General features: G+C 41.6%; 3 protein-coding genes and 4 long non-coding RNA genes across 29 annotated transcripts; 2 read left to right on the top strand and 5 right to left on the bottom strand.

Moving 5' to 3' along the window:
• Positions 1–18,907: 18,907 nt before the first annotated feature.
• Positions 18,908–48,164, bottom strand: LOC307199840 (uncharacterized protein). 13 transcript variants are annotated; one of them, XR_013832209.1, is made up of 5 exons: positions 47,362–48,164; positions 43,478–43,573; positions 41,311–41,381; positions 38,894–39,026; positions 37,255–37,639 (listed from the first exon to the last, which is right to left on the bottom strand). XR_013832209.1 is itself a non-coding variant. In XM_079947971.1 (4 exons), the coding sequence occupies exons 1-4, from the start codon at positions 44,809–44,811 to the stop codon at positions 19,207–19,209; spliced, it is 366 nt and encodes a 121-aa protein (XP_079804097.1). In that variant the 5' UTR covers positions 44,812–44,884; the 3' UTR covers positions 18,908–19,206. The 13 variants fall into 13 exon arrangements, 1 of the variants encoding a protein (XP_079804097.1); XR_013832215.1 differs by lacking the exon at positions 47,362–48,164 and adding an exon at positions 44,852–44,904 and having other exon boundaries at positions 41,311–41,414; XR_013832218.1 differs by lacking the exon at positions 47,362–48,164 and adding an exon at positions 44,801–44,895.
• DGKB (diacylglycerol kinase beta) lies at positions 46,062–344,448 on the top strand. Of its 6 annotated transcripts, XM_079947902.1 has the most exons (30): positions 46,062–46,101; positions 46,726–46,775; positions 82,653–83,002; positions 85,015–85,058; positions 86,214–88,380; positions 131,108–131,371; positions 135,571–135,647; positions 136,686–136,706; positions 140,271–140,424; positions 143,208–143,345; positions 145,842–145,891; positions 146,831–146,905; positions 149,200–149,319; positions 156,933–157,050; positions 161,285–161,373; positions 162,180–162,296; positions 163,457–163,555; positions 171,008–171,040; positions 176,808–176,924; positions 180,344–180,417; positions 182,650–182,724; positions 196,686–196,771; positions 198,314–198,403; positions 206,529–206,689; positions 237,955–238,019; positions 287,294–287,384; positions 294,180–294,375; positions 330,387–330,507; positions 335,780–335,840; positions 344,049–344,448. In XM_079947902.1, the coding sequence occupies exons 6-30, from the start codon at positions 131,302–131,304 to the stop codon at positions 344,154–344,156; spliced, it is 2,406 nt and encodes an 801-aa protein (XP_079804028.1). In that variant the 5' UTR covers positions 46,062–46,101; positions 46,726–46,775; positions 82,653–83,002; positions 85,015–85,058; positions 86,214–88,380; positions 131,108–131,301; the 3' UTR covers positions 344,157–344,448. The 6 variants fall into 6 exon arrangements, with proteins under 6 accessions (XP_079804028.1, XP_079804032.1, XP_079804030.1 ...); XM_079947904.1 differs by lacking the exons at positions 46,062–46,101; positions 46,726–46,775; positions 82,653–83,002; positions 85,015–85,058; positions 86,214–88,380 and adding exons at positions 105,391–105,585; positions 116,471–116,556; XM_079947906.1 differs by lacking the exons at positions 46,062–46,101; positions 46,726–46,775; positions 82,653–83,002; positions 85,015–85,058; positions 86,214–88,380 and adding an exon at positions 105,162–105,239.
• On the bottom strand, positions 64,340–84,842 carry LOC307199862. Its single transcript, XR_013832247.1, has 3 exons — positions 84,458–84,842; positions 84,195–84,250; positions 64,340–64,454 (listed from the first exon to the last, which is right to left on the bottom strand). It is a non-coding gene; the product is annotated as an uncharacterized lncRNA (long non-coding RNA).
• LOC307199864 lies at positions 297,110–388,832 on the bottom strand. Its single transcript, XR_013832249.1, has 3 exons — positions 388,735–388,832; positions 357,022–357,121; positions 297,110–297,214 (listed from the first exon to the last, which is right to left on the bottom strand). It is a non-coding gene; the product is annotated as an uncharacterized lncRNA (long non-coding RNA).
• LOC307199858 lies at positions 345,303–351,191 on the bottom strand. Its single transcript, XR_013832243.1, has 3 exons — positions 351,156–351,191; positions 345,742–350,840; positions 345,303–345,699 (listed from the first exon to the last, which is right to left on the bottom strand). It is a non-coding gene; the product is annotated as an uncharacterized lncRNA (long non-coding RNA).
• Positions 388,833–390,414: 1,582 nt separating the features above from the next.
• Positions 390,415–390,972, bottom strand: LOC307199860. Its single transcript, XR_013832245.1, has 2 exons — positions 390,839–390,972; positions 390,415–390,665 (listed from the first exon to the last, which is right to left on the bottom strand). It is a non-coding gene; the product is annotated as an uncharacterized lncRNA (long non-coding RNA).
• On the top strand, positions 390,687–488,997 carry ETV1 (ETS variant transcription factor 1). Of its 6 annotated transcripts, XM_079947923.1 has the most exons (13): positions 390,687–390,844; positions 391,365–391,513; positions 392,311–392,398; positions 394,310–394,357; positions 405,031–405,084; positions 435,092–435,221; positions 440,974–441,162; positions 447,128–447,375; positions 475,714–475,782; positions 476,978–477,046; positions 481,615–481,784; positions 483,360–483,461; positions 485,688–488,997. In XM_079947923.1, exons 2-13 carry the CDS (start codon positions 391,469–391,471, stop codon positions 485,907–485,909), a joined length of 1,434 nt encoding a protein of 477 aa, XP_079804049.1. In that variant the 5' UTR covers positions 390,687–390,844; positions 391,365–391,468; the 3' UTR covers positions 485,910–488,997. The 6 variants fall into 6 exon arrangements, with proteins under 6 accessions (XP_079804049.1, XP_079804050.1, XP_079804051.1 ...); XM_079947924.1 differs by lacking the exon at positions 405,031–405,084; XM_079947925.1 differs by lacking the exons at positions 390,687–390,844; positions 391,365–391,513; positions 392,311–392,398 and adding an exon at positions 393,957–394,060.
• Positions 488,998–499,367: the final 10,370 nt, after the last annotated feature.

Here is a 499,367-nt window from a genome sequence, read left to right as displayed (position 1 = left end):
CACCTTGTAAACCAGATGCAGCCAATGTGATGCCTTCCAGATATTGTTGGAACGCAGTTGGCATAATCCCTGACCATTTTCCATGATGGCTGGGGCTGATAGAAGTTGGAGTTTATCAACATCTGGAGGGTACAATGTTAGCTACCTCTGCTTTAGCAGTCTTGCTACACCATTCAGACACCAATTCCTGCTCCACACTTCTACATAGCCCCATCCTTGATGACCTCCTTTGAGTGCCCTAGCCAACTGAAGCCTTGCCTAGGGCCTACACTGATTTCTTTTTAGCACCAGGCAAGTGTGTGTATGTGTGTGTATATATATGTGTGTGTATATATATATATATATATATATATATATATATATATATATATATCAGTCCTTTTAATATCTGATGTGATTTTAATGCTGCCACTTTATCAGCTGCTTTGATGGATGCTCTGTTTTTGTGTTGATATGATTCTATTGTTTTAATTAATTTTAAAAATCACATTAATTTATACAAAAAGTTGTATGAATGTATAAATACAATTACTGAATTATGCTGGAACATCATAGACTTTTCCAGTTGTTTAGCTGCCTTCTCATGGCTCTATGAAAACAAATAGTTGTAACTGGAAAACATCATGTAACTCAGACTGTTAAGATTCCCTCTCTCTCTAGAAATATGCATGCTTTTCAATGTAAATTAGCAGCTAAGAATAAGCTGGCAAAGAAGCAATTTTCCAGGAGTGCTTATTGAGTCTTTTCAGGACTGTTCGTACCAATCTTCATCCACTGAATGGACATGTCAGAGGGATTTGGGTGGTTTGATCTGCCTTGTTTCAAAACAACCATCTTCCATTGGAAATATGCCCTTAATAGCATTTATTCTCCTCAAGAATAGCGTAATTTCTATTGCCAGGCTTAAGAGCAAGTGGTAGTTCATCATGGTTCTAGATATGACCTGTAATATACTTTCATATCCTCTCTTATCATCCTTGCTTGGATGTCCCTTTTCTTACAGGTCTGAAATATGGCCAGTTAAATCCTGATCCACAAACTGTGATTCCTGCACTTTATATTACACACCATAATGAATGGAGGGAAATGTGGTTAATGCAAGCCTCCCTAATTCATACTTCCCCAAACAACACACAAACTGAAACATAGCTAAATGTTACAGAGATGTGTATGTATGGGGAAAGTGTGCGTAGAAGTGCATATATTCATGAAAATAACATGCAAAAATTTGTCACATTTGGGGAAATTTATTACAAAAAATGTGCATATTGAGAGAAATCCATAGCAAGCATGCACCGAGAGAGAGCAGGAAGGCTGGCCTGCTTCTTTGCCCATAGAAAAATGCATATGTTTTTTGTGTGCTGATGTATAAAAATTAAAATCAGCCGATTTTGGTGAACTGAGATTGGAAAAATGAGAAACTGAAAAGGAACTGAAATGGACAGATTTTGTCTATCCTTATACAGTAATGGCCCCCACAGTAGGGAGCAACCGTTGAGCTAAATTCCTCACACCATCATCGCTGCAGCTAACCTGGTTGGACCAGGGTGACATTGAGTTCAGGGCTTCATGGGTGCACTGGCAGACCCAATCCAGCCCTCCTGATGTGGCAGCGCAGCCCTGACTTCACAGCCACCCAGCCTCTGTCTTGTCCAGGTAAGTTGGAGTGACCCTGGTGTCAGGGTTGCCCCATGACTCAACTCCATCACACCAGATGCTATGGATACCATAGTTAGGAGGACCAAACTCTAGACATTTTGCTTTTACAGTTCTGGCATATCTGGGTTGAGAAAGGTGGCAGATAGAAAACAATTGTATGAAATAAAGCCACACTTGAGTCAGGTTTAAGTCAGGTATGAGAGCAGCTACATAGCTTTCCTCAAGCCACAGACTGCGTTTTTGCACATTTTGTGCCATCTTCATGGACAACTGTAGGAAACATGGCATGTTTTGACATGTCTTGGACTGACACTTAAGCTGTTTTGTAAGGAAGTGAATAAGAAAGTGCCTGCATTCACTATTTCTGCAGGAAGAATAAAACTCATGACAAAAGTGCAAAGGCAAACCCTAAAAATAAGACATCTTAATTTACTGGTATTTTTTTATAATCAGTGGAAAGCTTGGCTCAGCCTTCTGTCATCTGTACTCAGCAGGGAAACATGGAAGCAGACTGCAAACTGATGACAGGCCTTGTGCAGTTAACTTACGATTTTGAGCCACACTGAAAAGTGCTAGACAATTAGCCTGCTGTCTCACCCATCCACAGCCCACATGAACCACCATGCTGACTTTAAAATTGCTTATTTTATTTTCCATTTTTTTTGCCCTTGGGCCTTTCTCTTTCCTTCACCGAGGGAAAGTGTTATATTTTGCATTGAGAGCCTGACTTTGAAGTAGGGAAGACTCAACTCTTTCTCTGCATTGCCTCCAAGCAAAAGTAGAACATATGATACTTCCAGCTGAAAGGGTGTGCTTGTTTCTCTCACCAGGAAAGGTGCTGGGAGAAAAAATCTGCAGCAATCAAGAGAGAAAGTAGCTTCCTGAAGTAACACATCTTTCTTACTTCATTAGTTGCAAAATCGTCAGAGCTAAGATCAGCATGGCAAGGGAAAAGAAAGACTCGAGTCTAGGTAATGATTTTCACAATGCATTTTCTGTCCATGTAAACGAGTCAAAGGAATCCCAGGATATATACTCATCTGTACATCTGTAACATATGACAGCCACAGATACAGAAAGCAATTATTGTGATTGCATGACATGCAGCTGTTCTTAAGGTGTTTTTTTTAAGTGTCAAAACAGTGGAATGTGTTCAGAGAAGCCTATTCCTGGCCTTAGAACCTGTTGAGACCTCCTTGCAAGAGCAGGACCTCAGACCAACATTATTGTTTGCCCTAGCACCTGGCAATTAGCAGTATAATGGTTCTGAGCATGTAGGTTCTATTTTTTAAAGTATATTGTTTGTTTAATATAAATAACATCAGTATACATTTAACAGATTGAATACTAGTAGCCATCTCCACAGCTTTTGTCTAAGAATGTTACAAGTTAATTACATGATTGAAAAAGTACTTGCTTTTTCTCTGCCCTGAACCTACTGTGTATCAATCAACTCTCAAGTTCTAGAATTCAGACAGAAAGTAAAATTTCATCTGCATTATTCATGATTCTGTAAGCCTCTATCCATCTTACTTTTTTCCTAAGTTAAAAGCCCTTATTTGTAGCATTTTGCATTTATTTATTTTTTGGTTACCAAAACGACTCTCGTTCCTGATGCATTTGAAAAACATAAGGGCCGCTACCCAAACAAACAATACTTTGGTTGCCATGATAAACAAGTACAACTCTCTTTTGTAGGTTAAACTCCAGTATCGATACCAACAGAGTACATTTCTAAAAACAGTCCATAAGAAGTACTGAAGTTATTTAAAAGGGACAGTTGAAGGTAGGGATGGAATAATTGGTCTGTGCCTGGTTTTATGCCAGTTTCAAATGTTTTCAGTCAAATGTTTGTTCTACTTCATTTGAACATAAATCTATCAAAAATGTAATATTAAATCTGCATGAAAAATATAAATATAGAAATACATTTTTACTGTACTTTTTTGTCAAAATAGACATTACTTAATTACCTTTTCTCCCAAAATATCTATTTTTGTATGTGTTTTGATTTTTTTTAAAAAAACACCACACTTTTGAGCTTAAAACTGTGATAACCTTTGGAAAGTGTGGATTCCAATTTTCTGATGCATATATCATCCAGGAAGTGGGTATCAGGTCAGTTCATATCAGAATTTGCAATGATTCAGTTTCTCAAGCATCCCTAGTAGGAAGTTAAAGTTAACAGTGACCAACTAACAAGATGTTATTTTTCTGAATGCATCATATTATCATAACTAGGATCAGCATGTGAAAAGGAAAACTTAGGGTACACATTAAACACATTATTCCTTTCATGTGTATCCATCCTCTGTATTTCATTATTTCAGCACTGTCCTTTGGTCCCTTTCATGTTTCTCCCAACTTAATCTTGCTTGCCTTTTTGCTATTTTCTTCCATCAATCATTCTCCCTCCGCTTACATCTCAAGAAGAGCCTTTGCTCATTTCACAAGCTGCTTTCTGACCATGCTCACTGAGGACAGAGGCGACAGACAGCTCCAAACAGCAGTAGCATCAGATTAGTTTAGACTAAAAGGAGGGGGAGGAGGGGGAAATGAAACCTGCCATGGATCATTTCAAAATCAGGACTTTGACATGTGTGGTTTTATTACCGCAGGGTTTCTCACAGACTTGTACCCTTTCAATAGGAGTATTGTGTCAGTATATAAATTGCCAAAAGTGTTCACCAGGAATGAAGACATGTGAAGAAAGTTGAGGTATAATTTGACACAGACCCTCGGGCTAACTTGTATCTCCCTGTATGTCATCATATCTGCCTCTGGTCTCTGGCCTGTGCAGAGGAAAAAAGCTTGCTAGAATCACAGACACTATCAATCACATTGTGCTGTTGCCCCACTGTAGACTTCTGCTTCTCAGTCTTACTGAACAATATTCCCTCTTTGACCATGCTTTAATAGGATTCCTATAAAAAACTCAGCTCTTCTCTTATATTGTGCCTGGAACAACAAGGGAGGGCTGAAAAAAGAGCTGTACACCAGCCCAAGATTGGGGAAGGCCATAACTTTATTTCAAATGACAAACTGTTTAGTAACCCCATTGCAGAGGCAGGATATGCTGAAGAAGAAGAAGAAGAAGAAGAAGAAGAAGAAGAAGAAGAAGAAGAAGAAGAAGACACTGCTACAGAGACCATTCTAGTCAGAGTAGACCCACGAAAATTACTGAACCTTAGTCATTCCTGTAAACTTTAATAGGCCTACTCTGAGTAGGATTAGCATTGGATGTGACCTTGATTCAGTCTACCAGTTGGTTAACTACCTAGAGAAGCAGAATGGCATTGGGATGGGGCCAGTGCACATTGGGCATGGTTCCCCTTTGCCAGCTCCCATAGGGAAGCATCTGGTCTGAGCCAATGTCAGGAGTTGACATATCTTGACACTTGCCAAGGGCCACTGCCATCATGGCTGGGGGGCCACAGCCAGTCTGCGGAGCTGGCTCCTCCTCCTTGCCATTGCTTCCGATTCACCTGTCTGCTCCCCAATGAAATGAGCAAGGAGTAGCAGGAATAACCTCTGAACACGTTGCCTTCACTTTGAGAGGTGGCACCAACGGGCCTAAAGAGAAGCAGTTCTCACCTCTTAGGGGAAGAGGGGTCACATAAGAAAAGGAATCCAGTGAGAACATCTTCCCCAGTGACCCCCCAAATCTTGAACCAGTGCTGCTTCTGACTCCATCTCCAGACACTCAACACATCTGGTTACTTGTAGCACTGGGTATCTTTGACATCGGTTGTGCTCCTCTAACTTATTCTTAAATGCCCTGTGCCCTGCAATGACACAATGTGTCACCAAACTGAGCAGCTCCTGGCATGCACAGCCAAATTAGAAGAATATCCAATGTTCCTATCAAGCCTGCCCAATGTTGCCCAGCCAGATATGTCCCAAGACCAGCAAGCAAATGCATACCATTGCTCTGATGCAGCTCCAGCTGGCCACACCAATGCCAGGTGCCATATAAACACAGATAAACTCTCCCACCATAGTCACAAACAAAAAATTTATTGTAGGGTGCATTGATCTTTAATGGATATTTGGCACATCTCAAAACCCCTAGATTAACAGCTTAGGCTGCAGGACTCCAACCCAACCTCAGTTTCTGGGTATACCAGTTGGCTGTCCTTGGCAACCCTGATGAGGTTTGTGCCACTGTTACCATCCCAGCTGCGAGATGGTTACATCTGGATGGTTGCTATGCGAAAGGGATATTCCATGGAGCACCACAATCCCTTCATCCATGGTTATCAATCCCCCCCCACGCACAAACAAAGCCCACTGCAGCCAACCAAAGACAATCAGCCACAACCTAGGCTACCCCAATCTCTCTCGCCACCAAGGAGACAGCAAGCGAATAGAAAGAGAACCTACCCAAGTGATGCTGACACAAAAACCCCACACATACACTAAGTAAAAGAACATAAGCTTTCTCACCCCATCCCCTCTCTCCCTCTCTCTTCCCAACCCTATACTGCATATAACACCAATGTCTAACAGCAAATGTAACTGATCGGTAGAAAATACAGCCTGAAGAAAGAGACAATGCATGTGCTTTTGTGAGCAAGGAAAATCTTCAATTTTATATATATATATATTAAAGTCATTGGTTATCAATGGCTCCCAGCCATGATTCCTGTGCTCTGCCTCCACTATCAGAGGTAGTAATGCTTCTGAATACCAGTTCCTGGAAACCAGGAGCTCTTGTGTCCATGTCCTACAGGCTTCCCACGGGCATCTGGGTGGCCGCCGTGAGATGCTGGACTAGGTGAACCATTGGCTCGATCCAGCAGACTCTTCTGATGTGTTTATGATAACACCCAATGACCACACCAGCAATTTAACCACACAGCTCTACCAGTTTAATTGTAACTTACTAAACGGGCAGAGCTGTGTAAGTACTTAAGGAAAAACTTAGATGATTGAGCTGAATTTAAGTTAAGCACCTGGCAGAAGGAGATGTCAGAAGTTGTGAGCATACATTAGCTAGACAGTAGTAACACAGTAGTGCTGTTCTCTGATCTCCTGTCTGGCCAGAAAAACCAGTTAGGAGATCAGTGTCAAATGCTACCCGGAGAAAATTGGGAAGGGGGGGTATTATCAGTGTATTACTGAGAAGTTTTCATACTGTGAAGAAAGTAGAGCCACCTATTACTATCCAGAAAATGATCCAATATGAAATTTTCAATTATGCCTCCCTGCTGGGATTCCTTGATTCTTATAACAACATGATGGGCTGAGTGAGGAGGTCTGGGCAGCTTCCATGTTTTTAACTCTTCCTCACCTGTCCACACAGCAGTTCCCATGATCAAAGTTGTACAAGTAGCTTTAAAAAAGAAGAAGGGAAAGTAATTTGAGAAGAAACACTTTTTTGCTACTGCAGTATTGGCTCTAGGAGATTTTCAGAATTAGACATTTCCTGCAGCTTATTCAGGTTAAAAGAACATGCAGCTGGTATGCGTTGAGTTTTGCTCTTATCAGCTATTGTTGCAAACCATAATTTTAAATACAATTCCAAATAAATGGAAAGTATGATCCCAACTTAGGAGGAGGAGGAGAGTGGCTTTGGAAAAGAGGAGAGGATTTCTGTGCAGTGTGGGAGAAACAGCTGCATCATGTACAGCAGAGACCACCAGTAGTGCCCTTGGAGAGTGCCTTGTATGAAAAAGGCATGTGGGAGGAGGACAGCTGCAAGAGTAGGCCTGGGTGTAGATTGCGGGTTTGGGAAGCCAAATGCATAAAATGAACTGTTCAGGATGGGAACACACCTCTAGCTTCTCCGCTGGAATCTATCTGGGTGTCATCACGAGACAGCTTTGAGCTGTAAATTATCAGGCAAAAGGAACACTGTGCTCCCAGTTTACCTTGCCAGATCCATCTTTCTGTAGACATGGAAAATATCCCCCAAATATTTGCTGTAATACTTTGCACATCGTCAGCAGTGGGAAATAATTGTGTAAGCTGACAATTCAGGTTTCAGCAGAAAGGTGGCCCTTTAGGATTTCCCTCACATGTGGCAGAAGGATCTTGGAAGGAGAAATCACCCATATTCCACACGTGGTTGTGTCACTCCTCCATTGCCAGACATGACCTTCATGCTCCAAGCTCATTGAGCAAAGGGCCTGAATGCAGAAATGCCCTCTACCCCTCCTCCTGACCAACAGGAAAGTAATAGCTATTTAATTGTGGTGGGAGAGGAGGGAAGATATATAAGGCAGCAAACACATAACAAATTACTGAACTTAAAAGATATCTGGATCTTGTGTTTGCATCTCATCCACTGTCTGTTTATTTTATTGAACTATCAATCTATCTATCTTGCTCTGCCATGAATATAGATCCTGACCCATTTTTGACACATACACAAAGCAGCATTGTCCCCTCCCCTCAAAGTTAAAAGTAACTAGGGTCTTCTGAAAAGCAGCAATCAAATATATAGTACAAACAAAACAAGAGTACAGAAAACTGGTATGGTGTATAATGCCCATTTGCATTTTTGAAAATTGTTTTGGTTTTCCCCCTTTTTTACTTACATCTGTAATGGACTGTCACCAAATCATTATCAAGCCTTTATTTGAGTCTGAATTACCTAATGCAGACAAGGCTCTCTGATAGCCTTCCTTCTTGACATTATTCTTCTGGATTCTTTTTTATTTCCATACTGACATCTATTGGAGCTTTTAAGAACATTCTTTTGCAATATAACCAATTATTCAGTGCAGGAGATGTAGTCTCCAGTTTAATAAAAGTCTCAAGCAGAACAATTATGTTTGAAAACAAATGAAAAGATTACTTTTCAGGCAACTGTCGCTCCCCAAATATGAATATAAAGTAACACAAAGGCCATACTGCTTATTGAGCTTCTAAATATACAACTAATATTGACACCTGGAAGCATTTTTACTACATGCATTTTTTATACTAAAAAAGTCCTATGGTGTTGATGGCATGGTTTGTCTGAATTAAATCATATCACTATGGTTCCCAAATTTTTGAGTGCTGAGGCACCATCCTTCTACAAATTTAAGCGGGACAGATAACACGCTTCACTACCTAGTGACCTAGTGCTTCTGCATGAATCATTGATATGAGCATGACTCATCTGACGCAACAGGTAACATGAGGACAGGGGATCTTGTGCTTTCAAACAGGGATTCCCATCATGATGTTTGTGGGCAAAGGTGCTCCCACAGAGGTCTTCCCAGGAGACCATGGGATCTTCTCTCACCCCTCATCCCACTGATAATAGTTTTGAAAGTAGCCAATAGAATAGGCTGCAATGTGTGCTTGCTTGTGGTGTGTAGTGCCCACAACAGTTCACAAACATTCGCAGTGCCTACTCTTATGTCATTTCAACACCAGACACAACTATTATTATTATTATCCCACAGTGATCCGAGCAATTCTTGCCCCAGTGAGGCAGTTGCAAAAACAAGCTCCCTGCTTTCCCACTACTCTCTAAGGCTCCTCCTCCGGTTCCTTCCCCAGCAGCCTAAGGCTCCTTCACCTTGTCTCTCTTTACTCTGCCCTTTTCATTCCTCTTTGTGGTCACAGGAGGAGAGGGAGATTCCTTGGCTTCTTCAGCAGCCTGTTTCTTGACCCCTACTCTGCTTCTGCCTCTGATTCTGGACTGCTCTCTGCCACTGCCTCTTCCTGCTCACTAAACCCTGTTACCTCTTCAGCTTCCGATACCTCTACCTCCCAGTCTGCTCCATCTTCCTCTGACCACTCATCGTCATCCCACTACCAATCCCCAGGTTCTGAGCCTTGTTCCCCTTGGGGTTCCCCAGCTGGTGCCTCCCACCACCACTTGGCAATCCATCCAGTCTACGACAGCCTCCTTGGTGGGCTCACGTGAGCCTTTAATTTTATGTTTTTTTAAAGCATACAAGCATACCCCAGCATGCGGCTGGCAAAATCTTGTCTCAGTAATATCAAGTAATGGTCAAGTTCCTGCTTTGCTCCTGCCAGCCGCCCTCCTGGCTCTAAACAGATATTAAACGATAATAAGATCTTTTATCATTGCCTAATTCAATATCGTTCCCAACTACTTGATTTTGATATTGTTCAGAACTACATTCATCTTGGGGCATTATTTCTATTCAAATCCTTTGCTTTTCATTATACTGAATTAATACTCATTACATAGCCTATTCCTCTGTCGATCCCACTTGCCAAATCTGTCAAGATTAGTGCATAAAATAGCGACAGTCCTCAGAGCCTTAAGAACTCCCCCTATTTTTGTACCATTTGCAAATTTAATGATCCTGCATGTAGGAGCTTTGTCTAAATCCTTGTATAAAATATTCAAGAGTGTCAGAGCTAATCACGAGCCCAGTGGGACATCACTCCTCACTGACTCACTGTGCCTCACCGCAAACTCCCGTTCTTTTTCCTACAGTGTATGCTAAGTGGCACCTCATTTCTCCTACTGACATTTCACAAGCAAACAACTGAAGTCACAGGATTACAGAAAGCGAAAATATCCTAGTGTGAGAAATATTAGTAACAGGAACCAAAGCGGCTCCTAATAAAAAAACATTTTTAAAGCACCAAATTCTCAGCCTCAGGCATATTTCACAGGTACAATTTAACTGTCTTCAGAATTTATATCCTGTCACATGTTACTCCTTTGGGCGCATTCCATTGTCTCTCAAGACAGACAGATGCCAACAACAACAACAACAACAACAACAACAACAACAACATGTTACTCACTTAGGGCAGGGGTAGCCAAGCTGGTGCCTTACTGATGTTCCTTGAGTACAGCTCCCATCAGCCCCAGTCAGGGATAATGGGAGTTGTAGTCCACGAACTTCTGCAGTAGGGGGTTGTTGCAACTAGTGCTAGGCCAAAGCCACAAGAGGGCTGAGGCTTTTCTTGTCCTTTCTTCTCATTTTACTTTTTTAGAAAGCATTGCCATCACTTAACTAGGTGCCTCATCCATAGTTGTTTAAAAAGAATAAAAGGAGGGGAGAAACCTAGTCTTGTCTCATTTTTTAAAAAATTAGAATCCCCTCCCCAAAGGTCTTAGAACTTCACACTCTGAAACACAACAGATACCTCACTCCGAAATTTCCTTTGTGGAAGATTCCCTTTTGCCTCCAAGGCATTATAGCTTTCATTGTGGAAGATCCTGTTGCAGTCCCACCACTACCACCAAATTGTGCAGATGTGGGTTTCCTTCCACTGCCTTATCTTTTGCTGCCACCAGCCATTCCTGCTTGGTCTCCTTCTGAGCCAGGAAGTCTCTCCTCCTTCCTCTGTAGGGAAAGGACTAGAGGGGTCATAGAAGGAAATGAGAACGATTTGTAAAGATAATATTTTTTTAAAGCAACAATAATAAACTGGGAATATGGAGAAGGAGAGGCTAAGGCAGGAAAGATGTTAAAGGAGGAAGTGAATATAAAAAATAGGACAGTGAGATGAACAAAACTCAGTTTGGGAGTTGCAAAAGGTACAAGTTAAGTGTAAAAGGAGAGAGGGAGAAGAAAGGGCAGGAGATGAGTGAAATATTTTTAGAAGCATGTGGGGAGAGGAAAAACATAAAGTTTTTGTCTCTTAAAGTGTTTGGTGCCTTCCAGAACCAGTGTCTGTACTTAGTTTGAGGAAAGCTGAAATATGGAATCCTCTGCTACAAGCAAATCACTGTTGCAATGAATTTAGCCATTTCCAAAGAAGGATTGGGCATCAATAGGAAATGATGTCAGCAATTGCCTGCTAATTATGTCAGTCCCCATTTCCACCTCCCTCGGCTGTGCAGCTGGCTCCACCCATGCACTATTTTGTGAATGATGGACCTCAGACATTTTTCAGCCTCTCAAGTGGGTCCCAAGGGTGGAAAGTTTCAGATTCCCATGTCTGTTCAACCACTTTCTGACATACTGTATACCATCTTTAAATAATAGACAATGAGTAAAGACAGAATGTTCCCACTTGGAAATAAGTGCTTGACCACTGTCCCCTTTTTTATTTCACTGTCCAGTATAAAAACAGTTAATGTTACAATGGCACAACTGCAAACCTGCTAGGCAACACTTCTTTTTCTACAATGGTATCAGCTCCCCTCTTTCCTAGAAGATCACAAACTGTAGGCTGGTGTTCCTGTGATGCCAGAAGGACACAACACAGGAGCCAACTCCTAGGGGCTGAGGGGTCTTTGCCCCCCCCCCATTAAAATATTTGAGGGGGCCACCCCCAAAGTTGATGGGCATTGCCATTCAAAGTGCCATTCAAATGGTGTGTGTGCACTATGTCTTGTGGTCGATTATGCAGGGGGGCTTACCTGCCCCCATATTTTATTCATTGACACCCCTGGATAGTAACATTTGTGTCAGTTGCTTTAGAAAGTTTAAGGTTATTCCTTCAAAAGGAAATTCAGTTCTGAAACACATTGAGCTACACTACATGGCAATAGTTGACACTACGAAGGGCATGCATTGGCTTTCTGTGTGTACCCCAAATAATCAGGGTGATTTGGGTCAAGATCTCACATTTCTGACTCAGATTGTGCCATTAACAAGGTGTGCCAAGACAGGTCAGGGAGTCCCTATACTTCTAAGTAGCTCTGTTTCTTTGGCTTTTCCAAAACTTTTAAAACACAACATTTTCTTTTCTTAGTAATAAAACCAAGCAAACTGGGGAAACACCCAAAGCTTGAGAAAGGAAGAGGTGGAAAGGTAGTGGAATCTTTAACTTTGACAGAAATGGTCTAGCTATTAATCGCAGTGAATTATTTCCCCAGCACACTCCAGTCACAGTGATTTCAGGAAGGGAATGTTGAAGTAAAGGATCATCATTACTCTCAGAGTTTGGGCTGTATATAAAGGTAAAGGTAAAGGTACCCCTGCCCGTACGGGCCAGTCTTGACAGACTCTGGGGTTGTGCGCCCATCTCACTTAAGAGGCCAGGGGCCAGCGCTGTCCGGAGACACTTCCGGGTCACGTGGCCAGCGTGACATCGCTGCTCTGGCAAGCCAGAGCCGCACACGGAAACGCCGTTTACCTTCCCGCTGGTAAGCGGTCCCTATTTATCTACTTGCACCCGGAGGTGCTTTCGAACTGCTAGGTTGGCAGGCGCTGGGACCGAGCAGCGGGAGCGCACCCCGCCGCAGGGATTCGAACCGCCGACCTTTCGATCGGCAAGTCCTAGGCGCTGAGGCTTTAACCCACAGCGCCACCTGCATCCCTTTGGGCTGTATATATTTCATTTTAAATATGAATCACATTTGAATGCCCATATGTATGAGTGGTCACAACTATTAAACTATGCACACATGCCTGTCCTTTCAAAACCTTCTCCTTGGTTTCAGTGACTTTTCTGTGAGATTCTCAAGAACACTTATACCAGGGAACAATAGTTAAATCTGCTCAGGGGTAATCAGATCATATCAGAAACCATTCACCATTGCTTTACTCTTTATTTGTATTAATGGAACTAATTTATTAATTAATTGAATTTATATACCACCCTTCATCAAGAGATCCCAGGGCAATTCACAGAATAAAATACAAGATAAAACACAAGTAAATTATTAACCCCAAACAACAAACAACAAACAATAACCTACCCTCCCTTCCAACAGACACATTTAAAAGGCTGTAGGAAATTAAGCAGCAAAGGTCTGGTTTAAAGGCCTGCATTAGACTTCTAGCCATTCCTCCACAAATAATTTCTTCATTTCCTTATTCAAATATTATATGCTCTGAAACAAAACGGATGAGCTGTAGTTTCAAGGCTTTTGCCCTTGCCCACATGATACACGGTTTTGTATTAAAGGGTAGTTAAAAACCCATTCAGTCATCATGACCAAAATGACCTCTAAAATATACAGAGGCCAGCACAAGAAAAAATGTGTGTTACCCAAACTTTTGTCTTGTGAATGGAAGCAGCCGGGAGCTTGTATGATTCTTGTATTGCAGTTGTACTAAGGTAATTGGGGTCATCCAGCAGTGATGTATCTCCTCCACAAATCTGGGTGATTGTAATTGAAGATTAAATAATGCACTGTGGAGGGATTATTCATGTCTGTGGCAGATAATTATACTTGCTGAAGTAAATAGCCTGATACATCAAACTGAGGCATTGATTAGTAATAAGGAATTAGCCTGGGTCTATCACGCTTTGAAGCAGTAGCATCCATACCTAGCGTGAATAAGTATTTTCAATCTTTCTTCCGTAACCTTTAGGTGTGAAGTTCCTAGAAATAGATCTGTACTTTATTAATGATTCTGAGCAACAAACACACACTTAATTATGCAACGTACTTGGACATGTCAGGATAGTTTATTGGTCTAGTCTAACAATTAATATGTCTTGGCATGGCTTGTATTTTTCCCCATTCAGCTGCAAATGCCATTTTTGGCATAAAAATAATTAATACAGTGTATTTCAAAGGTCAGATTGATAAAATCAATAAATTATAATGCTAGGATAATAAACAGAACATATTCCTAGCAGCAAATGAATTTATTGAGTTTTTTCAACAGCAAAATTTATTAGTCACAAGTTACTATTATGTCCAGATAATAGGACTCATTCTCACATGCAGGTATATTATATGCAATTTCATTCCTCAGTATAACATATAGTAGAGCTGAATGTGTCATCTCCTTCCCTTGACTAATATTGTATGGAAGAAAATTTGAAGGCTGTGCAAACAGACTTTAATTATATTAGCTCATGTGCCTTGTATTTTTTCCCTGTAAGGACATATTGTTGCATGCCCCCCCCCCAATCTCCGGGCACTGTAAGATTTCAGGGGTTCCAGGCACTTCCCCAGGGTTTGTGTTTCCTTTTGGAAATGAGGCATAGGGGAGACTGTGGTGTCTTTAGTATGTATGGTTTATGTACACATATATACAACCTGAGTCTGTTATGTCTGTTCACAGCATCAACACCCCCTAAAAGGTCTTGCTTTTCCCATAGCTGCAGCCTTGGATTCCAGCAGAGACTCAGCATGGTTCTTTGTCTCTCAGTTTGCAGATTTGCTTCTAGGTCACTTCACCCTTAACTCTCCACCCTTGTTGTTCTTGTTTAGTCGTTTAGTCGTGTCCGACTCTTCATGACCCCATGGACCAGAGCACGCCAGGCACTCCTGTCTTCCACTGCCTCCCGCAGTTTGATCAAACTCATGCTGGTAGCTTCGAGAACACTGTCCAACCATCTCGTCCTCTGTCATCCCCTTCTCCTTGTGCCCTCTATCTTTCCCAACATCAGGGTCTTTTCCAGGGAGTCTTCTCTTCTCATGAGGTGGCCAAAGTATTGGAGCCTTAGCTTCAGGATTTGTCCTTCCAGTGAGCACTCAGGGCTGATTTCCTTAAGAATGGATTGGTTTGATCTTCTTGCAGTCCATGGGACTCTCAAGAGTCTCCTCCAGACCATAATTCAAAAGCATCAATTCTTCGGCGATCAGCCTTCTTTATGGTCCAGCTCTCACTTCCATACATCACTACTGGGAAAACCATAGCTTTAACTATATGGACCTTTGTCGGCAAGGTGATGTCTCTGCTTTTTACTCCGGCTTTTGTCCTTCTCATTACCGGTGAGTTGAGGGAGGGACCCTAGCCATTCGTATCTCCCACAGAGCCCCTTCCTTTGTTCTCCTTACACTTCACCAGGAGGCTAGCCTGGTTTGATTAGCCTTTAACACTTGCTGGATCCAAGGATTAAAAGTCTGGCACCTATCTTAACACCCTACACCTTGATTAAATTGTAACACTTGTTGGATACAGGGCACTATAATAAGAAAATAAAATGAATAAAACAATTCCAAAAATGCATGAATGAACCAAGTTGGGCAGGGGTTATAGGAAGGTTTCTCCTTCAAGTTTCACATTTACACATAATCTGTTAATGCCAATTTCTTATCATGGTCTAGCACACACAAGGAGCTTAGTAAAAATTGGCATTCATGTCTTCTTCCTATAAATCTCTTGAGGATTGTCTAACATTGTTCCCTTCAAAGGTGAGGACTATGTCTCAGGAGCTTCTAGTATGATGTGCAAAGAAGCGGGGAGCCACCATTTTGGGCAGAACTAATTGTTATCCATTTACTCTGGAGCATGGGTAGGCAAACTAAGGCCGGGGACTGGATCCGGCCCGACCGCTTTCTAAATCTGGCCCGCGGACGTTCCGGGAATCAGTGTGTTTTCACATGAGTAGAATGTGTGCTTTTATTTAAAATGCATCTCTGGGTTATTTGTGGGGCATAGGAATAGGTTTATCCCCCGCCAAAAAAAATATAGTCCAGCCCCCCACAAGGTCTGAAGGACAGTGGACCAGCTGAAAAAGTTTGCTGACCCCTGCTCTGGAGAGTTATTTTGAAAGCAATGTCAAGCTCTCATTGGTTTTTTTAACCATCCCATATTTATTGATGTCATCCACAAATGTCTAGCTACTGATTTTATAGTTGTTTGCAAGATCAGTACCTTTATCTACCATAACTGTACCTTGGATTTGATGGAATATTTCCTACCAATAATGACATGGTTAAATTTCTGTTTTCTGTCTCAACAAAATCAAGAAGACATCTTTTTTAAAACCAAAATGTCACAAACTATCCTCCTGAAAAAGATATTAACAGGCCAAATTGAAAAGGAAGTGCAATTTTAGATGTTCAGTTTCTTTCTAGCCAACCAATTAAAACATGGCCTGAGGCTGAAAGTCTGTATGAATATAAGGCACTTGGAAAATAGCTTCTACCTTTGATGTCAGTCAGATTAAACAACATGCTGGACTTCTGCCAAAAGAGTAAAGAACAACAAAATGTACAGCAAAACACCATGTCTAGCAAAATAGCACCAACAAAGGAATGGCATATACAGCTGGCCTTTTCGTTGAATATGGAGGACCTTCTCTGCACCTTCTAAAGCTATTTGCACCTTTGTGCAGTGTGTAATCAGAATGGTGGCACTTTTCATGTGCTTGGCTCAAGTGTAAATAGCCTACTTTGAAAAGTAATCAAGAACCAAATCCCAGAAGCAAAGGTCTGCTAAGTCTATTGTAAACAAAAACAAAAAATTCAGACATTTTGTTCCAAGATTGCTGGTATTGTTAAAGCCCTATTCAGACATTCATTATCTACCTGAGCAGGGTTTAAGAGTGGAAAGAAAGCACCTGTCATATCTCAAATATGTTTGTACCATGTCTGACATTTGCACAAATAGTTAAGACACTTTAAGCACTAACAGAAGTGTCATACTTCAGTCGATCAATTGTACTTACAAGAAATTGTTTCTGCTTTCAAAAAAAGAAAAAAGATAGGGAAAAGATATCAATCACAGAGAAGATTTTAATTACTGAGCCGAAATAAAAGCCTATGTTGCCGTTCCATCATTTGAATGGGGATTGTGTTGTAGATCCTGATGGATTGCGCCATTTAGTATTACTTGCAGAAACTTCAGAACTATTCTAGCAAGACAAATGATCAACATATGAATTGGCCTATTTGTTTTACACTATAACCATCTGCAGAATAATCTGGGATTATTCAGTCTGTATCAGAGGACTGCATGAAAGGATATCATGTTTAGATTTGCAGCAAAGTTGGTGTACTTTTATGCAAATCAGAGCGCAGCAACAAACATCTGGAGAGAGATGGATTTTAGCTAGAGCTGAGTCAACACTATCCCTCATTTTGTGTTTGTTTTTCAGGAATTTTCGGTAATTTTTAAAATGTGAATACATTTTGTTTTGCTTCTTGGGGCTATTTTCCTCCTTTGTTATCCCTGTCCCCATTTGTCCACGGTTCACTGGGGTACTCCAGTTCCACCATCCTGCTAAGCCACTTACACAATCCCTTCTCTCAGCCCTACAGAGCCAGAGTTCTGCTACCTGCTCCTCCACCCATCAAAGCATCTCCTCTCAACCCTAATAGCTAAATGCAAACTCCATGTTCTGAAGTAGTCTATCTCACATTAGCAGTTGCTGGGAACAAACAGCAAAGGGGTTGGGGATGTTGTGAATTCACCAGAGAAGTTTGTTTGCCAACACTTCTTGTACTATTTGCTCATGTAGTTGAAGCTGAAGTTGACCTGACTCAGAAAACAGTTTTTCCTCTCTCATAATGCTTGGAGGCATCCTGGATTAAGTGTCATTTGCCTTCTGAATAGTGACATGATAATCTAGCAGCTCCTTGTTTATAATGTTTATTTACCCCATGTATTGGTTTACCAATAATACAGTAGTATGAAGCAGCACTAAAATAGCTGTAATAAAATGGAAAGGGGAAAAAAATTAGTAAGCAAAAGGCAATGCAACCCTCTGCAAAAACCAAAAACCAAAGAGTAAACAAGCCAAATTAAACAACAAAATGCAGAATTAAAAGTAGTCCAGCTGGTCAGCAATAATAGGGATTTTAATCCAGCAATATCTAGAGGGTACCACATTGTCTACCATTATTTGACAATGGTCTTAAGGTTTGGCATCTCACACGGGGTAATATGGTTGTCCATTATTTAGATTTAGAGGAAGATGGCGGCGCAAGCACTTGCAGCGGCTCGGCACTCTGAAGACCGGTTTTCAGTGAGTTGTGTTTTATTTTTATCTGTGAACTTACTGCTGCTCTGGATTATGTATGTTTTAATAGATTATGTCTGAATAGGATGAGAGTGTTGGAGATACGTGCAAATGTGTATGTGAATCCGGTCTTGGGTGTTTGATTTTCGTTGTTGTGTATACTGTGTATATACGGACAATGACAATAAAAGGTAAAGGTAAAGGTACCCCTGCCCGTACGGGCCAGTCTTGACAGACTCTGGGGTTGTGAGCCCATCTCACTTAAGAGGCCAGGGGCCAGCGCTGTCCGGAGACACTTCCGGGTCACGTGGCCAACGTGACATCGCTGCTCTGGCGAGCCAGAGCCGCACACGGAAACGCCGTTTACCTTCCCGCTGGTAAGCGGTCCCTATTTATCTACTTGCACCTGGAGGTGCTTTCGAACTGCTAGGTTGGCAGGCGCTGGGACCGAGCAGCGGGAGCGCACCCCGCCGCAGGGATTCGAACCGCCGACCTTTCGATCGGCAAGTCCTAGGCGCTGAGGCTTTAACCCACAGCGCCACCTGCGTCCCTAGCGCCACCTGCGTCCCTATAATGACAATAAATTTATCTAAATCTAAATCTAAATCTAAATCTAAATCTAATCCTAGAAGCAGAATAGATCATTACTCTAGCAGGAGAGCATTGCATTCAAGAGGTCTCAGGGCTTATCTCCAGGTTTTTTTGCTGAGGCTCTGAGATCTATTCTCAATCAGTGTTGAATATCTAGCAAAGCATCAACAAGCATTCCAGTCATTTGGTAGAACTGTTAAATATAGTGACTGTTCAAAAATATTGCTGGTGTTTACAATACTTCCATGTAACTAAATTATCAAGGTTGAACTCTCCAATAAATTATGTGTGCTGCTGTGTATTAAGGGAAGCGTTGAGACCACAGGTGCTTGGTGGTGCAGCCAACAGTGTAGCATATTTGTAAGGACATGGTTGGTTGGCATCTGTCTGCCTCGGGAACAATGCAAGAGTGCGTCCTCGGGGGTAAAGTCAAATCATTAGACAGTTACAGCATGGCAGTGGCTGTAGAGACTGATATGGGAGAGATGTGTTTTGCTGCAGATGGGGCAGATGAAGGTGTCCGGTTGTGCTGGTGCAGGTGTTTCCACTTTCTGCTCTCCTCCCAGCGGTCATTCCTCCTCTATGCAAAGAAATGGTAGGCAATTATTTATTGACACTATATATAATTCGGTTTTGCAACTGACTGCCACAAACTGTGGTGGTCTCTGGTTTAAATGGTTTTAAAATTGAACAATGCAAATTCAATCTGTATAGTTCTAGAGGGCTGGAACTGTGCAATAAACAGGCTGTGAATGGGCTTAGTTGGAAACCAGAGAGAGGCTGATTTTGTCCTCCTGCTTCATGTACTGAGATTCTGCATTCCCTAACACAGAGGTAGTCAGATGTCATGAAAATAAAACTCCTATCAGGCCCAGCAAGTTGGTGTGATGGACGTTGTAGTCAAAACACTTGAAGGTCACCACATTGGCTGTTCCTGGCCTAAGGCATTTGTGGTGGAGCTATGCAAGGAAGAGAATGGGTCTATCAATGTCTATTAGTGATGTGAACAACAACAATAAAAACCTCCAGAAGCATCATCTCTTTGAATATCACTGTTTCAGGGGCAAAACATAGATGGTGTATGAGTTGCAAGTTATATTAATCAGCCTTCCCCAAATTGGTGACTTCTCGATGTTCTGGATTACAAATCCCATGACCCCTGGCCATTGGCCACACTGATGGTGGCTGGTGGGAATTGAAATCTTAACACCATAGTGGAGATGGGGAAGGTTGCCTATGTTGCAAATAGGATGGGCAACTTTTAAAGGACAAATGGAAAGGGAGAGGTTTGGGCTGAATGGTTGAAAGCACCGCTTAAAGTGAAAAGTACAAAGCAGGCTTTTATTTTTTAGCTGCATGAAATATGCGTGGAACAAATAAACAAAAGTGCTTTTCAGCCTTGGCTGTTACATTTTACCAAGAGGGGATTAACCACCCACTACCTACAGTTTCTTCTGAGAATAATGCAATGTGAAGATTGGCTTAAATATAATCACATCAAGGGCTTCTGAAGGCCTGGTTATATTCCGATAATGAACAGATCACCTAGAAGTGTTTCATCTGCAGATAAGTGTTCTGGGTAATGTTTTCAAGTGTCTTGTACCCACTTCCCTTTGATTTTTAGTAGCTGCCTAGAGTGACCTGTGCTTCTGCAGCTAGGTCGGTATCCTTTCTGCACTGGATGTGTAAAAGGAACTGCAATAGTGTACTAGTATCCCCTTCTTCTTATCAGGAAATGGCACAGTAGTTTCTGCAGCTCCAGTGAATCTAAAACACATATAGGATGCCATTTAAGATGCCTTGAGAGTGCCTTCCCTCTCTTTTATACATATTCTTTCCCACAATGCTGCTATACTGTACTGGAAGCATGTAGCAGAACAGTACCATCTGGGTTATATTTCCTAGTGCTAGCATAAGGTCAAGAGACATGCGTTTTGGCTGTCTTACTGCTTGAGCCTGTGAATCATTTGCAACAGTTTGCAAAAACATTTGCAAAATAGGAATTGCATCACATTAGAATAGAATAGTCCCTCACCAATCCACTTGCACACCTTAATCCAGTGGTTCTCAAAGGGTGTGGCAGGAGAAATTCAAGGACAATCAAATAAACATCTGAACATTTCAGTAGAGTATAGAATAATATTGAGCCTGATTTGTTTGCAACAAAGGTTGCCTGGAGGTTATACAATGTCTGATCTGAGCATTCATAGCAATTTATTTGCGCAGAGGTTATATGAGTCCCACTTTTTATTGAGCATTTGTCCTGATTTGTTCGTGCAGAGGTTTATGTCTGATCAACCAATTTAATGCTTTCTGGTACATTTCTCATCACTTTCCTTACTGCGAAAAGCCTGGTTGCTTTGAAGTGGGTTTTCTGTGTGTGTAAGAGTACTTTAATCTACTTTAATTGCACATATCTAAATTTGTTGGAATGCAATCAATTCCCTCCTGCAAAATAGAGACAGGCTGGAAGTGACCTTAGTCATCAGTTTCAGCAGGTTTTACACCTTTGTGCTTTTTCTGCGGTTAAATATAATAGTTGTGGCCATGCAGTTAAATAGAAACACCCTTCAGCTATTCTAAACTCGAAATAGCAGAGATCACAAATGTTTTAAATGAGGTCTAGTTTTCCTACCCAAAATATTCACACTGTGAGAAGTGTCCTATTTTCACAGTGCCTGTTAAGAACAAAATATGAGGTAAGGAAAAGAAGTGACTAGAAACCTCCAGAATACATACCACCACTGGTATGCAGTCCCCAGTGAATTAACCCCAAAGGAACATGCCCTTGACAGGGGAGGTTACTCCCTTCTGGTGTCTACCATTATGCTGCTAATGTCAGATTTTAAAGCCCTGTTCAGGCATTACTTTTGTGTGGACAATTTATAGTTTCAAGCTAGAGGGGGTACTGTGCTTCTCGCCTTCCACATCACTACTTTAGCTTGACCCTCTGATCAGTCCTGAGCTTTGTTGTCTGCAACCCTTTGCTCAGGCTGCTACTCCACATTCTCTGGGGCACACAGTTATTTGAGGTTCCGGGATGCATGGAGTCCTTAAGTGTGAGCAATTGCATAGGCAAAGGGTTTCATTTGCAGACAGCCATGCTCAAGGCATTGTTGTTGAAGGGCAGAGCTAGTGTGGCAGCAATGGTAACTGGACAAGGAACTTTTGAGTGCTCCGCATGGAAATAATGCATGGATGGGACTCTATAGTTTGCCATTAACGCTACAATACTATACATGTCCACTTGGAAGTGAGTTTCATCCTAGGTTTGCAGCTATAGGATTACAACCTTGACCTTGAAGACCAATACTATATTGTTTTAGGACCCCACCACCACTACCACTGAATTATTTATTTATTTATTTCAGCAATCCAACCCAGACATACAATTTAGTTACTTCTATTAATTTTAGTTGTTTTACTGAATGTTTTAATGATGATTATTTTGTGCATAGTTGTTTTTAATAGTTGAGTGGCATTCAGCTGTGTTTAAGCTACAGTTTTATGATGTACACCACATTGAGTGCTCTCTGATTAAGCAGTTTGGAAATCTTTCTAAATAAATGCAATAAAAAAATAACACCGGCAGCTCTACATCCACAAATATTTGCAAATTCTCAAGTTGATCTTCTGCTGAAGATAAAGGAGAGGTGGGAAGGAAGTTGAAATATGTGGTTTTTCAAATAAATGTTTGCTCCTTATATTTTCTTTTGTTTGATATTGAAGACATTGGTTGTAGTTAAATAGTGAAGAGGGTTCAGGCTCTTGAAGCAAAGCTCATCTGTGCACATAAATGCTGTGAAATCCAAAGAAGCCATTTCTAATTCTTCTTGGTTCAAGGCTGAATTTCCAATTCTCTTATTCCCAAGTCATGCATAAGAGTCATTGCATGCATGACAACTATTCAAAGTCACTGTGCTTTCCATTTTGTTGTTGTTATTATTATTATCCCCCCTCCTCACATCTTGCACTTCTGGGGATGTCTGGCCCACTTTAGGCTAAAAATAACTCTGCTGCTGCTGAACGTGACTGAGTCATCGCCCGCGAGTTCTCGGCTTTGCAACACAACCTCTCATCTTTCAGCATTTCTCTGCAATTGCAAGCAGGAAGAGGCTGGTTGCAGGGAGTGCACTGCTTCAGTGAGATTTCAAGTAAAGAGATGTCTGGGGATGTCTGGCCCTGGAAATAGCAGATACAGTGGTGCCTCGGGTTACAGACGCTTCAGGTTACAGACTCTGCTAACCCAGAAATAGTACCTTGGGTTAAGAACTTTGCTTCAGGATGAGAACAGAAATCACACAGCAGCGGTGCATTAGCTAAAGTGGTACCTCAGGTTAAGAACAGTTTCAGGTTAAGAACAGACCTCCAGAACGAATTAAGTTCTTAACCCGAGGTACCACTGTACACACTTAAGTGAGCTGTGCAGACAGTTACTTCTAAAAGGTATTGATTAAGGGCTGTCAAAATGCCTGTCACTAGGATGAATGGAATGCATGTGTATGCTGCAGGGATCCAGAGTGTGCGAGGTATGTGTGTTTGTGCACTCTGCACACCCGAGATGTAATGCACTCCTCTGTGAGGCCCCAGTACAGAGAACTGATGATGGGCAGCAATGCAGCGATTGTGCCAGAATTTTCTACCACTTCAGTGGGGAAGCCCCCATATGCAGTCCTTCCAGCCCATTGCCAGAGAGGGAGTCAGCAGCATCCCATGGTTCTTCAGATGCCCTCCCATGTTGTTCAGGGTTTCTCCGGACAAGAATTACAGTTTAAAATGGCTCATCCTGAAGTCTTGGGGAAGAAATAAACTTCCTGATATAGCTCTGCTAACCACTTTGGCTTTTTGTTTTAGCCCCTGCTAAATGTAACCACAGGCTGGTGGAAGCGTTATTATTCCTGCTTGTTGTTTTTAAAAACACATGTGCAATTTTATTGCTTTTGATTTGAACTCTTCCAGATTTATGTTGCCACAGTAGAAATTCCAGGGCTCCAAGTCCATAAACAGTTAAGGGAGAACAGTAAAAACTATATCCATATTGGCCTGGTCCACATGTACTCAAACAATGGTTTTGCTGAGACTGCACTGCACTCCTGATCTTTCGTACTCCGGTGACATGCTGAGCTAATCCAACGTTTGGCTTAGCATGTCATCCTAACCTGAGTTTGTGCTTAAGAACAAACCTTGGCTGCAGCTCATGGTTAGCAAGGACAGATATTAACCATGAGCTTGAGTTTGGGCAACATGCTAAGCCAAACCTTGACTTAGCTCAGCCTGGCTTAGGAGTCAAATAAAGACCAAGGCAAAGCAGCTGCAAGCTCCTCTCTGGGTCTGTATATTTATTTGGCTAAGCAAGTTATGTGAATAAAACCATTGTTTTATTTCAAATAAAAAATAACTTTAAAAAAGAGTCAGTTGGGTGGCCTTTGTGCCAAATGTATTGTTTGCTCTTAAAGTAGCTCCTTGGGATCAGATGATTGATTCTTTTTATTCTTCAGCTCCAGTTCTTCTTTGCACATATCTGCAATGTGAGTCTAGGGAATACAGCTTGGTAGAATAAATGAAAAAGCCTGATGCTTCAGTATTGGTGCTGAAAAATTAATTTTTATTGCTGGTACAGTTGTATCACTGCAGAAAGTTATGCTCTAGCAAAGCCAGTCCTCCTGCAATATATGCTTCTACATGAACAAATCTTATTATAGGGATGGGTAAATTGTCCAGAAGGAGATTTCTCTGCATTCAGGATTCCTGCTATTGGAATTTTGCAACTGCTACCCAAAGTTGCCCATAGAAACAAGCGTACACTATCATCTTGGCAAGTTCTGCAAGCAACTTGAGGCCAAGCAACTGAATGTGGTCTTCTAGTCCTCTCTGTCTGACCTTTCGTAACTCTCCCCAGACCACATCCTTCACAAGCCCTGCTTTGCTCTCTCTTTACTGGAACATGTCTTTGAACTCCAATAATAAGCATCATCTTCAACTCCTTGAAAGATTGCATCAACAGTGTCTCCGAAAATTTTTACACATCACTTGGGAAGACAGGCGAACTAATGCCAGTGTACTGGAAGCAAAGATCACCGGTGTCAAAGCAATGGTTCTTCAACATCAACTTCGTTGGACTGGTCATATTGTGCGGGTGCCTGATTATCATCTTCCAAACCAACTACTCTATTCCAAACTTAAAAATGGAAAGCGTAATGCTGGTGGTCAACAAAAGAGGTTTAAAGACTCTCTCAAGGTAAATCTAAGAAAGTGTAGTTTAAACACCGACAACTGGGAAACACTGGCCTGCGAGCGCTCCAATTGGAGAAGAGCCTTTACCAAAGGTGCTGTGGGCTTGGAAGACGCTCAAACACAGGACAAAAGGGAGAAATGTGGTAAGAGGAAGGAATTCTTGGCAAACCTTCACCACGATCAACTCCTGCCCGGAAACCTATGTCCCCACTGCGGAAGGACATGTAGATCCAGAACTGGCCTACACAGTCACTGTTAAAACCATGTTTATGGAAGACAATCTTACTCAGCTATCAGTGATCACCAAAGGAGAAGAAGAAGAATGTCCCTTGCTTGTCTGGATAGAGGACAGAGATGGGTGTGTGGACATGTGTAGAAGCTAACCTAGTGTGCAAAGGTAAAATTTGCATTTGTTGCTCTACTGCCATGCACATGGCACTCTGAAGGTTGCCCAGAAAGGAATGTGGGTGAAAAGGTTCCCCATCCTTGTCTTTAAGCTTTTTTTCACTTCAGCAAGTCTTTGGTGAGCAGTTCAAAGTGTCCCTTAAGTGTTTTGATGGTTTGCAATTTCAAAAAACATGACCGGCTGTCCAGATGTTTGTCAAAGCCCCATATAGAGTCAGGCACTGAGAGAGAGATCCATTAGTTGCCATGTGGAAACTGTGTTGTAGATCAGGAGCATACACTCCTGCTGCATATGTGTACTTTGGAGAGGGGACAGTAGGCTGCATCAATATTCACAGGCACATCAAGGTATATGCAACTCTCTGCAGTTCTCTGAACTGGGACAACACATGTTTTTCACTGCAACACATGTTTTTCACTGCAGCCAATCAAAATATCCCTGTGTTGTTTGTCTTCTAATCTGCAGAGTATATTTGCCATTGACCGAGGCATTTTAAACCTGACAAAATTACACTGCTGAACTCACAGAAGATTTACTCTCATTAACAATGTACCGTAAGCTCTACAGAGGAATTTCACTGGGAAATTCTGTCGGTGGGAAGAACAGAGGATAATTTAAGAAGAGGAGTTTTTAATGAGTTGCAGCTTAGCTGTGCACCAAAGCCAAATTTTAACACGTTTTGTAATTGTTTCCATTGTGTTCTTTAAACCATAGGGAAAAGAAACTAGTTATGAGGTGAAACCTCCAGAAAAAGTTGTTGTTGGCTGAGCAGGGAAACATGAGCTTATTGGACTCCAAAGCACAACCTTTAATACATCAAACTTATCTCATTTGTTACTGTCCATGGTGCTGCTTCTATTTTTCCCTTCTGCACCTAAGGCCACATCCACACCACTGCCATTTGTTAAGCATGCTGGGAAGTGTAGCTCACTGAGGGGTAAACTACAGTCCCAGAATGCCATTTTCATTCAATGTGCATTCAGTGAACTTTAAATGTATGGTATGGATGCTGACCTCAGAGCAATCTTTCTTGGGGGGGGGGGCTGTGGAGGAGCCAGTACCACTTCCTACCTACAGCCTGCCAATTTTTTGCAGCTGCAGTAGCAAGCGTGTACAGTGAGGTGGCTGTTTCCTTTTCCCCCTTCATTTTTTAAAATAAAATAAAATCCCTCCCATTGATGTCAATGGAAATGAACTCTGCCACAGATTCCTTTTTACCATTCCAAATTTAATATTCAAATTCAGCCTGAGGTTTCCTGTTTTGCGACTGGAGCTGTCTGCTTTTCAGAATCTTGGAAATGTGCAATTGAAGATGTACAATGTCTTTAAAGACAGCAGAATGAGACATTAGTGAGATTTCTCATTTCTCCGTAATAAGCTCAATTTTTATTAGATTGCACAAAGCACTCTGAGAGGCACTTATATGGCAGTGTAATGGAAATTGAATTAAATCAGTAGGATGAATTGATTTAGTTTCAAATGTTACAAATGAAATCCTGGCTTCATATCATTTTATTCCGCTTGTTTGCTGTAGGGCACTGGATAAAACTAGTGTCATGTGCAAATGAATGCTAACAGGAATTGTAGCATGATACCAGAGTGATCCCTTTCTAAAAATCTTGGCTTTCGGTTCTTCCTAGTTAACACCAAGCATCAATTTTAGAATATGTTCTAGCCACAACTGAAGTAAACTATAGAGCTCAAGTAGCGAAAGTGTTGCCTTCAGGTGTTGCTGGACTACAACTACCATTAAGTTTTGGGGCCCAGTCTCTGAAGAAATGGCTCCTAGTGTACTAATCTTCCTGTGCAAGTCTTTGTGTTTTATTTTTAGAAGTACATTATTTGTGTACAAAAGAGAGAGCCTTCACTGTGGTGGCACCCTGAGTGTGGAATGCCTTCCTGATGAAGGTATGTCTGGCACCAGCTCTGTATTCTTTTCAACTTTAAAGCTTTTATTCTTTGCTCAGGCATTTTAGATATTTTTTGTTAGCTGAATGGTTTCATTCTCCTTCATTTTAATGTGTTGTTGGTTTGTATGTTTCCTTTCCCCAGCTCAAATTCTCTCTTAATCTATTCAAACATTGCCCTTGCTTTCTGCTTACAAGGGTTAGCCCACATGAGATTGATAAATGGATGATCTTGCATTGAGAAAAAGCAATTGCACATTATATTCATCACCTGACCTCAGGTGGTATCATTCTTCACTAATAAGGAACATCTTATGAAATACTTTGTACAATATATAATATTTGCTTTGCCTAACGTTCATATGAGCCATTTGGGGGAAAGGGTTCAGTTGCAATCTCTGTGTGTTTGTTGAAATTGTGAGAAACAGACTTAACATTAATATATATGCCTGCCAGACTTAAGGCTGTACTATGAATCAGCAGCTTTTTGCTGGTTGAAAGATTGACTGCTTCTCGAAGACACTGATGTACTAGATCTGGAAGGTTTTGACAATGCGTTTGGTTGGCATGCATATTTATGGTATGACAAGGTTAAGATCAATAAGAATTTCAAGAACCATATTGTCAGAAAAGCAGTGTTTAATGTCTGGACAAAATACAAAGACTTATTGGAAAACAAAACTCCAAGGTGGCTTTCACCATTGGAAGCTAAGGCCCGGAAAAGACTCAATATGGAAGCCAAATGGCCAAAGTATTGGGAAATATTAGAAAAAGATGGAGATAATTGGAAATTGCAGAGTCAGGAGAAAATGAAAGACAAAGTGCGAGATTGGTTACATTATGCTCAGATTAAAGAAGTTTTTAAACTTGATAAAAAGTTAGGATTCCAGGTGGAAAAATCGAAGTTAGAAACGGAACTGTTAGAGCCTAAGACTAAGGTACTCTCAAGAATGTATAACTTGCTGTTAAAATGGAACACACAAGATGAAATGGTTAAATCAGCTATGATAAAGTGGGCACAGGACATTGGGTATAATATTATGTTTGAGGACTGGGAAAAGTTATGGACCATTGGGCTGAATTTCACTGCATGTAATGCTTTGAAAGAAAATAATGAAAATGATATATAGATGGTACATGACCCCAGTCAAACTTGCAAAAATATACCACTTGTCTGATAATAAGTGTTGGAAATGCAGGGAAAGTGAAGGAACGTTCTTTCACCTCTGGTGGACTTGCCCTAGGGTTAAGGCCTTCTGGGAAATGATATACAATGAGCTGAAAAAGGTATTTAAGTATACCTTCCCTAAGAAACCAGAGGCCTTCCTTTTGGGCATCGTTGACCAGAGGGTGCTAAGGAATGACCGAACATTTTTTATGTATGCAACAATAGCAGCAAGGATACTCGTTGCGAAGCATTGGAAAACCCAAGATCTACCCACACTGGAAGAATGGCAGATGCAACTGATAGAATATATGGAACTGGCTGAGATGACTGGCAGAATTCGAGACCTGGGAGAGGAGACGGTGGAAGAAGATTGGAAGAAATTTAAGGACTATTTGCAAAAATATTGTAAACTGTATGAATGTTAAGGAGGATGCTTGATCACAAACAACTAGGCACCATTGAATTAGATAAACTGAACTATGAAGATAAGCTAAATTTAGGAAAAAAATCAACTTTTAGATAATGATTAGGCTAAATTAAAAAGTTTTAAAAAGTTAAATGAATATATCTAAAATTTAAGATATAACATTGGAAAATTAGATAAGGTGGGGACAAGGTGACAAATTGCTGAATTAATTTTTATATTTTGGAACGTAGGAGAGGGAGATGTGAGGAAGTCTAAAAAGGATAAGAAAATATGTTATGAAATGTGATGTTTTTTGTATGTTTTGTTTATTATGTTATAATTTAAAAAAACTATTAATAAATATTATATTAAAAAAAACATTAATATATATGAGATCAAGACAAGGACTAGAGAGCTGCTGCAGAGACTGCAGTAGAAATTCAATTCTCTGTACAGTGGAATTGAGAGCGAGGCCTGGTCCTCTAGCAAAACGGATTGCTATTCTGCATTCACAGGGCAAAGCTTGTAAGGGTCCAGTGCATTTCAAATTGCATTGCAATTTATTTATGCTTCAGGGCAGTGCGTTGTCTCAGAAAACATACCGTTTACTTGTATTGCTGAAAGTTATCCCGAGAAGCAACTGCAAGTTATACAACTTGACTGATTCTAGTCTAAGCTGTTTAATGGTACATTTAATGTCCTGGTTTGTAGAAACTGCATATCTAATTTTTTTTCCAGATCAATTAATTCTCTGAGCAAAAAAAGAATTAAATTATCTAGTCAGGCAGCACATCTTCTTAAAACGTTTAGTTCTTGTGCTCATGTATCCTTCCTGACAGCCAACACATGCAGACAGAGCCTCTTACAAGTAAGTAAGAAAGACATCATTATTCAAGCAAGTAATGGTGCAAACTTGCAGCAGACACAAAGTTCAGGATTTGCAGAGTTCATGCTTTTCAAAATTGCTTGCAAAATGTCACACAACTGATCGTTTTCTCTGAATATTCATTGGACCATGATGCACTAGGCTGTCCTTTGGAAATGTTTTTTTCAAAAAACTTTTTTCGTAATAGCAAATCCTGCTATGTTAGTTTCACTTTAGGCAAGTAATCTTAATAAAACAAGTTCGTTTATTTAGAGTCAATATATTCTGCCTTTTGATTTCTTTGAATTAAAATGGCATCAGTTTCCAGTAAAGCTTTGTGTTTATTCATGAAAGATCGTTGTGTCAGCAGTTGCATGTCTGAAAGCATGCACTGTACCTTTTCCCTGGGATTCTTGAGAACATCTGTTCAATGAGAGGGGGGCAGTAATTCTAATAGAAATATAATTAAGGATTCCCTTCCACTGGTTAACACAGCATTGCAGGCCTGCTTTAAGGCCTGCCATTCAGTGACCCAGTCAGCCACTCTACATTGCATGTAAACTGCATTTCCATGCGCTCTGGTTTCTGTCATGGTGTTCCATTGTGCCAGAAGCGCTTTTGCATGTGAAAGGGGCTTCTTGCATTTGCAGAGAGGTAGAGAGAAAGAAGCTGCACTACCCTATGTCAGTGTTGTGCGGCATCCAAGATGGATTAGCTGCACAAACTACCTCCATTGCTCTTCTTGCCACCTGTGATCCCCCAATAAGGTAATGACTTTTTCCTTTTCTCTCCGATCAGTTGTACCCTGGAAGTCGAACAGAATCTGTTCCAGAAGTCCATTTGACTTCCAAAACATTCAAAAACCAAAGAGCGGCTTCTGATTGGCTACAGGAAGCTCCTACAGCCTTTCGGAAGCCGCAGAAGCCCTGTTGGACAGTCGGCTTCCAAAAATAGTTCATAAACTGGAACACTCACTTCTGGGTTTGTGGCGTTCAGGAGCCAAAATTTTCGAGAACTAAGCTGTTCGAAAACCAAGGTACCAAGCCCCCTCCTTCCTTTTCTGCCTTTTAGTTCCTTCTATGCACCCTCCCCTGCAGTGGTAACCATTATATGGCCAGAATTCAAGTTATGAAACCCACACTGAGGTTCTTGAAAACAATTATGAAACTTTACACAGGGAAAGTGAGAAGGGCATCAAAATTATGAAAGAGAGAGAGCTGCAAAGTAGGATGGGCTCAATAATTCATGAAAAACCAACAAAGCAAGATGATATCTCGAATTACGTTCCTATTCAGGAGCCATGAATCAGGAGTTCAGGAATCAGGCAAGACATTCAGAACTGGACAGAAGCAATGAAGATGTCCCAATAGTTTCCATGCCCTGCCCACCAAGCTTTGAAAGATGAGCTGTGGCAAGCTCACTTGCAAAAATACATTCACTTTGTGGGAATGTTGAGATTGCAAATATGTGCTATTTCAGGGTGGGCAAGTCTGCTCCCATCTGTGAAGGTTTTGCCTGGTTCTAGGCAACAATTCTGTATCATTTGTTGCTACCTCCTCAGTTGCCTCCCTGCTTAGTTGCCCACGGCCCTTCCCAGCCTCCACTGAGACTTTCCTCTCTGCTAGGAGATCAGGGGAGGAGCTGGAATCACTGCTCCTTCAGATATTGCTGAGGTCAAAGTGCAGGTGAGAGAGTCCCCTTCAACAACCTCAGTTCCTATCAGTCAGCACTCCATTTGCTGCTTTCTCCTCCTGTATGAGGGCCTCCCAATGCAAGCCTGATCCTGGCAGCACTACAGGGCTTCTGACACTCAGCTGTATTGATCATGCCTCAAGCATATTAAGTTTTGCGTGATAAGATTAGTGCAGTGTCCATATTATTCCATTTCACCTGAAGGCTGTGGAGGGCTTCATAAAGAATTTAGATGAAATGGAGCAATTCAGAACATGTGGTCTACCTTTTCAATCCTGCAAAAATTGTCCATTTTGTTCTTTAGAAATTTTGGTTGGTTGGTTTGTCGCCCACTGTATCCAAACAACTTTATAGCTTTTGACATGAGACAAACTAGACATCTTACCTTTTATTTAATTTAATCTTGTGCCCTGCGGAAGATTTTATTTATAGACAAAGCAGAAGGTGAAACGAGATTGCATTTCCCTTAATGTGTCAGTGACACCTTAGGTTAAATAAAGCCCAGTGAAACCAAGTTCACAAATCTGATTAAAACTCAATGAGCATTTAATGCCACATAAAATGCTTCCATTTATTCTCAAGTAGGAATTAGTTTCAATCCTTGGCTAGATATGATAGGTTTAAATTTGAAAAAGAAAGCTTGCTGTGACACGTGTGATGAAGTGTTAATCCTGAAATCGGATCCATATATTTGTTTAATTCATTTTGCTTCCCTGAGGAAACAAGGTTTCTAGACCCTTACCACAGTTTTTAAAATGCCTTATTAGTGAAAACACAAACAACCAGGAAAAGCCATGAACTTCACAGTTGCTTCATCTCATCATAATGACTTTGCTTGGTTACACGATGGCTGTATACCAAGAAAGACTGAAATGAAATTACATGACTTAACACTTAGAGTGCAAGTAGAGGGTTTTTAAGAGGGTTATTTTGTTATCTTTTTTTCTGACTTGCTTTGTTCTTCTTTCAAGCAGAGGAAGGGAGGTATGTGACAAAGATGCCCTTCCAAATACTACAGCAATTTATCAATTCCTTCCCTGTGTGCAGGCAGGCCTTTCCGGTTCAGAATGTAAGGACAGACATAGCAGTCCGTTCCATGTCAGTTTCACATGTACTCAATCATATGTCTGTTTTGTCCCAGTTTTTGTGATTATATATATATTTTTTTAATACCAGCATATTGTGGCATTTTGTATGCATTCTTCCCCAAAATATGCATTTTTGAATTGGTTTCCAGTTGCATTTCCCTCTAAAATATGCATATTTGTATTTGGGCTGTGCATAGCTGCCCCATTCTGCCCCATGGCCCTGAGCCAGGGGTCCCTAATGAGGCTGACCCATCCTAGGCTGGCCCATGGACAACCATCTCTGCCCTGGATCCAGTCCCTAATTGAACATACAGCTGGCAGGGGGAAGGAGACTGAGGTGTCAATAGAGGTTAGGAGAAACCCCAAAGTTTGCAGAAGTACAAAAAAAATCTTTGGGGGCGGGGAAACACTAAGGGACAGTTTTCCCCCAAACAGTCCAATCAGGACTGAGCATACTCAGTGAACATGGAATGCTGTCTTACCATTGGGGAGGGAAAACAGAAACATAGGAAGCTGCCATGTGCTGTGTCAGACCATTGCCCATCTGGCTCACTACTGTTTCCATTTATCGGCATCAACTCTCCAGGGTTTCAGGCAGGGTTCTCTCCCAGCCCTAACTAGGGTTGTCAGAGATTGATCCTAGGATCTTTTGATGCAAAGAAGATGCTCTGCCACCGTCTCCAAAGGAAAACTGGGGTTGTTGTTGTTGTTTAGTCTTTTAGTCGTGTCCGACTCTTCATGACCCCATGGACCAGAGCACGCCAGGCACTCCTGTCTTCCACTGCCTCCTGCAGTTTGGTCAGACTCATGTTTGTAGCTTCGAGAACACTGTCCATCCATCTCGTCCTCTGTCGTCCCCTTCTCCTTGTGCCCTCCATCTTTCCCAACATCAGGGTCTTTTCCAGGGAGCCTTTTCTTCTCATGAGTTGGCCAAAGTATTGGAGCCTCAGCTTCAGTATCTGTCCTTCCAGTGAGCACTCAGGGCTGATTTCCTTCAGAATGGATAGGTTTGATCTTCTTGCAGTCCATGGGACTCTCAAGAGTATCCTCCAGCACCATAATTCAAAAGCATCAATTCTTCAGCGATCAGCCTTCTTTATGGTCCAGCTCTCACTTCCATACATCACTACTGGGAAAACCATAGCTTTAACCATACAGACCTTGGTCGGCAAGGTGATGTCTCTGCTTTTAAGATGCTGTCTAGGTTTGTCATTGCATTTCTCCCAAGAAGTAGGCTTAGGGGGATAGAATGCAGTATCCTGGGAAAGGACATAGATACTGTAGCTGGCTGGAAACCTGAATGAGAGCCCTCTATGCTGCAACATTTTGCTTCAGGCCTCACTTTGGGGGGGGGTGTCTTTTTTTTTTACCCCCTGCTTCACAAAGCTGAGTGCCTGGATCTGTGATCCTCCCTGCAGCCCATTCCACCCACTCTCTGTATGCTAGAAATGACAATTCCGTTGTTGCTAGTTATCCCAGGGTAAAATGTGAATCGAGAGTCCCTAATTTTGCTCTCTCTCACTTCTGGTTCACTACTTGAGCATGTAAACAAGTCAGAAACTGAAGTGCATCAGAGGTAGCCACCCCAGGATAAACGATTATGTAAACAGGCCCTTAAAAGAAACCATGTATGACATCAACCTCTGGGTAAGCCTTGGGTGTTTATGTTCTCTGAATCAATCTTTCTTGCTCTCTGAATAAGTGATTTGAAATAGACTTTAACAATAATATGTAATTTGTAAGCTCAGTAAAATTGCTGCCTCCTGTAATGAGTTCTTCTCAGTAGAAATTCTATTTCCCAGGAAGCAATTTTATTCTTTTTATATAACACTTCACCAGTGATAAAAAGGGGTATAATTACAGAATTGAGAGTACTTGAAGTTCTGGCTGTATAAAAGTGACAAAGCTTGTAAGATGGTGAGAGTGCATGCTCTGCTTTGATGGGGTTTGAAAATAATGACGACAATAATTATACAAAAGGCCATTGGCTAGATTTGTCCTTGTTTAGCTTATTTTTAATGCACCAAATCTAGTATTCATTTAGGATACACATGTGGTAGATAATCTTCTTTCTAAGATATTCTGTGTTTGAATTTCCTATGTCTTTGGGTTGTTTACGTATCAGTTAGTGAACAAATGCATCACTTCACACCTTCAGGACTATGGTCCTAAGGAAAGGGTCCAATAGTACAAGATGTAATTACCTTGCTTAAAGGAACCAGGTTTGAGTCTGGTCAATTCTAGGTAGGAAATCACCTTTGAACCTAAATTACACCATATTGAGTTCCATGATGGAACAAAGGCAGGTGTGTGTGTGTGTGTCTGTGTGTATTACCTTTTAATTAGGTCCTCAGAGAAAAACAAATTCTAAATTCAGAGTATAGTAATATGCTCCAGTGAGAATATGAATAGTGACCAAAGAGCCTGAACCAAACCAAAAAGAAAGTGAATTAAAAGATATATTAATCAAAACTGACAAATGGTGTACAGTTGTACATACGCACTTTCAAAATAAATAGTAAATAATGTAGAACTGATAAAACAGCAAAAGCATAATGCAAAATAAACAGTACATGAAAAAGTTTACATAAATAAATGAAATAATTGCAATGGGGCACTAAATAAAATGTAGAACTGATTGCACTTGCTGCTTAAGGTATATAATAAATTATAAATGGAAAATGAAATATAAGAGAGCAATTGTTTTCCTAGCACCCTCCTTCCAGTCCAGCTAACTTAAAGAGCAAAAGCAAGCAATGGGTTTTACTATATTTTGTGAAGTGGGAAAACATACTTGAGATGTTAAAGTAAAATATTGACTTAGGGGCTTTGTGCAATAATGAGTCAAAAGTTGTTGGAGAGAGGTTTCCACTGGAAGATTATAAATGGGGGAGTATCTAGTTCATATCCTATATCCTCCTTTAACCTCATCATTAAATAGGGGTTTCCCCCTTGAACAGCTGCTTCCCAGTTAACTCAGAGACATAAACTCTTAAACTCTGAACAGGAAGCATGTAATATAAAAAGGTATCCCAACATATAAACCAGGCATAGGCAAACCTGGCCCTCCAGATGTTTGGGGACTACAATTCCCATCATTCCTGACCACTGGTCCTGTTAGGGATCATGGGAGTTGTAGTCCAAAAACATCTGGAGGGCCGAGTTTGCTTATGCCTGATATAAACTCATCAAATTAATGGAATATTTCATAACTAATGAAGCAAAATATTCTGCATTGTTCCAGCACAAGTTGCAGAGATAAATTCTTTCATTTTCATTGCTTTTAATAAGACTAGGGAGTAAGCAGAAGTCACAGATCTGGGGAACCCTTTGGTGCTGCTATGAGAGAATTGTCAACCACCTAGTTGCCCAACTTCAAAGGTTGATATACAGAAGTAGCTACTTTTGTCAGAAGAAGGAAACCCCAGGATCCATCCAACCTAACAGAAATAAATTTGATATAAGAAGACCAATTAGACCAATGACCCATCTAAGCCAGCATCTTGTTTTCACAGTGCCCAACTAAATGCCTGCAAATGGGATAGTGTTTTGCATTATTAGTGTTTTGTGTTATTGTTTGTTGTGATATTTATAGTATATGTCAGGCTTCAGGGAATCCCAACCTTCCCCCTCACGGCAGGCTGCCAGCAATAGATAGATGAGAAGCTCTTACCAATGTCTTTTATTCAATGTTCACAGAGAGACGCTTAGAAATGCTGCCTCTTTGGGTAATGGAGTTGCTCCGAGTAATCTCCCCCCCCTCCCTTCTCAGTCGTCAACAGCACAACCACCCTTACAGTAGCTGCTTAAGGCCATTTGCCTCTTCGCTTTCTGCTCTCCCACTTTCACTGTCCATCAGGTTCTGGGAGAAGGGGGGTCTGGAATGCTTTCTAATGATAATGATAGCTCTGGCTCTGCTTCCCGCCTCCTTTTCTTTCATTATTTCCCTTTATTATATCTCTGAGCCATGACCTTCTCCAAACCACTGTTGTAAATCTATACTGTCTTCCTCTTCTCTGGAAGGTTCAGGAGGAGGGGGAGGCAGTCTCTACCATTCCTCCTCAGTCCAGTCCCTGACATCATACTGCATTAGGGGTCTACTTTTAGTAACTAACCGTGAACAGAGCTCACTGTAACTTGCATACATCACTTTCTCTATATGATGTGACTGCAGTCTTTATCGACCTGTGTTTGTTCCAGGGTATTGTCTGAAGGCATAGGAGGCCACCACTTTGCCGAAGCTAAGGAGGTTTGCGTCTCCTTGGGTGGGTGACCGCCTGGGAACCACATTCGACTCTGTGGTAGAACAAAGGCAGGGTGGAAATGTAAGCAAATAAATCAACATGATTTCACAGTTTCCCTTGAAGAAAAATTTGTTGTGAAAGCCACGTTAATGTAATAACAGCCTGCTGGATGACACCAATGGCCCATCTATTCCAGCTTCCTGTTCTCACAGTGGCCAGCCGGATGCCTGTGGGAAACCAGGGAGCAGAGCATAAGCACAAGAGCACCCTCCCCTCCCATGGTTCCCAGGAAATGGTATTCAGAAGCATTTCTGCCTCCAACTGTTCTCTCACTTATTTTTTAGAAACCACATTGACACATATACCCCTGTGATGCCAGGCAAGGCAACCACATTTGCTATGGGATGGGGCCGCCACCACACTTAATAATATGGTGGTATGTATTGTGATGCATGTTGCTAGGAGAAGAAAGGGGGGGGGGAAACACACGCTTAATTTAGCTGAAAGCATTTGATGCCTTTCCATAGCATGCACCATATTATTGTATTACATTCAGTTTGCACTTTAAAAGGAAATGTCAGCCAAGCGGGGACTGCTTGTGATGACCCAGTTTTATGGCAGGTTCATGCATAGCTACACTGAAGACCACGGCTTACTTTTCCTTAATGTCCCAGTCTTTACAGTATCATGCAATTGAACAAGAAAGTCTTTTATTCCACTTCCCACTGTGCACTATAATATATGCAACATGTATGAATCTCTGAATTACATAGGTTACATCACAGAGATTACTGATAGTTTGCTTTTGAAAAAAATAATGTCACCAAAGACTGCAGAGACAAATATGCAGCCCTTGAAAAAAAAGCACAAAATGACCGCTCCCCGCTTAAAACGGGGGGCGCCCTTTGCGTGGACACATGCAGCCCCTAGATCTGGAGCGGCCCCAACAGCATAGGCTTGGCTTTGCCTTCCCCCAGGTGGGATACCTGGATAATTCCCTCCTCACTGTATTGATCTTTGGCACTATCCACGCTCCTCATCTCTTTACACAAACAATCCCCGATGGGCTTTCAGCTGAAAAACCTGTGAAGCATTAACTTGCTTAGCTGCAAGAAAGTGTTCTTGCCCAAATCCATTAGTCTCTTATGGAACTGAGATTAACCTGTGATTTACATTGACTATGGCTGCAAAGGTGTGGTCAGCTTGACATTATTGGCTTCCATTTTCAAAGGGCATAGGGCAAACCTCCATTTTAGGTGCCAGGAAAGCTTGTCTTTCTAACATCATACTCATTATCACCATCATTGTTATTTTATTTTATTTTATTATTATTTATGTATCACTTCCTATGCAGCATCTTGAAGCAATTTCACAACACAACAAAGACAACACGTTCCACACTCTCTCCCTGCTTTTCTTTTGCTTAGTCTATGGGTATTTATTCATTTGTGCTTTGGCTGTGCCAGTGAGCTGCCACATGGGAGCATATTTATTTATTTCATAAATTTATACACTGCTTGATTGTAAAAACAAAGCAGAAGATAAAACAAGAAAACCAGGGGTTCCCACACAGATTCTTAGTTGTTTTTTTCAATAGGCACCAATTCTGTTTCCAGACAGTTGCTATTTCCAGATGGTATTCAATCAAATACTGGGAAATTCATGTTTCACGATTATAGTTGATTGGGAGGTCATGTGCAACAAACCCTCTTCCCCCAAAACTGGATTTTTTGAAGTAAGGAAAGTGATAGGAAAATACACTTGATGTATGGGATAACACTTGCTTGGGAACAATGCTTGGGAACAATGTCATCTAACTCCCCCACAAATGAAGCAGAATAAATACTCATTAAATAGCTAACACTGTCTACTCAATAAACTGGTCACCTGCAAGTAGCTATAGTGTCTTACCCAGGTAATATTGGCTTCTTAGAATGGGAGGGAACCTGTCACCCAGTCTTTCCTCTTCCCCTTGCTGCTCAGCCTATGCCAACCCATCATTATCCATTTATCCATTTATCCTTGGTGGTAAAAGGGCACTGAATTGGCTACGTGCCCAAACATTTGTGGCAGCAATGACCTTATTGATTTTTCTGGGTGACTCACTTTCTTGGAGGCATCCCGTACAGGAAGTTCTTGATGCCACAGATACTTCCCCTTGGCCTTGGAGAATTCTGGACAGAAAAGGCTAATGGCAGAGGCCAATAGGTTCTTCTGTTAGTCATCTCCAGGGAGGCAGCTAAATGCCAAAACACACATTTGGAGAGGCCATGAGGTATGCATTTTTTGGAACAATAATATTATAAACAACAAGTGATATTTGCCGATATTAATGCCCCTTAAAATATATATATCTCCCTGTACATATAAAATGGAGAATAACAATTTAGACATTTTATTCTGAGATGCTGATGAGGAATATCTAATTTACTTCTTGAAAACTTGGCCAGTATGATAGTGAATTTGTCTTTCCTTTTAATGTATCCAGTGTCCCTGATATTTGTGCAGTGGTCTTTAGAGAAGGAAAATCTAAAGAATTACCAACCAGTTGTCAATTTCCCTTTTCTTGGGCATGGTTCTTGCACGACTGGTCATAGACCAGTTCCAGGACTTCTTGGAGGAAACTTGTTTTCTAGATCCATTTCAGTCAGGGTTTGAGCCCAGTTTCAGCACAGAAACTGCTTTGGTTGCCCTGTATGCTGACCTCTGCTGGGAGAGGGACAGGGGAAATGTCCCCCTGTTAATTCTCCTTGACCTCTTGGTGACTTTTGATACCATCAACCACAGTATCCTTCTGGAATGGTTGCCTTGAATTATGGGTGGGGGCACAGCTTTGTGATGGTTCTGGTCTTACTTGGATTGTCCTTTACAGAGTGTGATGCTTGGGGAGTGATCTTCGGTCCCATGGAGCCTTCAATGTGGGGTTCCTCAGTTTTATCCTGTGCTGTTTAACATCTAAATGAAACTGTTGGATGGAATTATCTGGAGTTTTGGAGTACTTTGCCAGAAGTATGCTGATGACATACAGCTCTTCATATCTTTTACATCTGCTGGTGTGGCAGTGGATGTGCTGAACTTATCTTGCCTTAGTAATAGACTGGATGAGAGTCAAGAAACTGATAAGACAGAAGTACTGTTAGTGAGTGGTTCCCTCAACTGGATAGACATGAGGTTGCCTGCTTTTGATAAGGTTACACTCCCTCTGAAGTAGTGAGTATGTAGTTTGAGGCTACTTCTGAATCCTTTGCTATCGTTTGAGGCTTGGTTGGCCTCAGTAGCACAGAATGCCTTCCATCAGCTTTGGCTGGTGGCTCAATTGCACCCCTGTCTGGACAGGGATAGCTGAACTTCTGTTGTCTGTGCTCTGGTAACCCAGAGGTTAGATTACTCTGAAGTCAGTTTTGGAACTTCGGCTGGTGCAGAATTCAGAGGCTAGGTTGCTCACCAAGGTAAGACAGTTTGAGCATATTACACCAATCCTAGTCTTACTGCCCAATTCAAAGTGCTGGTTTTTACCTAGAAAGCCTTAAATTGCTCAGGACCACAATACCTCAAGGATTGCCTCTTCCCATATGAACCAACTCAGACGCTGCGATCATCATCAGAGGCCCATTTTTGTTTGCCTCTTCCATGAGAGGTCCAGAGGCTCACTGTTTGTGAAGTTTTCTCCCAAGGGAGGCTTTCCCAGTGCTTTCATTACATATCTTTTGGCACCAGGTGAAAATGCTTCTTTATAACTAGGCCCTTGGTTGGTTCTATGGTCTTTTAAATGTGCTTGGGGGGGTTATTGTTTTATTTTTGTTTTATTATGTATTTTGTGTTCTCATATTGTACTTTTATGATGTGAACTGCCTTGTGATCTTCAGATGAATGGCGGTATACAAAGTTAATAAATCATCATCATCTTGGGTCTGGTTTGCCAAACAGTATTTCAACATATTTCTAATACCCCCACTTTTAAAAAAGTATTTGTACGTTGCAGTGTTGGGGTTCTGATCTTGGGCTGAGATCCATACAGGAAACTGACACTTCCTAAACATGGTGTGATTGTTTTCAGCACATGTACACAATCCCAGCCATCAAGCTACATGCAGAAGCACAGGAATTGTTCATGTAAGTCAGCCTTAACACTCTGAGGCTTTCCTTCCTGTCTTGACTTCTGTGACTTTCTCTGTGGCTTTATAGCAAGCAGTGACCTTCCTGTCTCAATGTCATGTATAAGTACATGCCAGCTTATATTGCAAAGACAATAAAATACTCTCATGTTGACAGAAGCAGAGGCAACCCGTTGTGTTCTACAGAGATGGCTTGTATTCACTAGAAAAATGTAGCTATTTTTAGATGCTGATGTATTCTTTTATGAGCATTGTTGTTTATTCTTTGCTAAAAGAATCTCTTCATTATGAAGAGAAATAAACAATCAGAAACATTAATTAAGTCAGAATTAAGAGTCAGGGCTTAAGTATTCACTATTTTCATATTGCTTCCTAAATGCAGCACACCATAATTCAGAATTAACTTACCAAGGTTGTTTACGTTTTCTCTGTGCCACTTTGCAAACCCTGAACCATCTTGCTTTGGTACAACCTTCCTCCTTGAATTGGGAGAACCAACACTGTATACATTACTGAAGATAAAACGTGTCATTAGCCTATGCAGAGCTATTAAGATGATTTATGAATTACTCCCTGCAACTTTCCTAATTGTCACAACATTATTTTTCTTTTTGATGGCTACAGCAGGCAGAGCACTTATTTGTAAGCCTGATTCATAACAATCCCTAGATCTTTACCGAGTGCATTTGAAACTCAGTGAGAGCAACTTAGAGTGAAGAAATCATGGGGAAATGGGAACCACCCATCCCAGTGCTACCAGACTGGTGTTGGGTGGTGGTGAGCACCTGCTCCTTCAGGCTCAGGGAAAGGTGTCCATGAGGGTGCAGGCTCTGTCCTTACAGGCCATGGTGATCTGGGAGGTTTTTCTGAGAGTTCTTGTCCAACCACTTCAGGTGCAATGGTCTCTCCATCTTCTGCACTCAGCTCTGAGCCCTGACCCAAACCTAGCTCCCCAACTGGTGCCCCTATAGTCTGTCTGCTTTGGTGTCCAGATCACTACTAGATACAGGAGTCATGACTTTATCTTAATTTCTTCCCTGTTACATTATGGCAGAACCATGGAAGTGTAGGCCAAATGCAGCCCTCTAGGCCTCTATGTCTGAGCCTTGGGACTCTCCTGAGGCCACACATCTCAGAAGCCCTGCTCTGCACCCTCCTGGAGTAGGCAATTACCCCTGCTAGAATGTGCCCTTGAGCTGTAACAATGCCATGTCTTGCTTGTATGGAGGATTGAAAGATACAATTGTGTGTGCAAAAAGTTCTGGCTTTTGTGTGGCTGGGGTGGAGGCTACTGTACAAAGATAAGAATCATAAACATTTTTTTTTCTGTCCACTTGTATCTGTGTTCTTTGCTGCATTGCACAGCACATAGTTAAACTATGGAACCCACTCCCACAGGAGGCAGTGATAACCACCAACTTGAGTGGCTTTAAAAGAGGATTAGACAAATTCATGCAGGACAGCTCCTAGCTACAATGGCTGTGCTCTACTGCCACTGTCAGAGGCAGTATGCCTCTGAATACCAGGTGCTGGGAACTGCAGGTGGGCAGAGCGCTGTTGTGCTCATGTCCAACTTGCAGGCTTCCTCAGGCATCTGGTTGGCCACTGTGGGAACAGGATGCTGGACTAGATGGGCCATTGACCTAATCCAACAGGGCACTTCTTATGTTCTTATTCTTTTGCCCTGTCCACCACCGGCAGGTGACCCCTGAAAACTTCCTGACAAAGACATTTGACCCTTAGGAAGAAAAAGGCCCCTGACCCCTTGCAACTTCATCCCACCTCTCCATCCCTAAGTAATGTTTCAGTCCACATCATTTTCGTCCTGCACTTCTGATAGCTTGCACTTTCTCCCCATCAACTAATGTAACTTGGTCTCATTAAATAAGGTTGCAATATTGTATACCACTTCATTGATTGATCATGTTCTGGACCTCAGTGTTTGAAAAGCCCTCAAGGTTCAATGTGAATCAGTAAAGGTTGTTCAAATCATACATAAATGTATGAATGATTCAGCAGGGATTCCAGGTAAGAACTGTTGATAAATAATCATGAACTTTCCTTGGAATTAATTAACTGAACTTATGCATATGACTGAGCAGCCAGTGCTTCTGTAATTCCTCTATATGTTGCCTGAATCTGTGAAAACATTTACCTGTGCTCCTCCCTGCATCCCGAATCCCTAGAGGAAAGGGAAGGGGAACACCACAATAAATTACTGGAGGGCAGAGTATAAAAATAACACACATTGATAAAGCTCAGTGGCGAAAGAAAGGATTTCAAAAGCTTCCCAAATATCCTTTTGAATAATACTGCATATCCGTTTTAATGATGTGATTAAGGGCAGATAATTAATGTCCATACATTAGGGTCTAGTTCCTCTTGGCTCATAGGAACATAAGCAGACCATTCCTGGATCAGTCCATAGGCCCATCTAGTCTAGCATCCTGTTCTCTCAGTGGCCAAATAGGCATCTATAGGAAGTCCACAAGTAGGACCTGAATGCCACACTGCTTTCCTCACTTGTGATTGCCACTGAGAAGCATAATGGCATCCAAGAATCAAGCTAAGTTACCTTCCTCTGGAAGGAGGATTTACAGGATAGGGGGCACCTCTCCTTGGGTTCAAAGTTTGTGGGGTGTTTAGAAGAGCTTCATCTTGCCGCCCTTAACTAGAAAGGAGGGAAGGACAGTCAATCAGCCAGTCATGCTGGTAACAGAATACCCTTGAAATGGAGTAAGTTTGGGATTTTCTCTCCCACCAACTCCCAGCCTTTACTCTTGTAATAATGACCCGTGTACAGGTTTTGGATCTAATTTCACCCCCCCCCCATGCTTGTGATGAGTAAGGATGGGGGAGGAATTTGGTTCAATCTGCATTTAATGAGTACCTACCTAATCTGCACCTCTTAAAAAGAAAGAGTGAACTGAAACACAGCCAGTTTGAAATTTGCAGTTACGTGTTGATGTACGTATGAACGCCCCCCACCCTCAAACCCCAAAGTTTATAGAAATGCATATGTCAGGGAACAGTGTGTATAAAAAGGCATATATTCATGAAAATGTATTATATTAAGGGAACTTCCTTACAGAAATGTTCATATTAGGAAAAATGCACAATACTGATAAATGTTTACGAGGGGTTTGAAAAGAAAATAGCATGTTGGTATGGAAATATGACAAATTGAACTGGAAAAATGTGAAACTAAAGTGGGCGGATTCCTCCATTCTGCAATCCTAAACATACACATACATTATCTGCTCATGTAATTGTTGCTTACTGTTTTTTTTTTTTACATGTTATAAACTGCTCTGAGAAGTTGGGGGAATGGATTCATGACTGACACAAAAGCCAGCCTGTTGTAGATGGAACTGTTGCTTTAAAGCAAATTCCCAGAGGAACTCTGGCCAGGGAATATTAGTCATATCCCTAGAGCCTGGGAGGTTAGTTCGCTGTAGCCTAGGCTTGGGAGAGACCTACTAACACTGACTAGGCAGTTGTTGTTTTATTCAATAAATAATTATCATTCTCCATATCACTGCTGCAACTGTTTCCTGACCGAAAAATACTACACGGCCTATCTTTCAATAACGGAGAAGTGCCTTTGGGATTGGGGTGAGGTCTGACCAACTAGCATTGTATAAATCCAGCTTCAGTTGAGAATCACAACTACTTTCCCCCCCTTATTTTGTTGTTGCTGGAGCCTGATCTACATAAGAAAGCTGGTGTATACCCAAAATGTACTGAGTGCGCCTCATTCATTGGCTCAGAAGACTGAAAGAGCATCATGAGCATCTTTTGGATTGCAGTTAAGCATCTCGTGTGATGGCTATTTTGTACTGATGTACTAGCATCTCTCTCAAGGTTAAAGTGCTTTTCGTACCCAAGGTTCACTCACAGAAACCCCATTTTCTCATCCTCACTGCCACATCTTTCTGCCTGTTCTTACCCAGAAGTTAAACCTGGGCACGTTCTCTGTTGTGGTTCTGCCTATAGGTCTTTGCGTGGCGAGTTCCCGCCTCCCCCGAGGAAATAAAGACACAGGACACAAGAATTCAGGTTAATGGGTCAAATTAGGCCACAACTTTATTGATTACAGGAATTGAGAGGTATTGGCTTAGGCATTGGTCCTAACTACTAACCGGCTTGAAGGCCGGAAGGGTTAATCACCAGTGGGAGGAGTCCTGCTGAGGCACATCAACTAGGACCTCCCACCGGTGTCACCGGGTCAGCTGCAGCGAGGGAAAGAGGAGGTGCCTCAGCTGTGGCAGGTTTAAATAGCCGAGGCCCCACCCCCGGAGCCAGCCAATTGGCTGGCCCGGGGTATGATGCGGCTGGGGATTCCCTTTGTTATCGCAGGGGCTGGAGCCCACAACCCCACCTCCTTGTTATCGTGGAAGTGGCTTTTTCAAAAACAACATGTGATGGCCTGGGAATCTGATTCAGAAGCTGAATCTGAGGAGTCCCAGCCTACACAGGAGTCCCCGCCTCCAGGGCCGGCTGAGCCGGGGCAGGGGCTTGAATCTGAAGGGCCTGCACCTGTGCCGGGTCCTCAGGAGCAGACACCAGATGCATCCACTCTGGCTCCGGAGATGATTGAGGACCCATTGCCTGCAGGTGTGCCTCTCCCAGCCCTGTCAGGGGAAGGTGAAGCTGCCCCTGGGTCCAGTAATGCTTCAGCCTCTCCTGAGCTGCAGAGGCTCAGGGCAGAGAGGCAGAGGGAACTGGTTTCTCCCAGGAGGAGTGCTCACCTTAAGGCCAGGAGAGGCGGGTCACCTGTGGGCCGGGACCGCCCCTGGCCTCAGAGGAGATAAAGGCCAGTCAGCCCAGTCCCAGGTTGCGGGAGCAACGTCACTGGAAACCTGCTTCTGCCAGCACCCAGACCTGTTCTTCCGGAGTTCCCGACCACGCCCCGGCTTCTTGCTTCAGACCCCGCTTCGCCCTTTGTGGACTGTCTCCAGACCCTTGACCCAGGACCGGACTCTGACCATGCCTCACGGTAACCTCCCCCCAGGACCAGCACACAACAACACATATAATCGTGTTTCCATATTTTTGTTTCATATGAGATTCCCATTCTTACTAAAGACAGTTAAAGACGCATATGTGTTTCAAACTGTCAGTTTTTGAATTTAAACTGTCAAGAATTTTGCTATGCCAGCATTCCGTCATCGCTGCGCCACTCAGGCTGCACATTGTGTGAGTGTGTGGGAGACATTTTGTCAAACTGGGGAAGTGCACAAACAGTGGAGCTGGAATTCTGGAAGCAACAAAGAAATTGAGTAGTGAGAGATTTAGTGAAACCATCTGTTGATGCTTGTCTCTTAAATTGTTTTTTTTCCTGGCCTCAAACTCTTGAGTAGCTCCAGGATGTCAGGCTCTCTAGATCACATTTAAATTCTCATAAATGCCCCCCCAGTGTCAAGCATCACCCTGAGGAATTGTGGGGAATTTAGAGAATGGCTAGATGTAGCCATTTCACCCTGCTTGGGCTGCTGTAAACACAGCTTGGTAGGGGACACCCATTGTAGGACTCTTTGGCTATCTTCTCAAAACTGAGTAGATACCACTTAAATAATTTAGGTAACTGACTTGCAAGAAATGTGTTTACTAAAAAAGTCCATGACCACAGATGGAGAGGGCAAATGAGCAAGGCAGTGTAAGCAGCAAAGAGTTGAAACTCACGGAGAACATCCTGTCCAAAAGTCCAGCAAAATTGAGAGATGGTCATGTTCTAATGATACCCATAAGGCAAAATGCAAGCTGTTTTACTTGAGTCATTTAGATAGATTTTGATGATAACCTCTTTTTTACCCATTATAGCTTGCATGGGAGGATCCCCTGCTAAGCATCTGAACTATCTCAGAAGCACGGTACAAAATTCTAGTTACATTATTATGTTGTTTTGTCTCAACTCTGCCCCTCATTCGCTAACTTGCTCCTCTAGCCACTAACTTGCTCTCACTCTATTGTTCGCCAGAAATCACATTCCTCACTAACATACTGTTTAGCTCAGCCTCACTGCCTTGGTCTCACTGATTATGACTATCTCCCCTAACACTTCAGTTCCCTCCAGGTCTATCTCCTTACAAAGCCCTAGTCTCCACAAAGGCCTCTGACATGTCAGCCAGGAGAGAACATGTAACAATAGACTGCATGTCCCTGTTACTTGAGTAACCTTACTTGACAATGGACATTGATCCTCTTTATATCAAGCTTAGAAGTTTATGGCTTTTAATGTACTCACCCAGTTATGTGTCGCAGACATATTTTATCAAGCTGTACGATATTTGTCTGGCCCTGCTAGCTAAGCCCACAATTACGGTTGCCCATATTCTATCCCACCCCTCCATAGAAGCCCTCCTGCACCAATTTGTGGGAAAGGCAGTAGTGTGGTTGCTCAGAAGGGAGCCTTGCAAGGCTCAAATCCCCAAGCAGCCATGAATGCATGATGGGTACCTTCCTTACAGCAAGGGTGGTTGGGAAACTTGCTGGTTTGATCAGTCACTGTTGAGGGTTATGCAGCTCCTCCAAGTAACTATGGAAACACCACAAGTGCATTTATTGCAGTTGAAGCTGACTGGGATCTTGGCATTTGGAGATGAGGTATGGACACTCCCCTTCCTACTAGAAAAACAGACACACAGATACCCCTTCCTCTCAGTCTTCGGGTTATTGGCTTCCAAGCAGAATTCAGATTGTTGGTGTTGACTTTTAAAGCCATAAAATGTCCAAGATACCTAAGAGACCACTTTCTTGAACAAGGTAGAGGTCCTTTTCTGTGTCTCCTCTGTGGGGAAGGCTCCTTTGACTGGGACCAGAGTGAGCACCTTCTCACTTGCCACACCCAAATTATGGAGTACTGTGCGCCATGGAGCCCAGGGTTTCCCCTGCTCTGTTGTTCAGTCTCTCGTTTTAAAAAGAGGGCAAGATCACCAAGAAACTCTACTTCCATTTTCTTTACATCTAATTATTTCAGTGGTTTTTGGCTTTGATGTTTCATCTGAAGAGATTATTTTATCTGTGCCTGCCTGTCTCTGTTCTCTTATGTTTTATTGCTAAATTTCTGCCCGGCGTGTCTCTTTCATGACCAGCGTTCAGGTTTTCAGAGCTGTGAGCAGTGCCAATGGAGGCCTCAGATTCTAGAGTTGCTCTTGGGTCTTATACTAGCATCTCAACTGTTAAGTTTTCATTTTCTTTTTGGTTTTCAATTTGCTCTGCCAAAACCCTCTCTTCTCCCTTCTTCCTCCATGGCTACTTTTTGCTGCTCAGAGACCTCTACCTCCATGGCCTCTTCACCACTCAGGGCCTCTTCAGCAGCATTGGAGACAGATGGCAACTGGAGAACAGCTGAAGATGAAGGACTTGAGCAGGTCCCTTGATGTAACCGACCTTTACCCATAGGTCTTCTGATCACTGAGAGCCAACTCTTGACCTTATTGTCTGCATGTTCTGCATTTTGGCTTGATATTGGGGTTTTCTTGAGAAATGGTGATCTAAGCCACTTCGTGTACATGTCAGAAAGGCAGGGTGAAAATTCTTATATAAATAAAACAAGAGATTGCTTTCCAGTTCCTTCCAGGAATGCAATGGAATATCTAAAAGAAGGCATGGCTAAACAGGGATGGCCGAAGACATTTTGCTGCTTGGGGCATAATAGCAAATGACACCACCATTCAGAGTCAAGGTGCAGAATACCCAAGGTCAGCCACATTATTTTGGTTCATGATCAGGGACTGGTTGGATGAGGAAGAGTGCTGGGAGCTGCCCACCAAATAATTCCTCAGGGAGGACCACAGAAGATTACGACTTAGATCCTTGTTCGTGGTGGTAGGACACTGAAGAGCAGTCTGCAGAAGGGATGAGCTGGGAGGTGCTAGAAGCAAGGGGTTTGAGGGATCAAGGGGGGGGGGTCAGGAGAAGGAGGGAAGGGACTTGTCTCTGTGCCAGAGCATCTGCTTTTTAGGCAAAAGGTCCTTGGTTCAACTGCTGGCATCCCCAAGTAGAGCTAACAGAGAATCCTGTCAGAAATCTGGAGGTGCTGCTGCCAGTCTGTGTAGACAGTATTGAGACAAATGGTCTGGCTCAGTATAAAGCATCCTCCTACATCCTGTGTTCTTGTGCTCCATTATGCTTTCTCTCCAGTGAGAAGAAAACTGCTCTTTGAAACAATAATTTGTGGGAGCACATTCTAATGAAAATAAATACACTGGGCTCGATTGTCCAGACTTCATACTTAGAGTGCAGCAGTTGAAGTCAACATGGCTAAATCTTGAGACAACCACTGAATTCCTTGTAACAACTTATGGCTATCTCTACTTCCAGGTCTTGCACCAGTTCGCTATTAGCCTACAGGGAACGGGTGGGTCTGAGATCCAAAGTTAAGGCTTAAGTGGAGTGTAACTGCCTCTTTCTGTGAACCATTAAGATGCCTCTTGAATTCTGATTTGCACCCGAATTGGCAGTTTCTGACAAAGCTCTTTTCTGTAAGACTTTAGGCCAGGTCGGGGTGGGGGGTGGAGGTGGAATCGGCCTTGTTAGCTTATGAAATAATTGGTCATGCTGTCAGTAGAGCCTTATTTAATATCAAAGCAGAGGCTGTCTTTGGTGGATTCATAAGATAGCAATTTGTGGTCATAGTCAAGGGGAAACTGCCAGATGCAATCTTCTTGGTCATATGTCTTGTGAAACATAATGGATTTCAGGGGGAGGAGGAAGCGTGGAAATAAAAGGGGAAACATTGGCCAAGGAAGTGCTTTGCCATTTTTGTTTGCCAAAAAAGTAAAATTGTGACGTATCTTTCTTTATGTCCAATAATGCATGCTTCCCTTCTCTAATAGCAGCTGCTCAGATGTGGTTATTTCCAAGGCTCTGCTCAGGACTCATTTTAGACACCATCTCCGGCATGTTCCTTTTTCTGAACAGCATGGCTGTAGGTTTATCTTGGCAGTTTTAAAGTCTGGCAGAGAAGTTTTCATACAGAGCAATTGAGTTTGCCTGCAGACTTGAACATGGCTTGAATGAGAATGACTTATTCTCAGTGCCTGTACTTTATAATCCTTAGAGGTCAAAAAGTATCATTTCTCCACTTCACATCAAAACTGCTTATTGTTTAGAGGATGGGGCAGGTCTGATTTATTCCTTGTTGAGTGTGAAAAACGTCAAGATGACTAGCAAGAAATGAAAAGTCTAGAGGGAAAATACTTAGCAAGCCTTTATTCTCAAGTCTGAGTGTCAACGGATTCCCTGTCATGGACAAAATTATTATTATTATTATTATTATTATTATTATTATTATTATTATTATTGCTTGTGCTTCACACAAATTCACACAAAGGTATAATAACAGTGTTGGCTGAAAGTTGAAGCCCTATCCCACTGAGCCCACTAAGGTTTTGACAACCATTTTGAAGATTGTTTTTTATGGAAAAGGTTGCATTTCTCCTCATACGTAAGCCATGTACCTACCCTGATTCTGATTAACCTTTCTCTCTCGGTTGGTGTGAATGTCAGTGCTGCTGACTTCACCTTGAAATGGATGATTTGCACAACAAATTCAAACAGGGATCCATCTTCCATTTTCCTCCTTCCATTTGTATTTCTGTCCCCTCACCTCCTCCACTCTCGTTCTATAGCTGGGGAGCTTTCTGACAACTTCTACTACTTTTCTTATTGTCCTTCCCCTGTCCTGTAACCTTCACTCAATCGGTGAAGGTTTTGCTACTGTGAAGATAAATGTTGGAGGGGAGCTTCTTCACCTGTTGAATTTCTACATGTCAGGCTGTTGTTTAAAGGCACAGCAAGCAGACCCAGTTGGAAACCCTAAGCCTGGCAAACTGATGAAGATCTAATTTATGCAGCTGGGCCACATAGCTGAACTCTGCAGTTCCAAATCTGTGGTCCTGGTATTATTTTTAATGCTCCCAAAGGGTAGATAGATATTAGGTGTTTTGGAGGGGGGATATCCCTTGCACTATTGTTGCAATCTTGCTTTTTCTATATGCCTACTATCTCTCTACCCCCTCCCACCATAATATATATGTTTTATGGAGAATCATACATTTATATGTTTTATTTATTTATTTAATTGTATGGGAGACTGGTAAATTGGGGCTCAAAATGAAATATTTGATTGAAATGGCTTTTTGTAATAATACTGAGTCTAGATCTTTCTGGCAGAGGAGTGTCCAAATCGGAGCTAAACAAACAATGTTCACTTCTCCATCCTTTTAAAGCACACACATTGATAATACCCTTTAATTAATGTATGCCCACAAGCTCTGCATGCAGGTTTTTCTTCTTCTGCCCTGTGATCTCTCCTCTGCTTTGTGTAGCCAGAGTTAATGCTGCTAATCTGTATTCAGTGGGATCCATTTTCTTACATAATCACTTCTGGCCTTTTTTTAACATGGCATACCACAGAGATTATTCTTTTCTTGGAACAATTCTAAGTATCTGTAATGTGGAGATGTAATTTTTCCACCCCCACAAACTCCCACTTCCTGACTCCCACCTCTTGGGCCTTAGTACCAATAATTACAAATAATTTGCCCTGAATTCTAGGGAAGACCGCCAAAACGACCCCAGAATGGGCAATACAATACCTAGAGGATTATTTCAAGAACAAGCCTTCAGAATTTTCTTGCCTATTCAGCTTGCCCATTTCCCCCTCAAACCTTTTCTTGTTTGGCACTTCAGTGTCATTGCGAACTTTATTACAGTGTCATCCTTCCTGAGAAGTAAGATATGTGCACACAAAAATACAATATAAATTGAATGAAATCTGTTAAGTTAATGAAATAAATATTTCCAACTAGAAAAAACCCTTTTCATCAATAATTAACAAATCAATCAGCAATCAAGAAATCACATAAACCCTTTAAGAACTGCTGGAGAATTATGTTCTCAAGTGGATTTCTACAATTAAAACTGAGGACAGAGATGGATTTAAGGCAGTGTGACCGGTTCTGCTGCACTGGGCGCTGAGCCTAGGGGGCGACACAGGGCGTCACAACTATGACGTGGTGAATTGAGCAGAATGGAAGGTGAGAGGCAGGGGGTGTGAAGGAAAAGTTTGTTTTGCTGGGCAGCTTGGGTCTCCAAGTTTTTTCTTTTTCCCTGCCAACAAACGCTTAACAAATGGCAGTCTCCGATTGGCCAGGGTTCCAGGAGAGGGAGTTGAAAAGGAGAGGATTTTGAGAAATGGTTGGTTGGGATAGAGGTTGGGAGCTAGGGAGTGAGAGGAGAGAGAGTTGGTTCTGGGTAGAAACATCCACTCTGAGGGAAAATATCACAAGCTGGAGAAAAGAGTCTCTGAGCTTTGTGTGAAGGACAGTGTGTGGTGTCCTGTAAGAGTAATAGGCCAGGAATTAACTGGGAGGCTGAGGGTGAGCCAGGAGAAGTAGGAGCTGTGAAAATAAAGTCTACTTAGGACTCATTCCAGTCAGGAACGGAGAGATTCTTCTACAAAAAGAGAAGACTCCCAAACCAGTTAAGAGGGGTGTGGAGATCCCTTGGGTCTGTTACTTGGAGTACCTCAAGAGTAGGATTTTCTGAAGGGTGTGTAGCTGACAGGAAGTACCACCTTGTTTAAGAACCAAAGTATTAAGCGGCAACAGCTATGCAACAACTGAGAAAAGAACTGAAGTGAAATAACATTATAATCTGAAGTATCCTGTGTTTTACCCACTTTGTGACATAAACTTCCTTTCTTAAATAAAATCTCTCTTGTTTATTTGATCAAATCCTGCCGGAGACTCCAGTTTTTTAGGTTTTCCCTCACACAAGTCCCCCACAAGATAATTTGGGGTAGTTTGTAGGAATTTGTGGAACTGGTGTTCTGTGAGGTGGGTGCACTATATTTAAGTGACGGCGGGCCCAATGGCACCAGGGGGGAAAGTGCCATTGCGCCTTCAGAGCGGGCACTGAATGTTTGCCTCGCACAGGGCACCACTGAAATTTGAAAGACAAAAGTCCACCCCTGCTGGGGATTGTTTCATTTGCAAAACATTTGCTTAAACAGTTCTTCTAGGATTACCAGAGTGAGCCTAGCCCCTACTCTGCTGTGCTGGAGGCAGTTTGGATGGAATGGAAGAAGCCCAGCTGGCAAGGAACATCCCAACACTCTTATTCAAATGGTAGGTGGAAATGACCACCAGTGACATCCCTGCTGGTTGTAGCATTTTAAAGGTGGGGAGGGGCTGGGCTGAGCTGGTTCAGCAGGATCCTCAGCAGACTCTGCTGCTAGGAATGGGCCCAGTCCAGGCATCTCCACTGCACCAGCCTGCAATACATTTTCCCTCCCCCCTTACTCCACCACCTTCCATTCTGACTGGCACTAGGGCTGGGCTCTGAATGCAGCACTGACTGCCATTTCATAATTCACTACCATGGCTGGCCAAGATGACTTCAGCAATATTTGGGGCAGTGTGCCTTCCAAATTATTTCTTTACTGTTTATATGTGTGTGTGTGTGTGTGTTTAAAATGTGTTTCATTAACATGGTAGGCTTTATTCAGTTTCCAGGGTGTGGGTGTGTGTAACATAGATAGCGTATTAAAGAAAGTGAATATTATCTCATTCTCAAGGATGGGTAATGTATGATCCTCTACAACTCCCAACCTCCCTGTTCATTAACCATGCTAATAACTGGCCACAGGTTCTCCATCTCCCGAGTATAGTACTGAGGTATGGCTCCTATCTTTACTGTGTGGGTATTTTGCATGTGACATATCACATTATTTGCAGTTGTGTTGTTGTTTTCTGATTAAGAGCTAGCGACCATGCATGGCATTGTGGGAGGTGGGGATTAATCCTTTACCTCTGTGAGAACCTGATTGCAACTGTGTACACACACACACACACACACACACACGTGGGATGGAGGAGAAATATGATCCAACATGCATTTAAAGGCAAATGTATGAAATCTGCACTTATGTGAACTGAAAAACAGCTATCTTTCAAATTTTGCACTTACTTGAATTTTGTAACACACTTTTACAACCAATGTCTGAAAAAGGTATATAATGGGGGAAACTGCATTGAAATAACTGTGTTAGTGAAAATAACATACAAAAATCCATTATATTATGGGAAATTGCTTGCTATCGCTCTCTTGCTCTCTCTTTTCTTTCTTGCTTCTTTTTCTTTTCTCTCTCTTTTTCCTTTCTCTTGTTTCTTTGAGTCATACGTTAGGGGTCTTTGTTAAGGTCTAGGGATTGTGCTCATGGGGTGGTAGATAGTTGATGGAGGGTGAGAGAATGGGAGGAGAAAGGAAGGATTCCAGCTGAGAGCTGGGAAGGGCTGCTACCGTCTGTGGGTGGTAGGGGCTGAGAATTGCCTTTAGAAGAGGAATCCATATTTTACTTGTTCTCTTTGTATATTTTGTAGCTCTTCTCTTATTGCATTGTGAAAAACTTTAATAAGAACCTTATTTCTTTTAAGGAATTTGCTTGCAAAAATGTGCACATCATAAAAACACGTAAAATGTGTTTATTAGGAGAAATTTGTACGAAAATGCTGATGAATATTCATGAGGGTTTTTCAATTTACAAAATTTGCAACTTGCTGCAAAATGTGGAAAACTGAATTTAAGATTGGAAAAATGAGAAACTGTGAGATCTGCAACTGACAGATCCTTTCATTCTTAATGTGTGCAGACCTGCTATTTGCTAAGGAATGAAAGCTCATACTGGTGCCCATTGGGGGGGGGGAGCCAACAGCAGTCAAGGGAGCAGGGTGCTGCTGCTGCTGCTGCTGTCAATTTCAGTTTTGACCATGGATGGAGCAAAGGGTTAAAGATCTTTCCACAAGCTCTGTGCCAGTTTAACCCCCCTCTTCCATCCTTCAATGACTATTTCATAACCAGGAAGCTGTGCAGTCCATTTCTTCTATTTAATGAAAGATTGTATGCCACCTGCTCAAATCTAAGATCTGTACGTGTTCTACAAAAACAAATATTAAAAACAATTTGCATGTTTTTTAAAAATATATAAAATCTGTAATTTAAAAACAATTATACTTACTAAAATGTTATTGATTAATCGTTTAGTCGTGTCCGACTCTTCGTGACCCCATGGACCAGAGCACACCAGGCACTTCTGTCTTCCACTGCCTCCCGCAGTCTGCTCAAACTCATGCTGGTAGCCTCGAGAACACTATCCAACCATCTCGCCCTCTGTCGTCCCCTTTTCCTTGTGCCCTCCATCTTTCCCAACATCAGGGTCTTTTCCAGGGAGTCTTCTCTTCTCATGAGGTGGCCAAAGTATTGGAGCCTCAGCTTCACGATCAATCCTTCCAATGAGCACTCAGGGCTGATTTCCTTAAGAATGGATAGGTTTGATCTTCTTGCAGTCCACGGGACTCTCAAGAGTCTCCTCCAGCACCATAATTCAAAAGCATCAATTCTACAGCGATCAGCCTTCTTTATGGTCCAGCTTTCACTTCCATACATCACTACTGGGAAAACCATAGCTTTTACTATACGGACCTTTGTTGACAAGGTGATGTCTCTACTTTTTAAGATGCTGTCTAAGTTTGTCTAAAATAACATATATTAAATTGTATGCTAAAATTACATGGCTGCTAAAATTCCTTGCCTGGGTAAGCTGGATGGCACATGCACACACTCTCGCACAATTTTTTTTAGCATGAACTAAAGACAATACAGTGAAGGTGTAATGAAAGCTATTTGATAAAAGTCATATCTAGTTTGACTCTAAGTTGAATGTCACTTTCTCCCCTGCAAGTATAAATAAGACATGCATCTTTACTTTAAAGCAAGTCTCAGTGTTCCGTGGAGTTGTTTTACCAGGTAATCTTTAATGCAATCCTGTAAAGTCTACAAAGATAAGTCCCACTGAGTTTAATGGGGCTTATTTCCTAGTAAATGGGTTTGGGATTGCAGTCTAGATATAAATAGGAGTGCCACCTTAATGTAGGATTGTTCCCTGTTGGCTCGCCAAAATAAAGCACTCATGAGATTCGGCTGATCTTAAAAGTGCTTAATCTGGGCAATATTTGCATTTTAGTGGGGTTATGTGGGATTAGTTTCATTTTGCACTATTCTAGTTATACTACCAGCTGTCAACTATTAGCAGAACTATATGGTTTCATTAGGTGTGATAATAAACCTCTGGGTAGAAGTAGCAGTGCTGTTACCTTCTAGCCGCCATAATCAAAGCAATGCTTAATATTTCCCAGTGCAAACACTGTGCAAAAAGTATAACTTTGGCCCTGGGCTAGGCTTTCTGTGTATGTGGATATTAATAGAATCTACAGTAACAGAATATAAATTTTGGGGCTATACCAGCAGCATGTTCTTGATAATATTATTGAATATGAGTTAGACTTTTGACTGCTGTGGGATTTGCAACCCTGTAATAACCCTGGAACTACTGCCTTTGGGATTCTAAGGGTCCAAAGCTTGATCATATTTATAACTATGTCACTTCTGCATTGCCACTGCTCTGGGCATTCATTGACTGTGGAACAAACTGGATGTGACAAAAATGTCTTTGCATCTAACTTGCAGGGTTTTGCCCCCCCCCCCCAAATTGCACCATGGTGTGGGGGTGGCTAACAAATAACAGAACCAGGGTCATCATGAAGAAGGAGTTTAACTCTTTTCCCCCCTGCTGCGATCTGGAGGAAAATCTCTTCTCTGAAGGTGCTGTTTGTCTGGGTGTGTGATTCCTCAATAAAGCCAAGAGCAGATTCTTCTCCCCACAATACAAGCTTCAGAAAAATGATTTTCCTCAGAGAAGGACAGGCTTAAATTCCCTCTACAGGCTTGCTATAATCCCATTCCCATTTGCCTTTTAAAAATGCTGTCGCCCACGTGCATTTTATCACATTTATATCCTTCTGTTTTCAAAGTGATTTACAGTGCAGGCCTATAATGTCTACTCAGAAGTAAGCCCTATTGAGTTCTACAGGGCTTATTCCCAGATAAATGCATCTATGAATGCAGCTTTGGTGTTGGTAAATGTTTCAAATGGCTATTGGTTTAGTTGGAAGCATGTTCTAGAATAGATGGCTAAGAAAATGAGTAACTTGCAGTATGCTGGACTTGGAACACATGAGTATGAAATCATGTGGTAATATAAATTAACAGATATCTACACACAAAGAGAAGCAGCTGTGCTCTCGCGAGCCATGAGGAATGTACAGCGGTTCCACAAGTATGACCTGTGTCAAGGGAAGGGAAGGTAGGTGGTCACGCATGGAACAGAGGGAGGTAGAGGAGAATCCTACACTGTCTGGACTATGCCCCAATAATTTAAAAAGTTATGAAACAAAAAAACAGCAACTACCCACCCCCATAACCATCACTTTGGTTGCTTTATAAATTCAAATTAAGGTTCCATCCTTTGGGGCATACTTTATCAGGAAGCTACTATATCTTTTTTCTATTGAATACACGTCAGTCATTGATGACTGTAAAGGGTTATGGACTCGTTTACCACATTTCACAAACTCCTGTCTGGTGACTGGATGCAACAGACAAAGCAGAGAGGAAGAGCCTTTTAGTATTAGCTTACCTACATGGTTGTTTGTCATAATGAAAAAAGGTTGCCATGCCAACATGAAGCACAATGCTGCCACTCCTTTAAGTTCTCCCCTCTCCTGAACTCTTGCCCACACATTTGTTCACGTTGAATAGTGAGTACTAGTCATAATAGCTGTAATTACCTCCAGTACTAGACCCAGTGTGCCTCTGAATGTCAGTTGGAGCAGAGCACAGGACATAAAGCAACGTGCTCATGTCCTGCTTCCCATAGACAACTAATTGGCTGCTGTCAGAGCAGAATGCTGGACAGAATAGACCTTTGGTCTTTTCCAGCAGGGCTTTTCTGATGATTAGATGCATATTTGCCTACTTTCCCCTGTCATTGCTATGTCTTTTAAAAACACAACTTATTAAAGAGCAGAGGCCGTCTTCTGGGATAGTCTCTTTAGACCCAAGACTGCCCTTTTAAGGCCAACCTGACTTGGGGTCTAATTTTCTACTGTCTACCCACTGTTCTCTTAACTTTTTTTGTAATATAACATATATAACACAACACATATCACATCACATAAAACATAACATAAGATAACATGGTGGTGGTGCTATCTGAACAACAACTCTTAAGTAACAGTATGATGATAATCCACCAGCTGAAGACCAATGTTCTAGGAGAAATCTGGGCCAATGGACATGAAGTGTTCAGAAGAATCTGCTTGATCAGGTCTTCCAGCACAGAACACACAACCAGATTGCTTCCATGGATATGAAAACCAATTGAAAAAGGAACCACCTATAACCTTATTGTTGTTGTAAAATTGGGTAAAATTTGCAGGCATGGTAGCCCCTTCAGAATGCATGAATACTGCCAAATTTCAGAAGTATAGCAGAAATGGTTTTCCTGTTAAGGACACCTTTACAGTTTGAGCTGCTTAAAAAGGGATTCACTTATTCTGCCCTATTGTTTCATGGGCAATTTGTAGGAAAATATAATGCATGAGAGAAGTCCCCTTGACTCAGAAATCTGCCAAATTATAGACATGTTTTTTTTAATGTGCTAGGCATCTTTAAGGTTGATTTGTGGGCAGGGAGAGAACATTTTTTTTAATGTGCTAGGCATCTTTAAGGTTGATTTGTGGGGAGGGCGAGAACTTACAGTTTTGAGGGCAACAATTTTATTATGAAAAGGACATGCAACATAGAGTTCCTTCGGAAAGTTACTTGCAAAATTTTAGAAGGATGTGTGCAGGGACTAGGGAGTTACAATGAATGGGAGGGAAAGAGCTTCAAGCTCCCATTCTGCGCAGCTGGCACCAGAAGTCACAGAAATTAAGTGCAGAGTTGATTTCGCAGACATGAATGTATGGGCATATGTCACAGAGGCAAAAGAAAAGTGTGCATAACTAGCAGAACTGACAAAGAGAACAGAACAGTCAAGAATAAGGTGATAAATTACTTCAGCATCCCTTTCCCCTTTAACAGAACCCAGGACTGTCAGTCACAAAAGAGTTCTTCCTGCCTTCTCTCCCCACCCTAGTGTATATGGCAAGCTTGGGGGGAAATTCAATTTTTGCAAACCTGCCATCTGCAGGGGTTTTTAAACATCTGAATCACCATGGAGCAGTTCAGAAATTCTGGAATCAGTGCAGCAGGCTTCATAGAGATTCTGCTTCTGCTCAGAAAAACCACATATTTGTTCAAAATGGCCCTGCTCCAGTTCTTGGTTTGGGATTTGTCCAAATCTTTTGTAAACCCATAATATATCATGGATCAATGTGGCTGCCTGCATTTTGCAACTCTCTTTGACAGCATAGATCTGGACTTCAATAATGTTACCACCACACCACTGATGTCCATGCCCAACCTCTGGAATCACCTTCATGTGGAAGACCATCTGGCTCCTTCACATTTTCAGTGTGCCATGAAGATGATGATGTTTAAATAGGTTTCTAAGGGTATGCTGAATATACCTGGATGCTGCTGATTCCAATGTTCTCTTTGCAAAATCTGCTCATTAGGATTGCTGCTGTTTTTATTATTACATTTTTTCACTGTTGTGATATTTTACTGCATCTCATTTTTTAAATATTCTGTTTGCAACCTTGGATGCCTAAATGACAGAAAGGCAAGATGGAAATATTATAATCAACTGAATGAGTGAATAAACAAACAAACAATCCTGTAATCCTCATTGCTTTTCTAGTGTACGAGACTGATCTGTGATGAAGTAATGAACAGCCTTCACTAGACTACCTAATTAAAGTCTCTAATGAAGATGGAAAGGAGAAGCTAAGATATATGACCTTCAGTTTTTATCCCCTTAAATCAAAACAAAGTCCTACAATCGAGTGCAATTACTGTGCAGTTATAAATTCCAGCCAGATGAGATATTGTTGACGGGTACATTTTCAGTTAGTTTCTCAGGAGCTGGGTACCTGGTGTGTACTTTTCCCGTCCCAAAAATTCATATTAGCACAATGTAACAATAGCTAGAGCTCCTCAATGAAATTGTATAAAAATAGAAATTACGAAATGGGTGAGCTGTGAAAAGCTTGCATTGGATTAGTTTGCAACTTACCTGAGATCCCCCCCCCAAACACACACACACACACCCCTCAATAAATTTATACCAGTCAATCCAAGGATTTAGCAAAATCGCCACCTATCCCATTTCCTTTGGTCTTTCTCATCAACAGGGGTCAGCAAACTTTTTCAGCAGGGGGCCAGTCCACTGTCCCTCAGACCTTGGGGGAGGGGGATGGACTATATTTTTGGGGGGGGGAATGAATGAATTCCTATGCCCCACAAATAACCCAGAGATGCATTTTAAATAAAAGCACACATTCTACTCATGTAAAAACACCAGGCCCCACAAATAACCCAGAGATGCATTTTAAATAAAAGGACACATTCTATGAACGTAAAAACATGCTGATTCCTGGACCGTCCGCGGACTGGATTTAGAAGACAATTGGGCCAGATCGGGCCCCCGGGCCTTAGTTTGCCTACTCATGATATAAACTAACACAGTGTCCCTACTCCAGTAGTTGCATTGGGGGGGGGGAATCCTGTTGGAACAAAATATGGGGGGGGGGCAATCATCCTCTTGCTGAGGACCAGTGAAAAGTAGGACTCCTCAGATTTCACCCCTGCTTTGTTTTCTCTCTAAGCAAGTAGAATATATTTGATCTAAGGGAGGACATAACTTTGCAAGGCTAAAGCTAGCACTTGGATAATTTGGGTTTCAGCTTGAGCTGGAGAAGACTGTGAGGGCTTGTGAATATTGCCTCTTCTATGAGATAGTTTTAATGACCAAGTTGAGTACTTTTCTGAGCCGGACTCAGGAGAGCATCTCCAGTAGTTAGCATCCTCTGGAGTAGATTTTTAAATGTTTTGGTTCATGAAAGGTTTATTCGGGTACAAAGTCAGACATTGGGGTGGGGTGGAAATTGTGGGATGTAAAAATCAGGTGCAGTCAAACACAACATTGCTAGAGTAGACATGAAGGTTGTCTCAGTCCTCCAGCCGGAACTTCCTGCTTTCCTGGACTGAGATGAAACTTCCTATGTGTAACTTGAGATGGGTGTGGCCTCTCCTGGAGTAGTAAGATCCAGAACCACAGGCTGGTGACCATCTTGTCTCCTCTTGTCCCTATCAATGCCATCTTAACATCAGCACTACTAAAATGCACACTTGGCTTCAGGCCAAGAGAAGAAAAGGGGGCTTTTTCCCATAAGGAGATAGTCACCACATTTAAATTATGTTCTAACCTTTTAAGTCTGCCTTCTGGGAACCTTTGTGTGAACAGATGATTACTTGTGAGTAAACATTTTATACTTTACAGAAGACTGCATAGCATCTTATTTTAGGAGGGATTAAACGGGGGAAATACCAGGAAATATTTACAGAGACTCTTAACGAGTCTGAACAAGCTATCTGCTGTGCATGTGTTTAAAAAAGGGGAATGTTAACTCTGCTGATTTTGTTGAACTTGTAAAGACAAGTTGGGATAGGATATCTTAGACAATATATCCTCCCCCGCATCCCTAAACATTCCCACAGAAATGATATGTGATGATTCAGTTTCCTTATTTAATTTTATTTAATGAAAGAAATAATAGTAGTGTACTACTCTTTAAAATTGCCTGTAAATTATTTGTTTTATGTGCAACAGGTAGGATTTCCATGAATGGAAATAAGTCTGTTTATTCATGGAATAGCCGCTTCTATGAATGGAAGTGACACAGATCTTGCAGAGTCTTCCATGAACAAAAGCTGAGGCAGGGATAGTTTTTACTGCTGCTGCTTGCAGCTGCCTGTGCCATCTTCCACATTGTCCCAAAGGATCCCCCAACATATTTTTCAGGAGATGGTTGAGATCTGTGTGCGGAGACAAAGCAGAGTCCTTGTTCCTTGAGCAGAACTGCATTTACAGTACTCTGAATCCAACCCAATGGGCAAAAGGTTGGTAGGTGAAGCAGGGAGGGAGACAGTGTGGGGAGGTGCTTGCTTGCAGAGCCCCACCCTTCCATCCATACATTCTGAGAATGAATGAAGGGAAATGCCTGAACAGGCATGTAATGGCAATGAGCCGAAAACACAGTCACTTGGCTTTTTTTTTTTTACTCAAGAACAAGCAGAAAATTAATGTTTTACCCATTATCTCACTTTTGGTCTTGACCTTGTCTGAAACCACTTTTGTTGCTTTCATCATTAAAATAGGCTTTGTTCATTCTCTTAATGCCAACAGGCCATCTACAGAGTGCCCTCTTTGTACCCTAGCGAGGAGAGCAAAGGGATGACAGCTAATGTAATGCCCAGTTTGGTGACTTTTGACTGCTGAGCACATAAATTTAGCATCTTGCAGGCAGATCAAGCAAACACAAGGGGAAGCAGTTTCAGGGTAATTTACAGCCAATAGGACAGGCGAAGGAATGCATTTTACCATTTAGAGAGAGAGAGAGTGAGAGTAAAAGGTAGAAATTTATGGTTTTGGTCTTCAGTGTCAAGGGAAGTGAGTCATGAATTCTCCATCATACTGAATTGCTTTGTCTGAGATCAAACTTGCTTAGAAGACTGTGCCCATCTGTGGGGCCAGGTGGAATTTATACACCTAATGACTCTGAACAGGTATGCACCTTGTTTGCATTTTTGTTAATCATTGTTATATCAGGAGTAACAACTACACCAGGAAGAAAAGGTTGCCTATATTATGATTCTCCCTTTTGTAAAATTTCTCCCCTACTGAATTTCTCCCCTACTGAAACCAGTGGCACTGGTTGGAGCTCTGGTCTATGGGGTCACGAAGAGTCGGACATGACTAAATGGCTAAACAACAACAAGCTCCAAGCTGTCACTGTCATAGTCAAGGAGCCCAATCCTGGGACCTCTTAGAGCAGTGATGGCCAAACTCGGCCCTCCAGCTGTTTTGGGACTACAATTCCCATTATCCCTGACCACTAGTCCTGTTAACAAGGGATGATGGGAGTTGTAGTCCAAAAACAGCTGGAGGGCCAAGTTTGGCCATCACTGTCTTAGAGGAATGAAGAGACTCCAGAGTCAAAGGACCCAGGGCTACCTCTGTCCAGTATCTGCTCCTCGCCCCCTCCCCAAAACTCTCAATTTGGGAGCTTATCTCTAGATACCACCAGCAAAAGAAGTATCCAAAGTAGCCATTGGAGACTAGCCCATTAAAGTGAATGGGGCATTGCCTCACCATCCTCACTTTGCCCTGATCTCAGCTGCTTGCCTTTTTTATATATAATCAGTTGGGGTGGCTCAGCCTTTTCATTTGGCTCTGGTTTCCACCTACTGTTGAAGGAGCCTTCTAAGAACATTTGCCTGAACATGCTTAGAAGTCTCCTTGCAATTGAAATCCCTGATAACACTAGATCTAGCAGGGCTTCCCCTGCCCTAGCCAAAACTTGGTTCTGGCACCAATCAGGTGGGTGCCATTGCTATTATAAGAGAACAAGGTGAGGTCCAGCACCTCTCTTTCTAGAAAAACAGCACTGGCTTCTAAGCACATTTAGACAAATGTGTACAATACTGGAAAGTTGAGGGGGGAGGAGGAGGGAGATCAGGACACTCAACATGGGGCTGGTATGCCCACATCTCCTCCTTGGACTTACCTGCTTTACATCCACATTCTTGTATATGCATAAAAAAGACTTCCATCTGATGATGGAGCCCCCAAAATTATTCTCCTCAGGTTCAGGAAGACAAAAAAAGTATCAGTCAACATGCTGTTTACAAAGGTCTCTCTCTTATTAGTACTTTGAAGATGGCTGCTGACAATGAATTGCATTAATCAGATACTGTTTTGCCTTTGTCCCTCAAAGCATATACTGTCTTTCAATAAAGTTTCACTGTAATTCCAAGTGGCACCTGTATTTTCCTTCTGTGACACTTTTATTGATTGCCGTCCTTAGATACAACACTCGCTTTTCATCACCAGTCGTTCTTTTAAGGTTCTATCCCCCCCCACTTTAGTTTTTTAATTGATTAAAGATCTTCTGTTATGTCTCAGAATACAAAGCATATTTTAATCTCTGCACAATAATACTGAAAAAAGCAACTGACCTGAATAGAATTATTGAAACAAAAACAAATAATTTTTTGAAATAATTTTTATTTGATTTTGCAAGTGTAAGATTATACCATTACCAAATACATATCCATATTTAAAGATTTATCTGAATCTATAGACTTCCCACCTTCCCCTCTATGGGTCCTATTATAAACCTTTTCAACTGTGTATTATTTCATCATCCAAGTTTTATGTCTCATCATTTTGTCCATAGTAATTGGACAATTTCTACGTTACAAGTGGTTTTTTTTATTAAAGATTTTCTTGTTTTACAGAAGTATGTGTAATGTTGCAATCCTGCTAATGTGTTCATCTGCTTACAGTGCTCTATCAAGTTTTCCCCATTCTTCATTAAAGTTATGGTCCTCTTTGTTCCTAAGCTTTCCGGATAGTTTTGCCTATTTGGCATTGTCCAGCAGCTTGGTTTGCCATTCTTCTCTGGTAGGGATTCTTTCTATCAAGGAAACAAAAACAAATAATTTAATCAGTTTTTTGAAACATAAAAGCTAACCCTTCTGCTGTGATTGTCAAAGCAATGCTATGAATATTTATTCATAAGTAAGAACATAAGATGTGCCTGCTTGATCATCGAGTTCCACAGCCTGTTTTCATAGTGGCCACTCAAATGCCTTTAGGAAATTGACAAGCAGGGTTTGAGCACAACAGCACTCTCCCCTCCTGTGATGGCCTGGGACTTTGAGTCAGACTCGGAGCCAGAGGAGTCTCAGTCTGCACCAGATCCTTTGCCTCAGGCGGCATCTGAACCTAGTCTGGGGCCTGATTCTGAAGAGTCCCAGTCTGCACAGGTTCCCCTGCAACAAGCACCAGCTGGGCCAAGTCAGGGGCCTGAGCCTGCCCTGGCTCCAGATGCGGGGATTACCTCAATGTTCTCTGCTGGGCAATCACTTACAGCTGCTCCACTACCAGTTGGGTCAGGAGAGGCTGAGGCGGCCTCTGGGTCTAGTAACCCATCGGCATCTCCTGAGCTGCAGAGACTGAAGTCTGAGAGAAGGAGAGACCTGAGACAGGTTTTTCTCCCAGCCCTATCTGGGGATTGAACCTCAGAGCTTATGCATGGAAAGTGGAGGCTCTACCACTAAGCTGCAGTCCTTCCCCTTTTCAAACCAGCATTTCCAGGGCCTGCACAGAACATTTTTCTGTCTGATGCAGAACAGAAAATGACAGTCCCAAGACAAAATGCATGATATCCAAGGTTGGCCAGGTTGTTGTGTTCTTGAGACAGAAAATCCCACAGACGCTTTTATCCAGGGAGTAAAAATCACAACAAGTGTAAATTAAATAATTCACTATGTGCTGCCCTTTCACAACACCCAGATTTGTCTGCCTGAGGCAGCTGTCTCACTCTGCCTAATGGTGAAGCTGGTCCTGAGTGTTTCCTATCTAGTGATGTCACGATCAATACCTTCATTCTCCAAGAAATTTTGTGCCCACCACCTTCTAGTAGTATGAAAGAGGCCAAATCCCAGGAGGAGAATTGTAATGAGATCATATTTGGGGGTTGGAAATTAGAAATGGCAAACAATAAGGTCCGTACTCAGGATCACGAATGTTCAAAGGAACAGGAAAACACACTCACTAAATCAGTTTCTGTTAAGAATTTATGCAGTTGTTTCTTTCAAATTCCTTCTGGCTTTCGTGTTCCACTGTATGACTGCAAAGGTTTCACTACTGTGATAGGCTAAATTTATGTTTAAATGCCCTGAATCATTAAGGAAGTTAAGATGACATTAGGAAAGGTATCCCCACAACACCCCACTCCCAGCAAGCACATTTAAACATCAGATTTAAGCAACACTACAGAGGCGATTAGACCTGGCCTGCTGCGCATTAATTAGTTGCCATAAAATGAAAACAAGCAAATAAGAACTATGAGCCAGAGACTAGTTGGCATTTTGTATCTCTCTCTCTCCACCCAACTCCACCATGGAACTCCCCAGATGCCCCTAAAACTCCAAGCTGCTTAAAGAGAAAGTGAATCTGATGAATGCACACAATATCTCACAAGTTTCTCCTTCCGCAGCATTCACAGCAAATGTCTGCACTTTCTAAAGGCTTAAATGAGCCTTCAAAAGAGAGGTATACAGTGATGGTAATATTGTATAGTTTGAAAAGTTTGGAAAAGGGTAACCCAAATGATCAAGGGGATGGAGCAATTCCCCTTGAATGAAAGGTTGCAGTATTTGGGGCTTTTTAGTTTGGAGGCAAGCAGGGGACAAGATGGAATAAGTCTATGTAAAATTACCGGTATGTATGGCATGGGGAAAGGAGATACAGAAAAGTTGTCCTCCTCCTTTGAACATAGACCAAATATTGGAGGTTTCAGAACAGACAAAGCAAAGCACTTCTTCACACAGCATTGTCAAAATATGGAATTTGCTCTCACAGGAAACAGTGAAGACTACCAGCTTGGATGGTTTTAGAAGAGAATTAGACAAATTATTGAAGGATAAGGCTATCAGTGGGCACAAGCCATGATAGCTATACAGTGGTACCTTGGGTTAAGAACTCAATTCATTCTGGAAGTCCCTTTGTAACCTGAAACTGTTCTTAACCTGAGGTACCACTTTAGCTAATGGGGCCTCCTGCTGTTGCCATGCCACCGCCATGCGATTTCTGTTCTCATTCTGAAGCAAAGTTCTTAACCTGAGGTACTATTTCTGGGTTAGCGGAGTCTGTAACCTGAAGCATCTGTAACCTGAAGCGTCTGTAACCCGAGGTACCACTGTATTCTACCTTCAAGGTTGGAGGCAGTCTGTTTCTGAATACAAGTTGTTGGAGACTGCAGGGCAGAGTAGTGCTCTTGTGCTGCTTGTGGGCTTCCAGTGGCCATCTGGCTGGACACTGTGAGAACAAAATGCTATACTGGATAGGCCATTTTTTATGTTCTTGAATGAAATAGGAACATGCACACACAAGTAGGCCCTTCCAAGTTGGTGTGATCTTCCAGTGGTCTTGCCATTGCAGTAGACCATGGCATGGAAGCAGGTAGCAGAAGCAGCATTGCAGCAGGAGAGGAGAAATGGGCAGTGACAAGGATGGGCAACAAATGGTTGTTTGAAAGTTGTTTAACTTTAGATTTCTGAATATAATCCTGATTGGCATAATTAACAAGTTTCTCCTTCACCGTAACCATATGTTGTTACTTCAGTGTCTATTTCTGTAGCTAATTGGCCTCTTGATTTGCAAGCAATTATTGATTGCTTACTTCCTTTCTTGTCCCTGTCTATAAGTGAACATAAAATAAATAGTTAACAACATCCTAGGTGGCATAACGTTTTTGCTTCCTAAGGAATTGATAAATAGATAGATGGGCCATTGCACACAGCTGCTAATGCCCAAATCCATTTTGTGCTGCATATGCCAGACATCATAAATGTATTCTATGGGCCAGTACCCTCATGAGACAATCCCTTGTGGGCTTTAGGATTTGAGTGCATAGATGGAGCATCTATGCTTGCATAGGCTTGCTCAATGACTTTAATATGAGAAGCATATTATGCTTTGCCAAAAGGTTGCTGCCATCTGTGGTGATCACACAGGGTCCCCGGACGTTTAACAGTCTGTTGATCCCTGTGCTACCAGTGTGCTTGCTTCTCCGCTGCCACCAACCCATTACTCTCGGGTAAGACACTGAGTCCAGACAGTTGTTAAAATTGAACCAAATAAACAAGTTCATTTTATAAGCATTAACAAGTTTATGATTTCTCAGATAATATTCCTGTCAGTTTCTTAAGTTTAGTTTCTTTACCGGCCTATACCTTCCTAATACCTTTTGACTGATTATATCAACTGTTTGACTGACTCCTCTCAACAGATTCTCTCAATCTCTCACATCAGACTAGCCCAACCCACAGACGTATCCTCTCTGTCTCTTCTCTAACTTCAGACTGACTTCTTAACCACATTAACTCTAACTCTAACTCCTCCCCTTGGGTTCCCATTGGTTAGTCATTTTACAATTAGTTAACCCTTTCCTTAAGACCCCAGTATGATGTCACACACCTAGGAGGGCAAACGCCACACCATCTTACAGAGATGCCTTTTGTTATGTATGTATGTGGATGCTACGCACTTCCTCGTCAAAGACGCGATATAACAGTGTTTGTGAGGCGTGCCTATAAAAGCTATTTTGAAATTCCCCTGGGCGACCAAGATAAGAAATGGGTTCCGCATATTGTTTGTCACAATTGTGAGACTGGAAAAAAGGAAAACGCAAGAGTATGCCTTTTGGGGTTCCCATGGTTTGGCGAGAACCCAAGGATCACACAAGTAACTGCTATTTTTGTTTCCTAGTGGTATCTACAATTGTTATTCAGGTACTTGGTAAAGCCTTTCTGTTGTCCAAGCAATAAGTTGACCATTTTGAGATCCAGATGATCCAGTTGTGCTCCTCACCATGTTTACTTCCTTCATCTTCAGAAGAGACAAACCTCTTAAAAACTGGAATTGGGAGTTCCTCAGAGTACGGGATAGGTCTAATTGCTGAAGGAATAGTGGGATAGGTGACAGAATGTAGGTTTTTCTTGCCGATACCCTTCGTATTGACCAGACAAAAATAGCATTAAAAAAGGCATCAGGCTTGTTTACACATTTTTGTCTACTTGAAGAAGCCATGGTCCAGTTTGAAAAATACAAATATTTAGGTTACAAAACTGTAAAAATAAAGAAAAATTAAGTTTGCATAACAATAATTACCACGTGGTTAGGGTAGATCAACGTGTCAGTGTCCACTTACCTCGGCAAAAGTTGGAAATTGAAAGATAACTATAGCATGTACACGAAAATCGATTTCAGATTTGAAATCAGCATTGAAAGAACATATAAGAACAGTTGAAAAATCTCATGCAAAAGAAAATGAAAAAAAAATTGTTCCCCAGTATACTGTGTGTCAGAGCTGCCTCTAGGTCCCAGCTCACAGAGGACCAACGCTAGGCTGTCGTAATGTACAAAAGTCTTTATTGAAGTTCAATTTCCATTTCAAAGCCGCAGCGCGCAGCCCTACATCTTAAACCCTAGATCGGCGAAGTCCCGTCTGAATCTCCTCCCCTCTGACACCAGTTTAAGATCCTAGCCCTGCTCCACCTTTTCCGCTGCTCTCTTCTCCTCTGGGTCCTCCTGCCCGCTGGGGCATTCCCCTTTCTGGACTCCTCTGACGCTGAGTCGCTTAGCTCCTCCCCCTGCCTCCGGCGGGCTTTAGGACCCGGTTCCCAATCCTCATTCTCTGCTGTCCCATGCTCCTGTACATTTGAACTTGCCTCTCGCGCCAACCCAGTGACCTTCCTCCTGACCGTTACACTACTTCTGTCACTGCTTCCCTCTTCCGGGATACTGGCCGGATCTGACCTCCCCTCCGTTGTCTGACTCTCCGATGGAGGCGTGGTCAGCCCTGACTCCTCTCCTCTCCCTGCTGGGGGAGACGCTACTCCCGATACCTGTGACTCTTCCCCCCCACTATGCTCTGGTGGGGAAGCTGGTCCTGATTTCCAACTGCTGCTCTGGGAGTCCCCGCTGGCCCCTTGCTTCTGGGGTGTCCCCCTTGGGACCCCCCTTGCCCTGGCCACCGGCGCCCCCTTCTGTGAATCTTCCGATTCGCTGGAGAGGCTCATGGAATCTCTCGGGCCACTGTCATCTTCTCCTACGCTGCCCTCGGATTCTTCCCCTTCGCTCTCCATCTCCCCTCTTCCCTATGCTTCTGCTCCTGAACCCCTGACACTGTGCATCCCAAGGGAATACATTTTTTTGCATACCTCCAACTGTACATAGATATACATGTCATTTTCAATGCTATACATGTCATTTTCAATGCTATACATGTCATGTTCAATGCTATAGAAGCCACTTACATTTATACTCATATTGTACTACTTTGGCTATGTGTTTAATAAAATATTGAATTATTGCATTGTGAAAAACAGGAATTTCAAAAAAAAAAACAAAAACCTAGAGCTTACAGAACAAAACCAACTTCAGATATGAAATCAGCACGTTGAAATTAGATTAGAACAGCTGCAGGTGTCAATGCAACAAAAAAATTGTTCCCCAGTGTTCTCATACCTACAATGCTGCCTGCATGGCCTGATGAGGACCACAGTTTCCACCTCTATCACTGCTGACAGCACTGCTAGATAAGTGTCAGAAGGAAAGGATGTGAACTTTCTCTGGTCTGAGCCCAAACTTCTAAGAGGTTTGAATTCAGCTCATAATTATCCTAGATATTCTGAGCTGGAAAAGTTTTACTTTCCAGTTTTTTTCAAAGCAAGTATCTGTGCAAAATCTGTTAACATCTCCACAGGGTAAACAGTAGCATCTCCTTGTTTGACAGGGAGTTATTCTTAGGTCAAATCTCTTCACCGCAGATTAATAGGAAAACATTATTCCCTAATAGGTTTCCTCTTCGCACATGCCATGCAATTTCTGCTCTTTTGAAAATTCATTGATGTATTGTCCAGGCATAGTCTAGTAAATGGATTCATACCCACAAAAGCTGCAATAAGTGATTTAGTAAATGGATTCATATCCACAAAATAGCATTTGTGCAACGTAAGAGTTATGGCAGCTGTGATGTAAAATATCTCAACTGTATTTTATGAAGTTGTAAGTTGCTTTGAACATTTTTATTTATTTTTTGGTAGAAAGTCATGATTAAATTCTAATAATATAATAATTAGTAAGAATAATGGCACAAGATATTTGATTCTCAGAATGACATCTAATAAAACTAAGCCAGGAATGATAACCTTTTGTATTGCCTAATTATCTAAACAAGGAAGGAATTTAAACCAGTCTGGATCACTGGTGCAATATTCACATCAGAAGTTGTCAGAGGAGGTAGGTAAAAAAGGTAAATGAGTGAGTGGAGTGAGAGGAGACCAGGGAACTTGAGAAAGTTTAAAGGATATGAACACATACTTTTAATCAGCCAGTTGTTTGGCTCCCTATTCATCCCAGCCAAGGTCACTGTGACCATTAGAAGACATGGAGGATGGTACTTATTCCTACCGTATTGGCCTGAATATAAGCCACACCTTTTTTTTCCAAATGCTGACTATGAAAAGTTAGTGAGGCTTATATTCGCAACCTTACGATATCACTGCTGAAACAGCCCAGGATGCCACCACGTGGCCGTCTCACCCGCCACTCCCCAAACCTCCCCTGAACCATCAGAACGAAGGGGGAGGCCGCCGGCAAAGCAGTGTGGTGAGCCCCCCCAGAGTGCAGCCCAGGAGCACAGGGCAACTGTACGCAGCCCACCTGCTGCTTCCAAGCCTTTAACTCTTGCTGGAGCCCTAGCAAGTGGGGGTGGCGGGTACCTGGTGGTGGCGGCCGGTGCTGACACTTCACGCTGTGGGCCTCTGCTGTCATTGGTGGGGTGCCCAGTGCTGGGAGCGGTGGGCAGTGGAATGGTAAGTGCTAGTGGGGGCTGCTGCCGCGACCCCCCACTGCCTGCCCAACCAGCCCCCCCCCACTGTTAGGGAGTGGGGGGTGCCAACTTGGCATGGGGAGGGCATCCGGCAGCAGGTTGTGGGTGCCTAGGCAATCCACCACCGCCCTCCGCAAACCTCACCCCTGCTGCACTGTGTAGGTCCTCTAGGGCCGCAATTTTTTTCTCGGATCACGTGGTTGCTGCCAATTTGAAGGGAGCATCTTATATTTGGGTATTGTCTCCCCCCATGAATTTTAAAGGTGCAGCTCATATTTGGGCCAATACAGTATAATGAATTTCCTTGCCATATCCTGATTGGTACCCATAGGATGTAGAGCCAACACAAGGGGACCAGGGGGCTTTTCTAGCCCTCACTCCTCCTATTTAGGCTATATCCTTCATGCATTATAGGGATGGGGCAGAAATTCAATTCAGTCCACATTTAACTACCTACCTAATTCTCACTTTCCAGAAACAATATGCATACTGAAACACAGCCATCCCTCGACAGTCACACTTCTCTGAATTTTGCAATGCAGTTCTTTAACCAAATAATTTGCACAGAAAGCCACGCGCTAGGTGTGTGTAAGAATGTGTATATTCCTGAAAAATAACAGACAAAAGTACATTTAGGGAAATTGCTTTACAAAAATGTGTATGTTCGGCAAAATCACATGCAAAGATGTTTATATTAGGAGAAATTCACATTAAAATTATTACAAATATTTATGAGCATTTTTAAAAAATGAAGATGGAAATGTGGAAAACTGTATTTAATGCTGGGGAAATGAGAAACTGAGAGAAACTGAAATTGACAGATTTGTCCCACCAGCCTCAATATTATCAAGTTTGGTCTTGAATGCAATTCTGGCTACTCTCTTTCCCCCTTTCTCCTGCAGCTCTTCCAGTTACTGCTGTCATATCCATTTTAAAATCATATGCACTGTAACTACCATAGGTCGATTGTACTGAAGCTGAACTTTTAGCTAGTGATGGGGAGGCTCCTGAAATCACTAATTATCTTGTCCAAATGCAAATCTGCCCACATTCTAAGACCAAAGACATTTTGCTGACTGAAGCAGATCCCAAATGCCTCACACCAGAGCCAACACTTTAAAGAATCTTGATGCCTCATTCAGACACACTGGCGCCTGCTTTCATCTGTCTCTCCCTCGTGCTGCCTTCTGAATCAGATTGCTTCACTCTGCCAAATGCCAACTTGTCAAGCTCAAAAGCAAAACGAATGGCACATTATTTCCCACAAAGGCCTTTTTTCACTTGGAATGACGAATGAGATGTGTTTGCTTGTTTATTCATATATATATTTAAAAACTGAATACCATCAATTCATATGAAATATCAAGGAAGTGTACCACAAGTACAATAGCACATAAAACGCCACAAAGGCAATACAAAAATCATCATTAAGATGACTGACTAATCAAGGAAATTTAAACAGTTGCATAGGCCTCTTGGTATAAAAGGGTTTTCAAGAGAAACCTGGTTCTGCACATGCACTGAACTCTTTACCTCAAGTCTCATTTCAGTCAAAATCCTGAACTCCAAATGCTGCTCACACAGCTATAATTACCAGAGTGGTTTAAGGAACAATCCCTTTTCCCAGAAAACTCTGGGAATTGTAGCTCTGTGAGGGGAATAGGCACCTTGTAACAACTTTCAGCACCCTTAACAAAGTACAGTTCCCAGAATTCATGCCTGTTTAAAGTGGTATCATAGTACTTTAAATCAGTGGTTTTCAATCAGTATGCCGTGGCACCCTGGGGTGCCTTGAATGATGGTCAGGGGTGCCACAGGCAATACTGACCTCTGTCCCTCTTTCTTTCCTTCCCTCCCTCCTCTGATGCCCTCTCGCGTATCTGCCTCCCAAAGGCTTATGCAGCTGTTTGTTGAAGCAGCCCTGGCTACAAGCTCCCCAGGCAAATGGTGTCTCTAGGGCTGCTCGGGAGTGCTGGTTGCCAGGAGCTGAGGCAACTTCAGAGTAAGCAAGTAATTGCGTGAGGGAGCCCTGCCAGCCAATCCACCAGCCCCTGCTGTTGGGAATAATAATAATAATAATAATAATAATAATAATAATAATAATAATAATAAATATTTATTTATACCCCGCCCTTCCTGGCCAGAGCCGGGCTCAGGGCGGCTAACACCAGTAAAAACATAATGGGGGGGGACCAATTTAAAATACAGGTTAAAATGCAATTTAAAATGCAGCCTCATTTTAAAGTAGCCGATAAATCAAGACCATAAGGGGAGGGAAAAATAAGGGTCAGACTGAGTCCAAACCAAAGGCCAGGCGGAACAGCTCTGTCTTGCAGGCCCTGCGGAAAGATGTCAAGTCCCGCAGGGCCCTAGTCTCTTGTGACAGAGCGTTCCACCAAGTTGGGACCAGTACTGAAAAGGCCCTGGCCCTAGTTGAGACCAATCTCACCACCTTGCAACCTGGGACCTCCAAAGTGTTGTCATTTGTGGACCTTAAGGTCCTCCGCGGGGCATACCAGGAGAGGCGGTCCCATAGGTATGTGGGTCCTAGGCCGTACAGATAAGTGGGAGTCTGGGCCAGCCGGCACTGTGCTGGCCTTTATTGTGCTTGTTTTGTAGAAGACCTGTCTGGGAGCTGAGAGCCCGGTGCCAATGGGGAGCCTTTCTGCTATATAGGCCCGGCAGTGCCTGCTGCCACCACTGCTGCTTCACAAGGTGAGTAAGGTGCTGTCTTCTCGTTCACCTTTGGCCAGCCTCTTCCCAGACCCCTGTGGGGCAGTGCGAGGAGGCATCTCTCTTTGGGCCAGAAGGAGCAACCCAGAGACCAGGGGCAGCAGCAGGCGGTGTCTTCTGGGTAGACCAGAATTAGGAAGAATTGGGGAAACTGTTCTTAGCAAGTTGAGAGCATAAATCACATTACAGCTTGGACTATGCTCACAGGTGGGAACTGTTGCAAATAAGGTGAAAAGAATGTGATTTCCTGGAACCTGACCTGCTCCAAAGTCACCAGCTTTAAACAGGGTGGGAAGCATTTTAGCGGGTCTTAAGGCAACTCTAACTTTATCTTGATTTGGTCCCTTGACTTTGCTCTTTCGTATTATATATTGCTCCTTAAAACACCCTTGCAGTAATTCTTAACCCAGAGGCTCTGTCACCTCTCATTTGTGAATATGGTTGTGCTGCCAGACATTAAACTAATGATATCTTTAGCCATTTATTTAAGCTGGCAGGTAACAAACTGCACTTGCACACACAGTTAGCAGCTTTCAAAGAGCCATGCAAGGAATTTATCCACTTTGTCTTCCTCCTATGCTACCCTCTACTCATTACAGACCCCTCCTCTCTGTCAAAAGAGACTCCTAGAAGATGGAGAATTTTTATAATAATAATAATAATTGGCAGGGAATGGGGGCTGTGAAGCAATGTGACAACCTGCACATCCATCCATTTGTTGTCTTGGATAAACAAATTTGGAGATAGCAGGAAAAGGTATACTAGTTTCATCCACATCCACAGTTCCCTGATTCTAGACTTCTACATCATGCAGTAGTCTTGGCATCTTGAGGAGACTTCCCCAGTGCAGACAGCCTTGAATTTGTGTGGGGTGCTGAGGGTATGAGCTGGTGTTACTCTGCATGGCTTCTTTGTTTAGCCAAGATTATTGTTGGCATCCTTCTATTGCAAGAGACAATGGAGTGTGCCTCTGAGGGTGAAGTCAAACTACTGGAGAATCACAACGACTGTTATGGCTGCAGAGACCAGTAACTCATAATTGCTGCCTCCCATGTTGCTTTTCCTGCATTAGCAGCAGCAAAGTGACTTCTCTGGGGCGTTAACCCGGGCAGTGTGTATGGGGGTCTTGGACAGCAAGACCCACCCCCTCAACCACGCTGATGTGGTCCAAATGAAAGCAGAGCAATGCATTTGGCACCAGCTTGGCTGCAGGAGTTGCTGGAAGGAGGCATGCAACCATCTTAGGATTTGTGTAGGGTTTACTCCTTAGCTTTTCTTCTTCTGAAGTTGTCCCACAAGGCAGCAGGTATGAATTTAATCCCAAAGCCTTTCTGGTGAATGAGAAAGCAGCAGAGGTTTAGGATGAGAGTTTTCCTCCTCCTAGTTGAGCTAACCTCCCAGGTTGATGAACCCCATTTGTCCCTCATTTCCCTCTACAGCGTCTGCGATAACTGTCTTCTTGACTGCTGGACCTACTATTTTTCTCATCTGCTCAATTCACCAGAGCCTGTCTTTGCATACTGGGGACGTCCCTAACTCACTGAGGGTTTCAGCCCCACCTGGTTTAGCTGACCAGCTGAAGCTGTTTCCTGGGGTGTGGCTGCTGTCGGATGCTGACAGCTTCTAGGAACTGAGTGCAGAGTAGGGACCAAAGGTGGACAAACTACCCCAGAAGGAACACAACATGTCCCCTTCCAGTGGTGTTACTCCTCCCTTAACACCGTATACACTGTTTAGCCAAAATGGTGAATGCCTAAGTGGGCATTCAAAAAGGAAATCTGGTAAGATTTAAGAGAGAGAGAGAGAGAGAGAGAGAGAGAGTGTGTGTGTGTGTGTGTGTGTGTGTGTGTGTGTTTATAAGAGAAAGATAGGTACATATATGAGACTTTTTTGAACCCACCAATCCCAAACTGCATACTCTAAAATTCAAATCATATATTGTAGATTGATAAGCACATTTCAAATTATTTGTGGTCCCTTTTGTTCCCAAGGCTCTTTTCTCTTTTCCTCTGAAGAACACATTTAGTTTCCAATTTATATTAGGAAGCATCCGGCATATTTTCTCAGCCGATGATCCTTTCAGTGGAGATTTCAATGTTATCAAAACCTCTAACATGTTTAATCATCTATCATGTTAAAAGTGCCTGATTTGGTGGTACTGATAAAACATACTTTTGCAAACCCTGCTTTTTATTCATGCACTGAAAAGCTCTGTCTTGTATTATTGGCAGTAGGAATCAGATCCTATAATTTAGTTAGCTACGGATTTGTTAATACTTTTTTAAAAAAACTTTCTCTTAATCTCAGGTTGTAATAAAAACCTTAGTTAAATACAAATTCAAATCTATATCACAATACTCTTCTGCTTAAAACCAATAAATCACCAAATCATGACACACTGCTTTATAAACATTGCAAAAATCTATTACATTTTCACATCTTTCTTTTGCATTCTAAATATATTAAGGCTCAAAGTAAGTACTGTAAAATGCCTCTTTGTACTTAACATGCAAAATTAAGAAAATTAATTTATCCTGGGAAGCAAGTGGGGTGATGGGTAAGAATACATGCATGGCAAGGAATTGTGCAGAAAGGATGACTCAGGGGAATAAGTGGAGTTGGCAGGGCTGGATTAACCAGTAAGCAAAATAAGCATGTGCTTAGGGCATCGAGGGAAGGAAGGAGGGCTCCACAGACAGCTGGAAGACCAGGTAGGGCCAGGTAGGACCAGGTAGCTGAAGATGAGAACAACCTCTGCCTAAGGGTTCCTGGAGAGTCGCTGGTCTGGATGGGCACTAAAGGACTAGATGGACAAACAGGAACATAGAGAGCTGCCTTATACCAAGTCAGACCATTGGTCCATCTATCTTAGTGCTGCCCATGCTGATTTGCAGCAGCTTTCTAGTGCTTCAGAGAAAGGATATTCCCTGACCTAACTGGATGTACTGGGGGATCAAACCTGGGGGTCTTCTGCACGCCTAACAGCTGCTCTACCACTGAGCTATGTGTCTTCTCCGTAGCCTGATTGGTATAAAGAATCTTCCTATTACTTTATACTATTTTGGGATGTTGCACCGTGTGTTGTGGTGAAGTCTATGCAGCTATTGAACCAGCTTGATGTCTGGGATGTTTTTAAACTTGCTGCCTTTGAGAGAAACCCTCTCTGCAACATCCATTCACAATTCTAGTTTCGGTGAAGGGTGCAAGGGGTGGCTTTATTGGAGAAAGAGCCTGTGTGCAGGTGGTCAAGAACAGAGATGGGAAGGGAACCTGTAGCCCTCAGTATGTTGCCCACATGGGGTGAAGCTATCAAGCAATTGCTTTGCTAAAAACTCAGCTCAGCACAGAGCCATTCAACTGCCATACTGACTGAATCAGGTTGGTTGTGTGAAGCGGCTTTTACTTGCAGGCCTTTGTCTACCATACGTCTTTTAATTTTTTTTTAAAAAAATCTAATTTTGTTTGTAAATAGGCTGTTATGCTAATGGTCTAATGAGGAGTCTGGTTAATTGCAAACTAAACCTCATATTATGTAGTCACTGATGTGTGTGATGTTGCAGCAATATCTATAAATTAATTTATTTTAATTATTTTGTGTTCCAGCACAGAGACAAATTCATCTCAAGTAGTAATCAAGCAGAAGGGTGTTACCACATACACATACACATTCATTTTTATTTTTATTTTTGAATCTGAGACACCTTTTGGGTGTGTTTTCATAGCACTGCATTTAATACAGAGACCATTGCATAGAATAAATGTTAGTTTCAAGGTTTGGATTAAAATGCACATTGAATTGAATTACTTTTGTATACTTCATGCAAACACTTTCAGTTTACAAGTACTAGCAAGCAGAACAACCATTGCAGAATATATACAGAAATAATTCTATTACATATCTGAGTCACATCAGAATCAAGGAAGCTAGGGCTTCTTAATAACTGTTTTGAGTTATCTTGAATATTTTTGACAAATATAGGTTGGATCAAAGAGTGGTTGATGAAACAGTAGCATTGTTTGGATCCCTATAAAAAGATATTCTTTTATGCCTTAGATCAATTTAAGCAGCTCTTTTCAGACTATTTGGATGTCTTAAGATCTTTTATTCAGTAGTTGTGTGTTACAGATGGTATGACTGCATAATCTGGCAAAAGTACTTTGGCTCCAGTTAAGCACCTGGGCACATAAACCTAAGTTTAGTTTTGATGGCATATATGAATGAGTAATTGCATACAAGCCTAGATATATGGATGCAATCCTGCTCTTTCCCAATGGAGGATCAGGTGTAGCAGTTCCAAAGGTCATCTGCTCCATCTGTTGGTGCATCCAGAAATCCTTAATTTAATCCTGGTGAGAGGCAGGGATGTGCTGTGCATTCATTTAACAGGGCCATGACGATTTGCTGCCTCATAAGAAGCAACAAAGGTCTGAAAATGGAAGTTCTAATGAGCAGGATGAGGAAAGGGGAAAGGGGCTAGACTAGGCTGCTCTCTGCCTCCCTCACCACAAATGTAGAGGTACATTTCTCACAACTACAATTACATCTACCACTGACTGGGCAACAAAGGGACATACAGTGGTACCTCGGGTTACATACGCTGCAGGTTACATACACTTCAGGTTACAGACTCTGCTAACCCAGATATAATGCTTCAGGATGAGAACAGAAATCATGCTCCAGCGGCGCGGCAGCAGCAGGAGGTCCCATTAGCTAAAGTGGTGCTTCAGGTTAAGGACAGTTTCAGGTTAAGTACGGACCTCTGGAATGAATTAAGTACTTAACCCGAGGTACCACTGTATTGGGGAAGAGAGAGGAGACTACTTCCTCCTCCCATGCCTGTTGCATCTTCATTTCTTTCATGCACTGACATTCACTCCCTGCCCTCAGCAGAGAAGGAGCAGGACTTCACCCTGTGAGAAGTGAGTTGATTTACAAACGTTGAATCTTATAGTCAGAGACAGGCACTTAGCTTTGATCACATGACCTGGCTGAGTGCAAATGAAGCCACTCCTGAGCGAGGGCAGGCCTTTCTGCATTAGTCCCATGGATCATTCCAGCCAGTCGGCAAACATATTGTGAACGGGATGATGTCATAATGCTACATCACTGAGTAAAAACAAAGCCAATGCAGGAAGCATTGCCCTCATTCTGAATAGGCAAATATGTTAAGTTCCTTTGAAGGAATTTCTAAAAATTTGCTATAAAGGGGGTGTTTTCTGGCATTGCCACAAAAAAAGTGCCCTCCATTTTGACTTAGATTTAGTTATACTTCTGGAATGCCAACCATGTTTTTGTTTTAAAAAACTGGCTGGGCATGTGTGCATGAATGAGGGCCAGTAGAGTCATTTGCGGGAAATCACATACAGGACACTGGTGATAAGACCATGTGTTGAAGACTAATTAGTTGTTGTTTTTTTGTCATCCCATTGGTAATCTGGATTTCTGTAAGGAAATGTATCTGCAATAGGCACTGCTGATAGCTTACTATCACACATCAAATGAAATTATCAGCATCACCTCTTTTCTACAGAAAATGTGAAAAAAAAAACTGCTAAAGGGGGGTGGGGGTGGAAATGCCACCTGTACAATTCCCTTACCACTGGTGATTTTCAATGCAAGCATCGATATGGACTCTGGTCACCGTGCCTCTTTGATCACCAATGCTCTAGAAGTTCCCCTTTTTTTATGTAGAACTACAGCCTTATGTTCAGTAAAGGGAGAAACAGCAGAAATACAAGGAAGATCCATACAGTGCTTTTTAACGCGGATATTTATAGAGGTATGAATTTCCCCACATTTGAATGAAATAAAGAAAAGCTTGTAAATATTTCATTGGCTTAGCAATAAATACTCTTCTACTATTCCATAGAGCTTTTGTTCTTAAAATGAGGATTCCTCCCCACACACAATTTGTTCTGCATCCATATGCAATAAGGGGAAGGCAGTTTGCATGTGAAACTGTTACTACACCCGTCTGTTGGTAGAGTACAAAACCACCTCCCCACGTCCCTAACATGAATCACATATTTAGTCACCAACAACTTCTGAACAGATGCCAAACCAACATGTTTGTAGACTACAGTGATACACATGTAAAGCGAGATTTGGGAGCAGACAGTTAACAGGAGCTTTTTTCTTTCCTTTTTATTTAGCTGAAATTTTAGGCCACACTTCATTAACTTATAGGCCTGGTTCGCATGTCACTTTAAACCATAGTTAAGGTAAAGGGTAAAGGGACCCCTGACCATCAGGTCCAGTCGTGACCAACTCTGGGGTTGCAGTGCTCATCTCGCTTTATTGGCCGAGGGAGCCGGCGTACAGCCAGCATGACTAAGTTGCTTCTGGCGAACCAGAGCAGCGCACGGAAACGCCGTTTACCTTCCTGCCGGAGCGGTACCTATTTATCTACTTGCACTTTGACGTGCTTTCAAACTGCTAAAACGTAGGGCTTATTCATACCTACATTATGCCCAGCTCTTTCCAGGCACAGATCCACACTTAAAAGCTGTGTCTGAGCTTTTAGTTTCTTTGCTTTTCGCCCCTTAAAAGAGCACTCAGAGCAAACACTGGAGCAAAAGGAAGTGCAGATAAGCCCTAAACTATGGTTTAAACTAAGCAGTGGTTTCAATGTGAATGTGCCATGTGCTGGTGCAAGCCATTGAAATCACAAAGCGCTTCTCTCTCCACCATCCCACTGCTGCCAGGAAACAAGCCAAGATCTGGCTTAGGGTTACGTCAAAATCCAAGATTGTGCTTTGTTCCTCTCCAAACCATGACCACTCTTGGCTTGCCACTCATGGCTTGTTTGAGAGAAACAAACCATGGGCACAGGATCAGATATAATGCTAAGCCAGGCCACGGTTTATTTTCAAGCAACACAACAGTAGCAGGAATAGAGATGAGTGAAGCTCCCACCATTTCAGGTAAGTACACCAGCATGCACTTAAGCTTCGCTTAACAGTCGTTTAAGCAGATGTACTATTGAGGCCATACTAATTCTAGTGTGTTTTCTAGAATATCAGAAAATAGAATGGTAGTGGTTCCAAGGAGAGCATCTCAAATACTCTTTGGTAAAACAACAACAACCCCTAAACTCTTAGTACTCTCAGTATTATGATAGAAATGTTCAAGTGAAGAAGCTGGGGGAAAGTAGGCTAGTATACCCTTTATGCAGCCATTAGGAATGAAAAACTAGTTCTCATTCAGTCCTCGTAATGCATAAAGGCAGACGAGCACTGACTAAATAAGTATTTGAGATGTCTTTGATAGAAAGCAGGAGCTGGGGGGAAAATCTAGTTAGTCACGGTAAAGGCATAAAGACTCTGAGGAAAACAAAAAAGACAGTGGGAATAAAGAGCACTGGGGCAAGCTGGAAAAAGCCTGAGAGGAAACGTCAATGTACAGAGCAGGATTGAGAAGACAGGGTCAAGGGGTTGAGTAACCAATCCAGTTCATGTTTAGCTACCCTTGATTTGCAATAAAATATACATAGCATACAACTATGGTTTTCTTTCCCAGTTCAGACATTTTGACACCCCCAACCGGCTGTGACATGCACTGTGATGTGGTAGAGCAGAGTTGGGGAACCTGTGGCCTTCCACATGTCATTGAATTTCATTCAGCTCACATAAGCCCCAGCCAACATGGTCAGTGATAAAGGATGATGAGACTTGCAGTCCAACTGACTGATGGAAGGTCACAGGTTTCCTACCCTGTGGTAGGGGATGTGGTGGCACAAAGTTGACTTATGGTGGCACCAATGTTTGGACAAAGGGGAAGCCATGATTGCAAACGTAGCAGCTTACCCCTTGAGACCTTTCTTGGCAAGCTCAAACTGCAGTGAAACCAGTCCCTTTTGATTTAGAGACTCTTGTTCGAAGGATCACAACTTCAACGCTTGGTGCTTTCAAGAGCATTTTGTAATGCAGAAAAAGATGACTAAAGAAAGGCTCCAACTCTTACATAAAGCTAAGATAATACTAAAATAAATGAATGAATAATCCATCTATGCTGAGGAACACATAACTATCAATGGATAAAAAGTCATCTTTCTTTTACCATACTGCATAGATCAGTGTAGACACAAGCACATCTGATCAACCCTGCAGAAAGCAGTTGCTGCAATGTAAATGAAACGTCAAAACAATCTGAAAAACATCATTAATTAGATAGTGTTTGTAGATATCTTTTGGATGAAACATTGTGAGCAAATACTGATTTTTTTCATTTGACCAATTTTTGTTCCTGACCATAGATGAACACGTAAACCACGGCATTTTCTGCTTCTGTTTACAGCTGAATTTCCTGACACCCCTGTGTGTCATTAACTTTTTTCTCAGCCTGCTCCTTCAATGAGTTTTTTCTATCTATCCCAATATTTTGAATGAATAGCATATGCTTGGTCTAACACATCTGAAATTGTTCCTGTGGCAGATAACCAAGATGAGTTAAGACAGAAATATTTTCTTTCTGAACAGATAAATGGTGAAACCAGTTCATGGAATGTGACATATGACTAGTGATGGTGCCAACACTTGAAAAAGACTCATCATTGCAAAATTACAAGCTCATCTCTTGGTGTCACTCATGCCTAGCCTTGAACCCACTACCAGACACTGAGTCTTCACAGGAAAACCTGATAGCCTACAGACCAAGGACCTTGGAGAGCAAGCAGGATCCCCTGGAACCAGTGCTGAGGATTCTTTTGTGGGATCTTCCTGGGTGATACCCATTGAAGAAGCATTGTGGCTGTTGGAGGAGGAGACAGAGCCACCTCTCAGCTCTCAAGAATGCAAACACCAAAAGATCCATGATGAAGAGTGATGAGGTAGCATGCAACTCAACAGTAGGGATGTAAGAAGGCATTGTTTTCCATTTTGCTCTTCATTTGTCGCATGCAGGACCGTTTCCATTTTGCTGCAGTTCATCCCAGAAACTCCAGCGGGTGCAGAATGCTGCAGCGAGGCTCCTCACGGGGTCTCTGTCATGGGAGCATATTCATCCAGTGCTTTTCAAGCTGCACTGGCTCCCGGTGGAGTACAGGGTCAGATTTAAGGTGCTGCTTTTGACCTTTAATGCCCCTCAGGGCCTAGGACCCTCGTACCTACGGGACCGCCTCTCCCGGTATTCCCCACGGAGAGCCTCAAGGTCCATAAATAGCAATGCCCTAGTGGTCCTGGGCCCTAAGGAAGTTAGATTAGCTTCAACCAGAATCAGGGCCTTTTCAACTCTGGCTCCGGCCTGGTGGAACGCTCTGCCTCATGAGACCAGGGCCCTGCAGGATCTGATTTCTTTCCGTAGGGCCTGTAAGACAGAGGTGTTCCACCTGGTCTTTGGCTTGGAGCCAATTTGATTCCCTCCCTCCCTCTCTTTCTTTTTTCTTTTACTTCTCCTCCTGTGAGGAGACTACATTTTAATATTTTAATGTTTCAATATTTTAATGTTGTATTTTAATTTTGTTTTTAAGTTGTAATCATTCAACTTGTTTTTATTATTGCTTGTAAGCTGCTCTGAGCCCGACCTTGGCTGGGGAGGGCGGGGTATAAATAAAAATTATTATTATTATTATCATCATCATCATCATCTTCCACCAAATTCTACATTATTTGTCTCACTGTCGTGGAATTATATAATTTACATAATTCATTGCATAAGTTACATTGTCAAGATGTTGTTCCACTGCATTCATTTCAGTGCAAAGGAAACACAACACAAAGGGTGTGTGGGTGTGGGTGCAATCAATCATATATCATTTGTGAATTGAAAGCAACAAAAGCAGTGAATACTTATCATATTCAATGCATTGATTTCCATTCCAGGCACTGGGGACCTGGGCATCCACAAAAAAATTGTTGTAGGTGCTTGGCACCCTCACCGTGGGGCCTCCAATGCAACTTACGGGGCTCCCAGGCGCTTCTGTGTCACATGCGATGTAAGGAGACATCATGACGGGACGTATAAGCAAACACCAGCAGTTTCCCCTCTTGTTTCAGTCAGAAGTCTCTGACAATGCTACTCACCACCTGTGGAGGTCTCAGTGAGACTTGGGGTTCGCCATGAGAACAAACAATAATACCTGAAATAAATTTAGCACCAGCAGCTGTGACTAGGATGTGGTATAGGAGGCCATAATATAGGTCCCCGACTTCTTGAATCTGAACCTAGCTGCTCTATTTAGATTCCTTTTGGCATTGACCTTGGATGGTTGCTTGTCCTTGCCTTGGGATTATGTTCTGGACTTGGACTGATGCCCTGTGCTTGACTTGGGTTGTTTTAAACACACCTGTGCCTTCATCCCAGCTCTCATTGGTGAGTGTTTTGGGTAGGAGGCTCAAACCACCATGGACTGGAATTCTAGTCCCTGATGGTAGCTAATGGAATATGACACCTGAGCCACTTCTGAGCTGATCCAAACTCCAATGAAATTAAGGCCCCCTCTGGAAAAGTTTACGTATGTCATAATCTCACCACAACAATTATATTCTCTTGTAGCTGTGGCAACAGGAAGATCTCAGCTGCATATATAGGCCTTGTAGGCAGAAATGCTGCATTTTAAAATGTTTAAGCCTGGGGGATTCATAGAATTCTAGCGTTAGAAGGGACCCTAAGGATCACCTAGTCCAATCCCCTGCAAGGCAGGAATAGGCAGCTGTCCCACACAAACCTGCGACCTTGGCATTATCAGCACTACGCTCTAACCAACTGAGCTATCCAGGTGCAAATATGCAATGTTTTCCATGTGAAACAAGAGTAAAACCTGCATAAATTAGCAACTTATTTCTGGACTGGAATATGGCTGGCACCCCTAACTGTACATGCATTTCCCCCTTTTAAATTCAGGTACCTTTTCTTGACTTGAAATTGTCAGAATTTAGCTTTTGTAGGTAAGTGAATAATAGGCATCCATTACTAACTACCATATTATGTACAGTGAAAATAATGGTGACAGAAAGAAGAAAAAGGTATTGCCAGTAATATATTATTCCTTCAGCAAGAAATACCAAATGCAATAATTAGTCTATTCCCTTGAAAAATTACCTACTTGCACTTCTGGTCTCTCCCCAATCCTTTTTATTAGCTTGATGCAAGAATTATTTAGTGGTATTCTATAAATCATGCTCTGCAGTTTTATCCAGAAGACAGAATCACAGCACAGATGTTGATCATATTGCAGAGGCTCCTCTTAAGATTGATAGCTGTTCAAAACAGAATATTTTAGCTGTATTCAGCTGTACTACTATTGATGCCTCTGAATATAGCTGTATTTGCCACTTGCTCGGAAGGCTCTTAAATTGGGCTTGGTTCTTGAGCTGGATGACAAATTGCAAATATGGAAATGAAGGTACTGAATAGGACTTTGAGAAAAGGTGAAACTTGATTTAAATTGGGAAACAACTTCAACTGGTACTTTAATACAAAAGACTTTCTATGGAATTATCTAGCAACCGACAAGAAGCTCTGTGTTGTTTATCCCTGAACAGCTCTCTTCAGAAAGAGAATACGCTCATAAAGATTCTCTCCTCCCAACTTTAGCTTTTTTATAGACCCAGGATTCTTTTAGATGACTTTGTAGAAGGCTGATAGAAGTACTTCTGCTAGTTTCAACAAGACATGGTTAGTTCTCGTTCTCCTTTCATACTCCAGATCAAGCAACGCAGAAGTGTAGTAAGTCTCCCAGTGGCATGGACCATTCTGGCTGGAGCTGATGGGAGCATACGAATGGCCACAGGTTTCCCTATCCCTGTGTTACAATTCTGATCATCTGCCAGTGAGATACAAGAAACACACAGCCAATTATGCCTTTGAAAACCTCTTAAAATCACATCCACTGAATAATATTTTTCTTGTGACATTGCAAATATACTTCTGCATTGCCAACATGCCTATTAACTTTTGCTGCTTAGGAAAGGCAATGTGATTAGGACTACAGGGAAGAGCAGTCACTCACGGTGGGATATTTTTATTTGCTGTATATATACGGTTTGTATTTTGCAAGTGCCATGTGACCATTATTGACACCACACACCCACACACAAAAGACAAGTCCAAGACATTTCATTGCCTTGGATAAAAGATAAGCTGGCAACCCCATTTGACATACATAAGCTGATCAATCTGTAGGCAGCATTTTCCACCACACCTAAATGGCTGTAAGGTACACAAAGCAGATCTCCCTTTCCCTTTCTCTGTTGCTTCAAAATTCCCAGAGATGGCACATCTCTACAAGGGATGTATAAGAAGCAGCATTCCTGTATGTGAGCAGGGCTCAGATCCTGCAGCACTCTATGATTCCCACAGGCTCAAGCGAGATACGTCCTTGCACTACTTCCTCAAACTTTCCTGACACATAAGAGAAGAATCTCTGCAAGGCAATGCGCCTCCTTTCCAGTTCTTCACAGCAGTTCAGGAGGATTTCATGGCTGATGGTACTTGGAGGCTGTTGAGAAACGGAGGAAATTCAAAAGGGACACACTTCCGATATCTCCCATTTAGTGTTATTCACCAGCATAGCCAAGAAGCTTTGTACAAAAATCGGGTCTGAAGCCAGATTGAAATGGGACCATATAATCAATGAAAACTTGAGCTGGCCAGCCATAAGAATCAAGGATCAAAAAAACACGTGGCTCTTTTACAGACCATGCCAAATGTCTGATCCGCATCATCAGACGGCAATAACTGAAACTAATCCTAGCAATAAGCCAAGGCCTTGGTACAGACCCTGTCGCCAAACAGGAATTTTAAGTGTGAATGAATGTGAGAGATTTCATCGGCAATGTGTTTTAGCAAACATGTCCGCACAAGTTGCTGAGCCATTGGGATTCTCTGCAGAAGGCCTAAGCATAACTAGGTCGTGAAATACTTGGGGAAATTCTGCTGGATGACACTATGCAGACGCAATTGTATGAAGTCTTCGTACAATAGATTAAGGCTGTGCACATACCATACCCTTCAAAGCGCATTCAAAGCACATTATTTCCTTCAAAGAATTCCAGGCACTGCAGTTTACCCCTCACAGAGTTATAATTCCCCGCAATTCTTAACAAACATTAGTGCGGAGAATTCTTTGACCAGCGAAATGTGCTTTGAACATTCTTTAAAGGGATACTACGTCGGACACTTCTTAGAGCAAGTTTTTAGATTTCAGGTATCTAACAATTAACATTTGGCAACTTTTTATTTTTTTAAAAAACCCTGAATATCAATAATTGGGGAGCAAAAGCATGCTTTGGTTGTGGGGTTCCTAGCTGGCTACTGTGAGAAGCAGAGGGTTGGATGAGATGGGCACTTGGGGTTCATTCAGGTGTTAGTTTTCTTATCTATAATGCTAGTGCTCCTGAACAAGTAACACTACTTTTCCATTGCATGACCTGCTGGCATTATGGAACTGCAGCTTGATAGTAATGCACTGCACTGCCATGCCGTGCTAAACTTTATTCAAACCAGTGGATGTGGTGTGAGACGACAGCTGGTGTCATTGGACCCATGTCACCACCCTCTATGAACATCCACGCTTCTGTCCCCCCATGATTCACCCATGAAAACGGCAGGAAAGAACTGTATGATGCAATAACACCCCACATTTCATCATATGGCGTGAGTCACGAAAATGGCGGGAAAATTTTGCGGCAAAACTCCCATGATTTCCCAGCATATCAATTGATATGGAAATGAGTGTTAAACTTCCACTAGATTCCATTCAATTTTACATTGTGTTAAAGATCACATAAATTGTGGAAGTGAGCTGGTCAGGAAACACAGAGGAAATGGAATAAAGTGAATGCAGCCTTGGTGTTACCCAGCAGCCTTCTTATGCTCTTATTTTTCATTTTAACAAAAAACTTTAAAAGGTTCGCTAATAATTGTAGTATCTAATCTGAACAAAGATGTGAGGAGCAATGCAGAAATGTTTAAACACTGAAGGAACATTGTGTAGCATTCCTTTTGGAATCAACAATTTTATTTACTTATTTTTAGCCAAATTGCTATGCTCCTTGATGTCACTGTCACTATGACAACATTATGATAAGAAAGGACTAGTCACTCTAGGCTACCTAGAAAAAAGATTTGTCATCTACATTTTTGCATAAAAGAATAAGAGGTACTTTGTGAGAGTTTATTGACTACAATGCTAGGTGGCTTGTGGTGAACTGCAGCAGTGACTGCTTGGAATAATAATTAAAAAAACCACCCTGCTCTTTGTGAGAGGTAAGAATTTATTCAACCTAACTGTTATTATTATTTTTACTCCAAAGCAATCACAAGGGAAGTAAGGATGAATATTGCCATTCTGTTGGATGCTTAGTTTTAATTCCCCAAAATGTAATTGCTATGTTACTGTTCAAACTAATATTCTGAAGAGCAGGGTTGGGGGACTGAATGCGGCCCTCCAGAACTCTTTACCTGGCCCTTGGTACTATCCCCAGCTACACAACCTCTCTTAAGCCCATTCTCTTCACTGCCCCTGCTCAGTGTCCTCCTTGAATGTTTTTGCTTGGCTGGAAGATGTCCTTGAATGCTTACTTGCCTGGATGGAAAGTGTGTGAGAGTGAATGTGGAAACTAACTAACTGTAAAAAAGCAAACTTTGCATGCATTGCTCCACCTATTTTTTCTCTTTCCCTGCCCACAACTCACATGTGGCCCTTGGAATGTTTCTAGTACAGTGGTACCTCAGGTTAAGTACTTAATTCATTCCGGAGGTCCGTTCTTAACCTGAAACTGTTCTTAACCTGAAGCACCACTTTAGCTAATGGGGCCTCCCGCTGCCGCCGCGCCACCAGAGCATTATTTCTGTTCTTATCCTGAAGCAAAGTTCTTAACCTGAAGCACTATATCTGGGTTAGCGGAGTCTGTAACCTGAAGCGTATGTAACCTGAAGCGTATGTAACCCGAGGTACCACTGTAAGGGGATGTGGCTGTTCAAGTGAAAAATGTTCCTCAGCCCTGGTGTAGAAGATGTTTGAGGAGATCTAAAGCCTGCTTTTGTAACTACTGTGGAACTGAACATTGATGATCTTAGCTCAGGTATTCTTATTCCTTTTATTTTAAGGGGAAAAAACTGCACTTCAACCTCTAATTTCCTTTTTATTTTATTTATAGGAGGTTACAATATTAACTTTTAATGTGCAGGATCAGAGTCATTAAAGTTCTAATTTAAATTCAATTTTGCAACCTTAGGTTCTTCCCCCATGTTAAAAATATTATAATTGCACTGGCAAAAGTATATTCCACTTCAACTGCAGAATCATCCTGCTCCTATTCTGCTTTCCTATGGTGGCCTGCCAACATTATGACACTTGCTTTTTAGGAATATGCAATGTGATTGTGGCATGGGAGTATGATTATATAAATGCTGTTTTCCCTGGCACTGTTTGAATTCTTACTGAATATAAGCTGAGTCCCAGCCAACATTGTTGGAGGGACTGTTTATGTCTCTGCGTTGGCTGTCTCTTACTGCACAAGCCTAATTAGTTAAATATATCCACAGTGTGCTGACTTGCTTTATCTTCTTGGCTTACTTGTTACAAAAAGGAGAGAAATTATCAATGAAGGAGGGAGGAAACCTGCCCCTCTTGTTGCCATTAAAAAATACTTAGCCGGTGGGAAGCACATTCTGGTCCCATCTGTTGGCAAGAAGAGTAAGGGCCACTGAGAGATTGCACCTGCTTCCTCCCAATGAGACATCATGGCAAGGAGAGAACCATTTGACTCTAGCTCTTGGTCAAAGAAGCAGCAGCTGCAGGGAGCTTACTTCCCTCCTCCCTGCCATAAAGAATGCTTCCCATTGCCATATGGTTGACCCATGTGTGAACAACAATGCTGGACTGGATAGGCTTTTGGAACGATCCCCACAGGGCTGCTCTTAAGCACTCTGGGACCTTGGACTATTGGTCCATCTGTCGCAGTAATGTCAACATTGACTGGTAGCAGCTTTCCAAGATTTCAGACATCTTCCAGCCCCAACTGGAGATGCTAGGGATTGAACATAGAATCATAGAATGATTGAATCGTAGAGTTGGAAGGGACCTTGGAACCTTCTGCATGCAAAGCAGATGATCTACCGCTGAGTTACGTCCCTTCCCACTCTCTGCAAAGTGCCCTTTGACCTGGGACAGCTGACTCAAAACGAAGTGTACTTTGTCCTCTTGATTAGCCTGTCGACTAAGGCCCTCTAAAACAACACACAGTCTGTTGTGAGGATCACTTTGAGGATCATTCAACTGAAAGGCAGACTAGAATTCAAAATAATAAATTAACTGTGCAGTCCTATATGAATATATGTTGTTTAATCATTTAGTCGTGTCCGACTCTTCATGACCCCATGGACCAGAGCACATCAGGCACTCCTATCTTCCACTGCCTCCCACAGTTTGGTCAGGCTCATGTTTGTAGTTTTGAGAACACTGTCCAACCATCTCATCCTCTGTCGTCCCCTTCTCCTTGTGCCCTCCATCTTTCCCAACATCAGGGTCTATATGAATATATAGGAGACCATATAACACTGGTCTGAAAGACCTACATTGGCTCCCAGTACCTTTCCGAGCACAATTCAAAGTGTTGGTGCTGACCTTTAAAGCCCTAAACGGCCTCGGCCCAGTATACCTGAAGGAGTATCTCCACCCCCATCGTTCAGCTCAGACACTGAGGTCCAGCTCTGAGGTACTTCTGGCGGTTCCTTCACTGAGAGAAGTGAGGTTACAGGGAACCAGGCAGAGGGCCTTCTTGGTAGTGGCACCCACCCTGTGGAAGGCTCTCCCATGAGATATCAAGGAAATAAACAACTATCTGACTTTTAGAAGACATCTGAAGGCAGCCCTGTTTAGGGAAGTTTTTAATGTTTGATGTTTTACTGTGTTTTTAATATTCTGTTGGGAGCCACCCAGAGTGACTGGGGAAACCCAACTGGATGGGTGGGGTATAAATAATAATAATAATAATAATAATAATAATAATAATAATTATTATTATTATTATTATTATTATTATTATTATTATTATTATTATTATTATTTTCTGCTGGATCAGGCCAGTGGCCCATCTAGTCCAACACTCTGTTATCACAGTGGCAAACCAGACACCTGTGGAGAAACCTACAAGCAGGATTTGGGCCCTTCAATACTCTCCCCTCCTGTAGTTTCCAATAACTGGTTTCCAACATGTTTGCTTAGACCTAAGTACCATTGTTTTCAGTGATGCCTACTCCCAGTTGAATGCTGACAACGTTGCAGGGGAAATAATTCAAATGTCAATGAAAGATGAAATACTTTATCTCATATGGAATCAAGTGGTGTTTTTGCCCAATCTGAGCTTGCTTTATTTATTTCACCTTTGCGGAGAGATTATTTTGAGTGAGAAATAAACATGCTTGCTCTCTAGGGCTTGTCATTTTTTCTATGTTTCTCCTTATTACACTGAGAGCAAGCAATGGAGCCATTTCAAAATTACAACTAAAAATAACAGTATACTATAAACTTCAGGTGGTTTGTAAAGATTAGATTACGAGGATGATTCAGACAGTACCAACTGCTATTTCAGCAGAGCTGGGGAAACTAGAAAAAAAAACCTAGGTTGCAATCCTAAACTGCTTTCCTGGAAGTAAGTCTTATTGAACTCAATGAGGTTTGTTTCTGAATAGGCGTACATAGGATTGCACTGTTAATATATTTTCTCTCTAGAGTGAAATGCTGCCTCGGCATTAGGAGTATCAATGCAAGCTAGTTGTCATGTGCTGATCAGTATTTCAAATGATGGCTGTTGCTTCAAATTGAACCTATAAGTAAGCAGCAGCTCACCATGAGAACTGGGTTACTTTCTCTATGCTGCAACAAAGAACATGCAGAACTCCTCCTTGCTGTTCGTCTCACACATTCTCCAGAGTGACCTTTGGAGCCAATCCTCAGTGGCTGAATCACCTCCTTTCAGTCTGATTGGCTCCAATCAGCACAAAAGGTGAGAAGGTTTCCCTGTGGTTGAAACTCTTCCCTTTCATGTTGATTGGGCAGCTTTAAGATGCTGGAGACAATGACCTTGCTGGGACCCTGCTACAGAAACACTCAAGGGTCTTTCACCTCCCCATGACCCTGGATCATTGCACCTCTTATGTTTTGTCATTGCATCCATCCTCCAAAAGCAATAGGGAGGAGGAGGACCATCCGTGCTTACAATGTACTTTGGAGAGTCCCCACGTTTTGCTCCTGGCGAGGAGGGTGGAAAGTCCCTGGGAGCATGCAGAATGCTGTGCGCAGTGCCTTGGATTCTGGTTCACTCCTTTCCAGCATGTGGGGTACAATTGTATAAATGTCTTGAGGTTGGTGGTATCACACATGCTCATATTTCTCAACTCATCATCATCTCAGGACTTGAAGAACAAGTGAGACATTGCCAAATGCAAGAGGTCTATCATCCTATGGATAGAGGTCTATCATCTTCCTTAGGTGGAAGATAAAGACATTCAATTGGAACCTTGTGTAGTAAATTCCTAGAAGCAGAGAAATACAGAAGGCAAATTCTCAACTGAAGGGATCTTGAGGCGGCTTAGTCTCAGAGATACGGTAAATTCCTCAGTTTGTCTTGGAATAGTACCTTGCCAATCACAAAGTAGTTGCCAGAAATTGTTGATAGAAATAACTATTTACTGTACTTTCCCATCTATAAGACGGGGGTTTTTAATTAAAAAATTAGCTTCAGAATTAGCCCTCGTCTTATACATGGTTAGTACAGAGGGAGGTTGGGCGATTAGTCTCAGCGGCAACAGTGTGGGTGATTGGTGGCTGTGAGAAGGGCTGCAGGCTATTGGCTGCCGCTGCGTCAATAGGGTGGCTGTTTTGCGGGTGCATGTCTTCGGCCATGCGTGCAATTGTCTTAGCAGTGGGTGAGTGATTTTCGGCATCCCTCCCCCCAAAAAAGCTCAGCAACTCTGGGAAATCCAAATCCTCACCCAAAAAAGCTCAACACCTTTGGGCAATCCTCCCCATTTTCTTAATTTTGTGTCCCCAAAAATAGGGGGTGTCCTACGGAAGGAAAACTACGGTAACACCCCACAGAGTGATCATATATTTGCATTCCCATTTAGCAACTGATATGGGCATGGGGTTCCTGATGCATGCATAGGACACCTCATCTCCTAGGACGGGTTGTTAAGACTTCAACTTCCATTAGCTCCAGGCAGCATGGTCAATAGTAAATGATGATAGGAGCTAGATTATAGCTTGTCTAACAGCATCTGGAAGACCTCAGGTTCCCCATCTGTGCACTTGTAAAAACACATCTCTAAGTGCATTCCTTCAATGTATACAGAGGCTCTATATGTCTGTCAAATAAGTTGGCTCAACAAGCGTCTTCAGGTTGTTTGTGCCTGCCATTTTTGTTGGATGTCTATTGTAGGAGACCTGCTGAGTGCTGGAAGTTCCTTACCAACTGCATGATAGAGATAAGCATTGAGTTGAATTAATTAGCTGTTTCATGTACAGTGCTTGAAAACATTGAAATAACAATGTTTAATTAATGGGGAAAACAGAACATTGTGGGGGAGTCTCAAATGTACTGATTGTTAAATCTAAAGAAAGAACACCATTTACTTTTAGACTTAAAGCAATTATGTGGACCATGAACCAACGCTGGAGTTTCTAGGTTGCTGCTTGCTAAAATGTTTTGGATAAACACAAATATCAGGTGTTGAAGTGATTTGGCAAGTTCTTAGCTTTAACACTGTTAGTGTCAGCTGTTGGGGACAATTAAATAAGGAATCACAAATTATAAATGGAAGTAGAATAGGGTAAAAAAAAAGCCTGTTTATTTTGAAGATCAAGAATGAGTGAATAAAAGACCCAACTTAAGCTTCTTCTAAGTCAATTCATGAAATTATTATTATTATTTTTAAGGGCTACAGGCTTGGGGCTTTTATTATGGCAGGTGGGAAGGTTTGAACTGAAATCAATAAATGAATTTTGTAAGCAGAACAGCATTCCTGTGATATATCACATTATCTCTGAATACGTTCACCTAGATGGTCTCCTTCTGTTTGATAGGTGTTGATTTTTGTGTTTAAATGTAGAACTCCTTTTTAGAACATAGTAGGTGTGGCTGGCTGAGCTAACCATTCTAACCAAATTGTGTTGGTATTTCTAAATCATTAATAAAACTGGCTATCCTGGGAGGGTTCCTTTATTCATTGCTGTCAGGGACTCAGCGGGAGCGCAGGGAGGGGAGGAGATGGAGAGCGAGGGGGAGCAATCCGAGGGCAGCGTAGGAGAAGATGACAGCAGCCCGAGAGATTCCATGAGCCTCTCCAGCGAATCAGAAGATTCACAGAAGGGGGCGCCAATGGCCAGGGCAGGGGGGACCCAAGGGGGACACCCCAGAAGCAAGGGGCCAGCGGGGACTCCCAGAGCAGCAGTTGGAAATCAGGACCAGCTTCCCCACCAGAGCGTAGTGGGGGGGAGGAGTCCCAGGTATCAGAGCCCACATATTCACCACCAGCGAGAGAAGATGAGTCAGGGTTGGCCACGCCTCCATCGGAGAGCGAGGGAACGGTCAAGAGGAAAGTTGCCGGCTGGGCGCGCGCGCCAAGTTCAAATGTACAGGCGAGCGGCACAGAAGGTAGCCCGGATAGGGAACCAGGTCCTAAAGCCCGCCGGAAGGAGGGGGAAGAATCAGGGGGGTCAGCGTCAGAGGAGTCCAGAAAGGATGAAACCCTAGCGGGCAGGAGGGCCCAGAGGAGAAAGGAACCTAGGAAGAGGTGGAGCAAAGCGAGAGTCTTAAACTGGTGTGGAAGGGGCGGAGACTCAGATGGGACTTCGCCGGTCTAGGCTTTAAGACGTAGAGCTGCGCGCTGCGGCTTTGAAATGGAAACTAAACCTCAAAAAAGACTTTTGTACATAACGACAGCCAGGCGTTGGTCCTCTGTGAGCTGGGACCTAGAGGCAGCTCTGACAATTGCAAACAGATTTTTGATGAAATTTACAATTTTAATTACACTGGCTTTTATTTCCACCTTCCCAGTGGGAAGCTTACTGCAAAGATTCTCCAAACCAGAGCTATGCATGCACTTCGATGCCTACTTATTCTTCTTTAGCATTTTATTTTAATACTTCATCCGCTGAAACAGAGGATCCCTTGTAAGTGGCAAGACCTCTGTGCTATTGTGTCTCTTGTGTTTATTATGTTAGATAGAACCCCAATGAAGTAAGGGAAACATGACAAACTCCCATTGGAATTAACAAGGTCTAGGTTTACAATTAAGCACATTTAAAAGCAAGGGGCAGTTTGTGCCTCATGTGGGTATTGCAAAGTGGAACGGTTAAAATTTGTAAAAGTATTTTTCATATTAAAAGTGCTGTTGGAATATTCTCATGGTTCATTTGTTTCTGTGTATGGCTGATCTGCAGTCATCTGTGATGGCTGGTGTCTATTGGTAGGGCAGGAGACGGGGAGGCCAATGATAGGTGGAGCTAGAGTGAATGACATGCAGAACCAACACATTCTCATTTTGACCCTGTCTTTCTCTCTGTGAACTTCTACAGAATCAACACTAAGATTAAGGAGAATGGAGCCAGCAGTCAAGGCCAACCCCTGGGCAACTTGTGAGAAGGAAGGGTGATTGAAAGCACATTGAGGTTGGTGGGGCAATGTCTTATTCCTTCTAACAGAACAAGCTCCACCATCCATAAAGAAGGAATATTTCAGAAAATTAGAGAAGTAAATCTCATCTCAATAAACATGGGTCCACCATTCTAGGGGGAAGGGGATGGTTTGAACAATATTTTTTAAAAAATGGGTTGGTGCACAAATTAGATTCCCATTGGGAGAATGAACCAAGACTTTTTCTGAGCAAAATATCTGCAGTGGAAGAATTACCACACCCCCTTTTTAAGAGGAACTACAGAGAAAAAGAGGGTAAAAAAATGACACCCACTCACAGACTAGCTCAGTTAAGTGCTAAGCATTGTTATTTTCAGAGACGCTAAAAAGAAATCCATTTTCCCCTAGAATTGATTATTTGATCTGTCACTTCCTTGACAAAAGTGACAGGAGATTTAAAAACTATTGATTTCTCTCCTTTTTTATCATCTAAGCATAATTAGAAAAGAAAAATGTATGATGAGGAATTTTCCCATATTTGTGTCTAACTAAAAAAAGGCCGAGGGCTTCTTTTACTGCTGCATAAATATCTCATTGGAGATGGAAGGGACGCAGGTGGCGCTGTGGGTTAAAGCCTCAGCGCCTAGGGCTTGCCGATCGAAAGGTCGCGGTTCGAATCCCTGTGGCGGGGTGCGCTCCCGCTGCTCGGTCCCAGCGCCTGCCAACCTAGCAGTTCGAAAGCACCTCCGGGTGCAAGTAGATAAATAGGGACCGCTTACCAGCGGGAAGGTAAACGGCGTTTCCGTGTGCGGCTCTGGCTCTGGCTCTGGCCAGAGCAGCGATGTCACGCTGGCCACGTGACCCGGAAGTGTCTCCGGACAGCGCTGGCCCCTGGCCTCTTGAGTGAGATGGGCGCACAACCCCAGAGTCTGTCAAGACTGGCCCGTACGGGCAGGGGTACCTTTACCTTTACCTTAAAAAAAGGCCGAGGGCTTCTTTTACTGCTGCATAAATATCTCATTGGAGATGGACAAGGTGCTTGAAACACGTCCAACAGTTCTGTATTGTCTACACACTGGCAGCAGCTGTCTAGGATTTCAGTTGTGTTAAGTATAATTGGTTTAATTCACACAGAAATTGTGAATGCTTGTGTATTTCTGAAAGGGCTTTAACATGGGGATTTCCCATGGGCTATATTAAAGCCAAGAGGTGGTCTCTGAACTCCTTGATAATTAACTATTGTTTTCTGCTAGCTAACACATGAGTGTTTAACCTTAGATCACATGAGAGGTCACTTCAAAATGTGCAATATTAATATCTGGTTGTACCTGGAGATGGGGGGCTTCCTGCATGCAAAGCTATAGCTCTGCCAGTGAGCTACGGTCCTTAGCCAGCCAGCATTTGTCAAAATGCTGTTGAAATGCACTGTAGTGTCTTAACAGCTGAGGAGCCAATTGCCTGTGTTAAAGTACACCAACACCACCTTGTTTGTGGTGCTAGTGACTCACTGAAAGGCTTTTGCTGATTCTCGCTGATCATTAAAATGCAAGAAGAGCATGAAATTAGTATAATTTGAGGCTTAAATGTATGACACTGCACTGACTTTTTTTGCTTGCCTGTATTTGGGGCTAAAAAGGTTAGATTTCTATAAATAGCACACAATCCAATAATCGGTAGAGTTGTCTGTCTTTGGCTCCTGGGAATCTTCGGCATTTTCTTTTCTTGATACCAAGCTCAGGAACTTTAGTTAACAACAATTTGGAAGGAAGAAAATAAATCCTGGATTGATTGCCTGCCACTTTGCATTTCTTTCTTAAATTTGCCAAACTTTTGCAGCATTGTCTCGTGCCAAAGAATACCCAGTTCTCTTGGAGAGGGTTTTTGGATCTTGCATTAAATCATGTGTGTGTTTCATTGAGTACAAATTATCCTTACAGGCAAATGGCCTTTCCACATGCCCAAGAAAGGGCTCCACAGAGTTTTCCTAGCTTATAGGTTATAGCTTTGATCCTAAATGTGCTTATGTAGAAATGAATTCCATTGAAATCATTTGACCTCTGATAGTAAGTGGCCCAAGGATGCGGGTGGCACCGTGGGTTAAACCACAGAGCCTAGGACTTGCAGATCAGAAGGTTGGCAGTTCGAATCCCCATGACGGGGTGAGCTCCCGTTTCTCGGTCCCTGCTCCTGCCAACCTAGCAGTTCGAAAGCACGTCAAAGTGCAAGTAGATAAATAGGTACCGCTCTGGTGGGAAGGTAAACTGTGTTTCCGTGCACTGCTCTGGTTTGCCAGAAGCAGCTTAGTCATGCTGGCCACATGACCCGGAAGCTGTACACCAGCTCCCTCGGCCAATATAGCGAGATGAGCGCCGCAACACCAGAGTCGGTCATGACTGGACCTAATGGTCAGGGGTCCCTTTACCTTTACCTTAGTAAGTGGCCCAAATGCATATCTGGCAGGTGCTGGCATATGTGACACCAGAATATGTGCCAGCTGACGAACCTTTGCTGTCTCTTTCATTAAGGTCTTTGTGGCTGAAACCAGTCACCTCTTTGAATCTGAAAAGAGAATTTGGTAGCTCCCTCCCTTCACACATTCGGTGACTATGGAAGCTTTTCTACTGGAGCTTATAGCAATTTGTGATTTAGTGGTAGCTCTGAATGCAAAATACCCCAGTTTCAATCTACTGGTATTGCCGGTAGACCCTTCTCTGAAATTCAGGAGAGCTGCTGCCAGCCCGTGTAGGTAATGCTGAGCAGGATGGCCAATGGTCTGACTTGAAATAAGGCAGCTCCCCGTGTTCAGGGAGGTGGATTCTTGTGAGGTCCACAGCAGAAGAGGACCAGGCAAACCTCCCTTCCTGTAGTAGTCCAGCTGCCCCCCCCCAGTGCATTAATTATCATTTTTGTTTAAAAAGAAAAAGAAAAGGAACACTGTCATGATTCCAAGTGACATATCTTGCCTTGTTTGGTCCTGATAGTGCTATACTTGCTGTTTGAAAATAGTGTGAATTGGTTCTTAGCCTCTGGGTGTTGGTCAAAGGCTCTTCGATGTCCTGTGACAGATGGGACATTCTTCTCTTTCTGCCAGGACATCTCTATCTCTACTACTGGTTTGCCTTTTGGACAGCTATAAATAAGACTTCTAAGACTCGTGTGGCTAGTGAATAAGTCTCAACGATCTTGAAAGCAGCCATACAATGAAAAGCAATTAGAGATGACTAATGTGTGCGCATCAGAGATGCTATGCTATAAAGGCTTTACTAAATTGTGGTTTTTCTTCTTAGGTGAGAACCATTGTGCGGTCTGCAATGAAGAACATTTTCCCCCCTAAGGTTAATTGCTGCACTGGGCAGGCGGCATTATTTTTTTGAGTACTGGTGAGGCGTTGAACCTCCTTTTCTTGGTGTGTTGTGGTGCTGATGAACACACACACACACACACACACACACACACACTTTGTGTTAAAGAACACAAAAGCAAGCACAGACAAAGCTCCATGCTGACCAAACCCTCAAAACTAACATTAAGCCGAGCAAACAGGATAAATGGGTGCATGTTAATATGCTAATAAACATACAAGTGAGGTCACTGACAAATGCACTTTTCTTCAGTGATAATTAAAGTCTAAGGGCTGCTGTGCCCCTTTCAGACTTTCAAATTCCATCTATAAATGCATATAACAGGAGTCATGTCTGCTGTCCCCACTCTGGACCCCAATGTGTTGATCAGCTTTGTGTACATTTTGTACCTGTGAAGACTCAATTCAAGCAAGGCCCTGCTTCCAGCTGAGGAATCACACACCTCCCAGAGCTAGCCACCCCCACCCCACCCCTTACCTGGCCAACTACAGAGCTGGGCTGTGGGCTCTTGCCTGTCTCAGCCTCCTATGGCATCCCTTCCAGTGCTCCCTATACCTCAGAGCCTACCATGTTCATGGAGACAAGGGCCCTCTGGCACTGGTGAAGGGTCCTGCTTCTCTGGTTCCTGTGCACTGACTCCCATCCTGCATCACACTGTAAATACTTCCTACACCAGCCCCTCCGCTCCCACCCCCAGCTTGCCCCAGTGTGTCCCAGTCCTGGCTACACCCCTTTCTGGGATCTTCCTCCCCCTATTGTCCTGCCAGTTCATGACAAATAGACAAATGTTTGATCAGTTTGAGTCAATGGAGCAACAGCAGCAGCAACAACAACAGCAAATGGCCTTCCCCAACCAGGTGCCTTCCCACCATCAACTCCCACCATCCCTGATCAATGGCCATGCTAGTTGGGTGCACATTTCAAAGGACAGCTACATTTCACTTTATGTGTTTTTTCAGGAAATGCAAATTAGTTAGGTTCACATTAAAATGCAAACCAAACCGAATTTCTGCCCCATTGCTACTTCCAGCTAAGCCTATGCTTGTACAAACTGTGTGCCCCATTTGTACCCTACAACATGTAGGGCACACAGTGCATGGAAAGAAACTACATGGATCCAGCTTGTACCCATGTATGATCTACTCATAAATCCTAATGAAGGTTAGAGCCAGGGGCAGCAGCTGCAATCTTGCTCTGTCCCCCTAAGCCTGATTTGTATGTACCATTTCACGTAGGCCTTATGTTATGGCTAACTGTCCATATTAATGAACAATGCACAATAATCTATATCTTTTATACGTATTTGGCTAGTCCTGTACTTTAAAAAAATGTTTTGAAGAGTATTTGTGGGACATTGTTGTTCTTAAATGTACTTTTATTTTACAGGAACTCTCTGAACTGTACTAGCCTTTCTGATTTGATTTGTGATATCAATAAGTTTTTAAGCACAGAGAATGACCTTAGTACATTTGAAGAAAGGTTAGTACATGTTGGAGGGCTAGAAAAGCTATTGCACTCTGTTTACATTTTTTAGGATATCGGCTTACAAATGGTTGTCCAACAAACCTGCCTTTACTGCACATAAGTAGGCTATAAATAGCCCTCCAACTTAGAACAGTTTCAAAAATGCTATTGATTTGTATAGAATGGTGATCTCAGTGGGTGCTCCAGTTTGATCTATGTCATAGGGTGATCCTTAACCTTGATGAACTCTGTCAAAGAATCAACCAGCGGATGGGTTGATGCAAGATTATTTGGCAGAGTTCATCAAGGTTAAGGATCACCCTATGACATATATCAAATTGGGGTAGCCCTCCCTTAGATCACCATTTTGGGGGGATCTATAGCTCATCAGCTGTAGTCTGACAGAAGCACTTTCCCCTGGATCCCTTTAATGGGGTACCCTGATTCCTTGGAGAGGAGATCATATGTAATTGGCTTCCTGATGTCTGGGTCTGGAGGGTGGTGGTGCCTATGCCAGCCCTCCAGCAGCTTGCATACATGGAAGTAATAACATGGGTTGGGGAACCGGAGTAATTTCCAAAAGAATGTGGTTGCGGCTACATGCAAGGACATGGTCTTGGCAGCTAACCCCCGTTCTTTATGGGACATGGAGTGCTGCAGGACATCTTCCTCCCATTCATGAGAGAAGTGCGAGCCCACCCCAAACTGTGACCTAAAGGCTTCACAAAAATTCCATGTCCTAGAGTATGCTCGGAATGTGGAAGGAATAACAGGATTGTAATACTCTCTGCATCATGGTGCGCCTCCAAACACCCACAGGATCTCGGGAAAGGGCTCTGGCTGAGCCCCGGGTGCCAGAGCTTGAAAGCGATCATCCTGAAATCAAGGCAGAGCTTATGCTCTGCTGTCATTGGAACAAAACTGGCTGAAAAGAATAGGCTAGCCTGCAAATACTGGAGCGTCAACTGAAACCAAGGCCTGAGTGTGGCTGGCTTTTATAGCTAGGGAGTGGACCAGAGGGAAGAAGTTCTCCCTCTGGTCCTAGCATGGCTGGTGGAGAAGGCTGCGCCAAAGTTGGAAGGTCATCTACCTGCCATAGGCTGCATCAGCCCGCAACTGGCAGTAAACATCCACTATTTCTTTAAAGTCACTATGTTGTAATATTTATATTAATCCTGGAGAAGGGAGGGATAATTATGAGCTACGTATTTGCAAATATGCTTCCTCTAGGAAAAAAAACACCTCCTGAAATTAATTATGGCGGGAGAAACATTATTTTTAGAAGTGACAAATCATTAGTGTACTTAATTATATACTTGATGATTGTGAATTTTAGCCCAGAAATTGGATTTAAGTTCATACATCTGTTAATGGGCATTTAATCAACATGCAGTTCATGTTGGGTTTTGACAGGGTCCTAAAGTCCTCCTGTCTCCTTCCCAAAGCCTAATTGGTGCTTTCCCAGCTTTGGAGGAGCTTTAGGACCCTGCCAGAGCCTCCTGCCCAGTGCCTCCCTTAACTGACTTTGGGAAGGCAGCGCAAAGACTGAGGGGGCATCACATTTTGGCCTTGCTTACCCTACGTGAGGCAGTGTGCAGCCCATGGGTTCCATGTTGAAATACTCTTGCGGCCCACTCGATATGAAAAAGTTGGACCTCCCTGGGTTAGATGGTTGAGTAATATCCCAGCAAGACCCAGTATCCCACTCCTGACTGACTCATACACCATGGCAGCCATACTTCATCCAACTTGGGCATCTTGAGGGGCTTCCCCCTCCTTTTACCTTCCACTCAGAGTTTGAGAAAAGTGTCAAGGGGCAACAGTCCTGAGTTCTGGTAGCACCAAACTCTTTACCTTGTAAGAGTTCCATCCTAAGCCTAGATGAAGCCAGATTGTGTTAAGGCAAGGAAAAAGATCCCTATGTACCATCCTAACAACCAAGAAACAGGATTTTTATGTATTTTATTGAATGGTCTCATATCGATAAGGAAAGAGACATATGGGGTTGCTGATCAGTGTCTTAGCACCATGGACAGCGATTAGACAACAGCAGGGGTTGTCTATGGTGTTATTAATTAAATTAATTAAATTTATATACTGGCCTTCATCCAAGGATCACAGGGCAGTTTACAATATTAAACCACACAAATACATAACATAGTAACAAACAAAAATGAATACCCCCACCAGTTTAAAAGGCCAGATATTGTTCAATTAGCCAAAGGCCTGGGAGAAGAGGAATGTTTTGCCTGGTGCCTAAAGATACATAACAAACATAATGATGAATGCTCCAGGTGAGCCTCCCTGGGGAGAGCATTCCACAAGCTGGGAGCCACCACAAAAAGGCCCACTCTCATGTTGCCACCTTCCATACCTCTTGTGGAGGAGGCACACAAAGAAGGGCTTCAGATGACGATTGCAGGGTCTGGGTTGGTTCATATGGGGTAGGGATATCATCACCTGTTGGATGGCTTACCACCTGTTGTGGAGCTCACTACAATACAGGAGCTTCCCTGGGAAAAGGAGGTAGCCATAAGGTGCAACTCCATGCATCTTGGTGTATATCTCATAGTGTGTCTCATGTTGTGTTGGCAGGTGGGAGCTTCTACCATAAATATATAGCCCCTCATCGGTTGTATTTTCAGTACTGGTTTGGACCCTCAAGTACTTTTTATAACTTGGTACAAGTAAGCCATAATGCGGCAGGTGGCCTAGTTTTGTCAATGTTGTGCAATTGCTTTCCATATTACCATGCTATCTGAGAACAAAATAGAAGCTTTTATCAATGTTCTGTAGTACATTTTAATCAGCTTCTAGAACAGTGTTTAGCTTTCTTAATTTTGTTTAACAAGGCTCTTCATGTCAGAGTGCTTACATTTTTATTTCTAAAAGCATGCTACAGACTTTTAAAATTGGGATGGCAGGTATGTGAAACGCTAATCACAGTTAACGAGAATTGCAGAGCATGTAAATAAAAGTGTTTTCCATTTAGACATCTTGATTGCAGATTCCATAAGCCTATTTTGCAGCCTTAAGAATATCTGCGGCAAATGTTTATTTATTTATTTAAGCATCCCATTCATCAGTCCCCAATAACAATCAATTTCCCCTCAAAATAAAAACAGATTAAACATCACAATTCCAGTGAAGCAGGAATCAATAAAGCTGCAAATAAAAGAACTCTTAAAAACAAAACAATCATCCCGAAACAGAGAACTAGAGAGTAAAGCATTACAATAATCAATTAATAAAGAAAGCCAAAGGGATAAATTCTATAGAACTAAACCACTGTGTGAAAACCACAGTATAATGAACATCATCTTAAGAGAGAGAGAGAGAGAGAGAGAGAGAGAGATTACATATTTTAAAGATGTCGGGGGAAACAAAATGGAGTTTGCCCGATGCTGAAAATACATTTAGGTAGGTGCCAGACTGGACTGTCAGGGGGGAAAGCTAATCACTCTGTGACCAAGAGGGCAGTGTTTGTGTCTGTTTAAGTAACCAGAGGCTTGGTAGGTGCACGCAAAAGATTTCAAGGACAGTTTGGTGCCCATAGGCACCACGTTGGCAACCCCAAGATTCCCTGCAGCTTCCTAGAGATTGAACTTAGGTGGCCTGCAAGATTCCTTACTCTCCAGTGCTGCTTCCCAGAGTTAGCTCCACTGAACCTAATAAGGCTTTCTTCTGAACAGACATTAGGATTGCACTGGTTATGGAGAACAAGGCTCTCAACTGCTACTAGTCACAATGGTTATATGTTCTTCCTCCACTGCCAGGGACATTAGGCTTCTGAATGCCAGTCTGCTGGGAACTGCGAGTGGGCAGAGCACTCTTGGGCTCACATCCTGCCTGCTAGGGTTGATCTACTATGAAACGAAGATTAAGCTTCAGGGCCCCTAATCCTGGAGGGGCCCCAGAAGCAAATTTAGTCCACGATGGGTCTCGTTGACCCAATTTGAGTTGCATGACTAACATGGATTTTTGTTGCTGCCTAAGGTCAGCAGTTCGAATCCCCATGACGGGGTGAGCTCCCGTTGCTCAGTCCCTGCTCCTGCCAACCTAGCAGTTCAAAAGCACACCAGTGCAAGTAGATAAATAGGTACCGCTCCGGCGGGAAGGTAAACGGCGTTTCCGTGCACTGCTCTGGTCCGCCAGAAGCGGCTTAGTCATGTTGGCCTCATGACTTGGAAGCTGTATGCCGGCTCCCTTGGCCAGTAAAGCGAGATGAGCGCCGCAACCCCAGAGTTGGTCATGATTGGACCTAATGGTCAGGGCTCAGCAGCAGAGAAGTTGCAAAGTGTGGTGATCTATCATGGAACAACCCCATTGAAGAAAGGCTAACCCAGACCTCCTTGCTGGTTGCAAAAGGGGGGGGGGCATAACAGTTCAGCCCCCGCCCCCCCCCCCCAGTATAGGTCTGCTACTGTGCCCTGCTTCCCACACAAGGGTGCCAACTTGAATAAAATATTGGAGGGGGGAGGTACACCCTGTCCCAGATAATCACGTGACACCCCCCCCATTTGAATGCCCATCAACTCAAATATTTGGGGGGGGGCGGGCAAAGGGACCTCAGCCCCTAGGAGTTGGCTCATATGTTCCCACAGGAGCAGGCGAGCAGGACGCCGGCCTAGACGGCTCCAGACGATTCCATCATCTCCAGGTGAGGAGGCTGCGGCGAGCGCGCGGCGTTTCCTCGCAGCACCTGGCGGAGCAGCAGCAGCAGCAGCAGCAGCAGCGACCATTCGGCGCCTGCCGCCTCCGCCGCCCCGCAGCCGGCAGCCCCTTCTGCGCCGCCCCCGGGAGACCCGGCGGCCACACGGCGCGGGAGACTCCGGGGCCCGCGTCGTCAGCCCTGCTCCGCCGCCTCCGTGTCCTCGCGAGGGAGACGGCGGGCGCGCGGGCGCGGGCACACACACGCTCTCTCGCTGCCCGGAGGAAAAGCGCCTCGTAAGGAGCCGAGGCAGCGCGGAGAGGGGAGGAGAGCTGCCGCGGCTGGCGGCCAACAGGTAAGGAAGGCAGTGGCGGCTGAGCGAGGAGAGCGTGGGGCTGGAGGCGCCCGCTTGGCTCTTCCCCAGCCCGGCTGCCCCCCAGCCGGGGGGAGGCTGCGGCGGGGCGTCCTGCTCCCTGGGCGAGGGCAGCCTGTGGCGCTGCCCCCATTGGAGGCTTCCTGCGTCGAGGCGAGCAAGTGCCTGCTAAGTAGGACTTGGGGTGCAGATACGTGTATGTATGTATGTATGTATGTATGTATGTGTTTGTTTGTGAGAGAGGGTCGGCGTGCGCGCGCTATGGGCGCGCGAGACTCTGCTGCTGCTGCTGCAAAGCCACAGCTTGGATGCTTGCTGTGTTTCTGCCTAGTTGGTATTATCTCCTGTCTTCGCCACCCGCGCCCCAAAATAATACCCCGTGCTATCTTGTAATTGAGATGCATGCAATATCCTCGGTCTGCATTGCACCTGCAGCAAGTTAGCAAAATCCCTGCCTGGGTGGCTGGATCGATTGCAGCGTCGGGAGGCTTGGGGACAGCCTTTATTTATGTCTCTGTGTGTATGCCTGGCTGTTTGTTCGCCTTTTGTTTTTTCCCCTTCTTCGGTGTATGCATGTAAACATGCCAAGGGAACCTTAGGAAGAAAGTTGTGGCGAGCAGCCTTGATGCTCTTCCATTCATATCTTCCTAACTTCTGCCTTTTTTTTCCAGCTCAGTGAGTCTACTCTAAATTTATCTGTGACGTTGGGGTGATGTCATATGTGTCATGTTGGTTTATACTGCGTTTATATATGCTGCCTTGGTGATACAAGCAATTTTTTTTAATATAAAAAACGTGTTTTGTCTGCAGATAGAAAGTTCTGCAGTGGCTGGTCACTAGAAACTTTACTTCATTTAAGGTGGCAGATTCTCCTCCTCCAAATGACTTGGGGAAATGTGATGCTTGCTCAAAGTTATATGGCTGCTGTGTATGTCAAAGTGAGCCTCACTGGGTTCAGTGGAACTTAGCATAGCATAGCACTGGAGCCTAGCATTACAGTCTGCACAATTCAACTTTGATTGTACATTTTCCAGAGGACCTAGGCTATTGGGTGACTAACAAATATATTTAAAAATGGGTCCCACTGAGAATTGGACTGCAGCCCTATACAGACTAATCTAGCAGTATGTATAAATGAACTCAGTGGGACTTTCAGTCTGAATCAGAAGTATATACATTTATGGACAATTTGTGTTTTGTGCTAGTAAAAAATAAAAAAAGAAGGATCCTTATTTAAGATATTTAAATTGTTGGTTTCTAAAAGGTGATGCACCTGCTAGGCTTTCTTTGCACTGTTAAAATTCTGTGAGGTTGAATTCTGTTTTGGTTTTTAAGTGTGCAACACTAAGAAAACAAACAATGGGTTTGAATTCAGACTAATGCTTTAATCCTGACCCCATTTATCTGAGGGTAAGCCCCATTGAATTCATTTGGTGAGCATGCTTTAGGCTCCGCTGTAAGTAGTCCGATTTGGGGCCCTGTTGACAGTGAAACCTAAGCACAACAGAGGTAGGGTTTATAGGGTTTACTATAGCTTTCAGTGCGATTCTATCAGTATTTACTTCAAAGTAAGTCCTGTGGATTTCCCTCAAGCTTATTTCCAAAGAAGTGTACCTACAACTGCTGAACAGGTCTGGTTTTAACTTAATATTTCAGTCATCTTTTAAGTAGAATTTACCTATGAAAACGTTCAATTGGAATGTATTCTGAAACCATGAAACAGAGGACAGTGCTGTTTCTGAAGGGCAGCACAGAAACAGATTTTCTGCTCATGGGTTCTGGACTGCACTGGTTTTAAGCAACTGGTGTTTCTTCTCCTGCCTCCTGTGCACCCCTCCCACACAACTCCACAGTGATGAAATGTGGATGCCTTGATTCCTTCCTTTCTGACATCTCTGATTATCGCTTTTTTTGGAAGGGATAGTTTAAAGGCCCTCTTCTCCATCCAACTGAAAGGGTGATAAATGTTGTATAGCAACTGATTAAAAATATCTTCCACACCAACTAGATTAAGAACATAGGAACTAGCTTATCCAAACCACTGGTCCATGACCATCTAACAGAAAATGACTTGCAGTGACTCTCTGAGATTTTGGATAAGGTCTCTAAGCTGTACCTGGAGAAGCCAGGGGCTGGACCTGGGAACTTTTGCACGCAAAGCAGATATTCCACCACCAGGCTATGGTCCTTACCCTAAAAGAATTAGGTCGGCATTTATCAGTATCTGAAATTATTGTTTAATTACATTTTGTAAAAATGTGATTTTAGATATAGTAAACCCACCTCACAGTGGCCTCAGTTGTGTGTTCTAAAATCAATATCTGCCCAGTGTGAGCTTAGAATCATAGAATTGTAGAAGTGGAAGGGATCCCAAGGGTCATCTAGTCCAACCCCCTGCAAAATGGTTACGTGCTTTGCATTTTGTGAAATGCCAACTCGGAAATTCTGGTGTGCCTAGCCTTCCAAAAATAGCATATGTAAACTGACAGCACCCCTGAGCGATGTTTCTGTTCTTTAAAAAATGTTTCTGAGCTTCATAGTGTTGGTGACTCCAAGCACGGGTGATTAAAATGAGGTGCTTATAACTTTCCATAGCCAGTATGGAACATATTGTGATAACTCTGTGTGATGCTTAGTTCCTCTTTAAATTGTCTGAAGATTTTATAATTGTGTGCTGTGTTAAACACATGTGCTCCAAGTTAGTAACATACAAGTTTTTAATACAGCTGTGTTTAGCAGCTATTTATTTCTGTGTCATGTTGCTTTAATTAATGCAAATCGGCACACTGTGGTGAAAGGCATCAATATTTCCAAAGTCAGTTCACATGAACCAATGCATGTGAAGATTTTTACGCTCTTAGTTCATGCATATAGTGCGTTCATTCCCTGATAGAAATGTGTACTGAAATAGTTGCCTAGTCAGAAGCAACGAAAACTGTACATTTCTTCATTTACTAGTAATGGCTAACATTGTACAACACTTATATCACAAGCCTACGAATGTCTACTCTGAAGTAAGCTCTGCTGAGTTCAATGGGGTTTACCCCCAGGAAAGTTTGCATCAGATTGTACTGTAGCCTTTAAAATGTAGCCTTCAGCAATACTTTCTGCATATGTTGTCTGAAACAATGGCAGCATCCCAGTATGGCCCCTGAACTCTCCTAAGGACATAAGAACAGCCATGCTGGCTCAGACCAAACAGTCATATAGTTCAGCATCCTGTTTCTCAAACACCCTGTTCCAACTCTGCCCCAAAAGCAGGATACCAGGACAATAGCACTCTCCTGCTGTTCCCCAATAAGTGGTATTCTAAGGCTTACTCCCTCTGATCCTGGAGGTAGTATATAGTCATCTTGACTGGTATCCAATGATACCATTATCATTCACAATGTTTTCTAATTTCTTTTTAAAGCCATCTAGGTTAAGTATGAATCATAAGGCTTGACGGGACCACAATTATCATCTAGTCCAACCTCCCTGCAATGCAGGAATCTTTCACCCAATGTGGGGCTCGAACCCACAGCCTTGAGATTAAAGAGTCTCATGCTCTGTCGTTGATGGCCACCATCGTATCTTGTGGTACTAAACTCCATAGTTGAACCATGCATTGTGTACATGGTATTTCATTTTGTCTGTCCAGCAATTACAGATTCACTGGTTGACCATGGGTTTTTGTGTTATGAGAGAGGGATAATTTTTGTCTCTCTATCTGCTGGCTCCACACCCTGCATAATTCTATTGTTGTTGTTTCCTTCACCCCATTTGCTTGCCTTTTTTCTCAGCTCCAAATGTAACCATGCCCTTTGGAGAGTTCTTTGGTCCTCTAATCACTTTTGGTTGCCCTTTTCTGCCCCTTTCCCAGCTCTATATTCTTTTGAAATGCAATGTCCAGAACATAATACACTGAGTGTGGTCCCAGCATAGATTTGTTGGCCCTTTCCTAATTATCCCCAGTACGAAATTCACCTTTCCCCCCCAGCAGTTGCACACAGGGTTGGCATTTTTATTGTGCCCATGAGATGTCTTTCCCGGTTGCTTACACAAGCTCAGATCCTATCTATATATATGTAGAGTTTGGATTTTTATTTTTTTATTTTTTGGCTCCAGTTTCTCCGTTGGCTACTCGGAACAGCATTTGCTGCTTTAATGCTGTTCAATTTGGAAATAACCTTCTGAAGCTGCTCAAAATCTCTTTCTATTTTCACCACCCTGAATAATTTGGGCTGTGTATGCATTAGCATTTACTCTGCCTCCAGTGTGCTCCCACCATTAGTCTTTGAAGCTGTGAATACAGAGCCGGCCTGCCTATGAGGCAGAGTGAAGCAGCTGCCTCAGGCAGCAGAAGCACAAGATCCAGCGCCCCGTCTGTCCCACCACTTTTGCCAGTGGCGGAACACTCTTTGGGAGCGCTGCTTTGCTGCTCATATTCTCCCCCCCCCCCAATTCTGCGTCAAAGCACTGCAGAATACTCCCCCAGGGGGTGTGCTCTGGCATGCAGCCTAAATGGGGTCAGGGCTTGGGGGGCAGGGAGCAGCACATTCAGATAGTGAAGGAGGATGGGTTGCTTCTGTAGGTACACAAACATGAAATATCCTGTTGTTTCCTGAGAAACACTCCTGTTTGATGCATTTCAAAACAGTTTCCATCCAATTTTAAAATGTATGCCACCTTCACTTAATAGTTAACCTGAAGTGTGTACATTTGAGAGATCCATTGCACATGTGCAGATGACAGTGAATGGACAGGCAGCCTCATAAATCTCTATCTCTGTGTGTGTTGCTGGTACAGGGAAACCAAAAGGGTAATAATATTCATTGGGTGAAGACATCCCTGCTTCCTCTCTGGTTTGTACAGCAATGTGCAACCGCGGTTTGAGGTGCAGCAGGGAAAAGCAACCTTGCTGTGTTTTAAGCTGCTAATGTGTACCTAGCCTTAGTGTCATTAGTAAGCTTGACCCATCTCCGTGCTCACCCAATATCATCTCATTTATGAAAAAGTTTGGGAAAGCCAGGGGGTATTCAGAGACAGTTTGTGAAATGAGGGTGTGCCTCTTTAAAATCCCACTGGGCACACCCAAGTTTTTGGACATGCTTGAGGTATATTTTTACAAAGGTTGTATGCTACCCCCAATCTCTGCCGAGTGGTGCATGTGATTGCAGGGGGCTTCCAGGCGCTCACATGGGGGCTGTGTTCTCTTTGAGAAGCAAGACGCAGTGGAGGCTGTAGTGTCTTTAAGAAATATGGTTTAATTACACATATTTGCGTCTGAGTTTAGATGAAGGGGGTGCAGATATTACAGCATTGTCATCTCAAGAGCAGCTTGTTCTTCATAGCAGCCCAGCACTGGCGACAGAACCATCCTAAGCATCATTCCTTTGATCCTGCTTCCCAGCCAGCTCTAATGTTCTGCCCTTCAGCCCTTGTATTATGTTCTCCCTTTTTGTTCCTTCTCCTTCCCAGAACACCTAGCCAAGCCCAACACCTCCTCTTCTGCCTGCTCACCCCTTTTACTAAGCCTTGAGTCCAAGAGGCAAACCTTCCTGAGTGGCCTGAGGCCCTGCCCACCACATTGCCATCCCTTGTTTTGCACAGACCCAAACACCTTTCTTGATGAGTAGATGCCTGGTCATTGTTTCACAGTGACTTATGTTCAATCAGCCCAGCCAGGCTAGTTTGCATAAGCTAAACCCGGGAATTTCCATGGCACAGTTCAGGAGAACTGCAACAGCCTGTATCTTCTCTTCAGTGTTACAAATATGATCTAGATGCTACCACTGATTAATTCCTAACATTCACTAGCAGACTCTTGTACCCTGGCTATTGCACTATCCTCTTCTCAAAAAAAATATTCTGACCAAAGATGCGATACAAAAAATAAAGGACAGAAGAAATCAGATTTATGCAAAGATACATACAGAACAGTTAGTAAGGCATTTGAAAAGAAACCTAGTTTCAGCACAACATTAGATCATTTCTAGGTAATTCCCAGTTCCCCTGGAATTTTTCAGGCTTTCCCCTTGGGGTACACTCTGGTCAATTCAGCATCCTAATACAGCTTACCTATTCACCCACATTGCCCTAATGGTGGTTTTCATAAGCCAGGATGCAAGCCTTATTGCCAGTTATCTCACCCAAAAGCACTTCTCCGTCATCATCATCATCATCATCATCATCACAATCATTACTTATCAGAACAATTCCTAAACTCCTGTATCCCAAAGCACTTTTTAAAAACACACTGGAAAAGCCCCACAATCTCCATCGCTGTTCAGTTCTCTGTTCCCCATGTCAAAATGTTTACCTCCAGGGAGGAAGAAAGGGCAGTGGTGGGGTACTCCCATAGATGTATTAAATCCCAGGAAATATGGTGGTAAAAGAAGGTCCACGTTGTCAGGAGTTCAGCCTACCCTTGAGTAGGACCCTGGCAGAGGCACATGCCTGACTGGCATGTTCCCTCCCTCCTGGTTGTTTGTTCGGGAGCTTCAAAAGCTTTCTTCTGCCCAAACATCACAGCGACTGATGCCAACAGACATTGGCACACTTAGGGATCTGCAGAGTCTTCGCAGCTTTTCGTGACAGACCTCAGCAACTCAGCATTTTGGCTAATCTACTTTATTTACATATAAACACACACGGAGCACTGCAACATGGCTCCCTCTCTCTCTAGACAAAGAACAAAGGACAATAGTCCCACTTCACGGAACACAGTAACACAAACATCCTGTCTCTGTCACTTCCCACTCTGTGGAGTCAAAACATATACCGTCATGTGAAAGTCAACAATCCCATGACTGCAATCATGGAGCAGGAATTCTAACACATGTAACATTTGCAATCAAGGAAGGGGCTGCAAAGGAAAACATATGTGGGAATGTCTGCCACCACCTTTCATTTCTCCTTCCCCAAGGTAAGGTTTCTATGAGTTGTTGTTTTTTTGTTGTTTTTTTACATTGGGAAAGGGAGAAGAAATGAATGGAAAAGATCAGAGAGGCCTGATCATTGTGGGCTGTGCTTGCCACAATTCAGCTCTCAAGAACTGATTCAAGAGTGCTTGACTGTTATGAGAACTCTTCAATATGTAGAGGTCTTTACACGCCAAGTTTATACCTGATGCCCAAACTTTACATCTGATGTCAGAATTGTTGAGAGGGTCAAAAATGAAGGAGCTGCTGCAAACATCTTTTTAAAAATTATAGCTGTATTTCTGTATACCATATGCTGTTAGAAAAAGGTGTTGCTAGGTTTTCATTTCATAATGTCTGAAGATGAAATGGCATCTGTAAAATAAATAAATTGCTAAGGTGGCAATTGCTCAGATTATTGACTTTTTTGAGTAGTTTCTAATAGATCAATACAAACAAAAGAATTAATGAAGGCATTCGACAAGCAGACAATTTTGTTAGGAGAGAAACAGAGTTGCTTTTTTAATCCATAAAATTGTCTCTGTCCTGCAAATCTATCTAAAATGGTTTTGCAGGACTTATTTATTTATTTCTAAGTAGTATTTTGCAGTTCAGTTTGGGGAGTGCGTACTTAGGTTTAAGATAAAGTTTGTGAGCATTTTTAGTAATGGGTCCATATATATGTAATTACTTTATTCTCTCTCTCTCTCTCTCTCACACACACACACACACACACACACACACACGATGCTTAATATTTAATTGAGAATAAAAGGGAACTTATTAATAGTTTGTTCTCATTAGTGCTGCTATTCAGTGTCAGTTGTTGGCACATTGTAACTCTCTTTATTATGCTGGACATGAATGTCCCCATTCCATTTTTAATTAGAGAAAATCCTGTTCTGTTTGGACAAGTTTAGAGGCCCTGCTTTCATATAGTGTTGTTGTTGTTTTTAAGATCGTTTTCAAAATGTAAGGATAGTATACAGTGCTTTATAGAAAGTTCTGTAGCTGTGCATTGGCAAGTTTTTTTTTTAGTTAGTTTTTTTTCCTCTTTTAAAATCTGTGCATATTTACCCAGAAGTAAGTCCTACAGGTACTTGGAAAAAGTAAGAATAACCACAGTGACCTGCATTTTATCTTTTTCTGCAGGGTTTTTGTGTGTGTGTTTTTAAAAGCTGAAATTAGAAACTGCAAATTACATTGCGGGAGGGAGAATCTGTGACTTGCTGTAAATGTACAAGAGTGTGTGTGACAAATTTTATTCAGGGTTTCCAGCAGCCCAGACTGTTGTTTTAATATTTCACTTCTACAGCTGTACTGACAGAATGTTGACTACATAAGCAAACTTTGAAATAATTAAAGCTGTTATGTTGACAGCTAAGCAGCCAACGTGATATGTATCCTGTGTCCCTAAAGCTGGTCCTAATATATTTGCGAATATATTATTAAAAATTGGCTTCCAGCATTTTGATACTATGCATTTGTCATAGCTCTCTTGTTCTGTTGCAGAGTCAATGGAACATGGTTTCAAAGAGAGCTGAATCAACACTGTGGCCTGGGTCATGCATCTGGCATCCTTGTGGAATGTATGAGGCTGTTGACAGGCTCATGAGCTGGGGCCCATGTGGAGAGCCATGTGGTTCATGTAAAAAATGAATAATAATGATGCAAACATGCAGATCCAGGGCACCATGTTTCATAAAAACATACTGTTCTAACTAGCCCTGTATTTTGTGATGTTGTACCAATATAACCACAACCCAGGCAGGCACAGAAAACCTTCTGAACACTTTTTTTTGGCCTTTCTGGACTATTTTTTTAAGCACATTGGTTGTGCAATTCTTGTATGAGGCCACAACATCTTTCCTCAAGACAGTTCTCTTGTACTATAAATATCTTACCTTCTGAGCACACAAACAGCAGTATTCTGTTACTGGTAAAAGGTGATCAGTTATTTTCCCCATGGCTGTTCAAACTCTTGTGATCATGAGTATTGTGTGGAAGGAGGTAAGTAAAGGATGTTTGTCAATGAGTGCCCATAACATAACTAGTGTTGAATGACACAACTCCCTCCACCCCCATATCCTTGTCATTTTAGTTGTACATCAGCAAGTGATGAGAGTGCTGATTCCATATGAAATACCTACATGATTATTTAACTGCAACCAGGCCACATAGAAGTCACACACAGAAAATAATAACAATAACAATAACAGTAATAGTAATAATTTATTACTTATACCCCACCCATCTGGCTGGGTCTCCCCAGCCACTCTGGGCGGCTTCCAACAGGAGATTTAAAATACATTAAAACAACAGTCATTAAAAAACTTCCCTAAACAGGGCTACCTTCAGATGTCTTCTAAATGTCAGATAGTTGTTTATTCCTTTGACATCTGATGGGAGGGCATTCCACAGGGCGGGAGCCACTACCGAGAAGGCCCTCTGCCTGGTTCTCTGTAACTTTGCTTCTCGCAATGAGGGAACCATCAGAAGGCCCTTAACGCTGGACCTCAGTTTCCGGACTGAACGATGGGAGTAGAGATGCTCCTTCAGGTATACTGGACCAAGGCCATTTAGAGCTTTAAAGGTCAGCACCAACACTCTGAATTGTGCTTGGAAATGTATTGGGAGCCAATGTAGGTCTTTCAGGACTGGTGTTATATGGTCTCGGTGGCCACTTCCAGTCACCAGTCTAGCTGCTGCATTCTGGATTATTTGTAGTTTCCGGGTCACCTTCAAAGGTAGCCCCACATAGAGTGCATTGCAGTAGTCCAAGTGGGAGATAACTACTCCACCACTCTGGTGAGACAGTCCGTGGGCAGGTAGACTCTCAGCCTGAGTACCAGATGGAGCTGGTAGACATCTGCCCTGGATGCAGAATTGACCTGCACCTTCATGGACAGCTGTGAGTCCAAAATGACTCCCAGGCTGCACACCTGCTCCTTCAGGGGCACAATTGTCCCATTCAGGACCAGTGAGTCCCCCACCCCCGCCCACCCCCTGTCCCCCCAAAACAGTACTTTTGTCTTGTCAGGATTCAACCTCAATCTGTTAGCCGCCACCCATCCTCCAACCACCTCCAGGCACTCACGTAGGACCTTCACCACCTTCACTGGTTCCGATTTGAAAGAGAGGTAGAGCTCTCTTTCTGATTTAGAAAGAGAGGTAAAGTGTTTCTTGCCTATGGAAAGTTTATTTTAAAGAGTTATTTCAACAGAGGAAGAAAACCGGTTGGAGTCTGTTACTTTGCGAGTTTTTTGTGATACATTTGTGATACCACTGTATATAAATATATGTATAAATAAATCATAAATCACTGTTGCATAGTAAGTGTTTGAGGAAATACATCTTTCCTAAGTCCTGTACACAGTGGCTTGAGCCACATTTCTTGGTCGAATGCATGGGTTGCAAATTAGTTGTCCACTGGATTTGGCATTTCTTTGAATGCCGTGACAGTTCTTGGCAGTTTAAATAAGCATTTAAATATGTAATTGAGAGAAAAAAACCTATATTTAAGTAAGTACATATTTATTTTGTATTACATATGTATATGTATTTTTAAGATCAGAAAGCAAATACTTATGGGTAAAACCATTAGAAATGAAAACACATATATTGTCCATTCCTAAACCATCTACCCCGGAAAGCTAATTCCTTACTGAGTTTTCTGGCAGAAGGAGAGGATGTAAGGCCACTTTTCTCTCAAATTCTCTGGGTTAGCTTTCTTCCTAAGGTTCCTTGAGCAGTCAACTCCACCCCCGTGTAAAATTACCATTCCCCAATCATCTCTCCTGTTTTATCTGAGAGTAAAATACTCTATTACAGTTCTTATTTTTGCAAAGAAATGGTTGCTATGGGGAAATAGTCAAGGTGCTCTCCTGATCCTTTATTGTATATCACATGAATAGCTTAATGCAGTAGAAAGTGACTAATCCTAGTCAATTTTCTTCTACGCCTAGTGCATAAGAGCTGGAATACAGTCTATGATCTTAACAGTTGCATGTTGGAACTTCTCCTGGATAGCGTACTGCAGTTTGCATTGAAGGTGAGGGATTATCCATTTGAGTGCATGTGCAAAATATAAGCACAGCATGTTAGAAAAGGATTCTAGTTTGGGATATGAATGAATAATTTTAATTGGGAGGAAAAGAAAATTTCTAAGCTGACACGGGGTCAATGTCGTAAGCGAGCTTGTTTCTATTATATACAAGACTTTTCAAGTGGCATTTGTCTTGAATTGTGATGAAGCAGACTCTGCAGCACAGTTTAGAGACAATAGGGCTAGCACTTAAAACGCTTTAATTGCAAAGAATTAAAAAAACCCCGTGAAAGTTTACAAATCTTTGGCAAACAGATCTTTGGCAAACACATGCCCATGCCCCCAATACAGACAAAGTTAGTTGTGCTTAGGTCTGAAATGAGTGATGTTTGCCTTTAGGTAAAGGTAAAGGGACCCCTGACCGACTCTGGGGTTGTGGCGTTCATCTCGCTTAATTGGCTGAGGGAGCTTTCAGGTACAGCTTCCGGGTCATGTGGCCAGCATGACTAAGCCGCTTCTGGTGAACCAGAGCAGCACACAGAAATGCCGTTTACCTTCCCGCCGGAGTGGTACCTATTTATCTACTTGCACTCTGACGTGCTTTCAGACTGCTAGGTTGGCAGGAGCAGGGACCAAGGAAAGGGAGCTCACCCCGTTGTGGGGATTCGAACCACCGACCTTCTGATTGGCAAGTCCTAGGCCCTAACCCACAGCGCCACCCACGTCCCGTGGATGTTTGCCTTTACCCTCTCTTAATTGAGCCATGCCTTTTTAGATATGTTCTAGAGCAAGTGAGTATCGCGCCACCTTAAATCATAGTCCCATAGTGTCTGGACTGAAGTAAATCCCATTGAATTCAGTGGATATAGGACTGAAGCTCTCATCAGTTTGTTTTAGCTTTGTGATATTTTAACTGTCCATCATTAAATGTTCCATATTGCACCAAAGGCTGGAAGCACAAAATCTCATATTGGTCTTGCAGAAGCTACTAAGGCATCACTTGAAATTATCATGATGGATCAGTATGAATTTCTTTCTTGGTTAATATTGCTCAAGATACCATTACTGTTTGGTGAGCTTTTCTTGTCTCTGTGATGAGAAAAATAAACTTGACGGATGATCCAGTATTTGAAATGCACAAGATTGAATTCTTACTTCAGCATGGATGAACATAAGGTCACAGGCATGCTTTTTGTCATTGACAACACAGGAAGAAAATCTGAACGCTCTCCAAACAGAATTTTGTGGCTCTTAAAATTGCAGTGATAATTCTTTTAGACTAAAATATTCCTTATGGTCACATACAAAATGGACATATAAATGAAAAATGGTGAATATAACCAGGATATAATAGCAGTATGCATCTATGGGAATTGTTATCTTTTCTATATTCAAAGTTTAGACATTTAACAAGCGATTAAAGTTTTAAATTAGAACCAGCTATTAACAGTGACTGCATTTTTACATGTTCTTCATTTGTTTTGACAAGGGGTTGTTGCATAACTGTGATAGGATAGTCCCTGTAAAAGGAATGAAACTCGGGGATTAAGAGAGAGTTCTTATTTTTGCATTCCCCACCCCACCCTGCAAGAGTTTCCCAAATATATGCTGCATGTACTGTTGCTGCCAATATCTTCTGGTTGATGAATTTTAGTTGGGTACCTAGCTTGCCTTATTAGTCAAACCGTACACCTAACACCAATCCTGCAGTCCTGCAAATTTTCTGTTAAAACTGTTCTATGCAGCTGAACAGAAAGCATTCACCTCCTTGACTTGTTTGATGGAAGAGAGGCAGGGCCCATCCAAGACATTCTGCTAAAAAGTTGCAAGACATTCTGAAGGAAAGGACAAATGATGTCTCCTGCCCCATTTGCCACATACAGAAGCTGACTGGAATGGCTGTGAACTTTACTTCATAGCTGGTGATGGGAGAGCAACCGTTATCGCACCTGAGTCATGCAGGCCACAACACACATCCACAACACACATTTAAAGCACATATTTCCCTCTAGTCAAAGAATCTCAGGAATTGTACTTTTCCCCTTGTAGAGTTACAATTCCCAGCAACCCTTAACAAAATGCAGTCTCCAAGGTTCATTGTGAGAAGCAGTGTGGTTCAAATATGCTTAAAATGCGGGGCTTTTTTTCCAGCCAGAACTTGCTGGAACTTTGTTTTGGCGCCTCTCATTGCCTTTATAAGAGAACAAGGGAGGCGTTCATGGTGAGTTCCGGCACCTCTTTTTCTAGAAAAATAACACTGTTTAAATGTATGGAGTGAGTATTAGAGGCAGGTTATGTGGCATACACATCTCCAAGAGAGGAAAACAACTGGAGGATTCAGAAAGAACAGCTGGGTAGACCACCACTGCTGTCCTCTTCCCTCCCAGAGCCCACTAGCTGAGGCAGATGCCCCACTCTGCCAAACTGGCCCTGAGAAAACAGTGACCATGTAGAATTAAGAAAGGATATATCTGCGTAACTTTGAGGTATTAGTCATTGCATCTAGTAGGTCCTCACCTAGTGACTGTGGCTGTAATCTTCAGATATACGTGCCAATGGAACAGTATACAGTCTCTCTTGCATATGCTGTTCTGTAACTGCTGTCATGGTGGGCTAAAGTGAAAGCAAATTAACTGTAATTCAAATGACCATACAAGAAGTAAAAACAGTTGTATGTGTTGTTGTTTTTTAAAACAAGCCCATAGCCCAGGTGAAACAAATATAATGCAGGAACAGGTTAAAAGACTCAAGGTGGTGGCGGGGAGGTATTTGCCTGGAGTTGAAATGACATCAAGCTAGGCTCCAGATAAGTCTCTCAGAAGAGGGCATTTTGTAGCCACCATTCAAAGGGCTGCCTCCCTAGTTGCCATTTCTCACACTTCACCTGGCAGGGGCACTCTTGGAATTCCCTCTTGCTTGCTTTGAAAAGAAGGTCTCTGGTTTTGTCCCAGATTTTGTATCTGCACCAGTCCTATATATGGTTAATGCTAACCATCTTAACTAGGCATAGGCAGACGAGGCCCTCCAGCTGTTTGGGGACTACAAGTCCCATCATCCCTAGCTAACAGGATCAGTGGTCAGGGATGATGGGAATTGTAGTCCCAAAACAGCTGGAGGGCCGAGTTTGCCTCTGCCTGATCTTAACCATGGTTTGCACACCTTAATGACAGTTACAAATTGTTAGTTTTGATGGAGATGTAATGTGAGAATCCAGGGGTAGTCAACACACGGTATCCTCCAAATGCTCACAGAATCACAGACTGTAGAGTTGGAAGGGATGACAAGAGTCATCTAGTCCAACCCTCTGCAAAGCAGGAATCTTTCACCCTATGTGGGGCTTAAACCCACATCCCTGAGATTAGGAGTCTCATGATCTACAGTTCCTGTCAGCCCCAGGATGTAAAACCAGGGATTGTGGATGCTGCAATTCACACCATCTGCAGGGCATCACATTTGTTATCTTTGTGCAAGACTAGGAGATTGTGCACTATTTATCACGGTGGCAGCGTATTGTACGGTACAGAATGAGTCACATCCATGTTATTCAGAATGCCATTTCATGGACACATTATGGATATACTCTTCGAATTTCTGGAAACTGATTGTCATATAAGTGACTCATGGCACTTATAAGAGATGGATTTGATTACAAAGAACACTGATTCCTTCTATATGCCCAAGTGAACTTTGGACTTGTGTTTTCAAAGAGCAATCCCCCATGTTGCATGGAAAACTTTGATTGACACTAATGAAGTTTTCAAAAGCAATTTTAGTTATGGCCTAGGAGCCTGCTGTTCCAAAAGAAGAGAAAATCAGAAATTATGCTTGGCACATTCAAACACATCTCTTGGATCCTGGCCATTGCGTATTATCAGAACTGTAGCAGAATTTTATTTAGCTAGTTTAATACTTACAGCATAATAACCTGCAAGATTCCTTTAGAAATGGAAAGCCTTGTAAAACTATAGTATTGCATAAACCCCAGTTTCCTACTGAAATCATTGTAAAAATATTTTTATGCCATTATTTAACTTCTGAATAACTTTTTTCCTGTAGTTATAGTTCAGCTGCATATGTAATGAAGTTTGAAGTAATATAAGCTGTTAAATATTTTCATGATGAGTGCAGTGTTTATTGCTTATTAGATTAATGTCAGCTAGGGTTGGGCTGTAATCCATGAATAAAATCTACAACTTCCAGAAAAATATATATCTACTTTGTTTCTTAGGGACCGAAGCTGAACTGTTTCACAAGATCTATATAAATTTTGAAGGAGCTAATGCAGTCATTTATTTTTTGACAATTAAAAAAGGGCATGTCTTTAATCAAGCAAAGCTGTAAATTGAAGCCTGGCAGTTTTTGTTTGGAACTTGTCTGGAGTTTTGTTTCTTAGCCACAAGTAATTATAATTTTCAGGGTTGAAGTTTGGACATATACTTTTTTTCTTATAGAATACTTTAAACACATCAACATAATTTTGCCTTGAATTAAATTAAGTAGTCTAAAATACCATGTCTGCAATGAAAGAGCATGTGCTACAATTCCCTTCCTGAATTCAAATGGTGTCAAATATTCTCACATATGGTTGGAGTGTTTCCAATGACCAGGATCTAAAGAGCTCCTTTAGGAGCACCCAAGACCTGGTATGCCCAGTGGGCTTTTTCTTCTTCTTTCTAACCTTGGCATTCATAGACTCCTGTGCTGTATCACAACCTGCTTTTGAAGTGCCAGGTGAGGTTTGCTGCTGGTCAGACTTCCATTCAAGAAAAAGAAATCCAAATCTCCCTTGGGCACATGCAACTAGTCATACAGTTCTCTGGATCTAGTCCAATGTTTTTAGGATTAGGTTGCCAGTAAACTGTTTTGATTCATTCCTAGAAAGCACAATAGGGGGGAAATGTTTTCCTATGGTGTGCAATGAACCTCATAATTTCTTGGGCAAAATGAAAATGATTCATGGCACTGCTGCATCTGCACTGTGCATCTTATCTGGCTGTTTACCATTTTCGCATTGACTTGCCTTTGTTCTAATGGAGTAGATGCCTGAAAAAAACCTGATAAGTGGAGGTCAGGCTTCATGCCTTTTTAACATGCCCAGGCTGTGCCGAAAATTAAATGAGTCATCACTGAAATATCAATAGCTGTAGCAATGCGAGTTGGAAAATGATATATGCTGTTGTTGCGGTAAGTTAGCAGGTGTTGCAGGCAAATGGGTGGTACAGATATTAGGACGGGGATCTTTCTATTTATTTAGTTCATTTAAAGGATTTTCATTGTGCTCTTTGGCTGCAAAAGGCTCACAGGGGGACTTACAACAACGAATACTAAAGACAGTCTAATGCTTACAGTCTAAAAGGCACGACACAAAGGGAAAGGGGATTGTGAGGGGCTTCACCAGGGTGAAGGCTCCAGCTGTAACCAGGTGGGTGGGAAGATACCATGGGCCATAATCAGTTCAGGTAACTAATCAAAGCTGCAAGGTGCTTTGGGGATGAGGAAAGGGCACTGGTCGCTTTGGATCTGCTTTATCCAAACCCCAACAGACCTGATCCTTGGACTCCTTGGCTTGCTAGCCTGGCACTAGCATACCCAAAGCTAGCAGAACAACAGCTATCCCCCCATCATTTGCTCTAGCTGGTGTGAGCGAAGCTTAATATTTGGCAGTGGATCTGCCTCTCCGCTCCTCCCTAGCCCCGCTTAGGGCTGTCCAGTTACTCAGTTTAAAAATGCCACTGGGAACGGATAATTGACGCTGGAAGGAAGGGGGATTGGTTTTGTACTGATGGGTGGTTAAGTGTAGCAACCAGTGAAGGCAACCAGTGCTGTTCTCTTTGCTGTAAAGTTACAAAACCGCTCCCAGTAGCTATAACAGTATACTGCATTGAATCTTTTTCTTTCTTTCTAAAGGCATAAGCATAAAATTTCCCACCTACTGCATGACTAATGAAGCTGTAGGTTTATACAAAGAAGTGTGTTCACAGCTAATAAAGCTGAAGACCTTTATTTGGAGCACCCCAGTATTTGGACGTTTCATTTTCAATGTTTTCCAACTGAAAAAGAGGAATAAAAACAAACATTTTTTTATGTCAACTGATATTTCATACAATGCATATTTTTATGTGTGTAATATGAAGATGCACACACACTTGGGAGATCTAAGCCCTTGATGCCCTGTCTTTCCCTAACCCTTTTTATGCTACTGTGAACCAGTTAGCTACCAACATTCAAACTGAAAAGAGCATTGACATAATTTGTAATAAAAGCAAAGCTGAAGCATAGGGAAGGTGAAAGAGAATTGCCAGAATCTGTAGCTATTCTGATCTGGTGGGTAGTCTCTTCCAAATGTGATCTTGAACAGTTAAAGCAAACCAACTGAATGTTCCCTTATTGGCTTGTGTTTTTCCTTTGCTTTTAAGTGTTCTTTCAGTTCAAGTTAAGGTTGTGCACCCCTATCCTAAGCATTGGTGCCAGTAAGGCTGCAATCCTGTACCCACTTCCCTGAGAGTAAGCTCTATTGGATTCAGCAGGACTTTCTTTTGACATGCATAGGATTGTGTTCTAAATCTACTTGCAACGCTGTAACATTCTTTGTAGCATTGTTGTGTGATCACAGCCCTGTAAAGTTGGCCATTACTGTTATCCCCACATTCTAGGTTCCTGGCTAAGAGATGGTGACTTCTTTAAGACCTCCTGGTGTTTTTTATGACTGAGTTGACATTTGAACCAGCCATCTTTGGATTGCTGCTCATTCTCTTAGCCACTGTGCAACACCATCTCTGCATCTAAATCAACTCTGGCAGCTTTGAGACCAGTGGCTTAAGACTGTTTTTCACAATTTTAGATTTTTAAAAAAGAATAATTGTGTGTTTGGAATCCATTGGGAGGAAGGGCAGGGCCCGGACACTGAGGTACAGCGTCAAGGGCCTTCTGGTGGTTCCCTCAGTGCGAGAAGTGAGGTTACAGGGAACCAGGCCTTCTCGGTAGTGGCTCCCGCCCTGTGGAACGCCCTCCTATCAGATGTCAAGGGAATAAACAACTATCCGACTTTTAGAAGACATCTGAAGGCAGCCCTGTTTAGGGAAGTTTTTTAATGTCTGTTGTTTTAATGTATTTTAAATCTCCTGTTGGAAGCCACCCAGAGTGGCTGGAGAAACCCAGCCAGACAGGCGGGGTAGAAATATATTATTATTATTATTATTATTATTATTATTATTATTATTATTATTGAAACAATAATCCATGATGCTTTAAGGCAGACTGGATTTCTCCTGGTATTGCCCCTTTTCTCCCCCTTAAAAACAACAGCCACACACTTATTATTTTGTGAAGAAGTAAAAGTAGTACTTACTTACATAAAATGTAAACCAGAAGTTACAGTAGCAAAATGAAGGCAGGTTTATAACTAACATCTAAGTTAGAAAAGTACAGAATCTAAGTTCAAAATGGTGCCCTGAGCTGCAGAGCTCAGACATGCATGTGTGGTCAGCTTCAATGCATGGTGAAGAAAAAGAGAGATGCCCAGGCCCAGTTGTAGTGTTACAGCTTCCTGTCAACACAAACAAAGGAAGTGATCTCAGAGTTCTCTCGAGCAAATTTTATAGGAAAGCTGTGAGTTCCTCAGCCCTTCCATGTGCCTATCTAGCAAAACATGAATGGTTGGTTTGACTGCAGTAATGTCCCACATAAATAATAAATAGTGAATGTTAGGGTTTTCCCCTGTTGTAATTGTTGGGGGCCTTATGCCTCTGATGGCCACCCACTACTCTTTATCTTTTTCTCCCTCTTACTCTCCATCCAGACAATTGACTGAGGTCTGAACTGATAATTTGCAGATACTTTTTGTCCTCCTTTCATCACTTTATTTGTTTTCAGCCGAGGGCCTTATGCTGTTGCCCTCAGCACTTGAAGTTTGTTTATTATAATTCTACAAGATTAATTAGTGTCTAAGTAATCTTGTGGAAGAATAATAAACAGGCCTATGATGCTAGGAGCAACAGTTGATTAATTCCCATTCCTCCTTCCAGAACACACACACACACACGACAACACGTGTTCTTCGACAAATTGTTCTTTATGTTAGGCTAAGACCCCCCCCCCATCCCATGTGCATTGCATAGTGAAAGCAAGTCCTTTCATAGAGATCCCTTTATTCTTCCAGAAGTGCACATGCTTTGAGGCAGTGATGGGGAATTTGTTTCTATTTGAGGGCCACATTCCCTTCTGGCCAACTTTATGGGGGCCACATGGCATTAGTGGGTGAGTCCAGTGGACAGAAAGAACAATGAATGTAAATTGAGCAAGAGATTTTGTCGGAGTTCAATGACACATTCCAACTAGGCAAAAACAACAACAACAACAACAACAAACAGGTATGTGAAGCAGAGCCAGTGTGGGGGGGTGACCTGGGGAAGAATTGCATTGGAAGAATTCCAAATAAAGGGCTATGGAGGGGGCAAATTTGGGCCTCAGGCCTGAGGTTCTTCAACTCTGATGCAATACGATCCCATGAGTGAGTGCCCACCAACATCTTGGTTACTGATTTCTACCAACTGGAGTTTCCAAAAGATCTTCAGAAGCTGGTCCCATGCACAGTGCATTATAGGAAGAGTTTGAGGAAACGGTATCTAATGTGCAGGGTTAGAGCTTGTATGGCCCATATGAAAGAAGGAAAGGGGATCCCAAACAAACAAGCTGTCACCAATCCAAGCAGAAGTGCCAGTGTCAAGACTGCTTGTCTTATCGCTGGTTAAGGAAGGAAAAGGTCCCTGGATGCACACATTGCACTGTGCTTCCCATTCCAAACATTGGGAACCCCAAATCCACTAGGGTCTCTAGTCTGTGGTTGCTGGAAGCGACGAGCAGTGGTACATATCCCTATTTCACCTTTTCTGCCTTCAGTCTGTTCTGTCTATTCTTTTCAGTGGCATTTTCTCTTACAATAGATGCACTAAAAGTTACAGCCAGTATCTGAAGTATATTATTGTTCCAGTTATAAATGTTATGTATAATGAGTGGATCCGAGAAGAGAGATCGTATCTGAGAGAAAACATTTTTCTTACAATAGCAGAATTAAAAAAGATACAGAATATGTTTTCATTATTATGCAGGGGCACGAATACAGAATACAATGGAAGACTTTTTGCTGCTTTATATTTTAAATCAGACATTCTTTCGAATTACAATAAAGCATTTAGAATTCTGAAAACATGGTCCTTGAGATTTTTTGTAGAAAGCTCTTGAATTAAGTATTCACTTGTATGACTCAAAGTAATATCAAGCCTGAAAGATAATTCGATTTAGCTTTGTCACCCAAAAGGTACTCCCAACTGGAAAAGGAAGGAGCTTTTGTGTGCCCAGAATTTTAACTAGCACATTTTAAGCATTTTTAAAATAATTACCATGGGTGCATTTTTTTAGAGAGAAAGACCAAAAATGTGAAACATGAATTGAAATATTCACTGCAGTGTTTAAAACATGATATTAAATACAGTATGGTCTTTTTAAACTAAGGAAAATATACTAGTGGTTGGATCCCAACTTAATCATACTCAAGCGTATATTCATTGAAATAGGTGAGTAAAATCCCATTGCTTCAGCGGGGTTGACTTAACCCAAAGCTCTTACTGAGTCTTCCTGTACTCTAGTGGATCAGCTTTCTTAAACACGGGGATCTCTTTTCAGATGATAAAATAAATGTGTGGCTGTCAGGCGGTATTAGGATTGTGCATTTTCTCCATGCAAAACATCTGAAAGGAGCTTTATGTTTGTTGAGTTGACTCCTGATAAACTTTTGCGGGTGTGCAAGAGTTTTAAACTGCGGGAGGCAGTGAAAGACAGGAGGGCCTAGCGTGCTCTGGTCCATGGGGTCACGAAGAGTTGGACACAACTAAACAACAACAACAAGAGTTTTAAATATTTTTTCACCTCTCTCCATTCCTACTAGAAATCTGTCAAAAGTATTTGATTTGTTGTCTTTCTTTCTTCCTTCCTTCCTTCCTTCCTTCCTTCCTTCCTTCCTTCCTGCTTCATGTTGGAATCTCTTAGTCATATAATGTTCTTCCAATGTTCTAAGACCTTTTCTCCTTTGCAGTTAATTTGCCAGATTTACCATTTAAGCTTCTAATGGTTCTATTGTTCTCTACATCATTGACCCAAGCATTGGCCCTGTTTGGACACATTGCTGGCTATAAGCCATAGTTAGACAAAGTAGTACATGTAGCTTGAATACTCCCTGCTGTGCTGCTTCCTTCCTTGAGCAGGAAAACAAATTATATAGTGGCTGGTTCACGGTTATGTCCTAACACACACCTGTGGTCCTTCTTCCCACCGAACAAACTTTGATTGAGAAGCCAAATTTAAGGTAATACAAAGTCAGCTGCTCAGTGGTTTGTTTTCTTGTTCAAGGAGGGGAGAAACAAAGTGAGGAGGGATTGAGAGGGGTGCACAACCACGCAGCATGTTCACAGGCTAATTTGGCTAAGAACATTCTTTATGGTCAGTGATATGTGTAAATCATTTATGTCTAAATATGTCTATGGTCAGTGATGACTAAAAGTGATGACTGGTTTATACACAGCATCATCATTTTACCAGACAAGAGCGTCTGTCCTATTCCTTTTTCTTTCTCTGGGCTTACAATAGCTTCTTGATCAGCTATTGATGTGAATGTTGATGCTGATTTGTTCAAATGAAATCTCTTTTATTAAATTGCTGAAGCAGGCTGTCACTGAACTCTGCACGCTGACATTAAAGCTCTGGAATGTAATATAATTAGCAATCCCAGTAGTAGCTTTAATAGCATTAAGTGTTAAGACAACAATAAATTACATGGGACATCTATTTAAAAATAAGCTGGTTTTCAGAAAAATAATTCGCCGTAACCTGAAATGAAGCCTCCATGATTTTATTGAAAGTTCCATTGTGAACTTTTCCTCCTTTGACATATTAATTAACCAGAGAACATCCTCAAATTTTAACAGTAGACGAATGGCAGAATGAGCTGCACTGACTGTAGATCTTTCTTTCCCCTTTTTTATAGCTTGCTGTAATCAGAGGAGAAGAGGTTTTGGGCACCAGTGAGAGTTGGGTCTTCAGCTTCTCAAGGGTGCTATCTTTGTGCTACTAGCTTTGTACTGTCAGTACAATATGTCTCCTTGTTGTCTACATGCCTGGCATAGGAGAACATTCTGTCAGCATAGTTATGTTCAGTGTGCAACTGCCTTCCCATTGTGGAGGTTGCTGGTGGTAGCAGAGGGGGATAAGGCGGCAGAGAGGTAGCCACAGTGTGATGATAATAGAATCCTAGAGTTTGAAAGGATCCTGAGGATCATCTAGTCCAACCCTATGTAATGTAGGAATATGCAGTTGTCCCATACGGGGATTGAACCTGCACCCTTGACATTATCAGCACCATGCTCTAAGCAACCGAGCTATCCAGGTGTGTTGGATTGACTCCCCCATTGTATCTGTCCCACACTGACCTCCCTACCCCTCTCCCCCTTGGCTGCTGGCAGTGACCTCTACATTAGAAAGGCAGGTGAGCAGTGCCTCCCCATCATGCTCTGCCCAGGTGACTGCTTTGAGTTAGTATTAGTGCCAACTTTAAGTAAATACAGACAGAGACCAGCAATAAAGCATTGCGGTGAATCACCAGGTCCATTTCTATTAAGCCCAGGAATTTTGTAGCGGGGAAAGGGTTAAGTTTATTCTTGCTGCACCTCCTGAAACCTCCCCAGTGTTGCATCTAAAGAGCTTAGGGTTGAGCCTAGCTGCTACTCCTGAAATTGGTAAGGGAGTTTTCAAGAGAGGGAGAAAGGAGAGAGAGAAAGAGAGTATTCTTTTTAATTTCCTTCCTCTTGAAAGAAGTGCAGGGCAGGAAGCAGTGTTGTTCATAAACTCATGTTGCATATCGCTCTCCAGATCGTGGCTACAGCTGCAAGCGGGCTGGCTTGTTCTCTTTCCACCAATCCACAATATGCACTCATCATTCCACAGGTCCTTGAAGCAAGTGAGCTTGTCGGGTCATTTGAAAAAATTATAGCTATTTGCAGGCAAATGTCTTTTTGTGTACCTGAGTGCGCGGAAACATGACCTTATGATTAGGTGGCCCTGTTTCACCAGCAAAATGATAGGCAAGAGACCACACAAGTTCATTGTTAGAAGGATGATAATTTTTACCTTGCTGACATTTTTGTGGCTTATTTACGGTGCTAGTTACATAGTTTGTATGTGCGGTTTTCTATTGTAACCTTTCAAGTTCTATGTTTTGTATGCTACCTTGGGCAATGTTCTATTTGAAAAGTGAAGGATAAATACAGAAAGTAATAAGATGCCTGCATCCACTTTTGGGAGACAACTAGACCACTGGTGAGTTTCAGCAAAAGGACTACTATCTTGCAAATATATGGTGAGAGATTAATATATAGATCCCTAAATGCATGTTTGGGTTAAAAGTGGGTCTTGGGTTAGAAAAGTTGAGGATACCTGACCTAGACTATTGAATACTAGTAGTATTATGTGCTACTATGCATGGGACTGTAGCCATAGCCGTGGATTCCCTATGACGGTTACCAGATGCTCTTCAGTAAACTAACTTTCTTTGTTTTGATGACAGAGCTCTTGTGCCTTTGTAACACCAGCATGGTTGACAGAAATCCAGCTGGTGAAACTTCCTTAAAAATGCACCTCTATGGGACAGAAAGCACCACAAATTGAATTTCTGCCTAGTATGTGACTTTTGCAAAGGCTCAAGAGTCCTCCCAAAGACTTCACTCATACTCTGTCCCTTGTCTCCAGCCCTGCAATGGATGACATGCAACATCATGCTTTAGAAGGCAGAAATCTTTTGACCATTACAGTGGTACCTTGGGTTACATACACTTCAGGTTACAGACTCCGCTAACCCAGAAATAGTACCTCGGGTTAAGAACTTTGCTTCAGGGTGAGAAGAGAAATTGTGCTCTGGAGGCGCAGCAGCAGGAGGAGGCTCCATTAGCTAAAGTGGTGCTTCAGGTTAAGAACAGTTTCAGGTTAAGAACAGACCTCCAGAACGAATTAAGTACTTAACCCGAGGTACCACTGTATTGTTCACCTGAATCCCCTTCCTCTGGAACTATTACAGTTCATTTGTTCGTTTACTGCATTTTTTTTTACATCTCAAATAATTAACAACTTGGCATATGAGGGGAAAATATGATTTAGGAAGCAAAGGTGCCAGCTGAGCTGAGAGAGTGCTTTATTCTGCTTGCCAACTAATTAATGTGAGGTTTAGATGCTGAATCCAGAAAATAAAAGTCTCCAAGGGAACTCCTTCGGTAATTATTGACTTTGGTGCAGTAGGATCCTTGTTTTAATAAAACAATTGGGGGAAAGACTAGGATAAAAGAGGATGAAAGCTTCTATTGAGACACATCCGTATTACACCTTGAGGGTGAAATGCTCTAAAATAGTTTATTATAACGGGAAGTATTAGGTGGGATGCTTGGCATAAGAATTCCACTGGAACAGCCCTGGAAAAGTAGCACAGAGGTTTGAAGAAGATTCCTATCACAACATGTACCATTCTGATTCTTAACCATCCTTGTCTGGTTTGTATGTTATGTAAGCTTTTACTTCTGCTCTGCAAGTTATTGAGCAGTACGTCATGGATATTTTCCGGCTCACATTTTTCTATATAAAAAAAAACTTCCTATCCTTGTTGAAAGTGTGTTCCCTCCTAACACATTGCAGATTTAACTTGCATTATTAAACTTTTTTTGAATCTTAACGGTTGTATCCGAAGTAGCGCTACCTGAATGTTCTGTTAGTGCAAGGATTACTGTGTGTGCAATCAATTTTTAATATATGTTTAAAATGTGTATTTGAAGTTATGGATATAAGAAGCCATTGGCTTCCATTCTAACCTGTTTGCTGCATGTACCATTGCTTCTGTTCTGCTGCACTTCAGTTTCTGAAAAGCTATGTCATTCATCTCACTGGCCACTGTGGTGGAATTTTACATAATTATAGGGAACCCAATGCAAATGGGGAGAGATGTCATGTATTGCTTGCAGACTGATAACAATGAATGCCAATCATAGTTGCTGGATTGATTTCTCTTCTAGACATGGGATGAGTCAGAGAACATAGGCAGTTTCTGTCTGAATTCTTCAACATCCATAATTTGAACCCCCAAATAAGTTGTTACGTCATTTGATGAGTATATAGTAGGGTCCAGTCTTACTGTTGTCCAGAGATCCTAGTTCCTTGTCATACAGTGTGTGAAACCTGCTTGACAGTCATGATATTAGGGTCAAAATTCCAGCCCTGATCTTCAGCAGAGTTGACTTCTGAAAAGTGTAACTAAAAAGTGTACCTAATAAAGCATAAAACTTTGGAGGGCAACTAACTGCATAAAGTCTGGGAATTTCCCATGTCTAAAGCTGTTGGTGGTTGTGGCAGACAAAAATGATTTTCCATACTCATGGAATGTTTAGGAATATTTTAGCATATATCATCAAAAGCAGCACATGCACATTTCTGCATCTCCTAATCGTGACTTTTACTTTTCTTTTAACAGTGTTTTCATATACCATCAGTGCCAGAAGCTTCAGAAAATTGGCACCATCTAGAAGTTAGCGCAGATTGATTTTCTTCTTCCTGGATATCTGATAATTTGAGAAACTAAACTGTAAAAACTCCTGGGGGGTATTTTGATTACCTCCACTTGAAGCAGACAACAAGACTGGTATGTAACTGCACTTTGCCATCATTATGATGAACACGGAGAAATGGGCTAACCTCAGTCCTTCGGAATTCTCTCAGCTTCAGAAGTATGCAGAATGTAAGTACTCAATTTTTTAAAACTTTTATATTTCTGTGTATTTGTATCAAATTTTCAGCTATATGAAAATGTAAGACATAAAAGTGTCCAAATGCAATTTGCTGTCATAACAATTTTTTTGTAAGTAAACATATGTATATAGAGAGAGAAATTATTCAGTTGTGTGTGTGTGTGTGTCTGTGTGTGTCTGTGTGTGTCTATTTGTACTTGGTTTTCAAACAGCTTAGTTCTTGAATGTTTTGGCTCCCGAATGCCGCAAATCCGGAAGTGACTGTTCCAGTTTGCGAACTATTTTTGGAAGCCGAATGTCCAATGGGGCTTCCACGGCTTCTGATTGGCTACAGGAACTTCCTGCAGCCAATCAGAAGCCACACTTTGGTTTCTGAACATTTTGGAAGTTGAACGGACTTCCGGAACTGATTCCGTTTGACTTCCAAGGTACAATATATATATATATATATATATATATATATATATATATATATATATAAAATATATTTTCTGCCTTGACAATTAACTCTTGAATGCATAAAGGTTCCCATTTCTGGGAACTCTTCCAAAACTCCGTATCAATTAATGAAAGGCCTCTGAAAACTGATGATAGAGGCCCAGATCTGTTTTCCGTTAGGTTGTTGTTTCACTGCAAGTGGCCCTGATCCAGTGATGATTGACCTTCCTTGAGCTCAAGAGGCTATGTGCTCAGTCTGAAAATGATATATAGAGTAACTCATGCATTCATACCTTTGTGCTTTTCCAAGGCGAGATAAAAAGAAATCTTAAATTTTCTACGATCTCTCTGCTGCCTGTTTAAAGTTTTCAATAAAACCACCAGCTACCATACTAGAGGCCAGGATATTTTGTACTCTGGCAAGTAAGTATGGCCAGAGGCTAGATGACTGTGTATCCAGAGGCTTTGCAGCTTAATCTGAAGCAGAAGGAAAGAAAATCTGGAGTAGATTTTCTTTGTTGTGAGAGAGACTGCTGAAAATAGAGTCCTGCAAGTCCGCTGGTTAGAAACCTAACGGGAGAAGAGGATCTACTGGGGTTTTAATGTTGCAAATTTCTATATTACGTTCAGCCTCCATGCATATGTACATAAAACCTTACATCATAGAAATGCCATAAACCTGTCCTCTTCATTTCAAGGAAACCAATTTTGGGGCACAACTTGGAATCCCAGAATCGTCTTGATAGCTTTCGTTTTCTTTTTCTTTTTTAAAGTGTTCTGTTTCTAAAATTTGGTTTGACTAGGATAAAGTTGGCTCTTTGACATTTTGTTCAGAACACTGGGCAAAATTTGATCCAGCCTTGAAATTCAATTCAAGCCCAGCTAATGTAAATTGAAAAGAAATTGCTATTAAAGTGACTGAATGACGTATTTTAGGTACAGTATATGCAAAACCTTTTAGCTCTTTCTCACTGGAAACTTTTGAAGCTATTTTTCTCCCTCTCTCCTAACAAATTTGACATCACACTTCATTCTGATCTAACCATTGTGGTTGCAGCATATTAATTACCCTCGGAAACAAGGAAAGATATATGAAGCCAGCGCTATTTGTTTATTTCAAGCAGCCTGTTAACTCTTTTTGTATAATATAAGACATTTCTGAGATGCAACTGATATAAATCAGCCCACATCCTCTCACTTTGGGTTAGCACTTTTTATACCTTGCATCTATCCAGTTTGCTGTGTAGACATTTTCGCAAGGCATACACATAAATGAAAGTACATAATAAAAACTCTGCTTTCAGAAAATGCAATAGACAGACTAGTTTACAGCAGAGGGGAAAACTTCCATTTTTTTATGTCTTGTATTAGGAAGGTTTAAGGTTCATTTTGCAGTTTTTTTGCTAACCTCTCCATCCCCACTCTTGTTAATTAAGTGAGGGGGGTGCTTGTAAATGCAGACATTAACTGGAAGAATTCTTATTTCTCCATTTCCTTCGGTATTTTAGAGTTCCACTTGGTGTGGGTGGGATTAGAATTCAGATTCTTAATTCAATAAATTGCAGCCATAGCAGTGGCAACTCTTTGCTCTTAAAGAGAACTTGTTGCCTTTTGTGCACTGGGGTAGGGGCATATTTTGATGGACACTTGCTTTTTCTGTACATCCAGAAAGTACCAGCACATACATCACAGCACAATCCTAACTGTGTCTACTCAGAAGTAAGTCCTCTTGAATTCAATGAGGCTTACTCCCAAATAAATGGCATGGTGGGGGTGGGGGAGGTTAGGATTGCAGCATAAATCACTTTGAAAATAAAATTAGATTGCAAACCTGTCAAAAAAAATAAAAACAAACGTTATGCCCTCACAAAACCCCAGAGATTTGGAAACAGGATATAGATTATATAAGAAGGGAGTAAATTAAGAGCTACTTACTTGATTTTTGTTCTTGTTTTATGGATACAGTGGTACCACAAGTTACAGACACTTCAGGTTACAGACTCCGCTAACCCAGAAATAGTATCTCGGGTTAAGAACTTTGCTTCAGGATGAGAACAGAAATCGCATGGCAGCAGCGGGAGGCCCCATTAGCTAAAGTGGTACCTCAGGTTAAGAACAGTGTCGGGTTAAGAACGGACCTCCTAACCTGAGGTACCACTGTAATTGATACTTAAATTGTCACAATCCCTGATTTTCTGAAACTTGTACTGCCACTCAGTAAATTTGTGATGTTTACATCAACAGAATGCAAAGCAATTTGTAATATTAGGTGCCTTCTGGTACTGGCCGCTATGTCCCCCAAAAGTCCTCTGAAGCAGCATCCTATGAAGTGCAAGGAAGGTAAAATCAGGCATTGTGTGTGTACACAATTGTACATTTGCATCCTTCTGGACATACACTGCATTTGAAAACTAGATAGCATAATTTATTTAAATTCCAATGCATCATGCAGACTTATAGTGTCCATGTTTTACAAACTAGTTCTAGATTTGTAAGGTACCATTGATAGGGAGTGTTTATTTAGGTTAGGAGACTTCATGGTTCTGTATACTGAATCAAGAATGGAGTTCATTTTTAGTTTAAACAAGCCTTCCCCAACCTGGTGGCCTTCGTGTATTTTGGACTATAACAACAGACGTGCTGGTTGAGGCTAATGGGAGTCGTAATCTATAACATCTGGAGGATAGCGGGCTGGAGAAGGCTGACCCTGATCAATTTCTTTCACACATGTAAGACACACAAAAACCCCTACCTGGCACTTTGACCTGCATTCTGTGCGCAAGTTTCCCCTAATGCGGCAAGTAGCAGCACTTTGCGTGTGCAACTTTCATTGAGAACATGGAACAGAGAGAAAATGTTCACACCCTTTTTTCCCCGAGTGCCACAGTCTCTGACTGATTTGCTTTTGCTATGGCTTCTATTTGCAACAGCCACTGGTCTTTGAGTATAAAATGCAAACACGTCTAAACAACTAAGCATTGAAACTAATAATTAAAACACCAGCTGTTGCAATTTGTGTACAAGTATAAACACAAGAACACTATGAAGCAGATAACTGAGAAGTTATCTCAGTTTACATTTTCATGTAGCTCATGAATTTTATGTTCCTGTTTACATTTTCCACCACCTATTAGTAATTATATATTGCTCTTCTTTTAAGATTATAAACTCATTGACCTCTTGTTCTTCTAAGCTTGCTATTCCTCATTAGTGGTTCTGAAATCTTAAAAGTTTCCTATAAGGTCATAATGTTAGGCTCCTTGTGATCCCCATGCCTCCTGTCCTTGCTTTTCTACCAGACATCTCTGATGAAGGATGGGACTGAGAACTGCTATTTTTTTTCTGGTTGTTCTTGGAAAAACCTATTTTTTTTCTCTAGGACTTAAAAGGATTTTGCTTCAATATTGTCTGGGAATCCTTGGATATCATTCTCTTGGTACTCACTCTATATGGTGCATAGTATTGTAGTAGTATGATTTAGGCAGCAATAAGTAACTTTTAAATAACTGCTGGGAGAAGCATTAATGTTTATAATTCAGCCTATGCATGTGTTGTTATTCATTAATGTTTATCTAATCTTCTGCCATTCTGCTGGTTTTCCTTCTGTTCATTTGGAGGATTGAAATTTGGACTATTTGTTGAAAACAGGCTTTGGTTTTAGGATGGATGACTGATTTAAATGTACTGTACTTTGTATTCCTTGTTTTGTACAAGATGAATAAATTGATGTTATCCGTTATTGTTTTTGCAGATTCTACAAAGAAAATTAAGGATGTTTTGGAAGAATTCCATGGTAATGGTGTGCTAGCAAAGTACAATCCTGAAGGGGTAACTTTGTCTGTCTTTTCTAACTTTTAGATATTTGCACTAGTTGATTGAAATTAATGTTTTGCATTCTGCAGGATTACTTTTTCTGCTCTCTTTTCAATTTCTAAAGTTGCCTGACACTTTGTGCTCCAGTTGATATAAAGTTGGACTCTGGCAAATCAACAGCCCTGTGCAAAGAGCTGCAGCCAGGGTTTTGGCTGCTGGTCTCCACCCTCCATGCATGGTTTTTGCTTTGTGAACTGAATAAACCTATGTGTATTCTGTGCCCATGATTTTGGCAAGACCATCCAGTGAGCCCACATGCATATAATTTATAGGCAGGTGGTGTCTTGCATCCAGAACCTAAATGTGGCAGTGTGGCAGTTTTGAACCATATCCTGATTGTGGTCATGTGTGCAATATTTCATTCAATTCCTTACTTGTAAAATGGGAATGAAATTAATGGATGCTTGTAATGATGAGTGTGAGATGCTGCTGAATCCCCTTTAGAACCATAGAGAGAGATTCAACTTTGTCAAGTGAGAGAAATTGGGCAGAGTTGGGTGTAATTAGATCATTAAAGGTAGCCTGGTCACTGGGAACATTCAGTACAAATATAGCAGTTCCTTGCACACCTACATTAAAAATGGTGGAAACAAGCAACCAGAACTTACCCATTTGGGGTCTTGTTTCAGCTGGACCCTTCAATCGTACTCCTGCAACGTTAGCGATTTTCCAGACCCACACCAGACATGGTAACTTGTGCCTTCCTGGTGTGCTAATTCATATGCAAATGAAGTGACATTGCTACATGGCCAAAAAGGGGGCTGTCCAAAGTTTATACCATTTGTTAGTTTGTGCTAGAGCAATTTCTTTGTGCTTATTACTAGCTACATATAAAGAGACTTATTATCACTTACCACATTATTACTTTCTTATCTTCGTAGTTGTAAAAAGACTTTCAGCTGAAAATGCTGTTTTTTAAAGAAAAGAAATTCAGAACTGCTGGACTGTATTACTATTATTTATATATATATATTTTCCTTTCATGCACTCCAGAAGCAAGATATTCTTAAACAAGTAAGCACCGTTGGTGGTTTTGTTTGTTTATAATGTATCTGGGATGTTACTGATTTTATGGAGCTTTGCAGAACTCTTGATACTTTTTTTCTAGTTGCATGCACCTCTGCAAAAACAATACAGTTACAGAAAATGTAGACTATAGACTTCATGGTTACTTCACTTTCATACTGTTCCACCCCACCTGCACCATGGTTTGTTGGGAAACTCATGAATAGACTTTATTGCCGCTGTTTTGTGTGAAAGGTGAAGACACACATGTTTTGTTGGACCCTGCAAAGGGAGGGTCTCCATTGTGCTGTCATATACATGAACTTTCCTGTTAAGATTGCATCCTTGTGGTATGTACAGAACAGCTCCAGTATTATATGGAGTAAGTGAGCCTACTTATAATAGCATTGTGTGCACATTGGAATACTCATGGAGATCAGGATTGGACTGTATGTTATTTATTTTCCGAAAGAGATGGATAGAGCATTATGTATATGAACAATCAGATTTTCAGAATTCGCATGAAATGCATTATCTAGTTGCCTAATTATCCTTATAAACTCCAGTCACAGAATAGCAGGAGGAGCTTAATTCATGACACTGGGTCTTATAGATATTGTTGGAACTAGAGACTAGTGATTCATTGTCTTGGTCCATATTTTGTAAAACTGTGGCTTTAAGCTGGTGTGTCTGACTTGCTTTTGTCAAAGTCCTTATCTGTAGAATGAGATGCTCTTCTACCGTGTCACCTGTGAACGCCCTTGTTCATAATGACCCCTTAACTTAGAAAGGTCTCTTGATAGTGAGATAGATTGGCTCCTATTTTGTGGTCCCATTTTGAGGCGTAAGGACTCAGTTAAAAAAGGTAAAGGGACCTCTGATCATTAGGGCCAGTCATGACCGACTCTGGGTTGCGGCGCTCATCTTGCTTTATTGGCCGAGGGAGCCGGCATACAGCTTCCAGGTCATGTGGCCAGCATGACTAAGCCACTTCTGGCGAACCAGAGCAGTGCACGGAAACACCATTTACCTTCCCACCGGAGCGGTACCTATTTATCTACTTGCACTGCACTTATCTTGCTTTATTGGCCGAGGGAGCTGGCGTACAGCTTCCAGGTCTTGTGGCCAGCATGACTAAGCCACTTCTGGCAAACCAGAGCAGCGCACGGAAACGCCATTTACCTTCCCGCCAGAGCGGTACCTATTTATCTACTTGCACTTTGACATGCTTTCAAAGTTACACAGCTGCAAATAAAACTTTTCAAATGTGTTGTAAAGTGAAATATACAAATGTGACACTAGATGGCAACAGTGAGCTATGCAAAAATTCAATGTATTTTTCGAAACTTTTTTCCCCAAAAAGCATTTTCGCAGCGTTTTTTATGTGTGTGTAGATTCCACCTAAGAGCATGGGAAAGAATAGACTAAGTTAGAGCGATAGAAATATATTTCTTTATATATAGTCTTGCATGGTTTTGAACCTCCTTTGGCTATTTTCACATTGTACACCTCGAGAATGAGGAACTATGTCCTTTGTATTTGTATACCTACTAGTCACCAGCCTCTTGGATGGAGCAGGTGCATGCTTAAAGGAACTTTATAAGGATGCTTCAACAAAATATATTGTGCAGCCTGTGCATGTATCACTCTTATTGACATGCTTCATAATATTCTCTAAATTATGCCACACATGATTTTTGGTTATGGGTGTCGTAAATGATTTCAGTATGATTCACCACCCCTCTCTTCTCATATTGTTTTCATTTATGATTATGGTGGCTGTGCATTTGTCGGACTACGTAGGGCAAAGGCATCTTGCTTGCTTTCCCTTGCAATTAGGGAAAAGAGGTATCCCATTATTTGTAGCTGTTTGCATATAGATATTGCAATTTATTTTTAGTGTGTTTGCCATGACACACAGAGCAGGAGTGTGCAGCTGTATTTAGAGGACAGTATGGACTAATAATTCTTACCTCACATGGTTCCCACAAGCTTGGTAACGCAGGGACATAATAAAGTGGATGAATATTCTTGACCACCAGCTGTAAAAATGAATAAGCTTCCCTCTCCCATTAAAACTGCTCTCAGGATATTTCTTCCAAGACATCACAGATGCAGAGTCTGCTATTTCATTAGTTTTGTATTCTGGTGTTGTGTACTGCATTCTTTGCCTTCATACAAATAAGAAGTTGCTCCTTACCGGACTGGAAGAATTTGCAGTCTTAATCTAAAAGTATGTAAAACAGATTGCTATTTTCTAATATTGTCGTTTAGAAGACCAAGGATGAAATTCATGTGATGGAGAAGTGCTGCACCTTTAGCATCAGTACTTAATAAGTTTCCCTCCCTCCTCCTGCTACACCCACAAAAATCAGCATCAACAGTGTTGAGCCATAGACAGTTAAGAGTTTGACTATTGCTGGAGGGGTGGGGTGTATGTGTGGCAGGAAGGTAAATGGCATTTCCGTGCACTCTGGTTTCTGTCATGGTGTTCCTTTGCACCAGAAGTGGTTTAGTCATGCTGGCAACATAACCTAGAAAGCTGTCTGTGGACAAACACCAGCTCCCTTGGCCTGAAAGCGAGATGAGCGCTGCAACCCCATAGTCGCCTTTGACTGGACTTAAGCATCCAGGGGTCCTTTACCTTTTGTCCTTTGCAACAGCAAAAAAAGCTAATGCTATCCTAGGCTGCATCAGCCAAAGTATAGTTTCCAGGGCAAGGGAAGTAACGATACCACTCTATTCTGCCTTGCTCAGACCACACGTGGAATACTGTTTCCAGTTCTGGGCACCACAATTTAAGAAGGATATTGATGAGCTGGAACATGTGCAGAGGAAGGCAACCAAGATGATCAAGGGTCTGGAAACCAAGCCTTAGGAGGAACAGTTGAGGGAGCTGGACATGTTTAGCCTGGAAAAGAGGGGACTGAGAGGAGATGTGATGATAATCTTCAAATATCTAAAGGGCTGTCACATGGAAAATGGAGCAAGCTTGTTTTCTCCTGCTCCAGATAGTAGGACTCAAACCAATGGCTTCAAGTTACAAGAAAGGAGATTCCAACTAAACATCAGAAAGATCTTTCTTTCAGTAAGAGCTGTTTGACAGTGGAACACACTCCCTTGGGAGGTTGTGGACTCTCCTTCATTGGAAGTTTTTAAACATATGACCATCTGTCATGGATGATTTAGTTGTGATTCCTGCATTGCATGGTGCTGGAGTGAAACAACTATTATCTCTGGTTTAGACATAACACTAAGGCCAGGGATCATGGTTTGTCTTGTCCTCACTAGTATGTGGAGGAAACAGACAGCTCAGATAGGTGTGTTCACTGTGAATCATTAAGTCTGGTTTGCTGTGACATACAAACTGGGCCAATAAGTATAAACGAAATATAGAATTCAGTGTCAGTTGAAAAATGGTCATATGTGTGCACATCCCATGTGTGATAGAGGCCTTGTGCCTGCAATGATCTTTATATATTTTTAGAAATTCATGTGCCACTTTTCAAAACAAAAGATTACGTTTCATCCTAAAATACTCAGGTATAGATAATTCCCTGTCTTCTTCTACAGACAATTGACTTAGAAGGATTCAAGTTATTTATGAAGACTTTCCTGGAGGCTGACCTCCCAGAAGAATTTTGTGAGCACCTATTTACCTCATTTGGCAGCAAAATCCCTTATAGTAGTCCTATGGTAAAGAATAAGCCCCCGCTCCTTCCAGGTGGTAAGTAAATAAATAGATAAAATGTGGTGTTCGGCTGTCTTTGTTATTGTTATCACTGGACCTAGCATTATAGTTTTGGTTAACGTGCCACCTGATTGAGGATTTAATGAAAAGGCTTTAATACTCCTTAGTGACTCACATCTTTTAGGGATGACTCAGCCTTCAGCTAGTGGGAGAGGGAGAAAAACAGCAGTCACAACTTTAATTTGGGCAGAGAGGAATAAAGGTTCACGCCAGGAGCTTTGCTGGAGTTAGCCGTGCTGAATGTAGTCTTTAACAAATACATGTTTGAAAATGTTGTAGGAGGAAAAGCCATTGTTCAGGCAACAGTTTGACAGGGGAATGGTTAATACCCCCAGCTGATTCTCCAATCCAAACCACTCTTCTCAAAGCATTGTTTTCAGTGGAACCAGGACATGTAGTTCGACCCCCGAAATGCTCAGTGGACAACCTTAGTTCCAAGTTTCATAGGTGCTTCCCAGTGTTTTATTCACCTACTCCCTTAATATTTTTACACGCTGCCCCAATCTCCATGAGCGTTGCGAGATTCCAGAGGTTGCAGGCATGCTTACCAGGGTCTGTGTTCCCTTTGGGGACAATGAGGAACAGCAGAGACTGTGATGTCTTTATGACATATGGGTTTTATTTAGACATATATACAATCTGACCCTAGATGGTGGGATTGCAGAGCATTCACATTCTGTGAGGGTCTGGCCAGTGGCGTAGCGTGGGGGGTGCAGGGGGGGCCGGCCACACCGGGCGCAACATCTGGGGGTTAGGGAAATCCACGGGTTAGGGGGTGCAAATCCACGGGTTAGGGGACGCAAATTACTTGCGTTGCCCCGGGTGCTGATAACCCACACTACGCCACTGGGTCTGGCTCCCCTCTTGAGGGCAGCATTGGATTCAAAGGGCAGTAAAAAGCCATTCTCTGTGTCTCTTCGTTCCAGTCTGTCTTCCCCAGTTCACATGGAGTTCTGCCCCCTCCACCTCCTCTTTCTCCCTGCTAACCAACACTAGGGGCCTCCCCACAGCCTACATAGTTCAAAGCTGAAATGCTAAACCTGTGCTTTGCATCTGCCCACTAGCACACAGGAAAGAATGGGCCCCACTCCCCCTTGCCTGGCACTCTTGCCTTCTAATGATTACCTTGATGGGCCACCACTGGCCTTTCCAGCTAATGGGCCATCCAGCATCTGGCCATCCAGCTGGCACTGACAAGTTGGCTTGGCTTGTTAGCATAACTAAATCCAGCAGGGGTTCTGTGTTTAGCAACGTTTAATCAGAACTTCATTAGATCTGACATTTACTACATCCAGGTATTATGGGGTGAATCTGGCACCCAGGAATTTAGGCAAATCTGGCCCCACACAAACTCACACGATATTCATTAAGTACCAAAAGTTACATGGATAGTAGGCCTCTGCATTTTCTATTGAAGCACAAGGACTGGGGGTGCTTCAGTATACCACTTAGTTCTTATTTAGGCTCCCCCCCCCCCCTTCCAACACTCAATGCCCATTGAAATTACTGGGACCAGATTGTATTTGTGTTACTGCCATGGTTTGTACAAGGACTTTAATTGTCTTGTTTTTGTTTGGATAATGTGCTGTTCGGGGGATTGCTGTTAATTAATATTTAGTAGGTTTTGTTCCTTGCACTAAGCAAATAAATGGTGCGTTCTAAGAGGGCTTTTTGTGCCCAAATTGCCTTCAAAGACAAAAGTTGCACATTCAAATTATACTATGCTGTTTTAAAAAATAACGGCAGGTAAGTTTACATGAAGGTGCAAATATTCACAGTTAACCTGGGGAGCAAAGAACCAGTAGCATAGTACCGTTAATTAAAAACATTTGGACACCTAACAAAAGAAGTGAGAAACCTTTTGATTCATTGAAATTAAGCTGGGTGTTAAACAAAAGTTTCTCTCTCTCTCTCTCTCTCTCTGTGTGTGTGTGTGTGTGAGAGAGAGAGAGAGAGAGAGAGAGATGCTTATGAGCATGGTGAAAAGCTTTAGTTTGCAGTTTTTATAATGGAGAAACCCAGCCTTCTAACAGTTCTCAGAGCCTTTAACAAACCAGTTCCCAGGATTCTTTGGGAGAAGTAATGACTGTTTATCATTGTATCGATGGACTGGGGTCTTTCTGACTCTCCTCTCCCTCCTTCTACACTTGCACTTAACCCTGCCTTCCAGAACTGTTCCTGTCCCTTCTAAGGAGTTTAATGGCAGGTTGCTTTCAACTGATGCTTTCCACCAGGCTAAGGATTTAAGGCATCTTTGGTGTTTGGGACAGCTGCTATTCTCTTCCTCACATTTGTATCTGAAAAACTGGTGGGAATAGCAGAACATAGAATACCGCGTTCATTGTACTCCCTTTTTATTATCCTAGCTGAACTTTATCCTCTTGTTCTCCAACTTCCCTTCACTCTTCTGCCACTTTCTCAGTGTCCAACAAGAAAGAAAAGCAGCTACTGAAAAGATTGCTCTGTTGCTGTTTTCCTTCCTTCTAATGGAAACGCTAATCTACCGCTCAGTTGGGTAGTGGGGGTGAAGGAGGCTAGACAGGGCCCCTCCAGAGACAGGATCTGTCCCAAGGAGGCAGTGGTTCTCCATTCTAGGTTTTGCCCATCATTGGTACAAAAAATGGTAACAGATTTCACAGATGCTACAGGGAGAAATAAGTTTTTCTGGGCAGGAAATCAAATGTGGGAAGTCATTTTTAAAAAGCTCTGTTTTATTGGTAAGCATTTTCTTAAAATAAAAAATGTGAATATTATTTCAGGTTTGCGAATTACTAAAAGCATGACACCATCTCGCCCACCGCCCTCCACTTTGCACATACCAGAAGTTATCCAGTTGAAAGATATTGTTTGTTATCTTTCCCTTCTTGAAAGAGGAAGACCTGAAGACAAACTAGAATGTATGTAGTATACGTAAAGTATATCCGTGCTGGGTTTTTTTGTGTTTTTTTTTAAACTCAGTTAACCAATGGCAGTTGTATCTAATTGTTGCAAATTTGAGGTGTAAAAGATGTTTATGACTATTTGCTACAATCTCCATTCAAGGTTTATTGACCCACGTATGAGGATATATATAATGTGATTATATAAATCGATTTTCTGAAGCTTTGCTTTCAACTTTCTCTCTTAGGTTTTATAAACTCAAGTGTGTACCTATTTATTTGGATCATCATTTGTAAATAGAGAGGTTTTACTCAGAGTACACCCATTGGACCCATTTCAGTGGGTCTACTCTGAGTAAAAGTTAATTGAATTCAATCAATTATGAAAATTCAAATGCCAGAATGTCACAAATTTCCCACTTTATAAAAAAATGTAATGATCATTATTTGATCCTGGCCCATACGATCAACTTTAACATGAAAATGACATGATACATTTTCATAAAACCTGCATCAGCTGATTTTTCAGATTTTGACAATTAACATGCTTAAAAGATGTGGGATTAATAAAACTGATTTCAGCTCATTTTGTAGAAAAGCTCTGAGAGGCAAGGGCCTGACCATTAGCACCTGGGCGATATCCAATGCAGGTCATATTCATAGTAGACCCATTTAAATCAGTTGACTTAAATCCATTGGTTTCCAATGAATCTCCTCTGATTACAACTTTAATCACCCATTATCAATAGTTGTTGAAGCAGTTTGTTTTCCAGAAGATGTTTTACGGATTTGCTACCTGTAGAATGGAAATGATCCAAACTCAGTTGGAACCCAAAGATGGATCTTTGTTCCATTAGACTGCAAGTACGGCTGAGCTCATGATGTCATTTAAATGTAAAAAGCAACTCAAAGAGAGAGGTTGCCGTACCCACAAAATAAACCCATTATGCAAATCTGTGGACCAAAACATTCAGTCTGTCTAGTTAAGCCCTTTGGGGCCCCACCTTCTCCTCCTTTAAAAACCAGTAAGAGTTAAAAGTGTGTAATATTGACTGAATTGCACTCCTTTCATTAAAAACCCAAGATCTTGAATGTTTTCAGGTCTTTGATGCACTTGGTAGCAGTATGGGTTGTTAATAACATTTGCTGTGAAATTGTAGACAGTAGGCTCTATCTGCTGGAGATTCAGGTTCACTGCAAGCTGAGAGATAAGAGTCACACTCTTGTCCTGTTTGTAAAGTACATAACTTGCCTAAGGATGTCACGTGAAGCAGTTTATTTTCTGAAGATTTCATTCATATGGATCTAACTGTATTGTGTTCTTAGTGTGATCCTTTCTGTTATATTTCATTAAAATGTGTGGTGTGCATGTACATGAATGAGAGATGGATGGATGGATTTCTAAGGCCTGGTTTGCATGCCCTGTTAGACTACAGTTTAAAATAAACTGTGGTTTAATGTGCATGAGTTCTTGCCTCCTCCCACCTGACACATTGCCTGTGCCACGCAGGGGAAGAACAAACCAAAGTTTGGCTTGTGGTGTTGTCCGAACCTAGGCTGCTGGTTTGCTTCTCTCCAAATATAACATGAGTGGCAAGCCAAGGTTTGTTTTTGCCTTATGCTGCTTCTGACTTGTTTGTTTGTGGCTGCCTGTGTGACCCACTAGGAATGGGAGAGAAGCAAAGCACCTGTGCATGTTAAGCCAATGTTTACTTTATTTTACTTTACTTTACTAGGGTTTTAACATAGAATGCAAACCGGGCCTAAGACTGGTTCACAGAAACTGCTTTCCTTCTGCACACATGGACCCCAGGCTGTTGCCTGGTTATAGATTTATGGAACTCAAAGAATGTGTGTGCTAAGCACTCTCAGATACAACTGGCCCATGAAGCCATGTGATGACGCTACAAGGAACGTGGATATTGGCTATACCTGTAAATTACCCAGTTCACATGTGATGCATATAAATTCATTTTCTGTACAAAAATATGATTATTTTTTTAAAAAAGAAATAAGCTATGAGGGGAAGTAAGATGCGTACAAGTCTCCAACTTACATATGATAGGTGATTGCAATGATTGATCACATCTGGTTTTTCAAGGGGAGGGCATAGGGTGGGGAAGGGAATTGACACTTCTAGTGAATATTTCCCCGGTTGGGCATTTGCTGTTTCATTATAGATTCTTGCTTTAAAAATATTTAATATTTAAATATTGCTGAAAACTGAGTTAAAATATATGTGGTTGCCCTCATTCAGAAAAAGATGATAGGTTGATTCAGGTGAAACCTTAAGTCAGGCTGTGGAAACTATGATCATTCAGATGTATTGAACTACAGCTCCCTTCACATTTGCATACTGCAAATGATGGCAGTATGTGGGAGGATGGTAAATTCTACCATTGGTTTTAGTATAGCTTAATTCTGTGTAGGGTTCTGGTCTATTGATGACGTAAATTAAAAATATGAGCTCATTGCTTTCTTACATAATGGTTTTAATATTTTCTTTCTCCTCAGTTATGTTTCGCTTGTATGACACAGATGGCAATGGTTTCCTGGATAGCTCGGTAATTTTATTAATTCATAGCAGCATTTGTTAATGTTGTAATGTGACAGAAACAGAAAATTTGTAAGAATTTGCAGGTGTTTGTGTTAAATACACAACAGATAGTTTCATCAAAATTGCAGCTGTAGAGTTTGATCCCAAATAAGCTGTTCCCGACTAAGCTGTTTGCACTTGTTGAGTCATAACTGATGTCAGTGGGAACTAAGTTTCGCTGAACAAATCACCAAAGTGATCTCACAAAACCACTGCTTTGTGAGGAAGTTCTTTCCACTTGCTAAACAATACCTTTTAGATTTAAGCCAATGTAAGAAATCCATGTAAATGAAACAGGGATTTGTATAAGCAAGGCAAGAAAATAAACATTTTTTATAAAAAAAAGTTTTCAAGTGGCAGATTGGAATGAAGCACTTAAGTTGTATGTAGTTGTGCAGAAAAAAAAATAATTATTTGCCTCCATGACTCCACAGAGACAGCCATGTTTATTTGCACAGTTTTTCCTGAGAGCAACAGTACATGATGTTACCGTTGGTATATAAAGCTCTCAACAGCTTGAAACTAGTTTACTTGAAGGATTACCTCACCCCATATATGCTTAGATCTGTGGAACTGGCTTTTAAACAAGACATGGATCTTTCTGTGTGGTACCATCAATACTTGCCAACCCTGCTTGATTCTGTAGTCCCTTTCTGCTTTCAGTCATGTTCCAGTACGAAAATTCTAAAATGTTATTATGTTATTTCAGCAAGATGAATTAATGTTTAATACTTGTTTTACCAAAAAACAAAACAAAACATTGTCAATTAAATTTTAAAATACCTGTTTAGTTTGTGTTAAAACAATTCAGTTAACTTCATTAAATTCAAGGAGAAATATGCATAAATTAACAAGCATTTTTGTAAGTATGTTTAACAAGGATCATGTATCTTGCTTTCATGCCTAGGAACTGGAAAACATTATCGCTCAGATGATGCACGTTGCAGAATATCTTGAATGGGATGTCACTGAACTCAGTCCAGTAAGCATTTCTTCAGGTCAATGGTTTAATTAATAATGAAAGTATCTAAGGACTGTTTTGAATAATTTGATTTAAGGTTAACGTTTTGTTTGCTTGCTTATTTAGATCATTGCCATAGCACTTGTTATATAAAAAATATGTACATAAAACTAAAACAGCAACACACATATTACATAATATTTATAATAAATTGTTATTTAAAAAAGTGATTAATACGAATTGCTAACGTATGCTGATATTAGTGTCTTATCACAATACACTTCTCCACTCAATGCCACTCATTCTTTTGACTCTTACCATGACTCCACCCACTCAACCACCCATCTCACAAGGTTCCCTGGAACCTGCTGACATCAACCTGGCCTCTAACTCAAGGCTTGCTATTATGGGTAGGCACCCAAGGGAGAAGGAGCTGCCTCAGGTTGACCACAGATGTTTCTCATTTTGCCACTCTGGATGCATCACATTTAGTTTTGAGTTTCCCATGAGGACTAAAGAATGGCAAATAGGACACTCTCTGCTTGCAGTCCTTTCTCCAACCTCTGCTTACCTCTCTTTCTCCAGCTGCTTTACTGTTATAGCAGAGTGGCTTGAAGTTAAACCTTTTGGCTTAATGTTGCCGCAGACAGCAAAGTAACAGGAACTTAATTCAGCATCATTTGTGACTGGAGAATGGTCCTGAGTGGTTGAAGCAGCAGCTTCTGCCAACTGCTGTCATATTAAATCGTGATAACAGTGTGATGGTGTAGTGGTTAAGAGCAGTAGTCACGTAATCTGGTGAACCGTGTTCGCATCCCCGCTCCTCCACATGCAGCTGCTGGGTGACCTTGGCCTAGTCACACTTCTTTGAAGTCTCTCAGCCTCACTCACCTCACAGAGTGTTTGTTGTGAGGGAGGAAGGGAAAGGAGAATGTTGGCCACTTTGAGACTCCTTCGGGTAGTGATAAAGCAGGACATCAAATCCAAACTCCTCCTCTTCTTGTGTCACGGACAAAGGTTTACCCGATTTGAGCTCTTAAAATAAGATGCAAGGTATTTTTTAAACGCACAAACCCTTTATCTCTGAACTTGATGAGTGTCTTCCGTTGCACTTAAGTTTTAGAATCTCTTGACGGAACAACTGCCTAGGGAGAAAACAAAATCCTTGCAAGGTCTGCTCAGTGAATAGGTACAGCAAGTGATTCATTAAGTGTGGCAGATAGGATTAAGTACAGGTATATTTTTGTATGCTTTCCAGTCTGTTTCCTTAACTACACCCTTTTTATACAATTGATAGTTAAACTGTAAAGAGCTGTGAATCAAAAGGGAAGAGGATTTGAGTTCCTTTGTTCTATTACATAGTGATGGAGTGCAATGGTCATGGCTGTAAGGAAGAGTCCACTTGCAACTGGCTGAGCTAATGGAGTTGAGACCACACTATTCCACCTCTCCTTTAGATGCAGCCTGATGGAAAGGGATCATCCCTTTGGATCCACCAGTCAGACTGATCATTTTGTAGAGATCTGGTGCTCTCAGATGACAGCAGGCAAGAATTTTCACAAAAGCACACCTTAAATGTATTGAGGTTTTATCTCCCCTTTTCCTTTCTTTTACTATTATAAGTAAATTAGAAGTAAATTTACTAATATAAACAAATAAGACTGCAGTCTGTTTTTTTAAGTGCTTTTTTGAAACTTCCCTCTTTGCTAGTCAGAATTTCAGCGATAGAATTGAAGCAAGCACTACTAGGAGATGAAAATGGAGAAACAAAACAAAGCAAATATAGGTTAAGAAGCTATACTGTTCCATAGGTAAGGTAAAGGGACCCCTGACCATTAGGTCCAGTCATGACCGACTCTGGGGTTGCGGCGCTCATCTCGCTTTATTGGCTGAGGGAGCTGGCGTACAGCTTCCGGGTCATGTGGCCAGCATGACTAAGCCGCTTCTGGCGAACCAGAGCAGCGAACGGAAACGCCGTTTACCTTCCCGCCGGAGCGGTACCTATTTATCTACTTGCACTTTGACATGCTTTTGAACTGCTAGGTGGGCAGGAGCAGGGACTGAGCAATGGGAGCTCACACTGTTGGGGGATTTGAACCACTCACCTAGGCTCTGTGGTTTAACCCACAGCGCCACCTGCGTCCCATACTGTTCCATATTCCAATGTAAAATTGTCTCAAGTGAGAAAAAATGTTTTAGCTTTATGAGCTATGTCACTTTCTATTTCCATGTGTAGTAAGTGGTTCTCAGCTTTCATGCATTCTTCCTTGATGTCATTTACTTTAATATTCGGTTTCCTTCTTTTATTCTAACAGATTCTTCATGAGATGATGGAAGAAATTGACTATGACCATGATGGCACCGTTTCCTTGGAAGAATGGATCCAGGGAGGGATGACTACAATCCCACTCTTAGTGTTGCTTGGACTGGAGAGTGTAAGAGCCACCAAAAAGATAAATCAAAGGATGAATGAACCACAACCCATCATATCATTTCTCTTGTGTCAGTTGGTGTAAACCCAGCATATGATTGCTTTTTTTGTTTGGTTGTTTAGGCCGAAACCCTTAGTGGCACCTCTGAGAACTTGTTAAGGGACCTGGTATTCCTTTTATCCTGGAAATCTGGAAATAACACATGATAGGGTGGCTATAAAAATGAGAGTTCTACTCCCTCCCTCTTCTGTAGAGCATTAAAACAAATAGGATGCTTTGTATGGCAGCAGTCCATGCCTAACTGACAAGTGTTGTTGTGGGTTGGGTTTCATCACTCTTTCTGAAACAGAATTTTATTGTTGTGAACTGCTTTGGAAGCTGAAATTGGGTCTGGATTTGGGAGTTTTCTTCTAGATGCAAACACTCATGAAGAATTGCCCAATCTGGATAGGGATTAGGACTATAGCAAAGGGTTAAAACCTGCCTCCCCCATGCCATGGCTCTGGTGTCAATCATTCCCCGTGGGGGTTCTCTTTAATAGAAAAAAGGAAGAATGCAAAAGCCAGTCATGTGACTAATGTCTTTCTGGATTGCTTCCTGGGTCTCTTTCCTTGGCCCCTGAAGCTTCTTTTAGCCCCTCTCAATTTTTCTTTTAGAAATACTACCTTAAAGTGATGGCGATGCTTAACTTTGGAACCACTGGATGTATAAATTTTAAAAGTTGGCATTCTATAATTTCTATATAAGCCATTAAGAAGTGCAGCTCTCTTACTGAATTAACAGCTTTTTTAGTCTGGAAAAACCATATAAGTACATGGAAGGAAATATTTTTAAGTGTCTTGTAGAAAAATGATGCTATTGTGAAATAATTATCCCTATCTTATTTTTCATTCACTTTCTTATTATTTCCCTTATTTATTTCATGCTCTTGAAGCTTCTCTGCAGGCATAGCTCTTATTGGGATAAATGGGAGATTTGTCTGCAGAGCAGCTGCAAAATTGACTAATAATAGTAATAATAATTATTATAATTGCATTTCTATGCCACCCTTAGTACTACAATTAGGTTGCTGAACAAAACAATTAAGATACAATGCAATTATATGGATTAATTAACTAGATCATATTTACATAATGCAACTATCAAAAGTTGTTTTCTTTAATGTGTTATTTGTAAAAGTCATTAGAAACAAAATTCACAAAAACTTAATAATTAATTTCTTTTATACTAACTCAAGAAGCCTTTAATGCCTTCCAGTTTCAATGAACAAAGTGTGCAGTTCCCTTTTGATATCTTCAGCATTATGTAATATACTTATTCTTTAGTTAGATTGGCTTATACCAAGAGCTACAGCCCAGAGGTGGAGCATATGTTTTGCATGGGAAAGGTGTCAGATTCAGTTTCTAGCATACCCAGTTAGGTAGAGTTGCCATATTTCAAAAAGTGAAAACCAGGACACCCTGAAAGTTGTTGAGTGTTTTTTTTTAAAAGAAGAGCCTAGTTTTTTTGCACTTTTTAAGGAAAACCCAAAGGTTGGTGAGCTTTTCTTTTTACAGAAACACATTTTTTTGTTGTTGACTTCCCTAAGACCCAGGACAAAGCGCCGCCTTTCAGAAATTTCCCCTTTCAGAAATTCCACCTTTGAAATCCCTCTAATGTCCAGGAAAATCTGGACGTAATGCAGCCCTACAGTTAGGAATGGTAAGACTTCTGTTGAGAAGTCTGTGTAGATCAGGGATGGGGAACCTGTTGCCCTCAATTAATTTTGGGCTATAATTTTCATGAATTCCAGTGGTGGGAACTTGCAGCCCTGCAGATGTTCTTCAACTCCAATTTACCCCAACCAGCATGGTCAGAGTTGATCAGAAGGGCCACATGGGTCTCCTCTCATTTGTGTAGTGCTATGATTCTCAGTTCTTCCCCCCTGTGATGGCTTGTGAATGCTCTTCACAAGAAATACCTCTGCTCATCAGATATATATATATATATATATATATATATATATATGTAGTCTTTATTTTACATATGTACAGGCAGCGCATTACAATCATGCATCCGAATCCTCCGGCTCAGATTCTGGGGGTGGCTTATGCCAGCTCCTTTTCCAACAGAAAAGGCGGGGAAGTTTCACGTGATGCCTCTCCCCCCTCCTCTTTAACACTTTCCTTTCCCTGGCAGACGGAATAGGCATTGTTTTGAGGCTTTGGTTCAACATATGTGAGCCGTCCCGCCTCCTGGCTTTCCCCTCTTTCCTCAATTGCCACTTCCTGCCCCCCTCCCTCTGCCTTTCTCTGCTCCCCCCTGCATTCTCTGGCAATACCATGACATCACCCCCCTTTCTAAACCCCCCCCCATCTGCATCACTCTCGCTCTCTTCTGAGGATTGAAACCCAAAATAGTCTTCCTCTTCCTCAGAACCAGAACCAAACAGTAAAACAAAAAAGAAATGAAAAAAAGTCTTATACAATATTTTTATTCCAAATTCTTCTTTTTCGACTTCCTTCTTCCTGTACACGGTTTTCTATTTTCTCCTTCTAAATTGTCTCTTTTTTGAGTTATTTTTACAATTTTTCCAAATTGTAACCTAAGAACCATCAATCTTCCTGCAGAAGTTAATCGAAACAAAACCAGGTATTTATTTGGGGGCACTCCTTTTAAAATATTCTCTACATTTCCCCATTCTTTCTGGAACTTTTGTTTGGGCCGTTCTCTAATTGCTTCTGTCAATCTGGCCAGTTCCATAATTTAATAATAATATAATAATTTAATAATTTATCTGCCATTCCTTTTTTGTTGGCGTAATTTCCTTTTTCCAATTTCTGGCAATTGGTATTCTAGCAGCCCCTGTAGCATAGAGAATTTTTTTTCTTTTTCTTTTGTGATATCTGTGTCTGTTATCGCTAAAAGGAAAGCGTCTGTTCTCTTTACAAACCTTTGTTTAAACATTTTCTTTAATTCTTCATAAACTATATCCCAGAAGCATTTGATTTTGTCACAGCTCTACCCAATATGCATGAGTGTCCTTTTCCAGTTTATTGCATCTCTAGCACAGGGCTGTTTTTATTTTATGCATTTTTGCTATTTTGCCTGGTGTTAAATACCATCTATAAAACATCTTGATTAGGTTTTCCTTTAATGCCTCACAAGCCGTGAATTTCCAATTCTTTTTCCATAATTCCTCCTATGATGTTAAATTAATAGATTTTCCTATATCTATAGCCCACCCGATCATTACATCTTTGACCTGTTCTTCTTTGACTTCCCACTCCAATAATGTATCATAGGTTTTATAGATTATTTTAACCTTATTTTGTAACATCGCTTTATCTAATCATGAGAGTTCTTTAGAGAAGTCTTTCTGCTTGTCTGCCCTAAACACTTCATGTAATTGATGGTATTGGATCCAAGCTGTTAGATGTTGTTTTATTTCCTCGTAGTTTTTTAATACCAATTTGTCCTCTTTCTCCTTTACTAAATCCTTATATGTGGCCCAATTTACTTCCATATTTTTCTTTTTTATTGTTATTGTTATAACAATATGATTCTCAGTTCTCAACCTGAAGTACAGCTGGAGGGTATGGACCCCTAATGTTTTGCTGATGGGCACCACTCTGTCTTCAAAACAACCCCGTGGCATCTGCCTAAAGCTCCCCCTCCTGATTTCTTATTTTTTAACTTTGTGTTTGTGTTTGGCAGGGGGACATTGCCTACTTTCTGGTCATGTTTTACTTCATGGGTGGGCAAACTAAGGCACTCCTTTGCCACTGAAGTCGCCTGAGCCTTGAGTGAAAAATTATCCTCCCTGCATCTCTGCTGGTCCTCTTCCTCCTCAAACAGCCATTCAGCCAGCCCTCGCATCACTGTTGCTTTCTCTGTGTTGGTAAACTGACACAGGAGCAGCAGTGGTGAGAAAGGGGACAAGCTCTCACTTTTGGCAACCCATCACTGCTGCCATCATGAAGTTGTTACAATAAGTGCCACACTTTAACAACAACAAAAAGAGGTGCCGGTATTGCATACTTTTGAGTACCCCCTGAAAAAAAAAACCAAACTGGTTCAAGCCATGCTTAAGGCAGCTTACAACATGAAAAAATACTTTATTCCACCATAACAAAAATAGTCATAAACAATAAATAAAATATAAAAAAATCCACAACCAAACTGAACAATATTCACATTAATCATAAGATCTAAAATAAAGGTGCAAAAATAATATCAATAACAGCAACAATCCTCTGCCCAGCAAAACTCTCTAAACAAATACTCGAGCCCAAAAATCTGTTCAGCTTTTGTAGCTGGAGTCAGTCAGGGCCCTGCCCTCCCAGGCCAGGTGGAAAAATGTCTGCAAGGCAGGGAGCACGTCTTCCAGGACTCACAGCCAAAATGAATTGGTTTGGTAAAAAACCCGACACCACGCCTTTTCCCCTAACTATAAAAGAACTACGGTACTTTTTGGAGTGTGCTCAGCCTTTGTAATTTGTGTTCTCTTTCCCTGGCACTAGATGTCAGAGTTGCACTGCAATTTCTTTTCCTGTGTCATCCAAAATGTGATTTTTTAAAAGCTTCGTAACAGGTGTCCTTGTAACATGCAATACTATAAGTCCTATGAGCCTACTGAGTTTTAAAATTAACCTTTTAAAAAATAAATATATGAATGAATAAGTAAATATGTGGCTGATGAAAATTTACATTCAAAGTATAGAGAGTTGTTGCTGAATTGGTCCACAAGCAGATAAGTATGATTGATGCCAGAGTGATTATCTCAGTGCAAACCTCCATTGTACCTCCACTGGTACACTTTGCAAGAAGGATGCATAGTTTGGACTTGTTTTGCAGGGTATATATGCAAATTTATACAAGAATGCACAATATATCTGATGTATAGAAACACTATTGAAAATTTTGGAATCCCTCATTCAACTTAAGCAGAATGTGTTCTTTTATTCCAGTTTTAAAATGAGTGTAAAATGGAAGACTATCTATGACGATCTTAAAAGTCTGGAGAGTACTTCAGCAAATTGTAGGATATTTCTACACATACTCTGACACAGTGAGATTTACTGAGGTTTAAGTATGAAATCCTGTTTTCTGGAGAAAGATTTGCTTGAAGGAAGTTTTATTGCTGTTCTTTGGATTTCCACAGGAGGGAGTAGCTTTAATTCTTTTTGGAAACTATTTCAGAAACCGCTTTGGGGAGCTGTTGCAAAGTTCATATTCTTGAGCAAAGACGAAACTTTGCGAGTGCTAAGAGTTTCTGTTATAACCTAGAATGGTTTTTCCCATCCTGCTGGATTTTGATTTTTCTCTAATATGGGACCTTGCTAAAAGGATTTTCTCATTCCCTTTTCTCTGATGCATACACACTAAATAAGAATAAAATAAGGGCAGAGAGAGGGGAAACTGCCTTACCAATTCCACAGTACATATGCCAAGTTTATTTTCCTTTATTTTCTTATATGCTGCCTTTCATTGCTGCCTTTCATTGGTACTTATGCCAGGGTAGGGTACAACATAAAATAACCATCTGTAAAACAAAAACCAGTTCTCAAAAACAACAGCAAAAAGAAGCAACTAAAAACAGCGCGGCAAGAAGGCTAAATATTCTGAAGCAGCTAGAATCCAGTGAAAATTGTTTTAGCTGTCCAACCTCTTTGCAGAATTCAGTCAGCTTTACAGACAGTGAGGCACACAACTAGTGAAATAGTGTAACCCATTTTTCTTCCATCTGTACCCATTTTTACTGTTAGTACTGATAGTACTGAAGTCCATGGGAAGTGAGTTTTTCCCTTGGCCCCTTTCTTGTTCGCCACCTGCAGTCCATGCACAGATACCTAAGCACTTTGATCCAAGCTGGTGTTTATGACATGGAAACCATAGTTAAGACCATGATTAAGTAAAGATACACAAATCAGCATTACTACATGTGGAAAATTGGAAAGAGGGAGAAAGAGCTGACAACTACAAATAGAAATACAGAACAGAAAAATGGGTGAAATTTTCTTTAAAAAAAATTATTATTTTACAAAGAAAAAAAACTTTTCAAATTTTAACATAAACCATAAGTTACTTTATCAATTGACTTACCGTCCTCCCCTTCCATGGTTTCCATATTGACCCTTAAATGCTTATTTTGCCTATACTATTCACCACATTCAATTTAATCTACTTATCTTAATAATTCACTCTGTTGCTCATATTTCAAATCCTGCTCACATTTTCATCTTGCTATAGTAGTTACGGTATTTAAATACTCAATAAAAAGTTTCCAGTCCTCAAGGAATTTTTTGTCATTTTGGTTTCTAATCTTTGCTGTTAATCTTGCTAGTGCCACATACTACATCATTTTCAAAAGCCAATCTTCTTTTGTTGGAACCTCTCCTTCTGAGTGAAATCTTAAATGTTGCTAAGTCTTCTTTCTCCCTTTTTTTTGCCTGTCACCATGAGGTTCAAGGGTGGACTACAACAATTGAAATCACAATATTAAAAATAAGTTAAAACAAATGACAGTCAAGAGGATAGGGTGGGTCCTAAGAATTTGGTATGGATAAAAGGAAGTTGGTGGGTGACTTGTGAGAATTGCTCAACGTAGTCCTACGTATTTTATTTTAAATCTCATTTATGGTGGTGATATAACAACATGACTTTTCCATTCTAGAAATTATTTAAGTTACAATTACACATAATTATATGTAACAGCTAAGGTGGCTGATATTTGGCAGTAAACCAGAGCAAAAATCTAATATGTTATTTTCCCAAAGTGCACTGTATTTATGTAATGGGATCTGTGGATCAGTTGCAGCCTGTAACTCAAGTATTTTAATTGGCAGAACACCCACATTCAAGACTTGTTTGTTTCTCTGATAAGGAAAATGCCAGCTAAGTCGCTCCATATGTTCTGTTCCAATGGAGGCGAAATCACATGTAATGACCATTCTTTTGAATAAATGGCAAAAATTAAAACTGCTGTGCAACTATAAATATCCCTTAATTATGCATTTTATGTTATTTTTTAAAATAAATATATTTGAGATATCTGTTCCCCTTTCCTTGGGGGTGGGGTGGGCTTCTTGCTGATGACCAGTTCAGTGTCTCTGTGTGAAACTTTCGGATTAATCTGAATTCAGATGTGTTCATCTAGTGATAATCTTTCATGAACTGAAAGCCAAACATAGGAAAAGATTATTAAAGGAAAATGCCTTGGCATAGCAAGGGCTATATGTGTTCACAGCCCTAGATGGAGAAGAAATCTATGCATGCAAAAAAAAAAAAATGCATATCATTCCTGTAACAATAACAATGCAGGAAAGGTTGCATACATGTTGCTTGGGCAGATATTCATTTTATGAACTTGAAAGGATTGTATTACACTCTTAGCCGTAGGTAAAAAGGTTCTGGAAATACAACTCTGAGCTTAAAAACCCAACCCCCAAACCTCTTGTTACCATATCAGCACATGTCTGTTTGAAAGAATTGTGTTTTGATCTCTTGCAAATTAATAAATGAAGAAGCAGATTGTCTTTTATGTTCTTGAGTCAATTTCAATTTTTTATTGGCACTTATGGGTTTCACTGTTTATGCCATTAAATGAAATCCATTTCTTTTTATGTCTTCTGCAGAATGTGAAGGATGATGGGCAGCATGTATGGAGGCTGAAACACTTCAACAAACCTGCCTATTGCAATCTTTGCTTGAACATGCTTATAGGAGTAGGCAAACAGGGCCTCTCCTGCTCATGTGAGTATACATCCCGTTTAGCTCTGATTGTGCTCCAAACGAGATCCAGCCCTGTTCACCATCCTAATCAGGACACAGATTTTCATTAGATCAAGAATTTTCAGGTGTAGAATGCCAAAGTGTAGAAAAAGAGACAAACGTATGAGGCTCTCTTTATACGGTGGAATCTATTGATACTTTCCAAAAATCCAAGGTAACTTTTGAGACAACAAACCAAATAAAACTAATACTAAATCATGGTGTGGGTGTCCTAGGACCCTTGAGAATGAGTGACGGCAATGCTTGGGCACCTCCTTTGTCGCAGCTGCAAAGAGAAGTGTCAGATGGCTGTTGCAGTTGCTCAAGAGTAACCAGGCAGGACTCCAAACCTGTGTTTTACAGGTTTTTATTTTGGTACAAACTATTTATAGTGAAGAGCCCCAAAGCTCATGTTTCGCTCAATCGCTAGCAGAATCCGGGAGTGGTCTTTTTTTTGGACCTCCCCCAACATAAGAGTTTCGTTATCCCCAACCTTCTCTTTCCCTCTTTGCGCCTTAGGCTACTGCGCAGGATGGGAGATGGCAAGGGCGTGTTTCCCTCCTGTCCTCCGTGCCCAGAAGCGGTGTTAAGGCTCCCACAAGCATCCTCTGGTCCTTGCACCTCTTCCCCACTAGAGGTGGGGCTTTCATCCTCACCAGAAGAGGAACTGCTTCGCAAGATTTTTGGAGGCTCCCTGTAACACAACTCCCCTTCTATTCCTCGCCTCTGAGCCGATGGCAGTTCCCTGACAAGAAGTTTAGGGAAATTTTTAATATTTAATGCTGTATTGTTTTTAACACTTGATTGGAAGCCACCCAGAGTTGTTGGGGAAACTCAGCCAGATGGGTGGGGTATAAATAATAAATTATTATTATTATTATTATTATTATTATTATTATTATTATTATTAAAGTTTGGAAACTTTTGCTTCTACTTTATATGGATTTTATAATATAAAATTATAGTATAAAAACCGCCCTGAGAACTCCAGGTATAGGGCGGTATATAAATTCAAATAATAAAAAAATAACATGCATATAATATAAAATACTGTCATGTTGTCTGAACCTGGACAAACTATAGTTTAAATTAACTATGGTTTGTTGAAACAAAAGACATCTTCAAACCATCATGTATAAAGTTGGCTTGATTAAACTACCCCTAGTTAAGATAACCTACATTTTTTTTCCATGTTTGGGTGACATACTAAACAACGGTTAATAAAAAATAGAAGCAGAAACTTATGTTACGTGGAATATAGAGAAGGATGCATGCTCTATAATTGCAGTGGCTAGTTCTTGTAATCTTAAACCATGGCGTAGTATTATGTTAGAAAATGGCTTCTCTGCTCCAAGGACAAGATAATTTTGCATCTGGAGAAGGTGATTTGCCAGTCACTCCCAAAGGGTAAAACTCACAACTGCCTCCTGCTTTATTTTACAGTTTATACCAGTGCTTCTGCTAAGAGGATTGCTCTAGTCCAGGGCAAGTCAAAGGAGAGCATGTGCCTCTGATAGCAACGGCCCATGCCTTTCTTTGGGAGACTCAAGCCCGACTTAGAAAATAATGTCAGTATAGTTAAAATCATTCAGCCTGGATTTTGAGTCCCTCATCTTGATAGTATTTTGTAGATACATACCCTTGTCTACAATCCATACTGTTTGCCTTGATTTATCTTGATTATGCCTCATTTATTCTAGCTACAAGGTGCCTAGCTATAAGGTTTTTTGTCTTCCCCTTTTCTGTTCTTGTCACTCATCTCCTAATATGTTTGTAAATAGTTATTCACATTCTTCTTTAGTCATCCTCTGTGTATAACGGTATCTGTCAAAAGAGGCACTCACGCTTTCTAACTACATTTCTGACTGTTTCCCACCAGTCTTTTCTGGTGTCCAATAAAATGACGGCACTACATGTACCCATCATTGATTGGGTATGCTATCCATGTTGAGCTTCAGTTTTCTTTTTTTAATGAATTATCTTGTTAAGCACATATTAATAAACCTGTTCATATGCTTCTGCACCCATCACTAGTTAAGGATATACAGCCTGCCCTTCTTCTTAAAAAATTGGCATATGCATCTCTTGATATTTTAAAAGCATTGTTGCTGCTTTTCATTAAAGTGTGGTTTGCAGAAGGGGGGCAGGGTTCTGGATGATACATTTGGGGTCGCACAACCCTCTGTGGCCAATCAAGTATATTTGATTTATAGCTGGATTGTCCATAATAAGTGCAGAAGAAGTGGTCAGAAAGCCTTGTACACGGCTACGCTTGAAGATAAAACCTGGGATAAATGGTGCTTTTGTTTTGAATATGGGTGAGCTTTTGACTACAGTGGTACCTCAGGTTACATACGCTTCGGGTTACAGACTCCACTAACCCAGAAATAGTACCTCGGGTTAAGAACTTTGCTTCAAGATGAGAACAGAAATTGTGCGGCGGCGGCGGCAGTGCAGCAGCAGGAGGCCCCATTAGCCAAAGTGGTGCTTCAGGTTAAGAACAGTTTCAGGTTAAGAATGGACCTCTGGAACGAATTAAGTACGTAACCAGAGGTACCACTGTAGTGAAGTTAGCATTAGTCCTCCTCATAGCGGTAATGTTAACTGCTCAGTCACCACAAAAATATCAAGTGTGGAGTCCATTTGATGCCCTTGTGTTGGCCACTGCTAACAAAAGGAGAAGGAAGGTTCTCTCTCCCCCTGCAGCCCCCAGAGCCCCTGAGATTGGCTCCAGAGGGTTGGAAGGCCTTCTAGAACTAAGTGTTGTGTGGAATGGGAGCTCCAGCGGGTAGCAGGGAATAGGCAGAAAGTTCATCCCTCTCCTGTTTTAGCAGAGACATCCAATGGATCAAAATGCTTCCATGAGCACAAGAGCATCAATTGGATTCCACTCTTGAGTCAGTATTCCATGAAACCATTTAAGCTTTATTGTACCAATAAAGGCTACAAAGTGCAGAAAAGCGATGAAGGGCAAGAGGGGAGATCTTGCAACAGAAGCTTTTCTGGGGAATGGAAATTGGCAAGGTGAATGATAATGGAACGTTGTGCGTGATAAAATGAACAGATTTATAACGATTTCTGTCCGGAAAGAAGACTACCCAAGGTTGATAAATCAATTTAGGGAATAATATAAACTTGCTGCTTTTTGCATTTGGGTTTGCCAGCTGCTCTCATGCCTATATAGTTGGTAAAATATAGATATTTCCTTCTTGGCAATGACACAAATACATTTGGCAGGCATCAATTTGTCTTCAGTATTTGTCCCTCCTTCAATTTAGGAACGATTGTTGACATTTTAGCAAGGGCTGATTCAGTTAAGCATTTCTTGCTCAACCATTGAGTAGTCTTAGATTCTTACATTGACCATACTTGTTTTTCATTCGTTCGTTTTATTTGTATGCTGCTTTTGTTGTTGTTGTTTAGTCGTTTAGTCGTTTAGTCATGTCCGACTCTTCGTGACCCCATGGACCAGAGCACACCAGGCACTCCTGTCTTCTACTGCCTCCCGCAGTTTGGTCAAACTCATGCTGGTAGCTTCGAGAACACTGTCTAACCATCTCATTCTCTGTCATCCCCTTCTCCTTGTGCCCTCCATCTTTCCCAACATCAGGGTCTTTTCCAGGGAGTCTCCCTGGCCCAGAGTATTGGAGCCTCAGCTTCAGGATCTGTCCTTTCAGTGAGCACTCAGGGCTGATTTCCTTCAGAATGGATAGGTTTGATCTTCTTGCAGTCCATGGGACTCTCAAGAGTCTCCTCCAGCACCATAATTCAAAAGCATCATTCAAAAGCTGCTTTTACACACACAAAAAACACCCACAAAAAATGTTCATTGCTGCTTACAACAGGCAGGAAAGAATTTCTTACAAACGCTACAAAAACAATTTTGTAATAACATAGCAAACTTAAAACATAGTAACACACAAAATACCACATTTCAATACTATAAATATTGAATTACGAGATTACATAAACAACATGCAGCATCCAACAGCAAAAAATAACCATTTCACCTTAGTCCTAGAAACACTCCTCTCATGATGTTACTGATATTAAGCAGTATTTCCTTTATTATATGGGCTTTTTTGCTTCAATGCAAATTGCTAGATTTGGATTTCCATGCTCCTGATACAAATAATGAAATGTCTTTTGATAACCTTAGTTATTCAAAATAGGTTTCTACAAAATTGTGTCAATAACAACATTGTTGCATTTTCAGTTTGTAAGTACACAGTCCATGAACGTTGCGTTTCGAGAGCACCAGCTTCTTGCATCAAAACATATGTGAAATCCAAAAAGAATACTGAGGTGAGCCACCATTATTGTCTTCACTGTGTTTTGGTGGGTTTCCAGCGTCAATTCAAAGTGCTGGTTTACATGTTAACACCCTAAACAGCATGGGAACCAAGGTACTTAGAGGACAGGCTCCTTTCATACAAACCTGCCTGATCTTATAAGGTACCGTATTTTTCGCTCTATAAGACGCACCAGACCACAAGACGCAACTAGTTTTTGGAGGAGGAAAACAAGAAAAAAAAATTCTGAATCTCAGAAGCCAGAACAGCAAGAGGGATCTCTGCGCAGTGAAAGCAGCAATCCCTCTTGCTGTTCTGGCTACTGGGATAGCTGCGCAGCCTGCATACGCTCCATAAGATGCACACACATTTCCCCTTACTTTTTAGGAGGAAGAAAGTGAGTCTTATAGAGCAAAAAATGCGGTAATTTTCTAAGCCTGTTTTTTGGGTATTCCCTCACCCTTTGAGGACAGTAGTGAGGTAGTCAGTGATAGCATCTCCTATGTGGAATACCATCCCCAAGCAGTTTTTTGAAGGTGATTTCATCAAAGTTATTTAGGTATCAGGTCAAAACCTTACAATTTTACAAGACTTTTGATTGATAGTTTTGTTGTTTTTTGTTTTTGTGGCCTGCTTGCTTTTTCTTCAATATTTGTTGACTTAAGGGTATTAACTGTTCAGTTTTATCAGTATGTAGTTCCTCTTAATAGTTCAATATTGCTTTGCATGCTTTGGTAGAGAAGTGACTCTTTTGAAAGTGTCTTTTTAAAAAGTAAAGAAATGAAATATTTTACTTACGGCTGCACTTTTCTTTCCTAGGTCATGCATCACTTCTGGGTAGAAGGGAATTGTCCAACCAAATGTGATAAGTGCCACAAAACTGTAAAATGTTACCAAGGATTGACTGGGCTGCATTGCGTCTGGTGCCAAGTCACAGTGAGTTCCTTCGAGTGATAATAGTGGTTGTGATTTTGCCGGCTGAGGTACCACAGCATTTTCTACTGGGACACATGTGCTCCCTGAGGCTGTGGCTGAAGGGACTGGAAAAAAGCACCAAAGTGTGGGGTCCTTACTCTAACCTGGGTCTGCCTTTGTGTGCATTTGAGAATTTAGAACACTTAAAATGCACAACTGGTCTGCATGCAAGTCAAGAGAGTCTGGATGCTGAATTGTGCCCCAGAAGAGGTTGGGGGGAGAGCCAATTTAAGTAGATTGGTTGGGAATCCAAATCAACATCATTGGTTGTAGAATGGCTTAAGTGTGCATTATTGTGGTAAAAATAGCTTCCCCACTAAGGCAGGGAATTAGTGTGACAAGTTTTAGATTATGGGGTGAGCAAAAGACACCCACAATAAAGCTTCAGTACTTGGAGGAAATATGTAACCTGTAATTTTACCACACTTAACCAGGGAGTCAGTCCCATTGAACCCAGTGGAATTTTATTTTAACCAGTTTTTTTAAGGATTGCAATGGTAGTACTTGTTTGCTTAGGCTGCAATCCTAATCTCTGGGAGTAAGCGCTGTTGAATTCAATAGGATTTATTTCTGAGTAGACATGGTTAGGATTGTTCTGTAAAAGTCTAATTTCCAGAGACCCAGCTGTGTTAGTTCGTTGCAGCAAAAATATGTCATACCTGTAACTTGGGATAACACTTCATGTATCTGATGAAGGAGGACTTTAGTCCATGAAAATTTATGCCTTAAAAAATCTTGTTAGACTTTCAAGTGTCATAAGATTCTCTGTTACCAAGTTTCAAAGGTTATTTGATTTTAACAGATCATTGTTGTTTTGCTGTTACTTTGTAAGTATCATCTTTTTCAGTTGGTCAACTTTTTCAAAGTTAGTAACATGACTTTTACATACATATTTACTAAGATGCTTTCTCTGTGAAATCAATTTCAGTGCTACTTATTCATGTTATATTTGAGTTTTGTACTTTTATCTAAAATTGGTCACCTTCAAAAGTCTATTGTGTTTAATTATTGTTTTATACATCGTAACAGCTCGGTGTATTTCAGCACACTCACATCGACCGACTCCTATGACATTTATATTCTTAATGATATATTTTCTCTCTCCCTCTCTCACATTATAGCTGCATAACAAATGTGCATCACACCTAAAACCTGAATGTGATTGTGGTGTTTTGAAGGATCATATTCTACCACCCACATCTATCTGCCCTGTAGTATTGGTAAGTTCTTGTTCATCCATTTCAAAAGAGCTCTTCTGCATTAAAGGCATCTTAAGGCTACAGGAGAGCTTCAAGGCTGCTGTTACTACAACCTTGTGCTGACAGCACAATCTAAACAAAATGCTAACTCACTAATGATAGTACGTTGTATTTCCCCCTTCCTTCATGCGACTGAATGTCTTCTAGAACGTATGCTGTAATTGAAACTGATTCTGGTTTTATCATTTAGTCATGCTGAATTTACCAGAAATTGTATAGGCCAAATACTTGCACATCCTACTTCTTTTATAGATCTAGCTTCCCAGAATAATGAAGTTATTCTTATGGGCACATTTTGCTTGGGATGCATGTTATATATCTGCAATGCTAAGGGCTCTGATCTCCACCGGAGGTTACCTAGAATGATGGCCTTGGCCTTGCAGCAAGCAATGCATCAACATTATATGTTTTATGCTGCTAGACTGAGCAGTAAATTTACCTGTCTACAAATATAATTACTCAATGAAAATGGCAATACAGATGCTCTGTGAAGAGCGCTACAAAGAGCTTTTGAGACGGACCTTCAAAGCTTATATGTCAATAGAGTTGTGCAAACTCTGTACCCCTGTTGCACTCCCCTCCACCCGGAGGGGAAAAAAACCTTGTTTGATTTGAGCGATGATGTCTATTGAACACTCCTGGGAAAATGTATGTGTGATTATACAGGTATTTGTAGGATAGGGGGCCTTGGGAGTAGTACTAACAGTGGAAGCAAAATAATCTTGTAGGACTCTGGTGCTCATAACTCCATATAACTGGGGATCTGTCAATGCGTAGCCTGACTCTGACTTCGGAAATTTGTGCAGGCATCAGCCTTTGATTTTGCACTCCAGAGCCATGTTAGGTGTGATCATGTTTTTAAAATACAATAAACTGAAAAATTGTGTACTCTACTAAATAGGGTACATTCTTCGGAATTTAAAGAATTGCAGTGGCACACATCTTAAGCTGATATGCCCAGCTCAGCATTTCTTTAACCATAAATTATGTTAACAGTGGTCTTTCTGAATACAATTGTTTTTCTTTAAATAGGCTTCAGAGTTTTTAAAAAGTGCTGTTGCAAAACTACAGTAATGAGAAATGTAAAATTTGCAAAATTCAAACTTTATGCCACTATTTTCTCTAAACAATGGCTTTTCCTTTACTGATTATTTTTTAATGAAAATTGGATCGTAAATTAGAATGGATAGGATTCTTGTGCTGTTTTTCTGCTGATAACCTGCAGCAGTGACTTCTATAAGTTAACTGTGCACTGGGTAAAGAAGTAATGTAATGTGTTCCCCCCATTGCTTTGTTGATGATACTTACAATTGCTTTTCTTCCTTTAGGGCTGGTTTAGATGTAACACTCAATGTTACATCTGTAGAATTATGGGAATAAGCCACAGAGAGCCTTAATCTCATGTGCTCCACCCCCCCCTGACTCCATCCTTCTCTGGCACAGCCATGATGAGTTTAGAAGCTTCCACTTTAGATTAACCACAATTTGCCACTTCATCCACACCTGGACAAACTGTGGTTAATCTTTACTATGATTTGTTAATCCAGCTTCAAACCATGGCTCATGATGCTGTATTCTTTCAGCTATAGTTCACCTTAAAGTTTAGGGCTTAGATGGCCACTAAATTTCCAGTTAATCTAAAATGGAAGGCGGGTGGGGGGACATGCAAGACTAAGTTTTGCTGTAGCTCATTCTCATAATATTTAACCAGGGTAGTCAATGTGGTTTCCTCCAGTTGTTGCTGGACTCCAACTACCATCAGCACAAGTCAGCTTGGCCAGTGGTCAGGAATGAAAGGAGTTATAGTCCAAGAACCTCTACATTGGTGGAGGAAAGGATTTGAGAGAGTTGGCATTTGGGGCTTCTGACTCCATCTCTGCCTGGTTTTTGGATGTGGTCAGTCGCTTCTGCCTCATTCAGCATTCTGTTTCCAATAAAGACCAACAAATTTACTCTGGGAACCTTACAAGCAGAACATGAGAGAATGCAGTTACCCTGTTTGTCCCCAGCAAACTGATATCCAGAGCTATACTGCCTCTTGTAGGTCTCAAGGATTTTGAGGTCGGCCTATGTGGTTGGAACTTAATGGATGGAACTTTTTTGGAGGCACTAGGCAATTCTGAATGCCTGTTAAGTTTTTTTCTGTATTTGGGGCAGCATTTAATATGCCTTTACAGTGAAATCATAATTCTGTTCATCATTGTGGAAAAGGATCCATTCACCAGCTTGGATCTATGAATTTTAAGAAATGGCCAAATCTGCACAATATGTTTTTTCACAATAGGAAATTCAGCTTTTATTCTTGGTTTTATCTCACACACATTTTGTTGAATTAGCAATATGTGTTTGTTTGGTTCAAGTATGAAGGTTTTGTTTTGTTTTCCTATAACATAGGAGATAATACTTTTACATTGTTGCTGGGGAACTCTTTCTTGATCTTAGGATCTTTCATTCACAGTCTAGTAACATTGTGAGAGTCTGCAGATAAGATAACTTGAAGTAATGATCTTACTGGTCAGTTTTCTATGCGAATAAAATTATGCTAATGAAGAGGCTAAACAACAGAGTTCCAATATACCTTTAATATTGTGGCTTATCCCATAGCATCTTAACTTACTACATTGTCTGTCCCATGTATGTAGACATGTGTAGATACTCATCATTGTATTTCCTTTTTATTGTACAACATGCTTGGTGATTGAACCAACTCTTCAAGAAAAAATGCAATAACAGTACTAGGTAAACTTGTATCCCATGATAAATATCACTCACAGAAAATAGGATTTCGTGCTGGATTGTCTGATGCTTTGCATTCTTGTCGTTTTCCTCACCACCACACCCCATTTTTTAAGGACACCACATTATCATGAATAGTCTCACCTCAAAACATGGTGGGCCCAGGTCCTTCCAAATTTGGATGTGCCCCAGTATTGGCTTAGATTGCTGGCTGTCATGACCCATCCCAGATAAGGAAGGCATATGTGTAATAGTTAACTTTCTATTGGCAAGAGAAACACTTACAGCAGCTTCCATGGTGCTCCACGCACACACACATGCTTCTAACCTCTAGACACCTGTCCACAGGTCTGGGCCCAATAGAGCAGTTGCAACAACATTGGGGGCCCTTCCCTCTTCCAGCTTATATACCCTCCTCTGACAGGTTGCATGCCTGCAACCTGAGACTTCTCCTGCATGGAAGTCTTCGCTGCTCTTCCTTTTCAAGTCTCTCCTGGTTCTAGGAGGCAGTGGTGCAAGGGAAGGTGGGGAATCTACTGACCCATCCCTCACCTGACCCATCCCTTCTTCCTCCACCACATCCTGCGCACCTTCCTCTGCCTCAGACTGCCCCGACTCTCCCTCCTTCCCCAGCTCTTGCCTTGCAGGTGGTGTGACACCCCATAAATCACTGGTCCCCTCTCCCGGGTTACTCCCCTTGTCCCTTGCCTTTGCCACAGACTCTTCGGATCCCTGCCTGTCCTTGACACTGGGCACCCCTCCTTTTTTCCTGCCAGTCTCTTCCTTCTCTAAAATGTACTCATGTTGGGAGGTGAATGGCATCAGTAAGGTGTTTGTCTGTCTGTCTGCCTAAGTTTGCCTCTCTCCCTGTCTCCTTCCTCTCTTTGTCAAAGAAAATGCTGCAACAGCAGTATTCCGGGCCTAAGAAGTCTTGGAAATCATTGTTCTCTAAAGCTCCTGGGCCCATGGAAATTTTTTAATACTTCCTGGCAGTTATTGTGTGGCCAGTTACTAATGCATCTTATTTTTGTGCATTTGGATTTTCATTTTACATACAGCATTTTAGGTTTGTTATTGCTGCATTTTATTTTATTATATGTCCATTGGTCCTATTTATGAACAGTGTTTAACTTTTAGTCTGTGTGATCTCCAGTTTCTATTGCTTTTTGGAGCATGGAGTGAAGATATAGTCCAAGAATTTTGATACTTCTCTTTTCTTGACATTCCTGTCTTATCCAGAATGTTGTGGTCTTCCATATATAATAAAGTTTAATAAACTCTGGAGTACATCTTAGCCTTGTTCATTGTTCTCATCTTCACTCCAACTATCCAAAACAGAGTAATACTTCTGAGTCTCCCAGAAGAACTATTCAAGGAATACTAAAACAGGAAAACTTTTTACCTTTGCAGACATTATTCAAGAGGAACTCTGTACCTGTGTGCATTGATATATTTTATGGTGATCTTTGTGACTGAAATTAAATGATTTCAGTTACAATCTGTGCATGTAGATCTCATGGTAGTCATAATAGATGCCAGAATCAGTTTATAGCTGCCCTCTTATTTCTGTAACATGTTAATTAATTCACACTGATCAAATAAATGTACACTGAGATTTGTTTCCTAATGAGGGTGCATTTAGAAGAAAGGTTTTGCATCCTTCTGATATCCTGTGGGTAATTATATTCTAATTATATGGTATGGGGGAGACTATAACTCAGTTCTGAAATTGTTCATTGGATCCAATTAATTGCATGCACATAATGAAAGTTCATGATGAGGTTGACGGGCAGTGAGTTTAAGGAAACCTTTAACTCAATTTAATCCTAGCTTTTGCATTACAATAGAATTAGATTATAACAAGGTTAGAAGCAGAGTATTGGCATGAGGTGGTTGTATGCAAGAAGAAAAAATATCTCTGCCCTTACTATGGCTTATTTTATATAATTCTGCATATGCGACATAAAGGCATGCAGTTGCAGTATTTAGATAACTCTTTACCAGTTTGTAACAGTACTATTTTGTGAATAGAATTAGTAACAGATTACTAATACTTTCCTGCTCTGTATTATAAATGGCAGATGTCCATTTAACAAATGACAGAGATGTGAACCTCTCTCTCTCTCTCTCCACCTGCAAATAATACTGTAATAATAGGACAACTGTTACTCCTGATTACTGGAGAATTGAGCAGTACACCCTCCATGGTTTTTTGTTTATTTACTATCAATTAAATATTTTTAAAGTTAGGGTTTTTTGTTTTTTGTTTTGTTTTTGTAAGCCCACAATTTAGGATTGCACCTAAAGCCAAAATCTCATATAGTCAGAAGACATGGGGTGCAATAGCAGGTGGGATTGCAAAACTCATTTTGCCAGAGGCCTACCTCCTTTCCAAATTTGCCAAGCATATGAAGCTAAAGTTAAATGTAAGTTGTGAGCTTACTAGATAGATAGACAGATAGATGGATAGATAGAGCATTTTAAACACACACCATTTGCTGTGAAACATTGTCTCTGCGCTGAAAAGAGTTCACTTTGAGGACTCAACCTCTATCTAAGCAGACTAAATATACAGTTGTAGTGTTGCACAACACACAATGAATGCAAGATTGAAACCAGACACAAAATCCCTTTCTCCTTCATCCCATGGTGTCCATAGTTCCTTTCCAAGCAAAAACTGCAAAAACTGAAGTATAAGAGTGTTCTTATCTACAGCAAGAACTATTTTTTGTTTCTTCTTCATGTCAGATTGAAATTAATAACTGCCCCCCAGAGGAAGATGCATTTTTCAATTAACTACCATTGTTCAAGCTCCTCTCAGCTCCGTGTTGGGAATGAAGAGGATGATAAATTGTAGCTGGCACTATTCACTCATCCTGAATTTTACCTAGGGTTGTCAACGCTGTAAGCATCAAGTGTCCTGGGCAAAAGGGAACCAACACTTTGGCAGAGACTGTGATGTAATAATCTGTGCTGCACATGTAGCTAGTATGCTGTCAGGGCACTGACTCGATGGTAGAAGCGTAAACTGCTGTGAGGCACTGAGGTGAGGGCTGATTCATAAGTCACTGAAGAGATGTGGGAACTTGTATTCCCTGTGGTTTGGTCATACAAACTTCTGTGAGTACCATGGGTGAAGTAAAGGGCATGGCTCCTTGCTGGTCCTGAGTCTTCTAGTAGCTCTTTCCATCTTAAGCAGATATGATAGCACCTCATAAATAACTTCCATGATGATTCGTGTTTGAGGATGGTGAGCCTTTACCTTAACAAATGCAGTTTGATAGAAGTGGATATGCAGGTTCATGAATCATCATGTTTGCTAACTCTTACTCTTAGGTTCTCCAGAACTTTCACATTACACAACAGTGTAGTGAATTGAAAAGTTCCTAATAATTATGTACAGCAGTCAGTGATGTAGCTAGGGCTATGCTTTGGGGCCAAAGTCTAGGGCCCCCAATGACTACCCTGAAGCCAGATATGATGAGGCAAGAAGGTTCAGTGTCAGCAGCTAAAGCCATGTGGGCATACTGGGTTCTACTGGGGCCTAGAGTCTAAAATTTCCTAGATGTACCTCTGATGACAGAACACTATTTGGAAAGAATAAAAAGGAAGCAAAGGGTTGTGGGCTGTGTTGCTAAAGGTTGAAAGAAGAATGGGAAGTTCTAAGAGTCCATAAGGAACTGTAAAAATAGAGTTTGGTCACTTGTTAGGAATATGCTTTAGCTTATACTACCTGAGGATTTGGACAGATTGTTTGAAAGCCTGAAATAATATAGGAGCACCCTTGACCCTTGACCTTCTGTTCAATGAAAGGTGCAGGAGGGAATCTTTGTGCTTGAATCTTGGAAGTGGCTAATCACTCTTGAGGCTTGGTATAATTGCTTTAATGGAAGCAGTGTTACTATCCCTTATGAAGAAATGCATTTTATACACAGGGTATTCAAACACAACTTGTTCAATGTTAAATTTAAAGTATTAGTGTAAACCAGGACCAATTCTGTCCATGTAAACCTTACTGAGCCCTATGATCAGTTTGAGATCCCCTCTGGCTAGTCACTAGCAAGGATTCAGTTACTGGTAGCGATGCTTGAGGAATTCATTTGTTTGCGAGTTTCAGTATGGATTGACTTGATTTACACATACATTTTTGTATGGATTATTATTATTTATTGAATTTATATACCGCCATATGCCTGGAGGTTTCAGGTTTAATAAAAATAGATTAATGTAGTAAGAGGATGTGAAGGACTTATACATGAACCTATGCAAAGCCAAAACAGACTGGAAATAGACTGACCAAACCATCCTCAGTTGTCTGATACCAACCTTTCTATCTGGGGATATCTGCCAACCACCGTCTCTTCCCATTTTCAAGTGAGCAGTGAAAATATTTTTGTTCTGAAAGCCATTTTATGGTGAGTTTTTGCTTTATGCTGATCTGTATGGTGATTTTCTTTTTATGGCTTTTAAGATTTTCTTTTTGTTAATTATCTTTATCTTATTTGTGAAAAATTTTATATAAACCCAATACATCCACATTACTTTCCTGTAATGACTTGACTTGTAATGGAAACTGCTTTACTAGCTCAACAAAATGGCCACACATTCAAATTTTCTTTGCAGGAATTGTCTTTAATTAATATTAATATTGTAGCTGAAACTGTTTTTCTCCAACAGACTCTACCTCCTTTAGGAGTTTCGCTTCCTGAGGTGCGTAATATAAAAGTGTTCACAGATGCAAATAAAAGTTGTTTGGTGTTTTGACTTCCTGCCATAAAGTACATTTTGGGGCTGGCATAGTAGTTATGACAGTCTGTATTTCTTGCAGCACTCCAAAAAGCAGAAGACCTGCACATTACATATTAAAAGAAGACTCTTTTATCAAAGGATAGACTCCCTAGAGTGCTCCTAAATTACTCACAGTTGAGATTAGACTGGAACTGTTGAAGTTTTAAAGGTCGTCCAGGGTTGTTAACAGGGATAAGCAAGCCAGTAAGGTCTGCTTTGTACAGTTTTGGCAAGGAATCCATTCTGTTCCACTGAAGCTCAAGTAGAGTGTGATATCCGTAATGAATTCTGCTATATCTACTATTGGCGTGTGCAGAGACAGGTCTCTGCCCATGCTTGGAGACAACAGAGTAGCAATACTGACATTCTCTGAGTGTGATGGAGCCTTCACAGCAGACAAGGTGTGAACAAGTGTGATCCTTTGAACCACTTTGGACTGTTCCTTTGAACCACTTTGGACTGTTCCACTGTTTGGCATGCCTAGTGGGTGGTCTTTTTGGTACTCCAGAGGCTCTTCACAGACTAGGGTAGAGCTTGAGCTGCCACAATAGTGTCCTCCAACCATATTAGGCCTTGCCTTCTGAATACTGAACATGAGATATGGGTACAGCATGACATAGCAACTCACTTGGTTGTGCTATGCCTCATACGTTTCTGAAACTGGTTTAGGTCCTGATGCATGAAGCATGCCCTGGATCCACTCAATGAATTCAATTCCAACCAATAATCGTAGTTCCAGTGTGGATTCTGGTTTGGATGGAGCTCTGCTCTATCTCTAGGCAATTTCCTAGAATCATAGAGTTGGAAGGGACTGTGAGGATCATCTCGTCCAACCCCCTATGATGTAGGAATATGCAACTGTCCCATACAGGGATTGAACCTGCAACCTTGGTGTTATCAGCACCATACTCTAACCAACTGAGCTGTCCAGGCTGAGCTATTGATAGCTAATAGGTGCATGAAGATCCTGTTCTTCAGAACTTTGCCTTCAGCATATTATAGAGGACCTTTGTTCTCATTTCTGGGACTTTATGAGTTGCATCACAAATGTTCCTGTGGCTTTTAGAGAATTTGAAATGGTGATGTTTAGATAATATGGTGGAGGAGAGTGGCAGAAACAGATTTTCCCTCATGTCTGTGTGAAATGGATTTTTTTAGGCAGCAGAGATGACGTATACAGTCTTCCTGAACAAAATTCACTAGAAGTTTACACAATCAGCTAAACATCACTTTGGAAGAGCATCATCTGATTCTTCTGCCTTAACTATATGAACAAAACATTGTTATTGCAGTAAGAGGGCTGAACAACCTTGAACATAAACAACATAAAATAGACATCCGGTATAATGGCACAATAGAATCTTTGTGTTGTAATGTCAGTGTGCAAACCGGGGAAGACCTGGAGCAACTCAGTGTATGTTTTTATAGTTCCCACAAGGCCTTTCCTTGTCTGCATCAAAGTCCATTGTATGCCTATGGGTAGAAGATCAACAGTGATTGGACTTGTGAATGGAAGGATCCAAAGCAAAGAGAAGTTGCACTGGTGCATTCACTTAATCTGTAACACTATATAGAATAACAGGAATAGGATATTGCTACCTAATCAGCCTCTAAGGGTTACAATCAGGAAACCAATGTCCTGTTGCAATACTTTTTGGATTTTTTTTCTAGTCTAGAAGTTCATGGAGAAAACAGAATACTTTCACGTTGCAAGCCGTCAAAATGTGCATTAGTGTTTTATTGAGTAACTTTCACTCAGCATTGCCTGTGTCCATGAGACAAAATGATTACAGCCGCATCAATCATTTTGTATACCCTAATAAAATAGTCATAACTAGAACATATATGCTACCCAGAAAATAAATATCTGCATTTTGCAGTGTCATTTATTTTCAATAAGTGTCAGCTTCACCTCCATTTTTATATAAGAATATCGCACAATCGCCCTGAGATTTTACATAGCTGTTGTTTTTTGAAGGACATGCCGAATGTGGTTTGATCTCCTTATTTTAAGGTTTTAATATTTCAGTCCTGTAGTACTACTGAAGAATTCTAACTGCAAAAGAGAAACAAAAACCCTTTATTTAGGCAATGTTTACATCATCCCTTCTATAGAGATGAAAAGAATCTACAGGTAGAAATAACCTAGGAGAAACAGATAAGGATTTAGCCAGCCAGCAATTATGCAAGTTATATGGAAAATTGAAACAATTATCTAGGAGTTCAATGAGGAGGAATAAACATTGTATTTTGTATTTGAAAACTGATTTTAAAATTTCACCTTTTATAAAATAGTTGACACCCATTGCAAAGTATAATAACCCTAGGAAAATTAGGAAGATATGCAGTGCTGGAGATGTGATAATGTTAAGGGTGATGCCCATTCTAACCCCATTCTAAGCATTTTTCTAAGAAAGTTTTGAATAGGAATGTGCTAGGTATTGCTTTACCTTTTGGATTCTGCAGTGATCTTGATTTGATTCTTGGGAGAGATAAGAAACAGATTTTATTTAAAAAATATACCCTCCCAAGACAACTTTAAAAAGTTAAGAAACAATAAAATTATATACAATAAAGAACCTGAATAAATATTTTCCTTAAAGATATATTTCTAGGCCAAAAACCTAGTAACTGAAAATTGGCTTCAGAACAAATCTACCTTAGGCTGCAATCATAAATGCATTTATTGGGGAGGAAGCCCCATTGAACACAGAGGAGTTTACTTCCAAGTAAACATGCAAAGGATTGTATTGCATGTTAAATTAAGTTAGCTTGTTAAATCATAAACACTTAAGGTACCCACTGCATGAAAAAATAAAGTGAATATTTTGAATTATCAGTCAGAATGCTATACACATGTATGTAAAAAAGATCTGTCCTCTGTGTTACATTTAGAAGGAATATAATATTCTCCCGAGGTTTTAGATGCCTTTGATTTCTCTATTGGTAATTTGTTCTGTGCTTCATTTGTAGTTTCTGAACATTGGAATAAAGGGGCGGCAAAGCGCATAATTGCAGATAGCTCTTCTTGTTAGCAGGCACACCTGATTTCCCTTTAACATAATAGGGGCCCAACTTAAAGTGAATTTAAGAAGCGACCGCCATAGGTGAATAAAAAATGTCACAGCCTACTATTTTAAAAGACAACAAAGCAAGAGATGACATACCTTTTTTGGATGTTTATCTAGGTCTGCATGGATTCTGGGGGGCCTCAATATGATCTATATATTACTATTTATTTATTTTTTCAATTTTACCACCAGCCTTGGTTCTTTTCTTTCTCACTGCAGCAGCAGCAGCAGGAAAAATCTGTCAGTGTTCCTTACTTTGCAACATTAGTTCTTTTTCTGTCTCTCCCCTCCCACCCCCGTCCCCCTTTTAAAAGCTGTAAATTGATCACGACAATTACGAATATTATTTCTGGCAGTCTGCATTTTTTCTGTGTTTATATGTGTTTTGTTACTATGAAGCATAACACCTGCACAATTAATTTAGTTTCACTTAACAACGACAACAAGAAGACAGTAGCATTACTGCCTACACCTGCATACTTTCCTCATGAATGTGCCTGTAGAAATGTTTCTGGCAGCACAAAGTAGAGGTGTTTAATTAGTAGAGCAGGGGTCGCCAACATGGTGCCCTCTAAGATGTTGTTGGACTCTCAACTTCCATCATACCTGACCATACGTCAGGCTGGCTTTGACTTACGTGAGTTTGCATCCAGCAGTTTCTGAAGGACAGCATATTGGATTCCCCTGCTCTCCTCATTGGAGCAGTTAGCTGTCCTCTTGAACTGTCACTTCTTCTTGTAGGATATATATATATATAGTGATAGGAGGGACGCTGGTGGCGCTGTGGTCTAAACTACTGAGCTTCTTGGGCTTGCAGATCAGAAGGTCGCTGGTTCAAATCTCCGCAATGGAGTGAGCTCCTGTTGCACTGTCCCAGTAGTTTGAAAGCACACCAGTGCAAGTAGATAAATAGTACCACTGTGGCGGGAAGGTAAATGGCATTTCCGTGTGCTCTGGCTTCCGTCACAGTGTCCCGTTGCACCAGAAGCAGTTTAGTCATGCTGGCCACATTACCCAGAAAGCTGTCTGTGGACAAATGCCAGCTCCCTCGGCTTGAAAGTGAGGTGAACGCTGCAACCCCATAGTCACCTTTGACTGGACTTAACCATCCAGGGGTCCTTTGCCTTTACCTTTTATATAGTGAAAGAGGATCTGCAAAATCTTTCAAGTCTAACTGAGATTGAGCGACTGGGATTGAGTGGCACAGAATATTGACTAGGGTATTTATTTTTTTCTGTTTGTCGAATTAATCCTCAAAGAACAGTAAAGGAGGTGACAGAAAAGATGCTCCTGGTCTTGAGTTGCTTCGGCACAGTCGATGCCCAGCATTCTTGTCTCCTATTGTATCTGCCAAATTCCTTCAGCCATTATGGGAATAGGACCTAGGCTTCAAATGTAAGCCTTTGAAAACTCGGGGAAGTGAAATCTGGTTTTCCGATCTGCTGCCAATCTGCCTGGACCACCACCTGTTCAAATGTTGCTGAAGACCAGGATGTACTGGTCACAAGGGGGTAGGAAAAACCAAGGGATATATTGGGTAGCTCTGTGGACTCTGCAGTATAGGAGACATTTAAAAAAAAAAAAAAAAGTTTGCTAGGCTTATGCAACTGAGGAATGAAATTCCAGAGGTGCACACTTCCTTGCTGTGGTTCCATGCTGGGTTCAGTAGTGCTCCCTGCCTTCCTGCCGGTTGTGTGGCTGTAAACACTGGAAGACTGTGAATATATTTCAGGAACAAGTCCTCAGTCTGGGCATTGTGTGCAGCGTATCTCCCTCTGTCCTATGGATATTAAGTGAATGTTATGTATTCCTAAAATAATTATTTCATTCACTTTTTCTGCTTGTTCAGTGTAGCTATGATTCCATGTCTTTTCCTGTGTAGTGCCTTTCTCCTAAGCCTCTTTATCTACAGTTGCTGAGGAGGTGACATATTTTCACGTGGAAAAATGCTTCTTAAAAGCATGTATGTAAGAAATAAAAAATAAATAAATCACCACTTGGAGAATGTTTTTCTGCTTTTTGCATGCATTCAGTCTTAACTTTGTATTATCCAGATAGTCCAAATTTGGTTTTAGGGCTGAAATCCTATACACACATAGCAAGGACTAAGTCCCATTGAGGTCAATGGAACTTCTGAGTAGATATATATAGGACTGTGTTGTAGCTAACTCAGATTAGTGAGGTTGTAATGTAACAAACCCTTTTGAAAACTTCAGATTTAGGGTAAAGCAGATTGCAAAAACAATTGCACTTTTTAGTAGGTTTTTATTTATTTATTTATTTATTTTAGAGACGGGGGCCAAAACGCGATTGATTAATCTCCTTTTTCAATACGCTTAACCATACAGCTTAGATGACCTCATGATTATTACCAACTTCATACCATTGCATTAGCACTTATTGTGACAAAATACAATATCACCTATCTATTTATTATGTTTAGATACATAAATAGATGTATATGAAGTTGGGCTTCATTTAATTATTTGATTGCAATCACTGAACCCATTATCACTGAAGCGGTATTTGAATGTATAAAGCTAGAATGAGAGTCTTCAATTTCCACCATAGTAAGATACTATAATGCACTAATCTGCTGCTTCCAACCTCCCTTTTAGGAACGCCAGGCAACTATGAAAAAAGAAAAGGATGGTTCCCAACAAACAAACAAACTAGGTGATCGGAACAAGATGCAGAGAGCAAATTCTGTCACTGTAGATGGGCAAGGCCTTCAGGTGCGATTACTTCTGTTGTGTTTAAAATTGTGTACAGCTACTCTTCCAATGTTTTCCCATGTCACAGAATGAGTTTGGCCCAATATGGGGCCCCAGCATAAAACTGTAGTATCCGGTTGCACATTTCAGATTTTCCAATTACAGGACAAAACTTAGAACAGGGGTGGAGAGTCTGAATGAATGCTCTTGTATAATGTTAAGATGGTAACAGGATGGTTGCCTCCTTACATATATTTGTGCCAAGATCTCTACCTGCAACATGGTTTATGAAATCATACCATTGCCTCGTTCTGCCTTCACACAGAACAAAATCGCCTCCAGGTGTCTCCATGTTATCTTCCGTTAGGCGTGAAGAAGGCACTAGACTGGTAACGTTGAAGAGAACATTTTCTGCAATAGAATATAAACGCACAGTGAAACTCTTGGCAGATTCTCCAGTTCCTTTCTAGGAATGCCATCTGCACAGGACTTTCAAGCCTGCTTTTCAAAATTGGTAGAACATTTTGCTTTTAAAAGCCCAGTAGGTGAGAAGGCAAATCATTTGCTGGCTGTCATTCACATCTGCATTAGCATATATCCTGATCAGTGATATTTCATTCCAGTTGTGTGATTGGGTTTCGAACATTTAACAAAAACTCGGCTGTTATATTTAACACGAATAAGTTCAACTGTATGGGTTATTCCCTATACACACAATAATTTGTAAAGACTTGCACTCTGATTGGCTGAATCATATACAATACTGGGGTGACCTCTTTAAAAAAATATCCATACAAGAACTCCCTCTCCTACCTCAGACACCTCTCTTAAGATATACTAGAAGCCAGCAGGTTGCAATATGTTTGTATGGGATTAAAACGTATATCCGCATAGCTATTTATTATTATCTGAGATATCAGCGATGATTCCCTGTGTAACTAGTAGATGGCTTAGAGCCAACATGTGGAAGCAAACAGAGAGGATCTCTGAGCAAAAAAGGGAAGCAGATTTAGCATTATACATAATCCTATAATGGCTTGTGTTTTAACACATGAAATATAACAGTATAACTAGATGTTCAGTTTAAAGTGGATTCTATGCTCCTGTGACAATGTATGGACTGGAGAATTCAAGTAGTTTCTTAAATGTGTTTCTAAGCTTATCCTGGCATCAGAGTAAGGAAAAGATAACATTTCCCAGATCTGCTGCAATTTTTTAAATAAAAAAATATGTATTACAGAAAGAAAAATTTTAGAATATTCATTAATATTTTTATGCTGTTAAAAACATAGTCATATAAGACTATGCAGGCAACTCAGTGGCAGAGGAGATTGCTACTTAGGTACAACTATTATTAATCATAGTTAAGCACATTCATCTTATTTCTTTCTAGCTTAACCAGCATAATGATCAGGATTATTATTTCTAATTAGAGGAAGTAATATATCATGTATAACCTTAGGATGAGCCTCATTAATTAACCTGAATCCATAGAGACTTCTAAGAGGCAGTCCATCTTTGTCACAATGAGAACCATTGGTTTATCCTTCATTCACAGGAACAAACACCCCTGGAATTGGACTAAATAAGTAGAATTGATTAAAGCTCTAGATGAGCATTAAAGATATGACAGTTTTTGATAACAGGCTGTAATGTTATGCTATCCATGCAGAAGCGTATGGGACTCAATTCATAGGCCTTCGCCCCTCCACCCCCGTTCAAACAGATAATTGCCTGGGGAGCTGAAAAGGGTCCTGAACAGTGCTGTCTTTCCTTAATAGCAGAGAAGTGGGAGTTACAGATGTTGTAGGGCTTAAACCCTGTTAAAAATTTAAACTTTATTAAAAATTTACACCCGTCAGCCAAGAGCGCTAGGGTTAATAACCTAACAGGATTGCAGCCATGAACAATGGCTTGGATCCTGAGAACCATCAGAAGGGGCAAGATGATTTCTCCCTTCAGAACCCCACATCCCATCCCATAGTGTTCAGAAAGGCTCATTGGTGCTATGTAGATGCTTCATAGGGGGCATAGGGTGCTACAAGGGGTAGGAGGGAATGAGAAATGAGGGAGTGTGGGAGGTGTGGGCCCTTGTCTGTGACTCCAGCCCTAACCAATTGTTCCTGAGGACCCACAAGAAATTATTGACTAGACTATGTAGGCACCCCTCTAAATCAAGGGGATAGGCAGCTCAGGGATAGGGGGCCTGGGTTCCTACTCCTACACATGTTGTTGGCAATCATTCTGAATTAAATATTATATAGACTTTAATATCTTTAGAGCAAATCATCATAAAACCTTTTGGGAATGTACAAACACTTTTAAAAACCTTAAATTGAGGTCTTAGCTGGATATAAGTCCTCTGAAACACAGAAAGGAGAAATAATAATAATAATAATAATAATAATAATAATAATAATAATTTATATCCCACCCATCTGGCTGGGTTTCCCAGTTGTATTTACAGCCAAACCAGGCAATGAGAATTGTAAGCCTGTCCTAGACCGATAGCACTATCAAGCTAGAAAAATTAAATACATTTTGGTGGAATATATTACTGGGTGTGAGTTATGAAGGGATCTTCAAGTGCATTGTTTGGATATTTTTTTAAAAAAACTATAACTCATGGATGCTTAGAAATTACAGTCTATTTGTTAACAATGATCTGGATGGCCATATGTCAAGTTTAGGGTGGGGGGAGCCCGGTCTCCCTACGGTAGATATTTGGTCAACAGGAGTATGAGAAATTGCATGTGATTAAACTAACAAAGGCAATAAGGGTTAGAGGAAGAAAGCAGCAGGATAACAGGTTTTTCAAGAGATGTAGTTCAGTGGAAATATATTACTGGGGGAAGTATCGATATGGTAAGTATTAAACTAAGTGTTAGTTTCATAGGGTGGAATGATAGCATAGCTTAACATAGTTATAAGGTAACAACATGAGTATTATGAATAAAGTATTTAGGATCGTTTTGAATAGTTATTAAAATTGGCAATAAATGATGTTAAAGTTGCACTAACGAGCTGATTTAATATTATCCAGTTATTACATTAAACATTCTTATTACATTAAACACCATTACATGGTGATGTGTTCGATGAAGTATGGATTTTTTAAAATAAAAAATGTATTTATTAATATCATTAGTATAAATTAAATGTCTGTACTGCCCTTCATCTGAAGATTACAGGGAGCTTTATAATATACAAACACAAAAATACATAGTAACAAAAACAAAAAGCAACCCCACCAGAAACATTTTAAAGTCTCAAGTAGTGTAACCTTGTGTGAGCATCAAAATAAAAACAAATTTCACTTATATCTTAACAAAATGTTTTAGCAATGAGTTAGTGTCACACACCCACACCCACACTGTAGATATAAGGAAAATCAGAATTAAAAACTCAAGATTAATGGGTTTCTGTGGCAATTCTCTTAGATTACACCTACTCGGGGTACTCATCCGCTTCTAGTTTTCGTCAACCCTAAGAGTGGTGGAAAACAAGGAGAAAGGTATGCATTTATTGCTCATGATTCTTTCCAATGCTTTTCTGTGAGGAAGTCAATTATTTGTGTTAATACTTGAGGGGGGAAAAGTGTGTCTTACATTTCATCCTCCCCTTCCACCTACCACTGATTATGTGACCCAGTGTACATTACTAGCAATAAAAATGAACTAGGACAATATCAAATATATAGAATTTTGTGTGATTATTTTGCTAAAGACAAGTCTTCATTCACAGTCCTACTAAAGTCTTCCTCCCTGCCCTGCTAAAGATGAGGGTGGGATGGGAAGGTGGGATGGTGACCAAGGAAATAATCTGTTACCGTTTCAAAGCCAAATAGTTTCCTAAGTAAAATGATATGATTCCGTATTTTAGGTTTTATTGCAGTCAAGCAGTATATCATCCTTAAAAAGTAACAAAGAGAAATTTAAGGAACCTATTACGACTAAATGTTGCTGGTGGAAGTCCTGAAATCATGAACTTGGACTGTGTACATACATTTAAAGCACGTGTCTCAAGAACTCCTAGGAACTTTTGTTTGCCCCTCACAGAGCTACAGTTCCCAGACCCTTTAAAAACTACATTTCCCATGATTCTTTGGGGTGTGGAAATTTGCTTTAAATGCCTGGTGTGCACACAGCCTTGGTTTCCTTAGAACCAGGAAGCATAAGTTTAGAAAGCTGCAAGGGTATATAAAAAAAGTCTACGTGGGACCACAAAGAAGCATCTCTCACATCCTGGAAACGAGGGGTGGACATCTTATTTGCATTTAATTCTAAATCCTGGATGTGGTTCCTGGGAGCAATTTTGGCCTTGCCAAGCAAGATCTGTACAAGGGTGCGTGAGTTAAAGCACTTTTTGGCACTTTAGTGATCCAGACATTTTTTAAAAAGTGCTGTAGACAAGCATGTGCTAAAAATAAAATAATGCCTATATACTTATCATATGGGGACGCGGGTGGCGCTGTGGGTTAAACCACAGAGCCTAGCATTTGCCGATCAGAAGGTCGGCGGTTCACATCCCCACGACGGGGTGAGCTCCTATTGCTCGGTCCCAGCTCCTGCCAACCTAGTAGTTCAAAAGCACGTCAAAGTGCAAGTAGATAAATAGGAACTGCTCCGGCGGGAAGGTAAACGGCGTTTTCATGTGCTGCTCTGGTTCACCAGAAGCGGCTTAGTCATGACCTGGAAGCTGTATGCCGGCTCCCTCGGCCAATAAAGCGAGATGAGTGCCGCAACTCAAGAGTCGGTCATGACTGGACCTAATGGTCAGGGGTCCCTTTACCTTTACCTATACTTATCATATAAGAAAAATGTCACAATGTGTCAAGAAGGGGAGTTGCTTTTCAAAAACAAAACATCTATCTCTAGTTTAAGGGAAATACATGGAATGGGATGGGGGTCTTTATGACTAACAGCTTTAAACTGTAATGAAAGGTCATGATTTTACCAGCGCTCTCCAATTCCAGTGTTTTGTGGAAGGAAGCAGCTTTGTAAGAGTTAAATTTATGTCTCCAAACACTAAGGTAGATGCCAGCTTGGGGGCCGGGGGCAGAGAGAGAGAGAGTGTGTGTGTTCTGTTGTGGCTAATGGGTCAAGGTTGTAATGCCACAAAAATGGCAGGTTGCATAAGAATCAAGATGGACCTTTTTCTCGCAGGTGCTTCCAAATAAATGTTTCTCTCTTTGGAAGACTTTATTAAATAGATTAGCATAGCATATCGACCCTTTTCTTACTCCAAAAGAAGATAGGGAAAGCACTGATAATTTGTGGAAAAGTTCAGTCCTGTTAAAACCCCAAGCATATCCACCTGTCAGAAGTCTAGTTTAGTCATTGTCATTGTAGTATTTCATCCATCCACGAGTCAAACCCAGTCACCCTGCACTGACTTCCCCCTTCCTTTGGATCACGTCCAGGCTAGGAATAGTGCATGAGTTTGGTTTCCCAAGGATTTGACTGGCATTAATAAACATTTGATAAATGATCAGGCTGTTCAGATGTGACCAACTTACAAGAGGGTGAAACTTAAATAAGAGATGCAGCTACGTACCTTTTTTCTGTTTTCATGCGTTATAAGAGTCTTATATGCAATCATAAAGGTTAAACCAACACACACTGGTTGATGCAGCTCAGGTGGGCAAGATTTTGTTTAATCCAAATATCTTGGTTTAATTTAGGATTACCGATTGACTAGCTAATAGGGCCTGCTAAATATTTCTCCCTTTTTTTCACAAATGCAGAATTTACAGAAAATTTCAGTATCTTTTGAATCCTCGTCAAGTTTATAGCCTTGCTGGAAATGGGCCAATGCCAGGGTAAGTGTAATCCTAAATGTCATCAAACATTAGCTTTTTGGGGGGCAGGGGGAGAAATACAGCTTATTATTTTCAGTGTACTGGCAGCATAAATTTAACTGCAGAAGCAATGCATGGAGAGAGATGACACCCATAACTTGTGTGAAAGTTGCAATTTGTCCTTAAATTTCACTAACTCATAGTTCCTTTCCCTATCTAATTCTTTCACTTTATCAGCATGCAGATCATCTTTTTCCTGTACCCCGAATTCCCCCCACGTCAGTCGATTGGCTGTTTTTGAAATCGATGCCTTCTACCCCTCTGTTCTTCTTGGTTCTCTATTCCTTCTCCTTCCATTACCCTGCCTCTCATTGTTTCTTAGCACCTTACTTCTTTTATTGACTGAGTTTCCCTGATTCCCATTGATGGAAGGTGAGTGGTCCTATAGCTGGGGAGGTGACTGAGTTGTATTCCTATTGAAGAAACGTGTCTCCTGGATTCTCTAGTGAGGGCTTCTTTGAGCACGAACACCTCTTCTCAGGCTTATCTGCATCTTTCCTAGGAAACAGAGATCTTGCTGCTGCGGTGCTTCCCCTGATGGTTAGTTGTCTGGACTACTGTAGTGTGTTACAGGCAGAGCTGCCCTTGAAAGCAGTTCAGAACTTTAAGCAGCCCAACACCTAGTTTGACAGGCAGGTGTTAGCTTCCAGAAGCATATATGTCCCAACATGACAAAATACTGCATTACTGGTTTCTAATTTACTCCAAGGCTAAATTGAAGATGTTGGTTCTTGCTCTTTAAAAAACACACACCATACAGCATGTCTGAAGCTCTTACTATAAAATGACAGCCCCACAGAAGCCAAAGAAATTCCTCAGGATTACTGAGATGCATTACGTGAAATAAGATTCTGTTGTGGAGTGGCAACCACACGAAATACCAGCCTGTTCCGTCATCCAGGCGACTTAAATATACTCCCCACTGCACTCTGTGGACCTTACTTCTGAGTAGATGTGTGCAGGATTGCATTGTGAATATATTTTTAAAAGGTTTGCAAGGATAAGGTGTAGCGTACAGCCACAAGAGGGCAGTGTTCAGCGAAGACTAAAATTTGAAGTACTTTCCCATTTTCGGTTTCTGCATTTAAGAAACTGTGTTTAAAGTCCAACTTCTCTTAGAAAAGTTAGGGAAGTGACTTCAAGAAATTTCTGATTAATTATCTAGCCAATATTTCATGGGGGTTTTGAAAAAATCTTACAAAAATTAATATAATTGTCAGTTTCCAATAAATATCCATATCTGCAATTATGTTGTTCTTCTAGCTGTACACAAATCTCTTTTTGCAGAATGCTTTGCAAATATGCTCAGTTCAGTGGGAACCATCTTGCAAATAACAAGTCAAAGGGTGGGTGCCACTCTCACACACTACTGTGCCTTTGCCCTACGGCTGCTAGCTGCTTTCCCCCCTCCCAGTTAAAGCGCTATCCTTTTGTAGCCCCACCCATTTTAAAGGCAGCTGCCCTGAGTCTATGTTGTGACAGTTCGGTGTTTTGACAGCTCCAGACAATGCCTGTCGTGGGACCACCCTTGGAGACCTCTCAGAGACTCCAGCTGCTTCAATACACACAAGCATAGGCTGCAACAATCTTGTCTTGTGCTGGCTTCCTGTGAATTTCCAAAGGAACGTCAAGGTGCTAATTCTAACATTTAAAGTGTGTCATTCCAGATGACCAAGCAAATCTGTGGCTGGAAACACTTCCACTTAATGAGTTGATTGTCAGTATTTGACCAGCATGTCCCACAAATTATTATCAGTGATCCAGAGTGTAACTTGCATGGCACAGAGGAGGAGCTACACTGTGGTATAGTGAGAGCTATAGCAAGTGGGCACTGTGGTCTAAATCTCCAAGCCTCTTGGGCTTGCTGATTGGAAGGTTGGTAGTTCGAATCTGCATGACGGGGTGAGCTCCCATTGCTCTGTCCCAGCTCTTGCCAACCTAGCAGTTTGAAAGCACACCAGTGCAAGTAGATAAATAGGTACTGCTGCAACAGGAAGGTAAACAGCATTTCAGTGTGCTCTGGTTTACATCACAGTGTCCCGTTGCACCAGAAGCGGTTTAGTCATGCTGGCCAAATGACCCGGAAAGCTGGCTGCCGGCTCCCTTGGCCTGAAAAGTGAGGTGAGCGCCACACCCCATAGTCGCCTTTGACTGGACTTAACTGACCAGGGGTCCTTTACTTTTACCCTTTTTACCTATAGTGAGAACTATGTGAGAACTATGTTGAGCAAGGACCAAAAGAGCAGAGTTCAAATCCCCACTGTGCTATGAAGCTCACTGGATGGCCTTAGGGCCAGTCACTCCTCTCAGTCTGACCTACCTCAAAGGGTTGTTATGGGGAATAAATGAGGAGGCAGAACCATTTAAGTCACCTTGAGCTCCTTGGACAAAAAGGTGGCATCTAAAGACAGCAAATAAATAAATAAGTGTGCTCCTGGTGGAAGTGGAGTCCTCTTGAGGTCTGTCCTCTTTATCTTGCTGCTGAGCAGGTCATGTGTATTAAACTCTCTTTTGGGGGGCTTATTAATGCTTTGCGTAGCACAGAAAGGCTAGTAGGTCTCTACTTTCAGGGAAAATAAAGGGCAATGCATTCAGTAATTTCCAGTCCTCCAGTAAAAAAAGCCTTGCTTTAGTAGTAACTTAACATTTTAGTAAACACACTTTGTAAGTTTGAGAGGCCAAAATGAACCCTTCAGTTAATATTAAGAGTTGATATTTGAAAATTAGTAATGAGAAAAGTAGTGTAAATCGGAGAAACGATGCAGGCTCAACAGCTGAGCCTAAATATGAAAAGTACTGTATATTTATAAAGAGCCACAGTTAACAAGATGACGTGAAAATTGCCATTCTGATACACTGCACAATTTGTAATGAGCACTTGTTTTTACCCTGAAACGAGTTTCACTGTTCAGTGGTTATGTCTCTCTATAGGAGCCATCCAGCTCTGACAACAACTGTTACTGTAAATTTAATTATGCTGAAGCATTTGAAATTCAGTCATTATTTGCCTTCTAAGTGAACAACAATTGTGCAACTGGCAGAGAGGCCACCATTTTTCCTAGAAAGATTCCATAGTCCACTCCGTTCTATGCTTGAAATGTCTAAATCATGCTATCTTAAACTCTGGCAATTGGATCCCTCATTGTTGTATCTGTGTTAACTTATTAAGAATGCTATATTTGGACTTCCGGTCGGCGCCAGCGCTTAATGGCGGCTCTGTCCCCGAACTCCGGAGAGAGGGCTGCTTCACGAGTTCGGGTCTGACCGCTACGGCGAAGCAGGGACCCCTAAAATCACAGGCGCGGAAGCCTGTGAACAAGGAGACTCGGTGGGCACCTTTTGCGCCCCCCCTTACTGCAAAAGAGCCTTTTTAAAGGCTCCGGAGGAGCATCGGGGGATCGTGCGGTGCTGAGAGTCGCTACCCAGCCCGTGAAGTGAAGCCGCGTCGCCATAAGCGGAGAGCGCCGATTCCTTCCTGAAATCTGGACTGAAATTGAAATACCCGTAAGTAGGATTGGGAAACCTACTGGGATTATAAAAAACGTTTGAAATTTGGCTGAAAACGGGGATGGTAAATAAAGGAAGTCTGCCTCCCCCGGTTTGCATGGCTTTTAAAGCAACGGAACTGGAAAGCTGCAATTGAAGGAAAAGTAACTTTGAACTTTAGAATTATTTAACTTTGGCATTGAACTCTAACTACCCCTCCAGCAAGCAGGAGTAGGGGGGGAAGAAAAGGAAACTTGGCTTAACCTGCGTGAGAGGAAATTTAAGTGATTAATTCCTGCTGTCTCTGACTCTGGGAACAGACTGCCTGGGTGAAGCGCTTTGACAGGAACTGTCTGACAAAACCTGCTGCAAAGCGGAGAGCTCAAATAGATACAATTTTTGGGACTTTACAGAAATATTACTGTCGCAATTGGAAGACTGAAAGTTTCTAAAAGACTGAAAGTTTCTAAAAAAAAAAAAAAACCTCTCTCCAAGAGGGTTTTTGGTTTCTTTGTTTCTTCTGCTTATTGGACACAATGTATTGCTCCCTCTAGAGGGCTGAAAGATTACAGTTGTAACATAGACTGTCAAATAAAAACAAGTCACTGGATTTTGCTATTTAAGAGCTGTTCCTGTGGGAACGACCTTGGGACATGAGTGGTTCCGCAGAAGACATAACAACAAGATCTAAGGCTAAAGCTGCACAAAAGAAAAGAGGCTCAATATCAGGCTTACTGCCAACAGGCGCAGCTGGACATGAGAAAGGAATAAACGTATTCATGGATTCAGTGACTCAAGCATTACTTAAAATAAATGAATCTTTAGAAAATTTGACTAAGCAGAGCACGGAGAATACCAAACAACTGACAGAACTTACAACAAAATTGGACTTAAACACCAAAAGCATTACATCTAATACAGAAAGCATAAACAAATTGGTTCAAGAAAATGCCACAATTCGAAAAATTGCAGAAGAAGCTAAAATTACTGCAGAAACTACACAGGAAAGTCTAATACCAGTCTGTAAGAAGTTGGACCAGCATGAGGCGGCCTTGTCTTTGTGGGAGATGCAGAGGAAAGAGAAGAATTTGAGACTTAGGTTGGTCCCTGAAAGTGAAAGGGACAACCTAGTGGACTTTCTCACAAAAGAATTATCAGAATTTTGGCAGGTAAACTCAGAGGAAGAAGATTTTAAGATAACAACCGCCTTCAGATTGGGCAGAAGGCAAGGCAGGAAGATCCCAAGGGATTGTCTGATAACTCTGAGATCTAAAGAGGAAAGAGATAAAATTTTAAATTTACATTACCAGAGAACCCTTCAGATTGGAAATGCTTCTGTTCAAATTTATAAGGACATCCCAAAATATATTCTGGAGGTAAGAACTTATTTTAAGAATCTGGTTGACCTGCTGAAGAAGAATAACATACCTTTTAGGTGGGAATTTCCACAAGGTTTGTCTTTTAACTTCAAAGGAAAGAAAGTCAAAATAAGAACAGTGCAAGATAAAGAACAATTCCTAGACAGAAACGAGGAGGACCTTGTGAAAGGAGTGCTAGACTCGACCTCTGACACAGACCTTGGAAACTTGACATTTGGACTGAAGTCACCAACGGAAGAAGAACAGCTGCAGGGAGCAGCTGGAGGTAACTAACTAATAATGTCTCTGCAATTTTTAACTTGGAACTGTAATGGACTCAACCTTCCCAGAAAAAGGCGTGAGGTCTTTCATATCTTGAAAAGAGAACAATTGGATTTGATATGTCTACAAGAAACCCACGTAACAAGGGCACACAGAAGACTACTTATAAATAAAAGATTAGGACAAGAATTTATTTCATCAGACGAAGTTAAGAAAAGAGGAGTGGTGATTTATGCAAAGGAAAAATTGGCCCCAAAATTGATCTTTAAAGATGAATATGGAAGAATTCTGGCAATTGAGATACAAATCCAAGGAGAAAAACTCCTGATAGTGGGCATCTATGCACCAAATGAAGGGAAGGCAGAATTTTACAAGAAATTGCATGAGACATTAACGCATTATTTGGATTATAAGGTGATCTTATTAGGAGATATGAATGGCGTGGTCTCTACAAATATGGATAAAGCACAAAGACAGGTGGTCTCTAAGGACGGGAGACTACCTAAGACTTTTTTTGAAATGACTGAAAACATAGACCTGATTGATATCTGGAGAACAAGAAACCCTCTTGAGAGAGAGGGAACATTCTTTTCAGAGGCACAAATGACATGGACAAGAATAGATCAAATATGGATTACTAGTGGAATGGCTCCAAGGATAAAAAAGGTGGAAATCTGCCCAAAGACATGCTCCGACCATAACGCAGTGAAGATGGAAATGAAACTAACAACAGCTGGATCCTTCAGATGGAGAATGAATGACACCCTATTCAGAGAGGTGGAGATTTACAAAAACGCCCAAAAAACCTTGAAGGACTACTTTGAGATAAATCTGAGGACAGAGGTTGAGAAAAGAGTGATTTGGGACGCAAGCAAGGCCGTGATGCGAGGTTTTCTGATACAACAGAACTCTTTAAAGAGAAAGAAACAAAATGAAAGGAAGGATAAGATTCTGGAAAAAATAAAAGAAGGAGAAAAGAAACTGAGGTCTAAACCAAAGTCTCATGAAATTCTGAGAGAAATTAAGTTCTATCAAATGCAATATATGGAATTGATGAACCAGGAGATAGAATGGAAAATCAAGCAAATGAGACAGAGGACATTTGAATCAGCGGACAAATGTGGGAAACTTCTAGCATGGCAATTGAAGAAGAGACAGAAATTAAATACAGTCACAAGTTTGGAGGTGGATGGAAAGAACATCTTTAAACCAAATGAGATTAGCAACTGCTTTCAGAGTTATTTCAGGAGATTATATGCACAAGGGCCGGAAAACGAAGGAGGCATAGAAGATTTTCTTAAGAAATATGGATTACAAAAAATTTCGCAACAAAGTATGTTGATTTTAAATGAGAAAATAACAGATCAAGAAGTGGAGGGTGCCATTCAAAACATGCAACTAGGGAAATCTCCAGGACCAGATGGACTAACCTCCAGATACTATAAAGCATTGAAAGAATGGTTAATACAGCCGCTTAAGGAGGTTTGTAATGAAATATTAGAGGGGGAAAAGGCACCTGAATCGTGGAAAGAAGCTTTCATCACACTTATACCAAAGACTGAAACTGAAAAAAACCAGATCAAGAACTACCGCCCTATATCATTACTTAATGTGGATTACAAAATATTTGCTGACATTTTAGCAAAAAGACTGAAGAGGGTGTTAATGGAGGAGATTCATAAGGACCAGGCAGGCTTTCTCCCAGGAAGACACTTATCAGATAATGTAAGGAACGTAATTGACATTATGGAACGAAGGCAGTCCTAATCTTTGTGGACGCGGAGAAAGCCTTTGATAATATCTCTTGGAAGTTCATGAAGAAGAATCTCCATGGGATGGGGGTAGGTCAAAGGTTTGAAAATGGTATAAGTGCAATATATTCTGAACAAAAGGCTAAGCTAATTGTAAATAACGTGGTTACTGATGAACTTTCCATAGAAAAAGGGACACGGCAGGGGTGCCCGATATCCCCATTACTTTTTATATCAGTCCTGGAGGTTTTGTTGAACATGATTAGGGGGGACCAGCTGGTAAAAGGAGTTCAGGTCGGAACTAAACACTATAAATTGAAGGCATTTGCAGATGACCTAGTATTGACTTTACAAGAGCCAGATACTAGTACAAAAAGAGTTTTAGAGTTAATTCAATTCTTTGGTCAGGTGGCAGGATTCAAGTTGAACAAACAAAAAACTAAAGTTCTGGAAAAAAACTTAACAAATGTTGAAAGAGAGAGATTCCAAAACGAAACTGGGTTAATGGTGGTAAAGAAAGTAAAATATATGGGGATTAACATGACATCTAAAAATGTGAATTTATTTAAAGACAATTATGATAAATGTTGGACAGAGGTAAAGAAAGATCTAGAAATATGGTCGAATCTGAAGCTTTCCTTGTTAGGCCGAATTGCAGTGATCAAAATGAATGTATTGCCTAGAATGTTATTTTTGTTTCAGACATTACAAATTGTGGATAAACTAGATTGTTTCAAGAAGTGGCAGAAAGATATATCTAAATTTATCTGGCAGGGCAAAAAGCCCAGAATAAAATTTAAGATACTTACTGATGCAAAAGAAAGAGGGGGGTTTGCCCTGCCGGATTTGAGACTGTACTATGAATCGGCAGCTTTCTGCTGGTTGAAAGAGTGGCTACTTCTTGAGAATGCAGATATTCTGGACTTGGAAGGATTTGATAATAGGTTTGGCTGGCATGCATATTTATGATATGACAAGGTTAAAGTTCACAAGGGTTTTAAAAACCATATTGTTAGGAAAGCATTATATAATGTTTGGTTTCGATACAAGGATTTGTTGGAAAATAAAACTCCTAGGTGGTTATTACCTATGGAGGCTAAGGAGGTGAAGAAACTTAACATGGAATCCAAATGGCCAAAATATTCTGAAATTTTAGAAGAAGAAAGCGGTGAGTTTTGAGAAATTAAAGCCCAAGGTACGAGATTGGCTTCATTACTACCAAATAATGGAAACATTTAAACAAGACAGGAAAATTGGCTTCCAGATGGAGAAATCGAAATTGGAAACAGAATTGTTAGAACCCAATACTAAGAATGTATCAAGAATGTATAATCTGTTGCTGAAGTGGAATACAATAGATGAGACAGTTAAATCAGCCATGATTAAATGGGCACAGGACATTGGTCATGACATTATGTTTGCTGACTGGGAACAGTTATGGACCACCGATATCAAATTCACGGCAAGCAATGCCTTAAGAGAAAATATTATGAAAATGATTTATAGGTGGTACATGACAGCCCGGACACTGAGATCCAGCGCCGAGGGCCTTCTGGCGGTTCCCTCATTGCGAGAAGTGAGGCTACAGGGAACCAGACAGAGGGCCTTCTCGGTAGTGGCGCCCGCCCTGTGGAACGCCCTCCCATCAGATGTCAAAGAGATAAAGAATTACCTGACATTCAGAAGACATCTTAAGGCAGCCCTGTTCAGGGAAGTTTTTAATATGTAATGCTGTACTGTTTTTAACACTGATTGGGAGCCGCCCAGAGTGGCTGGGGAAACTCAGCCAGATGGGCGGGGTATAAATAATAAATTATTATTATTATTATTATTATTATTATTATTATTATTATGACCCCAGTCAAGCTTGCGAAGATTTATCATCTGCCCAATAATAAATGCTGGAAATGTAATGAGACTGAAGGTACCTTCTTTCACCTTTGGTGGACCTGCCCAAAGATTAAAGCCTTTTGGGAAATGATCTATAATGAAATTAAGAAGGTACTTAAATGTACCTTTCACAAGAAACCAGAGGCATTTCTCTTGGGCATGGTCGGCCAATTGGTGTCAAGGAAGGACAGGACTTTTTTTATGTACGCCACTACAGCAGCAAGGATCCTTCTAGCAAAGTATTGGAAGACACAAGAACTCCCCACACTGGAAGAATGGCAGACGAAAGTGATTGACTTTATGGGATTGGCAGAAATGACTGGCAGAATCCGTGACCAAGAGAAAGAGACGGTGGAGGAAGACTGGAAGAAGTTCAAAGCTTATCTTAAGAACTGTTACAATATTGATGAGTGCTAAAATGTCAAGGGAAAGGAAGATACAGAATTGCAGCGGAAATTGTTTGTTGAAATAAGATGAAATTGAGAAAGATAATAAGTTTTTTTTTTTAGTTTTTTTTTGGAGGGGGCACCCGGATGAGAAAGATAATAAGTTTTAATTAATTGGAGTAAAGGGTTGCTGAAAAATTGTAAAATATTGGATGCAAAAAGGGTGAGGTATGGGGAAGTCCGAGAAAGAAGGCTTATGAAAATGAGGTTATGAAATTATATCTGTGTGTTTGTTTTTGTTTGTTGATGTGTGTATGCTGTTTTGTCTTAAAATTGGAAAAATAATAAAAATTATATATATATATATAAAGAATGCTATATTTGTGCAAATAAAGTTTTATCATTCGAAGCTTCTTTCTGTCCACTGGGAAAGATACACAAGATTGCAACATTAGTTATTTGGGTCTTGTCTTTTCCTTTGTGAATCTGCTGACCTTTTCATGCTGTGTATTTCCTTGGATGAAGAATGGTTACTCTTAACACTATTTCTGCCAAAAGCATATGTCAGAGTGGTACATAAATCAGGTTACAAAGCACAGGTTCAACAGGTGCACCAGAGGTTAACACATATGGCTAAGCACAAGCCAAGATGTTCTAACATGCAACATGCCCTCTGTTGCACAGCTGTTTGTGTGGTAAGCAGCCCAGGTTCCAGTGCAAGCAAGGGCTCCATTGAACAGATTGGCTTCACAAGGCTTGTTTGCTCTGGTGCTGATGCCGCTAGAGACAGAGACAGAGCCAAAGCTGACTCAGCATCAGACTGGCTCCCAGTTGCACTACCAGAATGGAGGGACTGCTCACTCACAGGAGGTGGTGTCACTGCAGTTGTTTTTCAGCTCTGGGCATCTAGTGTCTCTTGGGTAGAACATCCTTCTCAGAGCCTGCTTGGCTCCTCCCTAGGATCTGAACCTCAATCTTCCAGCTCACAGCCTCTACCCTAAGATTTAGTCGTCTCCTGGGACCCACATTTCTCCTCCCCCAGACTGCTAGGCCCACTGGGGTCATCCAACCCCCCAGTCTGCTCCTGTTTCTCTTCCACCAACTGATCATCCTCTCCAAGACCGGACAGGTATAATAGAAAATCGTCTCTCCTCTGCTGAGCAATGGCATTTTGAGGGTTTCGTTGCCATCGCTGCTATTGACAAAAGATACTCAAATCATGATTTCCTACCACAGGGTACGTCCATCATGTCTTTTCTCTTGTTTGCTGCCATCTTCTGCTTTCTGCTATCACCTTCCCCTTTTAGAAAATATTGGAGAAGAGGGTGCAATAGATACTGGAGAGCAGGGTTGGGGTACAAGCAGAATCGTGGCAGGTGGCCTGCTTGAGACGGGTCATCTCAATTCTGCATTCTACCATTCAGGCCAGCATGCTCATATTTGCAGGCATCCCCGTTGTGAACAGTTACCCCATCCCTATTGGCCACCAATAAAATCTGGGTATCTTGGTACAGCGATGAATCTAGAAGGATGTTTAAAGGTGCTGCCAATTAGGAATCACTGGTGCTTCTATTTGTGGCTGGCCACCATCAGTTCAGTTTATCTGAGTTGGCATATCTATGTATCAAATCTGTATAGATAATAGATAAACACCAGAAGGACAGGAAATGGGTCAGATTAAAATGGTGTGGAGACATTATCTGTCTGTGGATCACAGCTATATATTCAAACCTATATACATGGACCACAGACTTGTATAAAGGTAAATGACACAAACCTACTCCTGAAACTAAGGGTGCCTGGCCCTGTAGACTATCTGGATGTAATCCACTCTCAGCGGTTTACATGGAAAACAGGGTCTAAGTCTAGATAAATAGTACTGTGCATTGTCTTTGTGTGCATTGAATTGGAGGGTGGTTGGAAGCTTATAGGTGATGTCTTGGGGGAATGACAAGCAACCAACCATTTCCTTATTATAAACAAGTATAACTGCTACTTTTAAATTAAACATCTCTTTTCTTTATTGCTTGTAAAATGTTCTCCTTATTCAGGGGTCGGCAACCTAAGGCCCATGGGCCACAAGCAGCCCATGGGGGTTGTTTAACCGGCCCATGGACCCCCGCCACCTGCTCCGTTGGCTCCCGTGTGCTGCGCTAAACCGACGCAGAGCAGAACAGGAACCGCCTTCTGTGACACTGACCAGGTTCCCATTGGCTGCAGGAAGCGCCTTCAGCCAATGGGAAGCTGTGCACACCTCCTCTGCCCAGAAAGGAGCGCCAGAAACAGCGCGCGCGCACACACACACACACACTCCAGCGTCTGCAGGACCATGAACCGGTCCAAGCCACAAAAACTTTGCTTACCCCTGTCCTTATTCAACCAGGGATGAACTTCCCTTAAAAAAGAAAAATACATAAATAAGAATTAAATATATATATATATCATGACTCCTAATGCCTTTTTTGGAATTCAAGTATTGATTAGGGCCCATATTATCAAAACTGCTCACAGTCAACCTCAGTACTACTATTTCAACATGTGTATCTGTTCTTCAGCCTGCGACATCCATTTCTTCATAAATTTGTAAGCTATGGCCAGTATAAATACATTTGTCCTTGAAATGTATCTATTTCTAGTTTATGCCTCCAAAAATATTGCCAGTAAATTATGGCTGAGCAGGTGCTGGCCTATATCATGTTCATAGCTGGTTTCTCTCTTCAGAATGAGTAGTGATGTTACCTCTCATTATTCCTCCTGTCATTGATACTGATTTCTTTCCATGTTCTATTGTGTTTTGTCATTAGCAGATAATAAATGGTGCAGAACTGGAAACTTATGTGACTTATCAAGTGTGTTTCACTTAGAACGTGTACAGCCCAAGTAATTTCACCCCAAAAAACCAACAGTTTATTTAACAGAAGTAATTTGTTTTTCTTTCGCTGTATCTGTCATCTCTATTTTATGAGCATACTAGACACTCATGAAATTTATTGATGGAAACACACAATACGCCATTAGTTCAGATATATATGCATGTGTGTATCTTCTGTGATTACACATGTGCATTTTTGAATAACAAGTGAATTACTGATCTACATTTCAGCTTGGAACTTTATCAGTCAAGTAATCTGCTGTAATAATTCTTTTAATTAGTATTTATTAAAGATGTTCTTTTGTTACAAAGCAACCAAATGAACAAGGAAATGTGCATATAGCATCTCCATTTTTGATTCATAATATCTTTTTCACAGTTTGTTTATGTATTGTATGAAACACAATCGTCAAAGACATCATGCAGTTGGGGGGAGAAAAAGAGAGAGATGGGAGAGTAATGTTTTGTTCTATTGCATAGAGTTTGTGTAGGGTATCGCGTCAGCATCATGTGACAGATGCCCTTTATTGTACATTTATTTATTTACATTGGCATTGCAATAGTTTGGAGGGCCCAGTGCCTGCTTGGTTGCAGTATGGTTTGTTTGCATGCATGAGGTGGTGGTTGTTGGGTCAGATTAGTGATATTGATTCATATGCTGTTGGGGATAGGTCATTGTCTGCTTGTGCTGTGTATGTGTATGTGATAAAGGGAGAACCACAGTGGGTTGAAGACATCCTTTGTCCTCTTGCTAATTTAAGTTTTGTTGGTTAACTTTTCTAATAAGGCTGTTTCCCATACATTATAAGCAGTTTGAAAAGCATTGCTCATTTTGTTGAAGTTCATGTAACTTCACTATATAGCCCATGAAGCCCCCTTTGTGCATTACTAATGTGAAGACAAAATGGTGGTGACTCAAAAGCAGGATAATGTTCCATTGCATGCACTGCCTGGTCCAGTCTACAGATCTCCAAGTACAGTTGGAGTACAGATCTCCAAGTACAGTCGTATGTTTGACTTCCAAAACGTTCAAAAACCAAAGCGCGGTTTCTGATTGGCTGCAAGAAGCTCCTGTAGCCAATTGGAAGCTGCAGAAGTCCCGTTGGACGTTCAACTTCCAAAAATAGTTCGCAAACTGGAACAGTCATTTCTGCGTTTGCGATGTTCAGGAGCCAAAACGTTTGGGAACTAAGCTGTTTGACTTCCAAGTTATGACTGTATTAGCATATAGCTGTATGCTGAAAAGAAGCCTTTAGGTGAGTAACTGCTTGCATGTAGACTTCCATGTTTTCAGGGCATTGAGTCATGTTGGTGTTCTGATTACTTGGAAGCCTACACCTAGGCTGCTGTTCGTGCCAGGCTCAGGGCCAGGAGCTCCTCAGTTGAGGACAACACCACAGCTAGGGCCTCACTCCTTAGTAATCACATGATGCCTGCTTCACAGCATTTTACCACAGCTTGTGAGTAACATGAGAAGGGGGCTCATGTTCCATTTGTTTTAATTTGGCTTTTGAAATCATTTGAGAACTCTTGCAAGTCAGCCATAGGTTGCATAGATCCCTCTCTGAAAAATGATGTTCTTTACAGCTACTTGGCATCTACATGCTAGTTAATCTTTGTACATTAAAATATAGTTCCCAGGAGATGAATATTTTACTGCTCGCCATAATAAACTGCATGTTATAATGAAACTAATTTTATTGGATCACTTTGCAGTAATTAGCATCTTATGACTGGTTCCCTTATAGCATAGCCCGTTGTATCTGAGAATTATATTCATCATGAAGCGCATGCTTGCAAACTGAGCAGAGGAACTGCTGTGCAAGTATTCTGTCCACAGAGCATTGAGAGAACAAGGTTGTGGGTCATAACTTCACACATGTCCTTTCTATTTCAGGTTGAATTTTTTCCGAGATGTGTCTGACTTTCGAGTATTAGCATGTGGTGGAGATGGAACTGTGGGATGGATTTTGGACTGCATAGGTAATGTGCCATTTTTTGAGCGATTAACTCTATTTTTTGAACCTTTTATCAAAGGTCTGCGATTTGAGCTTTATGCACAGTTGACTCTTGGGATTCATCAGAGGTAGAAAAACTTCCTCTGCTCCTTGCTAAAGTAATCAAAAGAGGGGAGGCTGCAGAAAGGAAGTTGGTTAGGAGTGTTTGGGGAATTTTTGAAAGAGGCGGTTGAAGTTCTAACTTAAGCTCTCTAACCATTTTCACATATTGTTTATAGAGAATATCTCATTTTAGTGCTGATCCTCTTTCATTACACTGGACTTTTGGCAGTATTAGAGCATATGCCTCATTAAAATTGGCTCTCTTAATATGAAGAAGTATAGGAGTGTTCTTTATCTATGTCATAGGAACACTGGAAGCTGGCTCATAATCAGTAAGACCATTAGGGTCAGTTATTTGTGTCTTCATGTGGGAGCCATCAACACAGCTTACCCGACAGGTCTGAAAGCACCCATTTTAGCCAGAATCTTGAATGCCCCCTCCCTCCACACAGAGAGACTAATTTTATTGAGCTGTTCATTTCAAGGTTTCTGATGCTGCCACCGACCTTCTATATAAAGTTTTTGTAGAGAAGGTCCACTTATGGAATGTTCTAAGAAAGTAGATTCTTGAAGCAACTTAGAACTCCTATTCAATCACTTTGACCTTTGGAGTAGACAGTAGGTTGTAGCCAGCTTGAGTTCTACTTGGCACAGACCTATTGAAATGAATGAACCCAAGTTAGCCATGCCATTCACTTCAATGGGTCTACTCTGAGTAGGAGTAGTATTAGCTGCAACCCCATGAAAGCACATCTGAACAGTGTGTGTATGGGGGGTAGTTGTGCAATTTTCCTATTCAATGAGATTGCAGGGTCCCTTCAAGCACCTATGAAGTGTAGATATCTCTCTGTAATTACTCACTTCAGAAAGGAAGCATTTTCTTTCCCCCCGTTTTGCATCTATTCATGTATTTACTTGATTTATAATGTACCCTGGCTTCATATAAAGGTGGATATGGAACATATATGGAACAGTTTAGAGGTGTTTTTCTTTAACAATCAAATGGTATATAGATATTATGAAATATGAAATAAACATATTAGGTTGGCCTGTTCAATAATTATAAAGAATAACAATTATCAAAAGATGGCCACTTGAACAAAAACTTGAAATATTATCTTCTTTGCTTCTTTTCCAATATAAGTCAGAAACTGCCAGAGCTCTAGAGCTGTGTGATTCTCCCACTGAAATATGAAGCACTGGCAGCTAGTCAGTGGCTAATAGGCTATATGCCAAAAGTGTCTAAAATAATAAATAATGGAATAATGTATGAGAATGGCAGTTGCAGGAAAAATGATAACTCAATTAATTTGGAAGGCTGCTTTTTTCCTTCAGTAATACAGCCTAATGGTTGAATCAAAACATTATCTGACCACAATATTTATGCAATTAAATACTTGTTTGATCTATACATTGGCTCATCTGCTTTTTACCATTTAACAGTATCTACTTCCTTTATCCACAGAAAAAGCAAATCTGATTAAGCACCCTCCAGTTGCTATTCTTCCCCTTGGAACTGGGAATGACTTAGCCAGGTGTCTGAGATGGGGAGGAGGTAAATAAAACATTATTTCACTTGCTAACATGTAGAATAAATTTCCTTTGTAAAGGTATATTGCATGCAGTTCTTTAACCACCGTTCCTGTTTCCAGGGTATGGAATGATTTTTTTCCAAAGCAATGCAATCAGGCAATGGCTCATTGGTTCAAACATGACAGTTCTGGTTGCATTTAGCATTGTCGCCTTGATGTTTCCTTCTCAGTGCCTGCACATCACAGTCATGCCAGCCAATGAACATTGCCCCACTCTGGTAGGAGGAGTAGGGAAAGCTAGGAATGAACAGATCTGTCAATTTTGGTTTCTCTCACTTTTCAGTCTCAAGTTCAGTCCTCCCTTTTTCCACATCAGTTTGATTTTTTGTTAACTAAAAAGCTCCATATGAAAGTTCATGTGTACCGTATTTTTCGCCCTATAGGATGCACTTTTCCCCCTCCAAAAATGATGCTTTGGCATCGCTCTGGCTCCCTTCTGGGCGCTGGGGTCGGGGGAAGCTCGGGCTTCCCCCACCCCAGCCCCACGCCTGGGGGGGGGGGGAAATAAAATTTGTTTTCTTTATTCCCTCCCCCCAAATCTAGGTGCGTCCTATGGGCCGGTGTGCCCTATAGGCCAAAAAATACGGTATTTTTCTGTGAATTTAGCCCACTGTGTGTTCTTTTTGGTTTGCTATTTTGCCTAATATGCATGCTTTTAACGATCATCTTTCTCTAATGTAATGCATTTTTTGGTACATGGTTTTCAATGAGAGAATCATTTTGGGTACAACTTTGCTTTTGCGTGAGCGTTTTTTTTTTTTTTTTCTTTTGGTTGCAAAGTTGCATTGAGATATTTGGAAAAGACATATTTCAAAAGATAACTTGTCTTTTACTTCATGTAGTGGTCCAGAAAGTGGCAGTCAGTTACCAAACCAAGCCAATTTCTCCATCCTTTTAACATACAGCCAAGAAGTGCCTTGCATCTTCTTCTGCAGCCATCGTTAGAAGTTTGAGAGTGGAGTGTCCCTGAGAACTGGAACAAAAATAACCTGACTTTGCCCCACTTTCTGAGCACAAATTCTCACTTGGTTTCACTGCTGCATGTCAGCACTTAGCACTACTGCATGTAAGACAAACCCATAAAATCAGAATGGCAGAGGCATGAGTGATATTATTCTGTAGTGATGTCAGTGCAACCTGTGCTGATAACATATTAGGAAGAATGAACTTGTGGACCAAGGTTCTGTCTCTGTATATTCATCCAGTCTTTAGTACAGGCTGTGTACGGAAGTTTGGATGAATATGCAGAGGTCATGGATTGAGCTGGCGGCTCCAAACCTTCACAGGGCTAACAAGAAGTTAGCAATTTCTATGAGTTTGTAATCATGAAATTTTTAAATATCAATTATTTTTTCCTTTTAAAGCAGGATTGTACATAATATAAAAGCATTGTTCCGCCCCGCCCCATAATCTAGAAACAAAAGCTTGTTTCTTTGCTCCTGGCCTTCCCCCCCAAAATGATCCGAAGTTCAGTGCTATTTTTGTTCAGGGATGTTAAAAACCAAGTCTCAAATCATGCAATGCTAATATATTGGATGTTTGTTTGTTTTTTAGTTCTTTCCTTCTTTTCTCATCCTGCAGTAGATTTCAGACAATCAGTCTTCTGGTGCTATCTACCAGGATTCCTGGAGGCAAAGAATAAATAAAACCCACACATTTTTTTGTAGATCCAGCACTGTATAAAGGGGAGGACAGTAGAAACTTACACAAGATGTCATGAGAAAGATATTGCCAAGGAAACAGGAGGCCTTGTGATTATGTAAGTTATACCGCTTTAAGGTATCAAAGCAGTCTGTAAATGGCCTTAATTATGCTTGTCTACATTTCAGTCTCCAGAAGACTCTTCTAGATCCCTTACATTTGAAACTTGGTGTCTAGTATTACAAAGGTAGTACCTGACACTCTTACATTGCTGAAGTTAAGCCGGTGAGAATATGATCACTTCCTGTGTGGAAGATTCATGAAAGCTGCTCTGAGCTTCCTAAACAAATGAGGAGGATAAAAATACAGTCATCGATAAATGAAAATTATTTCACACATATCTCTTTCTCTATGTCCTCAGTGCCAGCTTCCAAAAAGTCTTCTGCTTTTTGTTTGTTCTCCTTCACTCTTCCATTGCGAGTACATAGCTTTAACTAAATGGTATCTTTTACATTTACACTGTTTCCTCTTCCTCTGTTTCCTTTGTCCAGGGCTTCAAAGTCCCGCATACTAGCTTTGTTTGGTTGTAGCTCTTGGTTAGCTCTTGGTTAGCTTTCACACTTTCACACCATGAACTTTGTGCTCACTGTGATCCTGCCTGCCTATGCACATATATTTTGGTCTTTTTCCAGCTTCACTAGTATTGGTGTTGAGAATCTTTGCTGCAATGCAAAAAAGCCCCCAACAACTAAGTTTTACCCAATTTCGTGGTAACTCTTTTTGATCACGAATATATCGAGTTTGAATGGGAAAAATAAATTTCTCTCTTGGTTGTGTTCAGCTGGTCTTGAACACATACCTCAGAGCCTGAATGATTCTTCTTGGTCTGTCTTGTTACAGATCACTTTCTTCCCATAGGTGTAGCCCTCTGGGGTTTTTTCCCCCCTCCACAGGCAGACTAACTCAAAATTATGAAAGCTAACCTTTCTGGGACTTTGGTATGACTTAAAAAATATCCAGCTTGCTGTTTTACTCGTGTTATAGATTGTGCTCTAGGAAATTATATGAATATCTCAAAGAAGAATTCATTTCAGATACTAACAAATCTGCTGGTTAGCATGAAAGGCTTAATCACAAACTATTGTAGTTGTAATATAATCGAATTATTCAGAAAATGTGTATTATTATTATTATTTAAAAATAATAATCACTGGAGTTTTCATCAGCGGTCCTAGCATTATGCTTAGAGTTGGATCAGATTTTAGCTATGCCTTTCATGTTGCTGTCTTAAATACCTTGTCTTTAATGTTTTTTCTTTTGGAAATGTTGGCTATGTAAACTTTTGGTCCCAATCAAAGAAAAGGTGGTTGTGTTAAGCCATCCTGAAAGCATTGGTACATTAGTCAAAATAATCTTGTCTCACCGATTGCAATCGGCCTTAAATATTACTAGAATTCTGTCATAATTAGGATCATTACCTGTCTATGTAGTTGATCCACATTTTCTTTCTTTCTTTCTTTCTTTCTTTCTTTCTTTCTTTCTGAAACTCACTACAACACCAGCAAAGAGCTCTTGTATATTGAATTAACAGTTAACCTGAAAGTCCCATAGGTGTAGCCCTCTGGGTCCCCCCCCCCCTCCACAGGCAGACTAACTCAAAATTATGAAAGCTAACCTTTCTGGGACTTTGGTATGACTTCAAAAATACCCACCCAGCCTCATCTAAAGCATCTCTTATCTTGACAGGCATTCTCTGCATGTAAAAAGAATATTTAATTTCTATATCAGCTATAAACATCCTTCTATGTGTGAGTGATGAACGCTCACACGTGTCGCTCGTATTCCTTAATCTCTTATTTACAGAAGTCCATTGTAAGCCAAACTGTAAATATTTCACCTTCTTCCACAAAAGAATGGACTTTTTTGGGAATGTAAGAAGAACCCTACATTTTTGGGAATGTAAGAACCCTAGAAAAGCAATGACAAACCTAGACAGCATCTTAAAAAGTAGAGACATCACCTTGCCAACAAAGGTCCGTATAGTAAAAGCTATGGTTTTCCCAGTAGTGGTGTATGGAAGTGAGAGCTGGACCATAAAGAAGGCTGATCGCCGAAGAATTGATGCTTTTGAATTATGGTGCTGGAGGAGACTCTTGAGTCTCCATGGACTCCAAAGAGACTTTTGAGACTCCATGGACTGCAAGAAGATCAAACGTATCCATTCTTAAGGAAATCAGCCCTGAGTGCTCACTGGAAGGACAGATCGTGAAGCTGAGGCTCCAATACTTTGGCCACCTCATGAGAAGAGAAGACTCCCTGGAAAAGACCCTGATGTTGGGAAAGATGGAGGGCACAAGGAGAAGGGGACGACAGAGGACGAGATGGTTAGACAGTGTTCTCAAAGCTACCAGCATGAGTTTGACCAAACTGCGGGAGGCAGTGGAAGACAGAAGTGCCTGGCGTGCTCTGGTCCATGGGGTCACGAAGAGTCAGACACGACTAAACGACTAAACAACAACAACAAGAAGAAGAACCCTACTGCATCAAGCCCATCTAGTGCAGCATCCTGTTTTCAGGGTGACCAGTCAGAGGCCTGTGGGAAGCCTGTGAGCAGTATCTGAATGCAACAGCCCTCTTTGCACATGCCCTTCCAAGCAACTGGCATTGACAGGCAGCCTGCCTTGAACAGTGCAGGGAGAACATAGCTATCAGATGGCAATGGTGGTTGCTCGTGAGTAACCAGTCAGGACTCCGACCTGTCTTTTACAGGTTTTATTTTGGTGCAAAAACTATTTACAGCGCAGAACCACAAGTTAATGTCTGCCTCAATCGCTGGCAGAATCCGGGCGTGGTCGTTTCCGGGTCCTCCCCCAACATATGAGCTTAGACACAACATATGAGCCTTTTCCTTCCTTCTTTGCGTTTTACACCTCTGCGCAGGGTGGGCGATGGAAGCGGCGTGCTTCCCTCCTGGCCAGCTTGGCCAGGAGCGGTGCTGAGGCTCCCAGCAGCATCCTCTGGTCCCTTCCCTTCTTCCCCACTAGAGGTGTGGCTTTCCCCACCACAGGAAGAGGAACTGCTTCACAAGATTTTCAGAGCTTCCCTGTAACCGGTCCCCTGACAATAGCCATCATGGCTAGAAGCTGCTGAAAGCCTTAATCCTTCCTTATCCAGAGAGGAGATAATCTGCCTGTATATATTCATAGCCACTTCACGCAATGACTATGTTTTCAGGCTTTATGTGAAATCTGGTATGCGGACCAAGCTGCTCTGCCAGACAGGTGGATATGCCAGCAGGAGGAGAAAACATTTATCAGTGTGCTCCATAAGATGCCTAACTGGTAAACTCCTTCCTTATGGAGCTTCTTTCCGCTTCCTCTGATTGTCTGGAATGTTCTGCAGAATGGGAGAAAGTAGGGGTGTGCCTAACAATGCAAGTCTGCACAATGGTGATTCATTTTGTCACCGTCCGTCTTCTTGGACCCTCCATCACTGAACTCTGTTACTTCTTTCTTTGTGGACTGTCCACTCTTGACTCGCACTTAACCACTTAGAAAGCTGTCTGTTTAAACTAGGAGGGAAAAAATAAGCCCTCAAGTTCTCTTCTTTTCACTATTCTTTGCCTCCTTTTCCCTGGTAGCTGATGCCACAACACTGATTTTTTCCCCCTCCTGAAACTTTTCCATAGGATTGGAGAACAGAAGGGAGGCCAACAAATTTGTTTGCTGGTGAGTAATTTTCCCTTCTCGATGGTGCAAACTCCTGGCATGGATTATGAATTATTAAACAAATAACCTGTAACAATTTTACAGAATCAACTTCATTGCTACTGAATGCATTGCTTGGCAGTACTAATTTATTAGCTTTTATAGTGAGATAAGATCTCATTATCTTTTAAAAGGATTGATCCCCCTCTCCTGTTTATCAAACGAGCATGTGTGTGGTGCGCATTTGTAGGGAAGATAATTGACACAGTATTTTTTATTTTTTATTTTTTTTTATTTTGTTTATTAGATTTATATGCCACCCTTCATCATCTCAGGGTGGTTCACAGAATAAAACAGTACTGTTTTGTGCCCACATAGTAAAAGAAAAAAGAAAAAGGCAACCTTTCAAACACTATAGACATATGGTGGCTATCACATAGTTGCAGCCATACATTTTCTAACAATTCTCAACTGATGAAGGACTTTTAAGTAGCATGATTACTGACACAATAAAATCTTTATGGAAAGATTTTCCTCAGGTTAGACTTCTCAGCTTTCTCTGATCTTATTAAATAAGATGTTTCTGTTTAGGAGCGGCATGCATTTGCTCCTTTTGAAAGCCAGCTACAACTAATAAAGGCAATTTATTTAATATATTTGTAGCCTGCCTTTCTCCCAAGTTGGGAATTAAGGTAGCTTATGTTTGAAAATAGCAATTATAAAATACAAAACAGTAAAAACAAACTTTGCTAAAAAAACAAACCAATGATGAAAACACATTGCATCATGTTTAAAACCAGCTGTTGAAATGCAATTTACCAAGGCAGCAACACAGTGATCAGCTCTGCCAGCATGTTGGCTTCCAAAGGCCTGTCTTTGGAAGGACTTAGCAGGAAGGACTTAGCCTGCTAGAAGAAAGATAACAAATCTTAACCTCTCTCGGGAAGGAATTCCACAATATGGGAGTAGCCACAGAGAAGAATAAAATGTTATGGGCTCCGGGGAAGATGGTGCGTAGCAACACCTTACCTCCATGCTGATCCCATGAGACTGCTTCAAAGGATTTTAGGCAGTTCTGGGGAATGTGCAGAAGGGTGAAACCACCCATAAACTTACTCCCGAGCCTTTATTTGATTCCCTCTCATCTCCTCTAATCGCACACCTCAGTACCATATCAGAAACCCACTCTATTTTTTTTAAGTGTTTTTCCATGTGACATGCAGGAGCTGATATGTAGGATGTAGAAAGCCCCCAATCCTTTTCAGTGCTTTAAGAAAGAAATGGTCTGCTTGTATATCCAATGACGGGATGAACCAGACTGTTCTCAACTATGTTTATGAGCACCTTGATGAAAAGTCACATATAAAGGCAATAAATAGAAATTGTAAGCTATTGTTAATTTAGGCTCCATTAAAGCAGGGTGAGCTATTTTGCATTTGTTTGGTGGAAAGCTGAAGTTGTTTTTGTATTTCCTTGGCCTAGAGCAAAGCTATCACCAGGTTTGAGTTGGGTTTTTGTATAGTGTTGCTGATAGCAACTGCTCTGGCTTACTTTGCTGCCACCCTTTGTTATAGCTTTCAGCAGCTGCTGTCACTTCTACACCCACACCCACCCACACACCATGGCTGTCTGGTACTGTAATAGTCAAGGAGACTAGGAGCCACTGTCTCTAAACCCTGCTGGGTGGCTGTCATGTGCTATGCTTTATGTTATCATCATTTTTAATTTGTATCCCGTCTTTCTATCTTACAATACTCAAGGCGGTTTACAAGCTGAAGAAACAAAAAATGAACATCTTATAACAATCTAAAAAAAGGTAAAGAGACCCCTGACCATTAGGTTCAGTCGTGGCTGACTCTGGGGTTGCGGCATTCATCTCGCTATATTGGCCGAGGGAGCCAGCGTACGGCTTCTGGATCATGCACCAGCATGACTAAGCTGCTCCTGGTGAAACCAGAGCAGCGCACGGAAACGCCGTTCACCTTCCTGCCGGAGTGGTACCTATTTATCTACTTGTATTTTGACATGCTTTTGAACTGCTAGGTTGGCAGGAGCAGGGACCGAGCAACGGGAGCACCCCATTGCGGGGATCCGAACCGCTGACCATCTGATCAGCATGTCCTAGGCTCTGTGGTTTAACCCACAGCGCCACCCGCGTCCCTTATAACAATCTAATGCTACAAAAATGTGATAATAAAACATAACTTTAAAATAGGCAACCTACATAAAAAGTAACGTTCAACAATCATAAGAATAGTATTAAATAATAATAACATAAAAGTTAAACAGAAATCCACTCAACAGTTACAATAAATAATTTCTAAACTATAATCAATAAAACAACGGCAAGCCACAGTACATAAAATAATACAATACAAATTGGGAAGAAGGCAGCCCTTGGATCCCAGGCCATTATAATGCGACAGGTAAGGTTGTGAGGAGGAAAGAGTGGCTGGCGGCTCCATCACTACAAGAGCTGGACTCAACGTGACCAAGTGACAGTGGATGTTGGCATCAGTTCTGTAAGGAAATGGTAGCTCAGGCATGGTAACAGCCCTGCAGGGCAGAAGAAACTTCCATATTATGCTAAAACTGACCCAGGTTTCCACAATTTAAATGCATTTTTTCTCTTGTGAAATGCTGCATGGTGAGATTGTGGTGCTTAAACTTGTGTGAGGAAATAAAACAAGCAGGGCAAAGGCAGTCCTGTTTAAAAGTCGGCGTGTGTGTGTTTTTGCAGGATATGAAGGCGAGAATCTTCTGAAGATCCTAAAAGATATTGAGAACAGTACAGAGATCTTGCTCGACAGGTGGAAATTTGAAGTCATACCTAATGATAAAGATGAAAAGGGAGACCCAGTGCCTTACAGCATCATCAATAATTATTTTTCCATTGGAGTGGTAAGAATTGTGCTTATTCTTCTGTGGTTTTTGTTGTGTTTTGTTTTTGCTGTTCTAAGTAACTGTTCAGAATTGATGCTCAGAGTGAGGGATGGCTGAGCACAGATAATTTATTTTTTATACAGTTTTGTCTAGAAAAAGGTATACATAAATGAAACAATTTGCATAAATTTATTTACATAGTCAAAATAGAATTATTTTCTCAAGCTCTTCCACCTGTTCATGTATGGGCAATATAATCACACAGTTCCTAATGGCTCATATGAAGAGCTGTAGCTCTAAATTAGTGGTGCCTATACAAATATAAACTATGAATCATTCATTAACACCTCTTAACTGTCATGTTGGTAAATATTCAGACTTTCAAAGGCACACTGCTGAAAAAGGTTTCTTAAATATATTCTTTTGTTTTAATGGACAGAATTAGGCTTGCTTCCATACGTTACTTGATGAAAAAAGGTGCAATCTATTTATTGTTTCCCTGAATCCATTACTGATCTTCTGGATGACACAGAAACCAAATAAATAGTGTTAGCACCAAGGGAGGGCCATGACTTTGTGGTGGAGCTCATACTTTGCATGTAGACGGTCTCGGGGTTCAACCCCAGATAGAACTGTTTGAAACCTTGAAGAGTTGCTCCTGACAGTCAGCATAGACTGGGCTTCCCAAATGGTGGTGCACACAGACCACCCGTGGTCCACAAGATTCATTCAGATGTTCCACAGCATCCCTGTAAAATTGCAATTAAAAATCATGCAGCTCCTAGCGCCATGCATTACAATTGCGACAACTGGCAGAAAAATAATGAAGTGGTTTGGCAGGACCCTCAGCAAATTTCAAGTGGCAGCGGGAAGTGTGGTGACCACTGGAGTCAACGGTGCTAAAGTAGATTGATCAATCAGCTGTCTGCATGAAAAGCAGCTTCCTACCATAACTAGAGGGAGGATGCGGGGAAAGGAGGTGGCCAGATATTTTGTTAGAATTATATTGATGAGTGGAAGAATACAGAAGACATTTAACACAGAACCACTTCCATTTGGGACGAAATGATTGCTATGTGATTCTCAGCTATTCATAGAGCTATACTACTTATTCATTATTTTGCATTTGTATTTTGAATTTGTATTATCTTGCTAATCTGTCCACTACTCAACCCAGAGTGTACTAGTTACACCAGCTCCCTCTTGTTTGTTCTTAGCAGTTTCGTAACCAGAGGTGCACAGCCTGTGAAAACTAACTTATTCTCTGCAACCCTTAAAATCCTTTCTCCAAGTTACTTAAGCTAGTGACTACAGTGGTGCCCCGCAAGACGAACGCCTCACAAGACGGAAAACCCGCTAGACGAAAGGGTTTTCCATTTTGGAGGCGCTTCGCAAAACGAATTTCCCTATGGGCTTGCTTCGCAAGACGAAAATGTCTTGCAAGTTCCTGCGGGTTTTTTTTCCTTCCCCACCCCCCTTTTTCTAAGGCGCTAAGCTGCTTATCAGCTGATCCGCTAAGCCGATAAGCCGCTAAAAGCCGCTAAGGCGCTAATAGCGGTAATCCGCTAAGCCGTCAATGGGCTTGCTTCGCAAGACGAAAAAACCGCTAGACGAAGAGACTCGCGGAACGGATTCTTTTCGTCTTGCGAGGCACCACTGTATTGCCATGCCTTGTATCAATTAATTACAAAAATCAGTTTGGGGCTGACCTTAAAAAGTTTAGCTGGTGCAGAATGTGGTGACCCAACTCGTCGAAAGGCGGGGAGCAGTTTCCCATACATACAAACGGGCATCTGCAGTTACAGTGGTACCTTGGGTTACATATGCTTCAAGTTACATACGCTTCAGGTTACAGTCTCCACTAACCCAAAAATAGTGCTTCAGGTTAAGAACTTTGCTTCAGGATGAGAACAGAAATCGTGCTCCGGAGGCCAGGCGGCAGCAGGAGGCCCCAGTAGCTAAAGTGGTGCTTCAGGTTAAGAACATTTTCAGGTTAAGAATGGACCTCCAGAACGAATTAAGTACTTAACCTGAGGTACCACTGTACTTGTCTATTTGTGTGGAGGGGAGGCAGCAACCCAACCCCACGTGAAGAGACGCTCTATTTCAGATCATGTATGAACATAGGTTAGATAATACGGTGGCAGAACAGCTTATAAATCAAGATTAACCAACCATAGAAGCAATTCAGTGAGAAAAACTAGAGTTAACATGACATGTTCTCTGGATTCTTAGAGAAGCATGCCTTAAGTCTTAACATTATTTTTTAAAAACAAACAAAAAAACTAAAAAACCCTAGTCTACCATATTGAGACAAAATTCATTCATTGTTGCTGATGAATAGAAATTTGTATGTATTCTCTTAAAAGTTATTATCATATGGTATCAAAGGTCTACGGCAAAGAGAAGTGTACTTTTACAACACCTAATATATTACCATCCAAATGCACTATCAAATAGAAATTTGCATGGTCATGATTTAATATCCTTCAACTATAGCCAGTCACTAAGAGCCTCTTATTCTGCCAATAGGAAAAAAAAATGACTGCTTAGTTCACATAATCATAAATTTGGCGTTGTTATGGGTCTAGCTCCCTTTCACAATCCTCTTAAGTTTTTAGCCTCATGTTTCATTCCATAACTTTAATATATTCTTCCAGAATGGGAAAAGAATCTGAGCTACAACAACTTAGGATCATAACTTAATCTTATATTAGATGAGGATTTATTACCATCACCCACATGTACTACAAGCAAATAACACTGGTGTTTCTGACGCTAAGATGGCAATGCAGACTTGTAATTGATGCTCATCTAAACATGATGGCAGTAAATCAAAGTGATACCCAGAAAAAAACAAGAAATACAAGGCAAGGAAGAGGAAACCTTTTAGTACACCTAGTCCTTTTTAAAAAAATATCAGCCTATATCTAAAATATAATTAAAAATTATATTTCAGCCTTTTTATGTACTTGTTTAAAATACTTATATCCTGCTTTGAACATCAGAATTCCATCAAAAGGACTAATAATAATATATAAATTATAACAAAATTTGCATCTGCAACACTTAAAAGCATTGAAAAATGTATTGGAAGTCTAAACTTAATAAAAGCAACAAAAACCGCTTAACATATATTTACAGGCCTATGTCCCCAAACCCTGTTGTAATCACCAAGTTTTCAGCCCTCACTGAAAAACAAACTATGATAGAAGCCAGTCCTTGATAATTTTGTTTATTTCACACATTTAAATATTCCCTGTCAGCTAAATGACTCCCATGCTGAAATGTAAAGTAAGGGTAGAATCTGAAGTGTCAGCGCACATGATTGCATCTCATCTTCAGGCTTTTCTGTCCGAAACTGATTATTTAGAGCCACTGCAGTCTGGTTTTCGGCCGGGTTTTGGAATGGAAGCTGCCATGGACTGAGAAATGAATAGTAGGAGCCCTACCTTGCTGATTCTCCTGGTTCTCTAGTGGTTTTCAATATCATAGACCAAGGTATTCTTCTAAGCCCAAGATGGCTAGAGAGTCAGTGGTAGAGCATCTTCTTTGTGTGCAGAAGGCCGAAGGTTCAACCCCAAGCATCTCCAGGTAGAGCAGGGAGAGAACCCTGTCTGGAAGCAGGCAGCAGGCAGCAGGCAGCAGGCAGAGTCTTATCTACAGCCATAGCCATGCAAACGTTTAACATTAAAACAGCAAACAGAGGCTTATTTCCAGTGTTAGTGCTGTGGTCCATCAAGGTTTCGCTCCTTTCAAATATTCCTGTGGTTTTGTTTTTGCATATGGGCTTTCCTTCAGAATGTAATCAGCCACATTCTTAGAGCTCTCCTGAGCTTGTTGACTTAGAGAGCCCTGGGGTCAACCCTATGCTCTTCTTTGCATTCTGCATAGATCATAGGAACAAGATCTAAGCAGTTGAATATTTTATTAAAACAGCACTACAGAATACCGCTTTGGAGTACTTCTGCATTTTATATGAGAAGGGGGGGGGGGGGGAGAGAGAGAGAAAATACTGAAGCTACATGAAGAAAAGCAAATGTTCAACTGCAAATTCAGAATTATACAGAGACCTAAAAGCTCGGATGAATGAAACTGTCAGCTAGGTGGTGTATAATTAGCTTATAGTTATGTTAGTCCGTCTATACTGTTAATTATTTATGGCATTATTTTCTCTATATGAGATTTGTAATTCACTAAGTAATGATTAACAGTTCATCATGGTGCTGTATTAATAATAATCCACCATAACTGTGATACATTCTCATATTGATAATATTATTTCTAACAGTCACTGAAGTATAACAGTGTGAAGTATTTCCTCCCATGAATGTCTTATTAAGGATTTTCTGCTTAAATATTGGACACTATAGGTTAATTCCAGAATGTCTGCATTCTGTTTCACTTTGTTTTTGATTGTTTATAACCTTTGATGGTATGTTTTATTTGGCGCATAATTTAGTGATAGGCACAGTATAAATAATGAATTCTACAGCTCCCCATGTCAGATGTTGTATTCCTGTTGTAAGAGCATAACACAAGCTGTTGTTGTTGTTGTTTAGTCATTTAGTCATGTCCGACTTCGTGACTCCATGGACCAGAGCACGCCAGGCACTCCTGTCTTCCACGGCCTCCCGCAGTTTGGTCAAACTCATGCTGGTAGCTTTGAGAACACTGTCCAACCATCTCATCCTCAGTTGTCCCTTTCTCCTTGTGCCCTCCATCTTTCCCAACATCAGGGTCTTTTCCAGGGAGTCTTCTCTTCTCATGAGGTGGCCAAAGTATTGGAGCCTCAGCTTCACAATCTGTCCTTCCAGTGAGCACTCAGGGCTGATTTCCTTAAGAATGGATAGGTTTGATCTTCTTGCAGTCATGGGACTCTCAAGAGTCTCCTCCAGCACCATAATTCAAAAGCATCAATTCTTCGGTGATCAGCCCCAAACAACAACCGTATAGTTAAAGCTGTGGTTTTCCCAGTAGTGATGTATGGAAGTGAGAGCTGGACCATAAAGAAAGCTGATCGCCGAAGAATTGATGCTTTTGAATTATGGTGTTGGAGGAGACTCTTGAGAGTCCCATGGACTGCAAAAAGATGGTAGTAGAGCCCTATTCTGGATCAGACCAAAATCCAGCATAGGCCAGCATCCTATTAGTCCTCAGCAACTGGTACTCAGAGGCATAGTGGCTCTAACCATGGAGGTATTTTAAAGCCAAGATGGCAATTAAATGAACATGGGTATTTTTTTATTTTGTCGTGAATTTGTGATTCCAGAGATTTTTCTTATTGTCTGTTTGAGGTATTTTCTCCCCTTGGGACAATATACATATATTGGGAAAACGTGCCATCAATATTTGATGCTGGTTTCAATTGATCAGGATACAACCATGTCATAGTACCTGACACAAATTAAAAATATGATTGTTGTGTCAGTCGAATATACAAAGCCAGGTATTTGCAAGGAAGATAAAAAGAATGAATGAAGATCATTCCATGTGTACATCTGGTCCATTATGATAGTGCAATACCAAGGCATCGTTGTTTTCCCTGAATGTAGGAAAGGACATACTTCTTCCATTGATGGGAATTTGCTTAAGAGCTCTGGGTGAGTGTGGGAGCACATGTGAATCCTTGTATCTTAGCTTGGTATTTTAGATTATCCATTTATGAACTTCAGCAGTAACTGTTGAATACATGTCTGTCCAAAAGGAAACACTTACCCACTAAGCCAACCATTTCTATTCTGGAGAAAGAAACAACCCAGCTGTTGATCCTCATTTTCTTTTTATTGTTCATATTTTATTATGGAACCAACTATTTACATTCTCCTCTCATTATCTACCTTTGAAGAATGGGTGCTAATTTTTTAAGAGAGGAAAAAAACCAAAAACTTGACAATGGGGGTCTAATGAGAAGAAATTGTTTTCTGAAAGGCAACTGTGATCATTTTTGAAGTTATTAGATTAATAAGTACAGGCTTAGTCAATGACATTTCCTATCTTAGGAGGGTTATTGACATTTTGATATGAGACAGAGAGACCTTTAATGAGATCTCAATCAAAGGTAATATTTAGATAATGATACATGAATTCATAAATACTAGTCAAATAAAAATGCTGTAGTCCATTTTGGCCTTCACCTTATGGGAATCAGCACAGGCCACAAGATTAACAAGATCATGATTGACTATTATACCCTCTCACTTTAACGCCTAATTATGTCTGGCTAATTGTATGAGATAATGTTTGAAGCTGAATTTAACAATGTAACTTAATCCATCATCCAGACAGATTCCCTGGGAAAAGATACTTACCACACCAGGTATTAATAATTGCTGCCAGTGTTAAATGTATAGTGTTTGATAGTGTGGTTATATTCAGTACATTTTCAACCCAGGCCAAGTGATTTCAAAATCTCTGAAGACAAAATCCTATCCGGGAGTTAACTGAATAATACAGAGTGATAAAATAAAGTTATCTTTGCACTTTTACTGATTTGCATTCTGGGAGAGGAGGCAATATCTGGATGTGAAAAGCAACAACACGTGATTGGCACCACCAACATGGTTGTGGTATTCATCAGTGTACCACAGGCATGTGAGATCTCACTATGAGGAAACTGCTCTCCCAGACTTGTTAACCACCAACCCACAGTGCCTCTGTTTTCCCTGGGTTCAAGCTCAGTTTACTGGCCCTTATTCAGTCTGCCACTGCTCCTAGTCCAGCCCATCCTGGCTCAGAAATTATGGAGAAATAGAGCTGTGTGTCATCCGCATATGGATCACACTTTGCCCCAAACTCCACATGACTGCATGTAGTGACTTCATACAAATGTTAAACAGCATTGGAGACAAGATGGTTCCCTGTGGTACAGCATAGTGCAAGGACCATGGAGCCTAAACACAGTTCTCCAGTGCTGCTCTCTGAACACAACCCTGTAGGTAGGAGCAGAACCACTGTAAAACATTGCCCTGCAGTGCCAGTCCCACAAAACCAGCCCAAGAGTATATCATCATCAATGGTATCAAAAGTCCATACCCTCCAACATTTCTCAGATCAAAATAGGGATGTCCTACCATACCCTCCAACATTTCTGTGGTGAAAATAGGGATGTCCTAAGGAAAAACGGGGCATTCTGGGATCAAATCAGAAATCAGGATGGCTTCTGGAAATCTGGGACTGTCCCTGGAAAATAGGGACACTTGTGTCCGAAAATCGCACTCTGCCTGTCCCACTCTTTATACATGTCATCCATAAGGGTAATCAAGGTTGATTCATGACCCAAACTCTGTATGAACCAGATTGAAATGGATACAGGTTATTCATATCCTATAGGAACTCCTGCATATCATATGGTTTATGATATAAACCGTAATATCCAGCATGGACTTCTTCAGGAGGGGGCATACTACCTCCTGTTTAAGGGCAGCAGGCACCAGTCATTTCCATAATGCTGCATTCATCACATCCCTGGATCTGTTCCATCAACCACTTTCACCAGCCAGGATGGGCAAGAGAGTAACAAGCTGGCCTCATCATTGCAAAGCCCTGTCTGCATGATCAGGCCACATAATCTGAAATTGGCTGCACAGAGTATGGGAAAGCACTGCACTGGCTCCCTCAGCTGGAGTTGCAACAGTAGTGGTATCTAAGGCACGATGGAGCTGAGCAAATGTATCATGAAAGCGCTGCGCAAATTGCTCACAACATGCCATCAAGTGCTCCAGAGGTCCATCCAATCCAACTCTGCTGAACTGCTCTTTACAGTTGCAGTGGAGGCAGCAAAGTTCTGTCTGAGTAAATGTGGGGGCAGAATTGGCATCTGAATGTGTTGCCAAATCTGTTTCCAGGGTTTCTATCACTGATGCAGGTGAGTAGCTTTTTTGGGGGTTAGGGGTCGTCTGCCTATCACCTAAGGCATTTGAGAGGGGAGTATCATTTTCTATAATGGAGTGTAGATTGTTGACAATATGTTGTCAGCTCAGAACATTATGTGTCACAACAGAAATTAAATTCTACTAGATATTATGGAGTGGGCTGTTGGGGATTTTGTTTTCTTTTGTTTTGTTCGAAGCAGCTTCATGTTTGCTTTTGAAGTCTTAATTCGACCCTCTGATTTACCTTGAGATAAGTTGCTGTTCCTTTAAAAGGAAAAGAAGTGCTGCGATAATGAATAATAAAAATAAACCATTTCTCACTCCCACAGCAAGTGGTTACAAGTACTACCACCTGGCATCTTAGAGAAATATAATAATAATAAGCATGCTTTCTTGGGGGGAAAAATCAGTGATTTGATGCATGGCAAGAATAAGCAAATCCATACAAGTCAGTCTTGACTTGATTATATACAGAAACAAAAAGAAGATGCATTTTTGCCCCATGTACAGAGGACAGTTTTTAAAAATATGATGGAAAAAACATTGTTTTCCATTCATTCTTTCAAAAGAATTCATCTTGTTTGGCTCCAAATGCAATTTCTAGTGAATATTCTCTCTTTCTCTTCCCTTGACCAGGGGTTCGTTCCAGTGATTTTTTGCATGCTGAGAAAAAAAAGTTGATTGAAGCCAATTAACTTCATGTTGTATTTCCCCCATTGCAAATCTCACTCTTGTTTAGAAATAAGCTTCAGATCTGGTAGTTTTTCACCTATTCCATATGGTCCCACCTGGTTCTTAAGATCTGCTTTGGTGCCTTTGCGCCAGGTTTTCTCTCTCTTTGGGAAGAATTATCTGATGGGGATAAGAGCCCAACCTTCTTTCTGATTTTCCTGACCTTATGAGTCTCACTCCTCAAGGACATCTGCATTTTTGTCATTAGTGAGTGCATGGGCACATCAACATGTAATCAGAAAATTGAGTTGCGAGTGAGAGTTGCCCAGTAAAATTAGTTGGTTCCACACTTCAGTAGGGTCCAAGTATGGAAGAAAGAAATAGGGGGCATTTTGCCCTGGTGGGGGGTGGGGATGCCCAGGCTGCAAGTCTGCTATGATGAGGAGAAAATGTTAAACCAAGATTGTAGAACTGACACAAAACCAAAACTCTCTATGTGACACTATGCTGCTGTTCCAGTAGGATCATGACAGAATCTCAGGCAGATATACAATTGTAAATACTTTAGTAATGGGTTACCAGGCTAAACCAATAAAAGACATTCATGCTCACAATTCATTTATGTTCTTGCATAACTCCTTGCATAAGGATGGCATCTCAACCCTTAAGCAGCAGGCCTCTAGTGATTAGTTCTGTATGAAACTAAAGCAAACAGTATTTAGTTACCAAGAAGACCTCCTGTCATTCCTCCTTGTTCCTTCTTCATTTAGTTCGATTATTCCTCTTTCTCTTTCTTGCCCTCAGTTTTGCTCACACCTATGCCCATATGGGTTTCTACAAAATCAGCGGTACTGATTTAAATTAAACACCTATGGCAGGGCTAACAATCATACATTGACTTTCAAATTTGTTTAAAATAGTTAAGATGCATTAAGTTATAATTTTAACTACTAATGTACTTCAAGTTGTACAAACTAGACTGAATCGGTTCTGAATTGAATTAATACCACTCCTAGGTGTGGGTATGCTTCCAGTTCACACTCACTCTGCTAGGTCTATTCAGACACTTTTTTGCTGACAGTTCACATGAATGCAAAACTAGACAATGGCCTGCCACGCTTGCATGAATTGCCAGCAAAGGGAGTGTGCCTTTATTCATCGATGAACTGGGTCAAATGTGAATTTCTTTGGTGTGGCTGCATTCAGTGGTCTTCTCCATGTGGAAAAGTTTCAAATGCCTGAGCTATTTCTTCCTGTTTGGTACATCAGAAAAAGGGTAGCACAATCTGACAAGTTCGAGGAATTTATGTGTACTAAATAGAAATGACTATACAGTATTCAACTTTCCTTTTTCTCCATGCAAGAACGCTCTTTGTATATTCATTAAAATAGGACGGAACCTGAATAAATCATAGAAAGGCTGTGGTGTAACGATGATTTTGGCTTGCCAAAACTCTGAGGGATCGCAGGAATTTGCAGCTTGCATAGTAAAGAATATATCCTCAGCATGCCCCTCCAAGTCATGGCAGAGGGGAGCGTTCAAACACTGTAGCCTGCTTGTTCAGGTTCCTTGGATTGCTCTCTGAAGGCTTGCATGTTGTTGTTTAGTCGTTTAGTCGTGTCCGACTCTTCGTGACCCCATGGACCAGAGCATGCCAGGCACTTCTGTCTTCCACTGCCTCCCGGAGTTTGGTCAAACTCATGCTGGTAGCTTCGAGAACACTGTCCAACCATCTCATCCTCTGTCGTCCCCTTCTCCTTGTGCCCTTTCCCAACATCAGGGTCTTTTCCAGGGAGTCTTCTCTTCTCATGAGGTGGCCAAAGTATTGGATCCTCAGCTTCACAATCTGTCCTTCCAGTGAGCACTCAAGGTTGATTTCCTTAAGAATGGATAGGTTTGATCTTCTTGCAATGATTTTAGAGTGTTGTTTGTGCTGTACTTTTGTACTGTTTTATTGTTGTTAGCCGCCCTGAGCCCGGCTTCGGCTGGGGAGGGCGGGATATAAATAAAAATTATTATTGCAGTCCATGGGACTCTCAAGAGTCTCCTCCAGCACCATAATTCAAAAGCATCAATTCTTCGGCGATCAGCCTTCTTTGTGGTCCAGCTTTCACTTCCATACATCACTACTGGGAAAACCATAGCTTTTACTATACGGACCTTTGTTGGCAAGGTGATGTCTCTGCTTTTTAAGATGCTGTCTAGGCTTGCATACATGGTACAATTCATGGCTTCAGTCTTTGGCTTGCACCTGCCAGATTTGTGACCCCTGTAAGAATTTGCTGTGGTGGTCCAGTACTTACTGTACCAGCCACAACATTCCCAAATGATATATTTCCTCTTCATACCTGGACACCCTAGTATCTGACTTAGATAATAACATTTCTAGCAGTGGTTCCACTAACTTGTTCCTTCCCCAAATAAAGGTTTAGCTGCTACTTTATATGTAAGTTGTTGGAGAGTAGCTACTTTCATAGATGGCACATAACTGGTGGGGACATATGGCTTTAATTAAGTACCCTATTCTAGCTCCTTCTTAGGCAGCTATCCACATGGCAAACGATATTTGTTGAACACAAATCAAGTTTCACAGCTGTCTCTTAAAAGAAACTGATTTAATGACATAGGTTGCTTTTAAACACTCTGTTGGGTTACGTTTTAGAACCTTAGGAGATGAAGCCAACAGAAAAAGATGGGTAGGACACATACATTAAATATCATATGGTTCTCCCCCCTTCTTCTTTTTTTACATTTTAGTCTCCTTGAAGTATTATTTTCGAAGAAACAATTATGCAACAGTAAATGTTGGCAGGCAGCACTATGAAACCAATATGATTTTTAAAAAATGTTCTTGTATTTTTCATAATTTATCAACCAAAATGTGGCTTTTACAAATAGATAAATTACAGTTCTTTGGAGCTGCTTGTTAGAAATTTGTTGGAATTGTTTTTAACATGTGTGGAACTCAAGCAATAAGATTGCTTTAGCAAGATTGGCCAATGCTGTGACTTGTAAGTGGAATTTGACTCTTGGACAATTCAAAGTATTAAAAGAAAGGTCAGGTACTGCTATCCAGCAGACATACAAATTCTCTCATACCCAACAAAAATTGAGAAAATCCTAAGGATTGTTTTCATTCCTGTTCATAAGTGTTCATGAATCTGTAAATTATAAATGTACCCAGAGAACCACAGATTTGGGGGATCTTTAATCTAGAAGTTGTACTCCACAATCTAGAGTTTGTAATCCACGTGGGCTATTGCACTGTGTTTGTACACACTTAATTACTTGGAGGAATGATCAAAATACAACTGTGTCTCACTTTGGGCTAAATAATAATAATATTTTCATTGCCAAAATTGTGGTCAGTGAATAATGAAAGGCTCCATGGCTTGAAGCACCTCATGTGGTGTTGCAGAATAGCAAGGTGAATTGTTATAAATGCTAGATTGTACACAACCTTTGTACACAAAACCACTTTGACTGAACCAATAGCTTGCACTTAGTTCATTTCTATGATGGGGATAGAGCGGTGGGGGGCAGGGTGTGGAGGGAGCAGGGAGGAGCACTAGGGATCTGACAGGGCAGCAGTGGTGGCCTCCACATACCAGAGGAGTTCTTGAAGGCACATGACTAGGGTTCAGATCTCATGAGGACAGTGAGATGGAGGAGATAGAAAGGGAAGAAATGAAATACTAATAGAGAAGATGATTCCCTGAGTTCCACCATTACCCGAGGATGCTCAGTCACAGCTGCATGCCAAGGTTCTAGGAGCAGCTAGGCATGAATTCTTTGGTGCCTAGACTGTTCTGGACTCCTCTAAATTGAGATTCTGCTAGCAAGAGACATCCAGTGAAATAGTAAACATGAGGGAGGTAAAGATAGGAATGCCTTTGTAGGTTGTTCGTTGTAATTATTGGGCACATGCAGAAGGTTGACTGAACTGAGCTGCTTGGTAACATAAGATGGCTCCTTGATAATTCCTTCTTCAGCTTATGCTGAAAGTCAGGTTAAATGACACTGCATAAAGTACATTCAGAACAATACGTCTAAAGTAAGTCATTCAGTATAATGCTCTATAATATATTTTATGCATGGTTTTTTGAAGGGGGTTGAAGAACACTGCCTTAATGTGACATGGTAGCAAATCTACCTTCCAGATTATAGAAGTCTTTGATACATTTAGCAGGCATTATTTTTATAATTAATAAACAAATTGACCTGGAAGCTGTGACCTCCCCCCCCCCAAATCATTTCACTGTGTACCATCTCAAGTGATTTATAGTTTGACAGAAACCAAATTCAGTGTCACGTTTGACATAGCAAAAACAATAATTTGTATGTATTTTCAAATTGGAAATTATAAATCTGTGAGATAATGTAATTTTTAATTGGTGTGAAAAACGCAGTAATTTAACTGTGAGCACCAAAGTGATTTTGTGTCAAAACATGCCTCCATTGAGACTTCTTCTGAGGCTGTTGCTCTTAGAAGTATCATGGTTTCTTGCTTCCTTCTTTCCTGTTATTTCTGTTTTTAATATTAATTTTGTTTAAAAGATTAATATTGCAGATGCCAGCAGAGCTTCCAGGGTGATTTACAAAAATACAAGACAAAATTACCCAAATAAAATACGACAACATGTTTAAAAATAGGAAAAATATATATTAAAAAGCTAGCAAGTGTGGGTGTGTGTGGGTGTGGGTGTGTGGGTGTGTGTGTGTGAGAGAGAATGTTTTTTATCTACTGTTACTGTGACCCTTCCTTTCTTATTGCTGTCAGACCCAGTTCAAGCAATATTAATGTGGGCATTGCTGCTGTCCATTGTCACCTCCCCTGCCACCTTGGTAATGTCCCAAGTTCTGCTTTTCATGGGCCACCAGATGTACAGGGGTACACCTGACACCCAAGGGAGAGGACAGTCTGGCATTGGAAGTATCTACCTTGTTCCAATAATCTTCCTAATGCGCACACGGGCATGCGCACGCGCGCACACACACACACGATAGGACAACAACCAATAGGTTCAAATTACAGGAAAATGGGCTTGGACTAAATATTAGAAAGAGCTGTACAACAGTGAAAAAGGTGAGCTCAAAGTGGTGGATTTGCCTCCATTTTTAAGTCATTTTTAAGAGGCTGGATGGCTACCTCTCAAGGGTGCTGTAATAGTGGATTTCTTTAATCTGCCAGGGGTTGGACTATGCCTTTGAGGTTCCTTCCAGTTCTGTGATTCTATAGTCTGACACATATATACAGTCTTTAGAGTGTTCTTACACAGTGGAACAATGTCTATATAACTTCCAGAAAGATAGCTGACTGTTCTTTCCCCCCCTTTTTTTTTGTAACCAGAACAATGGAGTCTGGCGGCACCTTAAAGACTAACAGATTTATTGTGGGAGTGGGCCTTAGTCCACAAACGTCTGTGTAGTTTAAGTGTAGTCATTCCTCATAGTGTGTGGAAGATACAGCTCATAATCTTGGCAATCCCTTTCAGCCCTGGGATTCTATAGATGTACGTTCTGTGTTCAAAGACCATCTGTGGGTTTAAAATTATGACTGCACTATTTCTTGATAATATTATGTCATCTTGGCTCTTTGTCATATGACCATTTCATTTGTTAGCCTTTTTATGTACAGAATCTTTAATGTAAGCCCTGTCTCATTCAGCAATTTGGATACTGTTGATTTTTACAGACGGTAATTGCTCTGTTTCAGCAAAGCACAGCACCACAGAGGCTGCTGCATCCGTTGCTAGAGAAACATTCCTGTATAAAAGTGGTCAAGATTGTGTTAAGGATCCAAAAACATTAATAAACAGAAGCAATTTTCTGATAAATATGCTGAATATTACTGGAAAATATCTGTTAAATGTTTCAGAAATGAATTGTGATTTAAGTGCTCGTGTAAACAGCTTTATCTTACATTGAAAACAGATGTTGGTTCTTGATCACTCTTTTGTTCAGTTTTAGCCAGATGTGCTTGTAGAGCTTAGGGAACAAAATTACAGTGAACTATTGCAGGTTGTTTTGTTTTTTTTAAAGGACTTTTCTAAGAATTTTACTGTGATCTTTATCTATGTAGGTGAGAGAAAATGTACTTTTCATTAAATATATTGCAAAAAATATGTTCACACCATTTTGGCATGTGTAGTAGGATAATAAAGTGCAGACTGTCTTAATCACCAGGCCTTATTTAATATTAATATGCTGTCATTAGCTGTACCTGTTAAAATACATGTCATTTTATGCCATTCAGGAGATTTGCTATCAAATACTAACTAGACCTTAAGCAGATGCAGAAGGTCCTTAATTAACCATTAGATTGCCAGGGTGAGCTCTGAGATGAAAAAGGTTCTGGGTATCATATAACCAAGGTGATTTCCAAAATGCATATAATGCATTTCTTTGAGCACAGTATGCAGACTCATAGGGTAGTCTAACGCTAAACAGAAGCATGCCTACTCTTGCAAAAATAAGATGCTTATTGTGTACATATTCCTTTTCATTTGCTTCATCAAGAATATTGCTTTTGAAGCTACAATATCCTGTTTGTATAGTAAATCAATATGTGCCTGATTTCTTTTATGGGATATACAAATTTATAATCATGTGCATACAAAGTGGATGATATTCAACACTAGTCATGCTTCAAGTAGACCCACTGAAATAAATGGACTTGCATTTATTTTAATCAGTCTACTTTTAGTCTTTTAGTATGACTCGGTTGGATATCACCCTGTGAAACTTAAATGGCATATCAGGCCCAAGTTTATAAAGATCAAAATTTTAAGGCTTATTGTGCTGAAGGATGGCATGTATTTGGATGATAACTACACTTTTCCCCACCATATCTGCACCAGGTATTTGGTAAAATGTTTTACTACTTGGGTATCATGGTCATCTGTGTGGGACCCCTGTAGGCATATGTATCAGTGCAATGGTTCAGAATTAAGTTGTAAATTTCTAAACATGATATAACCTGTATGTCACATGTTTCTTAAATTGTGTTCAATTAAGTTACATAAGGTAAAGGTAAAGGGACCCCTGACCATTACGTCCAGTCGTGACCAACTCTGGGGTTGCGGCGCTCATCTCGCTTTATTGGCCGAGGGAGCCGCCGTTTGTCTGCAGACAGCTTCCGGTTCATATGGCCAGCATGACTAAGCCGCTTCTTGCGAACCAGAGCAGCGCACGGAAACACTGTTTACCTTCCCGCCAGAGCGGTACCTATTTATCTAGTTGCATTTCGTGCTTTCGAACTGCTAGGTTGGCAGGAGCAGGGACCGAACAACGGGAGCTCACCCCGTCGCGGGGATTCGAACCACTGACCTTCTGATCAACAAGTCCTAGGCTCTGTGGTTTAACCCACAATGCCACCCACGTCCCTGTTAAGTTACATAGGCACCACCAAATGCAACCTGAGCAGCAGTGATTGACAGGGCACTACAAACTAATGTGATTGCTAAATATATCAAACCTTAGCAATGGAGCCTTGTGCACAAAGGAGACAGATTGCTGCCATAACACCATTGCTGAGAGGCCCATGTTTCTGAGTAAGCACCAGTTCATGTAATGCCAAACCATAGTTTAATGTGATGTGTATGAAGGTGCTCAAACTTCTGGCTCATGCACTGACTCCTCTTCTTGTGGTTTCTCAACATATTTATGAGTTCTTGGCAAACAATACTTTGCTATTTTCTCTGAATAGGACAAACTGTGATTTGACTAAACTGTGGCTTGCCAAAAACCCAGAAATAAGTTTAGAAATGTAGGGGAAGGCTAGGAACCTGATACTTGTGTACCATTACAGTAGTGCCTTGGGTTACATACGCTTCAGGTTACATACGATTCAGTTTACAGAATCCGCTAACCCGGACGTAGTACCTCAGGTTAAGAACATTGCTTCAGGATGAGAACAGAAATTGGGTGGCGGCAGTGCGGCAGCAGCAGCAGGAGGCTCCATTAGCTAAAGTGGTGCTTCAGGTTAAGAACAGTTTCAGGTTAAGAACGGACCTCCGGAACGAATTAAGTACGTAACCAGAGGTACCACTGTATGTTTATAGCTTTGGCATTACATCTGAATTGGAATTCTTTCTCTGACAACCTGCCAATGATCATTATTCAAGGTAGAGAGAAAGAGAGAGGGGTGTTATTCTGCATCTTGTATAGCTAAAGTCTTCTAAGTATCATTATAGGTTTTGAGGGGGGACCCTCCTAAACCCTGGAAATTAATAAATTGTAAGATTTTGATTATTTGGGATATGAAGGGAAAATACCAGCTGCAGATGAATTCCTGGGCTAGTATATGCAGCATATGGCCCAAGCTTAGAGCCATTAAGAAACAATACAGGACCATTGAAGGCCATTGGCAATGCAAGAAAATTGTCCTTCCCCCTCTGCCCTGAGCTGTGAACAGAGGCAGGAGATTTGGAAGGTTGCTGGGGTAACTGAGCATGATGTCACAGGAAGAGTTTGGGACCTTTGTCATGAGGCTTAGGATAGCTGAGCAAAAGGGCAGATCCTTTGTGGTCAGGCTGAATGAAGGCAGCTTGGTGCTGTGAGGAACAAGACCCTCTTGAGAGGGCCATGTTGTAAGATCTAGAGTCCCTCCATTTAAATTCAGTATGTGAATGAATCATATTTCTTAAAGCTACAACAGCCATGTCTTGCTTCTCAAAGGAACACAGACCCTGTGTGAGCTCCTGTAGCTCCCCCGGAATCTTACCGCAACTTGGAAAAGATGGTGGGTGGTGTCCAACATGTAACAGTATTGTACATATGCCGAAAGATAAGACAGTCCCAGCTCAAAGGTTCATAATCAAATGATACAAAAGGAAATAAGAATGAAGTGGAAGAAGCAAGCAATGGAGTAGCTATTCCTTCACTGATGTTCTTGGGAGGTAAGGGTGTAACCTCCTAGTAAAGCCAGGTTATGTCTCACTTGGGCTCTGTAGTCCTTCTCCTTTGGTGATCTGGCTGTTACATCTGTAGACTGTTACTGATGTCTGGAGCCTTGAGGGATATCCTCCCTAGAGGTAGCCATAGAAGTCACTGAAGCACATGTTTTTGATCAGCCAAGGTGGATATTCCTCATCAGGGCTCAGGTGACAATGCAGTGCCTCATTCTCATTCTTAGAATTATCCCCTTCTTACACTGCTTAGATCCCCATTACTCCAGGAGTCAGGAAACAAAAGGAAGAAAGCATGCAGAGCTAGTTATTCAGGTATTGAGTAGAGCTATTCTCAGGTGACTGACCCCGATGAGTTTTTGCTGACTTTATTGTTCTGAAGGGTATTACAAAGTGAGGCTGATGATCTGCTACACAAATCTGCAAGTGATAAAAGTTAATTATAATCTTCATTTTTTTTACAAGAAAATATCCCACACACAGAAACATATTTTATATATAATTTGAAAGTTAATCCAGTTTATAATGATTATTCATTATAAGCATAAGCCTGATAGATTAGGATGGACAACTGTTTAGAACTTCATGGCTGGGAATAGTGCCATCTCTACCCACAATTGATGCACATACGTGGCTATTTGGCTGTCTACCTCATCCCATCTGCTCACATGGCATGGTGCCGGCTTACAAATTGGTTAGACCTGTGCCAACAGTAATTGATGTAGTTATAAATACAAAAGATTGCATGTGCCATCTCCTGGAACAAGGTTCTCTTGTGGCCCCTGCAGTAACGTGGCTCTGAACTTGGTGGTATCTTCAACCCATCATATGAAAACTTCATAGTTGTATGATATTTAAAATCTGAATATTCACATTGTGAATCCTTAGGATGAACATGCATGTAATATAAACAGGGAGGCCACAGCTCTATAAATGCATGTTCAGCAATGCTAATACTAACATCTGCCTCTAGCAAATCAGTGGGGGTTTTTATTCACTGGTATGTCATTCTCGCCACTCCTTGCATCCTGTCCTGACTCATTTGTCGCTATGACTTCAAATAGTTTGCTTTCTTTTTTGCTGAAGGAGTAGGGATGCTTCCTCTTGTAGGCTCTGTATGTGTTTTGGAGTGAGCACACAGCTCTGGATTGGGATCATGCCTTTAATAGAACACATACACAGAGTAAAACTCACCTGCAAGATTTGTATCAGGAAAGACTAATCTTTTTTTCTACCTACACGTTGTGGGTGCCTTTGGTTGACTGATTAGGAAATAATGAAATCGGACAGTCAGACTAACCACCAAAAGTTCACAACGATCTGTTTCTCTGCTCAGAGGCTTAGAACCGAATTGGCATGTAGAATAAATTTGATTTCTTTTCCTGTGTTTCCTGCCGCCCCGTGAGTAAAATCTTAGTGGATGTGGTAGAAATTTGCACTCTTGCGTAAATGTTCAGCTGCAGCCAGAAAGATCCGGGATGTTATCCCAGAATGCAGACTGACACAGGCTGTATTGACATTGACTCCGACACTAAGGGGTTAATAACCATGGAATTACTTTCCTTTAGGAAACTTACCCCCCCCCCCAATGTGAATGTTCAGTCTGAGCATGCTTAGTTGAGTCAGTATGACATCACTTATGTGGGTGGATTTTTCATATTTTAGTTTTGTGGGAGGCATGGTATTTATCTCACTGTTAGGAGAGATGTGATGTTGCCAATGTCCTTTATTTTAAGATATGAAAAAGCAGCACTGATCGTCTTTCTTTTCCTCAAAGGATTTGTAGATTCAATTAGGAAGTTGTAAGGAAATATGTTTTTAAAGAAAAAGGGGAAAATAATCTGATGAATACATCTGACCATGTGGATAGTGTCATTTATATAGTTTGGTCACTGGACTTTGCTGTATCGGGGTGGAATGTGAAGTTTCTTGTTGGTGTTCTGCTGTGTTTAAGAGAGAGAGCTGGACAACAAGCCATCAGGAGCACACAGCTATGTCCTTACCTGATCCACACTAATACCAGATATGATGTCAAATGTGGGGCAGGTAGGCATGTCTCGGAGAAAATGACCCTGTAGGCCAAATTTGGACCAGTGCCAGGTTGAATATGGCCTTTCAAGTCAGATGGTCCTACCTTTGATATATAGTCAGGATACCTACCTTTGATATATAGTCAGGATATGAAGCAGTGTCATATCACGAATAGTAATGTTTCAACAGTGATGAAGCAGACCATGGATATTACCCTAGTGCAGCAATGTGGATATTGAATGGTTCTGTTGATATTTGCAAAATGTCTATTTAAAACTCAGTGGAGAAAACGATAGTTAATGTTTTGTATCAATTTTAAAAAGCAAATTTATTTCAGGTTTATTTAAAGGGGTCTTTTTGTGAATTGGGAACTTCCTGGCCAAGTATGCCATTATTTACCAATACTGTTCCAACTTCACATATGCACGCTGAGCATTAAAAGAGGTGTTTTGGGGTAGATGGCCCCAACCTTTCCCCCAAGCCCCTTATTCATAAGAAAATCTAAATAGAGCTATTCTTCAGAGGTCCCTTAAACATTGGGGAACTGATCTGTGATGCCTCATTCGAAGGAATAAAAGTTTGCTTTTCATCTTTTCATCCTTTAGTCCCCTTTTTCTTTTTGAAAAGAGAATGGGATTCTTCATAAATTGATTAGCACAAAGTATCATTTACAAGCTAGAAAGGGTGGCTTTTCTGAGCTCTACTAAATTCATTTTTAAAAGTCACTTTGCTGTAACCATGTAAACCTATCTAACCCAACACTGTTGTTAAAACCAACTTAAATGGTCCCTGATACGAAAACAGTCAGGACTATCCATTCAGCCAGAGATGATCTGAACTCCAGCTGATTGTCCTAGCAGCTGTGTGTCTTCATTACCATTAGAAAGGCATACAGCCAAGCCAGCTGGTAGGCAGAGAGGCTGTTCAATATACATAGCATGTCGGGTTTGTTGGTTTACGTATCAGCATTATAAGAGGATCCCATGGAAAATAAAAGAGAGTAGAAAACACTATTCCCATCAAGGCATATTCTGAATCTGGCACAGAGTTGAGTCTCATTGGGACATTTTACAGTGCTGTATATTATGTTTCAGCCCTTCGTTAAATGGAGACAATGTTAAAATTTGCATTTATGTAGATTCCTGATACAGATACATATGATAGTATCTCAGTTAATAAAAAGTCTTTGCTCTATATTAGACCGTTACGTTACTGCTTCTGGTGATGTGAACTTAGATACAGTCAATGCTTAATTTTTTCTAGGCAGCCCAATCCTTAACTGTTAATATCTGGCTACACAATATTCAGTGGTGAGAATGAGGCACACATGCTTAGAAGCTCTTATTTTTCATATTTATTCCCATTTTCCATGGATTGCTCCATTATCTTTCATTGAGTGCAGAGTAAAAATGCTGCATGGGGCCATTTTGGGGAATAGGAGGAAGCCAGACCTCAAAAGGTGGTCCGCATTCTGATTTCTCTTCTTCATTGTAAGCTGATGTAGTAAAATAGCTACAGGAGCTAGCATGGTGTCAGAGAAAGACCAAATTTGATTCTGCCATGGGGGAATGCTTTGGGTTTTCTGTGAGTTGTGGGCTTCTTCCCCCAGTTCAATATTGCTCCTGCCCTATGTGTGCTAATTGAGACTTCACTAATGGGGCTGTTTAATTACTTTGTATGTAAACAGAAAGAAGTGGTAATTTTTGTAACCAGAGTTATCAGATTTCTCACCACCACCACAAGACTTGAGTATTTTTCCAACTTGTCAAAGAAAGCTTTGCAGGATTCACCCATCTCTACTTTTTCACTGGACATCTAGGTAATGTCACCGAATCACTATACAGCTATGCTTTTATTATACTGCAGAAAATTCAGTTTTGTGTACAGCCTTCTTCTTTTTGCCCCCAAGGTCCTCAGGCAGATGTGGGTAGGCTGTATGTGGCCGTGACTGGTGCTGGACTGGTGATTGGGCCATTCATTCTCTCTTATACTTTCCCTCCCTCTCTCATACGCTTGAGGAAGAAGTGCATGGGGAAGTCTGGGTAGAGTGTGGTTTATGTGGGGATGGTGTGTGGGGATCTCTCTCTCTCTCTCTCACACACACACACAGTTTATCCTCCCCATCAGTCATGTTCTCCCCAGTCTGTCAAACAGCAATTTGCTGGACTGGGGGAGTTCAGTTTACATGGGTACAGTACTGTGTGCGGAATGTCCTATCTCCCATCCCCCCACGCATCACCCTTGCCATGTAAATTGAACTCCCCTCTCCCCGTATGGTAGACAGAATCCCAGTTTTTTGCAGCCACAGCTAGTCATTTCCCACTCCTTCTCCTATCCCCTGGCTTACTTCCCAGGTGGGGGTTCCAAGGTATGTTTGCCAGTTAACTGGTGGTGGTTGGAGGAAGTTGCAGAAGTGGCATGATTAAGCACAGACCCAATTGGTCTGTCAATTTGACCCTCAGATGTTGCTTTGTATGCCAGTGGTACACACAGGACTGATAATCCCAGGTTTGCTGCTGGACTTGTAGTTCATCTCCAAAATGTTCTGTATTGGGCGGGGGGGGGGAATCCAATAATTTAGTTGGATGCATTAACTGACATTAAATGACATTACTGTATAAACTTTGTAAAATAATAATAATAATAACAGTTTATATGAAGTAAAAATAATAATCCTGCATATAGCATCGATTCAGCTTACTTCATTACCATCATTAGAGCCAAACCCACATACCAAATTACATTAAAATAATTAAATGTCTCTGTGTGCTTTCTTGGGCCTTAAATGTTGGTAGATAAGTTATTCCTCCTAAAGCGAATGATATTAGGAGCGGGGACTTATGGCTCTTGTAGTTGATAATAAACAGAACATTTAATTGTGAAAGTTGAAGTTGAAAATGCTGATTCAGTAGTTGGGAAAAATACATTTAGGTTAAATATTAATTTAAATGTCCTCAATAATGGGTACCTATGCTATTTAAGGAAGTAATTATGCCACAGTGTAGTCAACAAGAGTATTGATTAGAATTTAATTCACTGCAAGAAGACTCCAATCATTCTTAACAGAAGTTTTTTCCTCCTCTTTAACAGTATACTGAAGCTTGTCTCTTTTTCAGTTCTTTTTTTTTTTTCCTTTGGTGGTCAATTTAGTAACAAGTTTGCAATTAATCATTTGCTGATTGCAATGAATGGTCTGTCAATAATATGCAGCTCACGCTGCTAAAAGGGTTATACAGTGCTTTATTGTTTTCCTTTTGTCTTGGGAACACTTTGTCTAGCTATGTTTCCTAGAATGGATTTTGAATAGATGTTTTGAAGTAATGCATGCCAGTTTTAAAGATACACCATGGACTGATTCGGCGTATTAATCAAAATAGGCACTAACTTTTTCTTTTGGCAATTCAGTATACGGACATCTGTTGACTCCTAATACGTGAAGTTGGACACTCTGGCATTACTGAAGAGTTTCATTATCTTAAATGTCATAACATTTGTTTGAATTACTCTGTGTAGGTTTCAGATGCTGAAATTATAATCTTGAATTGCTTAACAGATTTCAGTATCCTTTGAAAAATGTATAAATGGGAGCTTGTTAAGAGTGCCACCTCTCTAATTTTTAATTTATGCAACAATAGCAAAATTACTGCAAACAAGTAATATCCCTAGATTTTAAAATACAGTAGTTAAAGAGAGCCCTACAGCACTTTTGCACTAAGTAAAACCATTGGTTTTGAAAGGAAGGAATTAATGCTAGTAATATTTTAGACAATAAACAGACGAAGAGCACATTATGCTCAATTTCCAGTTCATAATTCATAAATTACAGTCATTCTAACTCTTTCTGTGATATTGCTTGAGGAAAGATTTGAACTTATTTTGCTCCAACGTGCTGTGGTTCTTACCCTTACTATGTCCCTCCAAGGAACATAGTTAACAAAGAACTTACACACTGTCTTGGGAAACTTAATTTTACCCATCTCTGTCTATAGCAGCCAGGTTCTACACTTGCCAGAACTGCACTATCAGTTTAACCTTTGATTCATGACCTCTTTTGGCAGGGTTTCCCAAACTTGGGTCTCTGGCTGTTTCTGGACTACAACTCCCATTATCCCTAGGTAACCAGCACCAGTGCTCAGGGATGATGGGAGTTGTAGTCCAAAAACAGCCAGAGACTCAAGTTTGAGAAACCCGTCTTACAAGAAATGTTTATAAAAATGTTGTTCACAGTTTTTTTTGAATTAAAAAAAGACTTCATCCTTCTGATTGGCAAGCCCTAGGCTCTGTGGTTTAGACCACAGCGCCACCCGCATCCTTTTAGTTAAAGTCATAGTCATCCCTATTTCAGGCTATGGGCATTATTGTTGCAACTTGGAGGGGCTCAGGAGTGGATTTACTTGGCAGGATTACAGTATGGGTTCCATCATGGCATGGTCCGAGACCACCTGCATCACTACTTCAGCAGACTTTGCCAGGCTGATCCACAGGCACAGATAATCTTCCAGCTTTATTTGCCCTTCTGAGACCTGATAATAACTGCAATCTACTTCACAGAGTTGGTGTGAGGATATTAAAAAGATATAGATTGCAAAGCAATCTGAGTGCTGAAATAGCTATATACATTATTTACTTCTGGTTATGTTAATAGAACAAGCCTTGAGATCAGAATTTCAGCTCCGTTCTCCAGAAGTTATGTGTTTTTATAGGCCAGGCCTGTCACACAGCAAGAATAACATGGTGTCCAAAGTATATCTGCTATGAATTATTTGTGCTTATAGCACAACACTTTGTTATCATAATTGAAACCCTACATGGCTATTAATATTATATAGCACTTCGAGCATGTAAAGTGGTTTACAGCCCTTATTTCATTCATCAATGTAAGGGACAGGGTGATTATGATGATAAAATTAAAGTGACTATAAAGCCGTGGGAAAACACTGTTTAAGGCTGGCCGGTGAATATGACCCAACACAGATTTAACCATGGAAGCCAGTCTTCCCCAGAACGAAATTCCTGCTCACTTCCCTTCTTGGTGAAGAGTTAATGTGTACCCATGTTAATGGTGATGAACACCAATCAAGTTTCTTTGGAAACCATTATTTGCAAACCCCCTTCATATGGTTTCAAATTTTGAAGGTGAGACTCTGGATTATAAGGAAGTATACCACAGTTAAAGAGGGTACATGTGTAACTCTAAATAGGAATGTCAATTTTGGTTCTCTCTGCTTCCGATTTTAAGTTTGGTTCCCCACATTTCTACAGCAATTTGTGATTTCTTTACTTTTTATTTTTGGTAATCCTCATGAAAATTCTTCAGCTTTTTAGAATTTCTCCTAATATACACAGTTTTGTGTCTAGTTTTGACTAACACACACTTTTTGTGAGAAATTTGGCTTTGAATGTGATCTAAATCGAGTTTCTCCCCCATCCCTGCTCTAAAGTAGAGCTACCAAAAGAAGCCTTAGACTCATGGAGGGACAGTTTAGGGTTAGGTTAAGAGACGGGAGGCTGCAGATCACATTGTAAAGGCCTGTGGGGCAGAGAAAAGGGAGCAAATTTACTCTAGAAATGGAGAAAACAACATGTATTTGTCCCTGAGCCTAGTTCTCAAGTCCCAAGCCTTGGGTTGCCCTGAAACATTATCTTCCCTGGAGGGGCTTCCTGCTGTTGGAGTAAGGGAACCTTTGAATGCAGCTGCTGGAGCATGCATTGGTTTTATACAAGAACTAATGTGGGTGAGTTATAATTTGAAATTATACGCAACACTTGTTTCATAAGCCCACCCTCCACCAAGAGGTTCAGAGGGGGGGAGTTACATATATAATAAAAATCGCATAAGAACATTCCACATAACTATCCCATTAGACCAGTGTTTCCCCAACTTGAATCTCCAGCTGTTTTTGGACTACAGTTCCAATCATCCCTGACCACTGGTCCTGCTAGGTTGGGATGATGGGAGTTGTAGTCCACAAACAGCTGGAGACCCAAGCTGGGGAAACCCTGCATTAGACAATCATTAAAATGTCATAACAACTGAAATAGCACTTTATCAAATGCCTGTGCAAAAGGTTGTCTCTGACAACCAGATGTCAACAATGGTGCAATATGTGCCTCTGGGGATAGGTAGTTCTAGAGTTAGGGCACTTGTCCTTTGATTCACCTGCTGTACCACCAAGGTGGGAGGGTCCTAATGTTATTCAGTTGTGGGCAAGTCTGTATGGGATTTGTTCCCTCAGATATTCTGTCCCCAAGGTGTCAAGGCTTTAAAAGTTTGCATTTAGGAGGAGGAGGAGGAGGAGGAGGAGTTTGGATTTGATACCCCGCCTTTCACTCCCCTTCAGGAGTCTCAAAGCGGCTAACATTCTCCTTTCCCTTCCTCCCCCACAACAAACACTCTGTGAGGTGAGTGGGGCTGAGAGACTTCAAAGAAGTGTGACTGGCCCAAGGTCACCCAGCAGCTGGATGTGGAGGAGCGGAGACGCGAACCCGGTTCTCCAGATTACGAGACTACCGCTCTTAACCACTACACCACACTGGCTCTCAATTTACACATTGAATTGTGTTTGGCAACCATTGGGTGAGATCATCTGAAGATTTGAACAGAAAATGTAATACGTGTGTCTTTTTTTTTAAAAAAAAAAAAATTTATTAGTTTTCCAATTTTTAAAAGACACAACACAAACAAGAACAACATACAAACGAACACATAAATTCAAAATTTCTTAACCTCATTTTCATAAGCCTCTTTTCTCGGACTTCCCCATACCTTCCCCTTTTTGCATCCTTTTTTTTTTTTTTAGCAATTATTCAACAACCCTTTTAACCAATTAAATTTAAATTCATTCTCCTTTTCAATTTCACCCTAAAATCAAACAAAATTTACCGCTGTAATTCTACGTCTTCCTCTCCCTTAACATTTTAGCACTCCTCAATTTTATAGTAGCTCTTAAGATATATTTTAAACTTCTTCCAATCTTCCTCCACAGTCTCTTTCTCTTGGTCACGGATTCTGCCGGTCATTTCTGCCAATCCCATAAAGTCAATCACTTTCGCCTGCCATTCCTCCAGCGTGGGTAGCTCTTGTGTCTTCCAATATTTTGCTAGAAGAATCCTTGCTGCCGTAGTAGCATACAAAAAAAAGTTTTTATCCTTCATTGGCACCAATTGGCCGACCATACCCAAGAGAAATGCCTCTGGTTTTTTATGAAAGGTGCATTTAAGTACTTTCTTAATCTCATTGTAAATCATTTCCCAGAAGGCCTTAATCTTTGGGCAGGTCCACCAAAGGTGGAAGAAGGTACCTTCAGTCTCTTTACATTTCCAACATTTATTATTGGGCAAATGATAAATCTTCGCAAGCTTGACTGGAGTCATGTACCACCTGTAAATCATTTTCATAATGTTTTCTCTTAAGGCATTACATGCCGTGAATTTAATACCTGTGGTCCATAACTGCTCCCAGTCAGCAAACATAATGTCATGACCTATGTCCTGTGTGTAATCCGTGTGTCTCAGCACCACTACAAGATAGGCTGAGGATTTTGCTAATGAAAGTTGGCTCTTTGCACTGCAAGTACAAGCCCAGATTTACCTGCTGATTTTGATACAATACATCAAAATACTCTATTTTAAAAACCCTATTAATTCATTTGGCAGTAATAAATAAATAAATACAGGCCTAGCTTATTGAAACTATCTTTTCCCCCCTTTTGAGCAATCTTGTCAGTGAAGGCAATAGATTCTACTCTTAATGCTTTAAAATCACATTATTTTCAGGATTCAGGAGTGGAAAGCTTTTGTGGATATATGTTTGAAATGTTTTTCAAATAACTTGTGAATTAATGTCTTTACATGACATAATAGAACGTGCCAGCTAAATAAATAGAAGTAACATTTTGCTTCAAAATATTCCACTGTCAAGATGACAAAAATAATAAGCGTTCTCTTTTGAATACTGTAAGCTGGGTATTAAGTCAGTGGGAAATGTTTTTGCCTATCTAAATTATTTAGTCAAAACAGATATTCAGAAAAGTGTTTCAGCAGGAAGATGCATGCAAATCATTTGTGTGGTATAGAACTACTTTTATTACAAAGTGCAGGTATTTTCACAACTTAAGTGCTTGACTTTAACCCCTCACCCATCCTCTCTATTCAACCATTTTTATTTATATACCCAGACCCATACATTATTCTCTCTCTGTGGTCTAGCTAATTTAGCCAATCCAGGAATTGAGAAGCCATCACAAAGTTTAATCCTTCCCATCTTTAGAATTGGCAGCAAATATTTGCTAGTGATATACACAAAACCCTTTGCCTTCTGCAAAACAAAACAGATCTCCATTTCAGGGAACTTATGGGGCATGCAGAATAAAAGTGAAAATCTTTTCCATCTTCAAAGTGGCAGTTTCTGCACGGCTATATCACACCTCCCACTTTTGACAGAACAATTTAAAGGGAACAATGCATCATACAATCCCTACTGCAGGGGTGGGTAACCTGTGGCCCTTCAACACCCATCATCCGCAGCCAGCATGGCTAATGATCAAGGATGATGATAATTGTAGTTCTGCAACATCTGGGAGGCCACATGTTCCCCACCCTTAGCAAGCACTTTGCCAACAATAGCATTCCCATCACCATGTTAGAAACCCTACACGGGTAGTAATGTCCCTTTTCAGACTGATGTTGCTCATACGTCAGCTGGGCCGTGTTTTCCCGTGTGTTTTCATAGGTACCAAGCACCTGAACAGAGACACAAACAAGCTGTGGTGTCAAAATGTATCTGGGTCTCTCATTGTAATCGCTCACCAGAGCTGACCAAGACCTTTTGCTCCCTGAGGCGAAAAGAGGGAGATGTCACCTCCTCATTCCACTTACAGAAACTGACTGGATTGGCAGCAGAATCTTACTTTAACAGTTGTGAAGGGAGATAGTTTCATCCATTGTATCTGAGGCAGCAGGGAGACCATAACAATTTGTCTAACGTATACAGTGCTGTCCTCCCGCAGAGGGGCTTGGCCAAGGGCCTTAGGAGGAACAGCCAGGGCTGTTGCCTGTGTTTCTCCCCCAGTCTCTGCCGCCTGAGCTGATAATCTCACTTTGCCCAATAGTAGGGCAGGCCCTGTCTGTCACAACAGGTACATCTGAATACTATATACAGTGGCACCTCGGGTTAAGAACTTAATTCTTTCTGGAGGTCTGTTCTTATCCTGAAACTGTTCTTAACCTGAAGCACCACTTTAGCTAATGGGGCCTCCCACTGCCACCATGCCGCCGCCGCTCGATTTCTGTTCTCATCCTAAAGCAAAGTTCTTAACCTGAGGTATTATTTCTGGGTTAGCGGAGTCTGTAACATGAAGCGTCTGTAACCTGAGGTACCACTGTACAAATATGCCATCCTTTGAAACTTGCTGAGTGTCTACTTGAGTTGATCGAAACCATTCCACTTCCTGTAAAAGCTGTAGTCTATGGTTACTTTTCCCAGTCGAAGCAAAGTCTCGGATTCTTTCTTGCATTCTATTTTTATGAATGCACATTCTTCTTTGTCAGAGGCTTGGCAAGACAGCCTGGTTTTTAATTTTATGTATATTTATTTTACAAATGTTGCCATAGCAAATATTTATTTTAAAAAGAAAGTTATTGGAATGGGTTTTAACAATTTCCACTTTGAGGATAAAGACAAGAAGATAGCATGTGATATTAGTGAAATTCACTGGAGGGGAAGGGGGGAAAGCAGAAATCTTCTGTTGCTACATTTTCTAGGAAATATTCAAAACTGGTTGAAGAACTTACAATATAGGCATTAAGGCAGAAATTATGTGTGATTACACTTCAGTCTTAATCTACATCTGGCAGCTAACTGAGACCAATGAAACTTACAATTTTGGCACGGTTTGCACATCATAGTAAACTTACTCCCCCTCTAGTGTTGGTGGGAGCCATAAACCACAATCCCTGATTTAGCAGTCTAGCCAAACCAAAGATTGTGGTTAGTAATAGCAATAATTTTTAATTTTATTGTTTAGCTGTAACACAACAAAAACAAAAAGAACATTCAGAATTCAGCCACAAATTTAGCTCTAAGTTTCCTGGCTCCCAGTACAGATAAAGAAACTTGCAAACTAACGGTTTTCATTGTCAGATGGCGGAAAAAAACATACAAACTTGCTAGGTGTAAGAAAATTCTTTCTGAGACTAAACACAGATATTTTTCATGATTATCCTTATAAACAGAACATTTGAAGCCACATACTTGAAATGTTTGATGTGGGTATGACCAGAGACAAGTTAAAATGTCTTTATTTTCCCAAACTTTTTTAAAAAATACCACTTTTACTTCTGATTATTTTTAATAAATAATTTGCATTTTACTGATTTTTGCTTTTATTGGTTTAAGGGTTTTTAATACTATGTTAGTGTTGCTGTGAGTTTTCTTGAAGTCCTTTTAAATTGAAAGATGGGATATAAACATTATGAACACGTGTCGTTTGCTTAGATACTGGCTACTTCTGTTATAAATTAAATTTTACTAATTCGTTTAATTACCTGTGCCAAGCCATTTTGTCATTACTGATCTAATTTAAGTATCCCTTTGACAATAGAATATATTTATGCACATATATTATCTTAAAACAGGTATCAGGAAGTTAGCAATGACAGTAAAATTATATAAAGAATCATTTTAGTTGATACATTACTCTCAAGCCCACCTTTTAAATGCAGAGTCAATAGTTTTGCAATCCATTCTCTCAGCTCTTACTGCGCAACTTAGTAACAGAATAATGCTTTGTAATTTACATTGTTCAGAAACATTTCACTCGCTTACTAAAGGGTTTTATTTAAATGCTCACAGATCTAGGCTAAGCCTTTTTGCTTTTGTTGTCAGTACCTATTGTTACATTTATTGATGCTGCTTCTTATAAAATTATAGGCTGTAATGCTGTATAGGCTCACAACCCCATTTATGAAGCCCTTTCTCTGTTATGCTCTGAAGCCCCACTTTGCACCTGTTTTCATCTTGACACCCAGCGATGCCACTGGGCAACAGGGTGTTTGATGGACCAGCAGCATCTTCAAGATCAAGAGGTTTTCTGATAAAGGAGATGGCGCTTCTGTGGACAATAGCAACACACACTCACTCTACCTCTTGGTCTAGCCTGGTACTGGACCAGGCATCCATGATGGTCACAACCATGCGCCTAATTTCAGTTAATCTGACAACTGTGCTTTGCAAAAATGGAAGTTTCTGCTGATCCAAGTGTTCCTCATCCCTGCTAGAGAAGAAACCTTGCTTCCTTATGAACCATCATCAGAGGTCCTCCTCCTGGTGCCACCAGCTTGAGGGTCAAGCAGGAATAAAGCTTTTTTAGGGATGGCAGCCCGATTCTGGATCCCCTTCCTGAGGGATATTTACATAGTACCAATCCGGTTATATTTTAGGCACCAGGTTGAAACAAGTTTATTTGTTTCTCTCCTATCCCTTCTTGTGCCTTCATAATGTGCCCTGGGATTTAACAGTGGTTTGAATTTCGTTGCCACTTATGAGTTTTAGCGTGATTCATTATATTCTTATGGTGCACTTTATTATTATTATATGCAGAGAAGTTATTGTGATGCACATTTTGGCGACTTTATTTTGGAAGCTATTTTTCTTGAGTTTCGCTAATTTCAAATTTCCTAACTAAATTGTGCCCAGAGACTCTTTTGTCTCATATGGTTAAAAGAACCTCAACAATATTTTACAATATTTTGCATTTCAACAAAAATGAGATATCTGCTCTTCTTTTTCTCCCCTAGGATGCTTCGATTGCTCACAGGTTTCACATCATGCGAGAAAAACACCCAGAGAAGTTCAACAGCAGGTGAGACCCCTATACACATACACCTTACCTAGCAAGAGAGGCTGTTTTTTTTCCCCCAGATGGCGAAGAAGCATCTGCCATGACAAAGAAGGTTATGAATTTATCATGAATGGAATAGTGTCACTGGCCGCAACATCAGTACACCTTTCATTAAGGTGTGTCCTCACCAGCACTCTTGTCACTTTTCATTTCAGTTTCCCTCTCACTTCCCTGGAACAGATCTTTGCATGTACCCATTCACAAATATTGGCTTGTTTTCTTTTCCCCCTCCTCCTCCTGGAAATGTTGAAGTGGATTCTAATTCTTTTTAGTCCTTATAAATGGTATTGTGCCAACTTGGGAGGGAAAAAGAGAAGGATGGGATTTGAGTTAGGATTGTGAAATATCTGAGCTCCAGGATCATGAAATAATTGTGATCAGCTTCTTCTATAGAAATATGTATAGGTGACCAGCAAGACATCTCGGTGGATGCTGAGCTGCAATGGCACAGGATCTTCATAAAGGGTTAGGGGAGAGATTCAAGTTATTCAAGTCAGCAAGGGGAGGAGCAAGTGAAGTGTGTCCTTAGCAAGCAAAAACAGGTAGCTCTGTAAGAAAAAGGTACAGCTTGTGTGTGGAATAGACAACTCTGAGGATGTGAAGCACAAATGATGACAGATCCAGCATGCTTTCTTTGCGCTAGTATCGGTAGCAGATTGCGTCAAACACTTTCTGTCTATATGAACTTTTCACATATAGGGCTCCCCCCCCCCCGCCCCCCTTATAGTAAAATCAGTTGTTTTCCGATATTGTAACCGAAGTAGGTACCATTCTAAATAACAAACTGCTCTGGCATATAAAATGCTTGCCTCTCAAGACCAGCGTGATAGAGATGATGATGCACTGTGTGGTATTTGAAGATCCCTGAGTTGACACTTTGCCATTAGGCATTGCAGAACACTTATTAGGCAGCTGCAGCTGCGAATCCTTATGTTTTGCTTCTACTCACATACTTGTGGAGCCTCTTTCATACTCATCGCAAGAGCCACTGAATGCCGTTTTACAAATATAGTCCTGTCGTTAGGAATCCTAAAAAAAATGTGTGAAATCTGCAAAAAATGAAGCTTTACACAAGTTCCTCGGGACGGGTTGGGGGAGTTGTTCACATGAACTGTGCTCCAAAGGTTATTTATATAAATATAATATAAATTATATTAAAATTAAGTAATAATAATAATGTATTATTCATATCCCACACATCTGGTTGGGTTTCCCCATTTGGGGTGGGAGGTAGGTAGGAAGTGTTAATAAATACACATAGAGTTTCTCATTTGATTTTTTTTCTTTCCCCTATTTTTCATTGGGAAGTGGGTAGGGATTTTGTAACAGAAAGCATGATCCTTAAAAGTGCTGACTTGGCGGACTAGCCTACCTCCCCCAGTAGTCACAAATGCTATGGTGAATGAGAATTCTGAAGGATTCTTAGCATTTATGTAAGCAGGGTTTGATGCGTTAGACCTACGGGACCGCCTCGCCTGGTATGCCCCACAGAGGACCTTAAGGTCCATGAATAACCATAGTTTAGAGATTCCGGGCCCTAAGAAAGTCAGACTATCCTCCACCAGGGCCGGGGCCTTTTCAGTAATGGCTCTGGTGGAATGCTCTGTCCCATGAGACTAGGGCCCTTCAGGATTTAACCTCCTTCCATCGGGCCTGTAAGACCGAGCTATTCTACCTGGCCTTTAATTTGAATTCAGCCTGATCATTTATTTCCCTTCACTTCCCCCCCCTCCCCTTTTATGAAGATCACCCGCTCTGAGACCCCACAGCTAATTCTCCCCTGGCCTCTTCGCTGGCCCAAGTACTGTAGGACCAATTCAGCCAGCTAGCCCTGGGGATTATCTAAAGCTTATTTCCCCTAAATTTATTTTTGATTTTTGAATTTTATTGTTATTCATGTTTTTATACTTTATTTTATGCTCCTTTTATAATTTAAGTGTTTTAAATTTGTTGTTAGCTGCCCTGAGCCCAGTTTTTGAACCGGGAAGGGCAGGGTATAAATAAAATTTTATTATTATTATTATTATTATTATTATTATTATTATTATTGGACAAAAACAGGGGAGGCAAACCTCAGGCCCAGAGGACAAATGCACCTCACCAGGGGCACCAACTCTGAGCCCTTTTGCCCTGCCGCATATTGGGGGGGAGGGTCCAGGGCCCCAGTGTTCAAAGAGCACAGAGGTGAAACATGGAGCCAACCATGGCACAGCTCCAGTGGCTGGCTCCTTCCCCCAGGTTCGAATCAGCCTCCCACCAGTGGCAGTGCCAAGAGGAGGCGGAAGAAGAGGAGCTGCCAGCCATTGAAACCACACAGTTGCCATGTTCTTGGCTCCTTCTGACACCCTGGTGTCCCGCGTGAGACGTTGCGCCCCCCCCATGGCCCTCACAAGCTGGCACCTCTGCACCTCGTACCCCTGCCAGCCTCTCTATCTTGCTTTCAGCTCTGTCCGCCAGTCGTGCTACTCTCCACAGGCCACACTCCTTGCTGGCACTGCTCCAGGCTCTTCTTAAGAGCTTCTGTCTGGTTGGAATGTATCTTTGAACTGTGACAATTCCTCCTTGCTTGCATGGTTGGATATGTGTTTGTGGAATCCCTTTCTGTGGCCCTGCCCACTTTCGCCATGCTCTTCACTGGCATGCTGCTCCTGGGATATTTCCCTTGATTCTCCGAGTCAGTTTAGTTGTTGAGCTGGTTTGGGGGATTTAAATGGCCTTTGCCACCCTATTTGGGAACCAAGACTTCCCCTTTCCATATTAGTCTAGGCATAGGCAAACTCTCCAGATGTTTGGAACTACAATTCCTATCATCCCTGACCATTGGTCCTGTTAGCTAGGGATGGTGGGAATTGTAGTCCCAAACATTTGGGGGGCCGGAGTTTGCCTATGCCTGATCTAGAAGCCGTGTCCCTGATGCTCCTGGCTTCTGAAGTGAAGTGGAATAGGACTTTCTCACTGGAGGGAGCATAATCTATAGTGCATAGGAAACTCCTTCTCAGCTTCCATAGGCACATTAAGACCTTCCTTTTTAGGAGAATCTTGGAAGAGGAGGTAGTTTTAGAAGACATCTGAAGGCAGCCCTGTTTAGGGAAGTTTTTAATGTTTTATTCTGTTTTTAGTGTTCTGTTGGGAGTTGCCCAGAATGACTGGGGAAACCCAGCCAGGTGGGTTGTTGTCTTTGCTGGTAGTTGCTGTTGCTTGTTAACATGCTCACTATTTTAACATTCCAGTGGTTGCTCTTTTTACTGTTTTCATTGAGCTTTCATTGTTAACCAACTGGGAGGCCTACATTCAAGCAGTGTATAATGACATTAAATAATTAAATTAATGAATAGATGTTTTATGAGATACATGAAGAAGCCAGATGGACAAAGAATCTGAAGTACGGCAAATGGGTGTGGTTTCTGAAGCAGCTGTAGATGAAGCTGAAATTGTGGTGATACAAGGTTTTTGGGACTATAAGAACATGTTCCTTGAAGTCTAGCACCACCCATGTGGAACTGTATACTGTTATAAGTTCCTGTTTTACAGTGGCACATCTCCAAAATGGTTCTCTCAAGAATGATTCTATAACAAGAATGCAGCTTTGGGCTAGCCAAGGTCAGTCTAAGTGCCTGCAGAGACAAATGGCAGGAGCTATCAAACACTTGGCAAATGCAGGATTTCTAGCCTCTTAATAGTGAAGCTGGTTTATTAGGGTCCTGCTGCATATTTTCAGCAGTTGGCAATTATAAGTTATAAAAAGCTCAGCTAATCATATGGTTTCGGCTCAGATTTCATGTCACAATAAATCATATGCCATTAATAACATCCGCTAGCCGTCTCACCTTGAAATTCATCTATATTTCAAAGAACCTGATGCCTCTAACATTATCTTAAGGAAATTAATTGCAAAAATATATAGTCTTACTCCTTATACTCTTTGCTGTGTAGATACTTGAAGAATTTGAGTGGAAAATCATCTAGTACTGGGATAATTCCCATCATGAAAGGTTGTGCAAAATAACTGTCAAAGTTTAATTTGCTGTGCAACTAATATATTATGTTTGCCTATTGTGAAGACACTTCTTATGTAAAAGCACTTTAAAGAAGAGAACAGAGTCTATGCACTCTCTGGCTTGGTTCTCACATCACACCAAGCCAAACCATGGCTTAGTGTGAATGTGCAAAAAAATCTGGGCTCTGGGAGAGGAGTTTGCAGTTGCTTTATTCCTCACCTATCATTTTGGTACTGTGCTTCATTGAGCCAAACCACAGGCTGGCATGGCATGTCATCTGAACCCAGGCTTGTGGTTAAGGTCTCCTGGACAAACCATGAGCCAGAAACCAGACCTTGCTTACAGCTTGTGGTTTGTCTGGAGAGCCATGAGCCTTGGTTCGGATGACATGCTAAGCCAAACTATGCCTTAGCTTAGCACAGTGTAGCAGTAGAACAACTAGGGTGGAGTGAAGCGGCTCAGTTTTTTTCTCTGGAAACCTGCATACTTGTGCATTTGTGCTAAGCTATGGTTTAGCTTAGTGTGATGTGTGAACCAGGCGTCTGTTGTGGATGAACATTCCCATCAGGTAAAGCTCATCCTGTTACTCATGCTGAAAGACCCAAAACATTTTATAGAAACAAATGTCACCTTCTGAACTCTTGTTATGATGAAGAAATACAGCACCCCAAATGTAAATGCATCATCTTGGAACTAATCAAACTTGCTTCTAAGTTAGTAAAATGGCAGGCAGAGTCTGAAACTCTTTGCCTTCTGATTTTTCTCCTATGTAGCTGATTGTTGCGGTCTTGACATTTTCTGTCTGTCAGTGTAATTATGGCCCTGTTTGGTGCCAATATCTGCCACTTAACATCTGCTGACAGACTCACTTCATAACACCATATACTTAACCATCTTGGATGCCACATGCATAAAGTCATCTACTAAAATATACATAAAGTATGATAAAGTCTCTGAGCCACGAGTATGGAATTTAACTTTAGAGGAGAAGAAAAAGATAAGACAAACGGTACCTACATCATCATCCTGACTAGGTTCCATGTTTTGAAGTAAACCTTATTCTGTGTTATATATCCTTCTAGTACTAAGGTAGATGAGGCCTTGGACTTAATAGTGTTGCTTCAGAGTTTAGGGCTGGCCTGTGCAGCAATAATTTTCATGGAGCGCAATTAGTGCCTGTGATCCTAGAAGACATGCATCTTGCATTTTATGGTGTTTCTAAGATGTTGCCTTCTTAGTTTGTGATTTTAACAGGAAAATGTCAACCATTATTCATTTCCATGGATAGCGCCAATCAGGTTGTATGCATGAACCACCATGGTACAAGTTCAGTCCGGTGTCCACTTTTGGCATGTCACTTGACTAGAATTAACTCCCCCCCCCCTGCTTTTTGCTAGTATGTAGCAGCATAACAAACTCTGTATTGTGCTTGTGCTGGACCATGAACGTTGTGAACCCTGACTTAAGGAAAATGGTGTTCTCTATTTCCTCTGTTTCTTTTAAAAAACACACATATCTAGCTGTTTGGTTTTGTTAAAGGCTTTAAAACAAACAAAAAACAGTAGTGGTAGATATTTGTACTCGTAACACCATGGCCCATTGTTTAGCTATGCAAAAAAGTGCGAAGGGTGAACATGGCCCACAAATATTGGTGCACCAGTCAATTATATTTAAATAGTCTAGAGAACATAAATAGCACGCAGGCCTGTACTCACCCATTCGAAACCACTCATACATATTCCAGGCCATTAATGCAGTTTCTGTTGAAATCAGCTGAAGTTTTTAATACAGCTGGAGACTCACCTGTTTGTCCACCTTAACTTTAGGAGTTACTTATGAAAAAAATCTAAGAAGGGATAGAAAATTAAACCTATAGCTTTAAGCTATTCTTCCTTGGGGGAATGGTGATGCTTCTTAATCTCTAGAACAAGACCAGAATTATTGTGTCGGTGACTGCCTTTCAGTGTACCCTTGAAATAATAGATGTCAGCTTGACAGGGCTCTGCTGTCAGCATAGGAGAATCACAGTCTGCACCACAGGCTGACAAATCCAGGCACTCTTTAATGTTAAGCATCTTTCCCTGCTGAGTTGAAAAATTGCCCAGCATACACTCTGCAAGTACAAACTGTTGATTCAAAACAGATCCATATGCTATAGGCCAATGTCAATAAAATCTAATTTTCTTCAAAAGATGTCAGGCAGGCAACATATTTTCATTACATGGATTACTTTGAGTACTTCAGAGTCGCCGTCCCCATACCCTGCACAGTTAACCCAGGATGTTGAAGTGTCAACTGTGTATCGTCTTATTCATTAAATCAATGGCCATTCAGTAGCCATTTATTTAATGGGCATGCAAAACCTTTTGGCTTGGCTTAGAAGTAAGCTTAACAGCTACCAGATTTTGAGAGAATTAACTTGGTTTATTCCAATTTCATTCGAGCCCAGTCAAACTTGTCCATCAGTACTACCATCTATTTAGTACTACCTAAATTTAGTATTACCTAAATAAAAGGGCATAAGTGCCATCAGTGGACCACAAAGGACGAGCATTTCCCACCCATTTGCATCAACACAGCACTTTTTCAGTATACTAATCTTTAGCTTATACACAGCCTGTAGAAATTTAGAATCTGAAAAACTGGGGAAACCTTAAGTTTACTTTATTTTCCACGGTCCTCCTTATACAGACAGATCAGAGCCTGATTTTAACATGTAAATTCCTGCTTTTTGCAAAGCATTTTTGTTTATAGAGCTGTCCACAGAGACAAAAACACATTATCTAGCATGTCATCATTCTTATACTCTTCCCCCTTGCCTTTAAGCAGAAGAATGAAGTGGAGGCGGCTAATGCATAGCCTTTTAGAAAGTGTATCTTCAACATTTTAGAAACCATTTTTCAGTTCCTGCTTGTGACAATTCATTTGAATTGCTTGTGTTGTTTCTTAACATGTATCACTTTTATGCAAATAAAACTTTGTTTTGACTTGATCACAGTTTGCATTTTTAGAAGTAGTATCATTCAGTCATATTGTTTTTCATGCCTTTGCATTAGGATGCTCGCATAACTAAACACATTTACATCTCATTCTTCAAAGTAGAGGATTGTGTTTGTGATACAGAACATTATCGAGATTGCAGACTTCCAGTGTAATTCACCATCTCCTTAAACAATTGTACTAGTATTTAAACTGGCTTATTCCCATTGAACTGTTTAGTCTGCTGCTGCTGTTGTTGCAACTGCTGTGGCACAAATAAAGCATTTCCTTATCCCTGACAAGCATGATGAAGCTGCCCCACTTGTCTTCAAACACATCTATCATACCTTGTTACTGTGTTTTGCCATTGCAATCTTGTCGGGTACTAACTAAAGGGACATAGCTAGTCTAAGGAATTCTGGGCTGAGATGCAATAGGTCCTCTTCTGACCTCATGAAACCTTTGTCACCTCAACCCCCCAAAAATCTATGCCATGTGGCTTCTTCCTCAATCTACAGACATCAAAGCTGAATCACTGAAGTGGCACATGCACAAGTTTTTTATCCTAACTTCACGATGCACTTGCACATATATTCATAGGGATTAATAAAGCAGTGCCCATGAACTCATACACTAGCCCATGTACACCAGTGAGGCAGGATAAAAGACAAAAACATGGATGAAACACAGTGCAGGTGGATTGCATGTTAAGACTTATTTTTGCATTGTGTTTTATCAATACATAGACATGTACATTAGGCAGAAGGGTGGAAAGATGAGAACGCATCGTTTCCGTAAGAATGGAATACAGTGGTACCTCGGGTTAAGAACTTAATTCGTTCTGGAGGTCCGTACTTAACCTGAAACTGTTCTTAACCTGAAGCACCACTTTAGCTAATGGGGCCTTCTGCTGCCACTGTGCTGGCACTGCACGATTTCTGTTCTTATCCTGAAGCAAAGTTCTTAACCCGAGGTAACATTTCTGGGTCAGTGGAGTCTGTAACCTGAAGCTTATGTAACCCAAGGTACCACTGTATTCGGCACAATGTCTTGCTAAGAAGAGTAATTCAAGGCTGCGACAGAATATATCTTCTTTTCCCATAGTCTGAAAAATTGGCTTTGCTAAAATCTTCAGACATCAGTTTTAATAACAAAACCTCTTGTCCGGTTGTAATATCCGGGCTCCATTATAAGTGACATATTGCTTCCATTTTATGACTTTCTGAAGAGTTTGCAACTACTCAGAGATAGCAAACTGTTAAATAGTTTCAATGTTGACCAAATAGTTACAATTTTTTGTATTCAATAAGCATTACTTGTATCATTTACTATCATATCCTGTCATTCACTGCTTGGTAAACTGCTTTCTTCCTTTTGTTTTACATGCTAAAAGAAGCTTGTGGTCATCTCATTTTAAAAAATTTGTTTGCTTTAGAAGACTAATTAGCTTTGCTAGATTTGACAAATCTGCCATTCAGTCTTTTCTAGAGTAATCATAGTCACTCTAGCAATAGCAACTTCAGATTGAGAAGCAAAGTATACTGCTTCTACTGTATATTTATTGAAAAGATTAGGGAGCTTGAGGAATTTGAACTTTGTAGATTCCTGTGCGAAATAACCTGAATCACACTTCTTGAACCAACGTGTGGATAAACTTAACTCTCCACGTTCCACTCCAGATTTTGCACTTCTGTTAAAAGGTACATTTAAATAAAGAGGTGTTACTGTTTTTCAGCAGGATGGAATTATGCAAAAGTGTCACAGACAGGAAGTAGATGTGTTCATTCTTCAGTAAAATGTTGTTTCCTGAATAAAGCACTGTTGACCTTCTTAACATACAGAATTGTGTTTTGCCATGGTTCTTCTGGAGTGGCTCCCACATATACTAAACCATGTGCAGAGGAATAAATGCATCTAGCACACTGTGGCATATACACAGCATTCATGCATTACATCTGCCACCTGCATCAAAATTACTCTTTCAAGGACTGCCCCTACTTAAACCTGCTCTATCTTTGCAGAGATCAAAACAACATTTGCATCATTTAGGATATTTGAGTTAATTAATCTTCATCTGTTGAAATGAATATGATCTGCAGAAGTTAGTAGAGCTTCCATCTTTGCTGGTTCTTATTTGACTAGACATTCAACCTTAAAGGAAATCACTTCTGTTTCTCAGCCTCCACATTTGATCTCTAACCCTAAGAAGAAGAGTTCTGGAATTGTTGCCAGGTTCCAGACTATTTGTGTGTTGAAGCTAAAAAACTACCCCCCCCCATTTAAATAACCATTAGGTATATTAATTTTACTTGGCCCAATATTTTTATGGTTTCTTTGGTCTTGTTAAATTTAATCTGTTATTTATTTTTACCCAGTGTCCCTTATTATATCCTCATGTGCATAATTCCAGTTCACAGGCTTGGTGAAAACAGCAACCCTCCCCAGCAGATCTTGCCCCAGTGAGGCAGTTGCAAGGACTGAAGATCCCCACCTTCCCATGGTTCCTTCCCAAGCAATCTGAGCTTCCTTTGTCTTGCCTGCCTCTGCTGTGCCCTCTTCATACATACCTCTGTGGGTTCTGGGAAGCTGGGGGGGGGAGTGCAGGAGAAGAGGCCTCATCTCTGCCTCTTGGCCCCCCTCTTCTTCAGCCTCCACTTCTGCCTCTGATTCTGGGCTGCAGTCTGCCACAGACTCTTCCTGCTCACTAAACCCTGTTACTTCTTCAGCTTCCCACACATCCTCCTCCCAGTTTGCTCCCTCTGGCCACTCGTCATCATCCCACCACCAATTTCCTGACTCTGAACTTTCTTCCCTTGGGGGGTTGCCCAGCTGATGCCGCCCCCCCCCCCCACTCTTCTGCATCCAGCCAGTCCATGGCAGCTCCTTAACTTCCTTGAACTCCCCTTTTGTTCTGACTTTCTCCCCCTCCTCATTCCTCTCGCTTCTTCTGTTCCTTTAACAGACTTTAGTGTCATGCGAAATAATAAAGGCTGAAGGTTTCAAGTATGAGCCAGGATTTCAGATTTTATTATAAAGTTAAATCAATAGCTACTTAATGCCCTTGGTTTAGTGTTTTAATAAAATAAAATAAAAACTGACAAGCTGACAGACCTGCAGGAAAATGCTGTTAAACCATGTCTGTTGCATGAAATTTAAAGTCTCTCTCTATTTGAGTAGTATTTTCTTCAATACATTATGTCCTTTGACAACTTAGGACAGAGATCCACCCCCTATAAACTTTGAAGAAATTCCACTGAAGTCAGTGAGCTTGAGGATCCTGAAGTGCATTTTTTTAGTGTGTATTCTTTAGCATTTTTCTATGAACTAACAAAAGCTTGCTTCACGCTTGAAAAAACTCTGGCACACATGTCAGTAACCGATATGACCATATACTGTGCAAGGGTGCAGCAAGGAACAAGTGACATATATCTCTTTTGGAGACAATATTAGATTTTCTCATGGAGGTAATTTTACAGAAATGCCTTTGCACATAAATGAGAATGTAAACATGCCATGTGCACGCTTTTGCCATCTCAAAGGAAAGGTATTGAGCAGTCCGTAGCATGCTATTTGCAATTCAATATAGAACGTGACTGCCTCTTTAGCAGTATAGTAGGAATATTTGTATTTGTCAGAAAGGGTTTTGTGGTGGATATGTCTCTAGTCTAGAGCAAGACTGGGGAACCTGAGCCATCTAAATGGTGTTGGACTCCCAACTCTCAAGAGTCCTGAACCTTGATTATGGTGGCTGGGGTTGATGGAAGTTGAAGTCCAGAAACATTGCGAGGACAACAGGTTCTCTATACCTGAGCTAGAGCTACTTAGGCATGTGGCCAATAGACTTTATTATTATGGCCTAAGGAAGGGATGCGGGTGGTGCTGTGGGTTAAACCACAGAGCCTAGGACTTGCCGATCAGAAGGTCGGCAGTTCGAATCCTCGTGACGGGGTGAGCTCCCATTGCTCGGTCCCTGCTCCTGCCAACCTAGCAGTTTGAAAGCACATCAAAGTGCAAGTGGATAAATAGGTTCCTTCAGAGAATACCTTCTCTGGCGGGAAGGTAAACAGCGTTTCCGTGCGCTGCTCTGGTTCGCCAGAAGTGGTTTAGTCATGCTGGCCACATGACCCAGAAGCTGTCTGCGGACAAACGCCGGCTCCCTCGGCCAGTAAAGCGAGATGAGCACCGCAACCCCAGAGTTGTCCGCGACTGGACCTTTACCTTTTTATGCCTGTTGCAAGTACAAGGAAGTAAGGGGCCCTTCCAGTGGTCTGAAACAGCACGGTCCTGATGTTTGAACCATACCAGCTTAGTTTTCTTTGGTGCAACGAGGAGCTCCTCCTCCTCCTCTTCCATAATGTGAAAAACCAAGGGCCATAGTAAGTTGGTGCCTCTTAAGTAACCGACAAAAGGTGTAAAACATCGGTGCCAAATGTACATCTGTGAAAAAGCAGTTTAACAATTTTGGAGCCAAAACAGAGCAGGAGTGTAATGGAAGGAGAGCTGACCTCTTTTTCCCCCCTCCAAGGAGGCTGATATGGGACTAAAGGCATTAGGCTTTAGGCTTCCTGGGGATCTTCCCATCTTCCTTGTTTACTATTTCTGCTACAAGTTGGCATTACATATTGATGTTTGTTCACATTCACTGGTTGCAGTTAACATGGCAGGTCACAATTTGGGTTAAAGGAGCGTTTCTCCCTCTCTTGTTGCTTTATTAGATCAACATTTTTAGATGAGAATTCCTCCTTCTATTTTCTTGTTTATCATAATTTAAAAAGGTGTGATGTGGCCCATTCTGGCTGCAAGCCCTGCAAGGTCACACCTTCATCCTTCTCCTCCTTCTCCTCCTCTTCCTTCTTCTTCTTCTTCTTGAAGGGATGGGGCAGGAAAGGTGGACAATTGACCCTGCACTCTGTCAGAGCAGGGTATTATACTTGGTTAGGTCATTTCTAGCCTGTGGAGAGAGACAGAAGAAGCTGGGAGAAAGTGTGCTGGAAATCTGCTGACTGCCAGACGTGTAAATTATGTCTCTTGGGAGATCCCTTTTTTACTACTATGTTAGGCATAGAGGATTGGATTCTGCCTTCTGTCCCTGTTATACCTATGTGGCCTTAATATTACAGTGTGAAGACTGGTGCTGAGAATAGCAAGGATCAGAGAGAGCTATCTGTTGCCCCATTTTCACACAATGAAATGAGATATTTTTGAGAATTTCATTTACAAAGGGATAATGGTTATACTCTCTATAAGCATAACTTTTAGGAATGTGCCTACACCTGTTGCAAAGCAATTGGCTCTAATGAAACATCCTTCACTCAATGGAATTCCTGATTCCTTTGAGCTTCGTGTTTTTCACCTTTTATTGCAAGACATGGCAATAATCCTCACTTTAAAAACAACAAAGTGTAACCGGCAAAAAGCCCCACCTATTTTAAAATATGCTTCCTTGGGGGCAAGTATGATCTTGTCGGCATCTATAAGTAACATTTGAATCTAAACAAATTTTTGATTTTGCAAACTAGGTTCACTTTGCATTTTACACATTATGGTGTTCCAGAAGCTTCATATTGACATAATGAATAAATGAGAAAGACAGACAATATTCTAATGTCCTGGAAAAAAAAGTATGTTTACTCATGCACGTTTATATTATTATGTTACTTTATTTATTTATTTTCCTGTGGAGAGGGGAGAAATCTAGAAATGATGGAGAGTTGGCTTCTTGTGGTTCTGAGGAATAGAACAGTCATATATTACATTATAATAGAAAAGTTTGGAAAGGTTTTATGTAGCCTAACGAACATGATGGTTTGCGCTGATTAAAGCAGAGAGAAATGTCTTAAAATGTATACCATTATATGTAGCGGTGCCATTTGATGTAGCATGGAGACGAGATGAAGTTGTTTGAAAGTGCAATATACAGTTTGATCTCCAAAGCTCATTAGAATACCTGGAAGAAAGACCACCCAGGATTCTCTGCTAAGTTCGTGGTGGGGATGCAATCATAAATGTGAAATGTTTTGGGGAAACTGAGAAGATTAACATTTCAATATATGTTCACACTTGGTTATAATTACCTTTTTATAATAGCTTAATACACCGTATTTGACAGGATTTCACATATATTTTATAATTGGGTATGAAGCCACCTTAAAGTGATAAGTGTAGTCTATCATGAATGTACCTTGAAATGTTACTCATCAGATCTCCAAAAATGTTTCACTCTTGGACTTTTACGCTATTCTTCTTTCAATGACCAAATAACTCTTGTACTGGGATCTGCCTAATGTAAAGTCTTTTAAAGGGGCATGTGCCAAAATTATATGTGTACTCTTAACTCTTGAAGTGGTGTTGACATATAATGTGCTTGAACGTCTCTGAATCCAAAATGTAGCATGCAGTGCCAACTGAAGCTTAAATGTCAGCAAGGGACATTTGTTGTGGACTGGATACAATTGGGTGTAGATCAGTGATGGCCAAACTTGGTCCTCCATTGGACCTACAATTCCCATCATCCCTGACCACTGGTCCTGTTAGCTAGGGATGATGGGAGTTGTAGTCCCAAAACAGCTGGAGGGACAAGTTTGCCCATCGCTGGTGTAGGTGAAGCTCACAGAATGGCCTTTTCTCCCCATCATTGTGAGGCAATATGAGAAGAATTGTGCTGTGGAAATGTTTTGTAGATTATTAGTAATTATATCTTGTTTAGAATTGCCATTAGCACTAATGTTGCATCAATTATGTTCAAGAGAAGAGTTTTAGCCTTCAAGTCTATAGCCAATTTTTCTTCACTCACCATTTTAAAAATGCATTATCCACTGAATAATGCTGAGTACACACTACAGAAAGAAATATTTTTAGCGTGTGCTAAATTGCAGTTAAATGTAATGTAAAATACATACAGAACATTTTCTCCTTTACAGGTTTAGGAGGAAAATAGCCTTAATTAGTATTTAATGGTTAATACTTAATAAACCATTAAAATGTTGCAATATTAATTTTAAGTTGCAGTTGTAGTGAGGACCTTCAGACACATGGGGTGAAGGGAACTGGTAGCGTCCTTAATATAATGAAACTTAACAATTTTATTTGTAAAGAAAAACATTATTTAATAAAATGACAAGCTGTCCCACTGTACGATACACTAATTTGCTTTTAAAACTCTGCCTTGTACTCTATAAGAAGGTGATAATTAGGTTTGCAGATTAGAATAGCTTAATCAGACCACTTGTCTAGATGCTTGTTAAAGTACATTTTCCCCTTCATATAAGCCTCCTAATAATTAAAACCAATGTTTAAAAGTCACTCGTTTTCAGCATCATTTTTAGAACAAAAAACCCCCCTAATAATATGCCGTGCCATTCTTAAGCTTATAAAACTCTTTAAAAGGTTAATATTTGAAAAAGAATATGAGAAGTGATTAAGTGATAAGTTTAGGCATTGCAATTAGATTGGTAGAGCACCTATAATATAAAGCAGTACTCATTCATATCCTGATTTAATTTCTTTCACTGCCATTATTAGTTGTTCCACTTAACCTTTTTTATATAAAAAAATCACATAAAATTATCTTGCATGAGTAAATTAATACTCATTTTTTGATGTCTCTGCACATGTGAAATGTTGTACCAATATATATGTATGTATCACCAGTTTTCTAATTTTAAACAAAGCTGAAAGGGACAGTCGGTGAATCATTGCATGTTAAGTCAGTACAGGCAGTGTACCTGATTGCAGTACAAATAAAGCCAATAGATAAAATAACAATGAATGTGCAATGAATAGTTCAAGTCTAAACAATTTTAGGTTTCTCTGCTTGTCACAGGATTAGAGCTGCATCTACTGCTTTCTGAGTTTCTTCTTAAAAAGAAACCCAAGTCAATTTCCTATACTTTGTATTTTCACAGCATTAAATACTTCTTTACTTGAGTCCAGGAAGGTGGTTGTTGTTGTTTTTAAATGTGAAGTAGACCGACTCAGTTCACTTCAGTGAATAGTTTTGTGTACTCTGAGCACCTACAGACATGTTTTGCTGCTGCTTCTTTTTGGAAAAGACACAAAATTGGTTTCCCACAAAAGGAAATCTCTCAGCAGGAAATACTTTATAGTGAAGACTTCCTAGTATGCCAGAGTTTCTTTATAAAGTCACCATGTTTCTATTCTGATGTTAGATGTTAGATTCGTAACACATTCCTGGGAGGCCAGGAAGGTCTTGAATCAGTGTCTGAGAGTGGTGATGGATTGGATGTCGGCTAACAAATTGAGGCTTCATCCGGACAAGACAAAACTGCTCTTGCTCAGTAGAACTGCTTTGTTTTGATCAAAAAATCAGGTGTACAGGCTTTTGTGTGTGTGTGTGTGTGTGTTTACACCCAGTCTTGCTCCTGGATGATCAGGCACAGCTGTGGCCAGGAGTCCTTTTGTACACCTCAAGCTGGTGTGCTAACTTCCTCCAGTCCTAGAGGAATCATATTTTGCCACAGTCGTATTTTGCCTTAGTTTCACCAGGATTCAATTGCTTAATGTGCTTGAAATGGGGGTTGCCTTTGAGTATTACAGTGGTACCTCGGGTTACAAACGCTTCAGGTTACAATCGCTTCAGGTTACAAACTCCGCTAAGCCGGAAGTAGTACCTCGGGTTGAGAACTCTGCCCCAGGGTGAGAATAGTAATCGCGTGCCAGTGGCACGGCGGCAGCAGGAGGCCTCATTAGCGAAAGCGCGCCTCAGGTTAAGAACGGTTTCGGGTTAAGAATGGACCTCTGGAACGAATTAAGTTCGTAACCCGAGGTACCACTGTGCTTGGAAACTTCTGCTAATACAGCCAAAGTTCTGAAGGAAGTCGGCATACATTGTTGTCCTTCTCACAATTTAATCCACACAAGAGCCTTGTAGTAGTAGTTGTAGTATTAGTAGTAACAGGCAGTTTCCAACACAAGTAAAAAAACATAATAAAACACCAAATATTAAAAACTTCCCCATACAGGGCTATCTTCAGGTGTAAGGTAGGTTAGGCTGAGAGTTGGTGACTTGCTCCAAGGTCATCCAGGGAACTTCACGGCTGAGTGGAGGTTTGAACCTTGTTTTCTTAGGACTAGTCCAATACTAACTGCTGCACAATGCTGGCTCTCAGATACTTAAAATACTGTCTGCTCCGCTATCTCTGCTGCATGTCCTACTTCCATCAGAGCTACTGTTCATGGGAACACAGGCAAGGACAGCCTCTCTCTGCCCCAGGAGATTAAAAAAAAAAACTTTTAAAAACCAACAAACCATAAATAACAAACACATGTAAAGAATTACAGTACATAGAAGTCTTGTTTCGTTTGGTATGTAACACTATGTTTTGAGTCTTTATTCTGTTTTTCAAAGAAAGAAGACCAATACATTATTACATCTCAAGCTATCAAGTGAAGCTGGTGTTGAGGTCCCCAGCTTCACTGGTGATTGACCATAGAATGAACCCATACTACTGTCCTACAAAATCACATTCCATGTTTGTTTGTCTTGTTGCTTGCATTTGCTATGTCAGTATTTCCATTAAGGCATATGCCCCAGGAGATCTGGCTGACCCCTTCCTTAATGGCTTGTCAGGTGAAAACTTCATTGCTTGTTTTGGCAGGCCGGTTGGCCTGACCAGTTCCTGATCTGCTATCCACCAGCTTTTTAAAAAGTGGGTTTATCTGCTCTTCTTGTTCAGCTTAATATTATATGGTGTTTTTAATGCTGTCTGCTGCCGTGGGCATCTCAGAAATGAGACAGAAAGGCGAGAGACAAATATATTTAAATAAATAAACTCTATTCAGCTGAAATTTGTTTGTTTGCAGGAGTTTGCATGCAGCTGCAGAAGTTTCCACTTCTGCCCTTAGACAGAAGGAGAAGGAAAAAATGTCATAGAATTATTTAAATGCTTGAACAATAGGTTCAGGAATAGTAAAGGTTAGAGGCTCTATCAGGTCACTATATCTTTTTTTTTGACTGCCTGAATTCTAAAGCATTCTCAATATTAACCTTTTGAAAAGGCAGAAAGAAGTGGTAGATGATTAGGAGATACTTAATTATCTGTTTCTTTAAGGTAGCTACGTTCTCGTCCGACCTCTTAAAGCTGCCAACATTTTCATAAAGCTGCCAGAGAGAGAGGGAGAGTTCTTATAACTATCCGATTGCACAGCCATAATTTGAGATAAAATAATGCATCTAGCTATGCTGTCATCTATAATTCATGGGCACTTATGAGTGTAATTCATTGAAATTTCACCTCTGGCCCAACCTCTGCAGCTCCAGGAAGCAAGATTCATAACACATTTCTTTATGGTTTTATCCAAATCATTATATGAGCCTTATAGGGGGTATAGGCAGTAAATCATACAAAACAAACAGAGGGCAGGTGTCTGGCACAAACCTGAGTCGATTAATAATGGAATCCGTGTCTATTTCTTTATTTTTATTTTCTTCTCTCTCTTTTTGGAATATGGGGGAGGGGAACGAGAAACAATTGAGTTGGCCTCCTGCTAGGCCTAAGCTCTCCTTCAAATGTCAGCTGTTTTCTAGGGCTCTAAAAAATTGAAGATCCTTCTCCTCTTGACCTACTAATACATCTCAGTCATAGTTCGCTGAGAAGCTGTGACAACATGCACACTGATAACAAGGCATGCTGTTTGATCCCTATATTCCTAATATCTACCTACACAAGCATGTCTGGTCGGCAATTGGAACTAACGTGAATTAACCCAGGTCATGTGGGCCATTTGCCTGATTTTTACCATCCACCTGCATAATTAACCAAAAGTAGGATCCATTAACCAAAGCCCGGACCATATTTGCATGTTGCATTTACAGGGTTTTGGCTCTTACTCTGGAGGAAATCCAAACTCTGCCCGCCCTTGTTAAAATGCATTACAGACCCATTTGGATCAGCGTAAGCAGATACCATTGAAAGATATAGGATATTTCTGTCGAACTTACCTCTCCTTCATAAGACCAAACTTCACTTGATGCTAAACAGGTTACAGCAAACTTTATTTTACTCTTAAAAGCAGGTATGGCAGCGTACACACACACAACTGGATGAGGGTCAGGAACACAACATGTGGGATGGGAAAGCAGCTAATCCTTTCCTCTCCTGCCATGGCCATAATGCTAATCAATCGCCCTGAAGCTACTAATGGGAGGGAGGACACAAAAACCATGAGTTATCCATGTCACACGCATACCTTTTCTCTGTGTTCCAGAGATGCTCTTTCAGGATGCAAATTATGACAATTATCTAGCTGGGAAACATATTTAGGAGGTATGCAATCAACATAATAAAGCTATTAATATTTTTTTAAAAAGAATTTGCTGTGCGTTTAATTCATTTGGTTGACTGCCTTCTACTGCCGTCTGTCCATCTCTTTGCATTGTTTGCTACCCTGCTAAATCTTGACTCCCATCTTCTTTTTATTTAGTTCTTCACTTTCAGTAATCCAAGCCTTTCATCTAGACCAGACTTAATCCTAAACCATAGTTTAGTGATAATGGTTAGTCTGCTTTTGCATCACCGCTTCCTTTCTATAGCAGGGACTCAGCTACATTAGTAAAGAAGCAACTATTTGAATGTGTTATAAACATGCAACACCAGGTGGTGCCAGAGAGCAGAAAAAATATACTCTGTTTTCCATAGGGTTTTTTTCTTTTGTTGTAACAATCTATTTTTTGCCTTTTTTATAGCATTTTGTTCATGTATGTAGATCCACCCCAGGTGTGAAGAGGCAGTTGGAAGCAGCCACTTTCCTTTCTAAATAACCACAGTTTGTATTTGGCTCGTTTAGGCAAACTGTAGCTCAAACTAATCACAGTTTGTCCCTCTAACTGTAGCTAGAGGAGGCTGCTAGAAGGGGCAACGAAAAACGGGGAGCGTTCAAGCCCAATGCTTATTCATGCAGCACTAAACTCTCCAGTTTAATGTTATCTCCAAATGCAACCATTTTCTTTCTCTATCCTCTTTTCCACTCCCCCCCTTTGGTTTTAAATAGCAAAAATATATATGAAGGGCCACACCATCTACATGCAATCTATTTTGATCATTTTTATGTATAACCTCATAAATAAATTTGTTGAAGAAACACTACTGAATTACAGTTCATCTGCTGCCATTGCTAATCACTGTACTATGTGTTTTCTGGAACAACAAACAATGCCTTTCTTTTTCTGTTCAGTATTGCTATGCTAAGCTCCTTACATCAGATGTCTTTTGCTTGTAATCATTGTTTCATCAACTCAGCTGACAGTCACCATTGTCTTTCCGCATCCCATTTGAAACAGCAAAACATCTCTTCTTACTGCCATTCAGCTACTGATTAAATCAAATCTCTGCTGATGTATGTGCAAGCAAATATGGACCACATTTCTTCTGTCCATGTTTCATTCATATACAATATAAAAACTAGAAAGTGTGTGCGAGAAAGGATTTAATTTTCACTTTATCCAGTTCATACAATGAATTTGATAGGTATTTCTTAGTACGAGATAAACTTTTGTAAGCTAAACCCATTAATCATGATTGGGGCCCCCTCTACCTTCAGCTGTGCAGACATGGAGAGAACTTCTGTGGGACAGTGGTACCTTGGGTTACATACGCTTCAGGTTACATACGCTTCAGGTTACAGACTCCACTAACCCAGAAATAGTACCTCGGGTTAAGAACTTTGCTTCAGGATGAGAACAGAAATTGTGCTCCGGCGGCATGGCGGCAGCGGGAGGCCCCATTAGCTAAAGTGGTGCTTCAGGTTAAGAACAGTTTCAGGTTAAGAACGGACCTCCAGAACAAATTAAATACTTAACCCGAGGTACCACTGCATAGTGACTGGGATGTTGGATTTGGGTAAGAAGTACTGCTCCACACTCAGCCATGAAAGGCCTTCGACAAATTACAATTTCTCAGCCTAATCAACTGCACAAGGGACTCCTTTTCATGGAAGCTGAGGTCTGCTTGTAGGAGGGCTGATTCTACTCCTGGAGGAGAACGTGGGATGCAAGCAGGGGCAGCCTTGCATGAGGCAAGGTAATGCTATTTGCCTCAGGTGGCAGATCTGAGCCCCACCGCTGTACTGTTGCCAGTCCCTGTCAGGACTTCAAGCACTGCTGAAACATTGTCCTCACTGCTGCACCCACTGAGCCCTCACTGCTGCATTGTGGTTGCAGCATGGGTGCAGCTGAGGATACAGTTGCAGTGATGGGTGGGTGCAATGGTGGGGCAGGAAGGGGGCATGGTGGGGACTCAGTTATGGGGTGGAGCAGAGGCTGTGTTGTTGGGTTTTGCCTACAGCAGCAAAATATCCCAAGGCGAGGTACAGTGGTACCTCAAGTTACAAACGCCTCAGGTTACAAACGCTTCAGGTTACAAACTCTGCTAACCTGGAAGAGTTACCTAGAGCTGAGAACTTTGCCCCATGATGAGAATGGAAATCATGTGCTGGCGGTGCAATGGCAGCAAGAGGCCCCATTGGCGAAAGCACACCTCTGGTTAAGAACAGTTTCAGGTTAAGAACGGACCTCTGGAACGAATTAAGTTCATAACTAGAGGTACCACTGTATTGGTATTAGTTGGGGACCTGAAGATCTCCATCATTTGTGGGGAAGTTGCTAATTTACCCCCCTCTTCCCAAGGTCATAGGATACTCCAGAGCCATGCTTAGTATAGAATGAGGGACTGCAGTCTAGGGAGAAAATCATTGTGAGATCAGGAAGACCTCTGCCAGAGAGAGCTGCATTGACTCTGCATGAACTGTGTACTGGACTATATGGACCAATAGGGACATGGGTGGCGCTGTGGTCTAAACCACTGAGCCTCTTGGGCTTGCTGATCGGAAGGTCGGTGGTTCAAATCCCCACGACAGGGTGAGTTCCTGTTGCTCTGTCCCAGCTCCTGCCAACCTAGCAGTTCAAAAGCACACCAGTGCAAGTAGGTAAATACGGTAGGTACTGCTGGGGCGGGAAGGTAAACAGCACTTCCATGTCCTCTGGCACTCATCACAGTGTCCCGTTGCACCAGAAGTGGTTTAGTCATGCTGGCCACATGACCCGGAAAGCTGACTGTGGACAAACGCCGGCTCCCTCGGCCTGAAAGCAAGAGGAGCGCCACCTTTGACTGGACTTAACCATCCAGGGATCCTTTACCTTTGCCTATTATGGACCAGTGCCTAGAATTCACTGAAGGAAGTGATAAACCGCTCTTTTTTTGTTCTAAAGCAAAGGCAGATCCAACAAAAGAATATTCTGCAAATCTCTCAGGCTGCAGTCCTGCGCGAATTATTTGTGCATAAGTTCCATTTGAGTTTTAAGTATACTTAACTGTGAACGAAACTGCATCCTTAATGAGTAGATTAGACTTTGCAAAGCCAAGGAGGTTTGGAAAATGGAACCAAATGTAAGATGCCCCTTATCTATAAAAGGACGTTTGAATGCTAACTTATAAAAGACCTGTTGATTTGACTGAGCAATAGATGTGACCCTTAGGGCCTATTTTCCACTTATACAAATGGAATGTGTATACAGCCCCTGAGCAGTTGAAAAATATTTTGCCTGTAAGTTTCAATAAAGCTGTTGCATTCATTTCGGTGGCTCAGGAGTAAGTGCTTTTATTACCCACTGAAGCATAGCTGCCATAGCCCTTAGAATCTGTCAAATGTCAAGATGATGCAAAATATAACATTTGTAAATAATGCATCCAGTCATAGTGTGCATTTATAGGGACTCATTCATTCTTTATTATGACTATAAATACTCTATTATATGTATTGTATTAAAACAAAATATGTATGCCTTCACGGCATTAGGGGAATGTGTCCCTATGTAAATTTACTAAGTTGTAGTGCAAATGCAGAAATAGATTCTGCTGGTATTAATAATGTTAATTATTTTATTGTTATTAAATTTTTTGTAATAGTTCAGTGTTTAAAAAAATTCTCAAAGCTGATTATAATGATTTTTTTTTTTTTTACGATAAGCCTGAGCATGAATAAGCCTAGGCAGATCATAAGAAGACACATTTCCCCCCAGAAAGCATGGATATGGGAGAGCAGATTTCATAACAGCACTTGGTGCTTCAGAAGGTTGCGATTCCATAAGAAAGCTCTATCTATAAGCCAACTCCAGCAGCAAATTTGATGTGGAGTGCAGCCACATCCAGAACTGATTTAATACCATGTACTATTTCTTATGAGTCTCAAATCTTTCCATTAACAGGGAGTTTATTTTGGATCAGAACATGCACATTTGTATTTGATTTTTCAAACAAAAACCAGCAAAAAGCTGGCTCCAGCAAATGACTGGTTGCTGTTGCATAATGGCTAACATCCAGACAGTCATCTGTTTGCCTGCAAAATGCTTTCCTTCACACACAAGTAGCAGCTACTATTTTCCTTCTGGTGGCAACTCTTCATGGTTCATGGGATCCTGCTTAGGACGCTTCTTTTGTAAGTGCCACAGCTCAGTGGTAGACCACCTGCTTTGTAGGTTTAATCCCTAGGAGCCTTCGGGTAGGGCTGAGAGAGCCCTGTCTGTAAAACTGGAGAGCTGCTGCCAGTCAGTGTAGACAACACTGAACTAGATAGATCAATGGCCTGACTTCATGCAAGGCAGCATGTTGTGCTTTATTGTAACTCAACTTTATTGTAATTCAACTTTATTGAATTACAGAATGTGAGCGGTATTGGCTTAGGCATTGATTGGACCTGACTATATCTGACTCCTGCCCATTGTGCAGGAGGTCCAGTAAGGGTAAGCCACTGGTAGGGGGAGCCCTGTCAATGCGAACCAACTCAAGCTCCCCCTGGTGTTCCCATCGGAGTCGTGTCAAGGCCCTAGCCCCCGACCAGGCTTCGGACAAGATTAACACCCCTAGATTCCTTCAACAGAATACCCTTAAGCATGGAGGGGCAGGTGATGGCCACACCTCCCCTCCCCCACACAAGGTCAAACAATGGCTAACCGCCACAAGAGCCCAAAGGCTCACCGCCAAATACCCTCACATCTGTAACCAGTGCCTCAAGCCCTCTGCAATATCGGCCAGCCATATATCATCCCCCCAAGTGGCGTAGAACGGGGGATAACCAAGGGGGGGGGGAGAGAATGATCACCTGAAGAGAGAACACGGGGCTCACGGCAACTCACCCCACCAGCGCTGCGGCTGACCTGTAGAGTCCGCATGCGGCACTCGTCAGCTGTTCCGCGGGCAGGCAAAGTTGCTGATCCAGATCAAAACACTCCAAATACCCCAAAATACTCCAGAATAAAGCCAAACTCCAAATAAAACTAAATAAAATTAAAGCCCGCAGCACTAACGATGACCAGAGGAAGTCCTCTGGCTCGCACCTCAGTTTAAACCGCCCCGGCCAGCGGATTGGCTGGCCGGGCTCTGCCGTGGCTGGGATCCCCAGGCAACGGGGCACAAAGTCCACCGCAACTCCTCCCCACTGGGAAGTGGAGCAGATTTCCTAACCTTGGTGTGGGGCTCAAGATGTTGCCCCGGGTGGTGTGTGAAAAGCTGAACAATTCTAAAGAGAGCAAAAGGCATATTTGGAGAGTCTCTAGACCCATGATAATCCTAACGCGATGTTTTTTGTAAATCATATAGCTCAGTTTAGACAGCAGTATAATTCAGGTGATTCGATCTATAATGAAGCAGTTTATGCCGGTAAGTACATTATCAAGTAATGGCATTGACAATCAGCATTCTTGTCAACCCAGTCTGTCATAAACAAACCACTAATGAGACAATGAAAATAATTAATACGGTGTTAATGGGCAGAAATGTTTGTAATTATTTTCTAGATATAGTCAGTGAGCTGGATGAGTACAAGCAGTTCATATATTGTTTTGTAGTTGTTGCCTATTTGATGTAAAGCCTAATTTATCCCAAAGGGCTCAGGGTAGGTAAGAAGTGCAAATTACAACATACCATACTTCCCCCCCTTTTTTTTTTTACAGTATTAGCTAGGTTATTTTCAACTATTTCAAATTGTAGATCAGTTCTTCATATCATTGGGTTAAAATGCTTGCTTTTAAGTGAACACCAAAATATCATTAAACTTCACATGGTTTTTATAAACCCTACAGTTTTGAGGTTTTTTTAAAAGCTATTTTAAGTTGAGTCTGTTTTGGACTTTGATGACACATGATACAATCCAGTCTAATGGCCGTATCCTGTGCTTCTGTTCTGCTAGCGCAGCAGAGTTGCTTTCTCTGCCTTTCTCCTCTCCTGCAGTCTCCTGCACACCTTCAAAACTGGAGGGTATTTCTCTAGGAGTGTAAGGTACATAACACATAGCAGGTTAGTAGGATTCAGTCCAGACCTATGTTGAAAGCACTAAGATTTTAACCGCAGATAAATTACCCATATCATTGTCAAATTTGACATTTGGGGGAAAGGATGCCTGAATTCAGTTCTTTCTATCCTGCTCAAAAAAAAAGCTTAAAACTCTCAGTTCCTTCTGATAATATTTTTGGCCAGCATTCAAAGATGGAGTGCCCCATATGTATGTCCAACTATAGGAAATTTAGGTTTTTCCACAAAAGTTCATCCAGGCACAGAGGCCTTCTACATCTACAACTTTTTGGTCCAATGGCCCTGATCTCTATCTCCTCACACAGCCTTATGGGCCAGCTTCAAGTGATGGGCAGGAATTCCCTGTCCATCATCTGACATAACCTGTCAGAGTTGGCCCCAAGGGTGGGTGGTAGGGGAGGAGATGGCTTGAAGGACTTGCTCAGACCAGTACTTTCCAAATGGCCAACAAACAGCTGATTGTCATGTGCTTGGGTTGAGCAAACTTTGCAAGCCTTGTGCTTGGGAAGTGTTGAGCACAAGTTTTACAAGAGCTTTGCACAGTGCTTCCCAAGAACCCAACAACAACTGGTTGTTAGGTGCTTGGTAAGTGCTTTGCAAAGATCTTTGCAGCAAAGCCCTGGACTTACCTGCCCCACAGGCAGTGCAGGTAGTAATGGCTTGCCACAAACGGCTCCTGAACTGTATGGGGAAGCCTGGTGGGCCAGCTTTGGCCCATGGGCCAGAGGTTCACCATCCCTGAGATACAGATTGCCCTTGCAGGAATGAGGCATGCAACTTTTTGAAATGTTTTGGAAGGATTTCATGTACGTCTTTCAAGAAAGGAGTCTGGGGAGTGACTGATGGGCTTGTTATTACTTGAATGTACCTCATAAACCACTTTTAGATGGATTCAGTTTCCAAAGAGGCTATTACGTGATGATCTCTTCGGTCCTTTTCTCAAAATATTACAGAAATCCTATTTACACAACCTCCTAAAAGGATGGGGAGGGGAAACCTCCTCCTAAAAGGAAAGCACAGTATGTCTCCAAGGTTAAACGTATTCCCTGGACAAGACCACAACTACACTGTACTAATTTAACTTTTATACAAGCACAGCATAATATGTTTTAGAGGTTTGAGGGCTAATGAGAAAAAAGTTGCAGTAGTCATTTGTGCTACCTGATTAAATCTTTGCACAATTTAATTTTAAATGTGAGAATGTGAGAATAAATTTCCATCAGCCAGCTGATAGCCACCATCAGAGAAAGGTTCACAAAGATTTAATACCAGTTGTTTCTTCTGGTTTAAGGCTATTTAAAGTATCACTTAAGCATTAAATGCTTTTAACTGAGGTTTAACACTTTAAACTCAGAATATATTTTTTAAGTTTATGTTCTGCTGGTAAGCAAAAAGAAAAAGAAAAGCTGTATGTTTGCCAGAAAATGTTTCAATTATTTAGATAAATAATGCAAGATAATTTTATGGTTTCAGGCTTTTTACTAATACTGGAATTATTTTCAAAGAAGGTTTTGCCTCTCCACTTAAGGTACCTTAGGGACAGTAGATAATGATGCTTTCCTTTTACGTGCAACAAAATAGAGTATTTCTCTGCAATCAAAAGGCCAAGACAGAGGTTAATACTTATTGTTCTATGGAGAGGCACATGCAACTCTTAGGAGCATATTATCACTGGTCATGTTGGCAAGAAAAAATAAGTAATTATTGCTTTATTAGGAGACTCCAAAGAGAGTTGCTGAAAATCTCATTTCATTCAAAGTTTCTAGTTTTTCGTGCAACTTAGGAGCAGCAGCACACAGGCACACAGAATCATACACAATTCATTTGTGTTCGTGCTAATTGCTAATCCTGGCTCTCCAGAGTGGAATGGAAATGGGAAGAGGTTTGAGATGGCCTTCATTAAATTGAAACCTGTAGCACTACCTTTTAATGGCAAGTTATTTGTCTACAGAAGCCTATAAAAGTGAAAATCTGCCTTCGCAATGCCACCCCAATGTACATTCTTGTAGGCTTACGATGGCATTGCCGTAAAACACAAGGTTTCTTCACGTGACATGGATAATTATGATGTGAATAAATAAGAATATAAGAAGAATTCTGCGTACCTTGTCTGCAATTTGGTTCTCACAGTGGTCAGTGAGGTGCAAATGGGAGGCCTACAAGCAGGAACATGAGCAAACACGAGGTAGTACATAGCCAACATGACTAACAACCATTGATAGCAGTGAAGGTAGGCTGATGAGTGCTGTTGCACCCTATGCGGCTGACTAATGCACAGCTGAGGCTCAGGCATTGGAGCTGGAAGTGGCAACACGTAAGGTGGAGCAGGGTTGCTGAGAGCATCCTGCAGCAGATTAAAGGGCAGTGCCAAAGATTTTCTTCTCTTGGTCCCAGTGGGAAGCAGGAGGAGGATGGGACCAGGGTGAAAGTGAAGAAAACAGAGGAGACAAAGGAAAAGTGAGAGAGAAGAAAGAGATATGAGTGGTTACGACCAAGGAGGGAGAGGGGCACAGATTACAAAGGGAACGAGGGTTGCCACAAAGAGCATACTGAAAGTGAAGAAAGATAAGAGAAGGAGAAAAGAGGTTCTGTAGGCTGCCAACCACAGTGATGGGTTAGTAAGAAGAAGGGAGGGAGGGAGGATAGATAGAAGCAGAAACTGTGCAGGGGAAAGAAGGAGTGAGATGCTGAACTGGTCAGAAACATGAAATGAAAACAAAGAGAATGGTATCCATTGATAGGAAGGGTAACCAAACTCTTGGTGTAAGGCCCCCACCAGCTGGGTCTCTGAAGAGAAAAGATCACCTGGGGTTCTGAGGATTAATGGGACCTTAGGTAGGTAGGTAGGTAGGAGCTGATGATAGTTTTGTACTTCCTGAATTTGTCTAATTCTCTTTTCAAAGCCATCCAAACTGGTTGCCATTGTTTCTTCTTGTAGCAAATTCCATTTAACTATGTACTTCATGAAGAAGTTCTGCCTTTTCCTGTCCTGAATCCCCCAACATCCAGCTTCCTTGGATGATGATACATTATTGTTGTTGTTGTTGTTAACATTATTATTGACATAGTAACAAACAAAACCAATACCCCCCCCCCAGTTTAAAAGGCCATAGACTGTTTAATTAGCCAAAAACCCTCATTAATGACCTGGGCTCTAGTATTATAGATTGCAAGCACATGGGCAGGTTGTTCTAATTGATTGTATATGAGCCACTCTCAGAGCCTTTCTGGCCAAAGAGTGGGGTACAGATGCTCAAAATAAATACAGTGGACGCTCAGGTTGCAAACATGATCTGTGAGGGAGGCACGTTCGCAACCCTCAGCGTTCGCAACCCGCAGCACCGCGTCTGCACACGCATGGGTTGCGATTTGGTGCTTCTGTGCATGCGCAAAGCGCAATCTCCGAAACCCAGAAGTAACCTGTTCTGGTACTTTTGGGTTTCGGCAGGTCCGTAACCTGAAAAAATACAACCTGAAGCATCTGTACCCCAAGGTATGACTGTAAATGGGAGAGGGAGGGGGGGAAATCTCTTACCTACTTTCACCACATCATTTTCTCACATGCATAATTCTGTAGGCCTCCAGTCCATCCCCTTTCATTTGCCTCCCCCCCCCAACTGAAAAAGTTCCAGTCATTGTGTCCCCTCCACATAGGGGAGCTGCTCCAGGCTCTTGATCGGTTTGTTTGCCACAGTGAGGAAACTGTCACACATTCAATTAAAAGTGACTGCCAGGTGACAGCTATTTACATGTGGCTTCCCAAAATAGGAAAATAGTATTCAGCGGTTACTACATTGGGATGAAGATTAAAAACAGACCGTAAGGATGGATAATCTAAATCGTAAAGTTCTTTTGCTTGAATGACGCAGCTTTTAACGGTCAGGTGCAAGGTGCCTGAAGGATAGGCATTCAGTAGTTTTTGGGAAGAACATTCTAGTCACAGTAATGCACTTCTCCCTACCGCTGAAATGGACAGTTTTACAGCATATGCTTAAACTTCCACTATTGAAATTGAAGGATCGTTAAAAGTACTTAACTTGGTCTGGATCGTGCCAGCGACTAATTGTTGATATTGTTGAAATGTCCTTGCAAACAGCAATCTTCTATCTTTATTAAGACAGTCCAGGATAGCTCTACAAGCTGTAGGGTAGAAACCCTATAGACAAATGCCTCTCTTTGCTGGCAGTCTCAGAGTAATATGACAGTCAATCTAAATGCTTGCAAGATTGACATGACATTAAGATGGCAGTTCTGCACCATAAAGCTTTTGATGGAAAAGATGAGTACTGCCCTTTCTGGAGTTGCTTGGGAAATGACAGATTGTCAGAATTAAGTGCCATGTCATTCAGGTAACAACAAAGCAAACACTGTGAAAGCTTTTCATGATAGCGAGGTCTTCGGTTCAGGACCTGTTGCCTACACCTTGCAAATGTATGTTAATAGCACGCTCTCCAAATAATTGTCCGGGTAGAAGGGTGTACAAAAGAGTTAGATTTTAGCCTTTGCTGACACAAACAGGTCAGCTTGCAGCATCCTTTTAAAATATATGTCTATTCTGATGGGCTTTTGGTAGGAAATAGGAATAGTTATTGGCCTCGCTGCTTCTAATCCAAAGGAAAATAAACCACAAGAACCTGCTTGTTGTTATCATTGAATATGGGTAGAAATCTGTAAGATGGTAATGTGATCTTTGCTGCTTGGATTGCAAGGAATGGAAGAAAGGGGGGGGGGGTGTGAAGAAGCCACATAATTAGCTTCTTCTAGCCAGTCATTTCCAAGAGTGGCAATCACACTCTTGCTGTACTGCAACATTTTTGATCGTTACACACACACAGAGAGAGAAATTACTGAAATCATAGAATTGTTGAATTGGAAGGGAGCACCAGGGTCATCTAGTCCATAGATTGTATCTCATGTTCCTTGGAAGGTTTTAATGTGTCCCCTTGCTTTGATGTAAGTGGGCTATTTGGAGGAGGGGCAAGGTAGTAGCTTAGCCAATAAGCACTTGTGTTGCATACAGCAATCCCTAGCATCTCAAGTTAAAAAACAACAACAACTTCAGGTGGCAGGTGAAGACCTTTTTGAGGAAGGGACATAGCTCAGTAGATGAGATGTGTTTTGCTTGCAAAATGGCTCAGACTCATTCCCTGGCACCTCCAGGTAGAGGTGTCTGAAATCCTGGAGAGCTGTTGCCAGTCTGTGTCAATAATAATACTGAGTTGAGCAGACCCAGTTGTTTGATTTAGTATAGTACATTACAATTCCAGGATAAAGTGAGCAATACAGTGGTACCTCAGGTTACATACGCTTCAGGTTACATACGCTTCAGGTTACAGACTCCGCTAACCCAGAAATAGTGCTTCAGGTTAAGAACTTTGCTTCAGGATGAGAACAGAAATTGTGCTCCGGCGGCGCGGCAGCAGCAGGAGGCCCCATTAGCTAAAGTGGTGCTTCACGTTAAGAACAGTTTCAGGTTAAGTACGGACCTCCGGAACGAATTAAGTACTTAACCTGAGGTACCACTGTATATGTTAATGTGCTAGGGTTTATGTATGGAGAGAGAGAAAAGGACAAGAAAGGGTTAATTATGGTGTGCTGGTTAATTTTAGGTGTGTTTGTCCTGCACCTGCAACTAGTTAAGTGTGAGTCAGCAAGCATGTGAGAGTGATTCAGCACAATCTACCCTTTTGTTTGAGGCAAGTTTGCTCTTGGCTGGAGCCTAATCTGTGTTGGAGTGCCTAAGGGAGACTCTGTGCTGCGGGAAAGGCTGTATACTACAAGTGTATGTATCTAGTAAGCTGTGGAATTGCATTATACTATCAGTAAAGGCCTGCCCCAAACTGTCTAGTGTTTTTCTGTTCCATTGGCACATTCTGCTGGTGTGTTGAATGGGTACTCTGCACATGCCCCAACAGTTTATGCTAGATCCTTCTTATGTTTAGCTGATCACTATGTGCAGCTACATGATGACAAGATAGATCTCTTGATTAGGCATGGAGGAGAATTTATCTTGGTCCTTAAGTAGGAAACATGTGCGTGTTTACCTGATTATACAGTGGAGCTCACATTTGAGTTAACATGTATATGAATGCATTTGCAACCCATTGAAATGAATGCAATTAAGAAGTGAGTCTTTGTCTAGGCTTTAGCCCTGTATTCCTGAAGGAGTGTCTCCACTCTCATTGTTCAGCCTGGACACTGAGGTCTAGCTCTGAAGGCCTTCTGGTTGTTCTCTCATTGTGAGAAGTGAGGTTACAGGGAACCAGGCAGGGGCTTCTCGGTAGTGGCGCCCGTCCTGTGGAATGCCCTCCCATCAGATGTCAAAGAGACAACCTTTCATAGACATCTGAAGGCAGCCCTGTATTGGGAAGATTTTCCTTTGTGATGTCCTATTGTGTTTCTGTAGAGTCTGCTAGAAGCTGACCAGAGTTGCTGGGACAACCCAATCAGATGGGTGTGGTACAAAAATATTATTGTTATTAATTTCCTATTGATTTGGGCAAATAAAAGAAACATGGAGTAGCAACAAAAGGCTAGTTTAAATTTCAATGCTATTTTTTATGCTGTTCTTGCGTTAAGTACATTTTCTTAAAAGTTAAGTTTTGTGTATATGCTTACATGTGCCTTCTTAGCTGTGTTATTAACCTAACTTGAATGAGGGGCTGTTGAAAATTGCATATGTTTTATCATTATAATTATCACCATAAATCAAGGACAACACAAGATTTGCCTTTGTGTTTAAGAGAATCAGCTTTTTATTGACTGTCTTCCATAATTAATAGCATTTTACTCTGTTTTTCTCTAAAGGTTTAGTGTGAGATCATTTTTTAAGACACTAAATGACCTTGACAAAAATGAAGAATCAATAATGCGTTGATTAGCAGTCTGTTTGCTGTAATATTGGATGTTTCCCCTGTCGTTACTTTTTCCTGTTGCAATTCTTATAGAGGTTGAAGGTCACTGCTACCTCCTGGTTATTCTGCTTTCCATAAATGGTTGATCCTGCTCAGTGTAACACTGATGGATTCACTCAGCTATCTGTATGGATTTTCTTAGTGCATCTTTAATCTATTGTCTTTTTGCTCTCAAGGTTATCCTGTAGGAATATTCATCAAGCCTGTTATCAAGAGGAAATAAATTGTTGGGCATCATGAAACATGTTCTGATGCCAGTCTCACCTGTCGATTTGGAGTTAATAAGATAACTGCACTTCAGATTTAGGACCGAGAAAGGTCGGTTCTATCATAAGGCCAACTAGGGTGCAGACCTCAGAAGGGCCATAGTTGTATACAGATTATTCAAAATGATTTGTGTGTTAAAACATTTTTTTAAGATAAAGAATTGTTGCGTTACTAATTCTTGCAACTTAAAATAAACCTAGCAGTTTTGGGGTTTCATGCTTTTCATTTTTCTACAAGACATCTGTTTTTGAAAAGTTAGCAAATTTGTGGCGGGGCGCAAAATAGCCTAGCGCAAATAACCAAACCCCTGAATTTCTCAAAGCCCAGCATTTATCAGGACATTTTGTTCCGCTTTTCTGAAGTGCCTGGGTGTGACTATGACTGTGTTGTGTTTGGTGGAAACAAAGCATTGGATAGAAAATTGAAGTTGAGAAAGATGGAAAGGAAGAATTTTTTTTTTAAAAAAAAGTTGTCCTTACACAATTACTTGTGAAAGGTCAGGGTCAGTGCTTGTATTCAGAAGCTGTAGTACAGGGCAATCCAATATATGACCCCCCCCCCTTAAGGCCCTTCCCTCACTTGATCACCTGGCTGGGAACAACATCATCTTGAAGTTAGGAGAACAGGAGAGCTGGTCTGTGCAGGAGTCTGACGGATGCTGAAAGTGAAGGAGACACAGAGAGGGTCAACTTCCTCTCTGTGTTGAATCCAAAGCTATGAAACCTAATAGGGAGGCAAGATCTGTTGGCGAGTTAATGCTGTGAGCCCTTCTATCCTGTGCTCATGTTGTATATATGGGTAAATAAAACCATATTCAAACCTAGACGGCATCTTAAAAAGTAGAGACATTACCTTGCCAGCAAAGGTCCGTATAGTAAAAGCTATGGTTTTCCCAGTAGTGATGTATGGAAGTGAAAGCTGGACCATAAAGAAAGCTGATCGCCGAAGAATTGATGCTTTTGAATTATGGTGCTGGAGGAGACTCTTGAGAGTCCCATGGACTGCAAGAAGATCAAACCTATTCATTCTTAAGGAAATCAGCCCTGAGTGCTCACTGGAAGGACAGATCGTGAAGCTGAGGCTCCAATACTTTGGCCACCTCATGAGAAGAGAAGACTCCCTGGAAAAGACCCTGATGTTGGGAAAGATGGAGGGCACAAGGAGAAGGGGACGACAGAGGACGAGATGGTTGGATAGTGTTCTCGAAGCTACCAGCATGAGTTTGACCAAACTGCGGGAGGCAGTGGAAGACGGAAGTGCCTGGCATGCTCTGGTCCATGGGGTCACGGAGAGTCGGACACGACTAAACGACTAAACAACAACAACAAAACCATACAGCTGAAAGACACCACAGCCTCCATAGACCTTCATGTCGAGGAAACCAAACTCTGGTTAAGCACTGACCCTTTTGTCACATCGAGATTGGGGTGCACACACCAATATGTTCTCCCTGATCCAGTCATCTATTCCAGGCACAGAAGCCTATAATAAACTTCTTTCCCTTCACTGCTCTCACACAGAGATCTTCCCTTCTAATTTCAGTAAGGGAAGTACTGGTATATATATCCATGTGTTGAAATTAATGCATGCAAGTGATAGATTTGTATCTGACCATACACACACACACACACACCTGGATGTGGGCAACTTTTTTAAAAAAGGGATATAAATCATTTCATTTTTACTAAACACATGACTTTAGAATCAGGGTTTGCTTTCTGTTGTTTACTTATACGTAAATTTATCTATAGGAACGCAATAATTTATCGTCTTAAAAGTGTTTAAGTAAAAACATTAGATCATACCAGCTGCACACAGCTTAACAGCAGTGGCAATATAATTATGCTGAGACTGAAGGAAATGGGAAAGTTTTATCTGCTTTTGTTCAGAAGAAAACTTTGCATGTGGTGAAAATATTCTTTAAAATATGATATTCAAATGAGATCAGAAACAGAAAACTGATTGGATCCATGCTTTCTAGGCAGGGGGCAAGCCCTAAATTTTATTTAAGTGCCTCAGAATTTTAGCCTCCATCTGAAGCTATTTTATGAAACTTGGAAAGATAATAGATACAGATTTTATTATATGGTTTTAAGCAGGTCTGTTTTCTTGGTGACAGTACTCACTGGTACAGAATATCGGTACCTCTTTTATTCCCTGCCCATGGAAGCCATTTTGTGCTGGCACCCACAGCACTTTTTTAAAAAAATAATTTTTATTAACGATGAATGTATTGCCAAGGATGTTGTTTTTGTTTCAAACATTGCAGATTGTGGATAAAACAGAGTGCTTCCGGAAGTGGCAGAGAGATATATCTAAATTTGTCTGGCAGGGCAAAAAGCCCAGAATTAAGTTTAAGATACTAACTGATGCGAAAGAAAGAGGGGGCTTTGCCCTGCCGGACTTAAAGTTGTACTATGAAGCCGCAGCCTTTTGCTGGCTAAAAGACTGGCTACTTCTCGAAGACACTGACGTATTGGATTTGGAAGGGTTTAACAATGCTTTTGGTTGGCATGCACATCTATGGTACGATAAGGTTAAGATTAATAAGGTCTTCAAGAACCATATTGTCAGGAAAGCAGTTTTTAATGTCTGGACAAAATACAAAGACTTATTGGAAAACAAAACTCCGAGGTGGCTTTCACCTCTGGAAGCTAAGGCCCGAAAAAGACCCAATATGGAGGCCAAATGGCCAAAATATTGGGAAATATTAGAAAAAGATGAAGATAATTGGAAATTGCAGAGTTTGGAGAAAATGAAGGATAAAGTGCGAGACTGGTTACATTACGCTCAGATTAAAGAAGTTTTTAAAAGTGACAAAAAGGTAGGGTTCCAGGTGGAGAAATCGAAGTTGGAAACAGAATTGTTAGAACCAAAAACTAAGGTATTATCAAGAATGTATAACTTGCTGCTGAAATGGAATACACAAGACGAAATGGTTAAATCGGTTATGATAAAGTGGGCTCAGGATATTGGGCATAATATTATGTTTGAGGACTGGGAAAGGTTGTGGACCACTGGGCTGAACTTCACTGCATGTAATGCTTTGAAGGAAAATGTAATGAAAATGATATATAGATGGTACATGACCCCAGTTAAACTTGCCAAAATATACCATTTGTCTGATAATAAATGTTGGAAATGTAAAGAACACGAAGGAACATTCTTTCACCTCTGGTGGACTTGCCCTAGAGTGAAGGCCTTCTGGGAAATGATATATAATGAGTTGAAAAAGGTATTTAAGTATACCTTCACTAAGAAACCAGAGGCCTTCCTTCTGGGCATTGTCGGCCAGAAGGTGTTAAAGAAGGACCGAACATTTTTTATGTATGCAACAACGGCAGCAAGGATACTCATCGCTAAGAGCTGGAAAACTCAAGATCTACCCACACTGGAAGAGTGGCAGATGCAGCTGATGGACTATATGCAACTGGCCGAGATGACTGGCAGAATTCGAGACCTGGGAGAAGAGAGGGTTGAAGAAGACTGGAAGAAATTCAAGATTTATCTACAAAAGTATTGTAATTTGGTTGAATGCTAAGAAGGATGCTAGATCATAAATAATTGCCTACCATTGAATTAGATTTGAATTTGACGATAAGTGAGATTGAGGGAAACATAAAATTTTTGGAGATTAGATTAAATTAACTGAACAAGATTTAAGAACATAAATAAGATGATAAATTGCTGGAAAAAATTTATAATGATGTAAGTGGGAGTGGGAGACGCGAGGGAGTCCAAAGAAGTTCTGAAAAATGTCTTATGATCCATGTTATATTGTTTATTATTTTTGCATTTTGTATTTAAAAAATTTCAATAAATATTTATAAAAAATAATAATAATAATTTTTATTAACGATTTCCTTGGTTTACAAGAAAAATCTAGAATTGACCCTTTTTACAAGATCGGTTACATTTGATCAGTATATGAGTACTCTCTCTTTTTTTACCAACAAGCATGCTGTAGTCAGTGTGGAAAGCCATTTAAGTGGAGATATTAAATACTTAGCCATTAATTTGCTGGCTCCATTAGCTAGTCTATTAATTCACATTATTTATTAACAATATGCATATGCCGCCCAGAAACAAAGTTCTCTGCGTCTGTTAGATCTTGTAAGGGAGTGGAATCTTGAGCTGTGATCACAGCAGGCAAGCTTAACTTCAGAAAAGCCTGGCAAACTGAGCTATCTTCTTTGAAGGTACATTGCAGTATTTAATGGGTCACCTGACTGAGTACTCTTATCAGCTGATCCCTATAAATTCCTAGCCTTCAAGTGTGTTCCTTATTCTGATTGATTAGTCTCACTAGAGAAAGCTCAGGCTCCCTTGCCCTACAATACTGCCTTTTCATTCCCCAAGCCCATGAGTTCCTTGCCTTACGCTAACTTCTTCTGGGCCTTCAGTGATAGCTTCTGCACTGTGACCTCTTGCAATCTGCAACCCCAGCCTGACTGCTTGAGGGCCTGATCCTGATAGTTCTTTAAGAAGCCCAAGAGAGAAGATGTTTGAGGCATTCTCATCAGATTAGTACCTCAAAGAAGAAATGGGCACCAGGGGGCTACAATGCAGATGAGACATAACTGATGTTTGGAATATTTTTGTGACCATTCTACCTAGTTCCCGGTAAGGAAAAGATGGAACATTTCCATGCATCTTCCTTCCAAATTTTAAATAGAAGCAGCAGCGGTTTCTCACTGCTAAGCTACTTTTGTTTCGTTTTTTAGGGAGGTACAGATCTCCTAGAGTAGGGGTGGCTAACCTATGGCCATCTAGAGGTTATTTGACTACAACTCTGATCATCCCTGAGCATTGATCACACTAGGTGGGTCTGATGCAAGTTGGAGGCAAACAAGCTCTATCCACATCAGCAGAACTTTGTAGGAGACCTGGAGGTGCAGAAGTCATTTGCCCATAATAAATCTGGCACCCTAAAAGTTTGCAGAACCAATGCCCATTCTAAGGAGGGGGGAAAAATGAGTGATTAACAACTCTTTAACTACCGAGTACCCTTTATAATAAAGAGAAGCTATTGACAGTAAAGGCACTCAATGGCTTCGTCAACTGGTACTGAACTCCTTCTGCTTATATAGAGAATGTATATGCACAGTGAACATAAGTACTCAGTGTCACGGCCTATAACTATCTCTGCCTAAGAGCGCAGGGTGTCTAACCATATGAGGGTTTGCTTCTGTGTCCTAGGCAAGGGGGAGGGGAAATCATTTTGGTCCAGCAAACATCTGGTAGCTAAACTTAAAAAGCACTGATTGGTTCTGACAGCTGTCTGCTTCACAGCAGTATTTAACCGGAAATATTTGAAACAGATTGATATGAATAATGAACAAATTGTGTGATGTATGCGTGACAGAAATAAACAGCGCCAAGATTTAGCTCATTAATGTAGAAGTAATCCTGTATAGAAAATCGGGGATTTAAACCCCTGACATCCCCCCCCCTACATTTGCCCATTTCAATAATCCACCAGCAAACGGACCTTTAAAACAGTTCCTTCTGCAATATATTGCAACTGTTTCATTATGAAATAGGTTGAATGGGATGTCATCATCTCTTAACTTCAACAAGTGCAGCTGATGGATGTGGCCCATTTAAATGTACAACAAAGAGCTGAACTAGATAACGAACTTATTATTACTCTCTGTGGATTATAGGTTAGTCCCAAAGGAGTGTAGTAAGCCGGTGAAAATCCATATTTACTGGCTAAACAATGGCCAGAAGGCTGACTGGAGATATTGATTTACTTTCTAGGCCATTTAGGCCTTAATGGTAGAGAAAAGCTGAAGTGCTGTTTACTTTTCTGCCAGAATCGACCAAACAACCAGCCCATTTTTTACAGACTTTTGATTGATTTCGCTTAGAGGAATTAGAGGTGATTTATTTTTAAGCTGAAAGCAACTCATAAATATCTCCCACTACACAGGTTTCCTAAGAGTAAATGTTAAAGAGAAAGACTTATTGAGAAATTCTTTTGTCGCAAATCAATGTCAGCAGGTAGTATTCTTTGCTCGTTCAGTACGGTGGTGGAGTCAAGAATGCAATTGCGCTACATGAGATTCCATGCTGTTGAAAAGTTTTGTGAACTATTTGTTTGGATTTGAGATAACAGCATCCTGCTGCTTTTTGAAAGAAATGTAAACTATGGCAGTATAAATACATGCGCCAGTGAAGCGCAGTTTATCAGATGCATACATTTTCTAAGAAATGTGACAGTCATACTTGAGCATCAGAAATTTGATGTAGCTCCCACACGAACACAAACATTTCTTGACAAAAGGGGAACTGAGTTGTGGAAGGAAACAGGGCTATAGGATCCCTATCCCTCCCTTAGAACTTCTCAAGAAGGAGAGTCCATCTCATGGTACAAAGCCAGTGTCCCAGATATTTAGCTTTGACCACAGACAGGTAAACATGGCAGGAGGATTCCCTGTGACATTAATTGAGAGCAGTCAGATTTAACATCCAATATTTGTTCTATTGTTTTGTAACAATGTTTTGAAATGTGGTTTTTGGACTATATCTGCACTAAATATCACTTAGTAACTTTAATTTCTAGGAAGAGTTAAATATTGCCTGGTTCAGAAGTAGACTAATGAATTCCATGTGGTCCTGCCTTACAGAGAGGCAATTCATAAAAATGCTTTGTACATTTTTGATTCTGAAATACAGTAAGAATTATGCAGTTGGATCCGGCAGCCAGGATTTTCTTCATAGAAACCTGATCATAGCCCTATGGAGAATTATAATAATAGCTTCATTAATTTAAGTAAAAGTCTGTGTCAGGTCTGCGTTAGCATAGCAGGATATTAGAGGTAAAGACAAGGAAAATTGTTTTATTCCTCTGACATAATTTAAAAATGAAGTGTGAAGTTCTATGACCTTGCTATAAAGTTAATAAGGTTCTCTGTTATAAGTCACACAATTACAGAGATTTTATACTGTGCTTCATTGATTTTCCTCAAATGCATCAGAGCTGGTAGTTCCAAAGCTGTTTACAGATTTTTCAGTACAACCCTGCTCACATTTACTCACAAGTCCCACTATAGTTGGGATTATGCTTTAGGATTGCAGCCTTCATTATTTAATGTATATGTTGCAATGGATGTGAGCTAAAAGGAGAATGCCCAAAAGCTTTCACATGAAGGCATGAAGACTATGGAAATAGTAATAGCAAGAATTTGTGATTCTGTACATCGGTTGGTCAGTATGAATAATCTCCAAGAGAATGGGGAATCTGTACAAACTGACCATGTCAACCTGGTTGCATTTACACTGACTGGCTACCATAGCCATTCTCTACTTCGAAACTAAAAAAAACCTTGCCCAGACAATACACAAAATTTGTACGGAATCGATGTAGATTAACAAGATCTGTAATCAATTCACATTGTTAACAATGTTCAATATTAATGAGGCAATGATCAATATTAAGAAGGCATTTGAGTGGTCTGTTTTGTTCAGATTTTCCATGCATTCATTTGGTGCACAATTGTCCATTGCACAGATGCACAACTTCTATTAAGCCATATATAATCACAACTCTCATATTAATATACCAGTGCTATGTCAGCAGCTGCTTATAGAACTGTGAAGCCGAGAAAATAAGCAAAAACTGTCAGGAAAAATATAAATGTATATTTAGTGTAGAAATCTACACAATCAAATGCAAAAGACAAAAACATTTTTATTTTTTATTTTTACTTTTTGGTTTCACCCCTCCACACCCGCCTGTTGTCTACCGTGCGGATAACATTTTTTCACAAGGCACTAATAAGCATCTTACTGTGATTATGAATAGTGGCATTTGCTTTTGAAGATAAAGCATCACGGATCAGAAAGTCTGTTCACTTAGGCGGGAAGTCTCTTGTAAATTATTATCATTCAGATATCACACTGCTGTGTAATTGCTGGTTTTATACCAGGTGCTGGTTTTATACCAGGTGCTTGAGGTAACCTCTTGTTAATTTATGCCACTTGAGAGTATCACATTTATATAATCCTGATAAAAGATATAACCTTCGGCGAGTTTAACAAAGCAGCATAGTGCAGGTGCATCCTAAACTGTATTCTTTCAAAACAAAATAATTCCTTCCAGTAGCACCTTAAAGACCAACTAAGTCAGTTCTTGGTATGAGCTTTCGTGTGCATGCACACTTCTTCAGATACACTGAAACAGAAGTTTCCAGACCCTTCTATATAGTGAGAAGGTGGGGAGGGGTATTACTCAGAAGGGTGGTGGGAATGGGTGATTGGCAGATAGCTGTGATGAGCCTGTTGACGACTCTTAACGACTGCAATAGGTCTTACAGGAAAAAGCAAGGGGTGAAAAGGTGAAAAATGGCTTTGTTATGTATAATGAGATAAGAATCCAAGGTCTTTGTTCAGACCAGGTCTCTCCATGGTTTTAAGTTTGGTGATAAGTTGCAATTCAGCAGCTTCTCTTTCCAGTCTATTTCTGAAATTCCTTTGTAGTAAAACAGCTACTTTGAGATCTTGTATAGAATGTCCTGGGAGATTGAAGTGTTCTCCTACTGGTTTCTCTGTCTTGTGATTCCTGATGTCCGATTTATGTCCGTTTATTCTTTGGCGTAAGGTCTGGCCTGTTTGTCCAATATAGAGAGCTGAAGGACACTGTTGGCATTTGATGGCATACACAATGTTAGACGATGAGCAATTAAATAGTCCCGAGATGGTATGTGTGATGTTGTTGGGGCCAGTAATGGTGTTGTCCGGGTGTATGTGGCAGCAAAGTTGGCATCTGGGTTTATTGCAGGCTCTGGTGCCAGTGTCCGTGTTAGGTCTGGTTGTAGTATTATTGTGGGTTAGGAGTTGTTTAAGATTGGGTGGCTGTCTGTAGGCAATGAAAGGTCTTCCTCCCAGAGCTTGAGAAAGAGAACTGTCATTGTCCAGGAGAGGTTGTAGATCTCTGATGATGCGTTGTACTGTTTTAACTTGGGAGCTGTATGTGATGACTAGAGGTGTTCTGTTATTTTCTTTTTTGGGTCTGTCTTGCAGCAAGTTCTCTCTGGGTATCAGTCTGGCTCTGTTGATCTGTTGTCTAACTTCATCTGCTGGGTATTTTAGTTCTAAAAAGGTTTGCTGTAGATCTCTTAGGTGAGAGTCTGTCTGTAGAATTGGAACAGATGCGGCTGTAACGTAGTGCCTGGCTATATACAATGGACTGTTTGGTATGTTTGGGATGGTAGCTAGAGGCATGTAGATATGTTTGTCGGTCAGTTGGTTTACGGTATAAGGTGGTGTCTATGTGCCCATCCTGTATTTTTATAGTAGTGTCCAAAAAATGTATTTCTTGCATAGATTGATTCATTGTTAGGTTGATTGTGGGGTGAAAATCATTGAATTTCTGGTGGAAGGTGTTCAGGGTCTGTTGACCATGTGTCCAGATGATAAAAATATCGTCAATGTATCACAGGTACAAGAGAGGTTTGAGTGGGTAGGAGTTTAGGAAACGTTGTTCTAAATCTGCCATGAAGATGTTGGCATACTGTGGGGCCATGCGGGTGCCCATTGCTGTGCCGCTGATCTGAAGGAACAGGTCATCACCGAATTTGAAGTTGTTGTGGGTAAGGACAAATTGGCAGAGTTTGGTGGCAAAGTCCGCTGTGGTTTTATCTGAAATGGTGTTCCTTATAGCTTGTAAACCATCGTTGTGTGGGATGTTGGTATACAGAGATTCCACATCCATAGTAGCTAGTATAGTATTGTTGGGAAGATTATTTAAAGATTGTAATACCCCTCCCCACCTTCTCACTATATAGAAGGGTCTGGAAACTTCTGTTTCAGTGTATCTGAAGAAGTGTGCATGCACACGAAAGCTCATACCAAGAACTGACTTAGTTGGTCTTTAAGGTGCTACTGGAAGGAATTTTTTTGTTTTGACTATGGCAGACCAACACGGCTACCTATCTGTAACTGTATTCTTTCAAAGTAATCTTTAACTTCAAGGCACAATCTAGTTCTTAGTTATCATTTTTTTTAAAGAGTAATGTGGATAAATTGGAAGAGTAAAAGTTTATGCCAAAAGGATTTACAGGTTTCTTTCTGGGCCGACAAAACAGGGAGTGAGAGCGTGTTGGCTGGTGGTGATCAGTTTTGTAAGACTAAGGAACTGGCAACTAAATGAAGTTTTATTGGAATATTTGAGATGGTCAGCAAACTTGAATTCCCCTCTCCCTTTTTCTTTTGGATCATATCTTTCAGATCATATGCCTGCACAGTAGCATATGTATGAATATTCAACTAAGATTATGGAGAGCAGGATCCAAACTACACAGATAGGAAACTTTAGGAATCATCAGCATAAGCAGGGCTTTTTTGGTGATAGTACTGGCACGTCTGGAGTATTGGCATGTCGTCTTCTTCTTCATCATCTTTGCTGCCCATGGCAGCCATTTTGTGCTGGCAACCTAGGCACTTTTTCAGTATATGAGTACTGGTGCCTCATTTTCTACTATAAAAAGGAAAATGAAAGCGCCAAGTGTAAGTGCCATCAAATGCAGTTGGGACACAAAGTTTAAGGAACGTGGTCAATATAGGGCTCTGTGCATCCATGGGGCACAGGTGGGGCTGTCACATGACACCATTAATAAACATACATTGACCTGTCATGTGCAGATCTCTAGTTCTCTGCAACACATTTGCATAAGCACCACACTACTATGTTTGGCTCCCAGCCATCTATTTCCCCAATTTTTATGATGGTTCTTAGTAAAGCTGTTTTTAACATAATGTTAAAATAATGTTTCTTCCTTTCTGCACACAGTTTGAATCTATGCTTGCTACATGGAGAATACCACCAAGACAGTCAGCAATTGACTGACCACAGAGAGCTTTAGCTACACGCTTTAAAGTATGCAAGTACCGGGGTTTTTGGTGTAGCATTCAGAAAGAGGAGTTTAAACCAGTATGCAGAAAGATATTACCTCTGATGTGCCATTCCTAGAGTTAGTTATTGGAAATAAAAAATGTCAAAGATGAGCCTGTTATAAATCTTTCTGCCGACATATAAAATTCTTCTGGATATGCATTGCCACTGACCATTTCCTTATCTTTTCATTTGATTCATTAAAAAGCAAAATGGGGATTATATGATAGCCAAGACAGGACTGAAAAGAAAAAGAGAACATTAAAAAAAGTCATACAATCTTATTAATATATATTATGTGCCACAATGAAATCATTTTACCTAAGTATAAAATTACCTAGGTAATAGATTTATGAGCAATGAGAAAAGGCTGTTTTTCAATGAAAAGTATTATTTTTTAAAAGCATTAAAATAAATTAATACTAATTTCTCCTTATTGTCTAAACATTTGTTGTGCCTAACTGTAGGGGTGTTGCCTGATTTTATTTGGATTTTTTAAACATTACTGCAATCACTTTTATCAGGGATGGTTGAATTTGGTCCCAGGCAATGAACTTTTCCAGACAATTTCTGGCAATTTTTAAATCAAACCATTTGGTTTAATGTAGGCCCATGATGAAGAAGTTGATGCACTATGTTTTAACATATAGCTGCACTGCCTTTCCTGTTTTGTACTGATCATCTGTGCAAAAAGTTGTCCTTCAGTATATTTCACTCAAGAGTAGACTGCATCATGGATCTGCAGTTTTAAACTTTCTGATCATACTTGGAATAAATTCAGTGATTTGAGGAACAAACATCAAAATAAATAAACAAATGAGTCATCTTGCCACACAAAAACTACTGTTCTCCCCAGAATAGGTAAATAATACTGATAGAAAAGTCAACCCTGGATGAGTTTACAAAAGTTGGTTTAGGTGTGAAAGCCGGTGGCATACGAAGGGTTGTGTGGTGGGTGTGGGCTGCCCTGGGTGGTCATCACTGAGGGCGGGGGTGACTGTGGGGCCTGGCCTGCAGCTTGCCTGAGCCACACGTCTCTCCTGGGGAGTGACGTGGTGGCTCAGGCACCTGCAGGCTCCGCGCTGCCTGAAATGGCAGCGTGGGGCCTGTGGACTCTGTGGAGGTTCGGCACAGCGTAGCATGCTCTGCCCTGGCTTGCCCTGCCCTTGGGTGCAGGGTATTTGTGCCGCCCGGGCACCTGAGCAGCTAGCTTCGCCGCTGGTGAAAGCATTATATTACATGTTAACAGATGTCATGGGAATAAACGATACTTTGTCCTGTCCTTTAAAACACTAAAACTGGATATGTGTGAATTGGTGACTATGCCACTTTCGGTTTGGTGATAGGATGAATATAAAAGCATAGTGGATCGAGGTGAGCTTGTTTTTCTGCTCTAGACTAGAAGTGGGGATGGGGGTGGGATTAAACGGGCTATAATGCTACTGAACCAAAGCTTTAAAAACTTAGTGGTGCCAGTTAAGTTTGAGCAGTGAGGCTTGAGATGTGAACTCACCTGGAAAATGGTGCCCCATTTTGAGGTTACCCCAAACTGAAGTCTGGGATGGACTTGAAATGGAGTTCCCCCAGTTCCCCAGCTGCGAGCCCCCTCTGCCTTACCTCCATGAAGTCGGGGGGCAGGTGAGAGTGAGGGTAGCTCAAAGACAGGCTTCTGTCTTTGCAAATGATGCTCTTGTGTATACTCAGAAGCTCCTTTTTCAGCTTTGAGCAGGAGAGGGGCAGGTGCCTGTCTGTGAGCTCTCCTTGCTTTTGGCAATCTCCCCCCACTTGATGAGTTGCTGTTGAAGTAGAGCTGGCAGATGATGTGTGAACACTCTCTGGGTTTTGCAAGTCTTCCTTTCAAATGCTCAAAAACGTACTCCTTGGTTTTCAAGCAAACGAACAATTCAGAAAGCTCAGATTGTGTTCAGGGTTAGGGTTATTGCTGTAGCTCATTGGCAGAGCACATGTTTTACCTGTATAAAATCTTAGGGAGTTCCTGCCAGTGATTAAGGGGTAATCGGTTCCCCATGCTGGCTGGGGCTGATGGGAGTTGTAGTCAAGCACCATGTTGGCTGCCCATGTAGACAGTACTGAGCTAGATGGGCAGGTTCAAAAACCTATAACAAAAACTTTGTAGCTTGAATAAAAATAAAGTCAAAATTAATCTGAACTATTAATTGGAAGCATACCAAAACAAATATAGTGCAAGGTTTTTCAGTAACTCAGTTGCAACTTTCTAGTGAATGTTTTAAATAAAAAACCAACTATTCTCCCCACAAACATCCCTCACAATAACATTATTTGAAAAGCTCATGTCCTGAATATAATTTATCCTATTCCATCAAGGGTGCTCCGTACTGAGGGCAAAGGGAGCCTTTGTCTGTGGCTCATCCTGCTTGATATTTAAGAGGTTTCTGCATGCATGAGAAGAAACCCGTATGCAGCACATCTCATTTGTCTAAATGGGACAAAAGACTGATCTCGCCGGTTTTGCATATGTCAAAAGGGCAGCAGGTTGTGTGGTTTTTTTGTTATTTAATTTGTCACATTTCCCAAGGCTATCAATAGTGGATGAATATACTGATAACCCCCTTGCTATCTTTGGGAGAAGAAAAGGCTAAGGTGTAAATCCTACATAAATCTGGAGAGAGTCCCCAAGATGCTTGGATGGTGCCTTGTACACCTCCTTCCTGCAACTCCTGCAGCCAAGCTGGTGCCAAACATTTTGCTCTGCTTTCCTTTGGACCACATTGGCAAGGCCAAGAGTCTTGTTGCCTATGTAGCCTAGGACCGCCATAAACATTGCCAAACGTGAGCCCCAGGGAGGTCACTTCTGTGCTGCTAACGCAGTGGTTTGACTTCTCCCAAGGAGGCACACGCCATTATGTATGTGTTTGTTTTTATTGCCAAGGAGAAGGAAGAGCTGCATGTGGCATTTTCTACCTTGGGTGACAAAATAAGTTGACAAGCTTTGGATTTGACGCACCTTGCCTTGAAGGGCCAGGGAGTCAATCTGTTCCTCTGCCACAGGCAGTAAAATGTATTGGGCTGGCCTTGATTTTAGGCATCTTTTCACTTACCCTGCTCTTCTCTAATTTATTTTTTAAATATATATATATATATATATATTTATTAGGTTTTCCGCAATTAATATAAAAACAAAAAGAAAAAAGACAAAAAGATAACAAAAATACAAAATTAAAACAAATACGATTTCCATTACTTATTTCCATTAACTTATTTCTCAGACCTCCTCTCACCATCTCTTCTCTAATTTATTACTGGTACTGACAAAGCTGACACCATTGGCTATCTATTCAGTAGGGCAGATTCATGTACACAGCAGCTGCATCTTAGAAGAATCCCTAGATCAAGGCCCAAGTGTGCAAAAGTGTGAAGAATTATAAATACACTTGACTGTTCTTTAAATACTGATAAAGTTAGGACACTATAAATTGGGCATCTGTGCATTGCTTGTGTGTGCTCTCTTTAAGGTGGAAAGGGCTTAGTTTTTCAAAATTACATTATACCTACCCATTTGATTCCTTTCTATTAATAAACAAAATTCATCGTTATGCACTCCCCCCCCCAAAAAAAAAAAAAAGTTTAGCTGTGCCCACTGTGATGCCGTTTTCACGTGCTCAACTAGTGTATAATAAAACATTTATTATTTCCATATTTAGACTCAGGGCAATTTTTTCTGATAATATGCCATCTAATTGCTTAATCAGAAAGGTTATATAAAATAGTTTTAACAGTAGGGGGCTTTTTAATTAACATCATAATGCAGAGCTGCGCTGCAGCCTATTTTAGTATTGATAACCAAACTGGCTCCACTAAACCTACAAGAAACTTTGGTGGCTGTAGCTCTCCATACTCTTTTATCCCGCATTGAGAGAGCCAAGTACTCAAGAAATGCACACACTTGTTGGGGTCACGACAAAACACTGCTCTTATCTGTAGTGGGGGAATGGAGTACAGTATATAGATATCAAATTAGGTAGCCATGGGCTGTGGCAAAGTCATAGAGAACATGCTTTGCGGGAAGAGATCTCTGGCACCCCTGGATAGGGCTGGGAAAGAAGATGTTGCCAGTCAGTGTAGGCAATAGTAAAGTAATTAGATCAATGGATTTGGTATAAGATGGCTTCCTAATAACCAGGATGAAGTGTCACAAAGCACCTTGCAGACCATTACAGCCTCATAGGGAACGTATTCCATGTCAACCATCAGTCCCTATAATTCAATATGGTCTACATTGACTGGCAGCAGCTGTCCAGGGTTTCAGGTACAAGTCCTTCCCAACCCCACGTGGAGATGCCAAGGGCCGAACCAAAGACTCTTTGCACTGCCAGTCAGGGTAGACAGCACTGGGCTGCCCAACAATGGTTCAATGTAGTATCAGACATTCTTTGGGCTGTATCCAAAGTAGTGTTGAGTAATGCATCCCATCAATGCAGGATTTCTCCTTGCACAGCAGGATTCCCCACCCCAAATTCCCCAGCACCTCCAGAGCAGGTTGGGGTAGTGGTGGCAGGGAGTTGCATTGCAGAAATGGAAATTCCTGTACTGATGGGGCATGCGAGGTCAGTATCCAACTAACTTTGGGACATATGGGTTTGATGTGTAGTGTATGAGCTTCTTATACATCATAACTCATTGGTTAGGCAAGAATTATACAATAGCTTATGTGTGGAGGCAAGAAGAAGGTTGAAAAGAGTTGCTTCTCCGTGACAAATAATGTAGTTTAGTGCAGACCCAAAGTTTTGTTGTTTGGCTTTATAAATAAAAGTTATATAAAAGAGGGAGTGAGATCTCAGCGTGAAATCCTCCACATTACAGCTTTTCCCCCTGGGAAGAACAAAAATTCTTATTAGCCAGTATGAACTCTCATCTGAATTGTCTCTCTTGCATGTATATATATCTTTCTGAGTTTGCATAAGGTTGGCGTCACTATAGTACTGTATAACTGAGATATGGCCACATGCAGAAATAAATGTGTAGTCAGCTAATGGTTCATTTTTTAAAGTTCTAGCCAGCTATGTCAGAGCAGGCCCATGGAAGTCAGATACAACCATATTTTGGATGTGGGGAATAAAAATCCTATGTTTAAAATGAGTCACAATAACTATTGCTAAAACTTGATGTCACTTAACAATAGATTCTCATTCCTGCTTAGCTTTGTTTTCTGAAGTTTATGGCTGAGTCCAGTGGCAGAAACGATTGCAGTCCTATGGTGCTGAAGAAATGCTATCTAAGCCTTTGATATAATGTGAAAGAGACCTTTTCATAAGGACAATATGGTACTCCAGATTAAGTTCTGATTTTCTGGGAACCCAATTAGGCCATTCCTGAAGACTATTGATCATCCCTTCATTGCATGTAGTTCCTACTGATGCAGTGCTTTCTGTATCATTCAGAAATATCCTGAATTCAGGAGCATAAAATTTAAATTAGGAGCAGCCCGTTGCAAATCCTGTAACTCGAGAGGAACAAGATTTGGGCCAGTTACTCAAGGACCACAAGGTGGGGGAAGAGGGCTCATTTTGTACTATGGAGAGTAACTCTGCTAGAAATGTTGTGGCAGATTTCAATACGTACTTTCCCATGGCTGCAATGTACTGCACATGTTAAAATGATAACATAGGAAACGGTCCTAATTCAACATCGGAAGGCTAAAGGCTACCAAAGTACATCAGAAGCACTCTGTTTGTCATCAGCAGCCTGCAAAACATTCCTCTGTCTTCACTACCAGGCACAGTGGTGGTGTTGTGGCACTGTTTATGCAGTTTGTGAATGGGGATGTTTAGACCACATTCACGTCATACATTTACAGCACTATGATACCGCTTTAAACAGGCATGGATTCCCCCCAAGAACTCTGATAGATATAGTATGTTAAAGGTGCTGAGAATTGTTAAGAGAGCCCTATTCCCCTCACAGAGCTACAGTTCTTGCAGTAGTTTAACAGTCAGGCCCTCTTCACAGTGAAGTATGATACTGCTTTAACTGAGTAGTGCAGATGGAACCATTGGAGCCAATTTTGGTATAGCAAATTTTCCCCCACCCCAAAGTGCAATTTAAAGTTAAGTGGGGGGGGGGGCGCAACAAATTAGCCTAAATTATACATCTTCAGCATAGCTTTATTTAGATCTGCTTGCAACATTTAATATACCTATTAAAGTATGGCCCAGGAAAATTGTCATGTATGTTTCAGTCTGAAATATTATGTAAATATTAGTGTATTTTCTGTTAGGTTTTATGGGGCAATTGCATCAGCTAACTTTTTCTGCTCGCTTCTTAAATATTAGTAACTTGTTGTGTATTCCATTTTCCTGTCAATACGTCTGCCTTACAGCCTATTAATTTAAAGATCTGGAATACATTGAATGCTTGTCTTTTTATTTTTTTAATACCTGTCATAATGAACAATAAGCCACTGAATTAGCTTGGGGAAAGACTTCTTTTTTACTTTTCTTTTCCCACCTCACTTCATTATGATGGCATACCCTAGAACTGGATTTTGGACAGCATTAGAAATCAAATTAGCAAATATGACACATAAAATGGGACTCAGTAAGTTTTCAAGACATGTCTCTGGTTAAGTGGCAATTGCCAAAACTCCCTAAGAGTTAGCTAATCTATCTCTGTTACAGAACTTTCCTGTTATAGCTGTAGGGGATATTATATCTCTTGACAGCTGCATTTAAGTTTTTGAAAATTATGAGATCATCTATTTCAACCTGGATGTCAGATCTTAGCATCTCTTATGATGAAAGTCAGGATGCTAACTTTTTTTCTTTTTAAAAAAGAAATGTTCAGATATTGATGTTTCTTTTCTTTTGTCTTCATGTTTCAGAATGAAGAATAAATTTTGGTATTTCGAATTTGGCACTTCTGAAACTTTTTCAGCAACCTGCAAGAAGCTGCATGAATCCCTAGAAATAGAAGTAAGAAACTAATTGCTATATGTTATTCTAGCAAGTGGAGGGTTATACGTGAAGCCAAATATTTATTTTAATCTATTCATTTATTTTAATTTATTTACATAATGTGTATCCCACAACTTCAGATTTATGTTCCCAGGGCAGGTAAGGAACTAGCTAGAAACAAAAAGTGCAATTTGAAATAAATAATAAACATATGTATGAACCATTTATTCAAAGACACATTAGGAAAGGTCTCTATACAAATAAAAATGTGGGAGAGATGCTGAGTTCAAAAAAGATGCAGTTAGGCAGCAAAATGCATTCTACTTTGAAGCCATCTCCCCCAGTGTAATCCTGATGGCATTCTTTTGTTATAGCCCTGAGCATTTATTTATTTATTTATTTATTTATGAATATTTATAAACTGCTTAGATTCCAAAGCAGTGTACAGAATTTTTCTAAATTTACAGTGTGACAATCCCAAAAAAAACCCCATAAAACAATTTCCCAAATCTGCACTGACCAGTGAAATAAAGTGACTGTTGATGAAACTTGGACACTGGAATAAGATTCAGTTTTGTTATTAGGCAAGTATTATTACAGTAGAAAAGGGAAAGAAGTTTGACCTTATTTCATTTCATTTTATACCTTGCCTTGCCAGTCACCTCTCATCCCACATAAGAAGAGCCCTGCTGGATTAGACCAGAGGTCCAATGCCTATGGGAAATCTGCAAACAGGATCTCAGAACAAGCACCACTTTTCCTTTCTGCAGTTTCTAGCAACTGTTATTCAGAAGCAAACAACCTCCAGCTATGGAGATATTATGTAACAGCTAACAAGCGCAAAAGTAGGGTTTAAAACCACCCTGAAATACAGTATATTCTTAAAGCAGCTGAAAAAGCAGGAAATCAAAACTTAGCCACTTAGCATCAGGAACCAACTGGAAAGTTTATGATCTCTATAGCACAGGTTTGGTTTTTTTAGGGAGAAAAAATAGAGGGGGGAAAGTTGTGAAGGCAGGAATAGCTTTGGGAATGTAAATTTGAAAAACTTATTTCTATATATTTCATCTAAATTTTATAACCTTTAAAGATGAGTTCATGAAAACTGTACTCGCTTTCCTTAATTAAAGGTTAAAGAATGCATTTGGGGTGTGAGGGAACCATTCTTTTCATAAAGTAACTTTTGTCTGTGCACAGAACTTCAGTTTGCAATTAGGTGATGAAGAATTTGAAAAGAGAGGGGAACATAAGCCGTTGCCAGTATTTTGGGACCATGTAGCCTCTTTATCCTGTCTTAGTTCTTATTGACCGTGGGTGTTCAGCAGCAGGGTTTTCACCTATGCCATATGGGCAAACGGTGCAGGTGATTTAAGAGGTGTAGTCTTAAGCAGGTGCAATGCAGCTCAGACTCACAAAGAGGCACTCACTCAGCTCAGGAACTATAGTGACCAGCCTGAGGCAGCTTTTACCATGAAGAGAGGAACCTGCAGACCCTAACCAAGAAAGCTTTGAGACTTGGGGGACAGGGACACTACTTGAGTCTGCTCATTCAGACAAAGTGCACAGAGGAGCTGACATGCTCAGAATCCACTCAGTACAGCAAAGGGCTATGAAGGACTATGAGTAGGAAGACAGCTATTCTGGGACCCTGTGTAAGGAGGCTGCATCCATTAAATGGTTAAGCCACAAGGAAGAATATTCCTGAACCTTAAAGCAACAGAGGCCCACAATCTACGGAGGAATTTTAGTACCTATTATTCCATTCAGGGGCAGAGCCTTTTAAAAGTTGTGATTTAGAAGTGGTTGCCCATTTGAAATCCAGATCAGTGCTTAGCAAATTATGGTGGACGTCTAGCAGTGAAAGGAGAGGCCCAGCGACTTAACTAACACTATAGAGAGATTTAGAAAGTTATTCTTGGTGTGGAGAAAGATTCAGAACAAACAGAACATATTTCTTCACACGACAAACCATTAATTTATGGAATTGACCAATGCAAGATATGACACCTGGCACTGAATTGGGGGTTAGGGACTTGTAGCCCTCCATATTTTGCTGCACCAAAATTACTATCATCCATGACCGTTGGCTATGCTGGCTGGAGATGATGGGAGAGTGACAACATCTGGAGGTACACAGACTCCCTACCACTGCTTTTAAGAGAGATATGGTAAACCAATGGAGATTAGGATTATCAATGGCTATTGCCCATGATAGCTAGATGGATTGTCAGTGTTCAGATGTAGCTTGTTGCAGAGCACCAATTGCTGAGGAGGGCTATCGGCAATAAATATGACACAGAGACTTCCTGGAATCCCTGACAATTGTGCAAAACAGGATTCTGGGCTGGTTTCAGTCTGATCCAGCAGGGCTTTCCTTAGGATAGTGTGCAGCCACATGTTATAAAGTCATTTTCTTCTTTCTTTATCATTATCTATTTATGCCACTTTTCTACATGGTGCTGTGTACTAAATACCATCATTTTACCTGACAAACACAATACCAAATAAAATATATTTGCCTTTCTTAATTTAACTTTGATATGTTAGCACAATGGAAATGGACATGTACTGAAAATTCCTCTGTCTGAACAAAAGAATTTCTCCTTTAGTAATTCTGAAAGTAACTCATCACAGCAGGACTCTGAGGCCTAGTGAAATAATTGTCTTAGTATACTGCCTGCTGTGTTCAATATTGAGTGAATATGTTCCCTGCACCATCTTATATCACAATTCTCCCTTTATTTAAATAATTTTAGTCAGTTTGGGGGGCACAAGACCTTTATAAATTAACAGCAGGGAAATACCAAAGGTGTCAGATTGCATATTTATCATCTTTTTCGTGTAATACTTAAATATGTATTAAGAAGTGACTGACATAAATTAGGCAGATTTCAGAAGCCACAGGCTGTGGCTTGTAGAGGACCCCCTTCTGCTTGACATTTCATCCTTGTCAAAGATCAAATTATTTTAATTTAGGCTGCAAATTATAAGGAATGAAGACTTCTTTGTGGGAATTCCCTGTGGTAATCTGACTTTTGTTGTTACTGCTGCTTGTCAGTGTGCAAAAGATATAATATGCATGCAAATAAGGTTAAAAAATATGTACTATCTAATTATCCAGCCAGTACATTCCACTTGAAGACAGTGGGAGGCCTGACACACAGTATGTGTTTGATTCATTGAGGCCTGCAGGGTATTTACACAAGATTACTTTTAATTATGAAATTAATATCTGTTTATCGAGAATGTATAGCAGTGAGTATACACATGAGCAGAATTTTTAGTAAAAAAATAATTCGTCTTTATGTTTAACATGTATGTGAGATGTAAAAGCAAACCCCAAAAGTTTGATTCCAGTACAAAACTTAGACATTTTCTCACCCCTCACTGAAAAGGAAGTCAATAAAAACGTACGTTTTGTTTTTCATCCCAGCTGCCAACTGATTCCAAGAAGTGTTACTGGAGGTTTTAGGCTGCCTTTCATCAATATTGTATGCAGATTTAAACTTTTGATCCAGAAAGGCAAATTTTGGAATGGAAACCTATTGGCTCTGAGTCCTCTTTCTTCCTCCCACTTTCAAACATTGTGTATGGCAACACATAGAACATATACAAATGGTCCAGGGTTTATTTATTTTTTAAAAGTGATCCTTGGGAAGGGAACTGAAGGCAACAGTGACTAGCTGCAGATGAGCTTGCACCATTTGGAACATTATTTGCACCAGCACAACCTATTGGGCACACTGCTCTGAGCTCATTGGACATTGTGCATTAAGCACAACATTTTCATAGGGGTAAAGTGAACAAATTCCAGTCAATGTACCTGGATTCCATGAACCTTCCCATTGGACAGGTCATGTTGGCCTGGAGGTAGACATGTCTGGTCGGTGAGGTTCCATTGCCTCCATTTTGTATGATCCGTATAAGAGTTCATTTGTGTGGAATACAGTAGGACTAGGCTAGCCAAATAATAACAGAGAACCCTTTATTGTATTTTCCAGTAGGACTTATTCCTTTTGTTCCTAAAATTTCTTGGCCACATTTTCTACACTAATATCTCCTCAAGTGACATATGAAAGCAGTTAATCATAAAAGGCCGTAAAACTAATAAAGCACCATTAAATAACGCATCGTTAATAATAATCACAAACAACTGTCTTGGAATCTACCTGAAGTTAGATTCACCTGCTCTAAAACTGAACAGTTAAACCAAGATGAATTAAAAGGACAACAGCAAAGTACAAAACCAAGTTACTATCTCAGCAACAGAAAGCTAAAAATAAAAGAAAACAAAAGCCCAAGAGACTGGATAAGCCTTTTATTTAGATGATTTTAAAATGAGATTCAAATCATCATGATGTTAGTACACATAAGCAATCGTTTAGTATCTCACCCTTTTTGGCAGTGAAATGAATGATAGAGCGACACCGTAATTTAGCAACAAATAATGGTTGGGGTTCAAATGGTGAATTAAAGGACTTTGGAAATATTAATACAGGGACCTCAAAAGATAGTTTTTCTTTCTACATCACTGTTTGATGTCCAGGTTGCATGTGGGGATGGAATTAACGTATTATAACAACTCAATACCCTACTGTAGTTAAATGTCAACTTGGTAGCCATATGGTACAATTTAAGTCTGTATTACCCTTGCCCCAAAAGGTGGCTTTCAACACACTTCATCACAATTCAACAGCATTTTCGTGTCAATTTTCCAAATAAATACATTTTTATATGCAATTTTAACTAATCTGCAGGTTTTGCCAGAAATGTCCCATAATAATAAAATACAACTTTTGTATATACTTTTTTCTAATATAGGCAGTTTCCCCCTAACAAAAATATAACATTTTTGTACACATTGTTTAGTCAGAGAACTGTATCACAAAATTTGAAGATGTGCCAATTTTGAAAGAGAGCTGTTTTTGTTGTTGTTTGCATATTGATTCAAGAAGTGTGTGTGATGAAGTCTCTTATGGAAATGCAAACAAAACAAGTTTTCTCCCCTAGCCCAACTGTCAGCCCATTATTATTTCTCCACCCTTTCCCACTTTCCTCCTCCTTGCTTGTTGCTCAAAGATGGTTCCTAATGGTGGCAAGACCCTTTGTTCACACCACAAACAGGTGCAGCTCCACACTTCAACTTCCATCATTAGATGTGCTGTGGTGACATTTGAAGGCCTATGACACAATTGGCTTCCATTACTATTTCCCATCTATGTGCAACTTCTCATTTACCATCCATTTCTTTCTTCCATTTCTGTCAACAGAGAGGCACCCTGCACTACCCTTCATAGGTCATTTAAAAGGTAAAGGTACCCCTGACCGTTAGGTCCAGTCGCGGACGACTCTGGGGTTGTGGCACTCATCTTGCTTTATTGGCCGAGGGAGCCGGCGTACCACTTCCGGGTCATGTGGCCAGCATGACTAAGCCGCTTCTGGCAAACCAGAGCAGTGCACGGAAATGCAGTTTACCTTCCCGCCAGAGCAGTACCTATTTATCTACTTGCGCTTTGACGTGCTTTTGAGCTACTAGGTGGGCAGGAACAGGGACCAAACAATGGAAGCTCACCCCGTCACGGGGATTCAAACCACCTACCTTCTGATCGGCAAGCCCTAGGCTCTGTGGTTTAGACCACAGCACCACCCACATCCCTTTCATAGGTCATTACTTAATAATAAATCATAAGAAGAAGAAGAACTGGGAGTTATATGCCTGTCACAAAGACATCCGTGGAGTGTTGTCATGATTCTTCCCTAGATTACTAGGTGAATATAGCTTTCAACACTTATTATGAATTAAGGTCAGAATTAGAGCCATATTATGTAAAAATTAAGGTCAGAATTAGAACCATATTGTGTAAAAATATCACAATACTTTACTAATGAGGTGTGAGATGTCACAATAGATCAAAGTGGAATCCAAAAAGCATTTGAAACCTGAAAGGAGTCGTAGCTTGACTCAAGAGGCTAGCTGTTGCAGTTCTGCTTCTACTTGGGCCACTTTCACAAAGGAGATTTCAATTTTTCACTCGCTTAAAGAACCAGATTGAGCAGGTAGCTGTTCCTAAAACAAAATATGAGCAAAATATTACCATATGCTGAGGCATTATGTAAATGGCTGTGACTGTAGTTTGGACTGATTTTAACCATACCATTGTAAACTTCCTATAATCATACCAGTGCAAGCCCTCCCACAAGAGATATGCCTGGTTAAAATGGTCTAAGAAAACCATACAGAAAAGTAACATGTTAAAACACCTGAAACTTGATTGAATGAATAGAAGCAAGTTTGAAGACTGATGATTTTAAGTGAGAACCTCCCCTTCTGGATTTGGCTAGTTCTATATTGTTGTTTTTCTCCAGAAGCTCATCAAATAATACAGAAGGTAGAACTCCTGACCTTTTCTTTTTAGTGCCACGGGTAAATGAAACCTTTGACAGAGAGAGCTAAAGGGCCAATTGTTGCTGATTGTGACGATAGCTTGAACAAATACCAGTATTTGCCCACTAAGCTCTGTGATGTCATCACAAGTGCCTTCAAAACTTGTGACTATCGGGGACTAGATTTAAGGGCATTAGTTCTTTTGCTATCACATTTTTCCATTTTCCATTTCACAGGTGCCCTACAGTTCAGGGCTGGGGTGTGGAGAAAATGTTAGTGGTGCTGTGCAGACACTGGCCTATATGCTTATTTGTATTGTGTCAGAAACTGAAACATAGAAAATGAGTATGTGTGGAAGTGGGCTCATGTAGCAGGTTAATTCTGATCACTGATTTCTCCCTTTATTTCTCTCTTCTTTTCCTGGCAAGTGTGATGGATTTCAGATAGACTTAAACAATATTTCCCTGGAAGGGATTGCCATTTTGAACATCCCAAGCATGCATGGAGGATCAAATCTTTGGGGTGAGACCAGGAAAAGGCGAAGCCATCGTCTATTTGAAAAGAACAGGTCAGATAAAAGAACCACTGTTACAGATGCTAAGGAACTGAAGTTTGCATGCCAAGGTGAGAGTCCAAGTAGAAATAAATAAAACTTCAAGATTTTATGTATACTTTTACAAATAGTTGATGACTGTTCAATGTATGAGAGATTATCTGGCAGCAAATCCTAAAGGTGAGGATTTATAGAATAATTCTAACTAGGTCAGGTGAAAAGTTTAGATCTTTCAGCTATCTAAACAGCCTGCTTCCTGTCTGGGCTCAGATTTGGTGATTTCTTGACAGCTTCAGAAAAGGATTTCTGTTTTCAGATTAATGTCTTTTCCTAGCCTATATATATAAAGTTATTTTAATATGTTTGTGTATCCCTGGTTTTGCATTAGTCTTGTGCTAATGTCTGTTTTGCTGGGTTGAGAACTGAGACACAAATATAAGCTTACTGTTCCATTATTTCTTTATACTGAATGAATATCCTGTCAGATGTTTTTATTTCCAGAGTGAAGCAATAATTGTTAGCCCTGACAAAGCCACAGATTTGAGAGCACATCCAGGAGTTTTCTCAAGTTCTATTTTTTCCTAATATTTTAGTTTTCTTAATAGGACTTGGTAATTCATCTGTATATTAGGGTTCCATTATGTATACAGGTACCCACATGTCAAAGGGAGTGTAGCCTTATTTTGCAGCACTTCATGTAATCCAAAACCAACCAAACAGATGTGTTACAATTTGGCTAGGGTTAGAATGCCATGCAGGTAGGGGTGGGGGATAAATCGGTTTGGTTTGCACTATATTGAGAATCTTCCTAAATTTACACTTCCTCAACCAGTATGCAAGCTGAAACAAGGAGGGGCCATGAGGAGAATGGAGCCACAGAAACCTTCACCCAGTGCCTAAATGCAGGAGAGTGTATGAGCTGCTGTTAGGCAGAATAGAAGGAGCAGAGATTTGTGGTGAAGAGATCCAGTGGCCAGGGTTGAGGGGTTTAACTCTATTCTCACCACCATTTCCCCTCTGCAAGCCCTTTGACTGCTGTTCCTCTCAGACAAGGTTTCCCAGTGAGAGAAAGAAGCTGGGGTAATGGCTGCTGAGGGAAAGTGTTAGGCACATATCACCCCTGCCCCCCACTTCCTTTCCCCTGAGAATGCCCTCTCTTCCCTCCCTTTGTTTAACACAACATACTTAGTTCCAGCCTGAGGGGCTTTCTATACCATTAAGAGAAAAGTGTGCCAGGCACAACTTTATATATATATTATTTCTGCAGCACTATGATGGGGAGAGTTATGCTGGGTAAAATGGCAGCTTAAAAAACACAGAGGTACATCAGAGTATTTGCAAATCTTTTAAGGTGGAAACAAGTAGGGCAGACTGAATTTCACAGAAGGCTTAGCCCAAGCTCTCTCAAATGTGTCCTGGGTTTTGGAGTCCCATCTATCCCAGAGCCTCAGACTGTATAACAATTGCAACAAATGGAGGAAGTCACACAATCTTTTCCCCTCTCCCAGTACAACCAAAGCAATTGTGATGAGCAGCAGATTCCAAAAGCAACACGATTTTCCTGCCTTTGGCTTGAACCTCTGTTCTTTTCCTACCCGTTCTCCTTTTTAAAATGCGAGCTCTAGTCCAAAGCGGAGAGTTTCATTTTCACATAACATGTGAGAATGCCTAAAGCTAGCAAGACATCTCTCACTCCCAGGCACATACCTCTGCACATTAAATTATTTCAAGGATTAATTTTAATATGCTCATGTGCATGCTACTATAAAGTGATGGAGTCAAATGTCTGGTAGAGCCTACACCAGCCTAGTGTAATCCCCATCAGCAAGAGAGCATCAGGATGGGGAATGATGGTCCAGGATCTGTGTGGCCTTTGTGGTTTGTAAGCATTATTCAGTTTCCTAAAGAAGCTGCATGTTTCCAAACAATTGTTCAGAGACTTCACAGCAGTTGCCAGCTAGATTGGCTCTAACCACTGTCATACCCTTTACTATAACTACAGACATTCCACTTTTGTCTTCAAACCAGATGTCATCCATTACGGAGAACATTCTCTCTGCAGGTGCATTAAAGTCTCTGCATGCCAAAACAAATTCAGCAAGCGGCAGAAGATTTTTTCTGATGTGCTTTTAAAGAAGTGATTTAGAAATTTCACCCATCTAACAGCCAGTTCTCACCAGCAATTTAAAAAAACAAACTCTGTGTGTGTGTGTGTGTGTGCGCGCGCACACACACACACACGCATGCAAGAGAGGGAAAGCATTATAATTCACATGAATGTGAACCATGTTCATAGCTTTGGGCAGGGGTCTGAATGCTAATAAGGATGTGGATCTTCATGCAACTTCTATTTCGAATATTTGGTGATGTTCAAATATTGACAGTGTAATACATTTGATATTGAGAAACATGTGGTTGTGAAGGGAAACTGCAAGCTTCTATATATCCTAGCACAATGGACATCATTATAGTAGGTGTGGAGTGAGACCACTCCTTAAGAAACCCCCACTGGATTCATAAAACTAAGGAATTACTGTCCTTCTTAGCCAAGGTTCTTGAGCGAATGGTTGCAGCCCACATCCAGGCTCTCTTGGATGAAGCCAGTTTTCTAGATCAAGGTTTAGGCCCAGTTTGGGCATGGAAGGTACATTGGTTGCCCTGTATGAGTCCAACCCTCCGACTCTCCCTCCGACTCCAACTCAGTCAGTTCTGCCAACTGCCCAGCTGCTTCTTCAGCTCCTCTGGTCCAGCTAGCTCCCCGTCTCTTACAGAGGTGTCCAACAACAGTGGTGTGGGAATCTCTTACCCATCACTACTTGAACTCCCCACTGCCGCTGCCGCTGCCACTCATCTTGGGCTCCTGGTCCTCTGGCAGAGCCTGTCCAGGCTGGCACCACAGTCCCAAGTCAGCTGTAGGGGAAAAATATTTATAATTTAACTTTCCATTCAAGAGCACATTACTCCATATTGCTGAAATTATTTAAAAAATTAAACTATTGGCTTTTGTGATCAGCCATATGCTCAAGAGAGACAGTTTGAAGAACAAATGTAAGATGTTCAAAGGTGTATTTATGTATTAACGGCTAGAATAATCAACCCTCAAATTAATACTATTTATTATCAATAATTTGCACTTCAATATTGGTGCACTTTTATGTATTGAGAGAAGTGTTAATTAGCAAATTTTTAATACACAAATGTTCTCATTGTTAGGGGGAAAGACCACCCTCAGTACCTTTTATTTTAATTCCCTTTTAGAGTAACACATCAGAACCAAAATGACCTCAAAAATAAGCATGTGCCCTCAACCCTTAGATTTGCTGCTTAAATTTGACCCCTATCAATTAATTTACCAGATTTACCTACAGATTTAGCCAGTAAAAGCTTGAAAACCTAGTTAAAACAAGTAAGTTCAATAACAGCAAAAATACTGTTAATTCATTTGTGAATTACCTCTTTACACCACAGATTTTGAGGTTTACAGCTCAACATTTTCCACTGTGACCCTAATGTAACTCAACAGCAGAATGCAGGGAGCATTTACCAGTTTGTTGTAGTTTTCATGACTACAATACATGATAGATGTTGATATAGATATAGATGATATAGATAGATATAGATATAGATATGAAGGACAAGAGCATAAACTTGTTTGACTCCTTATCAGTCTAACAAAAGCAAGTTCCAGCATTTTACATCATTCACCTTTCTTTTTTTGACAGCTGTATAACAATGTCATTCTCCATGCTGTTCATGCTAGTTAAATGGGTTCTTTCTTTTTCAATTATCTAGCAACATTTTTGTCAATTATCTAGCAGCTCACATTATCAAAACTTGCCATAAACTGGATAGTTCAGTCACATTCCTATAATGATGGAACATATGTTTAAAAGGCACCCGTGTCCCGACAGAAATCAAACATGTGGCCTAAGCGAAAAGAGATCAGATGTATGTGCTATTAAAGGAATCTAGTTTCTGGATTCAGCGCTTCTGAATTCAGTGGCCACAATGTCACCCTTCCTTTCAAGTTGTTGCAAATAGTTCCTTCTTTTTTAAAGGAAACCTTTCCTATTATCTTTTGTTTTAGCAGAATCAATTCATTTTCCAGAGGAGAGATCTGCCTTTCCCATGCGCCAGTTTGCTAAGTGAAAGGTTTTTACCTGCTCAGCTATGAACCCAGGCCAGAGCTGAGAGCGCTAAAGAAGCATTTGAGAAATGTGGGGCTTTGAAAAGACATGCTATTCTGAGGCTCAGCTTAGAAGAATTAAAAACAGATTTTACACAGCCCTTTATATCCCTTTATGTGGGAACAAGAGTGCCATCCGTACCCCTAACAAACAAAAGCATAAAACCAAAGCAATTTAAATAAGTGTTGGAGAAACTTTGGTTAGAAATATAAACATTTGCGCAAAGGTTTTCAACAAGTTTGGGTAGGTTTGTTACAGAAAAACTTTAAATACATTCCTACATCAGCAGGTAGTAGTTTCTCAGTGCCAGTATAGTAGAAAACATAACTCATTACTTATCAGACCTATTAATTTATATCCCCAAACCAATATACAAGACCATTCATTGATATGGCATGGAAATTGAAAATCATAACCTTGTTGGATTTGAAAGATTAGAATACAGAAAAGCACCTGACAGATACAGTATTCATATGTAATTGTGGGGGGGGGGGGGATGTGTGTCTTTGTTTCCTAAAGAGCAACTCCCAGGAACACATTGTTGCAAGTGCTTTTGAAACTCCAGGGAGTTTTTAAGTCAGACTCACTGGTTAATGATATTGGCTTATTAACCATTGTATGCCACTGTGGTTGAGATGTCATTGATTTTATCCAGATGCCACTACCAGCATTTAAAAACTCTTTACCATAGAAGCCAACTCCTAGGGGCCAAAGGAGCTTTGGCTCCCCATAAAATATTTGAGAGACTGCAAGAAGATCAAACCCATCCATTCTTAAGGAAATCAGCCCTGAGTGCTCACTGGAAGGACAGATCGTGAAGCTGAGGCTACAATACTTTGGCCACCTCATGAGAAGAGAAGACTCCTTGGAAAAGACCCTGATGTTGGGAAAGATTGAGGGCACAAGGGGAAGGGGATGATAGAGGACGAGATGGTTGGACAGTGTTCTTGGAGCTACCAGCATGAGTTTGACCAAACTGCGGGAAGCAGTGGAAGACAGGAGTGCCTGGCGTGCTCTGGTCCATGGGGTCACGAAGAATCAGACACGACTAAACAACAAAGCCCCCCCCCAAATAGAAGGGCATTGCCATTGAAATGGTGTGCGTGCCCTGTGTCATGCAATCAATGGGGCACGGCTTACCTGCCCCCCACTATTTTATTCAAGTCTGCACCCCTGCTTTAGTATCAATGAAGCAGGTAGATATTCTCTGGGTCCAGAATTGAAATGATAAATAGGGTCCTTGCCTGCAGTGGCTCAGTTAATTGTTCCATCAGTCTTCTGATTCCTCAGATATTCACAGCAGCTCAAAGCGACTTGCCTAGGCTACCAATCACCATTCACTAAACAGCAACAGAGAGATGTAAATCTCCAGATGTCATTGATCTACAACTCCCAGAGGGGTGTGAGGGGCAGATGATGCTTGTCCACCTAGGAAGGTAGCCCGTTTAGGAGAAGGAAAACTCTGGTCCTAAACCCCCACTGCCTTGTGGGATATCTTCAGGAGAAGAAAAGGCTGAGGGTAAACCCTACACAAAACTGGAATGCAGTCCCTCAGGTGGTTGGATGACGCCTTGTATGCCTCCTTCCGGCAACTCCTGCAGCCAAGCTGGTGCCAAACGTATTGCTCTGATTTCCTTTGGACCACATCAGTGAAGCCGAAGTTGTGGGGTGGGTGGGGAGGTCAGGTCTTGTCATCACAGCAGCCCGGAAACTCCATACACACTGCCCAGGCTTGCACACCGTAGAAGGTCACTTCGGTGCTGCTAATGCAATGATTTGACTTCACCCTTGGAGGTGCACTCCATTGTCTCTTGAGACAGACAGATGCCAACAACTCCCAGAATCCCCCTCCATTGGCTTTGCTCCCTGGGCCTGGTGGGTGATTCCCACTGGTTCCTCCCGTCCCTGTTGCAAATGAAGCAGCTCTCTTTAGCACAGCACCCAGAGTTCAATTAGGGCAACCAGAGTTGGTGGGATTCATGGCAGATGGTGAGATATCCCCTTGCTGGAATTCTGTTCGGCAAACATATGCCTCGACAATGCCGCAAAGATTCTAAAAACATGCTTCAGGGGCTTGTGATAACCGAGGACTAAAAAAAATAAAATAAGTGCTTTAGCAAGACACATGAATGACAGCCAGTGTGTTTGTGACCCAGTTACTTGGAAATAGCTGGTACAGAAACAGTTGGCACTCAACTTTAAATAAAACTATAGAACTCTCTCAGCCTCTCCACTCTCGCTGTGTAAATGTGAAAGTACAGTAAATCCTGTTGACAGTTATTGCCATATCTATTGGCACACAGTCAACACCAGCTATTTGAAAAGTGTTGTGCCGCAGAGCTAGTGCCCATTACCTGTCTCCCTATATTTTCTTACAATTTATTTTCACCCCAGCAGGCAGCACCTCACAATGCCATTAATTTGTAAGGCGGCTTGTTCTTTCCATTGCAGCCTGTTTACAATATGCTCATGTAAACAACCCAGGAGTTTACTGGCAATGCTTTACGGTGTCAGAAGGGACACCACAATTTAAAAAAGCAGTAGAGGGGGAAAAGAGCGGGTCAGGCAGGTCACCCACATCCCAAGCTCGCCTCCTAAACCCTGGGTCAGGCTTCTTCCTCTAAAAAAAGATGTCAGTGCCTAAATAATCCATTGGATTGAGCTAGATGGTGGATATAATTTAAAATACAGAAACTGTATTTCCAGCTGCATACTAGATTTGAGTACACAGATTGGACGGCAAGGGAAGGGTGTCTGGAGCAGATGATAACATGTAAGCACGTGTGGCGACGATAATGGGAAGAAAGGGGAGGTGGAGGAAAACAGATCATTCAGCAGCCAGCAGAAGTGAGGAACCTGTGTCCCTCTAGATGAAGGATGGCCAACCGTCTTAGAGACATCATTCCAGTTTTGAGGGGAAGCAGGTGAATTTTATGGGGCAGTGGTTGGTTTTGTCTCTAAAGATGAGGTGACATCATAATGTATTATCATTGCCAAGGGCACTCTGTTGTGAGAGGACAGGAGGTCACAGCTTGAATGAGCAGCAAGGCTTTTGTATGTTGTTGTTTTTTAAAAAAGGTACCTCTCAGCCTCCTTTTATTTAAATGTAAGATGAACGTTCTTAAGGTTCGTCTGTCTGCTGAAAATTTACAAATATTTTCCCCCTTTTGTGGGGGGACAAATGGTCCTGCAGAAGGGGCAGGTGGTCATAAACCCAAACATCTCCAACCGAAGGAGAATTGTTTCAGCTACAGGATGTTATTTAAATCTTGTTTTTAACACGCACCATAACCATCTATAAGTGAAATGTGTTACACTGAATAGAACTCCTTTGCAAAGTAGCTTAAGGAATTAGACATTTCTATATTCAAGGGATAAAGAATAAGCTTTTCTTCTGAAGCAGGTTATTTTCCACAACATCCAGTGAAGAATACGCAGGAATATCTCATTTGTATTTTGGAAAATTATTAATCTGAAGATCTAGGTGTCCAGGGCAGGGTTAAATGGATAATATAGTGTCAGGCGTCTCTAGGGAACATGTGTCTGCAGTTAAACAAATTGAATAGCGATGACAGATTTTCCTGCCTCCTCATATAAAGGTCAGCGGGGGAAACCATCTATTTGGCATTACAAGATATAAGTGTGACTCTTAACCAAACCCAAATTCAAACACCTTATCATACTAAAGTCAATTATTTTAATGTAATCTTTTTTTATTACAATTATTCACCATCTTGAAAGATCCCTAATACAGAAGAGCCTCAGAATTATCCGGCTCTTGAATGAATCCAATTTTTCCACCTCAGACTGAATTTTTATCCGTTACTGAAATGTTTTCATAGCACATAGTGCTGTTTTAAATCACTATGCTAAATTACAATAACAATACGGATTATTTTCCCTGCAAAGGAAGCACCTGTAATCGTATGTTGTTAATTACTCCTCCTCCAACCCCCAGTATTTGGGGGGGGGGAATAATCCGCTTACAATTACAAATAATTTATACCTGGAAAATTTTCAGAGAGGTGGCTAACAAACATGGCAACACAAATCAAAGAACAAAACAGATGTTCTGAATCTGTCAATTAAATAGATTTTTTTTAAAAAAAAACACACAGCAACAAATGGAAGTATTGTATTAGAGGCTGTTTAGCCACCCACTTTTCTTCTTGTCCAAAAATACCTCACAAAAACATTGGATACAAACAGTGGGTCAGAGCCAGAGATCCTGTGAGTGGAGCTCCAACCATAGAACTTTCTGCTCCGAGAAGCAAGAAGGTACCGTATTTTTCCGTCTATAAGACGCCCCCATGTATAAGACGCCCCCTATTTGGGGGGACTCAGATTTAAGAAAATGGCCTCAGCACTATCCGTGTATAAGACACCCCCTAATTTTTGGCATAATTTATTAGGGAGAAAACCTACACATGGAAAAATACGGTAATTTTCACTCATTTCCCCTGTCCCCTCTGAAAATCTACTTCAGAAGACCCTCACTTGTCTGAGTGACAGGCTCCACAACATCCCGTGTCCTTCCATAAAGAGGAGGAGCCCTTTCATTTGCAGATGAGCTGCTCTGGATCCAAGCCTGCCAGGTGCTTGAAAACCACAACACAAGCCACTTTGCCAGCCCTGTGCACAGTGCTTTGAGAAGCCCCAAGCATAGCACTGGCAAGGCATTTTTTTCCCATTTCGCCAATCTGTTGATGGGGGTGGAGAAACAGAAACCTGCATTTTACAGACATCCACTGCGCAAAGGGGAACTCCCACACACAGCCGACACCTGCTGAAATCTTTCTGGCAGGAAAAGCAAAGGCATCACATCAGCTGTGGGGGGCGGGACTTCCTTGTGCAGCCAATCCCTTAAAAAAAACTGATGAGAGGAGGAGAAAGAAGCCTACAGTCTGCATTCATTAATTGTGCTCAGCATCTTCCTCCATGGATGGGATGCCTGGTTCCTGGAGCAAAATCATACCAATAGGTTTCTATTGAAACCACGGCTATATTCTAGGAAGACCTCCATTAAATCTGCACTAGCGAACTTGATATTTTTACACTGCATTTCATGGGAGAATGGAATTTCCAGCTTCTTTGTAATGAGGCAGGTTTCTAGCCCTCGGGAAAGCATGTGAAGTTTTCTGTGAAAGGTTTACAAAATGAAGAGGACGAGTTTGAGGGGACTTCCATATATCAGCATGCATCCAAAAGTCTTCCGTGCTTTGCATCACGCAGGAGAGGAAGTGAGCTGGACTTCCTCTTCCACTGGGCATCTCCCTTATGACATTGTTCACATAGGAGCAAATTCACAGGCTCGGCTTCAGATATTCTAAATGGGCATAGGAACAAGGTAAACGAATCCACTTCCTCTTGCCTCCTTGTTTAAGAATGTTCAGAAACACACTCGGTTTAATACTTCCATGGTAAAACATGAGCCCTTCCATAATACCTTTTGAGAAAAGTAAGTGCATTGTTTTCACGAAGGTTCTTACAGAGATGTAAGACTTATGGTGCTTCGGATCTCATTGGACTGCAGCTCCCATCATCCCAAAAAACATTGACCTTGCTGGCTGGAGCTCATGGGAGTTGGTGTCCAACAATATCTGGAGGGCTACATATTACCCACTTCTGACTTATAGAAACTCTTTGGGCTTTGTTGGCTGGGCATTTTTGCTGATTTCTTGAGATGGAGAGCTGTTGTGTTGTTAATTCATCAGCCTTTTTACGACGGACTAAGGTTAGGTTACATCTTTCCCACACCTGGCTCTACGGCTGCCCACATCCTTTTAAATGAGAGTTAGATGCACTCCTGGGTAATGCCTCTGCAGCACAGGAGAAGATTAAACATTAAATCTAGTAAGGCCGGAGTAGAAAGATTTATGGCAGCACTTAATGAAAGCTAGTATCTTTACATTTTACAGACTTGAAGTGAGGTTTAATCATAACCTTACAAGTGGTAGGTGCCAGCGTTTGGCTAGTGAGCCCTCGGTAAAATTGAAATGGCGTAATAACAAAGTAGGATGTTGCCTGCACATAGATGGCAACATTACAGAAATTAACAGGGCACTTGCATAAATTTCAAACACACTTTTTATTAATAGTGATTGTCATATATATATAACTGAAATGTATACGCACACACCGTTAAATTTTCCAATATATTGTGATTAGTTTTTCTTCTCTACACTTAAGCAGCTGCCAAAGCAAACAGAAAAACCTGAAATCACAGTCAGAATACCGGCTTCGTTTCCAATAGGACAATTATTGAATTATGTAGCCACTGTAGCAATTTTAAATTTAAAAGCTGAAAGCAAGAGGCAGTGGCTAAGAGCAAAAAAAAAACAAGATTCACCTAGGAAAATCCAGATTCACTCTGTAAGTGAAAAGGCGCACTTAAAAAGAAATGCTAATAATATGGTTTACAAATTACTAAGCACAACCCTGTGCATATCTGCTTTGGAAGCAAGAGCCACTGAGTTCTTGGGGACTTTCTTGCAAGTAAGTGTGCCTAGGACTGCAGCCAGCCAGTGTGTGCTCTCTAAATGCCAACCATCTGTTGGCAGGCAGCTTTTAAAAGACTAGAATTCATACACTCCAAACCTAAATTATTAATTTTGTAATCTCCCCCCTACCCTCCCGGCAAAGCACAGTGTTTTCATTTGGTTTTTTGGTGTGTTTTTTTAATGTGAAGTTTCAAAGTTGAGGCATCAATAGGAGTAACAGTTGCTTTGAAATGGTATGTGATGTTTTGGAAAGTAACAGCCTAATCTAAACTAGTTGGAAGTGTTGTAATGATGTATTGTGGTTTAAAGATGTTTTATGATTTCCCACCCTGTGCGCAAAACATACGTACACACACTCGAGGTGGGGACAGCACATGCCTTCGTGCTCCCCTCTCCTTATGTTGATTTTGAAATCAGGGAGAGAAAAAGATTTCTTTCTCGCTATAATCATCTGAATGATGCCCCCAGCTATGTTATATATAGCACAATTCAATAATAACTCCCATCAGTGTGTATTTACAAGTGTATTCTTTTGTGTAAGATATTGGTAAGAAAGTGGGGTGGGGGGTGTTTGCGACTTGTGATAGCATGCAATATAGACCTTCTAAGGGAAATTAAGCTTTGAAGGCTGTCTTCTCATTTTCTGGGCATGTCGTATATTTGGTGATGCTTGCTAGCAGCTGAGATTCTGAATGGCGTTGAGTCTCACCACCCTATTTACAGTGTGGAATTCAAGGCTGTTGACAGAATAAAGTGACAAGTACCGTTCTGTTTCTTTGCACTGTGGTGCTTTTTGTTTTGGCTGATTTATTCTGCCCAAAATTCACATCTGTATTGCTCAATGAATCCTATGATGGATGAATTGAGAGCTGGCTTTGGAAGAAAGAGTGAACAGTGAGCTGGAACGGCGAAGAAAAGTTATGTCAGCTTTCAGGCTGATAATTTGACTGGCTGAATTAAGATAGCTGCATGCCACACAAAATGAGCCAAGCAATCTAGATTGGCCCTACAGTTGATTTTTTTTAATGTAGATGTCTGCTTAAATATACAAATTACAATAATTCAATACCCAGTTCAGTTCATTATATCTCCCTATCTAGTTTCATAGTGCATCTGCTGCTAGTAAAATAGTACACAGCATGTTTCCTCGTCTTTTTCTGGGCTTTCCTTCTTTCCTTTCCTTTGATTGGGGCATGCAGGGCCAACTTGTAAGGACAATTTTATCTCCTTGCAATGTTCCCAAGGGAGCATTCATGCAGAGAATGCTTTGTGTGAAGCCAGCTCTCTCCCCCCCCCACACACACACACACAGAGAGAGTGCTATGGCTTTTGAGAAGAGACCCTCATGACTCTGTTAACTGGAGGAAAATATGTGCAACCACAACCATAGAAAATGCATTCAAGGACTCGCACCTGCAACTGCAGATATCCCAGGTCTTACAAAATACACTCTGCACAATTACATTACCAAGGGGGAACTTAGGGAGCACTGTGTAGAAGCAAAATTTGCAGGCTTGAACCAGCTCATGGTTGGATTTAATTGCCTGCGTTATTGAGGAGAGAGTACTGGTCCGGGTGCAGACACGTCATAGAAACGCATCAGTTAAACACGTTGTAAATTTTGTATGAGAAATCGGGTTGGCAAAAACAGAACTCCACAGCACCATCTGGTGTCACAGTATTATAATGCATATACAAGGCTTTTTCTTCACCGATCTAGCTGAGTCCCTAATCTAAGATAATGGAGTTGTTTAGAGAAAAGTCAAGCAAGGAGCACAATAATAAAACTAGAACTTAGGGCCATCCAGTGAAAGTGAACGTTTGAAGATTTAGGACAGACAAAAGAAAGTACTTCTTTGCACAGCACATTGTCGGAACTACAAATTCACAAAAAGTAGGAATTACCACCATCTTGGATGACTTTAACAGAGGGTGAGACAAATCCATGGAGGATAAGGTTCTCGATGGCTACCAGCTCCAATGTTGGGGGCAGTGTGCTTCTGATTGCTGGAAGGGATGCGAGGGAAGAGTACTGTTGCACTCAGATCCCTTGCATGTGTCGTTGGACACAGAGAGCAGGGTGCCAGACTAGAATGGCCACTGACCTTATCCAGCAGAGTTCTTACGTTCTTACATTACAGCTTAACATTTCCTACATTTATGGAATGGGTATCTTTGAAACAGCTGGCACTATAGCATAATGGCTAAGAGTATGAGCTAAGAACTGGAAATTGTGGGTCCCAGTGTAGACTGGAACTGCCAGAGGCATTGTGACAAATGCAAGCTGCTACTTGATGTGGCTCTATTTCCCTTCCTACTTTCTTCCCAATAACATTTACCTTGTGTGGTGGGTTGTTTATTGAATCAGCATATTAAAACCAAAACATTCTAAAAAATGTAACTGCTCCAGCTGCAAAAGGAATAGAAAGAGATTTTTCACAATCCTTAAAAGCTGAAGTGTGTGTAACATGTATGAGTTTCAGTCATGGTAAGCATAATAATCCTTGGTTCAGATGCGGGGAAACTTGTGGCCATCTAGATGTTGTTGGGCTCCCAGATCCCACCAGCACCAGCCAGTGTGGTCAGTGGTTAAGGAAGTTGGAAGTTGTCATCCAATAACCTCTGGAAGGCCTTGGGTTCCCCATCCTTGCTGTAGTTATGGAAAAAACCAAATCACAGAGAAGGTGCAGGTAAGAGAAAATGCTTATAAAAAGCAGCTTGGTTTCAGCTAATGATTCCAACCATTGGGGGGTAAGCTGCACTTGCTGAAAGCCTTGCACTGCAACAATTGTCCATTGCTGTCCAATTAAAATGTATGCAAATCGATCTTTTCAGTGACAAACACTTTGAAATCCCCAATTCCATGTTTGCAATCCAGAAAATGCTGAACAAGTAGTGCATCAGTGACAGGAATTCAATAGTGCACTATGAGAGGAGACATTAAAAGGAATGGACCCATTGGACACAGTTTCTTGTGGATGAAATAATCTCATAGGAAATACCATCCACAGAGCAATCCCATATTTAGTCAGAAGTAAATCCTATTATGTGCAATAGGATTTATGACAATATGGCAAAGTGCTTGGTTATATGTGGGCAGAACCATATAATGGAACACAAAAGTAAAATTAGGCAGACATCACTAGTTCAGCGTGGGATTTGGGGTTTTAGAGGGTTTGCTTTTGAAAAAATAGAACTAAGGTTAGGTGAATAGATTGAGTTTGAATTAATTTTAGCAGTAGAATTCTGCATATGCAATACTGGATAGCAGAACACAAAAATAACATTTTAAATTTATTGGGAAAGATTGGAGCTCAATGATAAGGTCAGGTGTGCCAATTCTAGTGGGCCAAGGCATCTTCAGCCCCCTCAATATTTGTTGGGGGCCCAACGCCCTCTCCTCGGTTCCCCTCTGCCCTCCTGCCTCCGCCACATACTTGCCAGAGCCCTTCCAGTCCCTGACATATTAGGTGTAATGAACAATGTTCTGATACTATTTTTCACATTCTTTGAGTCTACCATTGACCTGTTTTTCCACCGCACAATGAAAGGACTGGCAGCTGATTCTTTTCCTGACCTGAGCAAAACAATATTCAGTGCATCGTTATATTATTTCCTTGCTCCAATTTGTAGAGAAGTGTTTGAGAGATGCAAGGAGCCATTTTAAATGCATTACTCTGCATCAAGCGAATATATGAAGACATTTCAGTGATGTCTTGCTGTCATTACTGGCCACTTAAATTATGTCTCCAGGTGTATCAGCACTATGCCAAAGCATTTGTACCGATCAGATACCTAAATCAGATACTGCATAGATATAAGAGTCAGGTAGTTAGAATAGCTGGCTCAGCACATGTATCCCCATAATATTTTTAAAAAGAGGCTTTGTGTAAAATTAGACATTGTGAAATACAGTATTTCAAATTGTGAAATGTAATAGCACTGATACCAAATATAACAAGAAAGTAGTCTAATAACATTCCATTGTAATTTAGGCACATTTCTCATGTTTACTGTCATAAAATTTTATGGCTGCACATAGCAGCCAAATTAGCTACAGGAAGTTAAACATTAATAAAGTCCACTTTAAGTATGCAAGAACAGACTAAGTCTTTTCAAAGGACTATTTAGACAAGCAGAATTCGAGAATTGAAAGTAGATGGTCTGTGCAGGCATGTTTTAATTCATAGGACATAATCTTTTTCTTACGGAACTCAATGGGAGTCTTGTAATTATTTCAGGAAGAACACAATTAGGCCTACCCATTTCAGCTAATCAGTAATTCATTTTAAATCTCAACTGTGCACTATTTTGAGTATTGAGAATTGTGGATATTTAGGAGTAGAATCACTCCCTTTAATATGCTATGGAGTGTATAAGGCATTGACATTGGCATCCTGCAATGGCAGCATGGGTCTCATTCTGAATGGAAGGCTTAAGTATATAACCCTTATTATTTAGTCAAGTGTAAGTCTGAAGATTTTCTAATATAGCTTCTTTGGCTGTATAGAATTATTTGATGTCAACGCCTCATTCTGTTGTGCTAGTATCTGAATAGTTTTAAGTTTATGGAAGGCTTGTGGCCTTCACTCTTGTTGGCTATCTACATCTTTCAGGATGGCTCTTTCTACATTTTTTGGGAATGATTTCTATGTGCGTCATGGGAAGAAGTGCTTCCTTTTGCCTTTCATCACAAGTAGAGCCATTTTTAAAAAAGTGTGTGTGTGTGTGTGTGTGTGTATTAACATTCATTTTATCATATGATCTGCTACCTTTGTTTGCAAATGTATAGTCGTAACAACAAGAGGCAGAAATATTTAGAGAGGCTTTCTTAGAAAAAGCTACCAAATAAATGGTCGAGATTGTTTCAGAACTTACTATTCTTGCAGTGTCAAATTTTGATTTGCTTGTGGGGCATGTGCATGATCAATGGATGCAAAGAATGTCCCCTAGTTAAAGCAGTCTCCTCCTTTCACCAAATTATTCTAGTTCGTTTATTTAAAATATTTTAACCTGCCCTGTGAATCCATGGTGGACGAAAGGGTGACTTACAGCACAGTTTGAAGCATCAAATATAAAACAAAAAACCCATATAATTAAAGAACACATCTGTGCAGGACAACCCAGGAGCAAACAAAACAAGCAGGAGCAATATAGTACAGTCTTACAAACATCGCAAAGGGTACAGTCTTAGCTTTACTCAAGAAAGCCAGTAGGGAGGGCACTAGGCGGACCTTCTATGGTGGAGGGTTCCATAAGCACTATGGTAACAGCCACATCCCTTGTGGCCACTGCCCCACCCCTAGTGGGGGAGGGAGGCATACCAAAGGGTTTCTTGGAGATTATGTAAGTACCTGGTAGACCCTAGAGGAAAAAATGTGATGTATGGGCTAGAACTGGGAAGACCCAAGTTGAATAACCAGTCAGCCAGAAGCTCTCTGGGTGACCTTGTGCAAGTCAATGTCTCTCAGCCTATCTTACTCTACTCTGAGTATAAAAGGTGGGATGCACCCCATATTCTGCCCTTTGTCCTTGGAGGAAAAGGTGGGATATAAACATAATAAATAAAGCAATAACACTCATAACATAGGAAGCTGTCGTATACAGTGGAACCTCGTGTTATGTACCGTCCTCCTTGCAAACGCTTTGAGTTACGAGCTCCGCTAACCGGAAGTTGATGCTCCTGGTTGCGAACTTTGCCCCGGGATGCGAGCGGAAGTCACACGTCGGCTCCGTGGCGGCGGCAGGAGGCGCCATTAGTGAAAGCGTGCCTCATGTTACGAGCGGTTTTGGCTTAAGAACGGACCTCTGGAACGAATTACCGTATTTTTTGCACCATAACACTCACTTTTTTCCTCCTAGAAAGAAAGGGGAAATGTCTGTGCGTGTTATGGTGGGAATGCCTACGGATGGTGGGGGGGATCTGCTGCATTCGTGAGCAGAGGATCCATGGTTCCCCTTCCTTCCCTCCTCCGTGGCTCGCTTTGAAACAGCAAAGCAGGAGAAGAGCCGCTGAGTGGGGAGGAGAGAGGGACAGAGAGCCTGCTTCTTTAAAGGAGCAAAGTGGGAGAGGAGAGGAGCCACTTACACGAGTGTAAGCGGCTCCTGTCTGGTTGGTTCCTTTAAAGCAAGCAGGCTCTCTGTCCCTCTCTCCTCCCCACTCAGCTCGCTAAATAGCAGCAAAGTTTTTCAGCTCGCTAAGCCGGGGATGAGCGGGGAGGAGGGAGAAAAGCAGAGCCTGCTTGCTTTAAAGGAGCAAAGTGGGAGAGGAGAGGAGCCTTCTCCCCTTAAACCCCTCTTCTGCATTATTAGCAGCATCCTTCTCCACCCACCCCAGGCATGTTCCTTCTCCCCTTAAACCCCTCTCCTGCATTATTAGCAGCATCCTTCTCCACACACCCCATGCGTGCTCCTTGTCCCTTGAGTGCTTTTCCTTCCCTCCCCACTTAAAACATGGTTACAAAGCACAGATCCACATAGATCCTCAGGATTTTGGCACTGGGTCACCCCAAATTCACCATCAGATCACATAGCATGTCCATGGCTACAACTTGCACCAAAAAAATCATGCACCCACTGTTGCCTGGGGCCGCAGTGGTGCAAAAACGTGGTTACAAAGCATGGATCCACATGGATCCTCAGGATTTTTGCGTTGGGCTACTCCAAACTCACTGTCAGATCACATGTCTGTGGCCACAGCATGAACCACAAAACTCATACATCCACTGTTTCGTTTAGAATATTTTTTTCTTGTTTTCCTCCTCTAAAAACTATGTGCGTGTTATGGTCGGGTGCGTGTTATAGAGTGAAAAATACGGGTAAGTTCGTAACCAGAGGTACCACTGTATCAAGTCAGACCACTGATCTATTTAGCTCAGTATTGTCTACAATGACTGGAAACAGCTCTTGAGGGTTTCAGACAGGTCCCTACTGTATGTGGAGATGCCTCGGAACGTACCTGGGATACTCTGCATGCGAAGTAGATGTTCTACCACTTAGCTAAGTATAGCCTTTTCCCTGTGTAACAAAAATGGATATTAAAAGTGACGGGCTACAAGAAGATGCTGATGGAACTAGAGCATTGCTTGAGTCAAATGTAGATAAAGGAAATACAACTGAACCTTCAGTTCTGCTTTTAACTCAGTCCCACCAGCTTCCTCTAAAGCGTACAGCAAACCACGAATCTTAAGATAAAGAATCCTGGAGATAACATCCTTACACTGACTCTGTGAAGGATGGCCACAACTGAATGCTGTTTGTTTACCAGAGAACCTGTGATGAACGAGTTGCCACATACAGCACTTTACAGATAAGCGTAACTTGGGAAGGTTTAGGGTTACTTGTAGCTTTTGCATGGCCCGCAAATTAGGTCTGCTCTTCACTTTGATTTGCTTTTAGCATGCAAATCTGTATTTGGAGCTCTTAGTAACAGAAAACAATGAAGCATAGGAGGGAAATTAAAGAGCCATGACAGAAACAACAAGCATAATTTGTTTTTAAGTTTGCATAAGTCTCCTGTCTTGATTTGATTATTTTGTCCTGCATCTCAGCAAATAAATTATGGCAATCTTGCATAGTCTTCAAACAATTTGACGAATACTCACACTTCTGTTTCTATGGGCCGGATGTCTCTCGGTTTGAGACTATGAGCTACTGGAAAGTTATTTTTATGAGCTGATAATGTTTAGTTGTGCAGTGCCATCAGTGTTCATTGGCACTTCATGTTGGGTTCACTGTCTTTTCTGTCTACAATTCTCTGATTTTATCAAAATGATAAACGCTATGTTCCCATCACAGCAGGCAAGTCATTAAGACTTCTACACAAGTCTCAAACATTACAGTGATAATGGGTCCATTCTCTGAATTAATTCACTGCATGGTATAGTGACCAGAGGCTTGCTATGGCAGAGATGAAAAGGAACAACTTAGCCTTTGTCCTCCCATGTTGTTAGTCTCTGGTTTGCTTCCTTCAAATTGAGGAAATAATCAATAATACCAGCTGCAGCCGTTTCTGTCCCTTTGTCTGGCAGTCAGTCATTTTCAGCTGCAAAATCAAATCCGCAAAGCAGCTTGCAGTAACTGGAATTAGCAAGACACAGATGCCTATGACACTTACACAATGTCATTTTAGAGTCAGAAAGTCTTCAAGACCTGGAAGGTAAGTGTTTGCATGCCTTTCCTTAGGCTTTGTTTGCATGATCCAAATTACCGATGGTCTTACCTGAGAGAAATTAGCGATTTTATCCCAAGTTAATAACCATTTATAGGTCCTTCAGGCTTTGATGCTGCTTCCTATCACAGGTCAGTTTTGGGTCACATTGAGCTTGCTGTAAAAGTGCCCAGCTTTACTTATATTACATTTCTGGTCCTGATATTGTTGATAAAGATACTTAACAGAGGTGGATGCTAAATTAATCTGGGGTCCTGCACTATGCGTCACTCACTTGAACCTGAAGGCAGAAAGTAATTGGGTGGTTGTTACCATGCGATAATTGGCAGCAGAGAAAATTCACGTATCAAGCAAACTAGACTGACTCTTCCTAGAGCACTTAAGTAGTTATGTAAAGTAAGAGACTGTAATTATGTTAAAGGAATCGTAAGAGAATTTGCTTTCCTGAACATACAACACTGAAGTTAACTAGCAAATATGAAAATATCCTGCTTTGGGGCATATATTTTTATATTAGCATTGGCTGCAGTTCTTTCACATGACTTGTCTCATTCATAGCCATCACTGTCCTTTCTGCACCATGAAATTTCAAGGCCATTTTAGATGTTATAATTTTGTTGGGCATAAGGCAATAGTCCCATGTTGTTTTCCCACTGAAACTCTAAAGTTTGAAGTCACTTTGGATACCTACAACATCCTTCTAGGATGCAACCAAGATAGTGACAATGACTTCTTCTTCGGTAAATCTGGTTTTTTTTTAACCACAGTTCTGTAATACCCATAAAAACTGTGATATCCCCAGCAGCTTTTCTTGAACTTCACAAGTATGGAGGCCACCTCTAAAACCTGTTTACTGTCTGGAAGAGTGGGGATAACACATTTCTTTGGTAACCTACTCACTGGAGATCAATTCTGAGTCTTTTCCCATACTGTTTTGTTTTTGGTTTTGTTTTTTTTAAAAAAAGACTTGATCATGTAATATTTACTACTGCAAGAGTTTTATAGAGCAGCCTACAGTTTCAAATATATGCAAAAAGTCCAAATTAAAAGCCTTAATTTTTCAGGATTAATTTACCTTGATTTGGGAAAGAAAAGGGATAATGAAATTGTACAATTGGCAAAGTGTCATTATTAAACATGTCCATACAAGATTCCTGAATTTATTAGTATGAGGTAATAATAAAATGGGCAGAGAGGCTAAAATGCTCATTATTGCAGGGGGAAAGGTGATTTCATGAGGCAGCAGCATAAAATTCCAAGCAGAACAGGTTTGTGATGTGTTAATAGTGCACTCCATTGTGGGGAGGGGAAAACTATTTCCTGTCCTGTCCTGTCCTGTCCCCACTGAGTCACTGAGTAGTATATTTTTAACATGAACATTTACCAAAGGAGTGCTTTTGTAAATGAATAGCGAGTGACATTCTCAGTCTTTAAGGCATTACAGTATTACTGTCTTCAGTCAATAAGAGCTTGCAATGTAGGGAAGCATTCATAGCTAAATGACAAAGGCATGTATTTGATGGCAGACTGTGGGTTTGTATATATACTTCCATAAACCTTTCATTCTAGAGGTTTATATTATCTGGGTGTGCAGTAGCAAAGCCCAGATACTTTGATTTTCTTTTTTCTAATGAGACATCCAAGACCATTATCATTTTGTTTAATTTGGGACCTAAACTAATTCTGCACTAAAAACCATGTGTGCAGAGTTTTTCTCGAGGGAGGGGTTAAGAAGGCTGGAACAAAAAGTTCAAAACTTTTCAGACGATATTAGTGGATACACAAGTGGACTATATATATTTACAGATAAGTAAATCACAAGAGCCAGATTATGTCCAGGCATGACTTCTTAGGAGTTTCCAAGGAAAAATCTATAGAAACAGAAACAAGATGTCTGTCTGTTCGTTAAGAACAGTTGATGCATCACAGGACAAAACAATGACAACAGGTGTCATCAGTTTGGCCCATTTGTGGATTGAACCATTCTGCCCTTCAAACATTTGTTTGGCAAAAGGAGATTGTCTTCCGGGATTTGAACACTATCTCTTTTAAGAAAGAAGCGTGATAAAAGCAAATGCAGAAGAAGAAATGGTTACTCACAGGCTCATATACCAAGTTGTGATTTATCAGGCAAATAATTTTACCTGTTCCAACACTGTACTAATTATTACCAACATGTGTTTTTTTTTTGTAATGCCTCAGATTATTTTAGAGATTGGAATACAGATTTATTTTTCTTTCCTTGTGAGCCATTCTGTTCCGATTCTTTGAAAGTAGCTCCTGGATGTTACTGTTAATTGCATGCAATTTATACCCTTCCCACGCCGGGATATGTTCACTTGACTTGAAATCTAAGGGGAAGAGTTACCTCACTGTGTCTTTTCCATCCCCAAACGGCAATGTTAATTGGCCCTGAGTCATGATACAGATGACAAAACTACGACTTGGCATTCACCTCTGTGGGGTTATTCTAAGAGGTTATTCACACAGCTCCAAAGGCAGGCTGATATATATGGACTTTGAGTATTTTACGCTGAAATTAAGCCCATGGTGAAGCCATTGTTTGATTAGTTTACCACATGCCCATATTCCAAATTTATCAGGTTGGGCTGACATTCTATCGTGCTTCTGCTGTCTGGCTTTCAAAAGCTTTTACACAGCTTGGTTAAATGTGCCAAGGAGGGCACTAAGATTAATCAATGGCATGGCCACTTAATTGCATAGTGAACTTTACTTTGGGATCATGATCCATTGGCCCTGAGGTTTTAGTCAACAGAACTAGTAGGAAAGGAAGATGAACGAGCTATGAAAATGAGACTATACAGAATGATTATGTGGGCATTATGCAGCAATTAGATGGTATTTTTGTTGTAGCTTTTTTTTTTTTTTAAAGGGAAACTACAGGCATCAATGGCATCAAGGCTCTGTCTTGGCTACCTGCCTAGAATTTCAACATTCATCACAAAATAAAGAACACCAAGTTCCCCAGATGGAAGAAGCAATAGATTTGTTAACATTGTTATTACCATTGCTACTCCCTTATGAAGTAGGGACAAATTGAAGCCTATTTTAAACTAGAGTGATACAATTGCCCATTAATGACCAACTTTTCTACTCCATTCCAGAGGAGTTGCCATTTTAGGCTACTGAAGTAAACACAACACAGTCCCACAAAGTACCTTAAAAGACTGATTAATTGCAGTACAAGTGTTTGTAGACAAGAGGCAAATGGAGAGCTAGATTTTTACATGCCGCAATGCATTCATGCACAATGCAACCAATGAAACTTGAGCTGTTACACGTACAACACAATATAGCCAGTGTCACATACCACCACAAACCCCTATGATTTTGTGTGCATTGTGCAGCAGCACACGCATGAAACAATCCTGAAATTAATCTGTGTCCTCCATAAGATCAAAGCTTCATGTTTTTCATGTATAGCACAGGAGCTGGTACTGTTTGGTGGTTATTTATGCATGTACAAGGCCATACAGTCTGTTCATACATAGTTAAAAGCATCCGAAACCATTCATTTTTATCTCACTCTTGCTCCAAGAAGATCAAGTTACCATGTGTGATACTATACACAGCATTGCTGTGAGTTTGATTAAACTGGCCTTCCCCAACTTGGTACCCTCCTGATGCTGTTGGAGTCCAAAAAATCTGGAGGGCAGAAATTTGGGGAGATTGGTTAGGTCTGGAGTAGACAGCATGGTCCCCATCTGTCTGTCCCCAGATGTTGTTGGGCCCTATCCCATCAGCCTCAGCCAGCATGGTTAATAGTCAAGGATCATGGAGTTGTAGTCTAACAACTTCTGGGCAACTCATTGGTTACCACTGGATTAGTCAGAGATGTAGTGGCTGGCCTAAGATAACCCAATGAGCATCAGGGCTGAATGGTGCTTTGAACCCAGGTTTCCTTAGCCTAAGTACAACTCTATACCATGCTGGCTTTCAGTGGATTTAGGTGTTGCACATTTCACATGATTTAGGGCAGATAAGGTAGATGCAATGATACTTCTAGTCCCAACTTAAATTTAGAGTTCAGATTTCTGAAATTAACTAGGTTAATGGTATATCATTCTGATTATGGGAACTTGCATTATTTCTTAAACTGCAGCATATTTGTTAAAAGAAAAGTATTTAAAATAAAAATTTTAATTGAATACCTATAAGTTTTAAAGCCTTATCAAGAAAAACAGCTACATTTCATTTACGTCGAATCTCAACATGCTCACACCAGATGGTGCTTCATTTCAGGTCAGAAAATAATGGAGGAGTCTGGCTTTTAAAATCTAAGTAACAAGAAAAAAAAGATGAAAAACAAGGAATTACAATTTGCAAGAGTACTTTTCATTTAAAACCAGCCTTTCATAATTTTTCATATATCATTATTTAGCATTTATCAATTTCTTTTAATATGGATGTAATGCATTTAAAATATGAAATATTTAGATTATTTGGGTCAGTAATTTCATTCACACACACGCACTTTTTCTACATAGCATTCAGCTGTGTCTTTCCCCCCACCCATTTAATTAATTAATTGTGTAAGGGCTTCTGATTCTTATCAGGAATGCAGCATGTGGGGAGAAGAAATTCGTCCTTTCCCTCCCCAGCCTAAATCCACACCCAGTGTGCATGGCTACCAGCAGATTTAACAGTTTACGTTGGTGTCAATGGGAACTTCTCTCTCTCTAAGAATTGATAACTCTTTCTTCCCCCACTTGCCCTGGCAATGTAATTAATAAAGGAAAAACTGAACATGTAACAGCACATTCCTCAGTGTGTAGTTTTGCTCTGTGCTATTCGTGTTAGGGGGGGAAATGCTGGAGGATGGACAGTTGAAAATTCAGTTGTCAAGAGAATAAAACTGTTTTTCATTAGAGGACATGATTACAGTATAAACAATCATAATGCAACTTTTACACAAACACAGCAATAGAATCATTTGGGTCTCTTCTCATATATATATTTCTGGCGCTGAACTTGATAGTTATTTAATGGTTTCTGTGGTGTAGTCGGCACAGATGAAAGTTTCTTACTCCATCATTCTAGTGAATCAGGCGCTCTGGTAATAAACCTGAAGGAAGTGTGTGGAAGCAAGGTCTTACGTCGCCTATGAGTGTCTAACATGCCAGTGATATCAGTAGGAACCTTTTGTGGATGTTAGTGGAAATGGACATATAGATTTTATCCAAATGGTGTAATCTATAAAGGATCATTTTTTTGCATATTATTAGCAAAACCTTGTTGCTTTCGAGTCCAGCTGGGAGCAGGGTACTCGTCAGGGTACAGTAACCCCTGATCCAGATCCAGACCCTTGTTTGGGGGACAGTAAGTTTTAATCCTTTGTTCCCTGTTGAGGTCTCAATCTGGATTGGGCACGTTGCTTGCAACTTGTATTGCCAAAAAAAACATCCTGTTTGTCTGGGATGCTCCATTCCATTTCTCTCTGCCTTCTCCATTTTCTTTTTTCTTTTTATTCTCCATCATTCCATGGTTCTGAACATCCTTAGTCCTCTTAAAGGAGGAGGGAGAATTTCAATTCAGTTCATATTTAAAGGTGAAACTCCCTGATTTTTGTTTGCCAAAGCGATACAAAAAGAAACACTCAAGTATCCTTTGAAATTTTCGCTTTTCTGAATGGGGAAGTGAAGTTATCCAGCCAAGTAATTGTGCTAAAGTGTGCTTTAAAATGCATATATTCATGAAAATAACATACTAAAATGCATTATATTAGGGGGAACCGATTTGTAAAAAATTGCAAATGAGACAAAACTGCATACAAATTTATGTATATTAGGAGAAATTTGTCTAAAACACTGATGAATTTTCCTGAATACTTTTTTTAAAAAAATACCCAAACTGATGCAGAGAACTGAACTTAAGGTTGGGAAAATGAGAAATTGAGAGAAACATCTGCAATCCTAAATAAGTTTACTAGTGGGTCAGTCCCATTGAAACTAGAGGGACTTAAAAGCATTCTTGTTCTACCAGCCAGTAGTGACTTTACTCCGGAAAGGCTTCTCAAATTTTGAATTTTAAGTCTGTCATGTAAAACTCTAGTTCTAGAGCTCACTACAAAGAAGCCTCTGAAAACACAGCCTGTGATTTATTAACTGATAGCTATATTGAAGGAGGCTGTTTGTTTATGCAAGCTACCTTCACCCAAGCAGATCAAAGATGATACAGATTGTTGGTGGGGAGGGGGAATTGTGTGACTTCCATCTTCAAACTAAGAGCCAGCACCGGGATGAATGAAATTTATCACATAATCCAGAGCCAGATGTATAAAATACTCCAATGCATAGGATGGGGCTAGGAGTGTAGGAGCTAATCTGATGTACACAGATGCTTGCTGTCAAGATTTCTCAAGCTGCCCTGACATTTCCTTTGCACCTGGCACTGGAGGTGTCAGCCATGCCAGTTTCGTCCCCCCAACACAGATGTTCTTGTTGTGCTACTTTGTATGTGTAACATTTAAGTTGATGTTTAGCTCAAACACAGCACACATAAATACTGTAATCCAGAGACCACCCATTTATTAGTGCACCTGCATCATTCACTTCCTTTCATTCTTTTCAAAGTGTTGCAAGTTATCTCCTGCACTTCTGGACTTAGTGTCGAGACTAGGGGGCTCCCCCCCCTTTTTGTAAGAAGGAGAGGTTAAAATGTCCCTGTTGCTTTCCTATGTATAGATGACTTATGCTTTTGGAAGGGAAAAATATTATACTGTTCACATCATACATAGTCACAGTGCGAGTTGCAAAGCACCCTTTGGGTTTGCACTAAAGCCACTCTATCTGTTGTCTTGATTTACAAGAAGCATTATTTTAAAGGCCTCTATTTTCTCATCTGAGCCCTTGAAACACAAATACGGCGCTGAAAAGCACTCGTCCGCACACTTAACTTTAAGCACATAAATAGCCCCATTGAAGCACACATTTAAGCCTAAAGTACAGCCCTCCGTGTCAATTATTTCAATATTTTGTTAAAAAAGGATTCTTGCCAAATATGATCAAGCAATCTTTTCCATTCACTCTTATCAGCAGGGGGCTACAGAATCCTGCCACCAGGTTTTCCCCCTCCCTCCTTATGAACATAGATATGCAAATCAGACACTTTCACCCAAACTTTACTCGTTAGCATAATTTAGGGTGACTTCACATGGGTGTTGGATTTGCCCTATCTGATGTTTTTCCTCTCTGTATGATATATTTCTCCTCATAGAGGAAAAAATATTCTCCCCCCACTTTGTTATCCCAGTTTGGAGAAGTATGCCTCTTTGGTAATGTGCCCATGCAGCTTATTTCATATACAGTGGTACCTCAGGTTACAAACACCTCAGGTTACAAACACTCCGCTAACCCGGAAGTAGTACCTTGACTTAATAACTCTACCTCAGGATGAAAACAGAAATCATGCGCTGGCGGCACGGGGGCAGCAGGAGGCCCCATTAGCTAAAGTGGTACCTCAGGTTAAGAACGGTTTCAGGTTAAGAACGGACCTCCGGAACGAATTAAGTTTGTAACCAGAGGTACCACTGTATTTTTATTAAAGCTAAATTGTTGGAACAAAACCCCTGTTTTTGCCAATCAGATTTTGAGCCTTATCAGGTTTCAGAATTATTTCCTATATAGTTTCCCTCAAGCAGCTATTGGTGCTGCCAGAGTTTGTGATGTGGCTTGTTTGTAATCTCAGAGAGGTCTTAGAAAGTTTGGGCGGCATCTCGCCCCCCACCTTGCTTGAATGTTCACACATTTGTAACAACTTGCACAGATTTTGATGTGGCTGTAGCCTATGAAAGTGTTTGTCAGATGTGGGGTCTGCTTCTCTGTGAAGCACAAAGGAACCGTACCATATGTATGTGAAAGACCACCATCCTGACCATTAATGGACTGTTTGTTTGTTGCATTGATATCCCAACTTCTTCTCCAAGGAGCTGAAGGTAGCATGCATAGATCTCTCCCTGCTCAATTAATCCCCACAACAACCCTCACTAATTAGTTTAGTGAACTTCAGGGCCCAGTGGGAATTTGAACCCTGGTCTTTCAGGTCCTAGTCCAACATGCTAACTGGTTCCCTTTGTCACTATGGCATCTGCGCAGGGCTGTCCAACAGAAGCTTTCTGAAGAGTCCGGTGTCCGCTGCTCAGGGTGGGGAACCACAGTCCTGGGAGATGAATGAAGCCCTCCAGGCCTTTCTGCCTGCACCGCAAGACTCTCCCCAGCTCCCACAGTCACTGTCCTGTTGCATGTTCACCTCAAGTGCATTTGCCTGACTATAATGTGCATCTGAACAAAACAAATGCATCTAGCTTGCCCTGACAGAAAGATGCAAGTTGGTATATGTATGCTTAGAAATCTCTGCATTTTACATGCCTCCTGGACAGAGTACATGTCAGAGCAGATCCCCAAGGGTTCCTTAATACTCTATAGTAGCCTTTCTCAATCTTGGGACTCCAATTCTTGGACTCCCCCCCCCCCCCGTTATTTCTAACGAAGTTTCACAATTGGCAGTAGTGGAGTCACTGTGCGGTTGGCACCCTCAAGATTCAGGAACCCACATGTTGGAAGTCTAAGACCAGAGATGGTCAAGCTAGGAATTTGCCCTGTTCTCTAGGAGAAGAAGAGGGCTGGAGGGTTGGCTTTATGCTTTGTCTCAATTGCAAGGGATTGGCTGGAGGAAGGCGTGATGGTTTGGGGTCCCAGGATTTAACAATTAACTGGCTTCCCCCCAGTTTCCCCATTTACCTCTGGGGCTGAACGTGACCCCCCCCCAAAAAAAAGTGGTGGTGACAGCACCTATTGGGTAAGAAGACCCAACTGGCAGCACTGCAGGGCTGTTGTTGGTCAAGGAAGGGGGCCTGAGAGGCTCTCCCCTCTTCTCCATATGAGATGCTTTGGAAACATTTATATTGAAGAGCAGCATATATTACACCAGTTGCTGGGAATCACAAGTGAGAAGTGTGCTATTGCCTTCATGTCTTACTTGCAGGCTTCCCACAGGTATCTAACTGGCCGTTGTGAGAATAGCATGCTGGGCCAGATGAGTCATTAGCCTCATCCATCAGGCCTGGCTTAAAAATTTAAAACAGTTGCCTTGTGGAGGGATGGGTAGTGTTTAGTGCGCTTACAGAACATAAGCCACCTACAGATAGTCCATGCATCTAATTATCTGAGGGGAGAGGAAGATAAGATACCTGCAGGTATAGGGTGGTATAGAAATTTAATAATAATAAGTATTGGGAATCTGACTTTTCATGTCTTTTCTATATTGTATGTAGAATTGTGCCACAGTAGCATCATTAAGGTTCAGAAATGTATAATGTGCGCTTTTTAAGTTTCTCCATCTGCCCATTCTCCTTGGGGATACTAATCCTCATGACAAATGCAACATGTGACCTTAGTTTCCATTTAACCAAATGCCTGAGAACCGAAACACGTTTATTTGTGCACTCTGAAGTTTTTATTACTCTGGTTCATCTCTCATTCATAATTACCTATCAGCAGTCCATCCCTCCAAAAGCAAATGCTGGTGTTGAGTGCCGACAGAAATTCAGCCAAAGTGGAGCTGCTGAGAAACCGGAGGGAGGGTAGCAGTATGCTGGATTTGCAAAAGTACATGTGTCCTTCAAAAGGGAAAACCTAGCAGGAATAGCCACCCCCAAGTAGCCATGGAATGTTGTGTTTAAGTTGAAAAAGGGGGAAATGGAAAACTGGTGAAAGGGGGAGTAAAATGCTATCCTTCAGTTTCTAACAGTGTGTGCCGTATGGTATCTTGGAGGGGGAAGGCATGACTGACTAGCTGGCTAGAACTCTAAACAGGAGCACTCCTGTTTGGTGGTGAAGAGGATGCTCACTGCCAAATTTTGATGCTGGCGCCACTTGTTTTTCTCCATTAACAATCTCTCCTTGCCATTAACCCCAGCCGTCACCTTGATGAAGGTGCAGGCGTATGAACTCCTTTGAAAACAGCAAGTGGCCCTGGATTGTAGGGTTGAAAAGATCTAAGCCAACGAGGGTGCCTCCACCCTTGCTTACAGCAGGAATGGGTACAATTTTTCTTCTTCCCCTAGGAAGCAACTCATTTGCTTTTGTGCATGAATTGGGCTTGACCAGGGAGAACGGTCCAAGGAAATAAGGGTAAAAACACCAAAGCATAAGACACTGAGATATCTTCACATACTTAAAGGTTTTCCTTGGTGGGAAAGGGTAGGGAAATAACATTGATAAATGGAGTATTTATGGGTGGTGAGTGGGGGAGGGGGCTTAATTGAAATCCTTAATTGTGGTTTGTCTTTTATTCATGTGAATACTGTGTGAGATGTGCAATCTAACAAGATGCAGAACTCAGATGCAGATTGCATTGATTCAACTTTCTCGGTTCCAGTATCTTTTCTTTTCTAGGTAAGGGCATGTTTATAGACCACTGAAATGTATAATGTTACTAGAAACCATTTGAAGTAAATGCCAAAACTGTTAGAAGTAATCTGAGAACAAGATCTATTTCTGTTAGTGGAAACGGCCCTGATTTGTTCATATTGTTTGTGCATGATGTGCAGCAATCTGATATCGCCCGGACAAACAGGAAGATATCAGGTTTGAATTTCTTAAATATCCAGCTAAAAGCAGCGAATGGTCTGAGCACATTAAAATTCCATTTTCCCTTTACAAGTGTTTGCTTCAGATGACCCCCACTGATCTTAAATATATTTCTGTATCTGTAACTGAATAGAGGTTTTTCTGTACATCATGTTCTAATGATACTCTGGCCTTTAGCCAACAAGGCACTGAATAAGGCTATTTTTAAAATACAGAAACTGGGAACAGCTGCAGCAATCAAATTTGATAAAAACAGAGAAGAACTTTGCTTCCCCCTCCCAGTGGTTTTTTTTAAAAAAAAATACAGTTTGTCCAAGTTCAGAATCCTTTCATAAAATGGCTTTTGTTTCATTGCATGAAGGGAACCATAAAACCAATATGGTGAACATCCTTTTAAAACAAATAACTTTTTTAAAACATACGGCTTAAAATAATAGGCACCTTTTTGCGTGCATTGCCAGCTTCAAAGCAGAATTATGCTTCCAACTATTAAAAGAATAACTGTCAAAAGAGAATACATTTTCCCCAAGGTAAACCAAAGGTTTTCCATAATGATCTCCTGAAAGTGCAAGATGAAACCCCTTGTTTCAAAATGTTAGAACCCTAGAAGTTGGTATTTGTTCTTAATGCTATATTCACAGAGGGAAAGAGAATAGTGCTTTCAATGCCCAAGTTCTTTTTTTTTTCTTTTTCATTTTATGCTTTACTATTAATCAGGAAGTGTGCTTGTTTAAAGGGGACACACATACACTTAAGGAAAATGCTTCTTAAAATTTCTCACAATTAATTAGGTCTTCTGTTTTTCTCCTCTTACTTTCTAGTTAGAGTAGATGATTATATTTAGACTCTACATCTGCCACTTTAAGCACATTTTGAGTTGTCTTTTACCAATGTGTGGAAGACAGAATGGAAGATCATTATTATAATTATAAACTTATTTGGACTCCGCCTTTTTCTCTGACGTGACTCAAGGCAGCTTACAAATAAAAATAAGAACTGCTAGAAATATCGGGGAGGGGGACAATCATTAAGAAACAAATAAACACTTATAAAATTAAAACTATGTACATATATGAAATCTATTAAAACCATAGCAATAATACCAATGAAAAAGAGCATGGCAGCAGCCCTTTCATTAAAAGTAGCCAGTTCCCAAAACCCTCTTGGAACAAAACTGTATTCACCTGCTGGCAGAAAAATACCCTGGCGGGACCTAGGCTAGCTTCACTAGTGAGGGAATTCCAAAGTCTGGGAGCAGCCACCAAGAAGGCTCTCTCCTGCGTCCCTAAGGGTGTCTGTGAGGGTGGCAGGATGTCCCTTAAACATCTCAAAACCATAGCTGTCAACTTTCAGATTTGAAAATAAGGGATCAGCAGCCTCAAAAATAAGGGATCAGCAGCATAGCTGTCAACTTTTGGATTTGAAAATAAGGGATCAGCAGACTCACCTGTCCCGGAGACAGACTACGGGATATCTAACAATCCGGGATAGCAGCGGGAAGCAGCAGGAAACGGCACTGAAATATGGGAATTTCCCGCAAAAAAGGGATGGTTGACAGCTATGCAAAACCCAGGCAAGTTTGAGGGAATATGGTCTTTCAGAGACAATGTGATAGTACCTCACTTTGTTTGGGTCAGGACAGCCCAGTTGGGGCTCTTACAGAGGCCTACTCCCAACAGTTCATTTTGTATTAGAAAAATACCAGTACAGTACTAAGCATTTGCCATAGACTCCAGGATCAAATAATACTTAATATACCGGGGATGAGGAACCTGCAGCCCATGGGCCAATTCTTTTAATCTCACTTTTGAATTCACTCCTTGAGTGTATTGTAGGCATATTGCTAATTCTTATTCAGAAACGGGGAGACTGTGCCTTCCCCAGGTTCTGATGGACCACAACTCCCAACATCTCTAACCATGGCCATGCTGGTACAGTGCCATATGCCGTTGTATCTCAGGTTCACAACCCAGAGGTGATTCACGCATGTGCGCACCTCCTTGACGTCTCATCAGTCAGTTACTCAAGAGCCGGTGTCTCTTGGCTCACCATCTGAACCGCCCACAGTGTTGTGCACCAGTGAGGATGAGGCAATGTCAAGTGACTGTAGCAACTCTGTAGGCATCAAGTGGCAAACTCAACCTTCACCTTATTTTGGGGTGAGCGTGGAAAACAGCTCCGTTTACACCAGATACTGTGTAAGTGCCTGCAAAATGACCTGAAAACTTTCCTTTCTGAAATTGGACCGCTGACAATGCAACATCATTTGGTCATTTATTTTTATATCCAAGCATTGAGACATTTTGTTACGGTTAGCAATAGTTCATCTTAAAGCATACAAACCTTTGACGTTAAGCATGCCTTTGGCACTCGCTGCAGCAGCAGTTCCTGTCTCTGTGTATGAAAATGTCTCTACCTTCCTGCATATTGCAAAACTGTGTTGTTTTGGTTGGGCTGCTTTTGGGTTTCTTTCTTTTTAATGCAGCACTCAAAGCAGACACTGGTGAATAGGAGAGCCTTCAACTCAGCACGTTTCCAAGGGCTCTGGCAGTAAGCCAGATCTCAAAAGCCCATGCTATATTTTAGCTAGAACCCAAACTTTTTTTCCCCCAGTGTGATGATTACCATGCTTTAATTACATTTAGGAAGCCTTGTATCCTCATCTCTCTAAAGACAAACTGCCAACAGGGAGAGATTTACCACCAACCGTTGATGTTTTTTATGTAAATGTACTTGACTAAGTGCAGTAACCCCAAATTCTAATAGAGACTTTCAATCTCTTGCCAGGTCTGCAAGTGTTTATATATGGCCAAGATAAATTGGATATTTACAAAACAGCTTTATTATAGGGGAACAATCCTCCATGTGTAAATCACCACTTCTAATCATAACACTACTGGGTTCCTTTCCACCCCAGCTCTTGTTTATGTCCCTTGATTTATATTCACCAGGAAATGTTGAAATGTAGTGTTCGAGGCAATGTCCTGGTATTGCCTTGTAGCACAGACTTCTCAAAAGCTCTCGAGGCTCCTCAGTATATTGTCATCATCTTGGTTTAGGCACTGCAATAAGGGAACAAGCATTCACAAACGCAGCATTGCTTAGATTTCACTTTGTCCCTTTAATTGTTCAGACAGCCTGATGGGAGGAAATGGAAGGGAAATCTCCCTGGTGACTTCATCCTCTCTCCCGCCCAATCCACCCCATCCCCACACTTTGGGAACGAGGGCAAAGGGTCAGATGCCCCTCTCCACATGCCATTCGCATGCTGCTGACATCAGCAGTCACTCATGAGAGCTAGCTTTGTTTACCAACGGTGCTAATCTGAAGAGAGGCGTGAAGTAGTTTGGTTTGTGGAAGAGGGCAGAAGCGGCATGGTGCTGTGCAAACATTCCCACACAGTCTGATAGGTCATTCGCACAGAAAACAAGTGAAAGTCTTCATGTCGTGGGCAAAGTTCAGCGTAAAGCCAACAGGCTCTCAAGGATGCAAGGCCTCAGTGGGTGTCTGTATTGAGCCATTGCCTCTGGACTTACACTAACAATGGAATGTGGGCATACATTGTAGGAGTATGTTGTGCTATGTTTTGCTCTCTGCTTGTTTTGTCTTTTACATTTTTAAAAATGAAAATACCTTTTTTTAAATCCCAGGAAAAAGAAGATATGCAATAGTTTTGGGGAAGGTTATGACCCTCTAAACACATCACCCATTTATCTGTATATATCAGTCTCTCCCTCCTTTTCTGGAACTGATTATATTGCCTAATCTTGCCCCACTCTCTTAAGACAGGGAAGTTTATAGTCTAAACCAGGATTGGGGAACTTTTTTTGGCCCAAAGGCTACATTTCTTAATGGGCAACCTTCTTGCCAAGGAGTGTTGGGCAGGGCTAGAGGCATAAGTGCGCGGAACAATGACTGTGATTCTTACTTTTGTACAGTAGGCTGTATTTCAGCTGCATAAAAGTCAGAGGTTTTGCCTACCCACACTTCTCTCCATCAAGGCAAGTGACCTTGAACATCATAGTTCATGGATGCTAGGCAAATGCACTTGGGAAGAGTGAGGAACAGAGCCATTGAGGACTGCATATGGGAATAAATTCTGGGTGCAATTAGCACATGGAACTCTGTTTCTATGTGCACAACTTGGTCCTGAGAAGGTTCAAGGCATATTTAATTTGCACTTTTGGTAAGTTCTTCCATTGCTGTCCTAAATAGATATGCTTTAATGACCTCATTAAAGAGTGGATAGTGCTTGTTCAGAAGAAGTTCCAAGTTCCTTGGGTCTACTGATTTCCATTCATCAGTCACACAGTGAACTTTAACCAGATCCCACTAGCACTGCAGGGTTGGAGGAAGAGAAATACTGCCACTGAACTAGCATAGATCTTTAAAGATATAAGAAAGTATATTAGTATTTACATATCATACGTTTGTATGACTTATATATGTACTTGACTAAGTGTAGTAACCCCAAATTCGCACTTGTGTGACACGTTTGTGGTTGATGTTTGTTCTATCATTCCTGGAAATAACATTTCCCATTAAAATTGATATTAACAACTAATCTATGAAGCAGGGGTATTTAGGCATCTAGAACTGAAGTAAAATGTTCCTGCTCCTTGTCCATCTGTTCCTGGCAACAAATTTGAGTAATCAATGATGTCTACTTGCTTTTTTAAAAAGAAAAAGTTAATACTTTTCAAATTCTGTGAGAGCATTCTCTCTCTCTCTCTCTCTCTCTCTCTCTCTGTGTGTGTGTGTGTGTGTGTGTGTTAGTTGCTAAAATAGACAAAGAGCACCTTAAATGATCATACTGTCAGACTGCATTCGTAAGTCCACTTGCACTCAGTGGGACTTCATCCAGAATAAACGCATTTGACATTGCAATGTACAGCTGCAATACTATGCATACTTGGGAATTCAGTGGGACTTGCTTTTGAGCAAACATGCATAGGACTGTACTGTGATCATTCCATGGCATTTCCATGCACTCTGGTTCCCGTCAAAGTGTTCCATTGTGCTAGTAGTGGTTTAGATATGCTGGCCACATGACCTGGAAAGCTGTCTGCGGACAAACGCTGGCTCCCTCGGCCTGAAAGTGAGATGAGCGCTGCAACTCCATAGTCGCCTTTGACTGGACTTAACCGTCCAGGGGTCCTTTACCTTTTTTGCCGTTACCAGCCTAATGTTGGGCTCATCATCCACTCTTTTCATGGAAAAGGCTGCAAGCTTGCATGAGTTCCCAGAGGCTAGTGCCTTTGTCATCCAATGCATCAACATTTTGGGCCCATTTTGGATGTAGCGATTGTGCTTTAATAAACCATAATGTATTAATGCAACAATAAATTGCAGGCCTTCACTCTCTGCCACCCCATATCTTGCAAATTCGGCACTTTAATCTTGGTCTCTTTGAAGCAGGTGTTGAGAACTTTGAGCCCTCTAGATGTGGATGAACTTCAACTCTTATAATTCCTGGGCATTGGTCGTGCTTGCTGGCACTGATGGGAGTTGTAGTTCAACAATGTCAGGAGGGCCAAAGATTCTCCACACCTGGTTTAAACCACAATTGCATTACATTTCAAATGAGGAACTGTGGTTTAATGTCAGTTTACTAACCAGAATCTGAAACTGTGGTTTATTCTGAAGTTAGATCCTCATTGGAAAACTGACATTAAGACAGTTGTATTAAGCCAAAAATGACTGTTTTTCTCTTACTTCCACTTCAGGCAGTTTCCCAGCCTAGGGTATTGTATTAATATTTAAACTTTACTCCTGTTTTGAAAAGTCTGAACATATTTTCTCTCTCTTATGGTTTCTTATGATCGGTGGAAATAGCTTTTCTAAAAGCTGCTTTCGGCTTTAGTTTTTCTGGGGTTTTCCCTTTCAGTTGACATGTTTCAATGTTCCAAGACAAAATATTTCTAATAAAAGAAATCACACATGTGACAATGGATCGTTCTTCCATCCTGGTCTTATTGAGAAACAATGTGGCATAAAATTGTGGCAAGAAGTTATTAAGATCTGATATTGTCACAAGCTCGTGTCTCCACTTAGCAAAAATAATGATCCTGTCTTTCATAGTTGCTTTTTGACAAAAATTGAAAAATAGCACTTTTACCTTTTTTATTATTTTTTAAGCATACAATTGACAACTCTGCAGAACAATGTGAACATAGCTGTTTCCATCACAAAGGGGGGAAGGGCAGGAGAGTTTTCTTTGCAGAGGAGGCTGTAAGAACATGGAGCCAGTAGCCTACCATGTTTTGGGGGAGATTTATTTATAAGAACAGGGAGCCATTATCTTGTGGATAGTGCATAAAGACATTAATAATTTTAGTTTTACATATATTAAAGAGCTTGAGAGTATGTAAGAACTTTTACTCAGTGTAGGGGCCTGAGCATGAGATTACAAAACAACATACAGTCTCCGAAACCTAGAAACATTCTCTCTTTCCTGCAACATTAGTAATACAAAACAATGTTTTCAATTGCACGTTTTTAGGGATCGCTGGTGAGAGGGGAAGAACGAGACGAGAAGCTGCTGTTCTGGGCAGCAGCGATGGTTATCCTCCATGGCTTCTTCCTCTGTTCTAAGTGTTGTGCTTTTGTTTTCAGATCTGAGTGATCAGCTGGTGGAAGTGGTTGGTCTGGAGGGAGCCATGGAGATGGGTCAAATATACACTGGGCTGAAAAGTGCTGGGAGACGTCTTGCTCAATGCTCATCTGTTATCATCAGGTAGGAACTACATTTTCCTCTGCAAAAGTAGGGTTGTGAATTTACTGGTTGGACGGAACAATATTAAAGCAGGGATCACCAACTTTTTTGGACCAGTGGACACATTTTGATGGGCGCACTAGTCATAAGTAGCTACTATGGGGCGCAGGGCATGGCTTAATGCAAAATGGCTGTGAATGGACATAATTCCATTCACCGCTGGTAATTAGGAAGCAATGGTTGGATTTCCCTCTTGGAAACCCTATTTGCTTCTGGGCCAGTATGCTTGTTTGCTCAGCCAAATCCTTCATTGTTAGCATAATAATAATTTGCTCACTACTGACAACAAACAGATCAGCCTATAATTCGTTAGGTCAGTCTTCTCACTTTTCTTATATATTGGAAGCACAGTTCCTTCACTCCATCCTTGCATAATTGTCCTGTCTAGATTGTCACTTGGAACATGGCAGGGAGGATATTCAGACCACTACCTAGCATAAGTCTTCAGAAACTCTGGTGGTATAAAACCATTTCTCAGACCATTTGCATTTACTTTTCCAGTGGACTAAACACTGTATTTGTTTAATCTTAGCAAACACATTCTCCTTATATCCTTATATAGATAAAATGGCCCCATCCATGCACAGGAATGGAGGTATCAACAGCCTTGGGCGAGGACCCACATTTTGTACAAGTATAAACAAATGTATATGTCAGAGGCTTAATGCTGTCTAGCTGGCCATAGATAAGACTCTGGGCTCCCAGCCAGTTCCAAACAATTTAATTTATTTGACAAAGTTCAAAAGTACACCTCTAGCATTTCAATTAGCGTCCTTCCCCTTGTGCGCAGTTGCTCCCTCTAATCTTTCTTCTTCCTTTTCCGCACCCAGCATGCAAGTCTGCGAAAACTCCTCCCCTTACTTCCTCTGTGCACAGAATGACTAGTTCCAGGCTCATCCTCCTCCCCTTCTACGTCAGACCCACTGTCAGACGAGAAGCTGCCGATAATCTCTTTAGGCTCTCTGTAACTGCTGGTTTCTGTCCTTTCCTCTTTTCCCGTTTGCCTCTCCCTGACAGTATAGGGAATGAACCCAATGAGGACTGAGCATGCTTCATGGGGCTTGAATGCCCATCTGATTAGGAGTGGAGGAGTGCTAAGACCAGACCATGTCATTACCGAGGAGGCAGGTTTAGTCGTTGTTTGAGGACTATCCCTGCCTCCAGGTCTGGTCCTGACCGGAAGGATACAGTAATCAGCAAGGGAAACCCACATGACCTGAAAGTGTTGCTGTGCAATGCCAGGTCAATGATGAATAAAACCACTGCCATCCACGACCTGATTGTGGATGGAGGATTTGACCTGGCATGTGTGACAGAGACCTGGTTGGATGAAGCAGATGGGCCTGTCCTTGCCACTGCTTGCCCACCAGGTTTCTCTTACGCACAGCAACCCAGGTCATGTGGGCGGGGAGGGGGGGTTGCAGTGATTTTTAGGAAGTCATTAGTCTGCACCAGGCGTCCTATTGGGAAGACCCAGTTTTCTGAGTGCATGTTCTGGAAGTTGGGCAATAGGGGCAGTACAGGATTCCTACTGGTGTACCGACCTCCCCGCTGCACCAAGGATTCCCTGCCCGAGCTGCTTCAGGTCATGGCGGATATGCTCCTGGAGACACCTAGCTTGGTTGTCCTGGGGGATTTCAACATCCATGCCAACACGACCTTACAAGGGGCCGCTCGGGACTTCGTGGAAAGCATGGCCTCCATGGGGCTGTCCCTGAATAAGTCTGGCCCAACTCAAAGCCACGGACATGCCTTAGACTTGGTGTTTACCTCTACGGATGTTGGTGATCTGACATTAACTAAAAGCGAAACAAAAGAAGTGCCATGGTCAGATCACTTCCTGGTGCAACTGGACTTCTCCGCAACCCTTCCCCTCCGCAGGGAGGTGGGACCGATTCGGATGGTCCGCCCCCGCCACTTAATGGATCCAATTGGCTTCCAGAGAGTGGTAGGGGATGCTTTATCCCAAGTTGATGGCCTTTCAGCTGATTCCCTGGTGGCACGCTGGAATGTGGAGTTAACCAGGGCTATTGACTGTCTAAGGGACGCAGGTGGTGCTGTGGGTTAAAGCCTCAGCGCCTAGGGCTTGCCGATCGAAAGGTCGGCGGTTCGAATCCCTGCGGCGGGGTGCGCTCCCGCTGCTCGGTCCCAGCGCCTGCCAACCTAGCAGTTCGAAAGCACCTCCGGGTGCAAGTAGATAAATAGGGACCGCTTACCAGTGGGAAGGTAAACGGCGTTTCCGTGTGCGGCTCTGGCTCGCCAGATGCAGCTTTGTCACGCTGGCCATGTGACCCGGAAGTGTCTCCGGACAGCACTGGCCCCTGGCCTCTTGAGTGAGATGGGCGCACAACCCCAGAGTCTGTCAAGACTGGCCCGTACGGGCAGGGGTACCTTTACCTTTACCTTTTATTGACTGTCTGGCTCCGAAGCGCCCTCTCCGATTGCATGGAGCCCGGACAGCCCCGTGGTTTTCCCCGGAGCTGAGGGTGATGAAACAATCGTTGAGACGGCTAGAGCGCCGGTGGCGGAAAACTTATTCTGAATCAGACCGGACACGGGTTAGAGCTCAACGTCGAGCCTACCAAGTGGCAATGGCGACGGCGAAGAGGGCCTTCTTCGCCACCTCCATTGCATCTGCAGAAAACAGCAGCAGGAGACTTTTTCAGGTGGTTCGCAGTTTATCGGAACCACCTGTACCACCGGGGCCTGGTAGGGACCCCAAGATCTCCTGCAATGCTTTTGCAAAGTTTTTTGCAGATAAAATCGCTCAGATTCAGAAGGAGGTAGACTCCACAGTGGGAGCAGGGCCAGGGCGGGAGAGTGCTAGAGTTCTGTCTGGTCCTGTTATATGGGATCAATTCCAATCTGTTACCTCCGAGGATGTGGACAGGCTGCTTGGACGAGTGAAACCGACCACCTGTCTCCTTGATCCTTGCCCATCCTGGCTGATAAAAGCGAGCCGGGAAGGGCTGGGTGATGGGCTTTGCGGGGTGGTGAATGCTTCCCTCTGTGAGGGAGCCTTCCCAGACCCGCTGAAAGAGGCGGTCATTAAACCGCTTCTTAAAAAAACATCTTTAGACCCGGCCAATTTGGCCAACTATCGCCCAGTCTCAAATCTGCCATTCTTGGGCAAGGTGATTGAGCGGGTGGTTGCTGAACAACTCCAAGCACGCCTGGAGGAAACGGACCATTTGGATCCCTTCCAATCGGGATTCAGGCCTCACCATGGGACTGAAACTGCCTTGGTCGCGCTGGTTGATATCTCCGGCGGGCTAGGGACAAAGGTGAGAGCTGTTTCCTAGTTCTGCTGGATCTCTCAGCGGCCTTTGACACCATCGACCATAACATCCTTCTGGACCGTCTAGAGGGGCTGGGAGCTGGGGGCACTGTCATACAGTGGTTCCGCTCCTTCCTCCTGGGCCGTGTCCAGAAAGTGGTGGTGGGGGGTGAGTGTTCAGACCCCTGGGCTCTCACTTGTGGGGTGCCTCAGGGTTCTGTCCTCTCCCCCGTGCTTTTTAATATCTATATGAAGCCGCTGGGAGAGATCATCAGGGGGTTTGGACTGGGTGTTCATCAGTATGCAGATGACACCCAGCTCTACCTCTCCTTTAAATCAGAACCAGTGAAGGCGGTGAAGGTCCTGTGTGAGTGCCTGGAGGCGGTTGGAGGTTGGATGGCGGCTAACAGATTGAGGTTGAATCCTGACAAGACAGAAGTACTGTTTTTGGGGGACAGGAGGCGGGCAGGTGTGGAGGATTCCTTGGTCCTGAATGGGGTAACTGTGCCCCTGAAGTACCAGGTGCGCAGCCTGGGAGTCATTTTGGACTCACAGCTGTCCATGGAGGCGCAGGTTAACTCTGTGTCCAGGGCAGCTGTCTACCAGCTCCACCTGGTACGCAGGCTAAGACCCTACCTCCCCGCGGACTGTCTCGCCAGAGTGGTGCATGCTCTGGTTATCTCACGCTTGGACTACTGCAACGTGGGGCTACCTTTGAAGGTGACCCGGAAACTGCAATTAATCCAGAATGCGGCAGCTAGACTGGTGACTGGGAGTGGCCGCCGGGACCACATAACACCGGTTCTGAGAGATCTGCACTGGCTCCCAGTACGTTTCCGAGCACGATTCAAAGTGTTGGTGCTGACCTTTAAAGCCCTAAATGGCCTCGGTCCTGTATACCTGAAGGAGCGTCTCCACCCCCATCGTTCAGCCCGGACACTGAGATCCAGCACCGAGGGCCTTCTGGCGGTTCCCTCATTGCGAGAAGTGAGGCTACAGGGAACCAGACAGAGGGCCTTCTCGGTAGTGGCGTCCGCCCTGTGGAACGCCCTCCCATCAGATGTCAAAGAGATAAAGAATTACCTGACATTCAGAAGACATCTTAAGGCAGCCCTGTTCAGGGAAGTTTTTAATATGTAATGCTGTACTGTTTTTAACACTGATTGGGAGCCGCCCAGAGTGGCTGGGGAAACTCAGCCAGATGGGCGGGGTATAAATAATAAATTATTATTATTATTATTATTATTATTATTATTATTATTATTAAACAGCAAATAAAAGGGGGGGTGGGGTGCAAGAGGAGAGACAAAAAAGAATAGGTCCCCCCTCCTCCTCCTCCTCCTTTAAGCAGGTTTTTCTAAGAGCCCCAAAATATCAGTAGCAAAACATTCCTGGTGCCCAATTTTCTCCATTATGATGTTATTAACATTTGGAGCTTTGCATTTGGGGGAACTAGCAAGTATTTGGACATAAATCATAATAAAATATCAACTACTTGGATATCCTCCTAGGTCAATAATCTACTAGTCGTAATTTAGGATACATAATAAATTGTTATTGTCCATGTTTTACTGCATGAAGTATGTCATGAATTTCCATCCACAATTTCAGCAATCTTAATTTGATTTGGGTTTTTCTTGTACGACACCCAGGCCATTCTGACTCACTTTTGATATAGTAAAATCAGCTTAAGTAGCAAAGTGGGTCAGATGATTATCTCATCATGTCTGGAAGTTGTGAGCCCAACTTATGTTTTTAGCTCACTTCTGGAATGCTTTCAAGGATGTGCCAGCTTACAGTATGGAGACCTGTTGAAACAATGAGATGGCCAATTTGCCCCATGCCACATACACACCTTAGAGTGCCTCTGGGTGGAATATGGGGACATGCTGTCTGTTTAGAACACACACTGTATTATCTTAAGACACTGTACTTCCTGTAACTGTTTTGCTCTAGGACTAGCAAGTCTCTGCCTATGCAGATTGATGGGGAGCCATGGATGCAAACGCCTTGTACAGTAAGTGTGTCTTGATCAGTATATGTAATAAAACATAAAAATATAAGTATCACAATGACTGTAATATTTTACAAAATGAAGTATTGCATTATTTCCTCAGTCTTGTAGTGTAACCAACCCTAGATTATTTCATTAAAGAGCTTGGATGCGATCCTGCAGTCTTACACGCAGATTTCAGTATAATATATCTCCCTTCCTCGCTCCCTCTCTCCCCCCACACCCACCCATATATGCATTACTTCCTTATGTATGAACTCACTATACATATGTTTTTGGTTTTGCTCTTTCTAACGAGAATATGTTCAAATAAGTTGAATGTTTCTGGCCCATCAACCTTTTTATTGATTTTATGCAGACCCATTCAAAGCACTGGAAAGACTTCAACAGGCACTAATTAAATAATTGAGGAAATTTAATTATAGCACACAGGAACATGGGAGGAGATGCTTCTCTTTCTTAGTGTGCTTACTTGGGGAGAAATGGGGGAAATGGTTTAGATACCTCACAAAGTAATCATATACATGTCTACTTGGAAGCCAGACCCATTGAGTTCAGTGAGGCTTATTTAAGGTAACAAGATGCAGGATTACAGCCTTATAGCTATTCCACATATTATACCATACCTGACTTCTTTGTATCATCATCATCATCATCATCATCATTAAAATTACCACAGCCAACATTGCTAATAACACAATTACTTGGTTTGATATTTTATTCTCGCCGATGCTTCAGCTGTTTGGTATGCTTTAATTTATTTTTTATTAATTTATTTTCATAGAGTTCTTTAGCCACAGTTTTAAAAGCCGCACTGAGGTGGACCTCCTTTTCCCTTCCTCGTGCTTCTGGTTTTTTTTGGCATAAACAATGATTTCTTGCTTCCCTCTTTTCTTATTCTTAGCTTATTCTGATATCAAGTCCTATTCTTGGGAAGCTTAGCTTACGTTTTAAGATCTTAATTTTGGAGTGTCCTGGTGCTGTTTCGGTCGGGTCCTGAGGCGTTTCACAGCCGGGAATGCCCCCCTTTTTGCGCTGAGGTTCTTCCGTCATCTTTCCACCTATATCATGCCAGAACGACTGGACAGTTTCCATGGGGGGGGGGGAGCTCCATTGGTTGGGTGCAACCACAGAAAAGGCCCTTTCTCCATTAGCCACCCACCTAATCTCTGCAGGTAGGAGCAGACAAAGAAGGGCTTCTAAAGACTATTTCAGCTACTGGGTTTCACTTGGACACAGAGGATACTTCTAGCACCCTGTTTCCATAGTGTTAATGGCTTTAATTTTATTTATTTTTAAGTACTTTGAACTGTGCTTGGAAATCACCTGGGAGGCGATGAAGCTCGCTGAGTATATATAGAAAACGCTTACACTGGTGAGCATTCTTAAAACATATTAGAAGCACACCTGGAAAAAAATCATGTGGTTTAGGTGGACCAAAATGAATACCTCACCCCATTCACCAATGGCAAATTGTAGGTAACCATTTGGAGGGGTTGGTTATATGATGGGGATACTTCTTGACTCCCATCCACCCTCATTTTAATGTCTTGTGCTCCTGACTGTGGTGAAAGTTTAATTGGTGTCATATGGCAGTTTGGAAGCTTTGGCTGTGGCCACGACCCTCCTTAAATAGCTTTTTGGAAATGTAGTACCTCCTTTCCTTCAACAAATCATCTCACCAGTCATCTGCACTCTACAGCCCTCCTGGATGCTCACACTTCAGTCAAAGCCCAGGGAGAAATACGTACTCAATGAGAAGGGAGCCCAAGAAGGATGGAAGTTTCTAAAAGGAGAAATATCGAAGGCCCAAATGCAGACAATACCAACAAGAAAGAAAAGTGGGGGGGCATCTAAGGAAACCAGTGTGTGGCTGCATAAGGAGCTGACAGATGAGCTGAGAGTTAAGAAGGCCATGTATAAGAAATGGAAGAAAGGGGAAATCACAAAGGAGGAGTATAAATGAGTAGCCAACAACGGCAGGGGGGAACTCAGGCTGGCTAAAGCTCAGAATGAGCTCAGGCTTGCAAGAGAGATTAAAAATAATTTTAAAAAGGTCACTTCAACTATGTCAAAAATAAGAGGAAGAACAAGCAAGTATGGGGAACATGGATAAATTCTATTGGGTGACAGAGAAAGGGCAGAACTACTCAACACTTACTTTGCCCTGTCTTGACCCAAAAGCAAAGTGATGCCCAACCTGATGATGACAGAAGAAATGATGTAAGGAGGGAGCTGCAGCTAGGAACACCTAGCTACTTTAAAGGAATTCAAATCTCCAGGGCCTGATGAGCTGCATCAAAGGGTACTAAAGGAACTTGCAAATGTAATTTCAGAATCTTTGTCTATTATCTTTGAGAATACTTGGAGAACAGGTGAGGTTCCTACAGACTAGAGGCAGGCAAATGTTGTCCCCATCTTCAAAGGGGGGGGGGAAGGAAGACCCGGGTAACTATCGACCAGTGACCTTGACATCGATACCAGGGAAGATCCTAGAATAGATAATTCATCAGCCTGTCTGTGAGCATTTAGAAAAAGGATGCTGTGATTATTTAGACCCAGCATGGGTTTCTCAAAAATAAGACATGCTTGACCAATCTTTAGCTGAGATTCCTGCATTGCAGGGGGTTGTATAATAATAATAATAATAATAATAATAATAATAATAATAATACTTTATTTGTACCCCACCCATTTGGCTGGATTTCCCCAACAAGGGTCCAAAAATACATCAAAATGTCACACATTAAAAACTTCCCTGAACAGGGCTGCCTTCAGATGTCTTCTAAATGTCAGGTAGTTGTTTGTTTCTTTGACATCTGATGGGAGGGCATTCCACAGGGCGGGTGCCACTACCGAGAAGCCCTCTGCCTGGTTTCCTGTAGCTTTGCTTCTCGCAGTGAGGGAACCTCCAGAAGGCCCTTGGCGCTGGACCTCAGTGTCCAGGCTGAATGATGGGGGTGGAGACGCTCCTTCAGGTATACTGGGCCAAAGTCATTTAGGGCTTTAAAGGTCAACACCAACTAGATGACCCTTGGACTAGATGACCCTTGGGGTACCTTCCAGCTCTAAGATTCTATGAGGTAATTCCTCCCATGGGGCTTTTTCATGTCAGGAAGAATGGGCAGCCAGGAAGGCTGCAGAAAGCACTGGAGGAATGTTTACCTGTAAGGAGAAAACACACCCACACCCACCCACCCACCCTGGGTGCTTTGTAGTCATAGAATAATCTCAAAATCTCCCAGTGGCTGAAATTCTGCAGTACCCTGAGAATTAGGCCGAAAATGGAAGCTTGTTTCACAGAGGAAGAAAAACTGCTGAGAAACCAGAGGACATTTTGCAGCCCAACACCTGTTAATATTCAAACTTGTCTATCTTCTTTAGGTAGGAACTTCGCTAATCTGCATACATTTGAGGGCTGATGTGGTTGGGTATTATTTCTGTGTTGTCGTCGTCCCACACCGCACAGTGCATACATTATTTTTGTTTACCTATGCATATTTTTTTTTTTAATTTCACAACAGGTTCTTCCTCCCCTCCCCCTTCATATAATTGACAATGCAATTTACTGCATGTGTGCTTTCTGCACCTTAGACAACTATGCTGAGATGTAATGCACCTACCTCTCCCGTTCAGATTGTTAAGAAAAGAATTAGTTGTGACTAATTGCCAATTAATTTGTAGTGCTTTAAAGGTGGGGGGAGGGGTGAAACAATTGCACCTACTAATTAAAATTTAAAATATTCCAAAGTGTCATCTGTAGGTGTCTGTGGAATACATAATTTCCATTTTGGTTCTGTGCTGGATCCTGTAACAACCCTGAGGTTGACAGCTTTATTAATTTAAAACCTCAGCAATACCTATTAGTATAAAACATGAAAAAAATGTCATTAATCATTTATTTTAATTTTGCAGCTCTGTCATTTTCTCAGTGTGTTTAAAAATTATGATGACACTACCATGTTTTCCAATTTACCTGTGTGAAGGGGAAACGGATCACACTACTTAGGAGTGATACTAGAGTATATTATTAGAGCTTAATTAATGCCAAACTAATTAGATTTAATTTCAGTGGGTGCAATGCTATTGCTGAGAAATTGTTTTAAGAGAACAGACTTATATATATAAAACCATTGAGGCGGTCCTTAGGGCAAGACCAACGTTATGCAGAGTGCAAAGCAAGATACGCTGATGTGATTTGAAAACTTATTCTATGTTTAAGTCTACTACTAATCCCAAACTCCTGGAACTGCTGGTTCAGAATACAGTGGCCAGATTATTAATAGGAACCACATATAAAAGCATATTAAAGCTGTGCGGGCTTCAATTTTTTTTCTGGGACCAATTCACCTTTTAAAGGTGATGAGCTTTAAAACCCTAAATTGTTTAGGACCCGGTTATCTGAAGGACTGGAGGTGATCCAATCACAATATCACTTGGTTGAGAGCAGGGAGAAGGCCTTTTCCATTGGCTGTGCCTAAGCTTCTGGGGCTCCTTCCAGAGGGAGGCATACCTTGCCCCTCTTTCACAGCACAGTTGGTCCAAAACCTTCCTTTAAAGAAGACCTCTAGCATTAGCTTTAATCTGCTGCTGTTGGTGCATTCTTGTGTTTCGTGGAATTCCTAGATTCAACATTGTCTAGGGAGAATACATCTCCATGGGTTTAACAGCGGGTAGAAAAAGTAATTTTGGCAGCGTCAGCTTTTTACTCCTCTTTCTTCTAAGCTCTGAAAGCAGACACAGATCCTCATTAGGACTCTTCCCACTATGCTCCTCTCAGGACCTCTGCTTAATGGCAGAAGCAACTACTGTGCAGATGTATTAAAACAGGAGTAGGGAATCTATAGCCTTCCAGATGTTATTGGATATCAACTGCCCATTGGCCCAGCATGGCCAATGGTCAGGTATAATGCAGCTCTGTTTTTTCATAATACTGGCATAGGCAAACTTGGCCCTCCAGATGTTTTGGGACCACAACTCCCATCATCCCTAGCTAACAGGTCAAGGATGATGGGAGTTGTAGTCCCAAAACATCTGGAGGGCCGAGTTTGCCTATGCCTGCCATAACATCTGAATCAGGAGAGGCTGTGAAAGCTCTGGAAGGGTATCTGAGCACAGTGATGGATTGGATGAAGGTCAGTAACTGGTACTTGAATCCTGGAGAGATGGAGGATCTTGGGGTGGGGTGGCTCCCATGCTCAGGTGATAGGCAAGTTGATTTGTATAGCTCAACTAATTAGGTACACAAATTGTACACTCGTTGAATGTAATGTGTGGAATGCTCCTGCTTTGAAATGTGTTGCATAAAAGTCTTCTATTTTAGACTGTACTGATAAGAACTGTTGACTTTCCTTAGAGTTTCTTGTTGCTATATAGACAGGTAATCCATTTCCAGTTTAAGGGTGTTACAAATCTCTTAACAGCTCACAACTTGGAACAACAGCCTAGAAGTTTGGTTTTATTTTTATTTTACTTTTTTCATTCTTGGTATGGGAAGAATTATTAATATACCTAGTAGTTTTGATACACTAAGGTTCCAGAAGCTGGCGGTGTCAGTTTCTAATACCAAATTCATTATGTTCTGTACCTTGATGGCTGCTTTCTGCTTGGTATATTGTGAGGAAATATGTAGCCACTAATACTCTAAAGGGTGCCTAATTGGGTGAATTTGCAGGAATTACAAATGAATGTTGCCTAGAGCCTTTTTTTATTTTAGCGATTCTGGTAGAGTTATGCATACAATTTCACATATGTTACCATAGGGAAGAGTAAGCTAGGATTCTAGAAGAGTTAAATAAAACCCACTTATCCTGTTGAATTTTTTACATTTCTGTCTCTTTTGATTGTAAAGTAAATTTCCACCCCAAGAAGCGGGCTGTTCCCTATTTTAATGAGCCTGTCCTCTCAGTATACTCCCCCACCACCACCACACACACATTACTATTAGTGAATGACAAGTGAAGGATATTCATTTTAGCTTGAAAATGTCAGGTATGCACTTTAAGAGATATATTTTTTGCCAGTTTTAATGAGGCGGTGTTTCTTTTTGAAAGAAATACTCATTTGTGATGTGGATACTGTGCAGATGACAACTGATATTTAATAAGTGATGGTTCTTGTATTAGTCGTAGTTCACTAAAGAAAATGTCCCAGATAGCTTTTGAAAAACTGTTAGCGTCACTAGCCCAAAGGCAAGATGTGACCTTTTTATTACATAATGAGAATCATTTATTATCTTACAATGTATCTTAAAGTCACAGACAAAATGCCACTTTGATAATTGCTTTCAATTAGCTTTGAGCATAGCATACATTCATAAAATGTCTTCTCTAATTTAGACTTGAATTAGAGAAAATTGGAGACATAATCTACGTTAAGGTTGTCTCATTTAAGGTGATTTCTAGTTTTATATCAAAGAAATCAAAATGAGTAGCTATAAAGCAGTCTTTCATGGTGTTTTAAACAGGCCTTTCAATATTTGATTTGATTTTACTATCAATTAATTAACAAATTAGAATGCTACTCCATCATTTTTGACCTTTTTAGTAAGTTGGCTTTTGACTTTAATTCCTGATGGTTATTTGGAAATTCAGCACTGAAGTTCACGTTAAGAGCAATGAACAATGTGATTAGGAGAAGTATAAATAAGGCATGCTACTGTAATCAAGTGTCTTATTTTTAATTTGTGATGTGTACAAAAAAATCATTATCAGTCTCATCTAGCGGCAGAGGAAAGCACAGTAGAAATGGCTTCTGCTCATAGAGCTGCCATACAGGGGGTGGCAGAAACGGCAGGCTGTGGAGGGAATTATCTCCTATATCCAGCAGTTGGTAGGATAAAATATGGGCCCATTACCCTAGTCAGTGTAGCCATGAACACAGCAACAGGTATGTAGCCTTATGCAGCATTTACATTTCCTTGGGTCAGAACCCCCTGGTCCCTTATATCCCTGCCTGATCCCTGATATCTTCTGGAAAATCACTGCTAGCATTCCCCATTGGCTTTGATGCAGCTTGTATCTATCAAAAGCCAAGTGTTCAGTATTGTGGACCAAATTTATGGACCTCCCTTCCAGTTGAGGTCAGACGTGCCCAATTCCTGTTGAACTTCGGGGGCCTACTGAAGACATTTTATAATTTTAGTTGGTTGACTGGTATTCTGTGCTGCTTTCCATTCAAATGAATCCCAAATCGGCTTGCAAACAATAAATAAGAATACCATAATGGAGCCCCAACAAGTGCAGCATATATCATGTGATGTAAATGAACAAATCATCAGTAAAGCAACTGCGATCTATAAAACACTATTAACAAACAAACAACTAAAAAAAGATGCTGAACATCACAGTTATAAGTCGTACTCTATGATTAATGAATCAGCATAGCGTTTATAATCTACAAAACAATAGTAACAAAATAGCAACTAAAAATAAGTTAACACTATTAAGTACATACATACTCTTCCCCAGCTCAAATGGCCCAGAATCTTTCACTCTAACCAGTTCATCAAAATACACATAAACATCCATTATATAGTAGGATTGTGATCTGATAGAAATACCTACAACATAGCTATACTTATTTATGGTTTTTTTAATTCATTTTTTATTTTCATTGTATTGAGTTTCTTGTACACCACTTAAAGACCTTAGTAATTAAGTATTAAATGGATTGTCTAAATGAAATGAAGCAGGTATTTAATACTATTTTTTTTATAAAAAACTATGTCAATCAGATCAATAATCAGTTACAACTGTGCAGATAAATATAATTCAGAGGTAGGTGTGTGTGTGTGTGTGTGTGTGTGTATAACATCTAAAAAAGGAAAATGGTTTTTTACAACACCTTATGATGTTAATTTGTATAATTAGAATTATGTCTGATAACTGAGATTCTGCCCAACCATGAGTGTGATTTTTTTCCATACACCGATAATTGCCTAGGCAATGGTCATTCATTCATTTATTCATTCATTCACCTCCCCTATTTTTTTAACATAGCATTGTTCAATTGCTTCTTTTAAAGTAACAAACATTATTTGTGAACTAGAATGTATAATAGAACTAGACTGTGAACAAGAATAAGAACAAGAAATTAAAATAAAATTGCTGTTGGATGTGTAACTAATAAGGAAACTGAAAATAATCATTTTTTGTGATCTATTGCTATCACATCTTTCGATTAGGTAATAATTCTTTTCTCTCTCACCAGATAAAAATCACCCACAAGAACCAAGCTCCAATACTGATGGGACCACCTCCCAAAACTGGGCTCTTCTCTTCCATCATTAAGAGAACAAGGAACTGCAGCAAAGAATAAGCTTCTTTTAGTTAAATCCTTATAAAATCAAATTAGCAGGGATTTGGAATATGTACGCTGGAAACCTTTCAAGGGTTTTAAAATGTTCTCTACTGCATAATCATGGAATCTGGAATAACAGTTTCTGTGACTGAGCTAATGTAAAATGATGCTATTAGAATAATTTATTGCCACAGTTTTGTAGGCATTTTGCATGAAGAAAGCTAATGTTTACATAAAGTGATAAAGCATATTTTTGTTGCATGCATTGCCATTACTAATTTGCAGGCTAAATATGCTGTGGGACGGGGGGCGGGGAGGGGGATGCAACACTGTTGGAAATGTGATTTTCCCCAGGATGTGAACCTCAGATTGGTCTTTCATATGGCATATTTAACCCATTGGACTACTCCGGCATCTTCTGAAGAAAGTGCCATGAGGCTTATTGCAGCCTTGGTTGGCTTCCTTTCCTGATTAATTCTGAGGAATAACTAACGTTCATCCTAGTATTTGCCCAGCCATCCCTCTTAAATCTCACCCATTGAATTCAGTGCAGATCTGATCATTTAAAGCCTGGCACATGAACTCTTTGTGCTATCTTGTTCTGTTAGACTTCACACAGAACAAGAAGCAACCAGCCTCATTTCCAGTTTTCGGAGGGCCCTTGAGCGAGGCAGACACCCTGCAGGGGGGGGGTCCCCTCTCTCAGAAAGGACACAGGTTCAAGCTTTTCAGGTCTGTGCCTGAGCACTCTTCTCTTTGCCCTGCCGATATCCACAAGCAACCCCACTTTGCCTGTTGAAGTGGAGCAAATTGCAATCGGCAGGAAAACCCAAATTGCCATTTGGTCCAATTCAGCTGTAAAGAGTGGGTTTTCCTGGGAAAAGAATGAAAAAAAGTGCTTGGACGCAGTGGCGTAGCGTGGGTTATCAGCACCCGGGGCAAGGCAAGTAATTTGCGCCCCCTAACCCATGGATTTGCGCCCCCTAACCCGTGGATTTGCGCCCCCTAACCTGTGGATTTGCGCCCCCTAACCCGTGGATTTCCCTACCCCCCAGATGTTGCGCCCGGTGCGGCCGGCCCCCCCTGCACCCCCCACGCTACGCCACTGCTTGGACGTAGACCAGGAAAGTGCAGACCATTTCCTAGAAAGCGCAGGGCAAGTTCAGAGGTGGAGCGTATGCCCGCGCTCCCAAGGGGAGGCGGGGCACAGAGGGTGCCCTCCCAGGCGCGGGATAGCCGCTCGGGTGCACAGAGCGGCGCATGCGCCCTGCAGCTGGGGGCGGAGCGAGCCACCCATGGGGGCAGAGGGAGACGCCAATGGCGGACGTTTGGTGTGCCGCCCACGACTTCCAAGCCTCCCCCACCTGTCAAAACGAAGGGGGAAGGGGGAAATGCGGCACAGCTCCCCCCTTCCCGCGCCACCTCAGGGTAGGCTTTGGAGTTGTGGGTGGGAGGCGTCCCAAATGTCACCCCCTCAGCGAAGACACCTGTGGTGGCTCGCCCCCGCCGCACCCGCCTGAGTCTCCTTCATCAATGGAGCAAGTCCAGGAAACAGTTGCCACTGGGGCCTCTGCTGTGCTATGGACCCTGTGTAAATGCCCACTGATGCTTCCCCCCCCCCAATTTTTTTTATTAATTTTCCAATATTTTTTTAAACAAACAAACAAATACACAAACAAACATAAATCTCAGCCTATTTAAGCCAATCTTTGTAAGTGACTTCCCCATATCCCCCTGGTTGAATTTCAGTATGTATCATTTTAATAGTTTTCCAAAACTAATGTTCTTATAAAGTTAACTTAATCACTTAACATCTTTCTTTCTTCCAAATTTGGCATTAAACATTAATTAATCACGTCACATATTTAAATCCTAAGCCTATCTGATATTTGCAAGCTTTCCATTTAAATGCCCACTGATGCTGGTCCATGGAAACAAGTCCTCGCAGTAACCAGAGGGAGCCCCCCCCCCCCAATTAGCACATTACATAATAGGCTGTTTCGTTCCACATGATCAAACTTCAAAATATTTCCATCGCAAATGCGGGCCCACACTATAGTGTTAGAATAAAAGAAGCATTGCTAACATGCATCTGAGCTGGAGAACCATTACACATAATACAAGACGAAACCCTGGGTTTGTCGCTGAGCATTGACTCAACATGGAGACTCAGCCAATCCTGTCTCTCCGACAGGTGTTATTTGTACGATACATTTGTCTGTTTGCCACATCCATACTTTAATATTTTAAGTGTACATCTAAACATGTAAGAGCATATCTGGGAAAGAAATGCAGTGGTTGAAACCAAGCCAAAAAATTCTCCACGTTAAATCTTCATAATATATCAAACTTCCAAGCAGTCTTGCTTATTAGCCTATGAAGCAGTAGGTGTGCCGCATCGTAACCAAGCCACATGCCTGATAAACCTCATTTCCACCAAAGATTTAGCAAAGCGAGGTTTCAAGGAAAATCGGCTGGTGCAAAAGTAAGCATTTGGGATCAAAACCCTCTTTTGAAAGCTTTTGATCACTTTGGCAGTGCCTGTACCAAGAAAGGGGACTGAAATTCACTAATTACAATTAATTCTTACTAAGTATTTATTTATTTATTTATTTATCGTGTTTATAAAAATAGTCCATGAATCAACTGGTCACCCCAATCAGATGGGCTCATGTGTGTGTCCATTGACCTTGGGGAGGTTTCATATCTTGTATTTCCGAATGCTCATGTGAACAAATGGGGAGCAAGTTTAGAAGCTGCCTCTAAGGGTCCTGTTACTGCATGTGCAGCAGAGACACTGGATTCGGAAGATTCAGAGTTATGGCCATCATAATTGTGTCACTGGCTTGTTTCCTTTATAATTGCAAAACAACTGATGATATTGCTGCCTTTTTTGTGTTCTCAATTCCAAGAATTTCTGCTGTGATGATTTTGTGCTCAGTACCTTACTTCCCACCCATGGCCCCCTGGAAAATGTATTAACAGCTTGGAAAACTGCAAAGCAGCTTGTTTTGTGCAATATAAGTGCCGCTGTCTTATGGTCAAGGCCAGGCCAGCCAACAATTTCTATGTTACGTATAAACTTATACATCTATAGCAAACTGCTTTTGGGGAAAGCCACTGTGATTTTCAACCCATTCCCCTTTTAGTTTGAGTTTCATCCTTGCATGCTTTGCTTTCAGGAATTCCACCAAGAAGAGCAACTTGCTTGAAATGCATGATTTATTAATGCCCTCGCACCTTCTAATCTATCTCATACTTTGCTAATGATTTATCAAATCTCTTTTCCTATTGATTCGTTCATCCTTATGAAATGCAAACAACATGAAATCTTTCTGTTGTGCACGGTATTGTGCATGGATGTAAGTACATTAGATACAGTTTGAGTACATTATAGGATTTGGTAGATTTCGTCTGTGTGTAATTGAAGAACACAGAAGCAGTATATTGCTGGCAAAGACAACGTACAGTACGTGAAAAATACTCTTAATGTTCTGTAAATGTTAGCAAACTAATGCCACTTAACATAACATTCAGCATTAGGCTAAGAAATGATGATATTATTATTATTATTATTATTATTATTATTATTAAAATTTGTATACTGCCATTCATCCAAAGATCCCAGGGTGGTTCACAATAGATATGTCTGTCTCCAAACCTAAGGATGTACAGTTCATCATGTCCAGTGATGTTAACTATAGTGTCAGAATTATAATTCTCTTGTAAGCTACAAACAAATGTACACCTATATCTGAGGCAATGGCTACTTCAGATATCCATGACTCAAAGGCAAATCCATCTTGCACATACTGTATCACATGACATGTTCATTGATTTTATGAAATTATGGCTATAGGTAATAAATATTTTCACATTATGAGTACAGTTTTCTACAAGTGATATTCACCTTCTTTGTAACCACACTTTTTTTCTTTAACAGCCCCAACTCCTTGATGTAACTGTGTGATAATCTTACAGGCATAGTTTCTCCAAAAACTAAAATCTAATCATAATTTTAGTGGTGTGAGATCTGCTTCCCTATGGTTCCTCATCATGCTGCTCTGGTATCTTGCGCATGAAGTTACTACACAGGTGGGATCACTGAGCTAGTCCTTTGCCCTGCACCTATTGTCCTTGAACAATGGTCTTGAAGGAAAGTCCTGCTCAGGTTATTGCTTTCTGCACAGACTTCTTGAGCAGCAGACTTCTTGAGAAAGCCACAAGAAGTATCACACTTGCCACAGTGGGTGAATGCGGGGCATAGACTACAGGATGCAAGAAAGAGAAATTGCTGCTTAATTGTGGTACAAATATTTGTCGGTAGCTAGCTGTTTCAACAGATCCTTGACAGAAGACTGTGGTGGAAGGATCAGTCAATTTCAGTATTGTCCATTTATTATTTTTCCAATCTTAAATTCAGTTCTCCACATTTCTGCAGCAATTTGCAGAATTAAAAAAAAGTCCTCCTAAAAATTCATCAGCATTTTATGTCAACTTTTCCTAATAGGCACATTTATGTACACCAATTTGACTAAGGTACAGAATTTTGCCAGCAATTTTCCTAATATGACGCATATTTATATTTTGTTCTCACTAATATATTCATGTTTATGCACACTTTCCCTTAATATATGCATTTTTGTAAACATTGGAGAATTGCGTTGCAAAATTTGGATGAGCACAAATTTGGGTGGATGGTTATGTTTTGGTTCTTCTATTGTTTCAGAAAGTGCAAATTTGATAGATTCATCTTTAGGTGTGAACCAAATCCAATTTCTCCCTCATCCCTTACCCTCCCTTGGTGGATACTACACCAAGGCTTGTTAAGAAATATGTCCAAATATAAGATTAAGTCATTTGCTGTGTTGTGTGGGAGAGTTATCTAGAAAAGAAAGAAGTGTGTTGCAGAGGTTCTGCGGACAAACAAACCCAGTGATTGTGTTTCCAGGGCAAACCTGGTTAAAGGGCTCTTTGACCTGTGCTGAGGGATTATTTGAATGAATCACAGAGGTCTGTACTGCTGCACGCTTGATGGAGCTGGGTGGGGTGAGTGATAGTTAGAATGCAAGCATCTTTGAGTAGCAGTGGATCAATTTAGATCTAGGTTGAAGGTATTCATACGTTAGTCCTTAGCCTGTAAGTCCAGGGTGAGGAACCTATGGCCTCCAACTCCCACCAACCCCAGCCAATTCCCATCAACTCCAGTACGACCAGTCATAAGGGTGATGGGAGTTGTCATTCAGCAATACCCATCACTAAGTAAAGAAAAACACCGTGGATTGTTGTGCAATGAAGATGAATATATTTGTTATTTACTCTTCTAAATTGGACTGTGTACACCTGGGAATAAGGCACTGAGCACAGTGCGACTTCTTTCTGAGTTAACATGGTGAAGATTCCACTGTAAACCTAGCCTGGGGACAAACTTCTGAAACTGGGACATAGAGGCAGGTGGTGTTATTTAGAACCATTTGGTTGCTTCAGACATTTTATGAATCTGGGCTTCAGCTAGCAAGTAAAAAAGCCAAAAATCATCACACAGGGCTGGCGCTAGTGGAGAAAGTCGAGCTTCCAGAAAGTAAATCATCCTCCTATTTTATTAGGAATGGTGTGTTTCTAAAACTCCGGCGGTGTTTTCTAAAACCACACCTTGCTGAAGAAGAGTTGTGGGTGGGCAGCTTCCACCTTCTAAGAAAAAGACAGTGTTCCTGTCACTTCCCACTGCCTCTTTTTCAAAAATGCCTGATGCTATGGACTTGAATCCTTCCTTCCCTTTTCTTCAGTGAATCTCCTCGCATCTCCAAGACTCTTCCAGCATGGAGCCATTTCACATGTTTCCTAGCTATGATTCAGAGTTTGCTGAAGAAGCACCTTGGGACGGCTTGCAAAGAGTGAGTCATACGAAAGAGTAAGCAGTCACTGCAGCGTTTTGGTATTTACAGAAAAAACAACACCTGTGTTGATGATAGACTAGCACAATTCAATATTTACCGAGTGCTGCTTTCAAATAAACACAGAGTGTCATTCACAGAGATTGCCAGCCCCAGGGACTGAGATCAGAATGTAGACTAGCTAGTGTGCCTTTAGCTGCCTAAGAGTTCGCGCCTGTGCTCTGTTGCACATAGGCATGGGCCAACAGAGCAAACTCAAGCTTATATCACTACGTTCACACAATCGTACGCTGCTCAGGAGTTGCGGAAAGTGGCATTTCTCTCTTGTGTAGCAACAAATGGGGTGCAGCTGCTCTAGTCTCGCCTTTTGACTTGCATGTTTTAAAATATATGCAGCACAAGCCACTACTGCCCTTGGGCTTATTTCAGACCTGAAGCAGGCTTGGTTAGGTTATTCCACATTTGGTGCTAGGTAGCACTTATATAGATGGCTTCAATTGTATATACAATATTAACAGATAAGAGCATTCATTTCTCACAGTTAAGAATCAGTTACCACTTAGCTAGTCTGGTAAGAAATTGAATGCTTGAGTTTAGTCTGTCATTCTTCTTGCCCATCTCTTTACTTGTACAGTACCATCATGATGCTTCGCACTAGCCTTACCCAACTTGATGCCCTCCAGGTTTTGCTCTACTACAACTCCAATCAGACTCAGCCAGCATGGCCAGTGGTCAGGAATCATGGGGGTCCAAAATATCTCTAGGTTGGAGAAGGCTGGTTTACACAGTTGAAAACAGTTATACCTCCCTAACTTGAGAAATCCATTTTTAAGGAAATCAGCCCTGAGTGCTCACTGGAAGGACAGATCCTGAAGCTGAGACTCCAATACTTTGGCCACCTCATGAGAAGAGAAGACTCCCTGGAAAAGACCCTGATGTTGGGAAAGATGGAGGGCACAAGGAGAAGGGGACGACAGAGGACGAGATGGTTGGATAGTGTTCTCGAAGCTACCAGCATGAGTTTGACCAAACTGCGGGAGGCAGTGGAAGACAGAAGTGCCTGGCGTGCTCTGGTCCATGGGGTCACGAAGAGTCGGACACGACTAAATGACTAAACAACAACAAAACTTGAGAAAACAGTGATCAACAGATGCATAACAAAATAAAAAAATTCCTTCCAGTAGCACCTTAAAGACCAACTAAGTTAGTTCTTGGTATGAGCTTTCGTGTGCATGCACACTTCTTCAGATACACTGAAACAGAAGTCACCAGACCCTTCTATATAGTGAGAAGGTGGGGAGGGGTATTACTCAGAAGTAATAGCCCTTCTGAGTACCACCCTTCTGAGTAATACCCCTCCCCACCTTCTCACTATATAGAAGGGTCTGGTGACTTCTGTTTCAGTGTATCTGAAGAAGTGTGCATGCACACGAAAGCTCATACCAAGAACTAACTTAGTTGGTCTTTAAGGTGCTACTGGAAGGAATTTTTTTATTTTGTTTTGACTATGGCAGACCAACACGGCTACCTATCTGTAACTGCAACAGATGCATGAAAGGGAGAGAAATAGAGAGCAGATTATTCAGTGAGGGCTGGAACAGATGTGGTTTAGAATATCCATTATTAAATCTTCCAACATATTTTTTTTTCTTTATCTGGAAGCAAAACTGGAAGCAATTTGGTTTTGGTCTGAGATGCATGGAGGGTTAACTACCAACGCCAGTTCCCTAATGCAAATCAGACCCGCTAGACGCTACTGATATGTTGTTTCTATGCTAGCAAGGATGGCTGTGCACTATCTCCCAATATCTGAAGCATTATGCCTGTGAATATCAGTTGTCAATCACAAGTAGGGGGAGCCCTGTCGCACTCAGGCTTTATATGGATTGACCACTGTGAAACCAGGATGCTGGATTTTCCAGCAGGAAAATTTTTAAATGGTCAGGCACTATTATTTATTTACTTTTCATTTATTTAGCACATTTATCACCTCTCATGCATAAAAAGGCCCTGGCACAGATTACATCACAATAAAAAAAATCAAAATATAGTTATGCAGTTAAAACTACAACCAATAAATAAAATTATCTGCAGCAAATAAGCAACTATTAACATCCCCTGTCCAAAAAAGCCTGGGTAAAAAGATATACTTTTGCATGTTTTTTCCCCTGGCATAATACAATCACAGATCTCCCTCATAATGTGCTGTTTGGCCCTGAACTTACTATAAATGCCATTCATGTCCATGTAAGCTATTTGCAGTTTTAGAAACCAAGATGGAACTGAAGCACTGGGGGTGTTGCATTGCTGTTGTTTTAGTAGGAACATGGGTGTGAACACTTGAAAGGGTACTAGTGTGAAAAGGGCACTGGACGAATGCTCTAAGAATAAGTGGAAGTTAGGAAGAATGAGGTGGGTGACCTTGGAAGTGAATTAAGGTAATGTGTTGAGAGTGAGTGGTGGTCTACACTAGGAATATGGGGACAGATGAAAAGTAGAAGATAAGCGTTCAGCAAGGCCATGATGAAGATACAGACCATATGTTTACATTGGAAGTGAATTAAGATGTTGGCAAAATTTGTACTTCCTTAGCCTGAATGTGAGGGGTTTGGGGGGGTGTTATAATGTTTATACAACAGAAATGGTGGATATTGGGACCTCCAAATCTTGGATTAAATTGTGATCTGAAGAATAATTCCTATCCAAGCCGCCTCCCAACCAGTAATTCCCTAACCCTCCTTCCCTCCAAACCATGGGTAGGCAAACTAAGGCCCAGGGGCTGGATCCGGCCCAATGGCCTTCTAAATTCGGCCCACGGATGGTCTGGGAATCTGTGTGTTTTTACATGAGTAGAATGTGTCCTTTTATTTAAAATGCATCTCTGGCTTATTTGTGGGGCATAGGGATTCGTTCATTTCCCCACAAAAAATATAGTCTGGACCCCCCACAAGGTCTGAAGGACAGTGGACCAGCCCCCTGCTGAAAAGGTTTGCTGACCCCTGCTCCAAACTATTCATTCCGTAATCTCCCACGTACGGTACCTGGCTGGTTTGGCTGCTGGTGACAAGCATCTGTGAGGAAAAGAAAGACAGAAGTCTCTCCCTCTCCGTTTAGGACAGCATGCCAAGGCACAAGGACCCCGTGGTGCTTGAGGAAAACATCTGGGGTGACCAGAACCTTCGGTTCTCTTGGCACACCATTCTGGAGCATATCAGGCACCAGGTGGAAGAGGTAGGGAGAGACTCCCCTCTTTGCTGTTTACTGCAGCAGCCAGGTAAAGGGGACTTGGGAGATCAGGATGGGATGGTGTTTGAGGTCTCTGGGAGATGTTGGCCAGGCCAAATTGCTCACACATCTGAACTGAAGAGCAACAGCTTGTTTCCTGGCCAATCCAGTGCAAGCCACCCACTTGTATCAGCAGGATAGAGAGTATTGTCAATGCAGCCAGTAAGAAAACAATACTTCTGGCCATGAAATAGTAATATACAATGCACCAGGGATACCCAACATGGTGACCTCTAGATATTGTTGAACTACAATTCCCATCTGCCCCCTCCAGCATTGCCAGTGGACAAGGATAATGGGAGCTGTAGTTCAATAACATCCAGAGGGCACCACATTGGCTAAAGCTTTAGGGCAGAAAACTGTTTTCTTATATAGGGTTGCCATATGTCTGGAATTTCTGGGACATAACCGTAACATTGCAGTTGGCAGCAGTGTCCTGGCAGAAATTGGGCAAATATCGGGGGGGGGGGAGTCTGGATGTATGGCAGCCCATGTCTGCAGTGCTGTTTTTGTCTATTTTCCATAAAATAGTTCAAAAAAGCCCAACAACTTTGGCCAAAAAAAAAAAAAAATGGAGGGCAAAAAAGAGAAAAAAGCTCTGTCCAGATTTTCACTGTTTGAATTATGGCAACCCTATCTGATATTTGTTTCAGACGGCTGCTTGAGCTGAATGTATGGTATCAGGCGAATTGCACAAAAGCAAACAAACAAAAACCCTGAACTATGTTTTCCTTAAGAAAACAAATGTCAATCACCACCACCGACATCAGCCATTGCCTATGTAACCCTCCTCCAGTAACTACTAAAATTGTAACTTCATTAATCACCTAACAAAAATAATCTCATCAGCGACGACATACTACAATAACAGTTCCTTGCATTTCTAGTATTGTGATGCAATCGTGCAATGCAGAAAATAAATATAATCACCTACTGTAGAGGTATATATAAATTTAATAGGAAAAATATGTACAATTTAAGAACATGCTATCTATGCAAACTGAACAGATTTTGAAATGATGTAGAGTAATACAGAACTGATGAATAAATCCAAAATATGAGAAATTTCTTTTTTATCCAGACAGAATCTGGCAGTGTTTATGTTGCTTTCTGGGCAGTATTTACAGTAGGGATATCAAGGAGAGGACAGAATTGATAGACTAAAGCTGCTATCCTGTACCAACTTACCTGGAAGTAAGACCCCTTGGACTCACTTCTGAGTTAATATTCAGAGAACTGCACTGTAAATACCCTCTTGGATTTTTGAAATTGGCAGGTATACATCAAATATTTTGATATACATTCCTCATTAAACAAAGTGTTGCATTCCACTTTATTACTATTTATTTATTTATTTATTTATTTATTTATTAATTATTATGCCACCCATCTGACTGGGTTGCATAATAATCTGGGTGGTTCCCAACAGAATATTAAAAACACAATAAAACATCAAACATTAAAAACTTCCCTTATAATAGGCAGGGTAGTTGATGTTGTTGGAGCACAAAACCCATAATCCCTGACCATTGGCCATGCTGACTGTGTCTGATGGGCACCACACTGAGATAGGCAACAGAGAAATATACCACCACAGATCTTTCCAGACAATTCAGCAGCCTTGTATTTACAGATGAGAAGGTAAAACTACTGCAAGATGTAGTTCTGTTGTTTCTGCTAACAATTTTGCCTCTTGCAAAAGGTGCGTACTGTTTGTCATTGTAAAGAGACCTACAGCATCCCTTGGCACAATGACTCTTCAGCAAAAAACAAAACCAGGCACCTGCTGGTAGCTTCCTGTTAGTCTGAACATTGAAACATCTGTTCTGTAGTCAGTGAGTAGCTCACACTTGCATTCAGCTCCTCTACTTAAAGGCAATGAGAGCATAAAGTAAAGGTAAAGGTACCCCTGCCCGTACGGGCCAGTCGTGTCCGACTCTGGGGTTGCGCGCCCATCTCGCTTAAGAGGCCGGGGGCCAGCGCTGTCCAAAGACACTTCCGGGTCACGTGGCCAGCGTGACAAGCTGCATCTGGCGAGCCAGCGCAGCACACGGAAACGCTGTTTACCTTCCCGCTAGTAAGGGGTCCCTATTTATCTACTTGCACCCGAGGGTGCTTTCGAACTGCTAGGTTGGCAGGCGCTGGGACCGAGCAACGGGAGCGCACTCCACTGCGGGGATTCGAACCGCTGACCTGACGATTGGCAAGTCCTAGGCGCTGAGGTTTTACCCACAGCGCCACCCGCGTGGGTGTTTGGTATGAGAGCATAAAAGGTAAAGGTAAAGGTACCCCTGCCCGTACGGGCCAGTCTTGACAGACTCTGGGGTTGTGCGCCCATCTCACTTAAGAGGCCAGGGGCCAGCGCTGTCCTGAGACACTTCCGGGTCACGTGGCCAGCGTGACATCGCTGCTCTGGCGAGCCAGAGACGCACACGGAAACGCCGTTTACCTTCCCGCTGGTAAGCGGTCCCTATTTATCTACTTGCACCCGGAGGTGCTTTCGAACTGCTAGGTTGGCAGGCGCTGGGACCGAGCAGCGGGAGCGCACCCCGCCGCAGGGATTCGAACCGCCGACCTTTCGATCGGCAAGTCCTAGGCGCTGAGGTTTTACCCACAGCGCCACCCGCGTGGGTGTTTGGTATGAGAGCATACCAAAGGCTAAATCCTTCACCACATTTAAATGATGCATCTTTTAATCGCCACTTGGTGGAGTCTTTACCCCCACATCCCTGGAGCGAAGGCACATTAAATGGTTTGAACCAGAGGCCATAACTTTATTAATGTACATAATCTGATCCAGATCGTTAGCATTCTTAACTTGTGAAAGCCTTCTTCACCCAACTCACCCACTCAACTTCACTATGCCAGGGTCCCAAGACCAGCAGGTGGCTCAACACCCTAACAGTGCTACTATTTGAACTTTGCAGTGAATATCCGAGAAGATCAGATGCAGCCTCAGACTGCATGTCCTGCTTTTCCAAGCTATGGGGAGCAACTGACGGTACCATGCCCAAGGGCCCCCCAAGAGTCTAGAGCTACCACCATTATTTCAGAATAAGTCCTGCTGAAAACAAAGAGACTTATTTCCAAGCAAATTTGCCTAGGGACATTTTGTTCCCGTGTTGGGGAGCATATCAGTGGTCACAACTGCTTTTCATAAAGTAACAGCATCACTGAGCATGTGCTCTGCAAATGAGGAGGTCCAATGGGAATACAATTGCTATGCTTCAGGGTAAACGTGAAAGAAAGGAAGGGGGGAAGGAAGCTTGAATCATGAAACAAGCTAGTTGGGAAGACCTGGTTAACGCTAAGTGCGACTGTTTTTCCAAGTTAAACACAACAAGCAGCAAACGTTGATGTGACTGCATGACATGCTACAGGCAAAAGTGAACAATGGCAGGCATATTTTCAAGTGCGAAGCACTGATGCATCTCTATTGTTACAGCCTTTGGCGCAACTTCAGATCTTGCTACACCAAGTGCAGCCAACCAAACTGAATACAAATTTCATTTTTGGCCACCCATCTCCTCCATCCAATTGGCTCCGGCTTTCCCCTCTGTACGTTAGGCCAATGGCAATAAAGAGCACTTGCATATGGCAGCTAGATGACCTTCATAGTCCCTTCCAACTCTGCAATTCTGTGATTCTAACTACGTATGTGTGCAATCAATAAATCTGGTTGTACCTGTGGAGCCTTTTCTCACCTTTGGCATGATGTATGGAGATCAACGGCAGCAAATCTACAGATGGAAGAGAGGAAGGCCAGCTTGTGTGATATACCCTTGTCATGTGTTGACCAAATGCCTAGAATAGAAAGGGAGACTAGTTGGTGTTTGAAAACAGAATGCCCTACAGGTGGGGAACCCTACAGATGTTAGACTACATCTCCACAACTCCAATCATCCTTGACACTTGACCATGCTGGCTGGTGCTGATGGGAGTTGTATTCCAGCAACATCTGGAGACCACAAGTTTCCCATCCCTGGAATAGACAATATTGGACTGAATGGGACACTGGATTGCCTTGGTATAAGGCAGTTCCATGTCTTAATCACCGCTATGGAATAGCAAATGTAAGTTTCCGTGTCTAAGGTGAGACGTCCTAAGAAACCTGATCCCTAAAATCTCATTCTCCTCCTCCTTCTTCTTCATCATCATCATCATCCAAGGTCAGCTATTTCTTGCTGAAACAAAACAAAGAAAAACAAAACAATAATTTGGACTCCTTGGTTGAACATGATGTGAAGAACTTGCGGAACCACGCCTACAATCAGGCAGAAGAAGGTGGCTGCCTCAGGTAGCAGGTGTGACAGTAAGGTGTGGAGGACAGAGCTCTGTGTGTCACATAGACTGTCCTGCACCATTTAAGCTCACATGTTGTCCTCATATATAAGATTCAACTACCTGTTGGATAGGTTTCTGTACATCTTCACCTTGGACAGCAAAATGTATTGGGCCAGCCCTGTGAGGAAGCTAGAACACCTTCAAAATAAGAAGACACTCGTCTTTTCTACTCAGCCTCTGCATAATGTATCTTATATTTACTTCCTTTAACGGATTTCAAGTGGTCTCCCATCCAAGTAATGACAAGGCCCTGATTTGCTTAGCTTCAGCCCTCAACCTAGTCAGTTGCTGCCATTTCTTTTTCCTGACAGGGACTTTCTGATATTTCTCAGCTGTGTGACAGGCAGAAATTCAGCATGTGCTGCTTCTGAAATCTCTATGGCAGGAAAAGCTGTGGCTGTGGTTATTCTGCCCATCATGCAGCTGCTGATGACATGGAGCCTCTGTGAGGAAGAAGACATTCCAGTCAAAAACACCCCTCTTTGGCGTAGCTCTGAATGACTTCATGTAGAACCTAGCTGTATGGAGAGGGGTCCATCACGATCCAAGACATAAAGTTTTCCAAGAAAAACACAAATATTAAAAAGTGGAAAATAAGGCGATTACTTTCATTAACTCCCACTAACCCTCTTCTGTATTGCTTCTCTGCTAGCACCTGTTATTTCCCACCGGTGTTTGCCAGAACAAGATGTTAACAGGATAAAACAGAGTAAGATTACTAGGAGTCAGGGGAAATTAATGTGTTATTTGCTACACAGCTGAAGTGTAGCACATTGTACGGAGGGCAGCTTTAATTAAAACTTATTTCGGAAATAATGACAGCTGAAGTCCACGTGGAAGCAGAGAAAAAGGCAATTTGTCGTTCCCTTGTTTTAAAAGAGCCTCAGAGGGGTCTTGTGTCACAGACCTTACGTAACCATATCTGTCTCCTAGGAATCGGGGGGGAAGGGAGGGGAGTCTACTATTAGTAGAGTGGATTTGTTACCGTTAGGCTTCTATTCCCTGTCGCCACTAACTGAGGAGAGGGTCAGCCAAGGTCCACAGCTGGAGTCCTGTGGCTTTAAAAAGGGGAAAGGTGGGAACAGAAATAGCTGGGGGAACAGATTCTTGGCCCACATTCATTCCATACACTTAAAGCACTGTGATACCACTTTAAACAGGCTTCCCCCAAAGGATGCTGGGAGCTGTAGTTGGTTAAGGATGCCAAGAGTTGTTATTCCCTTCCCATAGCCATAATTCCCAGAGTTCTCTTGGAAGAGAGATTAACAGCCAAGACCCTCCAAGTGCCTTTTTGATCTCCTTGGATGGCAACAGTTGAAACTCCTTTTACAAAGCCACACTAGATGTTACACTGGACATTTCTCTGGATTGATTCGTTGACGTCTAAGCAATGCTGTCCTCAAAAAGCCTAGCAAAAATATCACAACAGATTTCCAGCCGCTATCTCCACGTCTATCAAGTTGGCCCTGAGCCAACCAGAAAAGCTCTGCAGGACAACACTCTGAGGTTGCAGCTGTGGTGGTGAAGTCTTGCATCTTTGCAACCATCACTGATAGAGTTGGCTCAACAATGAGCTCCCCCTTATGTCCAGGTTTTTCTGGTTCCAAATATGTTTCTGGTTGCACTCATCTCCCAATCTTCTTCATTATCCTTTGCTCTCTAGTAAACCAAGGAGCTGCTTTGAAGAAGTTGCTTCGGAATGATGATGTCAGTTGCTTTGGTCATCTCCACCTTCCACAAAATGGCCAATGCCAAACCTTTGGCAGTGGTGCAACCCCTGCCGAACTCCCCAGGGGCATGTAAGAATCAATTAAATTTTCTCTAAGACTCTCTAGGGTCCTAGGTTAATCGCTTGCTACATAACCCTGTTTTACTGGAAAGGCCAGGAACTGTAATTGGATCATCTGCTCAAAAAGTAGGAGGTCTACAACTGTGCTATCAGCCACACTCCTAAATGACTAGTTTAATTTTGAGGCTGGATGTGGTTCCATCTTCCCAGTTTATTTGATGCACAGCTGTAGGAGCAGCCTAAATAAGAAACTCATTATATGTCCCTACACACAATCATAAGTAAGGGATGGTGGGGAGGCTACCCTATATGATGATAATGTGCTATTATTTTAATTATTGCAGTTACAGTGGTACCTCAGGTTACATACGCTTCAGGTTACAAATGCTTCAGGTTACAGACTCTGTTAACCCAAAAATAGTACCTCGGGTTAAGAACTTTGCTTCAGGATAAGAACAGAAATCGTGCTCTGGTGGCGCAGCAGCAGCAGGAGGCCCCATTAGCTAAAGTGGTGCTTCAGGTTAAGAACAGTTTCAGGTTAAGAACGGACCTCCAGAATGAATTAAGTTCTTAACCCGAGGTACCACTGTATAGCCCACCTTTTTCTCCAAGGAGCAAGAGGTGATCTACATAGTTCTTCGCCTCCTCAATTAATCCCTGCAACAACACTATAGGTAGATTAGGCTGAATTAGGGCCATGACTTGCCCAAGGTCATCCAGTGGCCAAGTGGAGATTCGAACCTTGGTCTCTTAGATCTTAGTTCAACAGTCTAACCAACACACCACGCCAGCTCTCAGTGTCCAGGATATTGTCCTTTTGAAGTATGCCAGTATTCTTCCTAGTAATTGCTGTCACCTCCATTTTATTTACTTATTTTATTTATTTATACCTACATAGAAACCCCGCCTTTTCACCTGACGGGGCTCAAGGCGGCTTACAGGTAAAAACAAGAGCTGCTAAGAACATAGAAAAAAAAATTCAACATTGATAGAACTGAAACGAAATATATGTATGAAATCTGTTTTAAATATACAAATAATTACAATAAAAACAGCATGGCACACGCCCTTTAATTAAAATTTACTTTACTTGCAATAAAAAATAAAAAATTATAGCGCACACACATATATATATATGCATAATGGTGGTGAAAAGCATGAAATAAACAATAAAAGTACATTCATAAAACAAGCACAAAATACAAACTGGAACCCCTGAGAATTCTAGGAAGTCTCAACAAACTAACACTCCTAGAAGCCTTTGTAGGAAATCATTACAATTAAAATGCTATAAAAGTGGGTAGTGTAACTATGTACAGAATGTGCAAGATGTTGTTGTTTGTGGGGGGTGGGCGGCAAACTTGGCTCACTCTTCTATTTTTAGGCAAACAAATCCATTCCTATTAACTTTGGGTTGCCTCCTGAGATTACTTGGAAGAGAAGGTTCATTTTTATATGAAGAGATTGGAAGGGAAGGGCAGGACTCGAACATAAACGAATGCTTTCAACGCAGGCTGGCCTCCCGGAAGATCTACACTTCCAATGCAGTGGGAAGGGGGGCGGATCTACAATGTATGGTTAAACATGGTAAGTTATGCAGAGTTTTTTTTTGGAATTGCACATAAGTGTTTTGACACTGGTATCAAAAAGAAGCTAAATATTTGCAGAGTGCTACTCTGCACATTTGCACACAGCTCTGTGTTTGAGGGAGAGGAAGCGGCGTCCAAAGGTTTGTCTGAAGCCAGTCAGAGAGAGAGAGAGAGAGAGAGAAACGAGAGAGACACCCCGAATCCAATCCTCACTCTGCTATTATTTGAGTCAAATCAATGAGGTTAAGGATTAATGAGATGGTGCTTTTCTTTGGCAGATTCTTGTATTTATGCTGCATTTTCTGAAAACTGTAAACTTCAGAGCACTATGTATATCGTGCTGTTCACATGGAACTCTTCATGGGTGCAGGCCCCATTCATTTCAATGGAGGGAAAATTGCATTGAATATATAGAGGGAAGCACAAGTGATATCTGCCTTCCCCATTTAACAAGAAAGGGGAAAGTTTGTGATAGTGTAAACTCCCCCCACAACTCAGGCTTCATACTAAGCTAGGAAAACAAAGCTCTTTTGCACAAAATTCAGCACATACTTTAGTTTATTCCAAGTGCAATTCTGCACAGTGTCAGATCCTGTTACGTCCCCAACAAAGGTGCAGTGGTCTGGGGTTTTGCCAGGGTGTGTGTGTGTTTGAAGACCTGTTAACTATTGCTACTATTTCCCTGCCTCCAACATCTGAGAGCTGCCAATTAGCAGAAAAAGGAAGCTTTTCAACTACTGAAACATCATCTTTCGACCCTTTTGGCTGATTAGAGGAGGCACTGAGGATTGGCTCATAGGGTCACTCTGAAGAAGGTGTACAGGGAGAACAGCAAGTAGTTCTTGCTTTGTATGCGGCAAAGCTAAGCATTTAGGAAGACTGAAAACATAAGGTGCTTCCGTTTCAAAGCAATGGTGTGCAAATTCCGTTACATATAATGGAACTTCAAGGGAGAAGATATTGAAGCACTCCAAATCATTTCCCCCGTGTACGAGGACAAAAAACAGTAGATCTGGCTGAAAGGCTGGAGAGTTGCCAACACTGACCTCTACCTGCAATATACCTGCAAGCCAAGTAAATGTGTACTGTGTGTGTGTGTGTGGAAAGCCCCCCCCCCAAAAAAAAAAACCCTTCATGGTACATGGATTCCCCAAACAATCCTGGGAATTGTAGGTTAAGGTTGCTGGAAATTATAGAACTGTGAGTCCAAGGGTGCTTTGGGGATGGCACATGCTTTAAATGTGTTTTAACCATGCTTTTCAGGTATGTCACAATTCAAGGTGTTGGTGCTGACCTTTAAAGCCCTAAACAGCCTTGGCCTAGTATTCCTGAAGGAGCGTCTCCAACCCCATTGGTCAGCCCGGACACTGAGGTCCTCCTCTGAGGGCCTTCTGGTGGTTCCCTCACTGTGAGAAATGAAGTTACAGGGAACCAGGCAGAGGGCCTTCTCAGCAGTAGTGCCCTCCCTGTGGAACACCCTCCCATCAGATGTCAAGGAGATAAAGAACTACACAACTTTCAGTAGACACCCGAAGGCAGCTCTGTATCAGGGAGTTTTTAATCTTCGATGTTTTTATATGTGCTGTTAAGCTGCCCAGATTGGCTGAGGAACCTTTTTTTTTTTCCTGCATTGCATTGACATTTATTTTTATTTATTTATTTTTATAAATGTTTATTAAGATTTTTTAAGTACAAATGCAAAAATAATCAACAATATAGCATATATCATAACATATTTTCAAAACCTCTTTGGACTCCCTCACATCTCCCGCTCCCACTTACATCGTCTTAAATTTTAACCAGCAAATTATCATCTTGTTTATATTCTTAAGTCCCATTCTTTTAAACATAATCTAATCGTTCTCCAAATGGTTTATATTTTCCTCGATCTACTTATCGTCCTAATTCCATCTTATTTAGTGGGGTCAATTATTTATGATCTAGCATCCTTCTTAACATTCAACCAAATTACAATGCTTTTTAAAATAAATCTTAAATTTCTTCCAGTCTTCTTCAACCTTCTCTTCTCCCAGGTCTCGGATTCTGCCAGTCATCTTGGCTAGTTCCATATACTCTATCAGCTGCATCTGCCACTCTTCCAGTGTGGGTAGATCTTGGGTTTTCCAGTGCTTAGCAATAAGTATCCTTGCTGCTGTTGTTGCATACATAAAAAATGTTCGGTCCTTCCCTAACACCTTCTGGCCGACAATACCCAAAAGGAAGGCCTCTGGTTTCTTAGTGAAGGTATACTTAAATACCTTTTTCAGCTCATTATATATCATTTCCCAGAAAGCCTTCACTCTAGGGCAAGTCCACCAGAGGTGAAAGAATGTTCCTTCATTTTCTTTACATTTCCAACATTTATTATCAGACAGATTGGCTGAGGAACCTAGTCAGATGGGTGGGGTATAAATAATAAAATTATATGATGATGATGATGATGATGATGACTGAAATGATAGGATTCCATTAGAGTAGTTTTGTCATGTAACTCGTATGGCTGCTTTCCTTGTTTTCATCTTCTGACAACACGAATGTGACTCATTTTTCAAGGCAGGCGTCTACACGTGCTAGTTGTGTATTTGCTTGTTTTAAAAAGGAACCCTTGTCTTACACCCTGTCCCCCCCCCCAGCCTGAGTACAAGTGAAGCAAATCTTCATCATAAGAAATGGAGAAAGCATTGCAGGGAACTTGGACGGTTGTGTGTGCCTGCCTGTGTCTCAATCCCAGTTAACATTCAGATCCAAAGCCTCTTCTAGATTTGCTATGCCAATCATATCCCACTCGACAGAAAGACATGAAGGAGGGAGAGAGGGAGAGAGAACACCAGTCTGCTAGATTGGAACCAATTCCTTACTCATCTCATAGCAAAGAAGCTTCATTTATCTGTAGCGGTGCCAACAGATACGGCAAGTGACAGATGCAGCAGTTTGTAACAGTTTGGATAAGAAGTTTAAGACACGCTTATTTCTCCACGATGAAATGACCTTTGGGATTGGCAGGGAATCAGGATGAGATTTCTATGAGGAACATTCATGCCGAACAGGCTCTTAAAAATATCCTCGGAGCTTAAAGACATGTTGATGATTTGGGTAGAATGATTCTGCACAGAAGACACACACACACCCTTTGAAGACCATTCTTTCCCTCTGGAGGGAAAACAGTTCAGCCTACAGAGGCAATCAGACCTTAGCCCTGCGGTCCATAGATTCACAGGTCAATGGAGTTGGAGGGGACCTCAAATGTCATCTAGACTAACCCCACCACAGCATTGAGCATTGAGCGAAAACCACTACTATTGCATCCCTGCTAGGTGGACATCCTGACTCTTCTTAAAAATATATGCTTCACCAACTTCTGGGTCCCTTCACTGTCAAAAAGCTCGTACTGCCAGGAAATTTTTCAGAAAGTTCAGTCAAAGTTTGAAGTTTAGCATTTTAATTTGAACCTGTTGGTTCACATCCTGCCCTCTGGATTTGCTCCAGCTATAGGGCAGCCCTTCAGACAGACAAAGATTGCCCTCATATTACTTTGTAATAATCTCTTCTCCAGGCTAAACATAACTCTCTACTTTTACCTTTCCTCATAGGTCTCAGAGCATCTCAAGGCCCCTCACGAGCCTCTGTTCAGGCTCTGGTCTGTCACCAGCCCAAATCATTTCTTCTCCTACTGCCACAATTATCAACCTTCTCTCCCTCTCCCCGCCCCAAGCTGTCAGTATTTAGCAGGAAGGAATAATGGACCTACTGGGAGATTTAGGTCTGTATAGAGGCAGATTAGGAGTGTGCAACAGGTTCAGTTGCACTGGGTGTGGAGCCTAGAGGGCGCTGCTGGGGTGCCACAAATATGATTTACAATGGAGCCTGAGAGGTGGAGGGGTGCCGAATTTGGGTGTCGCACAGTGCACTGCTGAATTTTGAGACCCCAAGATCCACCACTGGTTTGTGTAGTTAAAGAGGATTAAAAAGGTCTCTGTCCTACTTCTAAAAAGGAAAGTGTTGGGTAAGTGCGTTCAGATGTGTAGATGGAAGAGATCAGGAAGACATGTAAACACTCCTCCAGCAAATCCAGATGACTGTCCATTGTTGTATAACCTCTCCACAGACAAATCAGAACACATATACAATAAAGATCAGGTACAGCCTAAGCTTTGGATATTTTATTTTTATTACTGCTGTTTTATTATTTATTGCATGTTATTTATTGCAAGAGATCTGGGTTCAAATCTCTGCTGAACTATGAAGTTTACCAAGTGATCCTCTCCTAGTTAGTCATGCCATCTGTCAGGCTACTTTCCTTCAAATAGCTGTTGGTGGAGTTTCAATAGGAGTACCTCCATGTTGAAGAAAGGTGGGATACAACTTTGAAAAATAAGCAAAGGTTGTAAATTCTATCTGCCAACACAAATCTTTAGCAAAGATAAGATGCAACCTGTATAACCAGTAGAGCTGATAACAAAGCTAATGCAATACCATTCAAGTCCAACATAATTAAATCTGCAACCTTTTCTTTTTTAAAAAAGAGAATCTATATTAAAATGGGATAAATCCTACATATTGTCAGTAGTCCACTTATATACTGAATTGTGCCCAGATCTTTCAGTTGACAAGTTTCTATCGTTGGCTTTTGAGGAAACAAACAGAGGAGTCTCACACTCTTGTGTGTTGTTCCATTTTCACCTTAACAGTTGTTTCCCCCAGAAAAGTGTGATTGATCTCTTGGGATAATACAAAGATAGTGCCCCCACCGTGTTCAATTGTATTGAAAAAGAATACACAGTTTGAGGACAAGAGCTGACTCTGCAGATGTCTACTAAAGCCAGTTTTGATTTGTGACCCACAAGATACACAGACCTTGAGGGTGATCTTTTCCATACAGCCCTGAACTTTGGAAACAGCCTTCATGTGACAACACTGTTATCATCCACAGGTGAGAAGATGCTTCATTCCTGTTGGTTTCAAAGGTGGTTCAACAGGTTCAGCCTTTTTTTTTAATGAGAAAGTTAAAGATAAAAAAGAACAAATAATATTGTTTGAGTGTTGCAGAGCCAGAAATAATGTTTACAAGCCAAGATTTGGAAGAATAGCACCTTTCATACAAGATGTATAATGGCATGCTTAAGGCTAAGCAGATATAGTTTTTAAAATCTGTATTTTATTGAAAAATATTTCACAAAGAAACAAAAAAGAGCAGCAGAGCAAACGTGTGTACTCAAACATCAGCACAGAAAATTCAAATAGCACTGAAGAACCCAGAAAAAGGAAAGCTTTACAGAGTACATCTGTCCAAAGGAATCTTTGCTGACATGTAAAATGAATGGGTACCGCCATTCCATGAATAAATCTGACTGCGCAAAACCATGTGATCAAAAACTAATTATGGTGTTCTCCATATCACAACCCCCAGGTTCCTAACACCCAGAGTTCCTCTTGGTTCTGCACTTAGAGCCTCATCTATTTCTTCCCACTCCCTGTTATAAACACATTAATCAGTCACACAATTATCTCTGGATTCCTTGGGAGATGTCCTTCTCTGTCGCTCTTCACTCCCATACCTCCATTCTTCCAGCTGAATGCTCCTGCAATATACCTGAGTTTGATGCCAAACAGCTGGCATTGAGGAGCTAAGCAGTCTCAGCAGGGCTGGCCCAAAATATTTTTCTCACTGAGGTGAAGAACATGATGGCAATGCCATGTACAGAAGTGAACTGGATCAGCCACCGAATCTTACTGAGAAGAAGGTGGCCCAAAAGAGGCCATGTGGCAACAGAGAAGAATGGCTGGAGGCTCAAGAGGAATAGCCAGAATAACTAGAGCATTTGCTGTCTCAGGTGGTTGCATCACTTTGTCTAATGCTAGGGCCAGCCCTGAGCTTCAACCTTATCACAATAATACATGCATGCATGAAGAAGAAGCATTATCCAAATATCCAGGTGTTGGTGGGTCATTGCATGCACTAAGGGCTATCATGAGCATTACTCTTGATATCACCACTCAGGATGTGCTGGGTTGAACAGTGCCAGCAGCATCCGTACCTGGCATTCTTCAGATCTTGTCCTGAGGCCTGCACTGCTACCAGGACCGATTTCGGACTGGTAGGTTTTGTCACAGGAGAAGGAAGAAACAGAAGGGGAGATGGATGATAGGAACCTGGATTGGAGGGGAGGCAGATCTCTCCGTCCTGCCCGGCTTCAGCTGCTATGGAAGCAGGAGCAGGGATGCTATCTGAGTGGAGAGTCTCAGTGAAGGCTGAGGAGAGCTTGGAGCAGCTAGGAGGGCAAGGTGGAACTGGAAATGGCAGAGACTGAACAGGAGTTCAAAAAGGAAGGCATAGTCTTTTGCCTAGAACCGGATGCCACATTTGCAGGCAGGAGAAGACGCACCCCACAGGAGCGCACATTTGCAATCCCAACATTCATGCAAGGCGAGCGAGTCTTGTATTTAAAAGCTTGGTCAGTGGGGCATGGAAACCTTTTGGGACATCTTTGTTGTTCATGTCAACTTCTGAACTTCTTGCCCTGCTCTTGAACTCCTGAACCATCGTTCCTGAGCTTTGTGTCTGCTGTTCAGCCTGTACCATAATTCAGTACCTGTACTGAATAATTGCAAGTAAGATCTACTGCTTGTGTGTTTTGGGGTGGGAGCCAGAATGGGACCATCACCGATGCCTGCTCATCTGAAGCAGCATTGGATAGCAGTACCTAATTGCATACCTTCCAACATTTCTCCAATGAAAACAAGGACATTCCATTCCATAATGATAATTTCACTATTTATACCCAACACATCTTACTGGGTTGCCTCAGCCACTCTGGGCAACTTCCAACAAATATAAAAACATAATAAAACATTAAACATTAAATAAAAGACCTTCCCTATACAGGACTGCCTTCATACGGTTTGGGGTGTCAGATGCCATTTTTATTTCTCACAGTGCCCTGGAGCAATGCTATATTGGAGCATTGTGGGAAGTTAAAATGGTGACCAGACCAGACCCAGCTGTTTGGTGTTGCTTGAAGCATTGCCCCCTCAAGCCGAGAGCTGGTTCTGGGTTTGAAGCAGTGCCATGATGTGCTGCCAGCTGCTTTAGGGACAAGGGGAGGACATAACAGAACAACAACTATTTTAGTCATCTGTGGAGACAGAAAGCTGGAACCAAGATTTTTAAATGCGTGTGTGCTTGTTTTAAACTGCAAGTGCCCAATTTGGAGTGTATGTACTTTGTCTCTTCAACCTTTAGCACCTCATAAAAACTGGAACATTTTTCTCATCAGCAATATTCAGACATTTATTTCATTTCTGTTCGTTAGTCCTTTGTTTAAAATACCAATTACATCTTTCCCCCCTCTTTTTCTCTCTCAGCAACCTTTATGAAATATGTTAATCAGTTTGTTTATAGTATGAATCACTCTTGCGTCTGCTCTAAATGTCTTCTTCCCTCTTTGCTAGAAACCAAACTCCAAAGTCCGTTTTGCTTTTTTAGACTAAATGCTGCAAGCTTGTTTCGTTTAAAAACTCAGAAAGATTTATCTTAACCAATATATGGATAGAATGATGAGCACCCACTCGGCTCAGCTGACAGGTAGATTCTATGTTAAACTTCTTCTACGTGAAAAGACTTAATTTGAGGGTTTAAAAAATAAATAAAAACATTACGTTTAAACCAGTATTTTACTTTGCATGGTTATTCCCCAGTTCAAGAATGGAACTTTATTGGAACAAGGGATTCTAAGACTATATGAATTTTAGAATTACAATTGTATAATTTATAATTAATTTTATTGTATTTTTAATATTTTTGGAAATGTGGTGTAGTGGGTACCACAATAGATTAGAACAGGAGTGACCCAGCTTCAAATCTCCTCTCAGCCCTGAAGCCCACAGTCCTTATATTAGTTATTCCCTCTCAGCCTAACCTGCCTAATAGGGTTGTCGTAAGGATAAACAGTGGGAACCTGGAAGAATGTATGCTGCCTTAGAGCTAAGGTAAAAAATGCAATAAATAAATAAAATCTAAAAATTCCTGCTATTATTTGTAAACACGGTAGTACATGCTCTACTGAACTAAATCCTCCATCTTTGCAGCATGTTTTAGAAGGCAAGAAGGCAAAAGTGTAACCCCATTGTAAACTGCCTTCATGATTAAGCATAACCTTAACTGTAACATATAATTTGACCCTTAATTCGCTCCAATATGGAGCTATTCAAGGGCACGGTAGGGACACGGGTGGTGCTGTGGTCTAAACCACTGAGCCTCTTGGGCTTGCTGATTGGAAGGTCAGTGGTTCGAATCCCTGTGACAGAGTGAGCTCCCGTTGCTCTGTCCCAGCTCCTGCCAACCTAGCAGTTCAAAAGCACGCCAGTGCAGGTAGATAAATAGGTACTGCTGTGGAGGGAAGGGAAATGGTGTTTCCATACGCTCTCGCACTCGTCATGGTACTCCGTGAGCCAGTAGCAGTTTAGTCCTGCTGGCCACATGATCCGGAAAGCTGTCTGTGGACAAACGCCGGCTCCCTCAGCCTGAAAGCGAGATGAGTGCTGCAACCCCATAGTCGCCTTTGACTGGACTTAACCATCCAGGGGTCCTTTGCCTTCTTTTTACCTATTCAAGGGCACACAACAGCCTGATCTTTGCTTCCTTTTATGTAGAAACCCCTCTAAATGTATATTTGTACTTGAAATATGACTTAGACTAGAGCATTCAGGTAAAAGAGGCTTTGCCCCCACACCTATTTCACCATTTTAGACGCTAAAACATAGCACAAGTGGGCATCTTTTCATGCAGCAAGGCCTCTCGTTCCTGCTCTCCCCCGTGCAGCCCTTCAAGTCTCCCCCAAACCTGCTCAGGAGGGTTGGGGGATCCCCTAGAGCAGAATTTTGGGGTGTATGGATGGGCTGGAGGTGGGAGGTGAGGAACCAGAACTCCCATTGCACAAGTGTTATTTCCACTGCACAAGCAAGCAGACATCACTGAACGCGGCCCATAGGCATTTACAACAAAGCTCCACATATTCAGAGAGTCTACTAAATTTCCCAGTATTCTAAATCATCATATCAAAACTTTTGAACATATGTACTCTTAGTCTCCGAAAGCACCTCTGCCATTCTCAAAGGGAACATTTTGCTGTGTTTTCTTCAGCTGCTCATAAGCAGCACACTTTTGTACTTGGCCTAATATCAAACACTGCGAATGGAGAGAGTGGGATTGTTTTGTTGTGTTTCGAGTGTCCTCAGCATGTTGGTAGCTTGCAAATGGCATCTCTTGGAAATGGTGCCACAGACGAATGAATGGAAGACGTGGCAGCACAGCCATGAATACCAGCAAGTTTATTTGGGTGATCTTTGAGTTTTAGTAAGACGGGGGAAAGCAAGGATTCTGTATTCCATGTAATGTGTACATAAATATTAGGGTTTTTTAAAAAACCACTCAGGTTTCTCATTGTTTTAGACTGGCAATCCATAGGCACATAACAATTAGGTTTGTTTTAGTTTTTCTGTTTAAAATTACTGTATCTGCAATATACCTTGCTTGAATATTGTAGGGCTGTATGCTAAGGAAATGTCATTTTGAAGGGAACCACATATTCCTTTACAATTCCTTGCTGTTACAATAAGGGTTTTGGATTTTTTTGTCTTCGTTTTCATTGTACTGAAAGATTAAGATGGGCACCTGAAGTTAGAGTGAGCTGCTCTTATTCCAAAAAGGGATACTGGAAAGAGGATAGTTTCTTTTAGAAATCACTGCTTATAGAAAGATGTGTGGAGGCACATTGAAGGGAAGGGTTAAGCCTAGGTCTTTAGTCAATGTGCACTCATTTGTACCCGCATCCTTGAATGTGAAAGTCTTATCTCTGAAACTTGGAAGCAAGGATCAAGTGGGAAGACTCCATCTGCTAACAATGAAATGACATGCCTTGTAAGCAAACATTTCATTCATTTGCACAGACTTTGACCCAGGCATTAACTCAGGAGGATGTTTTTGTGTGTGTGACCTTTCCATCACCCCGACCTCACATTTCCCTTAAGTGTATGGTGGGAACCTCGAGACAAGAAGCAAAGCTGGTTCCAGATACCCACCTCCCAAGTGCAGAAGCTGGCATGGCACAGAATGCCACTGCACAGTGACAAAGTGATGAAGAGGTATGGCTGCTACAAAACAGATGCAGATGGCATCGTGCATGCAACAAGTCCAGTGAGAGCCTGTGATGCAAAATGACTGGGATTCTACAGTTTGATGACACCACTTTGACTTAAAGGATCCAGTCTCAACTAGCCTGTTGGGTTATATTGGTGTAGGCTCAGTTTCCTGTGTAAGTAGGAAGTTGCTCACACACACAGTGTCCTCAGCTGTGGACTCACCCTGTATTTACGTGAGATGTGCAGACTTTATTTGCTTATTCTTAGAAACATAGGAAGCTGCCCTGTACCAGTTCAGACCATTGGCCCATGTAGCTCAGTGCCGTCTGCACAAATTCGAAACTGCTCTCCAGTGTTTCAGATGTGTTTCCCCCAATTGTTCCAGGAGATGTCAGAGATTGACCCTGGGACCTTCTGCATGCAAAGGACCAAGTGGGATCCTTTTGAGATATGGCCTTTCCACAGTCTTCTACAACCAGATAGTTCATCAGCTCTTTCACTAAAGAGTGCTTTCTGCCTATTCTGATTAACTGCATTTTCAAAACCAGAGGAGAGAAACAAGAAACATCTCTTTGCAAATCCAAGTAGCTCTTGGGAAGAAGGTAGCCAGCTCTTTTCATGACAACTACCTGTCTGCATGGAGCAAATGGTTACCTAGGTCTGCTTAGAAGCCCAGATCCCAAGTGGCTGACTCCATTTTGAAATGGCTTGAAAGCCAAATGGGTTTTGCAAACTATCCACTAGACATGGCTAGCTGATCTTGGTACTCATTGAGATCAATGGGAATTTAATCTGTCTTCCTTTTCACATACAGGTCAATGGGATCTAAGGGGGCTTCCAGTTGCTATTTTTGGACAGTATGGATGCAGTTACATCCTGCCCTATTCAGGTTGCACCATTAAAACACACTCTTGTGCAATGAACCCACTCCTCCTCCAAAACTGGACTGTCTGAGATAAACAAAATGATGGGAGAAATGTACAGGAAAGTGTGGGATGACAATTGCTTGACACGACATTGTATAACCTCCCCACAATCAAATCACAGCGAAGGCTGATGTCATTTAACACTCCCACAAACGCTGTGCAAATAAATCAAGACAAAGGCTCAATCAACAGGGCATCTGCAAGCGAGGTAAGTGTGGCTATCTTATTCGAAATCTATCCATCTCAAGGTAAACAGTCTATTAGCTATAAATTGTTGCATAAAGGGGCTATTTTGCCTAAGAACCCTTACATTTCCCTGCTTTTTATGTTTCTTGTGATTTTATGAGGTTTTCTTCCTCATCATGTAAACTCCGATTTCCTTTTAACGATGTGTCGTAAATGCTGGAAACCGTTGGGATTAACCAATAAATTGGAACTACTAGTCTGATCCTCTGATGCCTCTAGTGGTTGGATCAATCTACCGGGATCCACTTTGAAGAGCAGATTACACACACACACACACACACACACACACACACATACATATTATATGTAAATTTAAAATTACTTAGCAGAATACAGTTCTCATAAACTATGAAATGCCAGTGAAGACCATTGGTTCCTGTGCTTACTAATTATATAAGAACATGGGAAGCTGCCTTATACCGAAGCAAAACATTGTTCCATCAGGCTCAGTATTGTCTACATTGACTGGTAGCAGCTCTCCGGAATTTTACAGGAGTCCTTTCCATCCTGACCTGGAGATGGTGAGAATTGAACCTGAACCTGAGACCTTCTCCCTGCAAAACAGGTGCTCTACCACTGTCCTACAGCCACTGACCACAACTGTCTATGACTTAGATCCCTGTGTTGGTTATTACCAGCTAGTGAGGAAAAGGAAAAAAAAAACCAGGGTAGGGGGCATAGATGACATAGAAGGAAGGGGTAAATTATGAGGGGTGGGACAGAGAGAAGAAGAAAAATCCATCCAAAGGCATAAACAATTCTTCCCTAAACCATTACTCTTTTAAATTGTGAAACTAGGGTTTGTTTTTTGTTTGGGGCTTTTGCAAGGATTCATTTAACCGTTCTTCAGGGTACCATTTTCAGCTCTGATACGGAGTACAAATACCTAAGTGGTGTTTTATCTCTTGGTACTAGAGCAGAATTCTCATTTGAGCTGTTAGTTTGCCCATATTTCCTGATCTTTCAACCCTTTCTTAGCAGAAAACCTTGTTTTCTCCCCAGTACAAACAGTTCCTGAGGCCTCGGCTTTGGCAACATTCACCCCCACACCGCTTGCTGGCTGAAGAATGCCTGCCCAGACTTTGCAAAACAGGAAACAATTTAGGGAACCCTTTTCACTGGAAAGGTCAGATGCCTTTGGCTTAGTAGGCTAGTGATAGAGGAATAGTGTGATCCATGTGGAAAGAAGTCTTGTAACCTCTCCTAATGAAAGAGATTTTGTTTGCTTTCATTATATTTTTGAAAATTACATGAAATCTGTACAACCCCAAAGATCATTCAAACATTAAAGTACATGAGTTGGAGCCAGTCTACGTTTGCAGTACTTCTTTTCCTTTGAAATCAATGCGACCTAATTACAATCAATGACTTTTGTTACTGGGTGTCCCTCACAGAGCTATAATTGACAGAGTGAATACACCCCTCTTCCCAGGGAATTCTGGGAAGCCTAGCTCTGCAAGGGGTATTGGGGCTTCCGAACAACTCTTGGCACCCTTAACAAACTACAGCTCCCAGAATGCTTTGCGGAAAGCTGTTCAAAGTGGTATGAAACTGCTTTAAATGTATAGCGTAGATGGGACCATAAACAATGTGTCTATACCCCATGGAAGCACAGCAGGGATGCTGTAGCAATGGATTTCTTACATCAACAGGGGGTTGGAGTAGTTTACCTTTGATATCCCTTCCAATTTCATAATTCTGTGAGCTAACAGCCATGCTGGTGGTATGGAGAATAGAATCATAGAACTGAAGAGTTGGAAGGGACTGCAAGGATTACCTAATCTAGTTTCTCAATCACAGGGCATATGGCCCCAGGATATTACTCAGGATAATACCCCCAGGATATTCCAGGGGGGCCACAGGTAAAATTAAATAATTTATATATTTATTAAAAAATTAGAAACAAAACATGTTCTATTTACAAACAAAATAGCTACCTGTCTACCGGTAGGACAGGGGGCCCGTAGGAAGGAAACAAGGTTAGAAGGGGGCACGGTTGGAAAAAGGTTGAGAAACACTGCAATGCAGCAATCTCAACTAAAGTCAACTGTAGATTAGCAGAAGAGCCAGGTGGGTTGTTCAGGAATTGGAGTGAACCAACCCCTCCAGCTGCAGCCTTCTGGGAATGGCAAACACACTTTGTGAGGCGTGCCATATGGCTAGAGTGTTTGACACTTTTGGGGAGATACCAATTGGGCTCCTGGAAAGGAATATAGGAATCTATCCTCTACTGACTCAGACCATTGGTCCATCTAGCTCAGCATGATTGTCACTGATTGGCAGCAGCTCTGCAGAATTTCAGGCAGAGTTCTCTCCCACACTTACCTGGAGATGCTGGAGATGGAACTGGCAGCCTTCTGCATGCAAGGCACTGTCCTGAACCCTGGCACACCTGGTGACCAGTCCCACTGGTGTATACAGTCCCAAGGGCAAACAGCCCGGCAGTCCAACATGTCAGGAAACACAGTCCAGGTTCAAAACAGCAAGTCCAACAGTCAGGCCAGGTTCCTGCCTCTGAATCCAGTCCAGGGTCAGGGAACCTGGAGCTCAGTCCTGAAAAGCACAGTCTAAGCCACAAACTGAGCAAACCCAGCACCTCAGCTCTGCTTCCCTTCTGTACTTTGCATGCTGATTGTAACATCTGGGCTTGACGAGGCAAGTGACCCTCACCTGTTCCAAGCCTCCTCCAGAGGAGGAATCACACACCTCCTCCGGGAGCTAGCGAGCCCCACCTGGCCAGCTAGGGAGCTGACTCAGCCTGACTCAGCCTCCTAGAGTGCCCTTCCTGCTGCTTCCTACACCTCAGAGCCTGCCACATTCATGGAGACAGGGGACCCTCTGGCTCTGAGTCCTGCTCCTCGGGTTCCTGTGAACAGTCCCCCATCCCCTTGCCCTTCTCTGTTGCCCTGTGAGTACTTTCTACACCCCCCAACCTTTCCTTCTCCACCCCCTGCTTGCCCTGGTGTGTACCAGTCATGGCTACACCCCTCACTGGGATTTTCTCCTCCCCATTGTCCTGCCAGTTCATGACAGGCAGACGCTCTATGTCCCTTCCCCCTGTTGCTTTATGGAAACTTTGGCTTTATTACCTGTTGACTTCAAATCATGGGCGTAGCCAAGATTCTTGTTAGGGGGGACAGGCCTTTTGTTTGGGGGGGCAGAACCTCAGTTTGCTATGTCTTTTTATTGATTTGTATTGATTGGGGGGACAGCTGCCACTCCCTGTCCCCCCTGTTGACTATGCCCATGCTTCAAATCAAACCTTTCAACTTGTATCATTTGAGATAATTATTTTTTTTTAAGAACAGGGTGAGATTGTTGCTTACCACTCAGCTTTATGTGTGACTTAGATGCCAACAGGCCCACCTTGCCGACATCTCGATTGCCACTTGCCTGAAGCACTTTGTGGTAACATGACCACATACATGGAGACAGAGGTCAGACTGAAACCTGACCTGAGGCATAGATCTGTCTGCTTCTTCCCTTGCTGTGAGTTTTCGTGTCTTTCCTTTCTCCTGTACGGGCTCGTTCGTTCGTGCTACACTTGTTCTTTGCTTTGTATTGATGGGACTTTCAAAACCCAAAACCGCCATAAAGGCAGGAAATGCAAAGTGTGGTCACTTTCTGAAATCTATTATAAAAGAAAATGGCTTGCTCTCCTTTGTGTAACATGAGGTTTTAGTTATTGATTGAGAATATGCATCCCCATCCCAGGAAAAATTTTATATGTTTTGACTCTACGCAGAGAAAGAAAGAGCGAGAGAGAAATGACAGGGTTTTGTTTTACCCTCATCAGTCATTTGCTATCAAGAAGCAGTAACTATTTTATTTATCTAAAAAATAGATATTCAAGGCAGATAACATTCCCCCCCATAAAGAAATTATTATTAATTAGTAGTAGTTGTTACTTACTTATATCCCGCCCATCTGACTGGGTTGCCCCACTTAAATCCAATGAACACTTCTGCTTCATTATATGTAAAAATGCAACATATAATCCACCATAATTGCATGTCCTGAATTTGTCAGGATTCCACCCCAAGGTAGCAAGCCTGGAAGTGTCCACAGCAAATGTCATCTGAACTATTGCTCACCATATTGAAGTCTTTGCACCTTAAAATCACAAAGTTGTAGAGTTCAAAGGGACTCTGAGGATCATCTAGTCCAGAGCTTTCCAAACTTTTCAAGTTGGTGACACACTTTTTGGACAAGCATCATTTCATGATACAGTAATACAGTTTGACTAGCCAACCAGAGGTTAAACTAACCCTTTTCCAGCCCCTGGGGAGGAGTATGGGGAATGTTTGTTTGACATAAAGGTAAAGGGACCCCTGACCATTAGGTCCAGTCGTGGCCGACTCTGGGGCTGCAGCACTCATCTCGCTCTGTAGGCCAAGGGAGCCGGCGTACAACTTCTGGGTCATGTGGCCAGCATGACTAAGCCGCTTCTGGCGAACCAGAGCAGCACACAGAAACGCCAGGATCACACCCTAAATGCAGCTAGACTGCACCCCTCAGTCCTGATAAGCCAGTGTCAGAGTCTTGTTACCGGATTGGCCTGACAATGGATTCAGAGGTAGCAATATTTGGATTATTGATCACCAGCAGCCCTCTGGACTGTTGACATAATAATAATAGTAATAGTAATAATAATAATTTTATTTGCACCCTGCCCATCTGACTAGGTTGCGTCAGAGCAATGAGCAGAATCCCATAATGATCGTATTATACATGTGTTATTAAAGGACATGTTCCACCAGCAGTGTCCCTAATGCAAGTCCCATTGAATTGAATGGGTGTTCTTTCCAGGAACTGAAGGCTCTTCTGGAATGTGCACTTACTTACTGGCTTCCTGAGTAACCCAAAACGGTTTTGCGTTTCAGCTTAAAATAAGTTGCAAACTGTCAATAGCTAAAGGAATGTGTGTGTGTATGTGTGCGTGTGTAATATAATATATCGGGGTGATGAGAGCATTAGCATCACTGCATATATAAATCTAAAATATGGGTGTTAAAATGTCGTCTTTGAGTGGGAGAATTTGTATAAGACTTTTTCCATTGACATCATAATGGCTCAGAAGTCAGAGGAAGTACAGGAGACACTAATCCATTATACTATCAATGGAAGGGTATGAAATGCTGCAATTGGCAGGGCTGAATGGAAGTTGAGAAGTCACTTTATGCAAGTGTGAGATACATTCATTGACATGTATGGGATACTTCTAGAGATGGCCTTGAGCCAATGTCATTGTTCCTTTATGCCTTTGGCAAGGGAAGAATCTATGGAAGGGTAATAAAAAGTGCATGTGTCGTAGTTATGCAATGCCTTGGCTGTCTCTCAAGATTTTTGTTTTTAATTACTGGTGGCTGAGTCCTGGAAACACTTAGGCAGACAAGCAACTTGGCTCTCAAGCGTCATCCTAGTGAACCGAAATGTGCTACTCATTTGAGCACAGCTACTTCTGTACACAAGGGGCTACAGGGTCAAATCCAGAGGCACGAAGCCACAGTAGGATACACTGCATTAAATGAATGTAAAAATGAAAAACGGAGAGGGAGCAGAGAGAAAGGAAGATTGGGGGGGGGGGGAGAGATAAAGGATAAAATATGCAGCTGATACTTTTTTTTTTATTATTTGTAACTGCTGCTAGTCACAAAATTCACATTTGGCTGTTCCACAATTAAACAATCCAAATTACACCATAAGGGAAAAATCCATTTTGGCTGGCAATCCGTACGTTATCTCTTGGTTTAAGCAGTTTCAGTTTGAAAGGAGAAATTTCAGGGGTGTTTAAAAGGGGAGGGTGGAAATTCTATGGCAGACCAAATGTATTATTAGAACACCTATATCCAACCAGAGCTCGAGGTGGCAAACACAATTCTCCCTATCCCCATTTTATATATATAGTGACTGCTCCAAGGTCATCCTGTGAGTTTCATGATGGCTGAGTGGGGATTTGAACCCACTCCCAGGTCCCAGTCTAGTGCTCTAACCATTAGACCACACTGGATCTCTACAAGACTCTCTAAGTCCTGTCTAAAGTTCCTGACTGATACCATTGGGGATCTCTTGAAGAAGCTTTACTCTGTTGCGTGTGAACAAGATGTACTCTTTGTATTGATAAATGCTTTTTAATCTCTATTTTCTGCTTCAGAATTAACAGGCTTTCTGTTTCTTTTGATTACAGTTCAGTTTTCTTTTGTTGGATGATGCCAGATGCAACAAAATATAGTTGTAAGGAGTAGAATTCCCCCAAGACCTTGCGTTGGCATGATAATAGCTTGGCAATTAAAGGGAGGACAATCCCTTTATAATATTAATGGAACTTAAGTCAGCACTACAGGCTGGCTCCAGAAGCTATGTATTGTCTTGTCAATGAGGCAAGATATCTTAGTGGACTATATCTGGCTTTTCAATACAATTGATATTGTCCTTCTGGAAATTACATCTATTTGGGTAATTAAAATCACAACCAGTTTTTCTACCATGCTCAAGATTAAGGAAGTTGTTTAAAAGAAGCTGTGTGGCTCTTGTTGAGATATCACTGACCTGCAGGTAGCTGACATTAGGGGGTTTTCTACCAAAAAGAATTTTTTTTAAGGGATTAAAGTCTAATGATAATAACACAGGGGATTTCTAGGCTTCACGGTGTTTTACATTCATTGTCCCAGCAAACCTTCAAAAGCCTTCTAAGGCAGGACAGAATGCTTAGCGTATTCAGTCATTCTTAAATCTACATTATTAGTGACTTCATTGGGAGCAACATGGTTTAATTTCTTATTTATTTATTACATCTATATCCCTACTTTCTCCCAAGGAGTCATGCATGGTTCTCCCGCTTCCCATTTCATTTCATCCTCCCAACAACCCTGTGAGGTAGGTTAGGCTAAGAGGCCATGTGATTGGCATTATGTCACCCAGTGAGCTTCATGGCTGAATGGGGATCTGAACCCATGTCTCCCAGGTGCTGGTCCAGCATTCTAATGACTACAACCACACTGGCATTCTCTGTGAATATTATAACTCAGAATTGGCAAGGGACAGTCATTTGATTACAATAAAGAGATCTATTGTTTCCATTTCAAATGTCTTGTTTCTTTAGAATATGAATCACTGGCTAGGACTTCTCACAAAAAAATTAAGTGCTGAATAAATAAAACATAATGGGTTAAACATTGGAATACCTAGATTGTTGTCCAGCCCAAGCAATGCACATGGCAGAAAGTTCATTCTTGATTGTCAAAGATAACACTTACAGTAGCTTCTACAGCTCTGAATACCTACACACACCAAACTTAACGGGTAGGCAGCTAAAATGTAATTCTAAGCACGATTGGCTCACCAGTGGCATGGTACAAAGGTGAGATTCAGGGTCATAAGATGGTTATGTAAACTGGTCTCCAGTTACCAATTCATTCAATAAATTTCAGATTATGACTTTGGCTACTTGTGGAAAGCACATCTATGGAACATGACTTTGTTTCTGCTTTCTTCTTCTTCTTAGTTTTGACATCCTTCAAATAGCCTGATTAGGAAACTAGTGCAAGGCCTTTGCACACAAAATTCAAAGCAAGGTGTGTCATCTCGAGCTGCAGGCAAGCTGGTGCTCCCTGTTGTCTTCCATAAGGAGAAAATACTTGATATGCGCAGAATTGCCTTTTTCTGTTCAAAGCCCACTGATGCAAATGCAAGAGCACTTGACGCGGAACCGTGTAACCAGGAAGCCACTGGACTGCAGTCAAGATGTCCCATCCCAATTAACTGTACAGATACAGTTCAGAACTCTGTTGCCATCCTCTGTGCCAGGAGTAAACAGGAGCAAAGCTGTTGCCAATGGGATCGTTTGAGCCAGAAATCTTTTGGGACAGCCCAAGTGATGTTGAAGAGCTAATCAGACCTGACAAACCAACGAAGCTGCCAAACTTACAGAAATGGCATCATTATTACCTTTGGTTTCAAAATGATTAGGTGTGGGGAAAGCACCTGATTTAATGAGGAACTCAAAGGCCTGCTATGACTATCTTATAGATGACCTTTTGAATTCTGCATTAAATGGGCACACTGAGTTGTACTTGGAATGTGGAATTGCTTACCTTACAGAAGGCATGTCACATATCTGTATCATTGTATATGGAATACACATCATGCCATATAAATAGGCCTGAGGCATGACTAGGATCTTTGCCACAGATGCAATTAAAGACCGTATTTGTAGCTTGGAAAAGAAGTGCTTGAAAGCTATTTTATTAGCCACTGCACTGCACTTGCTGGCACGAATCAAAGGGCAGTGTGTCTTTCTTCACCACTGTTGGATTTTCAAACAGGAACGCTAGAAAGTAAACTTCCTATCAAAAACGAGACACAGTGTAAACAAGAACAAATGTAAGCAGCTGAATAAGGGAAGCTTCTGATTCTGTTGCAATGCCTAGGGATGTTATCGTTCCACAAGTGACTTGAGCCGATATAGTCACAGGGCAAACTGACACGTGGGTTCTGCTGTTGATTTTTGGTTGCTCTCCTTCTATAAAAAAAAATGATTACCAGACAGCAAGGCATATATCAGGGGTGGCTAACACATGGTCTTCCAGATGTTGTGGAATTACAACTCCCATCAGTCCCCAACAGCATGGCCAATTACCAAGAATGATAAGAGTTGTTGTTCAACTACACCTACAGTGCGGAGGTATCAGTCAGAGGGCTTTCGCAAGACCTGAAACTTGATATTCTCTAACTTGAGAATGAGGAACTTGTGGCGCTATGGGTATTGTCTGACTCCAGCTGCCATCATCTCTAGCCGGTGCAGCAGAGGGCCAGAGATAACGAGAGCTGTTGTGAATCAATGTCCGAAGGGCCACAGACATTGAAATCACTGGATAAGCATGCGAAACCCAACTGGGATGCAGTTCACTCAATGTATGTGCTACTTCGCTGGAGACCTCTCTCCCACTCTTCCCAAGGGGAAGGCCACTTTGGGAACTGAGTCTAGAAGCTGTTTTTAATTCTAGGCTGTAGGTAGCTTTTCACCAAAATGGTTCCAAAAGGGTTCAGAGAGCAGGTTCCAGCAAACATTGGATAAGAAGCAAACAAATCAAACAAACAAATTGTTCAAACAAATCAAACGCTAGCCAGTGTGGTCACCCCTGGATGTTGCTGGACCACAACTCCCATCACTCCTGACCATTGGTCATGTTGGATGGGATGGATGTGAGTTGGAGTCCAAGAACATGACTATGACAGGTCTGCTGGAGTGGATGGTTTACTATGAAATGGGATGGATGAATTATGGACTCTCTGAAAGACAAAGGGAATTTATTTTGGGTATATAAAACCCCAGAATCTCAATGGGGTTCTTTCATGAGCTTTATCTGATACTTTTTTTTTTTGCAGCTTTGTACTTTTAAATCGAATGCTTCAGCATAACGACGGAGACTTCTTTTATGATTATTTCATTATTTATAAAGCACCCCAGCTATTAAGACGGCGCTGTCCAGATATAAAAATAGCGGTTAGGAATCTTGACTGAAGAGAGAGAGGGAAATCAAAACCAGTTGAGAGGCGGGGAGGGAAGTCAACTGTTATAGGGCTAAGCTTGTTATCATCCCCGCCATTCTTGAGGTTTTATTGGTTTCCTTTTTGGCAGTTTGTACAGACAAGTGCAGGCTTAAATAGCTGCGGAAGCTGAACTCCTTCTCACCCTTATAGTACTTCCAGAAGTAAGGCACAGTTGCAGCCCATAAAGGGGCTACATCATGAATTGACTTTCCCTTTGACTCTTTGGATCAATTCTTGAAGGTCTGAGACTAATTGTCAAAAGAATAGGACTTTTTAAAAGCAGTTCACAGGAATAGGTGAAAAGCAAGTGTTGGTGCATTATTTGCTAACAGAAGCGGCAGATACATTTGTTTCTAACGAGTGCATCATGCCAGCTATATAGCCCATGTATTTATGATGTTTCTGTGCCTTCTATTTGGTTGTTATCCCGCTTCCTTATTCCAAAGGATCCCCAAGGTGGCTTGCATAAAAAGCCATTTCCAGGTCTTGTGGGTAAAATCAACATGCACGAGGAGGGACAGGGATGTGGCGAGTGGCTTGCTCCCCCACCCCATGGCATAGTGGATCATGTGTAATGCCATGAGTCAGAGGTGGTTAAGAGCAGCATGAAAGGAGCTTCATTTTTAAATTTTTGGATCTGATATGCACATCCAGGCATTACTCTCCTGTGTGAAAATGGTATGCAAGGGGGCAGTGGAGCCACACCCAATTGGCCTGTGGTCTTTTTTTCAACTGGAACTCACAGAAACTCAGTTCCGGCATCTCTCAGGTGGGTACCATTGCCATTCTAAGAGGACAAGGGAGGTGTTCATGGTAAATTCCAGCACCTTTTTTTAAGAAAAACAGCACTGCCGAACACCATGCCTGCTGAGCAGCTCCTTCTCCTGGCATCCATGCCTACAGTGTGCACACCTGTAGGCTGTATGGGGCTGATGGGAACTGTAGTCTAAAACATCTGTAGGGCCCCAGATTCAGGAAGAAGGTTGTCCGAAACCACCCCCTGGTACTTCCGCCTGCCCTCTTTTCTTCCGCACAGGAACCATTGTTTGTAGCAGCAAGGCACTCTTGCATGACTTTGGAAGTAGGAATGGTAAGTGCTTCTAATACAGAAGCCTAGGATATTGTGGTAAGCACTGTGAAACAATATAATTGCTCTTGAGTGCTCATTTCCATTGAATCAGCAGTGACTTTCAATCTCCAGCAAAGAGACAGTATTGATTTTTGGTCTCTGCAAGAGTCAAGAAGATGAGGAAACTCATGCTTGCAAACGCCAAGTTACTGTACTCTGTTATTTTACTCAAGTTCTTGGTGCGCAGATATCGAGAAAGCTACCGATGTGACGTGACAAGTGCACCAAAAATGGAAAAAAAAACAAACTTTGGCTAATGAAGGAGCTATCGTTCAGCCTGGGCCACATCTGATCTGATCAAGCACTCTCTGCCAGTGCAAGGAGATTGCAGATTAATTTACTTTTCCATGCAATGAATCCAGCTATTTTATTAGGGGAAATCAAAGCTTTATGTTTGGAAATACTAAGAAAAAGAAGGCGAAGGTGTGGGGTGGGGCGGGGGGAGCAAGGGCGAGAAAACGACATGACTTTTCTTTCTGAAACTCAACTTTTTAAATATATATATTTGAAATGTTGGATAACAGGTGCTGCTAAGAACTTTACTGATTTAGAATGACGAAGGAGAAGTGGATTGGCAGCGGCAGAAATCTTGTATGTACCGCCTGCCACGTATCTACCTCACTCTTTGAAATGTAGACGGTGTTCTCAGCTTGTTTGTACACCATGTTCTAATGCTCAGTGTGTGTCCTGGCACAATTCTAATAAAAGAACGAAAGGGGGAAATGTGATTTGCTGAAAAGCAGGAGGCATCCCCCCCCGCCCCCACACCTTCCCCCAGAAGTTGTGAGAAAAGAGTGAGAGGAAAGCGGATGCAACTGGTAGCCACCATTATAGTTTCAAATGTTAGAAGGGATGTCCATATTCAGATTCCAGATGAGTAATCACATTGCTCTGCTGCAGAAAAAGACAAGAGGAGATCTAGTGGCTTCTCAAAGTGTGTGTTTTGGACTACAATTCCCATTAGCCCCAGCCAACGAAGACTGACTACGAAGACTAACATTGTAAGATAACTTTTATGGGAATAAGCTGATTTTTCTCCTGATAACAGTGTACAAAGGTGTGGTATAGAATTGCTCTAATTAAACCTGTCTAATGGAGCAATCCTAACTACAGAAAGCCGGCATAAATGAACCCTATTCTAAATTCTCGTTCTGGAGGAATCAGATTGGCAAGTATTCAAACTGCCTTTCAGCTTAGTCACGTGTCTGAGCAACCCAGTGGAATTAATCAATATATTAATCATTGTATTAATTTAATACATAATATTAATTTAATAAATAATATTCTATTAATAAATAACAACAACAACAACAAATAATAGTTGTAGTCTAACAATGTCCAGAGAATGCCAATGCCAGCCTTTCCTATGCTAGGGCCTGCATTGAAATTTTATTCCTGTAATTTTTCTGGAGTGTTGCAGTTTCTGAAGTGTGTGTTTTTCTTCCTTCCCTCCTGACCCAGGACTTTGGGGTGGGGGGTGGGGACTCTAGTGGTGGTAGCAATTGCGGTGAAAGAATTCAGAAAAGAAGCATCCGTACGTGCAAAATAATTATTATATGGATTGGTTACCCCGCTGGAATGAAGAGGGGAGCTGAACCAGTTAAGGGAGCATCTGCAGCACCTGTATCTGAAATCTGGGCATCAGAAGCATCCTGCTGGATGAGAGCGAAGGACCATCTAGTCCTGCATCTTCCTTCCTCTGAGATGCTTCTGGGAAGGTTACAAGCAGAGCATGAGAGCACTAGCTCTCTCCCACTGGTCCTTCCCAGCAATTGGGATTCAGTGGCAATCTATGCAAACTGACTGCAAATATTCTCTACAGGTTTTAGAACGTTGCAATGTGCAAACACGGCAGCAGCCCCCAAACCTAGGTGTCTGTGAAGCTGAAACTTCACCTTGAGACCATTGCTCTTATTGGGAACATTTATTTCTTTCCTTTAATTCTCTTTCTCAATCAAGATTCGATTTCGAAACACATGCAAACAAACGTCAAGCCCTTGTTTTCTCACTTCTTCCATTCCCGTTCTGAAATTGGGCCAAATTGTAAATTTCCATTCAGAGTGACTGCCATTTGCAGATTACCTTTATAACTAACAGACACACACACACTTCCTAAATTAGTGGAAGTCTCATAGTTCTTTGTATGGCGTTTTGAAACCAGCTGCCTTTGTAGACTTCCCTAATCCAGAAAATAAAAACTCAGTCAATTGCCAGTAGCTTGACCACAGTCATTCAACACTACTGACCTCCCAGATGGATTACTTTAATTTGCTCTTAGTGGGGCGGCCCTTGAGGTCTGTCCAGAAACTGGAGAAATGAGGAGAGGTAGAATATAATTTCTATAAATAAATAATGGTGGGGGGGACACCAGCAAATTAGTACTAACCCCTAAAACAGAGAGAAAAACCTACTATCAACAGTAGGGGCTTTACGTTAATATATTTCCCCTTTGACTCATTTATTTATAAAAGTGTTTATTGGGCACAGCCTAACCAAGGCAACTCACAATATCATAACCAATAACAGTAACAACAGCAGTGCAGCGACAAAACTATGGCAGCAATATGACCAATTATTTAGAACTTTTGTTGGAAGTCTTTCTCAAATGATATATTTTATATGTATGTAGAATGTAGAAGGAGGAGGGGGAGTGCATTAACCTGAACACAAACTCCCACTGGGAATCAGCTGCGACCCGGGTGCCAGGATGAAGTGCCTTCGCAGAAATGAGCAAGGACTGGATTTGCAGGAGTTTTGACTGCACCCGTCCGTGCTTCTGACCATCTTGACAGCTGCCGGCAGGAACATGCTCAGAGAAGAGCTGCGGTGTGCCTACTGCCCAGCTAGGTCCCACCCTTATGCCCTTGAAAGTGGGAGGAGGAACTGGTGCTACTGGTGAAATGCTTCCCCTTCTTTTCTGCAAATGCAAAGCAGCAGGTGAGCAAGCAGCAGAACCAGGCAGTGACTGCAGGCCAGAACCATAGCTACAGGGGGGCTAGCCAGTTGGTTTGTTTTTTGGCCCGGGTGAAGTCTCCAGGGGCGCCATTGAGGCTCCCAGCCTCTGTGTGTGTAAACAAATGCACATGTGTGTGTGTGTGTGTGTGCGCGCGCGCACGCGCCAGGCTGGGTCTTTGACCCTAGTGAAAAAAAGGCCTAGCTTCATGCCTGCAGATGACTATCAACCTGCTCACTGGGAAGAGCTACCAGAGTCAGTTCCATGGTTTTTTTTTGGGGGGGGGGCCCTCAAACAATAGACTAGACCCGTGGTGGGTCGTGTGTGTGTGTGTGTGTGTGTGTGTGTGTGTGTGTGTGTGTGTGTATAGTGGTACCTCTGGTTACGAACTTAATTCGTTCCAGAGGTCCGTTCTTAACCTGAAATCTGAGGTACCACTTTAGCTAATGGGGCCTCCCGCTGCCGCCACGCAATTTCTGTTCCCATCCTGAGGTAAAGTTCTTAACCCAAGGTATTACTTCCGGGTTAGCAGAGTCTGTAACCTGAAGTGTTTGTAACTCAAGGTGTTTGTAACCTGAGGTACCACTGTATATATATATATTACAAAATTTGATGTCAATCTCAAAGTTTATTTGTTGTCACAACTATCCTGGTCATTTCAACAAAAAAGGAAATAAAAGTATTCTATGCACACTGTGCAGAATTGCATAGATACATTGTTAAAATACAGCACATCATATAAAATACAGTATACTATATAATTTGATATAAATGGAAATACAGGTGACCTCTCCATAGTGGAGAAGTCTGTGACCAAGTGACCTGTGTACCTGCAAATTCTGCTCCAAGCTGCTTCCTGCTCTCCCTTCTTATGACTTTAAGCAGGACTTAAATCCGGCCTCCCTTCATGCAGAGGACTGTAAAGTAGGAAGATAAGGCCACTTTTTGAACAGTTCAACTCATGAAGGACCAGCAGGGGAAGCAGATCACCTGAATATACACTCAGTAGGGGAGGGGATGCACCCTAGGATGTGGGGGGGGGGGTTGTGGGGGGCGGAATGCGAATTTGAAAAAAATAAATCCAGAAAGTTTCCCTTTATGCAAATTAAGCTGATTTCCTTAGGGCGCTTTGCATCGGGAAATTTCCCGATGCCCTAGAGGGTGATCTAATTTAGCATGTTTGCCTTACTTGTATTCAGCCAACAAAACATAACGAAAGTCAAAACTGTCAAGCTTGCCTAATGCTATATTTGCAGAGTTGACATCCCTTCGTTGTTACTAATGAACTTACGAAACATTGAGTTTCCCGTGGGAAAAATATAAAACACTGGAAAACTTTCCACCTTGCTTCACTGGGTGCACCCAGTGCTTGGGCTGGTGGAGAGGGGAGATGTGAAACACACCATGCTGTTTCCACCTTAACACCCGTTTTGTTTCTGTGTACATGTGGTCCTAGTGGACCCCTCGCACACTACTGTCACCATGCAAATCCAGATTTCAGGCATTTGGGATCTACTTGGTCCCACCCCCACCCCACCCCCAAGATTAATCAATCTTAGCCAACCCACAAAACAGTGGCTTAAACTGGTGGAATTACATTAAGGTACACATGCTCAAGCCTAGGGATTTTCAGTCAGTACCAAAACCAAGCCACACAAGTCCTTTCACATAAAAAACTACTCCTCGTTTCTCCCAAAGCAGTCATTTTTCAGCAGTATAATTGTAGGGAGAACACTCTTTTTAGTTGCTGCTATTGTGAAGCTACAGTGGTGCCTCGCAAGATGAAATTAATCCGTTCCGCGAGTCTCTTCATCTAGCGGTTTTTTCGTCTTGCGAAGCAAGCCCATTGACGGCTTAGCGCTATTAGTGCTATTAGCGGCTTTTAGCAGCCTTTATCGGCTTAGCGGATAAGCTGATAAGTGGCTTAGCGGCTTAGAAAAAGGGGGGGAAGGAAAAAAAACCCGCAGGAACTCGCAAGACATTTTCGTCTTGCGAAGCAAGCCCATAGGAAATTCGTTTTGCGAAGCACCTCCAAAACGGAAAACCCTTTCGTCTTGCGGGTTTTCCATCTTGCGAGGCATTCGTCTTGCGGGGCACCACTGTACTACCGGTAAGTCAGAAACTTTTGCTGATCTTGTACAAATCACCCAGAGTAGACCCCTTTTAAAGACACTTACGAGGCCAGGGGCCAGAACGTTCTTTTGAGCCCACCATATTCCAGTTCTCTTTTATATTTCATTCATTTTTATGAATTGGTTCCTGCGAAACATCTCAAAGTGATGTAGCAATATGTACTAACTGCACTGCACTGCATGTCAATGTCATTTTTTTCTTACCTGGAAGCCCCCCCCCCCCCCATAAATTCATATAATCATTTACTTTAAGATCTATATTTGATATAAGAAGCAGTACGTTAGGATTCCTGATCTTGAAAACTTACAAGGGTTTCACCTGCACTGTATTCAGGGGTGTATCCAGAAAATTTCACTTTGCAATTATACACATAATAATTTGTGTGCATATTGCTATAATACACCTGGGCATTTTCTCTCTCTGTGTGTGCATGTGCGCATGTATGCTTTGTTGCTTGGAGTAACACTCCATGACCTTCAGAAGCCTACAATGAGTTGCAGAAAATCTGGGCATCTGAAAACGCTAATGCCGAAAACATGGGCACACACACAAACAAAAGGCGGGACTAAAATAAAATAGGGAAAGAAGCTGTGGACAGAAAGAAAGATGGTTTACTCACTTGCATGCATACCCACCAGTCATAAATCTTTCTCCTTTATATCTTCGGGGCAACTGAGTGTGTGCCCCACAGCACAGCTGCCTCTTTTGGGGCACTGCTGCTGGCAGTAAGCATTGCCCCGTCTCTTCCTCTCCAACTGGGCCAATCAAAAGGAGAGGGCGGGGACTAAGCAGCAGGGCTGCCTCTAGAATCAAAAGGAGGGAAAAGGAAGGCCCACCCACATTCCTTTCCAAGTGTGCAGGAAAGCAGATGGAATCTTCTGCAGCCAGCCAGCTGCTTTCTTCTTGCAAAGCAGTTCACACCCTTAGTTGGTAGCGCATGAGACGCTTAATTTCAGGGTTGTGGGTTCGGGACCCATGTCCCGACCCATGCATTGCAGAGGGTTGGACTAGATGACCCTCATGGTCCCTTCCAACTTTGCAGTTCTGTGATTCTGGTGTGGCCAGCAGCTGAGGCCAAGAGGCTTTCTCTCTCCGTGGCCAGTGCTCCCCATTGCTATTAAAAAGGGCCTGTCCCAAAGATCTACCAGTACACATTTTGACGTCACCAGAAACGTTTACATGTGGTGGTGAAAAAATTGCATAAAAGTTATTGATGATATTTTTTTAAAAAATGAAATGGATACACTTCTTGATCAGCAAAAAACCTCTAAGCAGTTCGCATAAGAAGAATATAAAATACTGATGAAAAATAACAAATGAAAGCAAACTTTGGAAACAAGTAGGCGTAATAGAGATAAGATGAGTAAATTAAAGAACAAATATAATAGAATTACAGTGGTAACTCGGGTTACATACGCTTCAGGTTACATACGCTTCAGGTTACAGGCTCCGCTAACCCAGAAACTTTGCTTCAGGATAAGAACAGAAATCGGGCTCCAGCGGCACGGTGGCAGCAGGAGGCTCCATTAGCTAAAGTGGTGCTTCAGGTTAAGAACAGTTTCAGGTTAAGAACAGACCTCCAGAACGAATTAAGTACTTAACCCGAGGTACCACTGTACATGTTTAGGTAGGCTTGCCTCAACAACAACGTTTTTTTTAGGAAACGTTGAAAACAATGCAACAAAGTTGCCTGCCATTATTGATAGTTCCAGAAAGTAGACCGGGAAGCATCACGCAGAAGGGCCCGCGTCCAAACCCTGGCAACACCGAGGAGGGCTGGGAATGTCCCCTGCCGGAGAGCTGTTGCCAGTCAGTGTTGGTAATACTAAGCTGGATGGGCCAGTGGTCTGATTTGGAATATGAGGCAGCTTCCTATATTCCTACAACACGCTGGTGAAACAATCCTAAACCCAACTACAGTGTTAATTTCACGTTGCTTGTGTGCAACGGCCTTTGCAGTGTGGTCTAAAGTAGGAAATCAGCTGGCATTCGACTTGTCTCCCCCACAAGCAAGTTCTTCATATTAGGCTGCGGACTTGGTGGAGAGCTTTGGGCCAGAATCCGGCCACCGGCTGGGGTTGTATCTGGACACAGAATTGATGATAAACACACAAAACAAATCGCACTTGTTACATTTAGTGCGTGCAATTGCTGGCACTGTGGGTTGGTGGGGGGGGGTGTCCCTCCAAGTTGTTTAACAGAGTCATTTCGTGCTGGGGTCGGGGGCGCAAAATTACCGGATCTGGGGGCCCCGGTCTGTCTAGAAGAGGTGCTGTGAATCCGAGAGTCGCACAGATCCTTTGCGTAAAGGAGAGTTTATTTCGGAGGACCTGTCTTTTTATTTTTTAATATATATATATACATACACACACGATCAAATGACGAAGTAAACGACCCGTCGAATCCCCTGCCGAAATCCGGGAGGATCCGTCTTTTCCCTTTTTCCCTGAGGGGTGAGAGGCAGTCTGAGTGACGGGCAGAAATCTGATCCTGTAAAAGACGCGGAGAGCCAATGGGATGCGGTGATCCATCAGTTTGGATTGGAGGCCCCTGGAGGAGAAATAGAGGAAAAACCACCGAATAAGAAACCCTGTCAGTGGCGCTTTTCGCTTCCAAGGGGGAAGTGTTGGGAAATAATTAATGTTTTTTTTAATTAAATTTGGAGGGACTTCTTTGGGGGCGTGCGTGTGCGCGTGTGCGCGCAGCCGATCGTCCGGCGGTACCTTCAGGTGGGTCTTTGCAAGCAACTTTGTTGTTCGTAGCTTCGGCTGATTACGTGGTTGTGGTTTGCAAAAAAAGGAAAAAAAAAGAAAGGTAGCTCAGCCTTCTCTCTCTCTCTCTCTCTCTCTCTCTCTCTCTCTCGTTAGGTGCAACGCGAGTTTTGTCGTGCGCCATTGCTAGTTCTGCACACGTTTACGAATGAACGGGGCTAATTTCCCCCCCAGCGCGCTCCAAGGGACGAAACGGGCATGCCAATGAACAGCTTTCCTTCTCCATTTGATTTCTTGTATTAAAAAGTCCTTTCCTTCTTTCTGGCTGCCTTTTTCCGGCTCTTGCTTGTAACCCAGCAGAAGGCAGCGCAGAGAGCGAGAGAGGGAGGGAGGGAGGGATGTGTGTGTGTTTTTTATGAATGGGACTCTGGGAGGATCATTAGCTATGCAAATTCAAGCGGTTCATTCATGAGTGTGTGCGTGTGTTGTTTTTTTGAAAAAAATAAATCTAAAAGCCATTTTGTGTTCTTGTTTTTAGGCTGCTGGAAGACTACATCTGGAGAAAGCCTCTTTTAAGTCCAATGTCCAGAAAATAATCACAATAACAACAGCAACAAAAAATACTCGGCAAAAGTCTGCAGAATGGATGGATTTTATGACCAGCAAGTGCCTTACATGGTCACCAATGTGAGTGATCAGTTCCAAAGTTGTTTAAACTTGGATTTCTTGGGGGTCAGGGGGAAATAAAGGGGAGGGGGGGGAAGGAAAAGCTTTTCAGAGGATATATATATATATATATATGCAGTGAGAGGAGGATTCCTGTGCCGTTTCTGTGAGGTAGACTTTTATTTCGATATATTCTGTTTTTTTTCTTCGAAAGACCACCTCAGACTGGATAAAAACAAAACCAGTACCCCCCGCCTGCCCCCCAGTATTAGTGGAAGAAGATAAAAGCAGCAAGGTCTGATCCTGCTTTCAAAGTTTCTGCCAGATGGAACAAACTTACATTTTAAAAAAAACCTGTCCATTTTTTTTTAAAAAAGGGACTTTGATGACAAATAAGCCTTGAAAACAAAGCAGCCTCTTGTTATCAGCTCCCTCGTCTCCCAACCAGCTTTAGTGAATGGTTGACATTAAAAAATAATAATACTTTTATGTAGGTGTTAGTGTTGTAAATTTCTAAAAATATGTCATATACTTAATGCAGTGTTTCTCTGTACAGATGTGTGTTTTGAGTAGGTGGGTTGAGACATAAAATATTCCCCTGAAGAAGAAGAACGATGGTGATCCGATACAAAATTCTAGTTTGCAATTTAGCTTTTGAGCCATTTTTAAACAGTTTTACCACCTATCTCTTTCAGCTCTTAATATTTTTTTAAATATACTGCCAGTGTGAGTTGTTGTGTTGCCTCTCCTTCTCTCTCTCTCCCCCCCCTTTTTCTTTTCTTTATTCTTTCAAAGTAACCAATCTTTTCTATTTGTAGAATCCCTGTGGGAGAAACTGTAATGAGCGACCAACAAATGTCAGGAAAAGAAAATTCATTAACAGAGATCTGGCTCATGACTCAGAAGGTGAGGATTTGTACTGGGGGAGGGAGGGTGAATAAATTGTATTGGCTCCCCCCCCCCACCCCGCCATGCCACTCTTGACGACATGTTGCCCTATGGTGTTTTTTCCTAAATATTTTGTTGTTTTTATTCTCCCCCACCTCCCCAAGCTGGGATTCTTGTCTACCTCTATTTATAGAAATGAGACAAGAAAACCACATTTAATGATGTGACACAAGATGACAAAAGCAATTCACCGCTAAGCTGCTGTATCTCTCCATGAGTCACCTTTCTCTGTGTTAGGTATTGCTGCACAGAAGGGACATAAATAATGTCATTCACCTGAGGTGAGAATTAGGCGAGGAGTGACATGATGGACCCTAGAAGCGTGTGTGCGGCTCCTTTGCTTGGAGGCCTCTCTGGCTCCCCATCGCAAGAAAGTTTGACCCTATTGCTCTTCGGAGAGATATCGAGCTCGTGACTTAGACCACCTGCCCAACCAGGGTGTTGTCCACATCGGTGATAACAGGGCAAAAGGATCTGTGGCACTATTAAAATAATAAATAATAATAATACATTTTATTTATACCCCACCCTCTGTGGCATGAGCTACTCTTAGCATCCTGCTCTCTTAATTTGGCCAGTAGCATTGACAATACCATGAAACACAAAGAGGGAAATGGGTAGCTTATACCTTAACCTCAAAAAACAGCTCATACCAGCAAGTCCCCCAAAACTAACTTCTTAGAAGTTCATAGCAGTGTCACTGCAATCCTATTTCAGGTTGTTTCAGCCAGGAAGGAGATTCCTGCGCATGCAGTGATCAGCTGTTCTGCAGTGGCATTTCTTGTACAGATTGTTCTGTGTGATGACAATCCCTTGGGCGAGGTGGGTATATGGAGACCCACACAACTTTTTCTCACACTGCAAGCGAGGCGCTGCAGCCTTTTGTGAAATTGGGTGCCCTAAGAATTTCATTTAAAAACCTTCACAATGTCCACACCGTCTGGACACTTGCAACTTTCTCCCCCAAGCTTCGTTTTAGCCAACAAACTTCACAAGCATTCAACATCCACCTGCAAAGACTGATCTGTAGGAACTGGGCAATGGTTAAGTATTTGCAAATATTCTGTTAAAACTCTCTCTCTCTCTCAAATAAGAACCTTTTGATCATTCTGAATCAGTTTTCCAAACTGAGGACTGTGGCAGTCCTGCAAGTAACTAAATGTAAACCAGAATGACTTAAGCCTGGAAAATGCAAATATTGGGTTCAAATTCTGCTCGGGTTTGGATTCGAGTGTGTAGTATAATACTCTGACATAAAAAGGGGGAAAAACAGTGCTACATATCCAACCTGGGTGCAAATCACCGCAGCTGTTCGTGCAAAGCTTTATGGAACAGGTCTTCAATTGTTTTAAGGAGAAACAAGAGTATTTTAAATGAAAACGAGGCTAGGATACTGTGCTTGGTTACCTAGGAGTAAGTCCCAGTGAAATCAGTGGGACTTACTTCTGTACAAACATGCAAACAGTCATGCTGGGCATTTGTCTTTTGAGTGACTAACAGTGCAATCCTATGTGCCTCTACTCAGAAATAAGCCCCACTGACTTCAGCAGGACTCACTCAGAAATAAGTGTGCCGGGGAAGCAGACATGCTGTGCCATGTGTGCAAGTTAGCTGAAAAGGGTACTGATTATTATTGCCTGGGTTGATAGCGAAATAAAAGCGCTCTGTTACATATGTTTTTTGTCTAATCGAAATCATAATAATGCAGCACGATGGGGGTATTTCCAGTTTGAATCTAGCCAAAATGACATAAAATAGAATTAAGAAGTATTTGTCTTTAACAGGGGTTGGGGCTGGGGAGTGAAGTACATGCAAGCACTTTATGTATAAATTGAAAGGTCCTTTATCCATCTCTTCCTCTTTTCCTAGAACTGTTTCAAGATCTGAGCCAATTACAGGAGACATGGCTTGCAGAAGGTAAGGGGAGAAAGTCCTTTTGCAAAAAAATGAAAAAGGGAAAAAACAACTCTGGATGAAAAAAGGGGAGGGTGGGTTGGTGGAGCGGGAGGGGGGGGAGGAAAAAGTCCTGAACTTGCTGTCTTAATGTTCAGCCCAATTAATTGAGCTCTAAAAAAGCCACCTCATGTGTCATGCATACATTAGAGCCTCTGATGAGTTTGTCTTTAGGGACTCTGGGGCTGCTCTACCCAATGTCATCACAAATTACCAGGAGAAATTGCTTCCAGCTCACAATCACATCTGCTTTTGGCAAGAACTAATGCTCCAAGACTTCAAGTTCCAAGCCTCTGTTCAGATTTTAATTGCAATTGATCAGGTTTATATTATTGTACCTCAAGAGACTGCATACAGCCAGATCTGGGCTTGCTCTTTCCTTTAGAGCAGTGCATACAATTGTTTGGTCATCTGGTGGAAGTACTTTTCTGATGGCAGAATATAGTTTCTCTGGGTTCATCAGGACGGCATGCTTCAAGATTTAGGTGCAAGTGTCTTCTTCCCACCTTGCTCACAACACAGAACATTAGGTGTGTATCGAAATGCTGAAGGGGCAATGCGGTTTATATGTTTTTTGTTATTTTGCAATCCTTTTTTTTTCTTTTAAAAAGAGAAACTGTCTTTCCTCCCCCCCCCTTGTTTCTTTTATTTGTGATCATTTGAAATCTGATGCCTTTGCCGCAGCACTGCTGACAGTTTTAAAGAAAATAAGTTGTAATACTGAAGTTGAATAGCTGTGAATTTTTGACTTGAACAGAATGCGATGTTAGAAGTTTTGCAAAGGCAAGGGAAGTTGTTTCTAGCTGAGTTATATTTTGATGCTGTTTTCTGTGACGCATTCGGCTATTTTAAATCCTGTTTATTTGCACCATGAAGATGACTCAATATAGATTATCTTGCATTCTTTTTAATATATATTACCTTTAACTAGAAACATCCCATCTCATTCGGATGTAACTAGTACTGTACATATATTCTGACTTGCTTGTACACATTGAGAATTCAGGGTTTTATTTTTATATTTTTTAAATCTCTTGCTGAATGTGCATTATTGTTTGTTTGAATGGACATTCTGTTTCTTTCGGAGGGGAGAACCAGAAGGGAGGGTTGAATGTGATTGCTTAACATAGAAAGGAGGAAATGCTGTAATGGTATATAGACTGACTAGCTTTTTGATATTTCTCCATATAGTTTTGCCAAGTTGTTAGCACATATATAGCGCAAGCTTTTCTGTCCTTTTTTCTAATCTTTTATTCTTAGTCATGTTTTTTATATCCAGCATTAGTTATGGAGAAACCAGGTGCCTTGTATACATAAGAGATGGTTAAACTTTAAATTGGAAGAGCACTTGAAATAGGACCTGCTGTCTGAAATCCCCCTTAAAATGCAACAGTGACTCATTATGTTAAGGTAACTTTACTAAACATCTCTGAACAACTTCTTACTCAGTTTAATAAACCAGAACATTATCAAAACTGCAAAAGCTGGAATGAGGCTCTTAATTCCCAACAGAGTGATGCAAGTTTTTTTTTTAATTTTAATTACAGCTTGTTTGAATCTATGTTGGATTTGGGCTAAGTTGATAGTACCTAGGTATTGGCAGTCATGCGAGAAATTATTATTGGAGTCAGTATTCTTGCTGTTGAATCACTGTTTTTGAAAAGTGATCGAGTATTTTCATACCTTCCATAAGAAAGTTTCTGTTGCCTGTTATGTTCAGGAAGAAAGGATTTGAAACCAGTCATCAATTTGTATGTGTACACATCCATGCTGGTGAATTGAGAATTTAAACTGCAATCCTGTGCACTTGGATCCAGCCCAATGGAAGACAATGAGACTACCTTCTTGGTAGACATGTATCCCATATCCGCTTTCCTGGGAGTAAGCCAGGAAACTCGGTGACACTTATTTCTTGAGTAGACATGTGTAGGCTTGCACTTTTAGTGAAGCTAAGTAAAATAAGATAGTATTACTGAAATATGCTACTTGAAAAGAAGGACTGCACAGAAATATGTATATATTGTGAACTGATTCAACCACTAAATAAACTTTTAAAGGTGGCACTAATCTAGTTACTTCCACATTACTTAGAAATAACTGCAGTTTAAAGTTTGCGTGTTTGTGCGTTGGAAGAAGAGGACTTCCTTTTTTAAAAAAAACCCAAAACAAACAAACTACACCATCACAATTTCTTAAATTGCTTTTTGCATGTTGAAGGGGGTTTAAGGATGGGATGTGGTGCAAAGGTTCAATCCATCGGGGATGCAGTGCCAACTGCAATTTGACCAGCGATGACTTTTTAATCTCTAAACGGCTCTTTAAACTAATCTCTTTTTTACCTTTCTCTCGATTTTGTCAATTGATGTCCTCCTGGTTCTTTATAAAGTTGCAGCCCTGCCAAATTGGCCACCTTGCTTCATGTTCACATAATTATTTTCATGAAGCTCTGTGGCTTCCCCCCCCCCCCCACTTTTTTCTTTTAAAAAACTTGGAGCAACAGCAGTTGACAAGATTCTCCTATGAGTTCGGAACTCCCACTGGGTAGTAACCAGGTCAGGGGGGAAAAAAAACCCTCCTCTCTCTTGCACTGCAACATACTTAACTCTGTGGATATGAAGGATTGAGGGGGTGGGGATGAGAAAGAATTGCCCTTAATAGTTGAGACGCTTCAGCTGCATATTTATCAGCATCCCTATTCTTCTGCAGAGAATGTTGCTTAAAATGAGTAATCATAAACAGTCTATTCTCTTTTCAGTGTAGGCACAAAAAAGTGCCATTGCTAACAATGGGATTTACATATGTATTGGAGGAAGAATATAATTCAAAGTGGTGAATGGAAGCAGGCCATCTTATTTTGTCGCTGTTGTGTGATGTGTACACTGTGCCAAACCCAGAATGTCACATTCAAAAATTTGTGGCATCCTGTAGTGCAAGGACGCTGCAGAGTGTTTGACAGAATTTGTTCCTGCTTCACATGGGAGGAACAGAATTAAATCACTGGCCCCCTCATTGGGGGGGACGAAACAAAACTCCTGTTCCTTTTTTGTAGTGGTGCTGAGTCATTGGAATCAGCAATCGATATCAGGGTACTAAGAAATAATAAGGAAAGGCTGTTAATAATTTCCTCATTTAGTCAAACATTAATATCGTCTCATAGTGAAATACTACTTGGGCTCTTTTTATGCACGCGTGTAAAAGTTCCCTTAAAACGGGGGAACTTGCTGTCAGGTGATAAAAGGATTTCAGTACCCCTGTGTGTGATTTCTTCCCCTACACTCTCCATACCGTCGCTGCCCAGGGTGAAGTCATGGCGGCCCCATTCTTGACCCAGCATACTGTAGAAGCCCTGTACTGTATCTGTCGCTATTGCATAAGTTTGCCTTGACAAATCGAAGTTAGCTATTGACTAGAAATAATCAGCTCAAATATGAGTGTAATGTATTTTTTTCATTATGGGAAGCTCCAGCTGTTTGTTCTGTAACAACAACAACAAAGAAGAAGAAAAAGAAAAAGGGGGGAAGTAACTGGTGCTGAAAGCCTGCTGTGTTATGTTGGAAACACTTTTGTGGTTGAAAGAAAAATGAGCTAAAAGGGAAGTATGCTTTTAAATCCTTCTTGAAAACATTAAAAAAAAGATGAATGGAATAACCATAATGTAAATATTGTAGGAGGGACTATTAAGCTCCTCTTTCTGTTAACATTAGTATTGATTTGGCAAAGTGTCATCTGGAATTTTTATGTAGGCTAATCCGTTAATCACAAGGGTAGGTGAAGGAATTGCTTCTCTCTGCAAGGTGGCGCCCAGGTAATAAGGTCTGATTTCTTTAAAATATATTGGTCCTACTGAATATTGGTCAGCTTTGGTGAGTAAACTTTTTAAGAAAGGCTATGCATCAGGTCACTTTCTACTGTCATCACCTGTATATTATGAGCACCCTTGTCAGCTTTGACTCTTGCCTCTCTCTTTTTAAAATGAACCTAAAAGTTCCCAGTAGAAGTCGGTGCCCCCTCCCATAACACTCAAATTCTCATTTCAATAGCAATGCAAAATATGCAACATCGTGGTTTTTTTCCAGGTGGTGTAAATCAGACCAACTTCCATCTTCACCCCGCCTGTCCCAGTCAAGAGAGTTGAAATAACTTTGTAACTGCAATCCTATACTTGTTTACTCAAAGGAGAGTCTCACTGACTTCAGTGGGACTTGCTCCATGTTAATTGGATATAGGATTGCAGCCTTAAGTCTAAGGATCTTGCTCTGCAGTTGTTGGTCCAGTGCTTAATAAAAAAATGTCTTCTCTTTCTTTTTAAGACCACATAATCCCATGAAGGAAATAATGTCGAGAAATCAGTCAATGGGATTTTGGAACGAACCCAGTACAGTAAAAGTCTAGAAGTATTTGAAAAATGATATTGAAATCTAGCACACATGATTGTTTGGGGACAGAGGTGGACTTCGGAAACAGCAGCTTCCTGAAGTCGGGGGGGGGGGTAAAGCTTTTAAGTGCCACAAATGATGTTCCAAATTGGCAATTCTGAGCTTTATGAGGATCAGTGAACTATTTTGTGCCATTGAGGATTTCTAGCTTGCAGTTCGCCAGCTTCACAACCTTCGGGGGCTGTTTTAAAAATGCTTATAACTTTGTGTTAAGTCTGAGCCGCACTTTTAAAAGCGCCTCAAATTTTATACACTGTTTGTATTTCATGCGAAGGTGTGGGTTCTTAAAAGTTGTTTGCACAAAACCTTCAGCACTGTTCACAATTTTAGTACATCCAGAAGATACAGAAATGTCCTGGCCTTTCTTCAGGTTGTCTCATACTCTCTTGTAGAGTTCATTTTTGAATATTCACTGGTCGCATAGAAGAGAGCAAGGTCCAACTGATTTGCTAAATTTTAGCCACTCAATAACTTGCTTCCAAAATAATCAAACTAATATTTTTTCCTGGTTTGCGTTCTATATCCTCTCCCAAGGTGTCTTTTCAGGGCGGGTGGGAGACTTCTTTAAGGAAATACCTAATCCCTTCATAACCCGAAATTACTGATATCATGAGAGGAAGTGCTACCATACTCTGAAGAAAGTTCTTTAGACAAGCAAGGGGATAGAAATAGGAGTCTCTCCTCTAATCCACCCCTCTAATCCACTTTATCTGCTCCTCTCTTTTCCAACCCCTCTCCTCCTATGTATGTCCTATAACCCTCTTCCTTCAGACAGCACCTTTTTAGTTTTTTCCTTGACTTCCCATTTATATTGAGTTTGCCTGTCCTTGTAGAGCCTGTGCCGTATGTGAGACGAAGCAGGGAAATGGATGTGTTTATGTAAAAAGTTCAAGTTTACTCTGTTTTCTCTCTCTCTTTTACTTCTTCTTTTTTCCCCCTACCGGGGTGTGACAAGAAAAGATTGTGGTTGAAGCCAGATGTTTCTTGCTGGATTCTGTTTTTTGTGAATGGAGGCAGCGCTCCAGTTTTGACTGCTTGTCTTGAAGAATTGCTTAGGAGATCAGCTGCCTCATTCACTGGCAGAAAGAATGACTCCTACGTCTTCTGCCTTGTTTGGCTCCAGGTCATTGTTACAGTGGGTAGAGCTGGTTTTAATTAAATAGCAGCTTCTTCTTTTTGTATGGGTTGGTGCCTAGTTTTCCATCCTCTTCTCCCCCTCCTTCCCTTCAGTGCTCTTACTTACTTTTTTTTTTTTCTGTATACTTTCCAAGAGAAGAAAGTAAAGTGATCCTCGGCTTTTGGCTTTTATTTTCCAGCCTGCTTCTGGCTTGCTTCGTGTGCTAAAATGCTGCTGTCTCTCCTCTCCTCACCCCGCTCCAGCTAACGATGTTCAGATTTCTTTTTCTCCTTATTAAAAAGGGGGTCTGAGGTTCATTTCAGTACTTGTAATAATAATAATAATAGCAACAACAATTTGTTATTTATGTGTCGCCCATCTGAGTGGGTAGCTCCAGCCACTCTGGGCAGCTTCCAACAAATCAAAACACAATAAGACGCCAAACATTAAAAACTTCCCTAAACAGGGCTGCCTTCAGATGTCTTCTAAAAGTCAGATAGTTGTTTATTTCCTTGACCTCTGATGGGAGGGTGTTCCATAGGTCGGGCGACAACTACTGGGCTTTAAAATGCCAAGAGATCAAGCTGCACGGTCCTGTGCACACCTGTGCCCGTCCCATTAAGCTCAGGTCGGACTCATCATAATGCAAAACATCCTATGTAGGACATTGGGCTGAAAGGAGCTTGTGATTTTTAACTAAGCAAGCGATTTCTAGGGAAGTTGGGGGGAGACCCCATCCAAACCAAGAAAGCTCCCCTGAAAGATCTTAATTAATGCGGTGTTGCCTTGGCTTCTACCTGTGGGAAACGGTGAGAATTTGTGTGGGGAGGAGAAGCATTTGGCAACGATCAGTCTTAACCAAAGAACAGATGTTGGTCTCTCAAGTCGGTGGCAACTTGTCTATTACCTTAATGCAGAACGAACCTGACAGAGCTGTTCCCAATATTGCCACATGTTTGAGCTTCTCAAAACGCTTCTGGTGTTTATTTCCCCCTCAGTCTTGCTTTATTAAATAGAGTGGGGAGATAGTCTCCATTGTGTTTTTTTGTTTTTGTGGTTTTTTTTAAAAGGTGTAACCATTACATGCATCTAAACGTTTTTTCTGCCTCCTTATCTGCGTTCGGCAAACACTTATGTTGACATGCCCTCTTCCTCCCCCCCTTCTGTAGCCGCCATCCCTCCCCCCCCCCCCGCACACACTGTCACTGTATTCAAAACCACTGTAGCTTTTATGACAGCCTCACAGAATTGCAGCGTCGGCATTGACAAGAAAAGAGGAAATGAATGATATATAAATGTGCCTGCAGTTACAGCACTCCAAAGTCATATTTTTCTTTTCAGGCATCCATGTTTTTAGCCCAAGTTAACCGCCTGCTTGCTGGTCTGACTTGTAAGTCCTTCAAGGCTGAGGTGTGTGTGTGTGTGTGTGTGTGTGTATGCATAAGTAAGGGCCTTAATACACACTTACCTGGGAGTGTCCCATTGAACCCAGTGGGTCTAACTTCTGAGGCAACATATGCAGGATTGTGCTGTAAATCACTAATGTACGTCACCAGTCCCCATTTTAAAGGGAGGTTTTGTGGTGTTGCGGGACATGAGCTTTTAGTACTCATTCTGATTCCTTCTCTGCATTTCATTGACATTTTCATTTCTGTTGTTAAGAAGAGGAGTGAATATTTGCTTGTATTCATCAATATGGGATTGAGAACATCTCCAAGGGGAAGCGTTTGAACCCAGGGAAGAGCAAAGAATGTCAGAGCAGGGGCTCAGTCACGATTTAATTTATTCCCCAAGAGAGGTAAAGCTGCTACATTTCAGACCTTTCCACAGAGTTTTGTAAATTGTTTTGTAAAGTTCTTTCTTAAAATAAAAATAGCTTCTTCTTTCCCCCCAGAGTCTTGTGTGCTTGTTTCCCTCCCTCCCTTGTATATTTTCTGTGATAGGCAACTGTGGGTGCCCCTTTATTGTGAAGCTGACACATCAAAAGTCAGGGCAGATGTAAAGCCAGTGATAAAAATGAATGTTAATGGAGGATTTGTGCTGCAGATTTTCATCCCTTTGAAAGGGGAAGCTGAAGCTTGGTTCTGGTTTGTTTGTAACACTACGAAAACATACTCAACTGGTGTGTTGCAAAGTATAATTTCTATACAAATGGATGTAAAGACCACATTCTGCAGCTATCATATGTAGTTTTTGCTACATGTGTCTGGATTCTATAACAGAAGGGTGTGTGCTGATTTACATAGATTTGGGGGGGGGGGTTGTTTTTAAAAGAGTTTGAAAACTAATGTTAGCCTTTTCATCCCTGGGCCTTAAATATATTTCCTACTTCCAGTACAGAGAGACTGAAGCTATAGGTTCTGTTTCGTTGTACCAGATTCTGAAATGCATGATGATGCTCAAAAAGTTTGTTTTATCCTTTTTATAAGCTTTTAAATAAATGATTTGATGCATTTTAATAGTTTTTAACCGGAAGGGTGTCAAGTTAGTTTGGGAACTTTCATTTATATGTCAGTTTCCCCTCCACAATATGCAATTCATATTCTGTTGCTCTGAATAAAACAACTTGTGCTTTTTCTCTTGGCCTTGAGAACCAGCATAGTACAGTCACTATGTGTTTAGCTTTGATGTGGGAAATCTGGCTTCAAATCTTTCCCAAATCAGCCAAAGCCTACCTCACAGGGTTGCTGTAACACTAAAATGCTTTCATTAAAAAAGAAAGAAAAGTAGGACACCTTCTGTTCTAAGCCATTGTCGTTTCTTTTGATGTGAAATGAAAAGGAAGGTTAAGTTGTCATATGAAATTCAAATTGTTTTAAAAATCCAGTCCTTGTGGCATCTTCATAGTAGTTGGTCTTATGTGGGAATGAGGGAGAGCAATGGAAAGGATTCCACACTGCAGTTTGTCAGCTGTTTTTTCTATGGTCTCATGGCTTCCTCAGAAGCATTTAAAAGCTTGGTGGTTATTCTGACACCTTTTCTCCATAGCATGTAAACAGGAGATGCTAACTTGGTTATATAAATTAAGTTGTATAGATAATAATGGCTTTGCCTCAGATATGCCTTGAGTCTAATGATGTCCGGTTAATAAAAAGATGATCAAGTGGTGTTGGGACAGGTGTGATCTCGAAAACCAGGCCTAGATCGAGACAAAGGAAAAAAACTTAATTCCAAGAGCCAAAGGAATCCTTACACAAGGCTTGCTCTCAGAGAAGTCATTGTGCTGTTTGGCAATCTGTCACTGGAACCCCAGGGGCGATTCAAAAGGAGCTCATCTTAGGATGTGGGGCCCAGTTATTCAAAGAAAAACTGGGCTGGCGCAACCCACATGCTTGAGTCTAAGCAGCTATTTGGATCACAGCCTTAATAAACATTTTTTTATTGTTGCCTGTATGAACTCATCTTGTAGTACTCTATTCATTCTTCTTCTTAACTCATCAACATGATTTCACGTTAACCTTAATAGGCGCGGTACAAATGCATCTCTCTTGTGTGTGCTAAGATAGGAAGCCTGTTTGAAAGTGCAAGTAACACTATCTTCATTTATTAGGGCTATAAGGGTCCAGTAGTAAGTTTTTGTTCTGCTCACTCTTTTGCATAATGACATACTGCATATAAAATTTGTGTGTGTGTCATAGAAGGGTTGGAAGGGACCCTGAGGTTCATCTAGTCCAAACCCTGCCCTGCAGGAATAGGCAGCTGTCCCACAGTGGGATTGGACCTGAAACCTTGCTGGTGTTATCAGCACCACACTCTAACCAACTGACCTATCCATGTGTATAGATATTGGAAAGCGCGCGAGAGAGAAACAGTGTCAACTTTTGTTGCTTGATGTGAAAATGACAGTGTCTGGTGGTATCTTAAAAGCAAGCTCCCAACTAATCTTGATGTTAATATCAATAAGGGCACGACTTGTACTGCTCATTGCTGATTAATTTACCCATATGCATTTCATTAAGTGACCCCAACGATGGTTCTGATCACAAAGCAAACTACCCTGTATTGATCAGCATGAATTTCTGGTTGGGCAATAAGCCTCTTGGTGAAGATGGAAAATAAAAAAAATACTTATTTCTGAATTAAGATTCATAGGATTAGGGGGCAGAGCTGTAAATCTAATTTTGCTAGGAAGTAAGTTGGATTGAGCTCAATGGGCTTCATTTCTGAGTATCTATGCATAAAGAGAAGCCTTGAGTTATATGCGGCTCACTTAGAATATGGAGACATGAAACTTTGCTATATAATATACATTTATTTAGCACCATGTGTCCTTTAAGCACACCAGTAGATGCGTAGTGGATCCCTGCTAATCTTAGCATCTGATTTTAGGGTTCTTTGCAGAGATGCTCTTAATCTCTAATCTAAATTGTGAATGTGTAAAATATATTCCTGTCTTTAGAAGCATTGAGCCAAGTTCCCATTTGTGCTTGAATTTGTGTGTGTGTGTGTGTGTGTGTGTGAATGATCAGTTTGGAGTTCTTGGTACAATTAACAATGTTTTAGATGGATCATAGAATTCACTAGGAAATGCATCTTTTTTCATCTCTTATTAGCAACTATTCTATTCCCGCTCCCACTGTAGCTTTTCTCTTTTCCATAAACTGCTACAGTTGTTCAAAGGCAACAGCCTAAAACGCTTCCATGGTCTTCTGCATATATTATATTTGACCCCCCCTTTGCTACTTTCTCTAGTGGTACCAGCTTGATTTATTACTACAGAGATGCAGTTCTACCTCCTCAATGTTGGTCAGATGCAAGCATAAATCTAAGATGGGCAACTACTGCCTACCACTAGTTTTACTGTTGGGGGTACTTGGCAACTAAAGCAGCGCCTGATTTACCGATGTACATACTGCCATTTTCTAAAATGGGTGTAAATGTTCAGCGGTAACAACAAATGCAGAAGTCTCACACTCGGAGTTCATTTTGGGTTGTTTCTCGTACATACGTCGACGTTGTGTTCATGCTAAATCATCTTCTCGATTTGGGTGCTGGCTAGTGCTAAGAGTTAGGATCACTTCGATGTTTTGCTGGCTTGTGGATGTTAATTCCTTTCTTTCTGTTTCCCCCCACCCTATCTTCAGCTCAGGTACCTGACAATGATGAGCAGTTTGTGCCAGACTACCAGGCTGAGAGTTGTAAGTATTGTATGACTCACCACTTTTGCTTCACTTAAGAAAATGTCTTACCTTTCTTGTTTTGGTTAGCCGGTGCTCACATGATAGGTGTGGTTATCAGGCCATGGCATCACCATAAAAACGTGCGGAAATAAATTGCCGAATTGCAGCCGGGGTGGTTTTGGTGGCTGGGAATGGTTTGGCTGAAGGTGGTGATATCATTTTTCCTTTTGTGAAGGGGCTGGTGGGTTATTGCAAAGAGTGCATTCTTCTAATATAGGGATGAGCAAGCTCTGGGCCTCCAGATGTTGTGGGACTACGGAACCCATCCTCCATGAGCAATGGCTATATGAGCTAGGGCTGATGGGAGTTGGAGTCCAATGAGACACAGAAGGCCACAAATTGCTCTACCAAAACTGTTGGACTCCCAACTCCCACAGATACACCTGGCACATAGGTTGCCAAAGTGTGCAGCATTTTGCCTTTTGAATTTCCTTCCACAGTTTTACCATCCTTACAAAATGCAGTTCACTTCTGTCGAAATGAGATGCGAAGTTGCCTTGTTTCTCCCAGCTAAGATGGAAGTTGACCTTGGGAGTGGGCTTATCAGAAGGGAAAAATGTGGCGCTGAGGCTAATAAGCCATCCAAGAGTTTATATCAGGTGTTGGGTGGGCAGTTCAGCACTTCCTGCATTGTATTGCTGGAAAGAGATTCACATGCGTGCACATAACTGAGGTGAAAGGGGGTCCCTTGAAAGTTCATGCCTGCCCCCAAAGTTCTTGAGAACCGTTTTTAGTAGGTCTGTTGTTGTTGTTTTCTTAAGCTGCAAACCAATATCCCAGGGATGAGGAACCTCAAGTAGAGGGGCTGGATGTGGCCCTTCATGCCTCTCTGTTTGGCCCTCGGGCCTCTGCCTAGGCCACAACTCTTCACTGACCCTGCTCTAAGTCTCCAGTGATATTACCTAACTGGGATGTGTCCTTGAACCTCTTGCTTGCCTGGTTGGAGAGTGGTCTGTCTCTGGCGACACTTGGCCACACCTGCCGTTGGATGGCTGCCCATGATAGAATGTGACCCTCAAGCTGCTTTGCACATTCAACCTGGGAGTACAGTGAGCTTGCTTCTGAGTAGACAGCAATAGGCTGCTCTTCTGGAACCACTGGCAGTTCTACCAACAGCTTTATTTAAAGAGTAAACCTCTTTTCCCCATGACTGATTCTGTGGCCAAAGAGTCACCACTGGTGATTTTCCTCTCTCATTTTATGTGATAAAGAGGTTTTGTGAAAGAACTCCCCGCCGCCCTGTCATTCGCAAATCATAGATACTGAAAATAACATCAAATGTTCCTTTCAGAATATGGTAATGTGGTATTTTGCCATGATCTTGTGTGTGTCTTCCACCTCAAAAACTGGCGTTCTAAAAAGAGAGAGAGAAAAAGACCCATTTTCCTTGAAACAAAGCGACAGAGCTTCAGGAGTGGACCATAACACAGATCCTTCCCCTCTACACATTTAAACAGCTTTAAAGTATGACTGGATTCTAATCCATCGTTCCCCTTGAGGTAAATATGACAATTCCAGTCAGCTTGGAATTGTTTTCTCAAATTTGACTTCCTTGGCAACCCTTCCGTATTCCAGCAGACTGTATAACAAATTTTTCGCTTGCTTAAGTAAGTTATTGATGGGGGGGGGGAATGTAACCTTTGAAATCAAGTACCTGTTAATTTTAACATTAAGGTGTTGTAGAAAATGACATTAAACAGATACAAGTGAAAGAAACATGTTGTGCTATGTTTAGTGATATGAGTAAAACTGTGAAATAATAGCCTGTGAGCCCCATGTCAAATGGTATCTCTCTCTTTCCCCCCCTGCATGATACGAAACCAGCTGTGTTGCCTTGAAATGGAGTTTGGACAAAATAGTTGGAGTTCAAAGACAGTACTTAAGTTGAAAACTTAAGTTTTCAAACCAAGGACTTCCGTCTGCACAATACATTTGGAACAGTATGATGCCACTTTAACAGTCCTGGCTTCCCCTCAGGAATCCTGGAAACTGTTCTTCTCACAGAGCTGCAATTCCCACAGTAGTAAAACAGTTCCCTCCTTCTAGGGAATAGTAGCTCTGTGAGGGTAATAGGAGTCTCCTAAATACTTTCAGCGCCCTTAATAAACTACTGTTCCCCAGATTCTTTCAGGGAAGCCATGGCTGCTTGAAGTAGCATCATAGAGCTTTAAATGACCCATATGTTTTCAATGCCACTTCCATATATTATAATACTTCTTCCTATATCATAATACAAGAGCCCCTTTAAAGGCCCAGATGACCCTCAGGGTCCCGGCCAACTCTACAGTTCTATGTGCAAAAAAACCGATAGTGGAGAACTCAGTTCATATATTTTGAATCTGTTACCCTTTGGGCTCCTTTGGAGGAAATTGTGCGCTGGAAAATTAATCCTATGATATCTTTAAAAATAAAATAGCAGGGGTGTGTGACTTGTGACCCACCCCACTAAATTGGGTGTCTGTACTGAGGTCAAGGGCCATTTCTAGGTATTACCCAAATTCTTTCTCTGGGAGTGCAAAGTTCTGCTGATTGTTTCACCACTATTGTACAAAATAAATCAATGATTCGTAGAGAAGGGCTATGAACTGTGAATGAGAAACCCTGTCAAATATTGTCAGGGTTTCTTGAGTAAGCACTTCCCCCTCGGACAGAAATGCCCTAATCCAGTTAGAGGCTCTCTGCAGGCATCAGCAGACCTGTGCTTAGCCTAATATAATAATAATAATAATAATAATAATAATAATAATAATAATAATAATACTTGTAGAAATGGATGCTGCATGCATAGTTCTCATATCTGATCCAGTTGTTAGAACTGTGTCTTTCAATCTGCCATTGGTTTGGTGAGGAATCTGGGGCAAGCAGGGAACTTGAACCCAGCTCTCACTTCCCCTGTTTGGGTTGCATTTTAAATGGCTTGAAAAGAGTTCATATGCATGACTTTGGCTGTCCTGAGCACACACAACTTTTGGATTGGGACAGGCACCCCCAAACTCGGCCCTTCAGATGTCTTGGGACTAGAACTCCCATCATCCCTAGCTAACAGGACCAGTGGTCAGGGATGATGGGAACTGTAGTCCCGAAACATCTGAAGGGCCGAGTTTGGGGATGCCTGGATTGGGGCATAGGTGTTTTCTTAATGTTCTTTGTTAACTGGAACCACCTCATCTACAATTTACACAACCCTATCAAAAGAGCATTTGTTTGTTTTGTTTTTTCCTTGCTTTCCCTTTCCAAAGGAAAGGTCAGGAAGCTTCCCGGGGAGTTAATCCGGCAAAGGTTGCAGAGTTTCCAACACAGATTTAGCTATGTAAGTTACATCCATGAGCTGCGTAAAATATTGGAGTAAGCAAAGCTGTTGGGTGATTTCAAGAGGTGAACTCGGAATCTCTTAGAGGTGCGTTATATAGATTTGCTATGTATAGTGCTATAAATGCAGGCATACGGTTTTGATTTTTGCAACAGAGAACTTTGCAGAAGTAACAAAGGTTATGCTCTGCGAGAATTGTGAAGACCACAGAGAAACTGCAAATCTATCTAGAGCGGAAAACAAGAACTATTTGGGGCAGAGGGGGTCAGAGAATGGGGGTGATGTGCTTATACATAGATGATTCTCATAAATTTCAAAACTGATGGGGGGGGGGAATCAATGCCAAGCCAGTAGCAGATTCAAACTGGATACAAATCCTTATGAACTTAATTTGTTCCAGAGGTCCGTTCTTAACCTGAAACTTTTCTTAACTAGAGGTGTGTTTTCGCTAATGGGACCTCTTGCTGCCACTGTACTGCCAGCACACGATTTCCCTTCTCATCCTGGGGCAAAGTTCTCAACTTGAGGTAACTCTTCCAGGTTAGCAGAGTTTGTAACCTGAAGCGTTTATTGTCTGAGGCGTTTGTAACTCGAGGTACCACTGTAGTGCAAAGTGACACAGGCTTGAGCAAATTGCAAGGAAGGAGAGGTCCGTTAATGTGTCTTGCACTGTCATACAGGCCAACAAATTTATTATGGCACAAGCTTTAGTGGACTGGAGTCCCCTTCATCCATTAACATGTAGTCTTTAGTCCATGAAAATTTATACCACAATAAATCCGTTAGTCTTTAAGGTGCCACAAATCTCTTTGCAACAGGGTATGTTGGGTACTGCTTTGAAGAACATGAATAGGGTGTGTTCAGGCGTGCTTGGGAATATATTTTCTTTTCTGTATATGTGCCTTAACTCCAGATATTTGCATCTCCTTCGGTCAGAGCCGTATAGTAAGTTTCTACATTGTTGTAGGGAGCAAAACAGGGATAGTTGGTACATATGTAGAATTGGCTGCAGCAACAGGTTGAAAGTTCCTTGAGGCTCCTTTGTGGCTCATGCAATCACCAGGCAGGTGGCTTTGTTAGTTCTTGGGTGCGCCAGTTTGCTTGGAAGAACAGAATCTGGAATAGTGCCTGAGGGCTCATTCACTCATGCACTAGTGTGTTCCACTCAAATATCTTTCTTAATCAACACTCCAGTGCTGAATTGCCTCTTTTAAAGTATTATAATTTGAGATAATGTTGAGTGATGTGAAAACTTTGTTTTCAGGCATTCAATCTGCTACGTTTGTTTCTTACATACAGGGCATCACTTAATGTTACTATAATTCTTTTTTTTTTTTTGGTGAATTTGACTCAAATTAGGTGATATTTAAAAAGAAAGTGGGGGAATAGATTGAGTAGAAGAAGCAAAGGTATTTTCTTCTTTGCAAATGCTGCTGAGGGCCTTTTTTTTAAAAAAAAATGATGTAAAGATAGTCTTATCAACAGCCTTGCAGAATAGTTCCCTTTGAAGTTAGAAAAAAAAATTCCCATCTCATCTCAAGGTTTTTGCTTTCTTGGGAATGTTTCTTAGCAAATACAGCATTGGTGTTGTTAGAAGTGAAAATATGATGGTAGATATGGCAAAAGTAGCTTCTGGCTTTAAAAAAAAGAAAAGGAAAAAGTCTTGAATATATTTTTAAGCCGTAGTTGCAGGGAGCATCTGATTAAAGCAATGATGGAACCCTCCCTGTGACCCTCGAGATGTTCTTGGACAGATTTCCTCAACCTCAGCCCTCCAGATGTTTTGAGACTACAATTCCCATCATCCCTGACCACCAGTCCTGTTAGCTAAGGATCATGGGAGTTGTAGGCCAAAAACATCTGGAGGGCCGAGGTTGAGGAAGCCTGTTCTTGGCCGTCAGTCCTAGGCAGCATGGCCAGTGCTCAGGGATGATGGGGGCTGTAGCTCAGAGTCATCTGGAAGGCCAGAGATTCCCACCCCTAATCTAAAGCTACCATAAATAATAAATAAATACATTTATATCCCGCACTCCCCAGCTGAAGCCAGGCTCAGAGCAGCTAACAGCAATAAAAGTAACGCAATTTACATAAAATCACAATCAATTAATTGAAATCAGGCATTTCTCTTGGGGAACGCCAGGAGTGCCTGGCGTTCTCTGGTCCATGGGGTCACGAAGAGTCGGACACGACTAAACGACTAAACAACAACAACAACAAGTCCAAGCAAAGGACTTAACCTAGTCCAGCATGCTGCTGATAATTTCTAAGGGCACTTCTAGGCAGGTGTTTTCACTGGGGCTGTTGCTGCAGTTACCTCAGGCCGTCGACTATGTTGTCACTCTGAGCTGGAGCCATTTTAGGGAGTTGCAGGTGGCATTTATGCATGACTGCTGTTATACTGTACTGCTGTGATCTCATTGCTGCCATCTGCAGAGGACCATAGTAGCACTGGCCTAGGTTCCCTGCGTTGCTACTCTATTCTGTTCTTGAGGCTTTAAGATCTGTAACAGCCTCCTGCATGCTATGCTGAAGCAGTAGTACTTCCTCTTTCTTTTGAGCCTGCTTTTGTGTAAAGACTAACAATTGATGATGATGATTTTGCATTTATAGCCCACTTTTTATCCATGGAGCTCAAGGTGGCATATATGATTCTCTCACTCCCCATTTTATGCCCATGACGACAAGCCTGTGAGGTAGGTTAGGCTGAGAGATGGTTGCTGCCCAAGGTTCCCCAGTGAGTTTCATAGCTGAGTGGGGATTTTAAAGGGATGTTTTAGGAGCAGGTAGTTCAGTAATGCTTGTTCTGGATCACAGTGGCTCTTCACGGTCTCAGGCAATGGTTTTTCACATCACCTGATGCCTGATCCTCTTTTGAAAAAACTGAATCACTCCGCAATGTTAAAAAAACCAACAAAAATATTATGCATCTTTATCCAGAATCTATCCAAGTCAGAAATGTTTACGAGTGCTGTGCCAATTCTGCCCCCCCCCTCCAACCAACCATATATTCAAGAACTATAAAAGGCAGGAGAAGATACTGGAGAAATTTTCACAGGTGAGGTGTTGCTGTGCTTAACCTTTCCAGCAGTGATGTAGGTTTTCTGGGATATATTTAATTGGAAAATTTCACTATGTAAATAATTTGCATTTGAGTATAGTCTGCGTCGGGCAACATGCATCAGAAAATTCACCGATGCCCAAGAGAGTGCTCTATTTTGGCATGTTTATTTCACTTGTATTTAGTAAACAATGCTGGAAAAAATGCCGGATATTTATTTGCAATTGGCATCCATTCATTTTTACTAACGAACTTAGGAAGTAGAAGATTTTCCGCAGGAAAAAACAAAGCACTTAAAAAATTCTGCCCCATATTTCAAGGGGGCCCAGGGGTGATTGTGAGTGTCCTTTCTTCCCATACCATCTCTCTGGTTTTCTGCAACTGCAGCCACCTTGGGTGCCTGCCATCTATGTCTTCAAATGGGCTTTCCTATAAGTAGGGGAAGTTGGGGAGACTGCCTACTATGCATCTGACAGCTGTTTGTAGTTTAAAGAACAAACTTCTCTCATGGGGCCTTTTCAGACTGAAGAAGTTCTGGCAGTTGGGAAAGCTGCAAAAATGGGGAGAAATGTATAATTCTGGGCAGAATGGAAATTGATGCCTTTTTCTATCCATATTTGCAGGGCAAGGGAAGTTTCCTGAAATTGGAAGGCAGGTTTTGGCTCAGCATGAGCTTTTACAGATGAGAGTAAAGTAGTCTTCCTTGACTACTTCTCCTCTCACTTCAGCTGAGTGAAATAATTTTAATAATATAGTTGACTGCTTTCCTTTGCACCTGACCTCTATGGTTTCATTTTGTGGTTAGCCCCAAGCATTAGTCTGTATTTAGCAGTATTCCTCCCCGCCCCCCGCTCTTTATATATAAGGATGGAAGACTTACTTAAATTTGAGGAAGGCTATTCTTCATGAATATAGCAAGAGAGAGAAGGCTTGCCACTGGGCTCCTCCTAGTCAATAATGCCTTTAATCTGTGGTTGTAGTAGCAACTTGAAAGCTTTATTTTGGTTTTAATAAGTAGTTCTTGTTTTTCTGCAGACTGTGGAGATTTTTTATTAATATGTAACTCCTAACTCTGAAGGGTACAAAGACCTTGATATATTTAGCCTCAGTATCGATCTGATACACAACTGGCACAATATTACTATAAAATAAATGGCTGCTCGCTGCCAATGTATATAGACAGTATTGATGTTTAATCCTTTTGGAAACTTTTTTTTTAAATGACCTTGCTGCTATGAGGTGAACACGCTTTGCTTACTGAAATTGCCCTTTTGCCATACATGGAAGTTGGCAGGTCTTGGGCCCTATTCCTTTGACTTACTTTTTGACATTTAAGGCACATGCGTGAGATTTAATGACCTGTCTTTTCTTTAACCTACTTGATTTTTTAAAGTGTAAGTATGTTATCATTGTTGAGAATTTTTTTTTTCTTCACTTGTCAGGCCAAAGTTTTATTTTGCTAAGCTCTGTTGTTCACTCTTTTATTAGGGGTTTACATCTTGGTTTGCATTAAGAAGGTTAAATCTCCTAATCTTAGGTCCATCAGATTCCTTCCACATGGCCTCAGATACCTCACCACTCCATATATTTTCTTTTCTTTCTTTTCCAAATTGTGACATTTATTTATATTTTCAAATGTTTCCTTCCAAGGGCTATAATCAGGGCAGCTTATCTGAAAACAATACACTGGGAACTTTGTGGCATGTTTCTGTCTGTCTTTTGTTCCTGCCATTTCTCTAAACAAGTGCTGTGTGCTTAGCTATTGATTTAAGAAAAAATTGCTCACCTGTGTTTGTGCTTGCAAATGCACATCTTGCCTTTACATTTACTTACCACTGAAAATGCAGGTTTATATGCAGTAAAGCTGGTGTCCATTTAAAAGTGTGAATGGCACTCAGCTTTTATTTCATGTAAATAAGCTTTTTGCTTGATAAACAGCGGTACATATGATTTTGCATACTGTATGTGATGGTTCAGTTCAGACGCTTACAACTGCAAATCAGGGGTTTTTATTCTTCAGGATTTGAAGTGGTCATGGGGGCCGTGGATATGAAAGGTAATTCAAGCTCTTTCTCTCTTTCTGTCTGATACCATGCATTTGATTTTTGTCGCCTTGTCCAGCATTCGATCTTGCTCAATGCCATCTTTACATGTCGTGTTGGTGTGCTTAGGCTGGAAAGACACAATAGCTTTTTTCAGAGAGTTCGATGCAGTTTTAAGGGGTGGGAGTTTCCTGCTTGTAAGCTCATTCAACTTTCACTTCCAATAAAGCAGGTTCTGTAGGCATTTGTTCAGTAACCTCCAAAGCCCACTTGATCAGAAGAGAGCCCTTCTCTCAACTGGGAGAACAATCATGTACACCAGGATTTTGTTCTTCCATAGGGGGCACCACCCAATAGATGACACCAAACAGTGCAATGTAAGAAAAGCTGCACGTGAATGGGTGGAAGGAACCAAGAAGAACCTGTCCCTGCATTAAGCATTTGAAACTGCTGGTTATCTCCCACTTGGATTACTGCAATGCACTCTACGTGGGGCTACCTTTGAATGTGACCTGGAAACTACAACTGATCCAGAGTGCTGCAGCCAGACTGGTGACTGGGAGTGGCCACCGAGACTATATAACACTGGTCCTGAAAGACCTACATTGGCTCCCAGTATGTTCCTGAGCACAATTCAAAGTTGGTGCTGACCTTTAAAGCCCTAGATGGCCTTAGCTGCCCAGTATACCTGAAGGAGCGTCTCCACCCCATCGTTCAGCCCAGACACTAAGGTCCAGCTCTGAGGGCCTTCTGGTGGTTCCCTCACTGCAAGAAGTGAGGTTACAGGGAACCAGGCAGAGGGCCTTCTCGGTAGTGGTGCCCAACTTGTAAAATGCCCCCCCACCTGATGTCAAAGAAATAAACAACTATCCGATTTTTAGAAGACATCTGAAGGCAGCCCTGTTTAAGGAAGTTTTTAATGTTTGAAGTTTTATTCTGTTTTTAGTGTTCTGTTGGGAGCTGCCCAGGGTGGCTGGGAAAACCCAGCCAGGTAGGTGGGGTATAAATAATAAAATTATTATCGTTGTTATTATTAATAATAATAAAATAGCAAGTTTATGTTTTTGAAAGGGGCTTAATGAGTGTACACAATAGATGTCCATCTCAATAAAAACCAGCTTTTTAATCTTCTGTCTTGCCTCTTCACAAACTTGATACCTGCCCCATAGTCAACCTGTGTCAGATCATGAGAAGTGATACATAGGGGTGAATGGCAGTCCTTAGATCTATCTAATTGGATACCTTGGGAAAGAGATGGATCATGCAATCTTGGCCTTTTAATAGCTCCGTTGTATGCCCTTATGTGAACAGCAGATTGCTTTTCCTTTTTAATAATCTTCATAGTCTTCAGCATCCTTTAATTGGAGCATTTTCCTGTCCCCTATTACAGCTGAGGGAAGTGTACGCAGTTTATCGACATAAGTAATGGCTCTGTCATAACATGAAATAAGCATATGCTGTTCATTAGATTAGACATGGTTACTACTTACATTTGGAAGAGCAGTGTAATTAATTGAGGTTTGACTTCGGGAATCAGGGCTGCTTTTAAATAAAATAATCTACAGTTTGATTGCAAGTCTGCCTAAAGGTGAAGACTGGAATATTATTTTACATTTGGCAGGTAGAAGTTTGCCTGAGAGAACTGAAGATTGTACACACGCGCGTACACACACACACACACAGTATTTTCCCTTCACTTGATATATATTATACAAAGGATTTGGTATGCAACTGGACAGATAAACAGTGGCTAACTGGAAAAAAGTTGAAGGAATTAATAATGACCCCCTACAGATCTAATAACGTCCATCCTCAATGGGAAAGCTATGCCTGTTCATTCACACTATGACATGATATTTGCCCTCACACCTGGCACTGTAAGGTAAAGGCCAGGCCCCAAGAAGGTCCATAGGGGATGGATGCTGTATTTCCCTGGGGTTTTGGCCAGTACTTTGCTTTGCTGTGTGCCCAATGCTGTGGTAAAAATGTAAGAAAGTGACTCCCGCCACTCACTTCTGCCTTGTAGGACTACTGAGGGGTCCCCTATGAGGATGGTGCATATGGTTCCCAGAGAGAATTTTGCCCTGGGCCTTCCTAAAGATGACACCAGCCTTGAGGCTTCTGAGTTAGGAAAGCATTGAGCAAATATTCTTACTGTTACATTTCTGGTCACTGGAATAGCCTCTGGCATTTATCAGACACAGCCAGGGCTTTTTTTCAGCCAGAGCTCAGGTCCGGCACCTCTCAGGTGGGCACTAGTGCCGCTCTTAAGAGAACAAGGGAGGCGTTCATGGTGAGCTCCAGCACCTCTTTTTTGAGAAAAATAGCACTAGACACAGCCAGTTAGTTGTGGTAAGACTACGAATCTTTCTATTGGTGGAATTGGTGATCTTTTAATGAAAATGTCACGTGGCCCTCCAATCAGTCTCTATTCCTGGGCTACTTTTCTGTCCTCAGATAATGCGATTTTTAAAAAAAGGCTTGGGGAGGCGGATCTTGGTAACTACTGGCTAGTAAGCGTAACTTCTGTCCTGGAAAACTGTTGGAAAATATTGTCAAAGATAAAATAACCAAGCATATAGAAGAATAGGTCTTGCTGAAGCAGAGCCAGCATGGTTTCTGCAAGGGCAAGTTCTGTTTCATGAACCTGCTGAGACATCTTTGAGAGTAGCAACAAGCATATAGATAGGCACGATCTGGTTGACGTAGCACTTGACATTCAAAAAGCTTTTGACAAGCTTTCTCACCAAAGACTTTTGGGTAAGTTGAGCAGTCATGTAATAAGAGGAGACGTCATCTTGCGAGTCAGGAATTGATTAAGTGGCTGGAAGTGGAGAATACTAATAAATGGATAGAATTCTATACAGTTCTCCATATGGAGAATGGGGCTTCTTGGTTTTGAGAATGGGGCTTCTTGGTTTTGAGAATGGGGCTTCTTGGTTTTGAAAAAAACGTGAGCAAGATGTGGCATGATAGAAGTTTATAGGAATTATGTATAGCATGGAGAAAGCGGATAGATAAGTTTTTCTCCCTCTTCCATAACATTAGAACTTGCGGACATCAATGAAGCTGAATGTTGGAACATTCAGGACAGATCAAAGGAAGTATTTCTACACACAGTACACACAGTTAAACAATGGCACTTGCTCCCACCAGAAGCAGTGATGGTCACCAACTTGGATGGCTTTCAAAGGGACAAATTAATGGAGGACAAGGCTGTCTGTGGTTACTAGTCATGATGTCAGTGTTCTGTCTCTACTGCCAGAAGCTGTATGTTTCTGAATACCATTTGCTGGGACTCATAGGTAGGCAGAGTGCTGTTGTGCTCATAGGCTTCCCACATACATCTGGTTGGCCACTGTGCAAACAGGATGCTGGACTGGACGGGCAATCAGTCTGATTCAGCAAACTCTTATGTTCTTAAAGTATTCAGAAACAAACAGGCTTAAATACACATCTTGAAAAGCAGGAGTAATTGGCAGGCATGGTTGTAACCAGCACTCAAAGCTATTATAGGCAGATATATGCTCATCTGTTCTCAGCACCATAACAGACATCCTCCTTGTGACTTAATAATAGCAGAATTCCTATAGACTCATCTCATCCCATTCATTGAGGGCTTTAGGAAGGGAGTGTGCTTTTCATGGAATGTTGGTGCTCTTTCAATTCTGTCAGCAACTTGGTAGCTTAATTCTGCAAGTTATTCCTCAGTCCCATCTCACTTGGGGCAGAGAACAGGAACAGACATTTGTAGTTGGAATGCTGACCTGAGAAATGTGTGGTGGTTGCAAATATGGGCAGCATCATTCCTGGTCGCAACTGTGTGGCCTACAGATAATTAAACAACTTGCTTGGCAAATCATGCCGTGAATGATTTTGAGAATAACAGATGTTAGATGGGTTGAACGGAAAACCTGCTCAGCGGAAGAAGCCTAGTGATCTGCTTTAAATATACACTTTGGAATGTTTACACGTGGACTTTTGGGTTGTGTTGGCACTTTTTAGCAGTGTTGTGGAAGCGTTCCTTTCAACTTCAGATTGCCTTTTCCCTTTAATTTTTTAATTACTGGCAAACCAAGGAGCAGCTCTGAAGTTAGGAGACTAGATTTGTAAGTGTTTGAAGTTAGGATATCTGAAGAGGGTAAGGGAAAGAATGAGTGCCTGAGACTCTCCAACCTTCTTTTGTGGGGATTGTGGGACTGGAGATGTTCAGATTCTAATTTAATTTTAAAGCTCTTTTCAGGTGTCAGAACCAGGGACAGGCAATACGAATAGAAAAGTCCTACATTTTCGAGCCTGAAACCCTTTATCACGCAGCTCCTTCCGGCTTCCTGTGTTCTAGTGTTACTTCTGTAACCCTACATCTTTTGCTTGCTTGGCAGAGTCGCTATCTTAAGCTTTATAACTGTGAGGCATTGGAACTTTTAGCATTGGAACTTTCAGCCTTGTATTGCGCTTACATCTATTTTCCACCTACAACTTCCTTCGCTACCGGAAAAACCAGGCACTATAAAAGGGGGGGAAAGTGTGCCCAGTGCTCCTTAATTGCCCAAAGTGGGTGATGCTCATTGCTTAATGCTGTCTTTGCATGTGAAGGGTGGGTTCCTGCACAGAGATAAGATAATGATGGATCTATATGCTATTCACCTGTTTGATGTGAATTGCTTCATTTTGGACTTAAAATTCTCTGGTTGGTACGTCCATCATCAGACATGTAAGGACAGTATCTCAGTTCCTTTTCTTTTTTTAGCAACGTGCTTCTATTTAAGCAGCCTGTGAACTTGTTGGCTTAAGATAAGGAACACGTGCAAGGTCTGATAACAACTTGGCTTACATTTCATGACACTGTCATTGCGAAATTCAAAAGACTGTGTTCCAAATGGCAGTGCTAATCCCAGAGTGTTTGAACTTAGAACATTCTGAATATTCCAAGTATTGATGTACTGGACTGGAGGATCTTGTAGCTTCTCAAGATTTGAGCATCCTTTTGTATACAGACTCCATGTTAGCAAGTGAGATTTTGCCACAACAGAACTTCATCCACCTGACAAGAGTGCCTAAATTACAGGACAGTGATGTTTTGTTTGATTCATATCAAAATTTGTGGTGGATGTGAAATTCACCATAGTGATGCTGCAAAGGATATTTCAGGGATATCCTTGGTTGCCTTATTTTTGGTATACCTAATCCACTTTTGTTTATTGTGATTGGCAGTGGTGGCAGAGGTCAATCAAGCCTACTGAAAATCATTTCAAGTAGCGGTGTAGACAATACTTGCATTTTACTTGCATATTTCTTGGCTCGGAAATATGAAATGTGGGGATTGTAATGTTCGCTTCAAATATGAGGTGATCATTACATCACCATAATTCTTCTCTGGCTTGTATTTTAACCTTATGAGAAGAATAAAAATCCCTCTCCCCCACTTCCCACCCACTTTCCGGGCAGCAGTAGAGAGGGAGGACAAAAATGTGGGAATGGCGTTTCTCCCCTGTGGTTCCTGGCACTGATGTAACACACCACAGTGTGTATGAATAGACCTGGCAGGTATGGTTCTCCAAACTTTGGAAAACTACATTTCCCAGGTTTACTTTCATGGTGTTTCTGCACCTGCAAGGGGAAAAACCTCTTTGCAGTTGCAGGCAATCAGAGGGGATGGATGGATAAAGGAAGGTGATGGAGAGAGACTTGCAAGGATAGGAGAATGATTGGATCCTATTACGTCCCCAACTGGGGATATGATGGGGTCTGAATAAATTCATTATTTGGACATAAACAAACTAAACAATTTCTTCATTTATTTATTTTTGAGGTGAGGAAAATAGGTCAACTTACTCTAATTCAAATTGAGAGTAGGGGGTGTTTGCTCATCATTACTTGAATATGTTAGATATTGCACCTAGAATATATTGCAGAGGAAGCCCATACTTTCCCATTTTTCTGCAGGCTGTTCCCATATGATATCTGGACCTGTACGATAGCTCAGTCAGTAGAGTATGAGGCTCTTAATCTCAGGGTTGTGGGTTCGATCACCACATTGGGCAAAATATTCCTGTATTTTAGGGGGTTGGATTAGATTACCCTTGGGGGTCTTCCGATTCTATGAAATGGCAAATGGTGGTGTCTCTGAACTCTGTCGCTATTTTGCCGCAGTATGCCTATTAATAAATCAGTATTGTTGAGCATCTTATTGTTCTTTTATTTCTGGTGGGTGTTTGGGGAGAGCAGGCACTTGAAGTACAGAGAGAGAGAGAGAGAGAGCGCACTTGCTTATATAAGAGGCAAAGCAGAACCTGGATGGCAGTCAACAGGCTCCAGTGTTTTTTGGCAATTATTTTTTTTAAAAAAAGAAACCACATACCAATTAAATGAGGTATGAAATGTTTCAGGAATTCTCATTCTTGGAAGGACAGTGTATGATTGAGCAAGGTTAAGAGAGTTGAAAACCTAATCTGTGACTCTTTACCATTCCACATAAAACTGTACTTCATGATTTGTGTGCCCTGCATCTCCATTGCTTTGAAAACTTTTACAAACATGGTTTGGTGATCCATAATACACCTCTACTTCTGTATTAAATTGTTACGGCTGATGGGTGAAAATAACAACAACAACAACAACAACAACAACAACAATAATACGTTTGATTGGATCCAACCTCTCTTAAGGAATAATGTGTAAATAAAGAGAGCAGAGTAATCTTAACATGTTTTTTCTTCTCTTGGAATACTTCTAATTTCTCTATTATGGTGGGGATAGACATATAATGGCATCATCCATGACCATTGACCATGCTGTCTAGGGCTGGTTGGAAGTTGGAAGGCCACGATTCCCCATCCTTGTCTTCCTTTGGTATAAAATGGATCTGCATCACTTGGTTATTCTTAGCCTATCCTTTTGTCTCTCCCTCCCCCTAGTCAGATATGCATACTCCCCAAAATGGTTGACTAATTTGTAACCTTCCAGATGTTGCTAGACTTACAGCACACCTCATACCTGACCATTGACCATGCTGGCTTTGACTGGTGGGGGGTGGAGTCCAGCAACAGCTGGAGGAGCACAGAAAGCTGCCCAATACTGACTTGTTCATCTCCGCTTTTCAAGGGGCCAACTCCAGGATACACTTGTGACTTTCTGCTAGCATTCACATCTGAATGAGGCTCCAAAATTAGCCAGGAGCAGACTGAAGGTTTGTGGCCAGAATGCAGACCACCGTTCCTGACTCCCTCACAATAAAGTGCAATAGCTAAGAAACAGTTGTGTCGTGTGCAATAGGTATTGTGGCTGTTTTTGTAGTGATTTTTAGAAACAGAGTAATGCAACCAAAAGAACGGTCCCTATTCTAAGGAGCTTCAAGTTCATACTTAATCTTGCTGGGGTTATGGATGGAAAAAGAGCGGCAGCACAAACTGCAAATGGAAAGGAGAGAATGTGAAATATACACCTATATATTTAAGAGAGCTACTGCCCTGAGTACAAATGGATGCAGCCTTCTAAATTACTGCATTCAACAGGTTTTCAAACACCCCTTTGTTTTCTTTAAGATGGAACATTTCCATAAGAGACATGAGGAATTTCCTTTTGGGAGGAATATTCCAGGGCAGGGAAGGAGGTGGATGGGATTCTGACAGTTTTCTATTCATCCCTTTTCGCCCACCATTATTATGCAAGTATCTTCTTCTGATTTTTTTTGGGGGGTGGGGGGTTGTTAATGTCTCTTTGGTGTTTTATCACACATCAGTTATTGCTTTGGGATGCTTCTTTTGTCTTACTCTGTTTGCATTTGATGAGGAAACATATAATTAGGGCCATTTCCAAAGGCAAACAGGCAAATGTCTAGAGTGAAATTAAAGTATTACCATACTACAACCAATACAGGGGAAGGCTCAGAGTAGGCTTAAAATAACTGTTTTGAGATTGCATTTCTGCACCAAGTTTCCTTTTGGAACCTAGTTAGACTGTATTGTAGCAGCTGAGCTGGTGTAAAATATTCCAAGGCACTGAGAGAAAGAGGATTCAGAAGCTTTCACCAGCAGTAGAGGATTGGGTGTTCATGAATGAACTTGCAAAATGTGTGCTATAATTTGGTGTGTATGTCCTCTCCCCACCCCTGCTTTTTATAATTTCTTTTCCCCCCACCCTCCTCCTACTGTTGACAGAATCTTCTCAAGTCATGTGGATTTCCAGTCTATTAACAGCTGAAACAATTTAGGACACTATCAGTCATTTGGCCTAACAAGGTGTTTACTGGCAGTGTATTGAAAAGTTTTCTTCCGTAATTGCTTTGTCTCTGCTGTTTTGGAAGCAGGTTATATCCTTGGCATTTAGTGGAAGCTTCTCTTTGACTGCAGCAAACTGACTTTCCTTTTCTCTCTCTCCCTCTTTCTTTTTTTCTTTCTTTGGTGTGTAATGTGCACAGGAGGGGGCGGGAATATCCCTCATTTGATATTTAGAGCATATTTGCAATTGTTAATCAGTGGGGTGTCTCCCCCCCCCTCCTTCAACAAAAAATAAAGAACTAATAATGCTTGGTTAGGCTTTAATCATGTCATCACTGGAATCATCAGCACTCTGCAAAAGTAAGTCCAGTTAATTGGCAGACCATCTCATCCTTCCCTAATGTCACAATGACTCTGAGTAGTTGTAAATAAGTGCTTCCTTTTTAGGTTTCGGGCAAGTGCAATATGTGTCATGCATGGCTTATTACCCAAAGATGGCTTGGAAATATTTTCCTTACCATAGTTGTTTTTTTTCCTAACTAGAGGAGAGGCAAAGGGGATCAGCAGTTTCCAAGACCAGCAGATTCCCAACTGGGATTCCCACCGGTGGGCAAAGAGTGTCTTGCTGGTCATTTCCCTGACTATCTGCAAAGCTTGTTGGGTGTCTGTAGCAGAAGAATCAAAGGCATATTTGCTTCTGAGGTGGAATGATTGGTGGTTCCTATTAGTGGTGAAGCCTTATGAATGGGATAAAATATTGCCTCACCTACAACAGATTTAACCTGGCACCTTTGCTAAACTTTGTTTTAAACATTTTGCTCTTGTCCTGTAGGTTTTGTTAGCCTCCCTGGCTTTCTCTCTCCAGCTGAAATTTAGCTGTTGACAAATCCTCCAAAGAGATGTGGCTGGTTGTTCCTTTGAATTTCAAAGCACCAGAGTTGTGGAGGCGACATACAGTATCAGTGTCATTAACTCATGGCTACGTTTCCTGATGTTACATTTAAATAGGCTGTGATTCCCACCCCCCTTTGCTTTAAAAATGTTGCTGCAAAACTGTTGTTGTTGTTTAAATTTATATACTGCCCTCCATCATAATATTTCAGGGTGGTTCACAGAATAACAGAATATTGGAACTTGGGAGTCAAAATTCCTGATTGAAACCAAGGCATGCCATTGGGTAGCATCAGGTTTTTCCATGTTTAGTCAAACGAAAAGAGGTTAGGAAACCCTTTTCAGTTTGAGGGCCATATTCCTTTCTGGGCAGCCTTCCAAGGGCCGCATTCCAGGGGTGGGCGGAACCAGAGGCAAAAGTAGGCCAAGCAACAGATGTTCATCCTACCTTTGGTATATTAGAATGGTTTCTTCTACACGCTCACAAATACTCTCTATCCTTCATCCAGGCAAGCAAGTGGCATGACCAAAGTTCAAAAACATATTCCAGGTGGCCAAACTCTCCAGGAGGCCGCAAAGCAGGGCCAGTGAGGGGTGTGGCCTAGCAAGAAAGGGTGTGGCTGGGGAGGTGGTGGGGTCTGACAAGAGTTTCAAGAGTCAGATACAGGTGTGGAGGTCCACATTTGGCCCCTGGACCTGAGGTTCCCACTCCACTTCAGTCCTACAGGGAGTGAGCAATGTGAGTGGAAGTGGCTACTCTTCTCCTTGTTCTTCACTCTTTGAGCATTCACAGTGACAGTGACAACAAATAGGGACTCTGGAGGTTGATTGTGGGCCTTGGCAGGTATGTGATAATGCTGACCCTTGCTTGGCGCAAGCACAAAGGCTCACAGGCATTGCAAACTCACGTCCCAGTACAGTTGCATCTTTCCTTGGAAATATACCTGTGTCAGGAGGGTTGACGTTCAGTTGCCATATGTTACCAACTGGAATACAGTATCCATGCTTTACATTGGAAACATTTGGGCGACGTCTTGATTGGGAACCTTCCCCTTTTCAGAGGACATGAGCTAAGCAAGGTCAGCAGCACAACTTATTCATAACTCTTGCCGGTGCATGACTTTGGCTTCACTTGCGTAGCCTCTTGCCTATCCTTGCTTCCTCATCTGTGTGATAGCCCTTTGGTGCTAGCATTATGCTTGTTTCAAAGTGGTGAAATAGAGTGAAATGAACTGTCTTGCTACTGAATGGTGTAGCATCCATAAGATAGATTTCTTTTATGATCTTAATATGTGCTGCTTTTATATTGGAGGTGGAGGGGGAGAATTGTTGGCTGGGTAATGGATTTTGACAGATGATATTCTTAAATTTACTTGTCTACTTTTCTGAGTCCTTACTTTCTAGGAAAGGTAGCAACTTTTTCTTTATAGCTGTACTTCCCTTCTTTTTTTTTCTTTTGGGTTAGATAAATGTCCCACATGGCTTCATCTCGCCCACATGGTCCATTATTGCCAGTTGGCTCAGTCATCCAGTGCTTGGGCTCATCATACTGAATTAGTTTCCAAAAAAGAGATGCCATGCTGTTTCCATCCACTAATCTAGTGTGGGTTGGAAGGATCTGATCTGAAGCCAAAGCAGAACCAGATAGGATTGGATTACATCTAATATCCTTGCCAAAGTATTGTCAAGTTTTGCAACTTTGCTTTCTGGGAAAAGGCTGCTTTCAGTATTAATGTTTTTGTTCACATAAGTGATTCTGCAAGTAAATTCCATAATGCAAATTGTAATGTGGGAAGGGCTTATGCTATAATTAAGCCATTAAGCAAAGTGCCATATGTATTACTCAAGAGTAATGGCTACTATGCACAGGTATAAATCCTTCATAAATGGTGGTTTGTAGGAGCATAAAGGATAAGCCCATGATGTTGTCCAAATTGACAGCTAGTGCAAAAGCATGGGCAGGTTGAGGGAGGGAGGTTGGGGCACTTCAAAATAATGGCAACCACTCATAATCTCCTGGAATAATGTCCAGGAATAATACATTCACAAATGTTAATGCTTTACTGTAGTTTACTTACCTTCTAACACATATAACTGGCTATCGCAGAAGTGTTGCATGCAATTTGCTTTCTTCCATTTTGCATTTGATATTTCCAATGGATGTGTTTGTGTAATTGTAATTTCACCAACAGAGGAAAGGCCAGCTGTATGGATGCTGTTTAATTTCTCCACAGATGCAGCTCTTGAGGGCTGGATTTTTTGGACCAGCAACACCATATGCATAGATTGATGCACCACAACAATTCACACTTAGTGGCCCAGGCTAGAGCCAGGCCATCCCACAGCTGGACCAAGGCATGCTCAGAGGGTCCAGAAAGAGAAAGGCTTCTGGTGAAGAGGAGAAGGGCATTTTGAGAAGTGTGTTGGGGATGTAACCCGGGGTTGAAGGATTACAAGGTTAGCCAGGGGCCCTGGAGTCCGCAAAATGTGCCCTGGAGGCTTTTTGAGGAGGTTGGTCCAAGATCATGTGCACATTTCTGGTTCCTGGAAACTAGGTTTTGGCTGATGGGAGAAGGTGATCTCCATACTGCCCTTCACTCCAGTCATGCTGCAGTTTTCTCAAAGCCTCCAGGATATGTCAGGGGGCCTTTCCCTTTGACTTGGCCAAAGCTACAGCTCAATGTCTGTTGCTTCTGTGATGTGGATTCTTGCATGTTAGTGGCAAAAAGGCTGAATACTGGGGAGTTTCTGAGAGGTAGGTACTCAAGGAAAGAAGCTCATAGGGTCTAAGTAGTTTTTTTGTCCTAAAATAATACTTGAAAACCGTGTTTTGAAACCTGTTAAGTCTTTGTGGTCTTAGTTGTCCTGTAATCGGGATTTGTACCTGCATAGGTGAAAGGCTAGAGGATTATTTTTGGAGCATGAGGTCATTGTTCCCCTTCCCTTTAGTAGTGTATTTTGGGTGCCAAGTTCATTGATAATGGAGCAGAGCCAGGACCTCACACCCTCAGTTCCTTTTCTCTCTCTTTTGCTACCATGGCTGTAGGAGAGAGGGCTCAACAGGGAGGTTCTAGTACACAGTCTACCCCATCAGTTTCTAAAAAGCTTAACATTGGATTAAATGAAGTTTCCCATAAATTATCTGAAGAAGCTAAGGTGGTATCCCTGCCAAAAATGCTGGATTCCTTGAAACAAAAGGAGACAGTGCACCAAAACAATATTGTGTCCAAACAAAGAGGCCAATGGATTCAGAAAGTGGTTTTTTAATATAAATCTTACCTATACTTGGAAAAGTTATCCTAACCTGTCTTGGGCTGATGGGAGTTGCAGTCCGTTGTAGGGCACCAGGCTGAGGAAAAGAAAGGGACTATCTGGATTCGAGTCTCATGACATTTGTACAGTTCTAAACTAAAGTGCTCCTGGAAAATATATCTAATATCATTCTTCATCTCTGTTTCCAGCACACTTCTGTGGTGGGACTCATGGGGACTCTATGGTTCCAAGATCAGGCAAGAATTCCACTTCTGTTCCTCATAGATATTAAACCCATAAGCTTCCAGTGAAGTCTGAACTGGAGACATTTCCATGGTACACATAGTGAAAGATGACAGGGCTAATAAAACTTCATAATAATTAGATCTGGAGTTTGATGTTTATTTAGTGATGCCACTAGATTATGCCTTCTATAAAACAGGTGCACATATATAAGTGAACAAATCCTGTTAGCAGGGACTATAGCTTTTAATTTGTCAGCATTGTGGGACTCAGTCCTGATTCTCTGGAAGCTTAACTTCAATGGGCAGGTGTGTCTGTAATTTTTTTCTTCCAGAACCTTTGATAACATGTCCTATGGTCAATGAGCATCCTTATATTTCCAGCTTAGAGAAGACAATTGTGGAATCCTCTCCTGCTGTCACTTGCAAGAGTTCATGCCCTTCATTCCAAATATTTTAAGACATAAACAGAGTGCACCCATCTTTTGGGGATCTTTGCAGTCTCCATTTAAGAGCACTGAAGATCCAGGTTTTTGGGGGGTGGGGTGGGGGTGGGATTGAGTATGTTCTTTCCATGTCTATAAAAGTGCCATGCGCAGGATGGGCATAAATGGATTGCTCATGTTCTTTCCCCCAAAGCCCTCTGATCCTTTCCCCTGTGTCTTGTGGTACATTAAAAAAAACAACTCCTCTAGAACAGGAGTGATGTAGAAACTCATTTAAAGTTTACTTGGATGCTGTCTCAGCTAATATATCCCAGTTTAAAGGACAGTATCTTCTCTCATCCAAAGAGAAGTTTATGAAAGGCATATTTCACAAGATTGTTCTAGTCCACACTGCAGCACCACACTTTTAATTGATGTGAAGTCCTCTGAACCACTTGCTAAATGTTCATTAGATTGTCTTTTCTTCAGCATTGTGCTCTTGTAGCATTTTAGTTACTCTAGGAGAATAGGTAAGCAGGAGCTTAACACGGCAACACTTGGTTTCCAAAAACGGATGCAGATGTCTTTTTTCCACAACCCAGTTTAGAATGTCTCTCTTTTTTTGCAAGGGAGGGGGTTACATTTCTGAGTGCTAACCTTTTTGTATTAACTAAAGATACTTGAGATGATAAGCATATCTTGCCTTGTGTAAAACACCCACCCATAGGAGTCCCACCATTCCCTGTAAGACCTTCTGTGTGTTTGTGTGTGTGCAGGATCTGTTTGCCCAACTTGGAGCAGGTAAAGAAAACTGCAAAAACAAAATCAGGGCCCCTGTCCTTTAAATGTATTTCAGTTTGCATTTTGATTGCAGTTTAGAAACGTTATCACCCACTTTGTCACAGACATAATTCACATCTTTCTTCAGGCACTGTAAACAAGAGAAATGGTTTAATGGCTCCCTAAAAGGCACTCTGCACTGATAGCTGAGATTAGACCCTTTAGTAATGGATTTTTGCGTGCTGGAGAAAGAGGGGGGAGGGAGGGCTTGGCAGAGGGAAATGTACTGGAAAAGAATCTTTGAGAGGCAGTGATGATGTATCTGAAGTGCCTTCTGCTCTAAGTCTTATGCATGGGCAGGTAGATGGGTTTAACGAGTCTTCGACACTGTGGGTTTTATGAGTACCCTTTTGCCTCTGGAATTTAACTGCATATTAATTGAGGTCATCTCAATCAGTTCATCACCTGGAGACAGAGTGAGATCAGCCGAGATAGAGGAGTATGGCTGGCCCATCTTTTCTGCTCGCTCTCATGAAAAAGCATGTGCCCTGTGCACATTGCTTCGTTATGAGACTCTTCATTCCAGAGCACTTCTAAAAATTCCTTGATTGGGCTGAAAGTGAGTAAAGCTTTCTTGAAGACGCAGCTTTTGCTTTGTGTTAGAACCAACCCACACACCCATTTCTGATATATGTTTCTGTGGCAAGTCTTGTGTCTTCTTTTGCTTCCTTTTGTGGTCGAGTGCAAAGTTTCTCTGGTGTGCATTTTTGGGATCTGGCATAGATAAGTTGCATGAAGGTTTGCAGAAGCCAATGATTTGTAACTGGCAGTGGTTTGCACCAGTCTCTGCATTGAATGTGTCTGTACTTTGATTGTTTTTTTAAATATACAGATACAGTACCTTTTGGTCTGGATTCTACACAATGCAGAATCTCAGCGTCTAGGGTGGGAGCTTGTCAAAGATTGAATAGTAAGGGTCTTGTGTGTGTATATGTGTGTGTGTACGCAAACATGGAAGTCTTACTCCAGGCTTAATCTCTTTCTCATTCTGATCAGGCCAGGCATTTTAGCTGAAAAGACTTTTAAATTTAATGTATTTTCCATCCTTTTACTGAGAAGTATCCAGCACGATTTGCCTTTGTTCAAGCTTCTCCCATCATTCATGAGTTGTTCTGTTTGAAAGTCATTGTAATTCACATCTAGTACCAGCATTCATATGACTCTTGTGCACTTGACTCCTTGAGATGACGAGGCCTTGTCTGCATGTATGTGTTGCCTTTTTAAAAAAACAATGTTCTCAGAGATTTGAAAAGTGGTTTGCAGGAATTTTCCTTGGACTTGTTCTTTCTCTGGGTGATTCATTTCTTGTCACCCTGCTTCATACAAGCATCCTAGGTGAACATCAAGATTCAGGAGGTTAGAAAAGGAAACAAAAATGAAGGGAAAATCTAGGTTTCACGAAATCTGTACAGAGACTTGCAGAGACAAGCTTCTGCCCAGTGTAAGTGTTTGTGTTTGTTAATGTGTGATTTGTGGAAGAGGCATTTCACTAAAACTTCCTGGACTATAGGATTTAAGAAGATGTCCTGAGGGTCATGTCAAAGGATTTGGTGATCAGCAAATTGCGCTCCCCATTGGTGCAATAATCCACTTCTAAATGCAACAGTTCATTCTGATCTTCCAAGGAGTAATACTTTGTGTAATCCAGCTCACAGTGCTCAATCTCATTTTTACTACTTTCCTCCTACGGCTTAGTTTTATACTAGATGATATGTGGTCTTAACGCTGAAATACTTAGTTGTAGAGAACTGAATGACAGAATTATTTCTCCAAATCAGCAACAACAATCTGTATAACTTGTAGTGTTATAATCTTTCATAGAGGATATTGGTACAGTATGTTTGAAATCTAGAAATGCTCTCCAGAAGCAATTTGGGGGAGGGAAAATTCCTTTTCCCCTGTATCAAAGGAACTGAGAACCAGGCAGCTGAATTGCTTAGCTTATTTATAGTTGTGTTACTCTTTTCTTATAGATGCTGATAGAAGGTAACTAATTTATCCAAAGTCCTTCCCCACATTTAAATACAGTTTTGAAGATTCCAATATAGCATGTAATTGTAAAATGACATCAACAGTGAAAGCAGGTGACAATGGAAGTTTGGCACTAACAGTCCGGTTCCTAGCACCTGGTTCGTGTGCTAGTATAATTCATTGAAATTTTAAATATAGTCAAACAGCTACCATTTGAAACAAACACAAAAGTCTGCCTCTTGCTTCAGCAAGCTGGGCCGTTTTTAAATGACAGCGCATAAAAGTTTTGCATAGTAAACATACCTGCGGAACACCCGAGGATTTATTCAAATTTTAAAACCATGTTATCCACTTTGGCAGCAGTGAAGATCAAAATCTTTGGAAGACCATCTGCAAAACACGACTGCTTTGACCTCACTGCCCTCTCACAATGAAGATTGTACAGAAACAATGCTTGGTGAATTGCCTCTTGGGAGTTTTTGAGGGTCCTGTCCCCTAAAGAGGGGAGGGGGGATGAAATGAAAGAGTTAACCTCCCTAATCCGAGATGCTGCAGTTTAGAGAACCCAAAATAGCGGGGGTGATCTTAAATTAAAACTCCAGCACAGCAGCTTCCTAGCTTTGCAAAGTGGACCTAGTTAGTCCCTTTTCTGTAAAGCAAAATAAAATGTACCTTGCAGCCGAAGCAGAAGGCAGGAGCCGTGTTCAGTGAAAGTAATTTAATTAGTGTTGATCATGACTCCAGATGATGGTGATTTGATAAGGAATAATTTAGTACTTAACAGCCTTTTACATCTACCAACTCCATGTGGGAAGGTAAAGCAAATTGCACAAAATGAATGTGCTGCTTTTGCTTGTCTCAGTGCCAGTGAGCTGGAAAACTGCCTGTTAGCAGCCGCTCAGGTTCTCCATGCTGTGGGTGAAAACACTCCAGCATTTCTCCACATCGGAGTGTGATGTGGGAGTTTCTGTGCTTTCCCCCATTTTGAAATAAAAACGGGAAGCTATTTTTACATACAGTAAAATTGGCTGCGGGGAAGGAAACAAAAAAGCAGAAAGTTCAGAAAGTAAAGTGGTTTTGTGTTGGGGTACAGGATATACCAGTTTCCAGAAGCCACAGAAGAAGAAGAAGAAGAAGAAGAAGAAGAAGAAGAAGAAGAAGAAGAAGAAGAAGAAGAAGAGTTTGGATTTGATATCCCGCCTTTCACTCCCCTTCAGGAGTCTCAAAGCGGCTAACAATCTCCTTTCCCTTCCTCCCCCACAACAAACACTCTGTGAGGTGAGTGGGGCTGAGAGACTTCAAAGAAGTGTGACTGGCCCAAGGTCACCCAGCAGCTGCATGTGGAGGAGCGGAGACTTGAACCCGGTTCCCCAGATTACAAGACTACCGCTCTTAACCACTACACCACACTGGCGGGGAGGAGAGGTCTCTTGGTCTCAGGTGGTGCTCCCGACAAGCATCTGGCGGGTGACTGTGAGAACAGGATGCTAGACTTTGATGGGCCATTGGCCTGATCCAGCAGGCTTGTCTTATGTTCTTATGATTCAAAAAGGGAAAGGAATGTTCTGAAAATTATTTGTGTAAAAGGTCTGGTTCTCTTACTACTCCTTTAAAAACATGAAGAATGGAATGTAGGCCTTTAGATCCTGATAAGATGCTCGATGACCATAGCACTCATATCTTGGAAGCGCAAGGATGACTGCTTGATATCAGCACATCCAAATACATCATAAGGCGTTGAGGAACAGTCGTGCCATCACTCCAGGGCTTTTCGAATTATTGTTTATTATATTGATATCCCACCTTTCCTTCAAGAAACTCAGTATGATATACTCTGTTCTCTCCGAGGCCATTTTATCTTCACAACAACACTGTGATATAGGCTTGAGGGGAGCGGTTAAGCTGAGAAATGGTCACCCACTGAGCATCTTGGCAATCTTGGTCTCCCAATTCTAGCCAAAGGATGAAGAAACCTGTGACCCATTAAGATGCTGCTGGAATAGAGCTCCCGTTATCCCTGACCATTTGCCATGGTGACTGGAATTGGTGGGATCTGGAGTCCAAAGCAACTTGAGGGCCACAGGTTCATCTCTCCACTCCACTCCAGCTACACTATACTGACTCTTCGTTAGACAGCAGATTTGGACCACGATGGTGAATATTAAAACCTAAGAAGAGCTTGAAAACATGTGTTTTCTTGTCTACTGGGTTCGTTTTCTAGAATAAAGCTATTGAAAACTTCTGGGTAGTTTGAAAGTTGCTGGTAGAGGTTGGTCTAGTGAAAGAGATGCCTTTTCACCTATTTTGCATCTTATTTTCTAGAGCCAATATAATGATTGTTGGCGCTGAAACCAAGTTGGTGCCTTATAAACACGGGGGCTGGTGGCCTCTTTCACATGTCATTCTAAGCGAAACCACTGGGCTGTACCTGCAGTTAGGGTGGCAGCAGAGGGTTGATAGAAGTATTTTAATCTTAAGTAAATATCTATTAATCTTAAGTAAAATATCAAAACTGAAGTGGTAGTCTACTTTCCCATTCTTCTACAGGTTTAAAAAGTGAACCTGTAAGAGTGAATGTCTTTTGGCCCCCTGGCAGTGGCAGCTTCTGCCCACTTGGGCAAACAGGGCAAAGGACAGGGAAGAGAGGGCAGGGAAGCTTAAAGCAGGTGGTGCTGGGGTAGGCAAAGCCAGAGTTCTCAGTACATAGAGCACACTGACACATGCAGTGAGAGATGCACACAGAGTTTAATTGAGGGAAGGACAGAGGGAGAAGGGAAGAACCAGAGGCTTTCAGGGATAGCCAACATGGAGCCCTCCAGATGTTGTGGGATTGTTGTTCCCAACATCCATGTCGTTGGCCATGCTGACTTGGCAAAGAGTGAGTAATTACAATGTGGAGAAAGGAAGTGGGAGAGGGAACTCTGGTGTTAAGAGCTGTAGTGTTGTAGGTCGATTTCTGTCCCTTTTGCCATTATGGTCCACAGCCCAAGTCTCTCAGGCCATAATGTGTTTTGCACAGGTATTTTTGCTCCAAGTCTAGAGCAGCTGTCCCCAACACTGTGTCTTCCACATGTTTTGAACTACAACTCCCATCAGTCCTGTGGAGCAGGGCCAATGATGACAGAAGACTGGTGCTGTAGTCCAACAACACAGAGTTAGGGAAGGCTGCTCTTTACCATTTCGTGGGCCATTTGTGCAGCTTAGAATTATTTAAATGATGTTTTTAAAGCAGCTGTAAATATAAGTCAGAATGAACAAATTTTTAGTGTGTTTTTATTTATAATCTTTTTATTTATAAGACCTTTGTTTCCTAGTTTATGTAGCAGATTGAAGGGACACACCCTGCCCCAGGGATTAAAAAAAACAACTGCAGAAAATATTCTGTGGTAGATTTGGCCACATAATGGATGGCATCCAGCCTAATTTTGGCTGTGTACACACTACACATTATACAGGTCCTTCTTTTTCTCAATTCGGATTGAAGCTGGATTGGGAAAACACACAAAAAGAATGGCAGGATGGATATGGATTGTGGCTGTCAGGTGAACACTGCTTCCCAAACCAGCGATGGAAAAGCACTGGATGCAGAGTAAGCAGGAGTGTGTACACAGGTAGGTCTCATTGGCATAAATGTGAACAGTGAGTCATATTTTTGTCCCACTTTATTTCAATGTGACTCAATACTTAGGCTGCAGTCCTAGTATACACATTTATTTGTTGAGCATTGTAGGACTTACATTTCCGTAAACATGCAGCGGGTTGATCTGGATCCAGCTGCACGTGTTCTTGAACATGTGAACAAGCGCAAAGAATGCTGAAGAGCGCATGGTTTGTAACAACCCTATATTGTTTGTTATATAGTGGTAGTTATGCAGTATGATGCCACTGCATGTGATTTTGATAACTGGTGAACAGTGTTAGAAACTGAGAATGAAGCTGAAAATGAGTAAACTGTAGCTAAAATAGTATGTTCATTTTTTACATGGTATAGTCGTTCCCATGCCCACCCCCCTACTATTCTTAAGTGGGTCTCTTCTTCAGTTTTCAGAGAGCAGCTGGAAGTGGGGTGGCAGAAAAAGGTCCTCTCTTCCTTCCATGCTGCAGTTTTAATCTGAAGTCTTAGGCACAGGACTGTGCCCAGAGCTCAGAAAGGGCTCGCGCTAATGAAATTCCCTGTCGTAAAATTCACCTAGAACAATGGGAGTTTAGAACACTGCTGGTGAAGGCCTTCTGCTGTTAGGCTCTGAAATTCACTGGATCAGGATTGCATTCTGCAACCAAAAGTTAAACTCTTCTCCTCTGTACTCCGGCTCCCCAGCCCAATGATATTTTGAAGCCCTTTCTTGTAGTAAGTACAATACCTCTGATATAAATTATAGTAGCTAAAAACAAATGCAAATGGGTCATTGTTTGTTTGCTTGCTAATGAGCTGGAATCTTGGCCATGCTTCAGTTTTAAAGGCTAAAAGCACTAATAACACAAAGGATCCTTGGTGTCTATTGACACCCAAAGATGTTCCTGATAATTCTCTCTCTCTCTCTCTCTCTCTCTCTCTGCATTTTTACTCCAGTGATTTAATTAATCATTCATTTTGTTAGCTGCACTAAACCAAGGGTAGGGGGGGTGGCTTCCTTGTCCCACATTGAAGGCAAAATTGGAAATACAATGAGCTACTGGGCTGCAGCTCATTTGCTTACTTTAGATATGTTGAGTTAATATAAGCACTGGATTTGCATATCATTTACATGAATCCTGGAAAGTGCCAAACTGGAGTAGATGGACATATGGTGTTGATGCACCTGTTCTTTCATTTGAATGTTCAATGCTTCTAATAGGCATTCACCATTTGTGTATACAGTGTAGCCTTTGTAGAGGAGAACAGGAAGCACTTGTATATATGGTTGGGGTGCTAGATTGTGTCAGTTATCATCGAACGTGGAACAAAAAAATTGGCATCCTAGAGTGGGAAACTTACCATAATAGGTTGCTTGGAGCGTTGTGGGAATTGCAGGTTGTGTGTGTGGGAATACCTTTTAATGTGTGTCTTTCGTTTTGCTACAATCCTAACCTTAAAGCATTTTTTATCCTATTTTCATGAGGGCTAGAAATGTGTTTTACGTCTTTAAATTCTGAAATCCAGCTTTACATATTTAAGGATCTGCAGATGACAACAACATGCTTTTTGATGCCCGTTTTTAATGTGAGACTGTGCAGGCTGAAATATGCATGTTTGTGAACCAAGCCACACAGCCAGGTTCATGCTGAAATTCAGGCAGCACATGATGCACTGTGCAGTGCTGAACAAATCAGGATGGTGCTGACTGAGGCTACAGTATCATAGACGGAGCCATACAGTTTTGAAGTTCTGATGGGTGGGAGAAAGTATAGTCAATATGGTGCACTTCGGATGTGCAGCTCTCATCGTCCCGGATTGGTGGGGGCTGATGGGAGTTGTAGTCCAACTACATCTAGAAAGCATCACATTTGTTACCCCTAATCCAGAGTCTTCTCCGAAAAGCAGGTACCTGTTGTCCCGATGACACACGCACATCAGTAGAAACTTGATTTTAGACAGGAGGCGAGAGCAGTATAGGGGAGCAATTTCATTCCGCCCAGTGCCAGGTTTAAAATGGAGCTGAACCCTCTTGATTCTCTCATCTGATTGTTATTGCTTGAAATGGCTTAGTTTCTGTTCTCTGTCTTCTTTCTTTCCAGTGGCTTTCCATGGTCTCCCAGTGAAAATCAAGAAAGAACCACACAGTCCGTGTTCTGAACTCAGTTCAGCTTGTAGTCAAGAGCAACCATTCAAATTCAGTTATGGGGAAAAGTGCCTGTACAGTGTCAGGTAAAGTAGCAGGTGTATTTTTGTAGTAAAACTAGCACAAAACCACTGATAGGAGTGGGGGGAGGGGGACAGAACTGGGTCTGCCTGGAGAAAGATATTTTTTCAGACCTGTGACGTTTTAGAATAATCCTTCTTCTTTTAGGAACTTTTTGTTGGCAGTAACAATTCTCGTCCAGTGCATCAAATTGTATAGTAAATAAGAAAGGGTATTCCGAAATGCATTCAGCCTAAAATAAAACAGTCTTCAAGCATCTGGGGTTCATTCCTAGCTCCCTCCCCTCACTGTATTTTGTGGTAGCATTTTCAGTGACAAGCTGTAGTATTAAAGCTATGATGGTAATTGAGCTATAAAAGTTCCCCTTCCCCTGCAGCTGCGGCCTGGTCTAAATGCACAGCAGAATAAAGTTGAAAAATCCTGAGGCGTTAGAATGGACTATACTACTACAGATTGAAAGGGGGGGGGAACAAATATTTTAACAATCTCCTCTGCAGAAAACTAGCACAGCAGAAGAGTGGGCAAGGTTAGAACCATTCTCTCTGAAATATTTTTTTTTTGGGGGGGGGTGTTGTTGTTTCTTACTTTCATTTTAAAGTGGTACAGTCCACTCTACTCCCTCAGGATTTTTCCCACATCGAAAAATAAATAAATAAATAAAACCACCTAAAAATAGAAGCATTCTCTTCCTTATTTTTTCTGTTTTTCACTTTTTGTGTATTAGAAAATGAAAATGAAAATTGTAAAAAACAAACAAACTAATATTACAAAGCTTTAGACCAGGCACCCCCAAACTTGGCCCTCCAGATGTTTTAGGACTACAACTCCCATGATCCCTAGCTAGCAGGACCAGTGGTCGGGGATGATGGGAACTGTAGTCCTAAAACATCTGAAGGGCTGAATTTGGGGATGCCTGCTTTAGACTGATGAGAAGAAATTTACTGAAGAGCGATAGATATATCTACATCCTTACCCGACACATTCTAAATGTGGGTGTCGGTTGGAATTTTCCCAGTGTGGTTGGGGGAATCAAAACATTGAAAAGCGGGGTGGGAAGCAAGCTAGTTTCGCTCACACAGAAAGAGAAGAAGAGTGCCTGTACACTTTGCTTCATAGCTCAAATTCTACAAATACTAAAAGCTTTTTTTTTAAAAAAAAGCTAGGGAGTTGGAGTTTATGGATAACACTGGTCAACAACAAATTTGTTGTCTGCGTTTTTTCAGTTGATTTAGGACGAATCTGATGCGTTGAATCAAAAAATCACATTGGTTTTGCTCAGTCAGGTCAAGTTTTTGAGCTATGGCCACGTCGTTTTTTTACGTTTTTGTTCACATGTACGCTTGTGTGGAGCATTTTAGAAGAAGTTGGTGGGGGTAAAATGCCATGTCAAATAATTGTTTTGATTGGAAATGATTATTTTAATGACAAGAAGTATTCAGGTCTGATAGTTCTGGGTGATTATGTCGAAAAGGGATCAGTTTGAAGTCATAAAACCTCGAAATCTTCCATAAATTGGTGCGGCAAAGCATGAAGTTATTTTGGTATTAAACTTAGTGACCAGGATAAAGCTTGGGCGCCACACATGGTGTGCAAGGCATGCACCGAGACTCTGTGTGGGTGGACCAATGGCAAGAGGAGTCTGAACTTTGGAATTCCCATGGTTTGAAGGGAGCCGACAAACCATGTCACTGACTGCTACTTCTGCGCTGTTGATGTGACTGGGATCAACAGAAAGAACCAGAGCAGCCTCAAGTATCCTGATCTTCAATCAGCACGTCATCCTGTAGCTCATTGTGATGAAATTCCAGTGCCTATCTTCGGAGAACTTCCTGACATTAGTGACATTAGTGACGAAGATGCCTCCAGTGTTGAAGGACATGAAGAAGAAGAAGTGGTTCTTGAAGATGATGCTCCACGTCCATTTTCCCAAAAGGAGTTGAATGATCTAGTTCGCGACCTCAGCTTGTCAAAGGACTCTGCCGAACTGTTGGCATCCAGATTGAAGGAAAAAAACCTCCTCTCTTCCTCAGCTTCTTCCGCAACAGGCATCAAGAGTACCTCCGTTTTTTCTCGGAAGAGAAGGACTTGGTGTACTGTGCAGATATTGCGCAGCTTCTACTCAAGCTTGGAGTGCCACAGTACAAACCCAAAGATTGGAGACTGTTCATTGACAGCAGCAAGCGATCACTGAAATGTGTTCTGCTACACAACGGCAACCAGTTTGCCTCTATACCCCTGGCTCACTCGACTACACTGAAGGAGAACTATGAAGCGGTGAAGTATGTGCTGGAGAAAATTGGTTATGATCAGCATAAGTGGTTTATTTGTGTTGACCTGAAGATGGTGAACTTTTTGTTGGGACAACAGTCTGGCTTCACCAAGTACCCATGTTTTATGTGCATGTGGGATAGTAGGGACCGTGCTCAGCATTACACGAAGAAGGACTGGCCTGTGCGGGAGGAATTGGTGCCTTGCAAAAAAAGGAATGTCATCAATGACCCTCTGGTGGACAGAGACAGAATACTCTTCCCACCGCTGCACATCAAGCTCTGCTTAATCAAGCAGTTCACCAAGGCTCTGGACAAGGATGGTGACTGCTTCACTTACTTGTGCCAGGCTTTTCCAGGATTGACCATGGAGAAGTTGAAAGCTGGCATCTTTGATGGTCCTCAGATCCGTCAGCTCATCAGAGATCCAGAGTTCGGAAAGTCAATGAACAAAGTGGAAGTGGAAGCATGGAAGGCATTTGTTCTGGTAGTGAAGAACTTTTTTGGCAACAATAAGGCCAGAAACTACACAGAACTTGTCAACAACATGCTGACTGCTTTCAGAAACCTGGGCTGCAACATGAGCATCAAGATGCACTACCTATTTTCACATCTGGACCGGTTTCCTGAGAACCTGGGTTCAATGAGTGACGAGCAGGAGGAGAGATTCCATCAGGACATGAAAGAGATGGAGACCAGGTATCAGGGTCGCTGGGATGCAGTCATGATGGCTGACTACTGTTGGACTCTGAAGAGAGACCTCCTTGCCGCTGAGCATTCCTGGAGTTCCAAGAAATGGAAGTTCAAGCCCTGAAGTTTGAAAAATGGTGAAGCAACATGCAATTTACGTGTACTTACCTTTATCAATGCCCACCATTCAGTTTACAGTAATCGATGTTTCTATCAGGTAATCAATATATGTTGTTGGGAAAACATTTTTTTCTCTTAAAAACATATTTAGGGTGATATGTGTTGACAAAAATCAGATGATAATGCCACAAAAATGTAATTGATTTTGTCACAAGATCTGATTTTTTTCAAATCAACATAGCACAAAAACCTGACCTGATGGAGAGAAACGGATGCCATTTCCTGATTCAGCAGTGCAAAAATACCCTAAATCAGTTGTAGAAATCTAGACAACATTCAAAAAGTAAAAAATTGTTGCCCAGTGTAATTGGAGGGGAGGCACCCCATGATTCTAAACTTGTTTTAAAGTAATAATATTTTTACATATAGCCACTATGCATTTGCCTTCCCTTAGAATTTGAATTCCAAAAGGGAGGTTCTTGGTTGCCCCAAGGTTGGTAGGTAAGGGTGTGTGTGTGTGTGTGTGTGTGTGTGTGTGTGTGTGTGTGTGTAAGTACTTTTAAAAAATGCATTACATGCATTAGGTTGAGAGAGTCCTTCCTGCATAGACAACAAGCCTGGGCAAAATGCATTAGGTGTTCTGTTAACTTTTGCAGATGATATGTGTGTTCATTCATGGATGATTACTAAAAATCACATTTCATTCGGCTTTACAGATACTATTATCTCTTCAGAAACAGGTTTCTTCCCTTTGGGGAACGAAGGGTGGAGAGCAAGACTTTTTTAATGGCTTGTAGAATAATTTTTAATTGGTGTGATAGCATTATGCTCTTTAATAGCTTTTGCTTTTGGAAGCTTTGGTTTGCCGGCACAAAGTTTCTCCATGCATTGCTTCTCCAAAATCTCAGAAGAAGGATTATAAGTTGACTGCATAGACAGACTTATTTCTCCATAGGAACTTTCTACAAAGTGGTCAGCAAACTTTTGCACCACCAAAGGATGACAGTCCTCTTATAACCAGCAGTAAGAACACAGATGCAATTCTTGCCCATTATATTTCCCCCCAAAATGTTGTAGATAAAACCTCAGTTAACAAAACATATATTTGGCATACAAATATACTGTCCCACTTGAGCTAGTTCCATAACCTACTGAAGCCCTTATTGTAGTTAGAGGTTGGCTCTAGTATTTTGAGATGTCACCAGTGTCTACATTGTGTATACTATTCCTACCAGTTGGTAGGACAGTTTCCTTTTGACAGTATTTGGGCTTTTTCAAGAGCTTGTCTTTGGAATGACATTTGGATTTCTCATGTTTATAAATTAAAAAAGAACCTAGTTTGCACGTCACATTAAACCATAGTTAAACACAAATAAGAGTCTGCGGGTGCACGCGGCTTAAAATTCTTCACTTTGCTTCTTGTAGTGCTGGTAGCAACAAACCATAAGCCTTAAAATGCTTTGTTTGAACCTGGACTTTTGACTTGTGTCTCTCCAAACAAACCATACGCAATAACAGAGACTTGTTTGGGCTTACCACTCAGGGAAACAAACCACAAGCCTGAGTTCAGATGACACACCAAGCCGAGGTTTGTGGGGGGGACTTTTGAACAGTGTGCACTGTCACACTCCTTGTTCTTGTTAAACCATACTTAAACATTGACTGTGGCTTAATTGGGCCAAAGGTCCATGCTGCTTGCAAGACACCTTGGTCATTTCTCGAAGAGAATGAAAAGCTTCTGGAGGAGCCTCCTCTAAAAACATAGCTATTGGTTTGAAAAAGCTGGGCATGAATTGAGCAAAGTGCTTTTGCACAATGTTTTAATACATAGAAGTGTAGGTCTATTGGTAGACTGGTTCATTCATAACGGTCCTGGTCTAATAAAGTCATCATAAGACTGAATGAGTATTGTGCTTGCTAACTCATCTCTCTTTTTGCTCACATTCTTCAATAAGAGACTACCTGACTTCATTAAAGCATAATTCTTTGTTGCATCTGAACCAGAATATCTGTGGATCAGATCCTGGTTTCATACACTGAATTGCAGAATGTTTTGTATACTAGTTTGTAGCCCCAAGATTAATCCACAGTTTATTGGTTCAGTTGCACTCTGCAAGAACGGACAGTCAGGTGATCCTTGGGTCTTGCACAGTCTGTTGCAAAGTGTTCCACGAGACTCTTCTGTTGCACAGCCAGTTCACAATGGGCTTCTTAAGACAACCAGCTGATTGTTGGCTCTTGCAAAAAACTCATTGTTGGGGTCCTGTGGGATACTTTGCAGCTGACATTTCTAGTCAACATTTACTTGTTAGGTATATTGCACCCCCAACTGTTCTTTTCCTAACTTTCGAATGGACGCAGGAAATGATGGATAGAGAATGTTTTGTCCATTAATGAGGTGTTAGTAAAACCCAGGTTTCCCATGTCTATGATGACCAATGCCAGTCATTGGATCATATAGGGCTGCTTTATACCACGTCACACTACTAGCCTATCTAGTTCAATATTATCTGCACTGACTTTTCAGCAGAAGTCTAGAGATGTTGGTGTTTGAACTGAGGACCTTTTTGCATGCAAATCCTTGTGTTCTGCCACTGAGTTTGTGACAGTACTGGCTATATGGCACTGTGTATATGGGGCTACTGTGTCAATTATTTGCAACCCTTTATTTAACTGGCAGTGCCTATGATCAGAAGCCACAAGTGGGAATGAGGCCCTCCAATCCACCAACTCCATCCAGCACTCCAGTCTCACCACTGCACCATGCATCCCCAAACTCAGCTCAGAATCCTAAACCTGACCGGGTTTTTTCTGCTCACCTGCCTCCGTCCCAGCCCATCCCAGACAACAGCTTCCCCATGGACCACAGGTAAGAGATTGCTTTTCCTTACTGCTTCCACAACAGGTGCTATTTTCAGTGAGCATATTGTTTGTTTGTACCAGTGTTCCTCGCAAATTTGGCCATCGCCATTCGCCATGTTTTTAGTTTTGGAAAGAAAACGATGAAGCTAAGTGTCCTTGGGCAGTCTTGCTACATTTCACCCAATTGCCAGGAAGATTATGTATGTGAAGATATCATACAAGGGAAAGTAAAGGGTAAGGCTGGAGCTGTGTATTCCATTGATTATTGTTGTTGTTGTTTATTAGTATTTATTAGTATTTATTAAATTTATATACCACCCTTCATCCAAATATTTCAGGGAGGTTCACAAGATAGAAATATAGGATAAAAACACAGAACAAATAGTCAAAACGAAACAATAACACACACCCCCAAAGGCCATAGAATATTAATCGGCCAAAGGCCTGGTTGAAGACTGCCTTTCAACAATTGTGCTGTCTTCCATACTTGAAGCTTTTATAGAGGAACTTGTGATTCTCCATATTCTCTGGAACTACATGTCCCATCAGCCTCAGTCAGCATGGTCAATGGTAATGGATGATGGCTGTTGTAGTTAACAACAGGAGGGCCACAAGTTCTCCATTCTTGCTCTAGTGCCTGCTTGTGTCTCTGGGTGTCAGTGAGCGTCTTTAAGGAATGTGAAAGGTAGGCGTTATTCAGAAGTAGTGGATGTTGTAAACTGACAGCTCTAGGCCCATATTAGTACTAACTCTGAAGTTCCACTGCAGCAAATATGATCAAATGTAGCATAATATTTCTATAGATCATACCCACTGTATGGGAGTAGGACAGAAAGCATAAAGTATATGTACATCTATGCATTTGTTTTTGTGGAGCCAGGTTGATGGGTAATGCTGTGTATCAGGGTTTCCCAAACTTGGGTCCCCAGCTGTTGTTGGACACCAACTCCCATCATCCTTAACTAGCAGGACCCAGGGATCAGGGATGATGGGAATTATAGTCCAAAAACATCTGGAAACCCAGGTCTGGGAAACACTCTTGTAAATCATTCAGTTCAGGAGAATGTGGCTTTTCAATACAGCAGGTTACTATTCTGAATTAAGTTCTTTATAGCCCAGGTCTACAGGCATTACTGCTTGTTGTAACAATTTGCATAGTATCCATTGAAAGGGTGTGGGTTTTCCCCCCTTTGAGCTTTTTGAAATGCAACAGCTTAGGAAAAGGAAGTTAAGCTGCCAAAACAAACTACGTTCAAATAACTCTAGGCTGAGCAAAACCACAAAAGCTAAAAAACTGAATTGAAGCTTCATCTCTACGTCCCTAAATCACCCTGCTTAGTCTTTGTGTTTGAAGCTCCTAAGGCAAAGCATTCATTGACTGAGCTAAATCTATTTTGCTTAGATTTTGCTGTGGCTATGTTTGAATTGTGATTGTAATTGTTTATGCAAGTCTGATCAAACATTTACTTATTTGGTTATGTTCTAACCTGCTCAGAACATACTCAAGGAGCCAGCTCTGATGTCATGTGTCTTTACTTCTCCAGCCCCTGTGAAGTAATGTAAAGAACCACAAATGGCCTTATATTTAATGGATTTTTCCCATTGTGGCACAATTTTGCCATGATGGCCCATGTAATTTGATGGTGGTTCCCTGCGTCATTTTGACTTATGTATCCTGGTAGCATGATCATTCCAACACCATATAACTGTAGCTTTAGGCTATAGGAGTCACCCATGGGTTCAATATTGATGCCTGTGCCCTGCTTATGTAATACTTGATAATTGAACGAGCCTCTTGCCTTATAAATGGCCTCTGTTAAATCACACGTTTCAAGAGCACGGCCCAATCTCATGTACGCTTGCTTGGAAGTAGACGCATTGAGCTCAGTGGGGTCTTACTTCCAAGTACCTGTTCAGAAGATTACATAGCCATGCTGCTCTATAGATGGTGTTATTGCAGCAGCCTTCTTGGCAAATTCCTTTTTTACCCGTGATGATGATGATCTCGCTTGGCATCCTGGCTCTCCTGTAATTGTATGGTGGCAGGGCACAGCAAGGTTTGGGGTGGGTGGGAAACAGTGCTGTATGGAAGAAAGAAAACTCCCAAGAAGTTTGCGGAATTGAGTGAACCTCTGGCTTAGCATACCTGCTGCTTCAATAACACAGTTCATAAAAAGGAACAAGTATGTGGAATATAAATGGTCCTAACAAGCACCAACAGGAATCGAAGCCACTTGTATAAACACATGGCTTGATTCCATACAAAACTTCCAGGGCAAGTATTATTAACATCCTTAGAGGCTTCATAAGTGAGACTGTTTCTTATTTTAAGTTCACTCCTTGGCAGTTTTTAATGATGATTTCTGCTTCTTTTCTTTACTAAAGGGGAAAGGGGTGGGGGCAGAACATGAGCATAGTGCCAGTCAACTTAGCTATTTTCTTGTGCTTTGAGATTAATACTTTATTTTCTGAATACGTGGGCAGACTGCAAAGGCACCACTCCTTTCACCATGGCACAGAATATTTTTAGCGGTGTGAAATAGACTTGCTTCCACACCATGTCTTTTTTATCTTTCTTTGGAATGAATGACTTCAGCATTACTTTGAATGAATCTGTAAATTTAAATTAATCCAAGCGCAGGTTTTATTTCTGATCATACTTTTAGCCCGATCCTGTTGTTGCTGTAGGCAACGCTGATCTAGCTTGAACATGGCACAAAGACAAGATGCACTATATAATATAAATAATAATACTCTTCAATGTTGGGGATGCTCTGCCTACCGTAACTGCTCCAACTTCATTTAATTCTGCTTGTCTGAGTCAATACAATTGCCCAAATAAATTAATATTTCCAGTTTCACTTTTAAAAATAACTTTCATTAATTGCTTTGAATGTCTAGAGTTAAAATAATAAGAGAGCTTACATGGAACACATGTTAATTTGTGGTTTACATGTAATGGTCAAACAATGGCTTTCCCATTGGGACTGTGTTTCAGGCTTGCTGAAACAAGAAAACATTAAGTGGGTTCCATGGAGTGTGTAGTGCAGAGGTTTTCAACCTTTTTGGGTCCACAGCTCCCTTGACCAACTGCATTCTTTATTCTGCACCCCTGTGGGGCTCAGAAGCCCAGTTACGCCACCTCTTGCCTGCAGAGCTGGCAGCCCCTTAGCCCTCCCTTGTGGAGGGTTCCCTCAGCCTCCTCTCTTTTCCTCTCTCCTTGGGAGTCCTCTGGACAGCTGCAGCTACCGCCCCTGATCTCTGAGCTGTCTGACCTGCCCCACAGAGAGGTGCCTCCTCACACTGCCCCACAGGTGCCTGGGAAACACCCTCTGGCCAGCCCCAGAGGAACAATTCATCTGGGGAGCTTGTAGCCAGGGCTTATGCAACAAACAGCTGTGCAAGCCTTTGGGAGGCAGAGATGCGAGAGGGCCTCAGAGGAGAGAAGGAAAGAGGAACAGAGACCAGTGTTTCCTGCAGCACCCCTGGCCATCATTCAAGGTGCCCCAGGGTGCCACGGCACACTGGTTGAAAACCACTGGTCTAGTGAACCATCACCTTTGTCTTCTAGGTCTTACCACTTTTGCTTTTACTTATATGCTTCAATTCTCTCCCTCAATTCCTGATTCCATAGTTTACCAAAACTTATCCATGTAAACTGTGGTTTGCACAAACAGTAGTTTGCTTCAATAAACCATAGTTAATATTAACCATACTTAGGGGTTTTGACCTTACAATAGAATTAGTTGACAAAAATCAAGCAAAAACTGCCAATCTCCTTATGGCCACGTTGGAGTTGGTTGTGGTGGGGGAGATGTGTGAGCCTTGAGGACGCTGCTTCTTATTCCCACTATTGTTGAGCATGTTTTCTGAACCAACTCATAGTTTGCTGCTTGACATCAAGTAAAATATGGTTTATTAGGGACTCCCTGGCCTATCAAGGTGAACAACAAAGTGGCTGAGGGTCATCTAGTCCAGCCCCCTGCAATGCAGGAATCTCAACTAGATCATATATGGCAGATGGCCATCCAACCTCTGCTTAAAAACCTCCAATGAAAGAGAGTCTACCACCTTCCGAGAGAGTCCATTCCACTGTCAAACAGCTCTTACCATCAGGAAGTTCATCTTGATGTTTAGTTGGAATCTCCTTTCTTGTAAGTTGAATCCATTGCTTTAGCTTGCTCCAACTTCCGTGTGACAGCCCTTTAGATAGTTGAAGGTGGTCATCATATCTCCTATTAGTCTCCTCTTTACCAGGCTAATTGTACCCAACTCGCAAAACCATTCCATATAAGCTTTCTTTCCACACCCTTGATCATCTCTGTCATTCTCCTCTGCACACGTTCTAGCTTGTCAATATCCTTCGTAATTTGTGGCGCCCCGAACTGGACACGGTACTCCAGGTGTAGTCTGACCATATCTCTGCTCCAACAAAAACTACATAACTGAGTGTTTTTCTTTCTTTTTTGCTAGAGTGGGAACATGTGCAGAAGAGTATGCACTCTATACAGCTGACTGTGCCCGCAAATACCCCAGTAATAAGATCATTAAGTTTGCAGATGATACAATGGTGGTTGGTTTAATCACGGCTGGAGAGAGGGTGGCGGCCTATAGGAAGGAAGTTGAGCAGTTGGGGGAGTGGTGCAGGAAAAACAATTTACTCCTTAAATTAAAGAAAACTAAAGAGATTATTGTGGACTTTAGGAAATGTAAATTGAAAATTCATCCACTTATTATTGAGGGGAAGTGTGTGGAACAGGTCTCTGTGTTTCAATTTCTGGGAATGGAGTTGAGAGATGACCTAACCTGGGGAGAAAACAGGAAAGACCTGATGAAGAGAGCACAGCAAAGGTTATATTTTCTGAGAATCCTCCGGAAAAATCTCTCAAAGGACCTGTTGATGGCATTTTACCATTGTACTGTTGAGAGTGTATTAACTTATGGTCTGTGTGTGTGGTTTGGGAGCTGCATGGTCAGGGGAAAAACAATGCTGTCCAGGGTTGTAAAGACTGCAGAGAGAATAATTGGGTGCACTCTTCCCATCTTGGATCAAATCTATGCTTCCAAGTGCCATAAGAAAACTGCAGAGATAGTGCAGGATAGTTCGCACCCCGGAAATGATCTCTTTCAGCTTCTGCCTTCTGGAAGAAGGTACAGGGTTATAAAGACTAGGACTAGCCGCTTGAGAAACAGTTTCTATCCAAATGCAATTTTGGTTTTAAACACAGTGTAAGGTAGTGTCTGTGGGAGTATATTGTATTTAATTATGGGGTATCAGAGTTTTTAGGGGGCTAAACAGGCTGGGATAGCAGGTTTGTTGGTTTTTGAATGTCTGATGTAGATTTTTTCAATTTCATTGTTCTGTATGAGACAATGACAATAAAGATTATCGTATCGTACAAAGTACATTATCATATGTAAGAGATGGGAATATCACTTTAGCAGAAGCTAGTGTTTAAACCATGATCTTCTGAGCATTTGGAAGTGGAATTGGAGAAAGTAAAAACTTGAATGATATGTGTGTTTTATTCCCCCCCGCCCCATATCTCAAGTGACCAAAAATATTCAATATTGTGTTTTCTAATAGTTGGTTGTTGTTTTTTTAAAAAACCCCACCTAATTTCTATCACTTATGAGTGGTGGTGCTAGGAAAATAATTTTATTATGAAACCCTTCTTGGGGGCAACTCTCCTTATCTAATTCTTGCAGATAGATGCCTCTTGCGCTGTCTCATAGACAGGCCAGTCAAGGCATTACTCTGCAAAAAAATTACATAAGCAGAATCCTTGTAGAAGGATTTCCATCCCAGAAAGCATAACACCACAAATTGTTTCTCACCTGTTGTGAGAGTTTTTCCCGCTTCTCAAATTTTTCATGCTGACTCCCCCTCCCACCTTTCCCCCATTCCTGGATTAATAGTAGTAACATCGCTCTGTATCTCAAACTGAACTCTCTCTGTGTTTGTATCCTAGATTTCGCCGTCAGCTTTCAGAACCTTGCAATTCATTCCCTCCATTGCCTACCATGCCAAGGGAAGGGCGCCCGATGTACCAACGGCAGATGTCTGAGCCAAACATCCCTTTCCCACCTCAAGGGTTTAAGCAGGAGTACCATGATCCAGTGTATGAACACAATGCCATGGTTGGCAATTCAGTCAATCAAAACTTCCCCCCTCCTCTGATGATTAAACAAGAACCTAGAGATTTTGCGTATGATTCAGGTAGGTAGAAGGTTATTCTCTTTCCTCTTTTGTTTGGTAGGCTTTTCTTTATTCAACGATCTGCCTCCTCGGTAAGTCTCGTAGGAGAGGATAACTTTCCTGATAAATAAGAATACTGTACTCCTTTGAGTTTCCATGTTGAGATTGTTGGGGTAGAAAAGGCTTTATTGTACTAGACACCAGACTAGCAGCCCTATCTCATCAGAACAGATAAAGCTGCATTCAAATTGCCTTGCCATACTTTCTCTCTCTCTTGAATACTTTCCTGTTAAATTGCAATGGAAAGAAATCATTTCAGCTGTTGAGGAAGAGAACTGGTTGTTGAACGTGATGCTGTAGCTCGTAATACAGTTATACATCTGTCTATGTAGTGATGTCTGAGCTTCTCCTCCAATATTTTAGGAACAGAATTTAAACCTTTACATTCACATAGCCATATTAGAGACTTGATTCTTCATCTTGAGTGCATTGGGAATTCAACAGGCCAATCAAAACAGGAATTGGGTGTCTATGACCCTCCATCTCCCATCAGCTCCAACCAGCATGATCAGTAGTCACCGGTGATGAAAAGGTGCCATCCTCCTGCAACATCTAGAGAACCACATGCTCCCCACCCCCCTCCTCTGGCCATATCTATATCATTGAATCTCTCCATAAACTTCTATTGATCTTAAGAATTCTCCAGAGATTTTCATACTGAATATTCAATTCAGATGAATTGTGTTTGGATTGTGACTTATAGCCTGGCTTTCAGTTGATACTGTTCTTTTCTTTTTAAGTAATTAGTACTTATGAGCACAATACATTTTGCCTCTTTGGGAGACACATCATGAATGTGCTCGCTTTTTTGGTGCAAGGAGTAGGCAGCCTATTTCAGGTTAAAGTTCCCATGGTGTGTATGGTTATAAGATAATTTTCCATGTCTGGGAAGCCAGGTCAACAGCATCAGAGCCTGCTGTTCAAAGAACCCTTGTCCTTTGCTTAGCAAAAGGCCGATGCTATCGGCCACCTATTAAGTTGCTCAGGAGGGGCTAGTTAAGGTTCCAATCGATAAAGCTTGAGCACTTTCCTCTTAGAATTGATTCCACCCCCCCACCCCCACACACCTTACAGTAGGATTAAATCTGGAAAGATTTGTCCACGATTTAAGTGTTGCTCAAAACCTTCAAACTGTTTCCTTTTAGCATCGCATAGCAGATGTCGCTCCTGACACAGAAATAAAAGGGCCTACAGTCCTAGTCACCGTGTTATGATCTTTACAAGTGCACTTGTTCAGCCTACTAAATTTCAAGGGCAACAAGGCTCTATTGTCAATGTGCTTTTTATGTTTAGGCAAGTGGTTTGTGCAATTCCCCCACCCTTGGTTTCCATGGGAGCTCCTACTCATTCTTTCTCATTTATCCCATCAAATGATTTCTCCCCCTAACCCCCTTACCTTTCACAAAGATGATCATCTGGTGCAGTAGTCTGCAAACTTCTGTTTTCCATTGCTGGTAGGGAAAACTCCCCCCCACCCCAGTACAGTTTTGGACAAATAGGGAGGCCACCTCAATGCTGTCAGTATTTTGCAAGAGGGGTTCTGGAAATGTTAGATTGCCCAAGTAAAGTAAAGTAAAGTAAAGTAAAGTAAAGTAAAGTAAAGTAAAGTAAAGTAAAGTAAAGTAAAACACTCTGTTACTGTGGTACAACAAATCCACCACCCCGCCTGAACTCTTTGCAGTTAGGAAAGTAACAGAGAAACGTGTGGGATGAACGGTGCATAGCTACCAAACAAGCATATGAGCATATGATTTCATGATGAATGATCGTTGTCATATAACTTTTCCACAAGCAAACTGGAACGAATGACCAATTATAACCTCTGTGCTATTTGAAGGTGAATGCTCCATATACAGGTTGGTTGGAGGAGCCTGAAATATCCCTGATAGTCAGAAATAGCCTTGCTGAACAGGGGTTTAATGTCTTAAGTGGTTCTTTCCCTTGCCATCTCCTTCATATTCGAAAATTAAAGTCCTTGATTATCACTTTATGAAGATGGGAATATGTATTCTTATCTCACTCTTCCTTCAAGAAAGTCAGGGTGGTGTACAAGGTTCTCTGTCCCCTGCTTTATCCTTACATCAGCCCTATGAAGTAGGGAGTGTGATGGGCCCATGGTTACCCAGTGAACTTCATAGCTGAGTGGGGATTTGGAAGTGGGTCTTCCCAGTGCTAGTCTGACACTCTAAGGCAGGCATCGTCAGACTTGGCCCTCCAGCTGTTTTGGGACTACAATTCCCATCATCCCTGACCACTGGTCCTATTAGCTAGGGTGATGGGAGTTGTAGCCCCAAAACAGCTGGAGGGCCAAGTTTGGCCATGCCTGCTCTAAGTGCTCCACCACACATACTCTATGTGCTTGTGTCTATTAGATGCCTTCCACACAACGTTCTTCCCAAAGTCGTCATCATTGCAGTTTGACAAAAATGCATTGGGCAATCCCTCCATCCACTTGAACACTTACAGTTCACAACCAGGCCCAATAAAACCTCCTTTCCTTGTACCACATTGTACTAGCCATTAATCTAGTCCTCCATCACTCTCATTTATTTAAAGTACTGTTTTCCCATTCTTCAGCGAGAAAAAAAAAGCTCTTGGAGTGGCTTAGAAATGTCAGTGATAAAGACTATCCCTATTCTCAGGCTTATAATATAAACACATGATATGAAAATATAAGGGAGGAGGAAAATAGAACACACAGGCTACTATTTCTCACCCACCTATGGTGTGACTCGGAATTTGCATAGAGTGTTGAATTTGAGTATATTCTCCGGTTGCCTGAAACATTGACTGTACTGTCCTCCCATTCTAGGTAATGGATAGTTTGGACACACAATGGGGAATGTGATGGCTGGCTCTGGTGGAGCATTATTCTGGCTCCTTGATGCACTTTTATTTTTAGTACTCAGTATGGAGCGCATTCCCCCCCCCCCTTATTCCAATATGTTTGTTTCTGATTCCCCTTCCTTTCTGCCCATCACTATAAACTTCAGAAGTTGGTCTCTTTGCTCTTGCAGGAGAAGAATTAGTTCTAAAAATGAACCAACAGTGCAACTAGTGGCCATTAAAAATTGATTTGTGGCCTCAGAGTACTTCTTATTGACTCCAAAAACCCCACATTTAAGTTGACACATCTGTACACAACATAAATTGCAGTCAACAACTAGGGTCTGATGATATTTTGTGTGTTGCCATCTGTTCTCCAGAAACCATCATTTTCCCTTTCCTTGCTCTAAGGGTACATTAAATAACCCTTTTGGAGACATAATGCATTTGCCATTGAATCATTGATTTTATTATGCTTATGGATGTTTGGGTATAAGTCGCTCTGACAAAGAGCTTGCATAATATTGCTTTGCTGTCCAGATAAAAATTCAAAAATCTGTTTTGCAAGATTATTATACTAAGATGTTCCTTCTGGGATATTTTGAAAGAGCCTCATAACTGCTGATTGCTTTTGAGCACTGTATTCTTACCCGTTTTGGAAATCTGGTGAATGAAAACCATTATTATGGAATGATTATAACTCTATTAAAACATGACATTAATTATGACATCGGAAATGGCAGATCAATTAGTTGTAATTGTAATTGCAGGTATGCAATTTCTATTGCAGAATGTTGAGATAATGGAACATGGAAAAAAAGAGAAATGTCAACAGAATAGAAGCTGGTTTATTTTTCCACCCATCCTAGGAGCCATGCTGAGGGGAAAATCAAGTAACATAAAATAAGGCAGTGCCTTTGATTTGACTAATTTCTATTAGAGAAAGAATATGCAAGCTTTTCAGTTACACAGAATTCTGCACAGTAAAGTATTCTAGGTAATTCAATAGCTTGTATACTCGAATAGCCAAATGAAGTTGGTCGATTTAAAATGGGAATTTGCTTCTATTGTGATGTGTTGTTTTTATCAACCATGAGTACAGAACATATCCCCAGTCAGCTATCACCCTACCCCAATTTTCCATTCTGGGGAACTGTTTCAAGTGTGCCTGGATACCTGCCAGGTTTTTTTAAAAAAGCTCTTTTAGCCTGAATATAGCACCAGGACTGCTCTTGTGGCTTAGATTATCTGTGCTTAGACAACATTAGGATAAATTGTACCCTATTGTTATGATTAGGCTTGATAATACTGGAAGTGCAGATTTCCCTGGGACTTACCTCAAGCTGATCTGTTCATTTTTCTGAGGGGAGGCATCCCAAAGTTTGGTGTTGAGCAACGGCTTATCCAACCCCTCACTTATCTGTAGGGCTCTGCAGGGTTTATAGTTGCTTCCCATCATCTTCAGAATATGGGTGCAATCCTATAAATTGCATAGCGTACCATCTGGTGTGGTAATGCCACACAGCTGTACGTACAGCTCATTTTCATTCAGCCCACTTCCTGCCAAATTATCATTTTTCTTATTGACAAAATGGACTATTAAGTATCTTCTGCTTTAAAGTGGTTTTGCATATTACAAACCAGCAGTGATAGCAAAAGTTGCAAGACACTTGCGTATGTCCCCCCCCCCCCCCCCCAGTCCTGGTTAAATATGTCAAGTGGATGGTGCTGCAAATAATATCTGGTTTTCAACATCGCGATATATCACCAGCTAAACATCATGACATATTGATATATCACGATGTCTGAAATGAGGATGGAACTATGTAGAGACATTGGCTGCCTTCACAGTTTTCCCCACATTGTGATTTTTGCATAGTGCACGCGCGCACACACACACAGACACAGATTCACAATATATTGCCAGGTCAAAAACTGAAACCGGTATCACAATATGGACTTCAAACTGGTTTTGGGCGATATCTCGCCCAGCTCTACTGTACACACACGCACGTACCAGTCCTAAAAGACCCACATTGGTTCCCAGTACATTTCCGAGCACAGTTCAAAGTGTTTCTGCTGACCTTTAAAGCCCTAAATGGCCTCAGCCTAGTATACCTGATCGAGCGTCTCCACCCCCATTGTTCTTCCTGGACACTGAGGTCCAGCTTCGATGGCCTTCTGGCAGTTCCCTCACTGTGAACCAGGCAGAAGGCATTCTTGATGGTGGCGCCCGCCTGTGGAATGCCCTCTCATCAGATGTCAAGGAAATAAACAACTATCTGACTTTTAGAAGACACCTGAAGGCAGCCCTGCTTAGGGAAGTTTTTAATGTTTAATGTTTTATTCTGTTTTTAATCTGTTGGGAGCTGCCCAGAGTGGCTGGGGAAACCCAGCCGGATGGGCAGGGTGTGTGTGTGTGTGTGTGTGTGTGTGTGTGTGTAAAATAATCCACATTGTGCTCTATATGCAGACACTTTGTGTTTCCTCCATTGACATCATATCTGTAACATCAGATGTAATCTAATATCCCAGTGTTGTGTTGGGAGGCTGAATGTGGGTGAGCTTGTTGAGGCTAGACCATAGTGAAAAAAACACGTCTTTCACTTTTACTTTATTTGAGAGTGTGGGGAGGACTGAGAGAGTAGTAGAGGGTGTCCCATATTTAATGGGTTCAGCTTGTAATAGTGAATAAGTTTCACAGCCCTGAACAGTTCTGAATCCATTACTTCACCTGGTTTTTAATTAGTTGTTGTGTCACAAAGTATATCTCCCCCGCCCCCCGCATTTACCACCAGCTTTTCAGTCACATTTAAAATTTATTACCGTATTTTTCCTTCTATAACACGCAGATTTTTTCTCCTAAAAAGGAAGGAGAAATGTCTGTGCGTGTTATTGAGCGAATGTGTGGTCCCTGGAGCCAAATAGTGCAAGGGGAGGCAAAAAAAAGCAGGCAAAAATCAAATCGCGCGTCTCCTAGAAGGGAAACATGAAAAGAGGAAGCGGCTGCTTTCTGGCATTCTGCCTCAGGGTCTTACTGCCCACCCACCTCTGTTTCCTTGCTGTGTTTGCTCAAACGGAACAAAGAGCAGGGAAAGCCCCTCCCCTCCAGGCAAGCAGAGGGGAAAGCTGAAAACATGCAGGAGGGAGAGAGAGAGAGAGAGCGAGAGCGGGAGCTGGCTGGCTTGGGTGGGTAGGTGAGGGAAAACTTTTGCCTTCCTTTCCTCCCTACCCCTCTCCTGCATTCTTAGCCACTTGCTTCTCTGCACACCCCTCTCCTGCTCCTTGTCCCTTCTGTGTTTTTCCTTCCCTCCCCACTTAAAATGTGGTTAAAAAGCATGGATCCACATGGATCCTCAGGATCTTTGCATTGGGTCAGCCCAAATTCACCATCAGATCACATAGCATGTCCATGGCTACAGCCTGCCCCCCAAAAATCACGTACCCACTGTTGCCTGGGGCTGCAATGGTGCAAAAACGTGGTTAAAAAGCATGGATCTACATGGATCCTCAGGATCTTTGCATTCAGTCATCCCAAATTCACCATCAGATCACATAGCATATCCATGGTTACAGCCTGCCCCCCAAAAATCACGCACCCACTGTTGCCTGGGGATGCAATGGTGCAAAAACGTGGTTACAAAACATGGATCCACATGGATCCTCAGGATCTTTGCATTGGGTCAGCCCAAATTCACCATCAGAGCACATAGCATGTCCATGGGTACAGCCTGCCCCCCCCAAAATCACGCACCCACTGTTGCCTGGGGCTGCAATGGTGCAAAAACATGGTTACAAAACATGGATCCACATGGATCCTCAGGATCTTTGCATTGGGTCAGCCCAAATTCACCATCAGAGCACATAGCATGTCCATGGCTACAGCCTGCCCCCCAAAAATCACGCACCCACTGTTGCCTGGGGCTGCAATGGTGCAAAAACGTGGTTACAAAGCATGGATCCACAGGGATTCTCAGGATTTTTGCATTGGGTCAGCCCAAATTCACCATCAGATCACGTGTCTGTGGCCACAGCATGAAGCAGAAAAATGATACATCCACTGTTTCATTCAGAATGTTTTTTCCCTTGTTTTCCTCCTCTAAAAACGATGTGCGTGTTATGGTCAGGTGCGTGTTATAGAGCGAAAAATACGGTAACTTTGTTGCCTCATAGCATTGATTCTTTAATATTTGACTGTCCTTTGACAATATTCAACAGGTCATTTGACCGTGCCTAAGCTTATGCAGCCTGTTGCTAAACTGTTGAGTGTCACAAAGAAAAGGCAGCCTACAATGGCAGTGCCTTGCTGAAACTTGCTCTATGTCTGGAGCAGAAATTTCTCTGGCAAAATATTCCCTCTTCACACTTTGGGAATGCTGTTTATTTTCTTCTGTTTGAAATATTCAGAGAAAACAAGGCACAAGCATGACAGCAGTCTGTCACTTGTAAACTTAGTGCTCAGTAGAGAATTGGCATGGGAGTTGAAGGAAGGATAACCAGAGCAGCAAAACTCTTTCAAAGATAAATGATTCAAACTCCATGGTGTTGTCACCATACAACACAAGATTACCATAACATACAAATATTTTTTAAAATATTTTTTTGGTCATTGCAAAGGTGAGTAAAAATCTGCTGTTTATGCTGTTTACTACATATAGGAGTCAGAATGAAAATATTTTTAAAAATGGGGCAAGAAGAGTGCCACTGGCGGTGAGGGCAGGGCAGGGAGAGTGACATAATCAAAGCAATACACTATCTTGCCACAAGAATATTAATTGCCACAAACTGGAGAGGAGAGAAAATCCCAACAAAGCTGGAGTGGCAAACTAAGCTGTTAGAGTTCCCTGAGTTGGCAAAAATTACAGACAAACTAAGAAGTAATACTGACCACGCATTTATTAGGAAATGGGACGTGTATAAAAATATCTTATTGAATACTGCAATAATATGACGTCAGTGGCAGGATTTGAATTACTTCTGTGTAGGATGAACAACCATGAGACACAATAACATTGATGAAAATTAACAAAAATAAAATGAAAGTTAACAGTGTGCTAGATAGATTAAGTGGTAAATACACGATGAGGTAACGGGAAGTTGTTAGAAACTCAAGAAGAATGTACAGTGATAGGATGTAACAAATTATATCATTTTCTTTCCCTTTTTTTATTAGCCCTTATGCTTGTTACTTCTTTTTAATCTCAAAGAAGCATTTAAAAACAAACAAACACACAAATCAATACACTATCTCTGTGCAAGGACCATAGCTCAGGGATGCTTTTGTGCAGAACATCAAAGGCAACTCAAGGGGGAAAGAACATTTAGTAGGCAACGTGAAAGATATTTGCTGTAGAGCAGGGATTGGGTGTGTGGGTGTTTTCCATCCTGAGGGCCACATTCTTTTGTGGATAGCCTCCAGGATGTGGGGCACAGGCCAGTGATGGGGAAGGCCATTGTCAAAAGTGAGTGTGCAAGCAAGAGGAGTATGCAGAGCAGGTTCATTGAGGGTTGTTGCTTGCTGAGGGGGTCAGGCAAGTTCTGAGGGCCAGGTGGACCTGAGCCACTGCCATTAGGAAGATTGACAAATAAACTGTTGGAAGGTTGGGAGGCTGGATGGCTTGTCCATCTCATCCAGTATTATCTCTCTGACCAGCAGAGGTTATCCAGAGTCTGAGGAATAGGTCCATCACATCCTAACCTCTGCTACTTGGTACTATACAAAAAACCCTGAAACCTGGAGGTGCCTGGGATTGAACTTCTCTGTGCAAAGCATATACCCTATTTTTTGCTCTATAAGACTCACTTTTTCCCTCCTAAAAAGTAAGGGGAAATGTGTGTGCGTCTTATGGAGCGAATGCAGGCTGCGCAGCTATCCCAGAAGCCAGAACAGGAAGAGGGATTGCTGTTTTCACTGTGCAGCGATCCCTCTTGCTGTTCTGGCTTCTGTGATTCAGAATATTTTTTTTCTTGTTTTCCTCCTCCAAAAACTAGGTGCGTCTTGTGATCTGGTGCATCTTATAGAGCGAAAAATACGGTATATCCTCTACTACTGAGCTACAGCCCTCCCTGGGATACACAAAGTCTGTACTGGCATTGTGCATATCTGCACCAGAGTGAAACTCAAGGCTGCTTAAGACTGGTTAAAAGACTTCAAAAACAAAGCTTTGAAAAAACTTTTATGGTGATTTGGCTGGTTGTGCCCCGGTTTGTTTCTTCAGTGTAATATTTTAAGTGAACAGAGTTTCTGTATCTTACCAGATGGATGTCTCTGTAGCAAGAGCTAATAAGGCCAAGGTGAAATGTTCTTCTTAATTTGTAGATTTGAAGAGCTGACCTAATATTTATGCCTTTAGATTGCCTATCTCCCCCACCCCTGCCCCGTTTCTTATGTTTCAAATCTTTTATAAATGCCTTTTTATCTTTGATATTCCATTCCACTCTGTAAAAGAACCCTTAGACTGTGATGTACATTTTTTAGGAAGTAAAACTCATTGAACATAGTAGAGACTTCTGAGTAAAATACATATGTTAGCACTGTTAATGATGAGATATACCTTAATATAACACAGTTATTTTCCATTTGCTTAGTAGGTTAACATTAGGGACAAGTGTTGTTCAAATTCATGTAACTATCCTCTGCTCTACTACTGCTTATATATATTTTTTCCTGGAGTTTTCTAAGGTTTTGTTTTGTTTTTAAGTTCACACTAGTTTTGAAGTTCCCATCAGTACAAAAGAAGTCGTTTTCAGTGAATTCCTAAATGCCTTATAATGTGGAAACAACTCTTCTGTTAGTTTATACGGCAGGTGGCAGCTACAATTTATTGTCCTGTTTTATCCAATACAAACAGTCGTAGGGTCAAATATTCAGTGCATTTTGCTTCACAGCATTCAAGATTGTTGTGTATAGTTGTTTCTGCCAGACAAAAAAATGGTAACCACTTGCCATACGTATATAGTAATGGCAGCGATTGTCCTTGATACATCCTTGGAAGCAAGTTTATATTGATGGCCCTGATAGTTTTTGTTTTTGAGCCCCTTCAAATAGCATAGCTATATTGCAGTAGGCTGCTGCACTTGTTAATTGTTCCATAGCCTCTATAAAGCTGAATGTGTTGAATCAAGCTGTTCAGAAAGTTTATTTTTCTGATCAGCAATTGTTCCTTTAAAAAACCCCGACAGTAAACCCTTGTGGTGGTTGTGTGTGCAACACAGATTTGTTAATTTTGCCCTTATGAGTCGCTAGGACAGCCTGATCTGGCAGGGAAACATCTCTTGAACCACAATCCTGTGCTGTACAAACAGATAAAGCCACTGAACTCTGGCCTGCCTTGCACTGAAAAGACTTAATCTCCTCTCATTGCTAATTCTTTTGCTGCAATAACACAACCACACAAGGACTGCTCAATTAGGTCCTAGAATGGGGATGAGTTTTGTTCCATTTTAAGAATTTATATGTCAGGCTGTTGCCTCATAATATGAATGAATGAAAGAAATGATAGATTGGCTGACTGTTACTACTTTATTTCTCATTGGTAAAGAAAAAAGAAGAATGGAGGGAGGGAGGGAGAGAGAGGCCCACAGGTGTTTGTAATGGAGACAGGGACAGACATCCTGTTGGCTTTCAGCCCACACAGCTGTTCTGTTGTTAACATGTTTGCAACCCCGCCATTCATCTGCACAGATACTAGGAGAGAATGCAAGACACAAAAACTTTATTTATTTATTTATTTATTTATTTATAGCAAGCTTTATGTACTGCTTAATCAGAAAAAAATCAAAGCAGTTTAAATAGTGTAAACTATTAACTAAAGATAGAAAAAAAGCAAACTTTAAAAACAAAAGACACAATAGAATTATCAAAATATAAATAAAAACAGTTTACAAAACCAAATGTACATAGTAAAACTGTGTGGGTAGGCTATCTTAAGCAAAGTTTTTAGCAGGCATCAAAAACATTACAACAGCATCTGCTTAATATTAGTAGTACATAATTAAATTATATGTGCACAGTTCCTAATATCACATTCATACCCAATGATAAAACCATAAAATACCTCCCAGCCAATGGGGAAGCTAAAACCACAGAGCAGGATTAATCCCAATTCCAATCAGCTAAACTACTAAAAGTGCCTGTGAAAACAGATGGATCTTAAGTTGGTGCCAGAATGATGTGGTGTCACCATCAACACTAAGGGGAGGGTATTCTGCATAGCACACTTTGCTTGACAGTGGAATGTGGAGAAGCTTTTCATCTGAATTTCATTGAAATGGACAGGATGGGGAGAGATGATCCATCAGGTATTAGGGTCCCAAGTCATTTAGGGCTTTATAGTTAAACGCTGGCACTTTTGCAAATCAGCACAAAATGGAGTTGGAAGAGAGCTCATACCCAGGAACTTGTGGCTCACATAGGAACTGCTTGCACCCATCTAGAAAGGCTTGCCACATGCTTTGAAGGCCAGTATCATGTAGTCTCAGTACATCACTAACGAAATCATGTCACTATGTAGTCCAGCAATTTCAATTATTAGTCTGTCGGCTGGGTGATCTTGCCTGTTGGCCATTGGCACTCCTCTCACACCAAGCATTTTGATAGAGGTTCACTCTGACCGCTGTCAGAAGAAAATGGCATAAACAGACAGTTTTCATCATGTCACAACAAACATGGAAATGGTGCATATTATGGGGAGAACATTGTGCAGCTTGAAACTGTTTGTTCACATTCAAAAGTGCCTGGTATTCTTTCTTCACTTCCCCCATGTCCGTTTTCCATGTGTACACAATGTTTAAAAAGTTAATTGCCAAGATTATTTTCTTATTTAGAGGTATAACCCCATAAAATCCATAGCTCTCTTGCAGTGAGTGCTGCATCAGTTTGAACAGGCAATATTTATAAAGTTTTGTCTCGCTCCTCCCTCCCTTTTCAAAGAAACGGATAAAATATCCTCTGAATCTACAGTTACAGTAAGTGGCACTGGCTAATGATTTGATTTGAGAATTGAGAATACAGTCTGGATTTACTCTATGCATTAACGCAGGTCAAATGGACACGGGCTGTATTTTAAATCAGTAATGGAAGGCTGAAGCTTTTCTTAAACCAATCACATCAGCCTTTCCAAGACTGACTGATCCCTAGAGGCCGAGCCTAGTAAGCAAAGCTTTTATATGAATGGACTCTGTGCAGCCTGGAGTTTCATTCATAAAATGGATGCTGAAGGGGGGAAAGGGGGAGGGAGGCGGCAGGAGGAGTGCACACATTGGAATGTCCATTTATAGAGAGCTGAAGGGTGTAGTGTTCCATCAGCTGCTTCCCTTGCCCGTTGACTTAAAGTAATGATTAATGCTTGCTGGCCTCCTCTGCTTGTAACTTGACACCATTTATGGCCTTGGTGCGTTCCTAATGTATGGTGAATGAGAAGGCTACATAATCCAATCAGAAACATAAACAGGAACTGGTTGGTCTGAATTCCATTCAAATATGTCACTTCAGCCAGGCAGTGTTTGTAGAACTTAAATTTTATAGACTGAGAATGGGATGGAGGAGGAGCCATGCAGATATGTGTTTTTTGCAGCCAAGGCTCACAAAAGAGAGAGGGGTCTTTTTCTCTGTGTGTTTTCTCTGTGTTTTTTCTTCTTGTAAACAGCAACTTAACGTACACATAGTTTGAAAGTGACCCCGTATGATTGAAATAAATATAGAGCGTAAAAATGGAGAGCCACCAGCTGGGACAGAATTGTACATTTTTTTAAAAAAAAATGACGTCCTTTTAATGTTTTGGTTCTGCTGTCAATAACAAGTAGCCTTTTGTTGAAGGAGGCTGCTGTTGCCTAATGTGTTTTCTGAAAACCGGATGTCGTGATGATGCCAGAGTAAATCAGCAGTTCACTATAGAAAGCAATCTGGTGTATTTCAGGGAGGAAAACTGTGGATTTTATTTTGCATGTGTTTTGGTTTCTTTTGGAATTGCTTTAGCCAAATTAGATTACAACTTGTAGGTTGTTTGCCAGATGAGATGTAGGGATTACGTTCCCTCTCTGTGAAGCCTGGCTTTTGAATTTATTGGCATCTTGTCGTAATGCGATGTTTCTGTTACTCCGAATTAATTTTAATTTTGAACTTGATTTTTCAGAGACATCTTTTTTGCATCCTCCTTTAGGATAACCCTGATGTCCTTACCCCAAGTATTGGGAATGTTGCTGACAGTACTTGTGTGCATAAATAGAATACTTTAAACTAAATATTACCTTTATCCAGCAATTCTTGGTAGAGTGTGTTGGTACCTTTATCTGCATGGACTCTGCTCAGCTAAGCGAGGTAGGAAGTCCTCAATTCAAATTCACTAGGTATTAGTAAACAGTTCTCTTTCTCATTCACACACATCCAGCGCTGGATTACGAAATAGGCAGAGTAGGCACCGACCTATGAGCCCCACATCTTTTAGAGGATCATAATAATATTCACAATTTTTTTAGGGATATGTGGGCCCCCCCCCAGAAAAAAGCACTGGTATCAGGAGATATTTTGCGATGGACCCCCCCGAGATTTCAACTGCCTAGGGGCCTCCACAGGGTTTAATCCAGCACTGCACACATCCCAGTATGCAATACGGGAATAATAATACTGGCTTAATTAACAAAGATTACTGAGTGAAGGTTACTATATGGAGTGCTTTGAACCTTAAAAGAACTACAGTGGGTTAAGTACTTAATTCGTTCCGGAGGTCCGTTCTTAACCTGAAACTGTTCTTAACCTGAAGCACCACTTTAGCTAATGGGGCCTCCCGCTGCTGCTGCGCCGCTGGCGCACGATTTCTGTTCTCATCCTGAAGCAAAGTTCTTAACCTATTTCTGGGTTAGTGGAGTCTGTAACCTGAAGCGTATGTAACCCGAGGTACCACTGTATGTGGATGTATTGATACTTCATAGTGGATCCGAGAGCGCTCTCTCTCTCTCTCTCTCTCTCTCTCACACACACACACACACACAATCAAATCAATCAATCAATCTCTCTACTATATATTTTGGAAAGTGGTTTATTTGTCTGGCTGTTCTATATAGGTTTGAGCACCAATTGAGAGATCGCCACCCTGCAAGAAGGGTTCAACTTGCCTGCTTTCTGCAATGCAGTTGGGAGAAGAGGCAAAGAAAGTGTGCTGACTCCTTCCCCACCCCCTCTCTTGACGATATACAGTTTTAAAATCCTAATTGCGAACGGGTCTAAAAGTTACAAATGACACTGTCTGTTTAAAAACTCCAGTACTTGTGGGTTTCTTAGATTTCATGGACAATGCTTTAATTTAGCAGCCTATAAAAGAAAGGTGTCCATTGTCTTCATTTGAATCCCAAATGAAAATTAAGATTGTCTTGTTTTACTTTCCGCTTCCTTTCAAGAGTCATAGCTCAGTTATGTCATCCATTGTCTTTGATTCTTAAATCCTGGAAATGTTTCGCGTGAGAACGTAGGGAAATGCCTTATATATTTGGCAGGGTGGATTTGATTTAAATCAGATTGATTTAAATCACAATTTAAATCACTAGTCAGTAACACTTGATTTATATCATTTTTTTTTTAACAGAAAGACTCATTCTTGCTTGTATCATCTTAATATTGACAACCAGAGGAAGGTTTCATTTTTGGAATAATAAATTTTCAGAGTTGTTTTTACAGTTATATTAAAAATTACTGATTTGGTTATACTATTAGAAATACATAGACAGATAATTATGAAATTATTGTGAGATTTAATATGTTAACAGTTTATTTTCAGACAACTTTTCTGCTGTACTTTATTGGAAGGAGAAAAATAATCATTTCCTTAATAACAATTTAAACAATTTATTTAACTAAAACAATAACATTATAGCATATATATCCATGTTTGTTAACTGATGTGGTTAAACATTTTTTAAAAAACAAAACAAAGCACCATAGACTGAGTTTTAGCACACATGAAAAACTTAAAACAAATCCTTATTTCCTGATTAATAGCTTTTGGACTATAATGTAACTTAAATAGAAAACTATCTTTAGAAAGATTTTTCCTCCAAATGCATTTTATTTTAAAAATCCGATTTAATTTTTTTAAAAAAATGTTATCCCCCCCCTGTGTTTTTTTTTAAAAAAATCATTGTTTTTATTTTTTATTGTTTTTTTTTTTTTTTTTATCCACACTGATCTTTGGACCATGGAGCTCATTATTACTTGCATTCCCAGGCACTGTCTCTTCAGGATTTTGAGCAGACATCTTTTTCAGACTTCCTTGGTGGGGGGGTTCTACCCAGGGCCATCTTAAGCATATGCGGCGCTGGGATGCAAAGATCCACCGGGCGAGAGAACCACCAAAGTTGTTGACCTTTTTAAAGGAAATAGTTGTTTACACAGGGGCATACAAAGGTGGGTGCGGGGTTCACCGGGGGGGGGGGGAATGTTGGACGGCATAGTCGCAGCACTGTACACCCGCTGCTCCCCCCCCCCCCCCCGCTGCATGACGGCTAACTGTTTTGGCTGCACGCAGTACCCAGAGTGTCATGTAGTGTTGTGGGTGCTGCGTGGCACATCCTGTTGCATGCGCCAAGCTGAGGGTTCCTTTACTGGCTTTTCCGCTGTTAGAGCACACTCCCAGCGCCACTCACCGTGGGGTGCCAGCACAGAACGTTGGGGGATGCAAGCGGGAGCAGAGGAAAGATCTCTGGAGGTGATCTGCACACTCCTATTTGTTGGGTTTTGTCATTGTCCAGAGATGTTTCCTCTGTGCACCCCTAGCGTCAACGGTTAAGATGGCCCTAGTTCTACCTGGTGTTCAACCTACGTGCAAAACAGGTGGTCCTGGAGAAGAAGGAATATTTTCCCCATCTGAGAGCTAGGGTTTCCCCCCCTAGTGCACTAGTGCCATCCTTCTGAAACTATATCTCATTGCTATTTATCACATCTGTGTCCCTATTAGACGAACATGTGTTGTGTAGCAGAAACCATCAATTACGTTGCGACTATAATAGAACAAGCTGGCGGGATTTGCAAGGGGAGCCATCAGTGCAAAAGGCAACGGTATCTGTGGAACAATTGCCAAACTAGCTTTCCAGTTAATAGATTTAACAACTTGGAGTCAATAAGCTGTATCCCTAATAAATACATCCTATGGATTTTCCTCCTGTTTTCAATATTCAAAGGCTATTGCCGATGCCAAGATATGGTCGCTGGTTTTAAATTGCATTGTACTGTGCCAGTCAGGTAATGTAAAATTGAAGGTCTTTATCATAATTATGCAGGCTGAAAATAGAACAAGTCTGTGTTTTTAGGCAAATTTCTTGAGATAGGGAGAAAAATTGGCCCAAAATTTCCACATCCATCTCGCCTTATGCTTGGGATTAACAGTAAATACATATTGCTGCCATCACACCATCCTTGTTTACCTCCCTAAAATAGTTATCTGGCCCCTGTAGGGAAAAAGGGTTGTGATCTTAAACGGACCCCCCTGCTCCAATTCAGATGTGATTCTTGAATTATGAACATAAGATGAGCCCAGTTCCAGCTCCTCTTCTCATGGTTGCCAACCAGATTCCTGTGGAAACCCTACAAGCAGGACCAGGGTACAATAGGGCTCTCCCTACCCTTCAAGTTGTGATTCCTAGCAGCTGGCCTTCAAAAGCATTCTGCCTCCCATCTGTGGCTAGAAGCCATTGGTGCAATTATTCTCCATGCATTTGTCTAATGCTGTGCACATTCGAAGCACATATTTTCCCCTGGGTACTGTAGTTTACCCCCAACAGAATGAAAATTCCCAGCAACTGAATTAAACTTCCCAGTGTGGGTGGCCCTGTGATCTAAACCACTGAGCCTCATGGGCTTGCTGATCAGAAGGTTGGTGGTTCAAATCCCCGCAACGGGGTGAGCACCCATTGCTCTGGCTCAGCTCCTGCCAACCTAGCATTTTGAAAGCACACCAGTGCAAGTAGATAAATAGGTACCACTGTGGCAGGAAGGTAAATGGCATTTCCACACACTCTGGTTTCTGTCACTGTGTTCTGTTGTGCGAGAAGCAGTTTAGTCATGCTGGCCACATGACCTGGAAAGCTGTCTGTGGACAAACACTGGCTCCCTCGGCCTGAAAGTGAGATGAGCGCCACAACCCCATAGTTGCCTTTGACTGGACCCTTTACCTTTACAAACCACAGTGGCCAGAGTTCTTTGAGAAGGGGGAACAGTGCTTTAAATGGTTTATTGTGCTCACCGCTTTATCCTCTTCTAAAGCATCTGAGTTCTAATCCTCTACAGTGGTACCTTGGGTTAAGAACTTAATTCGTTCTGGAGGTCCGTTCTTAACCTGAAACTGTGCTTAACCTGAGGTACCACTTTAGCTAATGGGGCCTCCTGGTGCCACCGCACGATTTCTGTTCTCATCCTGAAGCAAAGTTCTTAACCTGAGGTACTATTTCTGGGTTAGCGGAGTCTGTAACCCGAGGTGCCACTGTATGCTGTGGTGATAGGAGACATTCAGCATTCTCTCTCTCTCTCTCTCTTTAAGACAATGTGAGCTGGTTCCATCGCCCTGTTTACTTGTTGCATCTTGCTGCTGCTACATGATTCAGTTTACTTCCTCCAACTTTGTGAGGAATACAGTTGTGAGTGATTTGTCGCGTCTCCATTTATATTATGCTCTCCCTTTACGCAAGATCGCTTCTTATACTCCTGCAAGTTTATGGTCTGGAAGGGCCGCTATGGTTCAGCTCTGCTTAACACGAGCCATATATTTGACGCCGCCGTGTCAATTTCTGCATCTAACTTAACAATTTGTGGCTCAAGTAAAGAAACGGAGCACAATTGCTAAACTGAAAACATTGTAGGGAATGGATGTTGTCTAGAGTTCTGCTGCCTGATAAGTCTCCTGCTCAATAATAATAATAATAATAATAATAATAATAATAATTTATAATTATTTGTACCCCGCCTATCTGGCTGGGCTTCCCCAGCCACTCCGGGCGGCTTCCAAAAATATATTAAAATACTGTAATATTTTAATGTAATCTTCCCCTGTTCATTTCAGCTTATGACTGCAAAGATAGCCCCTATTAGTATGGCAGGCACCCAGTGTGCAAAAATGCTCCAAACACCCAAACAAGAAGGAGAGGGCCAGAGTATTTTGCATTTAGGGGGGAATCCCACACAGTACCCTTCAGTGTATGCCGCTGAAAAGGTGGAATATAAATGATATGAATAAATAAATAAGCCCTGGCCAGAGATGGGAGGATTTAATTGTGCTCGCCAAACCACAGTCAACTGGCACAGTTTTGCTCTGAGACAGAACACATTTTACCATGCTGGTCTCAGAGCTCAAAATTACAAAAGAACGCAGGAAACTTGCCTTACACAGATTCAGAATATTTGTCCATTCAGCTCAGGGCAGCAGATCTCTACAGTTTCAGACTGAACATTCAAAGGCCTACCTGGAGGTGCCAAGGATTGAATCTGGGGCCTGCCACAAACAAGTCAGATGAAACAGTTGTTTCAGAGGCAAAAGTGGCCATAAAATATACTGCATCCCATAGGGAGATATCAGGGGTAGGCGGGGAAATGGGTTTAGAGACAGTGTGATCTTAGGCACTGTGTCTCTGAGCTTACATCTTTCCCCGTTAGTGCTTCAGGGCCAAAGTTGAACTATTGGTTTCAAAACAGTCACTGGTGGAAGGGATTTCCCCTGTGAATGTTGTCGGGCGGACACATTTGTATTTCCTACTTATGGACCAGCTGATTCTCTTAAGTCGGCTGACTTCTTTCCTCTTTATTTTCTAGGCGACAAACTTCCTTTAACACAACACTTTCCTCTTTCGACGTCTCAAGTTACCAGATGACTAATGCTTCATCTTCTCTTGTCTCGGGCAAGGGGTTATAAACTGCCAGGGCCATGAAGGAACAGAGGTTTTGATTGACCACATCCCCTCATCGATGCCAATGTTCTCTGTTACCCACGTGGCAATGGGATAGGAGTGGCAACTTCCGGCATAGAAACCGGCCTCAGGATTTAGGCTCATTGAATAAAACATGTCCTTTGGGAAGTCTTGGGTTAAAAAATTATAATGGAAAAATACTCTTCTGTTCATAGACCATGCATGTGGCTCAGAACAGCAACTTGCTTTGCAGTCTGAATACTACTGATGCAGATTCCTCCCCACCCAGCACTTGTTGCTCTGATTCCTGCTCACTGCTTAAACTCATATGTTTATGAGTTTACCATGTACAGTCTACCTCGGTCAGCATTACCAACACTTACCGGCCATAGCTCTGCAAGGTTTTGAACAGGAGCATTTCCTTGCACTAGCCGGAGATGATGGGGACTGAACCCAGGACCTCTGCACACAAACAAAGTGGATTGGCAGCCAGTGTGGTGTAGTGGTTAAGAGTGGTGGACTAGTAATCCGGTGAACCGGGTTCGCATCCCCGCTCCTCCACATGCAGCTGCTGGGTGACCTTGGGCTAGTCACACTTCTCTGAAGCCTCTCAACCCCACTCACCTCAAAGAGTGTTTGTTGTGGGGGAGGAAGGGAAAGGAGAATGTTGGCTGCTTAGAGACTCTTTAGGGTAGAGATAAAGCGGGATATCAAATCCAAACTCCTCTTCTTCAAACTCTTCTTCCATAGTGGATTTTAATCTGACATAGGGTAGTAGGTCTTGTGCACAACAAATTATAGCAAAATATAGAAGGTGAGCTGGTGAATTATGCTGGGGGGCGGGGAACATGTGCAATTAAAAAAAAAATCTAAAAAGTTAATGGCTCTGTTCTGCCCAACAGATTCATTCCATCGTGAAGCCAGTGCCTAAACTTTGCTGCATGGCATCTTTCCTTTCCTCCTTTTTCTCTTTTAAAGGCCATATTGGAAACAAGAAGTAAACATACAGTTTCTGTTCTTCATTTGCTGCTCTCTAATGTAACCCCAGTTAGGTAGTTAAACCTATTCCTGGGTCTTAGTCAAGCATTTAGCACAATTTAAAACTGCAATGTTAAATTTCATTGGTTGGCCTTTTTATTAGATAAAGTAGAGATGAAAGCAGAAGGCAATTTAATTGGCAGTAATTTTTCTGGGCAAGTCATTACTTTGATGAACTTCAGAGCAATGTTTATGGCTCCTAATTAACCATGTTAGTCATTTGATTGAATAATCACTTTGGAAATGTTTCTACAATTTGATTAGAGTTTGACCCATTCTGATAGTCATAAATTAACCAATAGCACTTTAGAATAATAAGACTTTAGGTACTTTGCAAGGAACAAAGTCTTCTGATACGTATCCCTCCCCGCCCCCGCCCCAGTTCTCTGTGGATTGTTTAATCATACGCTTATGCTGTAGTTAGCGTTGCTAAATACAAGTTGCCTCTTCACAATTGTTAGTTTTATCCCAGACCTGGGGATCCTGTGACTCTTCATGTATTGCTGGACCACAGCTCCCATAATTCCTGACCATTGACTATCCAGGCAGGGCCTGATGAGAGTTGGAGTTCAGCTACATTTTGAGGCTGCAGGTTCCCAAACCCTGTCCTAACCAGACATACACGACATACAGTCTAATACAGTGGTTTTCAACCAGTGTGCCATGGCAACCTAGGGTGCCTTGAATGAAGGTAAGAGGTGCTGCAGGCAACACTGGCCCCTGTCCCTCTTTCCTTCCCTCCCTTCTCTGAGGCCCCCTCACATCTCTGCCTCCCGAAGGCTTGCACAGCTGTTTGTTGCAGCAGCCCTGGCTCCCCTCTCCCTGAGTTTAGTGCTTCCCCACTATAGGGAATTCCAGAGTCACCTGGTGGAATTCAGGCAGAATGATTTTGGTTGAGTAAGCCATGGCTTGTCAGACCCAAGACTCTGAGCATTTTTTTGTGCCTTCGTTCCTCCTTTTCTAATGTCAACATGCGGTCCTGTTGCATCCCTACCAGGAAACTGGGGCTACAAGCCACAATCGTAAAACAAGATCTGTTAGATAAAACTTTGACTCTCTTATCCTGGAAACGCACATGCCTATCAAACGTACCTAGCTTATTATGCAGCTTATTTTGTACAGGTGTTTTTGCCTTTTTTCCACCAAAGCCGCATATCTCTGAGAGAACTAGAGGTGATACTATACAAGTTCACCACACACTTCTGCTAATGTTCAGGTGGACTTAAGAGTGTGATTTCTCTGCAAGAGGTAACCTTGGTGTTGATGTGGGGCAAATGCAAAACATGAAGTTGCAATACAAGTAAGTCAGCCTAAGCATTTACAGAAAGAATTTAGCCCAAGGCCCTCATTTTCGGTGGTAGCCTCCTGTCAATCATTGCATCTGGTTCTGTCTTGAGTTTTGTGACTGCTTTTTAGATAGGGATTCTGAATCACTGGAGGTCCCAAGCGATAGGCACACTTCATCGTGAAAAAGAGTAATGAAAATTTGTGGAATGAGACTATGGGTAGATGAACTTCCATTGTAATAAGCACTTGCTTAGTGAATTCAGTGTAAAATCTCATTTTCTTCTCCTTCCAAGTCCTTGATACTCATCCCTAGTCAGTGAACAGTGAAATTCAGGATTGCGTTTTGGAAAAGACTTGCACACAACACTGGACAAATTATGTTTGGTCCTGTTGCAGGTTTTATGTGAGTGCTTCTCCAGTGGCTGATTGAAGAACAGAATGCAATGGTGTGCTGAACAATATTTTAGCTTTCAAATAGTTAATGTTCAAATGTTGGCTACATGGGAATAAGCCTCGTTGAACTCCACAGGACTTTATTCCAAGTAAACTTGCATAGGCTTGTGCTATATGTGCAGTGGATGTTTTGAACATAAATACTTTTATTAGCAATGCAGGTGTACTCAGAGTTAAGTCTCATTTCCCAGGTTTACTACTGGCCTATGAGTGCCAGTAAGAGAACAAAAGGTTTTCATGTATGTGTAGATACTTACATTGTAGCAAGAGTGTGAGATTTAACAGAGATAATACAGTTTTAAACAGTTCATTTAATATTTCAACTGAAGAGTTAAATTCCTTCTTTAAAAAAAACCAAACCAACAATGTAAGTTCGGTACACACACGGTACATCGTGTCCCCATTTGTATGTAATGTTAAAATGTTGTTTATTTTAAATCATGGTTTAATTTGAACAAGACATTGCAAACTACTCAGAAGCTCCCACTTCACTCCTCCGCTGCTCGTATATGTGCCATACTAGGAGGAAAACAAACCAGAAGCTGGCTTAATGTTAAATCTGAACCAGCACTCGTGGTTTGTTTCTCTCCAAACAAACCGTGAGCAGAAGCCAATGTTTGTTCTTGGATTACCATGTGTGGTTTCTTTAGAGGAAACAAACCACGAGTGCTGGTCCCCATGTTATGCTAAGTCAATCTCTGACTTGCTTCCCTCTTGCCCCACCCGCATAATCGATCACAGGACACGACACACACATCCCATTTGAATGGCAACTTGGGGGGGGGGGCTCAAATATTTTATTAAGGGGGCTGAAGGGACCTCGGCCCCTAGGAGTTGGCTCCTATGGTCAGTACCCAACAAGACTTGAGCGTTCAGGTTTTTGTGACTGTGTGGAACCCAGTTAAGCTACTGACTGACTGATTGATTGATTGATAGTGTGACTGCGGAAAGGGATAAAGAAATCCCATTCAGGTTTTAGGATCTGCAAAGTAGGGTTATGTGACGAAACTGTGATAAGATCTTAATTGCACTGGCCAGCTAATTGCTTTATGGCCCCAATTAGCCCCAGTGGTCCGGCACGCTTCCCAGCCACGCTGCTCTCAGACCTTCTTCTCCGGTTTCGCCTTGCAGAGTAAAAACACAGCGGATCAAAACCGTTGCAGTCTGCTTCAGACCCAAACACACCAAGCACTGTGTATGTCCAAATTCATCAGTTCTTTATTGCAGCAAATATTTACAGCTCAGCATTTCCCAAATTCTCCTGGACTGCTAGCATTCATGGCGTCCTCTCTCAGAGACACAGAGAGAACAACAAGTAGAGCTCCTCCCTCCTTCGAAAACGTCAGAATGGGAGGCACACTCAGAACAAACATTAACCCAGTAAGTTCTGAATCCCAACACCCCCTCTTGCCGAGTATTCTGACAAGACCTGTGGATGTACCTTTGCAGACCTCTGTGAGATCAATCCCTTCCCCAATGCCTTGCGCCCTCTCCTGGCGTTCCTGTCAGGCATCTGTGGAACATCCTCACAACTCTCAGATTCGCACTGTGCAAAACTTACCCACGCACCTGTGGCCTGATACCTTTCAGGTGGAATTCCCTTCGTTGTGCGACTGGACCTCCTGGGCACAAACTCAGGCACTTCCTCTGACTCACTGTGGTCAGCAGGTGTGTCCTCTGCATCCTGGGATTCCCCCTCTGACTTAACACGTCTTCGAACCCTTGGAATTACCCTCACAGGAGAACTAGGCTCACTCTTGGGCTCTCTTTTTACAACTTGTGGAGATGCCCCATCCTGCTCCTGACTTTGGTCAGTGAGCTGATCGTCATCAGCAGACTCAGCCCCTGGCTCTCCTTCCTCCTCATCAGAACCTTCCTGCTCTGAATCAGAAAGACATTCTGAAAGAATATCGCGTCTGGCAGGGGTCTTTGACTTTTCCTCCTGCTTACAGAACTCAGCGTGTTTACTGATCAGCAGCTTACTCTGATCACCTGACGGGTACGCAAACCTCCATGCATGAGCCGTTGGCTCATACCCACAGAAGATCATTTTCTGGAACTTGGGTTCACCTGGCCCTCGCAAAGCTTCAGGCACCAGCAGCGAGGCCGTTGATCCGAACTCACGGAGGAAGTGTACCTGAGGCTTCCTCCCGTGAAGCATGAAAAACGGTGTGTCTCCTACCACTGAATTGTAGGACCTATTCCAGGTGAAGCTCACATATTTAACTGCCTCCATCCAAAACTTCGGAGATAACCCAGAATCTGACAGCATCACCTGTGCAGCTTTAACCAGAGCCTCACTTCTTAGCTCTGCCACCCCCCTCTGTTGAGGAGAAGTCACTGTGTGACTTATCCCTTTCTTGTGAAAGAACTTCTGCAAAGCAGACCCAGTAAACTGTGAACCTCTGTCACTAGCAATTTCCCTGACTCTGGTGGAGAACATTAGTTCCACCTCCTCAATCCAACACCTAATCAGCTGTGCTGCATCTTCCTTGGATTTGAGACCATGTGTCCAGGTGTTCTGCGAAAAATCATCCTGCAGTGTCAGCAGAAACCTGGCCCCTCCCAGACTTGGTTCCTTCATGGGACCCAACAGATCTATGTGCACAAGATCAAAAGGTTTTGTGGTTACCCTCTCCACCCTGGGGTAACTGCACCCTCTTACCTTTGCCTGTCTGCAAGCCTGACAATCTAGGACTCTTGCACATTCCTCAATTCTACAGCCTTTGGAAACCTCAGGTAGCACCTGTAGTTCTTCAAGACAAGCATGCGCTGTCTTCTTATGCCACGCACACGAACATGAAACATGAGTGGGAACTGTAGTACGCAGGGCTTGTGCTTTATCAACCTTCCTCTCACCCTCCAGAGACGTTTTAAGAATGAGGAGATCATTCTGCCCCTTTGCAACTCTGACCAGTTGCTTCCCTCCTTTGGAGATTGTACAAACATCATGTTCAAAGCAAACCTTAAACCCCTTTTTCAACAAATAAGGCACAGATAAAATACAGTGTTGCACTCCTGGTACAATGCAAACTTCCATCTGCTCCTGCAAAACAGAAAACAATACATTTGCAACATTATTCACATTTTTCTTTTCCCCACTTGCAAACTGAACAGTTTTCCCGGCCGGAATTGCCGTGCAATTCCACATCTCGACTGCAGGGGTCTCTGGGATCAGGTGGCAGTTAGCTCCTGAGTCGATTAAAAAACGAAAAACAGTGTGTCTCTCAGAGCTGTCCTCAAACAAAGCCATGCTGGCAACAAATGTATCGCTGCCCCCTCTCTCTGGGCTTCTGCAGCAGTTCTGTCTGGTTGTCTTGGCAACCAACTCCCCCTTGCTCAGGACCTTGGCAGCTTCCGTAGAAGTCGCCTCCTCCGTTGCCTTGGAGACCGGCCTGGCCTCTGCGTTCCCACGCGACTCTTTAGGCCTTATCTTCACTTTGTCCAGGTGGCCGACCTTGAAACGCCTAGCTCTACGCCGCTTCCCAGACTTTGGCTGACGACGACGATCCCCAGTGGAAAAATACTGCCCAGGGCTCCTTTCAGCTGGCCTGGCCCCCCTTCTTCCGGAAGAGCACTCTGTGCCAGCCCTGCCCTCGCTGAAACTGCGTTTCACTTCAGCACTCACAGTGGAAAACTTTTGAAACTTGCCTTTGGAATTCTCAGCCCCCCCGACTTGCACCTCAGGGACTGGGGCTACAGCCATTTCCAGGCTCTGCATGACTTCTCCAGGGCTCCGGCATCCTGCTGAAGTTTCACACAAACTTCTCAGCACCTCCCAGGCAGCCCTTGCTGACTTTACGCCCTCCAAACTGGGCAAGAGTGATACGTGTACGCATGCTTTTAGCATAGCAAGCTCTCTTTGCATTCTCTGCTGGCTATCTTCAGGCAACGCAGCCTCAAAGCCTGTAATGTCAGTCCCTTCAGGACCTGGATTCAGGGGAAGTGGTTCTCTCTGGCTTACATCCCAAAGCCCAGTAACCAGAAACCAACCCCTTACTCTTCTGGACCAGGTTGCCCAACTTCTTAAAGTGAGCTTCTCAAGCGGAACGTCCTCAAAGACCTGGCTGTCTGCCATTCTCTCCTCTTTCCCGGGGCCCCAGCTGCTGTACTCACGTTTCACCAGTCAGCTCTCCGGCACCCGATTCCTCAGCTGCTTTCCCAGCTCTCTGCCTCAGCAACTCTTGCCTCTCTGCAGCAGGCAAAACACAGAACGCAGACCTCTGCCGCTTCAGTAGCGTCTTCCAGCTATTGCCAAGCTGACTTCAAACTTCAAAGCTCACCGGCAGACTCTTAGCAACAGTTTTATTAGGGGTAATTAGGTCCTCCATAACCTGTGACGAAACTGTGATAAGATCTTAATTGCACTGGCCAGCTAATTGCTTTATGGCCCCAATTAGCCCCAGTGGTCCGGCACGCTTCCCAGCCACGCTGCTCTCAGACCTTCTTCTCCGGTTTCGCCTTGCAGAGTAAAAACACAGCGGATCAAAACCGTTGCAGTCTGCTTCAGACCCAAACACACCAAGCACTGTGTATGTCCAAATTCATCAGTTCTTTATTGCAGCAAATATTTACAGCTCAGCATTTCCCAAATTCTCCTGGACTGCTAGCATTCATGGCGTCCTCTCTCAGAGACACAGAGAGAACAACAAGTAGAGCTCCTCCCTCCTTCGAAAACGTCAGAATGGGAGGCACACTCAGAACAAACATTAACCCAGTAAGTTCTGAATCCCAACAGGTTAATGGTTGAAGAAGAACAGGCATGGTTTGAGTGGCCAGGTGGCAAATAATGTACAGTGGTACCTTGGTTCTCAGACTTAATCCGTCCCAGAAGTCCATTCCAAAACCAAGGCGTGCTTTCCCATACAAAGTAATGCAAAATGGATTAATCCATTCCAGACGTTTAAAAACAACCCCTAAAACAGCAATTTAGCATGAATTTTACTATCTAACGAGACCATTGGTCCCTAAAATGAAAGCAATAATCAATGTACTGTACTGGAAAATAAATTAGACCATATTGTAGATGATAAAAATTTAAATTAATTTTTTTCCTGATGATCGCAATTGTTTGGGTGGGGTTTCTTTATCCCTTTCCGCAGTCACACAATCAATCAATCAATCAATCAGTCAGTCAGTAGCTGAACTGGGTTCCACACAGTCACAAAAACAACTTAACCGAAAAAGCCTCAAAAACAAAAACGCAAAATAAATAGCAAAAACAAAAGCGCCAAACTTAATCCATTCCAGAAGTCCATTTGACTTCCGAAATGTTTGAAAACCAAGGCAAAGCTTCTGATTGGTGCAGGCGCCCCGGAAACAATAGCTGTTTGGCTTCCGAAAAACGTTCAAAAACCAGAACACTTCTGAGTTTTCGGTGTTTGGGAACCAAGGTACCGCTGTAGTCCAAGATAAGGAAAAAAGCCAGATTCAGCAGGTTGTAACAGGCAGGGACTGGGCTCCAAAAGTGAAGTTGGCGAGGTCCTCTCTAATAGTTGAGCTGCTCCTATTGCACAGCCCAGTACTGAAGCCACTGCTTTATCGGGCCATCTGGACAGCCTCTGCAGAGATCTGAAACAATACTGCAATAGCGGACAGGATCAGAACCTCGGCAAATATGGTAGCATTCTGAAGGTTCAGAGCTAAGTCTGCCAGACTGGGCTTTTGTGGCACAGGAAGTTAAGGTGCCAGACTCTTGTCTACTGGAATCCTGGGTTGCAGCAGTTGCATGGCACCCTAATGTGGATGAATTGATCTCTTGCTACAGGTGGAAGTTCTGTGGGTGAATGCCTTCCCCTTCCCCTGCTTAGCCAGCACATGGCAGAACAAGGCTATCACCTAGGTGGAGCTTCATTAGTAAATTGCAGCCTGGGTACGGCAGCTGTGTATTGATTTTGGTAGAACCTACTCCCACTTAAGGCTGTTTTTGGAATCCAGTGCTATTGCTGATCACTTCCCTTTTGTATATGCTGAATCATTAGACTATCATATGTTTATATGTTCTGGGTATACAGGTTCAACCTGGTTAGCATGGAAACTGACCATGTGTAACATGTAGCCTTTTTCACTGGGCATGTCAGACATTTTATTGAAACTTGACTCTGAGGCTGATTGTGACAATCAGTTTGCTAATGAATTTGAACAACTGTTCTTTGTGGAAATATCTAATCTTTCAAAACTCATTGTTTTGCTTTAGGATTCTGTTCCATCTAGCCACAGTCCTTCATAAGCATGCTATGTCAGTTGCATGTTCAATAAGGAGGATTCTGAATTATTATTCCATATTATACCAAATTTGACAAACAACGACTTTATTCGTTTTTCTTTTTTTCCTGCTAATTGTAATGAACTTCACCATAACCTCCAGTGACGATTTAAATACTTTGTTTAATGATCTATGTTGGGTATGATTTATATTAATTACATTATAGTTTTCCTTTTCCCCCCTTTATTTTGCCTTCCACATGCTACTCTAAACTCCTAAATGTTGACCTGTTGCCATTCCCTGTAGCTTCAAGTGTGCTCTTTTTCTCTCTACAGCTTCCCTTATTTGTTGACTTGTGCCATTCCAAACAATATTCTAACTAACTTTTGTGATACCAAATTGTGGCAGTCCTCCCACTAGTGGGAGCTTCATTCTTAGTGCAAATCCAGTGGGCGCCTTGCAATTACTCCAGATCTCTTAACACAACAGCTGTTATTATTATATATTGTTATTCTCAGTAACAATTAAGGTTATGCATTGCTGCTTACAGAATGTCGCTCTCAGACTGTACGCTGAAATCTCACTCATTGCCTTCCTCTTTCCAGAAGTGCCTAGCTGCCATTCCATTTACATGAGGCAAGAAGGCTTCCTGGCTCACCAAAACAGAACAGAAGGTATGTATGTAAGTGTGCGTGTGTGTGTGTGTGTAGTTCTGTTTTGTCCTGAAGCAAAATTTAGGTATCCACATAATAAAAAAGAGGAACCTTTGAGACCCTATTCTCATAAAGGTTATAAATAAGGCTGGTTATAATCATGCATTTATTTATTTTTTTCCTTTTGCAGATTAGGCACCTGAAAGCTCTAGGAGAAATTCTGGAGCTTGCAAGTCTTTTCTAACATAGGAAAAATATGTTTAAATTGCAGCACACTTTCCTTTAGCTATGTTGTGATTACCCAAAGGCATACATCTGAACTGGCAATTTAAGCCCATCCCTTAAGATATAGCCTCGAGACAGCAAAAGGCTAGTGCCTCTTTGAAGCTATAAACCCATCAGCAAGGGGTACTGATTTTTATTTTTATTTTGAAGTGAGAACAAGTGAAGACTAGTCTTTCCTTGACCACTTCTCTGTATGGAGAAGCACCATACACTCTGTAGAGTACATGCAAATTCTCACCCATGGTGATTTCCTCAAGGATCAACCTTCTTGGCAAAGCAAACGTGTGACCGTGGGTTTTCTTGTTTTCAAGACCATGAGCAGCTATACTGTGTCTCTCCTCCCACACACACTCTCTTGTATGCTTCTTTGTCTGTGCCTCTTCTGGTAACTTCTCATGGCAAGGCCATATGAGGTGATGACAGTACTGGACAGAGTGTTGGGGCTCTGCTGCTCACCTGACCCTCCTGCAACTGTGATTTTGCTGCATACCAGGATGGGTCAGTGGGGTCTGGTGCTCCTGCCAGTACATTTGCATAGCTGCAGCCTTGCCTCTGCTACTGTTCCTCCTGGTATGCAACAGCAACACAATCAGAGGGTGGTGCGGCGAGCAGCTAGGCTTGTGGGCGATTGCTTGGAAAATTCAGTTGATGCATGAAGCTTCCCATTTCTGCCTTTTTGACCGGGCAAAACCACCACTTTAAAAATATGCAGCAGTGGGGATTCTCTAATGGTGAAGGCTGGTATTTTGCACAGGACTTACCATTACTAATGCATTCTCTTGTTTGGAACAACAACAACAAAAAGACTAACACAACATACGCATGTACCTTTACTGTTTAGTTTTAATGGGGATGCCTGCTTTAAATTGGTAACCCTTTCCCCCCCATTCTGCTTGGTAAATACGTTTCTCTTTCTCCTAAAAAATTCCAGGTTGTATGTATGAAAAGGGGCCGAGACAGTTTTACGATGACACCTGTGTTGTTCCAGAGAAATTTGACGGTATGTTAGATGCCTGTGTGTTTGTGTTTCTTTGCGCGGAGAGCTGGAACCGTAGATAGATAGTAAAAATGAAATGAAATGAAAGGTTAGTAGCATTCTGACTCCAGGCCATTTAATAGACCATTTGTCGCATGTCCAACCAAAGACTGACCTTTCCCTCCAGAAACCAAAGACTGCTTTTCAATAAGATGTCATTCTATTTTTGCTAGCAAGAGATTCTGTACGCAGAGACAAGATAAAGCACTGTCGTTCTGGCTGTTCTGAGAAGTAATAGGAGGATTTCCATTGCACTGATGATCACATACAGCTTGTTATTAGAGATTTATTGAAAGCTGATCCTTTAATTAACGAAGCAGAACAGAAAGCAGCTACTTTGGATTTACTGATGACTAATGCAAACTCTTGTCTTTTTTTATCCATGAAGAGATGAATTATGGAACACAAGTGCCACCAAGCTATTCAGGGGTTTCTGTGTGTTTAAAGAGAAAGCTGTGCTTTGTTGAACGTTGCATTAGTTTGCTTAATGAAGCTGATGCCTAAAGAGCAGAATGTATAATATCCGTTTATTTTTCTGAAAACGTTCTTGGGGATGGCTAACTAGTATCAAATGGCTTATGAAACAAAACATAGCCTCCTCATTATTAGCTATAAATTCAGCGTGTATTCTGTGGGGAGAAGCGCTAATGAGGTTAATGTTGCTTTTGTAGCCAAAGGAATTTGGACCGGTGTTCCTTCTCACAGTAATTGCGCCGCTCTCCAGCTTTTGGGGGAGTTTGGTTTGCAAAACAAACAGCTAATTGATTTAGTTGCAGGTATGGTGTCATCTCCATACTGGTACAGAGCTAAAAATAATTTAGGCAATGTTAGTTATTGCTGCCAAAGAGTGAAGACAGGCATAAAATGAAAACAGGGCTTGCAGCTGGAAAGACGTGTGTGGATGCCATTTCGGAACTGAGCTCAGCTGTCAGGCTTGCTCCCTCCTGCCAGTCCACTGCTACCATCTTCAGCTGAGGACAGTGAAAAAAGCACTCTGCAGCCAGGTGCCTGAGATGCGAAAAGGTCATTCCCCTCCCTCCCTCCCTCCTCCCTTTACACAGGGGTCGCCTTTCACCCTTCCGCCCATTCTGCTGGGGAGTGAATTTCCACCAAGCTCTGAAGGAAAGGGAGGAAGTGATGTAACATTCCCTCATCCTAGCCACCCAGTTGCAGGGTGCTCAGTTAATTTTTCCCTAATAGAATAGGTAGGTGGAAGAGGTGGTTAGCAGCAGGAGGAGGCAAGACCAATGGCTGAATTCATGTGTTATTTATTTCACTGGTATGCACCACCTGTCTTTTACATATGGGCCTGGGCTTATGGTATTTGTTTTGTTTCTTTTTTATTTATTTTATTTACCATATTTTTTGCTCTATAAGACTCACTTTTTCCCTCCTAAAAAGTAAGGGGAAATGTGTGTGCGTCTTATGGAGCGAATGCAGGCTGCGCAGCTATCGCAGAAGCCAGAACAGCAAGAGAGGTTGCTGCTTTTGCTGTGCAGTGATCCCTCTTGCTGTTCTGGCTTCTGAGATTCAGAATATTTTTTTTTCTTGTTTTCCTCCTCCAAAAACTAGGTGCTTCTTGTGGTCTGGTGTGTCTTATAGAGCAAAAAATACAGTATAAACTGCCCTTCATCTGAAGGTCACAGGGCGGTTTGCAGCATGAAAATACAAAATGAAAACGCAAAACACATAACATAATGATACAGACAAACAAAAACCCAATAACCCTTTCCCCAAAAAACAAAATTAAAAGACCATAGGTTGTTTAATCGGCCAATGGCCTGGTTATATTTATTTATTTATTTAATAAATTTATATGGTGCAGCTATAGAGTGCACTATGGGGGAGAGTCTTCTTTTTCTGCTATTGTAATTATTGTTATAATAAGCTTGACATAAGCTCTTTTGTGCCAGGGGGGCAAATTGAGCCTTCCTCTGTGGGCTGGAGATTATTCCACATCTTCATGGTGCCCAGAGTTGAAAAATTTACTTATTTTATTTTCATACAATTTTGTTACCTATTAGTGGCAGGATTTGAATGCCAGCGTTCAACATGTACCCTTTTTTTGATACTGAACTGCTGTATCTAAAAGACCATATTCCCTCATAAGAACCTGCTCGGGTTTTCCCCCCTTGAATGCTCACAGTTCAAACAAGAAAATATAGAATATCTATCTCTATATCTATCATCTATCTATCTATCTATCTATCTATTTATCTATCTATCTATCTATCTATCTATCTATCTATCTATCTATCATCTATCTATCTATCTATATTTATTATGGCTCTGTCTTTCCCCTGACAACGGCTCAAAGTGGCTTGCAGATGAAATAAGAACAGCTAAAAACATAGGGTTGGGGGGAACAGGGACCTGTTAGCATTTGTCTTGATTCACCAATGTTAATGAATAGAGTTTACTCACAGCTTGAAAGGGTTCCGACATGAAATGTTAGTTGGGATGGGGCATGCCTGCTTCTGAATCATATTATGGATTCTCTTCACCCAGTGGAGGTGGCACTTCTCTGCACAATTTAAAAAATAGTTTTCTTATCCATTTTAGAACTGATTTTGCTAACATAAGGCTGACACATCTATACGCAGATGACTTTCCTGAAAGTCAGCCTGGTACTCTGGGAATTCAACATATGCTAACTATGGTGTTTTTTTTAGCAGCTCATATTGCCTGGTTTTTTTTTCCTGGAGTGCCAGACCCTGGAGTCCTAGTTTTTTTGTTTTCTTTTGGCTTCTACTGCAAATTTCCCATTTAGCAATGAGGACATGTCTGGCATATATGGTTAAATATCACCAGATATCATGTAAAGTAAGGGTAGGGAACTAGCTGTCTGGGTCGTTCTTTCCTCTCCCCGCACCGTAAACTGAGGGAAATGTTTGACAGTTGCGCTGGGCTGCCCATCAGCCAATCACAATAGTCTTGGGCGACCCATTTTTGCATAGTGCTGTTCACAGGTTCATGAGCCACAGATATGCTGATTGGTGCCTGCAAGCCCCCTTTTGGCCCAAACACATATTTACCTGCCCCATAAAGGTGTAGGGCAGGTGGACATGGCTTGGTCAAAACAGCAACAGAGGCCTATCTAGGCTGGAAGCTGTTTTAAAATAATGTAAGTTGGCAAGACAGAAGAATTAATTTAGCTTTCAGAAATATTCATTCACTCTACCTGTATTCTATTCTGCATGTGCAGGAGCTATATATCTGTGTCCCTCTCAAGACATTTCACAACACTTTGTGGAATGCTTAGATGTGAAGACATAAAGTATTGGTCATAAAGTATAGTTTACCATCAACCCTTTGTGCTACCCCAAGAACAGTAGACGGTAGCAAAGGATTGGCTTGATAACATTTGGAACATTTAATTCTATTCCTCTATTTAAGAATCAGGTTTTCAGACACTTTTTATCTGTTTACAGATTCCTCAGATGTAAACAGCAGTAAGGATCTAATTGAAAGAAGGGTGCTTAAATAGCAATATTTCTATTTGGTTCGAAACGATAGGGGTGCTAGCATGTTTGTAAGCGTATTGTTGTGAATAGCCTTCTTTTGCCTATACTGTATGAACAGGATTACTGTAAAGTTGTTGTGTACCATAGCACAGGGCTTCAGGATGCTTTTTATATAGATTCTGTACTTTGCATCAAAGTGGGAAATAATGCATTTTTGCTCGAAGATCAGGCATTGCAGTCATCGTTAGTGGGGGGGGGGATTGTAATCTTACTTCTGAGCTTTTCAGCTGACAATTCTGTGAGCTTCTCAGTGAGATTATATTAAAAACTGTCTTCTGTTGAGCATTTGAGTTTTGTTGGCTTTTTTCCCCGCTGGGGACAACTTATGATAAATTTTCAGATTGCTCTTGTTTTGCCTTTGCAATTGATATAGTGTTTTTCAGAAGAATTGCTAATGCACAGCTAAACCATGCTAAATATGAACCCATTTTGCATGCAAGTCCAATATGCCAAAGAGGAACTTGTCTATCCGCAGGATTTGCATACCCATACCCATACGTACATAAAGCTCACGCTGTTTAAGTCCTAGTCAAATACTCTGTCAAATTTTTCTTAGAAGAATTTGCATGCTAAAGGCACTTTAGTCATAGGGTTTTGCAGATATATAAATCATACATTGCGTTTCCAAATGAGGGATTGTGCAAAGTACTGTATACAAATGGAGTCCCTCAAATACTCAAGTTGTTATAAAAGCGGGTCACGGTCTTCCAAAGCTAAGTCTTGCGTGATGTTTGCAAGTTGGTTTTGCATGGATCGGGAATGGGACAAACAAGTGAGACAGCAATTAATTTTGCCACTTTTGGAAGACTCGTATTTGGCTAAGTTGATAGTGATTTATTAATTGCTTTGTGTACCCTGTACCCATATCTTGTGTGCTGGACCCTTGCCAAAAGGATACTCAGTACCGTAGGCTAGAGGAACATGGATTCCTTTCCTGCAGGTGTTGGCTTGTGTTGATACTTGATGTGACAAATTGAGCCTCATTAAACTCTGTTTCGTTTTGTGTAGGTGATATCAAGCAGGAGCCAGGAATGTACCGCGAGGGGCCCACATATCAGCGACGGGGCTCCCTTCAGCTGTGGCAGTTTTTGGTCGCCCTCCTTGATGATCCGTCGAACTCGCACTTCATTGCTTGGACTGGCCGAGGGATGGAATTCAAGCTGATCGAACCGGAAGAGGTGAGCAGCGTCTCTCTTGGAATGCGTGTGAAGGTTTTGGCTGAAGAGCATTGATGCCTTGTTCTGTCGAAGTATACTTTTCCTTCCATAATGGTTTCTGCAAAATGGAAGCTAGTACGTTTATGCCGCAGTGGACTTCGAAGATAGGTTTCCATGGGACACTCAAACCCTGGAAGGGAGAACTGGAAAAAGGGCAGCCAAAATGATGAAGGGGCTGGAGCAATTCCCCTATGAGGAAAGGTTACAGCACCTCTTTACCTGGGCCCTTGACACCTGAGATATGTGTTTTCAGGACCCAACCTGTTCTTTTGAATGTAACATTTTAACTGTTTTAATTCTGAATTTTACATTGTTGTACCACATTCCAGGACCTGCTGGTGAAGGGCAGGTAATAAATTGAGGTTAATGGGCCTTTTAGTTTAGAAAAAAGGTGACAGGCGTAATTTATTATGCATACTGGGGAGGAAAAATGGTCTCAGTGAGATTCAAGGCCAACATTAAACTCTGGAACTCATTGCCGTAAGACATCACAATGGCCACCAACTTGGATAACTTTAAATTTCTTCTAGTTTCAAAAGCAGCATGCACCTGATGACCATTTTCTGAGGATCATGAGTGGGAGATGGCTTTAGTCCTCCTGCTTTCTTGCAAGCTCCCCATAAGCCTTATCTGGTTGGCCACTGGAAACAAGACACTGGACTAGATGGGCCTTTGGTTTGATTCAACAGGGCTCTTAATATATTCCTACATTCTTACAATCTGATTTGTTGACAAATGCTTCCCTGCCATTAGAGTAGAGCCTTGCAATCTGGTGGGGCCTTGTCCTAGGGAGCATGCATGCCTGGCCCCACCCAGATTAGTGAATTGGAATATGCCATCTATCTTGAGACGCATATTCCTTCCCCCTCGCCAGAAAGGCGTACCAGACCGATCATGTGAAGATCAAATATGTCATTGTGCGTATTTGTAGGCTCAGCTACATTGCTGGATCTGGCCAAAGACCCACCTAGTCCAGAGTTAAATAATCAAATTTATTATTTGTACCCCACCCATCTGGCTCTCCATTTGTGAATCTCAGCAGCTAGCTGGTATACAGAAGTACACTGCCTCCAACACTGGATAAAGACTTCAAAAATCTAAACTAAAGTTAGAGAGATTCATATTATATAGAGAAAGAGCAAGCTGGTCTTCATGGAATGAAAATGTCCCCATTCACACAGAAGAGGCAAAGTATCAAGGTTTGCCAAAACTGTGTGTGTGTGTGTGTGTGTGAAGTATGTAACTAGAGGGGGGAAAGGCCTCTGTGAGGTATGTATGGCATCTGGACTGACTACTGGAAGGCAGGGAAATGGAATGGAGTATCCTGGAATAAGGCAGAGCTGGAACCTTGTTGCCAGTTCCACTTGTGTTCTGGAATAAATTGCATACTTGAACCCTGAGACTTCTGTATTACAAAACCTTTGGTTTGTATTTTTGACCTCTAGGTTGCCTTTTCTTTTGTAGAATGCAGCTGCAGGTAAGGCCTGCTTGTTAAATACATTTTAACAAATTGGTGCTAATCTCTTTCTGTGACAGGTGGCACGTCGCTGGGGGATTCAGAAAAACAGGCCAGCCATGAACTACGATAAACTTAGCCGTTCTCTTCGTTATTATTATGAGAAGGGAATCATGCAAAAGGTGAGCGGTTAATGTGGTGTTAAATATTTCATTGGAATGTTGCATCTATAAACTGAGTTTATAAGGGCAAAGCTGTTGTAAATTGCCTTGTTCTGAAATGGTTTGTTACCAATATTAGGGAAGTGCTGCAAACCTTTTATGATTTTTATCTGCTTATGAAATGGAGGTTTTCTTTCTCTTAATGCAGAATCCATGGGCCCACATTTAGAATTTCACCACCACACTGGTGAAAATCCAAAAATTGCACATTCTGTATTGGATTTCAAATCTACCCGTTTGTATCTTCTTAAACACCCTGACAGATTACCCACATTATTTATTTATAGTATTCCTTTATTATTAATATTTTCATCCTATCCTTCCTTCAAGGAGCTCAGGGTTACATGTTGTCCCTTACCCAACAAGGATCCTGTTTTATCCTCATAACAACCTTGTGGGGTAGGCTAGGCATAGGGAAATAAGAAGCAGGATAAGAAAAAGCTACCTCAAAACCCGTTTAACAATAATCAGTATAGAGAACAAGACTTTGCCTACATGTTAACATTATTATTATTATTATTATTATTGTTGTTGTTGTTGTTGTTGTTGTTGTTGTTGTTGTTATTATTATTATTATTTCCATTCCTATGATGCTTTATATTTTAAAGGAAAAACATCTCAAAGCAGTTTACAATAAAACATTCCAAAATAAAACACTACAGAAAGAAAATCAAATATAAAATTTACATTTGAAGCAACATAATTAACAGGAAACTAAAATATCTTAAAGATTTCAAAACAAGACATTACAAAGGAGGGTTAAGTACAGAATACACATGTAACGCAGGAAAGTGAACAACAAAAAATACCTTAAGCTTGTCAAAATAAAACATTACTAAAGGAGGTCAGTTATAGAATGCACATTTAAAACAGCATAATTAGCAGGAGAAAACATTGTATTTCTGCAGCTGTTGCTGACAGCAATGGTTTGTGGCAGGTGGTGGCTATGAAAGCTCAGGCTCAATTATCTGGGCCTGCACTAAGAGACCTGCAGGTGGGAGTGCGGGACACCCTGGGTGTCACCACTGAGGGGGGTGACAAAATGCTGGGCGGCACTCACCGCGGGGCCTGCAGCGCGCCCAAGCCACGTGTCTCTGCTGCCCAAATGGTCCGCCCGCTGCCTCCCCCCCTCCCTAGCTGTAGGACAGCTGAATGGGAGGAGGCAGGCAAACTCCGGAGGCCCCACGGTGTACCCCGCCCCTGTGGGGCCCAGGCACCCAAGCAGCTTCCTCTGCCCCTGGAGACCTGGTGCTTGGCAGAGAAGCAGGGGACTCTGTGACTCTGAGGTGATGCCCCTGGCAACTCTTCATTTCTGTATACCTGATGGAAAAGCAGAGTGAGGCCAGTTCACCTGGAGCAGTGTCCACGCCTCCTTTCCAATCGATCCACACACCTTCATGAACGGTACTTGTATGCAAGACAGAAAGTTAGCTGCTGCACAAGCCCTTGGGCAGAGGACACCTTCCCCTCCCACAAGGCTATGGTTTGGATTGTTCAAGTGGCATTGCGTATAAAATATCCCAGGCATCTCCAGAAAGATTCCTGGCTGTGTTTCACCACTGAATTTGGTCTCCATCGTCCTTATACCAGATCAGCACGTTTCAGTCTACGGACAGCAGCTCTTCAGGGTTTCAACCAGGAATCTTTCTGAAGATGCAAGAGCACACAAGGAGGGATCAGGGCTGTTGAATGGTGTGGTCTGGGAAGGAGTGTCGTCTGGGAAGAGTCCCAAGAGAGGCCTAGACCTGTGGTTACTTATTCCAGTTTGATCATGCCATTGCTGCCCGAATAAGGACTGGAATGTGTCCTTCAACTCCAGTAATGTTTCTTGCTTGCCTGGATGGATGATAGAGAGAGGTGCATGAGTGTAAACAGAGGCCTGTGACTTTTCTATACAAAAGTAAGAACCACACCTGCTGCCTCGTTCACTCTTGCCTCTGGCCTTGACCACCAGAAGGCTGCCCATGAGGGAATGTGGTCCTTGGATTGAGAAAGGTGATGAAGTGATCATTGCAAAGCGTTGCATTTCAACAGTGCGATCGGTCGATCTCTCATTCCTCTTAGCCGGGGTCTTCTGCTTCTCTTGTACATGAGGATGAAACAGTGCATGATCTTTCTGCTGGAAGGAGATTCCACGTCTTCCTCTCACAACCTTTTCCCACCCCCTTCTCTGACCTTGCCCCTAAGGTTGCTGGAGAAAGATACGTCTACAAATTTGTGTGCGACCCCGAAGCCCTCTTCTCTATGGCCTTCCCGGACAACCAGCGCCCGTTGCTGAAGACCGACATGGAGCGCCATATTAACGAAGAGGACACCGTGCCGCTGTCCCACTTTGACGAGAGCATGGTCTACATGCAGGAAGGAGGCTGCTGCAACACCCACCCTTACAACGAAGGCTATGTATATTAACTGCAGTGACACTGAAGAATCCCACCCCACCCCAAGCTTCTCCTCTTTCATGAGACCAGGAGGAAACCCGAATCCCCTTAAGTTGGTTTTGTAAAAAAAATAAAACACAAACAAACACAAAAAAAGAATAAAATAGTACTATAAAGGGGCTTTTCCTGTTGCATCACTCCTATGGTCTCCCATGGACAGTGCACTTTATTTGAAAGGGGGAGATTGGGATCTATTGATTTTATTCTGTGGAACAAGAAGAGAAGGGTGGGTTTGTGTCTCCCCCCCCCCCACCTTAAGGTTGGGAATAGAACCATACAGGTTTTAAGTACAACGAAGCTGTATCATGTCTGTTTTCTGTTTCATATTGGCTTCAAGATATTGTACAAGTTCTCTGGGTATCCATAGTACAGTTAATTCTAGATGTGATCAATAACCATTTTTGTACACAACTTGGGAAATTCTATTAGCCACACACATGGCCCTGACCGGCCACACCCTTTGTGCCACACCCTAGTCTATTTTCTACACCTGAATTTTTAAAAAAAAAAACCCCTGAACCAGACCATTTGCTCCAGCTTAGTTCAGTACTGCATGCGCACTGATTTGGCAGATCTCCTTCCCAGTCCTACAAGAAAGTGCTTAGGGATCGGGCCTGGAACATAGTGCATGCAAAGTGTGGGCTCTGCTGCTGAGCTGTGGACCAGTTTTGGAAGCTGCAGAATTAGATAGGAGCTAGGAGTGCTAGTGCACCTTTCTGGTTTTGTTTTTCAAAAGGCATGTTTTGTTTTGTGTGTTTTTTTTGTTTTCCCCCTCTGTTGTTGTTTTTTTAAAAAAATGTTTCTACATATTGTTTCTGTTGCCTTGTGCTCGTTAATGGCTCATTAAGGAAGGCATTCAGGGTGGAATGGAGAGCACTATTCCTGGCTTGAAGCGGATTGTGGCTTCGCTCCTTGTATCTGGTGCCATCTTGCTATGCAAGTACAGCGAATGTAAAGCCTTTTAGCCTTTTCCAGAGCCACCTGAGTACAGTAATGCCATGTGCTGAACCGTTCTGGATATTATTTCAAGACTGAAAACAGAATTGTGATCACAGAGGAAGAAGTCGCATTGTGTCCTTCCATTTACTTTTATTCATGAATAAGTTATTTAATCGATAGGAATTAACTGTACTAGGTCACATATCTCATGCTGTTTAGACCACAGCAAGCACTCCTTGAGCAAAATATCCAATACACGAAAATAGGTACTCTAGTAATGTTTTTTTTTTTAGACATGGTACCCATTAATATGCATTTAAACCTTTTACTGCTGTGTTACGTTGATAACCTATATACATACTAGATAATGCTAATGCTTCTGCTGCTGTCTTTTTTTCTGTAATATTCTCTTTGCTGAATTTACTATGCCCATTTATAAGCAATGCTGTAACTACAGGTAGCATTTCAGGACAAAATAGATGACTTGAACCATTTATTGCTTAGGAAAAAAAATAGCTTATGCCACAGCTGTTCTATAAGCAGCTTTTACGCGTTGAGAAATGAATAGTAAGCTTCAACTTGCTAAGAGGAGCTCTGCAGAACATTTTATACCTTTCAGTGGAGCCGAGACTTATACAAAGCGTCAAAGAATACAATGACTTTGCTGTATGATGTTGTAGTGCTGGCACTGATGCTATCAATCAAACTTTTGTTTTTGGACACTAAATGTAAATGTGATCAGATACGTTTGGGAGACGATTTAAAGGTTTTTCTGATTTTTTTTACAATGTTTTTAATTTTTTAATTTTGAGAAGGGTAATAGTGAAAGCAAGAAACACCTTATTCTACATATAAAAAGAGAGAGAGAAAGTTTTAAATATTTATGAACACCTTTTCTGAAACATTGAGTTTCCTAGTTTGAAAGGGATAGAAATGAAATTTGAGCTGTCCAGTGAGTATTTTAAGCAGTATCTTCCCCGCCCCCGCCCCCCCCCCACGCGCCCATCTTTCCCAGGTGCTAACAACTTTGGAGCAAAAGGAAATAGGGAATAGGACTCCATAATCGTTAGCCTCAGAAATAACGTTTTATTGTAAATGACATGATATCAAAGATGCCTTGAGGTAGAGATTTACTTTGCACTGTGTGTCGGTCAGGAAACCAGTGCAGTTATACATGATTTATTATGCAATTCATTTCAAAGTAACAAGTGCTAGCCACTATAAACCATAGTTACGGAAAAGCACACTGGATATGCATCCTAATACACCTAGAAGCATAAGATATCTTAATAGGTGCATGTGTACAAATCCAGGGCATGCAACCCCCTAGAGAAACCTCAATAGGAAGCCTTTTACCTTATTCCCACTAATAATCAATAGCCCTAATGCTCCAATTGACGAATAAGAGAACAGACAAAAAGCACCCATTGGTGCAGACTAGAATCTTTAAACCAGGGGTATGGAGCCCTGTAGCACTTCAGATGATGTTGGAGTCCAAGTCCCATCAGTTCCAGCCACTTTGGCCAAGAGTCAACTTGTCTATAGGCCAAACCTAGCTGTAATACAGGAGGGGCCAATTTTTAAGGTGGGGAACCTTTATAAATGCATAGGTTGGATTACAACTCCTAGCACCCCTGATATTTGGGCATACTGGCTGGGGCTCACGGAGACTAAAGAAGTATAGTGTGGGGTAGGGAACTCCTAAGGTAGACGTTATTTTCAATGAAATAGAACCCCTTTGAATGAAAAGTTATTTGAATGCTTTCGATTCCATCAATATTGGCATGCAGCATTTATTGTCAGGAAGAGATGTATATTTGGTGAATGGGGCGGGTGGTTTAAAAGAAAAAGAAGCCTAACATTAATTCAAATGTCTAATACTATTTTTTACAAAATTATATATACTGTATAAGGTAGTGATTCACTGAAGAAAATAGGCACTTCACCCACCATTGAATGAATTTGTGGGGTGGATGGGTGGGGGAAATGGTACAAAAAGATGTTATATGGAATTGATTAACCCTTTTGAAACTGTACCTTTAAAAAGAGTTTATTTTAAGTTCTGTTTTTATTCCACATTTTCCAGGTAGATTAATAAATCTGGCAGCTGATTTCTGAAAGGTGGTGGTTTGGATTTTTTGTGGTGTTTATGTATGTTCATTCACTCTTTCATCGATTCAAGACAACTAAACCATTTTCTGGAGCAGCAGCAGAAGAAAAATATTCCATTGTTGCATCTGGAACTGCAACACCACTTCCTGACTCAGGAACAATGGGAGCCAATTGATCATGTGCACTTAATGGCACAACTAGCCATGTATAAATACCATTTCAAGCACAACTAGGGTTGGACCAGGGCAAGAAAATAAGAAAGAGTGAATTCGATGACCATCAGAAATGGTCTAATCATGGTGCTTAAATGATCTGAACAGTGCCTTTCCTTTAGATGGGTGAAATAGTGTTTAGATGGGTGAAATAGTGTAGGGTTGCCATATTTCAAAAAGTGAAAATCCAGAGACAAAAAACAACCCTAAAATAGAGTTCTCCAGTAAGACCATTAGACTTGGAAGAAAAGCATTTTACAGAGGTACGGCCTGTCTTAAAAAGAAAGCAGGTTAAATATTTTAAAACGTATTATGTAAAATGTATAATACCAAATTGCATAAAACATGTTCAAAGGAGGCAATTTAAGAGTAGTATACTCTGAAGTCAATCGGACAAAGTAATTGCACTCTTATCTGGAGTACAACTTTGGGCCTACGGATGACATATCGGCAACCCCATCAGTTCTCACTTTGTCACATCGACATCCTTTCTTTGCTTGCTAAGAAGTACTACTTTGTAGTATCTTGGGACAATCAGTTTAGAAAAGTGCTTGGTTTCGTTAAACATCTATGCATACTTTTGGGTGGAAGATGTTCAAATAATTAAAGTACTGTGGTAATTAGGAAGAAATACTACAATGAAAAATGAAGAATAGAGAGATCATGTGATGGGTAAACAGCTATATGGTGAATAAGGAGAGGTCAAGGCTTGTAGTGGGCAGACTGAGAGAAATGAGGGCTGGGCTGTAATGCAGGGAAGATTAAAAAAAAAAAAAAAAACCAGGAGAGGTCAGGGCACAAGTTGAATGTATAAATAACATAGAGGACTTAGCCACTGAAAGATAGTTTGCTTCCCTGTGGCATGGAAAGCTAATGACTCTAGAGTCAAGCCCAGAGGGGAAGAAGGAAGTTGGATGGCACTGGTTTATCATCTGAAACTGTTGCCTGTCAGAGTCAAATAGGGATATAATTTTATAGTCTCATTCTAGGAGCTCCTGATAACTGAAGATCAACCCTCAGGTGGTCAGTGTTCATTACCTGGAATAGGAAAAGGCTTTTGAGCAAGATCTGATAGAAGATAATTCCACACTGATGTATAAGGCTAACTGCAAGAAACAAGATCTGATCTATTATATTTATCCTTCCATCCAATTATTTCAGTTCCATTGCATTTTGTGCTTTGGATCCTGCAGGACCTCACTTATCCACCATGGTTTTCAACATCTACATAAACTGCTGTGGGAGGTCATCTTGGGATTTTGGGGGTGAGGCTAAGGTGTCATCACTATAAAGTAAAGGTAAAGGGATCCCTGACCGTTAGGTCCAGTCGTGACTGACTCTGGGGTTGCAGCGCTCATCTCGCTTTATTGGCCAAGGAAGTTGGCGTACAGCTTCCGGGTCATGTGGCCAGCATGACTAAGCTGCATCTGGCGAACCAGAGCAGTGCACAGAAACACCGTTTACCTTCCCGCCGGAGCGGTACCTATTTATCTACTTGCACTTTGACATGCTTTCGAACTGCCAGGTTGGCAGGAGCAGGGACCGAGCAACGGGAGCTCACCCAGTCGCGGGGATTTGAACCACCGACCTTCCGATCGGCAAGCCCTAGGCTCTGTGGTTTAGACCACAGTGCCACCCGCGCTAATTCTAATTCTCTTTTTATCAGGTGAGGAAGTAGGAAGCCTGAATTGGTGCCTGGAATGGGCTGGATGAGGGCTAAAAAAACAAACTCAGCCTTGACAAGACAAGACAAGGGTTTCGTGGGCAGACGGTGTCTGCAACCTGTGAGGTGGAAGTGGGGGAGAGCTATTAGAGCCAGCTTTAGAATTTGAGTTCCATGTGAACTAAATTGCATGGAGTGCCTTTTGCCAGGTCAGGTTGGCACACCAGAGCCAACGTCTCATAGAAGGAGATAGTCTAGTTACAGTTATCTATGCTTATGCAGCACTCATGAAGGAAGGCTTGCTTTGATCCTCTCAGGCCTTTTGCATTCTTTCCTTATCACTTTTAATGCCATTTTATTTGCCATGTTACCATTGCCTTGTGATGGGGTTTCATTTTTGTTACCCCACCACCACATGCATTTGTGACACTGTGATTCCATGAAGGTACTGGCACCTCAGTCCTTCTCCATTCACAATAATAGCAAATTCTTCCTCTGGAAACAATGACTGGCATTCCTGAGCAGGAGACAGAAAAGAAAGCCCAATTGCTCTTCTGGAATGTAAAACTCAGCCTGTCCAAACAGGATCTTGAAATGTGACACTTGATTGCATGGTAGTAAAAGGGCACCTCGGAAGGAGTCAGGAATTGGGATGGAGTGGAAGACAACAATTATTTTAATTGCAGCGCAGATGAAATAAATATTTTAGGGGGGGGGAAATCTTCGATTAAAAATGCACAACATCCTTCCACACGTCCCCCACTTACACACACACACTGGGGGGGGGGGAGTGAGAGAGAGAGAATCAAGGACAAAGCAAAACAGAAAATCTGAGCAATTGAGAAAGAGAACACAAAATAATAGAGTTGGAAAGAACCGCCAGCCATCTGTTCTGGCTCCTTACGAATCGGTCCATGAGTAAAGAGCAGGTACACGTTGGAATGAGTGAGAGCAAGGATGTCCCAGCAGCTTGGGACTGATTCACTCCTAGATGACATAAAGGAGGCCTGGCTTAGCACACTGGGAGATTGCCGAGGGCCTCGTCGTACATGGGAAGGAGGAGCAATAGCACAAGCTCTTCCAACTTGGCCTTTCCCAAATGGCACGGGAAAGAGTCCCGACGCACTGATATCCATGCTCAAACATAACGCAAGAAGAGTGTGCCAAATCTTCTCCAGAAGCAGAGGACTTCTGGGTGGTTGTGGCTTGCTATAGACTTTGGCTTGTTGTCACAGGAGAATCAAGAAGTAAATATCCCAAGGGAGAAGAAGGACCATAAAGCAAACATGACAGGGGCCAAATAACACTTCCTTACCCCTAAATTTGGTTGCTGAACTGAATACAAATCAGGTTAAATAACACTTAGAGGCAGGTGTGTGTTTTTTAATTTGCACAAAAAATATGTGTCACACTGGTGCATTCCCCTTGCGTGTGCATAGATGCTTTCTTGCTTAGGCCCCATTTGCACTATGCATTTAAAGCACTATGATACCACTTAATACAGCCATGGCTCTCCCCAAGAAATATTGAGAACTGCACTTTGTTCAAGATGCTGAGAGATAATGGGAGTACCTTGTACCCCTCTCAGATGTGCAATCCCCAGAGTTCCCTGGGAAAGGGGATTGATTATTAAACCATTTTGGGAATTGTAGATCTCTCCCCCAACCCACCCCATTACTGCCAATTTTGAGTACTGCCATTTTGTTAAAGGTGCTGTGAACTGTAGCTCTTGGAGGGGTAAACTACTGTTCCCAGGATTCCCAGTATGCTGTGATCTGAACCAACCCCATAAATCCTCTCCCACAAAAATCCACAAAAAATCCTACTAAAAATGGGCAGCCAGACAGACTTTATCTACTTCCACTTTGACATGCTTTTGAACTGCTAGGTTGGCAGGAGCTGGGACCAAGCAACGGGAGCTCACCCCGTCATGGGGATTCGAACTGCCAACCTTCTGATCGGCAAATCCTAGGCTCTGTGGTTTAACCCACAGCACCACCCTTGTCACCCTCATCCCTTGTGCATTAAATGTGACTTAAATAGAGAGTTTGGGTATGACCACAGACTTGAAGATGTCTCTGGTGTTCCCTCTCCCATCCTTAGGTACACTTAGCTGTAGAGCTCTGTAGCTGTGGTTATAAAACCCTGGGGGAAATGCCTGCGGGAGTGTGGCTCTGTCAACAGATTTCCCTGTACCTCTTGTCAGAAGGCAGAATGGTGCCAATTAGAGGTCACCCATCTTGGAGAAGATTAGTGTGAACAAGACCAGGGGCTCCATTTCTACTCCAGGAACCTTCACTCTTCTGGTTGCAGGATCCTATTTTCTATGGCTTCAGCAGTCAGGCCAAGACTTCCCCTTCCACCAAATTACACTTCATTCAGAATAATGCAAAATACCCACCAAAACCCGCATTCGTAAGTTAAAACTCACAATGCTGCTATTCCTCGTAATGCCTTCTGTTATTGACAATATTGAGACCTTACCCCTTATGTGATATTATGTTCATTTCAATAAATAATCTATAAATGGCTGCCAGCTGTGCTGCCTCCATATATCCACATTTCCTCTTTTCAACTATACTGTTGCTTAGTCATTAGCATTCTGTACCAATCCTTCCTCTACCATTCCCATAGCTGCTATCTTTTTATCGTACCATATGTATTTATTTTAATTCTTCTTTCTATATCCCCTTTTTCTTCTATCATGGTGTACAACTTGGTAAACCGCCGATAATATTTTCCTCTGAAAATGTCTTGAAGAACCTTAAAAATCCCACAGGAGCGATACAGCTGCTAGCACAGTATATAAAAAATTAAAAATAACAATGGACTTGCCTGTGGGAACACAATACATGTAGAAGGATCCTAGGTAGGGCTGGGAATGTTTCTTGGCTGTAGCTACCAGTCAGGGTAGGCAATAATAGATGGACCAATGGTCCAGTATACAGCAGCTTCCTATGTTCTTAAAGACTTGAGGCACTGAAGAGGAAAGTAAAAGTGGAGAAGATTCAGTCATAAAGAGCCACGAAAATAGAAGCGTTTTAAAGAAACACCTGGATTTAAAAACACAGGAAGAGAGTTAGGAGATGGAAGAAAGGTGTTTCAGTGATGGGAAGCAGCAACAAAAATGGAGCAAGGTAGAAAGTAGGGATGTGATCTTTACTACAAGTACTGTACAGTGGGACCTTGGGTTAAGTACTTAATTCGTTCTAGAAGTCTGTTCTTAACCTGAAACTGTTCTTAACCTGAAGCACCACTTTAGCTAATGGGGCCTCCTGCTGCTGCCGCGCCGCCGGAGCATGATTTCTGTTCTCATCCTGAAGCAAAGTTCTTAACCCAAGGTACTATTTCTGGGTTAACAGAGTCTGTAACCTGAAGCATATGTAATCCGAGGTACCACTGTACAGAAAATCGTTTGAGAAGCAGCATGTAGAGAAAGAGGAAAAGATAACTTACTTTTGAGTGCAAAGTTCCGCTGGAATGGTATATTACAACAATTCCTATAAAAAAACATATTTAGTAAAAATGATATTCTTACTTTACGAATGCATTTCCACTGGTGTGTTGATACACTTCCCCTATGATCATTTACCTATTTATTTTTCACCTTTAGGCAACACCTGAGCACACTGTGAACTTATGAAAATAGAAGCCATCTAAAATATGGTGCTCTATAGCAACACTGTTTTGTCTTCCTCGCTTCCCTTCCCTTCCCTTCCTTCCTATTGCCTGTTCCTTTTAAGCCAGTTTGGGGAACCACTGGCCCTCCAGATGTTGCCAAACTACAACTCTCAGCAGCCCCAGCAATTGGAGGGCCCTAAACCTGCTTTAAAGGCATTGGGATAGAAACCACTGCTGAGACACCACTCTGAATATGTGTAGCAAGATCGCATCAGTCCCACCTGTGGTCACTGGGCCCTATATGTGTTCAGCATGATGTCTGAAAACACTTGTGTGCACACAAATTGTGTGCCTATTGTCACTGCATGTTTATTTGGAGAGTCCAGGACATTTTCTTCACACATTATTACTCTTTCAGACCTCACAAATGCCATGTGCAGGAGGCAAGGAGTGATCTCGCTTCTCCTTCCACATACCCTCTGTGCTACATCTAATTGAACCTCTCGTTCAGGATGTCACGAACAAGGGGATAGGGCATCCAGGGAAAGGGTAGAGCATCTGAGTTGCATGCAGGTTCAATATTTCCAGGTGGGGTTAGGGGAGACTAAGCCAGGTGGGCCTGTGGTTTAACTCAGCATATGGCAGCTTCCTGCATGCCGACCAACTTTAATTGTTTCCTACCGCTCCTATTTGTTTCTAGCCAACATTACCACTAATGCAGCATAATGCCTCTTACAGTCGGTGCTGCCAAGCTATGTATTTTTGTTGCACAACCCCATCCTTGGTGGTTTGCTGTTCTCAGATAAAGCATCAGATCTAGACATAATCATGACAGGAGTAGACCCATTGAAATCAATGAGACTTCAATTAGTTGGGAAAATCTGTGGCCATGCTTGAGGTCCCTCACCTACAAGGGATTCTGAGGTCACGGCGCCAGCCAATGAGATACAGAAATCTTATAGTGACTAAACAGTCACTGCTTTTATAACTTCAGTTTTCATTAGGGATACAATTGCATAGCCCTTTAAAAACAAGTTTAAATTTGTCACATAGCAGCTGGATGCAAGACTCTTTAAAAACGTATTCTAGTAGAGCAAAGGAATTAATTTGGGGAAACACTGATGATACACTTTTATGCTGATTAGATAATATAATTTCAGGGATGATTAAGGCTTCATGGCAAAGTTTAAGACTTCTTCTTTTTGTCTGATGTAACTACTGATTTTAATTGTTGAAACTGTAATAGGTTTATTCCTCTGACAGAGCTAGCAAAACAAATACCTCAGGCTACCTGTATGAGCTGTTTCTCACTCTCTCTCTCTCTTTCCCCCCCCCCCAAAAAAAGCTTTCCAAGTAGGCATAACAACCTCTGATAATGCTGCTCATTTTTTAGACGTCATGTCAAATTTAGGGGAAATGATGCTAAAACGAATACATTGTAGTGTGGTCTACAGTACAATCAAATGATCACAGTGGGTTCCCCCTCCCTCCCATTCTTCATCCAAGCAGATGGCTTTAATGATTTTTGCAAGCCATCGTTAATTCATCTGCAAATAACAGAGATCGGCTTGCAAATGCGTAGGGCAAGAGAGAGACATTACTGTTCATAAATGCTCCCGAAGTTTGCTTTGCCCTGTCATTAGCGACAAATGGTGTTTGTTTAAGGTAAATTATTTGTGTGAACCACCTTGGAGTCAGTGTTGCTGGCACAATAAATTACCTGTAAAGTGAAATGAACATCACCTGGTTAATGTAGTTAGTGCAATTCGCTGTGTGAAAGATGTGAACATCAACTATTTCCTTTTAGATTAAAATGGCACTGTCCACACAGTTTACATCTTTGCTGAATGCAGCCTGCTTAGGGTTGTGCCTTCTTTTTACCCCTCTTTCCTTTCCCCCCCTCATTCCTCTTTTTTACCAGTTTAATTAATGTAATACTAATGTTGCTGATGAGATGTAAGGACACGCAGGCAATGCCACATGCTTATTCCCTGTACTAATAACCTAATAATGGCATTAAATTGATTTGGACTGAAATAAGTTCAGAGCAGATCTAATTACAAAAATGTGATGTACAGTAGGACTCCAATTATCTGAATCTCATTTAGCAGGATCATATTTTTTATACAAATTAACAGTTTGTATCCTATGTATCCCAGTGCTAAACCTGTTAATAGCACCCTCTTCTAATTATTTGTTTGTTCCCCAGACAATGTAGATCAAAGGAGGATGGGTTCCCATGAACATATCAATTAGTGCTGTGATAAACTTTTCACATGCAAGATGCTTTCTTTCCTCCTTGAAGAACAGCTGTATCCCTGAGAGGTGGCACATGCTAGAAGTTTCAGATAACCAGTTGATTGCATGTCAAATGCACTCATTGCGCACAAAGGCACAGGACATAAGGACCCATGAGTTGTTCCATCTTTGATACCTTCTTACCCCATTCTTGTTTGGGGCTGGACTGAGGAGGAATGGGGGGAACCACCACCCCTCTTCCTGCACCTTCCTGAGAAGGGGAATTTTTTACTTCCTCGAACAGGCGTTTGTCACTTATAGATGTGAGTAATGTATCCAATTAGGCTATCCAATACTTGCTTTCTTTCCAAAAGCGATCTTACTTGAAGTTAAAAGATGCTTCTTGATTTATGATTGATGGCTTGCCAGTTATGCCATTTAAAATATTGCAGGCATATAAGCAAAGGTGTTTGGATGACATTGACTATAATAAATAACGCAAGATATGTGTTAAGAAAACTGTGAAATTAGATATTGAAGAGCATTGATGCTTGGGGTTGTCTTGATTTTGAACAGAAATTATAAACAAAAAAAGAGAGAAAAAAGTTGTATTAGATCAAGCCAAGAAAGTTGCTTTGGCATTCCTGATGGACAGGGCCAATATTTACTCTCTCTAGGATAGCAGAACAATATTGGCAATGTATCGGTTTAGCCAGGTAGTGATTCTAATCCCACACTGGCAGCCATAGCAAGACATAGTAGGGACAGAAGTGCCATATGATTGCAAGGAACTTGTTCCTTTCTAGTAAATGCAGAAATGCCTTAATTTTTCATGTTTCATGTGGAGCATCTGCTACAGGCTAGCTGCAATGAATGATATTTAGACATGAGGATACAGAAGGACTCTGTGTTTCTGCTTGAAGATCAGTCCAGAGCATCACTTGTAAAAACTTATTTATTCACTCTGATTTGCGATGTAGTATCTCATCCTGCCAATTGTCATGAAAGAACAGCAGCATGCCAGTGCTTGCACAGTGCTGAAATTCCCAAATAACAGCAATCATGTCAGCTATCTGGCATGTCGCAAGAAACAACAGCAGAGGTGGATATGCGAAGAAAGTATAGATAAGTAATGATTTTCGAACTGAGATCCAATTTCATTTGGAAGGAAATATATGAACATTGTGTTAATGATAAGATATCATGATTAGAATAAAGTAACCTTCCCTTCCACGCCTCCTGATGCTAAGATGGCAGCAGGCATTGTGAACAGAATGCACATTAGTGGAATACATGGGATCTTTGAATTTCTTGGAAATATATGGTGCACAGTCCCTGGAGATCCAAAGCACACATGGAGAGGTCATTCAAGTCTTGCACAAGCAAAGTGAATGAAAATGACCAGGTAAGTCAGCTTCTAAAGCAGAGGTGGGAAACCTCAGGCTGAGGCATGCTCTCCACTCCTATATATAAATACTTGTTACTGACTGCTTAGCCAGAAAACCTGAAAGCTGGCAGTCAACTTAACTTTTGAGCAATGGCCCAAGTTCAGTAAAGTTTGTAAATTGATATAAGGACTTTAAACATGATTTGGTAGTAGATGGCCAGCCAGTGTAGATGTTTTAACCATGGTGCCACATGTTGCTGAACACCTACCCTCAACAGCAGTCTGGCCACTACAGACTGCACCATATAGAACATCTGGACCAAGAGCAATGCATTTCAGTAATCCAACCTCAACATTGCCAGTGCATGGACCACAGTGATCAGGCTACCCCTATCTGGGAATGGCTATAGCCAGTGAACCAAATGAGGCTGCTAGAAAAAGGGGGGGCATTCTGAGTCACAGAGGACGCTTGGACCTCCAGATGTAGGGAAGAATACAAGCTGCATGCCTGTTCCTTCAGAGGGAATGTGATCCCCATCTAGAATGTGTAACTTGCCTATCTGCTAGACGTAGAAACCCAAAAGAGCCTCCACCTTCCCACAATTTGAACACAGCTTATTGACCCTCATCCCATCTAGCACTGCCATTGTACACCAATCCAGAGCTTGCACAGCCACTCCTGGTTCAGCTGTTCTGACTGTCTGGCCCTTGGGACCTTTTCTGGGCTACACCCATCACAGCCTGTCACCTCCTTGAGTGCTTTTGCCTAGCTGGAACCTGTTATCCCGATAATGCCTCTTGTTTGCCTGGATAGAGAGAGGCATGTATGTGTATGTACATGATAAAACCTCTCACTTTTTCATGGCTGGAATGACCACCTTCACTGCTCTGGTCACTTTGGCCTTTAGCCATCCCACTAACATGCATTCCCTGGATGGTTGCCTACAAGGAAGGATGCTCCTTGGGCTCAAAAAGGTTCCCTGCCCCTGCTCTCATGTGATACTTGTTGTTTAGTCATTTAGTCGTGTCCGACTCTTCGTGACTCCATGGGCCAGAGCACGCCAGGCACTCCTGTCTTCCACTGCCTCCTGCAGTTTGGTCAAACTCATACTGGTAGCTTTGAGAACACTGTCCAACCATCTTGTCCTCTGTCATCCCCTTCTCCTTGTGCCCTCAATCTTTCCCAACATCAGGGTCTTTTCCAGGGAGTCTTCTCTTCTCATGAGGTGGCCAAAGTATTGGAGCCTCAGCTTCACG

Source organism: Podarcis cretensis, assembly GCF_951804945.1.
Source record: "Podarcis cretensis genome assembly, chromosome: 12".
In the NCBI taxonomy this organism is placed as follows: Eukaryota; Metazoa; Chordata; class Lepidosauria; order Squamata; family Lacertidae; genus Podarcis; species Podarcis cretensis.
This window is presented reverse-complemented; position numbering and strand designations above follow the sequence as displayed.

Bases quoted from the DNA above. Each gene is read 5' to 3' on its own strand.
- DGKB (XM_079947902.1), top strand. From the start codon at position 131,302: ATGATGAACACGGAGAAATGGGCTAACCTCAGTCCTTCGGAATTCTCT. The intron at 146,906-149,199 runs GTAAGCATTTCT...TTATTCTAACAG, and splicing joins ATGTCACTGAACTCAGTCCA to ATTCTTCATGAGATGATGGA. The intron at 163,556-171,007 runs GTAAGTTCTTGT...TTTCTCCAACAG, and splicing joins CTATCTGCCCTGTAGTATTG to ACTCTACCTCCTTTAGGAGT.
- ETV1 (XM_079947923.1), top strand. From the start codon at position 391,469: ATGGATGGATTTTATGACCAGCAAGTGCCTTACATGGTCACCAAT. The intron at 441,163-447,127 runs GTAAGAGATTGC...TTTGTATCCTAG, and splicing joins AGCTTCCCCATGGACCACAG to ATTTCGCCGTCAGCTTTCAG. The intron at 475,783-476,977 runs GTATGTATGTAA...AAAAAATTCCAG, and splicing joins TCACCAAAACAGAACAGAAG to GTTGTATGTATGAAAAGGGG.
- LOC307199840 (XM_079947971.1), bottom strand. The intron at 39,027-41,310 runs GTAAGTTAATTC...TTTGGCATTTAG, and splicing joins AGAAAACGTAAACAACCTTG to CTGCCTCCCTGGAGATGACT. The intron at 19,358-38,893 runs GTGAGTCACCCA...TTCTTTGCATAG, and splicing joins TACGGGATGCCTCCAAGAAA to AGGAGGAATGACCGCTGGGA.